Raw genomic sequence first — 557,235 nt, forward strand, 5'->3', positions numbered from 1 at the left:
ACAATGGAGGTTGTTCCTGAAATTTCTGCGCTAGGAGTTCCTGGCGAAGGTCGTGCAAGGGGTTCATATCCAAAGGAGGGTGGGCGTACCGGATGGTGACCTTCTTACACAATGAACGAGAGACCGACATCGGATATGATTTGAAGGGATCAAGCGGGGGCGCGGTCGGAGATCCTAGGAGACGTATATAAAGTCCGCCGAAGTCGGCCGTAGGCACATTCAAGCAATCGCCGGTCGGCACGATGAAGACCCTCGTAAGTATCCGTCTCGTCTCGGTCGGAAGTGCGCCTTTCTTTCTTTTGTTACCCGAACAATCAGCGTGGCAAACGGCGTCGCTGTTCTTTCAGCGAGCTGACAGAGTGAGATAAAGTGACAAACGCGTTGCGAGTAGACTTTACATAATCAGTACGTATTTTATCAGAGCATCAGGCAAGGTAATACGCCTGAATTTCAATTCGCGTGAAAGTTCAGCAATTGTTTACTGCTCGATGTCGCAATTAAAAAACACGGTTCCAACGTAAAATTTCGCATATTTCCTTTTTATTTAAAATCGAATTTCTCTCTGCTGTTCAAATTGTGTGCAGGTAAAAAACGATCGATGCAATGTTATACCGAAACAAGAGCTGCCTAAGTTATTGCTGGACTTACCTGAAATTGAGATCTTTTATCTTCAGTTCATCTCGTTCGCCCTGTGCGCCATTGTTGCCGCGGCACCTCGTGAACGACGAGAAGCTATCTGGCCCGGTCAGGGATTCTATGGGGGTCATGGAGCTTACGGTGGTCACGGAGCTTACGGTGGTCACGGAGGTTACGGTGGTCACGGAGGTTACGGTGCCCACGGAGCTTACGGTGGTATAGGCTACGGAGGTGGACACGGGGTGACCCTTGCTGGACCATTGCTAGGAGCGACGAGCGTCGTGGGTCCACACGTAGGTGCCACCGCCGTTTCCGCTCCAGCGATAGGTCCGGCTCGATTATCCGGATCAATGGCTGGTCCTGTTCATGTGTCAGGCGCCGTTGCTGGCCCAGCTGTCGTGACGCCATCGGTCGCTGGTCCAGCGCACGTGGAAGGATACGGTGGTGCATATGACGGAGGATATGGTGGAGGCTATGGTGGTGGCTATGGTGGAGGTGATTATGGTAAGTAAAATAAATTGCCAAATCGTGCCTTGAATAAAAATGTTTTTTTTTAAATAAATTAAATTGCAAAGGAGATTCTGATTTAACAACGCGAGTAATATTCTGAGAAAAATAATAATATTCTAAGATAAAAATAAACTGTAGAAACCCTACCATACAAACGTATATCGAGTAATTGTAAATCAATTTTATAAAGAGGACATACTGCACAATAATACATCATTATATTGATCTTTGCAAGGAAACGTATATTTTCCATAAATGTGAGATATCCTCGAACACGCACAATAAATTAAAAGATTTATTAGACACTAAACTAGACTCACCGCTTGATTACGTTTTTAAGGCTCGTTTCCTTTTATTTTATAGGAGGTTACGGTTACGCAGCTGGTCCTGCTTATGGTTATGCAGGATACGCCGGCGGTCACGGAGGGCACGGAGTGGTTGTAACCGGACCAGCTACCCACGGCGCGGTTCTGGCCGGACCTCATTCCGGAACCGCGGCTGTTTCTGGACCGCACGCTGGCTCGGTGGTGATTGCCGGTCCCTCCGGAAAGATCACGGCTCACGGAAGCGGTTACGGCGCCGGCATCCACGCCGGACTTGGCCACGGCCATGGTCACTGGTAACGCACGCAAAATCGTCTGCGAAAAGAAAATTGTCCTTCTAAGTTACTGCCGAGCTAAATGTAATTTTCATCTCTTCAACGTTTTTTTTCCTTTTTTTTCTTAAAAGAGATTGAAAGAATATTGTAGATATATGTAAAGTTGTGCTGTACTTACACGACGACGCTCGTCGCGCTTGATACTCTCGGTACACGGCGCGCGTATTGATACTTACGACTTTTTGTATGAGTGGAATAAATTCGTCCTTTGCAAGGGGACACTCTTACCGTAAAATAGGTGCACTTATTTATTAAGTTTTGCTTGGTGTATCATATCAATCTTGATATGCATCTTACGTCTATCAAGTTTGCACGCGTCTTATTTTATTACGTATCATATCGCCTTTTTATATTCTTAACTCTCGCGCAGAATTTGAATGCGAGTGTTCATAAAACTTAAATCGAAGTATATAATTTTAAGCGATGTTGCTTCGATTAACTCTTTCGAGCTTCTCCGCTGCAAAATTGTGGGGGAGTGCTAGTGTGCTAAATCAAACCAATTATTTCGCGCGAATGATCGCAAGAGCTAATTAAGGGTTGGCTAATATCATCCGACCTTTACCGGCATGGTTCAGATTATTCATGATGAACTCACTGATGATTCATAATGGAGAACAGTTCAATATTACCTTATTTGAAGGAATAAAGTCTTGAATAATTGTTTGTGACTTGAGCAAGCCCTTATAGCTCATACTTTACGGGTGAAAGTATATGATAGTACATAACAAATCAATTATATGCACGAGATACTTCATTATTCAATAAAACTAGAATATAGCTTATAAATTATGGAAAAAGTAAGATCACGTATAAGTTGTACCATTAATTTTTAGTTCTTCCATTTGGTATTCATTACACTAATCCTAGTTTTAACAACTCCAATATTAACAATAAACACTGTAATTTACATAAATAACTGAAATCTGTAGAAGCTTTTTGTTTCGTAAATTTCACAAAACTCACAATTTCTGCTATTTTTATTTTAATTTAAAAACTTTTGCTTGAACTTTCGTCAATTTATCTCACTATCCTCTCTACATTTGCGCTTTATAATCTCCATATTTTATTTATAATTTCTCTATGAGAAATATAAAGAAATAATAGTGTAAAAGGTCGAGTATTCGTATTTCATTACACTGGCTAGAACGCTTGCTTCACACTGCCAATTGTTCAAAGAGATTGATCGTCGATCCTTATCAGCGGCACGGTTTGCGGCGTTCGATAACAGATTACTCGCGGTACCCGATCGAGTACGCTCATTAAACACGAGGAGCTCCGCAATCGGGCGGACTGACATAGATCCGGTGGGAGCGCGTGCCTTGATGCAACGCGCGTAATAGTCGTGCTAAAGGGTAAGGTCGTCATGAGCGTGACTCGCCTCGGACATGGTCCACGCCACTCGTAAGCTGAGCGTGACAAGTCTAAGGTCACAGAGAAAACTAGACGGAGAAAAATCGTCTGTGAAGTCACGAAGTAAATTCGGAATTGTGCGATGCAAATGTAATTCCGCCCTCGGAGATCGGTAAATTTAGGTGTCCGTTTGATGATGGAAAAAGATGGACATATATTGTACGTATTCAAGTAATGCGTATTTCAACATATCGGTACCAGAGCGTAGCGTAATGTTGTATCCTTAACGTAGCGATATTGTAATTTTTTCGATATATGTGCCGATTCCGATATATATTGCCTATATAATATTTTTGCCGATTTAAATTATGCACTTAACGTTATGTAGTAAAATAAAGTATACAATTCCGATGCGATTCACCCACAACACTTTGCACGAGCGAAGCCTGATAATGAATTATGGACGAAAATCGAATATCAAGGAGATATCCGACATATAAATTTGAGCATCGGCGCGTCTAGCAAGCAATTTATACAGGATTTGCGCAAAGCCGAGTATAAAACGCGATTTACGATACCTATTACGCGAGTGTGTAATTTATCGCGCGATTTACTATCACCGGACCGTCACACGAACGTTTAATCCCGGATTCGCGCGTGTCCGTCTTTGTCCCCGTTTCTTTCCCTCTTTCTCTTCTCTTGTTTTTCTAACGAACGAATCACTATCGGAAAATAATATGATCATTCATGTTTCGTTTCTCCCTTCCCGCGGAAGGGAGCACTCCCGCGATCCGAATATCGAACGGCGCTTAAACCTGGCCTTAGCCTTATGGGAAAATCGTGGCCCGAGCCGTGCATCTCGGCTGAGATAGCGGTGATGCGACTACGTAATCCCGGCGCGTTTCATCACCGCGCCGCGATGGCTGCATTATGAGAATGCACTGAACCCCCACAAATTCCAAAAGGTCACCCACTTGTAATCGGTTGCCCACGCGAGGTCGCGAAGCGGGTAGAATAAGAAATGGCTAGAGCAGCAACAAGCCGCGCGAACGTCAGGAAGATCGCGTATCATGCCGTTCGACGGAACCACGGACGTACGCATTGTACATTGGAATCGCAAATGTTAATTGCTACGCATCGACAATGAGTGGGCGATAATCGATCGCTTATTACTGGCCGTCCATAATAATTACATCGTTCGCGGTAAGTTGACGCGCAATCCCAAACCGTGGGAAGATATCGTTCCAATTGCAGCTGAGCTTCTAAGGTTCGCTTAGCGGCATTATGCGGTAAATCTTATCGGAGGATGACAGAAATTATGTTTAAAAGTCACTATAAATTTATTATACGGTAATATGATAACAATATATATCTCTGCAATTTTTGATACGAGTGAATTTCCAGATGTACGTACACGATGTAAAAAGGAGCATGAAAAAAGGAAATATTCAGATAGATGTAATATTTTTAAATATTACTTTGTTGCGCTATTAAAACATTATTATTTAATTGATTTAGATGTTTACATTTTGTCTAATCATGTTTTACAAGTTGTATACCTCTATGTAATTCAAATACATTGTGACGTAATATTAATTGTATTAATTAAATCATATATTATTTTAATATATGATTTAATTAATAGATAATATAACTTATTATAAAATGCATAATTACGCTTATAAGTTTAAAATAAGACATCATATTATACACTATATCTAAGTGGTAATTAACGAGGTAGATGTGTTTTAATTTAAGATGGCTGAAAAATTATTGGCTCTTTCTCGTCTTTTAACGTACGTTAGTTAGCTTTTCAAAAAGATTGAAGACTGTAATACGCTTTGCATTCGATAAACGAGTCGATCTACATTTTCATGATAAGAAGTTAAATAGTACCCAAGAATAATATAGTTCTTGTGACATTTGCTTCCAAGAAAGACTTTTAAATTTTACAGAATTGGTTTCTTTAAAAATTGCTTGATTTATAAAATCAATTTTCTGAGAGAAACCGTAAGTAGATTAGTATCTCATTAAGTATTCCATCAATACCGATTTGCGAAAATCTATCGATTATTTTAAAGATTGAATTACTTTAAAACGACTTCGTTATTCATCACAATATCTACACGCATGTACTAAAATGTATCAACATTTTAAGTACCAAATATGACACTACAAAATATGATCTTTCATATTTTATTAAATAATTTCAAGTCCGATGATGGTGCACGATTGGTTTTGGAATTTTAAAACTTTGTTCACAAGAGTTTACGTGCGATATTCATTATTAAATATCAAATTCAATGCCGTTATGTACCGTCAAGTTGGAAACTATCGAGTGAAATAAGCAACCTGGAGTTCACGTAATTTGCACGTAGTTAGATAGGTCGTCATACGTATCGACTATGTGTCGAGCAACCTTGATAGAACATCACTGCATCCGCGCTTTCTTCTAGACGCATTTATAAAGGTCTAAAAGCGACGTGTCCCGCGTGTGTGAATTCGTCTTTGTTACCGCCATAAATTACGAGTCTTGTCGCGGGTCGACCGAGACCGATCGTCGTCGGCTACCGGATAGCCAGTGGCATTCCTGAAGAGATCGATCTGGGGAGAGGACGTGAAGCAAGAAAGCCAGATTGTTTTCTCTTGGCAAACTCATTTTCTTACTCTGTCTCTTTCTATTTCCCTCTCCCCTCCCCTCCTCTCTCTCTCTCTCTCTCTCTGTCTCTCTTTGTCTCTCTCTCTCTCTCTCTCTATTCATCTTTCTTTCTCTTTCCTCTTCCGCGTTATACGAAGACTACGCGAAAATGGCGCGAGGTGTGGTCGATAATAATAATCAGGCGAATAGGGTGTGTAAAACATTATTAACGTCGGGCCGGCCCGTAGATCGTGCAAGGTCGACCGATAGATCCTGCGGCGGCCATGAGAGTTTCAGTACGAGATCCGCGAGCGGCGTACTTCTTTTGAATGCCTACGGGGAACGAAAAAAAATATATTAACTTCTGGAGAGAAAAGAGAAAACGGGATAGATTGAATAAGATTACATATTTATCGGATTTGTTAAATAGTGCATATCGAGAGAGATTTTTAAAAAAGTTCACACACAATTACACAATTAAATGTTTGCTCAATTAACAGCGAGATTAATTTGCGGGTAAAGTTTTAAAATCTGGCTGCCAACACGTGAAATACACCGATAATTACCTGTTAAATTAACTATTTCCAAAAAAAACAAATTTTCGGATAAAATAGTCGCGCATTTTTCTATAATAGATATTATAATTAAATAATCTGCTAAAAGTTTGCAGCGCACAACAAGTACAATTGCCAATAAAAGTTGCATAATCAAAACATAAAAGTATTTAAAAAACGTTACATTTATATATCATGTCATATAATAATCCTATAATATTCGATAATCCATATCATAATTATAAAGGCGAGTTTTATTAAGCCTTTTTTTACTAAATTAAAACAAAACAGCGAGTTACATATTTGAACACTATTTTTTCAATGAGATCTTGCGAAAATACAAGAGTCTTAATCTTGCAGATATACGCAGGTCGAATATTTACCATGTCTATTATATTATATTATCCTCGTACAGCAATTTGTACTCTTCAATAAATCCAACTCACCCAAATCGCAAGCATGCCTCGCGTAGATGGAAATTCCGTCGCTGGAAGATTCCGGATCGAACTGCCGCCCAAAGATCGCGATCGATCCTCAGCGTCGGATTGTCTTCCTTCTCCGTTGATCTCATCGAAGACAAACGGCCAAAGATCGACCGTAGCCGTCAATGGGGACGAAGGATGTCGTGATTCGGAACAGCGCCTCGCCGTCAGCCATCACGGTGGTAAGTACATTGTCGTGCAAGCTGATGCTAAGTGAGCTTTTATAGACGGAATAGAACGGGCACGTGGGACGGTGAACTTGCGGCGACATCGGGGCGGGGCTCCTCCCTGCATCGCTCCCGGACCCGGCGTGACGGGGTTCGAGAAAAAAAAGCTCGATCACTCGGATCGAAAACGCACGAAGTGGCGAATGGGCAACAACCTCGAACCAAATTGGAAACGACAACCGCACCCAGCCGAGTAGGGGGTAGTGAACGATTCAAGGAGCCGATTTTATCACCTTCGTGACGCGTTGTTTATCGACGTTCTGATTGCACGGCGATTGTGCACTCCGGTTGGAGATCGCAGAGAGGGATCTTTGAATGGCAGTGTAAATCAGCGGTGCAATATACCACGGGGTGGTATTTGCTGTCAAGAAAAGGCACTCGAAGGCTGCGCAGGTAAATTGAAGAAAGGCACCCGGTGCGCGTAACGGTATTAAGATAACTGTTATTAATATTGCTGGGATGATGGCACAGAAAGTCGATGTTATCGCAATCGAATCATTTAATATCAGCTCTGCGCGCGAGGAAGAGCTGATGATCAACAGAGCGATCTATCGCGCTTGGCGGACGAATAATTTAATCGCGCGATCGATCAATCTGAGCCGCGTGTACGTTGAAAATCTTTTCAGCGAACGATAGCCATCACATTCTGCGATACTCGGGAAGGAGAACTCATTTGACAGTGCTCGGGTGATTGATAATGTACGAAGCTAAATTTACAGCGATACCAGCGATCACCTTGATGATGAAAACATATAACATTGCAACCGACACGGCTCGGCAGAACCATTAGCCAAATGGTAATCGATTAATGCATGCGTTGTGTACGCCCGTAAGGGACTTTGATAATCCCTTTACGTCACATTTCAGGCTTTGTAATCGTAAACCGGTTAGAGATGACACCGGTATACCCAAAGCACGCGTAGCCAAAAATCTAACCGACCGATCGCGTTTCGCGGGTATGCTTTGATAACTACGTAGATGATCGCACGATATTGCTGACAACATCGCTGCGTGATGATAATTAGTTTTCGAATTGTTTCGCGCGAGAAAAATAACGCAATGCATACGTGAAGGCAGCGGAATTGCGAAATTCGATATGATGAAGATATCGCATGGATAGGACGATTACAGATACATTCGTGCAACTCAATGGGGATTATAGGTGCCTCGTATGTTTGATGAAAACTGAGGTTGTCTCGCTTTGGACTATTCACAACTGGAACTGCATCAGAATCCTGATTGCATAAAAATTCGATCATAATCGCGAAAAATTTTGAAAATCGCTGATCTGTGTTACAAAATACAATAATATACGATATATGATTATACAGCTTGATTTTAAAAAAGAAAGAAATTACAGTGAGAGAAAGGAAAGAACGTAGCACGTCCAGACCGATAACAGTATTTATTCTTTTTCGTACGTTGAGAGAAATTTTGAACATCGCTGATCTGTATTACAAAATACAATAATATACGACATACGACTGTACAGCTTGATTTTGAAAAAGAAAGAAATTGCGGTGAAAGGAAAGAACGTAGCACGTCCAGACTGATAACAGAATTTGTTGTTTTTCGTACGTTGCGACATATCAGAGACAGTTCCTTTGAATCCATTCAATGGGCTCATACCGGGTTCACTCGCGGTATAGAAAAATCGACGAAAAGTTTCCGTAGCGCTCGATCAATAGACACCTTTGCGTTCATGGCTGTACGTGACGTCTGATAATGACAATTCCTAGCACCCAGTGTTCGCGATCTGTTGCGAACTTGTTAGTGATACCGTAGCGCGCCCGCACGCGTACGCACGCACACCCGTATATCTGACAACAATAGGACCTTCATTCCTGACGACAATCTGCCAAGTCCGGATGACGTGGGCAATGCAATCCGTGCCTCGCCTAAACGGATGCACAATGCGGTGCAATCGTTCTAATGTCGACAGAAATGTGCCAACGAGCCGCAAGAAAGCAGGAAGAGGACAGATTAATACGCAGGAGCATCTTTATTCCCAAGGTCGACGATGACTCGATGATTGCGATGAGTTAACGTGATTTTATCCTTTACGCTTCACGACGACTATTGCGAAACGCACGATGATGATGCACCAACCACGAACAGATAAACTGTAATTTCTCTTTCGCACTTTTCTATCATTTATTAAAATCTAAAAGATATAAAATATTAATCAATAACATTTTTACAGATGAATTTCTGAAACGCGATACGTATAAAGAATTCTGCAAATTACAGTCATTTCCTTTTGAACAAGCTGATCTGATGTAATCATGCCTCCACTTGCGCACCGTCAGCGAACTGTACTAAAAGCAAATATTATGCCAAGATATCAATCCAATCTATTGTTGTTGGCTGCTATCAATTGCGAGAGTAGATCGAGACAACAGTCGTAGTGCGCGACTCCCCAGACGGATGCGTTGAAATGGGGCAGCCGACCCTCAGGGCCACCACAGCAAGACGCGGACGGCGAGGTGAAGTGTTAGGTGTGCTGACACGCTGACTGACTTAAACGCTGATAAAGTCAACGAAACGTCACCGCAGAGCGTGCCCAGCCGGCAAAGAATGTTCGGCGTGTCCTGTGCCCCGCCCTTGGGGTTGGCGGGAGCAACCGAGCTCGTTCGGGGAGACAATGTCCCTATAAAAGCGCGTTGGACACCGGTCGGTAGCAGCCACATCCACCTTAGCCATCGGCGCAAATCCTCCCAGACGTCTTTGCAGTAATCATCGACCGCGTTTGTCTCTTCCTCGTCATGTACATTCCGATTCTTCTCGTAGCGGCTCTGTCGGTGGCAACCGCGGCACCATCGGGTTACCTGGGCCACGGCTTGGGTGCCGCGCTAGCTGGTCCCATCCTGGGACCTGCGGCCCTCGCTGGACCCGCTAACGGGCCATCCGTACTCGCCGGGCCGGTGGTCGGACCCGCGCGCATATCCGGTGCCGTCGACGGCGGTGCTGTTGTCACTGGCTCTGTTGCTGGACCGTCGCTCGTTTCCGGCAGTGTTGCTGGACACACGGGAGTGGTCGGCCCAGCTTTCGGTTATGCCGCACCAGGCTTGGGATGGCCAGCTTACGGTGAGTCGTGAGGAAATTGTAATAATTGCGATAACTTTGATGTGAAAGTAATAAATGTTATAAATCATTTAGTGTAAAAAGAATTTTACTCCAAAATGTGGAAAATTGTAAAATATTGGCAGTGTGTGGTTCTAATACCGATGAATTAATGTAAAAAACAAATACGGGTTTTGTTATACAAATTTTTATATTCAATAAAGTTTTTATATTATTAAAAATCTGTTACTATTTACTTGTATGCAATTAAAATATATGCATCAATATTTCACGATTGTTGTAGGCGGATTAGGAGCAGTGCTTGCTGGCCCTGCTGTAGGTCCAGCAGCTCTCTCCGGACCCATCGCAGCCCCGGCTCTGATCGCCGGGCCATCCGGTAGCATCGCTGCTGGCCATGGTGGACTAGGAGGTATCATTCGTGGATATGCACCTGGACACTGGTAATCCTCTTTATTCGGCAATGTATAACAAGGACCTCCGTGCGACTGATCTCTTGTACATCCGTATTTCGACCACACCGCATCACAGCTTTCGGCATTCGGCGCCACCGTATCTTTGATATGTTATACGTGTACATAACAAAAAGTTTCGTATATACGGTGTTATATATAATAATAATAAACGCAAGCATTCTTCTGAAATAAAAGCTTCCTAGTTTGTTTGTACACTCCTTTCGGTTTGCTTATTGCAAACTAGCTAAATTGCATAATTATTATAAATACGTGTTATAACAAAACTTAATGTATCTTTATAAAAGAAAATATCTTCAAAATTATTATAGCAAAACGTATAATTATTAGCAAAAACTAATACTTGTGAATTTCTAATGCATATTCTTATTGTATATAAATACTGTAATTCCTATTATAAAATTATATTCTTACCGTAAACAATATGTCTTACTGTTGAAAACATTATTTCTCAAGAGCGAGCTAAAGAATGATGTCACTTCTCTAAAACCAACCGTCTTGTGCGAGGTATTCCTCATTAAACAGATAATATTCGAGAGTAATCGGGGTCCATTGTTCCAGAGTACATAGTACCTCCTTAGAAGCTAATCACTAATTGGCATGACCGGTCAGCGGCCTCTATTTTGCGGTCCATTGTGACGCCATTAACAATGAGGTCTCCATTGCGCGGCTATATCCGTCCACCTTCTCCGGTAATTGTAGGAAATTGCCCCGACCAATCAGTCGCGTATTCTCCGCGTAAAAGCAACGGGCGTCCACGCGCTGATTCCACTTTCCCTTTTCGCAACGCATCCCGACGCGTATTCACCGCTGCGTACGTAGCCGGTCCTTTAATCTTCATTTTCAATCACGATCGCGAATGCAAGACACCACGTTATAATGGAGCCGACGCATCATGGTCCGCCTGCGCGTGATTCCCATACGGCTCTCACTGGAAACTGAGAAAATTATGATCGCATCATCCACGAGCATTATCATCTCAAAGAGGCCTTCTCTGCACTCAGCGACATATACATGTACGTAATGTCGCGCAACAAGTACTTTTATACAAGCACATGATACAGATCGAAACGTTTATAAACACTGTAGCACAGCAGAATGGTAAGAATCTGATGGAAAATATAATAAGAAAATTTATGACGCGCGAGACGTTGCTGATATGTAATAGATAATAAACAATACTGAATTTTCTAATTGCTTGTTTACTTGAATCCGATGTAACTACAAACTTTACGGATAATATAAAATTGAAACTTTTCAATTAATAAACGTTTAGTTTTGATGACGGTGTTTATTATATTAGATTTTATATATCTCTGAACTAGCAGTGGATTCGTTGCGGGCGCAGCAGCTGCAGCAAGTGCTGCGTCTGACGCGTTGCTTGTCACTAGAACGGACAGTCGTATCGTAATTTTCTCGCATGTAACTGGATATGCGTTATCTCATTAGTAATGTTCCAAGGAAAAGCACGTTATGTTCAGAATAGAATAGATGAGAATATATGCTGGATAAATTGCAAAGTTGAACTTAGCGACAATTCCACATGACACATTAAATAAATTTCGCTATCTCCTAACTGACTTGCTCGTAGCTCTACGCCGCCCGCTTTAATGTAAAACGCAAACAATGATGCAAGTAAATTTATGCATCTACACTTCTATAATCCTCGATAAAACATTCGAAGTTTATGCGATTATTGTAATAATTTATAAAATAAACAAACGAAATAAAATATTAAATTGATTGGACATACTCATTTTCTTCATTCTTTTATCGAGAAATTTGATATATACAGGGTGTCCTGGGTTTTAACCGACAAATTGCGGGAGCATATTCTACTAGTGGAAATAAGAAAAAATTCTTATATCGAGTTTCCTTAGAAATGCTTTATTACAAAGTTATAAACCAATATTGAAAAGAAATATGAGATAAGTAACAACGGATTTTTTCACAAAAATAAAAATTATCTACGCAATGATTTAGTGACGCATTTCAAAATGTTGTCCTTGCACATCGATACAAGCTAGACATCGACGTAGTACAGAATTTGTTACAGTACGACATTCCTGAAAATTTTGTTGCATCTTAGTAACTAAATTAGTAATTCGTTGCTTTAAATCTTCAAGCGAGATTACTTCTGTACTGTAAACTTTATTTTTTAAAGTTCCCCATAAATAAAAATCAAGAGGCGTTAAACGGGCGATCTTGGAGGCCAGAAAACCGGTCCTCCTCGACCAATCCACCTATGAGCATAATGTTCATCTAACCAGTTTCTAACTTGTCTAGCATAGTGCGATGGACAACCGTCTAACTGTATCCAGCTGTTTTGGCGAAACTGCAGTGGCACATTTTCCATCAAAATTGGTAAATCGTTTGATAGGAATCTTCAAAAAGATTCTCCGTTCAATCGGTCAGGTAAAAAGAACGGACCAATAAGCCGGTCACTTGGTTTTGGTAAGATCGAATTTTAGAAATACAATTATATAATCTAGTTTATTCATTAATTTTTCTTATGTGAAGTATCCTTGAACAATTTCTGAGCGGTAACGGAGACTAACGGCATATCCGGATTTTCACGATACATCATGGTCTCACCTTTACACAACCGGTTACTGTCGTACATTCCCAACGATCCTCCGCAGGGTTGAAAGCTACACCGTTAGCTTTTCATTACCACAGATCAACTATATAAAGTCAAGCTTCGCGGAAATTAAACGTCAGTTCAGTATCAATAAACTGACTCTTTCATTGACAATCATGAAGTGCCTGGTGAATTTATTACATATCGATCAGTGTGATTGGGCTGTCTCAAGATTATATTAATTTCTAACAAAACTTTTAATTTTAAATTAGCAAACAACAGCATCGATTAAACATTTCAGTACACCTTATGTCTTTTACACCATGTAGATTTTTGTCGCCACCATAGTGGTAGTTGTTTCGGCCAGTCCAGAACGTCAACGTCGCTCCGTCGGCTGGAGTTGGGGACACAATGGTGCAGTGGTCCTGGGTACTTTAAGAAACAGCATTGCTGTTGCAGGACCTGTTGCACCTGCGGCTACGGTGGTTGCACCAATCTCACCTTCCGTGGCTGTTGTCGGACCCGCTGCGGGTTCTGCAGCTGTGATTGAGCCCATTGGTGGCCACACAGCTGTAGTCGGACCGTCGGCTGGTTTAGCAGCGATTGTTGGACCTATCGCGAGTTCTGCCACAGTAGTTCAGTGGTCCAGCTGCCGGATCAGCGGCAATTGTAGGCGCTGCTGCAGGTAAACATTTTTTAGTATTTTTCAAAAATCTTAATTTGGATGCAGATAATAATTTTAAAAAATATACATACTGTAATTTGTTTTTTTATACATTTATATATAAAAAGAGAATTTACATAAAATACATTTATATACAATTGCATAAAAAGAGAATTTTGCAGATTTAAATAACCAAATCTATATCAAAACACTGTTGTGTTACAGCTCTAGCGTTGCGGCTGGACATGCGGGATCGGTGGTCGCACCAGTAGTTACTAATGGACTTGTGGTCAAATCCATCTGGTAAAATGGAACAAAAACATGCAAAAGCATTAAAAAACATAGATGATCCAACGATCTCTCGTCAAAAAGAATGTTTCATTTACCTATCAATTTGTTATCTCCAGCTACTGCTTAATTGACATATAGAAGTATCCAATACATATTTTTAAACTCTTAATAACACTTTTGTAAAATTATTATTTAAAATTATATGTATGAAATTATTTATATCCACAAAACGATAACAATTTGTAAAAATTGTATACTAAAAAACCTTTTATGCATGTTTTCTTGTAAATTACTTATTTATATAAATGATATAATAAAAGATAAATGATATTTTTTATAGTAAGAAGTTTATAATAACAAAAATTGTTGTATGAAAAAAATCGACGAGATTGCAGTTGGCAATTCGCGAAGGGTCATGGAAAATTTGCAAAAGAGGATTGAAAAAGTCACCGTGGAAACATCAATGAAGTTGCCGGTAAGCGTGAACAAACTTTATCGTACTTCATCAACCGACTGGTCGAAGGGAGGTTTGTTATGTCGGAAGTATCCGCCGTCGCGTGTCTGATGAGAAAAGTTTAATCTACTAGTCCATAATGCACTTTTGTGTCACTCGCGAAATATGAATTGAGCGACAGCGAGCTGTTCCTGAATAATATTGCTGGATGTTGGTCACTTCAGCACGCGTAAAATGATGTGATGAATCATTGAAAAAATATCATCGATTTTCTATAAATGCCAATTCCGGCCTGTTTGATCGTACTTAATCCGTCGAGCGTGATGACGAAGACCCACCACTAGATATGCAAGATGCAATGCAACAGGGCGCATTATTTTGCACGTGCAAATTATATCAGCCTCACATTGTGTCGATGCTTCTGATGGCGTATGCACAAGCACACGGTACAAATCGCTTTTTGTTACAAATGGCTTCCACAAAAAGAGAACTGCGTGATGAAGTTACGTGGAGGCACACAACAACGCCAACCCATTCGAGCTGCCCGGCATGCACGGCACGTCCGCGACGAACCGAGTTATGCAAATTCGTACGCGCAACTCTGTATCAGTCCTCATCGGCTAGGAGACGGATGCATCGTTGATATTGTTCTCAAATCACTCGATGTGCTGATGCGGAACACGAGGACGAATGCGCTACGGTAGTAGCCCGACGATGATACGTCCGACTCGATGCAGTTATAGCTAAATGATACGATCCGATTGGGAATACATTGATTTACTACGTATACAGCAATACGTCTGAATTACTCGCATGATTTTGCGCGGACAATGCGTCCCACTGTGATACCTGCCTTTGTAGGTTTAACCCTTTGAATCCGTGCAATGTCGCAATGGAATTGTCTATTGAATTCGTTACTGATTCAATAGTTCTCCTGAATATAGACACCTGGATGTATCATGTGTGATTAATATCCGTCGACAATCAGCATAATTTATTATCACGGATTTGCAACGTTTCGATGTATCTTATTATATAAAATTAAATGACAAATAACTAATGTAATCTACGAATAATTATTTTGCTCAAAACGATTCCAAGTGTTAATCTGTCTTATAAACATAATTCATTAGAGGCATATTAGAATGTTGTTACGAATGTAACTTATTTTGTAAAATATTCATTAAAGAAAATTATTATTTTATATGATAATATGATTAAATCGGTTTAAAACTATAAAAATAATATACACTAATCTCTTCTAATAAAGTAGCTACAAGCAGTAGTCTATATATTAAGCAACCCACGTTGCATTTCTATGATATGTGCTCCAATTGTGACTGTGACTTGAGTACCCGTGGGTAGAACAATCGTCGGACCAGTACATATCGCAAATAACAGTGCAATGATGCAACTATTATGTTTCAATCAAGCTATTGCAGATACAGTGTGCTCGTGATCGCCAACGCGGGACACAGATTTTCTCTATGTCGTTTTTCCAGCAATGATAACTCTAACCGCATGGAGGAACGCATTACTGTACAATTATAAAAATGCAGAAATGCTGAGTTGTAGTCTGAATAATAAAAGATACCATTAGACATATGTACGAAGATTCGGAAAACGCTTGATACGAAAGTAACAGGAGGCGCTTCGGAATTAAAGATTCTGTTCGGTTCGACGTTACTGAATAGAGATTTCGGTCATTCCGTATTCCTCAACTATTAATTTGATCACAGAGAGTGTACTAACAATAGAAGTTACTGAGGGACTGAAATTGTGCCTGGCGTATTAGCAGTCGCAGGTAGCGGCGTCGCTGCTTCAAGTCGCTAGTCGATAGTCGCTTCTGCCAGCCACAATAATTTTCTATCGCGAATTATCTTGTCCCTCGAAATTCCACGTTGGCCATCAAGAAACCGTCGTATCTAATCCAGAGTAAGCGGTAAGATACGAGCAAATAAACGGCGAAAGTGCGGGGCTTGCTTAGCTAGCTCACGGCAAGTAGTTCCAACGCAGTATGTATAGCAACTGAAATACGCGTTAAGAGCGGAACGAGCCAAGGACGGTAAGTCAAGCGACACGACTCGTTGGCATTGGTGACCGTTAATTGCTTTCTTTAGCTATTATTGTCAATGAGATTTATGTTGTTATTCTTAAGTATACGTAATCGTCGTGACACTTTTGTTAGAATTTCTAGCACCTCGATATCAGTTTTATAGACGTATTTTCCTGTGCATGAAAAGACAGTAGAGATTTATTGTAATACAGGTAGTCTATCGTATTCTATATGTATCCGCTATTTAATGTTAAGTCAGATTATTCACACAGTGGGATATCAGTGCGATTATGAAATTATAGAATCTAATAAAATGATCCCTCGAAACTGACTGCTTTCTACGTAAATAGAGTAATTAGAGTGTCGGTATAGGAGGCAAAACATAGTACGAGTCTAGCGTGCAAACAACATAAATCTTTCGTCGGAAACCGTATTCTCGACATTCTGCCTTTACTAGGTAAATGTACTTAGGCTAGTTGGCTCATTTTGAGCTTTACCCGAGCGATACGGTAACGTTTGTTTGTCCCTTTCGCGTTTGAACTTCTTCCAACCGCTGTAAGCGAAAACAGCATGCCAGCCGAGGTATATTCGCGCTTTTTCTCCGCTGTAGTTTATAGAAACTTATTTCCAGCACACTAGCGTGTACAATAGAGGTATAATGAATTAAAAACAATTTAAGCGGGCGGATTAAAAATACATTTACAATTACATTTATTGCATGCATAACGTAAATCTTACATTGCATAACATCTACGTGGGAAAGATAATCGGAAACTTTGCCATTAGATGTTGAAATACGAATAAGAGTACAGAGTGTACAATTACTTTATCATCTCGTTGCAGCCTCTTTCTCTTAATTCAACTTACTTGATCAGTAAGTATATTAAGCGCATTACACACATGCATATCATCGCGTCGTGCATCATATACACGTTAAATTAAATAAAATCGATCTTTTTCTCTCTGATATTTATGTCTCGCAAACTTTGCGTCTAGTTTCCGAGAGCTATAACAGAACCGTGAGCTCCAGTGGCTAAAGCACCATCGCTGCCAACAGCTCCCGTTTCTGAAACACGTCTAAAACGTGGTACTGGTACCAGATGCGGTACAACGGCGCCACCGGGAGCATCTCCAGTTGCAGACGCTGCCGCTGCGCTCGACGCAGCGGATCCCTCATTCACACCAATAGTAGGATGCGCAAAACGTGAGAGTAAATCCTCATTAACGAAGCAACGCAGGAGATTAAATCTGGGTGGGATATCCATATCTCTGAGACCGTTACACAAGCCACCGACGTAGGTCTTGAAACCGCCGAAAGCGCGTGATGCTGCAGTGGCCGCTGATGAGGCAACATTATGGGAAAACTGACCGAATTCAGGGAAGGAGCTCGCTATAGAATTTATAAAACGAGGAAGAGCTTCCTCTTCTAACAATTTCGTTATCACTGCTGCTTTTATCACCTGAAATAATCACGTAAAATATTATTACAATAGACATAATATTGTACCACCAATTATTACAATAGGTGTAATATTATACCATAAATTATTTTAACATGAAATATATACCATGTATTAATTATAACATAATTGGGTAATTATGTACTTTAACGGACCCAGCCCCGATGACCTTGACCTTGACACATGTTGTCAAGGTCACCCTCCTGAGTGACCTTGAAGAGGTTTTAGCCGTCGCTCGTTGTTTATTAAAAAGTTATTAACAAAAGAAGTTTAATAATTTTGCACGAATTTTCAGCTGTCCACGCGAAGCAAGGACTTGAGTTTGACATATATTACAAAGGTCACCTTCCTGAATAACCCGCACTAGGTTTCACCCTTCGCTCGTTGTTTGTTAAAAAGTTATTAACAAAAATGTTTAATGAATAAAGCATAATTTTACGATACCATATACGTTTACGAAAAAGTATATTTGATGGAATTTTAGCTTAGGTTAGGTTAGGTTAAGTTAAAGCAGAGAATACTTTGTATTTAACTGTTTGTGCTTTTGGTTAAAGTAAAGAATACTTTGTACTTATATTAAAAGAAACTATTCTATATATTAACAATTCACTGCTTTAAATGACTTTCCTTTCTTCGTTCATATACATATTCGTCGTTTATATCTTTCAATATTCAATATTCTTTCAAAATAACTACTATATTTTCGAAATTTCTTTTGTTAATAACTTTTTCATAAACAACGATCGACGACTAAAACCTAGTGCGGGTTATTCGGGAAGGTAACCTTTGTAACATATGTTAGTATCATGTTCTTGCTTCACGTGGACAGCTAAAAATTCGTGCGAAATCATTAAACTTTCTTTGTTTATAACTTTTTAACAAACAACGAGCGACGGCTAAAACTTCTTCAAGGTCACTCAGGAGGGTGACCTTGCCAACATGTGTCAAGGTCAAGGTCATCGGGGCTGGGTCCGTTAAAGTACATAATTATCCATAATTGTAGTATGTGGTAACATAAAATACGATGTTAACAACTTAACGACACTTTATTAATTAAATATTACTTAATATTCTTTTAATTATATTTAATTAATATTCATTAAATAATTTGATAATAAATGTCATGAAAGTAATTATAATTTTACGTAGCAAATTAAATCGAAAACTCTGATTAAAATATACATTTTTGTACTCTGAAATATCAGAATTAGAAATGTATTCACATACGTTTGTAGAAACTATCGTCAAGAAGATCGCAAACAGAATGTTTCTTGCACCCATAATGATTCTGGAATAATGTCCTACGTGACTCTGAAATGTAGCAGGTTTGCATCGTTAATTGCGCTTGACTGATTTTTCTCGTTCGAGAATCTCTTTTTATATACCGTAAAGAGATCATACATCTCTTTGTAACATTTATCATCCGCAAACTATCGGAACAATTTATATAAATAAATTCGTTCGTTCGTGTCTTTAATATTCTTAAATATTGACATATCTCGTCTCTGTAACTGTTTTTGAGTTCTTGACACGACTTCGATTGCCGTGTAGATGCGGCAACGTAAGCAGAAATGCTTATAATGGTTCCAATCGAATTCTCGCGCGACAATCTCACGTTTCGACATGTCCTTGGACTCAAATGACCGCGCCAACGAAATTTGCTTCGGTGTCTGAATTCACAAATCCGAATAAGTTATCAGGTAAGAATTCAAAGAATTATATATTCCATATAAATTGAAAAGTTTAGTTTTATGAGAATAATTATTACAATATTTCAATATTTATGAAGCTGTTTAAGAAAATATTTGGAATAGAGTGATTACAGCAAGTTCTTTTTAGAAAGAAGTATTGCACGTAACGATACGTGTTAAAATGTGAGAATAATAATTTTGAAATAATTTTCCTAACTTTTTGAAAATAAGAGAACGATAGTGTACCGAAAGTTTCGATAATGCGGTTGTCAGCCTGCATGTAGTATTCAGCAGCGCTCGGCTGTTGTAAATTTTAATTGGGACAAAATTGATTATCTGCAGTGCTGCGAACATGCAGTGCGGCGTACAGTTCACTGCACGCAAAGGGACACTCTCCTCTCTCCGTTGAAGTTCTAAATAGAAAATAACGAGAAATATCGTAACAGCACCCATACGTAGTCTTCCATCATATAATTGTGGAGTTAATTATTGCTGCATGATGAAACCTTTGTGTTATTTTAATAATAAATGCTAATTATGAAAGAATAGAAAAGAATGTTGAATATTTTTCGTAAAAAATCATGAACGCTTGATTATTGCGACAGGTAATATCATACAAAAGCTAAGATGAGATAAAAAAAGATGATATTTGAAAATATTTTAGAAAAAAATTGATTAGTCTAATTAAGCGTTCATGATTTTTTACGAAAAATATTCAACATTCTTTTCTATTCTTTCATAATTAGCAATTATTATTAAAATAACACAAAGGTTTCATCATGCAGCAATAATTAGCTCCACAATTATATGATGGAAGACTACGTATGGGTGCTGTTACGATATTTCTCGTTATTTTTTATTTAGAACTTCAATTCATAAATCAAATCTGTATATGTGTAATTTACCAACACGTCCTGTCCATCTTATTACGTTTTAAGTTTTGCTATTAACGCTACCTTGGCCACTGCTACATATTATAACATGCCAATTATTTCCTCGACATACGTGAGAATTATGTCATCGGGAAGCCGTCATACTGCAGTCGGAAATTATCGAAAATTATGGCACGATGCGACAACGCGTGCACGCTCGAGCGTAATCTTCACATCGCGAAATCGTCACGCAGTAACGCATGGGAATTCACACAAACGAGCTCTGCGTTACGCGACATTGCATTATGAGATGTCAACCAATATATCAGAATTACCGTGAAGCCACGATTCATTCTTGAACTATATTTTGCGTCATCGTTACAGGATGATTTAGCGATTGCACGCAACGAAACGCACGAAAAACGCACGAGTTCGCAAAATACACAAATGGCAACGCGAACGAAAGCGTATTCGACGTGAATGGTCTGCGCTGACTGCGGAATCACTAATCCATGATGGGAAGATTGATCTATTTGTCGTTTTTATTGTTTCCGCCGTAAAAAAATGTACGCGAAACGTACTGGCTTGTTTTTCTCTCCAATTACGAATGTAGCGATTGAATTATCCGGAAAAACAAGTCAACTTCGATTAGATTGCTCTATCTTTCCCCCTCGTTTCTAGTTTAAGACCAAAAATATTAATGAAAGTTATTAATGATAATTGTTTACAATATTTATGGATATAAATGACTAATATAGATATTACTAGGTATAATACACTGTTGCAAATATAATATAAAATTCATAGACATACAACATGTAACAAAACACGCATTTGATCTCATTTGCATTTCGATTAGAAAACTAATTACACAACATTTGACAATCACCTTCGCGCATTCCATGATTTTATTCTATAAATTAAAACTTATTAATTACTTTACTAATTCAATTAGATTTATCAACTGCACGTAAATAGCGCACAAACAGAAAAACCGTTATGATAATTTCAAGCTAATAATTCTTAAGTTAATAATAAATAATCAAAAATTTATCGTTAATAGTATTTGAAAAGCACTACAAGATAATGAAATAAACATCTAGATGTCATTTAATTATTAATTAATTATTTAATTAAAATTTTATTTAATTATTTAATTAAAATTATTTACTTTCCAACGATTTTAGAGCAGTTTGCAAGTCGGTAGGTATTGATAACAAATCCACATCGATGTTGCGCATTCGTGATGTTTCGTTAACGACAGGATACGCAAAGCTAACGAGCAATTTTATAGTACACATTAACATATCTTAATACGTGTGAGCCTATAGAGAACACGAGCCACACAGAGTTAACAATGAAATACAATTAATCAGACAATTTTACGCGAGCGTGGAGAAAAACAGGATGGGCATTTCCCACTGGTAATCCTCGTAATGGCATAACGCAACGGACCCTGTGTGCACTTTGCTCTAATGCACTCAGCATTGTGACCGCCCACAATGCACAGAACGAAACGCTTGAAAATAATATCCTGTTATAGGATATCGCCAGAAATTCTGGTGAGCAATAACGGGAATACATATTAATTTCTATATATAATCCTTTTATTTTCCAGATCACGTGATCTATTTCATTTGAATAATCCGAATAATTGGAGAACAACAAAATAGCGTGCATTGTATTATTAAAAACTGTGTTAATCCCGAAAAATAATTACAGCGTCATGAAATACATACGCACCGTATTTTATTCGTAATGGAGAACACGAAGGTTCAAGATATTCAGGAAGATTTTGCAGAAATCTCAATGTTAAATATGGATGGCTGCACACACGTGTCTCGACGGAAATTGCAATGTTTCCGATCGAGAAACAAAACCTTTCGCCGGATAACGACGTATCGCAGTCACGAGGGAAGATCGCAGCCACGAAGGAAGATCGCAGCGAGGCGTACGAGGCGTTCGTGAATTTCTGCAGCGACCTCCATCCCCGATAACAACGTCAACTTCGCGTGGCTGCCGACCGATAAGTCCGACAGTTTAGACGAACGCCCAAATTTAGATTTATCCGCGTTTACACTTGGCTAAAAGGATCGTTCCGCAACACGTAAACAATGGCGTAAAGGATTGCGTCAATACTCCGCTTCGACATCGAACATTTCCGGCAAATGGGAGAAAAGCAAAGACGATGGATGCAATAAATGTTTTTAAATATATTCTACATTGCGGAATAGTTAAATCCTGACAAGTTTACAATTTCATTTTGATTTGGATTTTAATAACTGAATTAATGTAAGTGTACTTGATATCCACGTAAGAATATTTATTCATGAAAATTATTCATTTAAGAATTTGTAAATTCAGATGCGGAAAATTATGAAGATACAAGTCAGTGTCTGTATTATTAGATGTATACTCAGATCTTTCCACAGAACGCGATTAATTATCTGTCCGATTTATTATCAGGGTGCCCGGGTACGTAAGATTTCATGTTCCAATTAGCGCTGAAGATGTATCTCGGGACTTAATCTCGACGGTAATATTAACTCTGACTGTAGTACCAAATCAAGAGCCCTTCGAAGAGTTTATATTCGTCAAGAGACTCTTTTAACATTCGCCCTTTCGCTACGCCATTGCGAGAGATGTAGGAGAAACCTAAGGAGGATCTTAATCTGACGGCAAAGGGGCGCCAGACGAAGATTAATGGTCCCGTGATACTGGATCTCGCCAGGCTGTAGCTTTTTCATACAATTTGTACGAAAGTCGCGCCTCTTTAGACTATAGAAAATAAGTTGCGCGTTAGAACATCGTTAGATGTTTACAACATTGACAATTTCTAAATTTCGTAGACGTTAGTTCTTCAAAGGGCTTTGAAACAGTTACACAAAGCTTTAACATCGTTCATTAAAGGCTATCATTTTTTTTCTTCGTAGGTGCAGAAATTGTCCGCGATTTTTTGTATTTCTACCTGAAACGAATTCTTTTGACTTTCCATATAGCGACACAAAACGCACACCGAGTATCTAAATGGTCGTCCTTTGTCTCTCGAAAGCTCAGGCCAAATTGAAAAGAATGGCAGCTATTTGGGCATCAAAGTGTCGATAGTTGCAGTTATTTCACATGGGAAATTTATTTCTGGAAAGGAATTGCAGATAAATTTCAAAAGCAAAAGTAGATAATGAAAGTCTGATTTTAATTAACTTTCAAATTATTCGCAATTGCATTTAATATTACTTAATAATAATATAAACTTACGTTTTACTTATATGTCTTTTCTTACGTTATTCTAAAACAATATCTTTACTTATAGCTCCTTCTTATTCTTTAGAAGATTGTAAGAGAAAAGAGATTTTTCTTTGACGGTGGAAAAGATTACTCGGCAAACGTGATATTCTTATATGTAAACCTAAACGTATTCTGTATATGTTAATATAAATCATCTTGCAATAGATTATATTTTATATAATAAAACATTTTACGCAACATAGCCATTTTTCATAATTTTACGTGTACCATCAAGGCGATTAGTCTATGCTCATCTTATCAATTTCAAGAGGACCATTGATTTCCCATCTATTCTCGTTACGATCACGCCAGTTTTCCTGGCTACTTTCCGGATAATTTGCTTTTTACATACAGCTCGCGTTACCCGATGCCATTATCAGTAGATTATTAGTTTTAAATTCGATCAGTGTAATATTCGTAGCGTCGCTTTTCAGACGGTTCATAGTTGTTAAATAAATAAGAATAAAATTCGCGTGTCGTCAGTCGTGTACATAAATTGACTTCATAATGGAATGTTTTCATTATGAGAAAAGAATGCAGATTTCTAAATGCGATTAATCGCTGATTAAATAAGAGATTAAATGTCAAGTACACAACATAAGAGATTAAATGTCAAATACATATACTGTTTGTTACCGCGGTAATTGTATAATATTAAACCAACATTTCTCATACGTTCAATGACGAATGATAAAGCGTGACATCCTGCTCTGCTCAATGATGCATTGTTATTCAGGCCGAAACGATAAAACGCAATGCCGATCATTATCGCCAGCGTAAAATTACGTCGAAGATGACACACTCGCTCGCATGATTCAGCAAACAAAACATGCGTCGCTGTATCATGCATATCTTCGTCAGCGGTCCAGTTAATTGCCTGCGTTTAACTGCTATTTAACCGGTCGCTTATCGTTAGGCGACGACCGTTCTGTACGCGATCACCATCATTATTACCACGGGCGATCGTGGGCGATCTCCTTTGGCCAGATACCAGGCTGGAAACGCGGCAGTAATCTAAACCAATTTAAAGATAACAACAAAACAATACAACGAAGGGCCTCCGTTGCGAAAGCGCCGATAAATTTCACCGACTACTCCTGGAATACCAGTTGCGAGTAAGCCTTGCATCCGAGTCGCGATAAGGGACGTGTTTCACAGAGAAACAATGTTAATAGCATCTGCAATAATTAATGCAACAACGCTTTTATTGTGATCGTTGTATCGATTAAAAACACAGCAATAATCGATTCTGCGTGAACAGGATAATAAATAAATAATAATAATATGGCTTACATAACGAGAAAAGATAAAAGAATTAAAGGAATTTATACACAAATCAAAAGAATTCATGCATATAATAATAATTATTAGAAATTTTTCTATTAGAAATCTTAATTTATTTCTTTTAGATTCTTTCTGTTCTGCTTTCTGTTTTCTGTATACGTGACAAATTAGGTGTGTGCATAATATAATAGATGTAAATAGCTTACGATTTATGATTTATGTCAATGTTACATAAACTTGCGTTATGTATAGATTCAAACGCAGTTATTGTAACTGTAGCTGCATTCAAAACGGAATTCAATTCTCATTGAATCTCCAATTTCACATTAATTAACCATATTCACATTGATCCTAATTATCAATTTCAAAATTATATGCCGACAATGACCATTGTAATCGTTTGTGTACGCGACCATGTACAATGATACCATTATATTTTACGACGATAAATCTATAGCCGCTGGATATCATCCAAAAGTCTTCTTGCGCTAAAGCTCTCGGTGGGATTCGCACGGCATTCCAAAGGACATCTCTGTTCAACAATCTCTCGCGGTTTTTCCCTCATAGTACCAAGTCACACCCATTCTTTTGGCTCCCCTTTCTCATAGAAAGGGCTCCAAAAATTAAATCGCAGAATTCATTCTTTATCCGGCGTATTCATCCCATACAGAAAACTCAAAACTGGCTTTAATATAAAAATATATCTTTTGTATAGAAGATGCAGTAAACTGAAGTTGAAGACTTTATCGAATAACTATATTGAATAATTTACATAAAGTTGTGTGTTTTTCGATCAAATACAGCTGTGCTTTACATTGGTATCGGTAGCAAAGTTATTTGGATAGGAAAGTTCAACAATATAAACTTCGTAAATCCATAAATGCAAAAGTTCTTTAGAATTTTGAAACTCGCGGTGAGCATTCTAATAGTAGAATTCCAAAATCTAGAGAACACTTACGTATTTTATAGTCAATTATTCTCCTTTTACAAACTTTAAATTTATTTAAAGCGCGCATTGAAATGTTCCTATTCATATTTTTTTTCACTCTCCAAATGAATACTATGTAAGATAATATAAGATTCATCTGACGTATATGCGCATGCACACGTGCAAGGGATTCGAAAGACACAGTTGTCATTTCTGACAATAATAAATTCCTCTCACTATTCTCCACGCGTCTGGCGACTCGGGCGTTTTTCACTGTCGATGCGTTTGACCGCACTCAAAGTTCTCCGTGGCGTCCAGAGAGGAGTGCAATTCCCCGCCGCTGTCAATGCGAGTGCTCCGGCGAATTATTTCTCCGGGATAAGGGCTGGTTTCCTGTCGGGGCTCCGTGCCATTAGTAATGGTTTTAATTTGTGCGGCTGAAAGTTCACCCTTGGCCGGCCGCGATCGGTGCGAAATCGATGACGAACGAGTTGGGAACGTCGCATCGGTCTGAAATGGATTCACCAGAGAAAATGGTACCAGACGGATCATTCGCAGAAGTTGTATGGAAATCGAGGCGACTTTTACGTTATCACCGAGTAATATAATCTGCGAATTTGTTTGAGCGCGATTAATTACTTGCGGTCCATATATGCGTCTTTTATTCTAGACACTGATTAGCGACATAAACGGAATCATTTAAAAAGCGCCAAAAAGATTATTCACGTTCGTACTTAATGAGAAAAGTTTTTATTAAAATGAGAAGAACAAAGAGTACATTAAAAGTAACAAAGACATATATCTCTATGCTTAATATGAATTGCTTATACAAAAAAAGCATTAGTTTCTGTTAAATTATTAAAATCTTCGATGTCTGAGGAGATCTCAAGACGAAATTTAGAATTACCCATGCACGGTAAAGATTCTATCTATATTAAAATATATATTATAATGCGAAATTAATATACTCGTAATATACACATTACATATACCTATAATTAATATTATATATTAATATAATATACAATATATGTAAAATAATATATAAATTTTATATAAAATAGTAATATGTATATATAATTTTTCAGTGCTCGGAAAATACTGTAGGCTATCATGTCGAACCTCAGAATTTCTTGGAAGTCGGAAATGATACAAATATATTTATCTATAATAAGTGTATATACAGGGTGAGTCACCTAACTTGACGACCTTAAATAAATTGTAACATATGTGCTATATGAAAAATTTGTTCTAACAAAAGTTGCATAGTACGAAGAGGAACACATAGTGCAATGATCATTTGTTTGCTATCTTTCTTTTTTATCGAAATATGAAGGTCACCTTCAGTTTTTTAAATGGGATGCTCAACATTTTTTCTCGGATTCCGATAGAATGTCCAACGCTGAGTAAAAAAGTATTATACTGGTTAGGGTGTAAAGTTAATAGTTACTGAGATAATTGTAAAATACCTTTTATTATTTCAAATATTGCTCGAACTGACGTCCGTCATTCTCAATACAACTGCGTAACCTCTTAATGAACGAACGATTAGCATTCTGAAGCATGTCCGGAGTTATAGCAGCACATGCATTAATAATGCGTTCTCACATATCCTCTACTGTTGTTGGTAGTTCGCGATATACGTCGTTTTTTACTGTCCCCCATAGAAAGTAATCAAGCGGTGTTAAGTCCGGTGAACGAGCTGGCCATACAACATCACTGCCCCGTCCAATCCACCGGTTAGGAAACTGTCTTTGTAATACTCGCTGTGCCTGCTGCGCGTAATGTGCGGGACAACCATCATGTTGGTACCACATTGTTAAACGAATTTGATACGGTACATTTTCTAATAAATTTGGCAGTATTTCAGACAAAAATATCGAATACTTCTGACCTGTTAATGATCCATCAATAAAATACGGTCCAATAATATGATTGCCGAGTATACCGCACCAGACGTTCAAACTCCAACGTCGTTGATGATCAATTTCACGAAGTCAAAAGGGGTTTTCTACTGACCAATAATGCATGTTCCTTAAATTCACTTGTTCACTGTTTGTGAAGGTAGCTTCATCAGTAAATAACACGTTCTGTAAAAATGCATTATTCGCGTCTATCTCGTGCAGACACCATTGACAAAACTGTACACGATTTTCAAAGTCTCTTCCATGCAGCTCCTGATGCATTGACAAGTGATATGGATGAAATTTTTGAGAATGAAGGATCCGCACAATACTTGTCTGACTAATTGGAAGGCCTTGTGATATTTGCCGTGTACTGATGTGTGGATTGAGGGTAACAGCTGCTAAAACACAAGTAGTATTGTCTTCGTTTGTTGCATGTTTATTGCGTTTGCGTTTCTGTACATTAAAGCTGCCAGTTTCTCTCAGCATTTAACTGAGTCTTAGAAAGGTAGAATGCGACGGTTGATTTCGATCAGGATATTTCTCTGCGTACAAATGTTTAGCCCTCACAGCATTTTCTTCGCACATCCCATAAACAATTATCATATCGTACTTTTCTTTATTACTGAATTTCATATTGCTCCAATAGCACCGTTCTCATGTACAATTCTGACTGTACTACGTTTAACGCATCAATCACATGTCTAATATCTAAGAAGAACTGTGTTTATAAACACGATTTGCGATTACATAGTTGTCCCCTCGCCATCTAACAGTTCCGTTGATTGAACGTGATCGCAAATTAGGATAAGTCGTTTACAATTATCTCAGTAACTATTAACTTTACACCCTAACCAGTATAATACTTTTTTACTCAGCGTTGGACATTCTATCGGAATCCGAGAAAAAATGTTGAGCATCCCATTTAAAAAACTGAAGGTGACCTTCATATTTCGATAAAAAAGAAAGATAGCAAACAAATGATTATTGCACTATGTGTCCCCCTTCGTACTATGCAACTTTTGTTAGAACAAGTTTTTCATATAGCACATATGTTACGATTTATTTAAGGTCGTCAAGTTAGGTGACTCACCCTGTATATTTGGAAATATTTGTAGTCAGAATAATATTTATTCAAACTTCTAATTTTATTTTTATTAATATATATGCAGGAGATGTTATATTTATCGAGCCATCAGAGTGCTGTAAAAATTATGTTGGTCATCAATCGCATTGCGCAATATTGTTTTCTATTATTTCCGTATATCATATAAAGAGTGTGCACATTTGTATTTTATAATAACAAGAAAAGAGAACCGCATTAGTTGCATCGAGCATGTCGCCATCCTCCGGGTGTGTGAGCAACTCCTGCGCTGTGTTCGACTGCACTTCGGCCAAAGTACTTGGAAACTTGATTCCAATCCATCACGAGGTTCGTGTCCCGGCTAACTTATGTTTTAATGTACTCATCGTGAAACCTGTTGCTACTCTATGTTTCTAATAGTTACATATTTAAATGTTTCTGCATCTAACATAAGCTAAATGGAATAAGTTCACGATAGGTAATACTTGTCTAACGTTTCCTCTTGAGAGAAGAAATATGCAAATATTATTGATATTTCTTGTAAGTCATGATTATAAATAAAATATACATATAAATAAGAAATGAAAGATATTAAAGATGTGAAAGAACATTTGAAAGTTACATAAGTACATTCGAGCGATAAGACAGCAAGTTTCTTAAAGAATAATTCAATTAGTATTCTGTAACGTTTTGTATCTCATCCAGTACTTTTCTTAGTTTCTTGGTTGTAAGGATCAGTTTTTATTCTCTTTATTTTAATAAAATGGTAAAACTCTTTTAAATAAAACATTAAAGCAGAATATAATTTTAAAAAAGCAAAGATTATGAATTAAATTCACTTCATTCTCTTCAGTCTTGCGTGTCCATTAAAACTATTTTATTAAAACAATTTTGTGTACGTAATTCTTCTTTAATATTTTATAATAAACTTTTGCAATTTAAGGTATTTTCTCTCTTTCTTTCCTTATTTATTTATCTCATTTTATTTATCTATTAATTCTCACACGTTTATAAATAATTATCTTAAATATTTTATTTTCTCATTATCATACCATTTATATATGTAAAATAGTAACAAAACTCATTTCAGAACATGAAATTTATAATGAACAGAAGTTTTACGAAGCGATGCGGGCAACGACTCTTGTTCATCGAGCCAGTGCAAAATTGCTATAAAGTCCTTTAAGTTTACGGAGCGTATAGGCGTGCATGAGAAGCATGAAAAGCTAAAACAGGTAGTAGCTAGTTGAACTTATTACAGTGGCCTCCAAGCTCTTTTATTCTTTCGTACGGTGCAACTTTGTATTTTCTAACTTTTTCGACATGAGAACAGTAAGGTTTAAAAATAAAATATTTTTTCTACTTCTTACTACTATTGAAAAATTTTCTATTCTTATTTAAGTTATTAGTTCTATCAAGTGCAATCGATGCACAAGCACTAATATTTATATTATATGTTTATTGTATAGACTCAAAATTAAAAATGAATATTTCTCAATCTCTTAATTTGCATATCGGGCTTAAAAAGGAAACTAAAAGGACCTAAAATAAGTTAAAAAAGGAAAAAGGAACTAGAATAAAATAAATAAGAGGTAGAAAGAATTAGTTGAACGTAAGGGAAATACATAAACCAGAATTTGTCGCTAAACTTTGCATTGAATCTTTCATTTTGAAACGAAGCAAAGTGCTGATAGTTCTCACATGGTTCTTCCGAGCGAGCACGTGGGTAGCGCAAGCGTGTTTAGCTGTCAAACACGTGGTTAACCCGAACGCGATTGGCTGGCAAGCACGTGGCCAACTCGAGGCGAGCATCGGAGTTCGGATTTCTTCGGTCACTATCGTGAGTCGACAACCGACGGACCGGCGGCAGTCGCGCGCCGGCCGCTGTCAGGGTAGGGTGTGTATTTATGTTTCCGCGATGATCACGGTTAAGCCACCGTAGGTTATGTTTACCCGCGTCGCGAAAACGATGCACATCTTCACCCGCCGATTTCTCTAAGAATCATCATTTTCCGATGTCCATTTGTCCCTGGAATCATCATCTCAACGATTTTCATTGGATTGTTTGAGATTTCTTCAACGGCGGATCGCTTGACATGCATAACTGCTCCGAGAAGTGCGCTGCAGAACGGTGAGTAAATAATTTTGAATAATTTGGATAAATTGAAGAAAATTTAGATATTTTCAAGTCTTTGCAAAGTATAAAAAGACAATTAAATTTAATCGAACAGCATTTGTTATTTACGCATTTTCGAACGAATGCCATTCAATCAGTTCTATACTTCGTCTTAAAGGTTAAATGTCACATGGAATTGGGAAAGATTCGATATTAAATGGATCGAGGAATACATTTATATTTTCAGATTTGTAATCTTCTATCGCATAAAATTAGAAAAAGCTATTAACGCTGTGCCATTAATCCATTCGGTGATGGACTAATCTGATAAAGTTTTAACCATTTTAAAAGCCAATCATGATCGGCGATTTTTAAATTCGGAATTGGTCATTAGCGCCTTAACTCTATAGGTATAAGATAGAAAACATGACTTGCTTTTTAATTCGTTTTTTGATATCTTCTTCACTAAAGGCGGACTGATTACTTTGTCTATATGACTTTTATAATAAATAATGCTATATATTTGTTTTATAATACGCTACTTCTAATATATTCTGAATACCTCCATATAATATCCTATATTTCGAGATATTAATATTTTATTATTTAATATTAATATCTTACGTCTATCAATATCATGGAAATATTAGTAATCTTTTTGTTTACAATTTATAAAACCGAATTTATCTAGTTATGTTGTGCATCATTACAAGAGTAGTATAGCTTTTCACATAATCCTTGTTTTGCTTCTTCTTAGATATTTTATATGGTTTTATATGATTTATGGTCGGTGAAAACGTTATACGTCATTGTTTATTTGTTCCAATTTAGCGAGCAAGCTTCGTTTCGCGATGCGGTCGTGTTCGGTTCGTTGGCAAAATCGATAAGCGCTTCGTGAACCGAGACAACTTGTTCCCCTAGTTTCAATCTCACTGTCTCCCACGTGACTTGTCAATCGACCAAGTTTTTCGAAGTTTCCGTTTGTTCCTGTAATACAACTCAAAGCCACAGTAGAGATATACGTTAAACAGTTACTCCAATGTTATATTTGTCAAATTAATTATAATTCATCGAATCAAGTAAAGTCAACAATTAAGTAAATTATTGTATAGACAATTAATTAAACTACACATTATCGTCGTTACTACGAGCATAATGAAGATATTAATAAATTGTACATTAGATATGTTAAATATATTGACGTACCAGGAGAACGTGGCGGAAATTCATTCGAGTGCTATTTGCTTATGTTGCTTATGCTGCTAGTGCGATAAATTATTACGATTACGTTAAGGGCGGTCGATTGATTTGGATGATATAATTATAGTATTTCTGGGGTACACGAATTCTCTAGTATTTGATTGCAGAAGGAAGCTCACGTAATGCGTTATTCCCTCTGTGAGGACTCTAAAAGGCTCTATTAGCCTTTCTGCGTAATTGCACGCGCGAAGGGAAATTCAGATTACTGGTGTAGGTTATTATTGACGTAGGTATTATTCAGAATGCTTTCTACCGGATTAACAGGTTTTTGATTGCTTTTTAATTGGCATTCACAATCGTGTATTAAGTTACACAGATTTAAATCGTTTTTTAGTGAATTATGCGCTTTATAATATTAAAAAGCGCTTTAGTGTTATTATAAAAGTAATATTACGTACATATGAGATACACGGTTTTAATGAAATTTTGCAGGCAAACGATGTCGCGCGTGTTATTTCATGCGCATGCATAATCCATATTGATATTATCGGCCCAGTATTGAACGCTTAAGTTTAATCACTGTTTTGATCGAGAAAGTAAATAATATTTACGATTACATCCGCAATACCGGCAATAATTCTAGAGCTAACTGCGCGGCTGTTTTGCTGTACGCGATTCGTTAAATAGAATTGCAGCGCAAATTATAAAAATATAATAATTACTCACATGTACGATTTGCAATTTACACAAACTATCAACATTGTGTTGTAATGGACATTGCACATGAATTGCTATAAATATATCGCTGAATTGTGCACGTAAATAAATATTTACACATTTTTTTGTTTACTTTCAAAATTGCATTATTTGCTTCTTCGAATATATCGCGTTTGTAGATAAATCACATCGATAAACACGAAATCATTTTATATTATTTATCATATATACTGCACCTTACATCCGCGCGCATGTATGGTTACACATTATGATATAAATAACATGTTTATTAATTGGAAATAATCATGATAAGATAATTATGCATAATTAACAATTGAAATAATTTAGACAAATATATGTATGTTAATATAATATATTAAATGTTTTAATCAACATTGATAACTTAGATAATACTTCCAAGTTTTTAAGGACTGAGGGAACTTTTTCCTAATGACTTATGTTATTTTCAACTTTCACAGTACTTCTGATGGTTTGAGCAATCGTGCAGACTATAATGCCTGACTCATTCTGCACCCATAACACTTTTACTTGTACAAGTACAATAACTTTAAACTAAGTTTTTATTATTGGAATGACAAAATTTTTTATTTTTATGAGCAATTTCATCAGTGGCATAACTGAACAATACAAAAGCTAAACAAGTAGCATTAATTTTTTTCAATTAGAAGATACATTTTGTTCAAGATGTTTGCTTCTAACATGAACAAATGATACATATCGTCAAATGCGGAACAATTAGGCCAATTTTTTACATCTGAACAGACGCAAGCACCATTTGATGAGAATTAAAATATAAATTGCAAGAATCGACGAATACTAGAGAATGTTAAGCGGATTATTAATATCTATACACGCGATAAATATTGATTGTTCTTAACCCCATTCCTCAAAGTAAGTGGTGATCTATTTTTCACGGCGCTCGAACGAGCGAGTGGATTAAAGTGAAGTGTACTTCCGTACTAGCTTCGTCCGCTCGGCGATGGCGGTGTGGGCGATTAAATTTCATTGCACCGCGCCACGAAATGATCGACCGGAGTTACGGCTTCGATATCCGCAGCATCAAGAGCCGGAAAATCGGAGAAACTCCCTACTGGTAGACAATCGAGACACAGAAAACACGGAGGAACAATAGGTGCTCTTTATTGAGTTTTCATCGTATCGCGATCAAAATTGTGTACTGTTCAAAATCCGGAGAATTGCACACGGATTTCACGGATACACTGGCAATTCTCACATTCTGCAAAATTAGATATTACTTTTGCATACAGTTTTTTTGGTTAACTAAAAGCGATCTTGTTTTTCGTCATAAATTTATCAAGGAAAAATAGACATTTACTGTAAAATGTTCCGATTTTTGCGGATAATAAAATTATTCGTGCACAGCTGACATAACTATCCAATCGCGACGAGTCTTTCGTAAATTCGCCCGTATGAGTGGGAAATCGCATTCTGCTGACGGATCGTACTTCGAATAAAGATAGGCCAGATGAATGTTCATGATGCATCGGCTATTATTCGGTGAGATCGAAGATCGATCGATTTGAATTCGTTTTAAAATGGTACGAGCAAAGGAAAAAAAATACATCGTCCGCTTAGTAAGCGTTTCTCCGTTCTCTCTTGCAATCCACATATCGGAGGCGAGGAAAATGACCGCGTTAACGAGAATTCCGGAAGATTCACTAGTGCGAACCGTTCCCTTCCTATTTTTCTCCCGGAGGGTCGGCACGACGCGATATCATGAAGATGTTTTAGGACGATCATAAATCATAAAAGGCGGCAGACGGCCAAACACAGAGAGGGAAGATGAAAACAAAAAATATATTTAAAGCACTACCGCTCTGCCATCTGCGTGTTATTTCACTTCCGTTAGAGCCCTCATTTTCTTCGTCATCTTCATTCCTCTTTTACATACATACTTTTCCTTTGGTTCCATTAAGGCGTTTCTACGATCGCAACGAGTTATCGTCGAATAAAGCAGCGCAATTAAAGCAACCTGGACGCGACGTAAAACGAATCGGAAGAATTTGGTCTAACAGCCTCCTCGTTTTTCCCGCTCAAAGAAGTTTCCCGCGAAAGAGCAGAACCGACAGAGAAAGCCAGATATATTTTCCCTTCAAATGTTCGCAGCCTTTCAACCCCGACGTGCTAATTGCGAGATTACAAATTGCCACTATGTCGCGATTCCTACGGCGAGAAAGACCAATTAATTTCCACGGTTCTTTAATTACGATAACGTTAATTTCTTATTGTTAGTTGGAATTCCTTATATTATATTTCTCACGCATGATCGTGTATCTCGGTGGAAAAAAATTTTATAATATTTTAGAGCTTTAACAAAATATTTATTCGATCGGATTTTATATTAATATATATTTACTTTTTGTAATAATTTAATATAATTAATAATTTAATAATAGAAGGATATTTCCCGTTAAATTTGATTAAAAATAAAATTAAAAATAAATATCCTATTTGAAGAATAAAACAGAAGTAATTTGAAATGGAGGGAACATTAAAATATAAGTATATAATTCTATAAGTATATAGTATATAGTTAATTTTAAATGAATTATATCTAAAAAAACTGCACGGGCTTCTCATATCCGCTGACTTTATCTTTACTAAGTTGAAAGGATTATCCATCGCACAACGTATAGCCATATTTCTCAAAGGATTATCACTCGCCGTAGGACGTCTCGTTCTCTCTCTCTCACGACATTGTAAGGCGCGATGTACCCTGAATAAAAGAGTCGCAATTACTCAGGTCGAAACTCCGCACCGGAAAATGGAACTACGAACCTTTACTCCTTTACTCCCCTCGTAATAAAACCAGGCGAAAGAATCGTGATATGGGAATATGAAGAATTCGTAGAGATCCGGAGCGACGAAGTCGCCAACCAGTCTGCGCAATTTGCCGTGCTACTAACGCGCGACACCACGAATCGCCGCAAAACCAAAAATTGTGCCATTGTTTTTCGCAGGATTTCGCCGTGGAACGACAATGACGGAGGAAAGGACGTCGCGCGCAGAAAGTTTCGCAAACTGCTTTCCACGATTTCGCGAAGAAATCATGACATTGAATTAAAATCAAATAATGCTGGCAGTTTCTGCCAACGAACCAGCGCATCACCGCGCCACCGTCGTCATCACCGACAAAACACTGCCAGTTATTTCGCAATTTAATCGATTTACGAGACAGCCGCAACGAGCAAGAAGCGCGACGCGCGAGAAGGGGATGCAAAGTTTGCTGAGCAATGCGCGTGGCGTGGTTTCATTGGTCGAACGAAACATGGAGGATCTCTGTACAATAGGCGAACGAGAGATGATTCGTGAAATGAAAGCTTGCTCTGAACAAACTTGAAAATCGTGGAAACGATTAAATGTTGCGACAATTTCTGCACAAGACGCAATTCGTATAAATTACGGAATCTTATACGATATGAGTCATACACCTAAAAATAGTTCAAACGTTGGCGAGCACATTTCGTGGGAACATTTCCGGAATAGCCTTTTCTGCGCGAAAAATTTTAGCTTGTACGTGCAATGTATATGAGAAAGTAGACATGCAAGTAGATACTTACCCTTCAGTTCCTTGGTGGGCATTGAAATTTGAAAGGTGAAATAACGCACACGACAAATTTTCTACATTCACGAGCGATTCACGCTGCATAACCGCAGTATGTAAATTGTTCAACAGACGTATCGCGTATCAGCAGAAGCGCCTTTTCGTTTGATCAGATTTCAAGCCACAAAAATTGACACAGAATTTTTACACAGCAATTTTTAATCTGTTCGCGCACACGAAATCCACAGAAGTTCTCTCTCTCTTTGCTTCCATAAAAAAATAAATTTTTAAATACATTTTGTATGCAGTATAACTAATCCTCATAAACTTTTCTTACGGAAATTGCAAATGTAATTGATATATTTTACTTTTAACCAGTATGTCAATGTAAAGTTTTAATTACCGCACCGGTTGCGCATGAAAAGCTAATTTTTCCTCGAAATAAATCTTCAGGTTAATCCACGGATCACGGTGTTGCACGTTTAAAGATATTTTGTGTTTTGCATATATCGCAATTCAATTCTTATTTTCAGAAACAGTAAACATAAAATTATGTATCAAAAGAAGATATTCGTTGTAATTAACATTTATTTTAAATGTTATTTAACTATTACATAATATTATATTGAATATTGTCAATGAAAGTTGTCATTAAAATCAGAATTTTCGGGTCTAATCAGATATGTGTTTTATGTTTAGATAAATGCGTAGGGACGTATCTACTTATCCGCTACAAACATAGTAGGTGCGGTAGCGTTCGTGTGAAGGACCACCGAAGGGCCGCGACGGTGGGTTTTCGAGATGAGCTATGAATCTGGGTTGTCTAGAAGCCTCTGTCTTCATTCTTCAGCTGCTCCAGCTGCCCTCGGTGCTCGATGCGCTACCCTCCGTCGTCAAAATCGGTAAGTCCACATCACGCTAATTCATTTTACAAACTCTTTCTCTCTCTCTCTCTCTCTCTCTCGCTCTCTCTCTCTCTTGTCAATCACTTTGTACATCTTTAACTTGATGATAAAACGATGAAACGAGCTACGTTTAAAAAGGAATGTATTTATTGAAACCTTTGACAGCTACTATCGCAGATATAATTGTTCAAATTTAAAATTATCGAATAAATAATTAATTTAAATCGCGTGCACATTAAAAACACGAAAAAGATTTCAGTAAAATTATTTGAATTTATTCTAACGGGATGTTTCTCCATAGCTACGCTTAAAATCAGAGAAACATTTTTCTTAGATATTTTTCTACGTATTTTTCTACGAAGCTGTCTCGATGTGATATTATCAAAGCTAAAATATCATTTCCTATTTCTCTTGAAACTGAATCAGTTTATATCGTGGGAGAAGTTTGTCAAGCGTGGGGATCGGGTTGGACATGCGAGTTGATATCTTTTCCTGACACTTTTCGAAGGTCGTACTTTTCCTCCTACAAGTTGCTTTCCCGAAAACTTTAGCGTACCTAAGAGCCGCTTCTCAAATCAAACTTTTCTACAAGTTACCTCTAGGCTACTCCCCGGCGATTTCGTCGGCAATAATTATTGCACTCCAGGCACGTGTGAGTCTTGAAACTCTTCCGAGTACAGCGATTTCATCTACTCTGTTTGTGTATCTTCGTCCTTTTTTCTATCTAGATTTTCTTTTTAGTCAACAAAGTCAGTAGTTCTATAAATATTATCCCCGTGAAAGGAAAAGTCGTGCACATTCAGAACTGCCGCAACTTGTAATGATAATATCAACTTCGATACAAAATATTTAAGTTATTTAATAATTTTACTGTGTATATATATATATATATATCTTTTTTATAAATAGAATGTTAAAGAACCGAGATATAATTTCTTGGCAACGCCATCTTATCTAGTTTATAGATAATTTACGAAATTCAATCACACGTAACGCAATACCGGCCGGAAATCATAAGTATAGCGCAAGGGACATCCTTCTTGTAACCATAGCATCATAATAGAGGCGTCAACTACTTAGCACATCAGATTACGGTCTCATAATACTCGAACACCCGTTATCATGTTGCTAATGAGACTCTGACAAGTCGCTCGATAAGATTGAATTAGTGATAGTTGACTAACATCTATTGGGTTGGTAAATAAGTTCGTTCCGTTTTTTGTTCGGCGCAGGTTTACTTCATCACGATCTCGTATATCTCAGCGCTATCACGCTACTCGTCCACATTCGAAAGGCTAGGTTTCTAACCTAACCTTTCAGCGAGTGTACGTTTGGCTAACACCAGTGTTTTGTGTTTTCCGTTGCTCTAAAAATGGACAAAAATAACGTGCATTATCGCCATATTTTGCTATATTATTTCAAAAAGGGCAAAAGAGCTAGTGAGGCTCATAAAAAGATATGCAGTGTGTATGGGGAAGGTGCTTTAACAGAACGTGTATGCCGAAAGTGGTTTGCCAAATTCCGTTCTGGTGATTTCGAGGTTAATGATGCGCCCCGCTCCGGTCGTCCGACTGAGATTGATTCGAGTGTTGTTAGGGATATCATGGACAAAAATCCGTCGCAATTAGTGCGGGAAATTGCTACAGCACTGAATGTATCTCATACAAGCGTTGAAAATCATTTGCGCGCGCTGGGATACGTTTCTCGGCTTAATGTCTGGGTGCCGCATAAATTGACTGAGGCCAATTTGATTACTCGCATATCCATCTGCGATTCGCTGCGAAAACGCCAAGAAAACGATCCATTTTTTAAGCGGATGGTTAAGGGTGATGAGAAATGGATCGTCTACAATAACGTGCGTAAAAGATCATGGGGGCACAGTAAGGAGCGGCCGCAAACAAGCTCAAAGGCGGAATTGCATCCAAAGAAGATTATGCTCTCCGTGTGGTGGAATTATAAAGGAATTATATACTACGAACTCTTACCAGTAGGCAGAACGATTGATTCAAGCGTATACTGCTCCCAATTAATGAAATTGGACCTAGCAATACGCGAGAAACGACCAGAATTGGCAAATCGGAAAGGAGTCGTCTTCCACCACGACAACGCCCGACCCCATACATCATTAACCACTCGGAATAAATTATTACACCTTGGCTGGGATGTTTTGCCCCATCCTCCATATTCACCGGACCTGGCACCTTCTGACTATCACTTGTTCCGGTCGTTGCAAAACTCTTTACACAGAAAAACTTTCACTGACGAGGACAGTGTAAAAAGACACCTGGATAGTTTTTTCGCCGAGAAGTCTCAGACGTTTTACGAACGCGGCATAATGAAGTTGGTTCAAAGATGGCAAGAGGTCATAGATAACAATGGAGAATATATAGTTGATTAAAATTTAGTAAGTATACTAAATAAACTGTATTTTAAAATATTGTAAAAAACGGAACGAACTTATTTTCCAACCTAATATATTACATAATTTTCCTTTGATATAAAATACGCGGCTTTTATGTTTTTGATGCGTTTGTTACAACCATAAAATCTCGGAATTTAATTATCTTGTTAATATATTATTTGAGAAAAAAATTATATTTAATTAAATTTTCAATTATTATTCCGTGGCGTTTCTTTTGGCCGCACTGAATAAATTAATTAGATTGTCCGTAATTCCTGTTTGTATATTATCATATATATTATTGCGTGAATTATTACACTATGATGAATTTCCATGCAAAATTTTAGAAAATTAGGAAAATTTAACATTTACATTATGAAATTACCAACAATTTGCGGGGCATTTCACTAATAATATTAACTTATCTAATTGAATTTTACGAATAATTACATTTCATGACTCAGTTACATATGAATAAAATGTTATCTAATTGAATTTTACAAATAATTATATCTTGATATCATGATTCAATTACATATGAATAAAATGTTTTATCTAATAGTTAATTACTTAATGATTAAAAACTGTCTCAAAGAGAAGAAAATTGAACAACTTTATATTTAACACGTGTCAATCAAATATATAAACAATGCGACAATAGAACTTTATAGCTGCATATTGAAATAGCTGAAATAGATTCCTCGCATAATCCCCATGTGAATGCAGCAATGAATTTCATATATTGACTATGCTGTTAATTAATCTTGGCTCAGGTGCTGAATTCATTGTTAAATATGGATGACCGACGCAAATTACTAGTCCCTCGGTTACATTAACAATATGAAAATGTAAGATTAAATATTGTAATCGCAAACTTACAATTATTCTAACGCTCCTCAGAGATAAATGATATTATTCTTAAAGATTAAGTCAAATATTTAATATATTGATTTGCATTTTCGCCGGGCAGACTTAATTCCATCGTCGTAGATGAGTTCTTAAAATTCCTTGAAATTCCTCTTAAAATCGTGATACGACGACCCCATTGAAAGAATATTAATGTCGAGTGCAAGTGGACTAGTGGAATTCCACTAATGGCTTTGCTCCCTCATTTCTACAATAAATCGGTTAAGGTTCTCGCCGAGTAAGCCGACAGGCCCGAGGAATTCACGCAGATGGCATGTGCATAACCATACGACGGTATAGTGCCCTGAAACACGATATTTGTCTCGCCTCGTAACCTCTTGTTCCGCCTTTTCATTGAAATTGGATTTCTTGCCTTGAATGCCCCCGAGACGCGCGCACGCCGTCTAACGCATAGGACGTTTAGACAGCGGAAACGCGAAAGCGGATACGAAGATAAAGACATCACATGGATATAACTCGCAAAGTAGCGAGGGAGAAGTGCGAAGAGATAATTTACATCAGCCCTTTGAATCCTAATACAAATGATTTCGCTGAGCTTACTCTGTGCTTACAACGTTATAATTACGCGCAGTTAATTGAATTCATCCATCTCTTACGACAATATTAGTCCAGCAAATGAGCTTCCCGATTACAAAAATAATTACTATATGGGGTGACACGCGTGATGCTCACAGGCGAGCGTTTCCTCGAGTGATGCGACATTTATTCCCGCGTTTGCGATAAAAATGCAAACCTCGATGGCAAATATCAGTATCTCGCTATTTATTCAATCTTCTAATTTTATTCATTTATTTATTTAATCTGAACTTTGTCGTAGCAAATCTGTAATTTAGAAAATTAATTGCAATGTTATTTAATGCTGATACCTGCAGCGAATATGGCTCTCCCTTTCTCTCTATCTCTCTGTTTTCAAGCGACACATGTGTTAAAGAGAAATTTACTAGAAACGAATGTCAAACATATCGATACAACATTCGATAATCGATAAAATATCGTGGTAAGAACAATCCCGAGTGGAAAGAAATTTACTAATTAATGTCTGTTAATTTGATGGATAAATAAGGGTGGAGTATCTTGTTGAAAAGCTTATCACGATAAATTACCCCGCGGCAGACGTTCCAGCCCATCTAGTTGATAAGGAACACTGCTGACAAGCATCTAACTGATGCTTGAATAAATCGATTCGCTTTCGATTAATTAAACCAGGTAAATTAACCAGCCGATAATCTATCCACGATAATTCAAATAATGCACGTACAAATTCAATATTCTTTATGATTAGATATAAATAAGTTACGCTAAGTATACATATCTACATGTTTATATGTTGTTTATTGATTTAATTCAATGAAATAGTAATTTTCGCCTATCAATTTGACTTTTTCGGCCTTTTGCAAATAAAATAAGTGGTTAATATTTATTTCACGAGATTATTGACTGATAAAAAGTGCAATATAGTATTGTGCGCCATGTAGTAATACAAATTTTATTTAAAATTCTGTAAACTTTGCCTTTACTCCGAATAGCGGGTAATGCCGATCACGGACGAACTTTGCAAATTCGAGGGAGGAAAAGAGCGAGGGAAAGCGAAAAATTGTTGTTCGTGTTCGATAAATCACCTGTCTATCGATAGAGTTCGACGAAAAAGATGTCAATGTGCCGATGTTGAAAGATTCGCGCGTACTTGCGGAACAGAAATTATTTATTCTTTGCTACTACGAGGAAGTTGCGAATCTCGAAGAAGTGTTGCGCACTCCGTTCGAAATCGATCGAACCACCGGCGCGAAATACGAACAAAAAGGGCCGTACAGAAATGCAGGAAATTCACTGGTTAATCGTCCGTATTCATCCTTTCAGAAAATCTTCCGGGCAGGTCTGACTTCCCCTTTTAAAAGGTAACGGATCGAACCGGAAAGAGGGGACTCGGAAGAAGAGAATCGTTCGTGCATGCTCACCATTCATCTGCGGTGCGAATTTCATCCGTGAGAGATTGTAACATGAACTACTTTTGCTCTTGTATCGCGACTTATCCGGGTGGTATATAACCGCCAATGTTGCTTAATAAGTTCAAAATTGACGATTCATAGATCGATATTCTAAAAACACACTTTTTTACGTTCTTAAACTACTTTTCGTGACTTAAATAATAATTAAATAATAATCGGTATATCACGGTGTTCCATTATTGTCGTTGCTTCCCCGAGTTATTGACGGTTAAATAAAATATCGCAGGGATATGGCAGAACGTGGAACAAAAATATTTCATTTCCTGCTGAATCGAGCAGGAAACGGAAATGCAAACGTGTTGAATTCATCTCTTGCATTTCCTGTTATTTGTACGACGCGGTGCGTGCGCAATCCAAGTCCATGCGTTACGTATCTCGAAACATTCGCGAAATCTTTGAAGCATTTCCGCAACGAGAGATCGCACCGAGGACGTTTTGGGGTATCGCGTTTGTCACGCAAGCAGGATATCCCGGAAGATATCCGGCTTTTCCCGCGAGCTTCCTTCTTCCTTCCCCTGTCAACGGCGAGTGACGAAAGAAGAGAGTGAATAAATGGAGTAACTTCCACAACAAAGAGAACTCTCAGTAGTTCTTTCTTTCTTTCCTTGCCACCCCCCCTTCCTCCTTTTGCTATCGTAAATCTTGAAACTCTCGACGTTCTTTGTTCTTCGTACTCGCGAAACATCTTGCCAGTTTATAATTTCGTCGCTTGCCCGATCGTTCCGGGCCGCATAAAGATTTCGTTTCTCGGCGATATCTCATTTCGTCGTTGGTCGTATAACGAGAAAATCTGTGAAGGAAAACTCTCGTTAAAGTGCTACGTAAATTGCATTGGCCAACTTCATTTGCGGCTTGGATGAACATTACCCTTTGAGTAATTGCGGGATTAAAGCTTTAAACTTTTCTGAGGCATCGATTCCCTATTTAACACTTAGCGCAAAGCATTGAAATAAGCGGAATAAATGACATTATCGCGGAATCCTTGCATCGCTAGAAGCGTTGTGCCGCCAGGAAGATAAATTGGATGTTACAAATCCCATTATATCATTTAAGCTTTGTACCTGGATTTTAATGACTTCTTCCACGTGAATATCATCAGTAACATAATTATGTCAAATCGTTAACTGCGTTACTCCTATTGTATTTCCAATTGAAATATAACGTTGTAGAATGAACGTAGAGTCTTTCTGTCGACGAATAAGGCATGATATTATGCGCATTCCCTAAAATCTTAGTGAACAATCGAACGATGCTGCGCGCAATTTACAAGTACTTTTCCGCGACGCAATTTAGACGTCTACCTATCTATTTTCGATCATTTGTTTCTCTGTTTGATTGCATCGTTGCGCGAACATTCGCAATCCCCGGTGAAAAGTGAGGTCGGCCACCCCAACTAATTTTACATGCTATAGGAAATCAGACTACTACGTGGTAACGCAATAAAAGATTCGAGAGAGTAAAGGTATATATATATATATATATATGTCCAGGGAAAGGGAAGAGACAGATAGTAATAGATAAAAAAGAACGAGAAAGAGAGATGGAGAAAGAGAAAGACAAATAAACGGGAAAAAGACAGCGCGAGGCAAGCAAGGGGCGAGCGTAGGGGTAGCTACGACTTGGTGGCGCCACACAGATATCAGTATCTTAAGAGTTTACTTCCCAGACCTCGCAGACTTTATCCTGCGTTATTCTCACTATGTGATACAGCCAATGTGATATCCTCGATGCAACTTAGCAACGTGCTACGTTACATATTAGTTTGCATATTTCATTTACAATTAGGAAAGTTAGGCGATTAATGACGGTTGCTTGAATTTGAGTACACGAAGAACTTTTTAATACCCTTTCTTTAATTTAGTTAGCGACTTACTGCTATTAGAACAATTCATTAATATTGAAAGATCGATCGCGCGCTTGTGCGGAACTACGCTACACTGACTTATACTGTATTAACGCGAATATCATCTTTTTTTAAGGAATTCTCCTCTCTTCTTTTAAGAATTTTCTCTCTAGAGATGAAAACGTTTTTATCAAATTTATTACAATTTAAAATTGAAATGAACATTATAAATATCAACTTTAGTTCAGTAAAATGGGATTAAAAATATGTAATAATGTAATAATATATAAATATATAGTAACAGAATAAGTATAAAAACTGTTTTAATTAATTATATCTGAAAAATAATCTAGAGGTTACTGGTTAACATTTAAGATTATGAAGAGAATTATGAAGAGAACAGTTAAGATTATGATAAAATTATCAAAAAATTACAACATATTGCAATAATTTTTCATTTTTATTTTCTATTTCATGTATCAAATTTCGCTATAACCTAAATTACATTCAACGTGTTTTTCTTTTGTTAAAACTTTACTGACAAGTTATATTTATACTATTATCTTTACATTTATTGAAGAAAACAATCTTTCATATTAGAAATTCTTATATATTTTTTATCGCACGAAACATTAAAATATAAGAAAATTACGATTTATACTATTATTTTGTTTACAATTTGAGTAATCCGTGATTCAATTAAACTACGCTAAGTTTGGATGTAAGTTACTGGACCATGTAGAAGTCTGAGAAAGTATCTTTTCCACTGGAGTGCGCAGCGGAAAATCGGAAAAATCATGAAAATCGCTTAGCAGGTCGTGAGAGTCGTTGCAATGTGTCGTCCAGACCGGGGTGCCGAAAATAACTGTCGGACGGCGAAAGGGTGCCGTAAACAGAGGAATGCTCTTAATAATTCCGCGACAGTTCGCCGAACGGAGATTCCCCCAGTTCTCGTCGTGTATTTTCCCTGGGAGGATTTTCCCCACGTCTCGATCACCTCTAAATTCCTTCCTCCAGCCCGCCTGGACCCCATCGGACGTCGCCAACCCCTCGTCTATCCCCGAGTTTCTTAAACTCTAAGATTGAAACGCTCGATTCGAATCCGCGACTACCGGCTACAAACTTCCGAGACACTCATAACTCGTATTTGCTCTCAGCCTGACTCATTCATTTTCCTTGCACCTCTTCGGTCATCTTCCTGTTCGGCGTCGTTCGTTTACCGCGTGTCCAGACACGCGACTGAGCACGTTACTTTAGCGACTACAGTTACGTCGTATTTTGCCAGTGTTGAGTTTAAGAGTGAATGATGAATGCCGCGTTTTGATGTAAAAGGAACGCCAATTAAACAAACTCCTTCAGCGGGATTTAATTAGTACCGTGAACTTTCGCTATTGAACGCGATCTCTCAGAGTTTGTTGGTCTCATTCACATTCAACTTGCGAAACGAGGCACACAGATATAATAATTTTTTCTCTTATTTATAAAATTTTTATAACTTCTAAAATAATTTTTTTTAACACGTTTAATCATGTTGAAGCTAGTTCGAGCATTTCCGTGAATATCGATAATCCACCGATGCGCTCTGCAGCCACGATAATGACGGTTCATTTTAGCGCTGATTCGCGAGTCGGTACTGCGGAAAAATTAATATCTGGAAAAGTCAGTAATGTCGTAATGTCAGTAAGTTCGTACTCGAAGATGCCGTAATCAAGTAAGTTCTCGTTCGTATTTTTTTGGAATGAGCTTCGCGCGCCTCCAAGACGCCTAAATTCAATCGCAAGGTGATTGCGTGCTTTTCGGATGTTCGTTGGTAGTCATCGAAGTTCCTCTTTGACACTAAAAAATTCGAAGGGATGCCGCTTTCGCACGTTTGTTATTCGATAAGTAACGAATAGTTCATATCTATGAGTCTGATCCCCATTGTCGATGTCCCCCCGAGCGTCTCGAGCGATTTATTTTCAAAGTATCCATAATATGTACAACTATCAGAAATCTTTATATTTCCATCGTATATTTTATGTAATGCTCTACTTATATACTTCTCACTGTTCCGAGATAAGAAAAATGGACTGTCGAACACGAACGAAATACTGCCGACGATGTCAGGCATTTCCGTAAACAGGTGCAGGAATCGATAAGATATGCTAAATTTGTTGCCTAGTTCGATTTTCTCTAAACTGGTATAATATTTGTGAACAATAAACAGCTCGACAGCACTCGGCGTTATATTTTAACGGTAATTTCTCAGAGTATGATTTTATCTATTATAGTTTACATTAAACAATCCGTTTACTTTAAACCAAAAAAAATACGTTCAAACGTATAATAAAATAAGTTAAGTAAATTAATGTTCTATTGAATACATTCGTTCAAATAAATACATTTATTCATTGATCGCGAATGACAATGACATCAATTGAAATTCACCAAGCATAGTCCGAGAAGAAATACAATGCTGATGGAAAGAAATAATGCAATATTGATGATATAAATTACAAGAAGAAATACAGTAAGAAAAGTATTCCGCGTATATAAGCGGATTGCACGATCGCTTGCGAGTGCATCCTCAAAGAATTCGGAAATTGCATGCATTCTCAGTCTTCTTAAAGGCACCCGCCGAACCACGAAATATTTGCCGATGCGCCAGGGAATAGCGCAGAGGAAACCTGCCGAAAGCCGTTTTTCAAGACATAATCGGGTCAGGAATAAATCGAGTCAATAGTGTATGCATATCTAGAACGTTTCTGGAATAGGAAAATAGTAGCAAAACTGGCACGAAAACCGGTAAATGTTTTCTATATGATTCAACTTTCGTATATTTTTGTTCCATATTTTCTAATCATTTCCGCTAATTCCTTTTGCAATTATGTGAAAGATCGAGAAGAGTATAAAGTCGCACTTTCTTTCGTGTAACAAAAGAAGAAACTTTGCGCACTATAAGAATACTAACCATTTAGTTCGGAAAATATTTTTCTTTTTAATCCTTCGAGGAAAGAGTGTGTAGGAGCCATAAATTTTTATACTTGCATATAACCACAAACTTCAGCTGTGGTTCTTCCAGGTCGCGATTCGTAAACACATGGATTTTTCTTGACACAGTGAATTCGGCGAACTCTGAAGTAATATCCGCACTGCAACGAGAACGTCACGACCGAAAAGTCAATGATAAAATATTTGAACATTTACTATTGCAAACGGTCTAACAGTGATGAGAGTGATATCAAATGTAACTTTACGTCGGTTAAATATGCATGTCGGTTAAATACAAATAAAATGTGTACTTTAATGTGTATCTCGGGAGATTCATTATCTTTTTGATTTAGCGAGCAGAAATGGATCGGATCCGATTTCTCTGTGTGTTCTTAAATCCCGATTATCCTGACATGAATGGGATGGTTAAGATGCTTCATCAGATACCGCTGACCTCCCGTCAATCATAACGGTGTGGTGATGGTTTGACTGATGGATTAGGGCCATTAGTATGGTGGATCATAGGTGAGCTTCCATAAAAGACGTCTAAATTGCCAAAAACTTACATCGGACCATCACTCATCTTACTATCATCGCAAATTATTATGTGAAAATACACATTTTAATTACAATATTCACTTAACGTCAACGCAAGTATTAAGACAATGATATTAATATAGATTATTCTCTTCAATCTTTCTTTTGTATTTTGCAATTGCTATTATTGCATTAAAACCCTTCTTTTTAGAAAGTGTTCTATTTTATATATTTCACATGTAATCTCTATCGTTATCAAGATATTTATAGTGTATAACGAAGTCGCGATTCTATCGTGACTAGAGCCTTTGAAAACGACTTTGAATCCCGTCTGAAATACAACTTATCGGCTTATCCCGATCGACCGTATTTTCTAGGTTGTCTGAACGTCGTCCTTGTAAGTAAAAACGCTGCTCCATGCGCTCCAAGCAGAGAAAAAAAAGATTTAATTTTTTAGAAAAAATTCAAGATTTATTTTTTGAGATTGCTTTTAGAAAAGACAAAGGCTAATATGATGGAAATAAAAATGGAAACACAAATTACGAAAGATCGTTTTAATGCTTCATGAATTGTGCATTATTATAGGTATACATAACATAGCATTAACGTTATTGCGCATCTGTATATGACATCGTGTAATGGCGGTGTAATAGCACGGGGGACAAGAGCTAAACATCACGCATGAAGTGGATCTTATTAAAATGTTTATAGCACGCTGTATATGCTAGGACGCATTTAGGGGAGTTGGTTGGACGATGAAGCTTCGTTTCACCCATTCGTCTGCTGTAGCAAACTGGAGGGGGCAGTGATGGAGTACCATCGGGGGTGTAATGAGAGCTATACATGAGGGTCATAATGCGATTACACTCGGGGGCTTCAGGCAACTACCCCTGAGCCCGTTAGATTTCCAGTTAGCGCTCCGCACTAAGTATCTCGTATGAGTAGCCACTGAAGGAATCACCAGTGTCAAGAAAACGATATTTATCAGTTTCTTAATATCGCTCTGCTTAAGCGAGCGACATACTTTTGTTGCTGCACAAAGTTGCCGCACATTTGTCGAGAGACAAATAGACTTGAATGAGTTAAGATTTTCTTCGAGACTTATAGCAAAGTCTGCTCACTCATAGATCGAGAATAATCGAGAGTTGAAAATAAAGCAAGTTGCTGAAAACAGACAATTTTCTTAATGGCGTTTTTTAAGTTTTTAAGTTTTTAAGTTCTTCCCCTCTCTTTGCGTCTTGCACGTTGTATAAAAGCCATTTCTACTTGCAGGATAGTATTTTGTCTTCCAATCAAGAGGAAATTGTTGATCTGCGTTACTTGCATTTCCTTTAGATAGTAATACTATCGAATTTAAAACAATTAAATAAGAAAAACAATGAAGTAAATCGTGTATTAAGTATCAAATTAAATATTAAATTAAATTAAAAAGTACAAATTAAATATTAAATGCGTTTTTAGAATTTTTGTGTTAAAATAAAATAGATGCTATAAAATATTAAGAATCTACATATCCATGCATCATGAAGTTTTTCCATCTCTTTGCCTGGAGAGAAATAGTTTTGACAGTTCGGTGAAGACGAGGTCAGGACTGTCACGTCTGTTACGTCAGCGAGTTTCTGCCCTCTGAGATGCATTCCGATAATGTTGAACACCGGAATAAAAGTGACACAAGTTTTATGTCTCTCCGAAGGACGCATGATGTACAGTTCAAGAGGACGCGACATAAACGCGACGACGTATGGCAACCTCGTACTGTACCGCAAGTCGCACGTAGATTCCAACCGATTCGTCCAAGAGAGTAGTGGGACACACTAAATATTTTCCGGGATATATCGTTCTTTTGGTAAACGCTCTTGGAACTGTTCCAATCGTGAAATTCGAATGTCGACTGATGAATGGTAATTCTCTCGAGTTGCGTTATCATTATGAATGATAGTGCATCATTGGTATTTTTTTCTTTTTCCCTTTTCTTTTCTTCTTTTTATTGCTTAAATCTAACGGCTTTTTATTAAATTTTCTGGTGCCTGCGTTTAAAATATATTTTACAATTGTAATAATAATTTTTTAAATATACATATATACATATAAAAAATTGTTATTACAACCGTAAAATATTAATCACGTATTAATCGCAAAATGTGTTTTATCTTATATGCAATTGTAGCTAGTAAGACGACTGCACTTTGAGCAGCGTTTAATGACAATATCAGCTGTTTGGCTTTCGTAGAGGCTGAAACCACCGGGATATACTGATAATCTCAGATAAACATTCACCGTTTCCACTAAGATGAGTCCATTAGCATGAAATTATTTCCACTGTTATTTGAGATAACTGCCAACGCAAATCGAGAACATCGTCGAAAACATTTATGCATCATTGAAATCACATCAGTTTATGAAAGAAAAAATCAATGTAACATGAATAACCTGTATTCATCACTTTCGACGAAACAATATCCTTTCTATCTACAATATAGCAATGGTACTTTGTATAGATAAATTCTAGACACATAGTGGCAGGTTCGACATCTTGTTCGAACTTCGAAGTGACTTCTGCTGCCACATATAACTTTGTGCAATTCACCTGAATGGAGAATATACGCCAAACATGCACATTTCAGACTTACGCGACACATGAAGATGAGTCATGATATCTATCTTCTATCCATGTGTTATATTGTTGTCAAAAATATTCATATATAAAATTTTCGTAAATTTTTTATCTTTTGGAAACTTAATAAAGTACTATAATCGCGTAATCGCTTATGAATCCAAGTTAATCCAAAGGACATTTGCAAGATATGACAAAGTATGTATTTTAAATACATTACATGATTTCGTCTGTGTGAAATATATGAATGATGTAAATTTGTATGAAAAATTATACAAGATTTTAAAAAATAATTTTTCCTTCTTGAAACACTTAAATGTAAATTTAGTTACAAGTAATTCAATTATTTTCTCAATTCTCATTGTTTGTTTTCCCTCAATACGCTGGTATCGGTTCGAGAACTTTATTATCGAACCGGATTACTTCGTACACATTGCGCACCGATGAAGTTTGTGCGCGAGACTAGCCACATTAATCCGATATCCAAGCGCATATTGCATTATTCAAGACTACATTCGTCCCGCTAGTTCAAAGACGCGTCTGCCGTTAGTTTGCTAGTGCAATGCCTCCAACAATAATTTTCACCGATTGAGTTGCGGATCTAGAACTGCAGAATTATTCATCGAGTGATCGTTTCACGAATTGTCTACCGGAGAAAGGACATATCCGTAACACTTAATCAATATTATCTCTGATTATATTTTTAAATAACTGCATAATGATTATATTTAAAGAAGATATTTAAAGAAACTTATTTACATGCAGATGTCTTTGTCTTTCTATATGAAATAAGTTGATTAAAAAATATTAAGAGAAGATATCAAGAAGTATGCTCATAATGTTATTAAATCAGTAATCGATCAAAGCGTCACGAGACTTGCAACATAGAAGAAAGATAAGATACAAGTGCGCCAGAGAAGAAATTTATTAACTTTCATGAAAGTTTGATCTTTGCACTAGGCAGCAGCTCGATATTCTTCTCATATGTATGATCAATATTCTTTCTTCACCTTTGCCTGGAAAAAGATATTGGAAATGCTAATTTACGGAGAAAATTAACATATTAATAACAATATCAATAATGAAATCAATCAATTTATAATAATGTCAAAATAATGAATGTGTAGTGTATGTATGTGTATATACATATATACGTATTATTCGCTAACTAAGAGAAACGCACAGAGTGATAATAAATGTATATATGTTCAATAATTGATACGTATATATTATTTCGATATCCAATAAGCAAAAAGTGTTCGTTATAAGCTAAAATGATAGATATAGCTTGAAGGATTTTGTTGAAAGAATTTGTTATGCTTCGAGCCGTTCTTTAAAAAAGACCCTCTAATGGTGCCTGGTACACATAATTATTTTTCACGACGCCGAAGAACACGAAATCAATTACATCGCTCCTCGGGGTGGACTGGCGCTTTATGCGGCGTGAAAGGAGGAAGGTGGTCTCTCCATAAATGAATTACGGCAACCGCGATTGTCACCACGAGAACCTCATGGGAACGCCGATTGTCAGCCATTAATTCAAATACCTCGCTCTCTGCCCCTGCATTAAATCGTCAGCCGACTTTCTCTTCAATTCACGACTGAATTAACTCGTTGGCAGTACCTTCCGCTTCTTTTCCTTTCCGCTAAATTCTTTCTCTACTAAGCCGATAAAGGTCTCGAAAGTCCCATTTCGTTCGAAATTGACAGAAGTCTGCGATTTTATTTATTAACTCGCGGAGATTGCACGCGTTTTTTAAATCAGCAGAAAGATTTGACGCGGATTGATAGACATTATGGGAGATTATTACCGGTCTTTCATTACATATTCAGAATTTTGTTATATCCTTCTGAGAAAAATCAAAGTCATATCTTGATATTTCCGTGTCCTTCCCTTCGTATGAATTTATAAGAAAGAGTTTCGTATAATATTTTCGATGTAGGGACCAACCGATGTAGATGGTATCGTCTGAATCTCAATGTTCCAATGTTCAGATTCAATTTATTTGGGTCCAGCACAAAGTATTTTCGCAGGCAGTTTCTTTTAGGTGCGACCTCGCCTATACTAGAGAAACAACAGATTGGAACTTACAAAACCCTGATTCCGTATTCATGGGAAGCATGAGGATTCCCTCAATCTCGACGCGGGATGTGGCTTCGGAGCAACACTCGCTGGAAGACCTTGAGCTCGTTCAACGAGCAGAGGAGAGACCGCCGATAGAATTCAGTAGACACACCGGTCGCGGTTATTGGAATGCTATCAGGATTGTCTTGCAAATGCTTCGACGTTATTATTCCAGTATTATTCCCGAAACATCTCTCGACATTTAGATTGTGTTACGAGCTTTCTCCAATCACTATAAAAAGATACGCAATATAACTCACGGGAGATAAGGAATTGCAAATGTGCCGTTGAATGTGCCAGCCTCCTGAGTAGATAGTAGTCGTTTAAGTCCTCTTTGTTATCTAACAGCTCTGATCATGAACCAAGTTTCTTGTTAGATTCATATAACTGTAATCTTCGCATACTGGTCTAATGATCAGAACTGAGCGCAAATTATAAAGGTATTAGTAACACTCAAACTAAAACTATATTACATACAAATTAGATTTCTTCGAAATACGACATACATTTATGAAACACTACTCAGTATATATATTTTTAGCGCTGAGTATAAAATCAGAAGTTTGAAAGTTATATCTTAAAAAAAGATAACGGCTTTTAATAATTTTAACTTTTTCGTAAATTATTTCGAGCGTATCTAACGCTGTTCTTATTTTTATTAACATCTTAACGTCGATCTGTGACACGCACAATGGCGTTATCGTTATTCTTCATCCACAATGGAAATCTTGCAAATTATTGTTTATAGCTGAGTCAGAATGTAATAACGTAATGAATACAAACGTTACCGCAAGTGAAGAAATTTTGCGCGAAACTTGTTACGATTAACATCTATCTCAATTTACATAAATGTTTGATAAGCTGATCGGTATGTTCTCAGTCTTTGCGTATACCCCGATCGATCGCAACAGAAATTGCATTAACGGAACAACGCCTCTCAAAATGTGGTTCTGCGGACTACCGCAAGCGCATGTGGAAACTTCACCGCGAGTGAATCGCCGACACGACCACCAACACCATAATTCGGACGGATAACTATGTACATCTGGGCTATGGCTCTTTTGCATGCCGTGTACATGAAGCACGTGTTACGTTCTACATATTTCTAAACTCCATTGCGTTGTATCCATTGCGCTGGCAGTGCAAGCCGCAAGCTACATTAAATTGCATTATCGCAAATGTCCATTAACTTGTTTGTTTCATTACCTGGGCATGGGTAATTAGCATTTAAACCTTTAGCTTTCTCTTATTTGCCCACTTATTTACTACCGTGTAAAAAGAGATAAAAAATTTAAAGAACCATATTATTTATCGGATTATTTCATTCGGAACGAATATTATTATCATAAATACAGTCCAATGAGAATATATTAACTATATTATATTTTATATTAATACATTAAAATATTTTATTGACATCTTTTGTATCTATCACTTTGCGGTAGAAATATCTATAAACTATTATGAATAGATATTTCTTCTTCGTTTTTTTTTATGAGATAGCTGGATTCAACTTACATTTTATCTAGTTAGAATTTAGGTATGAGATTAAATGTGAAACGAGATGAAAAAGGCTGTCCGAATTTCTCAGAAGAGGAATTTCAAATTCGCCTGTCAACGATATTATCGATCGGTCAGCACAAAAACAAATCGTACGTAAGGTTAATGGCGCAACATTGTTAAACTCACTCGCACCCGATTTTCTCGTGTGCGTGACGGAGTGGCTGCTGCCGCAAACGCACTTTGACTCGAAACTATGTACGTGGCATACTAACGAGGCCAATTTCGTGTGGCACGTAATACTGGCAACTGTATGGTCCTCGCGAGCGCATCAGTATGTAAGAGCCCTGCCACGTTCTTCCGCAATCGAGGGAGGGTTTCCGCTAATGAGAGACATTAGTTTAATAACTCGTTAGTGGGAATTAGAGAAGCTGCCTCGAGTGTGTCCCACGGTAAATTCCTATCTATCAACGCCAACGGAGTTTTAATCGGCTTTTACACCGGCATAAGTAATTAATGAACACGTGATGACGTTATTATTAGACGCCGTTCCATAGACTCGAGTGTTCCGTCGTTTTTTCCTATGTCGAAAACGATTTTCGGTATAAAATTGTCCACAAAATTATACAAAATTAACTTAACAATTCTCGCCCGAAAAATACCGGAAAATGAATCTAGCTTGTGACGATAACTGATCTGTAAAATAAATAACATTTTACAGAAATGGAAGGAGGTATAAGCAATTCTTTGCCAAATTAAGGTAATGCAATTCTGATATCTTTTAATCATGTGAGCGTTACGTGTTTTGTTATCTTTTATATCTTTGGACAGAAATGAAATAGATAAATAACGTTCGAAATTTTTGCTTTATTCAAACAGATGTTAGATTTATATGTAGATGATAATGTTAACACACTAATAGCAGCGAAACATTCGTTACATCCGCCGTCGTGCTGTTCACAGCTTGTTGATGGCTTTATTCGAAATCGCATAATTATTGCGAAGTTCCACAATGTTTCTTGCTTTACTCATCAACCTCCGGTTGCAGTAACCTCCCGATTTGCCGAACTTTCCGGAAGAGTTCTCGCAGCTCGTATAATCCGTCGGTCAAATGGAAAAGTTTCGTGAAAAAAGTTTTACTCCGCCTTTCGTGGACTACGTCCTGATCTGCGCTCATCTTCTTATCTCTTCACCCTCCTTTCACTGTCCCCCCGGCTTGCTTTATCTCCCCGTTATCTATAGCGAATCGTTTCTCGATCTGACTTTTTCCTCGAAGTTTTTGCATTCCTGTTTCAAAAGAGAGTGACGGCCAGGAAGAGTGATTTTTAAAATGCCTGAAAAGACCGTGGCATCGCGCGTTTTTCGTGCCCTTTTTGTCAACCTTCTCTTCATCAGCTACTGCATTATTCCGTTTCTCCTATCGCCCGTCGTCCGTGCCTTAGTCTTATCTGGATGGCGAGGTCGTTTCGCTCGATGAAATTCGAGTCTCGTTCAAGGAGGAAACCTGGTGAGAGAACTGTCTCTCTTTCCTCCCGGAAATGGAAGTACAAAGAACGCAGAGCAATCGAAATTTAAGCTCGCAATGCTGATGAAGCCCAAATTAAGGCTGAAAACGCTTCATCTGCGGTCAAACAATCTTTGTACGGAATATAAAAATGCTACTCTCTATACTATGTTAAATCCTGATTTGTTCTTAGTCATATATTTAGACTATTATTAGAGATATTTTGCACTACCAACGTTTTTACGCTATCTCAATAATGCGTATCGAAAAATGTTTTATATTTAAAGTATCAGAGCAATATCGTTATTCGCACTCTATTATTCCTTTATGTTATCATTAAAACTTATGTTATTATATTATTAGTTTTAACACCTTTATATAAAACGTGAAATTCATCTCCTTATATTACGATATTCCAAGGGAAAATCTAGCGTATCATGGGAGTAATACTATCCAAAGGAGAGTAGTCGCGTGAGGGAACAGACAAGAAGAGAGATTGAATTTATCGTGTTATGGGACAAAATAGCAAAGTTTTATCCATGACCAACTGATAAAAGTAGTCGAGTGAACCCCAAGCGAACGTCGCAGCGGAGCAGTTTATCGACCAACGTAGAACAAAAAGAACTGCAAGTTGAATATCATACCCAAACAAGCTCATATAAAGTCTATGACTAATATCTTCTTTTTATTGCTTTTATCGAATCAGATAAAAAGAACAACCAATCTAATTACCAATAAAAATAATAGACATTTTATTTAATATTCATATAAAAATACAGCACTAAGAATATATTTTTGTAACGAAATTATTTAATAATTTATCTACATATATTTTTAATGCAGTATCTATATGAAAGAAATATCAGAGAATATTTTTGATACATTCTTGATTTTTTAATCAAATTTCACCGATGTTAAATCTTCTTGTTTACGACCCTACATTATCTTCTATACAAAAACAAATTCTCCATGGTAATACAAAATTGAGGAAGCTTCCAATGCTTTCTAAGGATATCACGACGTTTTTCATGCACGCTTTTATGGCCCAAGATACGAGTGTGAACGAACGAGCATAAACACATAATTTAACCGCGTTTTTTTATTCCACGTTAAAAGCAATAGCTCATATAATACCGAACAAATCGTGTTATACAGGTATTATACAGAAAACATTATTCTTTCTCTGTCTTTTTCTTTGCATGACATCACATCGCATCACGTTTAAAAACGCTCATTCGCTCTTTCACATACGCGGCAAGATTTTAAAGTGAATTTAAACCAGCGACCCGACCGCTTTTTATTAGCCGCAATTCACCGGAAATAAAGACGATGAATTTCTGAATATCCCGGTTTTTCCGCCCATGTTATGCATTTATAGCGTTAATGCTTTATAGTGTTCCAGTTGTCTTTCTACGGAGGCATAATCGCATCAACTTTGGACCAACACTCGTTAACCAACCGACGATAGAAGCAGATTCGCTGCTTACGTTAGTTTTTTCTTGGAGAAAAACTAAAATATAATCCAGCTAAAATTCTACTTGTGTTTTGCAATCTCATAAATTTAGTGTTATATAATTAACTGTAATAATTTAAAATTTAATTTATTTTAATATAGATAGCGCGAATAAATGTTTTTATTCGCGCTTTAAATATTCAAATAACTTTAACATGATTGTTGTTACGCTTTATCCAATGATTAACCGCCGGAATTTATAGTTAAGTAATTAAACGACAAAGTGCTTTTCCTTGATACGCAGTAAAGACGAGAGTTATATGACTAAACTTTAGTACGGAAGCCTAATATTCGTGCGCGTTACGTGAAATTGTGTCTTTAGAAACGTGCGTCGCAGCTACGGCATGGGCAAGTGTCTTGCACCGAAGTTTCTCCAGTTGCTCATCTTTATGCGGTTCTTCCTTTAATCTCACGCACGCAATTGCTCGCGTGTAATCACAAGGCATTATAACGAACAGCCTTCATGCAACGTTCCTCGTTAGTATCACTGTCCTGCCGTTGTTGAAATATCATATTGAAACCCTATGAGAATCAGAGTACGAAAGGATCGCAAAAAAAGTCAATATCAAGCAGCGGTTAATATCATGAAGTGATATTAATTTTTACAAAAATCATACACGTATTTTATTATTATAAATCACACACGGCAGACAGACACATAAGAAGATATTTTTTATAAATTTCTTTCTAATATGGGGAAGAATAATAATGTGCATTATTCATTTTACACATCGTAAAGCGATCGCAATCAATTATATAAAATAATGAACAGTGAAAATTATTATTAATTAAGTATAAATAAAAAATGAATGTTGTGCAATGGTAGAATGTATTACATTGTAGTTTTCTACTCGCCACTAAACGCACGATTTGTATGTTTGTCTCTCGTGATGAAAACCATGCTAGAAAATTGCAGCTCTCGAAGTCTCTAGAGGCCTTCAGCTTGTGTGAATGGTCGCACTGTATCACTCGTATTGAACACGGAACGGTTGAGTTACGTTGCACTTAGGAAAATGTATTCCGTTTCCCAACGTAGTACCATTTACAAGGAATTAGGATATATTAACCTAAATCTCCCATAATATCATCAAAGATCTCACAAGATAGACTAAGATTAATGCGCGGTTTGCCCGGGGATACATTCAAATATCGGATAGAACTTGCCACAAATCGTATTAGCGAACGATACATCGAATATGCATATAGTTTGTTTTTATTTAATAATAAACATAGTCTCATTTATTAGTTTAATAAACGTTATATTATTATTATTTTTTCTCGAAGTACTGAAATAATTAAAATTAATATCCAAGCAGCTTATGATATGCTTGCAAGTACATGATATGTACTTAATGTATACGTAATGTAATAATGCATTTGTATGTTTATGCATTCAGTTAATATTGTTTGCTGTTTTATTGTAACAGTAAAAAAGCTTCAATCACGGTAACGCGGTACGTTTCGCTGAGCATTAAGTTCTGTCAGCAATCCCCGGCTGTTTTTCAAAAATGTTTTCCGAGAATTTAAGAGAACAATAAACCACAGAATGTTTTGGAAACTAATACAATACTTTGAAAAATTGAATAATTTAGGGAAATTCGTGCAAAATTACAAACACAGCTCAGAGATAACAGAAAGTTTTAATTCAATACCGCGCAATCAAAATAAGTATCGTTCGTCCTTTTTAATCTTCCTATAATAATTTTTTAATTTTCCATTACTGAGTTATTATTATTATAGTTATTATTTCAAAAGTAAACAACTTTGTTTATGAAGATACGAGTTCAATTACAAATATTACTGACCCATGTCATAATTTGTATCGATTAACTTGTTTATTCTTCGTTTTTAAGAGTTATTATAAACTCTTGGTTTATTTGTATCATGTTTTATATCGTGCTTTACATCGAAATCGTAATTAAACTTCCGTTCAGAAACAATTATACTAATTATATCTGTGAAACATCTGTTAATATTTACATAATAATTATATATTAATTAAATTATGTGTTGAATTCGTGCTTTAATTAAAACAAGTGATCAAAAACAAGTATAATGAGATCGGACACTGAAAGCTGCAACATATCCGTAGATTATCTGTTTTTTATTTAAATTCTATTAATGAGCGGTCACAACTCACAATGGTGAGGTCGCAAGAAATAAGAGGTCGAAAGAAGCTGTCGTGAGTATTTCGAAAAGGATCAGAGTACTTAGCGCGTTACAGCGAAAATAGAGACGGAAAAGAATGGCGGAGAGCTACTGCGAGCAAGGCACTGCGGGATGAGAGATGGAAGACGGCTAATGCGCATCCACTCCGTTACAGATAAATGGATTAGTTAGTTACGACGCAGAAACGAAAGGTAAAAGAGCGCGTTGGACAGAACGAATACCGTCAGGAAGGGTTGCGGGCATACGAAAAACGGGGAACGGAAGGACTAGTAATTCGGCGGGAGGTAAATACTAAGAGAACTCGTTACCGCTTACGATGTATCCATTCATCCTGTCATTCAGATCAGACAAATTGTTTCCCTTTATTTCCGAATAAAGCGGTTAATATTAGTAAATTTTAATAAAATGGAAATAAAAATACGAGGAAAAATAAAAATACGATTATAAAAGTCATAATACAGTTGCAACCCTGCTTGTCTCGTGAACGTCATAGATTTTATCCTTTTTTAACTACCATTCGTCGCAAAATCGCCGCTGGTGTTAGGTCATGAACGCATCCTCCTTTTTAGCACGCTGAAGGACGCCTGTTAGTTTCCGTAAACGACCCCGGGCACTTTGCGATGAGAATCTGAATACCGAAAGAGGAGGAGATTAATCCTTTTCAATGCACCATATCTTCAAATATTTCTTCTTCTTAAAGAACGGACTATTTGACAATAATGGAGACGACGTCTATACATGTCCTCCTCTTCATAGTGATTCTCTACAGTTGTTCGATGAATTGGGAGGGTATTCACGAGATTTTCAAACGTGACCTCTTTGAGGAATTCAGCGAGACCACCTTTGACACGCTATTGATACCTGGCGGCTGTGTAATCGGTGTCGGTTGATTTGAATGGATGCTACTGAAATGCACGTTCCCTATTCAAGCATGTCGCTAGCGTATCTGCATAACGTAGCTGAAACGATAGCGATTCTCAATGTAAGCGCACATATTTAGTCGCAATTCCGCAGTCTGTGTCAAAATGATAGTCCAATCACCGCAAGCTTTACTTAACTTGATGAGTTTACCCTCATTTGTAACGTGCAGTTGAAATCGAAATTTAGGATCATAGAGAAATCCAATGAATCTCGTACAAAAGATATATGCAATATCTATTGATAGGTATTGATATATAGGCTGTTACGGACATACGTTAGATACATAGCGTGTTATACCATATTCCTATGCCTGATGTATGATGATGTTATTCCATAATGTCCATTAGCAGTCAATAGATTGATTTGCCATATATCGAACTTGGTGAGTTAAACTCTGCAGTCTGAATTAACGAGGTTTCATCAAGCGAGAGAATTCGAGAATCAAAAATCAATATTCGGGAATCAGAAGTCCACAATAATTATCACAAAATCTTTTTTAATACATTCTGTTTCATAATAGTAATAGCGTAAATCGATTTGATTGAACCTGAAAAATAACCAGATATTTCCGCTAAACTTTATCAAGATCGATAATTTTATGATAGATTTAGCAAGAGCGAGGCGAGAGAATTTCCATTGTTTAATATTAATAATGTAACCGCGAATGAACGCGCACGAATGGTATTAAAACTGGGCGAAGTTCCGTTACACGAGGATTGGCCTTATTCGGAGCTTATAGTTTATTAGCATAGATGAACGAACTTTGATCGTTCGAGAGTATCATCATCGCTACAGAACGGAATGGTGTGTGCATTGTTCCGCTTTAAGGATTAACGTGATCATGATCATGCTTACTTTTGCAGGTGCTATATTCACTCATGACCAAAAGGATAGCAGCACAGAGCTGGCCTTCAAGTACGCCGTTTACAAGATCAACAAGGACAAAATTATCCTGCCGAAGACCACGCTGGAGTACGACATCCAGTACGTGCCAAAAGATGATTCGTTCCACGCGTCAAAGAAGGGTGAGTGCATCGATTATCCATGTTATTACATTTCATGCGATTAATGTGTTCCATTATTTTCTGCGCGTCTTATTTTCGACGAACAGTTTTGTCTTCATTGCCGTAATCCGCGTTGGGTTCCATATAAGAAAGAGCAATTTGAACCGAAACGCGCGACGCGGAAAATGCCCCGATGTAATGAAACGATGTCGTATTACACACGTTCGTAAGAAATTTCGCTTGAGTGAACAAAAAAAACAATCTCTCGCTCATTAATCTCGCGGCTCCCGCGGCATGTCAAAAATGATTTATTCTCGAAAGCTTGCTCCATTTCCACGCAGTTACGGGAAGTTGCGAAATGTTTAGGTGCTACTTACTTCCGAGCACAAGTCTGGCCTATTACTTTCCGTTAATTTTGAAGACACGCAGGGAAACGAGCGCATGCGTGGAGTATTTATGTGCTCTCTGAACAATTTTCAGTATTAATTTCGAATTCGTACCCGCCGTCGAAATGGAAAGCAAGGTTGATCAATTACGCTAAATGTCCTCCGGGCTAAATGCGGAAACAATAGATGGATTAAATAATTGATTGTAAATGTGATAACATTTATATAGAAACGCATATGGCGTTACGTCGAGACAAAGAGCTGGCTTATCGAGTAAAATTGTGGTACTCGCGAGAACCATGGTACTTCGGGGTATCCTGGATATCCCTGAGATCTTTCTAGTCGATGCTAGTCGCTGTAAGGCGTTACCGTAAGCAAAATTTATCGTCTTGACGGCGTACATAAACCAGCTGAGAATAACAAGTTTGCTCGCTGCTCGTCGTTATTAAAGTAGCATATACATTATTATCTTTCCCGGCTGCCGTTATCGAGTACACACTATGGGCTACCATTGTCTGGTTCACCTCATGGAACCGTTAGAATCTCGTATTACTTCGTGTTCGATGTACCGAGAAAATTTAAGAGACAAGATTAATTTTTGTCTTTACAGTATGAACTCGTGCGGACTTCTTTTTTCAATCTCTCTACATAGTTCTAACAATATGTATTATATATAAAATTCTCTTTTGCCTAGAGATTGTGTGACGTTCTTCTAAATTATTTTTTTTTTTTATTAAAATTGCGCCATCTTATATTTAGAACTGTATCTGATGACTGCATATAATGTACATCACTCTACTTCCATTAAGTTTCTTAAAATTAGAAAAGAAACGAATAAAAAATCACGACGATGATTATAGACGAGACAATACATATATAACAAAGCTTATTTTTATTATATTGTGATATTACTAACATGTTATAGAATATAATATTATTCTATGTTAGAGTATAAAATATTAAGAGATTTTCAACTTTTCGAATACGTAATGTGAAAAGCGCATTTATGAAATCCGATTCCGGCGAATTCGCTCAACGTGTCCCGTCATTTATATACCGTACATTTCCAGTTTTACGTTTTTACATATTTTATTTTTGCGTTAAATTTGTTCTGCCTATGTATAAATTTTATATATAACTTTAACTTAGGATATTATATTTGAGATTCATAATATTCATAATATTTGAGATTATATTCTATACTAGCATCCCTCGTCACGGCTTCGCCCGCGATATTTATGTATAGAATTATAAAAATACATTTTATCCCTTCTCACCCGTTAGGAGTGGAATTTCGGAAAACCCTCCCTTAGTGAGCACCTACGTGATAGTAGGAATATACCCTTAAAATTTCAAGTCGATAGGTGCAGTGGTTTGGGCTGCACGTTGATGAGTCAGTGAGTGAGTGAGTGAGTGGTATTTGGCTTATATATATATAGATTATAAGCTTAGCATTACTCGAACGTAATATATGCAAAGATGAGTGAAAACTTTTTATAAATTTTGAAACAGAGAATATATTACTTATACGCTGTATATAATTATATTAAAAAGACACATGAAGAATTACTGATATAAATTTTTGAATTACACATTAGACATATTTTATCAGACGAAATAAAGAGATATCTCTACTTTCATTTTTGCAGATATATCCTGAAAATTAAAAAGATGATTATGCGTCAATAACTTAACACGATGAATTTAATCTTGAATTTTCTTATGCTGAAATAGGCTATTAACAGGAACTTATTTGCGATACAGAACTTTAATTAAGACAACGTTGCATTGTTCGACAGTTTCTCGTAAGTTTCGACAGGCGATTATTTAGACGCGTACACGCACGATGACGGGCATGACCACGATAAATTGGATGTGGCAACACCAATTCCGAACAACATTGTAATACATTATACATGTGCACTTACAATTGAACGCGACTAGAGAAACTTTCGTCGGTGGCATTTGCAAGTTCATGCTTCGGGATTGCCATTGTGGATCGATAAAATGTGCATGTATAGTGAACAACTAGGATAGGAAGCCACTTCGAAACCAGTTCGTATCATAGCTTGCCGCAGTCTGCTTCTACAGTCGAGAATTCTTTTCTGCGATTTTTCATAAACTCGCTGCTCATCCTACGGCAACACGAAACAGTTGAACTTACTATCCGAATAGTAATATACATACATTACAACAAATTTTCTGTTTTTTTGTAATTCTAATCATAGTTTCTTAATTTAATTCAGTAGGCCAAAATCGACTTTATTATCCAGATATTTAAAACATAACAATACACACGTAGAATCAAAATAATTTTAGGTATACTAGCAGAAAAATTTACAGAGGACTTGAAATTTTGAAGAAATTAATTTGTTTAACGAAAAATGTGTTTTCGGGGAAATAGAGACGTGCCATGAATGCCTCAGTCTCGAGTAACGTCACGTGTAAAGTTAGCTCATTTTTTAAATTTTATATTATATTTTCCTCAATTGTTCTCGGTTTTGCTACGCTTGTGCTGATTTGTGCCGCAAAGAGAAAATCGATAACTCAAACAACCGAAAAAAATAATAAAAAACATATTTTTACTAGCTCCATACTTGTTCGTGAGTGAGCTCAATTTTGTTCTCCTAAATTGACACTAACGGGGCTAATTTCACACACGTAGTAGCATCTCCGTGCAAAGGGCGTCGGCGTATCTTGCAGGAAATCCGATAACCAGCTCCGCAGCACGTACGTGTATTATCGTAAAAATCTAAAGAACCATATTCTAGCGCTGCGGATATCGTTATTCCGCGGCAGCAACGATCACCCTCCAGTTTCAGTCTCGCTCGCTGCATCATCATCGCGTCTTTACATCGGTTTACATGGCCACGTGCCTCAACCCTTTATATGCATGCACTTTAGCAAACGATATCGCGTGAGGCAACGCGACAAGTTAGCATCAATAGGCTTGTCATAATTCAACAGCATGCGCAAACGTTATTGAGAGTGAACGAAAATGTATATATAATAATAAATTTAAAATGATGTGAAAATATTTGCAAAGCGATTAATTTCTGAAGACTTTTTGTCGCGTCATCGATTCTAAAATTACTTTAATTTAATAATTTCATTTATTATTTGGTCCGTTAACTAATCTTCAATCCAAAATTTCAAGAAGTACATTTGCTCAAAATTTGCACTTTCGTGTTCAGGTTGATTTACGGCGTCCCTTAATTTCGCTTAATTTACAGGATTATTTCTTAATCGGAATTTTCGTAAAGGAGAAATTAATATGTCGCTAACAAAGATGCTACCAAAGCTCAGAGTGAGTTTCGCGAGACATAAACACATAATTTTCGAAATTGTCGTCTAACAGGGGAGACGCCCAGCGTTAGCTGTGCCATGTCGCGTGTTCGAGAGCTCCTCTCGAGAAGGTTGCTCCCGATTCTGCTTACAAGCACCGCATTTTCATACCGGTAGTGCTCTCGATCTTCGATCTCGTTAGAAGAGTTTCTCGGTCACGACTCAACGTGCAGGCTCGAGCTGTGTTCGACCATGAGCTACTTTAGAATTTTCATGGTTGGATGTATCTCAAACTACCGGGAAAATTACAGTCTCTGGATTGAGTCACGTAAGTCGGGAAAATCTTTGATAAATTCGATGCCATTAGAGAGAATACCGAAGCTCTCGAGTCGAAGAATAAAACTGATCGAGAACGACACGAATCACTGGAAAATTAAATTATTTTAGGGAAAGCAACGAATGTAGAAATAATAATAATGAAGAAACAGTAAGCAACAGTCCAGAGGTATCAGCTAATCCAGTTTCTTCGCAGTATAAAAATATCGCTGTACAGACGTACATTACCTTGTGCGTAACAAAAGCATAATATACAGTGCTGGCAAAAAGTTCCGGAACGGTTAAAAATCTTGGAAAATAATGATTTAGTGGAAAAATGTTTCAAACAAAAAGTATAGGGCTTAAAAAAATCTATTAGATGATGATATATATTTGACCTTGGTATGACCTTGGAAAGCCCGGTCATGGTCAACATAAAAATCTTAAATGGAAACCCCTATTTTTTATTACATATTCTTGTAGCTTAGCTCGAGAGCTTTTCGAAACGCTATAATAAATTTTTTTTCTCTTACGTACTTTCTGACTTATAAGGCTTGAAGGTTACACAGTACCGCCGGCATTAGAATTACCCAAGGTGTACCGCGTGGAGGTTGCACGGTCGGATTTACATCTCTTTTGTATGTGCGTGCGTGCGTGCGTGCGTGCGTGCGTGCGTGCGTGCGTGCGTGCGTGCGTGCGTGCGTGTGCGTGCGTGTGCGTGCGTGCGTATGTGTGCGTGTATGAGTGTGTGTGTGCGCGCGCGCGCGTGTGTGTTCTTCATAAACTAACTTCACAAAAATAGTTTATACTCGTATGTACGAATAACGGCATTAATGCCGTCCGAAAATACGTGTGACGCACACTAAGAAAGCGCATCCTTGTAAACTTTCTCGCGTATAGGTGAGGTGTTCCGATAACTATTTTGCTCGCTCGTGTTTACCTCACCTACAGCCGGCATTGTGTAAGCGACCCGATCGTTGTGTGCGATCACACGGGCATTCGGACGGCATTAATGCCGTTGTTCGTACATACGAGTATAAACTATTTTTGTGAAGTTAGTTTATGAAGACACACACGCGCGCGCGCGCACACACACACTCATACACGCACACATACGCACGCACGCACACGCACGCACGCACATACAAAAGAGATGTAAATCCGACCGTGCAACCTCCACGCGGTACACCTTGGGTAATTCTAATGCCGGCGGTACTGTGTAACCTTCAAGCCTTATAAGTCAAAAAGTACGTAAGAGAAAAAAAATTTATTATAGCGTTTCGAAAAGCTCTCGAGCTAAGCTACAAGAATATGTAATAAAAAATAGGGGTTTCCATTTAAGATTTTTATGTTGACCATGACCGGACTTTCCAAGGTCATACCAAGGTCAAATATATATCATCATCTAATAGATTTTTTTAAGCCCTATACTTTTTGTTTGAAACATTTTTCCACTAAATCATTATTTTCCAAAATTTTTAACCGTTCCGGAACTTTTTGCCAGCACTGTATATTGTGAACCAGATAAAAGATTCACGGACGCGAAAAAAGCTGCATGAGATCTACTTCGCCGCGAAGAATGAGAAAAATATGGAATGCGAAGGAGAACTTAAAGAAGAACGCCCGGCTCGGCATCGTCGCTGAACGGAAAATCTCATTTGTCATGCCTAGATTCTTACCGTCAGATGCTATTGTCCTCCCTCATCTTTTGTGTGTCATAAACGCTGAGTATGCCACTGTGCAATCAGTAAATAATGGATGCCACGGCGAATCCCGCAGATTCGACTTTCAGTTTAATCCTCCGAGCGTAGTTTAGTTCATCGCCGCAGCAACGCCGCCGCTGACTGCTGCTTGCTCAACGATTTAAACTTTGCACGTAGCTTCGAACAAGAACGGTTTGCGATTGTGCATCGGCGGAATGATCAACCAGAGCGCGCGAGAAAGCGCATCCGGATGCTCGCGCGAACGAATCAATTCGTACCACGATTTTTCCGCGTTTCCGATTACCCAGCTGTCGAAGAATCATGAAAGGATTCATTTCCGGTCAATATTGTCCGAACCAATTATTGCCCGCGCGGTATCTTCTCCCCTTTTATAACGTCACAAATCCTTTCCGATACAAAACCGGAAGACATGTTTATCGATTCAGCCACGAATTTTTCTTGCTGTCGCGGCGGCGGATTCGACGCTGTAAATAAATCCCAGGATATAATATCGACAGCAGAATAAAAGGCTTACGGCCATATTTCAGTCTTAATCTACGTTTTCCACCGCGTCTCTATCGGCGATGTACGCTCGCATCCGGTGCCGCTTCTCAAATCCGAAATCGCGCGATTCTCTTCCCCCCGAATTTCCGCTTCGCTTCTCCATTCTGTCGCCCGATTGCTGTCACATAAAAAAATCTCTGATGCAAACGCAACACGCATTATATCTGTCGTACACACGTATACACTTACCTGAAAACATTTTACGTGCGAACACGTACCCTGCATAAATTTCACGTACACTTTTATTTTATTCATCAGTTACGTTTACTCAAGCCGCTCAAGTTGTTTGCGGCATGAATCATGCTCGCGCGTGATATCGTTCTTCTTTCTCAGCACAAAGTACAAGTTCGGCCGGCATTCGCCCGTTAACCCGTCCCAGACGTTATCAAACGGCGCTTCCGGCGACGAGAGAGAATCGTGAGTCACTTTATCGGCGCTGCTTCAAATTTCATTTCCCTCCATCTTCTCCGTCGCGCATCCTCCTTGCTGGTCGGTTTTCATTCCGGCGCGGAAGCTGCGCGAATCGAGAAGACTGGGGTGGCAGGGAAAAGGCCGGGGTGGTTGGCGCGAGTTGGCAAAGTGGAATGGAGGAACCAGGCGGGAGGAAACGTAAACTGGTGCGATACACAGCGCGAAACCAATATCGAAACGAAGAAACGAAGCAGACGCTTCGAGTCGGGTGCGTGGTGGTTCGTCGGGATGCGACCGCACGCGGAAGACATGCGAAATACGTAGACGCGCATACGTCCCTCGCCGTACCTCCAATCTCCCCTTCACGTCGCACACCTAACAAATTCAGTTGGGAATTTGCTGAGGAAATTTTTTCCCTCTGGCCAGGCAGGGGTAGCAGGAGCCTTGAAAGCGCTGCCGCACTTTGCGGGGAGATTTAAAAGCGCGCGCGAGCGTCGATACGTATTCACCTAATATCATTACGCTCTCGCAGCACAGGCTTTCTCAATTTCACAGTGTACATAGCGTGCAGTATGCACGCAATCATTGGAAATAAAAGATTTATTCGAATTCTGTCGTATCTACGTTGTAAATCTTTCGAAATAACGATCGCTGCTGAAGCATTCTATTAATCAGGAAAGACAGCGTCGTATGAAAAATTATGATATTCGTATCATATCCTTCTAATGTGGCTTTGGTATGATGAATGGTGACATTCTAAATCGCTAAAAAAACGAGCGAATGACGGTTAAATCTCCCATTCTTCTCAGCTGACTAATCGAACAGCATCGAAGTCGCGTGAGAGAAGCGAGTTACGGAGAAACACCATAGCCACGGAGATATTTAATACAAAGGTGCTCGAGACAGTGCAAAATTGATTCAACGACGAGCAAAGAGATTTAACGCGCAATTACTCTGATTGAACGGACCTGATGGCCCGGGATCCGTCCGGGAGAATTACGACATCAAAGGACAAACCGGTTGATCCTCGTTAACGGAGCTGAAAAGAGGACCAACAAGCGCCGGACATCCTTAGGTGCCAGAACACATATTGTTCCGTCGAAACAATGTGCTTGCGTCTTTGTCGCTGTTGCACCACTGATTCATTTGTTTCTGTGAATTCACAAAGTATCTAGTGGATCTAGTCTACACTCACGTTTAGAACGTGAAGTGGACGATTATGTAGTAATATATTTACGTATTTTCCTATATACGTATGAATATAATATTTACGTTATTACAATACATACAGGCATTGCAGAAATATCACGTTGAGTTTTCTCATGATATTAATAATAATTAATGATATTAAAAGCATATAATAGTTGTAAAAGATATCATATACATTAAATACATTATATACATTAAAATTTAATTTTAATTTATATTATTCTTGTTTTATCTTTAAATGAATTTTCTTTTATTTTTATTACTTATTATTTCTAACACGCACAATTTTTTACTATTCTCACGAAACTAGAATTTTATCTATTATCCCAGAATTGCACTTAAAACTTTCTCCTCTTTTGTACTTTATGTGGATTTTTCGTAAAAAATATTTCCTTCCATTAAAAGCTCTAGATACTTTTATTTTTACATGAAATAATTTTATTACTCTATTTCTATTAGAAATAAATCCTCTGTAATAGATTTACGTAGCTACCTATTGCATTACTTGAATTACTTGAATTCGAATAATATTATCGAATAAATATGATTTTTGTTACATTTCTTCGTACACACTCGGTTAGTCGTTTAGTTGATGGACAAACATCGAGAGATTTTATGATGAAAATTACTTAGAAAATTTATTGATCGTGTCGGATTTCGACAGATAGTAAACTTCACAGATGAGAAATCACCCGCTTAGAGCAAGAAAAGCAATGCTGTCGTGAAAGTTCGACAATTCCAAACTTCGATCATGGCGATACTCTGCGCGACGCAAGCAAGGAGAGACTGATTGTACTTGCAAATGAAAGGTGTCCTTACTGCAAAGTTGTTAGACATAATGAATATTTCCATGATAAAGACGCATTGATACAGACGACGTAAGTGTAAGAAATATGATTAACAGCTCACAATTTCCTACAAGCGTTTAAAGAGAGAGATCCACATTTTTTAAATATTTTCGAGAATATACACTTTTATTAGTAAAAGTAGCTAATACAGTTTGCCTAATACAGTTGCTTACAATACCAAATATCATGAATAGTGATATTCGCACAGCAGATTGGCCTTGAATATTTTAAGATAACCACATGTTGCGCATGTAAAGTGTTTATTGGAATAGCTGGAATACCATTGCTAATAATAAATAGACATCACATCACACAGCACAACAGCATTAAATATTTCAAGATAATTGCACGCTGCACTGTTAAAATACGATTTTGAGGCACAATATGATATAAAATAACATTGCTATTTGTAATAATAAATAACAAAAGTTGAAAACTGTATACGTGTACACACATACAATAACTGGTTTTATTAACAGATTTATTAGAGACATTTAGATGCTACTATCACTGTCAATTAATTTCTAGCCAGCAAATTAACAAACTAGCGAATTAAAGAACAATAAAACGAGATACGATGCGCATGTGTGTGTGAAGCTGGCGTATCATTTCGCGAAAAATCATTACTTATTGAGAGTTCTGGCTCCCTTTTTAATAGTTTTAAAGTTCCTGATAGGTTAAACACATAGTTCTGGCCATTAAAGCGAAAAAATTGCATAGTGCAAAGTGAGACGCCAACTTCACGCAGCGTCTCACTTTGTCCTGCGACAGTTTCCGCCATAATTCCGGCTAGATTTTAAAAGATCTACAATTCTACATGAGTTCTAGAAAGAGTTCTAGCGAAAAACATTTTTTTTCATCTTTTTATAATTAAAGATGATATAACTAAAAAATGTTTAAGGGAATGACGACTGGTTAATTTCAGAGAGTTCTGTGCTTTATGAAATATTTCTCGTGTAGTTCTGAACATATTTAACCATTTTCCAAAAAGCTCTGACCGCAAACATTAACAATTATTTAATAAAAAATTTTTATCGTCCGAGAAAGACGTATCTACGGAGATATATGTGAGACGCTGGTCGATTTTCGAGAGTTCTGCTTATTCTAAAACAGTTCTCGTATAGTTCCGGACATGTGCAATACCTTTCCAAAGAGTTCTGACAGGAACAACGATTAGAAAATTTTTGAAAAAATTATTTCACCCGAAGAGTGGACGTTTTCGACTTTACCAGTGAGACGCTGGTTGATTTTCGAGAGTTCTGCTTATTCTAAAACAGTTCTCGTATAGTTCCGGACATGTACAATGCCTTTCCAAAGAGTTCTGATAGGAACAAAGATTAGAAAATTTTTGAAAAAATTATTTCGTCCAAAGAGTGGACGTTTTCGACTTTACCAGTGAGACGCTGGTTGATTTTCGAGAGTTCTGCTTATTCTAAAACAGTTCTCGTATAGTTCCGGACATGTGCAATACCTTTCCAAAGAGTTCTGACAGGAACAACGATTAGAAAATTTTTGAAAAAATTATTTCACCCGAAGAGTGGACGTTTTCGACTTTACCAGTGAGACGCTGGTTGATTTTCGAGAGTTCTGCTTATTCTAAAACAGTTCTCGTATAGTTCCGGACATGTACAATGCCTTTCCAAAGAGTTCTGATAGGAACAAAGATTAGAAAATTTTTGAAAAAATTATTTCGTCCAAAGAGTGGACGTTTTCGACTTTACCAGTGAGACGCTGGTTGATTTTCGAGAGTTCTGCTTATTCTAAAACAGTTCTCGTATAGTTCCGGACATGTGCAATACCTTTCCAAAGAGTTCTGACAGGAACAACGATTAGAAAATTTTGAAAAAATTATTTCACCCGAAGAGTGGACGTTTTCGACTTTACCAGTGAGACGCTGGTTGATTTTCGAGAGTTCTGCTTATTCTAAAACAGTTCTCGTATAGTTCCGGACATGTGCAATGCCTTTCCAAAGAGTTCTGACAGGAACAACGATTAGAAAATTTTTGAAAAAATTATTTCACCCGAAGAGTGGACGTTTTCGACTTTACCAGTGAGACGCTGGTTGATTTTCGAGAGTTCTGCTTATTCTAAAACAGTTCTCGTATAGTTCCGGACATGTGCAATGCCTTTCCAAAGAGTTCTGACAGGAACAACGATTAGAAAATTTTTGAAAAAATTATTTCACCCGAAGAGTGGACGTTTTCGACTTTACCAGTGAGACGCTGGCCGAAATGTCGAAGTTCTGGCTTTCCTAAAATACTTTTATAGTTCCGCACGTACTTATGATTTTTCTACAGAGTGCTATGTATGAGAGGTGCATAGAACTCTTTAGGAAATTCATAAGTACCTTCGGAACTATACGAAAAATATTTAAGGAAGCTAGAACTCCGACAGTGCGGCCAGCGTCTCACACTTTTCTGTCTTAAAATGCAGTTTTCGAGCAGTTTTAACTTTTTTTAAAAATTGTGCAATGTCGCTGGTGCATAGCACTCTTTAGGAAATTCATAAGTACGTGCGGAACTATACGAAAAGTATTTTAGGAAAGCCAGAACTCCGACATTTCGGCCAGCGTCTCACTGGTAAAGTCGAAAACGTCCACTCTTCGGGTGAAATAATTTTTTCAAAAATTTTCTAATCGTTGTTCCTGTCAGAACTCTTTGGAAAGGTATTGCACATGTCCGGAACTATACGAGAACTGTTTTAGAATAAGCAGAACTCTCGAAAATCAACCAGCGTCTCACTGGTAAAGTCGAAAATGTCCACTCTTCGGGTGAAATAATTTTTTCAAAATTTTCTAATCGTTGTTCCTGTCAGAACTCTTTGGAAAGGCATTGCACATGTCCGGAACTATACGAGAACTGTTTTAGAATAAGCAGAACTCTCGAAAATCAACCAGCGTCTCACTGGTAAAGTCGAAAACGTCCACTCTTCGGGTGAAATAATTTTTTCAAAAATTTTCTAATCGTTGTTCCTGTCAGAACTCTTTGGAAAGGCATTGCACATGTCCGGAACTATACGAGAACTGTTTTAGAATAAGCAGAACTCTCGAAAATCAACCAGCGTCTCACTGGTAAAGTCGAAAACGTCCACTCTTCGGGTGAAATAATTTTTTCAAAAATTTTCTAATCGTTGTTCCTGTCAGAACTCTTTGGAAAGGTATTGCACATGTCCGGAACTATACGAGAACTGTTTTAGAATAAGCAGAACTCTCGAAAATCGACCAGCGTCTCACATATATCTCCGTAGATACGTCTTTCTCGGACGATAAAAATTTTTTATTAAATAATTGTTAATGTTTGCGGTCAGAGCTTTTTGGAAAATGGTTAAATATGTTCAGAACGACACGAGAAATATTTCATAAAGCACAGAACTCTCTGAAATTAACCAGTCGTCATTCCCTTAAACATTTTTTAGTTATATCATCTTTAATTATAAAAAGATGAAAAAAAATGTTTTTCGCTAGAACTCTTTCTAGAACTCATGTAGAACTGTAGATCTTTTAAAATCTAGCCGGAATTATGGCGGAAACTGTCGCAGGACAAAGTGAGACGCTGCGTGAAGTTGGCGTCTCACTTTGCACTATGCGATTTTTTCGCTTTAATGGCCAGAACTATGTGTTTAACCTACCAGGAACTCTAGAACTATTAAAAAGGGAGTCAGAACTCTCAATAAGTAATGATTTTCCGCGAAATGATACGCCAGCTTCACACACACGATGCGCATCTATGCTAAACGATCGAATGAGATGGAACTTTGAAACTTTAATGAACCGCTGTAATCTCGTTGTCGACCTGTGCATCAGTGTGAGAAAGGAATGTGTGCATCTCTCTTTTTTCCATCTTTTGCTCTTCCTTTTTCTGGATGTCGACAAAAATAAATTGTTACCGCAGAAACCACTCTCGCAAAAAATTGCAAAGTCAATTAGCATACGATGTTTCTTTAAAGTATGCTCGACGCCGCGCGATTGTTAAGGTTTCAGTTGGTATACATATTTAAAGGAATATGAAAGAGGGAGACTGCCGTCAATAAGGCTGCTCGTTATGCGATGCACCAGGCACGATAAAATGATACGCCTCCGCATTACCTCTCGAGAAACTAAAGTTTGCTAACTGCTACGATATAAAGTCACTGCGAAAACTCCTACCGTTTTGCTCAGTCATAAAACGCTCGGGTACTTGCGTTCTTCGAGTCGCAAATGCTTGAACAAATATATCCGTAGGCCCTGCAGGTAGATGCATCCTCGTAGAGGATAGTAATCCTCGTAGAGGGATAGTTGCAAATTCAAAAATACTTGGGGTGGAATATAGAACGGAGTATGAAACACGAAAGTAGCTTTATTTTTGCATACTGTTGTAACTATAAGTAAATACTCTGCGCGGCACAAAGCAGCACTCTTGATCCAGTTTATTGAAAAGTTAATCTTCAATGGGTTTGCAAACTTTGCAAAATAAAAATGTGTGCAGTGGAGAAAAATAACATGACGATGTATCAGCATAAGTGCGTCAGCAATATTAAATTTGGTATGGTAGAAAAGTATATGATAGAAAAATAGATGTAAAAGATGTGCAGTATGACGAAATAATGTAACGATGTTTTCGATAGAGGTAAGAGGTGTCTCTTTCTCAAAAGAAAAAAATTCCAACGTTACGATTATCGTTGCTAAGCGACTACATCGATATCGATATATCAAGCAGCGGTCTCTCGGTTCTCTCTTTCTGGCAAGGAACCGGAGACACTTTCCTTTAGAGCACCTTAAATCTATTACGTCTCGAGAGAATGCCTTGGCAATGACCCGGCAAGACCTTTTTACGAGCACGGAATAATTATGAGTCTAAGTCCGGCTATTCACATTTTCACGTCGCACTCCCCCGTAATAACTCAGTGCTAACCTTCTCGCAATTTCTCGTTGAGATTGCAGCAGTTGCTTTAATATTTCTAAAATACAATGTCGTAATTTCAGAAGCAAAAAAATGGGTTAGCGGAAGACTGTTAGCTCTCGGAGCGATTCCTCGTTTCTTTAACGCGCTATCCCTTAAGCGTGAAGGCCGTAAAGCTAAATGAAGCGGCTCGTATATCGCACATCCTCAATTGATGATTTCAGTACCTCCGAAAGTGATTTTATTAATGATTTACGTTATCGCTACTCCGCCTCACGACCCGCTTATTAACGCCGATTCTACGTGAGTATTCACGCTACCGGATTATGTAAGACGCCGCTCTAATTACCCGACGACGTATAATACTTCAACGGCAGTCGGCCAGATTCGTAAAGCACCGCGCGATGTAAGAAAGGAGCATAATCGCACGTAACGACGACTCCCTTTTTTACACTTACAGCTTTATCTCGAGCATTCGCGCGTCATTGATTTAAACGCAGCCGTCTTATCTCGCTCGCGAAATTAAGATCGCCGAGTTCTCCCTTCTCTGTTCGCGCGCAATTCCAGATAACCGAGTCGTCGGTTAAATTCATCACTGCGAGCGCATTGGCACGGTGAACGAGAAGGAAGGTCTTACGTGGCTGGCGGCCAAGCTCATAACGTATCGGGGCACCTCGTGACAATCTCGACGATCGAGTTTTTCGTCGAGGCTGGCGAATAGTCCGCGGTCATCGCGTAGAATGAGGGCTCTCCCGAGCGCTACAGTCAGAAAGAAGCACCTGGCACTCGCGGATAGGCATCGATAGTCTTGTCGGGGTTCATTGTGCACCACGACGGGACTATCAGTGTCCATTCGCGATGCTCCTCTGCCGATTTATTGTTCGATACCCCGTGGGAAGACGTACCTACGCGAATCCTGGCGGCCTTTTGTGCGGCCGGACAACCGTTAACTCGATCGTATGGATCACCGCGGATCTCATCTGCCGAATCTCCGAGAACCCCTCTTCCCGTGATACTTATACGGATTTATTCGAAACGAAATCGACCTTCCGGATGATCCCGGTGGAGTCTTCGATCCTCTCGAATCATAATTGATTTTCGTTGAATTCGTGGCGGGAATGGCGAGCGCGAGACAGCATTTCATTTCGAGTCTTCGGCGCCATAACGCTGACTCCGGCAGGGAGCCTCGTTAAAAAGGGGGTTAACTTTCGTATTTCTCGTGAACGTCGTCGACGTCAGCCACAGAAACTTTTTCGACAGTGCGCTGTCGTCGTAAACAAATTCAGATACGATTGGCTCCCTGGCTAGCCGGCTAGCTGGCTCGTTTCCACTGCTCGCTTTCGCCTTCTCTTATTTTCACCGCAGTTCCGGACATCCCCTGGTCTGCGAGCGACCCTCCCTCGTTTCGTCCCTGGTCCATGCTGGCGAAAATACGCGCCATCCGCCCTCTCCGCACCGCTATCGATCTCGCTTTCCAATTTACTACCATCCGGAGATGCCAGAGACTGCGCCCTTGAAATAGGGATCGCCAACATTGCCCTTCGTGCAATGAATCCGTCTAGCGAACGTAACTTGGAATCTCATTTGAAACGTTCCGTGCGCACTATGGATTCTCGAGCGTTTATCGTGTTTCGATCTCTCGACAAATTCACGTGACGACAATAAAACGAACGTCGCACAGTGGGGTATTTGTATCAAAAAGTTGATAAAAATTATTTTTTGATGAATATGGGTTTAAAATATGCTAATAATGATATATATGCTGATTATAAGGATTTATAATGTTATATTATATTATAATAGTTATAAGTTATAGTGTTAACCCTTTGAGGCACGCATTTTTCAGAAAATCCGAATCACATAAAAATTTATATACGGGGGTTTATTTATATGAAATATTTCATGAAAATGTGAGAATAAATAGATGGTACGTATACATACCACTATGCCTCAAAGGGTTAACACAATCTGCGGTTTTCTGCGGCTAATTTTTTTTGATATTATATCCGGTTAGATTACTCTTTCATTTCATTCAAAAAACATTACAGGGACGGACCCTGAAGTACAACTAAATCCTTTGAGTTTGACATTGAGAGCGCAAAGAATTACATTACTGAATATTACTTTCAAAATTATAAACCTACATAAGAATATCGGCTTTCAGTTTCGTAGGTATTTAACTGTCTCCGACAGTCATTCATATAGAACAAGAATAATTTTGAAGAAATTGACTTTTGATCAACTTTTTCATACAAATACTCCACTGTGCGTCGTTCCGAGTACCTTTAAGCGTTAACAGATTGACAGATAAGAATTAATGAACTAAGCGCAGAGATAAAACCGTCAGATGGAAACGAATAAAGCTGAATTATATATAGCAATAATAGATAAAGTATATTATATATTTATTGGCCCGATCGCGCTATCGACTAATTGGATTTTTCACACTGGAGGTCATCGAAACGGCGATCCGAGTTAGGATCGATAAAACGTCACTTACTTGATTTTTCACACTGGAGGTCACCGAAACGGCGATCCGAGTTAGGATCGATAAAACGCCACTTACTTGGTGCTTTAAAACTCTCCCAATTGATACCTAATATAATTACTAACATGAGCGAATTCAGGCTGCTCAACTATGTCTCTGGATCAATCGGCGTAAACCGTGCGATTGCATTGACTAGTGTCGACGGCAGTATCAAGTTAGATTCGACGAAATGAAGTGGTGCTGCGGCGAAGTTACAGTTCGAAACTCTGGAACGTAACCGACATCCATGAGGAACCGCAGGGAAATAAGTCGATTCGATTAGTTGGAATGGGAGAACAACAACTACTTTGATGGGATAAGTCAGAGAAGGAAGAAAGAGACCATCAACATTTCGCGAATAACTACACGTCACTAGTGCTGTACAAATTTCTGATGCGAAACGTGCGAAACGAATACATTTGCATAGCAGCATAACCGATTTATTCGCTTATCTCTAATAATAAATTTAACATATTATTTTGTAGCATGCAATATTTATGTCATTATACAGATATATAAATTAATGTATTTATTACTTTATGTATATTCAATTTCTGTGTATAATAAATTCTCTTTTCTATCACGTATAGCTTGCGCATTACTCGCATTACGAATATCATAAACCTGATAAGATTAGCGGAGCTTCATGAATTTTACAATTTTCTCGTAATGTTTGAAAATACGTCTTTGTTTTAGAGACGTACATTTGCACTATATCTATCTTGCATTTATCCGTATTGTTTGTACGTCTCGCATTTCATGACTAGTGAACGACTAGTCCTTGGAGTTATTATCAACTGCTTCGAAAGTAGTAAAAAGATCCATATTTTACAGCATGGCACAGAGCTAAGTGTGTTTTATTTCATTCGGAATTTATAGCATAGCGGTAAACTCCATTCATAATTCAATTCCTGCAAAATATGTCGGTTTTAGTGGAAACTCTTATGTGGGGAAATGTAAATATATCTCACTTGTGCACCGCTATTGTATGTATTCACCGCATTTTGTATCAGAAATAATTAGAGAACTAATAAATATCCGGCGGGACCATAAAGTGCCGAAATTTCGATTATTGCATCGTCTGATACAATTGCTGGCAAATAAGTTTCGAGACTTTTTCGCTTTCTCTCGTCTCGCTTTATATCCTTCGAGTTTCTCTTAGCAGGATACCGGACACGAGAGCAATAAAATGTCAGACTTATATATGGTTTTGCCGATCGCGGATGTATCGCACACGAGAAATATTGGTGTATACGTGTGTGCCGTACGGGCTGCAGAACCGTGTGCACGCGAGGAAACAAATTTTTTTCTACTGGTAGAATATCGAGTCACACATGAAGTACGTATACTCGTTCGTAACAAGTTTGATATTTCCGTTCGAGCGACTACATATCGAAACGATATTTACTTCATTACGTATACGATCACCCGCATTGTGCCATTTTTCAGGCCACTGTTTCTTACGTAAATTTACAGATCATTTTCTCTTATTCGAAAATTCAAGAGAAGTCTGTTCGCGTAATTAACGTCGCGTCGGACGCGAAGAAGTTTTCGCGAAGTAAACTTCAGAAGTACGCGGATAACGAAACCTTACCTTTGTTGAAATTTCTGCTGTTCATACTTTGAGTTTCGACGTATTGATTTTCCATAAAAGATAGTACTGTATAAAGATATCGACAATGCTTTTAAAACGATTGTTCCTCGATATAAAAAGACCACTAATGTCATAAAGCGCTCCGCTATTTTCACGTTTATAACAATCGTATACGTAGAAAAAGAGTGCTATTGAGTGAAGAAGAATGCTGCAGTATGAGCAATAACTGGAAAGCTATTACATTTTTATTCATGATTTAATAGCTTTCTGTATTCTAACACATGCATACACATATCGATTTTATAGTTATTTCTCACGAAATATAATATACTTGACGTGAAGAGACGGTGCAACAAAACGAAGTGGAAAGAGCGTTGATGGATCGAGCATCATCGCATTATTTCTTACCCGTCTCTTTGGCGATCCTGTATTCCAGCATTATATTCACCATTACGTACCTCCTGCCTTGCAGTACTTGTCCGCTTCCATTTTTCGACGCGCATTTTATTTCCTTGCTATTCAGCTGCCCACTAACGTCCCTTTACTTTCCGCTTTCTGTCCCATCTGCTCTCATCTCCATTTCCATCGCGCAACGCTGCTCGACATTCTTTCTGTCTTCTCTTGACAATGGATTGAGAGAGGATCGAATGTACGGATATTAAAAAATAAACGAAATGCCAGTTAAACTGAAAACGGTAAATGGTCGAGAGAGAACAGACGAAATTTCATTACGAGATAAGTCGAACAGCATTTTTTCTAGATGAAATGTTGAAACAGAAACAAAATTTTTATTAAATAATTCTAAGTGTTTATTAAATAAGTCTAAGTTAAAAAATTTGTAACTGAAATGTAATGGTTTGAAGCACCCACATTTGAACCGCACACACGTTCTTTCATAGTCTGCATAGAGACCAAACGCATTTGTTCTGCACTAACGATCAAAAAATCTCTTTGGTTCTTCTTCTCCGCTTCTATGAATATAATTTTTCCGCGTGCTCTAGTTGCTCGCTTCCGCTTTGTAACATTTTATTTCTATATTATTTAGCTATCCGTTAACCGCTCCTATCGTGCGAGACGAGAATCGATTGAATTGATAAGAAACCGGTTGCACGAATATTTAAAAAAATGAAACTTAATTTATCGCGGACGCATAAACTAGGAAAGCGAGCTAAAGGCGGACGGAATTTTATTTGCTAAACGTACTTCGTTGAAAGTTGTTCCCTTGCAGAGGCAAGGTACTTCAATAAAAAAAAAGAGAATATATATACAGAAAGAGAGAGAGAGAGGAAAAGAGCAAAAGTGCGTTTGTCGGGCTAACGATCACCCCATTAAGCAACGGATTAAATCTCGTTTGCTTTCGAGAGTGGAACTCGTTTACAGCCAACTTGATTTTTCTACGGTTCATGCTTTGAACTTCAGCATGAGTCAACCGAAAGTTTATTTTGAGCTCTGCCATTTAATCTCTCACATGCCTGGCCATGGTTTAACAATCTGTGCAAATTTATCGAGTAAATTGAGACGGCACAAGAAGCCAGCCGTATTCAAAAACCATAGACATAAGTACCGCAGCCATATCCAGATGCAAATTAGATTTGTGTGGAACGTAAATGAAATAAATATAAATTAAATGAATAAATTAAACAAATACATTCACATACGGATGGAATATATATATACGGATAACATGAATTTCCGCAATATATCTAAGCTCATGATTTTACAAATTGGTTTTGAAATTCATGATTTCATTATTCCTAGATATTTTCAAATAAGTAGCTTGAAATGTATCCATTACGATGTTTCTATTAAAGTACCCGTGCAGAAAATTGTTAGGGCCTAATATGAAAGTAAAGGCCCCTATAAGGAATAAATAGGGATGTCCTAAAAAGGGATGCCCTATCATTGCCACATCGTGACCCGATTAGATATTATATTTTTTATTATTTCCTTATAAGGTCTCGAAAAAATATTTGTTACATACCATTCTAGGGCCATATTAATATTGAGGAAAATTAATCGGGTCCTACTTAGGATCCTATAAATTTTTTTACACGGGTAAACATTGAAGTGAATTTCACAGATTTCACATTTCATAAAACTCTAGTTCGGGGATCAAGTGACACTCGGTATATTCTGATTAATATTGAAACCACCCTTGTAATAGATCTTGCAATCCGTATGAACGTTTCATTAAACTAATGAAATACAGCAACTTTCCGGCAGCTTTATATCAGCATGTCCACTCGCGCCATTAGGAGATGCACTGTAAAGAACAGAACCGTCCAGATTGTTGTAATCCTTGTATAATGACGGTGGTATCGTCGCCGCAGCGTGGAATGATAATGGAACCTCGAAAACCCATTATCTCGCAGGGCGAGAAGCCATTACTCGCCGGCTTACAGCTTCTCGTTGATCTTTTCCACTGTTCCCTGTGATAATCGGAGGTAACTGGTCCGGCCGGGCTTAATCTGCCGACGCGAAATGACCCAACGTTTTCGGATCTCGCGTAGATCGCTGTAACTACCGGCAACCGACATCCTCAGGCGTCGTTATCCGTTTATCCGTCGTGTGCATCGTGTCCATTTACACGAGAAAAATTCCCCGTAACCCAAAGGTTCGTGATTTCGCCGCCCTCGTTAAGTCGAGGATAATATCTCCGATCGTTCTCCGATTTTTCTAGTTTGCTGCACCTCTATTTTACCTCACGTGCACGTTCGTCGGTTTAGTCCATCCGCGTCGCAACTCGCTCGCGACTTTCAACATCCTTGCGGCAACCGTCATACTGTAACACCGTCGCACCACGATCCCGCGGGGAGGTTGTCAGCAATTCGAAAGTGCGAAGTACCGCTCGCGTTTACCGAAACTCCCCGTTCGTGGCACTTGATCTAACTAACGTTGCCTTGTTGCTTAGACGTGTAACTTTGGGTCGCGACGCGAGCGTGGAAATCGATTTCCGTCTGCCCGACAACGTAAATTAACTCGGCGACGTAAGGAACAACCAGCGGGAGGGTTGTTCCTGCGGACGGGCGGAGAAGGTTGCTCTTGCTCAGATAACTTGGATCGGTTGGTCGGTCGGTCGGTTGGTCGGTTGGTCGGTCGATCGGTGGGACGGTTGGTCGTCTAGCCCCGGCCGGACGTGTGGCAACTTCCGGAACTTGAGGGAGATAACCCAGCGGGTGCGCCGGCACGCTCCGGCTTCGGTCATTCTGCACGTACAACAAACCGGCACTTATGCCCGTGCGCAGTAACCCTTGAAGAGAGAGAGAAGCATAAGGGTGAGTGTGTAGCGCGATCGTGTCCTACGTTTAGCATGGCGTTAATGCGGTGTTAGCGTTAGCTTACGGCGGACTTCTTGGTCGCACTGGGTTTATCGACCGTGATACAGCATCATTATACCGATACCGCCCCGCCCGCGCCGCAAGCAGAACTCGTGATTTTGGTTTAATCGGTTTTTCTTCTATCTCGAGAGTTACGATACCGGAGCGAATGAACGAACGTTAATTACATGACGGAGAATGCCATTTTAAGCGTCGTTAACTGATACATAATGAGAAAAAGAGCAATATTGCTCGTATGATTACTGTAATTATCTGAATAATCACAATTCATCAGCAATTAAATACTTTAAAATTAATTAAACTCATTGTATAAACTTATTATGTGAAATGTTGTTAAATGTATTATGAGAAAATCGAGCTATTATCTTTTAATGTAAGCGTGATGAAACTGATGCGAATTTAAATTAGTGATTAAATGCAATCGCTGCAGAGATTGTTAGCATAGCTATTTGTCATTTCGCTCACTTTAATATTTAATTTGCGAAAATTAATAGTGTTAAAACACGCGTGTCGCTTTTTGTCTGCAGCATGTCAGCAGGTCAAATACGGCGTCCAGGCGGTCTTCGGGCCTTCGGATCCGATTCTTGGGCAGCACATACACAGCATCTGTGATGCCCTCGACATCCCACATCTCGAGGCCAGGCTGGACCTGGACGCGGGGGCGAAAGAGTTCAGCATTAATCTTTATCCCGCACAAAGTCTACTCAACGCCGCTTATCAGGACGTCATGGAGTTCCTCAATTGGACCAAGGTGGCGATCATCTACGAAGACGACCATGGTGAGTGATGATGAACTTAATGCTCAAGTGTCGATAGCGCTTTCGCGTATCCACGATGATGGATATCCTCGAGCGGAAACGTTCGCCGTGTGAAAATTGAACGCGTTTCGGTTTCTCTACGCTAACTCAAATTTCTCTGTGTTTACCGGCATGTGGAAGACCGTTTGTCAAAATTTGTTTTACGCTCGGTAAAGCTCCTCGGGACATGTAATGTGCGCTATTGTTGCATAAAGCCGCACTAATGGCGCGCTGTGCGGTTCTGGTCATAAATAAATAGGAACGCTATAGAATTCTCATTTCGCCGGACGGATATCCTTGATGCGAGGATGGGAAAGAAGCGGCGCGTGCTTTTATTGTACAAAAATACACCGTGGGCGCATTTGCGCTTTTTATTGCGAACGATACACGAAGAAAATGCATATTTATAACGTCATCGTCTGACCTCAACGACACCGTGTCTATCTAATCTAATCGATTCAATAAACGAGAACGCACAAGAACCAATAATAATACCACCATCTCTCTGTCGGATTCCTTTGAATCTTTTTAACGCAAATTGCTGCGTTTGTTTTGTGGGAATCAAAGCTAAATTAAAGTGAAGGTATTCATTATACAAAAAACAAAAGCGTTTTTATGTGGGCTTTGTTATTGTTCGTGTGCAAAAAATGCAGTATGCTACAATGAATGAAATTTGAACGAGTGAAGTTTAAATCTCGTTTGAAGTTCTCGTTGGCACATAGACGGTTTTAAAGTTCTTTTGCAACTATGAGTACGTTCCATCGTATTTCACATGAATCCATGTACATGCAGTAGACAATGTGTCGGAACGATATTTATCTTATTTTCGCTAAAATTATACTTTATCTAGATGGAAAAGCGACGGGAAGGAATAAAAAGTTAGTGACTAAACGACTTGTAAAATCTAGCACGAAGGTAGAATCAATCCAAATTCAACAACGTCGTGCTCATTCTCAGGAAAAGAATTCTCGATAATCCAGTTCAATAACTTTAATAAATTTATATATAATGGACTTATTTAAATAGTTCGAAGATATTGCAAGATGTTACATTCAGTTTGAACAAAACACTTATCCTCTTTCGAAAACAAACGCAATGACAGATTAAAGATTTTAATGCAAAATCATTTTAAAGCTTCAACTTTGAAGAAGATTTCAATGAATATTAAATATCATTATATAGTGTGTGATATAAATCACATATTTAATACTCCACTTAACAGAATTTTTAAGATAAAGAAACAAATTTCCGATTTTCCTATTTTCTTCATTTTCCGATTCTGCTGCTATTTTTGAATTTTCAAGCATAATTGTAGCATCAACGCTTTCGATGCTCCTCTGACTTTTCCTGTTCACTAACGCGAACGAGGGTAAGTCCATATAGCGCTTCTCATAATTTGGCGGAAGTAACGAGGGGATGATGAGTGGTCGGTGGGGTGCAATCCTTCGGACGGGACGGAATGGCGACGGTCTAGCGACATGAAAAGAATCGCACGCCATAAACATGCGTTTCGCGACGCCAGAATATTCCTTGTGACTGATTATCGCGGCACGTGAGTCGTCACCACGGGTTTCGCTGCTGCGATACGTGATCCTTTGCGAGACGGTCGCAGAATCCGCCGTCTAGAAGCATTTGTCGTATTGCCAGAGATATTTTATGGGATGTTCCGTCTCCTCAGGTAGTTTTTCGCAAATCGCGGTTGCTCGTAATTGGCCGCGAAACAAATCGCTGCAATTGCTGAGACGTTCAACTTTATCGTTGACGAAAGAATTACTCGCGCATTTGCGCGATAAAATGATTAAAAATCAATATTGTAATCGATATGTGATTGGAAAATATTAGCAGTAAAGTAATTAGCAGTAAGATAATTAGTAGAAAGCAATTTATTAAGTATAGGAATCTTGCGATTTAAATTGGTATAATGTTCATGTATGCAAATTTGCAATGTTCACGTATGCAAATTTGTAACACCAATGGCAATCGTAATGAATGATAGGACGATATTAGTACGAAATGCGAGACAGATGTATCAATTTGTTAATTTAGCTACGCGCAATATAATCACGAGCCCTTTTATGTTAGATTTGATGCGCGATGATGCACTCGATATTGAATAAACCCAGAGCGTAATCCCGATAGATATGGAGCTGGTAACCAAATTAACCGAACACGTTATGTACACGTGGCCTGCGTATTCCCGTATAACAGTATTCGATTGCAGCACGATTAAAAGCGACGTCGACATATCACGATGGCGTGCGGCAAAGTAAAACAAAACGATATCGCTGATAGTAGAAAACCGTACGCAAACGGACGGATGCAGTCGGGGACGGTAACGTCTTAAGTTCTCTCATCCAACTTTGTTCCCGTACCGATAATTTCATTTCCGCGTCTCTACGGGATTTTCCCGGAATTTAACCATCTTCGATAAAAACATCTCCCGGCCTTCCACAACGAGCTTTAGCTGTTTGTGAGAGTACACAGAAGTACACGTACAAGCCGATTAGAACGCGCCTGACCCTCTATCTGGTCTCCGCCGCGTCCGCGTCCACTTCACCCTCCTCGCTCGCGCGTTCCATCCCTTTCCCCAGTCGACACTGAATTCCTCGAGAGATTTACCGGGACTCCGGGATCTCCGTGTTTCCACCACTCTCAATTCCGGCGTGCTATGTACCCGCGAGGTGCACAGGGACCCAAGCTGGCGAAATCGTACACGTCTCGAGCATGTTTGCCGTTACGAACCCACGACTCGTCCCGAGGAATTTCACCTTTCCTGTGGGATCGAACATCGTTACGGCATGGTGCGACAGCAGTATGTCGTTCGTATGGTTCAATGTCGACTTTACGGCTTCTCCCGGGAAGCTGTCGAATCAACGTTCGACCGCACCCCCGATTATGGCAACCGCTGTGACGACCGCTGCGGAATGCCGCGTGAATTATGGGCCAATCCGTGTGTTGAATTTTGTTATCGCGGTTGCACATCTGAGGAGATTAACAGGAATCCATTATTTTATTTTACAGCTTCGTGACATAAGCGGATAATTCGACTCAGTCGAATTTAAATCACCTATTTGCAACGGCGGGAAATGAACATCGGACGGTACGCGAAATTGAATCGTTCAACTGTCGAGCTAATGGCGCCGCGAGTTTCACGGTGATCTCGGAAGCCAGACAGCGTGGCACTAGATCCCTTTCAACTTTCAAGTAGTTTAGAGGACCGCTGATATCGATTCGCGATTACTTTACTCGTTTTCCGTCTCGTGAAGTTCTCGCGACGACGCGGAAACTTGCACGACCAATAACAACCGCTATCCACTTTGCGCGTTTCTCGAATCGCTGCATCCCATCTAATCAGCCAGCGGATTCTCGCTTTGCGTTCACTAATTTAGCTCCCGCAAGAATTTCAAGCACATTCTTATGCGCATAACTTAATGCCGAAAACATTTAATATCACTTTATTTTTCATCTTTATATGTATCTATTTGAAAGGGAAAGGACCACTATACAGAATGTATAATCTATTGATACGACCCCCCTTTATTGTAAGTTATATTGGAAACTTTTATTGTGAGGAAAGTCCTTCTATAATATTCCAGTATTTGTGTAAGTGTATATAAAAATATTTTATCTCAAATACAAATAATACTGCCTCGAATATATCTTGAAATAAAACGTAATGATTGATGCACTTAGCGAATGTTGATTAGTTTTCTGTTCCAAAATACATAAGCATATGCGTAAGATGTACATATCAAGCGACGCGGTAGCGTTGCGACGCCAAGTACATAATCAAAAATAAGGTTCCGAACAATGAGAGTCACTGTATAATATTGAGTGTTACCAATTTCATTGCGTAAACGTCGCGCGCTACCAAGTAGCTTATCTGGAATTTATGCCATTTGACAAGTCATATCAACTTATGATTAAAATATCTCAGGAATTAAAGCCGTAATCAAAAATCTAACGGCACTTGTATAATAAAATGTGAATGCGAGCTTTCGATCGCGACCAGTTCGAATAAGATTGGTGCAGTCAATCCTGAGATATTATAATCGTACGTTAGAATCGTGACGTTCCGTTTTCCGTTTCCATATTCTGGTTCAGACTCACGTACGCATGTTCGCACATAAACATGCAAAGCGATTTTGTCCCTCAAGCTGCTGTTCACACATGCATGATTTAATTTATTATAAAGTAAAAATTATTTTAATAATACATGGGAAATGTTTTATTTTACGATAAAGATATAAATCGCAAATACTATAAAAAAATTACTTAAAAATTATTTAAAAAATTATTAAAAATTATTAAAAAATGTGATACATAGGAAATGTTTTATTTCACGATAAAGACATAAATTGCAAGTAATTGCAAGCAACATCATCGACGACGACGACGATGACGTTGCACCACGTCGATGACGACGACAACAACGACGACGACGTTGCACCACATCGACGACGACGACGACGACGATGACGTTGATGTGGTGCAACGTCGTCATCGTCATCGACGTGGTACAACGTCGTCGTCGTCGTCGTCGTCGTCGTCGTCGTTGTCGCCGTCATCGACGTGGTGCAACGTCATATTAGTTAGTGAGAAAGGGATTGACAGCACCAATACCACGAATTTCATTACATAACGTCGAGCGCTACCACATTCATTGCATAAAATTATAAAACTCGTAAAAATTATTTATGTGAAAGTAAAGTTATATTGTTAAAGTTATAATAAAAATATTGTAAATTACATAGAGAAATTTTGTTAGCAAAACAGAAAAAAGTATAAAATATATATAAATTATTTACATTATATAAAAATCAAAAGATTATTCTTAATAAAACTTATTACAAATTGCATCGGAACGATGTACGTGTTAGCATGCAAAATAATTGATAATAAAACATATAAAAAGAAATTATGTAATACTAATTATATGTTCAAAAAAATGTAAAACTAAAATATAGTCAAATTTTAAAAATTTACAAAAAAGAGTGAGATCCCTAAAAAACCTTTTTAAAAAAAGAAAAAATATATACGCCAAGTACATAAAAACTCCCAACTTGTCAAAACTCAAAACTAAATATGAAATCAATAATTAATTAGCCAAGTATCTAGAAGCAATTTGAGTATTTTACCCAAACGTTTTCCATGCATACTCTCTTATCGCATGACGACATTGAAGTACTTGGCGTGCCCGAATCACATTAAAACGTCCTGTCCTACCTATAAGAGACACAACATCATTTGCGAGTCATTATTGAAAATCATGAAGATACAAGATACAATACAAATCAAGATATTGTACAAATTTACAAGAATACATGACCACTGCGATTCGGGCACGCCAAGTACTTCAATGTCGTCATACGATAAGAGAGTATGCATGGAAAACGTTTGGGTAAAATACTCAAATTGCTTCTAGATACTTGGCTAATTAATTATTGATTTCATATTTAGTTTTGAGTTTTGACAAGTTGGGAGTTTTTATGTACTTGGCGTATATATTTTTTCTTTTTTTAAAAAGGTTTTTAGGGATAAATGTATTTCATATTATTAGACGTCTCAAATGTCTTGCTGCGCTGACGGAGATCACTGAAGAATTCCATAATCGTTATTCCTTGTATGCCTCTAGCACGGTGCGGAATGTCAATTCCGTTCTTTCACGAAAAGTTCAAACATCTTTGCCTTTTCTGCAATTTCGAACGAAAATGGAATTTCGTATAGAACACGCACAGAGAATATCGAGGAGAATTTCGAGTGATCGCACGCGCGTAAAAATTCTCAGCGCTTTTATTTCGAGACTTAGTTCAAAGTTTAAATAAAGAATTAAAAATTGCACTAACTGATTCCATTATCAATCGATATATTTACATTACATATAACATTTTCTGAACATAATCCGAATAGAGAAAAACAAATTTTGACTAAAACATCGCTGAATGGAATAAATATGAATATTCCTCCTAACATGCATCTAGCACACTTAAAATATGAAAATATTTATTGTTCGTAAACATGCACTTATTTTTTTGAGTTTAATTGAGATTGTTTTTTTCGCGCATAAGGAATACTGCAGGAATAAGCAGAACCAAGTCGACGCATTAGAAACCTCCCTTCGCATTATAAGCGCGCGCAGCATAATTCGCCTCACCACATAGAGAACGAATAGACTTCACAATGAAGCCTTGTGTCCGTGGCATAGCGTAATATCAACGGCAAGTTTGCTGCATGTACGGAGCTGCTGCGATGTTAAGGGCGAGCTTGAGAGAAATCGTGAGTGTGCGATCTAGCCCGTCTGACTTTACGCCGACAAGACACATGACTTAGCTCGCTCGTACCAGTGCCATTTGAAGCCATCATCTTCGCATTGTATGTTTAAAGACGCTTGAAACAGACTAGATACCATTTAAACAATGGCAAATTATCGTTTCCTTTAACGACTCGAATCTATTTTTAGTAAGTTAGTCGTAAATTGTAACGAGATGCTGTATCGCTTCTTGATAATGTTATGTTTTGCCATTATATCGAACATTATTTATTTGATCAGAAGCATCAGCATTAAATTGCGCAGCGAGGATATTATATTAAATTGCGAGATGTCAAATTTGCACCGGGCTGAAAAAGAAGAAGAAGAAGAATCGTTGGCAGAGTGTACCGATTGAAATAACGAGATAATATCACGCGGAGTAATATGCCACGATATTAAACGAACATTCTTCCACGCGCCGCTCTTTATACGCACTGAATTACGTGCTCGAGCTTCTCCAGACATTATTCAGCGGAAAGTCGACAGCGGGATTCCAACGTCGTAATTACAGCCGAGGTCTATCGAAACGCCACGAGGCAAAGCCACCACGTGAATTAATGTTTCACGTTAATTCGATGTCGGTTCCTAATCTGCGATATAATTAATTCAATCTGCATTCACTCCGAAAAAAAGTACGATGAAAAGGAGAAGCAGAGAGAAAAGCGAAATTAATAGGAGGATGAAACATGATGTACTTTGCGTTACTTTCCTTCGCGCGGAAAATGGGCAAAGATAGCAAAGTTGAGTGACCAAAACGGTTTTCGAGACTGCCTCGTAGTCCCGTTGACCTGATTCTGTGTCCTTACGTCTCAAGAATCGCCAATGAACCTTCAACCTGGCCCATCACAGTCTATTGTGGAACTTCCAAGACTCTCTCACCCCATCGAACAGCCATCTCCGTGTCCTTCCTCCCGCGTCATTCCCTCCATCCTCCATCGTCGCCGTTCCTCTCCATCCGCATTCCTCGTGAAACCTCCAGAATAATGGAGTCGCTGGCGGAAGGACGAATCGTCATGCTGAACGCACGACCCTGCATTTTTATATTTCGATGCAGAGGGGTGGAAAAAAAGCAGAGAAATCTTTGCCTCGGCGTGTATCTTCCATCTTGTTTTGCAGAAAGATTTTTATATCTCGCAAATATCGTCGAATGTATACATTATACATCGCGAATATACAATATATCTCGTGAGGAAATCTAAAATAATGGAAATACGAAATATTGGTTTGACAATGAATATTGAAACATGATAGTATTGACTTGTTACAGTGAATATAAATAGAGAAGCCTTTGTCGTTTTAGACATGTATCAAATTGTGGATGTATTTTTCTCTTTAATATTTTCTTTTAACTATCGACAATTCGCTAGAAGATATTGTTAGAAAAATGGAGATATCTTTTTAAGAAATCATTCTGTTTTTAGTTTTGACAATAAACCAATCAAATGATATCAATAATTAGAAGCCACTACACTTTAAAGGAAGTAAAGAAATCTTCTATACTGCACATATGGCATTCTTTATTTTCGGTGTTCGATCCGAGAAATATATTTCGCTCAGACTTTCTTCTTCTTCTGTAGTACGTTCACCTCGTAAAGTTTCCCAGCTTAAACATAAAATGTCAAATCCTTTTTACGTGAGATCCGTCAAAATCAGGAGTGCAGCCGTGTTGTATTTTTATAACCACTGAAGGTGACAAGCTCAGCAGTATTCCCGAGATCCGCAAGACATATATGACGGAAAACTTCAAGGGTCTTCAGGCTTATCTTGCTATCAATATACGATATACGAATATCTTTGATAAAGTTCAAAAATCGCGAGTATAAAATAAAAGAGATTTGAAATTTCTATAAAATATATTTTTCTACGTAATACATTTATTTATGTATGAAACAGTCAACGCGCGACTCGCGTTATTGATTCTTTCAAAATTTAGTATTTATTAATATATTATTTGAATTATTTTTTTGATAATATTTGTATATTATCAAGTATTACTAAGTACTATTTATGCTTCTGATTAACGTTGCTTATCATTATTATCACGCGTTGCAAATTTTAAGGAAGCCATCTGCGACGGCCCCTGCATTAATCGGCCGTCAGCCAGTTCTCTCACGTGTTCTAAATAATCTCCACCAAGTGACTACCACCGCGAGTCATTTTCCTCACGTATCTCGAGTATTGTCATGAGAAAGATCGATAATTTTCCTCACGTATTTTCAAATTTCGCCGGGTAGGTCCATCCCCTCTCCCCCCTAATTTCAGCCACGTGTTCTAAATGATTTTACCCCTCTCATCGCGCACTTCGGCGATATTCTTCGCACGATTCGAGCGTTATAACACGATAATTACAAGAATGTTCGAAGACTCCGCAAGGAGAACAGCGCTTCGTGAAAATTACGCTTGGTCGCGGTCATATTTCGCGGAAACTCCTTCGTAGATATCCGCGCCACGTGGTGTACCCTTACGCGCGTAGAAAATCGTTTCTCCCTGTCATAATGAGAATTTTATGAACGACTCTCTCGCGAAACGTTTCTAGTCGTGCACGCGGCGACTAAATCACACACGGCGAAGAAAGGGAAGAGGACTCGGAGGGTGAACCGGGACTGGTCTTGTACGTTCCACCCAACGTGGCGAAAGTCTTCGGAAACTTTTCGAATAACTCGGCGATCGTCGAAGTTTCACGATATTTCCTTCTTCCGCATGAGCGACCATCCAGTCCCAATGGGACGAGTGAACCCTTCGAAAAGAGAGGCCTTTGGCATCCTTGGCGCGGGTAATGAAAACTCATCTTACACGTGTAACGTTGTTCCACAAATTTATTTTTGCCGGTAGCGGAGTTCGAAGTAAGCGACAACAGTATTGCTGTCATAAAATGTAACGACACGCTTCCTGAAACAAATGTGCCGAATTGCAGCACGTTTTATTATGTTACCGACAACGAGAATAGTTGTGTGATAAAAAAAATTGACAAGTATCTCATACGTACGAAAACAAAACAAGAAGATCGCTGCGAATGTAATGGACCATTCGCAATTCAAGCCACGATTTGTACACTTTCGTGAGATAACGGTGTTGCACAACTAACGTTCTTTTATTCTTTTATTCGGTTACTTTTCTTTTTCTTTTATATCTTCAAAGTTTGAATGTATATTGGTGCCTTCGTGCGAATTGGACTTCTTTTTCAAAAAATGTTTTTGACACGCTCACGTATGTTTTAACAATTTCGTAGTCCATTTAGTGCGGTCGCATCCCAAAGGATTAACGAACGCAAATTTGCTTTTCTCTTTCCACGAATTTTTGATTTTCGCCCTTTGTTCTCCGTACAAAAAAAAAGAAACAAAGAAGAAAAATTGGAAAAATTAAAAAAAAACCTTTAATCTCGATTATGATTAATTTTAGCCATTAATAGAATTAATTTAAAAGAACCTTAGCAATTTCTAGAGATATATTTCCTCTTTAGAATATCATGCATAAGATTGCAGTAAGTTTCGGGAAATTAACTGTGCAACTTTTTACTGGAAACTTCACAAAAGCAATTGCTACATTTTCTTCGTTCTTTGCCGTAATGTAATTACGAATTCGCCAGAAAAGTTGCCTCTCTTGACTTCATAGAATATTATTATTAAGAGCCTTGCCAAGTATCTTTTACATAGTCAAAAACGCATCTATATTTGCAGGCGCTATTGCAAAGTACTTCGAAATTCAACGATCGCACGCCTCCAATATTCATCGGGAACTGTCCTCTTGAAATGCACATGTTTAAGACAGCCGACGATCCAATTATTTCGATCGTCTGTCATTGCGCGATCCACTCGAGGCGAGGAGCGAAAAAGGAGGAAGCAAGTAGTCGTTGACAGCTTCCTTCCGCACGCCGACTCAGCGCAATATTTCGCGCTGTCGGGGTCATATCGACATTTCGAGCACGGATCGTAAGTGGCCGTCATTAGAGTGTATAGAAGCCGATATAATAACCCGTTCCCCCGCTGGGAATATACGCCTCAGATTCCCCCGAGAAATTATCCTCACCATCAGATAATAATCGCCGCGATCAATTTGATATGCGATTTTCTTTTCATCTTTCTTGCGCCTTTCGGTATCGAGCAAATAATGCAACCAATTATCTCGGTTTCGGATTAAATCTTCCTCAAGAATTTGCAACACTGCGATGATATTTGCTTATTATTTTTAACATTTTGTAGTAATTATATTGGCTTCATATTCGTCCGTTTTTATTAAAAATCTTGATTTCGTAATTGTTATTACCCGTCTAGACATAATAGAATTTTTATATATTATAAAATATGTCTGTTACATATCTTTTTGATTTTGCTACATAATTGACATTAAAAATCATACTATATAATAATATCGCAAATATCTGAAATCGCAATATTATTCGTAGCAAGAAATTATGTCGCATTGCGTACATCTCCACATGTAGCTCTCGATACGAAATGTAATTTTCCTTGGAATCTCTGAAACGACGTAGTGTCAATTCCCTAGTTAGCAATCCGTGGACGGTGTGCAATCCACGTTGTAGAATCGTAAACGATGTCCAGCTCTTCTACTTTGATGGATGTTCCTCAGACTTTTCCACTTGAGATGCTGTTCTCGGTAATGCATCACACTTTATAGCTTCTCTTCCCTTGTCAATTTTCATAAAAGGTGCCACTCTTTCTTTCTCCTGAGCGCTATGATGTCATCCCGCAAAATTGCAGAGACCAACAGAATGCACGAAATGCTCTTTTAATTAAAACTGCCGTTTCAAATGATCACGAAAGACGGGTCCTGATATCGATAGAGCGTTAATAATTTAAACCGCAACAAATTGCGCTATGCGGGAAATATTTAATTTAATAATATTTCATTTAATAATATTTCATTTAATATTGCTCAATATCGTTTAATATCGTTTAATATCATTAAATATCGAAATAGCGAGAAGTATCATTTCCGACTCAAGCAGCAGCGCTGACATTTTGTTCTTTAACTACTTCAATCAACCTTCGCTATCTCATAGCATGTAAAATGTCCTTGCATATTTCGTCTCGAAATTATACGCAGATTTTTTCCGGAAATTGCGTGCTTTTACCGATTTTGCTGATATTAATTAATAACTTGCTATTCTGTCAGGGGCAAAAATCAATATCCGCTTTAATATCCGTAAAGTGGGACGTATACATTTTAGATTCCAGTTCGGGGAGCACCACATGTCAAATTTGTGTCACGCTGCCAAATAATCCTGTTGTCACAGCATTGTTTTCTTCATATACAACGTAATATTAACCACGAAGACGCTACGTCCTATATATGTCACAGTGACGGTGTACTGATGGAACATACACGTTTAATTTCGAGCTATTGCAGCGGTACATTCACAGTATGTTCCCCAGAACGATCGCCCGGTGTTGTCCCTGAGGATGCAAAATCTGCTTAGACATGAGAACATTGGTCTTACGCGAGTTACCGCCGACATGGTTTCCATTAAACTCAGTTTCTTACTCGCTCCTGTATTCATTAACATTTGCGCGGATGAAGCACGTTTTTTTGTCGGAAATTAATTTAAATGTTTCGTTGTTAAACAGCAATTACGATAAGAATATCTTTTTATACTTTTTTATAGTAAAATATATATACGAGAAAAATATTGTCTAGCTGAAATGAAGTCGATAATTGACGCTAATTAATCGAATTAAAAATTTGTAGCAATCTATCACATATAAAATATAATTTTTAATATCAAACATTTTTCAGGTGAATACACGAAATAAACGAATTGTGTTTGGTCACTTATTACATAATGCGTCATTATAATTCACGCTAGAATCGAATACACGGTCTCTTCTCATATGAATACATAGATCGATATACAAGTATGTATGTATGCAAGTATGTACACAGATTTCAAAGCTCTCAGTACGAATCCGAGCGGGAATCAATCAACAGATCGTTTGCACTAGCGGAGTTTACCTTGAAAGATCATCCTGACTTCGGCACTTCTTGTCCGAAGGGAACTGACAAACCGAAACGTCGCCGTCCGTCTCCAGCACGCGTCGGAATCTCAGAAGTCAAAGTTCCCAGCCGACAGCTTGCGCGGAAACGGAACCTACGATCTCCCCACCGGAAGACCCGCAAGTCAGATACCTTGATTACTTAGGCGCTGAGGGAGTATTGATTTCATCGGATAGCGCGATTCACGGGTTTCCGTTTCATTAAGCGACCTAATAATTCCCGCAGAGATTGCGAAATAATCATCATCTATTCCGCGACATTATCCACGATGATCTTATGGTGATCTCGATTATACTACAGTAAATATTAATCTCTTTTGTTTCCCTTTTTGTCGACGCAATCTTAATAATCATCCCGCGTATTGTTTTTCAGGGTTAGTGAAGCTTCGGGAGCTGGTGAGATCGCCGAAGATCCGTGACATCGAGGTCAATCTCAGACAAGCAGATCCCGACTCGTACAGGCAGGTCCTCTCCGAAATGAAGAGCAAAGAAATTCGAAATCTCATCGTGGACACAAGACCCGAGCACATGCATCATTTTCTACGAATGGTAAATTATTGTATACACTTACATTTTATTACAGAATATTATACATTATTAGATTTAACAAAAAATGTATAAAAATAAAAGTTGCACGTTAAAAAATTACCGAAAGATATAAAAGCTGTCCAAAAAATTTTCGAGGAAAAATTAATGTTATGTTATTCAAAGGATTCATATGAAATAAAAAGGTGCTACATCAAATTATCTAAAAAGCTTTTGCATATTACTATGCACTGAATATCTTTTTTAATTAAAATTGAAATTTATTGAATTCTTTGAGCAAATGAGGGAAAGAAATCAGAGAAGTTACATTGATGATTAATATTTTTTTATATCTCTATTGTCACAATAAAATTTATAGAAAAATCCGCAATGATTATTAAGCTAACCCGATAACTTGAGAGATAAAAATAATCGATTATGCATTGTGAGCTATAAATTGCATAATATATAACTGAAAACTTTCCGTGATTCAAAGTAATTGAAAAAATATCACTTTTTCCTTCTCGTATTTTATATTCTATTCCATCGAAGCGATCTCGATTGACCATATCGCTATACGTTGCAGATCCTGGAGCTGCAGATGAATGATTATAAGTACCACTACCTCTTCACGACTTTCGTAAGTACCCTAGGGATATAGAAGCGCATAGCGAAGATCTACTCGATCCGCAACTCGATTCGCTCACTCGCTTTTCCGCAGGATATCGAAACCTTCGACCTCGAGGACTTCAAGTACAATTTTGTCAATATCACTGCCTTTCGTTTGGTCGACGCGGATGACGTCGGCGTACGTAGTATCCTGAGGGACATGGAACGCTATCAGCCGGCGGGGAACACAATTCTCAATAAATCGAGGATAATCCAGGTAAGCGCACATAAGATCTCTGTTTGTAGAAATGCGCGTAGCGCGAGATGTATATATATATATATATTTGGGAAAACTGGACAGTGATTTTTGAATTAAAGATTTGAATGCATCAAAGTGCATGGAATATCTATTTCGCGAGTTGACGTTTCTCCAACATTTTCACGAAAATTTCGTTGTGTCAGAAAAAATGTGTATACCTTGTACCTCTGGCAAAAAAGATTTTACACCTCGTCGGGAAATAGATGTTCGGGCGATATGGAAAAATTGTATTTCGTGATTACTTTTCCATGTCATATCCATAAAGAATAACAAGCATACGCTGGGGCGCCGCATTTTCATTTTGCCATAACGTTTTATCGATCATAATTTCTCACTAGGCGATGACATTGCGCCTTCGAAAGATTGGCAAGATCTCAATGAAACATGTAAAACAATTTCTTGTCTGCATATCCAATACCATATCCACTACTTTGAAAATCAATACATCAAACCGAATGTTTTATAGATCTATAAAATCGTTTAAAAGCCGCACGAATCAACGTGTGCATTTCAACCACGATGCGAGTAACGGAAGTCACATTGTTGCGAAACCAGCTTCCGAAGCAATCATAAAGCTGCAGGAAAAATGTCAAACACGGAAAATGGCCATTTCATTCCATTATCGTGACGAGCTAATCTTGTAATGGCCGTGAATGCTGAAATAATCCATCAGTTGCGTACGAAAAAACCACTACCATAAACTTACTTAACAGAAATATTCAATCGTATTATTAGCTCTATCAATGTGTCCCATCAATAAAATACATAAGCCATATCGTAAAATCGACATAAAATACTTGAATATAAAATATTGCGATATATCGGAAAATGGAAATGTAGTTTATACCTTGTATTATGCTATATTTCCACAGCCATTTTGAGAGAGATGGTTATATAGAATTATGATATATGATTTTCTCGTAATGCATATAGAAAAAGAAATTACATTTGCATTTAAATTGTATAACGTTTCGGGCGAAACGCGTAAATATATAAATCCCTAATAGCATGTACTCCAAGATAACACATTAAATACGTCCAAACAATTTTCCTCATCAAGCCACGTTGCATTCATTTGAAATGTGCAAAACATTCCATTTATACCAATTTATTATTGTATTACCAATTTTACCAGTTTGGTCTTATGTGCAGTGTCTTTTTAATAAAAAAATAATTATCATAAAAAATGATTATATAACAAACCAGTGCAAAACGAAATTACGAGTGATATAGGTTTGACTTGCAGCGATTGCTTGGAAAAGTACAATTCGACGTGTCTTCTCCATTTTTATCGTATGCCACCCACAATAATAAATCTACGTGTCAGAAGGGAGAGGCACATCTGTTTCGCACGCCTGATAACGTGTAACAGAATTACGCGGTAACATCCGCTATATATGTAAAAATCCGCGGCCGGCCGCGAGCAACGTTCGTCCGCGAAAAAAGCAGCGCGCTCACGACGCGTGAAGCTTAACGCTTTTTTCCAATTTAGATGCAGATCAGAATGTCGTCGCGGCGACAACGACGACGACGACGACGATGACGACGACGACTAAACCATGAAACTCCAATGGTGTTGCATCGCGACGACGGCATACCCCATAATCGCATTTCGTACATGCACGCACATGCATGCAGGTGTAAATGCGTGAATGCGCTGAATGGCGTGCCGCGAAGCACCATGCCGAATTGCGTGCACACACGTGAAGAAAATCCACGTAGCGCGCGTATTTAATCGCGATTCATCGAGCTCTCGGGTGCGTTTGTTAGGTCGCGGCAATCTACTCGAGTTTCCAACTCCTTGGATCTCCCAAATCATTTCGAACAGAATCTCCGATCTACTTGAAGTAAATGCATCTTTGCTCACTTGAGAGTCTCTTGGGCTCTTTGGTTTCTTGTCTCTTTCGTGAATTTTCGACTCATTGATTTCTTGAATGTTCAAGATTCTGGTTGGAGAGCTCTTGCTCTTCTTCTGTTCTTGACACTTTTGAATCTTTCTCCTTCAAACACCACGCAAAAACAGAATCTTTATCTAAGCGTATTATACAATCCATATACTAATAATTATAATAGTATATAATTTCATGATCTTATGAAATTTTGTCTAAAATATCAGAATCACGGAATTATCGCATAATATAGCGTTTCACGAAATATGAGATCGTGCCATTAATATGGAAGTTTCTGCTCATGCCGTCCGTACCTTTTCGTGGTTGGTTCAATACAAATAATCCTTTCCTGCATTGAGACTCGAATAAATAAATCGATTTTCCAGACGCGTGATCTTGCACCGGATCTTCACAAACACGTAAACGATTCGCATCATGGAAGTGAACGAACGTATTCTCCTGTCCTCCTCTTCCTCCTCTCTCTCTCTCTCTCTCTCTCTCTCTCTCTCTCTTTGCAAACGGCAAATCCTCTTCGATTTTCGAGCAAAACGCGCGATATTTACGATAAGTGAAAGAGACATTTCGTGCACAATACGCGGAGGCCGTTTGCGCGAAACGTCTCTTCGAAATCGTCGCTAATAATTCAAATAAGACGGTATTATTCCGCGCAGTGCGCCTCAGGCACCCTTTATGGTTATTATTATTTTTCACACCCTCCAATCTCGTTTGCCCGGGGGCCGGTATCCCAACTCTGAAGGGTTATTTGCATGTATAACAAAACTGCGGAGACTCCGTCGGGTTGGAGAGAAAAGTGCGATCTTTTGTCCGAACGACCGTCCGGAAGGATGAAGTAACATTTCCGTGGAAATGCATATTTACCGTTTTTGGGAAACATGCATTCCCAAGGAAATGCCGCTGTTTCACTATCTCAATCCGCGGGTTCAAAAGGAGAACAGAAAGAGATCTTTTATTCATCGCTTGATATTACTTTTAAGCATCAGCGCGTCATACAATTTAAAATAAATTTTTAAAGCATATTATTTTTATTCTTATAAATGTATATTAATTTGATACACACGAATATGAAGATGCGTTCCGCGTGTTTGATAACTCACTATGAAGTTTATTCACGTATGCACATGATAAAATTATAAAAAGATAAAAAATCATACAAATATCCGAATAAATTCCCACAATGTTTCATTTCTAAATAATCGGAATATTCTCGTTTGTTCATCGAGCCCGCGCAGCGTAGAGCGAATTGTAAATAGACAATCTGAAATTCCAGATGCGATACTAAGATTAAAAAACTTGGCCGCATTTACAATTCATAAGAAAATGCCGGGGTTCAGGACCACAGGAAAAAAAGAGTTTCCTAATTACTTCCGCTACAGCCGTTAAACTTCCCGAAGTGGCACGCAGCATACAGGAATAATATTCGAATGTAACATACATACATCTAAAATAGTACTTTAAAATAACTCATAACTCACGTATTTCGAAGTATTCGAGGAAAACATCATGTTCCTGATAAATTACATTTGCATCCAAGCGTACGCAAATACTCTGTTGTATGAAACTTAATTTTCCAGCGAAAAACGCTGCGTATTGTAGCGTGCTTGATATTCAAGATTGTCAATCAAGTCCCCTTTCTAGGCGAAAGCTGAAAATAATAAACTTGACTGATTGATATTCAAGATTGTCGTCCAATAACGGAATTTTTCTCGAGTTTATAGTTTGTCGTAATTTCGGATATCAACAGTGAGATTACGAGCAATATCAGGACGGTCTAATTGCTCGCAAAAATACTATCAGACACGGTCGTATCGGTAGATATCAATGAAACAACTCGACTTAACGTCTATTGCCCGGAATAAACGTCCATGCAATTGTGCGGGAATATTGCCAGAGATAAGAGAGAGTAAGATTTAAGATGTGTTCGTGGAAACGAGCCCCAAAAACGTTGCGCCAGAAACTCGGAATATCTAAAATGCTTTTTAACGAAGCAATCAGTCCTTTGGCTGAACATGATTGTCTTTATTATTATTAAATAGCAATTGCGAATTAGAGTGTTTGCCTCTTTTGACTCTGTAATCTCACCGAAAGGTTACAAAGGTGTCAGAAGAAGCGTAGGCAAGTTAGGCGGCTAACCGATAATTATCATTTTATCTTGTTAGGGAAATGGGCGCGCACACTCGTGCCTTTCTAAGACTTCCTTTCGCTTTTAAAAGTGATTATCTTTATGCAATGTCACCACGTGGACACGAAATTTAAGCTCCTCAAGGCTTTAAGTCCAACTCAATTCTTGTCTGCAAAATTTCAAGCATTACACGTCACATGTCGCAATGAGCTATTTTATACGCGCAACGAACCCTTCGCTTCATTCTATAGGTATTCCAGTCGATCCGGCGGAATAGAAGCGGCTTCTTAGACTCACGAACCCCCGTCAGCAGCAGGGAAGTTTTGCAGCACGCATAAAGTTAAGCTCAAGCACACACGATTGACCGAGTTCGAGCATCGCAAGTTTAAAAGCTTGCCGGCAATCTTTTTAAGCATCCCTGGAGATAAAACCGTTTCCATTCGCTTTCGAGCGTGTCGTCAAACCTTGTATTGTCGAGACAACCTGTTTGCGCATCAGCTCGCTCTTCGTTGCCGTCCCCCTTTCTCCCCTACGCAAATCAGGCGAAATTACTTATTTTGTTTTGACACCGTCCCAAGCGTGCACCCCCATTACATCCCCCGTTGTCCACTCGTTGCCAAGTTTCGCTGCTGCCGTCGCCGTCTTCAACCCCTTCCTTCTCCGTGCCGCTAAACGACCGAGTTAGCTGGCGGCAGAGCCGCACAAAAAGCTCGGTCATAATCAACGCTTTGTGGAAGCGGAAGACGAAAGAGGAAAAAGGAAGACGGACGCGGTTTAGGCGTCGGAGATCAAGAGAAAGAAGTAGGCGGTTCTAGTCAGAGAGCAGCCGCCGAGATAAGTGCAGAGCATACCTGGAGAGCAGCTCTCCCTTCAACCCTCTCGTCTGAACTCACCGCTCTGGAAGCTTCGATGAGAAAAATATAGACTTGGGTGGTTACACAAGAAGCGCGATGTAAATAGGGTAGATAGACCGAGAGGAAGCGAGAACGCGAGGGAGCAAAGGAGAGCAGAGATGAGGGAAAGAGAGGGCTCTCGCGTAACAGGAAGGGGTGAGATGAAAACCGGCCGGATAAGAAGAAGCTTGTTACACCAACGTGGAAACCGCAGATGCATACTGATTACGTTTACCGACAGCGTGCCTTTCCTTCCCCTTTCTCGCCCGTCCTTACGTCGTTTCCTCTCTCTCTTTTTCTCTCTCAACAGAGAGAAGCCAACAACCGCGTCGGGGCAAGATAGACTTTTTCGGTCCCGCCAACGAAGGAAGATGCGAGGCGTGTGAGCTGCTGATGGCTTAATGAGAAGGATCCACGCCAAACCGCGATGAGGGAACTGCTGGATTTCCGCCTAATTGCGCGATTCTGTAAGCGCCAGCGATTTCCCGGGATGAAAAAAGAATGTACATTTTGGGGATCTTAATAACGCGTGACTCCGCAGATTTAAACTTGGCGGAAGGTTCAGCTCGAATCTTTGTATATGTGTAATATATGTGCAAAAACACTCTTTTCAATAGTTTTCAAATATCCGTAATTTATTAGCAGCATTTTTAATTTCAATCTTTAATTTAAAGTTTAATTATTCATTGCGAAATGATTTTCAAAGTAAATGTAATTAAAAGTTAAAAGGACTGTGGAAAATTCTGAATTTATATTATTAACATTTTTTATACATTAGTTTATATATAATATTCATAATTCACACTTTAATATTTAATCGAATTGGATTTGTAATGTGTACTTTTATTATCTTTAATTATAAAGTTAATTATTTTTTAGTTTGCATAAGCACTCGTTGCTACATTTGCGGCACAAATTATTTATGCCACGCAAATAATTACAATGAGTAGTAACATTCTTCCATGTTATACTGTCAAATAAAGAAAAGTCATATATGTATTTGTAAGCTGTTCCAGAAAGTTTCATACAACCGACGATGCCATTAATTAGAAATTTTCACTTAATGTGCGGATTAACGAGAAAGGGAAGGAAGAATCCGCGCATCAAGATTTCTGTCTCTGTCTCATATTTCTCTGAACTCTTCTCCGATCCGCTCGGCCAATGAATCACTGAATTCCCCGCATCGTGCTGGATAACCTTTGCTGTTGGCGCCATAAATCAGCCTATCTTGCACTCAAAAGGTTTTATTATTTTATTTGCCAGCCGTGGTGTAGTCACAGTCAGGAAGGTTCCGCGGCAACTGCGGTTTGCAGTGGTTGACCAAAAATATGACTGGAACACTGTTGGCCCGCTCGCAACCCTTTGGCCAAAAATCCGGACATTGACAAGCCAGAAGATCAACATACGTTTTATTTATTAACCGCAAATATCTTGCATTCTAAAATGTCTCTCTTTTATTCAAAATTTCTGCAGTACTTATAAAAGCCAAAACAATTTTTTATAATAATAGTTGTACATGTTAAGTTTATTAGATTTACAGAAATATTGGAGAAATAACTGTTCATAAGAGTGCTGAAAAAATCATTTCGTGTCGCAATAGCGTGCACCACCATATGGACAAATTGAGTTGCATTCCGCAACCGTAAATCATATCCATTGCTTGTTAAACCGTCAATACCAGGTCGATTGCAAACAAGCAATTTACAGCGAGAGGCCGAGCGCGTATTATTACGGATCATTACGGGACGCACCGCGGTCAACGAGAATTTTCTCCACATAAAATACAAATGTTTATTACCGTGTGTTACCTGTCCAGCTAATTCTTTGCGCTTCCGATTGTTCGCACAATTTAGAGGTTCATAATGCTCAGTGAATTAATGATAATCGGATCCTAATTTACCAGCAAAATTCTATCGCGTCGCACACAATACGTTCCACATTCATATCTTCGTCAGTGGCATAAAACAAGGATTGCACTAAAACGAAAAAAAACGAATACGCTTAATAGCGATGGATTAAAAATAAAAATATTATTTGACATAAAATTCCATGTCGAAGGAACGTGAAATATTGAGCGCAAAACAAATGGATGGAAATGGGATAAAGCTCTATTTTTTCAAATTTTTATCATGCAGAAAGGAAACGATGGATCGAATTGTGCAATAGAGATCCGTTACACTTGCCGACAGTATGATAAATGTTGCCAGCGTCGACTGTCGTTGCAAATATAATATTATACATATCATATGTCTCTCTTCCCATCAAAAAAGCGATATATCATATGCAACTTTTGATTTACGTTGTTTCGCACTTTTATTGGATTACCATATGGCATTGAAACATTTTCATTCGAAATCGAAAACATCATCCGCCCTTCAGCAGCAAATAAATAAAACATTACACATACAATGGAGAGCTCAAATAAAAGTTGGGATTAATCTGGATATTATTATCAAATATCAAACATTTATTTTTTAATGTGTCTTCTTTTCATGAATTTTTCATATTTTCATGTTTTTCATGAATCTCATGATTTATTATATAATGATAAAAAGGAAATAAAAAAAGTATTTAAAATTGCTAAAAGCGAACCGTTTAAAAATTTAAGGACCCTTGCGGTGAAAGATTCGCGGATGCTACCAGGATATAAAATTGTACGAGAGTGCTGTAACTCCTTAGAAATACAAACAAACGTCGGTAAATTCGTAACTTTACGACAGAATGATAACTTGTGCGTAATTCTGCACGCACCCAACCAAATTTTGCAACCAACGCGATACGGGACAAGGTTGTGATAAATTACGTGCGTTGGTAGAAATAGGTGCTCGAGTGTCACCTACGAAAACTGTGGACACTTTAAGATTTAAACAAATCGCAGCTTGGTGGTCGGCGGCACAAGCTGGATAAGAACCATAACCGTTCCTCATCCTGTTATCCGACTGCGAGGAACGGCTCTTGCACATGGAAGATTGGTTAAGCCAGCGACTTCATAAAGAAATTTCTGTTTGCCGAACGGGTGGCCGTGGAATCCCGCGACATAAAACGAGATTTGTTTCGGAATCCGCGCGGTCCAAGTGGTATTTATTTCAATTACGTCAGACTAAAAGGGCAGCATATCGATCTTCATGATGGAAATTTTTACGGGGGTGGAACGGACCCGCGTAAATGGACGTTTACTTAAAAGGGTCTGCTCGAAGACGAAATTTACGATGAGTGAAAATACGTGTAACGCGGCAGAGAAAGAGAGAGAGGGAGAGAAAAATGCCCGTGTGCTTATAAGCCGACTCGGATGAGCTAATCAATTCAGATGACCCACCTTACACGCGTTACGCGTTCAATGAAGATACACATTTTCACGCGAGGGTGGGAACGTTTCCCTGATCTCCCATCGAGTCAATCGTCATCCGCGCACTATTCGGATGTCACTCCCGGCTGCAACTGTCTCCGAGCCAACCGACGGGAAAGGTGAAGACCTCGCGCCAGACGGCAAGTAGTTCGGCGAAGGCATTTCCATTTCGCTTTAAATGCTAATGAAACAGGCAGGATGGTCCCGGCCGGCGCTGGACTGGCGCGCGGGCGGAAATGCTCGTCGCGAAGTTAAATCTGCGTTTCAAGAAAGGGACGAGACGGGACGACCAGTCGGACAAATGACAGACCTCTCAAATTAATATCGCCGGGCGATTATCCGGACAGAGGGCAAATCGCGTATCAAGGGGTGCCCGAATTTTCGACCCTGCTGCCAACACGTGATTCGTAACGTTAGCGCGAGAATTTGCGAAGGTCGCGAGTGACCGGCAACTAACCGCCGATCCATCCTGGTAGGACAGAGCTTAAAGCTGGCGTAACCAGACACACGGTCGATGCATAGAGAAACCTGGTTCGCTACTTTCTTCATTATTCACCCGAGATTGCCAATTTCCAGAACGTCAAGGTGCTCGACCGATGAAGCAATCGTGAAGCGGTCTCGTGTGGTCGTTTGTATCGACCGAACATGACATTACTGCACCGGACGCGGCATCCTCGTATGCACGTTTGCACATGTATGAGAAAATCTCTTATGAGAAAATCGCGCGTCCGCTGCGCGAGGAAATACGGTCTTGCTTAAACGATTTATTGCACCGCCGATACTTACGTGGCGATTAAAACTTTATTTGCAAACCGATTTTCCGCAAGTGGATTACTCGATCGACCATTTTTATTAAAGGCACAGTCGTTGAAGTAACCGAGGTAATACTCGAAACAAAACGCAATCGGGGGATGGTATAAGCGGATGAGAGGGCGTAATTATTCAGAAATATAATGCAACATCAGAGTACTTATCTCCCGTGCAAAAGTTGGTCATTCAAGCGGCGCGTTGCGAGGGGTAAAGTTTCTAATACAGCTTAATCGAAACTTTAAGTAGCATTAGAAGCGAGAAATGTCCGTGCAAAATAAACCGCGATCAGATTATTTGAGCGTGAAATAAAAGAAGGAAAATCTTGTTGTCGACTACCATTTGAGCGATATTCTTCCAAGTGGCATCGACGAATTTCGCCACTTGGACGTAAGGCGTGCGAATAATGTGCAGCTCCAAATTACGCAATTTGGCCAATGCCAATGCGCATTCGAGCTGAATGTAATTAAGCGAGGCCACGCTACCATTTCCGTCCGTTGCTTTAGCTTGAACTTCAGCTAATTAAAAGCACGCTCCAATTAGCCCCGGATAACTATAGTGTGTTCACGATGCAACAACTTCCATCCGACTAAGAGATTTCTGATAATACGCGTGAACTCGCGCGTCCACTTCCTCTCGTCTCAGCTAGGCGTGTAATAAGGTCGTAAGCGTTTTGATAGGAAGCGCAATGAGCCATGTCTTACTTTAATTAAATTGAACGAATTTTCGACAAGTCAGTAACGCCAGATTAACCTTCTGTCGCAAATGTATGCGATTACACGTCGTGATTTTGATTGTATTCGGCATTATTCGGCGCGATTTTATCTGACTGAATTATTAAAGAAATTAATTCCCTTATTTAACTTGCCTGAAACTACGGAAGCGGATAATCCACTCTTAAAATTTAATACAGCACGAGCTGGTAAATTTTTTATCAAGTTTATATATACTTTCTATGCGCCGAAAATGGAAAATTTCATCCCGCTCGGATAGGTATTTTATCCGTCCGCGACTTATAAAGCGCGTCAGCGTATCGCGTGACTCGCAAATAAAATTTGATTACGGAGTAATCGTAGTGATCCACTCAATTTCGCTCGCACGCTGGGCGAGAGAGAAATTAAATACGTACCTTTCGCGCCGTGTAAACAATGATCGAATGCGCAATTGCGATGCGTTCAATATCGTTGGACAATGTTTCAGACAAGTCTCCCTCTTCAGAAACGTTTTATTGGATTGTTAGATCTCATGAGACCCCGCCGCGATAAAATGTCGACGATACAACTCGCAATCGATACAATCGATGCATGTTGCGTTTACCTCGCCCCCCGATTACCTTGGTCAACGAAATAGAAAAAAGTGACAACCGCCGTCGTCTATCGCCGGCCATTAATTTCTCCCTGCTATCGAATTCATTCGACGCGGCCGCATCGTTCCTCGATCGTGCAATTTTTTCGCGACGCGGTCACGCACGCACCTGCAGCACAATTGCATTGCAGAGCGGTGCATTCTGCGACCGTGCAAGTTCGCATCTCGATACGCGATAATACACGAGGTACGAGCACCATCGCAATCGTTTTGCAAAACCCTAGTTTCTGCAATAATATGGAGAGCAGATAGCAATATCGCAAAATACATGGACGATGATTAAATAACATGTTTAAATAAAAATATGCGTCTGAAATCAATCAGCAATTAAAACAGATTATTCTACAAACACGCGCGGTATCAATATTTTATCAAGTATATTATTATTAGTATATTAGTATTATTTCTGTATTATTATATAATCGCAAAATATTCCATATTTCTGTTCCGTATTAAATATTACCGGTCATACCTTCTCCATCGTTTCAAATAATTTTATACCACCAATATTATTATCGTCAATAATAACATATCGCATCATGCCTCGTTAAATTATATCAAATTAAACATAATAAAATATTAAAATTAGCCATTGCAAATTGGATATATACGGAATTGGATATATACTTGATCTTTCGATTTTGCAAAGGTTTATGACTATTCCGTGCTTATTGCAATGACTTGTGTGCCCGATTTACGAGTTTCCGCCCTGTCAATACGTTCGGTCTCGTCGATGAACAGAACCGGTCACGCGCCATCGATTAAAATTCGTCGTTTTTGGTCCTACGTGCGATTTCATTATTTTCACCGATCGCGCTTTCAAACATACCTCGTAGCATGCCATGCTGTACGGCATGCACGCGCGTTGTTATTCTGTTTGTACGCCATTGCACTCCGCGCCGTGTTGTCCGACCAATGACGAGCATTACTACTGGAAAAATGTGCGTGCACAAATTGGCATGGACGTACGGCAACGTCCACGCGATCTCGTTATGCCACCGTCACGACGCCGAGGTAATAAATTCAATAACTGAGTATTTCACGCAACTCAATTAAGAACATGACATAAAAACGTCTGTCAAGCATGAAATGTCGAAAAAAAGCTTACTGGCTCTAGTGCTAGTTTTGATTTTGCTTGTGTGGAGAACGACAAAATTGGAGTATGGAGAAGATGGAAGTTATTCGTTCTACGTGTCGTATCGTCCCATGAATATTCCCATAAATGATTTACCGCTATTTACGTCGCTGCGGATTTATTGTACCGCGATCGACCTTATTTTAGTCTCGCTAACCCGCGGGTTTCATCGATTTCATCGCGCATTGTCGCCTCGGACCGTCGAGCAACTCGAACGAGTGCGGCGATCGGAAAAATTCGAAAATTTATTCGCTCGTAACGATTGCATAACGATCATTTGATGGTAATGCGTCATTCCGCTTCCACGCTTGCTACTTTGTCTTCGCGTCCTGTTTGCACGCAACGACACCGCAGCTCGTGCATCGCTATCGTTTGAACGCGCAACGAACATTGAATTTTTTAGCAAATTAATGGCGTGAGTGCACGGTTTTATCGTTGCGCGTGTACATTTTATTTATAATGTCGCGATGCACGCATAATTGCAGATTGGAATTTCCGCGTGCAATCGCACGAGGCGCGCGGTAATAAATCGAGCCACATGCAGCAACGGACATTAATTGATTGATACGCGTGTAACGATCCCGGTAGCCCGCAAAGCCATCAGTTTGCGCCCACATTAACCTACCGAAACTGATAACATCCAACGTTGACGTTGTAGCGCATACGCTATCGTCCTATTAACGACAGATATCTTCGCCTCGACACTTCGACACGCATGTGCATTGATGTAGCTTCCGTCACGGTGGCATTAACTGCCGAAAGTCATGTACGGCGATAATTGAATGAAATCCGTTTATCAAATGTCAAGATTGATGTAATCTGCTTTTAGGAATGATATTTTTTTCCAGTTTACCTGTGTACGCTTTTTTGTAAAAGCTGCATGGCAAAAATATAACAAAAAGATATTATATTTTCTTTTATTACATGGATTATTTATATTAATTTACCAAATATATTTACGCCGATAACAGAAATGCCGTTGAAATTTTATGAAATATGATTCTCTTGTAATATCGTGGAATTTGAATAATACCTGTTCAATATATTATACGTTAATCCTGCAGATATGCATTACAGGAAAGAAATGCATTACGTAAAATACCTTTCCTATATTTATCAACATTTAATGATTTTCTCTCTTGAGAAATTTTATTAATTTTATTAATTAAATTTTACACATATAAATGCATGATACTAAAATTGATTAATATAAGCATATAAGGTATTAAATATAATTCAATAAATATTCTGAAAACGAATAAAATTTTCATCGCGAGGTACAGGAACCACATGACTGCTTGCCGACTAAAAAATGATAACGAGAACCTACAAAAGAGGCGATCACAAATCAATACGCTCGCTTGGAGCTCTAAAAGAATTGCAGGGATTTTCTTTATAGTTCATCACCACCACAATGTAACGAATGGTCCTTGATACCAGCTATTCCTCACGCAAATCTACTCTCTGCTCTAGCAGTACGCTCCTAGCTTCGGTGGTGTCGCAAAAAAGGAGCGAGAGCGTAACCGCCCGCAGTTGGCCCGTAAGCTTTTCCGGACAGATTTCAAGTTCGCCGGGACGAGAGATTCTCGTCTACAAATAGCTCGCCAGGGCTTTATTGTTTGCCCGGGGCCGAGGTAAGACAAGCAGGATGTGCTCGCACGCCCCTGGGCCACACTCGCTTCATCCTGCTGTCGCGTTTGCGTGTCCTGCCTGCATAAATTACATTAGCGCCAGTTCATCAACTTTCGCGCGAGCCGGGCAAACTTTCCAGCAAATTCTCGTTTCGGATTATTACTGCCCCGCGCCAGCGGGGATTTTAGCGTAATTGCGAGACCGCAGCGTGCGCGCACGCGCGCTCCACGTCTATAATTTATAAACTAATATCGAATAATGAAATTGTACTCACAACTTTTTGCAATTCGTTCTGCGTGAAAGGTAAGTTCCAACAGGATCGCCATAAATTATTCAATCGAATTACCGCGCTTTGGTATGGGTACGTTATGAGTAACTACCGCGTGCAAACAGTTGCTGCGTGTAATAATTTACGAGCGTTACAAACAAATGTTGAATAAATCAGTTATACTAATTACAAACTGTAACGCTGGCCAAAATTACGAGCTGTTTATCTCGAGAAGCATTAAGACGATGAAGCAAAGAATATCTCGAAATATCTCGAAACTGTGCACGGGTGCTGAGGCTGTTTAAAATTGTGTCGGAAAAGCTGATTAGTCGCGCTAACGAAATTCGCGCGTCGCCAACGGAAACGCAATATTGGATCAACGCCAGTGGACGGAAGGAAGGGCGCTAAAGGGGACAAGTCGCACTTCAACCCAGGCAAACATTAAAGCTCCACAAACTACTCGCAAGCGGAAGGGGGTGAGTTTCGCGCAGCGCGCAATGGAGAGACGCGCGAGACTAAGCGGAGAGAGGCACTGGTCGTTTCCTGGATGCTTCCGCGTGTTTGTCCGCCTCAAATACGTGCCTTCCAGGACACGCCGGCAGGGAAGAAGCTGCAGGGAAAGGGAAGGAAATGAAGACGAGAAGCGGTCGCAGGCGGAATGGCCGCGTCGTGCTTAGCATCGTCCCACGACGCTGAAATACGAGCGAAATCAATTCGCAACGTGACCGCTCCGCCAACGTTGATCGTACCGCCGGAAGCCTCCACTGGAAATACACCGGAGATAATGACCCGCTCTAAAATTGTCCTCCCTCTGTTTTACGATCGGCGTCTTTAGTAATTCTTTGGAAACTCTCTATCGAACCGGTATATCGATAAATATGTCGATACTGTTCGGTTACGCGAACAAACAGTCCCGCTCGTGAAATTGAACGCTTCTTGGTCCTGGAAGGCGATTGTACTCGGTTATTCGTTGATTTCTACTTCATTGGCTTTCAACTTACTCGTAAATTTTATTCGTGCGGAAATTTTTAAGAACACCATTTCTCTACTTTAGTTAACATTATAATGCATAACACAACGTATAAAACGCACGCAATTGAGCACGTCAATTTGCGCAGAGAATGTTAGTGCTCAAATCTGTTTTTCATGAGTTTTTGGTTCCGTGAATACGTCCCCTCGATATTTCGATTTTGTCCAATTTCAATAACAGCCTTAACGAGAAAAGGCAGCAACTAACGAGAAATCAAAAAATGCCAAATCTGTCCTCTTTACTTTTGTGCTGCGTACCTATTCCGTTTATTTACATTTAGTGAATACGCGAAACAGAATTAGCAAATGGTGTGCTTAGTTAGTTTGGCACACATTTACGTTACCTATTATTACATTAGTTTCTGGCAAAATTTTCACTAAATTCTTTGTCGATGCAAAACGGTAGACTACAATTATGGAAACACGTATAACAAAAAATCACAAAATGAGCATCACCTCGGACTTTTTGATGGATAAATAGAGTGTAAATAAATGGATAAATAAATGGATGGATAAATAAAGTTAATTCACGCAACGTCTCTCGTACTCTCTCAATATTACATTTTCCGCCGACGTTTCGTGCGGGAACGCCATCATCATCATCATCGTCGTCGTCATCGTCACTGTCGTCGTCGTCGTGACGAGTACATTAGGACCGGAAGGTAACTTCGACACAGCAACGTACCGTGAATTTTATAACTCGCTGAAATAAACGCGCGCGCACATACGTACACGCGCGTGCCTCTAACAGCGTTACAATTAATAACTGGAGCATTTCGTTGCATTCCACGCGGTTTGCACCCTCGTTTGCCTCCTCTCGAAAAGTTCTTCCACATGCCTTGCATTTTCCGCATATTCTGTGGTACACGCTCGTTTCCCGTCCAGTTTGTTAAAATCGCTATTGATTCACGTCGAACAATTCCTGCTTTAATGAAACTAATTACTCAGCTTCATGAAATTAAAGTGCGAACAGCCATAATGTACTCTTCTACTTGGCGATTCTAATTAAGATCAAAACCTGAAGCAATCTCAGTAAACTCCCGGTAATACTAACAGAAATATACTCATACTTTTGTAGCGGTTTCTTGAATTACTTCTGAACATTAGTAAGGCTGACTCATATTTTTGCAGGCCGAGCCGGCACTAATGTACGACAGCGTACAGGTATTCGCGGTGGGATTACGCACTCTGGAGCAATCCCATGCTTTAAGGCCCGCCAATATTTCCTGCGAACTCGAGCACCCCTGGGACGGCGGCTTGTCTCTCACCAACTACATCAACTCGGTAAGTTTCTCCATTTCTTCCAAGTTTCTTTATTTTTTCACATTCGTGTAAACATGATGTGTAATTTATATTTAGACACTTGAATATTTAACATGATCTTTAAATATAATAGTGGAACAGTATCGCAATTAATAATTAAAGCGAGTAGCATGGAATAAATTATGTCACAAGCAAAAGAATCAAAGTAGAAATGTATCTCGTGAACGACCATCTCGTTGAGTGCATTCTCCAGTCCAAGAAAATATAGAGATATTTCAAGAGAAGCCTATACTCTTATCGAGAAGCGAGTCTACGCCATTTGCGTCGTAAATATACCCACGGGATCTTAATTTTTCATAGACGTCCGCGCAGATTCTCGACAACGTCGCAACATCGTCATCTATCTCTCGATTTTTCTCGAGAACAGGAATTATCGTAAGAAGAGAAATTCACGCTCGGTATCCAATCCCCCAACGTCTTTTAACACCGCTACTTGCCAGATCCGCCCAAGAGAGACACCCCGAGAAGAAAGAACCATGCTGCGGTGGCTTACCGTAAATTACCGTTTCTAAGATCTGGCTAGTGTCCAAAACAAGCGATATCCGATATAGTGGCGAACACTTGTCTCTCCGTTCCACTCGTGCAAATATGTAACGCAACGCGATAAGGAACGTTGCCGTAAACTGCATGTTGGCATGGAAAAGTCTCTAGCGTTAATACCGTAAAATAAGAAGTCCTGGAATCGGACAATTTTTGCGCAATACATTAATATTATATTACAAAAGATATGTGTAAATATATATAATAAATATCATATATCAATATATTTAAATTGATATATTACATGTATAAATAAATTAAAATATTTTATAATATTATACATTGGAAGATGTATTACATCAAGAAGAATGCGCTTATCGTTTCCAATGCTCAGGCTGTGCCAAATTTGCATAATCAAACCGTGCTTCATGCTCGAATAAATAATTAATCACTCACACAAATTTTTAATATTTGAACACATCGGAACAAGCTGTTTCTAGTAGTGTCGCTTTAAATGGAACATCTGGGAACGCGGGAAAATGCGTTTCTATAAATTTCAATCAACGTTATGCACGCGAGCTCATGTCGCTCGTACGAGACACGCGACGTAGCATATAGCGCAGCGCGACGGATAAATTGTTTAATACCATGATGGACGATTCCAAAGCTGTCACAGACAGCGACCACAAATCCTTCCGTGATGTTGTACTTCCCCTTTTCACCCTGTATGACATTCTTCCCGTTCCCGTGTCCGACAAACTACGATATCGAGCCCTGTAGTGTTTCGGGATTAATATCGACTAAAAGATCGCGATATATTGTTCTACTACAAATACACATTACTATATATATATACAGGGTGGTCCACTTAAATCGATCATCTTAGATATTTCACTTGTTTTTGATGATATGAAAAAATGTCTAAGGAAAAAGTTGCACCGTTCGAAGGGGCTATCATGATGACAGAACAAAAATTTTTTCAAGGCTATTTTTTTCGGAGATTCGAAGGTCAAGATAATGTTTTTAAATGGAACTACATATTTTTGTTTGCGCAAGTTTATAGCCAACATCGAGAGGAGTTCAGCGACCTATGACAACATGACCTTTAAATGATCTTGAACGTGGGAAACAGAAAAATCAAACTTTATGCTCTTCAACACAAAAATTTATTTAAGGAGGTGTTCGAAATGATGTCCTCCGACTTCAATACATTTTCTAATACGATGCACAAATGATACTCTTACCCTTTCTATCATTTCTGAATTTATACTAGCACATGCATTCAAAATGCGCTCTCTCATGTTCTCTTGTGTAGTTGGTACATCATTGTAAACAGTGTTCTTTAACATTCCCCACAAAAAAGTCTAAAGGATTCAAATCAGGAGAACGTGCTGGCCAACTGATATGTCCTCCTCTTCCTATCCAGTGTTCCGGAAACATTTCGTGTAAAACTGTACGTGCAACACGTGCGTTATGAGCCGGACAACCACTATGCTGATACCACATTTGTAAACGAGTTTCTAACGGCACCTCTTCCAATAAGTTTGGTAATTGTTGGGACAAAAAATCAGCATATTTTTGACCATTTAATGTACCATTAATAAAGAAAGGGCCAATGATTCGATTGTGTAAAACACCACACCATACATTAAGACTCCATGGACGTTGACGTTCTACTTGTCGAAGCCACCTTGGATTTTCAACGGACCAATAGTGCATATTTCTTCTATTTACTTGTCCATGGTTAGTGAAAGTTGATTCATCGGTAAACAATATTCTGTTGAAGAAGAATTTATTGACCTCCAACTGTTGTAGCGCCCATTGACAAAATTCTATTCGATTAATAAAATCATTTCCATGAAGTTCTTGATATATATATATATATATATATATATATATATATATATATATACACACGCATACATATAATGGAAAATTTTTCTGTATTCCACTATTAACTTTTCTATATCCCGATAAACGTAACATATATTTTAATTTTCAGTTTTCTTCGACATTTTATCGTTGATTGAAAGATTGATAAATAATATTAAAGATTGCTTATGCGCGCGGTATTAAATAACATAAAAATTTCGAATTTTTATTGGAATTTTTGCAATAAGTCTTGTATGGAAAATAAAATGGATTTTAACTTTTATACTTATAACTTTTTATAACTTTTACAGTACATGATGATATAATACATGTATATATTATAAGGTATAATATTTCTAGTTTCATTTAGTATATTAACTGTTTCGCTATATTTCGTATCAGTTTGTTCCAGTGAAAGTGGTAAAATTAATCGCGCAACTGACCTCAAAACGTGCGCTACATTAAATGGAATCTCTTTTACACACATTCAGTCCAATTTCCACCATTCCGATTCGGCCACCCTTCGTTAAACGGGAAGTCCGTCGTACTATCCGAAGCGGCGCATAGAGTTCAATTTTCCCGAATTGTACAGACTTTCGTAACCTAGCACGTACGTGACTTTTGCGCTGCTTGTTAGGAAACAAAAAGTTGGTACGGTAAATGCACCGGCACCGAAGAGACCATCGGAGAATTTGAACGTGGCGAAAGCAAGAAGAGGAATGGGAAAGTGGAGGAAACAAGGATAGATCCTTCTGATGAGATTGAAGGAGAAAAGAGCGAGAAAGAGAGGAATACGAAGGGAAGCACGAAGGAAGCGCGTTGCGTACTTTCGCGGAAACAAGTACAGGAGTAATAAAGGAGGAAACAAAGTACAAATAATAAAGATCGCGCGAGAGTATACCGGAGGAGAAGAAAATAATAGCCCTTAGTGTCCCTGCACGTCTTTGTTAAAGAAACATCTGCTCCGCGGATTAGTCAAAGCGCTCGCGTAGATGAAAGGAAGCGCGTGCGGCGAACCTGGAACATCGTTGCAGTACTAAACCAACCATTGCGTCGTCTTAAGAGCATAGCAAACATCGCGTTGCATTATCTCTGTCTCTCTCCCCCTCCCTCTCTCTATCTCTTTTCAAGCCCTTCTCCCATGAGCGAAATAACGCCGCGTATCTCTCGGACGTGGCGCGACGCGACCGCGCGTCTGTGTTCGCCGTACAGCGACCCTTCTATCTTACCTGCATCCGTAATTAGCCAAGTTTACCCTTTACGAGTGCCCTCTCTTCCTCTCTCCCTCTTGTTGTCTCAAGTTTGACCATCTTCCAGGCGAAATTCTAGCTGAGGACCCGCTATGCGTCTGCGATATCTCGCCGGCTTTAAGCGAGCATCCGCCCGGCGCGGCGTTGGAAAGGATTGCGTCCTTCCGCAATCATTAATTTAATAGCGCCACCCTAAGAATCCGATATTGAAAAGGGCGGTGGCGGAGGGCCGCAAGAAGGGCCTCTAATCGAGTCGGGAATATTTGCGGCGTTGTCGGCCGCGACGCTGGAATCCGGTATAACGTGAGACGTGCCGACGTAGAGGTGGATTATGACGCGGAATATGCCGAAATTGATTTAGCGGCGCCGCGTCGAGTGCACCGGATGCACAGTTCTGACGTTGGGATACGTGTCCACCTTATACGACGGCGGAGACCGATAAATGCCACGCGGTGCGTGTCGACACGCACGATTCGCGCAAAGCGACGATGCGACCGACCATGAATACACATCCGCTCGTAAATGCAGCAGCCATCGCGATATATTCTCACTACGTATGCAACTTTGCGAGAGGATACGGCGTCAGGTGACATGCTCGCTGCTGAATTTCCGACTGTCTCCGAGTATTCCCCGAGGATAACGGGACATGCTTGAGATTTTGTGTGAACCTGTTAACTTATTGGATCTCCGAGGCATGATGCATATTGAAATTTTTATCGAAATTATAAGGAATACTTGGCGAACTGTGAGGAACGCTTTTATCGCACACGCGAAGGGAGATTTCCTGGCGCCAATCGAGTTCTCCCTTGACAGAATTCTCGTTTGAGGAGAATCTGCGTTTAGGGGATGTTCAAAGCGCAGTGTTGCAGCATCGTCAGAGAAGATTGCCCTCAAGTGAATTTCGAGCAATTAAAGCAAATAAAGCCGAGAGTCGAGTTCTCGTAACTGATATAATTTTTGTCTATTACGCGACGAAACGACTGCAAATCGCTGTAAACCGACAACGATGCTTAATTCCCGATGCGCCCGTAATGCCACCCGCTGTTTCTCCCTCCGATTGCAAAAGCATTATCGTGTTAAAGTCACAAAACTACTTGGTGCCCTTCCAAGCGTTTTTATCGCCGTATTAGCTATTTCGCATTGTTCGCCCCCGCACCTCTCGAGCATACTTTCGTCCAGTTGTGTGGATTTTGGCACGCGCATTGGACTCTTGTTTGTCTCGTGGCATTATCCTACTTTCTTACCCCGATTTAGCCCCGAAGTATCCTCGCAGCAAGGGTAAATGTAAAGTGGGTCGGTGGATTAAAATCTGCTCGCCAAATTTGCCATAAATAAATTAAATGAATATTTCGCGCGACGGCGACGCCGGATTTCTGAGGCGCCAAATAGCGTGCATAGTCCGAGTTTTCATACAACTGACAGGCGCTTTTCGTGCATCTCATTCAGCGAGAAATTTATGACTAAATATATATATATATATATATATATATATATATATATATGTACACACATACATACTTGCACTCCCGACTCCGTTTAATTAAATCTCTTAACCGGGCGCATTTCGTTTAACTTAACGCTAGTGCCTCGCGCGTCTCGCTTTTACAGACTCGCTTCCGAAAAAGTGTTCATCCCTCCGTGGTCCATAAAATTAGACAACCGCGGTCGTAAACCCCGCAAAATTATAACAGTAAACAATTACGTGTAAGAATATTAAAAATGTGACATCTTTTATAAGATGTAGCCGAAAGACGGTATCCTCAACATGCGACGGCACCCTCTTTACATGCGTAACGAGTAAACTGAATGTGTGCGCACAAAGGACGAGTTACCTCAGTGAAGCTTCCGCATTAGACACAAGTGCGAAACTTAGGGAGCAAAAGCTCAAAACAATTTTCCTGTGGAATGAATGAGATCAAAGCTGCCACGAAGTGTGCATTTTTCATATGAAATTAAAATAACTTGTGCAAAGGAAAATAAATACGGCATTAATAAATAACATTAATTTATAGAGATAATTTATTTATTAATTTATATAGATAATTAATATAATATAACGAACGCAGGTAACACTAAAGCATTCAGACCATCAGAATAGTTTTGTACTGAAAATTAATAACATTTTATTATGCTTAATTATAATATGATTTTATAATTACAGATTCAATTAAAAGTTTATATTTAGTATCGTAAATTAAATTTGCAATCGGAGATACCGTATGGAAGATGTATAAATTACGCAAACATTGAACGTCGAATTACGAGAACAAATTCTGCGGTGGAAGTAATTCGTGCCGCTTTATCTTCGTTTTGCTAATAGGATCCAATCAATACTGGAAACGGACAGGAACATATTCGTGCGATATGTTTGCGGTAAAAGTATTACGCAGGCCTCCATTTGTATGATTTTCCTAGTATAACTGTATAAATAAATATTCGCTTAATTTGCGGCGAGAAAATGGAACAGTAACCATTATTTAACATATCAAAGCAAAACCATTCCGCACCCGCCACATTGTTTATCTACAAACATATATGCTGCATTTAATTCTGATAATTAATGATAGAAGTAATGCGGAACAAGTATCACATGATAAAATTTGTCATTTTTAATTAATAAAAAGAAGGAAAAATCTGAGGATGCCTATTAATCGCTTAATTCTATTGATTGTCTATATTAATCGCTCATACCATTTTAGATGTATCATTTCATCGTGATAATCGTTTTACATCACGATATGAGATTTTTCACATGAAGTACATTTCGAAGAATTTATCTTTATATCACGCCGAAAAAATATATGATTATAATTTTGATAATTTTGATTGTCATGCAAATTCTTCGTAGCGATGTAGGTCGCTCGCAAAATAGGCCTATTTACTTATCATGCTACCACCCTTCGCAATTAATTAACACACCGTGCGATCTATGGAAACGAATTTCTCCACGCTCGTAACGTTTGCAGCTTTACAATTCAGTGAACAGAAAATTCGTTCATGGAGACAGAGCCGTTGTGACGCGCGTTACAATTTCATGCCGGTGGGCCTTTTATTATCTTCCCTCGTGTATGTTGCTCCGCTCGCAACTCCAGCATTCGCGATTTTACCTCGTAACTGCCTCCATCGTCCAGCGTTCCAATGCCATTTTTGCAAAAATTCGTGAAAAGAATACGTACATACATATTCGTCGTGCCATCTGCTTTTTTGCCTGTTAAATTATCTGCCTCGCACATTAAAATCGCATGAAGATAGTCACCATCTTCCAAAAGGCTTTTGTTTTATCGTCATTTTTATACATTAATCTCTCGTGCGCATTATGTATATTGAAGATTTACGTATATGTATATTGTCGTTACAATTATGTTACAGCATTGTGTGACACATATACTTGTTTCGTCAATAATAATGGAAACAATTCGATACTCTTTTTTCAGTTATTCTTTTGCTTCGACAATACAAAATATCACATATTGGGTTTGATATATTTGATTTGATGTACGCGTATATGGCAGTGCGCACAGCTGTTAACAAGCTTCAAAGTACATTTGTGCCAGTAACAAATCCAGTGTACACGATCGGCCAATCCTTCGTCCTAGTTTTGTCAGTATGGTCCAGCTATATCTTTGTCGATTCCCTGGCAATCCGCGCTATCGTTTTTGGCCAAGTAACTAATGCGACGAGAGTAACTAATGCCTCGAGAGATCTGAATCGTTTAAAGTTTGTTGTCCAATTTCTGCCGTCGTGTTTAAAAATGTAATTCTTATTTATTCAATTATTTTATTGGAATTAGTGTGTACGGACAATCAGTTATTTTATTGTGAATGTTGATAAAAATAGAACTGCTTCTCTAAATAAAAAACAAAATTATTATTTTATTGGAAAATAGAAAAGTTGCCTACATTAGTTACCAAAGGAATTGGTAACAAATGATTATGCAAAGTGATATCAACTTATTCAAGAACATTTTGTTGAAAGCTATTATCGATTGAAAGTATACATACATGCAGACACAAAAGCAATGTTTGGCTTTGACCAGAAAATAGAAACCAATTTATGGCTGATACCTAAATAAACTGAATAAACTGATAACAAATCCGATAGTTAAATCAACAACACGAAAAAAGCTTTATTTTTTAAAAGAATAATACAAATATGTATTTATATTTGTTTCGGATACATGAAATAAATGTAAATACATAGGGGAGACCGGTGTCAATTGTAACAGGTGTCAAATGTAACAGAGCTTATTTTAGAGCCACCTTATATAAAAACACGAAGTAGCCTTCATTAAATAATAAGAGACAACTTTTCGCATTACCGTCCCGAATGTGGTCATCGTAACGTTCTTGTTGTCCACGTTATTCCCAAATTTACGGAAATTGCGACCAAAAGTAAATATTCTCTCACAAATCTTTTTTGGTGCACAACTTAGGTTACTGTATTTATTCAAAATTCGATAACAGCCCATTATTATATGTTGCCTGAACTATCTTATTGTGTAGGTTAGATATTTTAGGTAAAGAAACATATAAGAAAATAACAGGATAATTTCGGAAATGGCATAGAGGTATCGATTGTAACACGAAAAACGGTGTCGTTTGTAACGCTCGTCGCACTATGATAAAAATGAAATATATTCCGAGACGATTCCCGATAGCTATATTATAAAAATCTGATAAGTAGCACCAAACTTGAAGGTTTGTTCCAAAAAAAATGTGAAACAAAAATTGCGAACGGTTTACTGAAAAAAAAATGTTATTGAATTTTTGTTACAATCGACACCGGTCTCCCCTACTAATTGTAATATTTAATTTTATATTTTAAATATTTAATTGTGATAAGCTTTTATTTGCTACACAAAGGATCAAACAAAGTTTTGGTTACAAAAACCATGTTTATACATATTTCTGAGTTAAATATTTAATTTCTAAAAACCAGCTTTTAGCGTATCTTCGAGTATATTATAATTTAATTTAATTCCCTTAAAAACCGATGAAATTATCGAGTAAAATAAAATTATGGCGCGAACAATTGTTCTCAATCATAAATCACATTACTTTCACAAATCCGAACAATTTGATAAAGAATTTTCGACAGCATTGACCGTGTTTATTCAGCAGCTATCCGCGGTTTCCTGGCATCATTTGGTATACCGACACAAACAAATCTCACACGCTTGTTCAACCACGCAGAACCCGCAGTTTTAATAAAAATAAAGTTCAGCGTGCAAGAACGCTGAGTGCGTACAGAAAGCGCATTCTGCGGCGGCTATCGGTCTGCCGTACGTTAAAATTGCGGGCATTTCTTTTATCTCGCTCTTCCATGTTCCTCGTCATATCGACCTCGTGCATTCCTCTTCGCCGCAACATCCCCAAGCTTGCGTAATGTTCTGGATGACCGCTTACGAAAATTGCCTCTTCGCTTTTCCGTCATGCTCTTCCGTATTGCGACCCTGGCTCTCGGCTATTTTCTTCTTCTTTTCTTCATGACAGTTGCCTTTTCCGGCATCATTTCTGCATTTCATTCCTTTTGCTCAACAGACCAAAGTAAGGAGCCGAGATGACCTGCACACATTACTCTTGAATAATTCGACACATTAATCTCAGTAACAAGTTCTTACTTCTCAACAAATATATCTAAGCTTGCTAAACATTCTTGAAAAGAATCTGAAGTTTTCGAGGTCAGAAATAAAGTTTCATCTTAACAAATAAATATCAGATATTTCCAACGTCTGATATGCACGTGGCCTTATTATTAGCATCGTCTCAAAGTTTCGGAAAACTTAGGACTTTGCGATTCAAACAAATATTTTTATCGCATAGCAGAACCAGAGAGAAGTAGAGGTAGAGATAGAAAGGAAGAGAGAGAGAGAGAGAGAGAGAGAGAGAAAGTGTGTCGTAGATTAATGGTTTCCTCGCGTTCATCAAAATGTCACCGTCCCGCGAGACATGGTCCCGCGTTGACGGCTCAATTACTTGCGCACGGAAGAGAGAGGAGATTTTCCTTAAGTGATTAGAATATCCATTCTTCGCGTCATTGCCCTAAGCCTTCCCGTGACGGCTTTTAGATCCTCCGGGGATTTAGATAGAGTTCGCTCGGACGTGTCGTAACGCGCCGGATTTGCAGGGACGCGGACACCGCCAGGCCAAATTGCTCTCGTTCTACTTGCTTGCACGTCCATAACAGCCGGTAGAACGCGATTAATATCGTTCGTAAAAGCGTCTTGTCGCGAACAGATTACACGCAACATAAACGTAACGCAGCATAAGGCCGGCTGCTTGGCCTTTGTGTCGGAAGTGCGACAAAGCCAATGGCTGCGGGCATTATTTAATCATTATACTGTGTTGCATACCCGCCATTCACGAGTATTAACTCTCGAAAAGGTGAAACGACGCGGTGACCAGCGAAATAATATGCCATATACTTCATATACACGGATTTCCCGCTGCTGCGACTGACGATGAAACCAGTTTATTCTCTCGTTCTCGCGAAATTCCCTCGTTACGAGTGCCATAGACGCGACTGACATTCTCGCGAACGCTCGTGCGATATTGAATCGAGCCTGAAAAATGCTAAAAACCAAAAGATTAGTCGGAGATAAATCGTAAATTTGTTTTCCTCGCGCACGATGTGTAACACAGACACAATGTCTTCCACAAGATTCAGGTTCGCATCAAGCGTATTGCTCATTCGCCCATACCTATGATCTCGCATCCGCTTTGCAATGCTGATGACAGTCGGCTGATATTTAGTTAGATGGCAATTGGAGACGCGTCGAGGAAACCGAGTTTCCCTTGGCGCGTGCGATCACTTGTTCCTATTAACAATACCCAACGCGTACAATAGTCGATATTCAATTCTGTGACATTCGCGCGTGCACAAACGCCATCGTCGTCAGTGTCAAATTTCGCTACGATCAGATCTTGCCGGATGCGCGGCGCACGAAGCTATCCTAGATAAACTAGCGTTTTGCAAAACTTCTTGACAGACTTTTCTCCGTGATTCCGCGGTTTGCTCAGCCATTGCTTTGCTTTATAAAATTCCCGCAGCTCATACGCTCTCATCGCGTACGAAAAGAAAACACACGCTGCAAAATGTATTATCCTGAAAAACACTGATGGTACTTTCTGTCGCTTATTCGAGGTGTGATACTGTATCAAAATCGTGATTTAAGAAACCTATAGGACAGATAAATCCACTTTTATTTTTGATTTGATACAATCCGATTTAGGACTAATAAAATTGAATTTTACTGATCAACGCTGATAACGGCGATTCTATTTTTTTCCTTCAAATTTATTTTCACGAGACAATATGTGCATCAGATACATAGTTATATTTTATTATGAAAAATAAAAATTAATTTAATTTTTCTCTTTTTTATTTAATTAATATTTTCCTCGTCATGTGTTGTGCCTATCTAATGACTGGTCGGTTTGATTACGATTGCAGTTAATAATAACACAGACTCTCGTACTTTGTATAAACAGTATTGCGAGCTGTATGAGGGAGCTGTATGAGCGCGTATAAGGGAGGTCCGGAGCCAGTTTCTGTGACGAAAACATTCTTGACTTATACAAACGTTCCCTCGGGTAGTGTTATCGAGGATCCGTTCCTCCGAATGGACGCTCGTACCTTGGCACAAGGAATGTCCCAGGGCGAAGCTCGAAATTGCCACACGGTATAACCAAGTTAGTTCCTGCTCCCTAATAGGGCATTTCAGCATTCTGCTAAATCCTAGTCGGTGCGATATTATGCTTCCAGCCGAGTAGCTTAATTGAACCGAACGAGAAATAATTGCCGTAGGAAAGCCCGCGCGCAGAATATGCTGTCGCGAATGGCGCTCCTTCGGCCGAGTCGTTCTCAATGACAGTAATCCCTAATTCGCGCGAAGGTGCAGGCGTAAAATTGCAAATTGCAGTCGGGAACTGTCCGAAATCGCGCTGCTCCGCTTGGGGAATTAAACTTGAAAAGTTTTACCATAGATAAGAGATCAAGCGTACAAGGGTATAATATTCGTCTCGCCCGATAATCCGGTGCAATTGTAACGATTTCATAATGTCTAGTTGGAGATGCATCGACTTTAATCGTTTCAGTATCGACATCTCGGCTGTCAGTGTCCTGAACTTGATTGTACTGTCAATGCAAATGACGTCGCGGTAATCTCTCATCTGGAGATCACAGTCGCGACACTGACGTTCGCCAATAACACAGTCTCCCGGTATCGCGTCGTTCAAACACTGTCGTTCACGTAATTAGCAACGTAATTAGCGTACTTGCGTTAGGCGAGCGAGCGGTCGCGCGAGCGAAAATGTCCGCGCGCTGAAGCGCGTGCAAACGAGCTTCCCGGTTTTTATCGCGACGATACATCGTCGCACCGAGGAGGACTAGTCGGAGGAGAAAGCGCTTGATTAATCGTGGGGACACGGAAGCACGAAGACAAGATTACACCGTGGAAAGGACCCGCCGACTTTCCCCTAATTAAGCGCTCGCAGATAAGCCGCTCTTGCAGTTTATATGTCCAGCGCCAGCGAGACCGCCGTCCATCTGCGCGGCAACGAGGAACGCATACCGAAAGACGCTTTTGGGCATAATGGGAAGAGCATTCCTGTCGAATAACCGATTATCGAGCTGTGTGCTTCTGCTTAAATACTGGCATTAACTGTTCCACTGTTTCGCTGCTTGTGCGACGACGTGTCGTGATTCCGGCAAACACATACACACTGTCTGAATCGGCGCCTAATATCGCGTGACGTGCCTAAACTATAATGATATATTGCATACGCACAAGTATTACATATAGATGCCTTACTACCTGTTGAACACCGGGATTGCTCGCATCAAAATCTATGAGGGTAGAAATTATTCTGCGTGATAAATTATCTAGCCCGCTCCGCGGAGTAATCAAAACTTAATTCGTCTCCCGCGTGATTAATTGGTGTTGACTTTAATTAAATATCGCGGAAAGTGCATTCGCAAAGCTTCGCAGTATCGACGAACCAAAGTTTCCGCGACACTTTCGCCATGCATTTCGTCACGTCGATTACAGTCTCACCGTGTTCACCAAGAATAGTCGCGGTATATATGCAGCACATTCCGCAGTTGCTTCCTCCTTTAGGGAAGCAACGATAAAGGCTGCTACGGTAATTAGGTGTCCACGTTCGGGGCGGTTTACCATTTAATCCAGCCGCGGGCTTTCGTGTGAGCGTAGTACTTTTTAACGGTCGTTTACGGCCTTACACACAGCGGACCGACGGCTATTCCCGTCAGGAACATTGGAAGTTGTCCTCCGTTGTTTCACGACTTGGTCCAAGTTCGAGGCTTTAACTGGGGCAGGAACGGGTCCATTAATTTACGGCCGTAGTTCGTTATCCCCGACTTCATTTCCAGTTCCGTGAGAACCATTCTGCTCACGCTGGAATAAACCGCTATCGAGGAATATTTCAATTAATTGCAATCTCGTCGAATGTTCACAGACTCGGTTCAGTGTTAACTATTTGCTGATTGTAAACGCATCAGTACGTAACGCGAAAATTATAATTATCTCTCTCTTTGTGTGACATATTTGAGATTTATGAAAATCTCCAAAGATTCATGAATAACGGTCTATGGATTGATAAATGTAGAGAGTATATAAATTTATGAAACATTAATGTAAGAGAAATATATTGCGCATTGTGGATTTATTGATGAATATAGCGTAGACTATCTTTTTCTCATATTAATAAGAAATTTATGGTACTACAATCTTGTCAGAGAAAAGATGTATGTTCAGAATAGTTATTGGACGGGGAGCTGTAAATAAAACTTCACAGCCTAGTGTAACTAAAGCTTGTATAGCATTGCACGTCTGCCAAAACCTTCATATAGAACCAGAATTTACAGATATTGAAGTTGGATCCACTAGATCAATATTTATATACACCATTAATCGTCATTTGCTATTTTATTACGCAAAAAGACTTGAAAATTACTCAATCTCGATTTCTTATATTTTTTTACTAACGTTTTCGTATAATATAGAAATATTTGTTCACGATAATCTGCCTCATTAGTCTCAAAATTTTAATCATTAATATCAAAGGAATCGTTAAAATATATAAATATTTATATAAATTTATAAATAATTGTTTATATGCTGCATGAAAAGTTGCAGCTTTTCGATCACAGGACAGAGAATTCACTTCCGGTAAAGCGATCAACAATCCATTTTTGTTCGTTTCTCAAACAAGCGCTCAATTTTATACAGTCAAACTCTATTGATTTTGACCTTGCCTGCAGGAGCGAGGTGATTCCATCGCGTTCGCTATCCCATCGATCTTATTTAATTTTCAAATGGGTCTGCTGGGAATCTTAAATCGCTCAAGGGGATTGAAAATAATCCTTACAAGATCGACGCGCGTTCGCAGCTCTCGAAGAGCTGCCTCTCTCTTACCCTCTCTTCTCTTCGGGTCATTTGATTTGAATCCGGAAAAACGGGGGAATTCTCCAAAGTGTCAAGGGAAATTCTCGTTATAGTAATTATTTTCGGGTATGATATACCACTGAAGATTATAAACGGTAACTTTCCGAAGCAACGTAAATTTGCATTATATTATTCACATTTGCTTTGCGAATCGAGAATGCTGTTTGCTCGCATCGGATGTAATGAGGCAACGAAAATCGCGAATTTTCTACACAGTGGAAAATATAATCGTATACGCACAATGTTGAGAGCGATTTGTTGAAGTATGAACGTCGTGCATATGTGAAATGCACGTCGCATACACGTCCAATAATTCGCTGACGCTGTCATATGAAAAAGTAAAGAGCATTACGGAAAATTTGTCAAACATGTCGAATATGAAACGAAAAACGGAGAGCTGTAATCGGTTCAGCTTGCGTGATACGTGAATTTATACGTATAATACTCGGGTTGGAGCAAAAGAGAATTATGTATCTTTTAATTGAGTATTATTCGTGTATCACTAGATTTATAACATTTTAATAGTTACAATGACACGCTAAAGATGAAAACTATGGTTATGAAAATGGAAAACCTGCGTAATTTGCGCACTTTGCACAATTAGCGTCATAGCAGTTAACAGCACACGAATTTCGTGATATCATTCATCATAATCAACGAAATCACCAGAGAGAAATAAAATTAATAACGACATTCCCCCGTTAAACACATAAACAGTTCGTTTAATATCCGAGCTTCAAATACCGCCTTAAACATCCATTTTAGAATAATTACGAGATATATTCCATTTGGAAGTAACTCGTGCAAAGAGCCTGGTATTTTCGCGTGGTGCATACGAGGCAGATGCGTCTCACGAGATTTGCGCCATCGTCGCGTTTCCTACGGTGTTTTGAAATATTATTTTCTAAATTTTTTACGACGCTGCACGATGTTGCGCACGTACATCTCTCAACGAAGCTTTCATTGCCGTAAGGTCTCGTGACTACAAATGTACACTTCATCTGCGAAACGAAGTTTTCGCGAGGGACTCGCTATCTCGACACGTACAGGATTGAAGTATAAGTGTCTAAATTTAGCGATACGGTGACTTGACTTCCCTCGCATCACACGCACGCGAAAGAGGCTACAACTTCCGCTACATGAATACCTATTTACCAGCTACTTTCTGTTTATACCCCCGTGCAACCATCAGCCTCATTTCTTTTTTAGAGGTAAATATTCTTTTTCATACGATGCATAAGCGAGATAGGCAAGCGCAGCGTTGTAACAAAATATCAGTACTCCGACTTTTATATTATTGAAAAATACTGTCTATCTCTTGAAACTAGAACAGAAATCGACCCTAGAGTGATGACTGCTCCTAGAGTAATGAAATCTGCACGAAAAACAACCACGGTTTCGATTCTGGTTTCAATTAACTTAATCATATTTTTTATTACTTTACTTCAGTCGTTCCTTTTTTTATCATCATCAACTCGCGCGTAAGGTATCACGCAGTCTTCCCCACGATCGGCGTAAATCATATCCAGCCACCGGACCGTTCCGCTGGCGCGCACCTTGTATTACACGATGCTTCATCTTCGACCTCTGGCCAGGAAGAAAAAAAATCTCGCCACGCGTGCTAACACACACACACACACACACACACACACACACACACACACACACACACGTGCAGTGCGACGAAAGAAAAATAAGCGACTTTCTGCAGGATCGTGACTTTTTTACGGCACCGGCGAGGGAGCTCAACCTGTCTCTGCACGAGCACGACATCGCCGACGAAAAGTGTCGAGTCACATGTACGGGGTGTTTGCTAACTGCTGGTCCAGTCGGCAGTTCGGGACGGGAAAGCGCTGATTTCTTATTGAACCGATCTACGCGAGCCGATTTCCTCCCGTTGCTCGTCGTTGCTTCATTCTCGTATCGGTCTCGGTGAGAATTTGTTGCGCTCTCATTACGAAAAAGCGAACATATAAATCAGGCAAAGTTAAGTACGATATATTACCCCATTCCTCCCTCACCCCTTCCCGTAATCTCACGAGGCACACAGTTTGCTTCGGAAATGCACACACACATAGGATAACCACACGGTTATTGATTGCTTCGAAAATGTAGCGCGCGGCGTTTCCGGTCGTTCGACAGTAACTATACCGTGGAGTAACATGGACTACAACTGCGAATAATTTACTAATGGAATTGTTTCGCGAAGCCGGCCATTCGCGCATGGCTGCACTGAAATCAGCGATGAAAAAAAAATTGGCGCATGTAATATGTAACGATATGCAATAATTGATTATACCTTCGAGCTCTTTCGTTGACTAGAAAATAATATTATACATAGTTGCACGCGTTGCGAAAGGAACGTATTTGCATGTTTGAACACAATTTATCGATATTATGGTGGAGCCAAAGTAATGAAACGATCTATTTATTTTAATATTGCATCCTCTATTCTAAATACTAAAGTCTGAGATGAAAAAATGAGAAAACCGAGTTAGTTTCCTCATGGCCCTCTGATATCGCTGAATAGCGTTGCGCTTCTGCCGCATAGCATGATCATCATCTGTTCGCCGGTTGTGCCATCATACATCCCGTATATATATGAAGCAAGGAGGTTTCACGAGATTCGTGCCGGTGCTACATTTCGCTTTTAAGACGGTTTCTCACATTCCACTCGCGTGGTCAGAATACACGCGGCACAACGCGAGACTCGCGAAAAGGACGCACGATGACAGAAGTCGTCGTCATCGTCGTCTTGGTAGTCGTGGTCGCGTCACCTCCGTCCGGAAAAGGGGATTTTTCCGGACAAAAGGAGTGTCTCCCGTAATAAAAATTTACAATTATCCCGATGCTACGCGATGGTCAACCCTCGTCGCCCTTACTTCGCGACGTTCTTCTTGGTCGATCGTCGCAGAAGGCGAACGTTCACGGATTTAAGTCACACCCGACAAACCGTGGTAACTTCCGCTTTGGCTCTAATTAGACCCGCCAGACGGAACTGGAGACGTAACTGCGAGGTAGCGACTAAGATGCCGCTAAATTTTCCTATCGTTCGTTCTCCGATCGCTCTTGCACTTGAACGGTGACCATTTCTATTTCTCTTTCGTAAATGAGGGAAATTCAGCCTTTTCTATTGGCTGAAATTGTATACATTTTATTTATCAAGCGACGCGGTAGCGTCGCGACGCCAAGTGCATAAAACAATTTCATATTTAGTTTTGAGTTTTGACAAATTGGGAGTTTTTATGTACTTGGCGTATATATTTTTTCTTTTTTTAAAAAGGTTTTTTTAGGGATTAGATTAACGAGAGTTTGTATGAATTGCAATCCAATTCCAAAGAAAAATCGTCAACTATTTGCTGTTTCATGCTTACATTAATTTAACGTGCAAATAGTACAGTATGCGTATACAGTATTGTTTTTATATGATATTTGTCTTCCCTCTTATTTTTCAAACGTATGCAAATCTATCTGTATTTAATTTTAATTTAATGCTTTCCATTTACTGATTCTAAATCAATCATGGAAATGCTTAATATCAGTTGCACGATACAAGTGCCATTCCGATGAGGATTTTAGTCTGGAATAAAACATGTTTTTTCACGTGAAAAAGGAAACAGGCGTCACTGTCGTAATCCCAAATTTTTAGATGCGACGCGAGCTCTTCTTTTCCCTTCCTGATCTTCTGCCAACAGACTGCAATCTTCCATTGGCATGAAATCAAATTCTCGAGTATCGAACGTCACGGAGAGAAAAGCATTGTACCGCTAAAAGCGCTCGCGTAAATAAATGATATCATATTCGGTAGCGGGCAGCTGTCTGACATTTTTTGGATAGCGAATGAATTTAATTTTCGCACAATGATGTACGAAACCCCGCGTCGAATGTGTCGAAACATGCACATAATATGTTATTATTTATTTTATTACTCTATTGTGAGGAGTGCATTGAAACGCGCCCGAAACGATATTTAATATACGCGGTTTGCGAACTGTCGTGACAATGTACACTTGCATTCGTTCATGTAATACAATTTACATTTCATGAATATTTTATGAAAACGCCGGTGTAATATATTTAAAACAACACGATGCTGTTAATTTAGTACAATGTCGCTTTTCATACGTTAATTTCACACTTTGTGGTTGCGCGCAAATGAAAAATCTCCCAGAAAGTCAGCTTGGTACTATAGTCGCGAAAAATATAAAATTAACGCAGATGGTTAAGATAAAAGTGATGCGGTTATTCCATGCTGTATTGTTGAAAATATTATATAAACTTTTCAGAGAGGAATCCGACAGGGGCACAATAATTTACAATAGACTCATTGATAATTTTGTATGGGGAGATGAAAGATTGTACATTATGTGTGTATATGTAGCTATTTATTTTACCAGCAAATAGTTTTTACTTATTCATTCGTGAACTGTGGGAGCTTTTCTAACAATTCGAATGAGAAATCATGAATTCTCTTCGTTACAAAGCTGCTGTAAAATGAAGTAATCAAACTTTAGGTCGCGTTTACTTCATTCCAGCACTTTATTTCCCATTTCTATGCATTCTATGCGCCTCTTGCATTATCCCGCAAATACGAAACGCTATTGAGAAACTCTCGCAGCTGTCCCGAACTCTCGCACTTTCATCTCAGAGCTGCGAGGCGTATTTATTCCAGTCTCTCGCCTTTATCATATTCAGCTCTTTATGGCAGGAAGAAAAACTTAATGCATTTTCGTATTGTTTCGCCACTGTTTTACTCGTGAATCGGAAACCATGAAGAACGCGGATCGTCGCATCCGGCGATCAGGCAGAATGACTTTTACGAGTAGCAGCAGGAATAAGCTCGTAAACTTCTTTTTTATGTCTAGCATTATTTGCTCGCCAGCTTTTATCACGAGACGCATTCTGCCTCGTATACAGTGCGTGCGTGTTCGACGTGGCGCGTGTTTCGTTACACGTCGTAACTTCCGCACGTACGGAACTCTGATCCTTAAATACTTAACTGCGGTTTCCTTCTGATTTGCTTGCTCCGTCCATTGTTACGAGAATAATATACAGGTAACGAAAAGAATGTAATGCCTCACCTGGCTACCACAGACTCCGTAAAGCACTTTCGTGAATTTTAAATAAGGCTTCATTTACAAAGTCGTTCGTTGTTTTAAGATGTTCTTATGCATCTAACAGATGCGTAAATCAATTTTTTAAATTACATTTACAGAAATTGCTTACTCCATTTTCTCATTTTGTATATTTAATTTTTTATTTGCTAGTTACATATTGTTTCAGTAAAAGTTGAAAATTTCTGTTTTGAACCATACATAAAAATAGCAGTTGGAATATGAATATCAAATATTTCAGTACTTATATATCTAATATTTTCATACGTTCTCTTCTTGCTTTAACACGAGCTTTGTATCAAAACCAAATATTTTAATCTTTTTGCATTGTAATTGTATTAAAGTAACTATATTAAAAGTACAATAGAAATGGAAAAATGGAGGTAGATTCAAAATTACAATGCACCAATGTAACGTTTTAATTGTACGAATCAGTACTTTTTATGCTAGAGCTTATTAATAATATCACATAATTTTTTAAATGCAAAAGAAATCGCTCTCGATAAACTATTACCAGCACGCAGAAATTTCTGTTTGGCTATCATATTTAATATTAATTTCCAATTCTATTATTAGTAGAAGTTTGATTATTTTTCTTTCACGACCGTAAAATCGCTATTACGTATTCACGCTTTTGACCTCTTGGAAGAACGAACAAACCATAGCTTAAAAATCCTCTCGAACGAAACCACCGTTGCGGAAGATGTTCGACTTTGAAGATCCTTTTCAAATTTATGCATTCCATGACTTCTCGTGAAAAGGACTACGTGTATCTATCCGCCACATCGTTCCTCTTTCTCCTCCTCCTCTCTCTCTCTCTCTCTCTCTCTCTCTCTCTCTCTCTCTCTCTCTCTCTCTCTCTCTCTCTCATCACCTACAGTGCATTTTAACGAAAACGACGGAAAGCCAACGAGTACCGGCTTCTCTCGCGCAAAATCCGCGAAGAGGAGAGCTTTAACGACTTTGCGAGATTCGTCCGCACGAGCGGCAACGACTTTCCAAGTGTGAAAATTTTTAAAGCGATCGAGAAATTTTCTGAGCCGGTAATACACCCCTCGCTGAGACTAGTGCACCGCGCGAGTTTTCATCCCTCTGGCAGACACGCCGATGCGCGGGCGAGAGATTGAGAGATTTACACAGGGATGAGCATACGTCGCATTCTAATGTGCTTGACAGTTTACATGCAACGCGGAAGAAAATCCTCTTCCCAACTGAGCTAACTTGCAGTAGCTGCGACACAGTTCTGATCATGGATGATCTCACGATCGCGCTGTCGGAACAAATTCGTAACGTTTGCACCATAATAAACAAATTAAAATACTAATTTCCGATTTCTAAGAAATGTTACGTCCAGAGCTCCGTGAGCTCGAGGAAGGGCGCAACCAGACGCCTCTCGAGGTTCGTTGGGACTTAGCCGCAGAACTTCGAGTCGAGCTGACCGATACGCTCCGATGTTGTAGGGTCAACGACCAAGGTCGATTCTACCCGAACAATCGAAACGGTCAGCTCGTCAGTCCCTTTTAGGTAAGGGAAATGAATCCCTATTACCAGGGATAGGACCTGTACGATTCGTTGCGAGAGGAAGAGATGGATAGAGGTAAATTAAAATGAAATTACTTCTCTTTTTGTTTCTTTAAGAAAAATAAAACATTATATTTTTTATTTTTCTTTTGTGTTATAATTACAGAGTAACATTTGTTTTCATTAGAATACAGATAATAAACTAAAACTTATTCATATTAAATTAATCGCGAGAATGTTTGTGCATAATATATATATATATATGTAAAATAAGATTCTACGCGCTGTGGGGGATATGTGATGGGTTGTCGATTAAAAAACGTTTGGATGTATGAGGCGGGGATCAAGACTGGATGTTGTCTGTTTTGTGTCATTAATGGGACAACTGTATTTGGTGGTACGTTTCTGATAGTACTCCTCAAGGTGGCTAAATCTACAGGATCGGGTCCAAGGACGAAAGCGAAAGGAGGAAGGGGGAGGGTGAACGAGGGGAAACAATCAAGGATGTGCTCTCGCAAGGCTTCGAGCCCAGCCGCATAGAGACTCAGTTCACTAAAGGAAGGGAAGGTTAGATTGTGGATTTCCACGAGTATCTGGATGGGAGATACAGGGGGAGGATCCGGATGTTCTTCGAAATCCGAAAGGAGCAGCTACTGGTCAAGCTCAGGAGAGGGGATGGGAGAGTACCACCTAGGGAACAATTCTGGAAGTGTATCAGAGGTGTTCCTGGGAGGAGAGGGTGGTTCTGCATATGTCGAAGAGGATGGTGAGATGAAGGATTCGTAGGATGTTGGAGGAAATGGAAGAGAAGCTGTTTGAATATTTGAGCAGTCAGTACAAATGCAGGGGGTCCGCGGTGGGATTATTGGTAAATCGTTCTGCGTGTGATTAAGCGCCGATGTTTCAGGGGAAGCTGCCCCTTGGTTGATCGTAAGAGGTTCCTGCGGGGAAGTGATGGTTCCGTCTCCGCGGTTTAAATGAGCCACTTGAAAAGGGGAGAATGGAAATAAAAATTTTGTTCGCTACTATATTAAAACGAAGGTAAAAGTCGGTGAAGATGGATTCAAGGAGAGAGAGAGAGAAAAGTAAACCCGTGTGCCGGTTTCACTTACTTTCTTCGCTGCTGGAAAAATCTTCAGATGTGGTTTAAGTGGTCGCCTCTGCCCAGGGAGCCAACCCGTCCGGAAGATCTTCAGATCGGAGTCACTGACTTTAAGTTTAGGTTTAGGTTATCACGACGTTCCGTGGACGGAAGCGAAACTTTCGTACGTAATGTCGTGATTGCTGGATCCAGAAGAGAGGCCTCCGGAGCGGATCATTCCCCTTATATAGGGCTAAAAAGGCTTAGGGAGGGATTATTCTGATTCTGGGAATTGTTTTTTCATGAACCAGCGTCGCTGTCGCTTTTAATAATTACCACGTATCGCCGGACAGTTTTATGATAATCGTTTTCGGGAAATTAGTGCGGCACTTCTGATAGACCACCCTTCGACTCCCTGAATATGACAATCCAGGCGTTAGTTTCGTTAGTCTGGATTTATTTATAACGAGTAACTGGTTCATGAGTGGCCATGAGTGCTCTAATTCTTAGTATTAGAGACCTGTGAATTAATTTATTGCCTTCCAACGGGTGACATTTTTCAAGTGCAATTTTTCCCAGATCTGGAGCAATCACTGTCACTTGATTTTGTCCGTGTATCCAGATATGTGTCGTCTGTTGAATGCTTAGGCTGGGTACCGGCGCCAAGTCTCTTGCCCCCCCCTTGCTTGAAGAGGTTTCGTCCGTCATTTTTCTGAGACCACATGGCCCCTGTACTCGCGCGGTCGCACTTATCGTAGCGTGTGAAGAGATTCATTCAACTTTTATATTTTTCCTCTAAATGTGTTATTTCTTCTGGGAGCAAGGAACCGTGGAATCTCTTGGACGTAACAGAAACTTGAACTTCATTTATCGATAGCGAAGTTGGATATTATATATCGGAGAAAGTGTAATAAGTTTGCATATGAATAAAATATTATGCATATTTATTGGAATTTGATAAATTGATTGTTACTTGGAGTTCAGTCAGCTGGATATCTCACGAAACGTTGATGAATTCATGCATGGTAGATAAAGAGGGAAAAAGAAAGAGTACTCTTACAAAAAGAATCTGATTTTTGTTGCAGGTCGAGATGAAAGGAATCTCCGGGCCTATTGAATTTAAAGAAGGCCGTAGAATACAGTTCAAATTGGATCTGCTGAAAATGAAACAACACTCGCTCGTCAAGGTATGTCGTGACTTGCCGAGCAAAACAGGAAGCGTGTCAGGAGAAATGGACGCGAACAAATGGATACATATGTGTATAAAATTATATGTGAAACTAGGTCGGCGAGTGGCGTCCCGGCGTCGGCGTCAACGTCACGGACACTGCGGCATTTTTCGAGCCCGGCATCGGAAACGTAACGCTGATCGTGATCACTATATTGGTGAGTCGTTACATTTCTGCGTGTCGAATTTATACATCGTACTTGCGTGATAAACGTAGCGTCTGAAAATGACACGATGCAAATTTACTGTTTCAAGGAAGAACTCAACATTTTCATAAAGAGCTATGCATACTTTTTATCGAGAGATTAAGGATATACCTATTCGTCGATACGGTTGAAAAGAAACACGTTCAAGTATATTCACGATCAAAGTGCTGTTCTAAAAAGAAATGCACGTTGATGCACGCAGCGAGGTAGACCCTCGCATACGTAATGCCGAGTGTTTTATATTGCATTCTCGAAACTCCGGCACCGCCGTACCTCCCATTTTGGAAGAGCGAACTGTGCGGGGAATCGCGCGACGTCGGTCCCAGTTGAAAGTTCCTCGATATGGTCGGCGCCAACGTGTCTCGACATAAATCCGCGTCACGTCGCAGCGGTCTCAAAGCGTTTTCCGTTATTCTTGCATGAATCTCGGCGTACGTTCGGCACGGCCGCAGGAGATGCCATACGTGATGATGCACCACGAAAAGAACTACACCGGGAATTCGCGATTTTACGGTTTTTGCGTGGACCTCCTGGCGGCGGTGGCAAGGCAAGTGGGCTTCTTGTATCGGCTGGATCTGGTGCCGGACAGGAAGTACGGCGCGCGGGACCCGGAAACCGGCGAGTGGAACGGCATCGTGCGAGAGCTCATGCGACATGTATGATTTGGTTTGTTCGTTTCATTTCTCATATCTCTCTTTGTTTGGTTCACCTAACATTCACTTCGTTCCGTCACGTCCTGCATCCTGCATCCTGCTCACGCATCAGCTCGCTCACGTATTGTTAGAGAATCGTTGGTTCTAAGCTACGTTCTTGTTTCTTTACTTCGAGCTTTCTGCGATCACGCTCGGTCCGCTGCTGACGATGATGATCAAAAGGACGCGTTCACGATGGTCGATGATACTTTGTACCAATGTACCACGCTGTCACCAGATGTATTTCTTTATCAAATAATACCCTAAGCATTTGATGATTTGTTGTTCGCACCTTTTCTCAATGTATAAGACATAAATAATCAGTTAATCACGATTGATGATCCCTTAGTAGCTTATAGCCTGTGTCTCGTTTTAAGCCAATATTCCGGACCCGCCGCAATCTTCGTGTATCTAGTCACGTTTCTGTTGCGCTGACCAGTCGAATCTATCCTCCTAGTAACTCATTGTGATCAATTACTCTGGTATCTGCCATACCGTAGGATGAGGAGCTGCTACGTGTAAAGGCAAATCATAATGCGTCGCGTACGCCGTAACGTGCTCAACACTGTAATTCCCTAACACTAATCGGCATATAATCAGATCATAAATCGATCAATGATCGTAGCAAGTCAATCACGAATCATATGCACTGTCTATTAATAATATTACTGCGTCACGAAATTCATTAGCGATGTGCTGATCAAATCTTGGGTAATATAATTAAGCTAATTATTACAGAACGTAAAATATGACGGAAATAAAATGCACTTTATTCAATGTCTTTTTTCGAGAAACGAGGTAACATCTTCATTTATAACTGTATCTGTTTCTGTTTCTATTTCTCTCATTTTCGTTTGTATATTTTATTTCTACTTTATTCCTATTTCTATTTCGTATTTCGTTTTTTATTATGTACCTGGCAAGGCATAAATAATTTACGTGATGGGGATCTCCTTCTGTGCAAGGCACACTGACTGGCTGATACGCTGTAATTGGCTGTCGACACCAAACGGATCATTATAACGCGTTATGATTTAATTATTTAATTGAATATTATATACTACAATACTCGAGACAGACGCATAACAGTCAACATTTATATTTTATATATTGACATAATAATTTTCTAAATTTTTTTATTTTCTCGTATTAAAACGGAACAATTTTCTTGATTAAAATTAATAGGCAATTTTGAAATGTGAGGCACAATTTATTGATGATGGTTAATATTCTGAAAGTAGACAGTAATTAAATATTTCTCTAACAGAATAAAAATTCTGCAAATTTAAAAAATTTTATGATAAAATCAAATATTCAAAGCAGTGTTTAATTAAATTCTTACACAAATGGATTCTCGTTTCTTTTTTAAAACCTTTTTTTGCATCTATCTAAACACTTTATCTATTTTTTATAAACAATAGGTATACATGATGACAAAAATTATTATTAAATTATTTATGAATGAATGACTATTTTTGTGTGCAATTATTCATTCGCTACTGTCCAAAACTTTAACCGTACATGCAAATCTTTAACAATTAAACATCGCATCGATGCATACATGAATATCGTTTCGTATTCGCAGGTGAATTCGACGTTAAAATTTGCGCTGAGGCCTCTTCTGTCGTTAAATCTTGCACGTCCTTAATGCTTCACGTACTTCTCCGTTTTATTCAAGATTCATACATTATTCAAAGAAAAGTTAAAAGTCGTCTTGCAGCCGCTATTAAGTTGACTTTAAATTAATTTTATATCTCATCTCTTCTCTGTTTTCTCAGAATATACATATGGATATATAGACCTTAGATCTTATACAGTTCATTCTACACTGTTCATTTATAAAAAAAACACTGGCTACTTAATCCGATACTTTTTTTAAATTTTTGTTTAGAGAAAGTCGACTCGCCTCTGTATTTTACCGCGATATTTTTATTTTAGAATTAAAACCTACGATAAATATTTGTCCGATTCCTTTTTGCAAAAGATAAACCTCTCTTATCAGGAATTTTATTCCTAATTATGCATATGCTAATTTTCCATCTTTGTTTATATGGCGCGCATTCGCGCGGCTTATGCGTATTAAATCTTCTGGCTCTAGGTTCACTCCATGCATATGTATACGTACCTGGGCAAAGAAATTTTTTTTACAGACGAATATAGAACCTCAAACAGCATGCATGAATAAAATATGCATCATGTGTTTCATTTTAGTTCAGTTCTGTGTTAATAATATTAAATAATATTATTAACAATCCTAACGATAAACATTACACGACGCATTTTAATCCCGATGAGAATCCGCAGTGTTCATCGGTCCCTTCAGAATACGTTCATACAGTACGTTCCTTGATGCGTACGTGCCGGATGCATTCTCAGTATAGGAGCCATTGCCGTTAATTCAGTCGAAATTCTCATATGCGCCTCGTAAATACCAAATCTGGTCGACATCCCCTTTAATTAAATCCTTCGCGTTTTCGTCGCGCGCCGCGACCATTAGTCCCATTTTCATCTAAAACGCCAGAAAGCTTCATGAAGTGAAGTTACTTTATTGCATTTCAAGAAGCCGATTTGAATTTAAATTTAAATCTGGACCGCGTGCAAGGGGAGCAGGGGCAGGGGCAGAAGGGAAGGAGAATGGGCTAGATTTTCAACCCTCCCGGGGCTGAATATACAGGCGACCGCGCGATAACGCCTTCGCGCCTAGGAACATCTTTTTGTCAACTGTATTTCCACTCGTTCGTCGTAGGGATAATATTTGTCTGATAGAACGAACGCTCACGCGTTTTCTCGTTCTACCGTTTGTTCGTTTCTTTCTGCCGTACGCGTACAATTATCGGAATTATTCGAACAATTCTTTCTCTCTCCCGTTTTCTCCGTGTCGCGCGCTCGGCGTGACGCATGCTTCGATGCGATTGATCGCTGCCTGCACTCGCTGTTTAATCCGCTCCTCTTTTTTCCCTCGCGAGATACACGCGCTGAATTTAACGAAGAGTTTCCTCCGGCACTATGTACGAGAGACGAGACTCCGCTTGCTTCTGAATTGGAACACGATGGGCCATCGACTGTCAGATTATTCAGAGAGGAATCAGCTATAACAGATTGAAAAATTCTAAATCATGTAGTCTATGTTTTTATATTATCTTGATAAGAAGATCTTGAAAAAAGACTTGGCTTGCTTTGCTTATCGATCGAATATTAATCACGTCATCTGACGTAGAAATCAAGGAAGCGAAGCAACGATCAGTTGCGAATCCGCTTGTCGGATCTCCGGATTTTTCTACTCGCGAATTAGATATGAAATAACGGGCAGCAGCGCACACAGAACGACGTGTTACTCGCACAGAATTGATTCTGGCAAACTGCCAAGGTCCAGCTAATATTACTTCATATACATGCAGAATCGGTATTCTCTCGCACCTGAGTCGTCTCCGAGGCCTAGTCGAGCCGCGGCGACACGTAGTTACGAGCGCAGAGCGCATCACGCGCGTCCCGCGAGAGTGTTTGGCGTAATAGTCTATCGAAGAGTAATCCATTTAGCTGGTAATCAGCATCCGGAGAGCTCCATCGAACGTGCGCGTTCTCTCTCCTCCTCCTCTCTCTCTTTCTCTGTCTATCTCTCTCTCTGTCTCTTCCTCTACTCTATGTCCACGCGAGTGCATCCGGGGTTGGAACATACCCGAAATGCCGTCATAAATACCAATTAAGGTATGTCCACGCCGCTACGGAGATGCGTGATCCACTATCGCCCAGTGAAACTTCCGCTCCCGAACTCCTCCTCGGGTACCACGGGTCGCAATGTCATTTTCATACATAGGAAATTAAAACCCGTTACTGCAAGGGCGGGGCAACGCGTCGAGAAAACGCGGGCGTTTTTAACGCCGTCTGGTCTTGCCCGCGCGGAACGTTGCAATTTACAAAATTTGTGCGCGTTCCTCGTAAAAGCGTTCTCGGTTTGTTTATTCATTAGCCCCACATTACGGGACTGCACAGCGCAATTAACAAATTAAAGAATGGCAAACAAATTAACAAATTAAATCCGATCAGTCCGGCAAAATATCCGGGAAATGTCTCGCTGAATCATTAATTCCCGTCGTGATTCTCTTAAAATAAACAAAAATCGTTTTTTAAACTGCATACGCAAAGACTATGATAACAAGGATACCGTAGAGATCTTAAGATGACTTTATCGGGCATTCCAGTATTAATTCGCTATAAGCACGGCGATCATAAAAACACGCGTGCCTGTTATTTTTTAATCAAGCCTGTAGCGGGTATACCTCGGCAGGCGGACGCAAAAAGCGCGCCGAAAAATTTCCCTAATCCCGTCGCGAGCCCAGACTGAAGCCGTAAAACTTGATCTCCACGTGCGACCCTTCACCCGGGTGGAGGAAAGGAGAAAAAAAATTTACATCCAGCCCGTAAAATTTCCACGGCAAGCGCACGGACGCCTTATCGTTTCGCGCGACGTCAGTCGACCTTGTCGCCGACCATAGCCGATACATCCGGCGACAGGAGCAGCGTGCTTTTTCTGCAAGAGGGACGAACTAACAAAATGGGCAGGAAAACTGGCGGCCGGAGAGATGGACGGAGATACACGCAAATGAAAAAAAAAAAGAACGAGAGAGAGAGGGAGGAAGGAAACGCGCGGGAAAAAACCTGCTGAGGGAGGCGAGCGAGAGAGGGTAGCTCCTTTTTATGATCCCCGTAGGAGCAGCCGTATGTAATGCTGAAGAGCGGGGGGAATTTCAGCGGGGACGCGCGCTACGAGGGCTTCTGCATCGACCTGCTGAAGGAGATAGCGCGCATAGTGGGCTTCACTTACAGGATCGAGCTCGTGCCGGACGGCAAGTATGGCGTTTACGATTACGAGACCGGCGAGTGGAACGGGATGGTGCGCCAACTGATGGACAAGGTGAGTGGGTGGATACGCGTGTGTGCATGCGTGTATACGTGTGTGTGTGTACAGATAGGGGATCAGGATTAGCAGCGACACGTGAGGATCTATCAAGAAATCTCGATCGGTCGTCTTTACGAGTCTCCTCACTCTTATCGCGAATCGCGTTACTTAAATCACTCTGAAACCCGTCGATAATTTTGATTGTTCCAACATCAATATAATTCGTCATTAATGAGTGCACTCGCAGGAGTGGAGGGTCGCGTGGACCTCGAATAATCACACAAGCTTGTGGCCACCGATTCGTGGAATTTTCGGTGACCGAGGATTCATCGCGCCCTAAACGGCGACTAAATTTACATATAACATGTAACACTGTGTACACAGTTCCACTATGTTACTCGGGGATTGTTTACTGTGAAGTCCCACCGCGGTGGGATAGCCTCATGGTTAGTGATAGATGCAACAAGACTTAAGGTAGTTAAGCGAGGCTCGATACGGGAAGCGGATTGTAGGTATCGACGTCTCTCATCGTTGCGAGGAGACGCGATCCCTCTAGAGAAATGATCACGTAGATCACTGACCGCATGGGGAATGGTCCTGAGATCCTCAGGAGCATATCTCTCAAAGGTTTAGTCGCGGAGCTATTTGCTTTAAGAATTATTCTGCCACCCTGATGCCTGATCTTGACTTGGGATCGAGGGGAATTGATGACCGAAGGGAGAGCACATGATTAAAGTATCAATTCGTAAACGCTGGGAATTCCAGGTCAACCGCTAGCAGAACTCTGCGGAAACGGCGTTAACTACGCAAATTGATGACGCCTGCGTAGCGCCTTCGGGTTGGACACGACGACCATGTACCGCGATATCGGAAGCCGCGCTCATTTCGCGTTCCACGTTCCACCGATTGCCGCGAACCGCTGCATTTCGCGCTAAACACGTAGGCTTAGAGATGCGCTGGATGCGATTCGCTTTTGCAATTCAAATCACGAACGGAACGGATGCGACGAGAGACTCGAGATACCCGCGCACGACGCACACCGCGTTTCTAGCAGGAAAGCATGAAACTAGCCCGCATCGCCCATCGCTACGTCTACATTTCAAGCGGGGGGGGGGGGGGGCGGAGGATACCGTGTGCACAGGATGTCGATTGATTAAGTGTGGCATACACGCGCAATTCCGTTCTACCGAATTTCAATATCCTGCTGACGTTTGTAGCAGATGCAACTTCGACGCTACTGGCACAGCAGCCGGTGATAACAATGTCAATACGCTCACGCGGCAAACATCATCGTAAGGGAGATGTTATAAAAGAGAACTTGCGGTTGCAGATTGCAGGTTGTATTGATTCTAGAATTAAACACGCGGTAGCAAATATATCGTGCTGCGAGTACACACATGGATACCTGCACGTAGCGATCACAGTAGTTAGCTGTACTAGTTGCACAGTAAAAATTGTAGAATTCGAGAGGATTGCTTTCACATGTTTACCCTTGCGTAATCCGTTAAACAAATTTTCGTCTCAGACTGGAACGGTGATGGGGCCTGGTTGGAGAGCTTGGAATTCGCGCGACGCGCAAACGGAATTCCTTCTCGACGACGAGAATTTCGCAGGAAGAAGCGTAAACGCTCGTTTTCCTCACTCTCGCGAGGAGAACGCGCACTTTTCTTCCTCTGGCGCGTTTAAAAGCGCGCTCGTTTTTGAGAGAACTAAGCATCAGGATGTAACTAGCCGGGCTACACACAGAGCGATATCCACATTCCAGAACTACTTTCGCCCATAAATCCCGAACTTCGGGATTGGGCTTAGTATCCGGCTGCCGCGGAAGTCCAAGGGCGCACTTTTATCGCGATGAATAATGTATGGCCCGGTGCGTAACAGAAACCGCGGGCTCTTGTATAGAAATAATTAATTCCGGGCCTCTCGGTGCGACGCGAAGAGGATGGGATGGGACAGGCGCGTAATCCCAACCGCTTTACACTAAATGGATAACGTTAAAAATATGTAGTGTTTAATACGAGACACCTGAAATAATAATACTCGCGAGCAGCAGTAAAGCCGCTGTCAAAGCGTTGATAATGCATGCGGAATGATGACGATGTTAAAATTTCAGAAACGGGTGAAATCACGATTATAAATGATCTGATATTTTTCGATCTGAATCGCATTAAGCTCCTGGCGGATCGCGATCGGCGATACGGTGACGAGCGTGTATAAATGTGCGCTGTATGTGCCGGCATGGAATTATGAGAAATCGCGATTACGAGTCCGCGAGATTTCTCATTTTCGCTGGGACCCGCGCAGACTGGCGAACGTTACAAAGCGACCGGCACTACGTTATCCGGACGGCAGTATTAATTTTGTCATGATCATTAATAATACTCGCCTCGCCGCAATCGCTACCCCCGAGAGCCCGTCGGCGAAATCCGAGGGCGGAAAAATGATGATAAAAAAGCGACCGCATGTAATATGCCCGGAAGCAGCATCGTATTTTAACGGCTTAAGCCGTAATTAAATGAATCTCCTTGTGAAACATTCGCAGGCTGCAGGTACGTCAAAGCGAAAATTAGTCCTGTCTGCGTCTAATTAGTTTTAATTAACATATATAAGTTTTTTTCCAGCGTAAGCTGTTTCAAAGGAAATTCACATTTCTGCAGTTTATCTTTCCTTCAAAAGATTTCACGGAGATGACATCCTTTCAGGCAGAAATATGATCTCGTGTCGGAATCCTGATTATCTAACGCAATTTAGTGTAACTGAAAGCTATGGAATATTCGCTAGAGCGCGAAATATGCAAGACGTAACACGAGATATTAATTTTGCTCACGCGACTTCGTCCGACAGGTGATATATCGATATTTCACTTTTATCCGAGCGCGTTGATAAATGGGATATCGTTTGTCGACCGGCCGAGAAAAGGTAACGAGGCTCGACAACGAGTGAATGAAATGAAAAACGGTACGTGCTCACGCGATCTATCGGCGTCATTATGGAAATTATTAAATGAGGCGGGGAGACGACTTTCAGTATAGAAATATCCGATATAAATAGCACCGATACGATATCGCGCGTATAATAAATACACACGTCGCATATTCTTGCACTCCATAATACAACATGTGCGTGATTGACATCGCACTTTTCCCGGTGTATTATCTCCGCTTACAGCTTTAATTGGCTTTCGCGCGTCGCTGACACGCCTGCGCGTGAAAACAGCATCGCTCGTACATTCATAACGATTGACGGCACGATGCATCGCGGCTCCGCAATGGCGCCATGCTGTCATCATGCCGCAACAAATTATTACGACCGTCATCCACGATCCGCGCAACGAGGGCCGTAACGTAAATCACGCGCGAATTAGCGATGCCGCGAACCCGAAATATCTTTCGCGCGGGATGAATCGGCACCGCTTTACGCTTTACGTCGATATCGATCGTTTCAGCTGTCCATCGCTGATGGAAGATTTATTCTCGCCATCCCACTCGGTCTATTTACAGTTTATCGACACCGGTAACATATAGCCTTCATAAAATATGAAAGCATTGAGTAAAAAAACGAAAGTGAAATCCGGCAATTTCGTTAATTGTTATTGTCGTTGCGTCACGAATTGTTATGCACGATTGCTCGTAGATATCTCATTCGGATGGGATTGACAACTATGAGCATTTGTTTCCGCGAAAGATGTACGTTGATCGAAATGCGATAAATCGATTTGAGATAAATATTCGAGCAGCGAGAGAAACCCACCGATTGATATGAAAAACGAGCAGCAGATCGTCAGATTCAACACGTCGAGTCGTAATTTTGTGGAATAACCGTACGTGTAAGGCGCAAACAAACGTTGCATGTCGCACGCCGCAATAAAAATCCGGGATATGAAGAGCGTACCGGGCAAATGCATAAATCATGTTTCGCCGACGTTGCGCAATAAAATTGTCGCGTAACGTGTGCATTTACATGCAGCGCACTCGCAAGAAATATGTAGCACACCGTGCTACGTAAAAACGGGTGCGAGCGAACGAAGGAAAGATAAGGGATTTCTCTATCGAGCGCGTTTCCGGCCAGATATCCGCACGTTCCCAGCGTGTGCAGTGCAAGCCAGAAATAAATCTACCCGGACTGCCACCTCGCAACGTGCCGTCGCGTGCCAATTTTTCGCAGATCTGAAGAAGCAGTTAGACGTCGCGGCGTAGAGATGCGTATGCACATTGAGAGATCTTCCTCCAAGCTGATTCGAATCGGCAGCATTCTGCTCTCGACTACGTCAGCTATGCCCGCGTAGCACCCCATGCGTGTCTAAATAATTTCGGGCACCTGCGAACGCGACGAGGCGAGAATGAATCGAGAGCAGTTCACCCCCAAAGGAGTTCGCGTTGTCCGCTCGACTGCCTTCAATTAGCACGAATGCATTAGAAAAGCCAGAAATGCTTTCTCCCCGTTTCTAATCGGCATATTGTTCGTTCTTAATTCGAGGGGGGAGGGGGGAGGGGGCGAAAAAAAATTTTTCTCGTATTTCTAGTAAGTCTACTTAATTCGAACACGGAGAAGATTCTATATTTTTCGAATAAATATTTTCAGTAGTAATATAATAATAAATGTTAATATTAAAATTCCTGTTATGCAATCTTCTCTCTCGCATTGCAGAAGGCTGATCTCGCAGTCGGCTCGATGACGATCAATTACGCGCGTGAGAGCGTCATCGACTTCACGAAGCCGTTCATGAACTTAGGCATCTCGATCCTCTTCAAGGTAAGTGAGAACCGACGACTCGCCTCCGTCGTCGTCGGACGATGTTGCTCTCGCTCGCATGGCGAAACCGCGAGTTAAACGCCAGGATTTATCTCGTTACAAGCGAGCAATTATCTCTGCATCCCCGACTCTCAGAGCGAAGCGCGCTTAAACGAGCTATCTCGCTCTAAGCCACCCTCTTAATCCCTCCGGTCCACGCCCGAAATGGCGCTGCTCTGATAGCTCATATTTTTATTTCGTCCACATCCTGCCGCATTGCTGCTGGCGGATCTCGATTCTTTCATCCGTCCAGCCTTGTTGATTTTTCTCCCCTTTCTGTATATTTTTCCATGCCGCGCATCTGTTATTCTTATTTGTTTTTTTGTTTCCTTCTCCACTTTTTTCCATGCCGCTGTACACCCCTCTGTTATTGTTAGGCTATTTTTATTTGGTAGCCGGTGGATGCGCTCAAAAGTCCACCTGACGTCGATAAAGGTTTCAAAAGTAACGATGAATAATAATAACATCCTTGTCGATATATTTTGCCTTGATATGCCCTTTTTCGCATTAAATACGCGAGAAAATTACGAAATTACGTAGAATACGTAAAAGTAATAAATATGAACGACTTCTCGCGCGTGTATCGCGTACATGCATCTTTTTTTTCTTTTTTCCACTTGTTTGATAGGAGGTTTAACAGCGGCGTAATCTCATTTAAGAGTAATGCCGGCAGTAATGGAGGACCGCTATCCGTAATTCCGTCTGACTAGTGCTGCCTGACCATAACTAGCCCTTATCTACTTGCCCGTGAAACTACCATTGGTTTGATAACATCCGGATAATACTACCATATTTTACCGAACCGGCCAGTTAGTAGTTGAGTGGTAAATACCAACTGCACATGTAAGAGGTTTTGTACTGGTTTCTAACTATACATCTGTGCCAGTAACTGCGGACTGTACGTGGTCAGATCCGCTTAGCCTTACACATCTAACGAACAAAATTCAATATTTTCTATAGTAAAACTCAATATCTCGCATTAATGAATACTGTCGCGATGAAAATTAGATGTCAGTTATTTACAGCTATCTATACAGCCACACAATATATATTTTCATTATTTAAACAATTTAAACAAGAACTTCATTTTTTAATTTTTTAACTTTCAATTTAATATTAACTGATAATACGTATAATAATACCTTAATTAAAACATTAATTAAAATATAATTGTAATGGACTTTCCTAAAATACGATTAGATATTTGTACAAATTTTTACTGCAGCTCACTCTCGAGCAAACGAACCAATTTAGAGAAACGTCACGTATGACGAAAAAAATCGCTCGATTCTTTCCGCAAGGTTGGACCTCGTTAATTCGTTTCGGTTATGGGGTAGCACTTATATGACAGTAATATCCTGGCGTCTGATGATACATTCGTGCAAATCAACGTACACACGTGTATCCTCGCTTATAATGGTACAGCATGTGTCGCAGGGTGGAAGGAGAGGCGAATTAATTAGAGCTGCTCGCAAGTGATGGCACGTGGATGATTTAATAATCGGAATTGATCATCGATCGGCTTACGCGTCGAATTAGTGAATCGTTTAATTTGATATTTATTCAAGTTATCTTTTCATCAGTTGCTTTTTGTCTCCCTCTCCTCTCTCTCGCTCTCTGCATCTTTATCTCCTCTCTATTCTGTGTGTGCTCTCTCTACATCTCTATGCAATCCCTTTCCATGATTTTGCCTCATCCTGCTTTAATTATTCTCGTAGTATCTCGCTAAGAGTTTCTCCCGACTTCTCGCGGATTCCTCCTCGCGATCGATCTCAGACGACAGTACGGGAATTTTCGAAGTTTCGACTCGCGTTAAATAATTCGGGATGCTGCAGCTACGCGGAGTTAACTTCTCTCGGGCAGCTGCACTTTATGCTGTAACGAGTGGCAATGGAAGATTCGCTTACTACAAAGTTAATAATGATATTGCTCGGATGTCGCACGTACAAGCGGTTAGCAGAACGATATAGGTATAGAGAAGTTAATTTCTCGAGCTTTTCTAATAAAATTTTCGCGACGACGCGACGATGAGATCGCTCCGCTCCATCGTGTCGGAACCGCGCTTCCATTCATCCTTAATTTCTCGGCTTTTCGCGACCGAAAACCCCGGCCGAACGTTTGGACCGGCAGAATTTACGGGGACGGCTGTTCGCGATATTCACCTTTGTTAAGTTTTTTCTTTTCTGTCACGTTTCATCCACTCTCCCAATCTGCTAGAAACGAAATTTTTTCTTCGTTTTTGCTATCTCATCAAGCAGCTATATTAACAATGAGATTATAAAATCAGCATTTAAACGTCATTGAAGAATTGCTGAATATTGGGACAATCGCAATCCCTCTATAAAAAATAGATCAAATTAATCATTTTTTCTTTGCGAGAATTAGTATAGGGAAAACCCGATCCGATTAATATTGCTTTCACTCGCTTAATGTCCTTTAGCTTGACAATTGTTGGAAGACTTTTGGAAATATAAAACGTTACTGTTATCGGGGAAAACCGATGTATCGGGATATATTCTCTGAAATGTAAGCTCCATAATATGTTCACTATCTACGGATAATTATATAAATGTGACTAAATAAAATTTGTAAAATATTTGTAATAATTCGATCGTTTTGTCACGCATCAACAATTTTTAGTTTAAATTGCGCGTATCCTTATCGCATAATCTTCTTTTATCGCTTGTGAATACTTTTGCTGTTACATGATTGTCATACAGGTAATTACGATAGTAATTACGGCAACAGAGAAACGTACAATCAATTCTATAGATTGTCTACTCAAAGATCTTCCGCGACGCTAATGCTCGAACTGCGAGTGAAATTGTTCATCGCGATTCCCGATGGCGCAAGTCAAGCGCTTAATGAAGATAATTAAGCGAATCACTGTTATACAGTCAAGCGGCTGTGACGCGGTAATCTTCTATCGAGAATCGCTGCGAGATTAATTGTAGACTACGCGTCACACTTGACAGAACCCTTAAAAGGTTCTTGTGCACGTTATTATCAAAATTGGTATTAACTGAATTGGATTATTCTATTGTGATATTCAAGACCACAGTGACCACACAGCAGTCAATAAAATAAATATTTATTCTGTAACATCAATCAGTAAATTTATCATAATAAATAATATAATCGGAAATTAATTATTTAATATATGTATTAATATAGAAATAATATTTTTAATACCGAGGCATGAAAAACCCGATAAATGAACCTCTTATAAGTAAATTTAAACGATAAAGACTTTTTCACCGCACTGATGATAGCTTGCTCTTCAATACTCGTTGCTACCCAAGACTCGTTTCCGCTGGAGAAGGATTTTCCTTTAGCAAGCACGAGAAGGAGAAAACGCAAGTCTCTTTTCGCTGATTGCACCAATCGACATCGGCCAGCGCGAGTGCTCTCTCTAATTAATGTAAGGCGATCATTTAATTGCAATTAATGTCACAGTCAGCAGAGCTGTTCCTACTCTCAAAGCATCCTTTAATCATCCCGCCAGTGTATCATGATTTCACACAATTACCATACTTACGCTGATACATACCTGAATTGGGGGTGGGTAAGCCAATCCATTAATTGCATCGATACTATCGTACGTAAAATTAATTTATTATTATATATTACACATCATATAATATTCATCATCATATTTCTTTTTGTCGTTGTTAAGGTTGGCGCTATGTGCTTTCACAGCTTCATTTTTCTTTTTCTTTTACATTTACAAATATTAATTGATACAAAAATATATCGATCAGAAAGCTAGTTTTTTATATATTTATGTATTTTCTATTAATTGCATAAATTTTGTCCTGCAATATACTATAGTTTTTTAATATCGATAAAACATCGAGAACGATTATTATGAATTTGACACGAAAATTTCTAACGGCAGATCTCATTATACGATTATTTAATTGTCATTTCTAACATAAGAAATAACAAACAGTATACAATACATTAAAGTTTTATCTCTTGAGATATATGAATATGAATAAATATTATCGAATAAACTTTGTGTGTGAAGAAAAACAGATATCTGTACACATATGTGCAATGAATCGAAAATGAATTTTCCTGATATTCTAGTTTGAATTGAATCTTTCTGACGAGACGTTCGTGTGACAAATTCATGTGCGATGACCCCTCTTGACGAGGTCGCCATAAACCGGATTCCTCCCTTTCACAGGTACCGACCAGTCATCAAGCACGACTCTTCTCCTTTATGAATCCACTGGCGATCGAAATCTGGTTATACGTTCTTGCGGCTTACGTCCTGGTGTCGGTGACAATGTTCGTAGTTGCACGGTTCAGCCCGTATGAGTGGAACAATCCTCATCCGTGTCACGCCGGGTCAGAAGTCGTCGAGAACCAGTTCTCCTTGTCGAACAGCTTCTGGTTCACCATTGGAACCCTCATGCAGCAGGGCAGCGATTTAAACCCAAAGGTTTGAGCTTGCCTGCTCGTACGACTCTCAAATATCGCAAATATTAAGCCCTTTTCGCAATATTGATTAGATATCCTGATTCAGCCTGTGAAATCCTCATTATGTCATGTTAATCATCATCGTGTGATTAGTTTCGCGAGCGAACTCATCAATATCGCTGTTGTGCAACTGACATAATGACTCGTGTAATAACGCGTAATAGCATACTCTTGTTCTATGTGCAAATAGCGCATATTATCATGAACATGCATAAATACATTTTCGCGCAGGGCCATTTCGTGATAACAGGCGAAGCAACGCACGCAACCTTAAAATGTTAATGATGCCTCATTAGAGCGATAAATTGTGTAGCGTTATAAACATCATGTACAATTAGATACAATAACTAATAGCGTACTGAATTATTATATTGCAACTAATTGTACATCAACAGCAATTAGGTTTAATTATGCACATTATTTCCATTTAATATAATTATCTATTCGATTCCACCTTTGAATTTTCTGACGCGACCTTACTTTGCGATTCCCTTGGCTCTGAACACGAGTATTTCGATTGGAGGGATCTCCAATTTTCGTTGGCAGACTATAGCTTTTGGATTAATTTTCAAACACCCGGGAATCCTATTCAACTAAATGAGATACGCGTTAATGCCTCGAACGACTAAAAAATATAGAAAGAGCATGGGAAAATATTGGATTTCCAGCGTAATGAGAAATTAACGTTACTGCAATTTTAAACCGGTATTACGAGATACTCTTATATAGCCGGAACTGTCTTCACAAGATACTCGCAAAGTTACTACATCGATAATTGAAATCGTTATGTTGAAAGCTAATATATGTAGTAAAAACTTAATAGAAAGTTAACAGCGATGAAGATGAAGCTAATTGAAGGAGCATTCTCTTTCATTTCGATGTAATGATGTCTTTATCAGGCTATGAGCACGCGTATCGTAGGTGGTATATGGTGGTTCTTCACCCTAATCATCATTTCGTCATACACTGCGAATCTGGCGGCTTTCCTTACGGTCGAAAGAATGATCACGCCGATAGAAAACGCCGAAGACCTCGCCAGCCAGGCGGACATTGCTTACGGCACTCTAGACAGCGGAAGCACGATGACTTTCTTCAGGGTAATTAAATATGTTTTATCATTTTTAAATCTATCTGTCCAGTATATTTTGTGTACTATTTCTTATCTAATAAAAATGTTTTATTATCTATTCAGAGTAGAATTAAGAGTGGAATGATTTCAGTCAGTATTGAGTTTAAATTTATGGTTTTTTCTTTAATAATAAAATATAATAAAAGCGTTTTTCTTATTGATTAAAGTTAAAGCTATAACTTGTTAATGTAAATTTAATTTCATTGTATTATACAATAGAATATTATTAATTGTTATGATTTTTCTATCAGATTTATTATATGTTCTGGTTGTGATCACACAATGATTGCGCAATATGGTTGATTAATCGATATGCGAGAACAATTACTTCGCGATTATTATGGTAATCGCTTCCATTTTCACGCGGAAATGGAGGTTTTCATTACGCCCCGTTGTTCGCGCTCTTTCGCAAAACCATTTTTAGCAGTTAATCATAAATTACTATTTAGCGGTATAAAATAACACACGATATCACAAAAATGATAACAGTTATTGCTAACGATAATAAAATTTTCTAATTTCCTGTTTCCATATCTTCCAACTTTTGAAATTTAAGGACTCGATGATCGAGACATACAAGAAGATGTGGCGATTCATGGAGAACAAAAAGCCGTCCGTGTTTGTTCCAACTTATGAAGAGGGTATCCAGCGAGTTCTTCAGAGTGACTACGCCTTCCTGATGGAGTCGACCATGCTGGATTACATCGTTCAGAGAGATTGCAATCTCACACAAATCGGCGGTTTTTTGGATACTAAGGGATATGGAATAGCTACGCCGATGGGTAAGTGTATGATGCTAATCAATGTTTCCCAGATACCGGTTTAAAAAAATATATATTTCCCGCATTGTAATTCAATAAAATAAAATATTATAACATTAATGTTTTTTAATTGTGAATTCGAATATTTTAAATTAAACGGTTTGTAAAGTTTTGTTCAAACGTTATTGTCAACTACATTTTTACAGCAATTTAATTTTTAATTTAATTTTCTAATTTCGATTTCGCGTTGATTATTTTGTGCATTTATGATGTGCCCAAGCACAGAAGCTTCATTATACTGAGTATTGTATAACTGCTATGTAAAGCCCAATTTCCGTTTTAATTAAAAAAAATTGATCGTATATATCCATATCTACTCCACAATGGCATTCACGGTTTCCGAAAAATGTCATAGGCTCACCGTGGCGAGACAAAATATCTCTGGCGATTCTAGAATTGCAAGAAAAAGGCGAAATTCAGATGCTCTATAACAAATGGTGGAAAAGTCCTAAGGATACCTGCATGAAGACGGAAAAGGGAAAAGAGAGTAAAGCCAACTCTCTAGGCGTCGACAACATAGGTGGGTGCTTTCCTATTATAGCATGATCTAAATTACACGCCCCATAAGCTCCGTTGTAATATCATAACTCGGAGGCGCCTCGTTGCAATCACAGATATTTTTTATTGTCCTCATTACTCTCTCATTCTTGTTGAAATATAGATAACAATTCCTTTTTTAAGAGAGCTGAGCTTTTAAAATAAATTTCAAATCCTCCAATTTCTTTAATTATGCATTCTTCAACATTCTCTGTTATAAACTATTTGAAGTTTCGAGAATAAAGAAAATATATTGTAATATCCTAAAAGTGTCATCAGTTTATTGAATTTATTTAATTATTCCTATAATAATATGCGTTCTAAATTTTTTATAATTTTCATTAATTCTTTCACACATTAATGATCTCATAATGCTCAAGAATCGGTGTGTGTTTTTTTACACTGTAGGAGGTGTCTTCGTGGTTTTACTGTGCGGTTTGGCATTCGCCGTGCTTATAGCGATTTTCGAGTTTTGCTACAATTCCAGGAGGAATGCGCCAGCGGAACGGGTGAGTGCATCGATCTGAAAACCCAATGCTAAAATAAATTGTCAGCACGTTTACGTTGCATGAATGTATTCACCTATGTCAGAATCTAAATTTTCGATAAAGGCGAGCAGCTGATGTACCTCTCAAGTTCTCCTCTCTGCCTTTCTTATCTCCATTTTTCTGTTTAAATTTATTTAATTTCAGAATTTTTGCAATTACTGGTCCCGAAATGCTATATAATTTAATATCGATTACAAATCATACCAATAAAAATAGCATATGATTGGTTTCGAAACACAGCGTATTTTTTCAAGCTGGCAATTGATTTGGTGGCTGGAGAGTTGATTTATATATGTGGCATGATTGTAGATGTAAGCATTGCATGATGTTATCTGAACTTTGTTTCATCGCTACGACATGGATTTTGCCGTATCAGCATGAGCTCATCGTCCATTGAAGCATGTCGCTCGACTGCAAGTGTCCCAAATCCAGTTGGGAAGAAAGGTCCGTCTCGCCCCTTTGAGCGAACTTCTCACGAATTCGCTTGCCTCGGCATAAAAAAACACCTGTTTAAAATCTTATTTTCATATAATACGCGTTACAAATGCATCACAAATATATTCCTCGTATTTTCGTATTCCTCGTATATATTTTCTATGTGTCCTAATACGGGATGTCTCCGTATCAGCGGAGGATGGAACTTTGGAATTAATTTTTTACTAGTAATAATATAAAAAACATCACTTTCAATTTCTAGATCTTAAAGTTTCATAATAACCTTAATTAAAATTCAATATAAAAAAATTTTAAAAACTTTAGATCTCGGATTGTAATTCGATTAAATCAAGATACAATGATTAATGTTTTTCTGCTTACTTTCGCCTTTGTCTTCAATGATTAATCCGAGAACTACTTGAAGTTCTACAAGGAATATCATTATTCATTCTCGCTAATTTTAAGGTACCTTTTACGTCACATGTATCTTTTAATGTGCTTCAGTTCAATTATATCTTTAACAATCGTGTCACCGTCATTTATCGCGTTGTTGATGCAGCAAAGGCAGCCGATTCCTCCGACGTCTAGCTCCGGTTCTCTGCAGGGAATTTCTCAGATCGTGCAGCAACAGCAGCAGCAGCAACAACAGCAACAGCAGCAGTGCCAACCACAACATCAACAGCCGCAACAATCGAGTCAGCAGCAAGAATCACTCTGCTCGGAGATGGCGCGCGAATTCTGTCATGCCTTACGCTGCCACGCGTCGTCTCGACGACGACGTACCTGCGACAAATGCTCCACGCACGTAATCGGCTATTCATCGGACAATCCCACTGCCACCCCTATAAACGGGATAAGATCCCAAGTAACACCCTCTTTTCTTTTTGCAGATTCTAATGTCTATTCCATCATTAACTAGCTTTCGAGCTAGTAAAGCTAATACTTATTCTCGCCAAATTCCGATGTAAAATGATTTGTACTTTGACGCAGAACGCTTAATTTATTGAAGCAGTGATATATACACGAAACCATTGGTAGATTCAATATTCTTCCTCGATTTCAAGTCAATTATTTAATTCGGGATACATGTATCGTTAAAAACTAAACGTAAAACGATCGGTGAAATTTTCATTGAACAAAACTTGTTACAGAAAATTTAACTGTACGAACAAATATTCAAACTATCGCTTCAAAATATGTTCCATTTTTCATTCGAAAAATACTCTGTGCATGCATACCTGCCGTTGAAATCCATTATGCAACAGGAAAGTTAAAATAAAGATAAATCTACCATTTATCTCCGTAACCGACTTCATATCGTATCGTAACTTCATCCAAGAGAGAAGTCATTTCACGTTAGATAATTACTCAATTACGTTTTATATTCACCAGGCTTTCATACTTCCACGTTCATTAAACTTATAATTGCATTCAAATGTTCTTTAATTAACGTGTATTCGGTGAGCGGATTTATTTCCCGTCAAAGTCAGCATGAAATTTATTATCTCTCCATTTTTTCTCGCGAATGACTCGATATTGCAAGAGATTTTACTGGCATGCAATTAAGGAATCAACGAAATTTCAACAGGTGTTTTTAACGGCAACCACAATTTACCGTGCAATCGGGTTATTTATGACAGCTTGCCGTGTGCTTTGTCGAAAGTGAATATTAATCTCCAATTTCAATTTGAAAAAGAAATTCAAACTCTGCAGAATCGTATGAATTTCAAAACTACTAACAAATATTTAACAGGAATTAAACTGCGCACTATAAAGCCGATTGAATTTCATGTCATATTCAATATTCAATACTTTCAATAACGTAATGATGGAACAAAGAAACGATAAATTAAATAAAGATATAACAAAATGTCAATTGGCTTTCGCACTGTTTATTTGATTTCAAAGTAATAGAAAATGCTCCTCAAATCCAGTTATGACACAAATAACATAATATGCAAATAACATAATATGTATTAATAAAATAGTGATTTTTCGGAAACTGTCAAACGCTCATAATATAATTATTATTTCATCTATAATGTTGCAGAGAAGCAGCCTGGCTGTACCCGTAGTCGAGTTGCCTCCGCACGTCCACATGCATCATCACGCACCACTGCACGATTACGACGGCAATTAAAGGGGTTCGTCTTCGACGAGAGACAAACCGATCATGACATTAGCCATAAAACCCCGAGACATAAGTACAAAGCGCATAACGCGTCGCGGAAAGCAGTCGATAGACTGTTAATAATTTCCGCCGATTCGAAAGTATCATCATTCATCTAAATCCCCAAACAGTTTGCACAATATTACGGGAACTTCATGTTCTCCATTACGAAAAGAGCTTATGCGCATTAGTAGAATTGACGTGCGCTCCTTTTTCGCACATTTGATAAGTAAATTCGAGATCAATGCGGTACGTTGATCTAATCGGTAAAGCAATTCTAAATAAAAATTCTCTCGACCACTCGCGGTTTTTTGTACGACTAATCGATTCACGGGACGCTATAATTGTTCCGAGAGAAGTATTCGCTACTTTATCCGTGAAGTATTTGAGTTAAGGTAGCCGATGACTACTGAGAAAATTAAAAAGTTGCGAAACGCGCTATATTTATTAATCCCCGACTTTGCCAAGGAAGTTTTCCTTCAACACGATGTGATCTAGATCGATGTTACAATGAATCGAGTAATTAAGAGATTAACGATATTACCTAGGCGAGTTTTAACAAATGATTGAACACTTTACGTAATTGGATTGTAAGTGCAATATTCCTAAAATTAAGTTCTCGTTAAGCAAATTATTTAATTATAAATTAATTATTTAATATAATTAATTATTTAATTATAAATTAACAAAAAATTATAAATGTGATTTATGAGAAAATTATAATGTGAAAAATAAAGTATTTCTCTCCAAGAGACATCAAAATTAGTGAAGTGACTTTCTCCGAGATTTTTTATTCTTTTAATCTGTACGATCTTCCTTACGTCAAGTCTTCAATTGTTAGAAAGCGATCACTGCGAGATAGCAGTTACTAAATCTAATTCTATTGTACTTCAACTGATATGATTAAGAGAGTAGCTCAAGCTAAGAATAGACGATCGGTTTTTCCTACGCCCAGGAAGCTAGACCATCAGGTATAATTTATGACGGCAATCACCGAAATCTCTGCCATTGAGCACGATCATGCTATTCTCGCACGGGATCTGAACGATCCACATGCACAGAATGACATTTACACACTGTTTGCGCCCTGTAAATGCGTTCTCTTTTCACGAAGGACTACCTGTGAAGTGAACAAGATGAACAAAGTACTTGCGAAGTGTGTTTTGTAAATATCGCCGCGAGAACAAAGCAGCAATCAAATTGTAATGGAGAGTATTTTATGCAAAAGTGAGTCGAATGAGTAATCGTTAGTGCTAATCGAGTACAACTTAGGCATTTGATGTCATGTAACGTGTGCTGTAATATGATGATAGACGGCGAATAAATGTAAGATAAGAGAACGGACATTGTCGTACGTTTCTTTTGAGATTCTTTTTAATCTATTATCTACAATTAATGGAATAAGAATACCTAAGAACTTCGACTTTGATCTTGTAAACTAAAGAGTGATGGCAAATTTTGCCCATTTTTGAGACCTCGAATTGCAAACATTTTTTCATGGCAAATAGTACTATTAGATGAAATATTAATCCCAGTAAAATTTCAAGATGAGCATAGGCACGGTTCCGGAGATACAATGAGGTGAATGTGATGATTTCCCGTCAGAGTGTCTTGCATAAGGAAGAATGCGTGGCTGAAGTTCACGTAATATTGAAGGTATTTTGTGTCGAATGGATCATCTACGATTCATTGTTCAGAGAATTAACGATCAACTATTCACCGCCATTTCATTTATGGGGGGAGGGGTGCTTTGTAAAGCACCCTGAAAATACGTTCCCTATCACTGACCAAGTCTTTGAAGCAATTCAATTACCGAGGTGTTACCGCAAATCGATCTTATACCGTGGCCGTGATTAAGACAAGAGATACATCTCAAATCATCACCGCTGATCGGCTCGCATCAGCGCGTTTACATCTCGCCGAGAACATCGAACGTTCGAGATCTTTCGGTACCGCGTGAGCCGTGTTGTTTGGTCCGCGCTGCCGATCGCGGCTATCCTTGTCTGGTGTTATCGACTCGATTCCTTCTATTTACGACTTCCGAATACCGTCGAATTATAACGATCGATGCTTGTTGATCCACTCGCGAAACCGCTCCTCAGCAGTCGTGCGTCGCATTATGACGTTACTTGTTTCTTTGTTCTCCATATTTTTGTTTGTTGATTGCTGAAGTCAGTTTCTCGCTACTTTTCTTTTGTTTCATCCTAATCTTTCTTACATTCTCGTATCTCTTCAGGTATATTTTTTTCATACTTGACGATCGTTGATTCTTCAATAAAGCAATGCCTTTCACTAAATGTTTAGGCTGTAATGATCAAAAAAGATCGAAAAATGATAAGTTTTTTCCTATCGAAGACATATCGAATTCGTTGATGATGGTTAACAATTTATCCAGATCATCATTCGCCTGGGATCTTGAGATGATTTTTGATCGATTACTAAGTTGGTAACAGTTTATGCATATTTTGCTCTGTGATGGAATGTGGTTCAATTCTTCTAATTTCCGTTTCTTCGGATTATTTTTCCGTAAATTGTTGATTGATAATTGTAAATTGATACACCTGATCTCTCGATTTATCGTCAAGGTATTAATTCTCATTCACGATGCACTTTTGGTTGCAAAAACCCCCGGAAGTTGATCTCAATTCCCCGAATTATCCGTTGTAAGCTGCTCATGGATTATAAATTCTTGACCAAAAATGATGCTCGTATGTGTAGCAATCATGTCGATAATTCTACATTTTGGCCACTTGTAAAGCAAGTTAGAGAAGAAGTAAGTGCTGAAGAACAAAAAACAGTCAGTGATCTTATGTTTATTTACTATCAAGAGCTGAAAGGGAAAAATGAAAAGATATTCGATGTGGATAATATCGATTCTATTGATGACACGACATTCAAAATTTGGTTTGCTCTTGATAAAGAACAATTTCAAACTGTATGCAGTTTTTCCGTAACATGTCAGCCTAAGCACGTTGCAGTTTTACTTTGTAAAATGCGAACTTCTCTTTCTGATGAACAACTTTCATTCTTATTTGGTGTTTGTCGGAGGACTATTGCAAATCATATGAATTCAGCAAGAAAAGATTTGCACAAGAACCTCGTTCCACAATTCATCAATCGGAATGATCGCTCAGTATTTCTTGCTCATACGACACCAATGTCAAAATTACTATTCGATATTCCAGACGATAAAGCCTGCATAGTATTCGATGTCACCTATCGCCTGACCCAAAAATCTGCGAATTATGTAGGACAAAAACATCTGTGGAGTGAGCAGAAAAAAATGCCGCTGGTCAAACCTATGGTAGGTTGCTTCTCAGATGGTTTCTTTCTATACGTTTTTGGACCCTTTGACGCAACGCATAATGATGCGACCATATTGCAGGATTGTTCTCAGAGATACGCAAACGACATGAGTACTATTCATGAGGGTGATACAATCAATATTAGTTGATAGAGGTTTTTGTGATGTACTGAATTTCCTAACTGAAGAGAAGAATTTGAAAGCTTATTGTCCAGGACTCGGTCAACTTAATACCGCAGAAGCAAATGCTTCAAGATGTGTAACCAAATATCGCTGGGTGATAGAGCAAGTCTTCGGTCGCCTCAAGAAGAAATTCAAGATTTTTTCTTTGCCAGCACATAATACAACTCTCAAACACGATCTCGACTCTCTCTATATCGCTTTTGCTCTCTTGAATTTATTCCACAAACCAATTCTGAGTGATGTCATGCATGAAGGCATAGCACAGACTTTGAAATCTCGACTTAACGTCCCTAACCGTTTGCAAATCATCGTCCAAGAATTCAATCTTCCTCAACTGAGAGTACCATTCCTTGCAGTCGAGTACACATCACTCGATAATGAAGAAAATAATCGACTCATTGGATTTCCTGAACTTTCGATGGATGATCTATACTACTTGAGTCTGGGACCTTATCAAATACGCAATGCGATTTCGTACTATGCAGAACATCAGAAAGAAGGAATATTCTTGGTGCAGAAGTTCTATCCAAGGCCGAAGCACCCATCAGCAGCTTTGAACTATGAGAAGTATGGCATCTCAGTTGAAGAACCTACATTGATTAAGGCGCATATGAAATCTCGTTATCGTGGTGGTAAGTATCACAACATTTTTGTTTTGATAGATAAAGCAAAAGTTGGACGGGATTCTATTCGTGAGTACTATTGTACTTGTGAAAGTGGTGCTCGGACTGCAGGTTGTTGCAGTCATGTAATGACAATTGTGTGGTTCCTTGGATGTGCTCAATACCATGGGATACAAATACCTAATCCTGAAATATGCAACGTATCTATCACGATTCACAAAACAACCCTGCATAGTGAGAGGCAAGAGGACTCAAATTGAAAAAGCACCCATCTGTGAGAGGCAAGGGGACTCACATTAAAAAAGCACCCCAATCTGTGAGAGGCAAAGGGACTCATATTAAAAAAGCACCCCAATCTGTGAGAGGCAAGGGGACTCACATTAAAAAAGCACACCAATCTGTGAGAGGCAAGGGGACTCACAGTAGAAAAGCATCTCGATCCGTGAGAGGGGGTGTCAAGTGTCACATCAACTTGATCTGTCTCGGGGAACTTTCATGCTAGGCGAAAACTGAGGTCATATTTGAACCCGCCGTAAAAAATCCATAAGAAACTATATGTTTCACTTTGTTATATATATTTTATTCCTTGGTATGGACACTTGAAGAGTTTCGTGTACTTTCATGGATTATAAGAAAGCATCACATTCACACCTTTATATCTCCGGAACCGTGCCTATGCTCATCTTGAAATTTTACTGGGATTAATGTCCCATCATATAGTACTATTTGGCATAAAAAAAGTTTGAAATTCGAGGTCCAAAAAATGGGCGAAAAAACAGGTCTTTTTGCCGTCACTCTTTAATATATTTATTTCAAGATCAATTAAATTAAGATTAAAATTAATTGAACTAACCGGGATTAAGCGGAACTCATTGACTAATCTGACATCATTGCAGAATAAAAAATTATCATTTTGATCGAATTGAAGGAATTAAGGATTTCTCGATCGAATCGTTCTTACAAATTAGATAAAAGAAATAAGAAAGGTACATCATCAATTGGCTTTTTTATATAACATCATTTATTAAGGGATAAAATAAATGACAAATAACATATCACTTATATGAAACTATAATATTTCTTAGTGTTCATTATTCGTTATGATATAAAAGAAATCACATCACATACGACCCCCCGCGGTCCGCGCGTACGGCGACGATCGCACGTGAATCTTTGCGCGCGCAACGATATAACGACGACGAGATATCCGACGATAATGGCTCTCATACGTCGGATAACACACGCAAACGGCGGCAACCGAAGTTCCGCGTAATTCCTACAGCGAACCTCGATGAGAGGTCGCGAGCTCGTGTCGGCCCATGATAAGATTAGGCTACGACCGCGTCGCTTAATCGAATCAACGTGACCGAGATGTTACTGCGAGCTTCGCGCGCGAGGAATTTCCTGATTCAAGATCTCTTTCCCACGATCTACCCTTTTTCTTTCTTTCTTTCTCTTTCGTCAGTGAAATCAGCGGATCGCTAGTACGAGAGGTGCCTCCTAATTGAATATCGATGCTTCCCGAGGGCGGAATCGACAGCGCGAAAAACGAGAAAAAAAATCTCTTTCTCCCCTTGGTGCTCTAGATCTCTGAAACTCTGCGGCATCAGGATACGCAATCAGGAAGCACTCTCGGTGACAGTAATCCGTCTAGTCGTCGGGGGGCCTGGTCAAATCACTTGTAATTATCACACAATCATTCCCGACACGGTGGCATGTACTATTTTTAATATGCTTTTTGTGACTTTCGGAGGTGGACTCTCGGCTGTGCACGAGACCGTGCACTATCCTCTCGCTCTTCCTCGCTCTCGCTTCGTTTCTCCTTCACTCTATCGCGGGAGCTCAAACTCAGCCGAGACAGCCGGACGACGAGTTTAGAGCCGATTCAACGTCTATGTACACATATATATTTTTTCTTTTCTTTAGTTTTTTAAAACTCTGCATTCTCCACCGCGCGCGCTCGCGCACGTACACACGTTTTTTCTTCCGTCATCTATTCTCCATCTCTGCGCGCTCGTCCACCTCCAGGATACTCACTATATACTTTTACCGAAGCGCCAACTCGATTCAAGATCCTAACACGCGTATCCAAAAGAGAAATAGAGGAGCAGGTAAAAACGGTGCGTGATCAGACATTGACGATGTCTCCAATAAAAGCGTCTACCCAGACAAAAATAAGTGTCCGGAACGCGCCTTTCTGATCTTTCAGATTTCTAACAAGTACTATGTAAAGACATGTAGTCTTTCGTGTGTCTTTGGATCTCGCAGTGACTCTACGTACTTCATTGCGTGACAGTCGGAGACTTCAGTGTCCGCTCCTGCATTGTTTTTACTTACAGAAAACGTTCGTCTAAATGAGTCGCATAACTTAATCGCTATTACATGAAAATCGCAATTCCTTCTGCGCCTCTCTTTCTCTTCATTTACTCTCCTTCTCTCTCTCTCTCTCTCTCATTTTCTTTCCCATCCTTCATCCTTCCCTCGTCTAATCTTTCCTCCATCTCATCCTCCTGCCGTGCCCCTCTTAGAATTATCGCGAAATGATGATTCACCCCAATGTGACTCGCCGCAGCGGCATTCGCGCGCAGCTCCGACGAGGATTTCTCGCACTTCGAATAAAAAAAGAAAGAACAATGAAGAAAAATACGGAGCGGGAAGTCATCCGTAGTAGTCGTTACGATGTCCCCTACCCCGTTTTATACAACGACGATTCTCTTTCTCTCTATAAGCCTCGCGTGTATTCCTCTCCTTCCTCTTTTTTTAATCTCCTCTACTAACTCTCTCTTTCTCTCTTTCGCAATTACTATATTATGAGATCAATCCGCGCACGATTATCGCGAACACCGCTCCTACCTGCATCGATCAATTTGGCCCAAAATCTCTTTCGATGATAAAAACAAACAGCACGAAATGAAAATCGGCGAGAATAAGACAGCCGGGAATATGGAATAAAATAGAATAAAAGCCCAATGGAGAGAGTTACTTGGAAAAAACAAGAAACAGACAACAGCTACCGTATATGTGGAATAAATTAATGGATAAATAAGCAAAGCAAAGAGACAGACCTTAGGAAAAAAAAATAGGGAGAAAGGAAAGAAAAAGAGTGGAGAATGATTGAACTATGATCTTCTAGAATTAACGTCGTATGTTTCGGAGTACGTTAAATGAATAAAATGTGTAAACTGTAATTTATCTTTATAAAACAGAATGTATTAACGGCACATGTGTATCGTTGCGTATAAAATTTAAGAAGTTGACGCAAAGTTTCAATCTTTGGCAAAAATATATTCGTTCTTGCATACAGTTAATACGCACGCATGTAATTATAACGAGTTAATTAACGAGCCTTACGCGAATTTACCATCGCCAGACAACACGTCAGAAATATACAGGTATCGAAACCTGCAGGTGTAATCAATGTTAACGCTTAACGCGTAAAAGTATCAAATAAAAAAATATCAAAGTTATGTAAAATCAACGTGAATGCCAGAGATTGTGATAAATTGACCGATTAAACACGCGAAAAAAATTTCGTCCCGCAAATGTATTCGATGATATATCACATAAATATAAAATGATCGAGTGAAGTATCTGTGCGTAAAACGTTCGGATGTTCGCGATTAAATACAGAATCGAGTATCAAATACGTCTGCTCTAATTCTGTTTCCTATAATCTCGATACGATCCGTATACGTTCTCGCGTCGCGAATCCAATTAAAAAATAATCTACGTAAAAATTCAATATCGCTTTCCCAGATCGACATTTCCGTTTTCCAATTTTATACAGTACAGCATTTTTGCTCTCCATTGACACGACTCGATGTACATCCGAGAGGAAGCGGAAAAAGAGGGACGTGTAAATGAATAAACGGTGAGACAGAGAGAAAGAGAGAAATAGGGATGCGAGGGGGGAGGAAAAAAGAGAAAAGAGAGAAAGAGAGCTTCGAAGTGTGGAGCCCGAGAAAAATAATTTAAAAAAAAGATAAGTAGAAAGAGAGAAAAAAAAATAATTGAAAATACTGTCGTTAGCGCGACGAACTGCGAGCGTTCGCCGCGTCGGGTCGCAAAATCGCCCCCTCCCCCCCCCCCCCATCCCTAGTGCCGTTCGCGAAAGACAGCAAGACACGATACACAAAGCGCAACGAGAGAAAAAGTTCGGTCGCCAAAAAATTACGTGGTTCCGCCGACTCGGCTGCTCCGCTCTGGCGAGACGTGCACCCTTTGAGCGACGATGAACGAGAAGCGCGAAACGCGTCCTTCCTTCTATGTTGAACTCTCGGAGTGATATGTAGAGACGTCGTCTAAGGAGAAAAGAAAACGCGTCGCTCTGTTGGTCGAAAGGTCTCGCTGTTACTATCCATTGGTTCCGCATCGTTCGGACGATTCGTGCGTGCGTGCGTGCGTGCGATGCGTGTGTGCACGTGTTCTGCATGCGTGCTCTGGCATACGATTTCGCATCGCCGGAACAGATCCGTCGTCCCTGGCTGTCGCTCGTCAATACTGGGGCAATGCTTCCGGTTTATTATCGAGAATCGAGAGCGGTGTAATTCCGGTGAACGCAGACCGCGTCACTGCGGATACGGTGAAACGATCTCCACGTACGCTTAGAGATTTCATTTTTCGCTGCTCGTCGAGTGCGAATTATCACCGATTTCCACCGGAATTACACCGCGTTTTCAATCCTAACGTATCAATCGAGATCGGAGATCGTTCGCGGTGAGCGCGAATTCGCGTTCCAGAGTACCGAGCTCTCGCTGCTGGATGTATAGATCGGTGACTTCGGTCACACATGCACGCAACATACACATCCACCTACACACACACACACACATACACGCACGCACTCATGTACAGTTACATAATAAAGAGACATCATAATATTATAAACGCTACACGCGTAGAATCGTCAAGCTTCCGGTTATGCACGCGCGTGCCTTACGTACGTGCAACAAACGCCACGCGCACACTCTCTCCCTCCCTCTCGCTCTCCCATCCTCTCTCTCTCTCGCCGAGTTAATCGTAAATATGCGTATATATGTATCTATATATATATACATATATATATATTCGCTTTTTATGTGTATGTGTTATACATATTTATAGATATATGCGATCACAGAACACGTATAATTCGTGTGTAATAGTTTGTGCCACGTTTCTCTCTCTCGTGTGTACATTTGTCGTGCGTATATATATATGTGTGTGTTGCGTGTGTGTGTGTGTGTGTTGTCTGTGTACACGTGTTATTTGTCGCGTGTATGTGTGTATCTTAACGTCTAATCATAAGGATTTGATTTGTTTAAACAGCCTCTCCTCCGTCCTCGACACCACACACACACTTCGAGCGAGCGGCGGCTTTCCCCGCTGTCGCAATCCACCATGACCGCAATCAATCGAGAAAGGGACAGGGCTCATCGTCAATCGTGCATCGTTCCCCCTGTCGCTCTAGCTCCCTCCCTCCCTCCTTCTGTCGCTTGCGGTCCCTCTCCTCCACACTACAATGTTTTTTATTAGAACGCTACGCCGAAGGCATGGAAATTCGTTGATAAGCGCCCGCGCGCCGCGTTCGTGACGTCGCGCGTCGACAGTTTGGTGTTCTCGTGGTCGGTCGGTCGGTTCTTGCAGTAGCGCTTCGTCGCATACATACGACTGGGGTGCAGTAATTCCGATCTCCCCGAAGCCACTTCCCTTTTCCCTTTTCCCTTTTCGTTCGAGCGTGAGCTCAGACAGTCCCCCCCCCCCCCCCTCTCTCTCTCTCTCTCTCTCTCTCTCTCAGTCCAAGACAACAGCCGAATTTCCCCCGTGTAAAACTCGACGCAAACGCGGAGGCGAGATGCCTCTATCGCCTCATTCAGTATTCCACGTTGTCTCATGCGTCGTCACCCCGCGTCGATTCTTAATCCTCCCGTTCCGCCGAGGAAGGGTAATCGACTACTCGAACGGCTCGAATTCTGTTCTCGCTGTATCTCGATCTCGATCGAGTGGCGAAGAAACAGCTCGCGGTTGGAAGAATTAAAGCGATTTGCGACGCTCCCTCGCGTTCTTCGGCTAACGACAGCAGCGCGTCCCCGGTAAATAAACACAGCCGATAGGCATTGCTTCTCTCCGCGGTCGCACGCGGCCGTGCGGACTTTGCGCGCGCCTACGCGCGGCCGCGGATCGTCCTACAATCTAAGGTTTGCTCGACACACGCGTACGACGAATGGTAAGTAGGTACGATTTTTGTTTTACGTTAGCTCTCTTACGTTTCGCGACAGACGGACAGAGTCGTCGGGACGAAACGAAGATAAAAACGCGTTACACATATGTACAGCGCGATCGCAGCGCGAAAGACAATTTCTCGACGCCTCGTCCTCGCGCGGTCCGCGCGCCACGATTCCTCGCGAGGAATCAATTCACGTCTCGGAGCGCGGCTCGTGCACGCGCGTGAACGACGAGAACGAGGCCCCGAATGTTGGACCCGAGGCAAGTCCGGATAAGATGATGATCGTAATGACGGATTCGGCGTACATAGACCTCTACATTTAATCTTACAATTATTAATTTCCGACGAGTCATTCGATAGAAAAAAAAAAGAAGAGAAACGAATTATCTCGCGGAGCTACCGAATTCTAAGTCTTGCTTGACACCGCGCGCGCGCGCGGAAGAAGAATTGTAACGCAAACGCAATGAGAAGGTTGTCCGCTTGTGCATGTATGCGAGGTGTGTACGTGTGTGCCATGTACGTGTGTATATATATGTACGTGTGTGAAGTTACAAGCGCGACGCGAAAGCTTCTAACAGGCGAGAGCAAACTCTTTTTTTTTTAACAGATCTGAAACGTAAACGAAACGCACAAATAACAGTCTGCCTACGATGTCGAACGTAGAAAAATACAAGTGTCTATATGTACAAAACAAATTATAAATCTCTTTACTCCTCGTCACGCCCGTCTTCCTGCCTGTTGGGCTCCATCCTCCTCCCCTCCTTTCATCCCCCGAACGGGAAAGAGCGATCCCTCGATTCTACTCGCCCATCGAATCGCGCTCTATCGCGCGAACAAACAAAGCCTGGGAGAGCTGGAGCGCGCGATCCACGCGTACTCGTGAGTCGCTCGAGGAAACGTGCTTTGATTCGCCAGTCAGAGCATTGCTGGACGAAAAATTGATCCGATCAAGTGACGCGACTCACGAGATCCGATGACGATGACGCATGGGTGTGTGCCACAAGGCTCGATGACGACGCGCTCGCTCGCTCACTTCCTTCCGTGCTGTGCAGCAGAGCCCGCGAGAATCCGTGGCACGGAGAAAACAAATCGACAAACCGCAGACTGACAGACAGCAGACAGACGTAGGGGGCAGACGCGGAGCTCCGCTTTAGGTCATATATCGCATCACAGCGCGGAGGGCGTACAGCAGTTCTGCCTGCATACGAGCCTCCAGGATCATCAGACTCACGTGGACCTGAAAAGTAGAACGGCGAAATTTAGCAAACGTCTTATTCCTACCGCCCACGTAGAAATGTATTTTTTCATGTTCGCGCGTTTGCCGCTTCATGAACGCCTGGAAATCAACAATGCTAAAGCGACTAAACTTTTAAAAAAATGCAGCCGCGCGAGCTATCTCGATCTCCCCCCCCCCCTCCTCCCCCCGTCATGAGAAATACATAACACAAAAGTATATATAACGATAACGCTATTTTCAGCCCGAAAAAATGTGTAAAGTACTTCGTATTTAGCGCGTTTAATTCTAAAGTTTATTTACATATCGACGGTGTTCATGTAAATTTTTACTGCATATAACATTTAAAAGGTGCAAGCTTATCGTATTCCACCGAAGAAATTGCAGGCTACCACGAAAAGCGTGAAGCGAAACCGTCCGAACGGAAGAAAATTTACAAATGTCCTTTTACATTTCATTATTCATTTAAATTACAGATGGAATTAAAGATCTGATATTGAGAGATATCTTCCACGTACCTTCTCGCTGTGCTTAAACTCCCTCATTACGCGCTCGTAATCCCTCTTGGTAACGCGCTCCGGATAACAGACGGCGCTTTTGATGAAGGTCTTGAGGCTACGCTCGAGCAATTGATTCACCTCGTTGTAATCATAATCGTCGTGCCTGATGCCGAACATGCACTGTATATAGTTCCAAATTGCCCGCCGGAAGCGCGACGTGTCGACCTTGCTGTGCGTGCCCATCGTGTAATACGTCAGATTGTATGCAGTCTTAAACTTGTCGTCCAGGAGATTGCCAACATCGCCGTACAGACGATTCACCAGGGAGTAACCGTGATCGTCCCAAGAGTAATCCTGGACGCGGAAGGTCGGTATGTCGTTCAGCTGACCGCGCTAAAGGGAAACAAAGAAAGTGGCATTAGAAGAGAAGTGTTGTCTTCCTCGTCGAGGAAGAGAAGGAGATTCCGCGCCGAGAACAATAACAAAATTGACGAAATGACGATTTGACTTCTCTCGGGCGGAGCAATATTTTTGTTCCCCCGCACATTTGTTAACGCGTGGCGTAATCGCCAACCGCCCCGCCCTCGCAGCTGCGAGCTCAGGTCGCGTGTCGTAAATATTTATAGTAGTTGTTACGCGAGCGACGCGGTAAGCGCGGACGAGACGCAAGTAAGCAGCCGGCTTAAATATTCATGGATCAACCGTGCGCGCGCTACCTTGGAATACCCTTTCGGCATCTAATCCATTACGCCTACTAATGTGAGAACAAGAGTGCACGCGAACTCGCGACGACGCGAGTCCTCGCTGATACCGGGATCGTTGACGTTATGGGATACATTATTCCAACAAGTACACCAGTGATGTATCCCATCTGATACAAGCTTACCTGCATTTTCTTTTTACTGCTCACCTTTGCAAAATCTTCATAGATGAATGTAGGATCTTCGATGAACAAGCCGATATCCGAGTTGAGGAACGAGCTGCTCCTCTGCGGCGCCGCTGCCAGCTCGGCCGATTGCGTCTCGACAGTCTCGAATCTCTTGGACAGCTCCTCCTGTGTGATCTGATAGGACTCGGATTTTTCCGAGAGGCGCTTCATACGCTCCATCAGAGTCTCCACTCCGACCTCCTGATCACCGACTATGCTGGGCGAGGACGGTGGCGACGGTGGAACATCTGCGTGAACAGAGACAGACTGATATTAACAGAATTGTTCGAAACATTCAAACAATAATAGGTAATGTAACGTGCATTTGTAAAGCAAAATAAAAGTAGAATGAATGTGTGCCTGATTTACAAATGTAATCAATTTATTCCTCGTTGCTGGTTGCCATTATTTTTATTTTATTTCTGGCGACACGTACCAAATCTGTTTTCGCCATTGGGAATCTTCTTGGGACTGCTGGAAATCATATTGGCGGGCGGTACGGCCTTACTATTCTCTTGGATGTTCTGCACGTAGCGGTGGCCACTTAGGTAATCCAGTTCCTCGTGAATTCCGCAAGAAAATATGAAAGACGACAATGAGTGGAAGTGAGCTAGCAAGACTATCGCGTGGACGACCTCGGCTAAGGACCAATTATCGTCTCCCTTGGTCAATTTCTGAAAGTCAAGACAAGGCACGTCATATCGATTACCATCTCTGAAAATATCACAAGCTAGCAACTCGATTCACGAATAGCCGAGCTCGAAATCAACCAACCGCTTACCTCTATGTGCATCTTATTCAGGAGCCACGGTCTATGGGCTAGGATCTTGTTGATCTCATAGAGATCTTGCAGCTTCCCTGGGATCGATCTGAGGCCTTGAAGCCACGAGGGGTCACCGCCCTGAACAAGGAACTCTCCCTTCTGCAGGTTTATAAGGTAGCTACATTGGTGCCTACCCGCGGCCTGAAATCACACCAAGATGGATCAGCAAACCTGTTCTCGCCAATTTATCCCTCGCTTCGTGCGCGACGCTCGCTCGGCGCCACTTTCTCAGAAAATATTTTTTCTCATTCCCGATATAACGATAATGCAACCAAGCCATCTCTCTCTCTCTCTCTCTCTCTCTCTCTCTCTTTTTCTCTCTCGTGTGTTTCAAGATCATAATTCATTACACGCGGGAATCACGCATCGTAAAAAAAAGGGGGTTGAAAAATCTCAGAGCGCCCATCGAGCGAAGACCGGCGGTCCTCGACAGATTCCGCTAATTGATCAAATAAACCACGATTTAAGGTGAAGGGACGGGAACTCGCGCGCTGATCACCCCGCTCTGACCGCGTAATAAATCAACTAATTTATGGTCGCCGTTAAGCTTCGACGGTGAAGCCTCGCAATCTCGATTATCGTCGCGCGCTCACCTCGGGCCGTACATCACAATAAGCAGATATATACAGACCTGCGAAATTAGCTTGCAAATAATGCCCGCCAATAAGATACTGCCCGCAGGGAAATAAGTGCGGGAACGAAACGATCAGATCGAACCGAGAGCAATTTTGCCCCGCGAGGAATTTCTATTCGCGTACTGAATGCTGCCGGGCTGCCGCAACGTGCATTATTGCCATTGACGCGTATGTAGCGCCGTTCGTCTACATGCATGCGATAAACGGTAGATTTGCCGTCCCGCAAATTTCCGAGGACGAGCGTCAACTCGACGAGTTATATTGCCTCGGTCCCGAAGGGAGCGAGGACGCCCGGCGCGCGCACGTTTTTCAATAACAAATTTCGACGGAGCGACAGGCGAATTGACAGCGAGGTGATGATGCATCGGAGCGCAAAATTGCGCGAGGTCGCGGATGGGCAATATCGCACGTTATCAAGCGCGTTATCGCGCGCGCAATGGTGATTTCCAGCACGTGTTGAACCGACACACACACATCGTTTCATGCATGCGGATATGCACTCTGCCTAAACACCTGCCACCCCTATAGCGAGGTGTTTAACGAATCGCTCGAGTTTCCACGGGTTTCGCGTCGTTGCTTTAATAATAGAAAATAACAAAAAGCCGATCACGCACGTGTAAAATTCACAGAGAAAATTAGATTTTAAATTAATTATAGATGAAGTAGGTTTAACGCGTGAATTCGACATTTGATATTAAAAAAATGTTTTAAACTGGATTCTTTTGTATCAAATGCCATTCGTGTCGATCAAGTTCGTCCTTCAATGGTCGGTCTCAATGGTCAATTGAGACAGACAAGCGAAACAAACGCTGAATAATAAATGTAAAAAGTAATGCTGGATACTGAGCGGTTTAAATACGCGCTGATAACCCCGTGATTTCAATGCCATGCAAATATATCTATATTACACGGCTGATATAAAAAAAGAAAATGCCCGAATAATGAAAAATTTAACCGGTGGTGCGGTTAGTCTCCTCGCAAAGAAGTTTTTCTCCAAAAAACCCACTTTCGAAAATTGAATCTGGTCTTTTTATAGGCGCGACTATTTGAGTGTTAAATTACCTGGCGCGAACTCGGGGGGTGATCTATCTATTTCCGCGTGAGTAACGTCGCAAAGCCCGCGGGCATGAAACGCGCCAGTTTAACACCCCTGACTCGTCATTTTGCGCGGGCGGGTGCAGCGCGCGATCCTGAGCAAGACCGATCGATCATCATGACGGGACATGGTAATATCATGGTAAAGAGACCGAAGAGCGAACGAGAATGGAAAAAGCGAGATGAGGTGGAAAATGGATAAAGAAAAAGAGAGAGAGAGAGAGAGAGTACGACGATACAACAAACGCAAACAAGACACATGTTTACAATGAAAACTGCAAATCGATCGATCAAGAGTCACGATAAGCGATAAGAAGCGTTCGCGAATATACATATCTTAGTCTCTGAAGGAATCCTCTGAGACTTCCATAGAAAACGAGTATTAAAATCGATTCTCTCAATTATTTGACGAATTAATTAGTTAGTCTGAACGCAGGTAGCGATTTAGTAGTAAATCGACGAGCTGCACACCGAAATTCAGTGAAAATTAAAATACTCATCTATCTTATCTTGCGTTTGATCAATCAGCATCCAGATGAGATCTATCCCGAATTCGTCCATTATGAGAGTTCTATACGTTATCGATTCGCATGACGGTTATATCAGAGATTAACGTACAATTACTGGCAAAGTGTACCTCGTATGTTTTCTCGCGGAATTTACCGGTTGACGATACCAATTTTTGTTTTTCATCGTCGGCAAGAATTATCGCGCGCAAATTTGGGAAGACGATAACGCACCGAAAATAGTATATTATCGCGCCACCGAGAAAACAATATGTATATGCACAACAATCGTGCGATGGACGGATCGCTCGTACGCGAGATAATATACGTGCAGGCGTCTCAGATGGACAGTGATACCGATATTCGACATGGTGAACCATGCCCGTAAACGTAATCGGGACATCGCGGCGAAAAACACGTTCTAATTTTTCTTCCTCGAGGCTGGAAGAGCCTAGGAAAACACCTTCGGTAATCGCGCCCGATAACCGATGGCAAACATGCTCCGAAATTACGGACGTACCGATAACGATAAATCCGCTGGGGCATTTCGTCATGCGAGGATGTATCGCTTCACATCCCGCTTCACCAAATTCACCCGCAATCTGCAGCCGCAATCTGTTTTCCTACGGCACGCGTGTTCTTCCCGGAGAAAGCCGATATCACAGTGGATGCAAGCGGGGGCATTCGCGATACCTATTATAATCGCGTTGATAACGAAAATCAGCAGCCACCCAAGTTTACAGCCACGTAAGCTAGCAATACGTTCGAGACAGGCCGGTTCGCGATAGCGAATGATGCTTATCTTCGAAGGCAGTCCAGTATATTACCTTTCATTTATGTGGAGTGCCATTGCCGCGCGATACCTGATATCTCATTCGGGCGATAATTAGCAAAGTGTAATTCCGAGCGGTATCGGAGCAAGAATAGATACGAGAGACGAGAGACTGCAAAACATTTCGCTGCTGCACGCTCCAACTTTCATGTATAAGTGTCTCCTGGACGAGCGCGACTTCGTGCTCGTCTTGTTTCACCGCGATTTTATGGAGTCTGCGAATTTTTGTGCGATGACACGACGCGATCGATTCTCCCAGTGACACATACATCCCAGGAACTATCTGAATCAATCGCGAGTCTGGCTCCGAAGAGGCGAAACCTCCCGTGCACCCAGCGCGAGATGTTTACCGGCAAGAAAGCTGTTTTTCAGATACCTTATCGTTTTATCGCGTTCATCCGCCTGTACCGACTAACAATTCAACCTCGCCTGTCCTCTCCCTCTACCGAGTTTCTCGAGATAAAGTGTTTTTCGATCGATCGTACGCGCCACGGCGCGATATTTCGTCTATCACGCCAGTCTGCAGGTGCGTCTCCCGAATTATATCATGATAACCGATAACAATTATCGTGGTAACCGGACGATTGTATCCCGAGATTGACGGAAGGTGTGCCAATCTTATTTCAATGAAACTTTGATTGAACATGACTCTCTTACTCGGATGTTTGGATAGAATTTTCGAGTATTGATGTGATTAGAGAAATGAATAAAGATGCAAGAATCGCAGGAACAGTTAGCCGAGTTACGGGACCGAGCTGGCAAAATGATTCGTGATTTCCGATCGCATATCGCATTCAAATGCGGAAGCTGTAACCTCGATATTCCGTAGGGTTTTGCGGTGCGCAGTCTGCGATTTTGCAATAAACAAAGTCAGCTGCAGCCGTGAATGCTCGTCAAGCAGCCGCTAACTCGACAATTCAGAGTAAACCAGTTTGCAGAATCTGCATACCTGTTTTCTCGCGCTTTACATCGAGCGTCTAACAACACCGGAGTTCTGACTGGCTTTATACTTTACATACATCCACGGAAATATATTCAATCGCCAATTACCGCATTGGCTAATCCGAGCTTGCCTCCAGAGAAGAAGTAAGACTTTTATATCGACAGAAACCGGTCCTTTGACAAGCCGTCTTAATTTTGCAAAGAGAGAAAATAAACCAAAAAAAAAGATTTAATAAACTCGCCTCAAATTCAATTGCAGGCTGATTGCGAGAAACAAGCAAGTTTATTTTTTATCGCGGAAAAGCCAAGAGAGATACTGAATTAATCGTCCGCGATGTTGTGGAATTCCACGAAACGTTCGATGCTCTAATGAATGATTAAAGATATCACGCATCGGTGTGCTATATTTCCAAGATGCAAGTGAATTCATTTTCATAATGAAGCACGCCACGAATTTTAAACAGTTTTTACAGAATATAATCGAGTCTATTTTATCTTTTCTGAAAGTGTTGTTTGCACCAGCCTGTTTTTTTGCACGAATCTATGTGCACTCAACATTAAATGATTTATTTATTAAAAAATGTGGGCTTGTCCCTCGCACGCAGGCCTTCGATTGATCGATCGCACATTCACCCAAGTATTACTTGTGTTTCATAAAATGCTTACGCAATAAAATTAAACTCGTTCCATCATTTGAGAATCGAATTGTCGGTGAGAAATAAAAACAATTGCCTAATGGAATTAGGATCTTTGTTGTTTTGCCAGCGAGCTATCACTGAAATTTTTATGTATCTCGTGTATCGATTATAATTATGAAGAACACGTGCGTCATCTTCAATACGGCTCTTGTACATGCAAGGTTTTTCATGTACGTGCGAGCGATAAGATTATGTAATTTTATATAACAAACGGCATGCACGTCGATACAAAAATAGTTGAAAGTAATGTAAACGAGTACGCGGATCATCGAGTGCTGAAGATCGTAAAAGAACAGTATTATTTTTCACAAGTGCCAACTCCTTTCTACTAGAACGCGCGTGGCGTTACGAAACGCGCACGCGTTGCATTTACTCGATTTGCGATAACCTTTGACCTAGTGACCTGTTGGCGTTCATCGAGGGGTGATCGGGGAATCTCAAAGGAAAGACGCAGACGCATCATCATCGCAGCGAAGAAAGCTCAGCTTTGAGAAAATAACGAGTCTCCACACATACGATAAATTACGTTTCAATTAAATCGAATATTTTCCAAGAAAGCATCTTGAAAAACAAAAATGTTCGGGAATATGTAAAAATACGTTTTACCTGAGACTTTATAAGCCAACAAAATAGAATTTCTGACAAATGAGATGTAATTTTAAATTAACACTGATGCATGATTTCCAATAATCGCACAAAACAGTCAAAGAAATTATTACTTTGAAAGTTGTTAATTCAATTAAGCATGACTGAAACGTATAAGATTCGCGCAGAATTGTGTTTAAAAATCAATTAATGGAATGCCGAAAATTATTTAAAGGTACACCGAGAATGCAGCGACAGCAGCAGCTTGCAAAACGTTTTGTAAATGACAAAAATGAGAGCGAGTACTCACCATAATGGCAATAAAATGTCTGTAGTCATAAGGAAGTGGTCCATCACCACGCAGAATGAAATGCTGGGTCCGGAGAAAATGTTCCAGATACGATGGATGCGAGGCCATTATCCTCGAGACATGATCCAGCCTGTTGTTCTGTAAGAAAGCATCCATCAACAGCATATGCGTCTGCAACAATCAAAACGCACGTTGCCATAAATAACAGCACAGAAGACATAACGTTGAATGATGCAATAGATTATAACTTATATGTGCATAAAACTCAGATTGCACATTAAAATATGTTATTCCGTACAGCGCAATTCAAAATTTAAAAAGATAGATGATAAAACGTTCAAAAACGCGAAAGAGAAAAAAAAAGAGTCGAATTGATTACAAGCATTATTTTTTTAGGACAACGAATGTCGATATTTTTAGAGAAACGTTATATGTAAATTTTCGATACTATTCACATGCTTGCTCCACGGAATCGTGGAGATAAATTCTCGAATCTCGCTTGAGTCGTATTTTTTTAGATAGAAAGATTTGTTAGTATCCGTTTAGTAATTGGTCAGCTCAGACACCTCTATTTGGCTGGATCCGTTATTCGTACTCCGACCACGCGCGATAGATTTTCAGCGTTAGAAAGTGCGGGAGATCGCATTTTTACCCAAACACCTCGTAGAAACGTGATGCTTCACCGCACTTATTTCGCAGTTTGTACCATTTGGATCGCAAGAGTCGCTACGACGAGTGCGGTATCACTTGCGTAATCATTTATGCATCACGTGCCAAAATAGAGAAAGAAGGAAAACTAGATTTCCGAATCATCCAGAATAACGACTCTCGCAATCAGGTGTTTACGTTACCTATATCAGTCGCCGACGATGACGTCGACAACGACTGTTCATCTCGAACTTGCTACTGATAGACGCATCATCTCGCGCCTCTGTACGCGTGACACAGGAGACACGGAACGTTAGATGGATATCGGCATAAATTATAGTTCTGTGCACGCCGCATTAAAGTATCGCGCTTAATGATCGTGCGTTACATTCTGCAACGTGTGATTGCTCTCTTAATCGACCACTAAAGTAAACAGTAATACCGATACAGAATTATTACGTGAGGCGCATGCGAAGGTGCGGTAAAAGGGTACCGCAGAAACCTGCTACCTGAGAACACATAACTGACGTGCGTCGTAAGAAAAAAAGAAAAAAATAATTACCAACAGAAGTTCTTTCTCATTATGCAGCCAGTTACGCGACATTTCGAATGAAGCGCCATTAACCAAACACCGCTGATTTTTATGAGGAATTTCGCGCACGCTTCCGGGTTTTTTTTCGGATCGATTAGAATTTATTGGCGCGAACGTAAATAAACGCGAGCGTTTATGCATTCCCGGTCGACGCGGAATAATTCATCGTTAGAAAACAAGCGAGCGTAACGTGACTTTTTCGAGTCACGTTTTAGCGCACGATGCAATTTACTCGACACGTTTGTTAATATTTATAGTTCCTGTTTACCGGTTTTCTCGCTTGATATTGTAATCGGTTCGTCCATTATATATAAATATTCCGCCTGTCCGACGTGATCGGTGATCAGTTTTTCGCCGCAAGAGTTCTACGATCATTGATCGCCATTACAACAGGATCGCATTCACGATCGTAGCAAATGCATTCGAATCAAATGTATGACTAAACAATCGTTCGTCACGTGGCGCGTATCATGAACTACCATACGTGCTCGCACTTCGAAATGGCAATGCATTCCACGTGGTAATCCGTTTGTTTCCGAAGTTCGGATTCGAAATTCTTTGTCTCGCATGCCGTGAGATCATTTCACGCGGATACGGATTGCACTCACCACTGATTGTTCCTGCGAGATGCTACCTCTTCCGCATTATTCCACGCGCGTGCAAAAATACCTACACGCGATGAATTTTCGATGAAGATTTCCGAAACCGAGAACCTCGGCGATTTAACGAAAAGATTATTCTCTTGATCCTAGACATCGAATCTTGATTTGAAATATGCACGTAACAGAATTCGGAAGGAAGAAAATAATTCCGTCTCTTAACAGTCTCGCAATTTCTTAACGATCGATAAGGAGCTTATTCCAGAAGCCACATTGTATTCAGCCTTTTAATCATCTTCAGTATAATTGCCGCATCAATACATCGCCCGCGCGCGTTATCGATGTTTGTTGGTAACATGAAAAATATTTCCAAGAAGCCGGCTCGTCAATTTTCATACTGACAACCCCTCAGTGTCAATCATGTCCGCATCGATGAACATCAAAATAGAACGATAATGAATATCGTTGTGGAGCCGTCAGCTGACACTATCGCGGTGCACAAAACGCAGCTTATGCTACTGTCACGCGAGCGAATTGAAAGTAAGTAGTTATGACACGAGTATACACAAATGCAGGCACGATTTGTTCCGTTCATGATGTGGTCAACCTTGTAATAGGTCGCTAACCTGTGGTCACGCACACGGCCGCTCACACACGCACGAACCGCGAAAGACTTTTCACTTTGGCGCCAGCGCTTTCGCCTTGGAATGAATATTAAACAATACTTCACCGGATGCGTACGAGAAGACGCTAGCGGAACACGTGACGTTACGCGTCACCCGTTACACTTGATGTGGAAAAACTTGTCGTGGGTAATAGCGGAACATTAGTGTACGTGACGACGAATCGCACCCCTAACGTTTTAGCTGTACAGCACTTAAATCATTCACGAATCGTTATCCTTCTTAAGTGGATTACAATGATAAAATGTCAGACATATTAACATACGCTTTCTGTCATCGTCAACAAGGAATAAATGGATTATATACAAGAATAGCTAATAGTACGTATATAATAAAATAAATCATCGATAAAATAAATCACTCTCGCAAGGATTATCAATTAATCGACGACTCGAATCGCGCGTCTTTGGCTGATCGTTATCGGGCTCCGTTTTATTATAAAGAGCTTACTTCATAATAATTATACTGATTGAAAAACGATTTAATACGTATGTCATGATAAGAAACTATATAATTATTATTATAAAAAGAGTTTACTTGATCAGTAATAATAAAATTGTTCTATATCTATGTCAAACGTCAAAGTTTGAGCGATTCCGCAAGATTTCTACGTCAGAATGACTTGTTAAACGATGTAAAATACATAGAGTTATAAATAAATGAAGAAATCGACCACCTCTCTCCAGTTCATGTAAATAAACATAAAACTTGAAATAAGAAATCCTCTCGATAGATTGCTCACCTCATCGCCCCATAGAACTTTTATTATTACTCGTGTTGATATGCGATCGGATCTCCGCGCGTATGATACGAATTACGATATACCTACGCACGTATGTATATGTATGTAAATCATTGCAAATTTATGTGCAACGACAATTCATAATTCTAATTCCTTTGCGTGGTGCGCAGGAGACTAGCAGCTTTTGCATATTAGCAAATTTTGTCGTATCTTTTTCTTGTATTTTTCATTGCGATGCTGCCTCAATAATCGCGCTCCAATATTTGTCCAAATTTGTTGAATTAAAACTTGAATTTATTTTCAACGCGAAAGCGATTTCCCTGCGAATTTATCGCGGCATCACGGTGGCAACGACTCGCCGTTTTAGGCAGATAAAAAGGCATTCAATAACCGAAAGACTTGTTAAGCGAGCCGGTTCTCGAGGCGGCCGATCTATTATTAAACGACGTTGAGCATTCGTTGCCGAGAGAGGCCCGGTCCAACGCGTCGGCGGAAATAACAAATTACTCGGTGTCAGTTAGCCGGCGTGGCAGTCTGGGATCGAGAGAGCAGTGCGAGCACTCGAGAAAATTCACTCGATACTTTCCGAACTCGGAGTCGCTCCTCGTGGATGCCCTACCCGAAGACGAGGAAGGAAGAGAGAGAGAGAGAGAGAGAGAGAGAGATCTTCAAGAGAAATCCTCGTGTCCGAGGAATTAATCGGCGATCATGAATCATCCGCTCGGATAATGTTTATCAAGAAGTATGTTCTTGCCGACACGTTTTATTGGCTGCCTATGCCTCGCAAGAGATGCATACAAATGCTTGAAATTAATATTAATACCGGCGATTATCTAACATTCATCATTTTATACCGCGTAAACATCCGCCTATTCGAGATGATAATTCTCCGAGTTACGCTGATAAGAGCGTAAAAAAACGCGAACAACAATTCGCGATACGTCCCATCAGCGATCGATGATAGTCGTTAACCGTTAAACGCTGGACGTGACACGAAACAAGTAGTTAAGTTGTTTTCGACATCGTCCTAGTGTCCCGCAGCATACTTTTTATTCGCCAAGCCGAGTATCCGTGCAGTAGTATCCATCATGCGAACCTGCTGCAGCGATTCCGCGAAAATATCGTTTTATCTCGATCTAACGGTTCCATTAATGAAGCAACTCGCGCGAACGTAAGCCGCAACGATTGTTTCCGTGTATTTCCTCGCAATTTCCCGACACGGTAATCCGACGATGGCACGGCGATTGAGACCGGTATAATTCCGCTGGGTTCAATCTTCGGGGCTACGGATCTTCTGCAGAAATGATCTTCACGCAGCTTCCTAACGGATGATCAACACGAGTATATCAAGAAACGAGTAATATAAATATAATAAAATATAATAAAAGAAACGTTAGATGACGACGGCGACGGTGTTCGAGGGAAAGGGAGCCGCTCTCGCGAAAATAGCCAGCTACATCCTACACGTAGCCGAGTGTTACTCAATTAACTCATACATGCGATTTGGCAAGCAGTTCTTTCGCCCCGGTAAAGCCCTCGAGAAGCGCAGCCAGCGCGGCAGGCAGCCTTCTTCTCCACTTCTTCCGAGAAGAACCCTTTTTCTTTTGGCGAGGACTCCTGGCGAGCAGCCCGAGACTGGCTGAGACTTGGTGGCGAGCATCGCCCAGACACCCTCAACCCTCGTCCCCTCGCAACCTTCTAGGAAGGAGAAATCGCACGTCGCGTTCTACAAGCGATCGTTCTGACCGTATGATTTCCACGTGAAATGGGACGATCGTGTTTTTCCCGTACGTGACTGGGACAATCGGATGTGCCGGACATTCGCAATATCGAGGATGAAAACGTCAACGAGTCACAATGCAACGTCGAATCGTGCCACGATTGTGGTCCAGGTTGTTATGTGAATAGAGACCGAGAAATTTTCAAATCTCCTTTCACGCAGAGAGAAAGAGAGAGAGAGAGAATATATTGAAGGAACTTGCCACGTAGGAGATATCATATGGTTCTCTGTTCAGGCACGTGCAATTGTTCGTGCAAGACAACAATCCTGTGATGCAATCGAAAATCCCCGCGTGCTTTTTACCGCTAGTACAATCGGTTTTACGCCCGATTCGTTGCATCTCGACGCAACGCAAGGTAGTCAACAGATAATAAACTGGCGACGAATATGTGATATGTAAGACAGCACCGGTCTCCCTTCATCGTACATCGTTATTATGATATCCATATTTCATAACGAACGTACTGGAAAGCGACGCCCCGCGTCTCTCCCCCGGCCACAATGCACGATGGACGAATATTTCTTTCCATAATGATACATTAAACGCTATTGTTCATTGTCAGTCACGACAACAATTACTAGAACAAAGCCGCGTAAATTATGTATGCGACATAGTAAGGACATGCGGTACGAAAAAATATCGCGATAGCATCGTGCCTAAAAATTTTCGTCGCGACAAAGGAAACGGCGATACCATTCTCGTAACCGCCGGTGCAAAAGGACGGAAATCCGTCGAGCGAGGACTTCGAAACGCTCATATTTGAGAACTACCAAAGTTATCGCTCGTATCGCACATGTATAGAGAAAGTGAAGTTCCAAAGTTGAAGTTATAAAAAGATTGCAAGGACACGAGAGGAACCTTGTGCAAGAAGAGACGAAAACTACGTTCGGTTTGTAAATCAATTTTTACGAAAGGAACCGTTACACAAAATTGACGAAATTATGGAGCATTGATGACTAATATTTTATACGTACAGATAAGACGACCTTTCAGATGATTCCATCTTTCAAGATGAAAGGATAACATATATAATACACTGTTTTGTCGGAGATAAAATTTCTTTATAACTCCACGCCATTTTTCCGACAAAAGTTCATATGGCGATGATAATTCAAGTGCCAAGCGTGCAATTTGTATGAAAAAGTACGTGAAATGTCGCAGTGACTGGGGATGAAAATCGCACACATGGGATAATAACGCCACAAATTGGAAACTCTACGCTACGAGCTGGAATTCTCATCTCGTCGAAAATGGAATCATGCTAAAAAGTTCGTATGCATACGTGGACATTCGATAATGTTAACGGTAGCCGACGCGAGCTTCGACGCGAGTCTCACTCTCGACGAATCTTGAATTATAGATGCTGTGCACGCGACATTCTATAATTGAGGCGGTCCAATTGGCGACGCTCGAGAGGGAGACGACGACGACAACACATTACGAGCCACGCTGCCGGCGCGGCGAATGCATTTTGGACGGAATCTCGCGGCCGCGCCGCGCAAACAGGAGGCTCAAGCGACGTTAATAGACGCCGTTTCGCGATTTCGTGTGGGCGCGATTTGCGGAGCGTACGTGTGGCCACGGAAAAATGCGGCGCGCGTGCAATCTCACGTCACACATCCCCGACATTTATCGCGAGATCGCGCGAATAAACACCGTCCTCCGCGCGATCGTACGTTTGTCACACTTTGGACATCTAAGAGCGTGAGTGACGCGCCGCTACCTATTTGCACAAAAACACGGGACCGTGCCAATCGCCTCGCTAAATTTACGTATGCCTTTTTATTCGCGCGCTAATTTACCGTGAGTTTAGCATTTCGGCTTGATCGCCGCAAGATGCAGAACACGCGATGCAGCGTGTCAGACACGCACGTCTACAATCGCAAGCAGAAACGACGTCTGGTAATTCATATTTTAAATATTTCGAGCGAAAGCTACTTCAATATTTCGTACTTCTTTCACACTGTCTCTGCTCGCGCCTTTCAATTAACGCGCCGAAATGTGTGCGACACGATCCAGACGACTACACGGCAACTTGATGTAAATCTTGCGAAACGCTCTGCATACAAATTTGACGACAATACAACATTAGTTCATAACAGTGTCACGAGTGAACCATTAACTGAATTTTGGAGCGTTTCATATCGCTATACGTCCTTCCTCAACATTCTCACTCACACACGTGCAATATTGCCATAATTTTATTTATTATCCTGCATGATCCAGGAATCATGCATGAGGCTGCTCATTACACAGCCAAACGCGATTTTATTATCGACATGTCATGCAAATATGCAACGATCGTCGTAACGGCTTGTACGCTTATATAGCGACGAAATAGCCACGTTGAAGAATTACTTAACGACATCAGTGACAGGTAGTAATTATCTATCGGGAGATGTGACGTTGCAACGTAGATGAACAAAACAAAGCAAAATAACAATCTAGCCAGATACGTTGTCGTCGAATGGGCGTATTGTCGCACGTGTGTGACTCACGATACTACAATACGCTTTTCTAATCAACTTGGTCACGCCACATGTCGATTATCTTTCGCGGCATGCTCGTGGATAACCCGCAAAACGTCGCCAAGTAATTAACATTTATTTATTTATGTGCTACTGATTTATTTATTTAATTGCGTGTTTAGTTACGTGTTCATTCATTTGGCAGTCCCTTAACGAGTCATTAGCATTAACGATCACTCGTTAATCACTTTTCACGATTGTAGGATTACAGGAAAAGCTTCGGGGAGCGAAAAGGATTGTTAATAAAGCTTAAAGAAAGCGTTATACTCGCTATCTGCGGTCTTATCTACGGACTAGACTTTCAAGTGAGCCGCTAAAGTCTAAGTATAGACGTCGGTATTTTATCACGTCGCGGTTTCAACGAGAGACCAGCATTTTCATTCACGGTGCTCGCGTCATTTGCCGTGTTCTACGAGCGTTAGGAGCAGCAATGACTATTGTATTATTCGAGATCGCGGGTCAACGAGTCGTCTTTCGAGACGTTTCTCCAGACTATGTCGCGCGGTCGATCGCAATTCAATAGGCGGCGAGTGACTTCGTTAAGCGTGATAAAACGTGCCGAGCCCGTGTGCCGGTTTATTTTATCATCGAGATTCGCGTGACGGTGCGCTTCAGATCCCGGTGAACAAAGGGGCTATTAGCTTCGCGATTTATCCACGGTACGCTTTGTTGCCTGGTAATTGACACTCTGAACGCGACGCCCGTTATATGGGAAGCCATCGGTTAGCCGGCAAGAGTTGCAAGCCCTTCGCCCACTGTTTCGACAGCTAACGAAGTTGTTCCCCAGACGATACGTCCGGAGTTATTTGCGAAATTTCACACGAGTTACCGGTCGTAACACCAAACTCGGGTCCATGCGGAGCCTGGCCTTATCCCCCCCCTTGTTCCTCGTTCCTTGAGAACTCCCCATGCAGGTTTCTCTCTCATATTGATGATCTCCCCCCTTGCTATGGCACCACCGACGAATTGAGTAATGTTTGTTTAACAAGGAGTTTAGTTGCCTCGTTTAGAGTTGCCTCGTTAAACGTTGCTCAGAGCGTGGCTGGCTGATGACACGCGCTCAGGCTTGATCAGAAGAATATTGTGTTTTCGAGTTGAGATATTATTTCTCCCGGGACGACAATGTGCGGCAATCTCGCAAAATTCAGGAGTGAAGTATCAGGAGAGCGGGAGAGAGAGAGAGGCAGAGAAAGGAAAGCGTGTAATCATTATATATTGCTCTCTAAATGCCGCATATAATACACGGAAACCTTAATTGCACCACGCTCGAGGGTACGTCAGCTCCAATTATTAGATGCCGCGGTAACTAACGAACCTGTCGTAAAGCACCAAAGCGCGTTTCGAGCGCGCCTTCGCGGCTCATTACTACGAACGACTCGTGGCGGCGTTTCGGAAGAACGACGAGTTTTCCAGCTCGAGACAAAGGAGGAGACAACGTCGTTGCTCGCCAGATGTCGACGAAAATGAAAGCGGTCGTCTAAAAATCGCGCGTCTACCCCGACGACCCGGATTCCGTGTCTTCACGCGCTTTCAGGGAGGACGATCAAAAAACGTGACCCAATTTCGTAGCCGACTCGGTCAATTGCCGTCACACGTGGCACGGCGTGCGATCTTCGGCATTCTCGTCACGTCGATCGAATTAAATGCGAATTCCCGCCACGTTTGAGCGCTAAATGCGAGCGTTGAGCCGCTATTTACATCCGATTGAACGCGGGATTGAACAATGAGCAATGTTGTTTGTTTCGGCGGGGACGCGCAAGAGGGAGGAATAAAGAAACGGTTCCAGTGCCACGAGACACATAATCGAGATCGAAAGTGACAATTAAAGGCTCGATTAAGTTCTCGAGAAAGTAACGACGGCTGTTACGTCCCGAGAATCAACCGCTCGATCTCCGTATCAACTACTTGGATCTATACATGACACCAGATGTGTCGTTGAACGTATTTTTCCAGCGATTTGCGAGAGGCGAGTGACAGCAGCAGGGAAACACGAGGAACAGCGCGGCGCGTGTGACAGGTGGGGCGACGGCGTCTGTTTAAAAGTCGATTCGATTGTCCGATCATGCGTGGCCGGTTTCGCAAGCAGCGATGGCAGCGAGCGAGGGAGATCCTGACGTACCCGCTTAGGACGCATGAAATGAAAATTTTATCGATCGCCCTGGGTATCTCCCCGAGCCCGAACGTAAATTGCGACGGTGCTTTATATACTGAGAGAGCTTTGCACGCGAGAGGCTGCCTCTCGCGCGCACGAACGTTCGCCAAGTAAATCGGGAACTTCACGTGTCGGTGCTAAGGATGATAAAAATATGAAGTTGCGAGCGCTTCATAAAATTCTCCAGCTGAACACGAGCGGCGTATCCTCCTCGACGGTGGCTCAAACGTTATTTAATAAAGCGCGAGAAAGAGGAAGGGCAACGTAAAATGAGAATTTTATATTGTCTTTTGTATTATCTGTCCCGGCAGAGTCGCGTGAATAATACAAACGTAATCAAGCTACGCGTTCTTTCGATGCCACCGAAACTCACCATCGAGACCAGGCAGACCGCCTGGCTATTCCGAGTGACGTAAAAGTCTTTAGCATATTCTCTCCTTAATATCGATCTACGAATACCTATGAACATTCTCAACACACTTGATCACACTTTGCGCCAATTACACGCGACGTTTCACCGCTGTTGACTCCGTTTCCTTCGGCATCGAAGGCGTTCAATGCCTCCGATAAAAAGTTGAATCAACTAATCGATATTCTTACTCGATGTTCTCCTGAGAACGTCGAGACAACTTGAACCTGCGTTAATTGTCTCGTTTCGTCATTGCACGATATTTTTTTTACTATCGCGGATACCTAAAGAAGAGAACAAGTCACAAGTGGCATCACGAAATAATTGTGAAAATAAAACCACGGCGTTACGACAGAAAGAAACTCGAGAGGCGAGAGAGACGTCAGTTGCGAGGATTTACGCGAGGTCCACGATCGAGAAGCCAATTATTGGGAGGATGGCCTTGTGCCACATCGCATATCGAGTATATCACTCCCACACGACAGGTGTTGCCGTGTAGCAGCACCAAGTTTTTCACCTAACCACGCTGTTAAGCGCCAGGATCGAAGGTTCATCTTCTCTTACGCAACCATCGCGTGAAGAATATCGTCGAAACTTTTGCATTGTGCCACATAGATGAAAAAGAAAAGTCGAACGACGTGAAAAATGAAAAGCCGCGCTATTGTTAGCGTTGATGAAATTTTGCGCGAAGCCACCGCGTTCTCCACAACCAACATCGCTCGGAGGATCACGCGTGGCTCACACAACTAGATCAGGAATCGAATCGAACGGTTAATAGAGAAAGTTTGATTAAATCGCGACGTCCGGTGGCTCTTCGGCTTCTCGACGAGACACGCCCGATTTCATCGACCGACACGTACGCGTAGCGAAATGAGGGTGCTCGGCGCGACGCGTTAAATTTATTCGCGCCGTTTGCGAACTCGAGCGCGAGGCGACCGACCGCCAATGCGAACGGCGGCATTATCGTAATATCCGAAGCGGGTAAAATATGCGTGGATAGTGCCGTCGAATCCGATAGGAAGCGAAGCGAAGCCCGCGTTACGGCAGACTGAGAGAGAGAAAGAGAGAGAGAAGCTTGGTATAACGCGTTTGACGCGATGGTCGAATTGTAATCGCATAAAACGCGGAACGGTTGCCCGGGTTGGCGTTATTTTACAGCGGACGCGAATTTACGCCGCGTCTCTCGGCGAACGTGCCTCCACTTCAGACGATTATAAAATATCCCCGAAATAAACGAAATGCCGATAATTTATTTTCCCTTTATCGAGAATCCCTGTACGGGAAGGAATTATTAAAAACGTCGCGCATTATTTATCGGCCGTGTTTCACGTCGGAGGTAAAAGATCTCGTGGAGATAAAATTTTGGGGAATGTCATTTTACGTTCCTCCAGCCGTTTAATCGTCCACGTCGCCCGGTAATATCCACTTTTCCGAAAGGTACGTGAGACCCTGCGGAGAGACTCGCGGGGAATCGTTCGCGAAAATTACGGCCGTTCCGCCTTCCGAAGGGCATCGCGCACGAAATCCGTTGTAAGTGCAAGTGGACACGAGAGGAAGGTAATGAACGGTCGATGCGCAAACGGTTTCGCGAGATCGGACGATCGCTAACGACAGTAACGACCGGTCATCAGCGGAGAGGAATAATTCCATCGTGGTAGACGGAGCAACGTGCCAATTACGCGCGGGAGCATAAGCGCGAATTAAAGTGGCATAAAGAAGCGATGCGGTTTTTATTGCCACTACGTGACTAAGTACGAGGAGGACGGCGAGGCAAGAGGAAGGGCAAGAGTGTGCCGAGCGAGGAGCGGAAGGGAACGATAGAACGTAATGTCGCGCACCACCACCCACACGCATTAATTGCAATCTAGCGCGATACGGCTTAATTAAGATCAACAATTAAGCGAGCGATGTCGCGCGCTCGCGCCGGATGTATCCAACAATCGTGCCTGTTTTCTCTTTAGTCCTCCTCCTCCGGCCCTCCCTTTTCCCACAAACGACCGATTAGCCTGCCGCGCGGTCCAAACGATACGAGTGTGCGACGACGACATGCATAACAATGCAACCGCGATACGCCTGCAGATTCACGTGAGGATCGTACAGGATGTCCCGAGACACTCGTGACGTCGCGGTCGGTTTTCGATGCGCGAGATGAATTTGTCACGTGTTTCACGATTTATGGCTTCCCCTGAGGCAAGACTCTCGTGTCTCACTTATGATAGACATTAATGCCCGTTCTCCACTCTCTCTCTAGAATTTTTTTCCGCGGATCGAGAGGGAATAGCTCGAGACACCACATGTGATTCTTATGGCGATGCGTGCACACGCCAAGCCGCGCGCGTCTGACTAGCCATTATTACGGAGCCGGGTGTGTCAGTCGTTACACTGGTCGGTAAATCGAAATGTCAAGCGCAACATTAGTATCTGAGTGTTGCGTCGAGCGTGGTATCACGTCACGCCGCAGCACGAAAGTGACAAACGAGACTGAGCGTGACTGAGCGATCCCGAGTATCGTCCATCTACGTAATAATTACAATCATCACGGGACAACTAATCCTCTTAATAACATAGCGAGAGTACCAGTTGCGCAAAGTGAAAGCGCGAAACAAAAGTGCATTTCGCGTGAATGACTTTTACCTTTTATTACACGAAGCGTCAGCTTCGTATTTTCAAGAGCTCTCGCTTGGGAACTCCTTAGTGTCACAGGTATCAAATGTTCCAGAAGCGTAACGCGCAGAATAATAATAAATACCGTGCAATACGTGTGCTCTTTACTGCTCGTATCTACTCGCAATATTTTCCAGAGTCGCTCACCCGTGGAAACAAATGCTTCTGTTTCGAGCATAACTGAATACTTCGCCGTTTTCGCTCATGTTTCTCGAAGCGTTCGCTTCAACAGATAAAAGCGACAGTCGTTCGCTCTATTTTATGCGACCTACATCATTTCCCAGACCTCGTCATGTGGAACGTTATCGAGTCGAGTCACACAGAGCGACCGTAATAAACGAATCTATCAGAAATGAGTCAACTTTGCCCGGACGTATAAAATCATTCAGTACAATTTGTCGCGGAGACTATCAGAGACCTATTTAATGATTCTCGAAAGAATAATCTTTAAAACGCTAGAACATTTGTCTGAAACTCAAAAATAAAGACTACGCGCTCGATTTCGATCGTATCATTCATCAACACATGAGCAACGTGTGTGTATATACATGCGACCGAATTATGTCCACTTCGTCACCCACTTGCGAGGTCGCCGATCCCGATCTTATGTAACGACACGAAAAAAGAAAATGAAAAGACGAAGCTGCACCTTGGACAAGCCAGAACTCTCCGGTCATCGACATTCCCCTCCGCGCACGTATTCGACGCGATTGCGCTCAGTTTTCGGCTGCTTATCAGCGGGCCTATTATTACAATCGATAATTGATAAAGAGTCACACGTAATACGTGTGCCGTTCCCAATCCGCGCCCTAGCATGTGCATGCAACGTGAGAAAACGATCGAGGAGCATCGGTGTACCCTGTGACGTAATCGTTTGTCGCTTTATTATATCTCGGCGTCGCGTTACACGCAAGAGAATCGTGCTGTTATCGCGTAATGCGCCAAGATACATCTTTGTGGCCGGCGCGTTTAATACTTAGACTGCCACATCATTAAAATCACTCATAGATGAATTTAATAATTTAAATAAGAATAATTTTATCAATTATTTTTATAGAAATATTAAATAAAAATAAAATATCATTCGTACAATACATATTAATATAAAAAACAAGATTAATATTATCACGCTCGAAATTAGCTGGATAGTCGAAGTGTTAACACGTTGTTATCACTCCACATATGTGTAACGGAGCGATTTCTTTTTATCTCATTTTCATTAAGACGAATAAAGTCTTCTCGAAAATGAAAAATTAAAAAAGTCTAACTTGGACTGCGGTGAACGGTTTCTCAAGCACACGACGGTAGCGAGCGTGCTAGGGACACGCGAGTAAGAATATCCGCGACAATGGCCTCGGAGAAGATTTCGCGCATCGTTTTGAGCGAAACGACAAAACACCGGCGCGCCGGCCGGCCATGAGAAGACGGTGTGTGCAGGGGGTTACGAGGCACTTGTTTGCCTGGCCTAAAACAACATGTCTTCTCCGACTGCGTAGACGTAGAGTATGCCTCTGGAGTGTCGACTGGGTCTTATCGTGCGCGCGTATGCGTAAGCGCGTGCGTGCACGCATGTATGCGTTCGCGCGGATAAAGCGCGCGACGACGAAGCGCACACGCATGCACGCACTCTCGAGCTGCCAGGGTCCGGCCAGCGCGATTTCAGCCGAGTGCGATTAACGCGAGACACTCCGCTGAATCGCAAGGGGCTAAGTAGCACGAAATGACGCGTTAACACGTGCCTGTGTAACGTGCAAACAAAATGATTTATCGGATACACAAGAGTGTAAAATTAGATGAGCGAGCACTTTGGCGAGACAAGGAAGAACGGAACAAGTGTACGATGCGTGGCCAAAATTAGGACGGGTTTAATGCGTGCGTATGTGTGTGCGTGTGTGTCTGCGAACATTTTCAGGCGCGTTTCGCCACCCATGATGGTCCGAGAAAAAGCACGGCCGTACGAACGCGAGTCCGCTACCGACCGTCATCAAAGAGTGCTTGGAGAACGAGTGAAAAATATTCTTGCACGGATGAAAAAACGCATGCGGGAGCAATGAAGAAATTAATCTCGAGATTTACCGCTACCGTTGTAGCGCGAAGCGCTCCGTTAAATGTGAGGTGACCGATAAAAAATTGACAGAGAAAGCGGCGTCTGCCCGCACGATCGCGATAGCAAACATGAAAGAAATGCTCGGACAGCTTGATGATTATTTGAATACGTTGCAAATGATTAGTATAAAACTATTCAGTTGATTATTATTTCCTGTCGTCAATGATATTGATATTTAATTAGAGTATAATTCCCGAGACAGATGTGAAAATATAATTTCATCATTATAATTTTCAACTTTTTACGTGAGCGACGTCTTACGGAGGGCAACGACGCGAAAGCCGGTCAAAGAGCCGATACGGGAAACGCCCCTCTTCACGCACGTTTTCATATGCGAGAGTGATTTTCCTGTCGCAACTTGTTCTAGCTTGTTCAAGGCAAACGAGGAATCCCGTTTGTCCACGGACTGAGGACGAAGGGCACTATACATCCCACGCAGTAGCGTAGATAGGTCGTTATCCCTTACAAGGAAGTCGCCATCCCTTCTGACGGAGCAAAGTTTGCTAATGGACTCATTCTTTTATCTTTATGGACATCGAGTGTCAACCTCGTATTTTCGTACCCCCAAAATGTCCCGTCATTACACAACTCATACAGTTCATTTTAGATAGCATCAGAGGAATGGCAGTCGGCTATAAATCCGTTAAGATGTGTATGTGTGTAGACTGGTAGTAGTAGAATAAACGCTTGGCCGCGATTTCCGACTAAAATAATCCGACAATTAATGAGGCATCTCAGTCAGGCCTCATAGGCCTTCTTTTCGATCCACCACCCGCATTTCTTCACGGCGGAAGGGAACACGAGACCCTTCTCGATGCTCGGACCTCTCACTCGAGGCAGCTACGGCTGTCTCGAAATCGTATGGATCAACTCGACCGTGTAAACGCCATCCACCACGACTGCTGAATAATCTAAGGTGCGTCCCGGCTACACGTGTCTGCGTTACGGCTCTCAAGGACGCTGAAATTCTGCCTCCGTGTGCCGCATTACGGCCGACGAATACCGATTGTTCGGCTATTATCGACACGGTTCCTCTCTTTCGGCCACTTAAGCCTTCAACTCTGGGTCGCGTTCAAGTTTCAACCGCAATTTCGAATGCTGAAACGACCCGGAATCCATTACCTGATGTTATCCCGGAAGAGCCATTCGGACATGCGTTAGAAAAGACGAAAGGCTAGACGCCTTATCTCCAGCCTAGACGGATAGACGAGTAAGAGAGATGCGTGAAATAGAGCTCACTATCTCCTTCTTGCGAAACGTAACATGTTCACGCAGAGGAAATTACTTATGTCTTGCATTATCTTTCGATTTTTGAAAAATAAAAAGCAAAAAGAAAAAAATTTTGAAAAATAAAAAATAAAAGTAAAATCTATTGATTATGAATCTTCTTTCCCTCCCACCCTCTCGTATTAGTTTAATTAGATATAATAGTTTAGAGAGCAGTTGCATCGACGTAGCCTTGATCGATAAAAATATACAGACAGATAATTGCTCTGTTACACAAATAAATATGGGAACAATGCCTAATGTTCTGTAGAAGTTCTTAACTGTAAGAGTTATTTAACGCGCCAGCAAACAAATTAATCAAAAGGAAGCGGATACTTTTCTCCCTCCTCGTCGAATCAACTGACACGAGTGATCTGTGCCGCGGGACGTGTCTACCGATATCGGGCGCGGGCCCTCCAAGGTCGCTCGGATAAAATCCGATAATTTAATTTGAGCGATTCGACCGACCGATTCCCACAGCGAGCGGGTCTCCCCTATTTCTCTCGCTCGGAACGGGAGCTACAGTCATCTCTCGCGAAACGTCTCCGAATGCGAAAAAGGGTACAAAGACAAGTACACGCAGGGCAATCCAAAACGATCGCTCTTAATTCTCGAGATTCGCCCACTCGAAATCTTTAATTTAAAGCAGACCTGCCCTTCGCGGCATTGCAATTTTAACTTTTCAACATTTTTTCACAGAGAGAAGAATCGGTACCAATTTGCTCAAGAATCCACCGTTAAAAATTAAGGGTGGACATCCAGTAGAAAGTCAGAAGGGTGAAGACAACGGAAGATGAGGGATCCGCTGGAGAGAAAATAAAGCTCGCTGGAAAATACGAGACCGGAGAAAGGGGGTAGGAAAAAGAGAGGGGACACAAGCAGAGGGAGGAGAAGGAGAAAGAGGAGGAGCGAGGTCGCGAACAAAGGAAACTTTGCGAGTTCGATGCTCCTTTCTTATCAGTAGATGGCACTGTTATAGAACCAAGGCGGCGGCAGCGGGGCCGGTCGCCTCATTGGTCGCCGGCGAGGCCGACGTCATCGTATCGATTGCCGGTCTGCCACGTGATGATCGGTCTCTCTCTCTTCCTCCTTCGCCGCTCCCTCGGCTCATCCTCGTCGCGCTTGGGCTACCTTGTGGCACACTGGCCGATTCGAGACCCGTCAAACACAAAGACCATGCCTTCTTCGACCCCGAACCAGGAAGCGCGCGAGGAATACCGGTTCAGGTGGAAGCCTCTCATCCTCGTAAGGATTGGAGGCTCGGAATTTTCCAAGAATTTATTCGGATTCGGCTCTGGCGTACCAATTACAAAGCAATTTGTCCACGCGATATCAGGACCAGGCGATCTTGGAGAGAATTCTTGTGAGAGATACCGCCAAAGTCTATGCGGAATCGCGCGAGGCGTCGCTATGCTCTCGCGCTTATTCAGGATTCATCCGGTTCGACTTGACCTCGCTCGGCGAGACTTGATTTCGTGCCGCGCTATAAATTGATCCGAGTAACGGGTGCGACACAACACGGCAGAGTTTCTCCAGGCCGCGAGGAGAAACGATGACACAAAGTCGGACGAACGTTCGGTCCATGGATCTCATTGTCAGCCCGGGATTCCGCTACTTTGACCGAACGAAGCCTCTCGCGAATCTCCGCCGCTTACGTAACAGTCATTCGAAGGACGTTAATAACATCGCGTTACCGTGCAGGTAAAATTTATCACGACGAGTTCGCCCACGGGTGGCAAAAAAAGCGACGACGCGCACCCAGTTTTCAGCCGCTCGTACCGAGGAAAGAACCCTCGTCTTTCATTGAGCAAAAGGCTCCAACGTCGTTGTGGTGATGCAAGAAAGAAAGAAAAAGAAAAAGATCGAAAAGAACCTGTCGGAGAATACGAACGCGGGTCCGGCCCTCGAAGAGGAGAGCGAAGGCGGCCTATGACCGGGCGTAAACAACGTTGGAAACCAGAACCCAGATCTCCGAAACCAGTTCCAACGCCTGGAAAATAATTTTACGACAACGCGGCGGGGGGACGTGCCGCAGCGACGGGGGAAGACGAAAGAGAAAAGAAAGGAGCGAAGGGTGAACGGCGTTTATTTCCTCCCAGGGGAGAGACACTCCTCCCGAACGAATGAAGGGAAATTAGTAGATTAAAAAACATATGTCTGAAAAACGTGAGAAATTCAATACGCGCATTTTATGCGGGTAACATCTGAGAGGGAGAAAGAGAAAAGCTTCCAATGTTACGTAACAGACTGGAGACACTCAAACGTGACAAGTTTGAAAAACGACAAAGAGATACGAGCGAGGTTCTATTAGCGGAAAAATCATTTCGGTTTCCAACAGGCCCTTCTTGGCCTGTTCGCCACTCACTCAACGCCCTACACGACGAACTAGATCTTGCCGGATCCTCGTGCACGGTGGATGGAAGTCGAATCTCAAAAAGAGGCTGCCGTATATACGAATCGTGACAGGTATACGTCTCTCTTCGATAGAGACAGACGGGAGGGTACGCTCGCGAGAGAGGAGGACGCGAGAGCGAGAGAAAAAAAAAGGGGAAAATTCGATAACACCATGTCCCGGCGGGGATACGAACCGCCAATGCGATGGGATCGTGTACTCGTCAGGCGTGTTGAAGGAGACGAGGAGAAAAAGAACGGTCCAGAAGGAGGGAAGGGAAATCGAAGGCGCGGGGCGACGATAAAAATAGACGCGCCGCGTCTGATATTGCGCAAAGGCGGTCGCTTAATTCCGCCTGTTATTTGCCTCTCTCGGCAGAAACAGCGGGGCACGCGAAAATAAACCGGCTTGTGCCAGGCGCGATATGAGTTTCCGATTTTCCGCGAAAATTAAGTGAGGCAATGGCTCGGTTGCGTAAAGAGCAAACAAGCGATGGCTGTAAAAAAAAACACTGGAGGTGCAAGAGTAAACGACACATTCGTGATGGAGAAATGACACGGAGCTAGTAAAGAGATAATTTATTTTCAGAGGGAATAATGGGCTACCTTTTTTCAAAGGCGAGTCATTATTTTTTTATGATTCTCGTTGAAAGAAGCAGCAGGTAAGAACCTGCTGCACCGTTACTTGTTTTGGTAACTTTGATTGATCAACGCTTACGCCTTCAGTCACGGTTGCTGAAAATTAGCCTAAGTCAACAACGATATTGTAATAGGCGCTAACGTTTTCCAGCGAGTTGATCACCTTGGCTTAAGAGTTTTTTTTTTCGCATTTGTAAGTGAATATGACATGAAAAGTGCAAGCGATTTCATATCGCGCTGAGCGAATTGACACCGTCAATCGAAAATCGGCCTTAGTCTGGTGCTGCCCGCGAGCTCTACCGTCTTCAATCGAGAGATGATGCAATCAGTCGATAAAATTGGGGAAGGTGGATCTGGAGAACATCAACTTTCCATAAGAGGAGTTGCAAGTATATATCGAAAGGATACAGCGTATCAAAAATTCGAAAAAATATTCATGAAGGCAATTTACAAATTGCAGAATCGTGAAATATAAATAGAACTCAATTCAATCAATTATCATGACATAAAGGAGATTAGATAATGCAATATGAAATCTTAAAAGTAGTTTTTATCTAGAGATATTTGGACTACAACACACACAATTTAATTTATTTTTCGATTAATTAAATATATATTTTAATTCTCTGAGTTAATAATTAATTTTAGATCACTTTCTTACAATATCACGTTGATCACAGATTAGATTCTTGATCTACAGATAGCCAAAAATAATTGGACAAACACGTAATCGAGCTATGAATGCACAAGGTGTTCTATGTATGCCCAGGGACGAACGCTTCTCAGCTCGATACTAAGGCTCAAGCTGACGAAAGAGGGATGAAGCTGACGCAAGATCAAGAATGCCCGTATACCGTTGTCTCGTGCACGCGTTTGTTACACGGAGGACAAGTTGTGCGAAAACACAGCTGCTTCCTAAATACACGCAATAGACAAACTCGCAATATCGTGGCACGCTCGGCACGATCGTAAAAATAGATAACGACGAATATTCACGTCGACTTTGTTTACGAGAAGTCTTACGTTATTCGCAGAAAACACAGTTTAAAGTAGCAGCGCTGAATGCGCGGATTGTATCTATAATAGTCGCGCAAACTGGCTGACTATTTTTATGCGTGTCCGTAATTTAATTGTCGTACGTATTGCGGCGGACAATGACAATGAAGCTATTGAGTCCGCGTGAAAAATAACCGATGGAAGATTTCGCGTTACTATCTTAAAATAAAGTCTTCATCTAAACCGAAGGCGTTGTAGTTAATCCTGTTTTCGATCGTGCAAATTATGTAATTACGGTAAATCGTTCATGTGTTAGTCGTCGATCTGCATTATCCACATCATCACGTGACCTTTCTCAGAATTACTATAATAGCGACATTTTTCAAACTGTTACAATAATCAACGTCAAAGTTTAAGAGATCACCGAAGATTACGATCGCTACACGAGCGCGAGAATAAAATGAGTGATCACCTAATTTACCGTCTGATTATCAGATTACCTTATCGAGAGACACGTGACAAGCGACAAAATCGTCGTCGACAATTCAACCATGACGATGCAATCAATGGTATTTCCCCATTCGAGTCGAATTAATCATCCAGTTTCACTTGATTAATAGACTGGGAATTATCGATCAAGAGACATCAGACTTTATTCATAGAGAAAATAGCTCGTGAGCGTACTCGTTGCTGACGATAATACTCGACACAAAAATATTCTACAAGAGCACAACACGAGACGACTGTCATGAAAATCTCGTAAAGCTCGAAAACGATTCCTGCGCGATCGCGACCGGTCGCTCAGCGTGAGTATTAGAATTTGCATTTTAGCATTTGAATCCCGTAGCTTCTTAAAATGAAATCTATTCTAAAAAGGCAGGAAGCAGCGACATTCTGAAAGTAGATTGTGAAACCGAGTTACTTTGCATTTCCTTTGAGGAGATAATAATATAAATGTTATTCTGAATAATAAAGCGGAAACGTGAAAAATATCTAATGTTAAATTTAAAATATAACATTAGATGATATCTGGCGTGATCGGTTCTCCTAAGAAAGTCATTTATCTTTCACGTTTATATTCTCGCATTGACCCAGCTTTTCCTCTCTCTTTCTTTCTCTCTCTCGTTAATGCGTGCCAAATTCCGATGATCGCGCTTGGCACGTACCGTCCAGAGCATCCTAATTACATTACGTAAGCAGGGAAATATCCGTAGCTATAAAAATCCTCACGTATCGTCAAAGTCAATTGCAAGCTCGGATTCATCACAGCCTTCTCAGCGTGATCGCACGTATTGTAACATATAAACGTTTCCTGCGTCGAAAGTTGGTCTCGTTCACGAAGAAGGGAAACGCGGGGCTCTCTTCTAGAAAGCCGAGAAGAAGGACCGCGTGACGTTATCTCGAGATCAGGGCGTACTTAATCAGCCGGACGAAAAGAGCGAGGCAAGCGAGGCGCGTAAACAGGGAAGAGGTATTATACTCGTCGTTATTAAATCGGAGGCTTCCCGACCAACCGGCGGTGTTGGATACGATCACGCGACTCGGTGTTCCGTCCTCTTCCTGCCAATCGGGACCCTACCTCGTCTCTCTCGCACTGTTGCTATCTCTCTCTCTCTCGTTTTCTTTAGCCAACTGCTCTCGCTCCGCCACCAGCACGTTATTGTACTCTATTTCTGCCGATGAGCCGACGAAGGTCTCGGTGACTTTCCGAACGCACCGCGTGCACGTGTATTGCACGAGAAAGAAAGCCGGGGACAATTACGAGCGCGAGAAGCCAGTAATGATTATATACCGAGCGCAAATATACCGCTGACTATCTCGAGCACCGAGAGATATAACGCTCGACGAATTTTTAATTAAGAGATGGGAAGGAGATTCGCGTCGAAATTCGTGTCACTTAATGAGATTCTTTTATCGCTCTTTTCAAAGAAAAATTCGCAGATATGCAAATCCAATTTCTCCGATGAAGCGACCTTTCGTTTCCGTTTCGATACTACAGTCATTCATATTCATTCTATCTCGACGTAAAGTGAAAAGATTGCACTAGCAGAGGATATCTCGCGATTAGTCGCCGATGGAAAATGAAATGAGCTACGGCACATTGCCAATTACGACGATTAATGCTGATTAACCGGTTTTATAAACGCTAGAAAGTGTTTGTGGAAAAATTACCTTATGATAATGATTGCATGACGAAACAACGTGACATCTTTCGTAAAGTAGACTTATCGCGGCGTTTTATCACATGTGCGAAGAGCGTTGTTTCGCTTATCGAGTTTTAGAGGCACTTTGCGCCGCGACAACAACAGATATCGACGCGCGTAAACCGTTTTGTGCAAATAGTCAAAAAGTTACACAATACAGTACAAACTGCGAAGCAAGATTAGTCGCGACAACGTTTTCCGTCGACGCTTATCGGGGATACGCAGTGGAAAGTTGTTCCGCGGAAAGTTCCAGCAAATGGAAAAGTCATCCGAGTAAACTCGAGTAACACGCGTTTTTCGATTCTCAAGACGAATTCGGGGGAGCAGCTTCTCCACTTGTTGCGAGCGGCACGCATCGCCGACGTAGCACTCGATCCTCCACCGGCAGTCACGAACATTCGAGAGACTGCCGGATCTCCGTTCGTGCTCTTGAAATTTCGAGCGTCGCGTTTCAACGTACGCGAGATGACACGTCGCCCGGCGACGAGCCAAACCGAGCCGAGCGGGTCGATACGCCGACATGCGACCGACTCTCGCCACGGAGAGCCACCCCGTAGAAGGCAGAAAAAGAAACGACGAGAGGTAAAGAAAAACTTACGTCGTTGGACGCTATTTGACCCATACTGCCCATGTTGGCGGCACCACCACTGTTCGTGATTGTATCCGCCGCGAGATATGGGTCGTGTTCGTTGGCGATCGGAATTTTGACGGCTTTCGGTCACTCCTACGGAGGAAACAACAGCCGATCTCCCGGCTGGTGGTGTCTGCTCAGTCGCTCACTCTTCTCTCTCCCGTCCTCTTCCTTCAAAGCCGCACGACGACTGCGGATCCACCGACGACGCGGCGTCTTCCCGAACAACGAACAATTATCACCGGGTTTTCGGGCCGGCTGCGGCGCGACACGTCCGTTGATTCTCACTACAAGTGACGAGCGTAAGGTCTACTGTCGCGCGACTATTACCAGTCATAATATATCACAGGGTCACCGGAGTCTCGGAGGTCACCCGGGGAATCGGAGACGGCAACTGAACAACGCTACTGAGTACGTTACACGACGTGCCGGTTGGTCTACGGCTACAAGTTCACCGGAAACTCACGGATGGAAGCGGGCTACGCAGAGCGTCACGGTACTACGAGGAACGTCTACCAAAAAACAGTCCACATCGCTCCACAGCCGGTTGCTAACTGTCGAGCGATGCGACGCGAGCGGAGAGGCTACGATCATATGCTGGCCGGCTGCAGGCGGCCCGGTAGTGGGGGGGATGACAGATGTAGCGGGGAGTGGTGGGGGAATGCACGCCGGTCTTACGCGTCCGTCATTGGTCGCGTCAGGGCTGTATGCGGGTGGACCGATGCGCGGACGACCTATCCAGGCTCGGGCAAGATTTTCGGACTTGACTCTTGAACCGTAGACGATCGATCGAATTCCGGAAATCATCTTCCTCCTTCGCTGCTCGCTCGCCTGCATTTTTACTTTGATTTGATGGAACGGAGATACCGCGGTGTAATCAGAATTTGTGTGCGTTCGATCTTTGGATTCAAAGTGCGAAACTCGAAGGTGAACGCTGGCGAGGATCGCGCGTGTGGAATCGCCGATACGGCCCTGTCGTACACAGACGACCGGCCAGATCAGCTGATGCCCTAGCAACAGTGGTACTAACCGCGCTAAATATATCAGTTGCATCTGGTTATCGGCAGAACACGACTCGTAAACGACGAAAACGACAAGAGGTCGCAGGGAGAGGGAAAGAGAGAGAGAGAGAGGAGAGCGTAGTCGAGTGATAATTATAGTTTCATCACGCGATAAAATGCATAATCGCGCCGATGACGTACCGCTATGTACCGATTTAAGGGTCGACGTGCGAGGGACAATGTTTACTCACCGCGGAAATTACACCCGAGCAAGTTCCCGTTCGCGATTACATAGGAAAAATGTCTTAGCGAATATATTACTGTTAAGAGTAGGTAAAAACAAACTCAAACACTAAAAATAATTTAGTGCGCAAAGTCAGAAAACTAAGTGCTCATCATATATTATATTTAATTGACACGGAAACATAATTTCCATTTCGTTCCGCTTGAAAAACAGAGAGAGTATGAAGGAAACTTGTTACAATTATTTTAGAACTAGGAATAAATATTTACGTATATCCACACAGGCAAAATTGCATATAAATTCTCTCTCATCGATTTACATTACTTTATTAGATGATTTTATTGTGTCAAAGTATAATAATTGATTATATTGCTGAAAATGTCTCGGCTCTAAGAAGTCATTAGCGTAATCTGACCCAAATAACATATTTATACAAATAATTTAATGATAAGCTATCTGGTACTATCGGTCTCGCGACTATCACGAGCGATCCCACAGAAATGCGTATTTCGATAATGATGGACTTCCATCACGCTTCTGATACTTTGCCTTGATGATTAATACTCGTTGCTATCGAAGCAGTCCCCAGATGATACGTTCATCTTTCCGCCGAGAGACTCGTCAACAGACGACGTACTCCTTGTCAAAATAAAGAGAACCCGAAATGCGACTTTACTCTTTATTCCAAGACAAAAGTCAGGAATGAAGAGCGCGCCTGAAGTCCTTCTGGAAGCGGATTCAGGAATTCAATTAAGTAAAGGAAACGTATCATGTGACATAACAGTCCCGCGGGTCGTAAATGCGGGGATCAATGAAACCACATCCCTTTTCGCGTGGGGACGGGAGGAGGGACATGGAGGAGAAACACGACGGTACCGTCATCCGGAGATCTCCGATTCCTCTCGTTCCTTTGTCTCGCAAAGATACTGCGAAATGAAGGCGCCAGGGGACCGACCCTTCATTTCCGTCGGCCCTTTAACGAGCCTTTGTTACGAGCACCGAAATGTCGCTGCGAGAGAAAGAGGACGCGAGTACGGTCCATAATCCGGGAGGGTGATAAACTCTGCCGCGCGGAGAACGCACTTTGTTCGCGCTCGTTGCAGAACGTCAACGGAACGAGTGTGCGTCGTCAGCTGACATCCGACTGAAATCGCGTGATCAGCGAATTTCGTCTCGAGTCGCGATGAATAGTCAATACTGTTACGCACAGTGGCCGTTTCTCCGTTTCGCGGATTCCTCACCGAGAAGTCGGATGCTGAGGAGCTGCTAAGCGCGTCACGTAGATTCGATAAGAGGCCACGAGGGGTGAGAATTAGAGGAAATGCGACGGTCTCGCGTTAATTACGCATTAATATGCGTCGATGGTGACGCGGATTTTCGCGGAACGAGAGGCCAGCTGCTCGATGCGATAACCGGTGCATTCGATCCGAGTAATTCCCCGGATCGGAATCGGATTGCGCGACGTCAATCGACGGGGCGGACAATCGAGGGAAGTTCGGCGGATCGCTGCAGTGTTTCGCGGCTATGGCAAATGCAACCGCGACCGTACCGACTTTTCCCGGTGTGCCCACTTGTTGGGAACGATGTGACGAAACGATGTGGCGGCGATAACAGTTTCTTCAACCCGCCCGCCGCCGAGAACAGGTACCGGACTCCAGGAAACGTGTTCCGCGTGTTTGTATGCGAATTGACAGGCTAGATTATTGGATAGATAAATAGATATAGACAGAGATAAAAAAAAACGGGCACGAGGGTGTTCCGCGTGTTCGGTTCTTTACGGCCAGAGTTATGCACTCTCGAGCCGCGATTGTCAGATTCTTCGCCGCGAAATAGAACGAAACAGAAGTAGCATTGTATAATCGAAAGTATATAGACTGAGACTAAGTATTAAATTAGATTTAGATAGATTTAGATAGACTCGCGGGCCGCTGTGAAGAATAGAGACGTCGATTTAATAGCGAATTGATAAGCCAGCCCCATAGCGGTTAAATTAATATCGCTCTTTATTCCTCTCCGCTTTTTCTTTCGCTTTCTATTTTCTCTTCCTGCTTTTCTGAATCCAAAAAAATCTCACCCTCAAATAATTCATCGACTACTCAATGCACGCAGTGACCTTTCGAGCTCGTTCAGTACCCACATCCGTCTGCTCGAATTTGTCGTAGGAATTCCGCTTCGCGACAACCGTCGCGGCGCCGACGCTCGCGCGAAGCGATATTTTAGTCGAGTTCCGCGTGAACTCCCGGTCAATCACGATTTCCGCGAAGACGAGATATCTCTCTCTCTCTTTCTCTACGCACTGAGAGGAATAGGGACAGAGAGAAAGAGTTCTGCGGAGTTTCTATTATTTCGTATTCCCGAGAGGAGGCGGACACGCTCTTGGGCGAGGTTAGTATTGGAAGCGCGAGAGGTCAACGCTCGGGAAAGCGCCTCTCGTTACGGCACTGCCATACGATATTACCAGGCCCGTCGCTCGGATATCCCTGCCCTCCCCTTTCCGTGATCCCCGCGCGATCACTCCACGTGTGCGTGCGTTCATCTCGCTCGCTCATGCACACACGACACACATACACAACACTCTCCCTCTTTTTCTCTCCTGTCCGCTCTGCCTTCTCCTCCTCTTTGCCTCCCTCTCCTCTGTCTTTCTCGAACCCCTTATTGAGCCCGATTGCTCGATTATCCATCTTTTACCTCCCCGAATGCTCGATCATTTTACTTCTCTGTGCACTTAGGGCGTCACGTTTCCTCTCTCTCTCTCTCTTCCTCTGTTCCTCTTTCTCGACTGCCCTCCCGCTGTTTCCTCCGCTCGATTTCATCCCTTACGAACGAGGGAAGCTGACTTGATCCGAAGGATCCATTGTTTCTGTTTTTCTTGACTCCCGTTGTTTACTCCGGCTTATGGTATTTAGTAGAACGACGTTGGATACCCATATGGGTAAGCGAATTGTCTCTCCGTCTCTCTATTCGTTTCTTTATGATATAGCCGTAACTATAACGATAATTTAGAAAACAGCGGGATCAACTAATTATAAGGCCAGTTGAGCAGAGTTATCGATATAACGGCGGCACCATCATCATCTTTCATTTCCACTCGATGCTTGCGCCATATAATTCCCCAGCAATTTGTATGGCAACTGCTGGTGTATCGCGTATACTTCTGTGTCCGACGATCTATTAAAGCGCGAGGCAAACATCTATCGCTTTGCAAACTTTCGAGACTACCACGAGTCTATGCGACCCTATCCAATAATACGCGGCGAGGAGAGTTCAAAAATATCACCTGTCCACGCCAGGCAACCACCACCGGCGTATTCCATACCAACGTACCAAACAACCTCCGAAAAGAAAGACGCCTCTACGTCCCTTCATGTTAACTGTCAGTCTGTCGTCGTAGTGCTCACGCTGTCATAACATGGTTCTAGATCGATTTGTCCTATCAAGCTTCTCTTTCTTCCTCTCTTTTCTTCTCTTTCTCACACACACAAAATTTTAATTTTATTTGACTCTTTCCTTCTCTGAATTCGTTCTTTCCGTCTTTCTCTCTTGCATCAGTTTTGCTCTCATCGTCTTTCTACTTTCATGTAAATGCATTCTTAGTATCTTATCTGATACCAAGTTTTCGATATCGTCTCATCTCGTTTCCTCTTTCGTTCCTTTTTATCTCATTCTTTCAAGATATACATATGTTTCGTTATAACGGGAAAAAGGTAGCAAACCAGTTACTACAAAACCATCGGAAAGTTTCGTCGATCCATGATGAGTAACGACCGGTTTCACGCTCGAACAACGAAAATTGCCTTTACCTTGTGCGATGCTTGCCGGAAGAAGCTAAAATTTACTCGATCGGTCTTTCGGTCAGTAGGTTCGTCCATAAGCCTCCCTACATCTTGTCAAGGATATCGAATATCCTTTCGCTTATCCAAGCGAACTGGAATTCACTTAGAGAGATTAGACTATAATGTTCATCGTCATCATACATAATATCATCGTCATCAATAATATATAAGTAAAAATAATTACTGATATAATTAAACAATCTCACTTATCACTCATAAGCGAGGAAAATTTATTTTGATTTGAAAAAATTTTAATTCAATATTTATATTTCTCGAAAAAATATGTTTACACGATTTTACGAGACTGTAAAAGTGTCCGTAATATTTTTGAAACTCATTGAAATGTGTTGCATTGTTTTTTACAGAATGCATCACGATTGGAATCGTAAAATTGCCAATTTTGGACACGCTAGACATTTCCAATGAAATTAAATACAAAACAGATAACTCAGAGACGGAAAAATCATTTTACACAAATATGTTTTTATATCAGGAGATATGCAAATCGCTTATTATGTCGCGCAACGAATTGTGCATTGTAGCGTTCGGCTATTTTTCGAGTACATTTGCATAGATGTGCCATCAGGCATGCCGAAAAAGCTAACGTCAGTTAACGAGTAACCGTGAGTCACGATATCAAAATGTAAACTAATTTCACGCTGCCAAACAGTCTCCGCAAATTTCAGAATATAGAGGAAAGTTGAAGAGACAGCTTCTAAAGCATTGACTTAAATAATGCATTAATTCTACGGCAAAAAATTGTGCATTAAACACAATAAAAGAGACTTTATTCGCTACACAAGGTCTTATTTCGTTAAGAGTAGGTATGATCAATTACGAAATCATGTCACATTAAAAGCTGAACGTCAGGGGAACAAAGCAAGATTTCCTAAAAATGGTCAGTAGTTGCTGCGATATTACATACTTATGCAAGAAACTCATTGCCAATGTCTTTTGCAAGTCTCGTAAATACGCCGGTATCAAAAGTATGACTCATACACGGGCATAGTTGTCCGTCTATATCTCTACTCCTCGGTGTCCCGTCCTTGCGCACAATCTTCCGCTAAAAGCTGCCGTCAAAGCCACCGATATAAAATTGTTTAAGAACGTTTAACGACAATGAGTCACGCCGCGGCACGGTAAAACTTTGCGTAATATCGGCGCGTCTGCGCTCAATCGCTAAGCGAGGATCAGACTGCTTTACATAAGGTAATTGTCGCAGGTGTTTTTAAATGGGTTCTCAAAAACATGATTTATTTTTATATGCGGAACATCACACGCTCGTCGGGAAAAGATCTACGAATTACTCGAATTATTCCATCACTGAAAGTAACTGACCATAAGAGGTGCAAGACAGATATATTATCCATGTGATCAAATGTAGATAATGTTTAGTTATTCATTGTTTATATTCATCATTTGTTTATATTTGTGACAATCTCTTAAATCACAATTAGCTTTAAGCGCTGAAATATTTAATTAAAATATTTTAATTAAACTTGTATCTTTTTTTTCTAAGATGATGCAAGACGTTTTGAATATTGCAATGCAATATAAGCAGCTTTTTTCCGACTTGAATGTAAATTCAGTTTTATAAACAACATGCTTCTTATCTCGCTAATACAGAATGAGTTCAATAAAATTTCATCGATAAATAAGAGAGGAAATAGCAAGAGAGATAATATTTTTTCAGAAATACAAATATCTCATTGTTCTAGCTAAGGGTCTCTTGACCAATCCAACTATAATATTTTTACGCTACCGACATATCTTTACGCTTCTTCACGATAGACTCGCTCGAATAAAACCGTACACATTGGGCCAATATTTTTTATTGAGTAAGAAAGTATAACGAAATGGATCGATCCCCGACATCAAATGGGTCCATAAAAGGCGTCGCCATAAAAGCTCCCTAAAATCGTTCATCCCAGCGCGGGGGTTGCGTAATTTTTACAACGCCTACTTGGCCAAACAGCTTACATTGTTCGGGGAGCATCGAGTAAATCGATACACAAACTATTCATTCCTTTGTTTGTCGAGTCGAGAACCGAGGGATGCTATCATTATGATTAAGACCGGGGGTAAAATATCCCGTATATACGCTCCGAAGGAAACATGAATAAATACACCTCCTCAATTGTACAAAAATAAATTCTCATCAATTATCAGAAAACATGCAATGAAAACGTCTAAAAACACTTTCGCAGACATAACTCAAACAAACATTTTAATATTAATGAAATGAAAAAGGTTGTTCAAATGTGAATACACGTTTATACTCGGAATTTGTAGTTTGAATCATCAAAAATCTGGATAACTCGCGTCTTATCGACAGGCGTCATGCCAGCCAAACATGTGGCATGACTTGTCATATCTTTAGCACGTAATCAACATGTTTCGGAAAGCCTACGCCACATCACGTCACGTTCTTCCAATGGACAGACCCAAAGATCTACATAGATCTGTGTAGAGAGCGATCTATAACATACAACGACAAAAATACCGGCTAGCAGAACAACTGTGGTATCAAAACTTCAATAGAACATATCAATAAGTTAAGTATCAAAGTGAAAAGCGTTGAATCACTGGGGACGTAAAGATCGATGGTAACTTTATTAATGTTGCTGTTTATGTGTACAATTGTGATAAAAAGAAGTACCGCGATAACGGCGTGTCCTTGTCTCAGATTAAGAAGTCTCGTGATTTGCGAACCGTTGCTGCGAGTGAAGCGTGCACATGACAGCTCGTGCGTGCACGTGGCGGAGACACGCGATTCCTGCAGACGCGCGCGCGAAAGAGGGAAAGTCAATGTTGCAGAAGAGCATGACCATGGCTTTTCCGGAAGAGGCCACAGGGGGGAGCTGTGAGGGGAGACGTGCAATTTTCGAGGACGCGCCGGAAAACGCGGTTCGATTCGTCTCTTTGTTACGGTCGCAATAGCGTCACGCTGCGAGAGCTCATACAGACTCGCGCGGGAACCGGCCATTTACCGGAATCGTAAAATCGCGAACAAAGGTTCGTTAGCGCTACTCTCCTCTCTCTCTCTCTCTTCCCCTCTTCCACTCGTGCCGTCTCTTCTGTATAACGTGGCAGAAAGGATACGGCACGAAGATGAGGATGACGTATATCATCGGCGGGGGTGAGCGACGGGATCATCATGTTTTTCATGCCACGCGAGATTCATTTTATCGGCACGAGGAAAATCGACGTGAATTGCCTATCTGTCGCCTCTTTTTTGTTTACCGGAGAAGGAAACCGATAAATCGTCATGTATTTAACGCGCTGCATTTTTTCCCCGTTCACGACGAGAGACGGGAAGAACAAGCGGCGTTAATGAGCTCGGATCACGAGTTAATTTGAGTTCTTTAAAAAAAGTCCCTTTTTGAATGCAATTATTTACTCTTATTATTATCTACTATTATTATTTACTATTTATGTATTGCATATTCTGCACACCATCAATTTTCTTACTTTTCCACGAGAGATTTTATAAACGAGAAACGTGCACGAGAAATGAATAAAATCAAATGATAATTTATGGAGGAAATAAAGTATATCCAAGAAAAGAGTTAATACGGCTGAGCAATTTAGAATGAATCATCCTGTATACATCATCCTTCTGGTGTTTCGCTTTTACGTGTTATAATTGCTTTCCGTGGCAATAATAGCTTTTATAGCCTGAGAGCCGTTGAGCCGTGCACGTGTCGATCGATGATCTTTATGTCTCTTTAATGACGAAACACGCTGTTCTCATTTGAGACAATGGATGTTTATTTCGTGCCTCGTTTGCGAAAATAAAAGAAACAACCAAGAAAATGAAAGAACCGCGATGAAGAGTCGAGGAGGACGCTCAACGATCACAACAGATCGATACAGACCGAACAGGCAATGAAATGTCTGCGAGAGCGTGAAATTGCCAAATTCACCGCTCCTGTTCATTGTTTCATTAACTCCATGAATCAAGATGCAAAAAAAAGGAAATTCGACTGGGCTTATCAATCACGATGCAACAAGGTACAACGGCAAATTGCAGTTGCATCAATTGCGTCAATTTTTTTACGCCGCGAAGCATGGCTAATTATAAGTGCAACGATCTGACACATTAACGATGATTCACTGATGAGTAATATAACTCAAACTACCATAAATTCTATTGATGGGAGAAAGACAATATAGAGCCACACTTAAGACCAACATTAACACGGAAACGGTATGCCTCATCGATCCGTCTTTGTTTCACACAAGTTTCGCGCTCTTACAGGATTCGCGATCCTGGCTTGGTTACTTTTGAGCGTGCAGTATGTGCAGAAAGTTGTATGTCAGTTGCAAAATAAAATACAGTAGACCACCGTATAACTTGGGGATTACGTTCAGCGTTATATGGGAATCTACTATATCACAACGCAACCAGCGTGAATCAAAACGCGGGTGTCACGTTGGCGGAACCAAGTTCGTCATGTCACTATTTTATGCCTGTCGCTGTCCATCAACGTGTTAAACGGTAGACGTTAAACGGTATATGAATTCTGTACGGTTCGCGAGACGTAAAACGTTCGTCTCGGAGAAAGCACAAGACCGGCGCGTTATCCCGCGCTGGATACCTTGCAGCCTTTCGTTACCTTACACGAAGGGGGCGTAGCTCAGATGGTAGAGCGCTCGCTTAGCATGCGAGAGGTACCGGGATCGATACCCGGCGCCTCCAAAATTTTCTTTTCCTGACATGGAATACCCGCGAGAGAAAATCGCTGTTCGTGCGTATCCACGAAAAGGCTTCCTTCTACATCCGGTTTCGTTATCGAATATTCGAGTATCGCGTTTGCGATATGAACGATAAAAATCCTCGCTTTGCGGATCACCTCGATATCGGAAATCACGTGGTACAGTGTTAATCATCTATTTGCTTTAAGCGCACGACTTGAATTGCCTGCTGCAAAGTTGAAAAAAGAAACGTAGCATGCGCAAAGGTAATATACTATAGTGCCGTGTAGAACCAGCACGCTCTCGTAACGGTACAACGTGATTCCCTACGGGATTGCGAGTATTGCTGAGCAAAGGCGCAATCCGCGACTCCTCCGGCGGACTTTTGCAATAACAATGTATGCACGCCGGTTGGATAGAACAGAAGATATCTGTGTCAATTAGATGCAAGAATCGCTGATTATTCATTCGCATACGAATATGAAAACATCCGATATTATTCACAAAGCATACGAATTATTATCTCCATATCCTCATTGATAACGAAAGTTAGTAATAGGCGATGAAAATAAACGTGCTTTTTGTTGGTCCGTTAAACATTATTGTTTGATGTTTGTTCATTGACATTTATCAGATCATGCTCATGCAATACCATGCGAAAAAGCGTGTTTAATATTAATGAAATTAAATTATAGTAATTAGCAATTCATAAAAAGAAAAGTTATATAATATAAATCGAGATATAGAGGAAAGAGTAAAATAATTAAAATGATAAAATCAGCAAAAAGCGAACGTTTCCGAATTTACGAAATTTTGTAATTCAAATGACTCGATAGTATAAATTTCCAAAAAATTGAGTTTACCGTGACATTTATATTTATAATCTTTTTTCGGAGAAGTATATAGTACGATGACGACATCATTGCATAATATTGCAAGATGTGCAAGCGTTTTGTCGCTAAGCGGTATTTTTACAAATCACGACGAGAAACTCTGACAAAGGCTCTCATCGGAAAGAAAGAAACGCACGAGAGATTCGCGAGATTGCACCAATGTTTCAACACGCGGAGCATTCGATCAAAGATAATTTTTTTTACTGCAGCCGCGGCTCGATGCTTAAATAACTTCTTGCATAACGTTGCAAATACACTGTTCGTGAGCTCGCGGGTATCTATAATCTGTTTACGAACATATCGCGCTCCGTTTAATTGCTGCACTTTGCCAGCGATAATGAGCATCACATTGTTGTAACAGCTGATAATATAATTTACAGACGAGCGCGAAGACGAGGAGGAGTCATGCAGTTGTGTCTGTGCAACTTTATTGCGGAATGCATCTGTGCAAATTCGCCGCCGATCTACAGTTGATCTTTAAACTTCTTCAAAGTTGGCAACCAACGTATCTTCCACTTTCAACTATGTCTAACGCGTCCTCGATGTTTCAAGAAATGTCACCTTTATCGTCCAAGAAATGAAGCATCATGCTCAAAGTGAGGATCGATGTACAAGACGATATTATATGTAAAAATATGATTCATATGATTTTTCTATTATCCAAATTTAATTAAACAGTATAATTTTTCGAAAGATTTTTTTCAATTAAATATTCTGAGTAAATTCTTCGTGACTATTTGTCGATCAAAGTGCTCGATTCTTTTGAAAGATCTACATTTAAGATTTCCATTATCTCCGAAATGCGATAAAATTTCTTTTTATTTAATCAATCATATCTCTGAGAAACTATTTATATCTTGATATGTTTGTCGAAGAAATATTATTCTTGGTTTTCGACAAGGTATAGATGTTACTACCTTTGTAAAGGACACACGTATAGTCGTGCCAAATTTCGTCAAGGATGGCCAAATTTAAGAACGCTCGATCACTGCGGCATGTTGCAATAATTCGCGAATAATTCACGAACGCATGAAAAAACAGAATAATAATCATCCCAAAAATATATGAAAAACACGATAAGAGACCACTTTGGTCGTAGGCCAGACTCAGGTTTGCGTCACTGTGGCAGGGTGACGCAAATCGGACGAACAGCATGGTGCTCAAAAAACAGAGTATGCTGCGATATGACAATGACATAACTTTAAGATTCAACGTTTATAGATATCGAGCTGAAATCATAAATATGCATCTCACTCTGCAGCGTCATAGTAGCTGAAGCTCATGAATTTTAGTAGAAAACAAGACAATTACGAGCGATATGCGGCAAATCTAATAACGACCCCTCACAAAACACGTAAGCGCAAAGTGATAAAGAGCCGCGTTCTCATCGCGCAGCCAACGATAAATGCGGCTGCTCGATTCTCATGTCTCACGTTGTTATTGAACGCGATATCTTTGACAAATAAAAATCGACGTGATTAGCGTTAAATACCGGATGAGAATACAGATTCCTATCTCAGTTATGCTTACCGATCAATAGTATCAAATGTATAACAGAAAAATATCTTTTCTTTTTTTATTTCGGGGAACCCACGAGCGTTATGTAACTCCATAAATTACTCGGGGCTACGCTTTCGCGTAACCCGTTTATCACGGTACCCCGACGCGGGAATAGGATCGCCAAAGTCCTGAGACGGAGTCTCGCGTACAACACGAGGACACCTCGTATAAGAAAAAGAGAGAGAGACAGACCGAAGGAAAGAAGGAATGATAGAGAAAGAGAAACCACCAGCGCATCTTGCAACTCGATTAACAAACGCCCCGGAGTTATCTGCACGTCGCTTCGAGGTTTCCACTCGCGCAATTCGGCGCAAACAAGCATCTCGCGAGTCCGTAAACAGACTCGAGAGGAGAACGAGAGATACCGTGGAGCAGAAGCGGAAGGAAGAGAGGAACAAGAGGGTGGAGGTGGAGGAGGAGGAAGAGGAGCAGAAGGAAGAGTTGGCGGTGGAGTTCGCGTTGTCAAGTTTTCCGGGCTTTATTTTCCGCGCTCCGCCGGCGAAACTCCCCCGGAATTTCATTCGTACCATTTTCTTCCGACAATGCCGCCGTTGCCGTTCGCGCAAAAGGCTGGTTAACGAGAAAACTTACGCCCTCCTTTACCCCGAGGGGGTTCGTCCAAAACGAAATCCACGGCGAGTTTTCTGTTGTTCGTGCGCCGTAGTGATGCCAGTCCGCTCGAATTAGCACGTTGCCGATTGTACACGCGTATCTGTGCACGATTGCACACACGATTCTACGGACGCGACGGTGCGCATTCGATTCGCGTGCAATTTCCTAGGCGTTTATTCGCCACGTCGTCGGAAGGCTATTTGATAGCCGACAAACGACCCGGCGAACAATCGCGTTAATTTCCTCGTGGTGCCATTCGCAAAAAGACAATTAGCCGCCTCGCCACAGGATATTCCGCACCACCGAACATTCCCCTCGCCCGCTTAACTACCGAGAGACGAAAAATCCGGCGCGCTATTTTGTGCCGTGCGATTAGTTATTTAAGACTAACGGTTGTAGTTTGGCGGAACGTAAAATAACTTGGAGTTTACCGCAGCGGAAACTCGAGGTCAAACGTAGTTCGCGACACAGTCAGATGCCGCAATTTCGGAGCAAGATTTACGTTAAGAAAAGATCAACCCCAAACTCCATTGCCAACATTCAAAGATGAAAGAGAACGAGATAATCCTCGACGGCGCCCTAAATAAACGTCGCCCAATCGGCGGACGATGAAATCGGCAGTCGCGAACGATTTCCATGCGACATTGCGACGACCAGGCGCTGCGTATCGCATCCTAAATGTCGCATTTCTCTCCCCTCGTGCTTTTGCTAGCAAAGCGCGCGGGGCATCATCGCGCGGATCAATGGCGGGCGGCTCGTAACTGCGCTCGCTGACTTTTATGCGTCGATAAATTAAGGGAAACTCTCTCGCCGAGAGAAGAACGCGTCAGAGTGTACGAGACGAGGGGGAGAAAAGTCGGATACGCATCTCGTGGGCCTTTTCCGTGGAAGCGTGAAGAACAGTGGGACGACGAGGACGTCAGTGGTTGGACGTTGGATCGTAAAACCGGAGCTGTATCAACAATGTATTTTTCTTTCCCCTCGCATACGGTCGCGCGTTCCCCTCGGCCTCGGCGGATCAATGATCTATCGCGATCATGCAGGCCGCGCGCGGACGAATTTTTTATATCGCGATAAATTAGTCGGATTGCGCGCGCGAGGTGCCGAGGGTATCCTCACGAAATTAAATCAGGTCTCGTACTATAATTCGGTCCAGCTATAAAACTCGCGGCCAAATGTGTCTCTGGGATTTATGTGTGTGTAGCCGAGGCCTAGCGTGTGCTTTATAGGCTGCCTCTCTGTCCGCTGTATAACAGAATTACCAAATTACAAGTGCGATCAAAGGCGGCGGCGACGTCGACGAGGAATTATGTCGCTTCGACTTTCGTGTCTGAAATTGATTTCCGCTTCTGATTGCGCGTGATGCATTGTATATACTTTGCACAGACTACCCTGAGAAGCTTCAAGTCAATTCCAAATGCTTACGCGTGAAGAAACTGTACTCAAAAAGAACATTCTGTAGCTCTGGAACCACATAAGGATGATACATGATTCGCATTGGCTTACACGAGTGATCCTCCACGATCGCTTAGACCATAAAATCGGTCTTGCTGGAAAAGTCCACACGTGGAGAGAACCACAACGTTCTGTTCGGTGTCTGACGATATACCACGCGCGGTATTATTCACTCGGGAGGAATCGTCGTGGGACTCAAGCGACACGACAAATTTATTTTCTGACAGATTGGTACCTGCGACACGAGAGAAAGAGAAAGGGAAACGAGAAAGAAAGGAATCGGTCGAGGGACCGGTTAGGCAAAATCTCGAGCGTCCCTTCGTCACGACGAAGGACGAAGTCAAGCACCTCGAAGCACAGCGAGGACAGGAGGTTGTGATAGTCGCTCATGTGTCAACGGTGTAATAAAAGGACCCTGGGTGGAGGGACGCGCCCGAAATTGCGTGCCTCACGCTGGTAATAATGCCCCGCTAGCCAACCTCGAAAAGGAATTTAATCGGCCTGCCTTCGTTTACGTGCGCGTAAAAACCGGAGAAAACCGGTCTTACGAGCGGCGTTACGCTTCCGAATGTAAACAGGATCTCGTAACATTTCCCGGGTCGGATGAAGAAAAGGCGGGTGATAAATAAGCTTCATTGTTCCGACAGGCCCCTCGATTATTCTCGTTACGAGTCGCGCGAGAATGTGATACATTGTCGCGATATTTGATACCGGCACGAGATTTGCGTCTCACGCAAAGTTACTCACAGAGGTGCGAAGATGCCGGGCGCGGATCTATTAAAGAATAAAATTTGTGAAATTATCTAGTTTTGGATTTATATAGGACCAGCAATTTTAATTTGAACCATTTAAGAAACTATTTTATAACAGTAATTTTGAGATAATAACGCGTGTTTTATGTTTTCCATTAATTTTAAAGCAAACAATTATTTTTGTCACTTACGTACTCTTGAAGATATTTGATAGAAAGTATTTTCTTTGTTTTCTCTACTGAAGATAAGAAGCCATTTTATGGTATCGATCTCTCACGCTTTGATCCGATCTGTGATCCGATTTGACCGTTCTTATCTGAGATAGGATTAATAAATCAGCCGTGTGCGACCGATGACAAATAGCGCAATCAACCTGGTATCGTAATTCATCGTTCCTCCCCCGGCGAAATAACGCGCGTTCGCAATACCGTTAAAAGTTCGCGTTAAATAATGCCGCGAGTATCGAAATAAACGACAAGCCGTCTACATCGAGAAGAAGAGAGACAGAGAGAGAGAGAAAGGGGAAACCTCCCTCGTATCAATGCGAACCCCGACAATATGTTCGAGAAAAGCTTTCCAACGTCTCGACATTGGAATTGAACGAACGAACGAACGAACGTCAAGTTGAATGCGCGGCGTAGAAGCTGCGTGATTTCCAGCGCGCTACTAGCATGAGCCCTGCCGAGGAGAGAGGAAAAAATAAATTCAATGTCCGATACGACTACCAAGCAGCCACCCTTCGTTTCCGCTCCTTTGTGCCGAGGCCGAGATCGCGTTAGGCACGGCAGTACGCGACGTTCCTCCTCGTATGAGGAATATAAAGGGCGCTTACCGAGCGCCCGCAGGGCGCGGCTCGAGTCGTGACTGGAACGTGTTATGCCAGGAGGGTGGCAGCACGCAAGGAAAATCGGCGAAAGGGGTGGAGGAGCGAGATTGTTTACAAGCGGATTAAACATCCTGCAGAGGAGCCGGCGCGCTGCCGCGGCGCCGTAGTAATGGCGCCGGATAGAAATGCAGCGACGCCATATCACGCTGCGAACCCGCCGACGACGACGGGTAGTTCCAAGTATCTGGACAATGATCAGTAACGAAGCGTACGGTTTTACGGTGAGCGCGAATGCGAGCAATCTCGTTATCTCTCGGGCGCCCGCCCGAGGAACCGCGAGTAGCCGGCGGCGTGCATTTCCGGTATCCTCGAATCGAGCTCGGCGCGCTCGGCCGAGTCCATCGTCTCCCCTACAAGCCCACTAATTATCCAAACGACTACGATTAAGGACAGTTAACCACAGACGCGCCTCGCCCTCGATTCCCTTCGAGTGTACCGCTGCACGAAACGGCGAGCGAGCATTACTTATGAAACAACGACGTACGACGTACCTAGCTTTTCCATCAAAAGTGCCATCCTGCAGTTCGCGTCATTTGAAGGAAAATCTGATTAACTAAAATTTCATCGAAATCTTTTTGAAATTTAGTGTTGGAGTATATTCGTGATCTTAAAGTCCGCTGGTAAAATAGATAAAAGATTGTTACAACATCCATTCGTATTTTTAGAGTTTGCGTTTTAGGCTGTTATTGTGTTTGCAATCCAGATATAATCGTCACATCAAAGAGAAACATGTTAGACCGGTGCTTCGAGAGTGTGAGCGTGTATGCGTGTCTATGGATAAGAGAAGAAGCGCGCCAGACCCACAAACTACTGCGTATAACACTCTAACGACCGGGAGTTGATCAGCGTGATGTATCATGTTTACGCGTTTATGGAATTTCGGACGGGCTAATTATGGGACATCAAGGTTTCATCGAGCGATATCCAAGAGCGCGCGCGGATAAGAGGATAGCCGCGAAACGGGGCGGAGAGCGCGGAATCATTGTCGACGATCGGTAAACAACAAGCTCGGTTTATCGTTAGTCTGATGCAACGCGGAAGTGAGTTTCATCAGTCGCCTCAAATAGAGCGTACAAAAGTGCAAGACAGATCACTCGGTAATTGTCACGTTTTTTTTTCCGACTGAAAGCGGGATAACGATCCGACGTGCCCGGCGGATTGCGGTGCACCCTCCGAGCTCCCTTTGTTCTCAGGAACTGCCGATGACTCAGTCGAGTATCGGCGATAAGGACGGGCGAATTAAATCTGCCTACGCGATAAGCTTGCGTGGATACGTGCACTCAAAGTCCTGCAGGCATGTAGACGCGTTTGCGCAGGAACTCTTGTGACTTTAGTGGACAAGAATTATCGCGCCGATGAAATCAATTTTCCTTTTATATTATTTCTTTTTGCCTCACGCGATTATCGAGGGAATGATACATCAAAGCGTCAGTCGCAGGGAGACATTTTCTTTGAACACTGAGGTGCACAGAATAAATGTGTTGATAGCTCGTATAAAATATACGTTACTGTAGGGAGAAAAAGATAGAGACAGAGAGAAGCTTTGAAAACACCAGTGTGCCCTATAAAAAGTTAACCCTTTGATTTCTGATGGAACATTGTCACGGAAACTTGATACTTCTGGGACGGTAACGATCTATTCAGAACGTCGGTTGACACATACTGTATGAATCAGAATCTAACTTTGTATTCGAAATAAATAAAAAATTTTAATAAATACAAAGCAGGCCCAACAAACTCGTTTCTAACGTTCTGTCATAAAAACAAAAAAAGAAGGAAAGAGAGAAAAGAAATTTTTCTTAACGTTATGTTGAAATTAAAATGTATTAAAATGTCACACTCAATGAGAGCCTTAAGCATGATGATAAATAATTTCAGAATAGACTTGATTAGTCACTCTATCGATTTGTCAATTAACACAATATTTCTTTTCAAATCTCTGTTCTATTTTCTCTGAAAGTTTTTTCCTTATTAACTTCTCATTAAAGACAAAGCAGATTCAATATACACGAGAGCCGAGCGAAGGCACGTTATAGCAAATGTATTTCTTGGACTACCACCTAATAATGTGAAATGGGATACGTTGCGAATGTCAGATCGCCGTCTGCATCACGAGCAAATTATTTCTAACCGCGGAGAGACTTCGCGAGACGTCGGAAACGCAAAATTCAGCCTTGGGCTGAGAACGTAATACGCAAGGCCCTGAGGAAAATCGTAATCATTAGACGACGTTCATCCTCTTTCCCTGCACCTGCTCCCTTGTTGTCCCGTCCCGTCTTTGTCCGTTTCCCCAGTCTCCCTTCGCTTTTCGAGGAACCTTCAAAATCCCTTCCAGTGAAGTCCTTCGTAACTGCTCAGCGGGAGAGCCACGTTTTGGCATTGTTTCTTTCAGCTCGAAAAAAGGAACTTGGTTCGCCGACAATTAAGAAACACGAGTTGTAAAACGATCGTAAATACAGAAAGTCACGTTATGAGTCACGCGATGAGCCAGCGAGATACACGAGGAGTCCCAAAAGTTTTCTTCAAAATGCGGACATTCGAGGCGCGGCTGGGAGAAACAGCAGCGATTTCAATGTCGGGGCAACCTCGCGAGCTGACACCTCGGGACGTTTATAGCGATATACTCATGCAAATTTATGTGCAACAGGCTTGGAACGTTCTTGCTTAGACGAGTGAATCTACTTAGTGCGCGTTACCACGATAATGTAATCGCTCGCGCGGGGAGACAAGCGAGGAAACCAGGGGGGAATTCACAGCCGGCATTGGTGTACAAAAATTCGGCAGTGGACTAAAATATTGGACGGCATTGTCGTCAGTGGTTGGGCAGTAGTAATAATGACTAGTGGTAGTGGCAATGTAGGAGGCATTGCATAGCATTGCTAAGGCATTATCAGAATTTTAGCCGGCATTGACTCGGCAATACGGCAGTGGACGTCCCACTACTCCTATTCCTGGATATGCGCATGTGCAGTCTAAACAATAACAGACTTCCAGAGATGCCAGATTCCGGTCGCTGCGCACTGGTAGCATTTGGTAGCATGGGAAGGGATGACGCACACAACTATCTATCGTGTCCATGTGCGCTCGGGACGGTTCCGAGTAGTCCCGAGTGCATACGAAACGTACACTGAGAAAAAAATGTAATTGATCCAACGAAATGTCTTGTCACGGGGTGCCAACAAAATATATACTTATTTCAACAAGTTATATATTGAATCAAATATATAATTGTTGGATTATAATTCTCATGTGTGTAATCCAAGAACTACATATTTGTATCAATATATAACTTGTCGAAATAAGTATATATTTTGTTGGCACCCCGTGACAAGACATTTCGTTGGATCAATTACATTTTTTTCTCAGTGTATGTTGCGTCAGTCTCTTCGCATGCTAACAGATGCTAGCAATGCGCAGAGAGAGAGAGAGAGAGAGAGAGGGGGGGGGAGAGAGAGAGAGAGAGAGAGCGGGAGAGAGAGAGAGAGCGGGAGAGAGAGAGTTATATTATAATGTACAATTACATGACAAGCAACGGCAGATATGCCTTCCGTATATCCGTGTGACGCACACAATGACCGACTCCGCCTGTCGGTAAGGGTCGGTAATGAGTAACGGGTCGGTAACGGCAGATAGCACGATCGCTTTAAAGAATATTAAAATTTTTTTAGTTCTTTGTACTTTTGAGTTGTTTGTAATTGTGTAGAATATTTCGGGAAAGCTTTAGGATTCTTCTTTAGCTTTAGGATAGCCATTGGCGTACGATAATGGGCGGCAGTGTTCATAATAATTCGCGGCAGTGTTCATAATAGCATGGCATTACCTTAACTTTAATGCGGGATTGACGGCATTGTAAGCATTGACTAGGCATTGTCGGCAGTGAACGAAAATGTCGGCAGTGTTTTCTCGCATTTTACAGCATTATCTAAAATCGGCAGTGGTGTACAAAATTTTGTGTTGTGAATTCCCCCCTGGAGAAAACATAAAAAAGAGGCAAGAAGACGAACGAGAGGACGCGGACTCGATCGAAATCGAGTTAATACATAGTTGTTTCTTGCAAGCCATTCGCCAGGATGCTACGATTAATAACGAACGAGACAATCCCTCTCTCTCTCTCCTTCTTGCAGGAAAAAAAGTGGGAATTCGCATACTTATTCGCACGCGAGGAGGAGCTACTGAATTAATATCGGGATAATGATTTATGTTAAACGCGGACGCGCGTGCAACTCATTAAACCCGCCTGCACGGACGGGAACTATAACGCTAATTAAATGGAGAATCGCGGCGCGGTGCGCTGACGTTGCGGCTGCTGCTGCTACTGCTGCTGTATGCTGACTCGTAATAGGTACATATGTGCGTATGCACCGGCTGCATTCTCTTACATGGAACAAAGAGCCTCTATGCAAAGTGCGGGCCGGTAGCAGAGCCGTAAGTCCAAATCATGAGCGGGAGAAATGATGAAGTCACTCTCGGCGAAACCGGTCCCCGACACCCGGCAGCTAAATCATCGGTGATTCTTAACGGAAACTGTGATAAAATTAGCGAATCACTCTATTCGCGAATCGTGAAGGACGTTTAAAAATCACTTTGATCGTCAAATACGATGAATAACCGATGGACGTACAGGAAATTACTGGCCCCCGAGTACGAGAAAACTTGTAAAACCCATGTGGCGTGACATACGATAACGATAATAGCACCCGTGCGGCAAGTTACAAATAATTATCCTTCTGCTATTTCCTCGTTATAAACTAACAAGATTACATAAGAGCAGACAATCGAGATACGAGGATCGCGATTGTAATTCGACGAGTCGGATTGTGGAAAACGTTGTGTAACAAGGAGAACAAAGTACTTTTTAATAATACTATTTTAACGTTACTATTTTTCCGACGTTACATTTAAAGTTAAAGAATTCAACAAATCAGCACGGAGTTTTGCATTTTATACGAGAACTTCACTTAAATATGTACAATTTACAATACAACTTTTATTCTCATACTTTTTTCTCTCTCGTATAAAGTGCTTATGTATATTTTTTTAATATTTGTATCTAAATCATTTTATCCTGCAATATTTTTACCAAAATTTCTCAGAATTCAAAAGGATTTCACGCAGAATATTCTGCCTTTCACCATCAATTGAGAGTGAAAAAATTAAAGATTTTGTATTATACCACAAGACGAAATAAATCAAAGAACAAAAAATGATAGATTCTAATCTTCTCAGTCCCTCATCTTCTATTGAAATTCGTGCATAAACATAACAAAATGAAACCTTTCAGCCTTTACTAAGATTAATGTTTTTCCCAGCGTTCCACTTTCTTGGAAAATCTCATCCTTTTGTGTGGAAAAGATGAGAAACAGCTGTAGCCTTCAAGATCATAATCTTCCAACGTTTGTACAACACAATGTCGTATAAAATCAGATTTAATCTAAGCGTATCTTTTCCAACAAGAATTTTGCACGTGCCGAATATCGCAGATAATATAAAAAAGATCCTAAGAGAGAGAAAAACCTTGCGCACGATATAATCTTCTTTACAATATCTTTTTAATATAAAGTAGATTAAAACAAATCATTATAGTATACATAAACCGTGACTTCAATTATGCAGAAAAAGATGATGCTTTTTCGCATGACAACGGAAAAGTATCACTATCCGGTAATTTCCCGAGATGTCAGATCGCATTAAGTGAACCTGCCGCATTTCCCGTCTTCGTTACGCGATAGCGAAATAAAAATAATCAATCTTAGTGATGAATCATCGCTATCGCGCGAGCTACTGAAGGATAAAAAGCGACGCAACGTCCGGCTGGAAGTTCGCTGGCTTTCCCTGCCAACTTGAAAATGATAGTTCGTGCGTTCCAGAAAAATAATTGATATCTCCGAAGCGAATTTTCATTTCATTCGCACGGCTGTTACACACCGGCGACCGCATGCGAAGGTCCCCTCGTTAATAGCGGAAGTGTCAAGTCGATTAATCTTGTCGTCGTAACGCAACCGCGACACTTCCTGCTCTCCGTGCGTGTCGATTTACAGCTTTCATTGTCGAACAAAATTGATTCTAACGTCGGAGGATGGCCATTCAGATGATTTGCGCGGATGAAACGCGTCGGATATCCACCGTCCGCGTTGGGTAGAATAATTCACGATGGAAAGTTATACCGATCACGAGAAAGTCATTCTTGGAAGAATCTGTTAGAGGTTCTTCAAAGATAAAACAATAAACAATTGTTCGGGAAATTAATGATTTGTAAGAAGAAATCAAGACAGGAACGTCCACATAATTTAGATTATTTTTGTAGGTTAATAGAACGGTCTTTAATACTTTATCTCATGAATTTAATATGATTTTAATATGATTTCAATTTTAATCTAAAGTACAATTAAATGTGTGCTTCGTGAAAAAAATTTATGGCCGAGATACATCTGCGCTGTACCAGGCACAGAGCGAATATTTAAGAGCACACAATCGCGCAGCGGAATAATGAGGGAGCGCGGAACCTGTGAAATTCCGTGCGATGTCGGAAACAGGATACAAAGTTAATCCACGACTTTTTCCACGGTAGATTCCAATTCTACCGGAGTGGAACGCTGCAACGCGAGACGAGTACGTGGCTCGCTGTCATTTAATTAGTCATGGTTCACACCCGGCCGCGGGCGAGGAATAGATAAAAGCGACAAGGTTACTTGAAATCCAGCCCGACCGGGCGGACGTGCGCGAGGGTGATTAACAATAGCTAATTAGAATTCCTTTGCTCTTCCCACCCCCCGGGCCGCCACGCATCAACGATTACGCGTTGCGTAAAAAAAGGAGAAAGAAAAAAGAAAGGAAAAGATACGAGGAGATAAGGGTGACGTGATTCACGAGGATCTCCCTTTGTTTTACAGCATACGGCCGGCCGGAATACCATACAGCCGTAAACAGCCGGTGGTCACAGAATTCGTGGCCGCGGAACTCGTTAATTCCGTCAAATCTACGGTGCCAGTTTACATAATGTGCATTTGCATACCACCGAGGCGGAACGCGCCGGTTTCGTGCCGAGCGAATCGCCGCGAATCGAGATTTCACGTAGATTCGACTGGCTCTCGAAAAGCGCTTGGATCGTCGATCGATATCGCGGGCGTATCAGCTACGGACGAGGATATTTGCTCCTTTTACGTTATTCACACGATATGCACGTGTACACTTAGCACGTTATCTCATTTCTCTCGTTTGAGCGGTCAATTCGACAAACATATTCGTTACTCTCCACAGAAGCGTGTAACGACCATACAGAGAGAGAGAGAGAGAGAGAGAGAGAAAGAGAGGGAGAGAGGGAAAGAAAAGAGAAGCCGGAGATATTACTGGGGCTTATCTAATTTTTAGAGACAATCAAAGTTCAGTGACCTGTTTATTGCTCACTGTGGAATCTCTCAAGCAACGGAAGAAAATAAAAGTATTGCCGGTGGCCTTATCCAATCGGACGCGAAAATTCGGAAAACGTTTACTAGCTTTCGTAACGGCGCGCTATTAAATAATTGCAGTTGCACAGCCAGGAGAAGTTACGCATGTTCCGTAACGCTGCAAATAAACAGCAGAAACATAAAACGAACGTAAAAAACGTCAGATCCAATATATATTTATGTGCAGGGTGTTGTAGCAAGTTTCTCGCCAGAGAAACGGGAGCCGGGGTGCGCGGCGTTATTGAATGGAAGCAAGTCCAGGATCAGGTGAAGCGCAGAATGCTCGGAAAGCTCCGCGGAAAAAAAGGCTACTGCGAACTTATGGTTCGAGTTACCGACGTCTAGACGTCTAGACCATTAGTAGATTGAATCGATGTAAACTATCTCAACACGATGTTAGCCGATTATTTGGTGCCGATAAATAAAGCTTTCTGATAAAGGCGCGAGGCTCTTTGGGCCACATTCCTGCATGATGTCTGATGATCTCCAGCCTAACGAATTAATATCTCACTTTAATGCTCTTATCAACTTTATATGTGACACATATTAATATTTTAAACATTTAACATCATCTTTTGTATTATTAATTATATTATTATCATAATAATTATAATTATTTTATTATGCTTTTTTTCAACAGCGTTTCGACCCAATTAACGCTTACATTGTCATTGTGGTCCTTTCCTTTCGTGCATAATTTCGTTATTTAAACTTGCGCGAGAATATACAAGCGTCACCGCGTCGTGAGAGAATATTAATAAACCCCTGGGTAAACTTTCTGCAGAGGAAAAAAGAAACATCGAGAGCCATTATGCGCCGCGTTTTGCGTAAACATACATAAGATATTCACGCCTAGAGCAACGCGAGAAGATGGGGAAATCAGTGCCTCACTGGCGATATAATTATACCGTACTGAACGAAGGCCGAGCGCAAATAATCGCGCCAGCATTGTACACCGGTAATCAGCGTGTAATAATATTATACGAGCGGATAATCGCAGAAAAGGGAGCACCCACGGTTGGAATAGCTCGCCATTAGCAGGTACTTTATACGTACGCTCATCATTAACCGCGTTTCATTTCAACGAGCGCTTCGTACAACAAAAGAAACTGTCCTATCCACGCAATTACGTCCGTACCGAACGAATTTTCGCGATGCGCGTGCAACGACGACCGTGTATCGAAAATATTCAAAAAATTGAAAAATAATTTAGTTGCAGCATTTTTATCATATAAATCTCTCTACATGGGATTGCTCCAAGGTTTATCGTGTTCCGTGAATTGGAGTTGGATTTTGCGCAAGTTTTTAATTTGTATTTTAAACTGTAGACGTTAGCTAAGGTGATTAATAATAAAACCATTAGTTTTGAAACTATTTGATTTAAGTTTAAATCCCTGGATACGCGTAGCTCATTTCCCGCGCCGACGTGCTTCGCGTGGTGTAACAATTACGTTAGAAAATAACAAAGCTACATTTTTTAGTTTTTAATACAGAGAGGATACATCACTAAGAAGTAAGAGCTGCTCGTTATTAGCACTTCCGCCGAAAGCGAGACTCGACAAACGGAGTTAGATACACAAACATTCGCGTCGATATTTGCCATATGATATAATCAGCTAACAATTCGTAACATTCCACAACAATTATTGTAAAAATCTTTAAAAAATATCAACGGGAATTGGAACAAAGATTAATTTACTTACGAAAAAGAATTAACGCATTTGATATTTTATATCAAAAAATAATGTTATACTTAAAATACATAATCTTGTATTTTTATTAAATTTAATGAAAATATTAGTATATTTAATAATATTAAAATCACGGAGAAAAAGAAATTATCGAGTAAAATATCAGGATTACCTGCATCGAATGAAATGCATTGACACCGAAAATTCACGAATAGAGGACTTCCGAAAAAGAAATTGCGAGACGCGTCTCCGCTGTAGCAGTAACAAGAATATTTATACACCTGCCAGGAATCTCTCCACGCAGGAATTCTCTGTAAACACCTCGCTGACAGCCATCTGTTGCTTATTTTTCACCGCGAATTTGTGATGCTTCGCTTCTCGCGTCATTGTCCATCGACAATGCTCTCGACTTGACATGCACATACATACATACGTTTTGCACAGACCTCTCGCCACGTGTATACACCGTGTATGCCGCGGCGAGTTCTTTTGTGGCGAAAAGTTTCTCGTTTATTTTCTCTAATGTGAAATATTGAACACCGCGTTAGCTCTATTCATGTTAGAAACAGAATGCCTTATAAAACGTGCGTTCGACGCAAATGACGGAAAACAAACGTTTTCTTGTCGGAAGCTAAACTTAAGTTCAGTATACGCAAGTCCATCTCAATATTGTTCATTCATTCTCATAATGCTTCCATTAGCGTCCGAGATTAACGTTGCGCGCGATCATCTTTCTCAAGATCGCACACACACGATAAGCAACAAGGCAATTCGCCATCGCACAGGATCGTGCAAGGAATCATTGATCGGTGCGAATCGAAAGATTGCTCCCGCATTCCCTCGCGTATGCATCTCGGCCCGCATTTGCGTGCGTGCATGTACAATTCGAATCAAGCATATCTCACGATGCGACTCGTACATAGGTGCATCCAGTCGGCTGCAAAATTAGCTCCGTGTTCTGTCTGCCGTTCTGTGTTACCAGGCGCGCCGTAACTCTGCTCCGCGCGTGTCGTCACGATGATTTGCAACCGAACGAATCTCTGGAGAACGAGCCGTCATATCGAGTGCTCGAAGGTGCTCAAGATGCGATATGGAGGTCGATCCGTGAATGTCCGGGTATCGTCGCCAAATTGGCGATATTTTCGGAGAACAGAAGATAGATACATGCCAACTAATTGAGCTAGTTTCAGACTTTTCACATTTGAATTATCGGTTGATGTTGCGAAAAGAAAACAGAAACTCGAGACTCGAGACTGAGTTACTTACTTCTTGTTAGTTCTTAACAAGCGCAAAATCGTGTTAAAGTAGCTGAATCTTAGCTTTCGTAAACTTTCCGTTTTCCAAAATGAGAGAAATATGATTCACGAGAATCCGTTTCATATCCGTGCGTACTCGATATTACTCCGAGAAAGATGAAACTTTTCTGAGATAGTCAACTCTTCAACTATATGATTTTGGAGCGAGGCTTTCGATATTGTACATTTTCAATGTTGAAGCTTCGCATTGACGTTCGCGACGAACGACTGAAGCGCAAGATTTCGAGATTGGACAAAAGTAAAAGGTAGTCAAGAAGAGACTTTCAAAAAGACGCGCGATCAGCGTTTATCGATGAGCAGAAAATATTTGTCACCGTTTCATATGTCCCATGTCATATGGTTCATTGATTCCTTCTCTTTATTCTCCTTGCCGACTGTCTGGTATTTCAAATTCACGCATGACCTAGTGACACAATGAAACGTAATATCTGGAAAACTATAAAGATCAAGAAGGCTCACTAAAATTAGCAAATTTTTGCAAATTTTTGCATTCAATATTTTTATAATTAAAAATGACAATAAAATTTCGAAGGAAACTGTAAAACTATAAGAATATTGTCTTTCCTTTTCCGAATATGTATTTTCATATTACGTCTCTGTAAATGTGAGTAACGCCCTCTTCAAATTTGACTACTTGAAAATCTGCTAGTTCTAATTATATCCCATTTAGCTGCTCAGCTGGAACGATTTTGATTTTAAACAATTCTACGTAACCGCAATAAACTGCAAAAGACGCTAAATGTGCAAATGTCGCTTGCGGTCTCCAGATGTATGTATGCACCGTTTCAGTTACCGTGAAAATAAGCGCGGAATCGAGTGCGATCTCGCTCTTCCCTGGAAAAATTTCCAGGACGAAATTTCTCCGTTGTACGCGATGCAGACACTGCCGTAAGTTTGCAATGCGAAAGCAGGTGCCCTGTATGGGTATCGGAAAAATACTTCGCGCAAATATACACCGAGTAGCTCGGAAAAGCCGGAACGCGAATGTCGCTGACGTGATGTCGATTTAAGTCCACTCGAGAATTTTATTCTCGCGAGCAGTCTCTCGTGGATCTTCGATGGAGGAAAGTGAGAATCATTTTCGTGTCATCGGATAATTTCACCGCGCGCCGAGACAATCGGGTCTTTGCTTAAAAACAATCTAATTCTCTTACTTTCTTCAGAGTTCCAGAAAATTAATCTAAAATTAATCTTTCCAGCTCGAAGATGAAATTTAAGAAGCTTGACTTAGAGCACCGTGTATAGGTATGCATCAATTCATGATGAGCCGGAACTCGCGTTCTCAACGATGAATATCACACAGTTATCGGTCGTATGGCACAAGCATCAAGATTCGATATTCGATCGAAGCGCGCGCTCGATCGTAATATGACGACGGAAGCGCCTTTGCTCGCTTCAATATTCATCGCGCGATGAAGCCGACGTTTCGAGAGAGTTTGCCAGCGCCTAGGAGAAACGATCGCAATTTCGGCGGAATTGATGGAATTGATCAAAGGAAATTGTGAGACGTCACGACACGTGAGAATAAAGTACGATGGCGACAAAAGCGACGCGTAAAGAAGTAGACGTACCAAATTGAACAGGAACATATGTCATTGCACGTTGATAAAAATACGAATACGTATGATACGTATGAATACGTGAGCTCGTGTTTTAAATATCATATCATATCACACGTGCAACAAACATAACGTAACGATACCGTTTCTTAGTCAATTAACATAAAAAGTAAGGAAAAGCTGGGCAAACGTGTAATTTGCAACTTGTATTAATCGACGGTAATCTAATCGTCACGTTTTTCAAACAACAAGAAACGAACGGACGGCATCAATGATACAGCGAACGCAGTTAGACTTCATCAGTTGATTTAGTACTCGGCATCTCGACGTGAAGTACGTGTTTGAACAGATCCAGAGTTGCTACGCTGGTCGATGGATAAAATCAAGGGATGGGTGATCTGTATTAGATCATCTCCAAGAACTCCCGGGCAAACAAATGGCACTTGAAGACTCACAGCAATATTTTAAAGCGATCGTAATGTACAGCATGCTCGGCGACAAGCGTACTTGGTGGATGTGCCATACATGTGGTAGGTAAAAAGAGATATTAAAGTTTAAAAATTTTAATAATGGAGAAACACAGCGTCCACTCCAAGGTCGATGAAAAAAATATTTGTTCAATTTTTCACAAGAAATTTCACGTGTCTATTAATAACCATTTCGTGGGAATACAACATTGTCGCTTCACGAGCGCTTCAACGCTGAATGACGCAATCTCTTTTGAAATGTACATTCGCTATTGAGCGTAATTCACCTATAAATGCGATATCGACCTAGATTGCATAATACGATAAAAAAAGTGCAGTGTGCCAACGGTACATGTACAAGTTGCGTGAATATCTGTGGGATATCCTCACAGTTGGTTTGAACATGACATCCTTGAGGACTGCAGGACAAAGAACGGCGGTCCGTGCAATTAAATCGCAAGAGGAGATTATGTAAAATAAGAATTTGGTCGCCCTTAGTCCGGCCTTGACACGGCAGAGAGAAAAAGACGATGAAATAGCAACGTGCGCGCGCACACGAAGAAAACGGATACCTAGAAGCAAAAGGGCAGAATCTTATAAGAAAGGACTTGCTTCTTTATAGCACAAAAGAATACTGAAAATCTGGTGTTAAAGAAAAAAGAAAGAACCAGAGGAAAATCATGAGATTTGTGAGGAAAACGCAACGTTAACGTACAACCAATACAAAATCACGAAATATAATAGAAAGAAAAAAAGAAAAAAGAATGGAAATTTATTGTATTTCAAAAAAACTGTTATTTCTAACAAATCGTCACGCGATCTTCTCCAAGACCGTACAACGAGATATATTAAACATGTATAACAGGTTAAAAATAATAACGAAAAAATAGGACCACGAGAGAATGCGCTACACACAAAAACGGATGATAAGAACTCGAGAGCTTCAACAGCTCAAGAGATGAGATCAGAAAAAAGAAACAAGCAGAGGGGGAAAAAGAAAGAGAGTGAATGAGTGAGTGAGTGAGTGAGTGAGTGAGTGAGTGAGTGAGTGAGTGAGTGAGTGAGTGAGTGACAGAAAGAGAGACAGAGAACTCTCAAGAGACATTAGAAAGAGACGACGTAACGGCGAAGAGGAGAACAAAGATAGACCGCAAGGAAGGGAAAGAGAAATAGAACGAGAAAGCAAGAAAGAGAGAGAGAGGAGAGGAAAAGGGGAAAGAGAGAGAGAGAGAGAGAGACAGAAACAAAGATGGACGAGCGGGGTCCAAGGCGAGGAGAGGGATTCGTATGGTTGCTGGCACCAAGCAGTCTACTCCGCTCACCTCGGTATTCCCTCGAGCAATGCCAGACCTCTGCCAGAGAGCTCGAGATTGCTGCTCGGTACTTGACTCACGCGAGAGCGAACGGGCGAGTGCGTACGTGCGTGCGTTTCCGAGTGTCCTCTCGCGTGCAAAGCGACGAGCGCGAAAGCGAACAGCGAATACCAAAAGGATACTTCACGCGATCCTCGACTTATCGGTAGACAGGCAGATTGGGCGAACGTTTAAAGCTCCGACAGCTAAAGTGCCAGTCATTCCCTCGGTGTGTGCACGATTTATTATTTGTTTCTCTCTCATTATAAATATATAATTTATGTTATCCCTTTCTACGAGAATAAGTAATCGTAAATTGTTTCTACTATCATAATTGTTTCACATCTATCACATCTATACTATCACATTGTCCCGAACGTTACTTTCTGATTCTGATTCGTGAAGTAATCTAGTGAAGCGAGAGACATTCAAATCCTGTTACGTTTCAGAACGTTCTGAACGTTAAAACCGTTCAGTCTCGTGCGCGTGGATATTTAAAGAGCCTAGAGTCTCTTCCTTCTTCGGGTAAGAATGGATTAGCCCCGAGAACTTAGGGATTTAATTCGCGGGATTTAACATTGTAGCAAGTGGTAGCACGCACGCATTCTTTCTAGGAAGCGATTAAGGTATTAAACGGAGTGAGCCGATTTACGAAAGCTTGTCCTAATGTCGAAATAGAGATACTCCGACATCTGTTACAAAGTCCTCTTCTTTATTTAGTTTTAGGTTAATCTTATTTAATCCTGAGTTCTTTTTTATTTAATACGAAAATTGAAAACTCACCGTACAATGTAATATAAAACTTTTTAGTAATAACGTGATTCCAGATTTATTAAAGAACAAACGCTACAGAATACGGACGATATCGTAAAATAAATTTCTCAATATTATAAAAAAAGACAGATTTATATCTTAATTATTTTAAATTTAATATGACGTAATAAAAACTTTAAAGATTAATGTCTTGAGAACAAAAAGGAGAGAAATAAAAAAGAAAAAAGAGAATGAAGCTTCCTTATTCTCCGAACGGTCATTAGCGTGAACGGAGGAAGCTGCGCGGCGAGAATCGTGGAATTAAACCGAAATAGTTCATCTCGTTCGATCGGAACGGGAGTAGTTAAGGTTCTACGCGCAATGACTCTGGATCCCTCGACATGGCTCATAAAGTTTCCTTCGGACCCGGGGGAGAGTGAGAGGACACAGGTGTCGCCAGAAGCCGTTTTACGAGCCGGCAGGAAAACGTAAATCAGGATACGATCTTAGTGATCCGAGAAAACGGAATGCTGGAAGACCATTTTGGGATCGAACGACCGCCACTTTCTTCGTTCAACTCCTATTCTCGACGCGAGGCAATTGCGTAGGTACAACAAACAGAAGCAAGTATACTTTTTCGTTGCCGATCGTTTCTACTTGCACCCGTGATGGATCGTCGAGCCCGAACCGTTAATTCTGTCCTGCTGCTGCTGCTTGATCCGACGCCACTCGAACTGGCTTCTTAACCGTTACCGTTGCTTATCCCATCGCTTGCATTTCCCATCACGTAATAAAAAACCAAACACACGGGAGACAAAATTGATGTTGACTGCTTAATAAAACCGAAGGTGATCCCGTTCAACGGCGATTCCGGCGAAATTCGTAGACCTCCGCTCTCTTCCATGACGGAGAGACCGATATCGTTTCCCGGTTTACGAGCGCAACATTGATTCGAACGCATCCGTGCAAGAGTTGCATCGAGGGATCAAGAGCGTACATCGTGTGAGCTCCCGAACGCGTCCAATCGCCGAGAGTGTCTTCTGGGAATCACTCTCGGATGCATTTAAATGCACGCTCGCAAATAAAAACAGGCTCGCCTGGTGAATACTGATAGCCGACCGATATGATATACCCACGCTCGAACACCCGTGATCTCCATGATGTTGTTATACAATGCGTGGGCATCTTTGGTTTACTTTTAATTAAGCGACTTGTTTGCGCGCGATCACGAAGCAGGCACTCCGTGGGAATCGCTTTTTTAATTGCGAAAACTGTGTTGTTCTTCTTGTCAGTCACGAAAAACGACGAAGCAATTAAATAGCTTAACGCGAGAGTTCGATAAAACTGACCTATTGATAAATAACTTTTATTACATTTCATTTTACATTCGAATCGACTTATGTAAATTCGAAATCAATGAATATTGATTATTTCTTCCGAAGTATGATAATTTATTTGTGTCATATACAACATCTTTTAAAATATTAAACTTGTTATCTCGAAGAGATCAGATCTTGATGCGAAAACAACACGAAAATAATCTCTACGCTCATCAGCGATCGAACAGCAAGTAAGATTGATACTCCTGCATGCAGAATTTTATGACTATTTTGTTTACAAGTCAGCAGTAATTATTCGCCATCAGAATATTTTAAATTCGATTTATCACGATACATCGATCTTAACGTCAGCTTCAATGTAGCTTATTCAAGACTTTAATCCACCATCGTAAATTGGACCTTTCCACGGCAATCCTGGCTTCTTTTTCTCGTGTTTCATCGTGATTACATAAATCTCGACACATACGCTAGTGTCCACTATCGTCTGTGCATTTCAAACAAATTTTTCTTGCCGGCAGCGTGAGTTTACGTGAATCACGCTCGATATTTCCTCGGCCGGCTAGTGTTTTTACTGAATACCATAATTAACGAGTATTCGAGCGGATCGTTCGGTAACGGTAAATGATGCTGATTTACAGTTGCGAACGATCGTTAGCGACGGTCATCCCTTGCACGTAATGGAAATCCGGAAGAGCGAGGTTGGAGGAATCGCGACGCGAGTGAAGAAATGCACCGTCAACTCGCGATCGATGACGATCACTTGCAGAATGGCATACGTGCTGATCGACAGGGAGTGATCGATCGTGGGATCACGCGATTCCAAGGATAACATCTCGAGACATTTAACAGGTCTTTGCCAAGGACGATCACCTCTCTCTCTCTCTCTCTCTCTCTCTCTCTCTCTCTCTTCTCTCTCTCTTTGTTCTGCGGCGTTAACGCAATTTTAATTGGCGTGGCTGATCTCACCAGCACACAGCACTCGGGAGAAGCAGGTTTTGCATAAAAATCGCGTGATTTTTTAGCGTGCTTTTTCTTTCCGAATGGCATGATATGGTGGAGCATAATGTTTGCATAAACGGAGATATATATTTAGAAATGTATGATGAATAACCAAAGCGTTCAGAAGTGTCAGAAGCGATTTGATTACGTGCGTTCAGCAACTTAACTATAAATATCATGACAAAAAAGTGCGTAAGCTAGAACGGTGAACGGTTACTCTTAACTATATCGCGAGTGCAATGCAACATTGGACGGATAATTAAGTGAAGATCCGACCGCTCATGAAAGACGCTGTTAGAAAGATTATTGCTTCCTGATGTAACGCGATCGTAATCGTTCACGTCGCGGCACGCTGAGAACCGAACGAGATGGTAACGACATAGTGTCGTGTCGTAATAAAACCGACTTCGAAACGACGTTAATTCTCGCCGGTAGCCGGGCCGAGAAAAATAGCGGAGTGCACACAAAACTGGAAAACAAGCGGCGAAGGGAAAATAAACCAATACTGGCTTAATTCGAGCATCGTTGCGACGCCACGTGGTAGCACACGGTGCATCGTCGGTATGGACGAGAGGAACAAATGGGAATCTCGGTGTACCAGTTACAGAACGGACGCGGAGATACGGCTAGAGAGACATGTGCTCGGCATTCTCTAGGAGGAAAAAAGCCGGCGTGGAATGAGGGTGAGGGTGAACGGAAAAAACGTGGGACCGTGACGATCGCGCGGGTAACCGGTGCATCCAACAAAGGAATTAGAACGCGCGACGCTCCGCGGGCGTATCGGACGTCGACGGTGATGTTCTCTCGACTGGGATAATTAATTAACGTTTAACGTTTTCCATGGTGATAACAGGATGACGTAAATCGAATGCTGTCGTAAACTCAATTAGCTACGTCGCGATAACGACTACGCAAACGCCACTAACATCTCCTAATATGTGATCTCTCATTAAACACCTGCCGGAAGGATCCGGAAACGCTTAAATGAGACTTACACGAGCTCTTAATCGTGTATCCAATCGTGCATATCTGACAGACTCTTTCTCTTAACATAGAATCGCCGGTGTTTGTGCGCATGTACCCGCAATGTACAAATACGGTGTACGTGCCTTCCATCGGACTGGCGACTCGGATTCTCGCGATCTAGAAGCGGAACCCATACACTACGCGAGCGAGCGGTGTGTTAGAAATATGGGGCGCACGTGTGCGTTTAATTTACATATATGTAGATCCCATTCACGTGCAGCGCATTTATATATATGAGCATGCCACACAAAGAGCGACCGTTGCATTATGTATCACGAGATAACCCTCGTAAAAAAGTCGCGCGATTTCTCCTCCAACCGTTAACCCCATCCAAGAACTGCCAGCTGAACTTTGTAGGAATGCACTGACTACGAAAAACTTCTTTAGGACGATTTTCCGGCGAAACCGGAAAAACCTGCAAAGCGACATTGATACGACCAACCATTCCTGTTCGCCCTTTATCAAAAATTAGTTCACGGTCATCGGGCTTTCGCGCGTATCCTTTGATAGAATTCCAGGATGATTTTAAAGGCGTATTAAGCTCGTCTTAATATTTTTCAATTAATAATATCCATTCTTCTTTTCAATATTATTCTTTTCAATCTCATTTAGATCTAATAAAGTTTTTTGGTATGAATGGAGTCTTGTGAGAAAGAAGATGTGTCAATTAGACGTCGCTCTTAAAGAAAGAAAAAATGAGACGCACGTCTAACGACATGACATCAGTCGACTTATAACCGGCCATAACTCGATAGTAAGAACAAAAAAGAAGCGTTAACAAAGATGGCTATTAATACGCGTCAGGAAGCGTGATTCCCGGCATCGAGTGCCAATCTCTGAGAGATAATTACGTCACATAAATCATCGATACAATGACCTCCTCCCTATTACGTGGTCGTCCGCCACTTTACAGAAGATGGAAATTCATAGCGGAAAGAGCAGCTGTCCAGTAAATCGCATGCTTTTACAATATTTCTTTTTTTACGTTTTATTAACCTGAAAGCAAATTACTAGAAGAACTACATATTGGAAAAATTGATTTAATTTTTAATACAGCCACATTGATTCGTCCATTATTTAAAGCGTTTTCCTACTCCCCAAATAAAATATCCGAGATATATATCAGAGCTACGTACACGTATCAATATGTACCATCAAGTCCGTAAGAAATGGAATACGTATCGTATGAACCATAAAAACGGCATAAAATCGACCGATGCTTTAAATTCGACGATAGCAAGTTATTTATGGGAATCAGGCGGTTATTTTCCCATATCCTTGAAAGACCCTACTGCTGTTTACGTTGAAACGCGAAATTTCATCTCACGTTCTCCTCCTCTCGCAGGAAAACTTCGCTCCTATTTTACGGGATGACGTCGATAATCGCTCTATCCTGGATAACGGACTGGAAGGCGGTGTGCAAGCATATCCCATTTTACGGCGGCAAATACGAGAGAGAGGTCTCGCGGAGATAATGGATCCAGAGGATCCAGAAGGATGAAACGTCATTCGCGAACGACGCGAACGACCGAATCACAGTGACAGGCACTCGGGGATCTCTCTACGGGATCGTTACTGGAAACTCGCTATCGAGTTTTTTTTATCGAGGAACAAATCTGTGCGTCGTATAGTCAAAAATTGTCGGGCATGCTGGTTCACAAATCTGTATTCGAGAAAATAAAGACCTTTCCCCGATGACATCGAAGCGTTTTATTGGTCTTCGAAGGGTGCGAGAAAAAAAATCGCCCGAACAGGGACTCGAACCCTGGACCCTCAGATTAAAAGTCTGATGCTCTACCGACTGAGCTATCCGGGCGCCTGGAATAAGGTGCTCGATAGAGTCTTATATGCTGCACTTGCCGCAATTAGCACCTATTCAGGTAGTTTTGAAGAGCACAAATAGGCGAGCAGACTAAAGCTGTATTCCTCAGATAGTTTAATGTTCTTAAATCCATTATTTATGTATGTAAAATAATAATTATGTATTTATATGTTTGAAATGTTTAATTATTTTATGTATTTGGTGATTTTAATATAAATTACATTGTCTTTATTATAACATAACTTCGAGTTCGCTTGGGATTTTGTCTTGTGTCTTGGGATCAACACGTGTTAGGTATTCCTCCAAAAGGAATTACCTTACTAAGTACTAATTAATAATCTCATCCGTTATGCGGCTTGGCTTATGCGTTATCGCTGTAATCCTTTGATTTATATTAATATCTCGAAGTTAAAGCAATTAGTACCATCCTGTGGCTGCGAGTAGAAGATAACGTTACACGTTCAGGTACGGAACATTTGCAGGAAGATGATATTCACAACTCGCGCACACAGACACGTTGCAAATTAGGAATAATGTCGTAGCGCAGGTTAATCGATCTCCTGGATTACCTTGCACTTGACTCCAATTTTTCAAGCCCAACGCTCACATTAATCGCGCGATAATAAATTACGACGATTTTCGAAGACGTGTCAAACAGATGCGCGCTGTACGCACGAACGTTATACGGGATTTCAATAAAGTATGATTATTTTCATTGTATCATAAATCATTGTATCAATAAAAGGAAAATCAAGAAAAGAAAGTTTTATCATAAATTTTGAAGATTAAGCAACTCTGAAGATTAAATCGTTAAATTGTTAAACTTTCTAATGTGCAATTAATTGATAATAAGAAATTTCCGATATCAATTTCAGTATTTTTATTTCTGATTTCCAGTCTGAGTTAAGTACAGCGGAGCAATAATTGTGGAACATTTTGCAATTAGAAATCAAGGCTGTCTTCGATAAAAGACTTCCATAACGTCGCTTCGTAATGATTCACTCACAAACATGCCGTAACGTGTCGGAGTCCGACATGCAGATCCGAATCGCACTACAGAATCGTTAATCTACGCGTCATCGAGTTTCATTCTCGGCGAGATAAGGAGCAAACGTGAAATCATGGTAGCTGCGTATGCACAGATCTACAACGTTTCCCCAGCAAGCATGTGCATCACGCTGAAATGTCTTCCAACGGATTTTCGCGGTCTATAGGCTATATCGATAAGTATCGAAGGACCTTGTGTATCGAACGTTCTTTCTCTCTCTCTTTTTCTCTTCTTGAATAACACAGATAATTGGATGCACACATACTCTTAAACGTACGAATCACGCATCATCGAATGATCACGTCGGAGTCTTGAATGACTCCGGAAAACGAGCGGAAAGAATCGCACAATTACCATGGACGACGCTGACGTTTTGCAAGATAACTTCGTAAACGGAAAAGAAACGACTTTTCGACGAATGAGCCGCGTCGCGGCTATTGTTGACGCTCGACATCGCTCGTTGCAATCCCGCTGAAATCGTCAAGACGCAGTAATGGTCCACGGCCTTGACACGAAACGACACGCGTTTGCGGCGACCGCGGGTCAAGCCGCGGATTATCGCCGACTAATTAAATGTGTGTGGCTTCATCTTGCCGGCTATTCGCACGGAGACATTCTTCATTTCAGTGTGGTCGTTTGGCGAACGCTTCAAAATGCAGAAGCTTAACATATGAGGAATCCACTTTTTACTAATGTGCTCTTACGCATTTGTCACTGCTAATAATTAACACGTGACTGAATTGTGATTTATAATGGATCCATGAAATTTATGCGAGACGATCGGATCAAGGTCTAAATCCTCTATTAATAAGGCGATTAAAATGTCTGTATTTTCTTTGTGATAACCCGAGGATGCCATAAACAATGGAAAAATGCGTACGCGAGAAATAGACGAGTAAAAAGATTTTCCTTGTTTTCGATAATAATAATCATCGCTTTCATCCATCTTTTTTCCGGAAGATAGAGATACTTCTCTGCATTGGCAATGCTCTCGAATAAATCAACGGATAGACGTGATAAATCGTTGAGCGTAATAAATATCACATTTTCTCATGAAATCGAAGATTCCATTTGTCTAGAAGAATGTCGATCACGGCATGTTGTGAGCGAACCATAAGGGTTACTTGGATTCAGGGTCGTCGTCCAGAACCAACAACGGAGTTTCCCAACGTAAAGGTATCTGGCATTGCGCCAGTGACTTCCCGATATATCAACTCCTCGATATTAGGAGTTACGTGATGCTACAATGGGCACTTTGTTCAAAATAATTTTCTGCCTCTTCCGAATAGTTGCAACAATCATTAACGATGGACAAAATATCGATTCAAGATCTCGTTATCGCAGTTAATTATTACATGCACGTATACATGCTACTCGCGAGATATAAAATAAAATTTTCTTTTGTTGATTTGGCAGTTTAATTATTCTGAGAATATTCCTGATTGCATTTGCTCCGACATTATAATGTAATAATGACGTAGGTATGTCAAATATTTTATTTTAATTCGAATTGTGCTGAAATCAGAAATCTTTTTGCAAACATTTATTCACGGCCGAACGAAATGAGCGAGGTATAATGATGAAACTATGTATACGTATACGTTGCATCACTCTGAAACCGCACATTACGTCAGTATTACATCTCGCGAGGAAACAAACTCGTTTAGAGACACGTGTACTCCTTATATGACTTATTTTCCTTGTGACGCGCTGATTGCACCTTGTCTTTATTTGCAGTATTTTTATGATTTGTAGTCTCGTCCTGCAACCGGGTTTCGATAATAAGAGACCAAACCAAAGCGGAAAATAGTGGAAATAGTCCGGAAACAATCACACACATGCATCAGGTCTGCTCAGCATTTATCATATGGCATTCCGATAGCCTTTATGAAAATAAAATAGTGACGATAACATCCACAATTATAGTTCTTATTCAATAAGCACGTTTATAATACGAAATGTATTACACGGTATACCATTACGAACGATTGCAATTACGTAAGAAAAACTTTGAACGGGGAGTGTCGAGAAACATTTGTGTAACAAATGTAAAAGAACGTGTTCGAATACAGATAGGATTATTTGCGAGATCCAATTTTTCCACTGGCGGTATATTACGCAATAATATCATAGTAATACGTCAGAATACTTGGACGATATCAATTATCACTGAGACACAAACGAAATAGCTGGTAACGAGCTATTGCTGGGGCACCGCCCAATGCAATTATCAACACATGCAATACCACATCAAATTCACGTCACTTTGACGATTGAGACGATTCACGGAATTGTACACGGGCGATAAGACTGAACAAAATCGAATAAAAACACTTAACGATTAACCCGGATTAATCCGGATGCTTAAGAAAACGGCAAATTCCTTGGGCTCTACGTCACGCATAAAATTGTAACTTGAATCAGTGGCTTATTTTCTTCACGGAATATTTTCTCAACATCTTTTGATCGACGTCCAACAAGTATGATACACATAGTTAAAGATACTCGTAACGTGACCTGGAAAAGTTAGATTAAACGAAAACATGAAAACTCTGGCTTGATCACGAGATTCAAGAATCGCTTCGCATTTCTTGCATCCTTTATCTTATAATATGTTACAACAGACGCACTAATTAAATAAGTTGATTAGAACATATCTTCCCAAAGGAGTCTATTTTTTTATAGTTCTTCTATTACACACTTAAGAATTAGATATATCGGTCAGAATTGCACACTACACGCAATCGTCGACATTCTCGTACCAGCACACGTGCAAAATCTGGCCGGGTTGAGAGAAGCTTTTGTGCGTGAGACCAAAAGCCCGGTGATTAACCCAGAAAACCCAATGGTCTTTCTCGTACATCGACCTGTGCACATAGAACACCGAGAGGCTAGGAAGGGACGAAGGAACGACGAGGAAGAGAAGAGGACCGATGCACCAGACTCTTTCTAAGAAACTCCCCTGTTAGTGGGAATCCCTTGGAAGGGTGCCAGCCGCATCGGATCGCGAATATAAGTGGCTAATGCTATCCTCACACCGATGCTCGGTGACGCAACTTGATTAACTTGCAAAAATTTATCGTAAGTCTTAATCATATCGATATCATTTTGATGAAACATCTTCTTTCCAAGTCTGTTGGAACGTCGATAAGTCTCACAATGGTGAAAGAACTGACGATATCGATCAAAATTTGTATTGTATGTTCACTTGTCATTTGCAACAATGTGCAAAAGAAATTATTAGATTGCAAGATGACGTTTCGTGAAAATATTGAAAATACTGTAGAAAAAGTTAATTTAGATCTAGTATTAATTAATAGCTCTGTTTATTGCGTGAATATTATAAAACACAAAGATACAGTATACATGAAACATCTCAATATTTCAAGAATGTCTTTTTTTAAACTTTCTATTGGTTCAATGAGAAATTTAGCCAAAATAGAAAATCCTACACCTGCCCGGCTAGCTCAGTCGGTAGAGCATGAGACTCTTAATCTCAGGGTCGTTGGGTTCGAGCCCCACGTTGGGCGGCGATTTCTTTTTTTCTTAGTGTGGAGCGTGGTTAGGAAAATCGGCGATAATCACCCGTTCAGAACTACGTGATGGAATCACCCAGACATGTGGCCGATTCGCCGAGGAATAATCGACTAAGTGATCACCGACGCGAGTGGCCGCAAAAAATAATTGCACTTTTATTATACATGCCTGACAAATATTGGTTTTCGCTTATCTGCGAGTATATTTTCTCCGAGTAAGCAAACACGTGAAATCTTCGCGCCGCAATCTTATCGTGGACGGACCTTGCGGATGAGGAGCGTTGCGCGATACTGCAATACCCGTATATTTCCTCACGATAGCGACTCGTCGATCTGACTGTCAACCCTTACGGTATTATCACGCGTTACTACAACGAACTCTTTATATCACGTTATGAATACTTTTCGCAGCGGGAATTTTCCGTACGATCAGTCGCATGAGATGTTTCTAATATTATTAGCGACCAACGTGTAAGTCGACGAAATCTACCTGCCATCCAGGCTGGTCAGAGATAAGAACATTCCGATCATCGCTACGATCGCTACGTGCATAGATATGTCTGACGTATCTTGATCTGATCTGCCAAGATCGCTTTCGTGAGTTCGACGGCACCTTCTTCCCTAAGTAGACGCTGACGGCAGTCTCGATACCATGGACAGAGGAGAATGCGTGGGACAGATGCGTGCGTCGTTACGTGCGTGAATTCCAAGGAGGATGCGGAGGGCCGAGTGGAATGAGGATTCGCGACGGTTGTAGAATAGAACAACGAGATGCCAGGTGTCCCGAGAGGTTTATTTTCGATTGCAGTTTCACCGAGTGCCGGTGCACCGGGGGCGAGTCCGCGTAGTCGTGGTATTTTTAGTGAGCGCACGGCATGCGACACACCACCGCGACGTTTCGACACGACCCGAAATAAGATGTTTATCAAACTGCTCGGTCTTTCGGATCAGGGGTCGGTCGAGGGAGGTCTCGAGGAAAAGCAGACCGATTGATCGAAGAGGGTTGCGCGAAATCGGGAGAGACTCTGCCCGTTTCCGCGTAGGATCGTATAATAGAATGGAAAGCACGTACTAAAATAATTACGCCCCCTTCTTTCTATATTTGTTCGCAACAGAATAATTTGAAATTTTTGGCTACTGCGCTGCTGGTTATTATAATACCAGGTCGCTTGTCTTCACAATGAAGCGGAGGCAAATGTTCACGAAATGTCAGGACTAAAGTGTCGAGAAACACAGTTCCAATCCGGGAAGCAAGTCCAATCGCAATAGAATCATTATTTTAAGATTGTCATCTCTGGTTGACATGACAAACCTGAAACTTAAAATGAACGTTTTTCTCACTACAAGAGCAATGCGAAATGCGAGTGATTCGCAAGATTCGAAGATGATTATTTTCGCTACTTTCTCGAAGGCCTTTGCGATTATTTCGGGAAGCAACAACATTCCGCGCGCGTTTCCGGAGACCACCTCGCGTACATATTAGAAACGCGGTCATTGACGTTACCGTAACGTAAAATCACGCGCATTGCCTTATCGATGAGGAAGATTGTGTCGATGCGGATCGCGCGGTGTCTCGGCGTCTAATCCGTTCTCGATCGATCTGCGTTACGCGCATCGCACGACCTTTTTTAGCGCTCATTTCGCGTCTACGAGGGTACAAAGTGACAAGACTGGATTAGTCTTATCTCGCCGACGATTAGATGCTTTCTGGGCATATGCATCGCCACGCGTTTATTGAAATGAGGTGATCGAATCGTGATTCTTTGGTAAACATCAAGCAAGCGTGACGCGCCTTTATTTATTCGCCAATCGATCGTTCTGCTAAACGTAGCCTTGAGAAGCGGCACGATACCTGAGAAAACTCGCGAATAGTAATAGTGTATCCATCGAATGCAGGCAACAATATCGTTGAAGAGATCTGTCGTACTCTAATTTTTTTATTTTTTATCGTAACAGTTTTACTTTCACTAAAAGATAGATTGCGTAAGAATTATATTTAATATTGGCAATACGTTATTTCCGAAATTAATATTTCTCTGAGTAAATGAAATGATTTTTAGATTAAGAGTTATATTGAATATTGGTAATACATTATTTCCAACATTAATATTTCTTTGAATGAACAAAATGATTTTTAGATAATGTGATAGCGCAAATGAATTTTGCGAAATTTGATATCTTTATATGATATAAAATTAATATTCCATGATTTCATAAGCCTCGTCTAAAGCTGAACGTCTCATTTTGTCAGACCCTCGGTATTTTTGTTTCGAGATACGGAATTGGGTCAATGATGCTGAAACTCAGTCACAGCGAAACATCCGGCAGCTACAAAGCATGCTGCGAAACTTCAAGCTGCTTATTGACTTGTTCTTTTGCTTCATCGTGAGTTCACGAGTACACGAGTGGCAACAGATGGCGAGGATTCAAGAAAAGTCCATCTTGAGAAACTTAAAGTCTTAAGAGAGGAAGTCATGCGTCACAAAACGATTCAGTGTTTACAGAACAAAGCGCAATTCTCCGTAGGAAAGCAATGCAACAATATTCCATTGCAGATAACGGCACGTTATTTATGAAAAAAAAAATAAATGAATACTGAGAAGCAAATCCAGATTGTAGCGTGAATTTGGAAATTGGACACGCGCCACAACTTCGAAAATAAACGACTTATACGTTTCTTGTTTTTGACGTTTGCATATTAACGAAAACGTTTTAAAGCTTGACGAAACATTCCAAGACGAGGATCGTTCATATGCAGCCCCTCTGAACAAACCGATCACGCATGCCACGCATGACGGCTCTGTGCCGAAAGTGTGAAGAAAAACGGCACGTGCAACGACTTTATCACGATCGCTCGCGAGTAAGCAGATAGCGCACTGCTGAGCATTCACGTTTAAGTAAAAGATCCACTCATTTTTACGACTATGCAAATAGTTGTCTCGTAAGTTTAATTGTCACGTTTCTCAGCTGTGTCAAGCGCATAAATATTTTCGCTTTTCGAGATTTCAAAGAAATTTCAAAGATATTTATCAGTCTATTCAATTGTATTCGTCTGCTCAAGAATATCCAATGACACGTTCATTTCCGTTTCGTATCTCAAATTTGTCGATTTAATTCCTCGAAATCTTTTAATGCTAAATAATCTCATGACTAATACCGTTGAAACAAGCGGCGCTTGCACGAGTTTATAGCTCAGCGCTTTCAAAGATACAGTCATTATTCTGGGCATGGTGTACATTAATTTGTCGTCTAATCACATTTCGACCCTACGTTTCTACGGAGTGCTTCGCGAAGCGGAATCCGAGCCGTGTGTAAAACGCCGTGAAGCACGGAACCGTCACGTTGTAATTCGAATCGAGTCGAGTGCCTACGCACGTGCGGCATGCACGCAACAACACTCACCATAGATGATGAGCAGCGGGTATGTACCTATTTCAAGGTATATACCTGGCCACCCATTCTGACGGAATACACCTTGTCTGAGTGGTCGAGCGCCACTTTCAGGCATTCTCTATCAAGATCGAGTCGCAAAACATCGTAGAGCGAATCGTATGAGAAAGGGAGAAAGCGAATGCGCGTCGATATCTCTCCAGGAGAGAACGAGAGTACAGAGTCGAGTCGAAGATGTACAGATTTCTGATTTCATCAGCCCGTTCATTTCTTGGCGGAAATACTCAACGAAGTAAAGAAATTGAGACGCAGATAATTATTATATTAAAGCCGTTGTAAAGCGGACGTGGCGGTCGTGAAAATTCAATAAACGTAATATTTCTGCCTTACATCGGCAACGGCCGAGTATTCATAGCGGGCAGGCCGGGTGTGCTGTGCTTATTTCCTCTGTTTGCCTTGGCACGAGCGTCTAGCGTCAAGTGGTTGCTCTACATTGTGAGACGGCTGCTAAACCACGGCGGATTTATACACAGCAGAAATAATAAATGTCTGCATTTCGAGACATAATACGAGCTGTAAAAACCGTTGGAACGTTACGTAACTCGTCGGCGTGACAAAACCGAGTGCATTTTACTGCAATGAGCGCAACTATCCAATTTCATTTCAACGGAGACGAGCATGAAATATCAAAATAACAGGCATGACTCCGCGCTTTTATTTCTACGAGATGTACGAAATGTTTTTCTCGCGATTCACTCAAAAACGAGGAACGCCCATCGGGAGAAAGGCGTTCGCTTTGTTCGGATGTAAGAATCGGCAAGCTCTCCATTATCAGATTCTTAACGACGTTTTGTGCTTCCCACTTGCCCCCTTGCAGCAGCAGCCCCCTCGCGCTCATATTCTCCAATTTTCCACGGCCGAGATACGTTTCGAATAGCGTCGGTTAATTTCCTGCCTATCCCGCGGCCGACTCGCACCGGGTAGCAATCGCACCGCTGCAAAACGACGATACATCTGGAAAGCTGCCGCTTAATTAATGACACGCCTAATGTGCGCCTGGTACCGCGCACGGTCATTATTGTCGAACCTACCTACCTTACCATATCTGCCTACCGCGGATCGAATCGCGCGATCGTTCAGCCGATTTTCTTCTCGCGGGTGAAAGCAGCACCGCCAGTGGTAAGTACGCGCCGAAGTCATCGTGATACTTTGCAAGTAGGCGCGCGGCCACGTATGTCCGCTTTCTTAGGATCGTATTAATTGCAAACTCGCGGCGCACTAATCACTGGGAGTTTCCTCTTGCGTTCTCCTGCTCGGCGATCCCAGAAACTGCATCTCTAATTGCGATGACCGAGACGCGCGAGAGCGTCCGAGAAGAGCGGAGCGAGTGCATCGCGCCGTTTTTCTCCACGTGCGAAGAACGTGTTTCCATTGTGAGCCCGGCGATACTGTACGCACGGTGAAAGCCAACGCGCAACGGTAAACGTCGCCACTAACGTGATGCTTATCGCTTTTCGTAATTGCTAATTAATCGTAGATTACAGATCCGGTTCAAGCCTGAGCTGCCTGTGTGGATTCGTCAGTTGTTTGAGCATCCAGCTAATTTATGTATCAAGATTAAAAAGTAATCGAGAAAGTGTTACGTTTAGGCACTCGTTTACTCGATTACTCCGACATCTAATGTATCAATCTTACGGAACGTCGCGAAACTCTGGGAAGAGCGAGTGCACCTTTTTGGTGCTTCGACAAACGGATTCGGCAAACGGATGCTTGAAAATCGCGAATTACTGCATCGCTGGTGAATCACGACAAATTGCGTACACGCCAGAGCGGACGATGGAGCGAGAGACACTCTCGAACGAGAAAGTACTCGTTTCGGTGAACGTGGCGAGGAGTAATTATCATTTACAACCCGACCCGATGAATCTAACGATTCTAGAAAAGCGTTTCGCAATACGCCCGGCATAAACAAGCCAAAGATATCGCGCGATGTTTAACTCGTACACAAAAGTAAAGATAGAACTTCCACGTAGCGGATTCGCAAGTATCGACGTAACGGACGGTCGGCTTTATTTTTGGACCACCGGGTACATCCTGGCTAATGATGGCCCGGTAGCGCGGATGTGGATTCGATCTTTCTTCCTGCTGTCAATCAAGAAATTGAAGCCACGCTGATTGGGCAAGATATCAGGGTCGGCTTCCGTTTTCCTGTTTACCCGACGCGGAAGATTAGGTAGATATTTGTGCGCTACGATTTTGCATTATCATGCGTGCATTATCATCAATTAGCGATATCTTCGGATAGTCCCCGAAATAGCTGTATTCTTCAAGAACTGGTTTTAATCCTCCACGGATATAATACTTTACATTACGTTCTTAAAAAAAAATTGAACATGTTTTTCTATTCTCGAGAAAGATTTCTCCTTAAATAATCCTGCGGATTTTGGTGAGTTTTACGATCGACACTTGATTCGCGTTTCCAGTTTCCTCCTTCGTTTATCCCGGATGATATTTTTGGCAGTTGATTTTTATTAGCAATTTATTCGATTCCGAAGGATATTCTCCTCTTGTTATCGTGCAACAGTATTGATCCGCTTCTTGCACGGTTCTTCGAGCAGCGCGCAGTATATCACGAATGATAATCGCGGGAACAAACGCGTAGCCGTTAAATTATTGTCTCCTTAATCAAGCCGGCAAACTTGGGACGCGAGTGTATTTGACTGCGCTTTACTCCGCCGTGCTAATCACGCTAATTACCGAACTCGAATGTCTTCGCTCGCTCGCCCTCGGTTAAATTGCCGACAGCGAAGCCGCGAGATAAGGAACTTGGCGAACCGACACAAACCATACGGACAGACAGGCAGACAAACGGTTTACGGAATCCCTATTGCATCGAAAGCTAAAGTTCTACTTCCGACACATGCGAAACGTGAGATAACCGTGGAGAAACTATTGAAACTTTCTCAATAAAAATGTTTTCCTGAAAATTATCGAAAGTATAAGAATCCAGTTTTGGTACACGTTTAAACTAGCTTGTTACACGCTGCAGTGTAGATTCTTGTAAATAAATTACAAATGCATCAGACACAAATCAGTTTTTTTACATGATCAGTGTTATGAGCAACAATTTTTGCCACTGGTATCTTTTGTTTCGATGGACAATGGAACAGTCAGCGCGATGACAAAGTCAAATGCATTTACATAATTATGCAGATAAAAAATCGCATCCGTCTGCTCGTCTTAACCGCATAAGGTGAACAATTCCTTATTGTATCGACGCACTGGTGTATAATAAGAGGCTCAGTCAACGCGATGGGAATGCATTATCGCGATACTTAGCCTCTGCAAGAGAAATTTTCCAACATATTGTACATATTTAGAATATTTTTGTACATTTCGAACAACATACGCAGAATAACAATATCAAGACCTACAGAAGAAACCATCTGCTTGATGATAAAAATATTGCCGATAAAAACAAGATAAATTGAATCAAAGGAAATTTATTTAAAAACAATAAAAAGATTTCAAGCCTGTACGAAACCGTTTAAAAATTGACTTAATATTATTGAAGCATCGCTAGCATTGATTTAGCTTGCGCGTATAAATTAAAGGATAACTTGATAATTAATAGTATATCCGATAATGAACTATTTTTGTATTAAAAAGCAATGACTATATTGACAATCAGTCCGTTGACGTAATTCACTAATCGACGCTCTATCATTAAAAAACATAATGCGCAAACAGATAACGGTAATCGATAGTAATTCTCTCTGATATATCTCCTAATTGCCAAATACCAAACAACTACAAAATCGCCGGCCACGATAATCGAGCGAAATGTCATCTTACTTTTTATCTGTCTCTGGGAGAGACATTGTTTCTCTTAAAAGCATGTTTGTGCAACGTAAATTTCTCTTCTGAGAACAAAGTTTATACCGTAAATGTTATTCGAAATATATAATATTTCCTCCGCTTAATGGATATTTGCTGGAGACAAATAAAATTGTACGTTTCAGGAATGCAAATTTCTGACTTTATCAGCTATATAAGGGATTTTCCACCTTGATCAGTTTTGAAACACGATAATCTCCTGTCTCAAACGCTAATTAGAAGCTAAAGATTGATCAGAACCTCGTATTAAATAAACGTGTTACGTTTGTATTTTAACTAGTAGGTAGAGAGCTATAATCTGACACCTATCGTTCAGCAAAGTATCGTTTAGAATCTAATAGTCGCGTGGCAACCTGAATTAAACCTTCAAACTTGAATCGCTCTATTACAAGATAGAATTACCAGAATTCACTGTGAAAGCTTACACTTTGTCGTATGCACTAGACACATTATTATTTTAATCAATTTCCACCGCCATTTATGAATACAAAAACATTGTTGTAGCATTATTTAGCATTTGCTTAACGAAAGAAAAATCCGAAAGAATTTCATGCAAGAAAATGATGCAAACCGATACCTAAATGAAGTGTCGAGTTGTAATGACGGAATCCAGAAGGGGTTCGGGGTTGCTCAGGCTGCGTGATAAGGGAAACTAAAAAGGCACGATACGCTACTGCACCCAGTGAAGATATTATGCAACCGGCGAAAGCCCCTCGCACGTTCCTCCTTCTACCTTCTCGGCGAAGCAACAAGTTGTCTCGCACGACGATCAACGTTCTTTCCGCGAAAAACTTGGACATTTCCGACAACTACCTCGCGCCATCGCGGATTTATCTTATCGCGGACGATTGCAAGCGGCTGCCGCTGCAAAACCGGCCACACGTGTCTTCACTTTAAGTTCACCGGGCGCGCACACAGATAATGTGATACACAGCCTTGTGATAGTGATGCACACGCGGCGTGCACGCGCGCACAAATCGCAGTCTGCAATGCCATAAATCATTCCGCGCGAATTCGCATAAGAATTCGCTCCTCGCGAACGCGTTTCGCTAAATTCTACTCCGCCTGGCTCCATCGAGTCTCCTCGGTGAGACAAGTTCGCTGGATTCGAGCCTCCAAAGCACACGTGAAATCGGAAATATTAGAATAGAATCCATAGCGACGCTCCAGTAAAAAGTGTACCTAAATGATGAATTTTTATTCCAGGATCTTCCTCGCGGAGTTTCAGGTAATCGTTTTGTTAAAATTTCAAAGTAAGTAAGGAAGGAGATGTGGAAGAAGAACGTGACACGCGACTTAAGTAGCTAAGTCGCTTCACGTTATTCCACGTTGACGTAAATGTCGACGTCAAATTCGAGAAGGACAATACGTCGAGTGGAAGATCAAGTCCAACATTTACTTCTAGAGCATTCGTTACACTTGTTATGATTTACGCTTTCGACTAACGTCATGCAAAGTAGTGTCTCGTCCTCGTATTATCATTTTACATAACGGAGCGTGCGGCGGAGATCGACACTTTGCACTGTTACCACAGTCAGAGGCTTACATTATCTCGGCATTTATAAAAGTCCTCTCCACAATTTTTCGATCGACGCCCCACGATAGCTCGAAGAAGTGACGAGAGAGCGCGTGTTATTTGTAAACGCCGATGGATATTATACGCGAGAACGATTGGCCGTAGATAAAGAGCCCGCGAAAAGCGCGGCAATTGTCGCTCGTCGAGATAACGAATCATTTGTGATGTAATCGAGAAAAGAGGAATACAAACAGCGTGGCGAGACACAACTCCGAACGTATAAAAATAACCGTATCTCCCTGGAGATAAAAAGCTTGCATCCAGATGCTTATCATTGTTATCCTATCTCGCATGCCTTCGCTTTCTCTAGCGCGAGATATTTCATTATTTTCTCACGGCGACTCCTCGTGCGTGAGTGCGAGAAAAAGGAATGTCAAATTTCGGCTGACTTTAATGCAAACGGGGACGAAAGCTTCAGTCTCAGGCTCATTGTCAGCGTGAATTTCTGCCACGATTCCGCCCAGCGGCTCGTTTTACAGAATTATGCGAGTGAACCGCGCGCACTAGACGGGAGCAAACAAACAGATAAACGAATCGTCGACTCGTTGACCCAGTTAGCGCTCCTCGATAGATACTCATAGTTAGCCATAGTGGGAGTGACAACGGAGTGACTCTCGCGCGACACCATTCACCGCAGGCGATCAAAATAATATATCGCTGGATACTCGTAATTTATATGCGCGTGCACGCCCGCGGGTGGCCGTATTTGTGGGAGGATATCAAATAAATATATGCCGCGCGGTGCACCATGTGAATCGCTTATGTCAGAAGCGACGAAAGTCGCTTGGAATTACGACGAGCTAATGAAACGCAGATACATTCATTTTGCAACGCTTGCAACGATTTAATAATAATGGCGCACACGTCAATCACGTACAACTCAACATTTTGTTTTCGCTCGTCCGTAATACATCTATTTTCCGATAACACGAAATGCATACGGTAATTATTATCGGCTGCGTGGCAAGACCTGGGACCTGTACGTGCAGCGCAAAATCAAGCACGATCGCGGGCTGCGGGCTGGAGGAATGCGTTTCTCCAAGAGCGTTATATTTACCGAATTTTACGTACAGGAAGAGGAATCATGCGTGATAAAACTAGCGGCGCGTGCGGCGGTACGAGTATTTTATCTCGCGGAGCGTAACGCTGCAATTAAATAATGCCGTATTGAGTTTACGTAACCGGATCCGACTGGAACGGAACACACCAATTAAATCTATTTGTAATACGCGAATGATACCGTGCGGTCGGTTTATCATGCCGGGGTCCATCGCGCGAAAGAGCCGTGTCGAAACCTCGCAACGCTGCCGCGCGAAATAAAGCGAGAAAATACGGCGGGTATTTGTGATGATGCCGGTAAACGCCGGTGGCCAAGGTAAAACTCTTATCTGAGACGCGCCCGCGAGTATAGAGCGGCAGAGTTTCGCTCGTTCTCGTTAAAGTGGACGATAAATTATGCGCGTTACGGGGTCACGAAATCGAGGAAACGTCACTTTACGTAATCCGCCCGGGAAAAGATCGACTTCGATTTCATCGGGCGATTTGCTCGCTCGAAGACCGAAGGCTGGGAAAAGCGCGTCTGTCATCCTGAAAAATGATCCCCGAAGGCGTAGCGTGCGACGAGGTTTACGGCGCGCTAAGGGATTATAAATAAATAATCAGCGGCGTCGTGCGGGCGCTGCAACGTCTGCACAATCGTAAACCTACCTACTATAATAAACCGGCGGCAGCTTAGCGAGCATTAAAACTCGCCGGCGTGTTATGAATCTCCCGCGCGTATGTGTATGTGCGCATTCGATGCACGTAGCAAGAGGCACCACGGGAACGCCAAGTATTTAATATAACATTGGCGCAACACGCACACACACGTACGGCATCTCTCAGCCGACCTCAAACGCTCGCAGCCGCCCATAGTGGGCTTTTCTCGACTTTCTCATGACACCGTCCGACCCATGGAAACGCCAGGCATCGCGTGTACATGTAAATTCCGCGACTTCAATCGCGAGTTGCGTAACAGTATGCCTGCATATTGTATTACGCGTGCGATTAAATGCAGAATTTACTCGGCCCGATCGATCGGGTGATCCGTTCGACAGATCTTTCTCGCTCGGAAATGTGTTGTTGGAATCTTCTCAACGAGCGTAAACGCGCGTTTCATCTCGATGATAGAGACATTTTTATGCTCCGCGCGGCTCGATGGACTTGTGCGCGTCTCCTTCGGAGCACACGGCGACGTGCACATATCATCTTCTCGAAAACAACGAATCTATTAATAAGAATCAATCGCGGCCGCGTCTCCTTGAGACCCCGCGCGCGTATGCAACGCTTCCTACGTGCGCTCGCTTCTATAAGCCGCGATCTTCGTCGTCCTCGTCGTCGTCGGTGTTTTGCACGTGTCCGCAGCAGCCACGCACCCGCACGCACTTAATATTTATATGCGCGGGTACTTCTGATGCGTGACATCATCTCGCACGGCGAACCGATACGATGGAGCAGCAACAGCAGTAGCAGCAACAGCGACGATTCTGCGCTTGCAATTATCACACAACGCGTTGTCCAAGGTCCGCCGCGTAGAAAAAAAAAAGAAAAATAGCCGAGCACGTAGATGAAATTCATAATTCTCGCACCTGCATGTGTGGATCCCCGTGACATAAATTCATAAAAGATGCGCGCTGAAAATATCTTATCTCGTCTTGCCGTAGGCCTATGCATATGCATATAAATTACACAAAAAGAAGTGACCAATAAATTGATAAAGAAGGTTCGAGCGGTATACTTTATAGATAGACACATATTTACATAATTACATAATAAAGGCATAATTGCATAAGAATGTTTTGGCATTAATTCTGTTTTTTTGTTGTTGCGAACGCCAGATCGCTTCTCGTCTCCCATCGCGTGAATTATTCGAAACCTGTCGATACTCCCGAGACATGTTCCTGAGGGCAACGTCGATTCCGAATACGATCAAAAGACGCGAACTGAAGGAGGAACTCGTCCAGTGGCAAAACTGATTTCGCCGTATTAGAAGTACTTCAATCGTCATGAATATTCCAGCTGGCTGATTATTCTCGCAGTTGCACAGGATGCATCAAATTACATTTTGCAACTTTCTTCACACGGGAAGGGAGAGGCGCACACGCATACATAGAGCCGTGAGCGATCGGGAGTGCCACGCGCTCGTTCCGGCCGCGAGATCTTTGACCCATCATTGCAAAGACGACTAATGAGCGTCGTGAAATCGCGGAGGGAAGTGAAACGGGGCCGATAAGTGTAACCCGTTATAGCCAGTTTCGCACGATAATGTTGCACAGTTCTGCGAAGAACGGGAATCGATAAACACAATGAGCGAGGCGGTACGCGCGAGTGCGTGAGCGAGCGCGCTTACCGATTTCATCCTCCGTCCGTCCAAGACGGAGTGGCGATAAACCGGACGTATCCAGCTGCAGTTTTCGAGCTAGATAGATAAGGCGCGTCCGTCGGGGCTGCTACAAAAATAACGTAACCGTCATAAAGAGGCTTTTTAGATGCGCAATAATGTAGGATCGGCACGTAGAATTCTTTCGCCCGATTCCGCATGTTCGTCCACCTCCTATCGACGTCTTCACGTTCATCATTGGGATCATTGGGATTCATCCGGTCTCGAATCGCGTGCCGGTATCCTTCGGAAAACAAATTTTCTTGATGCTGTTGCAAAAACAACAGTTGAGAGAATTTTAGATATTAATATTTAATGTAGATATAATATTTAACGGATAAATAATATTTTTTCCGCGACGCGCGAAAATGAAAGAGCCTAGATGAAATCTTGAGTAGGGTCGATCAATTGTTCCGATTGCATTGGTTTTCCCATATAAATGCTTTATGCCTCACGAGGAGATTAGAAGATACGCGCAGCTGTTCCTTAAATCATGTCTGCGGCTTTCTCAATGTCGTAGATTGCGCGTTCATTGCACAGATTTTATGTGCGGCCGAACATGCGGATGATACCTGCGTCGGCCCTAAATCACTCGACGAGTCAACGGCTCGCATCCGACTAAATCTTCCTGTGTCCGAACTAGAAATAATTCCTCCCAGAGAGCTCTAGGGCGCTAGATAACTCTGTAATTATTTTCTAATGTTGAAATCGACCCGACAGCTGCAAAGTATCCCCGTAAGAGCAATACGATGCCTAAATCAAGATCGAAAATGCGAAAAACGCGCTCCGCGAATACTTCGCATCCAGGAAATCTCTTGCCGAGAAGTGCGCACGTTATCACGTGCAGCTTCTATTATTGCACGATAAACAAACACGCGTATTTTCGGTGGTATAATCGTACGTGCGCGCTGAAGTACCGCGGCGCTAAAGCCAGACGCAACGAACAAAGGGGAATTATTATGTCGGAGGCGCACAAGCACGCGGCTTTTGATTCGCATTTGGACACGGGCCCAGGTATTTCCGCCGGTGCGTTTGTTACGTTTCCGTTTCGAGCACCCGGCCAAATTCTCTCTCGTCGAGACGTGCTACGCAACTCTTCCTTCCGAAGCATCTGCGTCATTAATCATGAGAAAGTACCATCATTTGTCGAGTCAATACGGTGCTGATTAAATCAGCAGTCCAATGACCCTCACGGTTTTCCGCGGCGATCGAGTGATAGAAATACCGATTAACGAAATTTTAGTATCTCCTCCACAAAATAAGAGAAAGAAAAATGAAACTTAATCTCTTTCCATCAATACTTAATAAACGTTCAATTTCCGGGAAAACAACGGCGGTAGCTTCATCAGACAGTCTGATCGCGCCATCGACGCTATTTATACAACTCCGCGAGTGCTTACATCACGAATAGATTAGCTAACAGCTTGAAAAACGCTGCCCCACGCTCTCTGGCCCGTGTTTCGTCGATTATTTATCCGATTAAAAGCGATTCAATCTTCATGAATCATAATGAACACATTAATCTGCATTAAACCACGCTCGATCGGATGCGCGATTCACAACGATCCTCTTTGGCAATGAAAGCGGCCGATTCGGATTTCGATAATTCTCGCCGTCCAATTTGGCATCATTACTGCATTCATTACTGTAACTCGCGCAACTACATCTTCGCTGTTCGTATTCACGGAACCAGCGAAAGGTCAACACATGTGACACAAGAGGAGCACGATAATGCGAGGCGCGCGAGCGTACTGTATCGGTGCTTACAGCCAGTGACGTCCCGCAATATCAGCAATTAATTAACTTTGCATCTTTTTCTTCCGCCGGTAAGTGTGTACGTTATCACGTGCAACTTGATTAATGTACGATAAACAAACACGCGTATTTTCGGTGGAGCAATCGCACGCGTGACGCGCTTAAATACCGCGACGTTAAACGCAACGAACAAAGGGGATGTTCCTGTCACATCAAAAACAAATCTGCAATTATCGCACTTGCGGTGACCGATACGCAATAAATGCGTTGAGATTAATATAATAATATTACGCGATTATAACTTACATTTGCAAAATAATGACTATTTAATAATAATATAAAAGCGTAACGGAGAGGGGACGCTGTGCTTTGTAAATAACTGAATATATTTTTTTATTTTTTAAAGTTTATTTTTTATTTTTTATTTATTTTTTATTTATTTATTTTTTAAAGTTATAAAAACAATTGTACCATCATGTAACGGCGAAGCTCATAATTATGCAGTCAACGTGAATGAAAAGCCATTTAAATTCGCTTGGCGGAGAATGCGACGGCATTAATCGAGGATCGCCGTGAAATTGATTGCGTGATTCTGGATCTTCCTTTTAACCAAAGTAAATCATGAAAATGCATATCATTCTCACGTCTTTCATCATTACGAGATTTATTGTTAGCTAAACATCTCGCGTCCTCCGCCGTTTCGAGCTCGAACGTCGCGCTCCGCGATTAAGTGCCGCCCGCGATTACGCGCTTGCGATTCCTGATTACGTGACGATTTGCATGCATGCGTGCATATAATGCACAATGTGCCTATAGCGTTCGTCTCTAAAAGGCGCCAGTATCTGGTGCGCGGCGCGAATCACCAGACGCGCGAATGCCGCGTCGTCGGCGACGAACAAACGGCGCAATAGATCGACACGTGGCGTGGACGGTCGAGGACACAGTGGCGCGCTTGGATCGACCTCCGGTGTCCATATGTCCGTTCCGAGAGCCCTAAAAATAGGGACCACACAAAGAAATGGTCTTGGAAGGGTCGTGAAATTTGCCGCACTTCCGGGCTCTGGAATATTATGTTATGTTACGTCGAATTTACGTGACGCGGTTCCCCTCCTCAAGATTGTATCTAGCTTCATTTACACACTTGTATATCTGTATCGCTGTACGAATCTTGATAGCTTTTGTTCTTGTTGACATCGTTGAATAAAACGTGTCGTTAACACTAAACTGCATTAAACTCTGAATTAAATTCGATATCGAAAGCGAAGGAAGATGTATCAATCCAAGAATCTACTATTACAGTTTAGAATGCAGTTTAGATTGAGTTGAATTGTTGATTTCTGAAAGGTTCCATAAAACTTACGCCTCTGCGCGTGCATACGACGGCAATGTGAACATCGTGCACGTTTCTCTCTTTCTCTCTCTGCAGGCGTGCCTCTTGTTCTGCAACATGTCCATTCGCGGAGGCGGATCGCTATCACGTGCTTGGTAGCACGAAAATAGTCGCGGAAACGGGCGGAGAAAACACGAATCGTAATCCGGGAGCCAACGGGCGCAGCATCCTTTGTCACTGTACCAAGGACATGTACCGAGTGTTTCGAATTCCCGAGCTTTTCGATAGAGAAGATATTAAATCTGAAAGAGAGCGTCCAGAACATGATGATACTACGAGAGAAATCAGTATTTCTTGAAAGATCGAAGATTAAAGAGCTTTAGCAGATTTATGTTTTCATACGTAGCATAAATGGATAACAAAATATTAAAGAAATTTTTCACGGTTGTGTGAGAGAGATTTTCTTATCTCTGTCAAACATTTATGTGATACAGTCTCGGTTTATGATGCAATTGCGGGTAAGAATCAATTTAAATGTAATATCGTCTCTTGAAGCATTCCGCGATTATTCGGCCGAAAAGGTTTCATAACGCAAATAATAACGAATCAATCAGAAACAGTGATTGAATCGTCGCGTCGTCCAATTCAGTCGGCGCGAATCGCGCGAAACTGTTCAAAGAGCAAATGCACACACGACGCTATCATTTCGGGCGACCTACTTCGGTCCCTTTCCTACGATAGGAGCAGTTAGAGGAGCCTGGGAATGCGCAGATAGAGCACAGCGGCGATAAATTAACACTCTGCAGACGCGCATATTGCGCCGCACATCAGTCAACGAGATACATGCTTTTTTGCTTGCGTCCTGCTGATCGAATTCACTGTTGCTTCCGTTGATAATTTTCGATTGCACATCATTGACATAACGAGGCGTATAACGAAACCTGTATAACTGGAAAACACGCTCAATGAGACATCCGGGAAAAGATGAGCTGTCTTTTAACACAAACTTAATAAACATTTAAGACAATTTTTTCTTTCCTATAATTAATTAATAAGACAGTCTTTGACATATAATAATCTATAATAATAATAATTTATATATAATATAATAATTAATGCTATATCATATATGCCAATCCTCAAATTCCTTCTGCACGGCGCTGATTATCAAATTCTGAAGAATAAAATGGGAAAATGGAAATAAAAGAAGAAAAATTAAATAATACACATACATATATACATATATATATGAAAATGGAAAACGATATTTCGTCGTAATTGTCGCGAACGAGGGGAAACATTTTTTACCCCGAGTGCACACGCGACTCCTAAAGTCACCGTAAAACGACGGGATAGCGTGTAGTACCGACACCGCGTGCGTGCACGCGTACACGCGTGTGCACGATCGCGCGGTCCCTTAGGCGCGGCTGACGCGTGATAACGGGGCGTTTGACCCCGGTGTATCGCAGACTGGACTATAATCCACCGCCACGAGATGACGTAGCCGCGTTATAATATAATATTGCATTTTAGTCCGCATCGCGTTATTTAACGCTATTGTGTATACACGCGTGTGCCAAGTTGCACGCGAACACGGCGCGTGCAGCTCGACTCATCGTGGATGAAGGGAGAACGAGGAAGGATACATGATGCTGTGCGGGTGCGGGACAGATAACGGATCGGGGACAAGCCACGAGAGCACGTGATGTCGATGACGATGACCACTCTGCGAATGGACATCGGTCCCGTTTTTCTCCGTTTCGGCGGAAGTTTAAAACGCGACCGTCGATGACATTGCATCGCGATCATTTTCTGAGGTCTCGTTGCGAAAGCCTGCTGCTTTCGTAATGATTCTTCGTGAGATTATTTTGTTACTTAAAATTTGGAAGCTGGCATTCCTAGTATTTTCAAGAATTCTTTGTATAAACTCGTTTATGATATATTTAATTGAAATAATTAATAACGTGGGTATAATGAGCATGTACATTGCAAGCAACATGACTTTTACGTTTGTTTCTCTCAAATTCGTGCACAAACAGGTGCACAAGTGCATCTTGCGCAGATGGTAGCTTTCACTTGCAATTGGGTGGGAGAAAATGTCAATGTATCTTATCATCATGTATTTTAATAACGATAAACCTCAATAACAAAGTACTTCAATAACAAAAGTATATCAAGCAGCAAAAAATAAAAACTCTGCTTTAGTCAAAAGTAAAATGAAGCTTTATTCGATCTCGCAGAGTATTTGCAGATTACTATTTCTCAAAGTTTCTAATTTAGACAACATATATTTAAGATTTACAGTTCGTGTAATGTAATAAAATCTACACATGTGAAACCAACTACAACTGTATTAATTATTTTAACAAAAATTTGCAACAAATTATTTTCAAAGTTATAGTTTTAACTACGTGTGCCTTTTTCAACCGGTTTTAATAAATCACCATCTCTCTCAGTTATGATTACCAGAAGAAAGTCCAAACAAACTGCGTCAGCCGCTTGACACAGATCGATTAGGATGATCCTGCGTTACGGCGATACTACGCTCATTCGGAGATAATCGCATAATTTTTTTTTAGTTTCCTCGCGCGCAAGGGTGACCCGCTCGTCCCCACAATCAACGCTTTCACTCGCGCGATCCTCGTAGCTCATTCGCCTTTTACTTATCACGCGCAGTCGTCAATAAATCGTCGAATCCCCTCGCGATAAGAGCGCAATGAACGAGCCGCCGGCATGCGAGTGTACTCTTTTTTTCTCTTTCTTTCGCTGTTGCTTCTCTCCTCGTTGATTCGTCTCCCACCGTCTATTTGCGAATGATAACACGAAACTGCCAAGATTTAGGACTCGAGATACACTCGAGCGAGAACGATTCTGGTATTTCAATCATTTTCCAAAAATCAATCTACCTCAAAATCTTTATACAATAGAGACAAAGAAAACAAGAGGCAGAAAGAAGTAGAAACAGGCTTTAAATCTACTTCGAGCACATTCGATGTACTCCAAAATGAAATAAAGGAACACTCGCAGAGTTAAGCTCCATCAAAGAGAGAAAGAGAGAGCAGTTGCCACATAATCAGGCTGCAAATGATAAAAAATCGCACTAATAAGATCCAGAAAGACTACATTAACATACATTCAGATTGGGGATTGAATCAAGTACGAAGCCAGCAAACACATGGATGCTGTGACTCCAAGACGGATGTCACATGGTGACCCAACAGAGATCGCTTGTATCGCGCACGGACTTGTACGAGTAGTAACATGCATGTGTGCACGCGAGTGAAAGAGGGAGAATGTGGCGCGCCGCTTCTTATCATCCACCGTGAAAACAAGCAAAGCGGTGATAACGGATTGTGCACGCGCCGACCGCCAGAGGAAGGTCGACGGCGGCGCTCAACAAGAGGCGCGGCATGCCTCCTTTAACGATGATTTGTGAAAAACAAAGGGAAAAGCGCCGGCTGATAACCGCCTGGAGATAAGCGACGGTAATGAATATTAAAAAAGTCCGTCTGAATACAGAATATCGCGTGTTCGCGCTGGAATGAGACGAACGGGGATGGTTTATGACGGTGGTTTACGATAATGAAGAGCTCGCGACGATAACAATGTTTATAATTTATTCCTTCAAGATGACAAATCTACGATATCTACAGATATATTAAAAATTATATACAACTCTCGTTATATGTATATAATAAGTTCTGCATGTGCACATTTTATAATTGTTGCAATATTAAAAAGCTGCCCAGTAGTCTAATAATCTAGCAAGAAAAGAATTACGAAGAAATATAAAATAACAAACGATATATAGGGTAAGAGATACAATCATTGACACGGATATAGTTATTGACACATTAATTTTTTTAATTGAAATTTCTCGACACATGCATGGCTCTTGTGTGAAACGTTCATATGCTCGTACAAAGTACTCCTTCACCAATAAATTTACTGAGTTGTCTTAGATTTCTGTCATTGTGTTTCGAAGCGGTAGCAAAAACAATCACTGACCCACTCCTGGCGATGCTCCGAATAGATCAGTGCATGTTTTTGCTGCCCGCTTCGAAACGCAATGACAGAAATCTAAGATAATTCAGTAAATCTGTTGGCGAAAAGGTACTTTGTACGAGCATATAAACTTTGCGTACGAGCATCGTGCATGTGACGAGAAATTTAAGTTAAAAGAGTTAATGTGTCAATAACTGTATCCCTATCAATAACTGTACCTCTTACCCTAATAATAATTTTTCAGTTTTCTTGCAACGGTATAATGACAAGAACATTAATTCTCGTATGAACAGATCTCGATTCACTGTAGTCTCTGGAGCAACCAGCGCTTTGTTCGAGTTTATCCGTGACTGTTTTTTAACAGAGCTATTTCCGTGGCGATGTTAAAGGGGCATATGCCACGTGGCGCCGTGTTCCAACGAAAATTATTTGGAGAATCACCGGCCAGGCACCATCTGCGAAACGGTTCCCGATTTCTGGCATTGGCGGAAATCAGAATGGATTCCACGTATCGTCGCCGCGCGTGTGCGTAAATGTGACTTTGCTTCTTTTCCATAATTCTTCTCTTAACGTAATTTCATCTCCCGCTATGTAAACATCGTGAAACAACGTAAATCAGTGACGGTATATAAATCAATCTTATTTCGAAATTGCCTGCGTAAAAATAACCCTGCGAAAAAAAATAGATTCAAGCAAGATTGAAGAGCACTAAATTACTAAAATGACTTGTCAAGCATCAAACTTAAAAATCAGTCAATCATAAAATCTATAAGAGACCTCTGATAATATTTCAAGCAGTAGCAGTAGCTATTATATTTTTCTTTACACCATTTTACAATTTCACGATGTAAGAAGACGGATTTGTAAGTTTATGCCAGATTTATGGCAGATATAATAGCAAAACGCTTTTTGCGCTGGAAATAATTGAAAAATTTTGTGGTTCCAATTTTTCTCGAGATATTTCCCGGCTCTTTATATTACGCAACATTTTGATAATCGTTCGAAATGTCATAATTTCGTAATTCGTCAGAGAGGAACGCCTTTTAATCTGCTGCACTGTTGACACAATAATCTGTCTTATAACCGAGACCCACTATCGAGATAACAGACGTTCTTGAAACGCGCGATGGAGTGGAATATTGAACACGGATGTCGAACAATTGCTCCGGAAACGATAGGACGAAAGCGGAACAGTGGCGTTTCATTATGCCCCAGGACAATGACCCACGGCAGTAACAACAGATTATCAACTGTAATAAGCGATAAGTAATAAGCGTGGAGATAACAGGTGGTGACTACAAAAATATCGGCCAGCCAGAAACTGGTATCCGGAAGAGGAACGAAGGCGGGACCAACTTGCTCCCAGACGGGGAGACGCGCGTATTAATCCTGGAATAATAACCAGGAGTCGGGAATAATGTTTTACGGCCGTTATAAAGTATGACAATATAATTTAACGATAATTACGTCCGCCACGCTACGGGCGAGCCCCCATTTGTTCCATCCACCCGGCGAATTCGTCTTTCAGCCGCTGCGCATTGTTTTTCCTCCTGGCTATTTGCGCAACGCAAAAATAGATAAATACGATGGCATGACTGTGAAGCACGAAAATAAATGTTATGTCGACATGCAGCACGTGATCGGCATTTTTATAGACGCGCGATGAATGCGCGTGGAGGTAAACGCCAAGATTTCTGTCATTTCTATATGAGGAACTCGCAAGGATCGATTAACATGTTCGCCGCCAAGAGTAATTTAGCTAACTTTCCGTTTACGCCAACTGGAGTATTAAGCTCCACCGTCGATAACCGTCGACAATATGTCGATATATAAGCTATGGGAGGAAAAAAGAGGGGTTTTAAAGAGGCTGTGGAGAGAAAAGGAGATTAGAATCAGGATAAAAAAGAGGAAATTGGAAGAAGGAAGGGTGTCTCGTTGAGTTTAGTTTAGAGTAGTATATTTATTTTAGTATATTGGTAAATTATATAGGAAAAGGTTTCATTGTAAATAGGTAGGTGTGAATATATTTAGGTATTTTAGATATGTAAGGCGTATTTTTTGTACCTGATTAATGCGACATTATGATATTTGATGTAAGGATTAATGTTTTTTGTTATTCGTTATACCGTTATTTATTTGACAGAATAGGGTAAATTAATGTACAAATAAGGAAACATAGTATTTAATATTTGACCGTATATTATTTATATTTATAGTAGTGTATAGCGAAAGATATCAGCGGATAAGTTAAGAGTAACGGTGTGTGTGTAAACAGAAAAGGTATGGACGGATGAGTGGTTAAGTGGAATTGTAAACCAAGTCCCTTTCTTGGCGAAAGCTGAAATAAACTTTATATAATGTGTCGATATATAGCAATCTCCATAACTTTTAATAAATAAAAATGTCAAGCTTCTTACAAATGCAATGATGTGTTTTTGTAATTAAACCATCGTTTATCTCTTGTGGAAATGTAAATATTGCGTGACACTATCCATATGTCTAAATCGCACATCATCAGTCACTGATGACCGTCGTGGTACAAATAGAGAGCTGACCGTCATAGCGGTGAATGTGTTAAAGTTTCAAGAACGTGGAGTTTAGCGCATTTTCGTTTGTTTGCCGTTTGTGAGTAGCCATCTGATCATATGATCGTCAAGTCTGCATTTCTTACAAGGCGAACTCGACGTGCGTCGCGTTACATGGGATTCATATTAAATTAACATCAATACGTTTCAGAATGTTGCATTTTTGGCTATTACCCGTGCAGAAAATTGTTAGGGCCTAATATGAAAGTAAAGGCCCCTATAAGGGATAAATAGGGATGTCCTAAAAAGGGATGCCCTATCATTGCCACATCGTGGCCCGATTAGATATTATATTTTTTATTATTTCCTTATAAGGTCCCGAAAAAATATTTGTTACATACCATTCTAGGGCCATATTAATATTGAGGAAAATTGTATAATTAAACGAACTTACCTGTAAGTGAAGTTCGATTATAATTATGCCTGGTGTCTCGTCTGGATGGATAAAGAACCATGTAGTCATGCTGTGCTGACTGCATATCCAACAGAGTTTTAAAAACCATAAATAAAATGGAAAAACGGGGCCCTTCAGCCCGTCGCGCTGCGCACGGCCCGCGGCGCTGCGCGCGCACGTAACCTCATTATTTCAAAGTTGCGAGGCAAATCGCCTAATATAGAGGGAGGGAAGAAGCCAAAGGCTTTGGGCGGGGAAAGTCCATCCGGACGAGACACCAGGCATAATTATAATCGAACTTCACTTACAGGTAAGTTCGTTTAATTATACAATTATGCCGTGGTGTCTCGTCCGGATGGATAAAGAACTATGTAGTTGTTCAAAGCGCGATTTGCCGAGAAGTACCAAATTAACATAACACTTGGTACAAAATCCAAGGAAGCAGGTACATTATAAAGTCTGTACATCCTCCAAAGAAAGGAACTGGGCGCACCTGTGGGCGCAAAAAACCAACCAAAGGAATTAGAACAGCAACAGACAAATAAGGGTCATAACCAATCTACGATAGGAGACTCCTGAGACTGGTATAAAAATAGTATAATAATATTATAAGAAGAACGATCAATCCGCAAGCAAAGTAGCTGCGGTAACGAAAAAGGAAACAAACCGAAAACATTGCTCACGCTCGTTTTCGTGCTGCCGGAGCGACATCGTCGGGTCAGGACGACAAGGAAGTACCGCGAATTGAGTGATATTCCGCTTACGAGCGAACGGGTTATACAGGAGGGCCGATAAGTGCCACACGTCGGAACCAACCGTATGTCTTACGAAAAAACGGGAGACGGAAATAACGACAAGAACCAAAACAATTAGCCCTCATAACGAGGCATAAATTTCGGAGTAAGAAACATAAAGATTTCTTGATAAAACAAAATCCAAAAGGTTCGCGATGATAGTCTTATAATAATAAGTTGTTATCACGCAGGATAGAGTAAAGAAATATAATCGACCGCATGCAGATTCCTGGCGGGGTCGAGATAGAGCGCAAGCAAAAGGAACAATACACAGATCCAGACGACGGAAAAAACCGGGAAAAATAGATAGCAGTTGCGCGCAACTGGCGGCTGATGTTATCCGAATGTCCGGCATCCAAATGATGGCTTGACCCATAGCGAACGATAAACAGAGATATAATGACTGTGAGAGAGTAGCATATTGATCGGATCCTGGCGCTAGAAGGACTAGTGTCATAGTAACAGCGGTACAGACAGAAGAGAAGATAGACGTCAACTTGGCCAAGGGGCGCAGATACAGATAGAATGAGATTATTGGGCATGTGGCAACCGAGAAGGACTGTATCGAAGTAGAGATATAGTATAAGGAGTATACAATAGCAGAGTACAGTGCAAGAATCGGCAAATATATCGGGTAAACGAATCTGCTTTCACACTGTGAAGGTGAACGTCCTATGGAGTTCCCAGTAACTGAGGCAGATCATACTATCGAGATATGATAAACACAGCAATCGCTCCTAAATCAGGGGCGAAGAACCAGGAAGCCTCAACGTTTCACGGTTGCTATTAATGCAACCAACTCTGCGACGAAAAGACTAAATGCTGTTTCAGCCCGATTGGACGCCCGAGTCGGCAGTAGTGACTCAGCATCGATGACTGGAACTCCTGATGCGGCGACTGTAATGACAGTGCCGAGGAAGACAATATAAAAAAACGAGAAAAGTAAGTATTGCGCTGTGCGCGCCATCTCCGTCTATCTCCGGTGATATTGCAGACTTGAAAATCTGCGGCAAAATACGCTAAAGCATAGCACACTATTAGCACAAGAGCGTGAACGTAAAAAGTGCTAGGAACAGCCGATCCGAAGCACCAAACCCATTCACATGGGGGGTTACCTTCTATGGAGCTCGCCAGCTCGTTAAAGGTACATCAAAGAACAGAGGACCCTCGGAGCCAGAGCGAGCTGCAGCGCACTAAATAACGTTAGAGAAAACGCCAATCCGATTGTAATCTGAACTCAGATATCCGGAGGGTGACATCCACACGCCATAGGTTTGAGAATGAGTCTCCAGGACCAAAAGCTTCTGCCTCTCGGCTGTCTTGAAATGAAGCAGGTCATATAGAGCTGCATAAACGGGATAGGGTAAACCGCTAAAAGCAAGCAATTATGTGTGTGAAATCTCGGATAGAGCACCGAGGATCTCATGACACATTCAGTATCATTGGCAGATTGGTAGATAGAATCGTAGCTGCAACCCAAGCTACATTTGGCGCCCAAAAAGAAGAATAGATCCAAGAAGGCTGACATCTTTCGTCGATAGACCTCTTCCAGAGCGTCTAAAGGCCGAAAATCGTGTAAAAATACGATAGATTGAGAATTCCTCCGTCGCAATGCCCTAACCAGGGGGCAGACGGTCGCAGGAAAAGTGGAAGGTGTCGTGGACAGGCCACGAGACAAAACCATAAAGCTCGTTACTAATAACAGAGAAAGAGAAGAGTGCAACGATACCAGCTGAGATGCGTTTAAGATGCACAATGTCGTACAATTTAGCATCCTGAGGCTATAGTACGTCAATCTTCCATATATAAGATGGAGACCGGAATGCGTTCAGTTCACGTAACTTTAAAAAGAAATGCATTCCTCCGCAAAAAGGCAATAGCTCACAGGCCAAATGTGATAAGTATCAGCGAAGGCTCATAACCGCTAAATATCCGCAATGCAGTGAGCGGCTCTCCGCGCGGACAGAGACCACTCCGACAGATAAGAACGGAACAGCGGTGATACGGAAAAAGGACCTCGCATAGTCAGTAAGCCGAGTATCTGAGAGCAAATGTTATCTTTCGCTCTCGATTCGTGCAGACAGTCAAACAACCCGTTGATTCTGCCGGGTGTAGCGTCAGGTGCGAACTCAGGAGCAGGAAGACGACGTCCTGGTGCGGCACACTGCGAAAAAATCCTTCCTCGATTGGTGATGCGAGGATACATTACGCGGAGGGACTGTTTGTTTTGTCCCTGCCGTCGTGACACTGCACGGAGAGAAAGGTCGAGCCGTGTCGGGCGATACAAGCCCGACGGATGGTTGATGAACCTGAAGGTAAGGTATATTACACGCCATCTTCGGAGACACTGCACAATAGATGGTGCCGCTCGAACCGTTTCTGCAAGCCATTAGCGATAGCCGCTTGCGGATGAAAAAATGGATCCACTGGGGTCACCTGAAGATCATTTCACTCGTGAAGTCGAGGAAGCTAAAGTGAATGCCTGTCGGGACAAAAAACATCGGATGCAGCTCGGCCAGCCGATTGCCCGTCACTCGCTTTACTGCTGAACGCGCTTGGCGGCGGTCCGACACGAATAGCAAGACCGTTGTCAAAAAAGAGGAGCCGGTGGTAGAGGCTGGCAGACAAGCTGAAACAATCCTCGTCGTCTGAAAGAGACGAAACAAGGTATTCCGTCAACAAGCGGATACTTCAATTTTGCTGATCCGTCTGCTTCATCAGTGCCTTCTCCGTCTGTTGACATCCGGAGACGGAGATCCGACCTTTGAGAACCCCGTAAGGTCATTGCCCCAATAGTTCAAAACTACACGGACAGAATGGACCTCGGTTGTCATTTGACTAGACCAAGCAGTCGCCATAAGAGAGCTGATGAAATTACCTGATCTGTTCCGGTCTGGTTGCGTTGCACTGCTGAAAGAAGCCACTCTCACCGAAGAGGGTAGTCCTCAATCCTTCCCGAAGACGGGAAAATACCGCGATGGCGATAGCATCCAAGAAGATAGATAATCCCGGTGCTGTAGCGGTGATGGAGGCTGTTCTCTTGAAGAGAAGCCGACCTGGACCTGAACTCCGCAGGTCAGCCATGCCCGATCGTCGCGCTGGCCACCGGATCGAGGACGGTAACAGTGTGAGGTCCTCAAACGCTAACGGGGAGACATTCACTGAAAAGGGAGGGAAAAGGGGAGAGAGAAGCGAAACACAGTAGAAGTGAGCAGTCGGTTATGTCCTCCTTCATCGTGCATCTTGTTACAAAGAGCAAGATGGGAAGGAGACATACCTAGGTCGCTGCCCCGGCCAGCAAGGGCCGTCTGCTCGTCTACGTTCCGTTCGGAGAGTCAACTGTACGGATACCTCGCCGGGTCCGTCGTAATATCCGCATGTGGGGCAAGACTCGCCGGTCTAACAATATCCTCCGACACTTCGCTGGATGTCGGGGAGCCAACGGTACGGATACCTCGCCGGGTCCGTTCGAGAGTGTCGTAAAGTCCGCATGCGGGACAAGACTCGCCGGTCTTTGAGTATCCTCCGACACCTCGCTGGATATCGGGGAGATACGACACTGCATAAGCGAAAAATTTCGCTTACGGCTTGCACCAACCAACCACAAGGCGTACAACCGGAAGATCCCGCAAAGATCCCGCGAAGGTTCCACGTGGCGACTCCCTCGAAGTTCTGCGAGGTTAGAAGTCGCTCTCGTAGCAACGACGCGGAGACTAGAAGTCCGCTTGGCGACCCTCGTGCGCACCTTACGCGCCATAAGCTGCACTAATCCTTGCTGCACTAATCATACATGTGTATATATACCGGTAACAGGAAACAGTAGTAGCTGTTGTCAGTAAAAATGACGTAAATACTCACTCGAAACCAGCAGATGAAAATCGACATTCGATATAACAGTGCGACAATGGGCACAGTATTAGTGAACAAGCACTAATTAATAATAGATAATATGATAAATACCGGGCGAACCTCGAGAGAGGTTAGGATCGCGGACGTAATCCGCTGACGCTCACGGGGTCGCTCCCGATACGTATGCGTGCAATTCCCTGATGAAAAACAGCGGGCGTCGCCTCTGATGACTGACATGGTCAATGCGAAGGCGATGAACGAAGAAAAAGGAAAGAAAAAACACACAATACAACGAACTCTGTGGACTCTGCAAGAACAGAAAACACAATGAGGTTACGTGCGCGCGCAGCGCGACGGGACTGAAGGGCCCCGTTTTTCCATTTTATTTATGGTTTTTAAAACTCTGTTGGATATGCAGTCAGCACAGCATGACTACATGGTTCTTTATCCATCCGGACGAGACACCACGGCATAATTAATCGGGTCCTACTTAGGACCCTATAAATGTTTTTACACGGGTACCCAGCACAATCGTCAGTTTATCATAAACGTTAATCGGCAATCGCCTAGCATTCGCGCGTACAGCTTGAGCAATGTTAACGCCGACGTGTAAGCAAATGATTCTCCTCGCACGCTCGCGTTTGCCATGCCGAAATTGGCTTCGCTGGTTTCGCGACCTCGCGCCAATCCGTTATTGCTACTTTCTTTATGTCGCCGTTTAACGGCCTCGACGAAGAGTAGAACGTGGCGACTTGGCCTTGACTCATCTCACAAAACCGGATATTAAAAGTTCCGTGTCTGTTTTCGCCTAGCGACGCTTCTTTCTCTCATATCTCCGCTCCGCACCGCACCGCTCTGCTCGCTCGTACCGCACATGCGACGTGCCTGCTAGATTGCGCGATCTCACGCGTACGCGATCTCCGGCGCCAAGAGACACGTTCTGCTTCTAGCACTTTGGCGCCGCTCGAGGGGCTCCGAAAACAGAAGGAATGTCGGCGTCGTACAACGTTGATTCAGCGGTCAGACTTTCGAAACGACTGTTATATAGGATTTGTACACGAGATTATACGCACGGAGCTCTGCATGAGATTGATGCGTGGTATTTTCAAATAAATTTTAACAAAACTGAAAACTTAGTCTTTATTTTTAATCAGAGACACGGATATTCGATGTAAATTGACGAGACATTTGATTTTTATTCTCTCACGAAATACAATTCTGAAATAATATACAGAGAAACGACAATCTTAATTTAAAAACGAGTATGTGTGCTGGTTTGATTAAAATAATAACAAACGAGAATATTTGCGAAAATTGCGATATCAACAGCCATATGTCTCATCCTACGGGAAGAAGCGCGAAAACGGGAAAGAGGCAAAGATGGAGACCGAAAGTTTATCTTCTCGGCGCGGTGAACTCGTCGTCGCTTTACATTATCGCCGGTGATGACTGTGATCGTGTTTATCTTGCTTTACAGAATCGCTCGGCCGCTTTATGTGTGATTCATTGCGGACGCCGCGCGTATTACGAATCGCACTTATGGTCGTGAAGAGAGAAGCAACCTCATAAAGTTTACGGTATTATAAATAAACGCGCCAAGGTACACACAGCACGAGGCGAGGGTGCGATTCCCGAAATCTCGCTGAAGCGAGACATAATGCCGGAAATGAAATATCTCTGATTTTCGTGGAATTCCGTAATGTCTGTTTTTCAACGTGAAGAAACAAAGTAGGAAGGAAATAATAGCGTGCGATGTACAAAAATAGCACGTTTGCATATTCATGAGAATATAAAAGTCGCTAAAAATAGCATTATTTGCGAAATATTTAAAAAACAAAAGTTATTTCTCTTTTTATGTAGACTCGAGTTGAGAAGCAACAGCATATCTTCAATATGAATATGAACACGCGTCATGTGAATGAACGAGATTCGGCGGCAAGCACTGCCTCCTCTCTCTGCTCGACTCATTTGTGCGAAATTCAAGGACGCAGAATTGCTTGTTGGAGGAATACTAATCAGCAACACGCGGCAATATTTGATCGATTTATGGTATGCGTGATAAGACGATCGCGCAAGCGTGAACGTCTCACTTAGCGGATCCATCGCAGAAGTAGACCGGATACTATATCGTGGAATCTTGAAATCCACAGTAACTGCACGTTTGTCGCGATATTATCCATGATCTCATTTTAATATTACAAATGATCGTCGGTGACAAGCGGTACGACTGATAGCTGCTGATTAAGATCCGCGCACGCGAGGCAGTCTGGATTTTAAAGTCGAAATTTGCGGACGATAACAGCGTCCGAAGGTCGTATCACTTTCCTCAAGAATTATTGTTGGCCGGGATGACTAATGTGTCTCGTTACATGAGCAATCGAGATAATGATCGGCTACTAACCGCCAAACACTCCGCGAGATGTTTGTCGGCGTGGTACCAGTGGTTCAATCTGACGTCATGTAGTTATTTTCAATACGGTTGATTTTTAATATCTTTATAGATCAAGGACAATGTGATCAACATCGATTTCATTGGGAGAGCTCACCGAAGCCTTTCATACAGAAAGGCATTAACGCATTCATTAGTAAGTTCCTGTATTTGGATTTTAAGTTCACGATTGCATCGATCCAATTAATCTCGATTAAGCTTGATTAAGCATTGATGAGCAAATTTCGTAATGAGACGAACAAACACGACTCGAATTAATCACTTATACAACTTTTGTTGTCAATAATTTGTTGTTCTTAGCAGGAGAATCATGCGGTTCATCTGCGTCAGAAATTGATCAGGAGAGAAAATACTTGGTAAATACGACATGAACTCGTGAACTGCTCCAATAAAAACACCCGAGAGACATGATCATTGATATCGATATATCCGCTAAAATTGAAACAAATGCGGCTGCGAGAATGCTCTGCAGCCACGTCACCGCAGTTCTGATTCCGAATTCTGATCGAATTCAACATCTCGCGGCAAATCTCGCGTCATCCAGGAAACTGCGTAAAAAGGCGCGACGAAAATTCGACATACGGTCGGACACTCGAAATCGTGTCGCGGATAATCGATTGATTCCCTTTCGACCGCGACGCGAGGCGGTCGCTCTTTGATTCGCAGGTCCCTTGTAATGCGCCCCTACGGCTCATAAATTCCGGTCGTCGCGCCTGCTACGAGAGCGCAAAGGGTTAATTGCTATATGTAAATCACACATAAATCACACCGAGTCCACGCGGTGCGTATGCGATGCACCTGACGCACGTACAGACGTGCGTGCGTGTGCGTATTCGTGCATACGCACACACCGGGCTTCGATCTCGTAACCCGCATCGGTTACATTATTTATCTGTCGAAGGACTGCACACGAGCCGATCCGCGAGCGTATTTATTAATGGACAAACTACGCTCGCGGATTATGGAGAAACGTTAATTGAACGCGATCCCGTACGCAGGCCCGCACGCATTTATCGCCGCTGGCTTAATGACGTTATCCGAGCGAGTCAAGCTACGGGTCAATCCGCGGCTTCATTTAATCCGCTGCTTTCGGCCTGCAGTACGGACTTGTCCCTAATCGTCCAATTTTGCGCCATCCGTGTCATTTGTACACCTAGTGGGCGTAAAAAGGGGAATCCCGCGCGACTGCGCGGGATAATTAACGTAATCAGCATGTCCATTATGCCTCTCGGCTGGAAAGAAATTTACAATTTACGCGCGCGGACGAATAGCAAGACGTGATAAACAATGACGTTTTATGACGTTTGACGTTTCACTGATTCTCAAAATAAAGATATCAATGTCGGAAGTTTGTAAAAATCAGTATCTCCTTCTCGTTCAAACGTAACGTAACTATATAAGTATCGCAACAACGTGTCTATGTCGTGAATGAATCATAACTGCAATACGCGCGGATTTTTTTCATCCACGTTGCGTGCGTCACTGTAAATTATCTTTCCAGGTATGCACCATGACGTGCGATCCACGTCATTCTTGCCAAGAGAGTCTGCTTTAACTCGGACTCTTTCTCTTTACACTGGAAGGGTTAACGACCGCTCTATAGGAGGTTTTATTTAAATTATCATGTTAACCTATTTGCATCCGTAGACATAGCACAGCTTGTGATATCGGAAATCATTGACTTATCGAAAGATTCCCCTCAGTTCTTCAAATCTTTATATTAAGATTTTTATTGATATTTATATATACAAATTAAAACGTATGAATTAATAACTTTAATTTTATATTACAATTGCCGAGTTTGTCACACGATATATATATTTTTTAATCTATATTCATTTTAAATCACCATTATTTTAAATTCAAATAATATACAAGTGACACAAAACTCTACGCTAATTGAATTGAAAATCTACACTAATTAAATTTTGCGTCAAATTGAATCTGTAAAACTATAACACCATTAACAATTAAAATCATATTTCAAGCAGAATACGTTTTTACCGAGATTAACTTTTATTCATAGCGAATTAAAATGAATATTCGAAAAACCGGAGATAACATTGAAGAAAAATTCATCGAGAACTGTAACATATAAAGCTCTTGAAGCAGTGATTATCCAGAATCGTATCCGTTATATGATTGTCGTTCTAGATAAACGCTTATTTAAATTAAAGCTCGGACTTTAGCGCGATTTTCGTTGACGAATTTTCACAGGAGGAGAAACAAGGGGATTCCGCAAGCGTAGTACAATTCGAAGAGTCAAACGCGAAACTTGAAAGACTCGCAAGAGACATAACGCATACATCCCTGCAGAACCAATTAGCAAATCAAGGCGTAAACGTATCTGTTATGGCTGTCGTTGTAGATAAATGTTTTTCTGGGTTACTCGCGCGCTTATAGCATGTACCATGAGAAATTAAGTTCCAATTAGCCATTCCGTGTGCTTAACGCTTCGTTTCATCGTTGAGCTTCCGCGCGAGGCAAGACGCGCGGTGTCGCCGAAATGCACGCGATGTCGAACGTAGCATTTGCAAGATTTCGTAGGTCCAGTCGGTCCAACGTGCATGTTTCATTACGCAAATGATTTTCCATTTTATTAATAGCTGCGATTTGGCAACCACTGTTGTTTACCAAGCTCGGTCATGTAGCTGATTGTGCGCGCGTATGCGTGCGACACACGTCCGCCAGTCATTACGGAATTAACGTACTGTACGTACGTACAGCGTCGTTCAGGGACGCTGATCACCAACGGTAACGCGAGGATCCCTGACGTGATATTATCTGCAACGTGGAATATCGCGTTTCCGTAATATTAAATTTCGCATAAACATTCTCGCGAGGATTCTAACGTAACATTCCAAATTTCTACAAACGGACAATTCTCAAGTTACGCAAGAGAAAAGATTACGTTCCCTCATAAGGCGATTACTCGTAACGTATCTTGTAAGAGTCATAAAAAGAAACACGCGCAAAAACAGAGAAGTTGAGTAAAATATAATTAGAGATATAATTAAAATTAATTAAAGCAAACCATCTCCGATTCAGAAAATTGCTACGTACGATCAGAAAGAAAAGATTGAGAGATTTAAAATCACCGTCTATATTGTGCTTAAAATCCTTTTTCAAAGACAAAGTCAGAAGGGCTCATACTGGATTGTGAGGGGTTTTTTGAGCGGCACTGTACGCGAACCTCGTTTGGTTCGTTACACGACGAGCACGACCGTGCAAATTGTAAATGATGGCATTGTGAACGACCGAAGACGAGCGTGTCTCGCGCGTGGGCCGGTGCGTGCAAATTTGCACATAATGTGCGAAAGCGAGAACTTTGACGATGGACGACAGATCCACCACGACGGCCGAGTTTCGATACCGCGACCGGAAACCGTAGTCTCCGCACATTAGCAACTGTCTACCATGCTAAACGAACGGCTATCTGATGACACATATTTTATGCAAATCATTTCAAATGTCAACTACACATATGTATGTATATCTGAACGGAATAATTGCAGAATTATATTCCCTCGCACAAGTATCAAGTAGCCTTTCTGCTTTTGAATTACTCTTAATTACTATTAATTTAATCGTGATACGAATTTCTGAAAAAATTATTATTCTGGATAATGAAAAAAATGACTCCAAGCCTCTTAACATATGAAAATAGAAACTTAAGTATGGAATATTATTAAAAGTACAAACGCGCATAAATTGTCAGAAGGTAATTATTCATTTAACTGAATATTTATCCGCCATCATGAAGCTATTAAAAGCGACGTTTGCGTATAAATCGTACTATCTTCGCAGCTGATAGCGATATTATCAGAAAATGATGCTATCCATTTAATTACGACTATTCGCACATCATCACAAGATCGTTAAAAAGTAATGAGCATCAATTTCATCGTGCCGAACATTACCCTGGTGCGATGTTTCCTCCGTTTTCACTATCAGTCTGATTGATCGCGCCGCTTTGGAGCCAAGAATGACGATCACGCTCTCGTTAACCCAATTGATCGCGATCCTCCGCGAGGATCCTCCTCCGTCCGCACTTTCACCGAAAATCGTGAGGGCGCTTTTACTCTCTTGCGACCTGAAATCGTTGGACGAAGATCAAGTCCGACCTCAATCTTCCCGTCATGCGTGGCATCAACTTGAATATGCATGCGAATTCCATCCTGTTTACAACGGATATCTGGCAAGCGGCTTGGCGTGACGACCGATTGCCGCGGGTGTGACACAGATATTTTCTTAATCTCTCTAGAAAAAAAAACAGCGCGCCTGCATGGTACCGAACTAATGCTACGTGCATGAAGACACGAGTCAGTCTATTTGTCTTCCTGTCGTGTGGCAAACAATTCCGCCCTGCATGCAAAAACAAATCGTTGCGTAATCGTGAATGGAATTATCCCCCGACTATTTCGATCGACCATTAATTGTCGACTAAAGATCAGCGAAACGGACACGTAGAAGCGCGTAATGAGCGAAGTTGACGGTTCTCGAACCAGTCGAGGACAGAGCTGCGAATTCGGCAACGCAAAGCTGAATTCTCCCTCTCCGTCGTCATGCTCGGCAATTCGCAGCCCGAACCGACAGGCGAAAACAAATCGTTGCGCAACCACGAGCAAAGTTATTCCCGCATTGACATTAGATCGGCATAATGGCTTCCGAGCACGCAGGCACGCAGCCAGTTCGAACCGATTCCGAGTTCGAAAGTTCAGAACCGGTCTCTCTTTCTCAGTCCCTCGTGCGTGCCGTCTCCTTCTCTCACGTAGCAATCCCGAACTTCGAGCTCGCGATTGAAAACAGACGCCGTTGCGAAATGACGAGCAAAGTTATTCCCGTCAAACATTGTTTACTTTAAATCACGAAAAGTCGCATCTGACTTTTAAAACTTGACACACTTATATCATTAATATTAATGGTAAAATAAAATATCATGCACGCGATGGTAACGGTGCAGGCACTCCGTAATCTCCGAAGGACACGGTAATAACGTCATCGCGATCGAGCTAAAAGTATTGACTTGTCGTTCGTGCAGTTAGGAGGAACCATTCGCTCGAGAACATTAGAAGTACATTAAGAAACTGTAATTTATGCAAAACGTATGAAGTATGTGCGTCTCGTTCCCTACACTCCCATAATGACTCTACCGCGCACATAAAAGTGCATATAAAAGCGGATAACCGGGTCTCATGGTGTTCACTCGAGTACCGCATCGTGTTAAGGCACGCACACTTCAGACTGTTTATACGAAGGACGAGGAACGACAATAGAAGAGTGTTTTATTATAAATATAAGAAAGAAAGGAAAATTGATACGGAAATATATTAATATATTAATCTGATTAAAGCACATTAAGAAATTTGTCATAAGAATATTATGTTAGAAAAACGAAACTACCGTTTCATCAGCGAAGCTTGATGAAACATCATATTTATTCGTGATTTTTCCAAGATATCAGTTTTAAGTGCCGACTAATTAAGGAGACTATGACCCTAAGTAAAACTTTTCTTAAAAAGATCCGTTTAAACAATAATTTGGGAAACGAAACTTTATAATTCATCCAGTTCGCACAAATTTTTATTAAACCCCAATCCGATCACATGCACTTTGATTTTGATTCCCCATTAAGCAGAAATTAATGTTCAACATGTATTATTGGACGCGCACGCTACTAGCGAATGCATGTCAATAGCAGTCTCTAGCACTTCATAAGCATGATTTTTTTCAACTTCTTGCCAAGATACATTAGCCCCGATCTCGCGGAGTCGGGCGTGCGTGAAAACGCTCGCTCGGACAGTGAACGATCGACGACCTCATTGGCCGGTGACACCTCGCACCTGCAAATGCAACAGTCACGCGTGCACGCGATGCCACGAACGCCGATGGAATGTTCACCCCGGACACCGACTAAGCGCTAATGATATTCGATTTGATCGTGTGCATGCGTGTGCGAGCGTATATTAATTACGCCCGATGTCCCCGCGCGCCGTGGCAGAGCAGTCTTGTAGTAGAGCATCGAAAATTGTCATTCCGCACGCCGTTTCGAGCGAGTAAGCGATGGCGATTTCTTTCGCGTGTCCACTTATGTTACGTAGAGCATGATGAACTCGCGTGTTCCAAACGCGATCATCGCCACTCGCGCGTGTACGTTCCACGTGTTAATCATACACTTCGATAGGGAGGACCATTAATTTCGACAACCGTTTTGCTCACATTTATTTCGAGAGTCGAGTTGCGATCGCGAATTACGCCGATCACGCCGGCAGGGAAAATTCCCTCGTCTCGTTCGGAGATTGGTCCGCTCCCATTAGTCGGTTTTCACATTAATATCGGAGAAATGTGCGGGATTATTATTTCCTACAGCACGCAACTGCGCAGTGGGATCTAATAAAGCTGCGTTATCGCGCCTGCCGTGAGGCACAAAAGTCGGCGCATAGTCGTGTACCGGAATATGGCTACAATTTGAATTGCCATGCAGCTTTATTTGCATATCAAAGGAAAACGCAGTCGATTACGCTACCCGCGCACGGTAGCAATACTCGCACGAAGGTCGTAACTACACACGCGGAATTACGCACACACGATTCTCGTATTCGAGTCGAACGCAATCGAAACGCCCCTTTGCACCCCTTTCCCGCCTCCGCGGATCACCGCGTCCAGGTGTGGAATCCGCGTGTCAAAATACGAAAATCGGCCCTCGTCGGGTGAACAAACGCGCCTGATTTTCAACGGCGCGAGAGGTTCGACGACCGCTGAAATTGGATAATGACTAGTGTCGCGGTAAAATTGACGAGAATCGTTCCCCGAGTTGAGAATTACGTAACGCCAACGATCATGATCACGACGACGTGCAGTCGTGACGATTCCAACAGAACTGAAGAAACGGACAGAAGAAACAGAAAGAAAGAAAATCTTAATTAGCGCGATTAATTCGATCTGCCGGAAGCTTCTCGCTTTCTTCCGCTTCCTAGAGATTCTCCTGAGTTTTTATGAACTAAAAGCGATAATTGCTACGTGGACAGATAGGCAGAATATCGAATTGTATTGCATAATTGTCGCGTGGTCTCATTTTCGCATTGTTACACGAACCGTACCGTGAGAGAAAAGATCGATTTGAACTGCGAAATAATGGTTTACTCATACCGTCACTTTGCCCGATAACTTATTATACATGCATTATACGTTAAGCTGAGTAAATTAGTGTATTTATGATTAAGACAGCTGGTTACGTGCCGTTTCTCACACACGCGGTGTAAATATCCTCAGAACAGATAGAATGTGTCATCGATACGAGATGACTGACATTTCTCGAATTCGCAATTCGCAATTGCGAAAATATGGATTTGGCGCTACATTCTTCTGCAAATCTCAGTTTACGTAAAAACCGATAAAACTTAATTTGACAAAATTCTGGAAGAGATTCATAAGAAATAAATTCCAAGAAGAAACAGCAATAACACGTGGCCCGAGATTTTTCGATCATTTCTGACACAGATTGATTATTTTCACGTTGATATGCAAAGTATGCTTTTCATTTGTATCTCAATAAGGCAAGTATTGCTTTTAAATGAGTGAAGCTTTCGTGCGGAATTTTAAAAACATACATTTTTAACAAACATACGATAGCAAGAGTAAATCTTTAATTCCCGATTTTTCAAGTATCGCAATGTCCATCTAAAGGCACAAAACGCACGAATTTCATACAATATACGAAAGCCTTTGATAAATGTGAAATGATGAAACTTTGTTGAAAAACTGATCGATAATAAGTCCTCATGTATGTGCAAGAATTTCTCAATAAATTGAGATACCAATACAAAGTCGAAATTATAAAGATTACAAAGCGAATTAAGTCTACGGCTGCATTATGATTAATTGATGGCACCGTTAGCAACACTGGACGAAAATAGATAAGATAGACAGTACATAAGCCGGAATCGTTAAAAACGTTGTATTCTCATTGTGTGTATCACGTTGGCTCACCACATCGTGATAATCGTCACATAGCCGCATAATGTTTCACGCGAAATTAATGCTACTGGTAATCTATTTTTATCCACTCGTAAGACGCGTTTCTAATTTATTATATATATATATATATATATAAAATAGTTGTTTAAACAATACTGTAATAAAAGAGCCAGGAGAGGTTCACTGCATTTACTCTTTCTAACTAATTAAATTAAAATCTTAAAACGTGCTAAATTCTTTTCTTATTTTTTGAGCTCACATTTAACACAAGACTGTTGTCATTCATTTATCCCCTGACCACCTCACCTGTAAAATTATGATATAATTTTGGTTGCAAACTCACTTTTTCATCGAGGTTGTCCAGATCCGGCAGCTGAAAAAAAGAATGGAAATTACGTTAATATAATATTAATCAGAATATTATAAAAATATCAAAATATTAGAAAAATATCAAAAAAATTAATAATTCCTCTAATTAATGTATTATATAAATTTCTGAGAAAACTTATTAAATTTCACATTTGATTATATTAACATATCTAGTCAGTTTAATTTGTAATGTAAATGTCATATTATTTATTACTGAACTTCTTTGGGCATCGAAAAATAAATCATTTAATTTCTATCTAAAGCGGAGAAAAATAATTAGCTAATTATAAAATCAGAAAGAACATAAATGTTTTATTCAAATTAATGTAAACTGAGAAGTGCATTTTAATCAGTCTCAGAAACAAATGCAATTTTATCGATTAATGCAGCACGTTAAGATGCAGTGAGATAAATCGACAATTTCCATGTAATCGATAATTGAGAAGAGAATATGCTCGAGTCCGCGGCTCTCGCCACAGAGAGAGAGAGAGAGAGAGATGGCATCTACGCCACCTATCCACATTATTCCGAAATGGTATCTCCGGCTTTACCGACAACTGCGAGCTATTGATCCCGCGAGATGAGGCCCCGTGTCGACGTCGACAGATGCCGCCCAGCGTCGTAAAACCACGTGTGATCCCTGGCAAATTGAAGGAAATTTATGCCAATTTATATCAATCAGCCGCGTCGTGGCTGATTACATTCTCGCGGACTCTGCACATGGCGTGCCGGGATTAATTTAACGCCCGATGTGTGTCGGACTGCTTGATTAACTTTCATGGCCGTCGTACGTGCTCCGAAAGAAAGAATGCACGTATCCCGGCGAACGATGAAGAGATATCTCACGCGAAAAGCAGAATTAAATCAACCTGTCGATTATCGGGAACATACGCGAACGTCTAGCGGGAGAGGAGAAAATTAATATTGTACGATTTTATCATACATCGTCGAATGCGAAGATCTTGAAAGAGCTTTTTATAGAGACAAATACGAGAGTTGTTTGATAAGGTCTTCTTAAAAAATATATGAGATGGCGGCTAATATTAACTAACATGATGAGTTGACGTATTTTTTTTTTTTTTTGAACGTTGTTTATTTAGACCTTTATACCATTACATTTGATTACAAATAATAAACAAAATTTCTTCCGTTACAAATGAATTATGCTTCTGCGGGCATCTAAGGCACTCTCGGAAGATGTACACTGTATGTGATTTAATAACTTATAGCGTAAATGTATTAATGTGAGTACAATAACTAGGGCTGCGTTATGATATAATCGTTCTGATGTTTTGCCAATAAAAAAAGGTTGTATCCAAAACATTTGGCAGAGTGGTTTTTGTAAAATTTAAATAAATATTATGAATATATATATCGTCATTTGACGGGTCTTGTTCGCTAGATGGGTGTTAGCTACCAATATTTCTTTGTATTTAAATGGTGGGTATCCTTTCTATCACGTGTCGCACATGCGAAGCTGTATTTGAGGTCGTTTCCGTCCACCGAGCAGTCTGTTCGGGGTTCGAAATTAAGTTTTTTGTTTCTTTTGTGCCTTTTTGCATGATAGATTATCGGGATATTATTTTTATCTTGGATATAGTTGTTAACGTCTAAATAAAGAAACGCTTCAGGGGGCACGAATCCCGTTTTAATCGTCTTTTCAAAATATTCGGGGTTCGGATATAGTGCGCTATTGATTAAATTATTGTTAGTAATGTTTCTTATATTCGCAAAATAGTCTCTGGTTAATTTTAAGATAAAATTATCTATTCTACTGATGTTAGCTGTGTCGTAAAGCCTTGCGTTATTTACTTTTCGTTTGTATTCGTGCTCAGGAAGATTATTTAAGCCAGTACAAATTCTCAAACATTTCCTTTCGAATTTACGGATCTCCTCCATTACTGAAAGGCCGATATTGTACCATATCGGACAGCTGTATGTAATGACGGGCCTGATTAATAGCTGATAGCATAATAATTTAATTTTTGTATGTAGATAACTGGAATAAAAGAGTCTCTTATGTAGGAAGAATGCTTTCTTTGCTTTCTCTAGTTGTATTTTTATATGATCATTAAATTGCATGCGCTCGTCTAAGTTTATGCCTAGATATTTTACGCTTGTTTTGTGAGGGATTGTCTCTCCTTCTTCCTCTCGATCAATAAGTTTAAAAGACTTATAATACTTTCTGACATTTCTATTCGCATTTGCAGTCGTGTCCTAAATAAGATCGATTCGCACTTGCCGACATTGATACCCAATTTCCATTGATTATAATAATTTTTTAATACAGTTAGGGTTTTTTGTAACGTTGCTTGGATTCTCGAGGGCCATTCGTCCCCATGGTAAAAAACTAAATCGTCGGCGTATGCAATCGTTTTGACGTTTCCGTTTGACCGTATCTTGATCTTGTCATGCACGTTCGACGTGTATATGTTAAAGAGTGTAGGAGCGTTCACAGTGCCCTGTTGGAGTCCGTTGCGGATGTTAAAATCTTTGGTCGATAGATTTTCACCGAGACTCGTATGGAACGAGCGCCCGCTGATCATGTTCCAGATCATATGCACTAGGTCAAGTGGAAAGTTTTTCTCGGTTAGTTTGACTATGAGCCCCTCGTGCCACACTGAGTCAAACGCTTTTTCGATATCAATCAGGCATGCTCCTACACATTTTTTTCCATTCATATCCCAACAAATATCAGATGTGAATTTGTTAATCGCGTGTATTGTGGAGTGTTTCGCGCGAAATCCAAATTGGTTATCTGGGATGATATTTAAGTCATAGCATACTTTTACCATGGCATCATTTATTATCATTTCGAATACTTTACTGATATTCGGTAAAAGGCTAATATAATGGGTCTGTAATTTAAGGGGTACGAAGGGTCCTTTTTTTTTAAGATGGCGACTACTTTTGCCTTTTTCCAGTACTCGAGAAAATGCTTATAATTTAACAGGTTGTTAAACAAAATAGTATAATATCTAACTATTTTGTCTGGCAAATGTTTCAACACGATATTTGGGATTCCGTCGAGTCCGGATGATTTTTTGTTATTTAGTTTACTAAATTTTCGCTTAACCGCCGCGAAGTGTGTAAAATATTTGTACGGATGCACTTCTGCCACTGGGGCGTCCGCTTTATTAGTTGCATTAAAGCAGCAAAGGGTCGCGTCTATAGAATCAAGCATCGTTAGGTCGGTGATAATGTTTCGGGCTTCTCTTATTACTTTGACGTCGTGTTCGTTATTCGGATTGACGTTGATCTTATCATTTACATTCGCAAAGAAGGCTCCGATCACGTTCATTTTATCATCGATGTTGTTCACCACGAGCTCGTCATTGTCATTTATCGGGAACGCTTCCGTTTGTATGCCCTGGCGATCTAAGTCGCCTTGATCGGTGCGGGGGATCTTCAGTTCCGCGATTCCGGCAGCGTTTTTTTTTCGAAAAATCTTGTTTACGAGTGGAAACATGCGCGTTGTGTCGTTCTTGGGTATCCGTTTAATTTTATTCATCCAAAATTCGCTGATGGATCTGGCTAGTTCTTTTTTCAACGCATCGTTTATTCTTGTTAGCGAACATTTTAATGCTAATACTATATACGGATCACTGTTGTGCCAGCACCGCTGTTCCCTGTGTAGTCGCGACAGTGCTTGGCTTTTCAATTTGTGTAAGTTACGGATATCTCTATTAATGTATGCATCCGTGCTGTTACTGCTATTGGCTCGGGGGATTTTTTTTCCATAGTATCGCGGGTTTTTTCGTCTAGGATTTTGAGGTATGCCAAGATCTCTGGTTTGATCAAGTTCCGATCCGCGGGGATGTCAAATTTGCATGTTTCGCACATTAATTCCATAAAAGACTCCCAATCTGTTTTTGCAAAATTATAAGCGATCCCTTTGTTTTCGTCCACGAGTGACATCTCATTTTCGTCTAATGAAATTCGCGCTACGATTGCGTTGTGGTCACTGTCATATGGCCGGCTCGGTAACCTGTTCGTATCTAACGCGTTGACGAAGTTAAGCCTCCAATCCGCGAGAAATAAGTCAAGAAACGATTGACCCCCTGGGTATGATGGGATATCACTGCAATAAAGTTTAGCTCGGTATTCTAGTTCGTATTCACAGATCCAGTTACGGAGGGACTCCCTCTGGAGTTTGGTATTCTGTTATGCCAATCTCCATGTTTGGCGTTTAGATCTCCCGCGATTATGTAATAATGTTCGGCTTTGTGCAATTGGAGAGCCTTAAATAAATTATGTAAGTCCGGTAAGAATTCTTTTTGATTACCGCAAGCAGCGTATGAAAATATAACAAACAGTTTGTTGTTACTATTTAAAGGGATGCAGATTATCGTATTTTCTAAGACCGGAGTAAGTACGCGATATTTGTCGTAAGTTGATTTTCTTGTACGCGATACCCTTTCTTAGGAGAATTGCCGTACCGCCACCCATTCGGTTGATGCGGTCGTCACGTAATACATGGTAATCCTTGAATTGTATCGTATGCTGCGCATTAAGTTTTGTTTCCGAGAGGAGAACTATTTCTGGGGCTTGTGAAGTGAGTAATGCAGTCAGAGAAAGTCTTCGGCTATTTGCGACGATCGAGTTAACGTTTATCGCTATGATTTTGAGATTGGATAGGCTTCGGTGTTTAGTGTTAGTTGGGAGTTCTTTGAATCGCGCCATTGTTTATTTTTCCAATAGTTCATCTAGCGTGCTTAAGCTGTAGTTAAGTTTAACCTCGTGATCTTCTACTTTTTTCATTAGATTATCTATCGCGCCTCGGATTTCTTTCATAAATTCCTCTAACAATTGTGTTGTTTTTTTTTTCGAGTCTTTCGAATATATTTTCGGGTAAAATATTTTCCTTGCTACTGGACATGCTATTTGTGCGCTTAGAACTAGCGTGTGCCTGCGTATTTTTTTTTTAGCAGTATCAGCGAAGCTTACGTTCTCTTTTACAAAATTGTTAAATACGTTTGCGCGGTTCGCTCTGGCTTCTTGTAGCGCTATTCTTTTTTCGCGGGTTTTTTTCAAGACCTCTTGCAGGACCGGGCAGCCTCTGAAGGAGGCCGGGTGGCCGTATTTTTTACAATTTACACAATATAATTTATCTTTACCGATCATTTTATCTTTTGTGAATTTACAGTTACCTGGTTCGTGCTCGCCGTCGCACTTTACGCATCTGTATCTCATGTTACAATTCGAAGCCGCATGTCCGAGTCTTTGACATCTTTTACATTGTATTATTTCATTACGTTTTAGCTTTTCCCAAGAGATTACATGGTGACATAGTCTGTTCACCTCCTTTAATTTGTGTATTTGATTATCCGCGGATAGTTGTACTAGAAAAAAAGGCAAGATCTTATTGTTGGCGATCGATCTTCAAGTTGTAAAACGAGATACTTTTGTGAAATGCAGTCCGCTCATCTTTATTTGCCTTAATTCGTTTAGAATTATATCGGGGTCGTACGATGTGTGTAAGCCCTTGAGCAAGAACGATGCTGATTTCTCACTTTTTAGTGTATAAGTATAAAAACTAACCTTTGCGGCTTCTAACAACTTTTTTACGTTAACAAAGTCTTGTATAGTCGACATTATAATAGAATGTTTTACGCTATTCACGCGTTTTATTAGGAAGTTAATTTTTATAGGATCACTAGAGAGAAGTTGTTCCACGTCCTTTGGGTCCTGGTATAACACATTAATTGGTGGCGGCTTCACCAACTTTTGTCCAGCTTGTGCGTTGCTGCGGGGCGGCTGATTTTTGTTTCTGCTCGCTGTGTCTTGTGCGGGTTGTATCGTCTTCTTCTCTCTCGTTCCCGAGCTAGTTTCTTGTTCCCTCTGCTCGTTATTTTGCCGCATCTTCGCGATGAGGTTTGTCTGTTGAAGCTGTTTATCCTTTTCTTCGTTCGTGGTTAAGCATTCGTATTTATTATTTGTAGTTACGCCATATAGAGTAATCGTATCGTCTTGTGTGGACTCGGTTTGGTCCGTGTCCATTGAGTCTATGATTTGCGATGTCGATGCCCATTTTGTCGGCGGTACATCATGTGGTTTCTTAGCCTCTTTGTTTGGCTGCCCTTGTTCCGTTTGCGTTCTTCCTTTCTTCACACGACACATTTTTATGCCGTGGGACACCTTGTTTCTTTTATTATTTGACAGACGTTGCCACTTTTTTAACACTTCTGCCGAGAAATGGTGGTCTCTCTTGGGTCTGCTTTCCTGTGTAGGATCGACTTGCTCGGATCCGACCGAGCCTGTGTATCCTTTTGAGGTTAGCTGATAACATATGCTATCGGTTGTTCTTGAAGGTTGGGCTACAATTCCATCGCCCCACTTTGACTCAGTATGATTTTGGTTTTCCACTCTTACAGGCACTCGATGATCGTCACAAAGTGTGCTCAATTTACTAGGTGCACTTTAATTACAGTGAAAAGGAATATTCTTAACCTTCTCGTACGCTTAGCTCTCGAAAACACGTCTACTCGCGACGCTTGCTCCGTGAGCTCCCCCCAATGAGTTGACGTATGTATATATATTATGTACGTATAAATTTTCTAAGGACTTATCAAACGTCCCTCGTATTTCTAAGTAATCAAATTACTGATATACATAGAGTAATGAAATTATTAAACTGCGATATAAGATATACTAGAATTCCACTATAATAATAGGATATTCCTATAGTAATAGGATGTAGGATCTTTGCAAGGGGTCTACCGCACTCGGCAATAGGTGTACAAATTTTGAGCAATACATAACAATAACAAGGAAATAACTACACAATATTGGGAAATAAGCGGCAATATTGGGCAAAAAAGCAATAGTAGGCAATAGACGGAAATAAAAAATAATAGTGTATAATAAAGCAGCAGCAATAGAGGAAATAAACAGGAAATAAATAAGCAATACAATAGAAATAGCTAAACAAGCACGAGCCGGCGCGCAAATATCCTCACTATCATTTCTGTGCTTACTACAGTTCGCAACTGTGCTTAATAATTTCTTGATAAATTGAGTTCAAATAAGTGAGTTGAGTTCAGTTCTAGTAAGAGTTTGGTGTTCTCTCTTGTCAAAATGGGTAAATAATCAGATATTATTTTAATATTTAATATTTAACCATATTTTACTTATATAGTATAACTGTCACAGTAAAAAAGGTGATCTCCATCAATGTATACATAAAACTTGATTCCTACAAAAGATTCAGGATTCTACGACACATTCTGTCGCGACTGGCACATTTCTGCAGTTATTACCTTTGTTTCCTATATTGCCCAAATATTGCTTTTATTACCGTTTTAATTAAGTATTACCGTTACATTGCCGTTATTGCCGAATATTGTGCATATATTTCCTTATTTCTGAAGCTATTGCTTTCTATTTTCAAGAAAAAGAGAGTTAGAAAAGTATGAAAATTTGCATTTTAAATATGAAAGAATCAAAATTTAAAAATTTATTAGTCCTTAGAATGGAGTAAACACAAAATAACATAAAATAAAATATTATAATAACATGTATAATAACATAACATATTTTATGTTATTATATATGTTATTATAATATTTTATTTTATGTTATTTTGTGTTTACTCCATTCTAAGGACTAATAAATTTTTAAATTTTGATTCTTTCATATTTAAAATGCAAATTTTCATACTTTTCTAACTCTCTTTTTCTTGAAAATAGAAAGCAATAGCTTCAGAAATAAGGAAATATATGTACAATATTCGGCAATAACGGCAATGTAACGGTAATACTTAATTAATAATGGTAATAAAAGCAATATTTGGGCAATATAGGAAACAAAGGTAATAATTGCAGAAATGCGGAACTTATTACCGTTTTCGGCAATAGGTGTACACTTTTTTGAAGTGTGGTAGACTCCCTGGATCTTTGTAAGATAAGAGTTTCCTTTTTTTGATTTTCCACATTTTTCCCCGACTTCTTCTATATGAGAAAGGAGGGACGAGCCATGGTTCTGGATTTACTGGAGCGCGGAAGCGACGGGTTCGTCGACAAATCGATCTCTTCGGTGGATTGGATTATCGGAAGGGCTCGGCTATCGATTAAAATCCTCCCTTTACGTCCTTTCTCCTGGGCAATTTGAAAATCGCTGACCGAGGATGGTCAGCGGAATCCGTCGGCGCCGTTCTGGTAAATGCGTAATCGCGCATAAATCAGCGTAGAAGAAGCGAGCGCCGCGCGATGCATATTTATGCGGCCGCGGCTCCGACAAATTAAATTCACACATTTCATCGGTTCCATAAAGCATGCGCATATTTTGCGCAGCGGTATGCGCCGAGAATGCAAGTCACGGGATAATGCTGTTCCGGAAGAGATTTCGTCGTCTGTCGGAACTTACGATCTACGTTTCCGTTGTCGCACGTGCTAATTAAATCGTTGAAACAAGTGTGGGTGTCGTAAGGACGGTAAGGCAACATGATTCGACTTTGCGGTGGTGGTTTTCAATTTTTATGCATTGCGATACATCCCCCTCCCTCCCCCCCCTCTCTCTCTCTCTTCATCTCTTTCTTCTGCGATGTCGTCGAAATCGCACGTCGAATCATGCAAGGCGAAACGTGCGCGCGAGCAAGAGAGAGTCCCATCCCGTATTTATTCATGAGTCCAATTCTGGATCGTAATGTACCAATTAATTTCGCTGGGCGACGTAATAACTTCTGAGATAATGTCAAAAGTGAAAAATCGCGCGTGACTTCTGCTCAGTCTCGTTAATGCCTGACAATCTTTCTCCGCCCATTAAGTATGAGAAACGCAATGTATTACTGCATCAAGATCCTTGCACATTTCATCCCGATTGACCAACCGAGCGTTCGCATTAATGTCCTGCTTTGATACATTCGACGTCCGGATACTCGTATGTCTCCGTGCGCTATCGTGTGCACAAGATCCGAGATTGAGAAATAGTTTAATCAACCGTAAGCAGGTAATTGCGTGCATCTCGCACGGTGTACCTGCGAGTAGTAAATAGGGTGACGGTAACGAAGATCTATTAATACGGTCAGCTTTATTCTGGTAAGTAACCGAGAGATATATCTTTAAATAAAACAGGTCAGTTTGCTTTTTCATCATGTTCCCAATAGTTTTATGCCTATATATACATATACATATCTGGCGCGATAAAATAAAAAAATTATCAGTTCTTCTCAAAAAACTCTTTTGTGATAAAATTACCTGTTCCAATAAATCTTTCTGTATCAATAAATCCAGTGAGCATAAAACTACTATATGTTGGTCAATGTAAGTTTACTGTATTTACCGTCAAAAGCAACAATATTCTTTGCAAAACAAAAATAGTCTTTCCGAATAATATACGAGCGGAGAAACACGAGAAGACGACGTGAAAATGTAATAAAACCGTATCTTGCTCATGGTTTTATTAGAAGCGTAAACAAATGTGCACGATGCTGGTTGATTACGCATTCCCAAGCATAATCGCGCGTATATGTACATGGTTTATCCTCGAATCCCATGTGCGCATGCAGTTTGTCGTGCAGCATTGTCGTCGCTTCATGACGGCACTTCGCCGCGAGTATTCGCGATTTACGTGACGAATAAACTTTGATTTACCGCCGCTATTCGCCAAACGCAATTTCTACCCGCGCATCCACAACGAGCAGAAAAAGAGAAGGAAGTTATGTTCGCCATATCACACCGTAACGGCGAACAATGTATTGATTACAGCCGCCTTTTCACGACCACTTGACAAAATCAGTACCGGGCAAATAACTATTTTATTTATCTCTTCGATCATTTTGTAGCCTGGAATATTTTACTCATCTCTTTTCGTTGTCTCTTCTAGAGAGCTTTTATTCGCTTGGAAAATTTAATAGCTTCAGTCTCGTTTCTTTGCAGCGAATTATCCGCACTTTCATATTCCCACCGCCGCAAACAATGAATAATACCCGAGAAATACGATATACCGGATACGCCATTAACTAATACTGCAGTAATCTTCTTTTCTTGGAAAATAGTAAGTGTCTTGACGCTACTTGCCAGAGTAAATGCGCTTGCAGACAAGTTGGACGGTAAATTATGCCGTACACCTTCTACCGGCGATATTCTCGCACATTTCTCGCATCTAGAAAGACATGAATTAACAAATGTGCTATTATATTTGCTTGCATATTATATTTATTATTTTATAAGTACACACATTATCACGTCGCTGCAAAGCTCTTATTAATTCAGATTGCGTTTTACGCGATGTTACATGATGAAAATACAGTAATTATGCAATAATTATCTGTAAACGTATAGTCACGCTACACTCGTCACAAGTATCTCCTTTATACCGATATTTTCAAGGTATGTCGATTAAATATACAAAACCTCAGCGAGAACGGTTGCAGTCTCCCGTGAAATTGCACGAAGTGCAGTATCGCGCAACTTAAAGAGGCTGGGTCAGAGGGGAATTTACAGTATTACTAGTCTCGTTCAGCAGAAATTCGCCAATATCTTCGTGCAAACAGACGAAAAAAAGACAGAGGGAGAAACAGAAACAAAAAGAGAGAGAGAAAGATAAGTCTTCCTTACGCCGCGCCGGTAGAATCCAGGTAGAAATAGCTCTTCCTTTGAGGTTTTCCCAGTTTAGTGAAACGAAAAAATTTTACCGTGGGGCTCTCGTCTCGTCGAAATTTATTTCAACTCACCTTCTACGAAGCCCTCATTCATCTTTCCGACCCGTAAAACGAAACTAGAGATGCAAGGAACGTTTCGAGGGCACAGGACCGCTCTGACGGACGTAAACTTGCACGAGCACGCAACACCATGCGTAACGAATTTACGGCCACCAACAGACGAAAGATGCTCGTATACTGATAGTGATGACCGTCACACCGATAAGTGCAGTAAAATGAAAGAAAGCAAAGAAATATATACTGAAAGATCCAGAACGTCCAGAAATGTCCCAGAAAATATTAGAAAAATACAGCATAGAGAAGGCATCAGAAGAAACGTGTTAAAAATATTACAAAATTAATTTAAATTTATGACACATTGTTTTATTTCAGTGAATGTCGAAACATCTTTCAACGTCCAGATTTCTGAAAAATATTAATTCGTTACTGATATTACGTTAAAGGATAAAAGAGATATCGCGTGGGCAGAATGGAATAAATTCGATTCGAATAGCTCGAATTAAATATAGATACTTTATTCACTCTTAAAAAATATGTCAGATTTTATTATTATTACATCTTTCCACGATGCCAATTAATTCTGCTGTTTTTCCTTGCTTTATTTCTTTTATTGTTCCTCTTTTTTATAATTAATTTCTCTTCTTTCTTTATCATCTTTTTAAATTCACAAAAGTAATTTTAATAAAAATAATGCACAATAATAATTTTTTTAGATGTGCTATAGTTAATTAATATAAAACAGTTTTCACAAGCGAAAAACTTTTGTAAAAGCTCCGAAAATTGTCTTGCAAATAGGAAATAATTGTGAATCATTAAATTCGAGAAGTTAATACAATACATTTTAATTATAAGAAATTTTCTTTAGAGTAGAGCAATTTTGAAAAACTACAACAAATAACAGGCGTATAGCGCGCGCGTATTTTATTGTAATGGAATAAAATGGAAAAATAAATTCATGTATTTTGTGAAAGTGAACGCTGAAACAGCGAATATCGTTTTGCAGTATGTCATTCAAAAAAAAAAGAAAAACGAGATATCACACGTGTGGAATTGCGTAAACTCGAGTAACAGCTTGACGCTTCGTAGAACAAAATCGAAATAATACGTTTTGTGCAAATATCAAAACAAATTTTAATAACTTTATCGGTAGTATTCTTTTCTTTTTGTTAAAAAGAAAAAAAGGCAAAGATAAAAAAACATATATACGGAATTGCATGAGCAACGTATAACGGTATGACTTTATTAATACTCATGTTGACATCATGTCTAAAAGAATCTCTTACCAGACTGTTACATCACGAGTGTCCAGTATTTATGCGGAATAAGAGTGTCATTATTATATACGAATGCCAGCTTACGATGATTATTCGTGATCGTCGATGCATAACCGATCAGATGTTCGACGAGTAACTCGGTTACGGTCTGCGATTATTGCTCGAGCTCTTTTACGACAGCTCATCCATTTCTTTTTTTTAGTCAGTTAGTTAGAGAAGTTAGTCAATAGCCTGAGAGTGCGTTTAAAGAAGCAAAAAAGAGAGGAAGCTTGAAAAAACAGCTCTCTCTTCGGCTAATTTACATAAAGTATCTTGCCGACAGTATCGTCGCTGTTATTGACAAATTTCTCGACAAATTCCGAGACAAGTTCTTCTCGAGGAAAATTCAGTGAAGCACGCTGCGATGAAGTATCTCGTACGGTGAATCAAACTGCAGACTGCCCTAGATCCTGCTTATGGCTTAATCGATAGTCATGGGAACATAAGAGAGAGAGAATAACTCTTCAATAGATAATTTAGAGATTGGACGCTTTTATGTGTAAGAGTAAATCTAGTTTAATTGATGAAACTTGGGAATTTGTAAAACTTGCGATTCAGGAAATTTCTCTTTGAAATTTATGAAGCTTGGAATCCCTATCGCGCTCTCTCTTCTTTTATTTTCCGAATACTTTTTCTGGCATCACTGATACCTTGATACCGAGTACTAAAACCTTGCAATATCGACGGCATGTAAATGATAACGTATATATCTACCATCCATATACTCGGAGCTATCTCGAGATTGTCGACAGCTCTGCGCTGGACAGGATATTATATCGTTTCCCCGACTTTATAGTCCCGCTACATGTCCTCGCGGTCTCGCGGATTCGTAGCCGGCTCTGTGTATTACCCGGCTCTTAATCTAAAACCTAACGATACAGCAGGGTCCATAAAACGGCTGGGATAAATCTGCAGTAGCACAGCTGCTGTACGGGACCGTTAAATCTTAACAGCTGCTGCTGTAACCGACGGTTTCTGGAATAGGAGGAAGTGAATCGCGCACCTCGGTGCCACCTGTAGAAAGTGCAGGTTGAATAGATATCGATCGTTTGCCAACGATAAGCGGTATCGGATTTCAATAATTTCTATTTTTCATCTTGTAACAGGTCTTTCTTATTGCAATTGTATATGTGTAAATATCTATAAAATTTTCGTTTACATTATACTTAGCACAAAATACAATCATATTTTGGATCTTGGAAGTTTTTCTTGAATCTCGCCATTGTAAAATCAATGTATTACAATTCTTCTGTTTCCATCTTAACGCAATTACAAAGAATTAGTCGAATATTCTTGCTGTTTGTAACATCGAGAGTTTTGGATAACGACCAAGCCTCAAGACGTCGCCGTCCCGCAATCTGTTCTGGAAAATATGCGCGAGTTTGATATTTTTCAAGCGAAAGTTACGAACTTTCAACCAGTCGCTATATTACAGATACATCCACATTTACTAGATATTAAATCACACACGCTAGCGCCAAATCACAATTTCACAAATTTCTCTGCCCCACCGTAGATTCCAAAGAATGTCCGGAACGTCACAGAATCGATGAGAATGCAACAAACTTCTGGATCGCCATATCGATCGGATACCGCAAGCACAATGGAGAATCCCATACAACCGTAGCGTGTCAAGCCCGATCTAGATCTCCATCGCGGGTCCAGGAAACAACAAGGCAAACATCCATGATGTATCAGAATAGTCATTGCGGCTGTGTGTCTGGTTACCCAAAAGGGGAAAAGAGGGAAAGGATGTCACAATCGTCGCCAACCATTGTCAATGCTCGAGGACGCGTTCCCATAGTTAAAAATCAGTCGAGAAACTGACATGTTGCCACGTGAATTCTTCAAAGAGGGACGACGTCCCGCCACGATCAATGACGGTGATCGCCTAGCCGCCAATCAGCAGCCATGGCAGCAGGATGGTGACGCAGAGTGCCGCCACGCAGCTGGACAGCATCGCTAGCGGACTCGCGGCTGATTCCGATTCCGCGTTCTCCATCGTGCCGTAATCCTCGTCACGCTCGAACTCGCGCACCTCGACGTCGCAACGGAAGCAGACACGCGCGGTGCTGCTCTTGAAGTGATTGCCGTCCTTCCGCAACACTTGTGCACCAGAGCCCTTGCGCTCCAGCTTCCAGCCGGGTTCCTGCATCAGCATCATTTTGCAGCGCGTCTGGATGTTGCTGGTCGAAGAGCGAGTAAGCTTGTGGGAAACTTTCCGCGAGGTTCCGATCGGAAAGGCGATGTTCGCGTGATCCCGGTGCGTGGAATAGTTCGCAAGGCGAAAATACGTTCTCTGGCGAGAAAGGCAGTTGGTCCTTAGTTGGTTTCTGAAGTTACGCCGTTCCTGCGCGAAGACAATATCTCCTCTAGCCTGGTCGTTGTTCCACACCGCCGGAAGATGCTGCGGAAGATACCTGCAAAGGGAAGTTCTGGCATAAATCGATGGATCGCTGTAAGGATAGTTTAATAACAACTTGGATCGTACACGATGGCTCAAAGAGAGACAGTTCTACGTGACGAGAAATTCGTATTGAGCAGTATCGAAAAAATTTCTCGATATTTTTAGTTTGATTGACGCGATGGATCTCGAGATTACTGGCTGCTAGATGCCATTATTGCAAATTCAGGTTTTTACGTAATACTAAATTGCGTTATAAATTACATTTTCTATTTTTTAATCTGTGCTACCACGATGAACACATATTCTGGTTGTCTTCCAAACTGTCACGCGCAGATGCATGTTGCGCTATGAATTACGCGCGATTTTTACTCAGATGTTCAGATCCGCGCGGTTTTGCGGTGGAGTTTCTAAATCTCCGCAGCCGCGGCTTATCGAGCGTGTCGCGTTTTACAAACGTGTTACAGCCTTAGGCGGAAAGCTGGAAACCGGTTCTGTGTTTCGTCGGGACGACGCAGTGGCGATCCATCATCGGCTTTCTGCCAGCAGAAACGAGAATTAATCGAAGCGACTTCGACAACTTCGCCGCGGCTTCCGGCAGTGAGATCGTGAACAGCTGTTAATACATCCGCGCTCGATCGCCACGCCGGTCGCTGTAAACCCACAACCACGACCACGAGCAATCTCATAGATGCACCGAAAAACGGACAAGCGGACAAAAAGCTGACAGAACCAATGTAACGACCAATAAAACATGACAATCGCAAAATTGCACGGGAACAATCTGCTTTTATCTCGTAAATTGGGAATGCATGTTTCTTCCATTCGCGCAGCTCTAAATAAATATTGTATAATAATTATCTCGAAATCATTTCTCTCTTTACAGCAAGCTAAAATGATGCAGAAATTTCCGAAATAATGAAAGCAACGTTGCAGTAAATTTTTCCGCGTTTATGAAACACAATAGAGGTGCAAAATTCGCGCGATACCAGTTCGTGATGCTTTCGTTGCACTTTTGTTACGTCGAGAAAAATCGTTATTGTGAGTTTTTCAATACCGGTGCGATAAAGTCAGCTAGTTTTGCAATTTTCGACGGCAATACGGTACAAACAATGCCGATTAAATATTTACAGAGATGGCGAACGTTAATACACCGCAGAACAGTGCTTAAACACCTTCATTTTCCGGATGAATTGTTTATTTTCTATGCTTTGTCTGCATGTACAGTTCTATGCTCAATTTTCTACAAAGTCCTGAAACACTCGGTGTCGCACTGCAGATAATTAAACTGCAGTTTGCCGTGTCGATGATTACGGCTCGTCGGATTAAATCCGTTTGCATGCAAGGCTAAACAGGCCGGGTGACAATGCACCCTAATTACAGACCAACGACGATTCACGTCGACACGGATGAGCATGAAAAGCGGATTCGCGATTACGGTTATTAAGGAAAATACACGTTTGTACACGTTCATTATCGTCCCGGCTTGTTCCACTTCTTCATTAATTCAAAGATTTTATCGTATGCGGCGAGCTAACAAAAACGTACAAATTATTCTTCAACTCTCAGTAAGATAAACAACAAGAGTTATAAATATATAAAGAGAGCAGACGTTGATATAATAATTTATTGCAACGTTATTTCTGAACAAGCCTCACCCGCTGCGCGTATATATCGTTTATCTTATGAAACAGTTTTTGTGCTTAATGAAAGTTCTTGACAGAGTTCCATTCTAAATGAAATTCACCTGCTATAATCTGTAATCTCCTTCTGACAGAGATAACACGCTCGCGAGCAGACTTTACAATGAAAGCTATATTATTGTCGCGAGTTTCTTAATGTTCTCGGAGCAAGAGAAACGCAAATGAAGATTAAGTGGCACAAAGTGTAACTTACGGCTTTCAGCTTTCTTGAGGCTAACAAGACGAGAGTAATGGAATTTCCTTAGGTTTCCCGATCTTCTTCTGCCGTACTACTTTATAGCAAGAACAATGATCATCAACTACTGAAAGCTCTTTTCGCGTCGGTGTCGAAGGAAAGATTACGATGCAGGAATTAATGCATCAGCTTAAACAATGGGCGGTTTTGTGGACGTTAAACGTCCGTTATATTCATCGGGCAGAGTTCGATCACTCTATTAGTGACGTATATCAGTGACATCATTTCTGGTCTTACAATACAGTATGATCAAGTATTGTTATATATATAAGCTTTTCTTCTCTATCACTTTGACTAATAGAGAAATTCATACGATAAGTTGAAATTAAAAATAACAAATAAATATAATCTTTCTCTTTTCACATGTCTTGTATAAATATTATTGCACAGATGAGATTCTTTTACTAAATTTTTATTTTAATAAATCCATTACAAATTCGGCATTAGTTTACGCCGGCAGATATATATTGGTGCAATAAATTTCGCTTCATATCGCATTCACCCCCCCCCCCCAAGCTATATAAAAACGAGGTGAAAAATAATTTTCAGTAAGGAAGGTCGCCGAAAAAGGCACCCAGGGGAAATTAGAATTCGGAACAGGCTGATCAATTTTCATGAATATCGCTCTATCCTGTTTGCCTTATTGGAAGTTGAGAAGAATAGAGAAAAGATTCGACGCGAGCACATAGAACGTGTACAAAAGACAATTATTTATTAAGAGCTTCCTTTTATCCCATAAAAGTGAAATACCGGCGTAAAAGAGTGACATAAAAATGAAACTTTTAGACGCGTGTTCTTCTGGAAACTAGAAGTCGTGAACTCTCTTTCCGGCTGCCGGCTGGAAACTATTTCACGTCGAAGTTCAGAGATATTTGCTGGAGTTTGAATGCGAGCTTCATCTCGAGATTATTTTAATCTCGATGAAAGTAGGCAGCACACGCTCACTCATTCAATTTTAAGACAAATTATAATGTAGGCTTCTCGAACCAACCAAGAATTCCGTGAACACGTTTGAAGTTCATGCTGAGAAAACGACGTTTTAAACTTTACTTGGTTATTGTGACCTGGAACGCTACGCCAGTAATATTATAACTATAACTTTTCTCTATGAGATAAGCTGTCACTGGTCTCAATAAAAGATAAAAATGGAACGATTACATAGCGATAAATAAATTGTTTTGAAAATTTGATTCGTTCACTCGTTATTCATTTGAATCAAACAGCGTTAAAATGCATTTGTTTCAAGATAAAAATATTAGTGTCACACGGTATACTGTAACTGTTTTTAATCGAAACTTGAAGCAACCTATATTTTTTTGTTGAATTAATCATACGTTATAATACCTAGTCTGTCATCGCGTATCCAAGACAAAAGAGCGAACGGTTTGTGTTCTCGTACAAAGTGCAAGAACAAAGTCCGCGATGCATTAATCATCAGGAAAACTTATCGAATCACAAAACACGTTATGACAGTTCTCGTCGCATTCCAGAACGATACTTTCGAGCCGCATTTGTACTACTTTCTTTGGATAGTTATCTGGATTTTGCAAAAAGTGCGGTCCGTTACAGGCGGATCGGCGAGCATCGCGACACGTTCGTTCGTTCATCGATTACGCTGCTGCATCGTCGCAGATGAGACAGCCCGCGATTTCTCTGACATCCATGCCGAGGAAGAGAGTCGTCGTTTCTATCACCGTAGAAATGACACGTACTGTGCTACAGCTATGCTAATGTAGATATGGCGAGGTAAGAGGAAGAACCCGGTTAGCGACCTCATTCGCGATTAACCTTCCCGCCCTGTTCACGAAACACACTCACATGGACGTATCAGAGGAATTTTATGACGAGGAATAATGAATATGGAAAGCGCGAGAATTGTACGTATAAAAATTCGTGGCACCTTTTACGACGGACGACGATAATGAGGCACTCCACAGCTCCACGATTGCTCGAGATTCGTTATCTAAGAAATATGCGCGCACTCTTATTATCTCTATGGATTATTATGTACGTATATCACTGGATCGCCTGGCAATCACGAGAAACGGAAAACTTCAACGATCGTACACGTTCGAAGTTCCTGATCGCGGCAAGAAACCGGACCGGTATGAAGTATCCCGGAAAGAGGAGAACGATGATGATTATTCAGCCGCGCTCAACTTACAGCGGCAAATGTCGCAGTCACCGTTGTACTCGCCTCGGAAGGGAAAACGAGAACGGGCACGTTCCAATTTAGCAAATGGCGGGAAGAAAGACCTCTTTTTGCCATCTTTGCGCGTTTTCTCACTCACGCAAGATTCCCTGCGGGATTATCTGGATCATCGCGTTCTTATCCGCGGAAGGAACACGTTTCCCTCCCCACGACATTAAAATCGCGTCGTATGAATTAATCAGTTACATGGCGATTATCCCAGAATGTAATTGAAACAGCTGCACGTTATGCGAGACCATGTAATTTGTCGAAACACTCGTTCAGAAAAATCAAAACGCTGTATTCACGAAAAAACTGGAAAAAGCAGGCGTACAAAAGCCAAATTTTTATTGGGATAGTGAATTTTCATCTCTGCGCTGTAGTCGCCGCTCGTGTGCGTTCGGCAACGGGTTGAATGCAACGGCAGAACGCGAAAAGACTCGCGGATCATGTCATTTGCAAAGGCTTTGTAGCTTCCGAGCCTTTTGTTCCGCGAGCTGGCAATTCTCGGCGCGGCGTAATCGGCGTGCGGGCTTTGACGCTGCAATTCGGTCGAAAAGCGCGTGGCGCGTTTCCGTGGCACTATGCGGTATGCACGATAACGCGAAAACACGGGAAACTGCCAGTTGCGCCTCATGTCGAGAAAATGCGAGTGAAGAAAGGTTGGTAACTGCAGTTGCGAGAATTTCGTTTAACTTCGAGGATGGTTCTTTTTTATTTCAGAGCGGAATTTTCACTCAAGAATCTCTCATCAGCAGAAATATTTAGAGTACCTCGCAGACGTAAATCTTTCTTGAATTTTCTGGTATATTGCGAGAAAAGCATTCAGTGTTATTTTTATTTTAAAAAATAAAACTTTGTTGAGAAATTTAATTTAATGATACTTTTTTAATGAGACTTTTACACATTAGTAAAACTTATCGCAACGCACTGCAATTGCGTTATTCCTGTACGATAAGCGATGGCTGAAAGAGTAGCGCAACCACAGGAGAAAGTCGGAACAAACATGCCCATTATTCTCAGTTTTGTAATCTTTGATCACGTTGACCACATGGTGGGATCTGATCGGATTTGGCGACGCAAACAACCTTTCTACGATTCTTTTTGCGCGCTCATTGTTCTCCAGCTAGCGACAAAAATCTACGTTCCCGTTGAAAAAGGGAGCCCGTTGTCGGGCGCGTCTGGAATTCTCCGTTTTTATGGACGGACGGGAAATATCCTTCGGGAGACGCGGACATGACGTACCGTTTCGTGCGAGCAAAAGTGCGCGACGATAAAAGCGAGCTTTTTCATACAAACAGAATTATGGTATCTTTGAGGAGGGAAAAAGCTGAGTCTGAAGCTTCACGGAAACTGTTGATGTCGGAAAAATGATTAAAATCCTTTCCAATACTTCTCGACGTTCGACACAGACTAAATGTCATGGAATTATTGACGCAAACTCCAGAAAGTGCATTGAAACGAAGCTGATACTCGGATACTTGAATGGAGCAAACTCCACAGCTGATTCCAAGTGGATTAATATCCTCACATTAATTTTCCGGCAGCAACTAAGTAGCGTTAGTATAATAAATAATAGACAATAAAAGCTGTGCCGTAACGAAATCCACATCGACTTAATGTTCCGAGTAAACGTGATTAAATACGCGGCGGCGCAGGAAAATTACGTGCACAATCGTTAAACGCGAAAAGCAAACTCTCGATGGGCAACCCAATTCGCGAAGCACCTGTTAACGTCGTTCTTTCACCGACACTTTTAGCGCTTTTAAAAGGAAATTGGACTCGAACAAAAGGCGCGTATCGTATTCGCATTCGCCCCGGTTTTGTATAAAGCGCGAACACAAACGATACGGACAAATTACGTAATATCCAGTACCTTGGCTACATAAAAAAGGAATGGGAAGCGGAGATTGCATTGTAGAAATACATGATAAAAACGTATATACATTCCGTGGCTTAAATTCTCGCTCGACTCGAAAAATATACCAGCGCACACACAGCGGAAACATAAATTATCGCATAAGAATCGGTGATTTTCCAACATGAAGTGCAATATTTCATTTTAAATATTTATATATGTCACGTTGTGAAAAGAATAATTTCAGTTTAATATTAATCGCAGAATATTAAATTGTTTTGTCCCTGTTTAAACCGGAATAATAAACGCAAGCTTTTTTTTGAATCTCAGAGACTTGCCTTTCATCTCTTTTTCCTCGAAACTCTAACCGATCATTGTACATCCGACTCAAAAAGAACAACAGTCGTAAAGCAGCGATGGCACAGTTAAGTTATTCAAAGGATAAGTCAGGTTTACATAGTAATGCAAGCATCGAGATATCCGAGGTACAAAACCTCGTCAGTGAATTGCTAAAAAACATCTCATTTGTCTTCGACATTCATTAGGCAAATGGAACGAAGCAAAGCTACGCTTTGAAATACAGTAAATAGTTATTAAAGAAATTACGTCATAAAGATAATTATATTCCTGGTGGTTCGTCGTATTGTGCAGCTTCCAGCTACCGTCTCTGGTGGCTTTTTAATTAAAGAAATAAACTCCTCGAAAATCAATTGCCTAATTGGACTACATTTATATTCCGAACGGTCTCAAGAGCAATTAACGAAATTATTGGATAATCATAGAACATGTATTTTTCCTAGATATTAAAATTAAAATTACGCAATCTTTATTCATACGATAATTAATTTGATATGACGTTAATGTGATTTAATAACGATTTTATCATTATAATTATGCCAGGAATGAGTAATTATTATATAAGTATTAATCCCGTTTAAAAACGCAAAGTTGACGCATTTTTCAGAGTTTAAGTTTTGAGTTATGATTGTATACTTTAATTTTTATTCAACATCAGTTGAATAATGCAAACATTTGCCATTAAACCTCGATCGCATAACTATAAAACTATAAAAATTCTGTATAGTTCGCGATTGCTAATTTTTGGTCTGATGAATCTTTTAGCCATTTTAAGTCGAAATTTTGTGATCTTCCTGAATTTCTCGTGTTACGTATGTTTCACAGTTTACTGGCACTAATAATTTATTAAAACTTTTTTATACAAATGATTTCATTACCATAGATATATTTTTCTTATATATGACTATCATACATATATGTATGATTGAAATGAAAGTCTGGCGCAAATTGCTCAAGTCAATACGTTTTTCGATCTATCTTTTTACTCCAACATTTCATGCATCTGCGTTTGTCAATTGTAGAAAATTGCGTGAATAAAATGAAATAACCATCAAGTGAAATCATTCGTAGCTTCTTGATCACGTAAAAACATAGACGCGTTTGCTGTTTTCCCTTCGTGCATGATTCCATCCGCAAAAACGTTGGTCGTGACGAATTTCGCGGTATTTTATTCGGCATGCGTTCGTATTTAATCGTCAATTTGCACGAGAACGTTACATAAATATCGCTGGATATGCGTTTACTTAGGGCGACTGGGTCGTCACTTACCATTGCTTACAACGACGAACGGTCGATATTAGCATTTCAGATGTGGCTAAGTACGCGCGACACAACCTACGAACTACGCCGAAAGCGATACTCCCGTGACAAACGTTTAATTCAAGTAGATAGTATGCGAAATCGGAAGGTTATTAACAATTATATTAGCAACATTAGCATCTTACTGAATAAACATACAAAGTGCATAAGGTGGAAAGCATCGAAATCACACTAATGATTCTTAACTGCGCTCAACGCAGATTTTTATTGCCTGTTTTGCGTTCGATATTAATTTAGTTTATCAAGAATAATTAGAGAATTTCTGTCACTAGTCTATACACTTCCAATATTGTATAATTTGCGTTTTATATAATTCGATGATTAAAATCTCGTTAAGAGAAAGTCGGATACGCGAGCAAAACAGAATGATGTAATAAATGTTAATATCGCAAAAGAGGATAGTTTAATTGATTCGAATTTAACTTTTCTACGTAAAAGATGAAATTGCTGGTCTAATTAAAAAGAGTTATTTAACGTCCAAAATTAAATCGTATTACTCATATCGCATAATGAACAAATTAAATTTCCGAATAGCTGATGAAAACCCTTCAACTCTCTCAATTTCATACGAACTTTACTTGATAAATAGAATTTTTTTTCCAATTATCGAGCACATTGAAATTGCGAATAATGCAATTGGATAAAATGTTAATTCAATAATGTTTCTCACATTGTTGACGATATTTTATGACATATCTGATATACATCCTCTGTACAATTATATATAACTATCGTTTTTCATACAACGTAATATCAAGTATGATTAAAGTGCTTTCCCAGAATTTATATTTTAACTGCGCTTCATTCGGTTAAACACTGGTTAAAATATCAATCACGTACTTTGATACATAATCCATTATTTGTCTTGATTGTTTTTGGACATAAAATCCATATCGACACGTTAATTAAGATAACATTGTTACGTTATTTATATAACATCTGAAATTTTTCACGAGATAAAAATTCTTTCTTATAGATATACGTCACCAAAACACACCGAGAGTCCGTTTATAGTTGCTGGTTGACCCAGAAAAACAAATCTCACGGTGTAACGCAAAATCAGAGCACGCGTTTTCGTTTTCACGCTTTTATTTTAGCATACGATCACATCTAGTAACCAGTATAATTTCTCATCGTAGATAATGTCGCGCGTATACAACTATTCAACATATCATGTATAAACATCCAGACATGATGCCCTTGCGCAACTAAAAAAAGTAAAAGGTTGCATAAAGCCAATAACCGCTATAATTTGATACGATAATGAGCTATTTATCATGATAATCCATATATAATGCAATTAATGACAAATTAATATGGATATTGACATCTTTAGCTAATCAAATTATATTTCTTCATACAATCAACGATCGATTTATTCTATAATTTTGCAATTAAGTAATAAACAACAAAAATTATCAGCAATTTAACACAATGCGTGAGCAAAATCAATTGTAACATTTAAGACGCATGAGATTCGAGCAAAGAATAAAAAGAATAAAGAGTAAACAGAAAAAAAGTCGTATCTCAAGAGCTAGAAACAACTATCAGAAAATAACGTAAAGCAAACGTCGCGTGTAGTTTCGTGTCTGAAACTCCGACCTTGTGATTTCTACAAGCAACGCAGTCAGCACAGCATGTGCGTGTCCCCCCCGTTTCCTCTCCGCCCGCACATACATACGTACCTTTGAGACGCAAGGTAATCCGGGACGAGAGGCACGCGACCACGGCCACGTGAGAAGTGAGAGAAAGGGAGACAGAGAGTTCTTAGCGCGGCTAAGAATCCTCTAACGCGGAACTCGCGAAGCCAGAGTCACGGACGCGCACGGAAACTTGGCCGGAAATGTGTCGCACGTTCCGGAGTACACGTGGTAGTCTCTGTGTGGCGTGACGCTGTTAAATGTCTGGACGCAGAAGCGCGGAGCACGTCCTACCGCAACGGCGTGCGATACGAGAATGGAGAGCCGTGAACGGCGACGCGGCACTACTACCCAGAACCGGGCGCGGGCGGCGCGTCCGCATACGTCCGCTCCGATTGACTGCGGCCGATGGAGCCGAGCGCTGATTCGTCCACAAGTCCGAGGCGCAGCTTGCCCGCGAGACGGCCGTGCGTTGGAGCGAATCGATCGATCGATCGATCAACAAGCAACAATCGTCAACAAGCAACAATTGTCAACAAGATCTTTGCTCCTTAACACCCATTCTTCACAGATAAGACTTATTTTCGATTTATTTGAGATTGATTGATTATTTATTTGAATCTGTTATCTCGAATTTGTCTTCCATCTGATCGAGATACGTTGTTTTCAAGCTGCTCTTCTATGTTCTATCGCGGTATTTCCAGATTCTCACGGGTTGTTGTCCTGGGTATAGCGTGAAATTAGGCACGAGCGATATTATATGTCTCGTGTATGTACTTGCGTATTTTTTTTAACTCGGTTTGGAAAATTTGATTGGGAGTGGTACATGGGAAATTCAACCGAGGGTTGAATATCAATTACGGTTCGCACTTATCTACATTTGTGGAATCGGCTATTTGTTGAGCACGCGAGCTAGCATGAGGAGGGTCAGATGTACTCGAGAATGTACGCCCGACTATATCGTTATCTCGTATGCGACCTTGTTTCAGAATTTATCGCTTTCACTTCATACACATGCACGTTCTATCATGTACACGCACTTCCTCTTGTACTGAGCAGCCGAACTTTACAGAACCACATGTGTAACGATTTTTTCCGAAAATAATATCAAATGTCATCCATCAAGTTTTTATTGAAACTGATTGTGATTTGTCAACAAACTCGCTAAAAGATGGAATACTTAGCGTATATTCATTAGAGCTAGATATAATTAGCTTAAAAAAGTGACACATAAAAAGCATATTAATTTGTGACTTTTAATTAAAGATACAAAGCTGCTTTTAAAATATAAAATGTATTTGTTTTGATGGCATCGGCACGAAAGCCACGAATGAGGAACAAACAAACGGAATAAACTATATTGCTTGACGCAACGATGTTTATGGCATGTGCCAGGTTCCTCTGTGTTTGCCTTCTTGTACTACTATCGTCAAATGGATTCCATTTAACTGCATAAGATCGCAATGTTTATTCCCTCAACAACAGTTTACATAACGGCAGGACTCTTGAGGTACGGAAAATGTGGCGTTTCGTGGAAAGAAGAGAATCGTAATTCAGAAACTAAATTCTGGCAACGACTGACTTTTGTGATATATTTTTATATACTCTTTCATTCACTCTCTCCAAAAAAATTTGACAGTATAAAATAAATCGTAAAAGCCACATCTTCTCTTTCTACATATTCTTTTTATGCTATTTTGAAATCAAATTTCAATAATAATGTAAATGTAAGATATTTATGAAAGAAGCAAGCATTGAAAGAAACCTCGGGAAAACGTTAATAAAAAATTTCCCATTAATAAAAAAGAAGACCGCGATTATTGAAAGAATCATATAAATTGAATTGAAATAAAATATGAATAATTTAAAAAATAATTTTAAAAAGACTTCAATATTATTAAAAATAATATGGTACAAATATGTAATATGATACAAATTAAGATAATGCTATTTCAATAAATAATTGCATGGATACGTCATAGTTTATATTGTATACAGGAAATAATAATACAGAACCTCTCCTCGATCCGAACATGACATGAGATATAATAATGTCATGTTTAGATCTCTTTGCAGAAACAATTTGCGTCGCATCGAATATCGTTACATAAATATGCAACATCGATCAAGCTTGGTCAAAGGTAAGAAAATATTTTGACAAACGAGAAATGAAACGCATAAAATTGAATAGCAAAAATTAATTATCAACGAGAATGACGAAAAGAGAGAGACTGTATGTGCACGTGTGTGCATGATAAAAGCAATATCCGTAATTCGTTTTAAAGAAGCTATTTAAATTCGATTTCGTTCAGGAACTGCATAACAATGGCAATTTTTGATAGCGTATCGTTCGAGCGCTGATATGGATTTTCTTTTTATTATTTGCGTAAAAGTCTTATCGTTCCTTCCTTCCTTCCTTTCATTTCTCTTTATCTTCCCGTTCTTTGTTAACTTGCGCTAAAGATAAGGTCATTTTACTGCTGGAATAATGTAAGAGAGAAAGAAAGAGGATTGCTCGCGCGCTCCGGTATATAATACTCTACTATATACCGGCTACAGTGGCGGATTTCCTAATGAGGCACAAAACGCGTACTTTAAGCACCGTGGTTGACGCAAAAAGATAGGAAAAGGATTTTTCAAGAAAACTCTCCACAGATAAAGATGACTTCATCCGACAACTATTCATACTTCAGGAAACTAATGCTCTTGTAGCAAAATCTCAGCAGATAAACCATTAATTTAAGATAAACCGTTAGTAAAGATAATTAATCAACGCTAGGAAATAACAAGCGACGTCAAAGTGATAAAAGGCGACACTTAAGGTTATGTAAGCGATAACATGGACGAGAAATAGTAATATAAACGGGAGGCGTGTCGAACTTCGTTGACCAATCGAGCTTACTGTGAATCGAGTCCTTCGGTAAATCGATGCCCGTGTTTGTCATCGGGACAGAAATCAAAACTCGAACAATACCGTTCCATAAAGAGAACTCGTGTTTTAGCTCAGGTCTCGACCACCCGCAGAAAGTATAACAGCAAACGTCAATAGGAATGAAACTCTACTCGCGACGAAGGAGGCCAACGATATTCTCTTGGCAACTTTTCTTTGCGAAGAAAGAAATATCATCGGTCACGATCGTGTCAATAAAAGTCGCACGATTGTGATTGTGTAACACGCGCGCGATTAGCGTCTCGTCCAATTAATGATGCTATTAATATTTCGCGAGCAATATTTCAATGCTTCAACCAATATCCGCAATATTAATCTTCCGACCGAAAAGCTTAATCAGACTTTAAATGAGAAGGATTTAACTTCCGGCTTCATATTATCCAGCTTAATATTTCATCGAAAATTGAAATTTTAGGTAAACAGGTCACAAATCATATTGCCCTAGGGAAAGAGCTATAACTGTAATGTTGCTCGCAGTATTAGTCTGCTATCAAATTTATACGTGTCAATAATTTTTGTCATTAAGCGATTTAATTCCTGCCGTATTTTACTTGTCACACGTTGGGAGAACATTTCCCTGAAAGTTGTAATTGCTTCGAAGGAATTATAGAGGAAGCAATCGGGCAAGAAAGACGATAAAAGATTCGCCATTCTCGCCGATACCGACGTCGTACATTACTGTCAGCGGTATCGACATCTCCGTCGACTTGAGGACGTAACAATTACACCGTGGTAAGGAGAGATTACGAAAGATATTCTCTTACGGTGGTAATCTAAGTAACTCAAGAGCGACCTCACATGAAGAGATAATCAACACGAAAAACGATAAGATAGTATCATTTCGAAAGATTACGCACACGAATTCTTTTTCGATATGGGTGATATTTGCTTACATTCCTTAATAAAGTCGATTATTTACATAAAATTTCAGGAAGCACATGTGCAATAAAAATCTCATTTAAAAGTCAAAATCGAACATTTTGTCAGACAAAACGCGTCGATTATTTAATATCATTTGTTTTCAGTTATTTTTACTTGGCACACTTGTCAGAATATATAAAAACATTTTGCAAGGCAACTCTTCTGAATAAAATGAGCAACGCGTTATTTCTTCCTAAGTAAGAATCTCATTTGCGATACACACATATAGGAAAGATTTAATTATGATATTAACATCAATTTTGAATACGGTTAATGCAGAAATTGGCATCGTGAAATATCGAATGTCGACCTGGACAGGTTTCCAAGAGCGAAGGATGTGCAAAGCATCCAACGTGCAGACTGCAGAGGGCTTGTATCAAATGTCCTGCTCATTTTCAATTCCCCCCGAACATATTTCCAAGGTAATATTTCCATGGGTATTCCAGTAGCGGCGGGTATTTATTTGCTGGGAAGGGCCTGCGAGCCGCGCGAGAGCGTGGACTGAGTAAAATGGGGTGAGATTTACATGAAAAATCTCACTGTTCCGTCGACTGCCGGTCCTTTTTTCGCGTTATCTTCCTGCCGCCGCGTGCATCTATTTCACGTCAATGGTATCGTCGGCAGCGAAAAATGGCAAGAGGACTGAGAAAGTCATTACGTGTTCCGATAAACGCGCGTGTATAATTGCATTATATACGGCGCACCAACACCGTCCCGCCTTTGATAAATCATGCTACACGGAGTCAAGAGAGCCTCGACATTTTTTAAATAAAATTACCAGCCAGAGAAAGCTTGCAAAGCGTATATTCTACGAGAGTGCACGTAACAAATCGCATAAGTGTCGTTAAACATTCAAAATTTTATCAGTAGCAGTACTCAATTCTAGAAACTCTCTTTTACGACGTATTATCTTGTTTACATCGTATACATTAAAATAATTTGTACATTTATTCATATTTTTTCCTTCTGGAGATTTGGCATATTAATATCTGTTTTATATTTCCTCGATTATATCTTATACTTCAGGTATTTAAAACAATAAATAAATAAAGCTATGCTTAATGTCTAAAAATACATAAACGAATATGTAAATTGCAGTATATCTCACAAGACGTTATCTCACTTTACACGTATCAATTTATCATCAGTAAATTGATATATCGCATACGCTACTAATTTATGCGTAGCTTTCATACATCACGTGTAATGATTAAATGCAACTCCGGCATTCTGATAGAAATTTGACGTATAGGCCGATAAATCTTCATGAATAACTTGTGTAAAATACTTTCATGTTTTTTAATACGCTTTTGTTAAGCAAACATTCAGTGAGCTATTTCTGACTACATAACTAGTTCCAATCGTGCCTCGGGGAAGCATCGCAAGACGGCAAATCCCGTTGAAGTAACAGAAGAACTGGATTGTAACTTCTGATTATGCGTTGCGTCGCGAAAATTATAATACCGTAATTCTGCGGCTTGATTTGTCATCTGCAGTTGTAAGCGAGTTACGGTTTCGAATTTCGCAGCGACATTTCATCGTTACCATGGAAATTGCTTTGACGACGGTTTATTGGTTTCGTAACTACATGTAACATAATTAAGCGGTGGCGTACGTGACATGCCGATTCGGTGTTGCAGCACACCAGCAAGCAAGTAATTTCGAACAATACGTATGACACAAACGGTTGCTTTTAGAGGAAGGAATAAACAGCGTCGTTGCATTTTTTCAATTTTACATTTTGTATCTTATAATATTCGTTAACGCGAATGAGTGTATAGGTAGCACGTAAACTCGCGCGAACGCGACAAAATAGTCGCACAATCAGCCTTTTCTGCCTGGGATCTTTCAAAACGCTCCCCGACCGACAAAATTAAAGCAATTGCTACCTTCTATTCATAGGAGCCATTACGTCGAATTGATAAACGCACGCAAGCACCGACGACAATTGGCACATTAAAGAAGACGGGGCGTGATGTCAACGACCTGTAGATAATCATATATAGATGATAACGACGTCATAGGGGGGCAGAGATAAAGTGACCACTTTTTATACCGCACTAATCAGTATATTTTTTTCGCGCGCAAAAGATTATATTTATTTCAATTAATAGAACTATTTATATGACCGAGCATTAACGAAAGGAGATATTCAACGTATTTAATATATTTTTAATATATCATAAAGAAATTAATAATTAATAATGTTTAAAATTAACATTGTATACTGATTAAAATCAACTAGTCTTTGAACATATATTAGACTATAGATATTTCCGACTTTCCATACACATGATGAAATATTGAAATGGCACTAGTTTCGACACTAATTAACACCATTAGTGCGGTAAATTGTATGCCATGCCCTTTAGGACAAAGGGCTGATGCTATGAGCTTTAAGCTGAAGCTAAGCGAGTTGAACACTACGCTCCAGTACGCGATTAACAGTTTGTTACGAAGGGAGGAAATAATATTTGTGAAAATAAAAGCTGTACGTGATAAAGTGTATTGACCTCGCAATCGCAAGCAAACGTAAACGTGATGATATGCTAGGATGTTGTATAATACCAATAACCGATTTCCAACAGAATTCTGTTGTTAAAGCAATTTCATCGTTTTATTATCTTTAACCGTAAATGAAAGCAATGATATCTCATTGATTGAGGAAGTAGAAAACGAGAAATATTGCATACACAGATCCAGGGCATATTTCGCGTCTATTTTAGCAAGTACGTTATCAGCGAAATTGCGTAATACAGATATCACCGAACGACGGGGAATAAATGAGATTGAAAGGATTCAATTCGGCCTCTAATGGAGCCCGTATATGAGACACTTATGGACTATTCACAGTCGCTTGACCCAGGAACAATATCCATTAACCCGGACGAGATTCCCGCGAGTTTTGCAGCGCACCCGGCCGCTCCGCCGTGCGTTCTATTTTTCGCAAAACTTTGAGTGTCTCTGCAACATGCCGCGCAAATTGGCCGCTGCGTCAGAAATTCGGGTCAATTCGAACTCGGTTTCGGGAAATAGCGGCCGAATTGCGCTATGCGGCAGCTACTATTACGGTTCACCGGATAAAGTAAAACTTCGTTTATTCGAACCGCTCCCAATACGTGCGATACCGATTCCTCGATACCTAAGGGAAACTATCGCAAAGTAGAACGTTCGATAATATCCCTTGAAAATTGACCGACGCGAGATAGTTACGGGGAAGAAGACGTATTTTCGAGTAACTCGATAAAAACCATGGAGGACGAAATCGATCAATAAAATTCCTTATAGAAAAGCGAAAGAAAAGGAAATACTGTGAAACGTGAGGTACAAGAATGTCTTTTTCAAGCATACAAAAAAATAAAATTATTATGTCATGTGCTTGTATGATAAAATATTTTATAATTAATGTTTGTTGTTTTCACAAAGCTACGTTGACTCGTGTTTTATAAGACCATGTATGTATGATACTTTCGCGCATAATCTGATGTTCAGTTTCTTTCCGCAATAACTATTCTGATCTGCATTCAAGGATGCCGGACATGATATCATGAGCATGATATTACGCGCATGACAAATGGATCGCGTGTCGGTTACACAAGTAAGATCTTGCGCGGATCTGAGAAAATGATAAAAATCACCGACTGACGATATATCATCGGTTGATATCGGAATTCTTGATGATCGATAGTCACCTGGTGTTTGGTGAATGCGGGGAGCATAGAGGATAATATAAAGATGACAGAAGAATCAATAAACAATATATCATGTCAAGAGAGGGCTCATGCACTAAAAATACTTACGATATTGAAATACCCGAGACAGACTCTTTTTATTTTTTAAAAAATTTAAAGATAAGCTCAAGTAGCACCTCATAATTAAAATCGGAATTACTTCATGAAAATTTTATTTCATATAAATATTCAATCTTGTTCCTCTTATTTATTCATGTTTATGTTTTTTTCCATCATTTATTCAATTTGTTGCATTTCTCCGTTTTGCATGCATTAATTTTATATATCAAGAATACTGTCAAGAAAAAAATACATATGTCGCTATGGCAAAAAATATACTTGAATTTTGCTCCAACTAAATTACTTTAAAATATCGCGAAGTAACAGAGTGCACCTCAATAAAGCCATCGTGTACGATTTATCTGAAAAAGATAGTGTAAATACTTTATTATATACACTTACCTCTTTGTAGTTAGTATGTTGTCTACCTGCAGTCCAAATAATATTTCACTCACAATACATTTGACAACACGTCGTAAAATTATTAAATAACTTTCGGAAAAAATAGGATCGACACATTTTCTTCAGTCAAAAAGAAATAAAATTTTAATATAACTTATGTCCTGTTTGTCGACGTTTGGATTCTGTTAGTTTTAAATGCAAAACTGTATATTCGTATATTCTAAGAAATACATATCAAGTTATTATAAATGACAATTTATTTTTTCGGTAAACGCGAAAGAGGACGAGAAAATACAAATACGAAATAATCATATTAATTTCAATATAAAGCATCAATGTAGAGCTCTTATGTAACTTTGCATGTTGCACGTTTTTTAAAATACTGTCTCTGACAGCAACACGCGATGTTATCCGAATTTATTTATGAATGGTAGCGTATTTCTATCTTCTCTTTACATAATGAGCAAAAAAGTCGCACGCCGATTACTGCAGTATATGGCACGTGCAGATGATTATTACGAGTGCGACGCACGTTTGTTACGATAATTCAAGCAGATAGATCCCTTTTGCTCCTCGTCTTACGCAAACGTACGCATTAGTCGCAGAGAGTCGCAATCTTATCTGCACCGAAGACGAGGGGAACGTGCGTTTAATAAATCCAACGAAATCGCACGAAAGAATTCAGAGTTACGATTTTCGAATTATCGCGTTGTGTAATGTTATACTGGATAATGATGTAGATCGCAGGTCCACGATCTGTTTTAATATAGAGACCGTGGTAAACTCATTTATTAACAACTACGCAGCGTAAATTGTGCGCGACGCAAAACGAGATCCCCATTAATGCACGCAACACACTGCACATTACATCAGCGATTCTCGCGCGAAATTCGTTTTTTAAAACACGCACTTTGAGTAGTATCGTTAAAATATATTAAAATTCATGGCAATATAAGAATTTTAATAATTCATAGCTCACACACTCGATATTAATCATGAAGCAAATAATTAAAATTCTCTGAATTTTAATTATTGATTTGAATTATTAAAATGTATAGTTTTGCGCCTTCCAACAATGCAAAACTCGCAAAACAGCATTATTTATTCATTCATCATTTGTGCGACGATACGTCGACTTTGTTGTTGAGCTGCATTAATTATAACGCTCAGTAATCGCGCTTGACAACTTGATCATTGGCGCCACCTAGCAAGCAACATCGCAACCAAAGTCTACCTTACAATTAGTTGATAAACCGTGAGAATTTGAGATCATTAGTATCACGAAGTAAAAGAAAAAGAATAAAAATATTATAATTTCTTATCTATGATTTTCTAAAACACACATCAAGCAATTAAAAGTATTAGAACGATAATAAAAAAAAAAATAAAAATTTTGACAATTGCTGGTGACTACAGTGCTTAAGCAGCTTTTTCCAACAAGCCCGTGGAAGCTTTTCGAAAATAAAGATACTTTAGCAAAAACCTACTTGGAATTCTATATATTTATCCGATCGGCAATACAGTTTTCTTTATACACATGTAGGAAATGTATCCGTGTCAGCAGATCCAGCGCGTTTAATTAGAGTAAATTAAGGGTCACAAGGGGACAAGTAAGCACGGAGTAGCTTGATGCTGGTGTACAACGTAAACCAATCGCCAGGGCCGACTCGTTACCGACCATTGCCAATCGGTGGTCAGAAACGCTGCTGGCGCTGTTGGCGCCAATGCGATGGCCCAGATTTCGCGGCAACGTCAACCGATTCGTTTTTCACGTTCCACTTTTTGTGACAGCGATCACGAACAAAATAATTTAACTATCCGTGCCGATCTCTAAAAAAAGGGGGGGGAGAAAATTAAGTCGCGCATGTTCATTTTAACGCATCAGTGATCGCGGATTTATCGCCGCATCAATTATTCGAAGTATATTTACATGCATTCCTCGCTGAGAAAAAGTTGCGTTTAATATTATTATGGAATAAATATTGCGAGAAAAAGTGATGTATCCCGAATTGCATTGCATTGCAATAATAAGCGTGGCAGAAATAATTTCGCAAACATTTACACGAAATGAAACAATTAGTTGTATAGAATATGTGTATCTCTTCAATGTTGCATTTAACACGCGTATTTACTTTCATTTATGTCAAAGTACGTGCTATTTTAGGCGTACGAGTGAATCGCAAATTTTGAATGAGGTAACTCTCTGTATTCTCTGTTGTATCGATAACAAAATTGTTTAAAATACGTGAGTTAGCACACTAAAGTCACAAGGTCTTGCGGAGTTGCTTGCATAAGTTATTAACTAATACTAACTATAACTAGACTCCACTTTTTTTTCGAAAAACATAATCAGGAACGGACGGACGATTAGTTTAAACTTCAACGCTCACTGAAACGCTTGCTGAAATTACGTAAATTGGCGTACTAGAGTCTACAAAAGCAATTAACACATGTAGAGTCACTTACCTCTGAGAGAGGGACGAAGGCACTAGGTCCATCGAAAGCCGGCACTGGTACTGGAAGTCCTCTATCCTGTAAGCAAATCAAATTTCTACTGTACTATTTGCACCTAACTTCACACTGAAAACTCACGAAACGCAACGATCTCTCAGAAGCCCGGCTAGCTCAGTCGGTAGAGCATGAGACTCTTAATCTCAGGGTCGTGGGTTCGAGCCCCACGTTGGGCGATCTTTTTTTTTCTCAATTTAAAATATAGTATTAACAATGATCTAAAATTACTTTCTTATAAAATAAATGTTTTGAATAGTCTAACTCAATATAAAATAAAGCCAACAAAAATAACATCACAATTAGAATAAAAATGCAATGTTAGAAAAAAAAAGATGAATAAATAATCCAACTTTTTTGCGAAATAAATAAGATTGATGTGCTTTAATTTATAATTATATATTAATTAAAGATTTACAGTATATACAGTACGTAAGAGATATAAATATAGATATAATTTAATATTTGTTCATTCATGATCAAATACATTAATTGAAATTTTGCATCTGTAAATATCGCGTTTCATTTTTCACATTTACAGTAGAATATTTCGCCACAGATGTTCGACCATATGGAAAAGTAGAAAAATTAAAGATAATTTGCAAATTATATGCGCGATTATCGGTCGCGATACGATACACTGTGTTTTAGGTGTGTAAAGCTTCCTTTTCCTAGCTTTCCGTCGGCTTCGTGCCTGAAAACCGTTCTACACTATGTATAAAGCTTTACACACAAGTCGTATCGATCGGCCTCGAGTGTGACAATATCAGTGAGCATAACTGTCGACCGAAACGGCAGATTCTTTCACATCTATGCGCGTACGATCTGCATTTTTTTCGCCTTTCCATTAACAGATAAAATCGCGTTTTAGAATGTATGTATTCTATTTTTCTACATCCACGTTCGTTTCTTTTTTTAAACATAAAGCAGTGAATATAAAGCGATTCTTGAAAATCTAATGCAAATATCTATTGCACGCTATGCAAAGCGTTTATTGGAAAATAAATAAAATTTAAATTGAACTAGCAGCAAGATTGATTATTATCATATGCGTAAGTATTGAAACTAAATTAATAAATAAGGAGAATACATCTTTTGTTTCTGATTTCTACTACTTTTAGAACTGGCAATACGTTTTCCAGTTTTGTAAATCGCAGTTAAAGTCTTGAAATTGGTATAAAAGGCGACAAACATACGACACGTTGCTTTGATCTCGAGAGAACGCCGATTATTTTTGCGCTCTACTTTTATGCTACGAGAGACGGACGAGGTCCAAGTGTATTACTTTGCGCGCGATGTCCTTGCAAGCGTGAAGTTCGAGAACAAGAGCTAAAATAATACGGGTGTTGTCGGGGTCAGAATGTTTCTTTTTTTTTTAAATCTTTCGATTTTACATCATTCCCGATCGCCTCTGTTTTCGCATCGCCCACTTGAACGTTTACGATGCATTCAGAGTGCGCATTCGTTCATTCTGACACCAGCCAACACACAGGATTACATTGTTTGCCGGTGTGTCAAACATTTCTCTGAATGTACACGGATTAGTCCAATTCGTCGCGGTCCCGCGAGAAGATTAACTGCCGCCGTAATAAGATTGATGAATGTAGAATTCGGAAAGAGAGAAAGAGAAACTCCGTGATCGACCAAAGTTGCTTTAACCGCAAACTGCTTAGGTGTACGGGATATTTTTAGGCTGCAGTTCAAACGCCTCCCCAAATAGCCAGTCAAAACAAGTCCATTAATATAGCCAGCGGTTACTCCTATCCGGTTTATCTTTTATGCATAAGCGTATCTTTCGCGTCAAATTATTCCCACGCACTTATTTCCAAGCTCATAAATTGAGATGTTCATTTCGTCCGTCGTCAACAACTTATCTGTAACTCCAATCAACCCGTTAAAATAACGTTTCAAGATATTTCGGAACTGTTTGCACAGCAATTTAGGAATTACGAAAAATTTGAATATTTCCCTGAAGCAGTAAAGTGATACTTGATACTAAGGAAGTTAATCAGACTCCCAATTGTATGAAACGCGAGAATGGCGCTGCTACGCGAGACCCGCACTGTAAATAGTAGTTTATTTATTAACAAGACTACACGGAGAGAAAGATGGTACATTACAAGCGAGGATACAAAGTCACAGCAGCGTAAGAACCGCGCCCTGCAGTTACCCTTCGCGAAGAACTCGGATAAATTGCCGCAAAGCTGGAGAGATAAAGCTTGAAATATTCTGGACAATCTTAATTCCGCCGCGGAATGTATACAGTATATCTCAGAATTATTGCACTTCCTCTCTGAGGTCGGATACCGGTGTTACAACCAGAGGAAAATGGCGACTGTTCCAGATTTGCCGCATGAGTGATTTTTGAGTTATTTCCAAGTTCTCTCACGATGCAAGTTGAGAAGTTAAAATTTTTAAAAAATTTTAAATCAGAAGTCCTAACATTTTGTTAAATTTAAATCAGCAGATTTAACAGTACGATCTTTCTCAAATCTAAATTAACGTTTGCGAAAGATTTGCAACAAATAACAATCGGAGTCTTGCGAACGACTTGTTTTCGTTTGCAGCTGTAGAAATGATAAAAATGACTTCACGGCGTAAAGTTAGATAGCCCTGCGGAGCCAAAAACAAACGCGATATTTCTGGGATATCATGTTTGCATCGGCGTGGTCTTTTTCTCTGCAGACTATGATGTTTTCAACTTCGCCTGAATATTGCCTAATAAACTTCAAGCATGCGGATACGCGCCGAGGAATGCTTGAACGGGTGCAAACTTCAGCAGGAGCATTGCGAAAGAATTTCGGCCGAATGCATGCGAGAGCATAAACTTCGCGGACGCGTTAACGTTTGCTCCCTCGAGATCTCTTGCGAGCAAGCGAAACTTCACGCGATCACCGCCGCAACTAGGCTATCCGTTATCTCTCGCATCGGTCGTTTCGCGAGAATTTTTTTCTTCTGCCACTTTAGAACGTCCCGTGTACTCTGAGTCAAGACACACAGCGCGATATTTGATTCTCGTCAAAGAGCCGATAACCACGGACAATAACGTGACGATAAGCATTTTTTTTTGTAATTTTCTTTACCACACCTACCAAAAATTAACGATATTAACGTAAAACAAGAATGAGATCTCTGCGTTTCGTGAAAGCGAGTCAATTAATTGGCTGACCAGTTTTATAACAAACCGGCATAAATTTAAGGAATAAATGCGATATAAATTGGTAAAATGCTTATTAAAAACTAATTTGCACATGTTACATTTATAGCCAGCTAAAGAAAGTTGCCTAAAGCGTCTAGCTCAAGATATAATAATTTTAATTCTAAACTCCATGATTTAAATGAACTGCCAATTAATATTAACGTACATTTAAATCTAATTAAGGTAAAGAACCTGTATCATTTATCGCCGACGAGGAATTGATCAAAGATCAGGTTCTGTAATCAATCTAATAATCATCACTTACCTTGACCATCTGAAGAATCTCCGCGCACTTAATTCTGACGTTCTGGAAGGGACAGTTGACGCTGAGCCTAAGGATCACTGGCAGATGCAACGTCACCAGGCTGAGATACTTGTTGGCTTGCGCCTGCCTGGGACCATCCAAAGCATTACCGAGATTCAGCATCCTGCCGACGTCGCCGGGTGTTACTTCCGGGCTCTCGAGCACCCTGCCGCTCTTGGTGGACACGTCCTCGTCCTGCGAGAGTGGCCTTTTGATCTGGCCGGCGCTGAACTTCCGTTCATCATTCTTGCGCAGATAGTCCTGCGACCGGCGCGGATCCTCCGCGGCGTCCTCGTAGATCGCCTCGCGGTTATCCAGATTCATATCCTGGCGGTAAGCAGGCTCGTTCTCGTTCTCGAAGCCGTCCAGAGTGTTGAAGACGACCCCGTCGCTGCGCGCCGCCGTCTCGCTCTCGTTGAAGGACACGTCGTCATCGGCGCCGCCGTCGTAATATCGGCGCTGCTCGTGCGTCAGCAGGTCGCCGCCAGCGATCTTCGCCCGACGATTCAGGTTCCGGCAGTCATACGCGAAGCTGCTCAGATTGTCGTCGAACTTGGGGCTCTTGCCGTACACTCTGGTGTCCGCGTCGAGTTCGTCGTCCTCGAATTGCTTCTGCTTCGCGCCCTTCACCTTCACGTAATTATTCTTCGTCCTGCCAGGACAGCAGTCGTCGCTAGTTGATCTGTCGCTCGATGACGAGCCGGCATGATACTTCCGCTCGCTCTCGCAGCTGGAGCCGAAGCGTGGGCACCTCGTGCCCTCGATCTTAAAGCCCTTGTTACCCTCGTCCGAGGACGTCGAATGGCCGGACCTGCAGCCCTCGACGCCGTCGCTGCCAGTGTGTCGATCGCGTAATCGCCTCTCGTTCAAGAGACGACCGTCCACGCAATCGAACGAGCACTCCGGATTGTTCTCGTCGAGGAACGGCGCCAGGCTGTCGTTCACGCTCTGCGGGAAGAAGCTCTCCGTCCGGAACGTGTCCTGCAGCAGCTGATGCGGGTGCACGCTCCTCGGCGACGACCTCGTCGGCGACCGCTCGACGCTCATGTCGTATCTTCAAGCACGAATTATCGATCAGAAGTTATCGATAGCGGACGCGCGTGTGTCCGATATAAGTGGCTTATAAATCTTTTGGGAAGATGCCATTTCTCTCGCCATTGAACACGCCATTGAAGCAGCGATTATTTTTAACGTAATTTGGAACGTAGCTTTGTGAGCAATTTTGTAAACATAGAGGATACATATGAGAGAAACGAATTGCTATTTATTCTCACGATATCGCTATTGGCTATTTAAATTTATAGTAATCGGCAATTCTACTCTTTTTGTCCACGACTTTCTCCGTGCGATTAGTTTTAATTACATCAATTTTCGATATCTTTCTGGAATTACGTAATTTATTATCCGCTTTCCATTGGTATATCGCTTAAGAGAGCTAAAATAATCCCGCGCGTAATGCTCTGCAACTTTATCCAGTTAAAACGCAAGCAAGATACGTGAGGTTTTTAGAAGATGCAAAATGTGACTGATCCACGATATTCGGTTCTAAGTTACGCTTAAACGAGTTTAATATTCTCTTCGTGTTTATTATTAATCCCCATAACGTGCACATTTTAATGAACCGCTCGTGATTATTTAAGTACCGCGTTCGCGTCGGGTTTTGCGTGACTGAATGCTGATATTAAATCCAGAACCAATAATTTGCCGAGAGAGCACGGAACGAAATGCGCCGATCAAATATCTCTGCCCGATCGAAATTGTGATACGCGAAGCGATATTATTTTAGGAAGTATTTACTATACGATATACCGCATATATTATCTGCTATTTGGTAATCGTTAATTAATCAATCGTTAATTAATGGTCCGAGTAATTGATATCGGTAAACAAGGTTGTTCAACAAATTGTATAATTTTAACGCTTCCTAATGGCACGCCCGTATGTATCCAATAAAACAAAAAACATATTTATCAAAATATATCAAATGTGTGGGAACCAAAGTACTCAATAAATGGATGAAGATATACAGCGCGTGCAGAATATTTATGCAGCTTTAAAATTATGGAGATGAAATAATGATCGCGATTAAAACACCGTTCTCCAATACTGCTTCATACATAAATAACAGGAATATAAAGTATTTTTGCTAGAAATAACACGGTAGATTGAGCCAGAAATGAAGAGGAATCAATCGAATCTGTTTTGTGCATCAACTTCTTTTTTTTTTTCCTCCAAAATCACCGATCCATTCTCACGCAAATACAATATAATACGCATAACGTAATTTTCGAAAAAGTGGTGAAGTGGTACTTTGATCGTGAGCATCTCTGTTCTACAGATCCTCGATTCTACAGCACTCACCTTCCGTCCTGACTGGAGAACTTCCCGGCCGCGTTCTTGGAGTCCTCGACGTCGCCAGTGTCCTCCCAGCGATTCGGGCTGCCGACACCACCCAGCCATCCTTCGACGGTGGTCCTGGCCGCGGCCAGGGCGATGTTCCTAGCCGCCTCGTCTCTGGCGCAGAGCGGCGCCAGGAATCTACTGACAAGCTCGACCTCGTCGCCCTTGGTGGAGGCGCCGCTGCCCGACGAACTGTTCGGCTCTCGGTACATATCTCTCTTCCCGTGTCCCCGTGCACGTTGTTTTCCTTCCGCCCGATCCTTCCAGGATCCTTCCTCCGTCCGTGTCTCGGAGCAATCGCACGGAGTATCGAGGTGCCCGCGCGCTCGGCTCGATTCCGTGGATAAACAACGCGCGATGGACCGGCGGGATGTCCGTATTTTTCTTCCACCCGATTCGCCTTTCTCCCTCCTTTGCGGGCGATGCCTTCACCTATTTTGTGAGCTCGTCGAACGATCGCTGGCGCTGCAAGAGGAAATAGCGTTCGCTGTCATTGAATCTCCCGTCTGTTTTAGTCTGGATCGAGATCGCGTAGATCGCCTTGCTTCTTCCGCTTCTCTGAGAAACAAAACGAAACGCGACGCGAAGGAACCGCGGTCCAGCGCTTACAAATCGCTTGTTTTAATTTAACGTCTGTTTCTGTGTTTCGGATTTCATCGATTTCGCGATTGTGGTTTTACGTGAAAGTAATGGCATTGTGGCCATTCGCTCCGCAACGTCTTCATCTGATTTCCTTACGTATGCGATAATAAAACCGCCACAATCTCTCTCTCTCTCCCTCTTTCTCTCGGATCAGACGGATGATCATTCCAAGATCATCGCGGAATCGATTGTTCGCCTCGACCAATTGTTCGCCACCGCGATTAAACGGCACTCCTGGCGTTCCCGTTTTCTCTTCCCTCTTCCTTCCCTCAACTGGCGAGGAAAGAGGACGAGGGGGAAAAAAAAGGAAGACGACGCGCGAGAGTAGATCGCGCGCGCGGTACTATCCTCGCGTAATTACGCTCGTTTCGTCGCGTTTTGCCGTGAGAGAATCGGCCGTAAAACTCGTTTCTCGGGGGATTTTACCGAGGCGCGGTGCACCTCGGGATAAGTTTCAGGGCGATAGAAAGTAGGCAGGAGACGTCGGCCACTGTGCCGAGGCGATCTATCGAGGTTCGAGTTCGAGAGGGAGTAGGAGATAATCCGAACGATTCTCCGGTGAACCTTCCACGGAGGAAACGATCAACCGGAGAACGTTTTCGAGCCGATCGGATCCAATCGATCACAACGCGTCTCTTTCTTCTTCTTTCTTTTGCAACTTTCTATCTTCCTGCAAAGCTCGTCTCTCCTTCGCTCTTTCCTGTTTCTCTTTATCTCCGTCGCAGTTTCTATTACGCGGTTTATCTCTCCCTTTCGGTTTCATGTCAACGCCGCTACGCAATCGATACCGACTAGAATCGCGTTTTCCTTTACATCGTTACCGCCTTCCTTTCGCACGCGCCTTCCACCGAATCTCTCCGAAATTTCCGATCGAATCGTGCAATCTGCTCGCGCAACGTCCTGGCTTAGCATCCGTAGGATGCTTGAAACCAGAAGAGGAAACCGTGGAATAAATTATGAGGAAATTCTGGGACAGCCGATAGACGCGGTAAAGAAAGTTTTCTCTAAAGACGAAATCATTTTTCCTTGACAGATTCTTTTCTCCATAAGGTGGACGTGCGTAAAACTCAGAAACTACTGGCGCGCGTTAAGGGGAAACGATCAACATCGATCAGGAAAGAAGGAAATGAAACTACGCGCGGCAAAAAGATGCGGATTGTGACGCGGCAAAAGCGCGCCCGTTTCGCCAAGTGATTTCATCATGACCGTATTGAACTTCGATTTACCGCCGCCTAACGTGCCTCGATCGATCTTACGCTCTTATGCCAGATAAATGCGATACGTTAGCGACGGTGAGAGGCCACCTCCAACAGGGAAACACTTTTCAGCGATACGATAATAATCGACGGATTATCGTTCAGTCGAGCATTACGCAATGGAGAACCTGTAATTTTTCAACTTTTGAGGAAATCGGAACTCAATGTGAAATTGCTTTCTTCGCGAACGGAGTTCTCGGTTCGGCGATCTAGGAAATGAATTAATTAATCGACTTAAACTATGCGTTTACAGGATTTGCAGGAATAAAACTCATCAACTATACATATTTAATTACACGTGACATACGTATCGCGAATTAAATCTGTAAAAAATATAAGCAAATTTCGTTGGCTCAAAGGTTGTAATTCCGCTTTAGTAGCGTCTGCTGAGTATGTCGAATGATTCAGAATAATCAGCTGATTTGACAGTTTACGAGTAACGATATACCGGGTGTCTTATAATAGAGATTTTGACGTATTGGAAAACCGTGGGTAATTGCAGTAAAGTTAAAAATACCAACTGATTAATCACCGCAATTTTAGATCCCGCGGTCAATCATGTCGTTGCACGGGTGGTCTACAATTTGATTGATCGATTGTCGTGGGAGAAAGCCTAGGTCAAGGTTCCGCGAGATCAGGAAATCAGAAAGGTCGCGTCAGGGCAGCAATTTATCGAGAAGTCACGAGAGAATGAATTATTAAAGGGAATAAAAGAGAGATATAATCTCATATAAAAAAAAAAGAGGAATCGATATGACAAATATGCATCGGTAAAATTGGCAATGTATCTCTTAAAAGATATTACTAGCATATAATGAATGTATATATAAAATTCTAAATATAATGTACATGTCAATATGCACATAAAGCGTCAAGAAAGAGAAATTTGTAGTTCGAGAGAGCAGTCTCGCAGCGTGCACTCGCGCGATTACGTAAGCGCATTCACGCGTTTATTTCATACGCGCATTTTCTTATTGCGTAAAAGGCCCCGGACGAGTTGTAAGTTGTAACGCTCGACAAAGTGCCTCGCCGGAGTTTCTGCGAAGGGAAAACATTTTCAGCGCTATTTCTGTTCGTCTCTGCGAGACCGCTGCGCGGAAATTCACTCTCGCTCACTCCCGATATTAAGCCGGTAATTGACTCGAGTTCATTATCGAGTCAATATAAACAGATCGGCGATGCGTTATCGGTTATTGCCGTGATAACACGTCGATCGGTTTTAACCGAGGTTTTTTTCAAACTCCATCCAGTCACGAGTGCGTTTTCTGCGAACCTGTTTTCGTGTAATTAAGGCGTTTCGCCGTAACACTCAAATCAAAGTATAACTTACATGTAACACTTTGCATTTGAGCTTTGATATTAACGCTGCACTTTTACCGCAATCAGTGATCGTTGATTATACTTCGCACCGATTACACTCCCACCGAACGAATCACAAGACTTTCACGAAAATATGTACTATAAAATCACGTTTAAAACCGGTAATAAGCGTAAGACGACATAATCCCCGTACAAATGAAGAGAATGTAATTTTCTAAACTCGGTCACCGAGTTGCACGTTTTCTATTTCCAACACAAATGTTACGCGGCACTTGAAAAGATGCAGAAAAAGTAGAAAGAATCGTTATAAATGTAGAGATAGATATTTTCTTGTGTACGTTTCGCCAGAAGGGGGAAAACTGAGACGACTTGTGAAGTTACTATCGATTCTTGAAGACGACGTAGTTCCATTTAGTCTATTTATCGAACTAAATATGTCATGCAAATATTACACACAAGCATGTCTAAGAAGCACGTTTTTAAGCGATTATTATACAAAATTATACAAAAGTGTTATTATACAAAAAGCATATCCATAAGCAAACGATTTAATTGACACTTGACACACTCGCTTCGCTTCTGTGTAATCAAGAAAATGATTGAACATATTCAGAATCAGTTCAAAGCATCGGATCTTAATCACGACACTCGCGCAAATTGCAATTCTCTCGCGAATGCAAAAAGCAAATCCGAGGAACACGGGATAATGTTTCTGCGAGATAATAATAATGTTTCGAAAGCGCTCTTTACAAAAATGTAACGATAAATAATGGATGGCCGTGTAAACATCGCTAGTTGTTGAAAAGAACGTATCGAACCAGTTCACGACTGCCAATAATCGCTGCAATAACCGTATTCTATTCCGCTTAACTGCGCGAGGTAAGAAAATAATTGCGACGATTATTGCGCTTATCCGAGCGATCTCGGAAATCGCGATCGAGATTAACAGGAAACCGCGGAACGGACAGATGGATGAGTGTCCGATGTGACGTCAACCCTAAACGCAGACGTGATCTCACTGAAAAACTTACGCGATCGTTAAGGAGACACTTAATGCGGAAACTTGACAACGCCTGCGACGAACGGGGCGAGCTCCCTCGTTCGCATTTCCATCGCGGCAAATCGACTCTAAATTGCCCGAGGTACGAGAACTGCCCCGTCTCGGGCAGCCGGTGTATTCGTGTTATTACGCGTCGCGTGACTTCATTCAGTTTCATCGGAAATAATCCTAAATAATTCTCTCTCTTGACTCTCTCTCTTTCTCTCTATTTTCCCTCTCCGCGTATCTCTTCGCCATCTCTCGTGCCCTCCCATCTCAGTCTTTCGCCTCTTTTTGGCTCCGTTCCCCGAGTGCGCGATCTCCGTGACGATCTAAATATTTATAACACCCAGAAGCCTAACCCTTCCACCGCGCTCCTCTCTATCTCTCTCTCTCGTATGCAGACAGGTATGAATTATTAATGCCGCGACCGTTGTGCTACCGCATGCTCGAGCTCGCGCACCGCCGTGCATTCCCGATACGTACACCGTACACTTTGTCTTTCGAGATATAAGGATGGTCGGGGAACGCGCGAAGCGATAAAGCGGTCACACGCCCCGACTCGCTTAAGCGAATTAAACTGAACGAAATGGAAGCGGATTAACGCCGCCCGCGCGTCCGCGCAATAATATATCTTGTCGTTGAATAATTTCACGCGCGGGATTTACTTCGCGTCGTCGACGAGAGAGTACGGACGGCACGATCGATCGCGGTGATCCGCGTCTCGCACCACCGGCGAAACGCCGTTCTCTCTTCGGTGATGACTTCTTATTTACGTGCCCGACAGCATCACACGCAGCACCGTACGTCGGATTAACTTGCGAGATGTGTCAGCCGGTGAATCACGCTTGCCTTTTTCGCAAAAAATCCCACGAGATCGCTACAAAGCTACAAAAAAATCTACCATGTCCTCTCTCTCTGCAATTTATTAATTTCTTGATCAATAGTGAGATATGCTTTGAGTACAAAAATATCTGGTCTATCTCATATTTTTTGCAACATATACAAAACTCGTTCTCGCGCTATTCTTGCTTTCCCATATTTTTTGTTGCACTTTTTTGTATTGTCATATTAAAAGCCTTCCTTTCCAAAATATCGCACGTGCACAAAATCCGAAATCTATTGCTGCACACGAGCCGCGTTACCTTTGCGTGTCGTCCACTGAAGGAAATGCAAATTCAGCATCGGCGACCTAATAAAAAATGACTCACGTTATGCGAAAACGGCATCATCAGAATTATATCAGCGAGTGAGGAACTAGCATACTGTCGCCTGGCACCAGCGTGCACAGCACTAAGAACGCAAAGGAGGTAGTGCCTGATACGATAGCGTGCCATCTGCAATCCATGCAAGACCATCTTTTTTCAGACACTTGCGCCACGCCAGTCGAGATAACAACACATTTTCGTTTTCTCGCATAAATATGTATGTATAATAAATGCTTTTGCGCAAAGAACATCTGTAACAGTGTTACTAGCGTACACTTGTTCAATACCTATAGATACGTAGCACATAGATACCGAAAATAAATACCGTTTTCCCATCGTATGCAGGCGCGCGCGCGCATCTCCGAAATTCACCTGTAGGTAATCCAAAGCCGACGAGTCGTCAGACTCGACCTCGCCGGATCGATCGCGTACGATGATAACGCGCAGCACGACAAAAAGCTTGCTAAGTGCGCGCGTCTGTTACGGGCCCCGATGCCGCGCTCGATGGTTAGCGCGCGAATTGCAAAAGCGCCGCCGCCGCTGAGTCGGCTTTTACAGTCCCGTGACACGCGAGAATGCCGATAACATTCGACGACTCGGAAGAATAGCGAAAAAGCCCCCGCTCGCTTCGCAAAAGCTCGAACTTTTTCCCGTGGCGTAGGGCCCGGGTGATTTTATGGTCGCACGGCTTTGCACACAAGAGCGATGCTGCGCTACCTGAGAGATCCTGTGAAGATTCTCCTAGCTGGAAAATTGCGCTATTATTGTAATGAATTGAATCTGGAAACTGGTGCTCTGTGAAAAAAAATTTGGGACTGACATTAGGTTTTTCACGAATTCTAAATTTGACTCGTAAAACGGGTATTCATATGACCCCGAATAAAGATTTCGACGAGAGTCCATTTAGATTTAAAGGCTGAGTAATTTTCTGCTTATTTTTGACATTGTTAAATCGTGAAGAGTACTCGATCAACTCAACTGCTTTAAATTTCAAGGCTCTTTGCGTGCCTCGTCAATTTAATTGTAGGAAAATCGACAATTAAACTCGAGAGATCCGTCATTAAAATTAAGATCAGGAGTTACATCCAGAATATCCAGAGGATTATAATCCGCGCTTACGGGCATGTCACTGATTTTGATTCGGCGCGAGCATGAGATCCGAACATCATCCGCAGAGCGTTTGCGGATGCACGTCCGAAAGGCGATGACCCATCTTCATGAATGCAACATTGATTCTCCGATCCGAACCATGAGCGGCATAATAAGGTGGCGATGAATATATGAAGGATCAAAGGCAGCGCATCGTTAAAGAATGCATCAGTTATGATATCGCCTTCTATTTCCGCTACTCGTAAAACCATTATTCGCGACCATTATCTTCGTCTGACTAGTAACTCGCTCGGAAAATTTCCAGAAGCAATTTGCAAGATTTTGCACTTTCGAGGCACTACATCTTTTACATTCTTACAGTTTCTAATAACGAACAAATATTTTCCAACAATGAGGATACGCGTTTGCTCAGAACATCTACTTTTGTAACATTACATACCGCAAACTCTTTGCACTTTCAGCTTAATAAAGCCTGTTTAAAAAAAAAATAAAGCCAGTTTACTATAAATGTGATGTCTCTTGAGAACGAGTACGTGTTTTTTTTTTCAATCTCCTACACGACCATCGTTCTAAGCGTCATTAATCATTCCAGGTGTGTCCTCGAGCGCGCGTTTGAAGGCGTTGACCGATCTGAACGTACGTACCCTAAATGCAACGTTGATTCTGTTATACTGGTCGAACGTTGGCGGCATAACAAGTGAGAGATAGATAATAGCATTACGCGTGGCGAGGAGAGACGAGGCGGAAACGAGGCTACCACGGCTAGGAGACCGAGATGGACGCGCGTAGCGGGAGGCGGAATACGATCCTGATTGCCAAGGAGAAATCTCATGGCGTGATCTCGCGCGCAGGAGAGGCATAATGTGTCTTCGTCGAGCGAAAAGAGTACACGGTGTTGAATTGTGGGTATGACCCAGGGCCGTGACCAACGGCGAACCAAGTTTTCAGGAAAGTCTCGAACGTCTCGAGACCAATGAAAAGCATTGCACAGCTGTAATATGCTTCTTTCTTGCGGACTTTTGCGAAAGATGAATCTGCACAATGAATGAACAGTGTGCTTTATTTATAGTTAGAAACTCTACAGTGTAACAGTTTTGAAGACTAATTGTGAAACAATAGCTTCAACGGAGTCGTGAACGTTTCGTTCGCAATGAAGAGCGCGTGCTTGCATCACCGCACCGGTTCGAAAGAACGGAGCTGCTTGTTATTGCCGGTGGCACTGCATAGAGTAGGCTTACATATGAATACAGTAACGCGAAACCGTAGGCGAGGTATAGATTAAAGATTAAAAAACAAACAAGGTCCCTTCTACAACCGGTGCCTTCATAGCTACTGAACACGGAGAGCCCGACTCGCGATTATCGTGAGAGTGGGGCGGTCTTTCAAACGGCGAATCGAGGTCGATATTAATGGTGCGTCTTGGAAAAAGATGGGAAAAAGAGAAACATCTCTGATCGGAGAAAACGTACAAGGTGTTCGTTTAGCAAAGCGGAGAAACAGCCTGCATCTGTGATTAAATCACCAAAACATCTGATAAGCGCCTCATTAGAAATACGCGGTCTACGAGACTTCGAGATGCCAAGATTTCTGTTACTCTTTAATCTTTTAATATAAATTATTGTTTGTCATATAGCCGAAATATGTATATCGTTGCATTTACGAAGCAAATATCATTGTATAAATTTCTTGTTCGAAATGATCAAAAATCTTTTTTCGCTTCACGTGCACTTTACATGTTCCAGTCCAATTTCGTGTTTGATTCAGTACATTAATTTCAAATTTAGCTTAGCATTAATGCTCAGCATTTTGAATTTCTCACGTCTTGCGTTTGATCGTCGTAAATTTAAATTCGAAACGCGATGCTGATTCAGATGCGTATAGAATGACACATGAGCTCATCAACATTGGCCTTAACATCGTATATATTAATTTAATAGCACGCCGCGTTATTATATAATAATGATAAATCTTGCTGGACCGTGACGACTACGATATGCAATCCATTTCGTCATCCACGTAATGGAGAACAGAGATGCGATGCGATGCGATGCGATGTGATACGTGCGTGCGTGCGTATGATCAGCACAGTCGCGATGCAAGTTGAAGCATGCTCACGCATTCAGGCGATATAACACCGCGTTTAGGCAGGCAAGGTAATCCTTGCATCCTAAAGGAGTGCTCCGCGCACGCTATATAATTAATCGGCTAATTGACTTTTCATGAATTGTAATGAACACAGCCGGATGAGTCTCGAGATGGTAGTTTGTATTTATCCCGTTAAATGTAGTTGTGTAGAGTAAATACTTTGTTCGCATTAAATGCACGCTATACAGAGGGTGTATCGGCTTCCTCTCGCATTTCTTCTCGCATCAAAGATCCCTTTGAGAAATTTGTAAAATATGCACTCTGAAAAAGTTCAACGAAACATTTTTGACGATTTGGCAATGTTTTAATAATATATTTTGATAGCTGAACTTTAAAAAAATTAAAATAATAAAATTTTCTGAAAATCAAAATTACTAATAAGAACTAAGACAGGAACGATTTTTTTCTATATTAATTCTGTAAAGAATTGAAAGAATCGAATATGAAGTGCCGCGAGATGTTTATACAGCACGGAGTATTTAGGAATGTGGATCGATAGCGATTCGCGTAACTGATAGCGATTCGTAATTATTTTTTTAGCGGCAAGTCTTTGACAACGACAAGGACATTAAGAGTCAATCGACTCTTGATCGGTACAGTTCTTTTTAAGCAACGTGTAGCCACCGAACACCAATGTAATCCGCATAAAATTATATATCCTGATTTTTTAATAAACTTTATATAGTTAGTAACGTTGAGTCGTCCTGACTCCCTACAATTCGCACTTTTGAAGATTTAAAGCTAAAGATTTACAGCTTTTATTTATAGATAATTGTCACACAGAGGAAGTTTTTAATATCAGTTTAAAAGTGAAAGATGCGTTCTTATTCAAACTTTCTGATATATTCAGAATCGGGAGAAAATACGCATCGCCTGGGACACTCTGTATATGAAATGAGTGCGCGATAAACAGCCGTGCGAATGTGAGTCAGCGTTTTAATCAGGAATAAATGATTTGCTCGTTTTTGGAATACACGCTTCCTCATGAGATATTGCTTGCCTGGCGAACGTCGGATATCGTTCTGAAACGTAATTGTGATACTTATGCACGCGTCACAGCCTTCCGAGGATAGTATTTCTGCCCACGTCATCCTTAAACCTTCGCGACGTGATTATTAATAACAATGATACAATTTTAATGGCGCATTTTTAACCAAGTGCGGTTAACTAAAGGCTAACGACTGCGTTTTTTGTCGCCTTGTTTGATTGTTCAAATAATTTGGATCGTTCAAACAACTCAAGAATTGAACGTGTCTACAAAGCTAAACCGAGATTCACGACAGAGTCGAAGTCGATATGTATCTATGTCACGACTTTACGTTCATGACGTTTTCACGTGTCAATAGAAGATCACGCATGGACGAGCCGATCCGCTAAAAATACTGCGGCTGCTAAACACGTGATGTAACACGCACGCACGCGGGCGTGCACGTGCGTGTTGCAGCTAATCTCTCTCTCTCTCCCCCTCCTGGACAGAAGAATCATCAAAGATCTCCCATGTAAATCATCTAGGCAAGGTAGCCCCTCCCCGTTTAGTCCATCGATGCCCGAAGCGCGATTGCAACGCGTCGCGTTCAGATGTAGGTGTATGAAAGGTGCGCCGTGCACTGCTTACGCGTGAATAGAACGCGTTCCATTGTGTAATCCGCGGTGCGCGCATATCAATGCATCAATGCATCTTAAGACGCGTTCTCTTAAGAGAGTTCTAAAGTGCACTTTGGCAAATTGCGAAATTAAAGGTGGAAGATCGAGGGAATCGATACTTGGAACTTCGCGCGGACATTTTGAAGCTAATCCCGGTCTCGCGCCAGACCGCAAGACTGCCAGACTTTAGAAGAAGCAACAGATCGGCACAAACGAAGCACAGTCCGGTGTCTTTAATAAGCTCGATTTAAATGAGACGCACCGTGGCTGAGGAATTAAATTAATTGTGATCTAATCTCGTCCCATCTAATCGCTCTTATCGCATTATCGGATTTAACGACCCGATGAGAGACTAGCTAGGTAAAGGGACAGACTGTGTGGTAGCTTATCCTGCACAAACGCGTCCGCAAACTGCTCGAGACAGCCCTTTTTCCCTCGGTCGAGTCAAATCGACCGAACGTGTTCACCGGCCCCTGTAATCGGGGCAACGAATTTTCATACCACCGGAGACAGAACGTGTCTACCAGACGCTAATTTTACTGCACGTCACTACGATAGGTATCATATTCTCTTTAACTCGCAACCGCTATTATTCATGAGAGAATGACGGAGAACTAAAGAAGCAAAATTGGACATTACGAAAATTAAGAATTGAATTGTCCGCTAGACTGATGTCAATTAAGATATCGATCTATCCATGGTGAAAGCGTAATACAATTGAGTCATCGATTGTTTTAAAAGGGATATCATTTCAAGGGAGACTGATCGGATATTACTCCTCTTATTACAGCGATAAAACTCGATAGCGATATGATTCAATTCGGATTCGGAACTGGTATTATGTAACTCGATTGCGAAATCTCCGAGATGCGGGTTTCGTTAAAATAAATTCTAGCCGATGTAGCAAGCACAGGAATGTTTAGGTACCACCAAAAATAAATGATACGAGAATTGCCAGAATAGGCGTGGATGCATCGTCGAGAAAGGAGCGCACGCGAAAAGTGCAAATAAACTATTCGCTGACTATCGCCAGTTGTGCTTTCCGCGGGTTGGCGAGATATTTGCGGACTCCGCCTAAGACCGCGTGACTGTACGTATATTTTCTAATTATGTGGTCGCGTCTTCCATCTACTTTTCTCGTCAACTATGCAAGGAACGCGAGCACGCGAAAACGAGGAAGAGAAATAGGTGAAAATCAGGCGAGCGCGCGAGCAGAATTGTTAACACAGATTTCTTTTTGCCAGAGATTTATAGAAGATACCGTCAACGCGCGCCATCGATAAAAACCTGGTCGATCCTGCAACGTGATGCGAGAATCGTTCGACGGCTTCAATCTGGATCTAACAGGGATTTTTAAACCGCGGAACGCGACGTATAATGATCGTTAGTCGATGCGGTACGGTTTTGCGCACAATGTTGGAAAATTCTATTGGACATTCCACAAAACTGAGTAGCGCAATATCAACTATCAGCGATCAGTGAAGCTTACGATAGCAGAGATATTCAAACGAAACGAAAAAAATGGTCTTGGTTTTAAATATATTTATGAATGTGTAATGCGTGATGTATGAAGAATTGCCCTTTCTACACTTTAGTTAAAGTTTCAGGAATCAAATGGAAATTTTAAAACGGATGGATTCTTAAAGGAGAACCACGCGAATTTCCTTCATAAATCTTTTACTTTCGACGTATCTATGTGACGATAAATTAAGAAAATTTCAACGTTCTCCACTGCATAGAAACTGATTTAAGTCCGAGGATGATATCGGAAAAGCTAGTATATACACTTGCAGGGAGATGGCGAGCGATGTTTGCAAAAAGGACGGTACTACGCGTTAGCTATAGCACGTGCAACTGCATAGAATGCAACAGAGCCGTCGGATTGGCACACTGCTGGTGCAACAGCCTCGCAGCTTCTGTGTGCTATGCGGCTCATCCGATGCATTTCCTTTGCGAACCAAACTGTCGTCTCGATGCAACATCGATAACGATGCTCCGTGCAAGAGAGAAAAAGGGGGAGAGAGAGAAAGAAAAAATCTTGTACGAATATTTCCTACTTGCAAAACTACTTGTTCAATACAGTCTTGTTCACATTATTCGGAAAATTATTCAAAGTGGGTAAAAATGATAGTTGTATTAATTTTCTAATTACAATATATTATCACTAATTGTAAGTTATGTTATCGCAAATTCTCTGATCAGTCTTAGATCACAAAGCGCGATTGCAACTCGCCATAATTAGATGTAAAAATAGATAGATCTGAAACTTTAATATTGCTTGAATAAACGATACGCGATAACATCTCGCCAAAAAGATAAACAAGGTAAGGCGAGCATTCAGAACGAACGGTTGGAGAACTCAGTTTTCCTCGCGACAGTGCTACCATTTAGCGCGCGCGATTTGCATGGAGAATAGGGATGCATCCACATTCCCAAGAACCCTCCGTGAGAAATGGACACGGAGGATCAACGATCGCTTGTAAAACATCGAATAGCATCGCGGAAATTTTCGCACGACCCTGGTGTTTTATTATCCGCCGGCGTTTTGCATTCATGCTCGGTGGAGTGGCGTTCATTTATTTTTCCTCGTGCAGCTTTGTTCCCCAGGTCACTTTTTCATCACGCGACGAAGATAATTAATTATAAGCAGCACACAGTTAAAGGTCTTTGCGAATCATACGCCGCGGCGCGCCGTTACATTCACGTTCGAAGATTTTCTCTGTCTTTCTCTAAAATCCACTCGAGTGCGAGGTGTTCAGGTATGCTCGTGTGAAAAATAATGCAACGCATGCAACGAGAAGTCCACGACAACGTCCGCGCACAGGGGGATAATTAAGAAATCGGCCGATTGTTATCAGACATGACGTCTGATAAATATGCAACGGGAACGCACGTTAGCCGCGCCATTGTCGCGCGAACGAAATATCGCGAGTTACCTCGGAAATTGCTTAATGCCGCACACAGGCTGCCGGAACATACGGCGTCGTCGTTCGTCGGAACTTCGCAGAAATTCACAATTTCCGGACTCGCCTCGTTTTAACCCTGTTTCCACGTGCGATGTTAACGCGCACGCGGCGTTAACATCCCGCCGAACGAATTTAAAAAAAAAAAGAAAAATGGAAAATAAAGAAAACGTGAAAAAGAGAGCATTGCCAAGATGTTCGCGTTCCACTCTAGTTATGCGTTTTCCGACCGTTTCATCTATGATAACTAAATTCTGTGCTCATGGAAAACACTTTCAGCGAACTCACAGAAATAAATAAGATTTGTGAAAATTATATATACATATATATATATATATATATATATATATATAAATATTTCGAAAGTACGTACGTATACAAAAGGTAGCAGCGATAAAATTGAAATAATGCAAGTGCTAACAAGCGTGATAACAATGAGTTAACACTAGAATTAGCGCTATTAATGTGACGCTCCAATTGTAATGCACAAAGAAACGTATCAGTTATTACGTTATAAAGTCACATTAAACCTACCTCGAAATAGTCGGCAGCAAAAGTTTTTAACTTTGTTAACTAAATTTTTTCACGTATTAGCACATCAATCACACATACTGCGGACTGTAAATGAAATAACAGCATCAAGAACACCAACACGTAATAATGAAACTTGTATATCTATAATCATACAAACTTTAACAAGATATTAAATTTTAATGAAATTTTCACGTAATTATCATAGAAATTTTACACACACACACGCACATATCCACGCAAACACCTCGAATAATTTCTATAATATACCTCGATTAAATCCTCCTCAAAGATCGAGATAATGTTATACCTCTTTTCGAGTAAAATGGGTGCACGAGCGAGTGTAGCCAGTAGCTTCATCTCTAACGATCAGGAAACCCAAGTGGGAGAGAAATTTCGGCAAATAGTAAACTCGGTAAGTGTGCGTGTAAGTATCGCACTAATCTTATTGCGATCCGGCAGCGACGAACAGCCGGAGGCAGAGAAGATAGAGACGCGGGACCATTGCCGAATCGCGCAACGTAATTCAGGCCTAAGCCGCGGCCAAGGAACGATTTGGCCGAGACGACGGACTTTAATCGCGTTTCAAGCGAGAATAAACGAGCTAACCTCGGCGATCTCTCGCGTGCGCCGAGGAGGGCAACACACTGCCTCGGTCGGCGGAGTTCAACGGCCGTAAATTTTGTTTACGAAAATCCTTTCGTGGCGAGAAGAGGCCTTGAGGATCGGTGCTGGCGGACTCCGGAGAGTGGGTGGCCCCATTCGCCTCTTCGACAATATATTAACGTGTGAATCGACAAATCTCGCCGTCGAAAGGTCGCCGATCATTGTCGTTCGATCGGCGAAGATCCGCCGAATTGCGGTCGCGTTTATATGTATTCAATCGTGATATTGGGTCAGTCAAAAAGGTCGGTTCGATTTTTGCGTCAAATTGTAATTGATTGCATTCGGTAGAAAGAAATTATTCATCAATCAAGTAATCATGCAAATTTTCTTTATTTCAATTACAAATGAGTGATATAAAATTTAACATTTATTGTATCAATTGTTCGATTAAAATAAGGAAAATTGCTAAAAGAAGACCGGGAAACTTGTGTTGCAGCTCATATATGTGTGATCCGCGGAGCATATGTCACAATCTAATACGTATAATCGCGAGACGCCTGTCAAAGTCGCACAGATTATGTGAGCTCTCGGAATGCAACACCGTCCGTTTCGCGATATCGCAGCATCCGAGGCTCGAGGGATGTCAGACGAGAGGAAAAACTATCCCCGAGCGCTTTAATTGCACAACGCGATGCAGCACATATTCCCATTTCCATGGAGATGTGGTTAGGTATGAATATTATAGTTAATAATGTCTGTACTACCGTGCGCGTATCTGCATAGAAATGCGAACGTGTGCCCTTCGCCTCTCCCTTTCATCTCTCGGCGGTCTATCCGACTTCTTTTACTTCATATTCCCGCACACATTTCTCTTCGGCGTAACCGCGGAGCGTAACACGGCGATAAACCGCCAAGTTTTCTAGCGCAAGCCGGTCTCTTTATAATACCCACGCGGGAAGTTTCCTGTCTGATAGTATATGCAGCCGAGAAAAGTACTGCGGTCGTACCCCAGGATTAATTAATATTTTACATCTCGCGCTACGGTCACCTCGCATCCTTGCAATAAAAAAAGAAAAATACCATGTATGTTATGCTGCTAATATTAGGAAAAACTATAGACTGGCGAGTAAATCATGAGCTTTGCGTGTAAATCCCTAATGCTAATTTCACCTCGGGATATAGTGTAATAACCCGTTTGCATCAACAACTATCTAACAATTGGTCTGTTCTTTATAGCTGTACTGCTGAACTGGTGCAATATGTTAAAGTGAGACAAGTATATTTTTTCTCACTCCGACTTATTGCACCAGTTCAGCAGTGCAGCTGTAAAGAACAGACCAAATATCGCACAGAGCAAAATAATTCGGAAAGGTTGCGGTCAAAGCATGCAATATGAATCGTCTACGTAAAGTTAACACCTCATTTTCAGAATCTTGATAATTCATGTTGTGCCTGTTCTCCCAAGACCTTTGACTTTCCGAGAAGAGGTCTAACTATTATGTAACACTCGAAACGATAAAAATAAAAATGAAACAGCTCCAATTTGTCACTTCTCTTGGATAATCTTTCTGAACACGAGCTGTTCATTTCACAAGGATCGTCGGGAATATAACAGTTTAATTGAGAACAATGTTAAAACAGTTTACATATGTTATAGGGACACATCACGCTCAAAATGCATCGTTAACATTACTTGTTAAGCCGAAATTTGTCAATTTGAAATCGTCGTCGAGCAGTCCTCTTATTATGTAACCAGAAATTAATCCAAGCCGTTGAACGTCTCGTCAGCAAATTGACGTTCAATTTTGGGAGAAGTAAACCTCGAGATCGCGGCACTTCTATTGTCCTGCGAAAATGGAAGAAAGGCGTGCGCGCGCGACACTTTTCAGGCGTGACGGGCTTTTCCGCGCGTGCGACACGGGCTTTAAGGGAACTTTCTATTTGCCTTCTTGGACGAGAGCTAATAACGACGGCCTCGCGACGACGACGTGTGTTCATACGTTGCTCCGGATGACGTTATCCGTTATCGGTTATCGGCCGCGACCGCGGCCGCGCGAATGCTCGGCGAACGTACACCGATATCGATTGCACTTTTCGAATCGCGCGGAACGCGGCGATTATTCAATCTCTCGAGTGACACACGCCGTTACGCGAGCAGCGCCTCGCTGTCTGCGATGCCTACCGGGGAGGCCCGTGAGTGCTAACCTCAGTGGTTCTCAACGCTGCGTTCCTCCGAGTGCAGCCTCGCAACGCGCGCATGGAAATCCAGCCGCTTAGCAACAACGAAACGCCTCGCGATGCGAGCGAGCGAAGCGCCCGGTTGCCAACCGGCAACCAGAGATGCAACGATGAGAACGATCGACCGTTGAGAAATACTGTCGGACAATCGGTCTTTTTGTTAAACCAACCCGAATCGGCCTCATTGGCCATTCGTTACAGGAAATGGACTATTATGCGTGGCTTTTTTGCGCCGGGATTTCGCTTAATTCGCTATCGCGCTGAAACATTTTCAGCAGTGATGAATAGTGCATGAATTCATTTTTTTCATTTCCGGGACATTTCACGAGGAGACCGCTATTCCAAGAGCTTTAGTTTTCAAGAAGAAAAAATTCTCGGTAACATTAAAACAATTATGCAATGTCATTCAGACAATTCTTATGAAAATAACCGTTCGTGATATTCTTAAAATAAACTCGTTTTAATAGGAATAATTTAATAAAAATTATTAAATTTAATAAAAAAAGGAGTGATGAATCTCTGTTTCTCTCAATAATTATTTCTGTTAGATGCAACTTTAATGACTTCAATAAAATCTTCAATAAGTTCTGCGTAAAAAAGTATATTATTAAAAATTAATTGTAAAAAGCGAATTAAGCTTACAGGATACAGCTATGAATAGTTCATATGAATTCATAAATACTTTCAGTAAATTATTACTTTAATTTATAATAATTTTTCTATTTTCTATTTACTAAAAACGAGAAGATCATTTTTTAAAATATCAAAAAAAGTGCTACAAAAATTTAAGTACTTAACTTATTATGTAATATACATGCATCGGCATTTATTGCTTCTATATGTCAACTATATGCTACTCTCTGTGCTTTCCTGTTTAATTTATTTAAAAGCAATGCAATATACGTACATATGACGCACGAGCATCGGATGTAACACGTTTTTTCATTATTTTATTAAATCGTTGCATGATTCCTTATCATTTTATTATCGATCATCAATTACCGCGATTGCCTTGTTAAGCTAGATTAAACATGTGCATCCTATAATGATCTATTTTGTGAACTTTCTTAAATATCTATATGCACATACGTGACTTTGTAGCAATCTCTTAATGTAAAAATAATACGGCGACAAGAAAAAAAAACAACGACACGTGTGTTTCATATCGCAGAAATTAGAGTTTCGCTATAAATTATTATAATGTTCCGTAATTTTTACGTGCGATACGAATCGAGTATCGCGATAATGAACTCTAGCCAAATTGTCACACGAACGGGTATTAACCCTCAACTGAAGTACTGCAATTTGCGTTACATAACCGGAGTTACCGAGTGCCCAGAGATGCGAGAGAGGGTATATTTCCATCATGTTGAAGGCCGACAAAGTGTTTTACCGAAGTAATATCTTATAATCCTCAAAGTGCATGACTTGCACGAAGGTAGCTCTCACGCCCGGATGAAATTACGTCGAGTCCAAAGAGAAATTAGATAGCTGCGTTTCGGTTGCACTTCCTACATTTTGCTCCTTTCCTCTTCCTCTCTGGAAAACCTGAATGACCGTCCATTCTATTTTAAATGCAACAACGTACAAGCAAAACGAACAGAATCCGTCGCGTTAAATTTCAAGTTTCTTTCAACGATCGAGTTTCTTTCAGTTTCAGACAACATCTTTTCTTCTGCGATGCTTTATTACATTGTAGCAAAATGCGGAAAAATCAAATACGCTTCTATTCGCAACTTGTTTATCCGTTAAAATGAATTGCAAAAACTGATAATGACACCCGACGTCGTTGACTTTGCGATTCTCGCGTGTCGTAGCGTAACACGGTTGCAGACCGGGATGACAGGTTTACCGGCGATGTAACGGCAATCAGCGCTTATCGCGGCAACGACCAGATTACTGGAACAGGGATACCTCCGGGGTGACGTCTGAATTATTTAATAGCGACCAAGTAGCATTTGCACGTGTCATTTCGCACGAGAAACGCTCATTTCTGTCACGATGAATAATGCACCGTACAGCGCAAAAAGAAAAGTAATATAAATTAACTCGCAAAAAAAAAGAGAAAAGAAATGACCGGAACTGCAATCATATGCAGCGACGTCGATTAATTCTCAATTTTATCGCTGGACTTTATACGTTTTTTCTCTCTGTTTTTCTTTGTCTCTCATATTTAAATAGCTGTTATTTACTGTTGAAAAAAATTTCGACTTTCGTATTATACGAAAAAGAACTTCCAGAGCAAACGGCAACATTTGGCGCTAAATGTGCGTTGAGAATACCAGTCTGCCGGATCTTTCCTTCTGCCGATGGCCCCCTTGAGGCAGAAAGAGATCGGGCCCCCTCGCAATCGACGGTTTTTACGAGCCAGGCAATCCACAATGTAACCGGTTGTTGCGACGATAAAACGCAATCGAACGACGAATCGCAACATTTTACTACCGCCAACGGCGGTCCAATTACGATCAATTTAACTCTGCGCGCGCGGAGAATTTCTTTCTAGCCGATCCGCACGAATCGCGACGCTTCAGAAACGCTAGCGAAACGAATCAATAAATCCGATCGATTCATTTTGCCCGATCTCGACGGATCTCACTCCGTCGGATATCTTATACGGGACCTTCCATCTTTGAATTTAATAGGCGCGCGTGCCCGCAGACCAGAGATGCTCCTTTCAGTCCAGATTCCCTTCAGCTAGACGCGCACGGTAAATTTCTGCAACTTTCAAAGCTAACAAATGAAATGAGATTGTTTCAATTTGCGCGTGCAGTCTTGTTTTCGAAATGTTTAACAGCGAGCGTATAACGCATTGCCGCGCGGCGATTAAATCCAAACATCCCTGGACGAGAGATGTCACGACCCGCGACCAGTCTGCGAGCGAGCCGTGAAACGGCGCAACGCCGAATCGCGTGTCCGCGAATGCGGCGAGCTCGCAATTTCGAGCAGTTTAGATTTCCAGAAGTACCGCAATTCCACTGCCGGCCGCCGCCGTCTTTTTTACCGCTCTCCGCCACTCACGGAACGAGCTTTTGTGAACATAATCGGTCGTTTGCCGCGCTTGTGACGAGAGGTGAAATTTCTGCCCGAGGAGTTGTTCGTGTCGCGACACAAGAGACGATTAACAAGAAAAACGTCCCTCTTCTTTCCTCGCCAACCCTTAAAGACGCACGAATATACGTGACGTGAGCCGCGTGCGTCTCTCAGCTCTCCAAACTTTTTGATTGAATATAAATGTTGCATTAGTAAATGCGATTACTCGATTAAAAAGCCTGCTTCCTCATAATAAATCCTCATAAATCACCAAGGATAAGTAACTGAAATGAAATAAGAAATGAATGAAGCGTATCTCACACTCTGCTAGTCTGCAGAGTTTTTACTGAAGTTTCCTTAACGCTGCGGAAAATGTCAGTTAAGGATTCACCCATCTGTCGATTCGACAAATGCAAGTGCCGAGTCTCTCGCCGAGTTGCGCGCCTTGACGCGTTACGCGTGTCTCTCGCGGCAATCTTGCGATTCGGATTAAAAACGCGCGCTTCTCTCGCACTCTCCTCTCGCGTCACTCGAGCGCGCGTTCGCCGTCACACGGAACGTGCCGAAGAGACGCGCGAACGAAACGGTTCGAAACTGGTTCATCGAAGTCGGCCGTTCCCGGCTGCGCGCGCGACGAACAATACGAACTCCTGAAGGGGGGGGGGGCGAGCAAGCGAGGGAGGAGAACGTGAAGGAGAAGAAGGAGCAGGAGAGGAGGAGCAGGAGCAGAAAGAAGAGGAGAAGGAGAGGAAGAAGAAGGAGAAGAGAGCCGCGCGGAGCACGTGAAAGGCGATTTAAAGGGAAAAAGGAGGAGGCGGCGGTGATGAAGAAGGAACGCGCGGCAGGAGCGCGGAGGATAGAAAGAAAGAGAGAGAAGCGGGAAGAGGAGGAAGGAGCATGGCGAACCGGTCGCAGCCTCCGCTCGTCAGCTGGAAGCTCAGCTGCAGCCGGGCGCGGTGACCTCGACGGTGCAGCGCGCGGCGGCGGCGGCGGCGGCGGCGGCGCTTCACGGAAAAGCGAGTCGATTCGCGAGCGATAACGGTGCCGCGACAGCGTCGTCCTCGTTGCCGTTTCCCTCCTGCGAGTTACTCCGCGACGAGGGTTTCCGGCGACGTGATGCGCCTTCAGATCAGACGTGATAATAGCGTGTTTACACCGCGCGATTGCGCGGACGATAAATTCGTAGAAAAATCACCTGATCCTAATCCGGGATTTGTTTAACAACGGACGGAGCGACGCTCCGGCTGGTATATAAGTGTAATACCACATTGTAATACGAGTAACAAGGGAGCTGGTGATTCTATAGTAATCTATGTAATTGACGTTAACGATCAATGCAACTTTCCAATCGTAAACGTGTATCTTTACAGCTATCGCTCTCTGTGCGCGCGTGCTAGACGTTCTATTAAGTAAAATATCTGAAATTAAGTAAAGAACATGCTTTTGCAATCCGTCTGTATCCATGCGAAACTGTTTGGTTTGAGCGGTTAATTAGGCATCGTGGTACATTTTTGTCGGGGACAAATCGGTTCCAGGCAAGAATACGCCATTAAGCGTTTGCGTGGTAGTGACGCGTGCGCGCACGCGGCACATTCTGTATAATTAAATCTCACAATAAAGGTCCGTGGAATGAAATTCGCGTGACGTACGACGGTACTCGCGACGATGCCTCTCGAGAGTGGCATAAAGACGAGCTACTTCAGGATGAATGACATTACACGAGATTACTTTGGTCCTCGCGGCTCGAATTACTTTGGCTTATCCTCAGCAAGAGATTCATAATGAGATCTCACGACTGGAATTCGACTAAACGACTGGCAGGTAACGAACAGGCATCGGGACACGTCACGACGAACAAGCGTTCTTGGTTTCGTGCACGGTGTTCTTGGCGAGGGTGTTGTTCGGCCCCGGGTCCTTTGTCTGTTGGCCAAAATTACGCGAACGGTGAATGAGTGCTCCCACCTGTACAATCATGCGCGCCACGTAACGCCGATTCACGTAATTTAAACGCGGCATTTAACGGCATGCCTCTTTACCGCGAATGAGCGAAAGTCAACCCTCAAAGCGAAATCGGGAGTCAACCTATCTCCCCGTATTTCCTATAAGTTATATATTATACATAGTTATAAATCTGTACAGTTTATATATGAGTCTTTAAAACGCTAACACCTCAGTGGAGTTATGATGGGTATCAGCTGTGAATTGCCTGCAAACTGCAAACAGCAAATGTCACTTTGTATTAACATCACCTCGCAATAAAATGCCAGTGTTTCGATAATTCTCCGATTACTTTCATTATATTTCCTCGTTATTATTAAAATAAAATACATGCCCGAGGAAGAAGTTTGCGCTACGACGCGAAGAACAAATTTTTCCTGCAGAGTTATCGAGCAGATATTAACTTCTCCGTAATTAGTCTCTTCGGGTGATATTGGCTGCTAGGCTGTACGGTATCGTCGACAAAGCGCGTCGTCGAGGTCAGCACCGGGAGGCCCGACACTGCGCGTCGCGGCGCCGCGGAACTGGCGAGGTGAAATCGCCAGTGCGCAAAGTGTCACGTACTCGTACGAGAGACTGAAACGTCATTCCTACTCTCGACAGCGGCAAAATGCGCGCGATCACGATGATGAGAACAAAAGATAGAGCTCATTTTTGTCCTTTCTTTCAAACGCTACTAAATCACGGTATACGTTCGTAAAGCTGGCTCGACAGAACGAGACAGTCGACAGGTGAACTCGTCGAGAGTCAATCGGTTTCAAGAGCATCGAAGCTTCAATCTTTACCCCAAAGTTCCAATTGTCGCTGAACGTACCCTGAATTCGGATGTCAAGGAAAGGGAACACGCTAAACTAGAATAACGGCAATTCTCGGAACAGAGGAAGAACGGTGACGTTTCCACAAGCAACGCGAAGCGGATGACTTTTTTTTCGCGAGCACGTCAATCGCATGATTCTACTTCGGCGAATTATCGCCGCGAGTATTAGCTCGCATCGTATATCGTACAAGCCGATTCGCCAGAACGTACGAGAGCGTTCGATCCTGCCGACCTCGGTTTGCGCTAACCCTGGTTAAACCGAGCAGCTCTTCCCTTCTCCGGCTTTGTCGTGCGTTCGCGCGACGACCAAGCCGTCGCGATCGCGTCGAAAACCAAATCGCTAATCGTCGGACGCGAATTGTCCGCCGCCCGCAAATTACGCGCGGTCACGTAATTCGGAGAGCGGCAGCGAATCCCGGAATCACGGCGCTCTCGCGACAACCGAGAGCTGTCATCGTCGTCAACCAAGCACGACGATCGCGAACGGGCGCTACATCACGTTCGGAGAATCGACGGAGAAGACAACGAACCGGTCGGTCGGTGCATCAGCTGAGAGCCCAGCTGAACCCAGAGAGAGAGAAAGAGAGAGAGAGAGCGGCCGCTGTAATAACCTCAACGCATCTCCCTCTCTCTCTTTCTCTCTAACACATATCCACACTTACACACACACATACACACACACACAAGTCCTGGCGAATTTCGCGAAGGCGCCATCGACCGGCTGATAACGGTTGAACACGGTACCTGGTGCGTGAGCCGGTACGTGCTGGTGGCTCGACGACGACGGTAATCCGCGAGAACTCCACCGGCGTTTCTTTCCGCGGTAACTTTTCGAAAGCCCACTCTCACAATGGAATCTTCCAGTAGACTGGCCGAGCCGGCAGCGGCGGCGGCGGCGGTGGCGGTGGTGGCGGCGGCGGCGAGCGGAGCCGAGCCGTTCTCCCTTGCGTGCGCACCCACCGTGCGCGGCGGTCGTGCACGGGTTTTTCGCGAGAGATGGGCGAGGGACCGAGCGCGACGTTGGCACGCGGTGTCGCGTGATGACAGACGAACGTACGCGTCCAGGAGCTTCCCTGTGCGTTCGCGACACCGACCGGCGGCGTTTTCCACGAGGAAACGACACTAGCAACAGCACGGGATCGCAACACGGTACGAACGGCGCGCGCGCGGCACACACCGCCGATGACAGTTCGGGGCTCGCGAGCTGTCACTTGGGCCGCTTCGGCGGCTGGCTGGAGCTGTCTCGCGCTGCGCCGCTCGCGCCATCTGCAGTGCCTGGCGGGAAACCGAGCTGAGTTTGAAAGCGGTGTCGGCCGCCTCCGCCGCCACCGCCACCGCCGCCGCGCGACGACGAACCGCCTAGCAACAAGATCAATAGGCTAACTTATCGCGCGTTACTCGAGCGGCGGTAATACCTTGCTGGATACCCTCATAACGAAGCGCGCGTGCATTCGGTGCCTTTTCATTAGCGCGGAATACCCGAGACATGCCGTCGCGTCGTGCCGGATCAAGCGCGAATCCCGATGCCGCGAGTACGGCAGGCGTTCGTCGGCGCGAAGCGGCCGTTCGCGAAATCCAAATTTAACATCGTACAGATCGTGCTAATTATAGTAATTATGAAATCGGTGCTCGATGGAAGCGATACCAGAAACGGATGTGCACGTACCTGGCGGTATTTGCACCCGACTGCGTTATTGCGCTTGGACGAGGGCTACAAACTGCGCGAGGCACGAGAGGAGAGAATTGATCGGGCGGGAGCGGTTGTCGGTGCCGAGATCGCGGCACTACGCCGCGCGTGTAATGGCGATTGAACACGGCACTCGCGTTACTTCCCCGAGACCACTTCCGAAACTTTCACGCGCGGGATTCACTTTCGGACGGCGGTAATTGCGAAAAACGCGGAGCGGCAGGACGCATCCTCGCGAATCCGTTGCGACGCGTTCCCGTGACTGATCGCGATTCGAATCCGGTCGAAGCGCGGTATTCGAAATTTGAAACGGCCGAATTACCGCGGCGGACCAATCGCGCCGCGGTAATTGGATCCATTCGTTTCAATTGTACCTGCGCTGCACTCGATACGGACGATACGGAATGAAAAAGCGAAGAAAGGTGCAACTGAACAGAATGAAGTTATCTGCTTTAAAGTGGAATTAAAATCGAGATGTTGTACAATAATAATATTTCGGCAAAAATGGCCGAAACGGCGAATCATCACGGAAAATATAAAATTGATGCTGTACACTTTGATTGGAATATATAATAATAATATGCACATACCTGCCGATATCGCGATGCGGTTATGCAGCGTGATTAGATTTTCGAGAAAGCATTTTTCCAAGAAAGAATAATATGAAGCATGCGATGGGTCATTCCACTTCGTATGGGCACAAGTGTATCATCGACATCACGGCAATTGCGATATTGATGTATAATGATATAATACATACATACATTATATATCACGTTGACACTTCACGAAATACTTTTAATGATACTTTGCGCGAAATATTCGCTTTCAAATAATAACAATCATAAGAAATACGAAGCGGTTTAAGTGCAGGCTCCGCGATTCGCCGCGACGTGTATATAACTGACCATAATTCAAAATCTAACAAAACTCGCAAACTTCACGTCGAACTGCATCGACGATCGATCGATCGATCGATCGATTGTCTAACCGATTTAACGAAAAGAAATTCAAAATAAGATTCTAGATACTTTAAATATCATAATTTATAAAAATAATGAAATAGATTACGATTAATCTTCTCAAAATAATTCTTTTAACATTGAAGGTAATATTAAAAGAACAAAATGCATGATATAGAGGTGAAATTTTTAACTCGATTATTTGTTGTTATTCATATAATTTAAAATACTCTCCGCGTAAATGTGAACGCGTAATATTCGAGAAAACAATGTACAATAAAAATATAAAATAAAAGCAAGATGTAAAAATATTTTTGCGCAGTTTTGTATTATTGTTACTTGATGTATTCGAGTTTCCGGAGAAATTATTTTAAAGGATCTAGGCTTTCGCTTAGAATAGAAAATAATTCAGGTATGGTTATTAAATAAATATAAATAAAAATTTACTTTCAACATTCGGGGGAAGTTTTAAGATTATGCGATTCTCACTCATATTAAGTAGCCAATATAAACACAACGCTTTATTAAAATAAATCAATGTTTTTCTAATCTTTTATTGTAACAACTGCGAGTTTTTCTCTCTCGTACAAAAAGGAACGTTCCCAAACATTTACAAGACGCAATGATTTTTAACTTTGCAAACGTATTGCACTCTCACATTGCAGTTTTATTTAATAAATAGTATCTTCGTCCATTTTTAATTTGCTCCCTCGATAATCGATAGTCTCTCACGATTCCCCTTTGCACTTGACCAGCGTACGTTTATTTCCCTAAACTGATACACGCACGCGCGCTTTCGTTCGGTCAATCACAATTTTATAATATTAATATGTAACTCTTCTATTTTTTTGTCACTTCGTTTCATCGAGAGCGATACAAGTCTAATGTCATTCCGAGGATACCTAAATTTCGATTGAAAGACGAGTAATTCAGAGGGATGGGGAGAATTCAAGGCATTACAGGTAATATTCACAGATACTAGCGGAAAGCTACGACGATGTCGACGTAGGATCTGCTGGCAAGATGTTTCTATGGCTATCGACGATTCGCATGGTGTTGTACCAACGACTGCGGCGACAAGAGGACGCTCTAGCTAAATCGTGCATTTACACTTATTGCAATCGCTTCTGAAGTCTCTGAGCGATTGCGGAGACCAGCGCGGCACCCTTGCCGCTTCCATCTTCCGCGTGGATCAACTTGAACTACAATCAGAATAAATTTATTATTATAATACAAAGAGAGAAAAGGTACTCGTCAGCAATGAAAAACATTAAGTATGCAGAAAGAAAAAATAAAACAGAATTATTTCTCATAAAAATCTGTTTAGAAAAAATAAAAGAGGAAATTATTTCAAATCATTACTGTTAAAAAGTAATGATTACAATTCTCGCTTTTAGGCGTTACTTCATCAGCATTTATTCAGCTCTTATCTAAGCGATACTCTTTCTCCAAGCAGAAGCGACTGTCCGATTTAATTGCCATTCGTTTTAATCGCGTACCTTCCGTCCCGGAGCGAGAAGCGAGATATATTTTGTCATCCAGCCCTCTAATCGAGGATGATGCTTGTACAGGGAACCGTCCACGGCAATCGTTACTTGTTCCCTGTCGATGCGGTCTAGCAGACTCGCGAGACCTGTGACACAAGAGTCGCATAAGAGATCGAGATTACAGCAGTTTTCTCAGAAAAAACAAATTAGAGCGCGCGTACAACTTCTAGTTATGCTTCGCTTAAAACGATTTTGCTCAACGTACATATCGAGACGAGAAGAGCGGCGCGATTGGAAGCTACCGCGCACACGTATTGGACGATCCTGATGTCATCCTGGTCCGGAACGATACCAAACTTTCCAAGAACCTCCTTCGTGTTGCCGTCACCGCCGTCCACTGAGTCCCTGAAGCGACGAGAACGAGAAATGCACGTTAGGTGCGCGAATTCTTCCGAATCAAGCGGTCAATTTAAGCTGACTTACTGTTCAATGTGCGACACCAGGTCGGTGGTAAGACTGCCGGGTGTTAGAAGGCTCTGTGGTGCGTTTTCTCCTACAAACAAAAGCCCCTCTTTGGTCAACCTCGCAAGTATCACGCGCACCACCTCACCGAGATATTTGCCGGCAATGTACTTTTCAAATCTAAGGAAAGAAGTCACAATGAGAAGGATCTTTTCTCATTCACGAGCCATCGCGTCCTAGGAACTAGTCGCACTGCAAGGATTTCTCGTGTAGAACTGTATGAGCGGACCTCTTTCTAGAACTCTTGGTTTCCGATCGTGTGTAACTCAATGAACAAAAAATAAAATTTCATCCCAGGTAAACATATTCTACTTTTTTATGTGTAAACGTAATAAAATTAATTATTAAATTGCTCTTTTCAGTTAAATAAAAGTAATTAAATAAAGGTAATTAATCAAGTTCGAAGCTCCACAATCTATAATTTCTTACGTAAATGGACCGACAAACGCATTAACTGATTAAAGATTACCACTACGGAATAATAATACTCATCCACAGAAAACATAATAATTACAATGTAATTATAGATAAGGCAACACGAGTTTGCTCACTTACGTAAACGAATTCACGATAAGGGAATTGGCGTCGTTCTCGCGGTCAAAATCCGTCTTGATAAAGTCTAAAACGCCGTTGTCGCCAAAAGCGCCCCACTCGATATCGATGATGACCTTGAATTACGAAAATCAGACTGATAACTGAGCATTTGCGCGTCTAAAATCAAGATGATATCGATGTAGACTTAGTTGTACAGACTCTACTATTGTACCAAATTTTTTAATAAAAAAAGAGAAAGGGAAGGAAAGAAGAAATGAGTCAAATTTAATGATTATAATGTTGGAGATATTTTCTACTATCTATTATTTATCATATGTACGTAAAAGAATGAGATTGAATATCTAAAGAAAATAAAATGTTTATTTGCTCATGCCATTCGAGTGATTCCTTATCGCAGCGACTTTGATAACTCACTTGTCTCTCGCCGTGTCTTTCAGTCTCCCAATGTTCAACCCTATCCGCACGTTCGAGGTAGCAAGCATTGCTGCCGGTTCCTAGGATAAGTCCAATCGCCGTATTGTGATCCAACGTCGAACCCTGCACCAGAGTACCCGTGGTATCGTTCAACACCGCCACGACCTTTACCTTCGTATCGTCTCGCCGATCCAGGGCCTCCCGTAGGAGTCTCACGGCGTCCTTGTTCACGGCATCGGGACAATTGAAACTTTTAGTCCACGTTACCAGGATACCGACGTCCAGCGAGTGTTGCACCATTGGAAACGAAAACGTGAAGCCTGGCAACAAAAGGGAGCACGGATTGCATCAAGAGGGAATTTTGCTGGAAGCGGAAAAGTACGCGAGACGCGAAAATTAATTGGACAAGCCGACTAATGAACGATTAAATGGAGCTGATCATATGGAATTATTAATAAATATATCCTTGATTCTCTGCAAGCAAGAGTGTTTTCTACCTTGCCTCGTCGCAGAGTCGCTATTTATAGATGAACGCGTGACGGTCCGCGTTAATTAAAGGTTTTACGTTCAATATCCCGACAGATACGTCGTAGGTATACGCAGAGTTCAATTTACCGAGAGGAAGCTCTATGTCCTGAAGGCCCTGAGCTATGACGAAATCACTGACACACTCAGCCAGATAGTCAAACAGAGGGATCGCTGAGCCAACCCTTAACTCGGATCCGATGTAATATCGCTTCACCTCTTGTCGAACAGGAGCACCATGGGCCAATTCCAGCAGGAGCACGCGGAAGTTGGTGCCACCGAGGTCGAGCGCCAAGTACAGACCTTCCTCTGTAGATATTCGGATTCACACATTAGTATTAAATTAAAATAAGATAATCCTATTAAAAACATAAAAAATCGAAGATAATATAATCCTTATAAAATTATTAAAGCACTTTTGATCGAAATTAAGTGTCCTTTTACTATAACTTGACGTAATAAGTTTCGAAAAGACTAAAGACAATTTCATTTCTTTACAAACTAACTTTGCATAAATGTTAGACATATTTCAAGCATCTCTTTCCGTCTTATTGAGAGTAAAAAAGTTACGAAGATTCTCATTACGCATGAATTTGAATAAACTCCAAATAAGAGAAAGATTAATATCACAATTTTTTATTGATATTATGATATTAATAGATTGTGATATCGTTGTCGCAATAAGACATTAACGGATCCACCTCCCGTTCCGTTTCTACCGATAATGATGTCTTTGCCAAGTAGCGGTAAGGCTTATATCGGGATATAAAGCGTGTGCCAGAGCGATATACGATATCGTTGTGAGATTAAGCGCAGAAACTTCGCTAATGACCTGTTCCATCGAGCAGTTCCGGTATATAGGTGTTCTCCATCTGCAGCGAAGATGGTTGCTGGTGGATTCCCTTGTTCATTTCCGAAATGAAGACGTCCTGGATCTTCCTGGCAGTCGCCGCGGAAAATCGCATCTTCGCCACATGGTTCTCGATCTGCCAGTAAAAGTATTTTTCTCTTTGAAAAACTCGTTGCACATTTAATAGCATGCTACGTGCACGTTTCATTTTGTTGATTCTTGCTAAATATTAAAAGAAAAGTTGCATTATAATTTTTGTTTAAAGCTCAGCAATAACGTCTCGACTATGACGTCATTCTAGAGAAAGAACATTTTATTTTTTACTTCAAGATCTTTATTGCATGTCGACTTAATCTTTATGGCGATCCCGTCATCGCTATTCTGTAAAAAAAAAGAAAACTTTCCACGATCCATAAATCTTGCCGGCACCTCGGCAAACATATCCCGCGGTGCTTGAAACAGGCGGTATTGTTTACACTGTCGTGTTATTACGCAGTTTCTAACAGGATTCTAAATAGACAGAGAGCTGAGAGAAACTCATGCCTTCTCCCGCAGTGTACGAAGATATGCTGAATTAATTACATCTGGCGTAACAAACAGGATTTACATTACATTTACACATACACGCACATTCGAATGGACGTATCGCTGTTTGAATATTCTTCCGTAACGAGATTAATATACGTCGTTGTCTTTTAACGTGTCACGTGACGTATATGTATGACGTTCATCAAAAACAGCTGCTTATATTATTATGTACAAGTAACGGAAGTTGATACAATAAATTTGCATATATTATTTTCCTTATGAATCAATTGTTTTGAAAGAAGAAACTATTCGCGTTAGCACTACGTATGCCTACGAGGCTACGCTGAGTACTTCGTATATCAAAGCAAATAATTGTAACGCAATTGCGTGAAGAAATGTCAAGCGCGATTTTACATAGGTATATTGCTTTGTCATTTCTTTTTTAGTTTATATCGACGTTTACAATGTTACTTAAATTGCGCCAAAAATAATGTTGCAAATTTATACAATCCTGTTTTGTAATGATAATAGCTTTTAGATATAACACTAAGAGTGAAAAATGTTTTAGCGTAAACTAGTTTCATTTGTTAACATTACATGATTAGTCGCAAGACTCGCAAGTAATGATGCCTTTAAAATTTGATTTTAGCATGTAAATTTATGACAAGTTTAATTACATTTGCATCGTACATTTCTCGCTTTGTAAAGTATGATAATATAAGGTAAACAATTTTCCGCGCGAATAAAATTATTTCGTGGTTATAAATGTTGAAAAAAATACTGGATCACATTAATGCGACAGACGTCAAAACATCATTCCTTTCTCCCCGAGTTGATGGTTGCTAGAAAGATCATGCTATCTGCACCGATAAACCGTTCACATGACTTGAACTTTTAACAACGCAGGATTTACTTCTTGATAACCCTGTGACTTAAAGAATAAGATAAAAACCAACGATTTGTGACGGAAGCCACGATAACCCCGAAATTCGATTTAATCCAATCTTATCCGAGTTGTGTTTTAAACAATATACCAGACACATAAGCATAATTGTTCATATGTATACTAAAAACATCTCGTAGGTCCAATTCTTCATTGATTTTTCATTGATTGAAAATTAATAAGCTTCCTGTTATTCTTACAAAATTCTAGATATACGTAATTATAATAAATTTCACTAAAAAAAGATGCTTTCAAAAAAGAGAAAGAGAGATGCTCCCAAATCTTATATTTTACTCGTTATTCAGAAATTATTACATTTATTATTAAGTTTCACTCGACTTAATGTCCATCGAAAATATTTATCTGTAATCTCCTCATACTGCGTAAGTGTTATGTAACGTTATGTAATATCGTACGATCCACAGATATTAGCAGTTAGAACGTATCAGATTGTTCTCTGGCGCTTCAGCCAAAAAGAAGTTCTCACGAAGAAAAATTTATCACGTTCCATGATCCACGTCTGCTATAAATTACATGATACGATATCTAATCATGTACGTGGTATGATTAGCATAGCTGAAGCGGAAAGGTACCTACGACGTCCTTTGTCATTAAATTTTTAAGTTAACAGTTTTAATTTATAGAGAATTAAAGATATCATTCATTGTAATTTATGCATAATTCAAAATCGGATGCAACAATTGAACAGTTTCTTTTCTCGATTGGCTTTGTACATGAGAAGATAATGATATAATGATGACATAATGTTGTGTATATGAAAACAAAAAACAGGTATATAATCCAAATAAACAATAAAGCATATAGGCTTTCTTTTTGTATCAATTTTTTAAAATGTAGATTATTTTTAATTAAACTATATTTTGAATCTATTGTTATTTCTTGAACATCGTTATGGCTAAATCAAATATTCATTGAAGAGAGATTAATAACTTAAGGAATTAATGTTAATCATATAATAAAAAAGATTAATTAACTGCACGTAAGAATTTCTTGCTTCTCCTATGTAATATCGTCCTTCAACTTTATCGTACGTGTATTAGTGTTATGAAAGAACAAAGGATGAACAATATGCGGAATTAAGTACCGAAGATAAAACGGATGTTATTTATGATATAAATGTAATGCGACCAACACACGCGCGCGCACGTATAAAATAGTTCTGGGATTTATACTCACCTTTTGTCGTCTAATATCATCTGAAAGTATCAGCCCCGATACTTGAATTACCTCGTGGAGCTTATGATCCGGAGGGACGACCATATCGAAGACTTATCGAATTCCTGAAAAAATTAAATAAAAGAAATAATCAGAAAAGCTTTCGCAGAATGTCAGAATTCAGACTTGAGGCAAAGCAAGACGTATCTTTGTGCATTCAGCAATCTTTATTTTTTTTAAATCTTAAAAAAAAGATTTAACTTAAATACGGGATATTATGATATATGTACGATAGATTTACGGCATTACAACAAAATACGTTACAAAGTTAACGTATGTCAAGTCAACACCTCGTTAATAAAAGCTAGTTATAATTATTATTATCTATTATTAATTAATATACCATTCTGTTGTAATGCATAAATAATTATAATATAATTTCGTTCTAAATAAAATATTATCTCGAATAGACATAATATTTACTATCTTAATTACCTTTCCCTATTATCAACACAATAAACGTCCAGTCAATCGCAAGTGCCGTTTTATGCGTCAACAGGGTCATAACTTTATCAATATATGTCACGTATAACGAGAGAACAAATGTAATCTATCAAGCACAGTTTCTTCTCTTAAAGAATATAACGTTCCGATTTTCTCTTTTAAATCATCATTTAATAAAATTATCCTACGATAATTGATTACGTTCATTGTTCTCAGTTGGAAAGTTAGGACTGAAGAAAAATTTAGGTACATTATTTTATGATAACATAATTCTCTATGCTTCTCTATTCTCTCTATCTTCCAAATGGTTTAAGCCTTTGGTCATAACGTACAATACTATACGCATCATAATAAATCAATTAACGTTGCCGATTAATGGAAACTCGAAAAAGTAGAGCATGCATTGTGTCAGCGATTGCATGTAGAAAAGTGTCATTAATTATTATAATACTTTACTAAACATCATATCGCTAAATTTTAAGTACATATATTATAACATGAAAATTGAAAAGATGTTGATGAGATAACAGCGGAGCAATTAAATACAATTTTCAATATCTTCAATTTTCAATAATCAAAGTCTTAAAAAAGAACACTACTTTCATCAAAATTAATTTTTTAAATTAAAATTGGAACTACTTAATTAAAAATAATGATAATCAATTTTTACACGGTCTTAAACTAAATCACAGTGAAAAGGCTTTTAAAAAGAGAATTATCACAAAGAGAAAAAAGAGAATTATCACTGTTAAGACCATTCTGGTTGCGACCGGTTCACCGATAACGATTCTATACAAGCTCGGTTGCTCATTCAAATGGATGTAAGAGGTCTATTCTGTAAAAATGCTCTGTAATGCTGTATCTCTATAAGCTATGTAGCACTGTAGAGCAAGAGAGAAAGAGCGACGAGCGAAAAGAAGAAAGAGCTGAAGAACTAAAGAGCTACAGAGCTTATAGAGCAAAAATTTTCTTACAGAATACAGGGCTTAATTTATTCGTGGATATTTGAGCAGCTATTTATCGAATACATATTGCCAATGCTAACGCCACGAAATTGCATTATATATATGTATATAACAACATTATATCGATGATTATTTTTATGCCTATATAAGCGATGTCATGAAAGTTAAACCAGTTTGTCGAGCTCGATTGGTTGGTTCGAATAACTTGCCTGTCTCATGTGGTCATTATGCGTAATTCTTTTCATTTTCAGTTTCTCTGATTTTACAAGCCAGAGAAATTGTGCAATCATCATTACTTAGCTCGGATGTATTTATTTTGAACATGCTGTATCATTACAACGCATTTTGAATGTAATTGCAGATTGCAAATTTGCATGTTTAAATAATTAGTCGCAACAAATTAAACAAACCAATCGAACAATGAAATCTCTTAAAATAGGTCCATTTTCTTAAGTGTAACTTAAAAATTCGATACAAAGTGTTCTATTAGTATCAAGCATTCAATAAGTGATGCATATGTAAAAGTTCAATAATTCTTTTTTTGACATCGACTGTGAATGTGCGCTTGTCTGTCAGCTGCATCAAGATCTGAGTGAATCTGGAATCTGAGTGCGAATCTGAGGATCAGGTGGAGGAAACTGCGAAAAGCGACTAGAATATTCTGTCTGAACTACAAGCCGGTAGCGAATGAGGCTCCATTGGAATCAATTGGAAGGTGCAAAACGTCAACCGAGATAATTCAGCCAGTTGACCCGCCGTGATGATTCTAATCCAGAGTGCAACACGCACACTCGTCGTCGCTCCCTTGTGCTCTCTCTTTCTTCCTTGATGACGAGTGAAGCATTTCACAACTACCTCGCTTCCTCGCTTCTTTGTGACAGACAGGAACTGGTGTGCGAAGTGTACTCGCAACAAGATAACGTTTCTAGAGAGTTTACCATTGACTATCCATCCTTCATTTATCATACTCTGCATCCATCAACGCACCAATGCGTTAACAAAACTGACGCAAGCGCTGTCCACGCCGCGAGATTAATGAGACTGCAAGGATCACATATAATTTCAGCCAGCCACTTTATTGGTATTAAATGTCACGTAAGATACTTTGCGGCTTTACGGATTTCGTACAAAACTGACTCTTTAATTGATGAGATAAATTCTTTTTCCATTAAAATTTAATTAAATTCCATTCTTTTACATTTCTGATGGTTTCTTAACATTAAACATCTTGACTTCTTATTTACCTCAGTTCAAATTTCTATTAATATTCATTTATAATTAGCAAAAATAATAAACTATTGCTGAAGTGTAACTTGTAAAAGTCTTATTTAATTATATAAATTCAAGATTGCTGTGAAATTTGTTTGAAAGGAAAATTGTATCAGAGAGTTTCGAACGAAGAATATTGCCATGTATATCAAATATATCTATTACGGAACATCCTGTATTTGAACAGATAAATGTGTAAAGGAGCTAAGATGTTTCGTAGTATTTTAACTTCTCTGACTTTACGACGCCGTAAAATCAGAAGCTCAATATGGGGAAGTAAATCAAACTACTACTACATTATTTACACGGGAATCTTTTCATGCATAAATCAATTTGCGAGACACTTTAGTGATATCGTTGTACATTCGAGATCAAAAGATAAAACAAAAGCAGGAAATATGATTTATCTTCATTGTGAGAGCAATGCGTGTAATCGATGTTGTTACAACTCTTGAAGATTAGGTCCGGCGTCAAGTGCACTTCAGTTATCTAATCGAGTGTGCTTCTCCAAAGAGCGCAACTCTCATAAAGAATCCGTATGCCGTTTGAATAATAGGACTTTCGTAATTCATGACTATTATCGACAAGGGCATCGGATAAATCCCAGCGAGTTCGGGAGTTCAGCGCAGAAACATTTCGATCCTGCCTCGGCGACTAACTTTTGATTACTAACATTATTTTTTAATTTAAGAGTCTAATTGCGTGTACTTATTTACTCTGGTTTCTTGCCAAGACAAAGCTTCGTTTATAATATTCCTTAGTTATATGCATTCATCCATTTCGTTCTATTGCACATTTCTGCTTAGACTAATACGTATAAAATTCTCTTACTAACTTACTAACTTATCTTATATTTTATTCTATTTAAAAATCTAATTAAATTTTTAATTCTTGGCCTTTCGCAATTAAGAGTAGAACGCATGTACTTAAGAACAATTTAGCAAAGGGTTTAGCAAAGCGAAAGCTGAAACGACAGATTCCTGATTCTCCGAACAAGATAGAGAAGCCGAAGTTGCATGAATGACATCATGATGATGTTGTGATAACGACTCTGTCAAACGAACGAAATGCAGCAGACGTCACGCGAGCTGGCGTAAAGTGATTTTTACAACAGTTTTAATTTGCTCGTAATTGACGCCTTAATAACATATGTCGTCTTGTAATGACTGTGACGAACTCGCAGTACGGTTCGATATCATCTATCAGCACTCGGCTTGGTTACGGCCGAAATATCGCTGCCGACGATCTTACATCAATTATGTGATGTATTTCGAAAGCCATGCGTTGGATAAACACGCCGATAAAGCAATGGATTGTACTTTCATTGGGAACCTTGTGATGATCGGCTAGAATGATAATTCTTATGCATACGTTCACTGTTCTGCGCGAAAACGCGCGACTTCAATTCGAGTCTCTCAAATGCAAATGCACGCGCGTTACATTAGAATTACATGTATCAGCTGACGCATGATTTCTTTTATAAAACATACGACAATTTTATTAATCCAGATTTTAATATGATTGTTGAGCATTTGAACTGCCAGAGACTTTGTTGAAACTTTCACGATTTTAATTAGAAAATATAATAGCGGAGTAGATCTTTTTCACAAGAAAAAACTTCGCGAAAGAAATTCAAACTCTTAACTGATTTCAACTACTCGCTTATCAAAAGCACATGCCGCGAAATAGATAATGAGACTTTTCGTTCCGTCCGGAACGTCAAACAAAAAGAAAAAACGAGACTTTTCGCGATCTAAAAATCTAAAAATGTGCAATCTTAGAGTTTGGATCGTTAGTATTATAGCACGTTAAAATGCGCAGTTTCAATTCGAAGTTCAATGTGACAAACGCAACAAGCGGTAATTGAATATGTATTGGAAAATTTTATTCCGCGATTGAATTCCAATCGACGACAAAACATTTCTAACAAGCATTACGTATTACAAAGTGTAATATCCGGCGATAATGCATGCAACATTTCAAGGACCCACGTGGTTCTCACCGGCAAAGTAAACATCAAAGAAGTGAACCTTGCGTGTTCATGATCTGATATTGCGATGACATGATTTTAAATAATTCATTGGCGACTGTTATTTGCCCAAATTAACGTCAAATCGCAGCATTCAGTGGATCACGATAAGCTGCGCGATTCGCAAATCCATTGGAAAATTACATTGACGAGTCCTTAACAATTTATTTTTAAAAAGATGCTATTTCCGTAAATTTCTAATACAGTGACCCCGATTTCGTAACTACTTTGCTCGTTTTTTTTGAGTCTGTTAATAAGGAAATAGCTGTTCCTCGTAATTTATTAAAAACAAGTCAGAATGTGAAATGTAAAGCTCACTTGTATTAAAATTTATAGCGTCAGTTGCAATGTCAAGAGCACCACGGAAGTGACCTAAATCGGAAGATTGGAGTTCCAACCTCCGATCGATAGACTGCGCGTGGCATCCCCCCCGGAGCGAAATATTAGATCTCAAAAATAAAATGTTACTCGAAGCATAAATGAAAGGGAAAATTCGAGAATGATTTTAATAAATTTTTACATTGAAATTTTAAAGATCCAATTATAAATTTATTAAAAATCTGCTTTTAGTTTCAATATACTTGACACATATTATAAATGGGTGCAAAATATTAGATTACTGCACACGTAAATATCGACATCAACGAGTTTCGTATAATTCTTCAAAGAGCGAACCGTCATTTGGTCATTTACAAAAATATGTTCCGAAAAAGCACAATATTTTACGATATTTTAAAGAAGAAAAATAGATGCTTTACCAGCAAGCAAGTTACGAAAAATATTCACTTTATGTGTACATATCTTGGAAAGATGTGACATTTTATAGACAGAACATTCTACCAAAACAAGTTTCCTCAAAACCGGACCATCTCGCAATGAATCGAGCAACAAAGCCGCGGGAGAAATTCAGCTGCGCTCGCCGGTCTCATAATCCGGCCGTGAGTATCGACAAGCTGGATTGGTCCAATCGCTCCGGCTCGCGTGACCCGGCGAGCGCATCTAAGGGCGACGCTGCGACTTACCTGACCTAGGTACTTGATCTGGCACGCGGAGTTACTTCCGTTCCCCGTGGTTCTTAGCAGTTAATCTTCGCAGATCGACGACTCGCCGGCTGCTGGTCTTCCGCGTACTTCCTGTTTCTGACGCGAAGCTCTCCGGCGTGTGATGCACCACGTGGGTGAAACAGTGAGAAATGTACTCGCGACGGTCGAGCGGCGACTGGTCGTGTCTCCGGCGAGCTCTCCGCGTGCTTCCACGACCAGCTGACCCGCGGCATCCACCACTACTAGCCACCCGCGTCACGCATACGCCCATACACTCTAACTAATGCGTAAACATGTGAGCATACGCACGTGAATCCACGTGAATCTGCTCCGGGCTCCGCGTCACATCCACGTAAACACAAGACTACTATTGGCGCCTTGCGATTGGCTGATATTATTTTTGTATTGCCATCAAACTTACGGCCATGTGCGGATTTGTTGATGAAACACAGTTTCTTGTCCCGAGTGTTTTGTGCAAATGCCGTTAAACTTCATCCTTCTCATCTTGGATCCTTGACGTTGAGTGCTTTCTATTTGCGATCAAGCCAATTGAATTAAAATTCCAATATTCTAAAATTCTAAAGTGTTAAAATAGCCTTGTATACCTTGCAGCAGTTAAAGTTGTTACGGTTGGCGATTTTCTCTCTCGAAAGTTTCTTGGAATCGCTTCCTGAAGTTTCTCAACAAGTTTTTTTTACATATCTTCGAATCTTCATAATCCAGATTTGGATCAGATTCTAAAAAGGCAATTATATTTCTGGAGAGATTACTATTCTCCGATCTCATCAAGTAAACCGGGCAGCACTGAACTGTCTGTTCAGCGGATACAGAAAAGAGGCAGTCGAGACCCTTTTTGGAAAGAAATGTGTGAGGCAAGAAACGTAGCTTTAAGTACACAGACATCGCATAAATTTTGCGCTTTGCAGTACGTTCACATTCGTTTTGAATATCATCAGATACGTTTATAATCGCACGTGGCTATTCGTAACAAGGTTGACTCATTCATTCTCAACCTGAGACTCAGGTATCATACGTACACATATGCTGCGCAGGCGTAGGTAAATGCGTCAATATATAATCAGACAAGTGATCAATCATCGCTCAAGAGAATCCGTCGTATCACCTCCTCAGCTTTCTTATCCATTCGCCCGCACTATCTTCGAAACCGGCCTTTTGCCATATACGCGTTATCTTCAACGGTGGAAATAACAGTAAACATTGTTTTATAATCGATGCTTGCTTTCAAATAAATCTCACTAGAGACAGATATTTGCTCATTAGTATTTACGCGTGGACGCATAAGTAAATAAACAATTAAAACGATATAAAAGAATGTAATCGACTAGCTACATATTCAAATTTGAGAAAAAATATTTTTCAATTATAAGCATGAAAAAAGTTATGTCAAATATGAATAGAAATTTATTATTTAACAATAGCTGTTAAATAATAAATGCGCACATTAGATTATTCTAATCAAAGGCTAACAAGATTATTCTAATTAAACGTAGTCGATACGTGTATTTAAATAGAATCTACTGGTTCTCTCGTATCCAAACTCTCAAAAGACGAAGCTATAAATTTTGTGTAAATGCTTAATGATCGTTGTGATAAAAAGTTGTACGACGCGCAACGGAGATACACACGAAAATGCATACGAAATATAGTCGTACATATGTATAAGCGCATAAATGTACACATAGAGAAGCAATGAAGTAACATCTGTCTCTGCAGACTACATAAGCTGAATGGAGTTTGATTAAAACGGTCGATATGTTTAAATTTAGACCGTTACAATTGCCCGACCCTAACAGGTCCGTAAATCATTCCCCTTTAGTAAAGACCAATCTTACATCTCTAAATACGTTTGATTGGATTGGGTTACGCTTCGTAAGACCGAATGAAATTTTAAGTATAGTTACAAGACCACGCAATTACATGCACGGCTAATTCATTATGCATTTTTCACGATTTCACGTGAGATAGGTGGTAAACATACGATAAATGTTAATAAAATATGTAACATTTCTATTAAAAGTATAACTTATCAAGTTTTATCAAATTAATACTATTTGAGAAATCGCGAAGAGAGATAAATAACATTTATGTTATAGTATTTAAATTAGTGGATAAATTCTTGCCAATGATTCGAGGCGAGAGTCTCGCCTCAAAAGACGTCTCTCGATGTGGTGTTCGCATGTTGTCGAAAAGATGGGAAAAAGTCGTAGAAAATGATGCAAAATACTTTGATTAATTTATGCTGCACCGCTGGTTTCATTTCAATAAAGGAAACTTGCAAATCGGCAAGAACTTAAGCACCGACTTAATAATACACAGAAGGTAGTTAACCACCGTTTCCTGTAAATCTGTAGTATGTTCGATGAGGTTCGATGTTCGATGAAAAATTCCGCGAATGAATCGCGGGGCATTGGTACAGGGTTAATATAAGATGTCAAACATGATCAATTCGTGCAGCTCGAAAAGACAGTTTCGAAACATTTGATCCCTATACTAATTCGTCTTATTAATCTTTAAAGTATTAATAAAGCTGTATACGGATAATAGAAATCACGAATTTCAATGGATAACTCTTTTATCTGACGTAAAGCAGACTTTATTGCAACCTATAACTGTTAACAGTAACGTGATAAAAATATTGTGCGGTGTTATAAAAAGGAATACATATCATAGCAATCGCGCAAATTGATGAAAATTGCGCTATGAAAGAAAAACATTTTGAACTCACTTTAACAAAATTTCAATTTGTTTATAGTTGTTACTTCAACAGTGTATGTGTGTGTTTTTGTTATTTTGAAATAAGTATAAAGTAAAAAAGCTAAGAAATTAACATAAAAATTACTTGCTCCTTGCACATGATTCGCATACATTTTACTACTTACTTCCGCACAGTTCTGTCATCATAAAACGTATAAATCTACATAAAATATTTGTGTAATGAACACAAAATTATTACTCCGGCAAGAGATCATCTCCGAGTTCCTCGTCGCCAAAATCGTCGTCCCGTTTTCCAGCCGCAGTCATGGGACGAGTAGGAAGAGGTCCTATAGGATCAGCGTAATTCGTTCCTAGAAGCAAATTAATCGAAATTGTCCTCGCGTTTCCATTAGTTTCAATCAATGAGCGAATAATTAACATATTTGGATAAACTTAAATACATAATTAATAAAAACAAGAATATTTCATTTATACGGCTAATATATAATAGCATAAGTATCTAAGTCACGTTCATCCCTAAATTCACAACTGGAATCAGTAATGTAACGGTTTGCCAAGCGTTAAGTGATAAAGAGCGAACAAGAATAGACTAGTCAAAGCGGCCGCGGTCATCCATCACTTATTCAATCCATTAGAGCAGCTCGCGCGTAGCGTCACCTGTAGATCACTCTTGCTAATGTTCGCTTTCAATGAATGTGTGTGGCGCTAAACCATTACTAACGAAACGACGGCTATATTTTCCATGGTAATCCATGGTAATGACTTCATGGTAATATAATGTTGCATGGTGAAGTATTAAAAATCACGAGAAACTTTTTTATTATGTAGAAATAAAAAGTGAAATCCTAATATAAAATGGATGTATTACATTACTAAAACCTAACATATAAAATACTCGATATTATTATTAAAAAATTTGTATTGATTATACCTTGTTGATAATCGTTTCGGCCTGAGATCGGTCGTCGATCTGGACTTGGCCTGTGATCTGATAACACACTCAACCCTGAGCCGGCTCGCGATGAAGTGCCGCTGTTGCTCTTCCTAGATCCTACATAAGATATATACGACGCAAAATGTGATTACACTGATTCGGAGAGATTATTAATTATTAATTAATTAACTTCTGAAAACTACCTGTGGTACCTGGTCTCCCTGAACCCTGTCTGTCTTTTAGCTCTTTGGCTTTCTCAGCCTTTTTCAATTCGGCTGCGTACATCTGCGCTTCCTTCAGACCCAAATCACTGCATAATCTGACCAGGAACTTCAGGCATTCTATATTGTCCGGAAATTTATTATAGATATCTTGATACTCCACGAGAGCTTTTTGAAATTGTCCAGTGCGCCTTAGACACGCGGCCACCAGCAATCTCCACCTTGGTTCATCCGGCACAAGCTCTACTGCTTTTTTAAAATAGCTCAATGCCTTTTCTGCAACCTTGAACACGAATTGTAAAAATATACATAATATTCTTAATTAATTTATTGTCGGAGATAAGATGTTATTAGTGACACGGAAGAGTTAACGTTATACCTGCATTGATATGAAATAGGAACCGAGCCAGTCTATCACATCAAAATTAGCAGGATAGAATCTGTAGGACTGCAATATATAATCGATGAATGCACGAGAAGAAATACAAATATATAAATAATACAAAACATTTAATAGATAAATTACTTAATACAAATAAAAATAAAGTGCTCACATCACTATAAAACTGGAACGCCTGCTGCTTGTCCCCAATTTGGTCATACATCTCTCCTAATTTTTGTAAAACTCCAGGATCGGATGGTATGATACCTAACAGTTGGTTGTACCTACAAAATGTTCAAAATAAAATATTCAAATCAATTATAGTCATGAATCGACATATCAATAAACTTTTTATTCTTTACTCTATTTTTCTCAATTTAATTGTATATAAGGAATTTAAAAGAAAATGAGAGCAACGCGAAATTAATTTCGCTTCATAAGATACCATTCAGATGCCTGATCGATGTCACTCATCAGCTGATATAAATGACCAATTTGATACAAAGTTTGGGGATCGTGTCTCACGATATTGCGGACTTTCCAGAAACACTCTAAAGCCTCTTCGTACATATTTTGCTTTTTATAAACCAAACCTATAAAAAACAAAGCTAAGCATTTATAAAGTCACGTTAATCATTGAACGCAAAGAGCTCGTTTCGAACTGTAAGGAATTAATATCGAGAATTATTCAAGAAAAAAAAATTATTTTATGAGATCTTATTTTACCTAGATTGTACAATGCTTGCACGTGACTAGCGTCCGTTTCTAACGCGCACAGTAATAATTCCCTAGCAATATTCAGCTCGTCTTTCCTAATTGCACAAGCAGACAAATTAACGTAAGCCGACGCATTGTACGTGTCAGCGTTGCGAGCTGCCTCACCATACTTCTCCGCTTGATCGTAATCCCTTTGCTAAAAAATTTCGTGAGTTCAGACGCGCGAATACGAATACGAGATACAAGAACGTTCGTAAATTCTGCTCACGAGATAGTAGATGAACGAGAGCATGGTTGCCGCCGCACTGTTAGCTTTAGTATCGCGATTCTCGAACATCTTTAACGTGTCTATGGCCAACTGCGTTTCTCGATTATGTAAAAGAACCATGGCTTTGTTTATTTCCAAATCGGCAGCTAAAAAGCTGTAAGCCGAGGATTTGATGGCATCGACGCACCTGCGATTATACAAATTTATACATAGGGAGAGACATTATATATTAACTCCCTTAAGTTCTGAAATATTTTAATATTTTAATTGAAATATTTTAAGCCTTCAATTTGTACCAGGCAAATCCAGCTGTAAGTGTCTCTTCAATGACGGGTGCTATCAGCTTTGCCGCACAAAGTATAGTTTTCTCGGCTTCCAACTTCATTTCCTTTTCCAACTTGGACAACTCATCGTTTTTTATGATTTCATTTAATATATTAGATGTAGCATCGTCCTACATACAAGTAAACAGTCATGAATCATTAAATAATATTATTGATTAATTATTGATGTAATCTAATGTTCAATTTATAATGTGAATCGGAGAAATAACACGTGAATAAATATCAATATATTAAATCATTTTATATTTATATGCAAATAAATAACGTCTGTGAAAGGAGAAGTGAGCGAGACAAAAAGGAAAAATGTGACTGTGGACATTGAATAGTCAGTGAAAAAAAAAACGGTGAAGAACAAATTACTACATATTCCTATGTGAAATATATATATATACATATGTATATACATATATATGTGCGTCTACGCATTACGAATTACTACTCATAGTGTATCATAGCAGTGCGAGTGTTGGCGTTTTGATAAGACAAAGATATACAATCGTACCAAACTCACGGGATTTATACTATATTTTTCCTCCTGATCTACATTAAGTTGAACCTCTAACAATTCGAAGAACGATCTTTTCATCTTATCACGGTTCGACAACGCGAAATGACACAAAACGGCGTGCAAACCCGCTCTAAACTCAGATCTCTCTCGCATCACCCATTCAAAGCTGTTAGCAGCCTCTTCTAACCGACCCATTTGTACAAATAATATTCCCATATTATGCATAATCTTTATTCTGCGAAATGTTAATGCTCAGTTAATTTAATGACACTGCGTAATTGTTCCATCGGCCATTTCCTATTGCACGATCGAAAAGTAAACCTATGCTCACCTTAGATCCTTATGAGCCGTCGTGGTCTGATCGAACGCCATTCTGTACATCTTGATGGCCTGAGACAGTTGACCCATCTTCACGTAAATATTAGCCATGTTAACTTTCAGCCTATTGGCGCTATTGGCGTTATTGGGAGTATTGAACATCTTGTTCCTCGTTATGGCCTGATAAGTCGCTATCGCCTCCGTGTACATTTCGTTGTTCGTGTACTGAACCGCCAGGTTAAACAGCACCTGTAAAAATGGAGTGAAAAATTTGTAAGCCTGATGATGAATAAAAAACAAAAAGCTGAAGATTATTGTGATCTACTCGGCTTACAGCGAACGTCAAGTCGATATTATGATTGTCACTGAGGCCAGCCTGTTCCTGCAGTCTTATAAGAGCTCTCTCCCTCGAGGAGGCCTCGCGTGCACGTTCCAATGCGATTCTCACGTTCTTCTCTGAAGCAGCCTCTGCGGAACTCTCTATCAGACCCATTATCTTCCTTTCTGTCGCTCTTATTTTCTCCTCCGGCCTTAAAAGAAAATATTGTAGGATATAACATTGAATGCCGTGCATAATATAAATAAAAATATAGTAAAAAATACAATAAAATACATTAAATATCTGGCACAGCTAAATGCAACAAAGTATAGATAAATATCCATGCGGATACAGCCTTACGTGTCTTCCTTGTTAATTTCCAATGCAGGCGTAGCGACTTTGGTGCTGCTTCCCATATTCAGTGGATCAAATGTCTGTCGGTTACTGCTGGTATATCCGGCGCTCCTCACTGCCGTCATAGGTCTTAAACCAGCAGTCATAGGCTGCATAGATGTAGTAGTGCCGCTTCTTTGAAACTGAGGAAATAAAAACAAGAGGCGCCTTCGTTATGCATGGTATCGTCCAAAGTTTGGTAAGATAAAATCACTCCGATGTGTATCAAGAACTTTGTACCTATAAAATTTTGTCGCATAATCCCTCAATTTGTTTAATCGTTTAAAAATTATTATATAAGTATCTTCTTTGGAGAAAAATATAGTAAAGATATGCGCTACATGAATTGTCCGCTTACCCTGCTCGACGTCCCCAGGCGCATCGCAGTACCTGGTGTCTTTGGAGTGAACTGTCAACGAGTATTCAAAAATGAAATGTACGCATAAAGCAGGAGTACGTAATAGCGTACAACTGCATTGTAATATCACATATATAATGACTACACATCACACTCACCACTGATCTCTTCCCATAACTCGTTCTAATAACCTCTTGAAATAATTCGTCCTGCTCGAGATCTTTAATGTCATATACCGATGAATAATCATTGTATCCTGCATAAATGTCATCCTCAACAGCTACCGCAGCCATGATAAACACTTCTGCTTATTAATCACCTCGCGATTTGTTGTGATTACAGAGAGAAGCCTGAGAACGATCACGCGTCACGCTCGCGTTTTAGCTATCAGCTGGTCACGCCTAGTCAGCGCCTCTATGTCCACAAAACATGGACCTTGAACTACGTAGCCAATGTCCACGAAATATCCGCGTGGTAACATGCTATGTCCACGATTCTTGGTTATGTTCCTCGCTATGTGCACATAACGTCGAAAGTTAGGACAAGGAAGGCGAGAATCATACCGTATCCGTACGGTACGATACGTCTCCACGATAAAAGAAAGACAAGGACAGTGACTAGCGTGACAGCTAAACGTAAAACATACAATAGGTATAAATTGATAAAAGAATCAACTTTTAATAGATCTATAATATATCACATATACAGGGTGAGTTTTATTTCGTGAACCAGTTTTTTACCCTCTAAGACGAGTTATCGACTGCACTTGCAATTGACTTACCGGCGTATAGATGGCTGTAGCGTAGAACGGCCGCGCGAACCCCGCGCGAAGTCCCGAGTTCGAAATATTGCAGTCAAGGTAGAAACTATAAATCGAATTACATGATAAAACGAAATATATAAAATGCTCAAAGTAGATAATAGAAACTATATTTGTTAAAGCGGAAAAATACAAACAATTTTGTGAAATAATTGTAACTCTAGCTATTTCTCTGTAAGAGGGAATATTTTTGCCGTATACTTTTTGCATATGAAAGTAATGGCATACAAAATTTACCTGTTTTAGCGCCTTCATCCAAACGTTTTTTGTCATGTAAGGCTCATACAGAGATTAGTTTGGAGTCATATTACGTAAGAGCATACGCGGATATAAAAAAAGTATGTCACCGTGTAACCATACGTAATATGTCCACAACCTATCAATGTTTTATTTGAGCAAGTGCTCAAAATGACCTCCTTTCATCCTTTCACAGAGTACTGGATGGAAAGAGGAAGAATTGTGTCCCGCTTGGGGAAAATCATATTTCCCAAGCATGTAAGAAAAATAAGAAGGCAATTCAGCATCCTTTCACAGAGTACTGGATGGAAGGAGGTCATTTTGAGCACTTGCTCAAATAAAATATTGATAGGTTGTGGACATATTACGTATGGTTACACGGTGACATACTTTTTTTATATCCGCGTATGCTCTTACGTAATATGACTCCAAACTAATCTCTGTATGAGCCTTACATGACAAAAAACGTTTGGATGAAGGCGCTAAAACAGGTAAATTTTGTATGCCATTACTTTCATATGCAAAAAGTATACGGCAAAAATATTCCCTCTTACAGAGAAATAGCTAGAGTTACAATTATTTCACAAAATTGTTTGTATTTTTCCGCTTTAACAAATATAGTTTCTATTATCTACTTTGAGCATTTTATATATTTCGTTTTATCATGTAATTCGATTTATAGTTTCTACCTTGACTGCAATATTTCGAACTCGGGACTTCGCGCGGGGTTCGCGCGGCCGTTCTACGCTACAGCCATCTATACGCCGGTAAGTCAATTGCAAGTGCAGTCGATAACTCGTCTTAGAGGGTAAAAAACTGGTTCACGAAATAAAACTCACCCTGTATATTTGGTATTCGATGCGACAATTTAAATATCGACCATAATACATTAAATTATATACCATTAAGTTTAATCTTAATATACATTTTAAAAATAAAATTGATAGAAACAGATACAGTATAACAGGCTTATAATATCAAATTAATCACAATTATATTACGTACATCCATTACTAATAACGTACCGAATATAATTATAATTTATAATACACGCGGAAGTTATTTTCAATTCACGACGTAATGTGTATCTATATATGTATATGACTTTTACATGACACCTTTTTCAACTTATATTTATCTATTGCATGAATATATTGCGGAATATATTGCATGCTGCGTCATAAAATATATTATACGTACAAATAGAAAGAGACTAACTAATGTAATATAACGAATTATTTGTAAAATAATGAAAGAAAATGTTTTAAAAATATAAAATATGATCAAAATAAAAGAGAAATAATTTTATAGATTTGTACAAATACATAAACATATATATATACATACTTGCATTTAGATAAATAAATCCTATAAAACTACAATCTCTTACGAATTCCTGTTTTCCGCAAAACAGTTTGTGAATATTTTCATTCGTTATAGTTAAGTAATATTGCAGATATTATATACAATTGCACTATAAATCTATATGTCATAAAATATAATATTCTAAATATTACATTATAAAATGTTTTATTACCAAATACTATTACTGCACATGCTTCTATATCAAAGAAATGAGAAATAGAATTTTCGATTTTTAAGAAATTTTTCTATAACTATTATAAGCATTGATTCAATCGCGTTACTGAAAAATAGATCATGGTCTCACGCTAATTGTTCTGTTTGTCTCATTTAATTTGATAAAATGCGCATTTAAATATAGTTTATAATAATCTAGACTACTTTTTTTCGCATATTTCTGCACGTTTCCTCAAATGGTTTTACAGTATTTCCAACATCGCCGCATTATATATTATGTCTGAAAGAATGTGATAAGTAGCTATAAAATCAAAATAATAGTATGCACCGTCAGAACGACAATAATCCTATCCATGTTCGTATATATCAATAATTCTGCTAATTCATTTAAAAAGTTTTTAAATGAATTTTGTACTTTACAAACATTTGGCGGGGCTCAGTAAACTCTACGTTTCTCCTATTTGTTGGCAGTGTTCATAATAATAATCCAACTTGTTTATAATATCTAGAAGTTTCTCCTGTGTAGTGAAATATAAGTCACGATATGCTGCCTCTCCCTCTATCACAGAAAGGAGCAATTCAGCCGCTTCTTTCCACATCTCTAAAATGGTTAGAAGATGATGAGGTACAACTTCTAGTACGTGTCCTGCCTTTTGTATGTATTTACTGCAATTGTCATTAAACAACATCTCTCGGCACTTATATATTTGTACTTGGAAGTTTATATCAGTCATAAAATATCCGAAATATTTAAGTGTCCAAGCATATTTAAAAACTGAATCGAAATGGTCGATATTATTGTCCAGTTCAATGAAAGTGTTACTAGCCAACTGATATTGGTTGAATGCAAAGGTTGCAATGACATCTGCATCAGGTACACGTGATACATGGGAATCAGTAATTCTGTTATTAATATCTGCTAAGTGTTCATCCAGTGACGTAAGTAATAGTAATTCTTGTGATTCCTCTTGATTTGGTACTTGATTTGATACTTGTTGTAGGTACAAATATGATTCCCGCAAAATGTTGGTTGTATATGCAAGCCATGCATTAGCAACTTTTGCTGTTAGATTCATGACAATATAACGACAATTGTTATATGACGAATCTATCCTTTCTAGCATATATTCTACTGCAGCGAGACAATTTCTGGCTTCAGTAAAGCGCAGCTTGTTTATAAAATACGTACTTATCATAATCGCTGCTTTAGACCAGTCACATGCTCCATACGGAAAGTTTATAATTCCTGCCCGGTCGTCTAAACAATCATGTACGGTTTCTATCCATTCATCCATCTTGTCTGAAGCAGAATACAACTTTTCCATACGCCCTATCATATTCCTATATAACAATCTTAATGATATTCTCAGATCTTCTTCCTTGGAAACATCAGCCAAATATGTGTAAATTGGTTTCGATTGGAAATTGTTCTGTTCAATATACTGTAAACATAACCTGATAGCTTCATTTAACCATCGTTGTGTTTCTTGTAATTCGCTCATTGCAATTAATGTTTTTACAGCTATTAAAATGGCGTTACAGTCTAGCTCGATATCTTCTAATATTACATGAGACATTGACAATTTATATAAAGAAACTTGGAAATCCTGTAGTCCTAGGCAGTCCTTATATATTATACCTAAGTTATAGTAAATTGTTGCAGCAGCTATAATATCGAACTCTCTCGTCAATTCACTAAGCTTATCCAATTCTATCCTCTCATTCAATTCAAGCAACTGGAACTTTATTTCTGTGCAAGTACTACTTATTTCTTCACATATATCGGATTGGTTCGTTTTCCGTAAACTTGCCTGTCGGCAAGAATTCTTCAACGTTTCCAGAAAGCGTGGTTCAATGTACGTATCTATCGAGGATCGTTCACTTGAATCGTCTTCTGCAAAATGACGAGATGACATTCCGTTAGTAATACCATACAGTTTGTTTTAAATCGATAATTCTTATGTATTACCAAGTGCAGTATTATTTGTCCATTGCCTAAAGTGTTCATCGAATATGTAACGCATATAAGAAAACATTATTACAGCAAATTTCAAAATATAAATTCGAAATGTAAAATAGATGTAAAAAATTAATTAGATCACTACGGGACAAATTCTGATGTTCATGAAACGCTCTGTATCCAACATGTGACTGAAGATGTAAACTTGTTTTCGATAAAGTACGTGATATTGCCCAATGTCAGATTCCAAAACTGCTTTGCGACGGAAACGTTATATTCGAAACTTTAACTTCTGATTCAGTTTTAGATCTTCCTTTAGAAAAAATAATAATATTGAACAATAACTTATACATATTTGCATGATATAATGTATTATTAATACATAATATACATATAATCTTAGGGTATTTATTTATCAATACAATTGTATATCTATAATTGTATATATTTAAAACCATATTAAGTACAATTATAAGATATTTGAAACCAATCACACAGCCGTATTAGCATCTTAAGACATTACTTCAAATCGCGTCTGGAAATAAGAACGGACTATGAATACTGGCCTTTGATATTAAAGTGCTATATCCAGTTAATAATATATGATTCTGTAATGACAGTTTTGAGCACATATTGTTTTACATTACATTCAACATACAAATAAATATTGTAATATTATTATCTCCTAGTCCGCATTTATCTCCTAGTCCGTTCTTATTTCCAGATGATCTGAAGTAATAATGTCTTAAGATGCTAATGCGGCTCTGTGATTGGTTTCAAACATCTTATGATTGTACTTAACACGGCCTTAAAGATTTTATTGGAAAAATAAAGGGTATAATAATAATAAGCAGATATTTTTATACGATAAATATTTTAATACATATACATATATAAATATGTCAATACAAATGTGTTTTTTGAAAATACTTGGCGCTGCTAAACCGAATAAAAAATTCTCAACAAATCGAACCAATATGTTAATTGCCTTATTCTCTTTCTTCCTCTCTTGTGAATGTGTGTGTGTGTATGTATTTCGGCGCTTGTGTTATGTAAGTTAGATGTGTGTGTGCCCCTCTCTCGTGCGCGCGCGCGCGCGTGTGTGTGAGACATTAGAGTTAAGTATAGAATAAGTGTAATTAACTACATTTGTACATATATTTTATGTATTTCGGCAAGTGTTGTGTAAATTAGAGTCTAAGCAAATTATTGTAATGTTTAGATTATTTAAATACTAAGAGAATTTTTTATTCGGTTTAGCAGCGCCAAGTATTTTCAAAAAACACATTTGTATTGACATATTTATATATGTATATGTATTAAAATATTTATCGTATAAAAATATCTGCTTATTATTATTATACCCTTTATTTTTCCAATAAAATCTTTAAGGCCGTGTTAAGTACAATCATAAGATGTTTGAAATCAATCACAGAGCCGCATTAGCATCTTAAGACATTATTACTTCAGATCATCTGGAAATAAGAACGGACTAGGAGATAAATGCGGACTAGGAGATAATAATATTACAATATTTATTTGTATGTTGAATGTAATGTAAAACAATATGTGCTCAAAACTGTCATTACAGAATTATATATTATTAACTGGATATAGCACTTTAATATCAAAGGCCAGTATTCATAGTCCGTTCTTATTTCCAGACGCGATCTGAAGTAATGTCTTAAGATGCTAATACGGCTGTGTGATTGGTTTCAAATATCTTATAATTGTACTTAATATGGTTTTAAATAAGAATCAACAATGAATATCGGCCAAAGAGTAATAATAAAAAGTAATAGATTTTCTGGTTTGCATAAATACCTATTGTAGTTGGCGCAATTTGTTAATATCATTAGTTTTGTAGAGTTCTTTTTTGAAAGAACTTCGGGTTTGAAAAATATCATTAGTTTTGTAGAGTTCTTTTTTGAAAGAATTTCGGGTTGAAAGAACTGCGGGCGCTTATACTTGGCGCTTTTTTTTATATCTTTTTTTAAAAAGGTAATTTTGTTGTGATTTCACACATTTTGTAGTGTGAAGTATGTTATTCTTTTCTTTTTATTAACGGCATTACTAACATTTATTATCAGCAAAATGATTTGTTAATATCATTAGTTTTGTAGAGTTCTTTTTTGAAAGAACTTCGAATTTGAAAGATATCAGTTTTGTAGAATTCTTTTTTGAAAGAACTTCGGGCGCGTATACTTGGCGCTTTTTTGTACCTTTTTTTAAAAAGGTAATTGTGTTGTGATTTCACACATTTTGTAGTGTGAAGTATTCTTTTTTATACTATATGAGGATTTGCATAACACGAAACATTATTTGTATTTTGTAAACCATGTAAACCCCAAGCAATATTTTGCCGTGATATTTGATTTTGACAATTCTCTTGAAGCAATTACTTTTGACAATGCTCATGGAACATCTTTCACTTTGCGATAGCGTTCTTTTGTAACAATAATTTACAATGAGATTTTAAGGCATAAAACTTAAAATTTAGGCTCGATTGCACCTTTGTGTTTTTATAAAGGGCACATAAAAAAGAGACGAAGAGTGAATATTCTCAATTATAAGCTTTATAATAAATATTCTAAATATTTTACTATTTTAATTTTTTAATTATATCGATATCTTAACAAATGGCAAAGTTAGCTATTTTTTATTTAAACAAATGGTAATAACTTTTAAAAGTTCAACTACAAACGAAACAACTAGAAACGATTCTGAAAATGATAGCGCAAGCGGATTCGCGATATCTTAACAAATGGCAAAGTTAGCTATTTTTTTATTTAAACAAATGGTAATAACTTTTAAAAGTTCAACTACAAACGAAACAACTAGAAACGATTTTGAAAAAGACAGCGCAAGCGGATTCGCGATATCTTAACAAATGGCAAAGGTAGCTATTTTTCATTTAAACAAATGTTAATTAAACAATAGAGCGTGTACTAATATTTCTGTTTTAAACATGTTTACGAAGAATATCATTACTATATCAATTAGCAAATTTTACTGTATTTGTCACTACTAACACTTATTGTTGTACTCGATTAATAACATTTTCAATGTATAAGTAAACCATAAAGACAAAAAACGAATGTACGAAGGCAAATGTTATATGTATGAGAATTAATAAAATCAATTAATACATTCGTTGAAAATAGGTACAAACTACCTTGTTGAAATAAGCGAACAATGATTGCAATTGATATAAATTATGATTTCAATATTGTGACATCAGTATATCGTTACAAAATATCTTACTAATATATATTAACAATAAGTCAAGAATCAATCACACAATATGTAATCTGTAGAATCAATCCGCATTTTTTGTGTAAATCGGAAAGTTCGACAAGATTATCGAAGCGTCAATATGAATCTGCGTCATTTAATGTCAAAGTGCAATATCGTGTTCATGCAACATCTTATTTATCGTGCGGTTTACAAAATAATCTAATAAAAATGCGAGGAAAGACGTTCCAATGAATCGCAATAGTACAAAACTCCATTTATCGCCTTATCGATTTATCCCGTGTGATTTATATTTTTATATCATATATACAGTTGCTTTAATAAACAGTTGTGAATATTATTTTAACAAACATTTTATTTCTGTTTTCCGCATTAACCAAGAGGCTATTATAAAACCAACGGTACGAGAAATTTAAATATTACTTTTTAAAATCATTTTAATAATTAAACTGCTAAAACGCGCGGTATTGATTAAGGTTTTTATTTTATTTTATTTTTTTAAATATAACAGACATAAATTGATTATGACGTATGAAAAGAGGTCAGGGAGAAGTACTTTGACGTAAATTTACGAAGTAAAAAAATTCAATTTTAAGGGGTGGTGGAGGGGTAAGTAGAAATGCATTCATTTTTCGATACTTATTCGTACACAGCTTTGTAGACATAAAAAAGAGATGCAACTTTTGTATAAACTGTTTTTGTATATCTCTCACCGTTTGGCAGTTATGTCGCAAAATGGAAATACCTACATTTTTCTTCAAGGGATGATTTCACCCTCTTGAACTGTAATTCAGCATGAAAAAAAAATAGTTTTATGTTACGGATAAACTACTCTATATGCACACAAAGTTTCAGAATTTTCTGAATATCCGGGTTGGCTAACCTTCCTTGTTAGCTAATTTCATTTTCACATTTTAATCATCGGAATAAATAACGTTTAATTTAACGTGTCAAATTTTTCTCGAAAGAGATAAAAGTTTTTCGGATTGGTCAATTAAAATCGGACATCCTATATATTATAGTCAAAAGTCGACACTCTGTATAATATAATAAGTTAGTGTGACATACCCTACCCAGGCAGCACATGTTAGCCTAATATATGTTTCTTAGACGTATCTAATGTCTAAGAAACATGAAGTGCCATTTGAGAAACGGTTTAAATAGAAACCGTTTCTAGACCTAAATTTCAAAAACTTATTTTTCACATTTTCACAGAAACGAAAAATTTATTTTATTAAATTGATTCGAAATTATATAATTAATATAGAAAGAATAATAATTTATTAAGTTCTTCTTAATTTGTGAGTATTAATTAGTTTACATCGTTTCAATGTACTCGATTATGGAACAAAAGACAAAAATCAACACAAGTGTGTGTGTGTGTGTGTGTGTGTGTGTGTGTGTGTGCTTAAGTATATCCAGTAAGCAAAATGTGTGCAATCTGCCAGCAGATTGGCAACAGATTACTGCAGAAGTTGATAGTAAATTGGCATCCGTTATGTCCGCATTAGGATAGTGATCTGACAGCAGATTGGCGGCAGAAACCGAGCAGGATCTGTTAACATTTGACGGCAGATTGACAGCAGAAACCGAACAGAATCTGCAGCTTTTGGCCATTCATATTTACGATATATTAAAGCATGTGTTTACTTTTAACACACTATAAATTGGCATTTTATATTACCATGTGTTAAAAGAACGCATTTGTTTGTTTGTTAAATTAAAGTACATTTGGCTTGGTGTGTCTTTCTGACAGTTCGTTGCATAATCTCTCTCTTATTGTTAATTATATTCTAATCTGAAGTCCGAATTTTGCTTTTGAACTTGAGATTGCTTGTGGCGTACGTGAAACTACATGGACGTTGTCCATGGGAGCCTCTGTGCCGCAAGTGCAAAAATTTTCAGAAAAATTAATATTGTCATGCCAAGGCGCGTATATTAACTTATATAACTGTTAGGCTAAATCTTAACATCGAGTAAGAACTCGACGTGTGCACCGCATAGCGGTGCGGAGCGAAAACACATATTCATAGCCGTGTAAATTTGAATACCCATACAGCACCGATTAATACAGAAAGCTTTCAGGAAGGTTTTAAAATCATTTCAAGATTTCACATTTCATATGCAACATTTCTGAAAGGATTCCGCAATATGTCATATGAAATGTTGCAACAGAAATGTTTCTAAAACCTACCACATGCAATAAATTTGAAAAAATGTGAATATTGTAAAAAGTAAAATTATATATATATATATATATATATATATATATATACCTAGACCAAGTATTCGATCTTTAGTGAAGCTAACCAGTTGACAAAAAAATGCATTATCTTCACGTATCCTTTTTTTCTTTCAAATATAAGTGTTGGTTGAACAGAGAATTATATATCTATATAATTCTTTCCTTTTAATCAACTATTTGGAGGAAGAAAAAGGAAAATATATAACATAAGAATGGCTCTTTGTCAATGTGCCAACAATTCACGCTTTTTAAAGGGAAACTTGGTGAATACTTGGTTTAGCTATGTATGCGTATATCTATATACATCTTATATATATTATGTATTTTTTTCATTAAGCATATTTCAGAAATCATATTTATTATATTAATTAGATTGCAAATATTAAATAAAAACGTACAATAAAAATAATAAATACATTTTATATATAATTTTTATTATAACTTTTTAGTATTTGCAATCTTCTGAATACTCATATAATAAATTTAAATATAATTTCTGAAGTATTTTCAATTTATTTTAATAAGAGCTTTGTAATTTGTGTGCAACATCATAGGAAAGTTTCAAAATTATTTCAATTAACCTTTAGTAATATATCAAAAAGATTTCAGCTATTTTAATAATCTTTCGGCAATATTTCAGAAAGGTTGCGGATTGATCTATACCTTTCAGCAACCTTTCTATAAGGTTTTGAATGCAAGTGTCGCGGACATTTTGCTATTCTGAAGTTGTCTCATAACTGTTGCAGAAACATTTTTCAATGTTTATGAGATGCTTTCATCTGTCAGATAAAATACTTCTGAAATATTTCTGAAATGTTTTCGTGCTGTATGGGTACTGTCAAAAGCTGCAGATCCTGTTCGGTTTCTGCTGCCAATCTGCTGTTAGATTCCGCGCGCGCAGATCTTGCTCGGTTTCTGCTGCCAATCTGCCGTTAGATTCCGCGTGCGCAAATCTTGCTCGGTTTCTGCCGCCAATCTGTTCTTAGATTTTGTGAGCAAGCTTTGTTACATTTCTGGTACCAATTTGTCGAATTAATCGTTAATAACAACTTCTGTATCAAATTTGTTGTCTTTTGGCTGGCAATAGTTGATAGCAGATAGTTAGCATCATCTGCTTTCGGCAGACTTGGCTATCTGGGTACATAATTTTACACTTTTGAAATGCAGAGATTAATTTCAATAATTATATGAATTTTATCTTGGCAAATTTCAAAAAGTGTTGGATATATGGAGATTTTGTTTGTTATAATTACGTAAAAGCTATTTAAAAAATTTTTTCATTGAAAATGATTTATGTATCATACGTCCTTTTATGTGATGTGATGATTCTTTTGTAAGTGAAACAAAAAAAGTTGTACCTATATTTTATTTTTAAATTTATGTTTTTATTTATACATTTACATTTCGCGGAAAAATAACATAATTATTGCGCGCGCCAGCATCGAGCGCGCGTTCGCATGATCGGTAGACAAGAGATAGAAAAGGCTATATATTGTTTTCTTCTACGCTAAACATTCGAACGTCGAAGCATCGGCCTGTTGATTGTCGAGCGCAGTGGAACGCGCATGTTTGTACACGTTCGTGTATTATGCAGTCGGGTTTTCTTTTGTGTGTACCTAGGCTATCTTGCGAGTATCGGCGCTTTGGTTAATTGAATTATTAACCTTATTTCCCATTATTGCCTTGAACAGAAAGCTGTTCTGTTCCGCAAAAAGAAGAAGAGTTAGGCTCGGGCTCGATTTCATCATCATCTCTCTCTCTCTCTACAGAAGGTGGGAAAAGCCAGTTTATTAGGGTAAGCATTGTGTACTGATTTATTAATATATTCTAATTACATGATTGAGAATTTATTACCTAATTAAGAAATTTATTTATTGAAACAAGTTATCTCGACATGAATATTCTTAACCTATAAATATTGTTGCGTGTTCGGGCAGACTTCGGACATAACAATATCATATGATATTGTAAAGAAAGCAAGACAAATTAAATAAAGCAGATAAATTGTTTCAATAAATAAAATTCTTAATAGATAATAAATATGCACTATATCAAAATATAAGACGTGTACACTTTCGTCAAAAACAATTTCTTCTCCATCATGTTTATTTCCAAGACGTTCATCTCCAAGACGTTCACCTTGTAATATTGTACTAAGTTCGAAAAGTTCCTCATCAAGAGGAACTGAGTCTTCACGGCGCTTACATGACATTTCATTAAATACTTCACTTAGGCACTCATCAGGTACGGTTTTGACAGGATTTTTTTATATTTACAAAATCATAATAGCACCGATTAGCATCGATTGCGAACAAACTAAGTTAGATTTTGTTATTTTTTCAATACTTTTATTTGTCTAAACGTTACATGTTCTTTTCAGATTTGTTTCGTGTTATTATTACAAAATTAGGAGCATTAGAAAACTCAATGAATATACTTCTTCCAATGGTGAAGCAACTTATAGTACACTTCCGACTATCGAAAGTATCTCATATGGAAGGTGTTCCCAAACTTCCAGTTGACAGTGATGAAAATTTGGAAGAATTCGAAAGGTTTTTGGATACTAATACAAGTTTTGAGTACATGGTAATTGTTATTACTGTTGTCCTCTTTATTTGATCTATTCATCAGTGTCAAATAGTGTTAAAGTTAAACTTTATGTTTCGAACACTGAAATTCTAACACTACAATTTGAAATTCTTTCTTTTGTATTCTGATTATTATTTTTTATTGCTTTATGTTTTTCATATAAAACTAACACATTAATTATCATCGTTGTTTGATAGGTTAATACTTTAAGCATATCAGGTGGCACAACTGTTTTTCAGATCAGTAGAAGGACTCTGGAAAGAATAATTACAAATTAATTATGCTAGACAAAATAATTATGCTAGAAATTTTAACGGCAGGAAGAACACCGAAGAAATCTTTCAAGATTCTTAAAATAAAGGACTTAGTTATAGGTTTGTCTTGTTTTTTCTTCTTTTATAACAAATTTTATATAAATACTAATCATAATAGACAATACATACGATATTACACATGTTAATTTCTTATTGATGTTTACATATAAGTTTTGCGCTGAAAAATTATTTTCTGATTAAAGGTTCTTCCAAAAACTTCATTATTGTTGAATCATAATTTCACATGTTTATTGTTGTATCGTCTTAATTTTTAGTATTAATCAACATTTATCACATTTAATATATGGCATTTGATCATATGTAAATTTATCTCTTTTTTTTAGCTATTGTCAAGGCTATTGAACCAAATGCTGCGATATATGATGTAGAAAAGTTCATAAAAGATTGGCTCAAATTGGCACCTCTTCGTGTAACCTTAGCCGATTCCAGGGCATTGAAGACAAATTCAAGAAAAGTATAATTTCTCATCGTTTCAGTTTCGATATTAATGTTTATTTTGTATTTACATATTTCTATCCATTCCATTTCAAGAATTTGAGATTTATTATTTAGTAATTTGCAGGACAATTAGGAATATGTATTATCATAGTATTCTGCAATGTACTCGCACTCGCCACTGAAACGTGTTCTCATTGAAGCATTAAAATAAGTATATATCTCTTTACCACCTAATAATGTATCGCAAAGATGACCGATAATATAAAAGCACTGTTAGTTGTTTTGTTATAATGTTATGCGTAATACAATTATGTAATTAAAAATTAAAACCAAAATCGATAAAAACTTTTAGTTTAAAAACATACATTTAAAACTTAACTTTAAAACTTAGTACATATATGTATACGCAATGTGCAATATTATATACTTTTACACATTTTTAGTTGGCGATGTTTCTGATACTTTGACGGTGGTAAAAAGATATAACAAAAATTATATACTTTAATACCATAAAAATATCAGTAACAGTTTAGCATTTTATTTTATAATGTTTCAGTTTTATATTATGTATTAGTTTAATATTACATTAACATTTAGTTTATTTTGTAGCTTGTGTGTGTAATGCTTTTACAACTTTTATATGCGTTAATTAATTTTATTTTAACGTTGTTATTTACTCTTTAAACATTAAGTATCACATTTATTCTCATTTATAATACTAAAACCATCGTACTTTTAAGTTGTACCGACATTTTCCTTATAAAACATATACAAAAAAACCTGAAGTTTTAGTACAAATGTACAATTCTAAATTGGGTAAATCTACTGATTAACGAACCCATCTCCTATCACCTTGTCCTTGACATATATTTAGAGGTCACCCTCCTGAGTGACCTTCAAAAGGTTTTAGCCGTCGGTCGGTGTTTACTAAACAGTTATTAACAAAAGAAGTTTAATAATTTTGCACAAATTTTCAGCTGTCCACGCGAAGCAAGGACTTGAGTTTGACATATATTACAAAGGTCACCTTCCTGAATAACCCGCACTAGGTTTCACCCTTCGCTCGTTGTTTGTTAAAAAGTTATTAACAAAAATGTTTAATGAATAAAGCATAATTTTACGATACCATATACGTTTACGAAAGAGTATATTTGATGGAATTTTAGCTTTAAATCAGAAATAGATTTGGGTTAGGTTAGGTTAGGTTAAGTTAAAGCAGAGAATACTTTGTATTTAACTATTTGTGCTTTTGGTTACAGTGAAGAATACTTTGTACTTATGTATATTAAAAGAAACTATTCTATATATTAACAATTCACTGCTTTAAATGACTTTCCTTTCTTCGTTCATATACATATTCGTCGTTTATATCTTTCAATATTCAATATTCTTTCAAAATAACTACTATATTTTCGAAATTTCTTTTGTTAATAACTTTTTCATAAACAACGATCGACGACTAAAACCTAGTGCGGGTTATTCGGGAAGATAACCTTTGTAATATATGTCAGTATCATGTTCTTGCTTCACGTGGACAGCTGAAAATTTGTGCAAAATTATTAAACTTCTTTTGTTAATAACTTCTAATAAACAACGAGCGACGGATAAAACCTCTTCAAGGTCACTCAGGAGGGTGACCTTGACAACATATATCAAGGTCAAGGTCATCGGGGCTGGGTCCGTTAAAGTACATAATTACCAAAATTTTTTACATTTCATTAATTTTAAATGTTTTTATGTATTTTTGTATTGCCACAATAATATGTCATTTTATTTCTGTTGTGAGATCTCATCAAACATAAAAATGTTGGATAATAAAGATTTATCTAATCGTGCAAATCTTCTTAATACTTCTAATTGTCAAATATAAATTGTAACAATTTAAAATGTTCTCTCTCTTCCTCTCTCTTTATTTCTCGGTTTCATTCTATGAGTATAAAATGTTCCAACTTATATCTTAAATTGTCATAATTTATATTTCAAAATTAGAAGAATTATTTCCTTATCATTGCGACGCTATCACGATGATTTCATTTAAAACAAGTAATTTTTAATTTTTTATATAATAGTTTTTGCGATTTATATTTTAATCGTAAAATAAACTATTTTTCATGTATTAAAATCAGTTTTAATTCATAATAAATTAAATCGTGCATCTGTGAACGCACCTTGAGTGACAAAATCGCTATGCATGTGTATGTGCGAGCATACGTACGTGAGTCTGAAACTGATTTCGGAAAAGGAGGAAAACGAAACGTCACAATTCTAACATTCAGTTACAATATCTCAGGATAGACTGCACCAATCTTATTCGAATTGGTCGCAATCGAAAGCTTGCATCCATATTATATTTTTAAAGTGCCGTTAGATTTTTAAATAAGGCTTTAGTTCCTGAGATATTTTAATCAAAAGTTTGTTTGAAATGAATTTGGCATCAAATTCCGAATAAGCTAACGGTAGCGCTTGACGTTTATGCAATTCTTTCCGAGCAGTTCTGAGTTGTTGATATCATTATTTTTTATATTGCCTAGAGTTCTCTGCTATTGAAAATACCGTAAACTCAGAAATGAAAAAGTTCTTTAACTGGGAAAGATTTTTTAACTGGGTCTATGAATAAACATTTGCAAAGGACTGTTCTAACTAACATGGATTTTGGATTGCGATATGGACTATCAATACATTTTTGCAAATGACCGTTGTAACTATTAATATGTATTTTTGATTTCGCTTATGGTTTACTGATATACATTGAAGATGGTCTAACGAATAGACCGAAACGTTTGTTGATTGATTTGTACTCAAATTAAATTGTTATAATATATCGTTCAAAATTAGAAGAATTATTTACTTATCATTGCAACGCTATCACGATGATTTCATTTAAACAAGTAAATTTAAATTTTTTATAGTTTTTGCGATTTATATATTTATCTTAAAATAACACATTACCCAAAAGTATTAAAATCAGTTTTAATTTATAATAAATTACATCATGCATGTGTGACGGCAGCTTGACGGACAAAATCGCTTTGCATGTGTATGTCGAACATATGTACGTGAGTCTGAATCTGAATTGCATGGAAAAGGAAAATGAAACGTCACAATTATAATATACGATTACAATATCTCAAGACTGACTGCATCAATCTTGATCAAATTGGTCGCAATCAAAAGCTTGCACTCATATTATATAATAAAAGTGCCGGTAGATTTTTGATTACGGCTTTAGTTCCTGAAATATTTTAATCATAAGTCTATGTGACCTGTCAAATGATATAAATTCCAGATAAGCTATACGGTAGCGCTCGACGTCTATGCACTGAACTTGGTAACGCTTGATGTTTATGCAGTGATTCTCATTGTTCGGAGCTTTATTTTTTATTTTTATGTACTTGGCGTCGCGACGCTACCGCGTCGCTTGATAAAGTACGCGATATTGTCCAATGTCAAATTCGAAACTTTAACTTCTGATTCAGTTTTAAATCTTCTTGTAGAAAAAAATTAGCTGCAGTAACATATAACGGATAATGGTACAATGACACTACAATATTCTTTGCATTGTCATCATCACGACACGAGAAATTGCGAAAGTAAAATAATGAATTTAGTAGTTCAACCAATAACTTACCTATCGGACATTTCTACTACGTACTTTTAATCGAAAGATTTGTATACACAAATATGTAGCATATATTGATATTTGATATATTACAAATGTTCACGTGTTTGTGTTAAACTGAATGCATTTCTTCAGATTTCGAATTTTAAAATATCATCTATTATGTGTTTTAGTAGTACCTATCATCTACTAATAAAAATATGAATAATTTATTGTTAAATATTATTATTTGGAAATATAGTTTCTTTCTGATAAGGAGATGTATAAGTTAGAAATAAACATTAATAATAAAATAAAAGTATTATATATAAAAATAAAGGTACTTTCGACTCTTTTTTAGTTTGTAGCATTTTTTAGAATTACTTTTAGCTTTAGCATTATTACGTTGCACTGGTTGGAGATACAGAAGTTGGATCCGCCGTTGAATCATACTCTCAGCTCAATTCTCACTTGAGTCATGATCGGTTGACAACGGAAGTGTAAGCAGGTAACGGTAACACTCAAATATGGGAAAGGAAAGTGTGTGTGTGTGTGTGTGTGTGTGCGCGCGCGCGCGCGTGTGTGTGTGCGCGTAGAGTTCATGCTGATAAAATAAGATTGCATGATGTTATGTATTATTAATATACATATAATCTTAGGGTATTTATTTATCACTAAAAAGACTATAATTGTTTATCTAAGGCATATGTGTATATGTAAGATAAGCTTATTATAGGAATGGATTTCAATTAACACAATTTAACGAACTTCAATGATGTTGAGAAAAGAAAAAAGAGGAAGTGAGAAAGAAATTTAATTTACTTGACAATTTTAAAGCATTTGAAGCATTACCTGGATCGCAACTCGCAGTGTCATATAAGAGTCCGAAATGCAATCCTTAAATAAATTTTTAAATTAGTTATTAATAAATTTAATAATTAAAATTATTAAAAGATTAATGAGACATGTAAAATTAAATTAATAAATCATAACGTAACACTGCGAAAATTTAACATTTCGTACACATATTCTTTTATTTATTACTTTTGAATGAAAGGATATTTGTGTACGAAATGTTAAGTTTTCGCGGTGCTACGTTGTAATTTATTAATTTAATCTTATATCTCTTATCAATCTTTTAATAATTTTAATTATTAAATTTTCGACGTTTAATAAATTTTTAATAATTCTTGTAATAATAATATAATTCTTGTTTCAGAAATAAGTAGCAGTATGCAGTCAGTCACGGCAGTTAGGGTGAGTAAAAAAAAAGAAAATATTTTCTATATGATGATAAATATTTTATCACACTAATCACATAGCACGATTCACTCTACTCTCCTGTCTTTAATAGTTAGAAGTAGAAGTTTTAAATAAATAAATTTATGCATATGCATAGCATTATTGATTGATGAATGATATAAAACTTTACGCATCTTTAACTTTTAATCTAAAAGTCATATACATATTCTCAAATGAAGAATATTTTTCTTTCAATTAATTAAGAACTTTGTTTTTTAAATTATATATATTTGTTATTGATTTATACCATTTCACTCAAAAATTTAATTCTTTATCTTTGTCATGCGCGTCATATTGTCTATAGACCGAGATTATAATGGTACTTCAAATTTGCGGAGCAAAGTCATCATATGGAAATGCCATTTTTTCGCGAGTATCCTAAAGAACTACTGAGAAGGGAGATTAAAAATGCATCACATTTTTTAATAAATATAAACTTGTTTATTAAAATGTCTGTTGCAGACATATAAAAGTTATATATTATAATAAATAAATAGACATTAATAACACATATAAATACTATAACATAATAGTAATAATATAACAAAATAAAATATTGTACATAATAAATAACTTAAGAATATAACAAAATAAAATAATGTACATAATAAATGCTATTAAAATTATGATATTTTATTTAAATTATAATGCGAATAATTATAATTATATTAAAATTATATTCTTGCGATTTGTAACTTAATTTGTAATGTATATTTCATTATTTTTGATTGTAGCATACTGAAGATGGTCCAACGTTTGGACCGAAACGTTTATAACTTATATTTTTAATAATAAAGGAAGAATTTTAAGCACGTACATCCAGCTTTGCTCACAGCAGTTTTTTCTTTTAGTAAAATTATAATCTTATATGGCAAAAAGAATAAGAAATAATAAAAAAAAGATTAATGAATAAATAATTCAATATTATAATCAAAAACTAAATGTATTATATTAATGATAAATAAACAATAAATAATATTAATAATGTTTATAATAATAGATTGTACTATCTTAAACTTTAATTCATTAATACTCTTTTATTTCTTATATTCTCTAATTTTTTAATTATCTTTTGAAGTATCTTTTAAATTACATTGAGACTGTTAATGATATTTGTAATTACACGCAGATATACTAAATATATTTTTTGCCAATACTTAGAAAATACTTGATAGGATAGTCATCTCACTCACCCTTTTGATTTTTATTAAAACTCCAATAAGCAAAATCTAGTCTAAAAATTTAAAAAGTGAAATCTCTGTCGTTTTGTTACGTTATACCGTTTACTTTATACTATTGCAAATTAATAATGTATGTGTTCCAATGTTGTTAATTATAATAAATATATTAATAATAATCTAACAAATGCCAAACATTTTGGTTTACATTAAGTTTCCCCTAATAATGAAGAAACCAATATAAATGAAAATAAATGATAGCTCTTGAGAAGAGTGCAATTTACCTTCTGTTTAATTAAACTTTCAAATTAAAAAATTAAACGCTCGTGTGAACAATGGACTCTGGGACTATTTTGGATGATTTCTGCATAAGTTTAATGTGAACCTTGTGTTCAAAATGTGCAGCCTGATCCAGCCTCATATGAGTCAGTACGTTCAAGAGGGGAAGAAAACCTGGCAATCTCGTCAAGTAACGAAGTGCAAACTTCAGTAGGTTGTACATCACTTTTTCGACTAAGCAAAAAGAATCGTAGAAGCGACGCATGTCGAGTTCAAGCACATCGCACATCCACATAAAAAATATCTTGTAGTTCAATTTTATTGACATGATGTAACTTGTACCTTCGAAGAGGCACATCGACATGTGCTCCCATTCTGGCGTTACCATACGCAAGTTCGTCTTTACCCAATACTCAATCATGTCTCGGCAGCGTTGTCGCACCTCTTGTAGACTGTCGTTGCAGAAATTGTACTGGTCTTCGATGCCCAAAAGATAACCGATCCCGCGCCATAGATGACAAAATGCCTCGAGGTCCTCTTCGTTAGGGTTATGTGCCCCTAGCTGCTCCGGGTAAACCACCATCATGCTTATGAAGGCGAATTGCGTGCCAGACATATCGCCCTGATTGATGCCCTTCATCCGATTCATCGTATAGGGGTTCTGCAAGCTACGCGCCATCGGACACGTACCTGCAAAGTCCTTCATGAGCGTTTCCACTGCTGGGCAAAACGGTTGCGACATTTTGGTAGCGCGGTCAATCTCTTCGTTATCCATTTCGCATAGCCTCCGCCTCATGCCATGATGCAGTTTGCGCACCATTTGGATGTCATGATGGGCTTTGGTGTTCTCGCACCATGGATCACTCGTGTACCAATTCCTGACACGTCTGATCGTTGATAAGTATCGCTTGAAGGCGCGATACGGCGTGTTGGACTTCTGGCTGAGAATCAGCGGTTTCAGGCCGTCGGAGAAGCTAAATATTTGCAGCAATGATATCAAATTGCTTATGCAAATCGTACTGAAGTAGCGCAAAGCGAATTTCTGCCCACGACGGAACTTCTCCATGTCCAACCAATCTGGCTTATTGTCCGCTGGTCGATCACAGTCTCCATCTTTGAAGCTCGCGGGTAGGATAAATCTCAGAGATTCGGGTATGTTTGGAAAGTATTTGCTGGTGTTGTGTATCAAATGGTCGTATTGCTTCTGCGCTGTCCATTGATTGAAGTGCTCTGGCAATTCGCTACTGTCAATCTTCTGTTTGCACATAGTTATAAAATTCTTGTGCTGATCAGTGATGCTATCAAACTCATCATATTCATCAGAAAGAGAATCACTTGGGAAGCCACTATCTTCTTCCTTATTTATTATATTGTCATTCCATATGTTTCTTTTAATATCCGTTTGCAATCTCTTCAACTGTGCCATTGTGATTTTATTAATCGAAGTGACTTGCGAAGGCTTGCACAATGTTCGAACGTTGCAGCCCAGATATTACTATCGAAAAACTACTGAAAAGAGAAATAAAAACCACTTCAAAGGCAGTAAGAGTGAGCGCAGGTGTTAGTGCGAAGGTCAATAAGACTAAACATTAAAGTTCAAACCAACTTTAATTATATGTTGAACGTTTCGGCCGCACTATTCAGCCATTTTCAGCAACATAGGTCTAGGATCCTCCAAGTAATCCACTTCAACTCGCGATAAAAATTTGTAAGCTTCCAAGAACTCAAATTTCTAATAAAGGTTTAAGTTCAATAAAATGTGATTGTAAACGTAAGTAATTATCAATTTAAATCTAAAGCAAAACTTACACGTCATCGAAGGGAAAAACTATGAGGGTCCAATATACAAAATGTCAGATTAGATAATTAACACAGTACAGTACATATTAAAATTGAGCAATTTGATCGCAGTCAAGATCAGATGTAGTTGACCAGACAAAGTTAAGACCTGTACTAGCTTCGACGATACAGAGACAAAGTCAAGAAGAAACACCACTTCACACTCAGTTATTACAGAACATCGTCTTAACTATGATCACGACTTTGATTGGAATAATGTCATAATTTTAGATAATGAAAGGTTCCTGTCCAAGAGATTGATTTCGGAAATGATACATATCAAACTACAAAAAAATAGTTTAAATCTGCAGACAGATACGGAATTTCTGCATAACGGTTATATTTCAGTTTTATCTAAATTGTAATGTACTATGTAATTTGGTAATTAGACTTTATTGTAATATATTATTCATTATATGTCTATTAGATTTTATCTTATATTGGAGATTCGGATGGGACGCCTTTTTTCTGTACTTCTGTATTTTGTTTTGGACTAAGTTGTTTTGAACTCTCTGTATCGTCGAAGCTAGTACAGGTCAAGACCTGTACTTCTGTATTTTGTTTTGGACTAAGTTGTTTTGAACTCTCTGTATCGTCGAAGCTAGTACAGGTCAAGACCTGCACTTCTGTATTTTGTTTTGGACTAAGTTGTTTTGAACTCTCTGTATCGTCGAAGCTAGTACAGGTAAAGATTGTAAAGATGTACATATGCAAAATGAAGACATCATTCTTGCTCTACTTACTTTTGTTTTATTCGCAGAAAGTTTTGAAGTCACACACTTAAAGTAAATGCTGGAAGAATATTCTTGTTTGCTTGAAAATTCGATGCTGCCTACACTTCACGATAAAACACAGTGCACTGTCTTCACGTATCTTAATGTGAATTAAAACAATTTAGTTTCTGTAATTATAGAAACACTAAAGAGTGTAATTCTATACACTCTTGCAATTGGCAAATCTTACTCATTGTAGAGATTTGCAGAGGGTAAAGTATTTATAAGAGGCAGTCTTAAATTCTTAGACCGTATGGAGGGGATGACATATTGACATATAATGACCAATCAACGGCATAAACCAGTTTTTTTCCTTTAAAAATCAGTGAAGATACATGATGAGAAAACAATTTGAGTCGCATTCGCTATGGAGAGGGAATTATCTGCTTAAATTATTACGTCTGCCATTATCGCATTTACGCATGAATGCAACACGTATTTATGAGATGCAATCGCACTTGTGAGAAAATAATAATGATAAACTACTCATGTAAGAAGCAATTTCTTTTGAATGTAAGACTTCTATGTGATTGCTGGGATAGTTTTATATGACTCATTGTAATGCTTTTCCACGAATTGAAAGAACGTTAACAGTGTTCATTTCTACATTGCTTCATCGTATTAGACACAATGTTTTATTCCCCATTTGGTATCATATGATTTTATAATTAATGTCTTCTTGTTTTTTGACATTTTATTGCTTTGATTATCGATATCATAATGCACTAGTAAACTATTGCATTCAAAACGGCACCAAAAAACGTTCATGTAAAAAGGCTGGAAGTCCTCTTGCTTTTCTGCCATTTTCTCTATGATCTATTTAATAGATTATGGAATAATGAACTCAAATAAAATGTGCTACTATGACATTATTATATAAATGTACTATATGAATAAAACGAAATGTAATTACATTATTCTGATAAATCTTTTGTTAACAACTGTTTTGTGAAATTGATAGATACACTAATGCAAAACATTATCGTAGAACAATATAACATATATATATTGAAAACAATCTTCCGGATTATTCTGTATTTTTTTTAATGGCTAAAAGTGATAAAAATTCTGTTTTAAGCATAAAATAACATTTTATTATACAGTCAGTGACATAAGAACGAGTACGCTGTTTTTCCTAGGATATAAAACGACATTAAATGAATATTAAACTAATTGTTTAATTGTTCTCAGGTTAATCGCAATACTTTTCTTTTGAACAATTATGTACATCTAGAGTTTTCTTCAAAAAATACAATAACTGTCTTGTCTTCTGATTTCGACGTTATAAATCGCATCCGTTTCAGACTGTCTCAGACAGTCGTCAATAATTTTAATCTCTTTATATATCGTTGTACCCACTTATTTATAAACTGCTTTCATTTTACCATATAACGATCAGGGATTCTCAACCGTGTGCCCGCAGAGGTATTTGCATGCGCCTGCGACAATTTATTAAATATCAAAAAAATAAAAAATATTATAATTTAGATAGTTATAAATATATTTATTTTATTTAAATAAGGTAAATTTCTCAAATAATTAAAAACATATATGACTTTCTGTCCTTTATTCTCGCTCGCACTTTTTTTTGAACATGGCCCGCTAACTTCTTTCGAATGCGCCCGCGACATCACTTAAGTTGATAACTCCTGATATAACGGATAGCGCTTGTAAGCGATAATTTGGGACTTCTCGATTTGCGAATACACTATCCCAAACTGGTTAAGGGGGCATATACATATCTCGGCCTCGCGAATGAGCATTCTTTGTGATTTTTTTCTACTAAAATAAAAAAGATAGGATGTTCGGTCTTTTTGGAGGTTAAAGTATGAACCTTTTACTATGTTAAAATATTTTTGTTTATTTATTGTTTACAGTATACAGCCGCGCCTGCGCAATCGCGTCTAGCCCTGTTTGTTAGATGATTCCAGGAAAATCTTCTGCGTGCTTCATCTGAAAACAAAAAACCAAAGATTTTCTTAAAAGTTATAATATTTTACACATCCTATCGGATGGGATTGTAAAACTTCTGATTTTTAACAAAATGGCGGGCTATTGAAATTATTTAAAATCGATACTAAAATTTCAATAAAAGTTTCAAGTAAAAGTTTTATGGCTTCTAATGTACTTTTTAACAGTGCAATTAGATTTTTCGAAAATGTCATATTTTACGAAATCCCTCCCCCCTCAATTTTTGAACATTTTAAATTTATCTTTCAACAAAACTTAAAGCATATTTAATGTCAAATTCAACCATATATGATAAAGTCATATTCTGAAAACGCATTTTTCAAAAACAAAGCTAAAAGTACCTCTATATCGCTATATACGCGCACCATCCGTATTTGCGTTTTCTTGCCAGTTCCACGTTAACCATTTCTGGGTCCGGCAGAGAGTGAGAACCTAACTTATTTTGTTTATTAAAAGTAATCTCGCGACTTCATTGTTATCTCTGTGAGATTGCGAAAAAACTGTCGCCAAAAGTAATTAGCGTATTAAAAACGCAAATACGGATGGGGCGCGTATATAGCGATATAGAGGTACTTTTAGCTTTTTTTTTGAAAAATGCGTTTTCAGAATATGACTTTATCATATATGGTTGAATTTGACATTAAATATGCTTTAAGTTTTGTTGAAAGATAAATTTAAAAATTTTCAAAAATTTAGGGGGGGAAGGGATTTCGTAAAATATGACATTTTCGAAAAATCTAATTGCACTGTTATAAAGTACATTAGAAGTCATAAAACTTTTACTTGAAACTTTTTTATATTTTTTATTATTTCCACGGTATTCGCTAAGAAATATAAAAACCGATTTTTTTCAAGAGGATGTTTCACCCCCTAATAGCGATACGGGCCCGTATAAAGGTGGGTCCAGACATGTGTCGTATCATCGTATCGGATCATAATCGCGTATCATGCATGATATGGATACGTTAGTTATAATGATACGCCGAGGCCTTGCTTTCAATCCGTATCCGTATCATTTATCTGTATCTCTTTATTAGTTTTCCATCTAACGTATCGTTCCACGTTAACCTGCTGTGGAGACAATGTCTGTACAGTTAGCTGCTGTTAATTACATTTTTCTTCATTATTTATTGAAGAAACCGAGGAAATCACGACGGTGGTGGATAAAAAGAATTTTTGCGAATCGCGAAGTATATAGTGGCCCAAAAATATTGCGCGACTTAAGGGGATGCTGGAGCTGCTAGTGAACTTTTTCGTGAAAGTGCTGCCACTTCGATGGAACTAAAATATCAGTGGCTGACAGAATTGACATTACCGACATGTCGGGAAGACGTGAATGCTTCAAAACTCTGAAGCATTTGGAACGTTAACTGGACTGTAAGAAGTCTTTCAACATTTAGAGTGCGTTCCGAGTCGCGTATATGCGTGCATTTATCTATAATGATGTATTATATATCACAACAAACTTACTTTTTTACAATATATATCAAATGTGCATATGAACATTCCAATAAAATTTTTTTCATACAATCATATTTTGTAGCTTCTCGTATATGAAACTTTTATAGGATATCTTTATAAAACAAAAAACCAAATTCACCGAAACATCGCTACTATTTGTATCAAAATCTAGAGCCAGATTACTTATAAGTTAATAAAATGATGTGAAATGATTGTGAATGTGTCAGAATACTTTGAATTATTTTTAATAACGCAGAATCTCCGTCGATTTTGAATAAATGTGATGGGAGTATTGGGTCATTAAGTATGAAACTTTACAAATAGAACATAAACTTTTGCATTTTTTGGCACATGGACATGATTTATTTTCAATCGAAGTATGCGCCCATGTTATCTACACACTTCTGCCATTTTAGTGGTAGTTGGTCTATGCCTCTACTATAGAAGCCAGGAGTACGGGAATCGATGAAGTCGCGGAAGGCTGTTTCGACTGCCTGTTGAGAATTGAAGAATTTTCCCACCAAGAAGTTGTCCAAATTCCGGAAAAAGTGATAGTCGGTAGGTGATAGATCTGGTGAATATGGTGGATGACGGAGAGTTTCCAATTCCAACTCCTGTAGCTTTGCCACGGTCAGTCGTGCAGTGTGCGGTCGAGCATTATCATGCAACAGGATTGGCATTGACCGATTGACCAATTTCGGTTGTTTAATAGCAAGTTGTTGCATCATTTCGTCCAGTTGCTTGCAATATACTTCAGCCGTTATCGATGTACCAGGTTTCATAAAGTTGTAGTAGATAACACCTGACCTGGACCACCAAACAGTCACCATAAGCTTCTTCTGTGTAATGTTGGGTTTTGCGTGATGTCTCGGTGGTTCATCAGCGTTCAACCACTGATGTGAGCGTTTACGATTGTCGTAGAGTATCCACTTTTCATCGCAGGTCACAATTCGATTAAAAAAAGATTCATTTTTGTGACGGGAAAGCAAAGAAAGTGAAGCCTCTAGACGTTGCGCCTACTGCGCATCGGTCAATTCGTGCAGGACCCATTTGTCCAACTTCTTTATCTTACCAATTGCAGCTAAATGAACCAATATGGTGGGTATGGAAACATTGAATATCGATGCCAATTCACGTGTACTTTGAGATGGATCGGACTCTACTACGGCTCTCAAGTGATCATTATCCACCTTCGTCTTTGGTCTTCCACGTGGCTCATTAGCGAGGCTGAAATCTCCATCTCTGAAGTTTTTGAATCAATTGCCCACCGTTGCTTTAGTAGTTGAACCTTCACCAAATACAGCGTTGATATTACGAGCTGTCTCCGACACTGTGGTTCCACGGCGGAACTCATATTCATAAATCACACGAATTTTGGACTTTTCCATAGTTCTATAAAAAAGAATCCACCAATAAAACTAATGAAGATATTTGAACAAACAAATATGACATTTGAAGAGCGAACATACATCTATCACACTAACCTAACCTGATACTGACGTCTGGCGCCAAATTTGAGATAACAAATGTTAAAGATGGCGCTTTTACATTTGTAAAGTTTCATACTTAATGACCCAATATATAAAAATATAAACTAAATAAATCTGAAAATGACACTAATTAGTATTTATTAAAATTAAATATAGTCTGGAAAATAATACATGTTGCAATAAAGCATAACATTCAACAAGCATAATGATGTATTTTTAAATAATTATGTATTATTTAATCAACACTGATGCAACTGGTCTTGTAACTGAGCATACCGCATTTGTAACGAGCGTTCTCCTTCTGTTTGTCTGTCACGTCTTCCATGAGTGCATTTATTCGTCTTCGAATCGCCACCTCTTCCTGTATTTGCAACAATTTAAATGTTGACAAATCCAAATACTTGCTCTATTTGTTCTCCAAGTTCATGCAGCTGTTTTGTGAGAACTTGTGTTATGTATAATATATAAAATATCTAAAATATTTTTAAATAAGAGTAAGAAAGAAGGCAATGTTTTTATTACATATTAGAAGAAAAAAGAAACATTCTGAACTAGTACAGCAATGGAACACCGTCCTCTTGAGTCGGTTTAGCAGCGCCAAGTATTTCGAATAAGTTACTTACTAATAACATCCTTCAGTGACATTAAATATTTAGAAAATTTAAAATATTTATAAAAGTTTAGAAATAGAATGGGCCCCTCCAACGCCCACTCCCATGAGAACGCAACCAATTTATTTTTTCGTCTCACCGATTGATCATAGGAGGCATGTGAGCAATAACGCATTTGTTGCAAGAAGCGTTCGCGCGAATAACGCACGCATCGAGCAACAATGTTTTACTCAACATTTATGACATCATTGATTATGAGGTCATTGCCACGTATGTGATGCCTTTGAAAATGTGATGTGTAAACATTTTTAGGTCAGGAAAAGCGTCAGTTCCTTACTTTGTAAAATAGTAAGAAAATGACGTCTCATGCGCTTCACGTCATTGCAATATTTTTCCTCGCATGGATCTTTTCCCAACGCTATAGCAGTAGCAAAGGCGGCAGCATAAATACCACAACTCGTATAATCCGGTTGTGTTTGCACCTTTTCAAAAATTATATCGCTCACGTTTATTTGTGGGAAACGTTTGCGAATATAATACCACCGCCACCACCATCGCAACCACCACCGCTACGGAGCAACAAACAACGACGACGGCGATGGTACCATCGCACACCACCGTCGCAACCACCACCGCCGACGGGGCAACAAACAACGGATCATCCACCGTCACGGGATGCAGGAAAAGGAAGAGGAAGAGGAAGAGGGGCGCCCGTATCGCATAAAGTAAGTACTTTTTCTATAATTATATTTGGTTAGGTTCGGTTTTGTTCGTTCGCGCGCGCATGTTTCTTCATTCATTCGCTCGCTTTCTCTCTCTCTCTTGCTTCTTTGCTCGTTGACACATTCGCTCGCTTGCTCATTCCTTCGTTCACTCATTCCTTACTTTTTTCTGTTACACGCAAATACGCTTACGTTACGCATCACACGCATGCACACGCGCGTGCACACATACGCATGCACGCATGCACGCACGCAATTTCAATTATAATTGACTACTTTTTATGTTTTTATACATTTTAAATTTAATTTGAGTACTTCATGGTTTGTACAATCTGACATACAACAATTTCATATTTCTGACTGAACTAGCGCTTGAAAAGTTTCGGAATCACGATCGAAACGTTGTGTTTATTAATAAATTCACATTTGAATAAAAATTACATACAGCGAGTTGGTCGATTAATATAATTTGTTTACAGTTAAAAAATGTATTTTTTCAGCAAGTGAAAAATAGCATTCGTCGGGCGCTACAAGTGGAGAGGAGGAGAATGGGGTATACACTACCCCCACTACCGCCGCCTCCCACACCGTATGTACCGTACGCGCCGCCGCCGCCCACACCGTATGCACCGTACGCACCGCCGCCGCCCACACCGTATGCACCGTACGCACCGCCGCCGCCCACACCGTATGCACCGTACCCATATCCATACAGATATTAAAAATTGTCTTTAAAAATATGCCTTCTCCATTCCATTCTATATAATAAATATCATATAAAAAATATATTGATGTATTTAATTTTTTATTACATGTGCACAATTTCCCAATAAATTCCCAGACATCCTTTTACCTGCATTAGATTGCTTAGAAAAAAATGATCAAAAACGTACAATATTGAAAAGTTACCTTATATTCGATTGCTCGTTCTGGTTCCTTCGCTCGTCTCTCTCTCTCTCTCTCTCTTCTCCCCCCCCTCCCTCTCTCCCTCACGCAGTCATTCAGTTTCTTTCTAATCAGTCGTTTACTATATCGTTGTTTCATGCCTTTGACATGTTTGGTTTCATCATGTTCGCGCTTCTCTGTTTTCACACTGATTATCCGAATATTCTTTCATGTCCCTTTTACTTTTTACGTCGTTTACATTTTCGCAAACGTAAGAAGAACTGTATATTATATATATATATATATATATATATAATTTTTATGCATTTATTATTCACAGATATAATGCCCAATCACTTCTATTTATTTTATTTCTTTGCCGTATAAGTTACGTATGAATCCATAAAATAAATGTAATGAATATTATAAAATCTATATCATACACACACACACACGCACGCACGCACGCACGCACACACATACATATATATATGTATATGTATACATTTTATTTTATAATATACATGAAGTATTATTGTTGTGTCCGGGGTGGCTCTGTGTTTTGGAACCACCCGGTGTTACGAGCTGGTCGCAATCAGCTGCGCGCTCCGAAGACGCCCCGGACGCAACATTCTATACGTATAAGTTATTTTATATTAATAAATATGCCTATGATAATGTAACATAAAATAATAATATAATATAACATGTATTCTTTACGTGTATACAATAAACATAATTTTTTAACAATTAGTTGTAAAAAAACATACATATATTCATATAATACATATACATATATTTAAATTATGTTTATGTAGTACATGTTAAAAACATTTAGTACATGTAAAGAATACATATTATATTATGTTATTATATTATTATATTATTATATTATAGTTATATTTATTAATATAAAAGAAAACTATAACTTATATTTTTAATACTTCATATCTACTATAAAATAAAAATGTGTATATGTATATATACATATAATATATTCATATTATATACATTTATTTAATACATTCATACGTAAGTTATACGGCAAAGAAATAAAATAAATAGGCGTGAATGGGCATTATCTGCGAGCAATCAATGCATAAAAATTTTATATATACAATATACATTTATTTCTATGTTTGCAAAAATGCAAAGAATGTAAAGAATACAAGCAGTATGAAAGAAAGAATATCATAACGGGTAATCATAAATATAGTGAAGGAGAGAAGCGAGAACGTGAAATGAAATATTCCAAAAGCATGAAACAACGATCGACTGATTAGAAAGAGACTGAATGACTGCGTGAGTGAATGAGAGACAGAAAGAGCGAGCGATGAAATGCAAGTAAGCACCAAAACTCTTGTAGAGGTTTACTCTCAAGATTTGGAAGAACAATCCCGGTAAAAAATTTTTTATAGATCATCATATAAAACTATACGTAATTATGTATCAAATATGTCCATATATGTCCATACATACTTCCTTTCTCTTGTATAATTTCTGATCACATATATGTAGAACAAGTAATAAGAAAAATAATTGAAAAATAAGTAGAAAAGTAATTTGCGCATTGTCTTTTTGTAAAATTGTGATTTTGCATAATTATGAGATAATATTTTATACATCATCATATATAATCGTATATAACATGTTTCTATATATATAGATAATATCAATAATAATAATTCCGCCAGATAACTTTTGTATTACACTTGCCAGAATTGTCGAACAATAAATACCTTTTGTAATTAAAGTTATCTGGCGGAATTATTATTATTGATATTGATACAACACCATGGACTTAAATAGGGTGTCTAACATTGCAAGGAATGGATTTTACAGATTTATTTATATTTGCACTTGAGAAGGGCCCGAATTAGGGTCGAAACGTCGTGCTTTTGTATTACACTTGCCAGAATTGTCGAACAATAAATACCTTTTGTATATATAGATAATATTTTATACATCATCATATATAATCGTATATAACATTGTTTCTATATATAGAAATATGTTATATACGATTATATATGATGATGATAAAATATTATCTCACAATTATACAAAATAACAATTTTACAAAAAGACAATGCGCAAATTACTTTTCTACTTATTTTTCAATTATTTTTCTTATTATTTGTTCTACATATATGAGAAATTATACAAGAGAAAGGAAGTATGTATGGATATATTTGATACATAATTTTATATGTTTCTATATAATTACGTACAGTTTTATATGATGATATATAAAAAATCTTTTACCGGGTATTAATTTATGAATTGCAACAATTCATAATTCGGGTCCCTAAAAATCATAATCCGACCCTGGCGAGGCGCAAAGAAGCCAAAACGAGCAATCGAGCGAGCATGCGATCAAGTGAAAGTAGACACAATGTGTGGCGACATGTATGTATAATACTTTCACACACATGAACAGACGAAGATAATGCTGCCGTGCTAACAAATTGTGGCGCCATCTCTCGTAAGATCCGGCACCTACTTTTGTACGAATTACTGCTCATTTTTATCATCTCCATCTGTATTTGAGGTTATAAAATTTACATTACTAATATCTTTTTTTCTAGGCTTTTAATCTTAGTTCTAATTACATAATATTTGTCTTAAATGTTGTCCCTAGAGGGCGACAGTCTTATTTGGCATATATATTTGTAGATTTTCTTGTATTCAGTCAATATTGTTGTTAGGTGACAGCTCTACATGCCAAGCAAAATGCTATTTTTACTTTTTTTTGTTTTTCCTATAAAGTTGAGTGTCGCCCTCGTCATTTTTCTGCGTACTTTAATCGTGTGGAAGAATTTTGCAATTTTGTAAAGCAAATTCAAAGATATTCGTAATATAAAATATCGGTTAATATAAAATGTCCCTAGCTACTCCAGCATCCCCTTAAAGTTTCAATCTATTAGTAGACAGTACAAAAACTTCACAAGAATGTCACCCATTGAGTTTGAGTACCTGATAAATTTGGTGGGGAAACAGATTTCCAAAATAGACACCACATATAGGAAAGTAATACCTGTTCAAAAAAGATTAGCCATAACTTTGCGATCGCTAGACGAAGCAACACGACTGAATCGAGTCAGGATCTCAGGATCGGTAAGCGTCCACACTGACTGTATCCGTATCTCGTATCATTTCTTTAATGTTTCGGCGAAATACCGACTTCAAATGGATCATGGTCGTATCGTATCTGCGTATTATTTTGATACACAGATACGATACGCAGATGTGATACGGCGCACCGTCCACACTAAGCTAATCGTGATACGCGATCATGATACGATACGGTGATACGACACATGTCTGGACCCATCTTTAAATAATACGTGTCTCATATTTTGACTTAGCAACAACATATTTCAAAGCGTATCAAAATCGGCGTGTGGCACTTGGGTAGTGTTGCTTGTGAGACTCGTAACGAAAATTGATGCGGAATACGAACAGACCCCATACAGCACAGAAGCTTGCACCAACATTGCAGCAACGTTGCAACGTTGCAAATTGCAATGCAACAGTACAAAGACATTGCAGAAATATATATCCGCAAAATACCAGCACACTTGTAACAACATGACATTAATATTTCGGAAACATTGCACAATCAAAATTTGTAATTAATTACTATTAATTATAATTCATTTTATTAAGACATTGGAGTCTTCCTATCCTAACGAGATTCGTCCAAATCTATTCGACCAATGATGTGTGATGACCAGAATCTGAGCTCGGTAATATGCGCATGCGGTGTTTGTCTCTTTCGACTATCTAAAGAACATGGTGGTTGTACAACGCGAGCATCATTCTAAAAGAAAGTAGTTACGTAAAAGAAAAAGGTAAGTACTTTTTTATAATATTATGTCTAATTATAGCACTTGTGTGCTGTTAAAATCTTGTATCTATTAATTAATTATAATAGAGAATCACTCTATTTGCCTATCTCACGGTTTATATCACTATAACCTCAAAATTATGGAAATTCATTAGAAAACTGCATATTAATAGTTGTAATATTTTTAATAACTTTTTCTGTTATAGAAGCTGTTCGTGAAATACACAATCATGCCACTGATGCAGAAATTGCTGAATGCATTTCCAAGTGGCTTGCTCAAGCTCCGGTTAGGATTGAGAGATCAAAATATGTCATTTTACATATAATTCTATACATACTTGCAGTATGTATATTTTTATGTAATTTTATGCTAATATATGAATTTTAATTCCTATTTTATTTTTACAGGCAACATACAAACAAAAACGAAGAAGATTCAATTATTTAATTAAAGGAAAAATATTTGAACATATAATTAAAGGAAAAATAATATCACAAGAAGAGGATTTTTAAGTTTTTTTTATAAAGAACAGTTACTTTTTTATAACAAAAATAGAGAAAATGTTTATTTCATTTTTTATTACTATTGTTATATTACATATAAGTGTCTATTTATGTTAATAAATAAAAATATTGAAGTTATATAAATAAAAATATTTAAAGTATATAATAATGAATAATTATAATTATTGCAATTTCATTACATTGCAATATTATTATGACGTTTCGTTGCAATGTTCTGAAAAGCGGAAATTTTCACATTCCTGCAATCCTATAGCAATGCTGCAGAAACATTTCGCAGTGAATTTGTAATGTTGCTACGTTGCGGTGGAAGATTCCTGCAATATATATGCAATCTTTGCGTGCTGTATGGGGACAGAATACACAGATGTGAATACAAAGGAAACTGAGGAAGCTAATTAAACTCAAGACATTTTCAAAAAATAAAGTTATATATTAATTAATATTTTGTAGTTGTAATCATTTATAAGTAATTTATTCATTTTGAGAAGCCAACCCATACAGCACAAAAATTCAAAAGACATCTAAAGGACATCTTTAGACATTTTTACAATGTCTTTTTGTTCTGTTATTAATTTGTTATGGGAATTAATTAATTCTGATAAGAATAATCTTGGCAGGCGTGACTTTCTATTGAGAATATCACTTTACAATTTCATGCACTTGCATGCAATTCTCCTCTTATCGCAAGAGTTATTGTCCTCAATGCAATTGCAGACGAATGCAATCGCGAATACAAATTGAAATTATCATCGATCAGAATACATGTTTCACAAGATACGAAATACGTTTATGAAATAATATTGATAAAAAATAGAAAAAGACAAAATAAGTTAAATTTATATTTATATATTTTACATAATGTATTTTTTATATATATAATAAGCAGATGCAACCGTCTTGAATTAGGATCGTACACTTTCTTGTGAAAAAGACTGCGTATATATACGTAGTATATTTTGATTAATTCCTCAGAAGACGGAGAAGTCGAAGAATTAAACCATATCGTTCACATTGAAGATATATATGTAATAACTCACTAGACAGTGCACTAACGTCATTGCTGTTACAAAGAAATATATAATCATAATATTAACAATTCCGCCTGCACAGACGTCACAAGCATGTCGTATAGATGTGCACAAGACGTAGTAACATCGTAGTGACGTGCTTGTTACATATGTGCTGTCAGGGAAATTACACAGAAAGGATAATTATCACATTACTTCTTGCAAGTGAAATTATCATATTTATTATCACAATATACGTCGGCTTGGTAAAAGATAAAGTGCGAAATAAATCAAATACATTAATAGATATAGAATCGAAAAATAACAATTGAACCATATCTTTGTTTTTGCAATATCAACTGGACCATACGACATTCACATGTGCATGCGTGCACGCACACACGTATACATATATACAGAAAGAGAGAGAGGAAACATACTCGGAAAGATTAGATAAATTCCCTGCCTACACAGACGTCGCAAGCACGTTGCGTAGACGTGCACAACAGAGAGAAGCCTAAGAGCGGTCACGCTCACGTTTTAACTGTAACGCCTCAAACGTGGACATTGAAGTGATTGAAGTGATTCTGTCTTTATTGCTCACTGAATATTGAATAAAGATAGAATGACGCCGCGAGCGTTGGGAGCGTCAAGTGGAATGCATATGTCCACGTTTGAGGCGTTACAGTTAAAACGCGAGCGTGACCGCTCTCAGGCTTCTCTCTGGCACAAGACGTATAGTGACGTCATAGTGACATACTTGTCACATATGGTGTAGGCAGGGTTTGTATCAACAGCATTAATCAATTACTTACGATCAAAATATAATTTTCTGTGAAGATATATTTTTTATTAGTATATAAATTATATTTAATATCATATTTAATATATAAAATATTGTATATAATATAAATATTATATACAGGGTGTCTGGTAATTTCCGTGCAACCGATTAATGGCATATAGTTCAGGTCTAACTGAGTCGAAAAGTCCTCTACCATTTTGCAATTTGCGCAATAGTTAACGAGTTATTAATTGTTAAAAATCGCTGTATTAGTCCGGCCTACCGCCGAATGCAAGCGCGCGGCGAGATGCGACCGCCTAGCGATCGAGTGCCTAACGATCGCAGTGGCAATGGCTAGGCATGCCATTTGTAATAAACAATTCTCGCGCCTAGCAACTTCGATCGCTAGGCGGTCGCATCTCGCCGCGCGCTTGCATTCGACGGTAGGCCGGAATAATACAGCGATTTTTAACAATTAATAACTCGTTAACTATTGCGCAAATTGCAAAATGGTAGAGGACTTTTCGACTCAGTTAGGCCTGAACTATATGCCATTAATCGGTTGCACGGAGATTACCAGACACCCTGTATACATAACATTTACAACACATCTGTTGTTCATATGTTTCACACAAATATAATATATTCATATATTAATTACTTAGCACTTATAATTAATTGAATTCGTTTCGCAATGCATGCTACAAATATGTAATATTATTGCAAGCGAACATGAGTTAAGAAATTTTGACGTAACATAGGTCATGGATACAGATAATAGCTAATATCATAAAACCCGTCTCTTATTAGATAATTCTTATTTACGTAAATTTGGGGAAAAGATTTATTAATTTGTTTTTATACACAACATACTATCAATTATCAACTTGCCCTGTTATAACTAAAGTCGCATATAAAATCATTCATAAAATTCGTGGTAAAATTATTTAAAAAACGTGATTTAATTTTTGTTTCATAAAGGCTCTACGGGACAAAATTTTCATAATTATTTATGTAATCCTTAAATATGCTATAATTTAAATTTTAATGCTATTTGTTTAAATGTTATTTGAAAGACATTCAAAAACAAGATTATATGTATACAATATTTACTTCAACGGTATTAACGTTAACGTTATATGAATAAAACTTTTATAAAATAAAGTAAATAAACTTTTATTCACTTTATTAGATTTTAAGCGGTTTTTAAGAAATTCTGTTGCATATATATGCCATTAGATGTATATGCAAATCTAAAATTTTTAAAAAATCTAAAAAAACAAATTTTTTATTAATAGCTGTTTTCAATAAAAATAGCATTTCTTATTACATATAAATTTAAAATTTTGTAATCTTGTATTATTTATTATTTTATAATGAACATGTGCGAAGTTTCCCTTAACTAAGTTTTAAGAAATAACAGCTGGCAGATGTTAAAAATCTTTTTTTATTGATTACGTTTGTATACAAGTATAAACAATTTAGATTTAATAATTATGGCGATGAAAAGATTAATGATACAAACCATAACGATAATATCTCTCATAATAATTAATAAGTAAAATTAATAAGTAAAAAGAGCAATATAATGCTGTAGCTCGCTTAACATTCCGTGAAAAATATGGATCTGCAAAATATTTGTGTGTGTGGTGATGTGGTGTGGTGTAGTGTGGTTTGGTATGTGTGTGTATATATGTATAAGAGATAACTATAGAGAGAATAACTATTAAAAAACTATCTTCTATATAATATTATAAACCATTAAAACAATACAAAACGTTATTACATTCGTAAAAATTACTATGTTATCTTATATATGTTATCTTGCAAACATCTTGTATATAATATATATAATCCATGTATATCTTTATATATATAATTCGTCAACCTCATACCTCTCGAAACATTTGTTTTGTTGTATATCATGGCACACTGTTTTAAACGTGAAAGTTCGCGCAAACCGATCAAGTTCTATTAATCATTCACGCTTGATTTTTTTTCATATTTAGCCAATTTTCATATAAATGTGAAAATTTATCAACTATAATAAATGAACATTTTTTTATATCTTTATGACTCAAAACACGATTAAAACGCAGACGCAGTTACCATAACGTAACACATACAATAAATCAAAACAGAAATAATTGGCTGAATTAAGTCCAATCATGTCAGCAATTGAAACATCAAGTTTGCGCGAACTTGAAGATAAACTCGCGATGTTCAATCGCTCTTAAAAGTATACAGTACGTGCACGTGCACGCACATGTTGCTTTGGAAGAACCCGATGTCAGCGTTTCTCCGGCCGCATGTCGATACGCGACGCGTGTCGTTCACGCGCGCCATTAAACACATTAGTAAAGCATTCGATTTTTGGTATTATTAGGCAATACTTAGAACAACTACAAGAGCACGTTAAGTAGGGAAAGCGGCAGCTCACTGGGCTTAGGCACTTTTTTTTCGTTAAAATTCGCGGCTTTCGATAGCACCGCGCTGACTTTCGAAATTCTATATACGTACTAGACAGATACTTACGCACAATAGTATAGCTATTCGCGAAGGACTAATAATAATTGCACTAATCGATCACTGACAAGAGCCAATATAGGCTGCGATGGAGTATGAGCACGATAAAAAGTGAGAACGAGCCACCGCCATAAAGATAAAAAATTGTGCGTAAAAAGAAACATATAAATCTCGATAGATCAAGAGGAAGAAGAACAGATACAGAAGTAGATGTGGAAAAAGAGTCAGTATTTTTGCGACAGTGGATCTTCAGAATAAATAATGAGTAAATTGCCAGGCGAGAGTTAATCGAAAAAGCGGAAAGTGTTAATAACAGTGGTACATCGCCGGGCCTGTATTGGCTCCGCGCGACATCGGAAAAATTAATAAAATTAAATGATATGTTGTTTCTCTTGTTAATTCGTGGTTCTTAACCGTAAAGAGTAAACGTAAAATTAATTCTAAACCAAGCGTAATTACACACCTCTTATTATCCACGAAATGTGCGGTAAGCGATAAAATATATTTACTGTGCAAACAAAGGTAAACAGCGTTCTCCGTATTAATATAATGTGCTATCAATTCGTCTCACAAGGTCGATTGTCGATGGCTAGCGAACAACCATTATGCGAAACTTTTACGCGAAACATTTGTGAGTATATTTCGTAAGGCTACTAGTCGAAAGCACAAGTGTTACATCTATCTAAGGTCACTTTCTATCATTTATATACTATAAATAATTCGTTTCACTTCGCCGCTTTTAGATATCGCGATACGCTACCTTAAAATGGATACAAATTTCAGGCTGATGATTTTTGCTGTCGGAAGCAGGAAGTTAATTGTTAATCATTATTGGATTATTTTGGTTTCAATCTGAGAAGCTCGATCTATCATTGATCATAATTAATAATGTCCTAACTATCGTGCTAAAATTATTTTGCGCTCCCATTTTTCGTCGTTTTAATTTTGATTACAACTTATCTTTGTAATTATGCAGAAGTGAATTTCCTCGTCATATTTTTCAACTTTACGGCTTATCCTCATAACGGAAGGTCTTTGTATTAGACTCCTGCCGGCTCGACATGGTCATGGTGACTGTCTTCTTCTCTGTAACCTTGTGCATCGACTGCTTCGTCGTGCGTTCCTCGACGGCATCGTCATCGAAGCCCTTGAACGTCGACAACTCGTTGCCGGACGTCGAGTATTCTTTCTTCTCTTCGGTGGTCTCGTAGTTGGAGGCGCTGCTGCTTTTGCCGGGCGTCGATGTGTACACCTTCGTCGTAATGGTTTCGATTCTACCACCGGGGATGATTTTGCTCTCGATGTTCTTGAACGTTTGGTGCTGCGGCATGTCGCCGTTGCCACCAAATCGTTGCGTGTCTATTTGTTTCTCGGAACGGAAGGTGCTCATTGGACTGACACCTGTAAACCGATCGGTCGGATACTTCTGCTGATCTGATTGCGGGGTCTTTGGAGGCTCAGGGATATGCTCCTGAGCGATCTTGAGCTGGGTCGGGGATTTCGGTGAATACGAGATGTGCTGAGGGGGCGGATACGAAGCGATATCCGTGTGCTTCCTGTCCGTACTGTAGCTCTCCTGATTGATCCTTCGCTCGATCGAGCTGTACTGGCCGGGTGAATTGTCGGTTATGATCTTTCTCTCGGTAATCAAATACGGGCTTCGTTCCGGTACATGGCTGTCCATGTACTTCCTATCCAAGGAGCCGTACTGGTTCTCCGTGGTGGACCGGTACTGGCTGTCCTTCATCCTCCTCTCAAGTGTGCTCTGCGTCGAGTGCACCTTTTCCGGACTGACCAAATTCTGCCGATCACCAGTGACATACTGGTGGCTGATGTGCAACTGATCCATCGCGTGATTCATCGTCTGGATCGGCGAAGGTGTACTCGCCTGTGGCTCAAACGCTCTCGTCTCGTATCGCGTGGTGTAGCTCTCGTAGCCGCTTTGCTCACCGGTCACGTCGCCGTCTCCGTCAGCCAGGTCCGGTCGGTTCTTGTACTTGGCCTGGCGGATGGCGGTCAGCCTGCCCCGTGCCTCCTCCAGCTCGCGTTCAATTCGCAACACTTCCGAGCGCGCGTTGATCTCCTGCGCGATCCCACCCACCATGCGGCGGTTGAGAATTAAGGATCTGTCCTCCTCCTGTTGAATAGCCTGTTGCGCAGCACGTACGAGATTATCGGTAGCACGTTTGACAGCGTTACCGGCCGCTTGCAGACGTTTCGTGCTCTCGCTGTCAGGGTCGGCTTTGACCTTGCAAGCGACCAACAGTTGCGCCGTGCTGCTGGCAACTTGCTTGGCGCTGGAGATCAACTTTTCCTCGGAGCTCACTCCTTGAACGAGAGCGTTCGCGGATTCCACGAGGCTGTGGGTGGCGGCTGCCACCATTCGCGCAGCGGAAATTAGACCCTCGGACCATTGACCATCGTCGGAACTAGTCAGTGGTGTACGTGACACTTTGCCGGTTGCGATAAGCTCCCTTTGAGCGGCACTGGCCGCTTTTATCAGAGCCGAGGTAGCAGCGGCGATCGATTTGGCAGCTTCCAGAATCATTTCGTCAAAGTTCATGTCTTCATTGGCCTCCTATTGAATGAACAAAAATATGTATTATACGTATACAGGGTGTCCCAGACCTACCGTATCACCGGTTAATGGTAGATTCCTAAGGTGATTCTGAGACGAATGGTCCTCTTGCAAAATGTCGAGGGTGGCGTAGTTTCGGCGCTACGAAGGGTTGTAGTTATCCTATCCTTGTGTAGAATTTTCCCGCGTTCAGTGACGGTTGGTCGAAGGGGTCCCGCGCATCGCGCACACTTCAATTTGAATAGCCGCGAAAAATTAAGATCAAATTGAAGTGTGCGCGATGCGCGGGACCCCTTCGACCAACCGTCACTGAACGCGGGAAAATTCTACACAAGGATAGGATAACTACAACCCTTCGTAGCGCCGAAACTACGCCACCCTCGACATTTTGCAAGAGGACCATTCGTCTCAGAATCACCTTAGGAATCTACCATTAACCGGTGATACGGTAGGTCTGGGACACCCTGTATACTGCATGACATGCGAGAAATAATTTTACGTACGTATAATAATGTCAAATAAGAAGGAATTAACATTAAATTTCATTAAATGTATTCTTACCCTATGCAAACGTTGATTTCTCTAATCACCGTAATAATATGTTCGATTCTCGGTCGATTATTCACAAACGACCAAGAAAATCAAACATATCTAACGGAGATCAGAACGATGTCTGTTCACGTATCCTTTACTATTCATATTTATTAGAAATAGTTCATATAATCGTATGACGTTACGCTACAAACTCACCTGAATGCTTCTTCTCGGTCTCAGACTGGCCAATTTCTTGGCAGCTGCGTCAATGCTGGCCGCAGCTCCGAGTAGCTCGTTTTCCGCGATTACGGTCGGATCGTCAGGATCGACCCAGTCAGTGCCCTTGAGCAGTTCCGCCACGGCCACCAGTTCGGTTACGCTCTGCGCAATCTTGCGCGAGATCGCCGGCAAGGTGTGCTTGGCGTCACTCGATCGCGTTGAGATCTGCAGGATGGCTTGTAACAACTCGCGGTAATTGATAGCGACATCGTGACCGGCCTGGAGGGTACGATCGCGCAGCTCGGCAGTTTCGGCGCAACTGTAGGCCGCAGATCTACAGATGGTCAACATATCGCTAATTGATTTTCTGCCCATGTTGGCGGCGGCAATTATATCGTCCTGCTTGCAGCTGTTTCCAGCGGCTACCGCCTTCGCCGTCGATATGGTGATGCTCTTCGTGCAGCGCACCAGATCTTCCGGCGTGACGTTGCTCTTCTGGATCTCCGAAGTGCTGAGTGCTCGAATCTCCTGAGCTATCGCTTCGATCGTGGACTCCAACGCCCTGGTGCCGCGCGTGTGCTCATCCTCCACGGCTTTTACCGTCTTCAACAGCGACGTCACATTTGTCACCATTACCTGGATGAAGAACAAAATAATAATGTGAATTAAATCAATTCAAGAATCGGCTTCTCTCTGCAACACTTGACGCTCGCAATCAATATCTGTGAGTTGATGAATTAGTAGTGTTTATATTTATAAATGGACATTAGGCTCTTAATAATAATTTTAAGGTAAAATGCTAATAATATTGCTATCGTAATGTTACGTGAGATTAATTAGTGCTTGGAGCGCGCGTCATGATTACATGGAACCTGTCTTGACAATCTTTTGACGGTGAAACAATAAGCGGAATTATGCGGAAGCATTAATTGAGAGATCTGTTAATAGTTCAAGTTCATCCTTGTGAATAGAACGTACGTACCTAGCGACGATTCGCCTGATAAAGCGTTCATCGCGATTATGTACTCTTATGTCATGTCAATCATAAAATCAACTTATTTATATATTCTCTCATATTATGAGTGAATATACAATGTATTACGAAAGAAACGGAGAGATTAACGAAAAAATACAGAGAGCAGATAATTTTAATTCGATAAAATAATTTTAATATATCATTTTCAGAATATATAAAAACATTCTAATTAACATAATATTGTGCAAAATGTTATTCTTAATGTGATCTTGCAACTATGTAGTCTTACACATTTCATGATTCCTTTACAAACCGTTATAATCTTTTTATACAACAAATATTAGAAGTAGAAAATTGTTCTAACCAGCGAATCTTAATAATTATTAATGCAGGTGTTGATACACCTCGAATACTCTACACAATTTAGCAGCTACATTATTTTTTGCATAAAAATTTCAAGCTCGTACTCTCTCGACGCTACTGGTTACGTTTTGTGTGTCTCACACAGGACTAACAGAAAATGCAATGACAGAAGGAAACGGAAAATCCGGCTACATGAACAACAGTAAGTCGGATGTTCGTTGAACCGGCTGAGAGCTCTCGGAAGTAGAGAGCAGACGGATTAGCTCCTCCTCTTGATCGGACACGAACCATTCCGATTCCGAGCCGCCGACGTCACTCAGATGCACGAATTGCTGCTGCAGCTGTTGCTCTAAGACCTATCCGGGACCGGCCAGACCAAAATCGTGAATGAGACCTCATATTAAAGCCCACCGTTCATATATCGTCGAAACATTCAAGGTATACAAATAAGTACACTACTGCTATTATACAACGCGCGAGTCTCAACACAATGAGAGAAGTAAGAAGAAGCATATACAACAGGCGGAATCGGTTAAACAAACAACGTGTCCTCTAACAGAACGCCTTCCGTCAGGATAGAACACATCCGTCGTTCAAGTGCGTCACACATATAGAAGATAGAGATACAAAGCCGAACATGAAGGGAACTTCAAGGTGGACTTTAATAGTGCCGATCATACTTTGGTCTGGATACTCTCCCTTGCCCTACAATTTCGAGTACGAGGATGATGAACGCTATCATTCTGGATCGAACGAAATTTTAGTAGAGTGAGAAATTGGTTAGAGGCAAATAACGAAGACGCTCATCAAAATGTGTCAATTAAAGTCCACCCTAAAAAACAATGTCTCTGTAAAGGGGATGTTCACTCTCTACGGTTACGTTTGAGACAAAATTATTAAAATCCGATTAAGTTAATCGATTAGAGGAACACCAAACTTTTCATTAGTCTCCACAGTTGTTTTACGAGGTCCGAGCTCACTAGAGACAAATATCTCTACGAAGAACGTGAATCAAATTTTAATTCTAAGACTATATTTGAAAAGATATTAGAACTCCATCAATTAATCGATCTTACTGTATATACATATAGGAATTCATTAGACTTTCATCAGAATATTCATCGAACTTCACTAGAATATTCGTCGAATTCATTAGTTTTTTAGATATAATTTCTTGTCAAGCTAAATTATCATGATACGAGTTAATCGCGCGTCTAAATGAATTATTCCATATCCACTCGCAATAAGAATTTGCAGAGCACTATAAGAGACATGCTTTATTCAATCAAGCGCGCGTCCAGGCAAGTTAATCACAAGCAACAATGAAGATGTCAATGATCAGCTTCATGTTCGTTATTAGAATAACAAACGACGATATCACAGAACGAAAAATATCTGTTGGAACGACTGAGTTACCTTGGCAGAATCCTTCAGGTGTGCCATGCTGGGATCGTTGACTGGTTTACCGCTAGCGGCTTTAGTGGCATGTATGAGATCGCCGAGTGCGGAAGCGACATCCTTCACAGCGTTGATCAGCATTACTTGCGCTTCCGGATTCTGACTTCCCAGACTGGCCGCTCCGTACTTCACGACCTCGGCGAGCTGAACGATGGTTGATACCGCATTCTGCGCAGCTACCGCCAGTTGCTCTTGCGAGGAAGCTGCGCCAGCCACCAAAGTCTTCGTGTCTTCCACTAAAGCCTTAGCAGTTTGCAGTATATTTTCACGGTGATCAGCGAATGTGTCACCCTCGTTTTCGGCGTGCAGCGTGCCGGCAGTAGCGAACATGATGGTGGTGTCGAGATCACCGATGATGCCGGATACGGTACTGGCGGCGTTGATGCACGCCTGGGTACCGCGCGAGCCCGCCTGCAGCGCGGCCAACACCTGCGACACCTTCTCGGTTACGATCTTACTATGTTCTGCGACTTCTCGCTGGGCGTACACATCACCGGATGACATTTGGCAGGTACCAGCAGCACGCACGATGTCTGCGCAAGCCCGACCGAGTTCCTGGACACCGGTACGAAGTCTGGCAGATACATCAGCGTTAGAGGCAGCCGCGGATGCCCCGGAAGTATCACGAGCAAGTTGGGTGTACTTGTGTGAAATATCGACCGCTAGGGGACCTAATCTGGCCACATCGGTGCTTGATTTGGTCGACTATAATCAACAAAACAGAAAGTAAAAGTGTGATCTAATTGTACATTGTATTTATCAAGTTAAATATTTTTAAAAAATAAATCTTTTGCCTCCAACTGATATGAAATAAACGTAAGAATATTATTTGAGATATACATCATCAAATTAATGTATTTACCATTTCCTGTGCCAGCCGAGCGATTTCCTTGGCGGCCTCGACCATTCTAGTCTGATAATCCACATAAGAGTCGACAGTGTCGATGGTGGACATCCGATGATCCTCCAGGCGGACCATCGCACGAGAAATAGTATCTATCAAACCGGTTACAATTCCCGCCGATGTTGATATAGTCTCCAGGGTGTTCTGCAGCTCCTGAAGTGCATCCTTGGTCGACTCGACAGTTTCGTCCACTTCGGAATGCAGTGCGACGGCCTTTGGATTACCGCCAGACTCCTTCGTGACGTAAATCAATTGTAACGTGGACTCGGCAACGGTCTTTGTCTGGTCGAGTAGTACCATTTGCTGCTTCGAGTGCACCATGTTGGATGCAGCTCCGATCGCGCCGGAGACGAGCGGTTCCGAGTAGAGGGCGATTTGATTGACGGCGTGGCCAACATTCTCTGCCTCGTACTTAGCGGCGGTGCGCAACGGTTCCAGTTTCTCGCGTAGCTCACTCGCACTACTCTCCATTTGGTCGGTGAAGCCCTGCACGGTGTTCTCGCGACGTGGCATGAGAGCCTGCGAGACTGCGCTCAGCGACGCGGCGTCGAGCTCACGTATCCGCGCCGATAATTTCTCGATTGCGGCGTCGCACTCCTTCTGACCAGGCGCTTTATCGCGGATGGATGCCACCAGCGATTTGATGGAATCGCTAACGCTCTTACTGTGATTAGCCAGTAGCTGCCAGGTAGGCGGATCTTTCGGGCTGACCGCGAGACTCTTGGCTGCCTGCACCATGGCGCACGAGCCGTCGATGATAGACTTGCCAGCACTGGTAATTGGTTCTTGAGCGGCTCTCGCCGCGATGGATATTTTGGCAGGTTGGCTCGCGAATTCGGGTGAGCTCGCGAACGTGCAAAGATTGTCGACCGCTTCCAGTAGTGGCTTCGTAGCTTCCGCGCACTTCTCACGATTTACATCGGAATAATTCTGATCGAGCGCCTTGATTTCCTTGACGAGACACGCCGTCGAGTTGGCGACGTCTTTTGCGGATTGGACAAAATGCCGCTTGGCTACGGGATTACTGGTTTTGCTCGAGGCGAGCCTACAAGCGTTGCATAAAGCGCTGGTGTGTTTGGCGATCATAGTAGCGGCCGCGAGGACTTGTTGCTGCGTACTGGTAGGATTGCCGAGACTCTGACAGCCGCTGTGTATGGCTTGTGCCGCTCGCAGGAACTGCGCTTGATCCACTAGACCTGGTTTACCCGCTACCGATGTAGGATCGCTCACTCCCGCTAGGTATGCTGCTTGAGCCGCGGCTTCAATCAGCCCGCAGATTGAAGATGAGACACCACGAACAGCGACGGAGAATTGCTCGTGTTCCGATTTTTTCGCGTGGTTCGCGATGCCGGTCATGCCATCGCCAAGACTCTTGCTCTTTTCCATAACGGTTTCCAAGCATTCGAAGTACGAGGCGTCGGAGATGGGTTCGCTCGGATTATCCAGTAACGATCGCATGGACTGGATGTTTCTAATAGCGTTGTCACACTCGTTCTGTCCGGGTGCTGCCGAGGTGCACACGTCCACTAAATAATTGATGGAATCAGTAACCGCGCGAGCCGCCGCTGAAAGCTGATTCTTCGCGTTCGGCGCGGTGGGATCGGCCGCGACTGATTTAGCAGTCGCGAGGAGCTTGCTGGACGTCATACTGACATTCTTCAAGGATACGACCACTTGGCTGCGCGTCTCGATCGTCGTCTGACCGGCCATTTCCATACCCACGCCCAACAGATCCCCGAAGGCATTGGTAAAGTGCTTCGACGAGTTTGCGAGCTGCACGGGTGAACGCACGGATGATACGACGTTCGACGATGCGTCGTTCAAATTAGCAGCCGCGTTGTTAAGATCGCTCTGCAGTTGCCTGCGAAAGAATAAGTCGAGTTGTTACAACAAAACTAAAATAGTGTGCATGTATTTGCATGGCAATTATTCTTACCGCGACGTCCAGTCGCGGTGAGCGATAAGAGTGCGTAAGATAATGAAAGAAACCAGAACAAGGCTAATGAAAGGAATAATACAAAGCCACTTACCCGTAACTCTTACTCGTTTGGGGGAATTCATTCATGTTGAGCACTTGAGCCATGTCGTCGATATTACGTATGGCCTCGTCCACGTCCCTTTGTCCGGGCAGGCAGGACACGCATTTGTTCAGAGAATTGGAGACGTCTTTCGCGACGGCAGCTAAGTTGGCCTCATTCTCAGGGTCGTCAGGATTCTTCAACACGCGTCGCGCTTCCTTGACCAGGTGCAGCGATCGCAGAATCACGTCTTCGGTTGTCATCAGCACCTTCCTTTGTGTGTCCAGCTGATTGGACGTAGCAGCCACACCGCGCACGGCGTACGTGAGATCTTTCAGGGCTGACGCCGTTTCCCGGGCTGCGCTTCCAGTGTAATTCTCATTACCTTGCTTGGCGGCGGACAGTAATTGCGCCATGGCGAAGCCAACGTTCTTCGACGCGGCGCCGAGTCGCAGAGCGGTGGATTCCGTCGTTTCTTCCGGCAACGGTCTCAACGAGGCTGCCTCAACAGCACGATAAAATTCACCCAGTTCGTCCTTCAAACTGTTAATCAATTCCTCTGCTGCATCAAGCTCTAATCCGCCGCATGCTTCCCTCGCGCGCGTTACCGCTGACCGAAGATCCGCTAACGAGGACCCCAGCTGTTGCGAGGTGTTGTTCAGCTGCATAGCGGACGCCTGGTCAGTGACCGTTGGCAAAACGGCCCTGGTTGCTTTTACGACGGCGGTGCCCGGGTGTAAAAATTGCTCGGAAGCATTTATCAGGTTGAGTTGCGCTGTAGGATTGTCCGGTTGCGCCTGTGTGCCTTTGACGCCCGATACCAGGTGCGGGATGTGCTGTGCCATAGTTCGGCACTCTATGTTGAGTTCCTCCTGGCTTGCCGGATTGGTGTTGTGGTGGCCGGCGCCCGAGGACGCTGCGATGCACTGCGTGGCTGTGGCAGCCGCCTGCTTGGCGCATGCTTCCAGACGCGTGATGAGTTTCCTGCGTAATGCCGGCGTGGCCGCCAGAGTAGTCGCGGCGCGCAGCTCCTCCGCCGCCTGACGCAGTTGATCCTGCATTCTGGCATCGTGTGGACTGCTGGCGCATTGTCGCGCTGCCTCCACCATTTTAGCAGTGGCGTCGGCGAGTAGTTTCGCCGCAGCCAAGAGACGCTGCTGCTGCTCCGAATCCGTCTGTCTCTCCGCCTCGCCTTTGATGCTCTGAATCAGCTGCGCTGTCGCTTGACCGACTACTCTCGCCTGTCGCACCATCTCGCCAGCGTCACCGGTACTGGCGAACAATTTGTCCGTGGCAACCAAAATGGTTTCTACCGCACCCTCCTGGATGGACTCCTTGGCGCGTTCTCCTCTCGTAGCGGTCTTGATGTGATTTAGGAGGTCGTTCAAGGTACGGCTGACCTCGCTAGCAGCGACGCTCAATTCCTTCAGCAAGTTCTCGTCGCTGCATGTCTCGTTGCATACTTGAACGAGACGCTCCACAGCCTTGGTAACCTCGCGAACAGCGTTCATCAGCTGCGTCTGGCACGCGGGCGAATGTAGTGTCGGGGCTACTACCTTGGCGCATGCTACGAGCTGCGACGTGGCCAGTGCACACTGAGTCGCGGCCGATATGACTCTATTCTGTGTGACGGAATCTTCGCACGTAGCAGCTATGTTCTTTGCTTTCAGTACAAGGGCAGCAGTGGTGTTGGCCACGGCTTTGGCGAGCGCAAGTAACATATCCTGCAACTCGCGATTCGAAGCATCCTCCTCGCCAATAGTTGTTAATACTTGATGCGACGCTTCACCCACTCGAGACGCCGCATTCAGTAGATTCTGCCGTGGCTAGAAAATAGACACGATGTTCATATGGCTATTCAGAAATATGTGAAGAAAAAAACAAAAATATAAACAGGTAAAAAAATAAAACATTTAAAACTGTAATTTAATACGAGCTTTTTAAAGTCTTTTCTAAAGCGACTACAAGTGCATCTTTAAGAGTCAAGTGTTTTAGGAAAGATTAATGTGCTCGTAGTAGTAGGACATCTAACTTGCGTCTGCACTACACGAAGCTCAAATGTTAGTGCTTACATATTGTCCATACAGTGTAGATGTTATGTAGAAAGGCTGTAGAGAAAGAGGAGACATAAAGTGACGCTCAACTTTGTAACTATTGAATAATCGCATTATCACCGACTACGTTTTACCGTTTTATGCAGTTTCCTTATCGCTAGAACAAACTTACCTCTTTGGTCTCTGGCTCCGTGGCCTTTAGCAGGTCAGAGAACGCGGAACAGAGTTTTCTGGCGGCGTCCAAGAGTCGTTCACCGGACGATTCATCGTCCATGAGGGCGGCTATCATTCGCACGCCCTTCGTCATCTCCGGTAGATTCGTGGCGATCGTAGTAATCGCGGCTCCCACCGCGGTATGGTCGACGTCATCCGCTGGTCCGGAGGTCAACGTAACCACCTGAGCGGTTGCGGCATTCATCGCTGCGATCTGCGAGCCGACATTCTGCTTGTGCGTGTCAATCGTCTGCTCAATCCATCTCAGGGACGCTGGATCAGTACCGAGTTCAGGCAGCTGGGTCTTCGTGGAGAGTTCCATCTCGGCGATGTGAATTACCTCGTGACCAGCGGTGATGGTCGATAATAAGGCACGTTGCGGTTCAGATAGGACGGATGTCACCTTAGTTTGTTGGACCTGATTTCGAATATTCGTACGTAATTTTAGAGATACCCATGACTGTCGTAAACGTGATCGAATGGCGAATGGAAAAGAAAACGATATTCCTCGCGTAAATGAATGCAGATGGGAGATGCGACATTCTGCCTTTAACAATCAACAAATGAACATAAACGGAATGCACATAATATACATAACGAAGCGGTAAATTGTGACGAATAGTTGCGGCGATACAGAGTTTACTGATTAATGATCCGAGCGACGAACGAATACTCTATCGTACGTGAGCACAAACAGCAATTGCAGAAACATCGGGTTTACCAGTAAGCGCTGTACCGGGAGACAGTCGATCGACACGAAACACGAAACGCAAACGCGGAAACTCAAAACCGAGCACGTAAAACGAATCGAAATATATAAACTGAGAAGTAATAGATAACTGAAAATGTTATCGTAGTATACCTACTCTGTGTCCGCAATAGAAGGCGCCTAGCATGAAAATAAATTTAACCGTCTATTAGTCCCTCTTTAGAATTTTGCTCTCTAACGTGCAACACAATGACTTGATCAGTGCAGATGGCTTTACACATTCATAAAAGGTGTACCGTGTTCAAATATACAATACGCTATACATTAACAGTCGTTAACAGTCTCTTTCATCGGTTCACACATGTATTGTAGTGCCACACGATACGTTTGTCGTTGCTACAACGACCAAAGTCTCGAAGGATTCTCGAAGGCAATTTTTACACTTCCAGGCGCATATATATTTATAACAAGCAACTAAAAAACACCGACATCCAAGGTGAGCTTTGGCACAGCTTCAGCGCACTTTAACGGAGCTTACCATAGGCGGTGCATGAGCGATGTTCACTTGACCACTGACAGTCGTGTATTGGGCACCACCTATGTGGCCGGTTCCATATGGTCGGGCCCCTATAAATCACACCATGCGTTCTAGACCTATCGTTCTATTTACAATGACCGATTGTTTTAATCAAGTCCACGATATGAACCAAGATTCTCTTTTGCTTAGACAATGACTTGCCGCTCGACGCTGAAGCTAAATCTAATACGATTACTTACGTCACCTGCATCGTAAGCGACACATTTACAAACGCTTAAAGCTAAATAAACGTGTATTTACAAAGTGAAGTGTATATATATGTACAAAACGTGTATTAACAAATAAGTTTCCCGAGTCCAATCCAATCGTGCAAAGAATAGCTAATTAACTTCAGATGTATTAACAAAGGAAGTATTTCAAGACTTACGACGTTTAAAAATTTCAAGTAAAACGGAGTTTTTCATTTTTCGAATAAGTTCTCAAAAGCTGTCACATCTAATTTTGCGTATATAAAATCGTGATAAGCAAAAGATAGTTAAACATTTTTGAAAAAATACAGTAAAGTAGTTTATACATTTATGTCTAATTATATATTTAATTTATACGTTAAACTAATTAAAATTATATATATATATAATTAAAAAAATTTTAATAATTGTACACTTTAATAAGCACTGTTTTTCGAGATAATGACTAGACTTGACTAAATCATCAGAATATAAAATAAGACAAGAAATGTTTAAGCATAACTTACCATCTCCTCCGGCCCTCATAACAGCTGGTATTGCGACCGAGACAGCTTCTACATTTCCTTTACCAACATTGCTAGTTTCGTGCTGCATGATGGTAGCCCTATCAAAAGATACAAAGTACATGTAAGATCTAATCATCATGGCATCGTGGTTCAAATATAATAAAAATAAAATAATTATCGCTTTCGATATAAATAATATAAATAATACCCGTGAGAATCGGAAACGTCTCGAACACGTTTGTTCGCGTGGCGTCTTAAAAATTCCTCCATAATCGTGTCGCGCTAATGCGAAATACTCCCGAGGCATGACGCACGCTGAATGTAGAGTTGGCCGGCCCGCGGCAAGCCTGACCCATCGACAACTGATAATTGTGCTAACGCTCTTCTAATTGACGATTATTACTTCAATCCACGTGCAAAGATGCTGACACGCATCGGGCAACTACTCACTTGAGAGGCGACACGCTGTCTTCCACCATGGTCGATCCCTCGTCTCCCTCGATACCAAAGTGATCCTTCGCCTTTTGTTTTTTCAGGATGATATCGATGTAGCCGGCGATCAGCTGGAGTATCTGCTCCGCCTCGGTGGTCTGTACGCTGTAATATTGGTCGGAGTAGTCACCGAAGTCGAGGGTAAAGGTGTTCGGCGAGGCGCCCCAGCGGCGCACAGTTGTCAACGGCCACGTTTTCAGAATCTCTTTCGTCTTCTCGTCGAGTCGCAGGACCGAGTCCTTCGTCACGCCGAGCAGACGCGGCACTAGTTTATTCTTGCCCTTCATCTTCTCCTTCACGAGGAAGAACGTGACGCCATAGGTGTTCAGTGACCTAGCAGTCTTCGTGTACAGAACCTTGGCGTCCAGCTCCGAGAGCCCGATGTGCTTCTTGTGCTCCGCGTAAACCTTCTTCTCGATTCCCTTCACCTTCGCGTACGACTGCGGCAAAAATTCCTTGAGACTGCAAAGAGAAAACGCGGTTGTTAATGACAAATTAACCGATAAGATTCGGCGATTATATTCGATCTGTAACTCACTCTAAGAACCCCGACTTGTGCTTTTCCTCCTTATGATCGCCGAATTGAATTTGACACTGGATCCCGGCGAAAACGCAAGCCTTCTCCTGCGTGATCGGATGCGTGCCGTCTAGAATCGCGTCCCTCGCTTGCACGTACAATAGTGACAATTGTACGGGATCACGGCTGTCGATATTTTGATCCGAGAAGAAGAACTTCCTTCTCAGCAGAACGGTTTCGGACTCGTCGATGCCTTGCTCGCGCAGGGTCTTGCTCGGATCTATCCAATTGACTGTAAAACGAACAACAGAAGCCATACATATACAAGTCAAAACAACAAGCGAAGGTTTTGCTTTCAGATAGCCCGAAAAGATTAAATATTCATAATATGATAATTCAAGATTACCTTCATCGTCAGTCTTTAGCTTTTTCCTCAACTGTTCCATCTTGGCGTCCCTCTCGCCCTTCTCTTCTTTTCTTCGTTTCAACGTGAGAGTGCCGAAATTTCCTGGCTTTTGATTCTCAGTTTCCTCATCCATCAACTCACGTACCAGAGAATACTCATCGTGATTCGTGATGCCTATTTTCGTGCATATGACCACCATGAGATTCGCCACGGGCTGGCTGTCGTCCACCAGCATGGTCTTCAGTGTCCCGTCCAGCATGCGGACGCGAAGTGTACGGAGCTTACGACGATACTCAAGTAGATCTCCATTCCTCAAGATGTAATAGTCAAGATTACGCCCGGGTTCGAGCCAAACCCCCTTTTTCACGTCCTCATCGGAGAGAAACAGGCCGTAATCTTTGGCTGTGGGAATAAACAACGAGATAACAGATCTCCGATTTTTCGATTTTAACATGATTATCGTGCGATTTGATATTTCCACGTAAACGAGAACGTGCATACTTTTTCTCCTCGTTCACAAATGAAAATTTTTAATTAAACTTTTATGCATCGGGATAAATTAAATCTCGGCGTACAACACTTTTGACATTCTTTTATAGCGCGAATTCGCAAATGAGATATTTCGATATAATTCCGGGATATTTAATATGCACTGTTCCGCGATATAATATTACCAATGACATTAAAGAGATTCAACAGAATGAAATTTGCATGTCCCTCTTCAAGGGATATTAATGTACGTATTTTTGGAAGATGTACATTGCAAAAAATGTTGTTAACGAAATATCTCATTTCGACGGCGCAAATGCGGTCGGGTGCGTCTACTGTGCGACAAATAAAATATCAAATGCTTACGTTGACCCATGTTGGTGGCTTCGGCGAGTTTCTCTCTGATAATACGGCAAGCGTCGTAGACTGATGTGCTGGGATCAAACTGCATCATTTTGGTAGCATTCTTCTCCGGTATAGAAATGCGCAAGGACAGCGTGGCCATCGCGATAGCTTGGGGCGATCTCCTGCGTGCACGAAAACCTCCAGAATCACTTGACTGAAACAATCAGTCACATAAAACAAGATTACGACGTTATCCACGATCGAGTGACGACGATTGAGTCAGTTAATGTAATTGCAGATGTTAATTAACGCGTTTCATAATATTTTACTAATAGGCAATTTATAAATATATTTATTCTTGAGATAAAAGTTTCACATAATTTCCTTGTAGACGTAACAACTAGCCGATTGCATATATAATAGTCTCCTTAGAATTATCTGATAATCCATTGTTACGTAGACGGCAATCTGCATGAGCACGCAATTTCTGTTTTACGACGAGACTGAACGCAACAAGTTGCAAGGATCGACTATTACGTCTATTATCGCGTCTATTACCGCCTAACGGCAGACTTGTTAAAATGATCATACAATGCCGTTAAGTTTAATTATTACTTATACGATTAATATTTGCTGAAGGAAGTGCTCTTGTTTGCGCTAATTTTTGGAGAATAATCGTCGAAACGCAGCCATGTTACTCGACAAGAAGTTCCGCTTTGTGAAGCCTTACGTGACATTCTAGCATGATATATATATATGGAGAAAAGGCCGGGGGCGAAAATGCATTGCGCGGGTTTGTGGAAACGAGGTAGAGCGACGGATTAAAAATGCCCGCATTGGGCTAAGAGAGGAAGCCACCGTGGGACTTCTGTCTATATATCGATCTTCTATAGTATACTACATTTGCCATAGAATTTGCCACGGGGTGCAATACCGGATCGTCCACGGGCGTAGAAACGATCGTGAGAATGAGCAAAATGAAATTGTATCCTTTTAAAATTAAGCGAAATAATTAAGTCGGATTCAAAAAGATCGAAAAGATATTTGATTGATAATTAAACTTTTTCACTTAATATGCAGTTCTGGTAATTTATCAGACGATAAATACGTGAATTTTCTTAATCTTATTTCAATATCGACACATAACTTTAAACGAATAGTTCTCTTCTTAATTTTAATTGAGAATCGAAAGAGGAAAGATGAAGGAAAATAATCTCTTCACCGTAACTGCATTTGATTGCCTTAATTAAGATTATCTAGAGAAGATTTCCTGCCGGGAGTAATAGCAGAAAGGGAGCGAAGACGCAAGATATGAGTAGATTAAATCCATCGTGTAGCATTAAGTACGAATATAGTCATTACTTCAATATTTCACGTATGTAAAACCGACAAAGGTGAAGCGCCCGAATGAATAAGCTCGAGTGCAATATTCAACTACTTCGTCGGAGGATAGATTGCCGTCTTCTCGCTAATTTGTAGCGCAAACACGAGACGTATTCTTGACGCGACAATACGAGCATCATTAGACATCATGAGAATAAATAGCCAATTTCGTTGTATTCATCGCGAGTCGATTATACCGCCGGGTTCATTCACGCGTTTTTCCACGTGTTCTCACATAGGGGGGTAGGATGAGGAATGGTAATGGCGCATAAATTCGTCGCAAGTATACCCTACGCCAATGTGGATTTCCACCCTTAGAGGTTGCCAGGCAACGCCGGTCTCTGACTGTGTCAAACTCCGAGCGTAACCCCCTGCCATACCCCTGGCTATCCTTTCTTACGAGCTTCACCCTCTCGTTTTCTCTCCCGTCAATCCCTCCCTCCTCTTCGCCGTTTTCCTCTACCCCGCTTCGTTTTCGCCCGCCGAACGATTTTCACCCAATTAACGTATGGTTTTGATTTCATCGCGCGTATCGAATTTCTGACCCCAGGGAATAGACGATCGCTGATGCGATTGTATCAGCCGCAATGAAGCGTATCAAGAGAAACGCGAGAAACACTGGTGATCTTCGATTACTAGATAGGATATGAAATATCCAATAATTCAATAATTTGATGACAAAGGATTCGCGAAGCTGGCAAAATATTTTGTATCGACAAACCGTGATGCTTCTGTATGAAAGAAGCAATTATAGATCAGCGATAATTAGTTTCAGTATCAAAAGACACGGTTGCGTGCAGTGCATACATTATGTACTTTGCACAATTTAAATAACTAATGAAATATTTATAAAATTACTTTTTCGCAGAAGACTTTACTTTATCGAAGTGCAAATGTAGGTATAATAAAATTGTATTTATATTATAATAATACATGATCGCGCGATTATATTCAAATGTCCGGCTAGGCGAACATTTTCCTTCCTCGAAGATATCAGCCGACGTTTTGCTGTGAGTACCGTGTGCGAAATCGTCGGTGGTTTTTTTTGAAAAAGGTCGGACAAAGTGAATATTGAAATGGCAGAATGTAGAAAAAAAATCGCGCGACAACTCCAGGCAATCGTTCTCGCGGAGCTAACGGCATTTAACTGCGAAATTGAAACCACCATTGGCTACAAAGTTACTTCGTTCGATTCGCAATACGTCACCTTCCTACGCGCACGAACTCGATTCAGAGGGAATGACCTCATTACATACAACTGGATCATCAACTCCATACGTACTGCCAGTAGGATGAAGCCACTTCTCGACAATACTGGCATTGATATTGCTGAAAATTGAATATTCTTACGGGAGGAGGGCGCAATCCGTCGTGAAAGGCTGACAATAAAGTAGCGCGAAAACATATTAAATTGAATTTTTATTAATTGAGTCTGATTATTTTCGTAATAAGCTCAATCAAACAATCAAATTATTTAGAAATGTGAATAAAAAAGATTAGAAACGCAAAGTATCAACGAGATACTTCATGTAAAATAGTGATTGAAACAAATCAGATAACAATTAAGAGACACAATTCTGTTGCAGATAAAAAATAAATAACATTTTTATGATAATGATTTCGATAAAAAAGCTTGAACCAGAAAGGTGGAAGATGAAACACATCCGTTAGCAGCGGAAAAAGGAAAATTTGTTTACGTGACATAATAAAACCGCTTCTTTGTCCGGCGATCTTCCTCTCGGTGCGCTCTAGCTGTTCTTTCAACGTACTAAAACACAAATAGGTCTTTCATCTCGATCGGACTTCGATATAGTCCTTTGATGCATTAAAATAAAAATATTCTCGGTCATTATCTTCCTTTACACCGAGTACCGTCTAGTATCAAATTTTCTACAGATCTTTCCCATCGCTACAGTTTAATTCTTTCGACTATAGTTGTCCATGAAATGGTCTGAAAACTAAGTTTAAATAAATATTGTTTTATGTAAATTCCATTCTTTCTCGTTCTTGGAAAATTGTATCTTTAAATAAAACGAATTAAAACAGTAGAGTATGTATATATTGTATATGTGTAAGTCAAAAACGTGCTTCTATTGCTCATAAATATGTAACGTTAGCATAATCACTGCATTACCATAATCACTGCCGTAGCGAAAGGGTTGATTGCCGAATGTGAAACGCGCCCGCTATTATTCGCGCAATGAATGTTCGATGTCCACGTTCGATAGGGGGTGGCGTGATACGAGAGACAAGAGCAAAGAGAAGAGGAGACGGGGCGGAGGGAGGAGAGGAGCAAGTGCGATTCGCGTTAATCAAAAGCGCCGTTTCTAAAATTAGACGTCGCGGTGTAGCGTCCGGTCGCGACGACACTTGACGCGTACTAATTGAGGGCAAGCCGAGGGGGGTGGATTAACGAAGACGCGATTATGTGACCGCACTCTGCAAAATCGGCTAATCCTGCCGGACTCGGGGCCTCTCGCTAATGGATCGTATCGTGCATACGTGCCAATCAGCCGAGAGACCTCCGTCGATTATCATGGAAACGGCGAATCTGCAGTGGAAACGTATTAATCTGTCGCCATCCGAGCGCATGTCATTTATCATCACAGTGCAGCGCGCGCGCGCGCGCGATTCACTAGTCGGACGTTATTTAGCGTATGTTAAATTCCGCTGATTATTCACAAAGATTTCTCTGCGCGTCATCTCCACATATAAATATTAGATATGCTAATGCCTATGTTTCGCAGTACTGCACCACTGCACCATGTTGTAATTGTAATAATAATAATAGTTGATCCGTAAGAGTAATAGTCTAGCACTAATGTGATTCATCAATCGTTTATGTGCTAGCAAATTAATTTTTATGTAGCTTTCGTGGAATCTTCCTGTAGGTTGCTCTCATAAATATCGGTTTAAGTTAATTCGGTTAATTCAGCTTTAATTGATTCTGCGTCGCTTTCTAGACGAAACCAGAGAAAGAGGCAGGGAGCTTCACCTAAACTTTCGTTAAGTTCAAGTAACGTTTACGGGAATGATGCTATGCGTTAATCTGAACCGTGCCGTTACAACATATCTGTAATCAGTGTTTTTGCTCGGAAGATGATAGGAACGCGCTCGCGTACGTGAATGTTAACAAGGCCACACGCATTGCCGTTCCCGACACGCGCTTTATGCATATATTCAACGAAAATTACATTTCCTATGCATTAAAATATACTTCACAGTCTCACTTCGTAAGATTAATGCTGATAACATTATTTCCTATTGCCACATCGATAGTATCATCAATACTGCTTCGATTACTACTCGAGAGTATTTCCGTTATTCTTCTTTCGGAATATTTCGCAATCTATAGTCAAGTCCGTTAATTACTAAGTTACGTAGAAATTAGACAAAGTCGATTCAGTAATTAATAATCAAATTAATGAAAACCTTAAATATAACTACTGAATTATTAATGAACTCTGTAATTGTGATTAATAAGTAAAAAGAACAGTCAAGTATCGAAAATTTGTGATTGAATCATCAGTTGATAATTGAAAATCAATTATATCTGGCTATGATTAATTCAATAAACCAATGGATATGATAATTACTGATTAATAATTACAGAATTCCTGTAAAATTTCTGACTTAATAATTAATTGATATGTGATATAATTATACGATTAATTAATCGACAATTACTCTTTAACCAATGACTTGATTAACTCGTCATTGAGATATTTAATAATTAATTGTTGCCTAACGCTGAAATATTCTACGAGTAAGTACCGATATTACGAAGCCGACCCGCACAATCTGCGTAATAAAATTTACACGGGTCGATGCTATGTCGGTGTAGATGTACGAAACACTTACTGCCATTTACTTTCGCCGCAGTATGCAGTTACCATGCTCCATTCTCGGAGCAAGTTATAGCACCGCCGTCAGCTTTTTTAACTTCATCGCCGCCTCACGGAAAAGGTAGTAGTAGTCGGTCGGTTCTCACACCCTTTACCCCACAAACGCCTTACCCCAACCTCCACCTCTCTCTCGTTCTCACTCCCTCTCATTATCTCCGTGTCGTTGCCACTCTTTGCGGATGTTATCACATTTTTCCGCGCGTCACTACACCCCACCGTCAAACCGTAAAAATATAGAAAATGCGACCGTAATCACTTACGGATCATTTAAATAAGTTATGAACTATTATACATTGATCCGGTCATTGGTATATTTGAGCTGCCAATTTATTCACTCGACTTTCGCGTGAAATTAGTTTTTTTATTGCTATCTTAAGGGGAAACTCGATTTTACATTAAGTTTAAACTATAATTGATAAAAGCGCGAGTAAGTCTCATAATAAAAGTTTTAATTCTTTCCGAACGACATACGTCACGCGAATGGATTTAGTAACTTAACTTTGTAACATTGCGATCTTATTATTACTCGCTAACGTCTTGTCATGTAGCATTCTAACGACAAAAGTGAAGATGAAAAAATATTACTTTCATCTTTATAGCTTTAAATGCTTTTAGTTCCCTTCAGTATCTTTCTTATGTTAATTCATTAATACTATTAACGTATCTATGCAACATTCACAACTATGGTATAAGATTAAAATATATAAATATAAAACGCAGCACACTTGCGCGGAGCATCACGCAATAAAGCACAGATACATTCACCGACGTTCACCGATACACGTTGACTGAATAAACATTTATAAATAAACTTCCACCGATGCAACGAAACTTTTGATAAATTCACTTGTAAAAGTGAGGAATAGTAAATGTTATTAACTATCTAAATTAAATGAATATTTCATCACACTGAACAAATAAAGCCATACAACTTCGCACAGTAACGTCAGGTATCAAAGAACTTTATGAGACGAAAGTTTCTTAATACACATAAGCTTACGCTTGTTCTAAGGCTAAACACTCTACTAATCTAAAACATCGTCATTAACATTAACAACATTTATCTCGCGAGAAACGATCAAAGCCCCATTTCATAGGTAGTGCAATTAAATAATGCATTAACGCGAATTCTACGAAAATTTCATTTCATATAATTTCCGATTATAAACCAAGGACTTGTTCGACTAAAATTCTTCATTAATCAAGCTGACTGTGAAATGTTAATTTTATTTTTACATAATTCGCGACATCGTGCAAAATTACAGATTCAGCAGTATCATGAAACGAGGCGACGTTTCTCGGATCGCTCGAGGCAGGCGATTAATTGCCACGTGGCGATTGACTAACGAGCAATGACGATGAACGTTGATGATACAACAAGATGACCATAAGGAAAGAAGTGAATGATATTTACCTCGGCCACACATTGGCTTGCTATAGCAGAGCCTAGCAGCAGCAACTACATCTATATCTAAAATTTTCGCTACTGTCGACTCCTATAATACCCAGGATCGTGGAATGTTGAGCGCCGTCGATTGCCGTCGTTTCCGATGCAAACTCCTCGTGTAAAGATAATTTACTATCCCTACGAAACTGCAGCACGGATTCAGCTCCATTCCTACTATATTTACTCGCGATTGCGACCGATCCGCAGGCCCGATTTACGACGATGGCGAGAGCTTTGGTGATCTCATAAAATCCGCTATTTACATCGATGTTTCAACGAGCTATCCTCGATGAACGAGATCATTCATTGCATCGAGTTCGCTTGATAAAACCAGATCCACGATAATAAGAAATTAAAATTACTTGTTAGGATTAATTAATTGATAGCGGAATAAATATTTAGTTTACTTGACGTTTAACAAAATCAGGCTCCATGGTTCGTAAACGCAATTCTTTCAATTTAATAAAAGAGAGAAGCTGATACAATATGGAGACTAAATGTGAAACAGTAGGTTCACTTATCATCGATTTTATAACAGAAAATCTAGGATAACATTTCCACGTAAAAGTAAATCGCTACGATACCAAAACCGAATACTCAAAATCGGCAGGGAGATAATCGGGAAATTTATTCGATCGCTTTTCCGCACTTGTCCCGATCGTCTGTGACTCCCACGAGTCTCCCCTCCCCCTTCCTCCCTCTCTCTCCCCCCGCAGCAGGCGTCACTGAATCCCTTCGATTGCGAAGATCGATGACTTCGAGTGGACACGAGTCTCGCGCAACATCCCTGACCGTAACGCCCGCGATCTCGCACGCCACCCCCGCGTAATCGCGAGAACGTGACGTAACCGGGACCGATGGGATCCGAGGTGTTCCTCTGTGGGCGACTGATGGAATCCGTAGAGATCCCTCGGGAAACCGATGCGCGACGACGGCAAGCTCAACCAGGAACGACGAACGCGTCGATTCGATCGCCGGTCAGAAACTGAATGTGGCGCGGCGCGAGCTAAGGCTCGAAATATAACCGAGAGGGTCGGGTCGGGGTGCTACCCCTTGCTTCCTCTCTCCTACGAAGGGGATGCAGAATCCTGGAGCGGGGGTTGGGAGGGGCGGGAAGGGACATCGCCACGGACGGCTCTTTGGGATCCACATCGGGCATGTTCGGGGCTTCTGCGCACTAGTGCCCCAGTAACACACCCCCGTGCACCGTGAACGGGGAAAGCTCGAGCGTCGCGCGAACGCGAGCAAATCGCCCCCTCTCTCGCCCCTCAATGATTTGTCAAATCGATCTCATCAACTTTACTGTCGAATTTTTCTCCGAACCTTACAAACTGAAAAGCTCCAGCTGCGGCAATCACAAAAGTAAAGTAAAATTAGAATAAGAAGAAAATGTACTTACTTTGTATTATTACTATTAATTTGTTACACGACATTAATGTTATAAATAATGTTAAAATATTAGCAAATTCGACAATTTAATCCATTTCCATCGAGACAAAGAATAATTACAAATTTTTACTTTCTTGTATCTTTCAGTTTTTATGCAATCTCTTACTGATTATTTTCCATAGTTACATTCCAAATTGTTCTCTCGTATGTTCTTTCTGATAAAAAGTTGTGACATTTAGGCAAATTTTTATTCAAATCAGTTCTGATTGATGCGGCCAACTCTAAACCGGCTCGCGCAAGGATCATAGCCAGCGCTAACAAGGAACTAACGTTATTGTCGAGCCACAAGGAATAGTCTGCTGGGATTTCAAATAAACGTACGCTCGTGTGTCGGGTTGAGTCGTTTTAACGTCTGAATGCTTGTGATCGAGCGGCGACAGATGCGGAAATCATCGATTCTTCCACATCGAAGAGAAATTAAAATAAGAAGATATGCTCCGCGCCTTTGCCACGCCGGTTTTCGATGAAACCAAAGTAGATAAAAGACGTACGAGTATTTGCAACCGCAAACTAATTTCCGCCGGATTTGGTCCGCGATATTGAAAGCGAAGATAGAAATGATCGCTGATATAATTAGATACCGTTTGAACGCTTTGGTCGGCAAAGTGTAAATTAATGTTCCTAATTTCACACGTGACACAAATGTCAAATGTATATGTAGCCATATAAAATTGTGCTTACTAAAATTGGTGTACTTTCGGTCCCACGTCACGTATATGTCACCAATAAACCCAGACAGTTACCATGTAACTCTATCGGAAAATGATTAATAATACTTGAATGTGTAAACGAGATTGTACAGTTAAAAACTGTACTGTCAATAACGTATTTCTATCGGCAAAATGTCAAGCTCAGAATCTATAGCGTTTGCTCGCTTTACATTATGAACCTTTTATTTTTCGTCAAATCGTTTGGGTTACTCTTATTCTATCTACTTAACGCACCGCGAAGTTTTATTTCTAAATATTGTAAAAAGATAGGACTCACTATATATACGAATGGTTAAGAATATGTTACTTTTTTATCACTTAGTTATTACTAGTTTCGTAATTACGCTAAAAATATTTTTTTTTAATCATTAATTTGCATAACAGAGTACATATTGCACAATCAATTTTCTTATACTTTCGTTTCTTAATACATTCATTATTTGATATACGTATTTTGTTTAATACATGAGATGCGGGTATTTACTTAGCTCTAGTTATATACAATTCTATACTCGTATAATTCTATAATCGTATTGCGACTTTTGCTAAACTGAACGCCACAGTTTGAGACGTTCTAAACAAGAGGAACTTAATTCGTATTATCATTTACAAAAATTGAACAAAATAAAAAAATTTTGCGTAATGGAGTCAATGTCCTGATTGTTATTGTTACCGAAGATTGTCACCCTTGATATTGGACAATTTCGAGACCCCAAACCCGGAAAGTAGACCCTCACATTATACTATCTGATTTCGAGATCTGATTTCGAGATCGTAGGGGGCTGTTGCTACGACTTGCTCTTAATAATTGAGTATATTATCTTGATTGTTCTACGGCAATCAATTTTGCGTCCCAATCTTGTTTGCTCATTTGTCCGTTAAATTTGAGTCCAGTCACGAAATCATGACACGTGATTATCAATTTCAGTTTTTTTACGTTAGGATTCGGTAATGTTGAATATAGAGAGAAAATATAACACTCAAGGAGAATAAAAAATTATTTTTATCCATAATATTCATGTTACATGCTACATTTAAGTAAAAATAATATTGTCATTGACTTATAATGTTACTTAATGCTCAATGTAGCAATATTATATATTAATTTATACAGATAATGACAATTAATAAATACAATCTCTGGATTCCAAAAAAGATTAAAAAAATTCTTGGAACTAATCATTCGACGTTGAATTATTCAGTTATATCGTATTCTGCATAATTGACAATATTGACAGAAAATGTTTTCTGAAGCTAACAATGAAAATACATTGCACCAACAATCTGTTTCATTATTCAATATAATATAATTACTGGCACTTGGAATATTATTATATTCAACTAAAAATATAACTAGTATCTATAAAAACCTAGATTTCTAACTCTAGTAAACTTCTAGTAATCCGACAATCTTCGAGATGCAGCGCAGGATCCACGCTAAAAGCTCGCGCAGCGCAATAGCGCGACGTTATAAGAACGTTATTCTACTTCGCTGACAATCGCTAAAAGCTGCAGACACAAAGTAGGCGAACTCTCGCGCACAGCTCAACGATAGTTCTTACTCACCGCACCGGTGTCATCCTGGCGTTATTCAATCGCGTTCGAAGAATCCTCTCGCTCGAATGGACCCGTGGAGCTCGTGAGATGTGCAGCGCGAGTTTCAAGCGAAACGGCACGGGAGACTTCTATGGGAAGGCGATATCTTCTTGGCTATGGGTTGTTGGATCTTCGTGTTTGCGGGGTATCGCGAGCGTTCGCCCCAATCGCAACAACAGGAGTAGTAAATCGGGAAAGGTGGTAAAAGGCACAAGGAAGGGACGGAAATTTTCGTTCAACCTCTATCGAGATAGGTAAAACTCCCAAAAAACCCAAACGAATCTGGGTCTCGGTAAGGCAATCTCGTGGTTAGCTCGATGATCGACTCGGAAAAGATAAGCTCGTTAGATACAGTTCGTCGCTGGTGCCGACGAAGTCAGGTGAATTTAGAGCGAAAAAATGGTGATAACAATAAGGAAGTCTCTAAAAATCTCGAAAAAAGATCACAAAGGCAGGACGTTTATTGTCACGATCTGGACGGCGATTTTAAGGCACGAGAAGGTTCCGGAGCGCGACAGCCGCGTACTACATCACAGCGTGATGCATCAGCCGCAATATTTTCACGATGATGAAATTAAGCGAAAACGTAAAATCGCGTTTTTCGAGAAGGATTATATCTTTGTTATATACAATCACGAATGGAGCAAGAAAACGATTCGGCAAATATAAAGAACCGACCGATTTAAAATTGCAAATAAAATCGCACGTATATTATTCGAAAAAATCTTAAAAGTTTTGTAGAATCAAAACATAGCGAAAATGTTAAGAGAAATTTTCACGAAAATTGTAATGTCACGTATATTTGAAAAACTAAAAATTGGATAATAACGAAAGCATAATTTACCTGAACGCTCAGCGAGAAACATTAAGACCGACTAGTACTCGCACGCTCGGAAACCGAAACGTCAAATCGTCAGATCTCTTTCACTGCGACGCGAAGTAGAAACAGTCAGTCCCGATCAAGACGATCTTTACGAAATCGAACCGAACAAACAACAGCGAAAAAATAAACAAAACTGGACAAGTATGTAAATGAATAAACGACGGTAATATATGAGAAATGAGAAACTAATTAAGAGTAAGGGTTTGAAGGAGGACAGATCAAAGGAGGAAGCTCGTGAGAGCTCTGGCTGAGAACGGGAAGCGAATTTGAGTGGGAAGTTCGGAAACGTTGGTTTCTGACGGCAATGTGAAGAGTCGAAGGGATGGGAGAAGAGAGCAAGGACTGAGAGCAAGAGCGAGGATGTTACCCCGACGGCTGTCGCCAAAGAAGTGATAGGTCTGCGGCCTTGCGCGCGGTACCCGAACCAAGGGCGACGAAGGGAACCGACGAGATAACCAGCCGAGGGCGCAGACGCGATAGTTTATCGGTGGACGGGGACAGCAGCGATTGGCGGCGACCGTCCGACGCTGCCCCGCTTCCTCGTACTCTGCCAATTCGCGAGGGGGTGAATCCGCCGTCCGCCGAAGCCCCCCTACCACCCCTTTCGCGGAAAGATCGCGCGCGCGGGGGTGCAGCAGCATGATGCGCGACCCCTTCGAAATTTGAGTGCCGTATTGCGCTATAGAACCCCGCTGGCCCTTTCTCGCCCTTTCGGTCGCGCCGAAAGGGCGAGCGTTTGCGCTGCGACTTTAAATTGCGGCGCTAAGATTCGACGCATACAGCGGCAAATACGCAGAATACGCTATAAGTTAGATAGAAGCAAATTTATAAGATGATTACGAGGATCTAGTTATAATTAGTTTAATGATTCGCTACGAAAACCCTGATTTGTGTTTACTTTATAATGCTTACGTAAACGTTTATATTAATATGTTAGTTATTTTAGCGAAGGGATGGCTAGTTAATAATTATTTAAATATTTAATTCATAGAATAATTGTGCTTAGTATGCTTTTTACATATCTACAGATTTAATTTTTAGAAAACATTAAAGAAAGATTTGTGATATAAAAATTTAATATTTAATTCCTCAAAGATTTAATATCACCTGTATTAATAATGATTATTAAGACTGTTATTCCAAAACATAAAAAATAAAAAATTTTATTTTCAAGTTTCACAATTCCATTTTCTCATAAATGAACACGTTATGCTTTTTTTTCCTAGTACCACCTGCTTTTCTATTTTCTTCTCTGAGCGCGAGAAAGTTCAATTCCCAAATCTCCACTGAAAAATGGATAAAGCAAAGAAGTAGTACACTTTCACCCTCTTCTCTCTTCAAGTAGGCAACGCCTTCGTTTCAATGTTTCTTTCATTCAACAAGAAAATTCAGTAAGAAAATTTACACACTTCGGTATGCAAATGAAATTTATCTACATTATTCCACCTGATATGCATCGCTTAAATTATGAAAATGAAATGCGCTAAGGTACATCGAAGAATATGAACGCGTGACGCCTGGTAAACGCAATATCATCTCATGTGTCTTGTGTGTAGTAAATGACGAAAAAGAATAATGTAAATTTAAGAAGATTATTATCGATTTACAGTTTTTTCGAATGTGGCACTTTAGCATTTACCCTATAATAAATACCATGTAAGTACCATAAAAAAGCTCTTCTATGACAAACTGACAAGATATAACTGACAAACATAAACAGTTCTCAGGTAATCGAAAAGATATGCATAATCGTTATAACATTAAATTCCGCTATTAGTTTAGTTGCATATGTTCATACACATAGAAAGTGAGTTTTAATTTTGCATTTCGAAAATTGTCTACATGAATGTATAAATTCTCCCGAAATCCTTCAAATCAATCTATTCAAAGTAATTAAACGATTAAAACAGGAGAAACGTGCAAAATCTCTTGGATCAAAATCAGATGGAACAGTTTTGTCCTCTCTTAGGTAGAGTAATTATTAACATAATGTGATCATTTCATTCCAGTCTCACGTCACATAAAGTCCCATTAGCGGATCCGATGCATACTCATTATCTAATAAACACATCTAACTTCTCTGCCAAGCGTTTCTAATATAAGAATCAAGTAAAACGAAGTTTCGATTACATTGATAAAAGGAACACGGGCTCCTTTTCTCGATCAAATTCGATAATTTTCTTAGACGCAGATTTAGATTACTAGTCGTACAAAAGATTCGAATCAGGCTCACCCCTGTGCCGGCCGTTGCGGGACGAGATGAGTGGGACGGGGAGACGCGAAGGGATGATAATGCGAGTCTGCAAGCAGGAGGTCTCCTGCGGGAGAGGATGGGGAGTGTCACTCAGGAGCACGACGTGTAAGGGAATGCTCACCGTACCGGGGGGTGAATTGAGATGTACAGGCAATTTATGCAGCGAGCCGCACTCTCGTCCGGAAGTCGGCGAGCGGCTGCTGACCATAAACCGCTTGCAAAACATCGCCAAGCTTTTTCTCGAGAAAAAAAATCAAACATGAGTAGCCGAATTTTCCGCAAACAGCTGATGCGATACTCTCGTTACTGTTGCTGTTGTCGTCGTCATCATCGTCATCGTTGGCGCCGCTTGCATCGTCAATTTACGACTCTGACCGAAGTGCTGCGCCATTACGCAGCTCACGCGATAATGTGAAAAATGTGATTATATTAAATGATACAAAGGTATTACTCCAATTTTTTACAACCGAATGATCCGAACTCGATATTGCAATCTCATCATTTCACATAACAATTTGTAGTTCCAAATACTAAACATTTAAATATTTCATAAGTTTAAAATTATACATACAATAGTACGCGCAAATATAGTTTTTAGTTATGCTTTTATAAATATAATACTATTGAAAAAATATGTACGTCATTGTATTAATCATATAGAGTTGTTAAAGTGAAATTATATATACTGAGAGAGATAATCAAATATATAAATGCAATCCAACCGTAATGCAACAATGAAAATAATTAATATCATAAAGAATTTTAAAAAATAGTGATATACCGCTGATTTTCTACCAAAATTTTTCACAATTTCCGCTGAGATACGGGAGTAAACGCTACATGAATTATAACAAAATGCATTAATATTAATCAAAATTTATTAACTCCAGGAACATATTTACTCGTCTCCGGAAGAGCATCCACGTGTATCACATGTCTTCTTGTTTTGCTATTGTGATGGAGGAAACGACGGAAAGCGTCACTCCGATAGGGGGATGGAAAACAGAGGATGGCTTTCGTCCAGGATAAATTAAGGATCTGCCCCTGAGTATGCCTCTGCTTTTCTTTTTGTTCGTCATCTCGCGTTCTAGCGATTCGTCCCCGTCCCTTCTTTCCGTGACCATCAACTCTTATCGTGGTAGCGTCAATCACTCTCTCCATACACGGTGAAACTTATCGTTCGATTAATCGGCCTGACAATGCGCCTGTCGATTCGAGTTACCCTCGGGTTCGCGCGCGTGCGGTCAGTCCCCGAAAACGCAGCGCTCGTCCGACGACGATTTACGGCCGGAAAAGTTTTATGGCTCTCAATTATACGGAGGATCCTCTCGTGAAATTGTTGGCGAACGAAAACGTAAACTATTAGGGTAAGTAGTGTCTTCTATGTATTTTAACACTGTCAAGAGAAGCGCTCGTGTGAAACGCGTTTGACGGTGAATCCAATTAGCGAAAAAGATGGGTACATAAATAATAATCTTAAGGCTATAAAATTATTATGTGCAAGTACTTAATTAATAAATAATACAATTAGTAATCTGACGTTACATATGCTGCGTAAAATGATAACTCGTTGCCTTTATCACACGAATGTTACATGTATGATATCGCATTGTTTAGTGAAATTGATCAATATCTATTATTTAGTGTTGCATAATAAAGTGGAGAACGAAACCTAAAAATATTCGTACAAGATCTGTACGTTGTTCCGCAGTACGCATCCGCAGTACCACTGCGGAAATGGTCATTCGTACATGGAGAAAAGTATAAAATGGCTGTGCAATGGCAAAAGTTACGGTCAAAAAGTGGCAACGAATATCATATATTTAACTTGTCATATAAATCTACACGCAAGTAGAACGAGTGTTGTCGGATCGTGCTTGTTTGGAGCTAGCAGTTTCGATGTGTAGGCAGCTGTAAGTTTGGCGCCGAAATGTCTGGACCATAACGTTTCGCTATCCATTCTACGGGCCATCGATGCTTGTATTACTCCGAACATACGCGTTGCACAATATTCGAATATCCCAAATCCCGCGGATGAAGGATCTATTGTGCCGCATAACGCTTAATCGTGTAATGGAATTCTCAGTTACCGTCGATCTGAATGGATTATCATAAGTAACTTCGGGATTTAAATTACGTCTTTTCGTTGCGGATGAAATAAACATTTTACTCAACACATACGCACACACACACGAGAACTAAAAATTATTTTCCCAAAAATTTTCCCCCAAAAATGTGATAACGAGAAAAATAACGAGGAGAAGAATTAGTTGCGTGAAATTAGGAGCTCAGCTCGTGTGGCTCATAGCGTCAGAAAAATGGCATACCTGCTAATATTTAAAACGTCGCTGCTCTTGTTTAGGTGTTGCGTTGCAGAATTATCGAAGATAAACCGAGAGGGACGGGTTCAGACAGCAATGAGCGACGCTTGATCCCTCGACCGTAGTTACAAACACGGCAACTGTAACCGCCGAGTTTGGACCGGTGGACAGATGCGCAGATTGCATGGACCGCAGAATGGAGATTAAAGATAATACGGGGAGATATATACGAGCGAATTGGTCAATGGAGACCGTCGACGTTTAACGCCATTTGCGATGGGCCATTCGCCCATATTCTTATTGGACGGTATCTTCTATCTGCCGAGTGACGCGACGGCACATGGAACAGCATCCAGTAAAAGTTCGGGGAAACTTTCTCGTTATTCCGAATGTGTGCGTTGCGAAAGCGCATTAAATCTATCGCTGAGTCATTGAAGAAGAGAACCTTGCGAAAGATGTTGGAAAATGAGTTTAATATCAAGTCAACCGCGACATGAGCACTCGGGCGAAATTTCAGGCTGAAATGCGGCTGGTTTCGGTTAAATACGTGGCGCATTTGCACGTCTTCAAATTGCTCGCGCCCACGGAGCGAAGTGCAGCTTCATCCTTTTTCCCCTCCGATCTCGAAATGCCTATTCAAATTTTACGGGCCATATTTGTCGCAATTAAGCATTATGTTTTCGGGCTTATGGCCCAGAAATATTCCATATCGGGCGCCGAGCGAGCCTCCTCGCCGCAGTATAATGCGGAATAGAGATAAATTCGGGGGTGCCTGCGGGGGGTTGCGCGAATAAGGCACGGGGGCAGGACGAGTTTATGGCAATTGCGGGGGTATAGCAGGCACTTTCACGATTCGTCTGACTCACGCCAAAGGAGCGGCGAAGAGGGAACCGACGTGAGAGAACCCTCTTTTACGAGGTTCCCCGAACGAGAAAGCGAGCCGTGAATACGATTTGCGAACCGGAAGCGGCTACTTCGCTACTTACCGTTGCGTTGAATGTTGCTTTTTATGCTGCTGCTGTTTCTCTCCTGGCTGTACGTGCAATCCGCAAATTCGCGTTCGTTCGTTTTCACGTCTCGTCAGTCAATCACGCGCGTCTGCAATTAAATAAAGATAATGAAATTACATTTTTCGAATAATCTATCAAATGTAGAATATCTTTAATTTTTAATATATTTTATATGTTCTTAATTGTGTGATGTCAAATAAAAAAATCACATATAAAGTGAACCAAATTTTGTTTTAAAAGATATTTATGCATATCAACTAAAACCTTAAAAAATAATAGTTATTATTATATTTAAATATTAAATTATTATATTTAATATTATTAATATACTTCTTAGCATTAAACATTTAATAAAATTGAATATATTGATAACTTTCTCTACTTTCAAAGATTTAACACAATTAGAATGATTACGGCAGCTACCTGCAACTATATTATCCAAATTTAAAGTTATGCTATTATTTATTAAATCCTCCCCTAATATTAATTATTTTACCACAGATTTTGACATTCCAAGTTGTCATAAAGATTTCGAACTCATAAAGTTCACGTGAAACAACGACCGGTTAACCCTATGTCCCTTCTCGCAAACCACGCGACATCAACAATATGGAACACGCTCGGCACGTGTCGTTGCGAAGGCGAGAGAAAAAGAAAAATAAAAGTTCCGTGAAAACGGTGTCGTGTTGGCAGAAAAATTCTCGACGATTTCTTCCCTCTAAAAGACGAGAGCTGACGGGGAGGAGAGGGGGAGGATGGCGTCTCGAAGATTTTCGCAAATTTCGGGCGTGCCGGGTGGAGAGAAAGAAAGAGAAAGAGGATCGTTGGTTGCAAAGACGGAGGAAGCGGGATCCCGATAGACAGGCGAATGGAAAAGCGGAGACACGGAGGGACACAGAGAGAAAGAGAGGAAGAAAGAGAAAGAGAGAGAGGAGAGAGAGAGAGAGAGAGAGAGAGAGAAAGAGCCAAAGGGGGTGAGTACTGGCGGCGTTATGGCGGGCGCCGAGGGTGGCGCCGCGACGCTTTGGCGCCTCCGACGCCGAGACGCTCCACTGATGCTGGCTGCATGTACCCACGCACACATCTATGTATACCCTCTCGTTCCTACTTCGACCATCCACCCCTTCTACCCTCCACCACCCCAGCGGTGTTACCTCTACGGTGTCCGTGCACGTAATACACGTATGCGCGCAATGAGAGTTCGAGATTCTATTTCACACACACACGCGTACACAGCCACCCCCAATCTCTCGTTACCGCTGCCCCTAACCGCCGTGCGTATACGGGCATTCTATGCAGAAAGGGAGCGGACGGATAGGTGGGTGCGCGGGAGGATGTTAGACGCGCACCAGAAGCGGAACTGGAATCCGTTCTGGGCTTTGGGGGTGCGGGAAGATGAGGTCAACTCTGTCGTCTCCGACGATTCGAGGGTGTGGCGTGTGTCAAGTGGGCCCAGGCCGGCTGTTTGGGCCGTACTCCCTAATGGAATTTATCACGTTTCGTATTAGGTGGACAAGATGGATCGTTGTTGACATCTTGAGCGTCTTGCACGGCGCTTTCAATCGTTGCTTCTTTAATTAAAAGATCCAAAGTGTAAGAGCTCGTATGAGGATAGATCGATGCGGATATCTTTACTCTTAATTGCAACTATAAATGAGCTTTTAAAGAGATGTTTGTTGCATTAAAAAAAGAAATAATATAATTTTCATTCCAAATTAGTCGTGCATTTTCGATTGAAAAGTAGAAATGGAAAATTTAAGCAAGCGATTCATCATTTGATGCAATTTTTATTAAGGTACTCGTTTTCTCACGGATTTCACGTGTCATTTGCGACGTCAGAGATTAACTGAAATAATTGATAATCTTTCGTTAATTGCTGTAAATAATCAGTGCGATGCCAACGATGCTTCGAGCCCATAACTTCGCACGGTGGAATCGTCGCGGCGAGAACTCCGCTCGAATTGTGGTTGCATGCCGAGATTACATGATGTTGATTATATCATACGACCGACTCGAGATCGATGCCGCGCGATGACTCTTAATTAACGTAGCGACGTAGCCGTTGAAATTTCTTCATGCGGTTATTAACGCGCGGCTTGCATTTGCGCGGCGCGACTTTGAAATTCTTCCAGGAGAACGCGCGATCGAGCACCAGTCGAGCAAAATTAACAATTGCGTCAATTACCACACATAAGGAGCACGATGTGCAAACAAGTGGGCTCGTATGCAGTCGTCGTCTTAAATTATGACACACGTTACGAACACACGACAACGACGACGACGACGATGACAGCGACAACGACGGAATGGAGATCGCATTACGACAACGAGATATAACAAGAAAAAAGCTGCGAGCAGAAATTGAGTTGCGGCTTGTTACGAATTTATTGTACCGCACTTAATCTCATCCGCCGGTAACTTCTCGCCTCAGATGTATTTTCTTAGTTATACATATCTCGCTGTTAAGTCCGTTAATTCGTTTCCACCGCGGCGTAACGTAAACTGTTTCGCAACGATGGTGCTCAATGTCGCTCGAATTTTTAAGCGAAACTCGATATCGATGGAATATAAAACTATAATGTACGTAAGAAATGTTTGAAAGACATTACGAGAGTCAGCGCTACTCCGTTGATATCATATATTTTTTTATCTTGCTATACATCAATGAACACAGTTATTTCAGCTTAAATAAATATTCACTTACATAAAGATATTTTTATCAAGATATCAAGTGTCGTAGCGGTATGAGAGATCAAATTACTGTATTACAATTCAATATGAAGTCCACTAATTATAAATTAAAATTAATTTAGAAATATCAAGTAAATAATTCCAAAATAAATACTATGAAAGAAAAGTTACGCGAAACAATTAGCTTAAAAATATAGAAACAAACAAGAGAGCGTCCTTTGGGAAATTTGTTTATTACCTAACAAGCAATTTCACGGACTATATTATCGCGAATAGTAAGCGATAAAATATCTCGATAGTCGTAAAAATGGTACAAGAGACAACTAATAAAGCGCGCACTATTCCACTCATAACGTATAATCCTGTAATGGGGTTGTTGCACACGTTATGTGAGGATCATAACGGTCGTAAATCCGACGAATCGTTCTGTCCCGCCTCGCGCATCGATTTGTGAAAGATCCTCATTTGCTGTAATGACTTGGCACGCACGCGATGAGGGTTGTCGCGAGAAATGTAACGCAACCTGAATTACTAATGCAATGCGGATTCCCGCTAAACAGCTTATAAAATAACGAAATAAAATAACGAAATCTACTCCGAACTTATCCACTTTTAATTATTTATCATAACACGACTAAAAGATCTTTACTCCTCGCATCATTGAAAAATTTTGTTTGATTCTCGATCGATGAATTGCGATTTCGAAAGATTCGCAAATCGAATAACGAGGACAATTCTATCACGCAATTCAAACGACAAATTTTCAGCCAGATTTTCAAGTCGACGACTCTCGTACGAATGCATGACGGATATCGTGCTGGAGTACCCGAAGTATCGAGTTATTCCCTCGACAACAGACCGCGTAATATCATCTGCGAGCGCGTTGACACGCGTAAAAGGGCGAAATGGCTGCGTCGTCACACACACTGCAGGATCGGCCACGCTATCCCTCGATGATCCACGTTCTCGCAGAGTGGCCGCGGTAAAATCTTCTAATAAGTTCGGTAAATATCGGAATCATTGTTATTTTTATGTTTCGCGCGTGCGCGTCCATTCGTGCCGGCGACACAGGATGGAAGGTGTCTCAGGGCAGAATGTAAGGATAATCCATTAGACGCGTTGTAACCGAAAACCGCGCAAACAAGGGTGGTCTTGGATTAAATGTGACGGATGGACGTGGGGACGGAACGACTCCGCTTGGCTCGCTGAACAATCCGCCGGGAAAAACGGGAATAAGACGTATCGAAAGACAGGTGCGCAATATACTAATATGTAACATTGCTGTGAAGCTGGCATCCGATTTAAAGAAGATCCAAATTTTCGATATATCTCGATTGTGCCTGCATTTTTGTCTGTTTACTCCGGAAAGGTCCGGCAAAGTCCAGCAAAATCCAGCAGAACAGAACTCTAAAAATTACCACTTTGGCAGATTTCTATGAAAATTCCAAGTTCTTCAAAGTACGAATAAAACAAAAAGTGGTACAATCAGTTGTGAACAACTCTCTTTAGAGTTACATTGACAAAATTAAAATATTTTGTAGTTGAACCATTCCGAGATCTTGCATTTTTAAATTATACAAAGGAAAAAGATTAGTATGAAAAAGATATATAAATAAGGTAGACAAATTTCCAAAAAAATCTAAAATTCTTGTTTTCTTCAAAGTCAAGTGTATCAAATTTATATCGATGTATGTAATGTTATATCTATATAATATTGTATGTAACAATGAATGCAGCGAATTTACAATGGCACGCGGAATAGCGAGAAATACTATTCCTATTGTGGCGTAAAAGCTAAACTGGTAGTGGCAGATTTACCGATAAACGGGTCAGTCTCAAATGCATTTCATGAATATATATATATATGTTTCTTAAAAATTACATTGTTACTGATAAATTATATCCTCAATTGTATTTGTCTAAATAAGAATTAATTCCACAATAACATTGTTTTTCAGATACGAAGGAGCGGAACGGATAATGCATCTGGCGCCACATACTATCCCAGAAATTCAATAACATCATTGAGTAGCTGCGAGCAGTGTACGTGCTGAAGAAGTAAGTAACCCTAACGTGGGACAAATAGCAGATACTTTTCTACAGAGAATTCACTCCGAGACAGTTGATGTTCTCCCCATAACTTTGTGTCTCGTCAATCCGTGCTACATCTGGATTCCAACGAGAAGAGATGATGGACAGATGAAGATTAGCGCAAACAAGAGAAAAATTGCGAAATCGTACAGAACGAGATAACGACCAATGACTTTCATTTATATCCCATAAAGTTAATAATAATAACCTTAATAAAAAATGCAAAAAAATGTCTAAAACTTTGTACGTGTATGCATGTAATATATGTACGTGTGCGCATTGTTTGCAGCCTTAAGCCGTATTATCAATACATTATCATATATTTCAAAGCGCAGCATCCGCGGAGTGCATATGCATAATCTCTCGTTGTGATGACGCCACGGGTTCTCTATTATGCGTCATCGTCTCGAGCATATGTAAGTCGGCCGTCTTCACGTCTCATTACGATCTTCGAGGAAAACGCACGCGTGTGCACGTGTGTATTCATACGTGGAGGCCGTGCTACTAATTTTGAGTCGTCCAAGCACGGCTGTACGCCGTACACACGCACCGGACGTACGCGCTTCGGCTATTTATACGTGGCTCATATACCGGAACTATACTTTTCCGTTTTTACTGGGCTTTGTCCTAAATGGCAAGACGTAATCCGAGTATCGCCGAGAATTCATGGGCGACGGGCACACTCCTACGTCATGCTTTTTCTTGTCTTAGATCATTCGACAGCTTCAAAGAAGCATTGGGAGCTGCTCCATCAGTATCTTAGCAACATTAGAGGGACATCTACCATAAACGATTATATGTAACGTGGATTATTCACACTGATATATAGAAATACACATAAAACGCGCATAAAAATTTCAAGCTCCTATATTTTCCTTGCGATCATAAATAACCGAAGAAAAAATTCTTCGCAGACAAACTGAGATTTCAAGATACATATAACGAAAATAGAGTGGAGACAAACTCTTCTCTGCTCGTATACAGAACATTTAGAAACGTTGAATCCTTTTGTCAATCATTGTTAGCAATTATTCGCAAATAATGAAGCGAATATCAAAGGAAAGCTAATTTTGATGCAATGTCAATATAACATCAACTTGATGAAAAAAATCGACGATTCATAAGGTATAATACTTCACTCTCAATTCATGTAACGTAAAGTTTGATACAGTTTTGCATGAGTTGATGAGAAAACTTGCCACTGCCGTTCGTGTGTATTAGCATATTTCGATGGATCATGTAGTTTCGTATCTACTATTTCTAGGCGATTACACGACACGTGTACATTTGCACGCGTCCAGTTAACAAACGCAAACTATCTGGCGTATCTATACATCCGTTTAACAACTGCGCATTCCAATTTGCATACAAGATACTATTTATATTATAATTAGAAGTCTCGAACACGCTGCTTTTAAAAGATAAAAGCAAACAACTGAAAAAGATCGATTCTTGCAGTCTCAATCAAGAATCAAGAATCCTACGAAACATCTGTTAATTTTTAAGTTTACAATTCTTGTTTAAATCATATTTAATTGAAGTTTTTGCTCGATTTTAATGTATTTTTAAATATATTTTACATTCTTCAACAATTCAGTGTCCTTCTTCGTACTTGGATAATCCTCATACAATCGCCAAAATAATTCTATCACTGCAATCACAGATTAATTAGTGCTCTGATATAATTCTGATTAACCTTACTCTCAGTGCCATTAAGACGCGAAAACGTATTCCATATTGGGAGCAGTATATGGATAATTGGGTGTTCGAATGTTATGCGTGATGAATCCGTAAATTGGGGTTTGTGATTGCTATCATTCTGATTAGCTTTGCTTCCAATTATATCGCGTCAACGCGGAACAAACACTACAATGCAAATAATTATTAGCTTACTATTCATTAATAAAAATCTCCATTCCGTCAAAAAGGCTGTCATTATTCATTACAATAACGGTAATGATAACAAATATTGTGAAATTATTAGGGTTGAGGTGCACGTATTACTCAACAGATAAATTAATGAATATGATAGAAAATTGCTCGAAATTATTATGTAAAAATGATAATTGAAACTGGTTTCTTAGCAAAATCATAAGAAGCATGCAATAAGAAAAAAAACGCTATAATTAAGACGTTTACGTGTATAAAGAATCGTGAATCATAAAAAAGTTTTCGTTGCAATTCAGAGGAAGTAATATTTAAAGTGACTCAACGATCATTTTCTAAATAATCAGTGACTCCTCTCGTTCCTTGAAATCAATTAACATTGATATTTATTTTTAATTCTAATTATTCAAATTCAAATTGTATTAAATATTATATGTATTATTCATAAGTTATTATATATATTTCATTTTCAAGAAAATAAACTAATAAGACAATTATAATTTTATAACACAGAATTTAAATTTAAATTGAATTAATTTATAGAGACTTAAAGAATCCCAATGCTAAGATAAATAATTAAAAAGTTAATAATTGAATGTTTAGAAATTACAGAAAATTTGAAGAGAGAAAACTGTCACTCGTTAAAATCGCTTCATTTATAATATTCTCGAAAGTAAGACATTGACAGGCTAACTAAATTTATCTATCTCACTGAGAAATTGGCGAAACCGAGCATCAAGCAAGAATTACCGTTAAGGAATCCGAAAAGTAAACAGATTTAAGATTAGGTCTGCTGTTGCTGCTTCAATGTCTCAGGACGCGTAGGTAGAACAAGAAAACAATTTCAATGAAAGATGACCTGGCATCGCGACGACGCGGACGTCCCGCTTCCAACGGTAGCAGCAGCAGCAGCAGCAGTACGACATCGGGTTTCCCAATTTAACCTCTCGAACAGCCTACCTATTGATTTTCCAGGGTCCTATTGTTTTGACACGTCGCGCATTTAACCAAACGAAAACCGCCGGAGCGCGGATGTCAATAAGAAGGCGGCCCCGTGTCCCCGCACGCACGTATATGCCTATAAACGCACACGCGCACGCACACGCCCGTGGACACGGATATATCCGCCGTCATCGCCGCGAATTGTTAAACCGCGGCGATCTGTCAATCGTCAGCGCCTTCTGAATCATCTCTATTTCGGGAGACACCCGTTGGACGACGGCTATTCCACCGCCTGTCTCTGCGCGGCGCCGACGTCCAGTTTTGAGGTTAGGCTCCGCGACATTCCGCGACAGAAACGCACGAAACGTCGCGGGATCGTCACGCGAAATGTAAAGAGGGATCGCGTGACAGGTAGAATGGAAAGGTTGCGGACAGAACGTCCAGGTGACAGCGTCAAGTGCTGACACAAGGGAACAATCTCGCGGCGAGGCCCGCGGCGGCGAGCAAGCACGCCCATTCCGTCGTCGTGGAAATCGTGACGGAAAAATCAATATTAGGCGGCCGCGTGGCCACGCGTTTTAATCGGCTGCCGGCCCGAATGCGGCACGGCGCGGCGTCCCGCGCGTCTACTTACCGCAAGGAATATCCATTAGATGCGCGCCGGGGCCGTCTCTCCCGTCGCACGGAATCAATTTATCACTTCGGGGCACACAGGCACTACGTCCGACAACACTCTTGCGACTCGACCGTTCCCGGTTCCGCCGTTCCCGTCGTCCAGCAGCAGCGGCGGCGGCGGCAGCGGCGACGGCCGCGACGACAGCGGCGACGGCGGCGGCGACAGGGCCGGCTGACGATGTGGGAACACGGTGGCGCCCTACTTGCTGCTACTTGAAAAAAAAGATGTTCGGTAAAGCTTAATTTAAAAATTCCAGCATGCAGTATTTAGAATGGGGGTGAAAAAAATATTCTGTTTGGATAACAGAATATTAGAATTATAAGAGGATATTTGAGTAGAATACATCTCAAGTTTTGATAACGAAGATTAATTCTGCCGTACTTGAAATTAAATAAAATTCTACGTTTTTTGCAGTATTTTATCTCGGATGCATTTAAGAAACAGTTTGAGTTCTTTCTGTATAACAATCTTGCTTTCTTAGAACTTGCGTTCAAATATCTTGTTTAAATTTCATTCTTGAATCTTTAAGTATTTTTTTACGACTGTTTTAAAGGAGTGACAATGTCAGTTTTCATGTTAAAACATGTTAAAAGTAATCGTAGAATATGTAATATTAAATGTTTTCTATAAAATAATTACATTTTGATGTGCAAAATACGCAATATATATTCTATTTTTAATAAAAAAAATTAATCCACACAAAAAAAGCTCCAAGACGTTAATTCCAGCCAGCTGGAACGACGAGTGGTGCCGAGTGCAGTGTGCACATCCCTGCACGCCGATGCAAATAACCGATCTAAACAAACTCTCACGTCTCTCCGAAAATACCGTCTCCCAAATTCATAACCATGGAAAGCGAGACTGTTCTAAGTATAGAGCACTCGCCCACAATTCCATATGGCGTGAAACAATTGACCGCTATCGTACCGTTCTTTCAAAAATAACGACACGCCAGCAAGCTTTTAATATTCAAGATTTCCCACCTTGAAACAAATGTTTCTTCCGATGCATCGTTTTACACGTGATTAAAAAAAACATATGCTCTCCCTTTCCTTTGTAATAAATAAAATATCAGTCGCAAAGTACGTTCCACGTTTTATTCGTTTTAATAAAAAGGTCGGATCGCATACAGGGTCAATTCTGCAGATGCACTTTATCGGTTGGCGCGTCCTGCACGTGCACGGGGAGTTAAAAACGCCGAACTTCCTCCAGCAGGTCTGGAACTCTGGAGCAAGAGAGCGAGACCGCACCAAATTTGGTCATGCCAGTCTCCTTCTCGAGAGCTCGTGGGCTTTCGTAGTACGTGCTACGTAATCGTGTAATACGTGTTGCTGCACGGCGCTCACATCTTATCACGCGTGTATACTTAAGCCTCACTCGTTCATTCCCCAACCGCCGCGGCCGGTGAGTTGTACGTGCAAACGGTTTAGTTTTTTCTAGTTTGCGGTATTGATCGCGAACTCGACGGAAAGGAATTCTTTTCGGATGATTTATCGGCGCGGCCGAAGTGTGTTCTCGCGGTGACGAGTTCTCTCGCGATAAGCGATACTCGGTAGGTGTGAATTCCGCAGCTGAAATGTTAAAACGCCCAGCGTATTTGCAAATACGCTGGGTGTTTTAACATTTATCGCATGCGAGCTCGTCTTAATTCGCTTTTAAGGAATTAATATTCCTCGGCCGATTTAAAACCGGCGCTTCACATTATTGTTATTCGGATAATCATTATGTATTTCCATCGTTTCGAACGGTGCACAATTGAAAAATGCTGCGAGCTACTGATTACGAATGTTACGTTTCCAGTTTAAAGCGTTATTACGCAAAGAGATGACAAACAAACTGGCGTTTTATCGTTTTGGATTTATCTCCAGGAAGTGGCCGTGTACTTCCTGCTTGTTTCGCGGATACAAAACTCGCAACCGCAATTGTCTTATCATTGTTACACCGCCTTGCCGAGGCTGGAGTACGTCTGATCAATATAGTACAACTCCCGTAAATTTTTTTTAGATAAATTAACACGTGGAACCATTTTGCGCGTGCACTTAAAATACTCTAACACGAACTAATCATATAAAACGGCATGTTGAAACAGCAAAAGAAAAAAAATGAGAGTTCACTTTAGAAAATTAAAATCGTTTCGAGTCTCTGTTAAGAAATTAAATCTTCTAATTAATATAGCTACTCCCCGTGATGAGGATTAAAAATAATAAATAAATGCAGACATGCAAACGATACGACCAACCGCGCGACTAAATCGACCTCTCGTCGATCAATTTCTCCGAAGAGAAATTTTTGCGTTCTATTTCCGTAACAGTTTTTCCTTTCTGATAAGAGGGCAGCTGCACGGGCGTGTTTTTGAAAAATGTGGGCCCACCGCATTGTGTTGTACGAGCGTAGGTCCACGCACAGATGGACATACAGGCGTAACGATGCGGCAACGGTACGTCACGTGTACGTCGCCGTCGGAAGAACTGGAAGCTAAAAAAGGAGAAAAGAATGCAACGGTGGCTCGTTACGCTACTCGGCCGCCCACGTTAACGTAATTCGCTCGCTCGCGCATTCCGCGCGTGCCTGCCGCGTCGGCGTCAAAACAAGGCCTGGCTCTCTCCAAATGTCGTTTCCCTCTCGCGTGGGTGACCTTCGATTCCCGACGGTGCACCTGACCGCGGTGCACGGTAGGTGTCACCGATGCGTTAACACTCGCTGCACTTTAAGAGAAGAACACAGTTTTCGAGAGAATGCCTTTAAAAACCGAGCGTTTTACATTATTTACATTATATTATATTACTAGCATCCCCCGTCCCGCCTTCGCCCGCGATATTTATGTGTAGAATTAAATAAAAACACATTTCACACCTTCTCACCCGTTAGGGGTGGAATTTCGGAAAACCCTCCCTTATTGTTAGTGAGCACCTACGTGATAGTAGGAATATACTCTTAAAATTTCAAGTCGATAGGTGCAGTGGTTCGGGCTGCACGTTGATGAGTGAGTGAGTGAGTGAGTGGTATTTGGCTTATATATATAGATAAGATTGGCTTATATATATATAGATTATATATTTATATATTATTATTTTCAGAAATGGCAGCGAAGATATGATAAAACGGTCCAGCACACAGCAAAGCGACACAGCAAATACGGCAAAATGGCGGTAAGCGGGTCAGCCATATTAAGGTCGAAAGTCGCTTTTAATCTGGAAAAAGTTTGCGGTTTTTCTATTGTTTTACGTTTTATTCGGGAGCTTTTTTGTCTGTTCATTTTGAGAATCAATCGATCGGAATGGGCGATAACGCGTTATTGCGCCGAAAATTCTGAAGCGCGCCTCCGCTTCTCGTGGGAATCGCAGATGTGCCGAAGCGAGAACTTCCTTGCTAAAATAGGACAAGGCAGCGCGTCCGCGTAAAACGCGCGCGCGATGCGTGACACACATATCTATATAAGGGATGCGCCATAAATTTCCCTTTACCGTCTTTGTGGTCCCTCGATGCCGGGGAGCGAGAGATGAAGCTGGACGATTGCCAGGGAACCGCGTTTTGTAATCTAGTTTCCGTCCGTTTACGGATTTTACCGTACGAGGAGGTAAAGACTTTCGACGCCGCGGCCGCACCGCGTATCGCGCTCTGCCACTTTGCCGACCGAGTTTTATTGGTGGTGCTACCTAGAAGATCATCCCGGAAATAGCTGCTTGAAAAACCCGACGTTCAAGGTACCTGTTTGATAAAATAAAAATTTTATGTAATTTTTCAAGCTGCAAATCAATTTGTACTTTGTTTCATCTTCACTGTCTCCAAACTGTGTTTGCAAAAAAAATTTGTATTGATTGTTCTATCAGAAGACTGTTCGAATTTTCTTTTCATTTTCCTTCTCCGCAATGGTAGTATGTCATCATATGTTGCAATGGCAGTACATCATTATTATTATATTATTATTATTATTATATTTATTCTATTATCATTACTTTTTTCTGAGATTTAAACAATTAGTTTTTGCAATATTGTCCCTAATATTATTTTTAAGATTCTGAAATTATTCGATATTTTGCGTAGGATATCCTACGTGTCGCGCGTTCAATAAAACGCTAGAATCAAGCAGTTTAGGTGGGGACCCGTTTGTTTTCCTCTATTAAGTAAGGGAGCCTGCTATAACTCATCTTCGCGAGATGGAAATAACTTCTCAAGAAGAGACAGCATCAAATCTATTCGGTGGGCGATAAAATTTCTCGGGGAGACAATGGCGAAAGTTTCCTAGGGCTCTTCGTACATGTTACAGCACGACGATAGCACGCAATAGCGAAGAGGATAAGGAGGGGCGATAGAGTCATCTAGAAAGAAAGATCGAGATCGCCGGGAGTATCTGCTTTCATATTTATTGCTGTTCCCTTACGTAAAGCACCAGTGCCTCTCAGTTTGTTCAGCGACGAAGCAAGCAGCTTTCTAAAAATTGTCAAGAAAACCTGAAACGCCAGATATGTTAAAGTTAATAATCAAAAAATAATTAAAATTCTCTTTCATTTAATTTTACAGTCTTTGAGAACGTTCTCTTCGTTCATTGCTCGAAAGAGATTTATTTCAACGCGAAAATTTATCCGTTCTTACGGAAATATCCTTCGGACATAATAATCGATAGTACACTCGAGTAATGAGGATTGTATTGCGAAGAAATAAAATTCGACGACTTTCCCGCATCGGAAGAAGTTACGTCTCCACTATTAAGACGATAGTATTGCCTCCATGGAGGAATAGCGAAGGGGGACATCGAGAGTAGGAGCAGGAGGGAACGGGAGATCCTGGGACATCGGGCAAGGAGAAGACGAGATTTTATGGGGGATCCTCGGCTGCTGAAACCAGCAACGGTAGCTATAAAAAAACTAGGCGCCCGCGGGACCGAGATGCGACGGGATAGGATGTGTTTTGCCAAAAGCTGGGAAGCGTCGCGACGGCGCCAGGGGGTCTGGAGCCAATGTCCCGGGTTCTCTCGCCTCTCTCTCTCTCCTTCTACGCTTCCCAGTTCCTGTCAATTCCGGGCGACTTCCCATTCCCGGGAAATTCGCCCCGAAAACTGGTCCGCCATGAGCGTTCCTGGCGACCGCGCCAAACGCCAACATTTCGCCGTCCTCATGCGCTGATTACGTCGTTCACGGTTAAGTGAAACGAACATGGTGGCTTCGTCGAAAGACACGATGGCGTCCGCAGTTTGCCGACAGGAGATATAAATTAACTCTTAATCCGCGCTATAAAAAATCATACTAATTGTAGTTCCTGAGCGTGATGTAAATATGGATCGTTGAAGATATATATATAGAGAATAACATAACTCATGACATTAGTAAAATTCGAATATGTATATCGGCACATTCATACATATTTCTAAACCTGTCTAGACAGAAACTTCCCTTCCAGTGGCCTAAGGAAGCCATTTATAAAATTTAGCTTCCTCCCAAAAATATGTGTCCATTATTTTTCTCTTCTGGAATAAATATTACATATTTTGCTCTGATAAATTTGCAACAACAAATTATTATTTATTGATAACAGTAATGCAATAATATAAGAATACAGATTGCGACTTCTCGCAAAGAAAATCAAGACCAAAAGGAAAATTACTTTGCACGGAGAGAGGGCGGAGAAGCCACAATCATTCTTAAGATGATTTATGGTCGAACTAACGTCAAGTTGCGGAAATAAATCCTGGAATAAATTCATTTCTATGAGAGGTTTCGATCGTTCGTAGCTATGGCTGTTCTGATCCCTCGAATCATTTGAAGAAAGGAACAAGTTCTGTAAAACTGGCAAGTAAATATTATCGTTTTAAAAATACTAAAAAATGTTTTACTCAACTTCTTTGTTATTCTTATCGTGAAGATTCTTATCAAAAGAAATTATAGGAACTGTTGCAAATTTCGAGAGCCATGTAGACAAAAGAGGCGTCGCCTTATTAAGCAAAACACGAAGAAACGAATCGTTTAAAAATCGTGTAATATTGTTTAAACAAGAGATGATAAGGTTGATTTTCCATATAAGTAGTTGCGTTTGTCAAGGATACTTATGCAGCACTGACTTTGCTCATATTTAGATGTTTCTACCTCATATAGTTTATAGCGCTTCCACTCCGCGGAGAAGAAAGGGCACGAGCGCGGATACATCGTAAAGCCCTAAAAAGAGGACAATAGAACGAGCCCTTACGGGTGCAACCGAGGATGATTTGACAAACTCTCGATCGTGTACGCGAGGGTTGTCCGACGAAAAGTACGAGATAGCGTCGGGCACGAGCATCGAAATCACCATAAAAAATCACCCGTGTCTAATGCATATGAATCGTAGGATCGTATATTCGAAGGGAATTAAACCGTGATCTGATCTTTCGCTGTTTCTCATCTTGCGAAAATAACTATCTTTATTTACGAAATTTGTTAAAACAGATGCAAATTGTAATAAAAGAACAAATTTAAAACTTTAAGAAACGAGAACATCATAATTCCACTAAACGGTGGAAAATAAAATGTATTACAATACTTCAGAAAAGGAATAAGGGATTAGAAGTATATTATCTTGTTTTCTTTCAGACATTGGAATACAATTCCAATGCCAGAGATTTAAAGAAAAATTGTAAAATACACTAAAAAATGTACGGAATATACTGATATATATATTACTCTTTCTTTGCTAATGTTTTTATACAAAAATGGCTAAACTTTCTGCAGGAAATCATTCACGATATGTGTACTGATAAAATTAATTACGTTTCGATCCGATTTCACCCCATCTATAAGGTGAACAACACGAGCGACGGATGTTCAAGGGTGCAGGCAGGCCCATTTCTCGGCCCCGATGGTATCCCTGTCGGCGTTTCCGGCATCCGGTTCCGGCAGCGATTTTTCTACGAGCGCTCGCGAAGGGGAAAGACGGGCGAGCAGAATGATTCCACGGAATCTGAAAAGTCAGTCGAGCGAAAACGGCGGGCACGCACAAAGAGGGTGGCTCGATGGCACGAGAAAGGGAAGAAAAACAGTTATTGTGCGTGGAAGAAGGGCCAGAGAAGAGGAGCCACGCCGAAACGATACGTCGTCACATCCGTCCGGGCAAACCGAGAATCACGGGGTGTCATTTGTCAGCGAAGGCGCACGTGACGCTCGCATGAATTTTCCACGGAAATTCGTCGTTTGCTAGGCAGAGCAGTGATGCGAATCCAAGGCACGTAGCGCCATTTTGAAGATGCGTTTTTTCGGCCGAAGATCCGAGAAAAATTCGTGACAGATATTCTTTTTTCAAAACACGTAAAAGCAAAAGAGAATATTTGAGGTATAAGATTTTTATCTATTTATTATCTTATTTTTCATTTTAATTTTTTGCGGGAAAGCAAATTTTATACATAAATAAATTCCTGACTAGCGTTAATTAATCCTAGAAAGATGTTTTAAGAATATATTTAACTATTTCGTTGCAAACAGAAGAGATAGGTCGTAAAGCGAATGAACCTGCTGATAATTTATGTTGGTGACGAAATACATGGACTTCTCTATTTGTTTCATGCGAAATAGACCCTTGGGGTTAATTAAATCAATGATAATCGGGCCGCCGGCACTCGTAGTGCCATTAAAATTACAATCTCAATTTAGCACACGTGTCTCCCATAATTCGCCTCGTTGAATCAACACGCATATAAAGAACTCGGATCAAGTGTTATCCAATTCGAGATACGAATAGTATAAATCTTTCACAAAACAATGAATTTGAAAAAGTACTAAATAGAACAACTTTAATTCTTTATAGACAATTTCATTTACAATATAATAATCAAAGTTTTTTGTCTTGTATGACTACATTATCATATTATTATATTATATTATTTAACATATATACGTGTGCGTAAATTTTTACAGTATCTAGAAATTTTTATTTATTAAACTGCGCAAACGTGTAAATTTCTACGCATTTTGCAAAACGTTTGCATAGAGATCGACGTCATTCAATCGTGAAGACAGTGATGATAAAGCGTTAGTTAACAAGCCACCGGGGGCCTAAAAGAGGAGTTAACGGTTGACGCAAAAGTTACGATGGCGATGCGTTAACTACCGGGGTACTTAACTGCCTCTCCCTAACATTTAAATCGCACTGAACATTTGGCCGCATGGTACATTAGTCCTGGTAGAATGATCATGGATATGCGACTGAAGGGATGCGTGCGTATACCGGGTGCGGACTTAAGTAATGAATACGTCGCACAGGGGGACGCAAATATTAAATTACAAACGCCTGCGTGCACTTGTGCGCGCATTGTCATTGCATTTGCAGCGGAAAGCTTCGCTCTCTCTCTCGTTGACTCACAATTTTGAGTACGAAAAATGTACAATAAACATCACTTTATTATTATTATACTACTTATATGATCCTATGTATTAGTATGAATTAAATGTACACATACAAACATAATTTAAAGATATCAAAACAGAATAAAGAAAGGTAAAGTGCAAGAAACATGTAAATAATTTAAATATGCGTTAAACATGAGCTAATAATTGTCTTACAAAAATAAAATGTGGAAGAATCACTTTTGCGATGTGTGACTAATAAATAAATCCGATTACATCTTAAAATTCTATAACTCTTCATGTTTCAGGTATTAGTCAAGAATATGTTGTAAGAGTTGGTCAAAAGGTCATATTAGCGAATACTAGAGACTTCTCGATGGACATACAAATAACGGAAATTCAATCACACCATTGCCTCGCGTTTTCACGAGGCTCGTGTCCAATTTGTACAATATATAGCTGGGGGTTTCCCTCTATAGGCACGCTGACCGCGCACCCCATAAATATCCGAAAACCACATAAACTGACCATCGGTGAGTACTCACGATGCATTCGCATCCTTTTGCAGAACCCTCCCGCTGAGAAGCTCTAGACAAAAGTTATACTTACCCCAAAGTCAAGCGAGCAACGGCGGATACGCCCAGATGAGGGGGTTCACCATGATGGAGGCTAGAGTACACAGAGAGGGTACTCTCCGTCCCTCGAATACCATCGGACCAAGGAGTATCGTCCACGTCAGATTACCACTTAAGTGGCTCGATACTCTTCTCTTAAGTGGTGGCTTAATTTTGTCGACGTCTGTTTTCCTGCACCACACCGCGTCAGCTTCCAGCTTCCATCGCTTATCTAATCCTTTTGCATTTATGTCGTGCGTTAAAGAATAATTTCTACGTAATAATATTAATCAGATTAATTAATCTCTGTTAAAATATATTTTCTTTGTTTAAACATTATTATTTCTTTAAATATCTTGAAATTACAAGTATACAAGCAAAGTCTATTCATACATATAGTCTTGTCAAACTTAAAACTCTATATCTTGCAACTTTTAATCACATCATCATATCTTTGTCGTGTCAAAAAGACATATAAATCAATATATGTATCAACCATAATTCTAAAAATTTTATATTTTAATACATAAATTAATTCAACAGAGAATCTTTAATAAGTGGTGCTGTTACATAATTTTGCTCGGCTACAGGAATCGTAAGAAAGGACGAATATACCGCCCCTGCAGTCATCGACGAGAGACAATTAATAATAATTAAATTCGAATTCAACCTCTCCGAGGGAGATCCCCTCTCAGTCGAGCAAAAACATCGTTGATCTATGCCCTCGCCCGCGTAAGATTATAAATGTCATCATCCGCGTCTTTTTTCTCGTAATTTATATTCTCTTTGTTCTTAACGCGGCGGACCTTGACGTAAGAGAGTATTGCGGAGCTTCCTCTTCGCAAGGGTCGTAAAGCTTTTTGTTCTTGCACTTTAGAACAAAGTTGTTTGATTATCCCTGGAAATGTTTGCCGCGTCATCAACGTCGTCGATTCACCGCGCAAGCATTATATGAAAGAATGCACAAAGTATCAGCATTGCAAGTTAAAAAAGTTGAGGAAAAAGAGCAGCATTCGGAATATTAATTATTCAGGAATGCTATTATCGAGTACGTAGTATTTGCATACGTGCATGAACATGTACTTGCTGATATAACAATTTCACAAAAACTTAATCAGAATAAAAGTTTGCATGCTCCATGGTTTCGCAGTCAACTAAATGCCAAGGCTTGTGACATCAAAAAGCAAAGAAAATTTAAAGTAATTGAAAATTAATTTAACACGACACACACACATACATGCACAATTTTTAACTATGAATATTTAATTCTACACTATTATACACAATTCTATGCTAATATAAACCTGCCTTTGAAACTTATAGATGAAATCAATTGAATAATCATGTATAAAGATGCATCATATATTCGTCGCTGCTTATATCATTACATTTAATGATCTTTCGCTCCCGTTTATAAAAATCATTTGAGTTGTATATGAATAAAATTACTTGTCTCTCGACGGGGGAGGGGGTTGATAGTACGTACGTAGGGTGACAGAATAATAAGTTCGACGAAGGGTGACAAATCCCATCGAGCATGTATGACTTTCAATCGAATCGAGGGCTTTTAATCAATCGAATCGATACGTATATGATACATGTATGCGTCGCAGCAATTCGATCAACCAAATCGCTCGTGGAATTACTTGCCCGAACTACGCTGCGCCCTAAATCATTCTGCACCCTCTGTATAAATCAGGCATAACCAGAATGCACGCGTGCACGCGCTTTCGTGTTACACGAAAGAATCTATTAGAAGATAATCGCGGAGATCCCATCTTCGTGGATACGCGAGATGAAATATATTTTGATTTGTCACAGTAAGCGACACTCGTGTGCGTTTACACGAGCACGCACTACCGGTGATTGAATGCGTTACGCATTCTGTGATATGTAAGGGTGAATTTGAATGAATAAATGTGAAAGTCTGAATAAGAATTCTTATGTATCTCTTCGACGCTGGATTTGTCGAGGATGTCAGTTTTTTTCGAGAACCTTCAAGAAATTTGATATTTCTGATGACACGAATACCATTTCTCATGACGCTGCACATAAATCTATACTTGAGTTGCGTTTTGGCAGTTGAAAGATCAAAACATTGCAAACGTAAGAGTTGTTAAATGTAATGCTTCAATCCGATAAATGTATATAGATAGTATGTAATAATTATAATAATTACTTATGTTACATTTATTCTATATTAAAACGTTTGCTACGTTTTATTTTCCCTCTTGTTAAAAGATTAAGATTTTTATTGGTTTCTATAATATTTCCTTAGAACACATTTCTCTCAAAGATCCACAATAATTCAATTCGAAAATGGCACTCCAAACTGCCAGTAAAGTGTTTATCTAAGCGTGGAAATGTACATATGCGTTTCACAGCTGTTAAAAGGAAATAGTACTTTTTATTATAATGGGAGTGTTTGTACAGATTTTTTTGTTCCGACAGCAACAAAGCAAGAACGTCCTGCTGTTAGTTTTACATCAGAGACACAACGCTTATTTGCATAGTAAAGTGCCACTAAGTTTTTTTATTATCTCTTCCTCTCCAAAAGAAATCGCTTTCTATTCCTGCCTGGAAAATCCATTTTGTTAAATCGGCCATCTATCGTAAGTAAACATATATTCTCTTCTCTCATAAAGAAGCTATATAACTGAAATACATTAACCATTTATTTTTAGTAAACTATATTGCATAATTCCACTTTGCAAACAATTTTCTTAATTTCTTATTAATATATTAATATATTTTTATAGATCATAATACTTTTTTTATAATCAGATATTTTTACAGGTGCAATGTTTGCGCATGCAATTTCAGAGATTCAATAATTTATCCAGTACGTGTTGTGCGACTTGAATTGTGTTAAAAATACATCAAATATAATATTTTGCGATTGGATACTTTTTGGAGATGCAATTTTCACACGAGCAACTCTAAAAAAAAAACAAATACGAGGACAGAATAATTCGGCCGATCTTGAGTTGATCATCTCGAAAAGTCACATCCATTTATTCGCGAACCTATCGAGGCGTCCCTGGCAATTTTAATAACTCACTATGGCCATCGTATAATGCGGCCGGCAGTTTCACGCTGGCCATAAAACACTTTACAACTCTAGCCAATAAAAAACTTTCAACAATTCCTCCGCAGGGATCAATAACAGATGAAAGCCGATTGGATCGGTCTCCACCAATAGACTTCGGCCGTAGCAGTCGGGGGATGAATTCTATGGATTCTGCGCCACCGAGCTGGCAATCTTATTGGTTCTGTCGTGGCCAAGGGGGTTGTAACATTTCAGCGGAGTAAAATCTTACAGATATGGATGCTCTGAATAGTGAGGGCGACTTCGCACCAAAAAACGGCAACTTTTGTTGCGTCTTTTGATTCTGCTGAAATGCGCATGTAATGGAGCTTTCTTGAACATCGGGAAATCCAGTCACGTACTTTTATAATCGATACATACATGTAAAAAGACGTAATCTTCTATTCACAATGGCAAAAGCGATAGGACGTCCTAGCGATGTCCTATATGGAATACTTATTAAATAATACATTTTTATATATATCTTACCTATATACGCGAAAAGTTATCGAAAAATGTGAGATATACAAAATGATTTGTACAAGTGTTGAGCAAAGAAGAGAAATAATATAAAGAAGTGACATAAATGAGAGAGATGAATTTAAATCTAATTTTCGTATTTCTTACAACGAGAATGTGTTCTACTTTGCACGTAAACTATTTAAACAACTTGCTAATCTGAAAATTTTAAACATTACATTTTCAATTTTGAACATTGAGTTTAATAAAGATTTTATTTTGACGATAAAATATATATGATATATATATATTATAGGGGGTAAGCTTTGGCGATAACAAGATGGCGACGCATCAAAGGGAAGGACTAAAGACTATAAGATCCATATTCTCAGCTCACTTTTATCAATAAATGCGCGCATTTATTTCTGATATTCTATAATATATGTAACGTGAACTATACACTAAATGCACGCATTTATCATAAAAGTGAGCTGAGAATATGGACCTAAAGGATCAAACTAGAAGGACTGAAGATACATAACTTACATTCAAAATATAAATTATAAATTTCCTATTCTTTTCGTTTCACAAATAGATGTAGATAAGGAGAATAAAAATAAATAAAATCTCAAGTAAATAATGTTTATCCAAAAATTCTTAAGCCATTTTAAGCATTAAATTGCACCAACATAAAATAATTATGCGCTTATGCTAATTTGAAGTCAATTAATTAGTTGGCTCTCTTTATATACCGTATATACGTAATTATATACAAAATTATAATTAACATTATCGATACCTCGATTTCTAGAATATCATATACCGGCTGAAAAGAAAATTCGGAAATTTACGAAGCTCCATCTAGACTCAATTTTACGACCTAAGAATGTATGTAAATATCTACCATCGATAAATTGTACTCCTGCGCTTTTCTACACTTCCATTCGTGAATTTCAATGAATTTTCTAAAGCATAAATGTATAAATGTTTTCAACATTAATTTATGAAGTAACATAACATAATCCAACACATACACACGCCCACACCTAATAAAAGAGATGGATTAATAAATTGCACCGAGTCTTAGTTTTATTTTTATTTATTTAGAATGTTTTACGGACATGTCAAAGCTTCAGAATTTCATCCTGTGTGGATATTGACTGCTTCGCAGGCCAAACATTGCTGATAGATACGTAAATAATAACTTTTTATCTTCATGTTTCTTAATAGCATCGATCACCATTTTGTCGACCACTTTTTGGTCAGACTTCCTCTGATCACTTGGTTTGTACTCCTCCTTCTTCTTGCTAAAAATGTCGCCCTCCTCCTTCTTGGCGCGTTTGTCGCGCTTCCTCTTGAAGTAATCGTCATTTAACTGCGCTGGCAACTTGACATCTGAGACGTCTAATCTTGTTGAAGTAGCGATCACGTAATTCTGGTTTATTCTTCGCAGAGGGCAGGCGTTGATCAAAAATGGTCCTGTAAAAAAATTATTTATAATTATAAATAGCAAACTCATAATGAATCATTAATACATTATCTAAAAACTTTTCTAAAATTCTCAATTAAACCTACCGGTAACCAGCAGCAGTCCACTCTTCAGTTGTTTCAGGAATACTACTCTCTTGCCCTTGTGAGGCCCGGCCAACAGAACGCATATCGTTCCGGGCACCAGGGAAGGCCTCAGGTAACGCCGATGTTCATGGAAGCATTTTTTGGCATGATGCACAGTTACCGGATCCGCAGTTGGATAGTTGGCGCGCCTCTTCTTCAGAAGTACGATTCTCTTTTCTCCGTTTTTATCACCGCCAATTTGTTTCTCAATGGTCAGCGGCTTCTTCGGCTTGACCTACGGCGATACACCGGCACATAAATTAAACTTGCAATTAATTATTTGAGAGTATAAATATTTCACGAATTTTCATAAATACTTTATCCGTAAATGTTTGTTTATATCACAAAATTGAGCGAAAAAAGTCTTGCCAGCAGTAGAATGGTAGAACGCTTTCGCTTGTAGGTTAATTTTTAATTACATGAAACCAACCTTCTTTGGAGTCTTTTTGCCAATAAACTTGTAAATCGCTTTCTTGTGGTACATGCGCGTCCTGCTGAATCTATGAACGCCATTTCCCAAGTCGTAGTTCCTTGGCTTTCCTTTCGTCGCTTTCTTGCTCTTCGCGCCTTCCTTGGCTGCAACGGGTGCAGCCGCAGCCTTCTTCTCCGGAGTTTTCGGTTTCGTATCCGCCATCTGTAAAAATCCACATTTAATTTAATTACAAAAAGATTTGAAATTTCGTTAGAATATTAAACAGGTCCAAGCACCGGATGTATTTACTTTGTGCTTACGTATAATAGTATACAAGCCGTAGTTAGGTTAAGTTAAAGAGGTTATGTTACACTGTTCTTGTCACGTTGTTATGCGTATAACATAGCGTACGGAAGCAAGCAGATATAATTTATTAAATACGAAAATTGTGTATTTAGTTGTTTCCAAAAATTGTGTACTTAGTCTCCAAAAAAAACTACTATTTTCTTATAATACAATGTACCAAACACGAATCGAACATATGTACGCTGATCAGAAAAGCGGTATTAATGCTCGTTATCACAAAAATATAGTGTCGTCCTTGTAGATTCGACACAAATAATGCGATATTCGTCCACAAAAATTAATATATTTTTATCCTAACAATCAGATTTTGTCGATTATATTAGAGCATTCGTAATATGAATTTCTTACCGTAAAGCAGGCTGAGAAAAGAGTCCTCGTCGGTTTGGCAACGGAACTACACACTTATACACGCTACATCTAACGGAAGAAACGAGTATCACAATCGATACAATGATGTATCGATATATGTATATCGACTTTGCAGGATTGACAGAAATCGTACGAAATTTAAATTTTTCTGCAAAATATCTAATTCCTAATTGTTTAATCGTTACACTAAAATAGTACTATATAAATTGGAGGAAAAATGGGAAAAATACATATAAATATTAATTATACAAATTACAAATTATATTATATTATAACAATAATAATGCGATATGTAGGCAACAAATTAAATACAAAGTAATAGAAATCAGCTTAACCATATAGCACTTTTCCATTTTTCTCTTTATATTTTTATTATCAGAGAGATATATCTTCTGGTACATTTACAATGTTCAATAAACTTTTACAAATGCAATGCAGGAAATAACGAACTCAGAAATCCTTCCATTCCACTCCCGTATTATATTATTATCACTACCGCTCATGCACCTTACACTCACGTACATACGTTTGCTCAGAGTCCTTACTGTAGTTTCAAAGACGCAGTCATCGCGCGCGACTTTTATACACTTTGACGACACAGATTGTAGTATACGCGAGTACACACTTGGATACACGACATTCTGCACTACAATTAGCCTCCGATGGAATAGTCGAGAGCGATCAATCCCGTTTAGAACCATGTTTTTTTTTATATTAAACCTGTTACGCTAACGATCGCGAAGGGTCGCCCACCGTCATCTATAATAATTCTCCGTTCCGAAGGAATGGCGCAGTTCGCAGATGAATGACAATCGCAAAATAAAAATAAACGACGAGAAAGGTGAGAATTCTTATGAACAAGATATAACTGTATATATTCAAGTACTAAATGCATAATACAAAATATTGTACAGAGATTTACATGGAAACGTTGAGAAAGCTGCGCTACACCCTCACTAACCAGTGAAATCAACGATCGACACAACTGTTACGAATAAAACTGACGAAAACAATGTGCGCGTAACGACAAGCACGCATGCGATATGAATATAAAAATCATCGTGCGTATCAACGACGCGGGGAGAGAATCATGAAATATCATTAGTAACTTCGAAAACCTGATCGAGCGATCTTGCGGCCAGTCGATTCCCGTCAACTGACTCATCAAGTAGCCCTCCCCTTTAATCCATTCCTTTGAATAAATGAGTTCTGCCGCGATGCGATAGACCATGACGCAATCCGTCACCGCACGGAGACAGCCTCCCGCTTAATTAACGGGAATACTTGAGACAGCGCGTTACGTCGCCACGGGAGAATCTTCCTACGAGACAATATCTGATGATACCTCGGTGACACTGAATCTTATCGGCAGAGATGAACGATGCGTTTTATTATACAAATGTATATCGGGAGACACGCATACCTCGCGAGTACGAACAACGAGTAATAAAAATATCGTGTTGATAAAATTCACGAACGAGAATGCATTGTTATGTTCACCACGTGGACGTACGTTCTCAGTAGAGCTTCTTCATCTGTGCCTCCTTATTGTCTCTGCAAAAACAAAGAAAGCAAAATATCGCGATGCGTTTTTATCTCGATTAATATATTTATATTATATTAATACTAGGGAAACGCCTGTCTACGCCAGGCGTTATCATTGTTGAAATTAAAGATTTCAAGAATTTTCCCATTACCTGGGGGTGAACCCCTATCACCATATGAAATTTGGTGTTTCTAGCATGTCGGGAAGTACCAGATCAATTCAACGACAGACAGAATAGGAATTTTATATGTATAGATAATTACCGATAAAGACTGTACACCAATAATATTATCATCTGTATCCCGATGAACAGCAAGAACATGGTTGTCGTTAAACAGTTGGGACAATCGGCGCTCCCTACGGACTTGACGTCCTTCTTCAAGGCGTTAAGCCCGTCCCGCACCTCCGACACGAGCGACTGATAGTCGTAGCCCATCGGTTGCACCTGCAAACAAAATTTTATTTGGTACACCAAGATCAAGAGATTCTGCGAATTTCCGTCACGCTTGAACGGTTACGGACCTGCGCCGTCGGGGCACGCGCTTGATTACTGAGAATCGACTCGGCCTTGGTGTGAACCTCCCCGACGAAGGCCTTGATTTCCCTAGCGGTGTTCAATATAATATTCTGATTATTCAACACAGCGTCCACTTCCTGCCGACGTATAGTGTCAATGAGCACAGGCTGTGATCCCGGCTGTGATCCCGTCTGGCCGCCCGTAACTTGCACACCTAATCGTGCGCGTTATGCAAATTAAATCACTTGGACAGAAATTCTGACGCAGGTTCACGCGCGATGAGCGACCTACCTCCCACTTGAACTTGAGATATCAAGCTCAGCGTTCTCTCTTGCCTTCCGACGACCTCGTCCAATTTCCTGCTCAGCTCGCGCAGAGCGTCGAACATCTGGCTCTGCCCGTTGAAGATCTGCCGCAATTCTCTCTGATTTTCCGTCTCGTAATATTCTTCAAACTCGTTCTTGCGGAACTGATCAGGGTGTTCTCTATGGGAATAATATATTGAAATTATGATTTTTTTTTGTGATGAAGATTTTGTGCTATAAAAGTGAGCGCATCCTTACTTGCGGTATTCTTCCTTCTGTTCGTCTAGCTTCTTTTGGTAATCCAGGTATTCTTGCTGAAGCTTAGCCTGTTCCTCCAGGGAGACCTTCTGTCCGTCCGTCGGTAGTTGTCCGGGAGGATACAAAGAAGTGGTCAGGAAATGTAGCACGTCGTGATCATCGGCCAGGCCGCCTGCATAAACATCAAGATAAAGTATGAAATAATATAGAGATAATGATACATTAAAAGAATGCATCGAATAGTTATCTTGAATTGTAAGACAATTACGTACAAATATATATACTACAGATATTTTTTAGCATTTACCAGTAGCAGCGGAAACTCCAAAGTATCCATGCTTTGGCAGCATGACGTTCTCGACTCGGAAACAGATGTCGTAATCTTGCTCGTTATTTGTCATGCCATTATGGAACAGCAGCTTGAGTAAAAAATTCATGTCAGTCGAAATGTTGAAGATAAAAGTTGAAAGAAGAATTTCCGAAATATTAACATACAAAAGGAAAAGCCTGTCTACGCCAGGTAGTCCCTGGACCGAAATTAAAGATTTCAAGAATTTTCCCATCACCATGCGAAATTTGGTGTTTCTAGCATGTCGGGAAGTACCCGATCAATCCAACGACTGACAGAATAGGGATTTTATATGTATAGATTTCGGAAATTCTTTTTTAAAAATTTATAATTAAATTATAACGAAATTTATAATTAACAAATTCCGAAATAACACTCACCGTTAACGTATTCTTGTAATATTCGATCCGCGCTCGAGTGGCAAAAGGTTTATTGCGGAAATCTCGTAAACAACCAGCCAACTGTTGCGTAGAGCCGTCACTATTTCGGAGCGAAGTAAGAGAGAATAATTTATAAACTAGTTTATGAATAGGTCAAATGAGGTATGCGAACCACTGAATCATGTAACTCACTTTGCATGATCAAAAACCTTTGTGCCATCGTTAACGATCGCCATAATGTACGGATTATTATGCTTATTGTCGTTGTCGAACGAGTCGAAGAAAATCCCCAGGCCTGTCCAAAGATCAGAGCTACCAAAGACAGTGCCATTGTAAGAACCTTTGGCAGTCGTGTACCAGAATGCCAAACCGTCTGCTCCTATCCTTCCTCGTCCACTTATACGAAATACTAGGTCAACTTCCCACCAATCAAAATTTGTCGGCTGCTTCGCCCATATTGCACCTAAATACATTACATTTTTAAAAAAATTATTTAAAATCATTAAACGTAAATTTAGTAATGCACTCAAATTTACACGCCGACAAACATTAATCAAATAAAATTAAATAAAACCATTTTTCCTATATAGAAATTATTTTTAATTTATTTCTAAAAGATTTAAATGGATAAATTTATAGTCTTATCTTTACTAACCTTTTTGACTTCTGAGTGATGGTGCTACTCTAACGTTTTCTGAACTAGCAATGGCATCTATAAATAGAAATATAAAAATATATATTTTCAAAGGAAAATAAATATCTTATCTATATTTTTATTACAATTTTCTTGAATTACAAATATCCTACTTAAATTAGATTAAATTAAATTACATATTATATCTAGAATCATATAAAGTGATAACAAAGTGTTGTCGCAACAAGACAAACATATGTCCATGTTTTGACAAGTAAAACATATGTTTATTCAGATTTAATATACAGGGCAGACTATCTACCAAATATAAAAAATTCTCTCAGATATCCCAGAGATAAATCTTCTCCAACATTAACCAATATTTTAGTATAATATACTTTTCTATTTTGTTGAAAATAATCTCATGTAACTTAGCTTTCCTTATCAATTTATCATCCAATAATAAAATAAACTATAATATTGAGCAGCGATAATTGGTCACTGAAAACTGAATAGGTTTGCCTCCTCCAATAAACATCTGAGCATAATATATACATATATATGCATATACATAAATCACACAGTGACGCGTATCAATAATCGAATTATTTGTAGATTCTTTATGCGGATACGTGCGTGTGAAACATGTGTACACGTCGTCGGTGTTTTGATTGCTCTTTCAGAGTGCCAACGGGCGCGTTGTACGCCTGATAATGCGTCAGCAAAGGTCGCGGTCGGATTGAAGCTCGCTTCGGGGCTTCGAAAGGCGGTTTTTTCGCTGGCCGCGTCGCGTAAATCGACAGCGCGAGATCAACATACGGCAGAGGAGGTCGAGGCACCGTGCGACAGGTGTCGGACCGGGGTAGGTTATGATCGCGATATTATACTCACTTCCACCGTATTCCCAGAACGGTACGCTGCCATCCTTTTGCGCTAAGTACGGCGGCTTGAACGAGTACTTGTACTCAAATTTTCTGTGCGCCGTCTCGCCGTGACACGACGAGACCACGCACGATATAAGAAAAACTAGAAGCCACCTCACCTCGGCAGCCATCTTCATCGCGACTGTCGACGGTGACGGTCGGTCGGCGGCCGACTCCGACTCGTCGTAGGTGCAAGTGCGCGAGTGAGCGACGACGCCATTGCGAGCCGGCTATTGGCCGAGTGCTCCAAATTTCGATCGCGATTGGAGCATAATCAGTGACGTGTCGCCTTCGTGGCCAGATTTCTGGAATTCCGAGTGACATTTAACCTCATCAACCTGACAGGCATGTTCCTTTTAACTCCACTTTCGTGCACTTTCTACGTTCAACAGGACTGATCATTTTTCGGAGCGGCAGGTGTTGTCTATAAAAACACGATTCTTCGTTTGAAAAAAATGAGATATACATACAAAAGGGATAAATTTGGAGAAATTTAAATTTAAACGAAATAAAATAATTTAATTTTATGGGAATTTGAGGTTTAACAATTTTCGAACAAAAATGTCTTCAACATTATTTGCACAGTACGTTGATAATGAGATACTTGATACATTAATCTTAACTGAGCAATTAACTGAGTAATTTATGCCGATCTTTGAACTTTTTCTTCACTTTTTATCTCAGCCAGAATCACTTATATACATTCTGTTCACGTCAACATCTAGAAAAACTAGATTGTAACAGCATTTTTTGTACATTAATGATTTAATGACGATTTCTGCACGCAAAAAAGGAACAATCATCGGCTATTCTTTTCTGCATTCCTTTGCGATGTAGCCTTGTCCCTCAGTTGGAATCGCTATCTGATTCGCGTCAGTAGTCAATGGCACACCTGTGTGTCTAAGATGGCGTCGCTCATTGACAACTACGAACAGCAGTATGCCGTTCTGACAGCTGACATTACAGCAAAAATCGGCCGGATAAGGATCCAGAGTGGCGGTAAGTAACTGTCCAAATGCACCGTGCGATCTCGCTTTACCCTTGATGATCCGCGAAGCGATTATCGCGCAAAAGTCGCATTAAAGAACAATAATCGATATACGCGTGACGTAATTTACAGGTGAAAAAAGGGCATTTATCCAAGATGTGGACCGGCAAATTGAAGAAGCTCAAGAACTGGTAATTATGATTTTGCGTCCTCTTAGTTAGAATGCGGATGCGACGTCGCTAGATGTCAATTTGTCAATTGTCGAAACATGTTCGTGATGTAGGGTTAGAAAATCATTGTGCAAACAAAAGTGTACAATATATTTTCAGCAAAAATTGGCATGACGTATCGTACAAAGTATATACACTGCTAAACACGTTGCGACAACAAGTAGTATTTTTCTACATCGATTATTGAGTAGTTAATCTATGTTAATATATTCGCAATAAATAAATCTGACGATGTTTGACACTTATATAATTATGCGACGAAACACTAAACATTTTTCAATACAAACTTCATAGCTTTGTAATTTGTTTTCATACGTGAATTTCTGAATCAATTTAGAGGTAATTTTTTAACAAAACTGATAAAATTGTAATCGTTTTTCTCGCTTAATTAAAAATCTGAAATTGTTTAGATATAAATTTCAAATAAGCTAAAACTTCTCATTTAATTTTAAGTAAATTTTTCTGCAATTTCTAAAAATTTATGAATTATTTATAACAAGAGAATATTTGAGTTTAAACATAAAAATAACATAATATACTACTTGATCAGATTTATATTGAGAAAAAATTAGTTTCAATAATTCAAGCATTAATTGAAGGAATGGAAAATTAGTAAAAATTAGACTAGTGAATTTATTAGATCGATCAGGAACAAATATCTATCTAAATATTGTTGTGTTTGTTGATCATTGTCTCATTGGAGTGTTTCCCTGCAAAGTACGTGAAATCAAAAAGCTTACTCGTAACTCGCAGCTGGAGCAAATGGAGTTGGAGGTTCGTGGGATGAATGGGACGGCTCGCGATCGCTTGCGCGGTCGCGTGGAGAGTCACAGAGCGGAACTGAAACGCCTGACGCAGGAGTTCCAAACGGCGAAACAACCAAGGGAGGATACCATGGAGATCACAGTGGAGGAGTCCTGGGACAACAATGTAACGGAGGATCAGAGGAAAAGGCTGCTGGACTCGTCCGAGAGGATAGAACGGACGGGTCGAACGTTGCAGAACGGTTATCGCATGGCACTGGAGACTGAGGAGATCGGTTCTCATGTACTGAAGGAGCTTCACGAGCAGCGGGAGACAATACAGCGAAGCAGAGGAAGGGTAAGCTGCGAATTGTGCAAGTATTTCGAGGATGCGAATTACGCAGGCGAGAAAAATGCGAGAAAATGTGAATTCATAATGTATTCTACGTTGTTCCTGTTGTTTAGTTACGAGAAACCGATGCAGAATTGGGACGGGGATCTCGACTGTTGTCGGGAATGCTTTTTCGGAGCCTTCAACAGAGAATTGTTTTAGCAGCGGTAGCGTTAGTGCTCATACTTGTCGCGTGCATTGTGATATACTATAGCTTTAAGTCTAAGAGTTAAAGAATAGACGTTCTTTCTTTCCTCGGCCAGGTCCACCGAGTAGGAAGCCATATTTATTATCGGAGACTTGAAAATGTTATTTCTATCAAATTGTGAGGTTCGCGGTAGATAATTATCTATCATATCGTCTATCAAACTTTCGCACTTGTTTGTCACGTTCTGCCTCAACGTAAATACGAATTCTCTTTATATATATTCTTCCGCCATTCAATCGGATGTTGGACGATTGAACGCCTCGATCTCTTAGATGAAATCGCAAAAAAGCAGAATCGTAAAGCAGGCAGAACGTCACGAAGCAAGAATAAAAGACCTCGTCTAATATATTTCCATAAAGTCTCGTATAAAAAAATATTGACCCATCCTCCTCGTAAGATTAATTTTCAAACAGTTTTACGGCTCTCCTTTATTTTCCCGTGCTGTCAGGGGGTGCTACTTAATTGATCAAGTGCATTAAATGCGCGCATCGACTAACGTCGCTCGAGAAAAACTGACCGTTCCAAACGCGGCGCGGCGGAGAGAATCGTAAAACTGTTTCAACATCGTTACGCGAGTGTCGTACGGAAAGCTTGACCAGCGATTAACATTGCCTCGCAGTTCATGCTTCCAAGAATACTCCGAATCACAAAATATATTCAACAAGAAACTGTATTTATTAAGTATCATTCTCGACGTTGCGCGCGCCACGTATCGGGCGCGTTATTATTATTATTATTATTACCTCTTCATGTTCGAGTTAACAACTGCGTGTAATTGTTGTAACCTTCACCTGAGCCGTGTGATCGAGCGTGTCTGCGCCCACGGACTCTATCAAAAACTAAAAATGCATTCTATAACTCGTCTCTTTACACGAGAATAACAATGGTCACCATGATTACATTATCGATATATATATATATATATATATATATATATATATATATATGTGGGTGGGGATTGAATTGTTGTTGTAAATACATCCATCGTCGGAGGGATGCTTGTAATTGAAAGAGAAAAACTGGACGCGCCTAATAATAATAATAACTCCTTTTATTACTTATAATGTTATCATTTACCTTAATTAGCCTAAACCGTGCTTTAATCTGCGTCCCTAATGTACCTGTGAAAATGATATAATAATAAAAGTATCGAGACGGTTAACGAACATTCGATGAACAATAGTGATTTCGGTGAGAGAGAGAGAGAGAGAGAGAGAGAGAGAGAGAGAGAACGGCGGCGGCGGCGGCGGTGAGGAAAGGCGCTTGTTGCTTCTTTCTCTACCATCTTTTTTTTTTCTTTTTCCTTTTCGGTCAGTGCTGGTGCGAGCGATGGCGCGATCGCTCAGTCTGGTCAGTCCAAGTATTGATAGAGATCCTCTATCTGCGGCTTGAAATACGCTTTCAGTTGAGGCCGTTTGGTTTTCAGCGTTGGCGTTAGAAGCCCATTTTGCACGGAGAACGGGTCCGGATGGAGATAAATATCTTTTACCTACACAGGAAAATAATAAAAACAATTTTCCAAATAATAAAATTTTCCTCGATTCTCTCATATCTTAATTATTAACTATTAATTGTTTCAATTGTTTCTAGTCTCCCAGAAACAGGGATTCATAACTGAGAATTTCCCAGGTGCGGGAAAACAGGAAATAGAGAACGATAATTCACCTGCTCGAAAGATTTGAGACCGGCTTCTTTGCCCCACGCTAGCATGTCATCCAATATTAGTTTCTTGACTTCTGGGTTGACGCACAGGACGCTCAGTGTACCGGGTATGCCGTTTTCCACCGCCCAGCATTTAACTACGTCTACATCTGGTATTACTATTGCTATGATACAAGATTTCAGTGACTCTCCATGGACGAATACTTGTTGTACATATTGGCTACGTATATAAATGTTCTCTATCTTCTCCGGCACGATGTATTCTCCTTGCGACAGTTTGAAAATATGTTTCTTACGGTCGATTATCTTCAACGTCCCATTCTGAAAGCAAAAATATTAACTAAGAAATAAATTCTTATTTATATTATTAGCTACTTGCGAAAGTTCGTAAGGTCACAACGAATTATTAATAATTACTAATACAATTACTTACGGTCTGCCACATGCCAATGTCTCCCGTGTGATGCCATCCTTGTTCATCGATCACCTCGGCAGTCTTCTCGGGATCTTTGTAATACCCCACGAAAACGTTAGTGCCCTTAACGCACACCTCACCTTGGTTGTTCGTCGCGTAATACTCCATTTCTGGAACATCGACAAGCTTGATGCAACAGCAGGCCACTGGTGGTCCCACATGTTCCGGCACGTGATCACCCTGCATCAAGAGATTGAAACCGCAGATTAAGTCCCTCTCCTATAGAATTTTTACTTAAGGCATAGCGAAGCATCCACTTTCACAATTTCGAAAATTGTGAAGCATATGATATTTAATTAAATTCTGATTTTTTAAAAATATCACTTTTATTTTTAATAAGAAATATCGCATTATTTGCCAAAACGCGAATTCATCGTTAAAAATTATGTACACGTGTTACGTGTAATATTCAAATATATTTGTAAATGAACACGTATAGCAACTAGCAAGGACGAGTGAATCTTTCCGAATACAAGGGGCATTCAGTAGCAACGTGTAACTAATGATCTCGTGACGGAGGTGGCACGCCACGTGCCCTGGCACATGGCTCTCAAGCTTTGATTCGAGAAGATGAGCTGACAGAAATATCTGTGGCCGCGCACGACCGGTGACTCTTACCACCTATATACCTATGTCGATACTCAGACGCGCCAAGAATAGACGCACGCGCATCACTTGATTATTAGTCAGCATTCAATAAAAACAACATTTTCGAACCTTGCTCTATCAGCGATAAATAACGTCGCGAATGATAAATCATGTTTTCCAGAGATATGTTTTCCTTAGCGTGAATTATCGATATCGATTTTAACGTAAACATCTAAATGTTACACAGTGCTGGCGAATATCTACTCCGGCTAATAACTCCTTGCACAGTCTGTCAATAATCTATATGTATATTTCCATAAGTGTATTAATTGCAAAAATTATATCTTTTGGATTACACAATATCTCCAACCTTTACAAATTTGTAATAAGAAAACGCATTTATATCACAAAAAGAAGAAAATTTGCGTATTAATGTTAATTAGCGACAGCGTGTAAAATAATGAATGATATCTTATTCGTGGAAGATGCAGTTCAGGAATGAACATTCTACATATATCATGTCAAAATGATTTGTTTGCATAACTACGCTAGAATTATTTTACTTTATAGTTATGTTCCTATAATTGAATTGTGCATTAGACACTTGCGATGATAAACGGCTGCTACCTCGAGAGTTACTAATGGTTTGTTTACCAAAAATACGGTAATTGCGTGAAGCTATTATCGAATAAACATTCATGATGTAGAATCTCGAGAGCGAGAGAATTTCAACGGAGATGTGTATGAAATTTTCGCGATACGCATAACACTGGCTCTGCCACGGTGCCAAACAACGTTCGATAAGCGATCGATACGGTATATCCTTTTCGCATTACTCGACATTCTCGGTTTTGAAGTAAGAAGCCGGTGGAACACCCACAATTCCCTGTACATTTCATTGATAAAACAATAAACGTGTCATGCAACGAGGCATAATCTGCTTTGTTGAACTTCTTTTAAAACAGGTTTTTTATATTTATGGGACAATAAAAATCCTTCGCGCGATAAATGAAATATGCAAGCAATACTTTTACAATATCGAAAGAAACTAACTCGAGTTATTTATACCGAAGTTTATTTATCTAGGCTCTAGTATGATCCACTGAGCGCGCCTAACGCTTACTTGACGCTTGTATAAAGAATATATTTGCGAAGTATCTATTGACCGCTTGTGAAACTTGTAACTCTTCAGGAACCAGTAGCTATAGCTAATCGAAAGGTCTTTACAATGGATATGTATACACACACATGCGCATACGTCTATATATCTATATTATGCAGCTTTTTAAATATTAATTCGTGGACGTTAACAGTCCCATGAACGTGTATCAATCACTGAGCGCTATTGCTTTTATTATCTGGATTACGTTTAAGGACTACGTGTAACAGAAAACTCATGATTGTGTATGTATCTCTCATTTACATTATTTCCTTATTTTTATTTAGAAAAAAAAAGAGATAAATGAAACAAGGTAATTACGCATAAAGGAAAATAAAGTAGACTAAATAAAATGGATAAAGCTGGAAAGCGAAAAATATATGTAAAGTGCACATAATATATTATAAATATATAATAAATATATATAAATGTAATAAATATTATGAATAAAATAAATAAAAAGAAGCGCGCGAGAAATTGTAGATTTGCGATACGTGTGAGGTGGCACGAAGCATAAATCATCGCACCACGCTATTTAATTTATCTTTCAAGATTAACGTAGCGAATTTGCGACTTGGCCATGAAATCATGTCTCGACGATCGACCGTTTCCACGTCTCGATATACGAACCTGTATAGTGAGCGTTATTGGCGCGCAGCACTCCGTCTGGCCGTAACCCTCGATGACAAGACAACCGAGGGCGCACCGGGTGAACGTGAGCACGTTCCCTGCTAGCGGCGCGGAACCCACCAGCATCAATCTCAGCTTGCCGCCCATCGTGTCTTGGATCTTCTTGAACACGATCTTGTCCCATATGCTGTTTTTCCTCACGATGCTCTTCTTGATCTCCGTCTCCTTCGCTCGCATACCCATATTGAAGATCATCCTCTTTAGGAATGATCTTTGAAGCTCGGCTTGCACCTGCAAACATCAAGCAAAAGTTTTAATAAAACAGAGAACGAGACCTTTAGCGAGATAATATAATATGATTTTTCGAATGTTACGGTACTAAAATAATATAATACAGACATATTAATTTCAAATATTTATAAAATAAAATTTTAGAAAATCATATTTCCTGGCTGCTGTACTAATAGCTTTTTTAGTTAATGCGCAAATATCTGAAATATACGTGGAATATATATGTCAGTCAATATTATTACATGTATATCGATATCTCTTGTATACTCTACTCTCCATTCATGAGCATAATGTTTTCCTTCGTATTTCAAAATACGCATTATTCCTTCCTGCAATTTGTAGCTATACACGGTATAAGATATTTTTGTTGTCATAAGCGGTTTATATTAAACAGGGGAGGGTCTGTTTGGACAGTTGCGACCGAGTTCGATCTCATATCCTGTTGACAGTCGACCGCAATTGCAAGTGATGACGGACAAATATACGTCACGAACTCACGAAATTAAAAAATAGTAAAAAGGAGTTGAAGCCGAGCAGCATTCATCATCTGTTGTTTTATTTTTTACTGAAGACTGCCAAGCATGTGTAATATGCGGCGTGACTTATCTACTCGAGTCCGTGCAGACTCAACGTCAGCGATATTTACAATCGGTGGCACATTTCGCCACACCTGTTATGCCTTGCATTACGCACTTCATCGTGCACATGTGCGCCGAGAACGCGTGATTGTTCTCGTTATTAGCTTCGCTATCGCGAGTTCCAGATGCTTTTAGAAGATCAATTTTAACTGACTGGTGTTGTTGCATTACACGGGATCAATTTGCGAAAAATAATTCAACTCTAATACGACTTGCGCGTGATCAGGCCAGCACGTGCTCCATTCAGACGGACCTCAGAATTACGCCAAGATTCAGTATTCCTTGTGCTCGCGGTACAAGATTAGCACGTTGCGAGATATTGCGCAGTCACGAGAAAATTTGTACGCCATAGGATTTGCAATAATAATGCCTGATAGTGCCAGATTCTAGAAATTAATACGATAATGTCTATGATTTCTAGAAAAGTGAATTCTAAAGTGAATTCGAAAAGTTACTATAAAAAGATTAAGATTCTAAATAAATTAAAAATAAATGTCCTAAATAATACATTCAGTACATGGAAAAGCACATTATTCATACAAATTACAGAATACAAGATTACAAGATGTTTGATGTTGATTCTACAATTAAGCGGATATGAAAGAGGTATTTAATGTTGAAACACGCGGAACGCTGTATATAGTGGCGTCATAAAACTATTGAACGGTGTCCAAGTATAACTTCTATTATACTTAAACAATGGACCGCGTGCGAGTAACTCCAGTTATGTAAGCGGAAGTATGCAAGGACCATATAAACTATTTCAACCCTAATGTTCTAAGAGAGAAATACTAGAAATGGCAAGTAATCATAATGTTGTAAGAACAAGATAATTATTCTTTCTAAGAATTCATAATTCTACTGACGCTTTGTTAATTACATAGTAAAATAAAACGGCGAACGATTGCAAATCATTTTTACAAATTATAGATTAGGAAAAGGTAGCACTGCGTTCGTATCTTCCATTTTTTTAAAATAAGCAAACGCGTTGTACTGCATCAGTTGCGGAAATTGTGAAAAGGGATTATTTAATCAAAATAATTTTTCAATGTTAAACATATCGGATCACATGTTAGAATTGTATAAATTAAAGTGAATAACATTTATTACTCGCGTAGAATTTGCGTTGATGGAGACTATTACCACGATCGAAACATTCTAAACACTGATGATTCAACAACGACGATATTCTTTGGACATTACAGTCGAGACAGCCGAAAGTCAGGATGTATAACATGTCGCATTTATCACTCGGATCCTGCGCTCGACTAAGTATGAACCAAAAATAAATAGCGGATAAAGCACACGCAGCAACGACAACAAACGACCAGAAATAAACTACAGCGACAAACAGTAACGCGATCCAAAAGTGCAATGATTTAGAGATCAATTGTCAAAGAGAAGATACTTCGATATTACGACAGCAAATCTTCTTCAAATTTCTCCTGGATGAAAAGCCGTAAAGCATTATCATCTGATATTTTATAAAATAACTTGACATACTTAATATCTTATTTTCCATTTTCTCAGCAATAAAAGATGCGACTGAAGTACTCGACATGTTATTTAGTTAGATCTCAAAAATCACTTTAATTTATAGTCCGCCACTTGTATTCTCTCTATTTTTACATTATTTTTCTTGGGAAATTTTATTAAAATAGCATATTTGAGATGACTCTCGCTGATCTGAAGATTAGACTTTTACGGACAGAAATGGACACGTAGGCATCGCTCACCTTGTCGTACATTCGATTCAGCAGTCTAGGCACAGCTGGCATGACGGTAGGCCTGAGGGCCTTCGTATCTTCAGCCAGTCTCTTGATGTCGCCGCCGTAGAAGCCGACGGAGCCGCCCATCATGTACATGGCGTTCTCGCAGCAGCGTTCCAGCATATGCGCCAACGGCAGGAAGCTGATCAGTGTGTCACTGGACGTGATCCGATGGTCACCCATCTGCATCAGCACCGCGCATATCGACGCCATGACGTTCTGGTGCGTCAGCATGACGCCCTTGGGGTTGCCGGTGGTACCGGACGTGTAACATATCGTGCAGAGGTCGGACGCCTTCGGCGGCAGCTCCGGGTGGTTCTTCTGGGCGCCGAGACGTTCGATGTCATCGTACTTGTACAGCTCGACGCCGCGGTTCTTCGCCCGCTGGTTCGTCGCTGGCCTCGTCTCCTTCACCACCACCAACTTCCGTAAACACCTGTCGAGATTAGGGAACGTTGAAGGAGCGTGGATCGAACACAAAGTTCTTTAGCGATCGCTATTTCGCTGAGCTCTTGGCACTGGTACAAATTAACACTTGCAACGTCGCGCTTTTAAAGGCACACAAGACCGATGTGAGTGTTTCTTTTTTGGGAAGATCAATGCATGACCGCATTTGATTTCCGGTGAGACGGTGTGTTGCGTCATCGACGAAAAGTTATTGTAGAGTATTATAAGATTTATAAAAAAATGTGTCATTATAAAGGTAGTGATTGCGGAGACGCTCCGCATACATATTTAAAATATAGCCGAGGTCTTGCGAGTAATATTTCTAATCTATTGATTAAAAGAGCAATTTTCTTCAATATAATCTAAGAATATACTTGTATAAAAAGTCTATCAAATAATCATTGTTTCGGCAAATGAGGCTAAATTATGATCTCTTCTATCACTACGCTAAATTAAGTATCGTTTAATATTTAAATACGCAATTCCATCAATAATCGATAGCGCGGATATAACAGATTGTAGTAATGTAGTAACGCTAAATGAATTTCACGAGAACACGTGCCATTTATTGCTGTATATTGCTTTCACATTTCGTATTAAATTGTTTAACAATTTTTAGTTTTTGAGCATCGGCTAAATGTAAAGCATAAAAAATCACATAAGACTGAAGAAGTTGAGCACGTAAAGTGTGTTTTAGAATTATCAAATAAATAATTGTGTGTATGTGTATAAAATTAGCTAAGAAAAAATATTTTAACTACAAAATTTATATATAACTAAAAAGGAAGAATTAGAAAAGACAATCTAGTGTCGTTTTAAAAAGAATGCGATATTGCAACGTACCTCGGTGCTTTGTCAAGGAGTAAATTGCACTTTTGGTCATCTTCGCACACCACAAGATTTATGTCAGCTTGATTGATGATGTATGCACAGGCGTCCGGGCCCAAGGTGTCGTACAATGGCACTACTACGAGCGAATATGTGTAGCATGCTTGCTCGGTGAGAATCCACTCCGGACAGTTCTGACTGTACAGGCCTACTAAGGTTTGTTGACCAGGGGTCAGCCCCAGAGATACTAGGCCGGAACCAAAATTCTTCGCCCTAAGCAGCGTCTCGTTGTAATGAAGCCATTGGTAGGGTTTGTTGGGCCCATCTCTCCACCCGAGACAGGGACCATTATCTGCGATTTAAAGAGGGTATATTAGATATCAGTCAAGAAGATTAATTATTTAAAAAAACCTAGTACAAGAAAGAAACAGAAACATAATTTTGTTGATGCAATTTGTACAGTACAAATTAATTTCTAAAGTATCTTAAATATTATAAATATTTTATAGGACATTTTAAGATAAGTTGGAAATTTTAGCTTTTATACTATTACAGAAAAAGGCTATATAAAACTAATAGATCTCAGTGAGGATCCTATTTTATATTGTAACAAACGGGTAGATATAATTTAACATACTTAAATGAATAAATTACGATGTATTAAGTCATTAACTAAGTAATCCAGATCGCATTTAGATCACGATCAAACTAAGCACATACTTAGGACAGCGCAGCATAGCTTGTCGTATATTAATTTTATTTTAGCAGGATAGATAATCTTTGAAAAACATAGCTCATCGTATATTAATTTTATTTTAGTAGGATAATCTTTGAAAAACAAACAATAACATATCTTTCAAAAGATCGCTACACTGAGTTGTATTATCATCTAGACGTGACCTGGATTACTTAGTGTTAGTTATATTAGTGACCTAAAATATCTTATCGCTTATTGAAATTATGCCACGCTTTTTCCAGAAAGTAGAGCTGGATAATACATAAAAGAAGAGCTGAATAATATATTGGATTTTATGGACTATTTCGATACCGGATGAGAGAGGATTAACGACAATGTGGCACGTGTGGATGACGATCTTTCTATACGATTGCCAAGCGTGCGTGGCCAGCAAGATTATCGATTTTCGGACGCATCTGTCGTCATCATCATTGTCGTCATCGTCATCTTCATCGTCGTAGGTCGCGGGTGTAGAACGTGAAAGGGGGGGAGAGCCGCGACAGGTGTCGACTGAGCGGGCGTGGATTTTGCGGCGGTGGCAAAAATACGAGAAGATGTACCCGAAATAGCCGTCAACCTTCATCGAAAAGGTCGTCGAATCGGCTGACGACGGGCGGAAAGGCGAATAAATCGCGTCGTAAAGCTCGGCGTTTGCCGCTCGTTAGAAAGCCAGTCGCGCGCGCCTGCTCGCTCGTTTTATAGCGCGACCGTGCCACGGCTTACTTGCCAAACGAACCGCTAAATCGATGTAACGCACAATCGCGGATGTTAAGACGTTCAACGTGAGGTCGCGAGCCTATCGCGCGAATCTGCCTTCACAATGTAAATTATCGATCCATGATTTTGCAGGACGTTTTCTTGAGCTTTCTTCCTCACAAGCGTTGCAACCGACTGACACCGATCGAACCCCACTAAATTTTGATTAACATCGGGAACAACCCTGCATGGCTTATCAACGATTAGGAAATTGGCCCCGTCAAAGTCACGTTAATTCTTTCAGAAGAATGAACTCACTGGACTCCTTGGCGCCGCGACGGAAACCCTCGTAGAGGGTGCGCGTATCCTCGTGCAGGAAGGTGACGAACTTGCCCTCCTTGCCTTCTTTGTAGAACCTGGACACCCGGATGTGCTCATTGCCCTGCGAAACAGAGAGTGGACGCGATTGAGTGAAACATACGTGAGATTCAGCAGGTCGGTCACCATTACGTAACCGACGCGTTGCAAGTGCAATACTAAATTTAGCCGTGCGGCACACGCATATCGATGCGTGCGGAGCAGCTGATTACGCGTCTGCTCGAGGAGGGCAGGGTGCAAAGGGCGCGGATGAAGGGATGGCTGCGTATGCATATCGCACAGTGCGTATATCCGTTTGCTTTCTATATATCGATCTCAGCTACCGACCGACGCACGCTTCTTTCGGTTTCATCGACGTGCTTGTGCAACATGCGACCACCCATATACAAGGTGTCACGGAAATAGTGTACACACCCCCTTGATCATTTAGCGAAGGCTCCTTAGCAAAAATATTCGTATATCTGTGCTCTTACGAGCGACGCAGAGAATGAAACAGTTCATTTTATGTTAACGTGCAGTAATCGCGAGATGCTTCGCTGAATCTTACTTGTAATTGGGAGACAGTCAGAAGTCACAATCGAATGTCACTCAGCATCACGTACGATATTAAATATAATGTTAGATATAATTTATTAAATTAAAATCAATTAAAATCTAATATATATTAATTTATATTATTTATATCTGTGTAATAATAAAATTAAACTTAATTTTATATGTGATATAATACACATATTAATTTTTACAAATAATTTGTACTTCCTATCCAAGCCATTGTGCGAAATCTACTTTCCAAGTGCCGCGAGACTGTTCCTTACAAATTTGCGTCGAAGTTTCGAACCATAAGATATGGTGCAATCGATAGAGAGTAAGGTAACAGCGTTCATTCATCTTCTTTGAAAGCCAATAGAACGCGCCCGATCGAAATCACCCGACATTCTACCCTTTGTCTACGTCTACGATTCTGGTCACGAAGTGCATATCGACGACCTATTTGCAAAGAGAACACGGAAACAATTGCTGTTACCACATTGGATGCTGCAAGTATCGAAATTACTATAATTGTATCTGTTTCTTATGAACTCTGCGGGAGAACTATGAATTAAAAGGAATTCATAGAAATTTTTGCGGCGTTACGCGAGATCCTCGAAACACGGGGTTCGATCTGCGGCTCGCACTAGATGAGTCGAGAAACGGATGGACCATCGCGCGACCGCCAAATGAGCACTCTCTTCAGCATCACCGCGAAAGTTTTGCATCATCACTGCACCTTGACCGTGTCGGATTGATCGCCGAGGTCTATCGGCGGATGAATCGGCTCGTGGAAGAAGCAGCTCGACGACATGCTGCATGTAGACGCCGTCGGCCTCTCACGAGCTCTTCTCGAGTTCTTCGGTTCACTGCCGGACTCTTCAGCACGAAAAATACGTAGGTCGGACCAGCCGGACCAACACGCTCGCGGCCACTGAATTCGCGTCGAGCTTGTGGCCAAGCTTTTGGCCCGAGCTTTTGGCTCACGGCGCGGGTGTCACGCGGACGGTACCGTCATCGGGGGGTGCTCTACCCGGGAACACGAGTGCCATGGCATGTTGTCAGTACTATCGGTCATCCTGCGTATGGTTATCGCAATTTAAGTACATTTCCTATCACGTAGAGCTAATATACAAAATTATAAGAACCTGTGGGCGTGAATGTAATTAATATCTGTAATTGGGAGAAAACTTTGAGTATATAGTCAGCAGAATATGTTTACAAAAGTCCAGCAGTTATGAAAGTTCAGTAAAAGTTTAGTAGCTACATTCAAGTTCGAATGTTTGCTGTTGATATTAGCGTGAGATTATCCTTCATTGCTTGCTTGAAATTATTAAATTGAACGTAAAACTATTCCTGCTATTTACAAAAGCGAAATTGAGTTTAAATGTTTAAATATACACATTTAAACTCAAGCATTCTAAATTTACTACAGAATTTTTATATTTTATTTGAGAGAAAAATTCTACATAAAATATCAAGAGTCTACGGCAAATTGAGATTACTTGAATTTAAATGGACATATACATACATTTTTTAATAAAACGTTAAATATTATTATGTGAAGTATTAAAAATAAATACTTAAAAAATTTTAATCAAAGTCTACTTAAAATTGAGAGAACCTAGAAGACATTTAAAATTTGGATACGTCAAAAGTATTATAATAATTATCGCACGCAAGTATCAGTTATCGTATGCTAAATATAAAAATGGGTCACACAAGCCACCGATTAGTGGAGTTAAAAAGTGCGATATATAATAACGCTTTATTTTAAACATTCACTCGAGAGAAACTTTTGATCATATTAAAGTAGAATCGCGTATATCATAGAGCATGGGTGTATCCGATATGCTGACAGCATCAGCACGGCATCGGCAGCCAAGCGATCAGTCTCATGAGAGCAAGGCCCATCCTCCGCACGAAGCATCCTCGACTGCGTTTAAATATAAAGCGTCACGGGGAACGTCGTCGTCCTCGACGCCGAGAAATTTGGACGGGCGCCAGTTTGGCCGATCGACGCCACGCATTGACAGTGCCGGAGTTCTTCGCGATGCTTTCTCTCCTTCCGCATGTAGTTCTTGTCGTGAGTGAAGCACGGATATCCTCTAAAAACCTCAGGATGGTCTATCATTACGCCGCATTTTACGGCACGTCAACTGGCAGACGTGGAACTCGTCGAGGAAACCAAATGCTCGTCAGCCGCTTTGTGAGTCATTGGCCGGCAACGGCGGAACGTGAAACGAAAACCTACTGAGGGATAACGTGATGGACAGGTAACGCAAAATGTTACGTTGCCTCGAACCTAAACTATTTTACGTCACTTAAGAGACGCTCCGTCAGGAATACAAGACGTTTCAGGAATTTCCAAGCAAGTTGGACTTGTGAAATGTTAAAGTTTATCAAGAGACAGAGAGCGCGTTTAGCATATTGAATCAAAACAACAAGTAGATTAGGTTGACATTCGCCAACCGATGTAGATAAGGGAGACGATCGATATCGGGATACTTAGGCATATATGTAGAAGTTAGTGAAAAAACGCAGGCTTTCTTCAGTAATGGTGACCAGCTCAGAAATAATACAGTATTACGGCATACGGAATGCCTTGAGACCCAACGGGCTACTTTCTACTTATTGTTTTCCTTTCCCGTATCATTCTTGGGTTCTTTACTCAATTTGATACGTTTTTTTTATCTAGTTTTGCTTTTCTGTTTTATTAATTCGTAGAGATAAAAATTGTTCCGGTAAATTTAGAATAGATCGAAAGATCTATTTTAAAGATAAAGTCGTAAAGAATAAAGTTAGCTATCGAATGTTTATCTAATTGAATCTAAAAACACAGTTTGTATGTACGTAACACTCTAAAGAAATGAGATATAAAATTCAATTCTTATATTATAAATAAAATATAACGAGGACGATAACAGAGAAATTCAGAACTACGTACAAATCTTACGAATGCAGAACGGATGATAATAAAACATACTTAACTTAAACGTCTTGGCATACTTATTTTAGATAATCACAGTGATCTGAAAAAGCACGTATTTCAAGTTCAAGATCGATATCTTGTCCCTCGCATTGTGAGGATCCAGAGGAAAGCTTATGTAAACCGATAGCTGAGGCGAGACGAGAGGGTCGCTACGACCCAATTGGTAAAGTTAATCCGGAAAGCTCATTCCCAGCAAACACAGTCATATAACAGTGATATTGCCATAATATAACAGAATGTACACGCAATATAACATGTTCGTTACATGTAATGTATATGTTAGTTGTAATTTCCCACTCAATCGAAATTGCAGTAATATAACAGTAATATAACGTGTTACTAAAATGTTACTTAAATGTTATATAAATGGAATATAATTATTCTTTCTTCCTCTTTTTACAACTACAGGTTTGTGTTTAATTTATTTTCCTAAACGTTATGCAGAAGTCAGTACTTTGCTCTTATTTATTATTCGTTCAAAAATGTACCACTTCATTGTAGAAATAAACTTATAATACAAGTTGTATCGTGCCGTGATCACCGTTCTTATATATATTTTGTATCATATTTTGCATACGAGAAACGGAAGCCATCTAGTGGACGACTCGACATCTGTATGTTAAAAATGGTATATAACATAGACATAATATGCAAATATTACAGTTATATAACATCGCATATTTAAGTTATATTACTGTTATATTATTATAACCAATATATAACAGAGCAATATAATAGTTTTATAACACAGTTATATTGCAGTTACAAAGAAAATTATGTAACTTTAACATTAATAACATATAACAGTTGTTATATTGCGTGTTACTTCTGTGTTATATAACAGTTATATTTTGTGTTTGCTGGGTTATATTTGCAGTCAGGCTTCGAAAATAACTTTAGTAAAGACGAAAATCCGGTTGCAAAGGATTCTGTCATGCTGTGATTACCGTTGAATATGTTGAATATTCGTCTGCCGATATTTCAATGAATCACCGACAATATAAAAAATTGTTGATCATCGAGCACAAGAGGAAAAATGTCAGAAGAAATGTCAGACAACTCTCGCTTCATCTACTGGCAAATTATACTTTTTTTGGAATATATGATGCACGCTTTCATAATGAGTCACTCGTGTATTTTAATCGCATCGTTTTGCGCAGTTTCGCCGTTTTAATAAAGTTAAGAATCTCGTATTAGGAGTCTTATCTGTCTAGAGCGGAGACTGAAGAGTTCTTTAATTGACAAGAGTGTTTTGGAATAAATGATAAATATATCAATTTAAATTGCTGCGAATATTTAATCGATTCGTATAAGTAAACAAATATCAAGCTAAATCATTTCTTGACCAATATGTATGATGTGTGACATAAAATACCGAACTGCTCCACTTTCCTGCGATAACGATAATACATCGTGGGTCGTTGCATACATTGATGTACATCTAACACGTTAACGGCTTAAACGATTGGCCAACAACGACTGACGCAGGAGAAAATAAATACAATAAAAACTGGACGATAATAGAATTGCGCATGTAAAAGGAGAAATACATATCGATTTTGTGTTGCGTATAAGAGAACATGGACAATTTAATACACACAGCTAATACGCTATATTTAACTAATCTGTCCACAGAGTTAAATTGTCTGTATTATTGTTGAATTTAAATGACATTATCAGCAAAACGTCGTAATTTTCCGTCAGGCGCGATGGTATGAAATCAAAGTCAAGCAAAGTGTGTGTATTCTTAATAACACTTCTTACTTGTTTTCATTACTTATATAATCGTACTGATAGCGTTGGAGAACGAAACTAACAAAAAGATAACTAATTTCCGCATAATTTTTAATTTTTTCCATATTTCTGCTGTCACTGATACACATTCCATGTTTAATACTTCAAAGCGTGAATATGAATATATTCTTCTTCACTGCACTACGTAACTCTTGCACTCGAAATAATAAATCTGCGGATACTAGGTGCAAAGAGAAAAACAAGTCTGTTGCAATAGACCGGGTAGTTAACGGGCAAGACGCGTACCTACTTTTGACTTCACTTCAAGGTCTCTCTCGAGTCACATGAAGCGCGCGCTTTCGATCAGGGGCACCTAAAGCCTCCTCCGCGAATTTTTAGCACGGTGAGACATTCAGTGTGAAATTACGGCTAGCGCGTGACGCACGTGTTTGCATGTGTCGCTTACCGGTAAGAGAAGTGCCTGAGCGTCGAGCGGGAAAAGTGGTCTCTCGGCTGTCGGTCTGGAAGCCCAGTAAGCCACCCCGGTGACGACGAGGGCACCGGCCGCGCCGCCCAGATAAGGCAGGTAGTCCTCGAATTGAGACTGTAACACTTCGTTTAAGATCGTTTGAACCGTTCGAGAGAGAGAGAAAGAGGAAGGGGGAGAGAACAACTGGCAAGCTTACGTAATCCGCTATGACAATACCTGCATGACGACGACGTAGTCTGCAGGTAGGTAGGTAGTACAAAGTGCGTAACTCTCTCCGCGTCGGGGACGAACGGCGATGCTGGCCGTGCGTCACGCTTGCGAGTCGGCCAACGATTCCGCTCGGCCGGGGCGATCGGCGAGACGCCACGAGCGCGCGTCCCGCTCCGGGGGCAAAGTTAACGATCAGTGCTCGGCGAATGAGGAACGTGCGAATTCGCTCATGTGCAACGATCGGCAACGATCTACGAATCCCGTTATCGCGCGTGCATCGCACAGCCGGTGGAATCGTACGATATTTGTGCACTTTGCGCTTTCTGCGTGACTCGTCACGATGACGGCGTTGTATCCGCCTCGCGATAACGACGAAAATATGATAAATTGATAATCTGCCGAACGATAACGCGAGGAAACGCGAGAGCGGGTAACGAGGGCGAAAGCTAGAAAGAGGGAACGCACGAATGGGACGTACGCACGAGCGTGCGATACGCCGGCACGCGGCCGCACGCCGCACACACACGCCTCCTCGACACGCACACCCCTCGCACAAGTCGATAGCGATATCGTGTACTCACTGGCGTAAGGGAGCGAGTTCCGCTGCGATCCTCCGCACGAGGGATGCCGAGAGCCTCCAGAGTCTCGTAGGCGCGACTCGAGGAACCGACAATTCGGAGGATGGCACTAGGGGTGGTCGGCTTTCACGGCCGGGACAGTGGCTCAGGTCAGGGCCACGGCATGGCCGCCCTGCCGCTCCGTTTTCTTCGTCGTAGAAATCGCCCGTTCGCTGGCTCGAACTGGCACCCTCGAGCTTCGCGTACAGCGGATGCGGATCCCCTTACTGAAGTGTGGAACGCGCCGCCATGACGTCACCCCGCGCACCGCGGCGGCGAGGACGGCGAATCGATGCCGGAAGGGCGCTGCGACGACCACCCTTCTTCGTCACCACTCACCGGGCGGCAGCAGTCACCCGGACGGAATGGTAACCTACCCCCCACGCGGGGCGCACGCGTACCCGCCACTGCACTGACTCGACGTTGGCGTCGTCGTCGTTGCACGCGCGCCACGACGCCGACGCCGACCGGTCGAACACACGGTACACCCCTGCATTACCATGTTGACGGGATTTGATATTTATATCCAATCCCTGGCAGAAGGAAGCGGTAGAGAGATTTATAATGTGCTGTTGTGTAATTCTTTGATATACAGAGCACGATTCATAAAACGTTCTCTGCTTGTTGAGCGTAAAAATACAGAAAATAAATCGAACGTGTGGTGAATCTAATGCTTTAATCCTCCAATCGATTTATGAAATATAATTTACTAACATATGAATAAAATGATTTTTTATAATAAATAATGTCCCTTTAAAGTTTTCAGCACGTAACTGCCCGGCCTAATAGAAAATATTTCGAAAATATTTGTTTAACGATTTCAATATAATAAATTCTTGACACATTTAAAAAATGAAAGCAGCTTGTATTACGTAACTAGAATCTGTGTCACGATTATAGTTTTCGAAGACCTCCACTTATACGACCTAAATTTAGAAAGATTGTTAACGATGACACAGCAAAATTGATATCTATCATCGTATAATTCGCTGCTGGCATTATCAGGAGCGACTTCCCTCCATTAAAGATACCGACGAGTATGCAGAGTTGCTCAGTCGAGTGGTAGTCTGCGGTTGATAAGGGGATTCCAGGCGGTAACTTCGAACGCCTTCATTGGCGGCTATTTGGAGAGAACGGTCCTTCAACCGGAGCACCCACCTCCGAAGGGTCCAGCGTTTGCAGTCCGGAGTAGAACGGCATCAGTATCGTTCAATCGTTCCTTCAAGAACCGGTTTCAAAACGAGTGACGGCTAAAAAATAGTTGTGTAAAAAATCTAAATAGTTATAAACGATTTTTACTTTATCACGAAAAGGGAACAGAAGTCGTGGAGCGAACGTTTCTTCAGCAATCGTATTTTCATCGTCATAAGTGATTTATATTATTTAAACTAGACTAAAATATATATTTATATTGCGCGCGTCAACGTAGGTCTAACGTGTGCAAAGTGCGATATTCTAACGTTTGAAGAGAAAATGTAGACGTATAAACTTTTATTTTGATCCATTAGAAAAAGAGGGATTGTGAAGGAAACATTGCGTAAATTATTTTTTAAAACGCGAGAACGTCTCAGTTTTCGTACATTTTCGTTTCAATTGGACCGGTATACATTGAAAATTATATACATAATCCACAAAGTGCAATTAATATTCCATCTTTTTCTTCACCGTTTCTTTGGAATTTCTTTTCTAAGTCCTATGGCTAATCCACCCCCATTCGAAACACGTCGGGGGTTTACTATGCGAGCCCCATGGTACTGGTTGCTGCTGATCCTGGGCACATTTTGCATGTGTTGTTTATGGAAGACCGGATCGATTAGTCGCTGGAGGTCCAGCATGCGCGCCGAAGCGTTGATCCACTTTGATCTATCGATCCCGTCGTCGTCCTCGTCGATGATATCGCATCATCCTCCTTTTGATAGAATCGACACGAGGTCATCGCGCGATGTCGCCCGAAGAAAGCATCGGGGAACCTTGTCGAGGTACATGCTGCAGCTGTACCATCGGCGTCCGGACGCCGACGTCGTCCGCGCGATCCAACCGGTGCACACTTCTGGTCCACTCTGCGACGGTGGCAGAATTCTGGAATTCGCGATTCCGTCCGTGGACGTCGACGAGACGCTAGAAGCCGCGGAGTTACTCGGAGTCGCTGGCGCGATAATGAGGGTGCGATCATTAACCGATCAGTCAACGAGAAACGCAAGCGAGGAGATCCTGAGATCGAGGAGAGACGATGCTTGGCGAGCCTTCGACGTCACCTCCGCGGTCGCCGGCAGGAGCAATGGCATCGTGAAGCTTTACGTTCACGGTAGACTAACGTATCGTCCTTACGGCGACAGTCCGATCCTCCTGTTGAACTACAGTAAAACCAGAAGGGCCGAGCGTCGTCGTCGGTCCGCGGACGACCAAGAGGATACCGAACGTTGGGAAGAGAGTATGCCTCGTAGACGACGCCGGAACAGTTGCCGTCGACGTCCCATGTACGTCGACTTCGCCCTGATCGCCTATGATGAGTGGGTGGTCGCACCACCGGGATACGAGGCCTATCAGTGCTCCGGCAAGTGCTTCTTCCCTTTCGGCGATCATCTCAGTCCGACCAAGCACGCGATAGTGCAGACGCTGGTGCACGGCGCCCTTCAAGCCAGCGAGGAGCTCGGCGGCAGCAAGTTCGTCGGTAGGGCTTGCTGCGTGCCCACCAGACTGGCGCCTACGAGTCTGCTCTACCTGGACGCCAGTGGCACTTTGACCTACGAGTACGGTTACGACGACATGGTCGTTTCCGAATGTGGTTGCCGCTGATCGAGTTGTGTTGCGTTGAATGTGAGCTTTTTGTATTTTATTGTAACAACCTGGGCGCTTATATCTGTATCTTGATCACGCGCAAATCAGTACAGTCTCAAAAAATTACAAAACATGCAAAATATAGACGCAGTTGAACCTCGACGTAATGAGCGTTAGAGAGGAAAAGCCAAATTTATTATTTTCCTCATAAATTATATCTTGAATTCTTCTCTCAAATAGGTTCTATGTATAAAATATGATCTTTTTTTTTTAATATAAAGAATTGTAACGATTATCATATAACTTTTATCTAATATCATTATTGAAATGGGTCAAACTGAAGAATTTTCAGAAATTCCATATCCTTGTTCTAAAATTCTGATATTGTCTTTGATACGAGCGACTTTGATTAATTTTCGATATTATATCGAGGTCCAAATGCAAATTGCACATATATGTATAACATAGACACGAACATTGCCGCATTGTCATATTTCAATTCTCGGGTACTTCTATTCTTACGCACTATCGAGGTTCGCAACGGTAAGAAAACAGTTTTAAGTTCTTTATCGATCACTTATATCGATCATTAAAAATTAAAAAGTGTCACAGAGAGCAGTTCTTGATGGCGCTAATTTAACTAACCGCGAACTTCGCGCACATCTCGTTGTTCTTCTGGTTAAGCCTGTAGGATCTGCCGGGCGCGAGTGTTCTTGAACGGCGCGTCTTCCTCAGCCTGTGCCGGCTGCCGGGTATTCGCTCGATCTTGTACACTCGTTGCCTTACCGTGGTGTCTGGCTGGCTTAATTTCATGCATAGCGCCACCGATCCAGAAAAGTCCAAATCGGTGGACAGCTCGAGTTTCGGTTCCATTGCTACGGAGAACTCTGCTTTGCTCTGCACAAAGCTCGAGTGCACCTTGCTACTGCCGTGAATCATCACCCCTCCATCCATCTCTACCAAGGATTGCGCGTTTCTCGACCAGAGACTCAGCTGGATCTGGCCGGCCAAGTCGAAGCTTACCGCACCTTGAACGTCCATCTCAGCGACAAAACCGGATCCCAATGGCACGTACTCGCTGTGGCTGTAGAGGGAAAGGAGAGCTTGGAAGGCGGGAGTCCTCTCGGATGCTTTACCGGACCACACGTGGCCCATCAGTTCACTCTGGCCGGAGAAGAATACGAAAGGTCGCACGCCGACACTCAGCAAGTCGATCTCCATCCCAGCAGTGGCCACCTCATTGTCGGCTTCCTCTTCGTCGTCATCCTGACTGGAGACGAAGCTGCCGAGACCGCCGGCGAACAGTCCTAGAGAGAACATCGCTTGCCGATGCTCGTTGGCTTCCAACACCACATCCACGATGCCGCGTTTTAAAAGTCCGGAATTTACCTCCTGCACTGTCACTAGGGAACCGTTGCTGTTAGGCGAACGCAGGAAATTCCTCGTGAAGGCAGTGCTGAGGCCCCTCTGCGCTCGCGTGTGATAATTGTTCACGTTCACGCCACCAGTCGCGTACAAGTTTCTCAAATAATCAGCAAATCGCTCGTTCTTTTCGGCAATCTGCTCCAGACGTTGACTCAGGTATTTACGGACCTCGTACGCCGGATCGTTGCTGCTCAAGTATTCAACGAAGTCGTGCAGCTGCTCCTGGGACGGTTCGCTCTCGAGAATGATGTCCAGCGCGAGCGTTCGCGCACTGCTGTCCTTTCGCGGCCCGCCTATTTGATAGAACACACTGTGAGCCGCGTTCTTCAACTCATCGGTCACCGCTTCGCGCGGAAGAGCCGCCAAGGCTCTCCAAGCAGCAACGCTGATGGGTTTATTGCTGCTCAGCGCGTACCTCAGCAACGTGGGAATCGCTTCTGAGCTCCTCAGGTTCCTGAGAGCTCGCAGAAACTTGAGCTTGCACTCGTCGCCGGTGCAAGTGTCCAGGCCTAGTTCTAGGCTGACTCTCGCCTTCTCGATCATCGCGGACGACCCGTAATGCCGCGCCAAAGCACCCGCAGCGAGTGCGTAGGTCTCAGACACCTTATCGTTCTGCATCGTCTCCTCGGAACGTTTGAGAATGTCTCGAGCGACGTCGATGTGCGGCGTCGGTGACAAAGATAACGCCCACAGGTATCTCTCGGTCTCGTCGCCAATCGCGTCCTGACGGAGAATCTTCATGGCTGCTTGATGAGCGGGCAACGTGGACGCAGAGCCGAATACATCCAACAATTGCATCTTCATGTCGTGGTAGCGCGGCGCCTTCAGAACCTTGTGCAACTCGTCGGGCGAAGCGTTCCTGACTAGAGGTAGAAGCTTGAGGAAGGCCGACGCGGACCTTGCCGTGCCCAGTGCAGATTCGGTGAGCGCCTCACGGTATTCTTCGATCGTTTTATCGATCTGCAACAAGATGCATGTTTAAATAAATATTCGTGATAAAATAAAACCATATTCAAAATGCATTGTTAAAATGCACGAAACAATGCATTTACATCTATATTAAATTTCTCTTGAAATTACTGGCAGTTTACAGTCGGTTTAGCAAATATAGATTTAATCAAAATTTAAATTTCACTTTTACAAGAAGAATTAAAAACTCTCTTGTATCTTATAAAAATCAGTGTAAAATAAATTGAACGAATACTAATTTCTCTCTCTCTCTCTCTCTCTCTCTCATCAGTTATTTTCAAAACTAGAAGCAATGTTTAGAAAGAAGCGTTCGTAATATCGTTACAGTAATATTTAAAACACGTAGATAACGTGTGCGCGACGCATTTTTCTGCCTACTCTTTCAGTTTTATGCGTTCAATGCGCTACAGTCATAAATCACCTCGGCCAATAACGTTAGAGATAGACGCTCGAGCTGGCATTCTTACCGTGGGACATCCTGCGTCGGGACATATGGTGGGTTCCAGTTGGAGTTCGATGTTCGTCTCCCTGTAACCCGGTTGGAGAAGCGCTATCGCATGCTTCAAGGAATCCGCTTGAACTGTCTGGGTCGCACTCACTACCTGCGGGTTCCACTCCAGCGTTCTCTCGGATATAACAACCGTGCCGATGTCCGACTTGGCCACCAACGTCATTCTATGCTCTTCACGGTCGAACACATGCTCCGGTAACAACGATTGCGTCAGCATGTATGTGGAATTACGCCAACTTTCCAGCTCAACAGCGAATATCGGATTTGGATGCCGCCTCGGAGGCGGTAAAGTGCTCTGCGTGCAGTTGCTTTTCTGTTTCTTGATGGTTCTTTCGTCCGAGGACACGTACAACACGTCGCAGAGACCGGATGCATCCTGTTGGCGCACCTCGTCGTCGAGCGTCCGATACTGGAAGAGACTAGCTAGACCACGCTTCAGGTTTGCAGACGAGACACTCTCGTCCGGGTCCATGTACACAGCTTGGACGTCGCCATATCGCCAGACCACGAGGAATGGTTTCTCGACCACTTGATCCACCTTGGACGAGTGCTTCACGAAGTCTTCCGGCTCCGGAGCACGGCGAGATTTGATCCACAACTGCTGCGATAACAGCTGAAAGAATGTTTGCTCGTTACACGTGCCTTATCGTGCCAGAGTTTACGACAGCGAAAACTCGAGGATTTGCGAATTATCAAATCTAGAATAGTTGTTCGAAATATTTTGCAAATTGTCGATACTGTGACAAAAGAGATCTGCCCGATTTAAAAGAATTCGAATTGCTCTGCGTGAGTGTTCTGCGAATCATCAATTTTCATGTATAAAATATTTTATCACATTAAATTTATTAAGAAGATTAATGATTTTAATCTAACATTGGCTGCGAATCGTTATATTTTATTTTATTAATTTTTATAGCCGCTTAGTGTTAATCTAGTCAATAATCCATTCGGATTTCCTTCTCTAAAAGTTTGATAGAAAATCAATAAAATTATTATTAATAACTGATTTATTGATGAATAAATTCAAGGTTTTTCTTGAAAACTGTTGCTTTCGAAGTATTATTTTATCGGATGTGGGGTTATCATCGCCAAGTCTGGACGACCTTCCTCCGTATCAACGAGCGTGCTTCTTGAATTACGATTTTCTCAGAACAGAAGTTTAATTCTTTGTTCTTGATACAAAGACTTTCAAGGATGTGAATCAAATTTGGGAATGACAAATATAAATATAGATGCTATGCATGCTGGGACGTCAATACGAAATGCTTATATGGAGTCATATAGTTACAACACGTATAAAAGAATGAAACAGCGTGACCATATGGAATGTAATATAATATGCTATCGCATGCACTGTAGATAACTCTTTTTTCATATAGCTAATCATGAATTATATATCTAAATAACTTCCCAGAGAAAATAAATATATAATAATTTATTAAATAAAATAAATTATTAATTAATTAAACGAAGTGCTAAAATAACTGTTATATAACAATTTAATTATTTATTTCTCACAAAAGATTTGAATAATAAGCAGATTTGGAAAATTTTATAAGGATAAATTTATATATGATCATAAAATATTTATGAGATATGTATCATCGTATAATAATGAATCTCTTATGCTATTTCTACATTTATAATTTACATAAAAACGTTGTCTGAAATATGCATATGAAACACTATACATATTTCTCAAACAGCGATACTCGCAAATTAAATTTAAAGCATTAATTCTCCCTTAATAAAAAAACCTTTGCCATAAATCATTAAATTGGTTTTACTGAATAATTTCAATTTTCACTTAAAATGCTTTCTTATCGTTTACCAAAACCCCATTTTCGAATCAAATAAATAGTAACTTAAATCACAAAATTGAAATATAAATTAACACCAATAAAGTCGACGACAAATCCATCATCGAGCAACGAGGGCGATAGCTCGTCCAAGATATTCGCAATCAAACGTGACAGTAAAGTAAGGAAACAAAGCAAACAAACGTCCTACCTCAAATTTGAGCAGAAAGACATTTGGATCATTCGGATCGCGCCATACAGCCGTGACGTCCAGTTCGCCGGTGAGCCTGAAGCCGACGTCGCCCCCACGTTTCGGCGAGCCGGCCTCCCTAAAGATCAACGTGGTCTTCAGCAGGTACTTGTGGCCGCTGCCCGTTTCCCAGCCCCTGATGGCACCGGCCACTGCTGCAAATATCACGCATAATTTCCAGGTGCCCGTCATCGCATCGTGGATTATCGCGTGACACTGGGTAAGATGTGAGGTAGTTTGAGGTAGTAGAACCGGCTGCTCGGCAATGCGACCGATCGCGAGTCAGCGCGTCGACTGACAAGCACATCGGACGACGAGAGGATCGCTCCTCTCTCGTCGGTCTCCTCGCACGAGACGAACTCGAAAGAGAAACACGCGCTAGCAGGATACGCGCCGGCACGGCGCCTCTGTGTGTGTGTGTGTGTGTGTGTGTACATGTGCGTGTGTCTGTAAGTGCGTGTACGCGCGTCGCGATGGGGTACCGTTAATTCACGAGGAGTCCCTGTTACACGAGAACAGGCGAGAACAAGCGTTGCGTGTGATCTTGTTTTTCAATGGATCGACGCGATCGATCGAGATCGGGATTTTAAATGGCTTAATGAATTTCCGTTGGCTCGGAGATTCGCTCTCCAGTCACGGGCTCTCCGTGAGGATATAATTACCTGGTGCCATCTGACAATAGGAACCTGGAAAAGAAATTTCTGCCTCATACACACGTACAACAGTAGAAATGAGGATTGTTATGTGATTTTATAAAATAGAAAAATTAGGCGGAATATGTTTATATCGAATATATAATAAATGTTTCTTCCACTGCTCGCGTGATTTTCGAGAGGACTGAATTGAGTGCGCAATGACAGGGAGGTCTAATAGACTGCTGGAACACGCATGCACTATGCGTGTTCTAATAGTCAAGTAGACCTGAAACTTTCTTTGCATAACGTTATTCATCATAATCGCAGAGAACTCACATCGTTGTCCATTGAAATTTTTCCAAGTACTTGTCAGTGAGATACGACAATCGTGATGCAGCAATCACGTGCTTCCGGCATTAGCAACTTGATGATTTATTATAAACAACTTTATCTCGATCGACACGCAATATCAATTACACGTGCAGTCCAGCAAACGTACATCTGCACATCTTCCTTCTCAATTATTTCTCCCGAAAACGACGTAGTCGAAAAAGATTTCTTTTTTTTATATATCTACTTCCCCTTGTTTGCAAGGAATCACTCTGCCGGCGGTGATATTGGAGTGCGCTGGACGGCGCGGCGGCGGCGCGCACTTCAATGGGTCCCCATGTCCCGCCGGCTCATATGGTGCATTTTTCAATGAATGACTTTCGGAGTAACGAGAGGGGAACCGTACAGGGGCCACAGGAACGTCCGGATGCCGATGCGAGAGGGGGAAGTTCACACGGACAGGGTGGGAGCGACGGAGGACGAGCAGGGGAACCAACAACCGGCGGATAACTCACCGAGCAGCGTTAGAAGATAGACGAGGCAGACGACCAGCATCCTGACCGGCGTCCTGGCCGGGTCCCGTCCCCGATGATCGGTCATCCTTTCCTCGCTCCTGCTATCGTCCTGCACTGCGCGGCCGTCGTGCCGCGACGTCGTCGTCGTTCCGTTCCGTGGACTCCTCTTCTCTCCCTCTGCGAGTAAATACGAATAATTATACGGGGCAGGCCTGCTTTATCGTAGCTCTCGGACCCCCCCGCCTCCGCCATTCCCCTGCTTCCGCGGATCCACTCTCCTACCGGGTCTACTAGGTCCCTTACTACTCGTGTCCTCCCCTCTCTGCTCTACGTAACGGACAGAGGGAAAGAGGAGTCCGGTATTAGAGTACCGATACCGGACTTGAACTCTGCGTCACCGCGTACTGTGAAATGGGTATTCGCGCTCTCGCGCGGAATGCAATACAGTGATCGTTTGATAATACGTCGTAGCGAACAAGATGTCAAACGACAAGATGATACCGTGAAGATAAAAGAGCCAGCACGAGTACGGAAGCCGGCCAATTTGTCCGATCCGGACTGACGAGTGCGCGCTATACCGAGTGTCCCAGGTTCTTCGGTCGTTTCGGAATCGATTTTCCTTCCACGCTTCGAAAAATTGAATCCTTCGTGTAAATTCCTTGAAATGTATGTTCAATTAGTCTTACATCAATCCTAACGGGAGTCTTACCTCGAGGATAGTTAGCTGACGACTGACAAAAATCGTTAGCCAAAACCAACAAGCAATACTAGATAAAAAAAAACATAGAGATAAAACCTTGTGATCGAGTTGGGCAAACAAAACAATTAGAACGTACTTACACAGTGAAATCCGAGAAATCGTACTTGATAAGCGAAATTAAACAAAGTCAAAATGTGAAGTTAAACAGATCGCTCCAAAGTACACAACGCGGTTCCAAGTGTCTTGATAAAGATTGTGAAGACGTTTTTGTTGAATTTAATTTGAATAAAATAAAAAGAAAAAATTTACCTAGTGTGGCACCTCTTTCTAGAAGTATTATAGTAATATTTCATAAGACTTATGGCTCGAGAAAACTCACTCAGACTAAGTCAAGGTTCACGATAGGAAACGCCGATAACGCGGGACACTCGGCGAAGATACTTACATGCGATAGCAGGCGGCGCACATCCAGTTTGTCTCGGTGAATCAGCTGTTCGATGATGTTGCTCGGCCACGTCGAAAAATTGCGTTTCACCCGAGGAACGAGCAACTGCTCCGGAAATCGGGTGTTTCCTCGGATAGAGCGGATCGAAAGACGCGCAATTCCAGCAAACTCGAGGCTCGTCAGTGCGGGACCGTTGAACGAAATTGCACGCACGGGAACGAGATAATACGCTTGATGGATCTACGAGACCACTGTCGTGCGACCGAAAGCGACTACGTCAATCGGGATCGCGCTTTGTCCGAGGCGGAGAGTAGCGGACACGCCTGCTAGTATTCTTATCGAACGACCGTGACCTCTGAACTTCATCAGCATCATTATTCGATGCTGATCTCTCAATTGCGATCCTCATTCTTTTTGCGGCCTGCTCGTGGTGTGCGGATAGAAGCGCGGAACGTTGCGAAATGAATGCGATATCAGTTTGAATATGCTGATCAATTTCCATTTATGCAAAATCGATTGACCTGTCGACAGGCAAGGACGATTTGTGCGCAATAAGTTAGGCGGACAAGCACAAATTTTGTATGTTATAGTTAAATCGTGGCTTAAAGTGTTATGTTGATAATTTCTTCTTAATTTTTGTTATAATTAATTAAGCTAAGAATACTACGACAATGTAAAACAACTTAAAAAGACATGGCCGAACCTTAATTTCTTATTTTGAATTAATTACTTTATACTGCATCGTTTTAGTATTTTTATTATTGTATTTTGATTTATTTAGACATTTTGTGCATTGTTAGTCACATATTAATAAATGTTTTCTGCAAGCATTTGATTGAATTGATGTTTGAAGGAATATCCTATATCTTTGATTCATAAATTTGAAATTTGAGAAACTCGATATGCGCGTCGATTCATAGGGTGCTCAGTTTCAACCGAGCTCCTTAAGATGGCACAGCGATCCAGTTCCTAGAATGCAGTATCTTACTTTGATAAAAAAGCGCTTTACAATAAATTTTACGCAATTCTTTACCTACACAATTGTAAACTTAAATTTTTATTAATGCAAAGTTTTGTAAAGACAACTTTTCGCTTCAAAATAAAGATAATAAATGCACGTGGAAAATGACGCTAACTAGCGTTAGAATTGTGGAATTGTAAGCTACTTCTTTAGATCGATAAAATTAACTTTTATCGGCAATAGAAGTCATTTGTATGACAGATATATGTGCGTCAATTTTATGTAATTTTATGCAAAATACATAATGATAAGCTTTAAGTATCAATTTGCAGAACCATTAAAATTTCATAAATGTAAATAATACCTCATGAATTACCTTTATTTCTAATAATCGGTTCATCGACTGGTTATATAATCGGAAATGCAAAAGTCTATATTTCAGTTATTTATTGCAATGTTGTCATAAGTAATTTTCTAAATTTAATGTGTGCTATTACTCTATCCATTATATTACATGTTATAACATACACATGAATAAGTAAATTCGCTAATTAACTGCTCAAATATATATGAGTAAGCGTAATGGACCATAATATCGATAGCAATGGATAAGCTTCGACTTCTTTTCGTGCATCACTTTTGGATTGTTGCAAGAATATCCGTAAACGATAAAAGGAGAGAAAAAAGGTGTTGTGATAAAATCTCGCGTAACATTCTTTCTGCAGCTGTATATAAGATTTTTCACAAGAAATAGGTAATATTTTCAACGTTTCATAATAATGATAATATCACAGCAATTACAAATTATTACAAAAATATTCTTGATGCTTAAATAGCAGGCATAATAAGCAGGGTTTAAAAATAAATAAAAGTTTTATTAACTATTTAGCGTAAAATTTATGATGAATATAAAATATTATTTAATTATATAGAGTCTGTTAATATATTCCTATTATTATAATTTTTGACATATATGTCGCATAAGGTTTTTTATTTCGTAAATTACATTACATTTAAAGATAGTATTTAAAGAAATATTTTATAAGTATAAAAAGGTCATTTCCATATTAAATATTATAATATTAAACATTAAGAATAAAAAAACATTTACATTAATATTAATGCGATCTTTCTGTTTTCCTTTATTTCATCATAATCATCTGTAATAGTAATATATAATAATTAATCAAGTTTAGAATATTTAAAAATTTTGCTTTAAATAAGCAAAATTTTTAAATAAACATTCCAATAAGAATGGTAGAAACTCTCTGCAGTAATATATCAAAGTTCTCAAGTCTACTTATAAATGTAAACTAAAGACATTTCAATGATTTCAATGACAATTTAATTTTGACGTTAATTGTGCAATATACATATACGAAATTAGTCTCTTTTAATTAAAAGTATTCAATTAATCGGCGATACAATTATTTGTCAAACAGGTATCGATCTCTACTCTTCTGCAACTTCCTGTACAAACCTGCGGAAGTAGCCGCTCGGAAACCGCAATGAACGAACGTACCAACAAACGAACCAACGAACGAGCGAATGAGCGAGCGCGAGCGCGCTAAATAATCATAACTCAGAGAGACATTTGTAACGCCAGCCTCTCGCTCGTATTTATCGCTGTTGTTGGACGGTTTGTTGCAGCAATAACGGTAATGGGCCTCCCCCGCCTCCGGTCTCTCGCACTCCCTCCTTGCATCTCCTCCCCGACTTGTTCTCTCTCTCTTTCTCTCTCTCTCTCTTTCGCCTCGCCGGCCACCCCTTGCCGAGCGATTTATCCTCGGGTAATTAGCACGGGTAATAATTAATGCGGCCGCGCATTGTGCTAATTATCAGCGAGAGAACCTTTTAAGAAATGAAAGAACATTCGAAATAAAACGTCGCGAGAACAGCGGGAGAAGATGGGGTGGACACGTCGGTAACGGTGAAGTAGACCAAGAAAGGGTGAGAGGGCGAAAGAAAGAAAGCGGATGGACGGAAAAGAGAGTAGAAGAATGAAAAGAAAACAAGAGGCAGAACAAGGAGGAGGGAGTTTTTCGCGCAAAACCGCACGCGTTTGTACAGGGTGACTCGATGTCGCGTGTCCTTCTATAGTCATGGATGTCATTAAGAATTTCGAATAGAGTTAGAAGACTATTACGTCAAAATTCTGTTAGCACGTAGAATCTTGCACGAAAAAAATTTATAAGATTTTATCATTCATTTATACACTGCCAAATAATTTTGCAATGCTCCTTACTCCTATATATTTAACTGTGTATTATTTGAAGCTATATAAAATAATTTGTGTCTTTTGCCAGAGTCTTTTACGTCCTTCCTTTATAAGTAAAAATCTATAAAACCTGGATTTCTTTAACTCTCTTTCGCCAAAACTTTAATAATCAGTTAAAAAGTGTTTATTGCTAAATACAATTTATTATTACTTTAAAAAAATTATAAAAGAAGAGATGTAAACTACTGCAGCTAATTTACTTCAGAATACTAACTAACGTTTAATATTAACCATCGACGTCCCCAATGCTTAAAAAGTAATCTCTATTTTTCAATTTAATTCTCACGATGTCTACCGAGTATGTCTATCCTGTATCCTGAAAAGATGATTACAGGGCATAATTCTGAGACACCCCGTGTACGGGTTTCGGCCGGACTTGCGCACGTGCGAGTAAAGAAGATCGCGGCTCGTGCGCGCGTTACGTGTGAGAGAGTTCATACGAAACTCACGACAGCCAGCGGAGTCGAGCAGCTATCCATCAGGGTGCTTTTGTCGCCCTAATGAGAGCTTGAATTATTCAACTTGGAGACCTTCTTCCCCTTCATCCGCACCCCGTCGGTTCCCTTCTTCCGTGCGGAGGCGCCCGCCCATCCACGACGCACATACGGGCCCCGCTCGCGACACTTAAGAGTTGTTCATTCCTATACGTATATACACGCGGCCATTAATGCGCCTCTCTTTCCGGTTAATGACAAACCCGAAAGCAGCCCGCTGTATTTAGGAAAAATTAATTTGTATTAGGTTGGCAAATAAGTTCGTTCGGTTTTTGCTTCGGTGCAACTTCTTTCCAATTCACTCTTGTTTTTCTCGACACTATCGCGCAACTTCAGAGTGCATTTGAAAGTACATGTTTCACATAACCTTTCTGTAAATTTAGGTTTGACTAACATCAATATTGTGTGTGCTGCGTAGCTGTAAAAATGGAAGGAAATAACGTGCATTATCGTCATATTTTGCTCTATTATTTCAAGAAGAGCAAACGAGCTGCAAAGGCTCATAAAAAGATATGCCGTGTTTATGGAGATGATGCCTTAACAGAACGCGTATGTCAAAAGTGGTTCGCCAAATTCCGTTCTGGAGATTTTGACGTCAATGATGCGCCTCGCTCCGGTCGCCCGATCAAGATTGATTCAAGTAATGTCAAAGCTATCATCGATAAAAATCCATCCCAATCGGTGCGAGAGATTGCTACAGTACTTAATATGTCTCATACAAGCGTAGAAAACAATTTGCGCCAACTGGGATACGTTTCTCGGCTCAATGTGTGGGTGCCGCATGAATTAACCGAGGCCAACTTGGCCACTCGCATATCCATCTACGATTTGCTGCGGAAACGTCAAGAAAACGATCCATTTTTGAAGCGGTTAGTGACAGGAGATGAAAAATGGGTCGTCTATGAGAATGTAACGCGGAAAAGATCATGGGGACACAGCAGCGAGCCACCACAAACAACCTGGAAGGCAGGATTGCATCCGAAGAAGATCATGCTCTCCGTATGGTGGGATTTCAAAGGTGTCATTTACTACGAGCTGTTACCGTCAAGCAAAACGATTGATTCAACCACATACTGCTCGCAGTTAACAAAATTGGACCAAGCACTCCGCAAAAAACGTCCAGAATTGATAATCGAAAAGGTGTTGTCTTCCACCACGATAACGCCAGACCTCACACATCATTGACAACTCGGAACAAATTACTCAGTCTTGGCTGGGATGTTTTGCCTCATCCTGCGTATTCACCGGACCTGGCCCCTTCCGATTATCATTTATTCCGGTCGTTGCAGAACTCTTTGAACGGAAAATTCTTCAAGGATGAAGAGAACGTCAAAAGACACCTGGATTGGTTTTTCGCCGATAAGCCTCAGATGTTTTACGAACGCGGCATAATGAAGTTGGTGGAAAGATGGCAAGAAGTCATCAATAACAATGGTCAATATATAATTGATTAAAATTTATTTTGTGTATAAAAAAAATTGTATTTTATTCCACCTTAAAAAACCGAACCAACTTATTTGCCAACCCAATACTTAAACAACATTTAAAAAGTATTAAAATATAAGTATAGTGATTATTATGCAGGAACTATCGTAATTCTGATATGCAGATGTCTATGTAATGATGATTAATAATTTTTTTATATAGCAAATTGTTTTAAAACCAATGTAGTCGATATGATAGTAAACAGTTATAGACAAGATATAATCTATATAGTATTCTGTAAAATAATAATAATTTTGTTAGTCAAGATAAAATTTTAAGAAGATACTATTGCTGAGTATTTTATGTTTAATACACTAGAAGAAAAGATTGCAGGTATTATAAAATGAAATCGGATTATTGTTTTAAGATTGAACATGACATTTATAATTATCGTAAATCTGTTCCTTTAAAAATTATCATAATTACCTCGTTGTTATAATATTAAATTTTTCGTATATGCATACGGCAGCGCTTTAATTATAATTAACATATGCATGAATCCGCGCGCAAAATCTATCGGAATATTTTTAACTCTCAAACATAGTGTTACGATCTGGTGGCATAAAATTCATATGCATAACTTTTACGCGGCTCTCACTCCTTCATTCCATTTAAATTTAACAGTTATACGCTGAAATGTATACATCGTTTTTAATGGCGAATATTTCGTACGTTTGTACCGACGGTTCGGTGGCAAAACATTAAACGCAATCAAATGAAAATGTGATATCAAAATAACGTGATGGAATTTCCCTGTGATGTACATTAATAAGTGTTAATAATCACATAAATGCCGTCAAGATATCATATTTCAGTCTAAACGGTTAAGAACCTTAATGAATAATTGGTGGATCCACTAATCCTTAGTGGAAATTGTGTATGTGTCTTCCTGCAGTCAAATTTATTTTTAAATCTCTCGTAATTTTTTATGGATTTTATAAATATATTATTTTTTAACATAAAAATATTATTTTTCATACAAGCAAATCATAAATTTATGTGTTTACGTATCCGCGATATTTTATACGAAATTTCTTCAGTATATAGCAGTACACAGCAATTCTTGGGACTGTTGAATTTTTGTTTCTACAATACGAATAATTTTTCTTTCTGCATCAATACAAATAACAGTAATAATATTGATACGCAATCATGCGAATCAAGACGTAACAGAAGCTAAAATCCCAGAACCATCCCCTAAGCTACTTCCGAATAACGACTACCGGCGAGAGTGCTGTCGACCAATTTCTTAAGAATTTTACAGCCCCGGCTAAACTTTCGTGATTAACTACTTCCGAGTTGTTTTCAAAAGTGGAGCGTATATTACACCCGCTTGAACACTCCCGAGACGTCGTTTTAGCCTCGGCGGAACGTCTAAATACGAGCTTTTACCGGTTGTGTAGTGGCCGACCTCTTTTAAGCACGCGCCCCCGCGCGCATTCATCGCGTCTCTATATGCAAAGCTCATTTCCCACGAGATAATTGCACTGTGATATCGCGTGGCTCATCCTTTTTTACGTCCTGCACGACGAGCAGCTTCACGATGACGTGGGCAGGTGACGACTTTTATTGGGCTTCTTTACGCGCTGCGATGGCTTACGTTATCTTTACGTTACCGCCGCGGCATCGTCCGGAAACTTTCTAAGTCGATAAAGCTTCCGCCAACTACTCACCTTCGAGATTTTTGCATACTTGTACCGTAACCGGATGAAAAGATACGGCTTGCAGTATCGGCATCCCCGATCGGACGGCAAGAGCAAGAGAGACAACAGGGGTGAAAATTATTTTCACGTTTCTCGTTTCATCGCTTGCGAGTTTCATCGCGTTTCTTCTTTAAGCAGGCTAAATTAAGGTAACACGTGTATATGGAATTCTCATCTGTGAGATTTAAATTTGATACACTAAATGTAATCATGCGTGAGTGATTAATTGTCGTGCAATACAAGTTTAATAATTCAATAATCTCGCGCAGAATTCAGAATATTTCTTCGGTAGAATTTTATGTTAATTTTATGATAGGAATTTATATTTTAATATCATAGTGTTTCTTGTACTTCTTTTTGTTTCATTATTACTTCAGCACTAATGCATCATAAAAGGTAGCTGCAAAAAGTTTGTCATGAAAAATACATGTCCGTCCGCGCGTGCATAAAGGGAACATTAGGTAATCTCAAAGGATAAATAAAATCATGAAGTGCAAACTACAATTTTACACCTGCAAAGAGAAATACGTTACATCCTTCCAGTTAATTTTTAATATCTATTTACAAATATATTACCTTTTCTCTCTGTATCTCATAAACATATAGATGAAAGCAACCTCAAGTTTGTTACGGAAAATCTCTTGGTAAAATACCCTATACAAGCTGTCTCTTCTAATTATAAGGGTCATGCAATATCATAAATAGTTCCGAAGTGTCTTCCAGATAATTCGGGATTCTATTCCGTTTCAGGAACCGACAAGACGTCCCGAGATCGTTTCTTGTCGCGAAACGCAAAGTGCGTAATCAGAAAGAGAGAGAGCGAGAACTGACATAACCGATGGAACACCCCAGCTAAGGAATCACGATCGCGAGACGCCGGCGCTAAGGAAAAGGGCCAGGACGTGGAGCGCGAGTGCAGGGTCCGAAGGGGGGCAGCTTGTAGGAACAGGGTGCGTAGGGTGAAGAGAAGGGAGAACGAAAGAGGCGGCTGGGCCGCTACATCCACGAAGCTATTATAACCGCTCGAGCGAATCTCTATTAAAACGTGTTTACACTGGCTTAGGGGTTGACTCAGGCCGCGCGCGCCCCTCCGCGCCCATCCACCCTCGATCCTTGGTTCCAGCCAACTCGGGGTTTCGTGGTGCCACCCCATACACACTCGCGCGCGCGCCTGTACGTACACGCGCGCGCTGGGGAGCTGTGTGTACGGAGTAATGCCTATCTAATTGTCGCGTGTATGAATAGTGAATCCCGGAGCACTCGAGGCTATGAGCCAGATCCGAGCTAACACAAGGGAGGAGCCATATGAGCTAATCTATATTATGATAGCCCGACCTCCGGGGTTGTGCTAGTTCGCCCTCGTCTCTCGTTACCCTCGCTGCTGCTGCTGCTGCTGCTACTACTCTGCACGACACGCGGCTGTACACTACTGATCATTGATGATGTCGTTGCTGGTGGTATAGATACTCTTACAGTACATTCGATTGAATTTTTGATTAAAGTTTGATTAAAGCTGTTTCTTCAAGGATCATTATAAATTTATCTACAATTTTGCAGGACATGATTTTTGTAGCATTAATACTTGTCCCATGAGCAATAGTCCTTATTATGTAGAATTAATATCTGTTATACAAGAAATGTCCTATCAGAAATAAAAGATGAAACAATTGTTTTTCTTAGTAAGATTTCGAAGTAAGGGCAACTGTGGCATTAAACTGTTCAATGCATATCAAACTGCTTCATTATTATTAAGAATTAAAAATTAAAACTTGAATTCTTTGATCACTCTAAGACTGCAGTATTATAAGAAATCTGGATATTGCTGATAATAAGTGAAATTAGAATTCCATTAAGGAAGGGTACTGTGCACATATGTTTAAGCATACATTCGTGTTAGGTCCCTCGTTTTCCTCTAATCCCCGATGTACGTTTATTATTATCCAGTCGCGCGGCTGGTGCGCCCCGTTACATTTTCTGATGAAGTTATATATTATACTGCGAATTCTCACGTGTGGTCTATTGAAATTTCGTATCGCGGTGCGCTGCGCCTTACCCCTCGTTAAATAAGTAATCGCTTGTTACATGCTGAAACTACACGCCGCTTACTTACGCTATACTCGACGGTTACGGGATTGGCGCACCATTTTTTGAATCCCTCGGGTGAAATCTCGTTACTTTACGTTGTTTCCGCGTCAGATTGTTCAGACAGTAATTCTGTAAAATGTAATAACATTACGGTGTTTTACAAAACTTATTATAATATTATATATTCTTCTGAAATTACGTTTCTAATGAGATGACGTAAAAATAAGAATCATTTCCTCATTCTTAATCCCGAAATATATTCTTTTTAGTTTTTCAGCACGATCTTTACGCTCAGATTATTGCATCCTTTATAACACAAAATGTGACGATTAGATTTCAATAAAATTGAATAAATGTATTAAAATCAAACTAAATAACAATTGCAAAATATTACCAAACGTTTAGTACATTTGACTTCTGCAAGTTCATCGCGAAGAAAACCCATGACATAAATCAGCCAGAAGAAGAACAATCGCTGATTATCATCAGTGCCGATTGAGCATCTTCGCGACGCCTCGCTCTTCGACAAAGAGGCACGAAGCGTCGTAAGCTCCTGTTAATTTATCACGACGGAAGTCTGGGGTTGGAGCTACTCGTCGTAATATCTACTGAGCCATCCCTCTCTCATCCCCCGAACGTGAGTTCCGTCCTCCCCTTCTCTCTCGCCGCTCCATCTTCCCGTTCTTCCGCCACGGATGGAAGAGAATGTCTTATTTTATATACAAAGGCCCCCGCGATAGCGTCGGCATTGGAGGGTTTTCGACATAATGTCCCGACAGCTATTAAATGTATATACGCACGCGAAGCAGATGGCACGTGACCACGCGGATGGAAGATGCTGCCGACCGCCCGCTAACTTTTACCGAGTATGTCTAACGCGCTAAATTTACCGTGTTAACCCATCGAGATCGTAAGATCGTGAAAAACATCGAGAGGAATCGCGATTAATTGATTGCCGTTTATAAAAATGTACTGAAGCTACATCTCGTCGAAAATGGAGTACGTGAAAGTTGAGCATTATCAAATTTTCTAGTCAAATATAAAAATTTAAATATAAATATATAAATTATTCAAGTATTCAGTTATTTAATTCAATTAATAAATTCAAATATAAATATAGTATATACATATATAAATATAAAAAAAAGATTTAGATTCACTTACTTCAAAGAAAATTTCTACATCTTTCAGATCAAAGATGCGTATTTTCTATTAATCATTTCATCTTTTTTATTGTATTTTATATTTCTTTCTTTTTTTGAACGGAATTCTGTGGATCGTATGGCACGACAAACAAGCGAAATCCATTTCGCCAACAGATACGGTTAAGTCAAATGTATTTGGGATACGCGTAATCGACTGGGCGTCTCGGAGAAGAGAAGTGGAAAAGAGTGGTGGCATTCCCGGGCGTCGGGACGCCGGACATCGCAATCTCGTCGTCCCGCCCACCCTTCTTTTCGTGCCACTCGACGTGCACCATTGTGATGGTAATATGTCTGGTTGGAATCAGGGTAGGAATTATCGCAGTGTCATTCAAGAATTAATCACTTTTTTCATGTTCTAGCGAATTGTGATTGCAAGCTCCCGTGTATTTTCCAACAAAACTTCCGTTAAGAATATTTTTCTGGCAGTAAATGCGGACCAAAATTTATAGCTTAAGCACCTAAAACTTAATATTGCAGACCGGTTGTAAGTCAATTATTGTAGATAACGTCAAACATAGAGCCAAGCCGGGTTACACGCACTTAACATTAGCATTATTAAACGACAAATTTTTAATTCCGAGCAAATTTTTCCTGCCTACCGAGAAAATTTCGTTACCGACAAAAGTCGCGGCCGAGATATCGGAAATTCGATAACGGCCAGACACTCGCCAACGATAGATAGTCGAACAGAGAGAAAGAGAGACACGCGGCAGCTTCACGGATCAAGAGATAAAAAAGGGATGATGATGATGGGGAGGGTGGGGAATCGGGAGAACAGGATGAAGAGGCACGATAGACACGCTACGGATACCGGAAGGCAAGAGTCGAGGTTGGGTTGAGGGCGCCATTACGTCCGGCCACCCTTCGGTCCTCCACTTACCCCTAACGACGTTCCGGGCAAATAAAAGTTGATTTCTCTCTTCCCTCCCGCTTCACCCGTCTCAGCACCCCGCATTTCTTACCGCCCTCCTCGCTCCTGCTACTTCACTCCTCCCATCCTAGGTATCCCTCTGTGTCTCGTCCGTCCGTTTCGCCGCTTTATCTCTTTAGATGCCTTTCGCCTCATCAGCTGGCACAGGCTATTCGTCAGTACATACATCGTGGACTTACGCCAGTCAATGAAGGAACGTTGGACTCACCGTGCCATTTTTCGCCAGGTTTAGTTTATCTAAATAATTAAAACTTCATCCGATTGGACGAAAACATTTACTGTAGTTATAGCAAATATAATAAAATAATTATTAAATGTTATTCCTCAAAATTAGAATACTAGATGATATTAAGCGTTTTAATAATACATATATGAATACTTTCGAAAAATCAGCGTCTCTGATATATTAACGCATTGTATTATAAATAATTACTTCGAGGCAGTTGTTGAAATGTAATGCGGAAATGCATTACAATATAAACATTAATGTGTGTTGGCTCTTAATGATCGGGGCGTAATACTCACGTGGCACGTGTCGGATCGCTTTCGATAAATCCGGCAAAGCGACCGATAATGATGGGGCGTCACCGGTGCACGTAGGGTGTCCTGTAAATATTTCCGATTACCATCAACGACCCATACTATTCATGATGTAACGCTAAGCGGTCGTAAGCTCCGACGTAAATTCATTTATATTAAAAAGCTACTAACGTTGCAAGACAGATAATTTATTCTCCATAAAAATTACATGAATTGTGTATAATAATGTATAGATATTAAATAATAAATATATTACGATATCATATAATAATATTTATGAATTAATTTTGTTAATAATTACAAAGCTTTAATTTTATTTTAATACACGATTTTAATGCAGAACGTTTGACGATAGGCGTATTTGTTTAACAGTAAAACTTTTTATTACTTTCCTCTGCCAAAATTTAATTCAGCGCTATTTTGCATCACGTTTTCCTAGATTTTAGAAATTTCTATGATCAATTAAAATAATATTTAAATATTAAATATTTTAGTAAGTTTCAAGTTAAATTAAAACATGGTTAAAAAGCAATATTTAAATATATGTATGCAAAAAATGCTCATGAAAATTATCGTTCGCTTCTGAGACATTTTTCATATTTATTATAAATACGTTAAATATCGCGAATAATGAATAATGAATAGTGTATCTCCGAGATCTCAGATCAGACGAAACCGAAAAAAAAGAGCCGTGAGGATTTCGCACGGAAGCGATCAAATTTTGCATCGCGTCAAAACCGCTCGGCTGTCGTACGGCGAGGTCACGCGGTCCGCGTTTTTTCCATTAAGGGCGAAACGAAATGCACGATCGGAGTGTCGCCGACACCGCACGGTTCCGCTACTTTCGGCGGCGTGAGGGCGAGAGTCCGCCGAAAACCGCGTTACTGCGCGTGTTTTCGCGCGCTCCAATCCGCGGCGGATTAACCAACCGGGGGAAACCTCGTTACCCTCTTCGAGCCAACGATGCCGGTGCTCCCTTCATCCGATTCCGTTCCCGCTTTCTCGAGGTAACCGCGATTCCGCGTTTGCAAAGAGCTATACCATTCGCCATATCGAAGCATGGAAATTTTCTATTAACAAAAACATGAGTAACAAACACATGAATAATTCAATTGATGCCATGCATGTGTGGGAGTCCAAGCTACAGTCATTGATATTTTATTTAAACGATGAAAATAATTCGATGACTCAAACACGTTTGTAACAATTAAGTCTTGAGATCTTAAAGTTGAATTAACCGCGGATTTCGTGAGGCGCGCGAGCCAATAGGAACGCGCGTCGCGCATAAGGATTCATAATTCAAAAATGAGGTGCCAGCGGTAGTCAGTTCGATGACGCTCGCCGAGACTTCGCAGCGTGACGTTATCAGCTGTTCGATTATTAATACCGCGTGTGATTATTCAGCACGTTGGCGCCGCTCTTCCACTTTCCGCACCCTGCGATTTCATCGAGCGTTCTGCGGATTCCGTTACAATCGTTCAAACGTTGCAGATTGGTGAGCAAACAATGAATCTTCTCTTCGACAGTTTCGCAGTAGTGATTCCGACGCCATGTCTCTCTCCCTTTCTCCCTCTAATAACGTAAAGCTTAATTAAGACCAAAAGTTCTCCTCGTCACTTTTGAGTCTCCGCTTAAACCAATTCATCGTTAATAATCGGCGTGCAACTATACCTAGAAATGGTGCGCGCTACAAAAGCAATAAAAATAGCATCTATTGCATTCGCGAATGTTTTTCATCGCGCGGTCGAGCGCGACAAATGGAGCGGACGATCGGTCCGCTGTCGATTAATACTCCGCGCCGAAAAAAGGTTCGGTGGGGACAGGTTATACGCGGGAGCGCGTTAATGCGTGTGCCCCGGTACGGCTGAACGGCTGCGAAAACGCGCGCGGCGCGCTACACCGTAACAGTAATAAACGTGCACGCGAAAAATTTTTTATAAGTTTTGATTTATAAACCGTTTGATGTATCGCGTTGCGTATCGCGAACAGCCGAGCGCGCATTTTACATGTACCGGGATATGCATTACCGACGTTTTATGTGTACCCGCGAACGCGCGAGCGAGCGGGCGCCCGCGCGCCCGCGCGCTTTGATCGACGGGAGAGAAGCAGAGCTGATGGAAAAATGCGGCGTGCATAACTCGATTATAGACTGCACATATATCGTCGTCGTGTACGAGCGACGTTTTTACGCATCCGCAACGACAGCGTCCGTGTGCGCGCGGCCGCGGCGGCCGGCTACATTATACCGCGCGCCGTAGCTGCACGCTCGGAAATACCGGTGTTTCATTTGCTCGCCGTAATAACGGTTGGATTATCCAATTAGCATCAATTTCGCATGAGGATTCTCAATCGCTTTGTGATGACGCTTTGAGGTGGGATTCGTCGTAGACCGGGCCACGCTCCTCCCCCACTTTTTTTCTGCGGATACGCATTTCAAACGCACCGTTGATGCAAAATCCGCGGAAAAGCGTGGAGTGACCGAGGAGAGGAAGCGAGAGGAAAAGGAAAAAAAAGCGCGCGCGCAGAAGTTTGAGTCTCGAGCAGTGTAAATGTTTGAAGAGTTAATTGATGTAATTGAAAAATTACGTTACTAGTGGAGCGTGTATGTTTTAAAACACGCGTAATATTTTCAGTGCCAACGGGGAAATTGAACGATGCGTGCGCGTTCTATAAAAGTATTTATTATGGAACCGGCGTGTACATAAAAAATATATTTTTAATTTAATATCGCAGAAAAATACGGCAAAAATACCGTAGTTTTAACATAGATTTTTAATATAGTACCAAGGGAATTTTTTTTAATAAAACGTTATATTGGCCATAACTTTTCGTTTATCTTTGCCTTTTTCATGCTTCATCGCGTATATTTTACGAATACTTTATAAAATGAGTTCTCCAGTTTTTGAAAATGCTCATTCATCGCGTTAGCAATTTTTATTATTTTATAGCATCTTTTAATCCTTTTCTTTTTCTCCATTTTCCATATTATTTCCATTTATCTTTACAAAACGTCATTAGTCACAGTTTGCCGCTGTTATATATTGTTATTAATTATCATAATCGTATTGCTCTTGCGATTTTGATCTCATTTCTAGTAATTTTCTTACTCCAGATTGAACTTTTTCATTCTTATATCTCTCCTTCACATTTTTATTCATCTTCTTCCGAAGTACAGCAACATTCTTTCAAAAAATGCTCGATCAATGCTTAGCTGCATGTTCCATCCCAAATGAATTGAAAAATTCAAGCAACTGAAGCATAATTGTATTTTCTCTCAGAACAAATAGACACGAGTAAAAGCACGAAACAAAAAAAAATAGCCTTCATCGACGACGCTCGTGGACGTCACTGTGAAATAACCGACTAGCCTTTTAGAGTTCACCACCACCACCGTCGCCGCCGCCGCTACCACCATCACCACCACCACCACCACTTCCGCAAAATTTATTAAATGATTTATTTGATGTTTGCCGTGCCGCGCGCGCGTGCACACGTACGTGTGCGTATCGAGCGGACACCACACAACCATCGCTCACCGGCCATCCCCTCCTACCCTCCGCTATCCCTTTCAGCCACCTCTGCGTGTATATACCCTGTGTGCTGGCCTGCACCATCGGCAGGCGCAGCCGAGCGTCCGCCAATTATTCAGCAAATGTTATAATTGGCGCATTCCATTACGCGTAATGGATCGCACTTAGCGGCTGCCGGTGTGATTGGGGCTACAGAACCGTAGAGAGGGAGGGAGGGAGGGAGATGCAGAGAGAGAGAGAGAGAGAGAGAGAGAGAGAGGATGATGACCGGTTGGCAAGGAGGGCGCGCGGGGGTGTAGAAGGAGGAGGTGAGGCCAATCTCGATAATATGACCGTAGTGAGGGATACGACCTGACGCGCACGAGCTACTTGAAGATAGGGAGATGGTCCCTATACAGGGGATTGATTTTCCGCGAGCAACGAGATAACGACTATCAATTTTCGGATAAGGAGGTGCTCGCACGTGCCTGATATCATACTCGGCCTGATATCGCATTGCATTCGAACGCATCGAATGCGGACCTGCGGTTGAAACACGCCAAGATGTGCAATCGGAGCAAGATCTGATGTAGTTATGTTAGAAATGATACTATCTATGATCACACCTAATTTGCATTGTTAGCGTGAACCACGAAAAATAAGTTCGACTTGAACAGATAGATTTTGAGACAAAGAAATCCTTTCTGTTCGCTCTTTTGTCAGATTTGTTGTTTTAAATTACTTAAACTCGTTCGCATGTTTAATTGGCTCGTTGTCCGTTAATTCAATTCTTCAATTATTTTCGGGGTTTACCGATGTTTATTTGCTCTACTAACTCTAATAATATTCGCGTTCCCCTACCCGTTACATCCAACGAGTTTATCAAGTATCTAATAATTCACATGATTTTATGTAATAATATATAATAGTAATGAATATGCAGCATAGTAGTAAATTAACAAGTTTGCTAATTTTCTTCTTCATTCACATTGCCGCATAATCGTGTAATGAACATCCAATTATCTGGCATACTGTTGCCGATATGAATCCTTGATGAAACGAAAATAACAGCCGACCAATTTCAATTCCCGTCACCTATTTTTAATATGACCAACTCATTGTACGACATGAACATTATATATGTCATAAATTTAGGTCCAACAGATAAAAAATGCGTTTTCAAACAATCTGCAAATTAGGCAACTTGAGCATCGAGCGATCCTCATTTCCCTTGCTTCCACAGACGATCGAATCGCATCCGGAGTGTTCGATAGAGCGGAGATCTCCCACGCGGTAATAATATCCGCAATTAGAAACGCGTCGCGAGTGATTCATGCGAGCGTGCACATACGCACGCGTACACTCTCACGTACACAACTAATCTTCGGCCGGTTACGCGGTTTCGTTCGATGAACGTAGATTGGATAGCGGGCCATCATTTACCCGGAAACACACGGCGCAGGACACAGCCGAGCACAGGAGAGCGGCTGCGGGGTATGCGCGCGTACACCGTGACAATTATTAGGATGGCAATTACGATGGTGGCGGCGGCAGTGGCGGTGGTTGCGATACATGCGCGATGCTACGGTACGCTTGTACGGATATACATGGCACGCCAGCACACACACGAGCACCCAGAGCGAGAAAATCTACCCGGATACCAGGAAACAGACTCAGGTGCGCTGCGCCGTCCGGTATTGAATTTATAATTCCATTAGGGACCGCGCTGCTCCCCGATCATTTTCGCGTCTTCGCCTTTCACGGCACCGACCGCCACGTGCCGCCGATCGAACCGTCCTGCAGCACTTCGTACCATTTTTGCGCTCGTCGCGCGACTCGGAATTCGAAAATCCCTCAAGTCTTCCCAAAGTTTTTCCCAGCTGAGACGAGTTTTTCCCTTTCACTGAAGCTCCGTGAGAAACGCAATCACAATGTCTCATCAAAAGCAGAGAAGATTTAATTGAGAAATGAAAATGATGCAGAACTGATATGCGAAGAAAATCACTTTCTGTCTTTTATTTTCACATGTTTCTCCAACCTAGTGTTGCCAGTTAAATGATTCTTTACTTCATCTGTATTTATCCCTTCATTTACTTGCATTTAACATATTGCATGAAATGTCACAAAGTCTTTCGTCTTCTGTTTTTTAAGCTATATATATGATTTAATATTATTAACTATGCGAGAGCTCGCGCGCGCGCAAGTGTTGTATTTTGAACATCATTTCTGAAAATTATTTATATTTAAAGATATAAATATATAATAAGATATTTGGTTTATGGAAAGTGTTTAGACTCTTTGAAAACATTCCTTAAAACCCTGCAATCGGATTACAAAGATTACTATACGAGGAAATAAATTAGGTGAATAAATAAATAAAATGCAATGGATGATTGAGTCGATACGGATGTCGCCGCGCACTTCTAACAATCACGAATCCGTGTCACGGAGTAAAACGGGGTACCGCGAGAGAATGAGTTTTTCCCGCGGGCGGGATTACGTCTATCCTGTATACGTTACACGTGAACCAGATATGTCGATCTGATCTCCCCGCCGAGTCGAAGGAGAACGAAGGAACGGCCGCGAAGTGGATTCGAAAATTGAAAATCATTGCGGCTTCTGATCCCCTTAGTTTCGCCAGACAACCTCAATAAATTCTCCGCTCGCCCTCGCCTGTGGCTTTATTCTTTATAAGGCGTTATATCGGGGGTGGATCCAGGATCCCTCCCGTTCTTCCTTCAGCTCCTATCTCCCGTATCCTCCTCTTTGTCCGGTGAAACCTTCGCATCCCTCGTTTTAACGGCGTGTACGCTATTAGCGACGCAAATTGCGTAAACGTCAATATAGTTTGTATCCTTTAAATTACTTTGAGGCCGCTCTGTTCTTTTCTTATTTTTCTTCATTTAGATTATAATTATTAATTTAATTAAAAGGAATTAAAGCAATTGATCGATAAATAAAAACAATGGGTGGGAAATATATTTAACCATCGAAAACTCACCAAATAAAACATTCCTTCTTTTTCTCATTATGGAGAATTTAATCGGATTATACCGTCTTCTTCCGATGAAGAATAAGAAAGTCTGCCAAGAAGTTAAGAAAGATGCTAGGCAGCTTTTAAGATGAAAATTGGAACATTAGTTTTAATATTCCCCTTTCCGTTTAAAAAATAATAGATGGAAGTATACGATTAAATATTTCCGGTACATTAGAAATACATCCAGATTTTGTGGTATCAATATATGATTGTGTCATCTATACATAAATTATCGTTATTGCTGCATCATTACTAGAATATGAATATTAATATTTAGAGTTATCGTGCATATTATCGTGTAAAATATATTCTCCTATAATTAAATAGAATATCGTCCACAGTGAAGTTAATGTCACGTGACACGAGTCATAGGTCGAGCCGTCTTAATAAACAATTGCCTTTGCTCATGGGAAGACTCGCGCGCGCAAAGTGGCCTTATTTTTCCCTTAATTCCATCAGGCAGAAAGTGGCGACGCGGCAGCGCGGCAAAGCTCAAGACGGCGAGAAACGACAGACACTCCATAGGATAGCGTAGCTGCCGTTGCCGGTGCTGGTGCTGCTACTGCTCCTGCTGCTCCTGCCGAGTCCTGGTGCGCCGCGTTTCTCGGCGGCTTTGACATGCAAATTGCCTGACAATGAATTTCGTAAAACCTTTTACCGCGGAGTGCGCTTCGGGGGTGGCGCAGGGACGGCTCAGCGAGGAACTGCGGGGTTGTGGAGAGGTGAACGGAGCACGCCCTCTCTCGCGCACGACCCCACGCATACATCGCCGAGGTGGTACGAGAGACGCCAGACGACGTCGCGATATTAATCACTGTCTGCTGGCGTCAGGCAGCCTCAACCATTTTCTCTACGTTAAGCGTGAATCTCGTGATACTTGAAAATCAGTTATTCGGGCCCCGATTAAAACGACCGCTCGCGGACGGATAGAGATTGATTCCAGTCTCGTGCAGCAAAATGGTCCTTCATCGAAAATGCTGATGCTAGGAAGACAAAGTGATGCTTGTTGCGGTTAGTTTCTTTTGGCTAAAATTGCCCAGTGGAAACTAAAATGTATAATTGCTTGTGTTTAATATTGATAATTGGGGAATTTACATGAAGACTTGGCTTTAAAATTTTTAAGAGGTCTTATTTTTGACTGGAGCCAACGTTAGCAATGCATATACGTTTACTATAATATATTTGATGAACAAATTAAGTTTGGTTTGCAAAATTAAATACTTCTTTAAAAATAACTTTTATATTAGATAAATGTACATGTTTTACTACTCTATTTACTTTGATACTTACGTAAAACGCAAACGGAATTAAATTACAACCAAATATATATTTTTGAAATACGTAACTTAACCGAGCCACTTTTCGCAAATAATCGATTTAATTTCATCTGCATCTGTTATGCAGCGGAATGCCACTTTGTTTTCGAATAAATCTTGCCAACAGCTTTTATTGCCGCATAGGAAGGATCCGCCGCGTCCGTTGTCTGAATTGTAAAAGTCCGTTAACCGGAAAAGGGGGAGAGTAAAGAGAGAGTATCCGCAAAATCCGTTCCGGCAAGTTACGAAGAAGAAACGTATCGGGATAGAGTGCGGGGGATCAATCGGATTTTTCTGCGAGCGCCAGTCTGCCTTCTGCACACAATAACGACGAGAGAGCGACGGTACCGGCTCGTTGAATCCCGGCTAGCCACGTAATGGGTATCGAGAGACATCGTTAAGCGTCGATCGCCTTTCCCAAAGTGGCCCGGCGCCTTGATTCATTCCCCTCCTCCCTCCCCTCCTTTCGCCGTGCTCGCGTGATACCGTTTCGCTCCGTCTCGTCTTCCATCTCGCACCACCACGTTGGGCAAGGGTGCTATAAGGCTATGCCGCTGCGCGTTAGCTATAGATCGCGATGGAGTCCACCGAGCTGGTGGCATAGGAGAAGGAAGAAGGGAGGACGAAGTGAGGAAGCAGCAACAGCAAGAGAAGGACGAGGAGGAGGAGGAGGAGGAGGAGAAAGTGGGAGAGGAGGTTAAGGAAGGTAGATGCGCGGGGGCAGAGAGGAATGGGGGATAAACCATGATGTCGTTGATTAATACGGTTTACCAGTAAGTGTAACGGAGTGTGCAGAACGCGCGCGTCGTCCCCTCTGCCGTCTCTCCAACCCCCTCTGTCTTTCACCGGGACGGCTGCTGCCTTTCCTCTCTCTATCCACCACCTACGCCACCGCCGCCGCCGCCGCCACCGCCGCCGTTGCCGTTGCCGTTGCCGCCGCCGAGGCAGAAGAGCCTCCCTTCCTCCACCCCCGGCGGAATTCGTTGCACCAACCGGGAGCCACGTGCCGATCAATGGCGTCTTGCCGCTGGTTGGTCGAGCCGGGAACAACCCCTCGCTCGCTTCTCGTCCTCTCCGTCTCGCCCTCCCGCCCGCGCCGTTTCCACTGCATCCCTTCTCGTCCTCCCTCTCGCTTCTTCTTTCTTCTCCTACGCAGCTACCCCTCCGCGGGCTTTCGCTCCTTCCTTTTTACCCCCATGAGAAGACCCGCCGCGTACCCTCAAGGAGGGTTGATCCCATAAGAGAGGGCGAGCTTTTCTTATGAGGAGCATTGATTGCCAACACCCTCCACCCCCCCTCGACCCGCCAACTTCACCCCCTCACTCTTCTCTCGTCCTCCTGCCGCGATCCAGTTCCACTTCCGCGAGACGGACTCCTTTCTCTCTTTTCTCCTCGCATTGTTGCATTATTTCTTCTATTCGTGTGTTTTACCAGGTTCTGCTCGGCAGGTCGGTCTCGGTCCTTCTCAGTTATGGGACAATTACTTGTCTATATGGGAACGAATGCTTTCCTTGGTGCGAGGGCTGGGATGCCATTGGCGGACGCGCTGATGGAGAACTTATTGCGCGAAGATCGAATCGCGAAACAGTATCTGCGATATACGCAATCTCGCTGTAGCGTGTTACGTGGTAGAGCAAGTTACGGAATCGGAATTTTCAGGATGTAGATGGAGAGTCGAATGTTGCGAATGAAGTGACGTCGGATAGAGTGTAGATAGCTAAAATAATTAGGCGAAGAAATAATTCGTATGCCAGGCTCATCCATGAGAGAACAAGTTTATTCGATATATCGCTACCACAGTTCTGACTACACAATAATCGCTACCTTACAATATATACCTTTCATTAGATTATCTTTGATTAGCACTGACTGTTTATCAGGAGGTAATATACAGGTCTCTACAAACAACTACGTCCGCTCCGCTTCTCTACGCCTTTCGCTTTCAGCGAAATCCGGAGGAATTACGACATAAACGGAATTATCGTTATCTCGTCGAATTTACTCGTAAGCATCAAACCAAATCCTCTCTGTAGTCTCGCTCTTTCTTATGCTACCATGCGATTATTCCTTCTCTTCCTCGAGCTTCCTGATTTAATTTGATGATTACGTAATTGCACATACGTGGCAAAGATCTGAAATTGATTAGTATCGCCAACCGACGATTTCTTTTAAGGCATATAAGAGCAGTTGCCGAATTCAAAACGCGTTTCTTCTGTTGTCTGAGAGCCGGAAAAGCCGATATAAAACCCATATAATTTCGCTGAGATAATTTCATTGACGAAATCAATATCAATATGTACTCTCAATGAAACATTACTCTCAATTCAATTCAATTCAAGTATCGAAATCTAAATTGAGATTAATATCGGTTTCATCCCGGCTCGTGTAGAAATGTTATAATGAATGCGTACTTGAGCCCGTCCGCGTGGCTGAACGGATCGACTGGTCGAACGTATCGTGCAATTGAATATACAGCGCATCAGGCACGTGTTGGTCCGTCGCGTCTTCTTACTCGCGTGGAGGGAAACGAAACCATTCGTGAACACTTTGCTACACATCCCTGCAGACTTCGACACATCTGCATGCCGCCCTCGTTCCCATTTTCATCATCATTATTTGCATTATGTACAAACGTATCGCGACGTTTTAATATATCCGATTCAAGACGTCTAATCGAAATCTAGTCTCCTCTTTCTGTCGAATTTTCTTCGAAATTTTTCTTTATTCGAAATAATGGATTTCAACTGTTTTATGTTACATCGGGAACTTAATAATTTTCGTAGGTTGGAAATAGTGTAGTGGTAATACAAATCTGTTTAGATTGCGAGCTGAAATAATAAATAAATTAGCATTCTGCATAGAATGAAGATTTGGACATTATTGTTGATCACATGTATGAGAAAAAGATTCATGTATGTCTGTGGATACTATTGAAGATTATTGTAATGCACGCCACCTATTTACAATGCCCACGATTATAACAAAGTAATCTGCAAATTGATGGTTAGGCATTATTTAACAGTTTATTGCATATTTAACGAGCATTAATGGTATCTTGTTTCCGATTATGGAATTAAACAGACAGAAATTTAAGAAATATTATAAACAAAATGAAAAACAATACATATTTATTTAAAATTTTAATAAGAAAATTTCCTCGATTCAGATAAAAGATAGTTTATTAGATTGTATAAAAGCGATCCGTTTCATATGCAACTGTTTTTCAGAACACATCACAAAAAACTAAAATAAGTTTTCTATCAGTGTTATATAATAAATTCTTGAGAAAATTCGTGTTGTATTAACAAATTGTGATTTAAGATTGAATAAGATTGAGTAAGTTTGCAGTAATATTTGCACGAATCACCTTATGAAAAAAAGTTATTATTTCATAACTTGCGAATTATGATTAGTTAATTCTTCATTATCTTTCAGAATTGAGATCCTTACATTCGTGCACTCGTTTGAAGTATCACAACGCCAAAACTCAATTTTTCTTTTGCCCAAAAAATACGATAAGACCAAAATGCAATTGTGATAAGGAAAGCACTTGTAACGAAAGGTTGAGAGTAGTATGATCTCGATGAGTTTAATTTTCGATGTTATAAACACGGAAAAATGAATTTTAGGACAATCTATTATTTGAATCACATCCGAATTCAAAAGTTATTTAATTCATTAAATTCACATAATTTAACATAAGCTCTAAAATTCCAAACTATCAAAAAATAACAGAAAATATTATATTTATATTTTTTTAATAATAATCGATGATGTATAATAAATTGTTGTTGAGTCTTCTTCCAAGCAATATGTTGCCGAGAAAAATAATCTTTTCTGTTATTTTTAAGTTTAGTTTTAGGTCATAAATATTACGTCATTGTAAAATATAAAATTGTCTTGCTTCTATAACATTAAAAAATTCGAGCTCACTGCGAGATCATTACACGGCTCTCAAGCCTCGACTTGCAATCACCCGATACACGCGGAATATCCCTTTACGAGAGTTACGCCGCGTCTACAAGATTTTGGCATTCGCCGAAGCAATCCTAGGGATCCTCTTTGGTAGCAGGTTGTATCTGATGCACCACGCCGGGCAGGTGATGATGATGATGTTCCGGTCGCCTAGAGAGGCCCAGCAAAGGTGGCAGCAACGGCAAGGGCAAATGTAGGGGTAAACCACCGGGAAAGCCGGCAAGACCGCCAAGAAGAGCCGAAGCCGTCGAGTGTTCCTGAGCTTTCCTTCGGAGCTCAGCCAGGCTGTGGCTCCGATGAAGATCAGCACTTCCGGTACCGGCGGTACCAGGTTTGCAACAGCCGCAGATAGAACTGGGCCAGCCGGTTGGCGACCAGGACAGCATCTCCTGTAGGCTACTCGGTCGGTGCTGATCGCTAGTGGTCCACAGCGATGGCGTCGTAGAGGTCAGCGACGATGACGCACTGCTGACGATCTTATTGCCGAAGAGCGGCGGTGAGAACTGGGCGGCCAAATGGGGTGAAAAGAAGAGAGAAGTAGGTGGTTCCACCGGCCTGAAACCAGCGCCTATTCCCGTGCTGAAAATTTAACAAAGAGGGAATAAATAAAAATAATGAAAGCAAAAATAGAATTAAGAATATAATAACAAAATAGACATACGTGTGTGAAAAAGTTTACAATTCATAGTGAAGAATAAAGGAGTATCTGGTTATTTTGATGCTTAATCAACTAATGGTAGAACAGTATGTTGAATGTCTCGAAATAAAATAATATTTTTCTGCATTGAAAATGCTGATGTTATTAATGCTGACATCATACTGCTCTCGTAAAAATTAAAAAATTAAACATGCAAGTCAATAATCTGATGAATTTTCGAATAGAATATGTCCTACAAATAATTCTCGCAAATTTAAATTTTTAAACTAGATAACTGTTCGAATACAATATTAATTATATATGAATAAGTTGAGGGATTATATTAGTCATTATTTTTTACTTTATATCATTCTTTTATCACACCTTATCTCATTATTCTTTAAATAATGGTGTACCGGCGTACGTACTACTCTACATAGTCACAAACATTTCAATCGTCACGCCGGAAATGATCCTTAACTCGCCCGCGAATTAACGCTATTCGGGCACTGGTGCGATTATCGTCAAAAGGACGTCGCAATTTCGCACGATTCCAACTACCGACATATCAGCGTAGAGAAAGCAAGAGATAGATAGACGAGCAAACGAGAAATGAGAGAAGGAGAGAAACTGAAGAGAGAGAGAGAGAGAGAGAGAGAGAGAGAGCGAGAGGGAAAGAGCCGCATCCTCGCAAGCGCTAATCCGATTAGCACGCGCGATGTTCCGCATCCTCCGAGAGGAACGGAGGCTGCTTTGAGGCGCTGATGATTATCTCAAATATTAATCGCAAATATTGTTTAATTAATGTAACGAGCTCGAGTCGGTGCTCGAGTCGGAGTCGGAGATCGGTGGGGAAAGGAATGGAGGACGCGTGAGAGGGTGGGCAGGAGTTAGGGTAGGCAGCCTACGGCATTTAGGTCGTTAGTGAGGAGCAGTGGGGGTGGAAAAGACGCTGCAGCTCAGGCAGTCGGTAGGCTAGAGTAGCGAATTTCAGGTGGTTGCCTCAAGTGGAAGCAGAGGAGGTTTAAGGGGGGATAGAAAACCACGATACGCGGGGGTGGCGGAGACGACGGCGGCGGCGGCGGCGGCGGCGGCGGCAGCGGCGAGAGGAAGAGCCGAACCGCGGTAAGCGCGATAATTAGCGGCAATTAGCCGCGTAGTCTACCGTGTAGCTTGCTTACGTGCGCTCGTTTGCCTTCCGCATGCACACAGATGTATGCACGCACATGCACATGTATGTATATATCATGCACATGTACGTAACACATATCAACCACCGCTCGCGTGGTGGACGACACGAGGCTTATCAGTGCACGCACTACCTAATCGACGTGATGCTCGACACTGAATTACGGTGTCGAGTTACGGTGTACAAGAGGTGAAACGCAGATTACCTCGTACAGACGATGTCAGATTAATATCTCGCGCGAGCGCGCGTCTCGTCGGATATGATAAACCGGTCTAAAATGGCACTCTGTCCCCGAAAAAGATATAACGCTCAAATAACGATGCATTGGAATTATTTAACGTTAATCTTTACGCTGTGCTTTCTTTAAAACTTGTTATAACGTCTTATATTTAATTATATCAATCATGTTTATATAATATGAAGGTCTTAAATGTTACGCATGTATTTAATGCAAGTTTTGTGAGTAATTAAGCAGTAAAACTTTTACATTTTCATCAAGAACGAACAAATCAATTCATAATTTTTTCACTTTTGCGTGTGATACATATTTCAGGTAGTACCTACTTATTTAATATCCATTTCCTCCATTTTACTTTTATTCAGTTTTTTATCCTATAATCGCTTCTAGATAAGAGTAACGATGTCGATAACTACGATATTACCTAGACGAGGTCGCGTTTCCCGCGTAATAAGAATCCATTAAAATCTTTATTTAAAATTCAATAACATTAAACGTTTTCAGCATCGCCGGTAGGGGATACAGCATGGAGTTAAAACGAGTAATAAAAGTGACGGAAAACGATTTTCCGATGAACGTGTATCATCACGTGAAATTCTTTGCATCTTTGGGAATATTAATAATTCTTTGAAATACAAATTTTGATCGATATCTCAATTCATCAATGGGAAACCATATCGCACTTTTATTTACGACGTTTTCATCGTGAACGTTTACGTTTACTCTCAGTTGCACAGTTTTACCAGTTAAAGAACGTTAAGTCGTAAGAAGTTAAATTGCACGGTGGACTAACGAGCGACTAACGCGTGACCAATTGTTACGCCGTTTTTCGAGAGAATCGCGAGACAAAGGAGCGATTTATCTAGCGACGAGATAACGCATCTTTGCGACGCGTATCCGCCCCTGTACAGCAGCCACTCTCTTAAGGTACCTAGGTAGAGCTAAGGTAAGAAGGAACGCAGAGCTTACACCCCTCCCCCCTCGAACCTCCCGGCAGGAGCTTCGCCGTGCCTCTGAATAAATGATGGGGATATATTTACGGCGAGCGGTTTTAAATAAATTACAACTGCGGGGACGGCGAAGGAGTATCTTCCTGCCGTTTCTTCTTTACCTTTTCCCTCGACCCTGGTCTGGCACCCCGTGCCGCCCTCGCTGCCTCGTCTTCATCCCCGCCGTCTTGCCAGCATCTAACGCACCTTGTATTACGCATCTACGTTTTTCGGCATTGTTCTTGGCTTCCATGTCGATCCGCGAAGAGAGAAAGAGAGAAAGAGAGAGGGAGAGATAGATAGAGAAAGAGAGAATGAGAACCCACCGTCGTCGTCCCGGGGATTATAAACGAATGTTCTGTCTCCACGGAAAGAGAGAATCGCAAGCGGGATAAATCGCCCTTTCCGATTTCTCAGACGTGCTCGGCCCCCTCTGTGCGCAGCCATTCCCGTACAAATATTTTATGTGGTACGGACATTTTTTTGACACGCATCTAACCATTCTTTAAAATATTCGAAATGTTGGTAATGTTATAAGTAGACTCTGCGAATGTTTATGCTGTGACATCAAGAGTGAGTAAAAAAATCAAGATATGTTTTACAATAGATAAAAAATTACACTCGCGTGAAATCTATATTAAATAATGCAAATTCACAAAGAGTGGTTCAACATAAGGCGATCGATGACAAATCGGCAGTCCTAATGATGATGTGAATATCAGTTTGCCTATAATATCTGATAAAGATGCTTAATCCATTTATTCCCGGGAGCTACGAGGTCGATCACATTTGTCATGGAAAATCGTCGCCAGTTGCTCTTTAACCTTTTTACCAGTCGCAAACTCTCTTTGGTGCCCTTCATCTTCCCTTGACACTTCCTCTCAGCCTGTCGTAAAACGTGAGACGCCGTCGCGAGACAATGCCTCGATATCGTTCGCAGTGAGAAACAGAGAAAGATACAGTGGCGCTTCACCTCGCCCCGGTCGCTCTCGCCTGCCGTGGAAGCTGCAGTTTAACGAGGCGACGATTATCGCGATTATACGAGTGGCAATGACGACAACGACGCGCGGAAAGGGCGAGGGGGCAACCGGGAGGGAAGAAGCGGCTTAACCGGTGGGCGTCGGGGGCAGCGCCGTCACGAGGAGTAGTTTAATGGCGCGTATCGAACATCCGGCCGGCGTGTTCAGCGGCGCTTGCACCCGCTTGCTCGCTGAAATCACCGGGAGTTTATAAGGAGCGGGGGAGGTGGGACAGGAGAGAGAGAAAGAGAGAGAAAGAAGAGGAGACGGAAGATATTTCCTAAAGACGTAAATACAAACGAAGCTAAAAGCTCACCTCTCAGCGGGCGGTCCGAGGCCCCCCACGGTGCTCGGTGGCGGCAGTGGCGCCCTTATGGGGGTCGGTGGTGGCGTCGAGACGCCACCCAGGGACGGCTGACTCGGCTGAGGCCGGGGACTGACCGAGGCGGAAGTCGTGCTGGGGCTCCTGGAGCCGCCGCCGCCGCCACCGCCGCCAGCACCCTCCGCCACGGCATCCTCCGTATCAGCGGCGCTGCTACTCGTCGTGGTGCCCTCCGGGTCGTTCCCCGTGGGACTTGGGCCCGCCGAAGAGGACGTCGGCGCGGTCAGAGCGGAGGATTCCACGTTTCCGCCACTGCCACCGCCGCCGCTACCGCTGCCACCACCACCTTCGCGTTTCCGTTGCTCCTCCTTCAGCCGCTCGCTCTTACGCCATTTCGCTCGCCGGTTTTGGAACCATACCTAAAAATTACAGTAACCACGGTTAAAATGGATCGTCACGCTTCAGCTCGTGAGGATCGATAAGAGTGGAAGTATTTAGGTTGAGGTGCAAGTTTCGTCGTTCTTCCATAAGTTTTATGTTTTACGTAAAGTTAAAATTTTTAATTCTTTGAAAGGGGGAATGGAAAATTTATTAGGTAAGTAGATGAAAGAATGTCGATAACGCAATGTTTAATCCGCCGATTTTCTGCTTACTAATTTATGTATATAAATGTTGAGAACACATTTTAATACTTTCTACTTATTCGCTAAATCCTTCGGACTTAATCTTTTCACCTCTTGTTTTTAATATCCGTCGTATCTTTTTCAAAATATAGTTTGTGGATTAACTAAATGTGTGACTAGAGACATCGCGATATGTGCGTCCGGAGAAGTTAAACTTCTCAAAAGCCAACTTCGCAGAGGTTTGCATAATTCTCTGATTCAATATTCTCGACATCTCAGTCATTTGACTGCACTACGCAACGCGCAACGAGAGGGCGAGAGGGTTAAGTCTCACGAAAGTCACAGAAACGACGGAAAGGCGGAGAGTGAGAGGAGAAAAATGAAACTACACCCGGCGCTCGTACGTACGCCACTCCGCAACGTCCGCAAATGTGTAAGGATAATTGCATGCGCGCGGGGGTGGCATTCTGAGGCAGAGGAAAGCACGAGGGTGCGGACGGTGGGACGCGGTGAGTTGGCGGGAACCAGGGGCACTTTCCACCGTGCATGTTCAACGAGCCGACAGCAACCACGGCGGCCAAGTGTTTTTTAAAAAGCTCGAGTTCCGCTAACGAGGCTAACTTGACATAATACCGGCTGAAATAGACTTTATTACACCCAGAGGTTCTCCGCCGCCGACCAACGCCGCGGTACGCGACTCTTATTACGACAGACGTATAATACGACGAATTCTCACGCGACGCACTCTCTAAACGCGCCGACCGATTGTATAATAAGACATCATCTGCGATTGGAATTGTTAATTTATTGTATGTAAATTAGTTGTTTGAAACATTATAGTTTATATACTATACTTATTCAGTATATCGTGCTGCAGCGTGGTGAGACGATTCCTGCGATTAAAAAAATGAAATAACTAGCACAAGTTTTTTTCTGATTTATGTAGTTCTCAAGAATTATGTGATTTATGTAGTTCTCAAGAATTATGTAATTTATGTAGTCCTCAAGATTTACTTTGAGGAAATATAAGAATTTGAAAAGAGGACAGACTGTAAGTCTCATAAAGATTATAAACTGAAAAATGGGATTGGCACGCCATGTATAATGGGTCCGGAAAATGATTATCTTATATTCGAGCGCGGAACTTTCGCGGGAGAAAGCACGGAAAATGGTTTAATAAAATAAATACGATGGGTACGACTCCACCGCCGCCTCCAACATCGCGAGAGAATGGAGGATGGCGGCAGACAGGGAGATATAATAATATCCTAAGGGTTGCGGGGAGGAGGAGGAAGGGGCAGGCGAGTAATAGCTGGGAACAAAGCCATGGTACCGTAGGGACCGCCGTCGTTCTCCTTCCCACCCTCGCGCGATATCTCTCCTCTCCATTTTTTTCAATATGAATTTAATCCGAAATTCGTTGATAATGGCGCGACTCGTCATCGGTAAAACGTTTTTAATCGGGGCCGTGCCTTTGTTGGACACCAATGTACCACTGTTTGTTGCGGGATTACTAATTGCACGTGTCACTGCGCTTTTTTAAAACAGTGGAGACGATCACTAACGACTATCCGCGAAAAGTTGTTTGTTTTTTCAATCAGCATTTATCCCTTCAACATTTATCCTTTAAATGTTTTTCATGCGTACATGAATTTTCTTTCTATCTCTGATTTCTTAATGCAATGCAAAAATTCAAATGTCTTTATGGACCATTCTGATAGAGACGTTAGTATTATATTTCGGAGATACATTTTTATTCGAGATACATCAACGGCCCATCAACAAACGGTACTAACTAAAATTCTCTTGCGCTTTACACAAAGAAGCGTGGGCAACCGCGTAAAGAGACGCTCTCTCCGCAAAATCCAATCACATTGACGATCCCACGTTACCGTGATCCGCGCTTGCAGCATCCGAAGCGGCGCCGCGCGAGCGCAGGTGCGAGCGCCGTTTGACGCGGCGCGTCTAATTCACGCACGCCGGTAATTGCTGCCTCGCACATGTGCACGGCTGAGCGCGGTTACATACAAACGACGAGCACCGAACTACACACAAACGATGTGATACGTAGCTAGTATTACGCACACCGTGTGTGTGACGAGACGTCGTACGGTACGTGCCTCGACGATATAGCGGACCCTTCTTCAACCCCCGCCGCCCGCTCGCATCACCTCTAGGAGGTTCTAATTGGAGTCCGGAGAAGAGGACGGGCGCTACATAAACGCGCCTATTTGTCCATTATTCCAGATTCCCTTTGTCTTCGCTAATGAAACAATGAGTCTGCGCCGTAATTGCGTCACAGCAGACCAACCTCCCTTCCTCCCTCCCTCTCTCTCTCTCTCTCTCTCTCTCTCTCTCTCAATCTCTTCTTCGCCGTTTCCCTTCTGTCTCTTTCATTTTGCTCTGTGTACACATCGTCACTCACTCTCTCCCTCTCTCTCTCTCTCTTCTTTTATAGAGATCGCGTATTATGTGTCTATGTATGCAGCAGCCACCTCTCCTTCGTAATCCGCACAATGCACGCCAGGCTGCCTCTTAGTCTTCGTCTGTGATGGAGGATCCTTCGCGAGTCAGGATATTAATAACGAGAGGGCGACGTGCCGCGATAATTGCGACTCCTTCGCGATACGTGTCTGATATTTCGCACGTGTGTGAATTTGCCCAAATCCTGGTTATGAAAAATCGTCTAATGAACGATGGCAACAAATCGATGTGATGTTGCACAGTGAAAACTATGATGTTTTAATTACCGAGATATTCAAAATCGGAAGGTTTAAATCGATAAAATCGGTAAAGGTTAAAATCGTTGAAAAGTAAAATCGCTCGACGGAGGTGCGCGATAAATCAAAAGGCCGCCATTGGTAACCAGATATCCTCTGCAGATGTTCCGACCGGATTTTAGACGGGAATCGCTGTTACTGCAGGGATTCTCAGCGCGAATTACAGCGGCGTGAGTAAATATGGCCGTGAGGACGTAGCCAGGAGTACAAAGTAATCCCGGAGATTACCGGCTTACTCTGTCAGAAGATTACGTCAGGTCGAGGGTGTCAGCGCGCCCCTTGGGGGTCCGGGGGCACCCCGCTTTCCCGCCCTGTCCGATCCATCCCTCTCTGTACACACGCTCTTGCGGCATTACCACCATGCAACCAGACAATCGATCATCGTCGCGATCTTTAACGGATTTTTTTTACTTTTTAATAGAGAAATCTGAAATTTTTATTCCGTTCAAATCCCATGACTCTCGAGCTGCATCGCACAACGTTATGTACTGGGTTGCATAAAATACAGTATTTCGCGTATTATAAATTATAAATACGGCGAATTTTGGGAATAGAAAGCTGTAGGAGGAAAAAATTGAAAAAAGGGAATCTTCGTTGAAATTTCGCTTTGAATCGCGGAATCCGGTTTACGTATATTTTCGCGAAATAATCATTTGGTTACTAATGGATACTAATTACGTGTGGGCGGCTAATACATTCTGTTGTGTTCCGTGAAATATTACGCGAACGTACGCGTACAAAGCGAAATGTGTTCTCGGAATTTCTCTACTTAACGCTACGAAGGCGAGTAAAAAATTACCGGGTTGTGCCGCACCGTAATTTTCTCATCGCATTAAAACGCGGAATCCAATCTCAATGCGCTGAGACGCATTAAAAGATTAAGCTGGCTGCTGCCAATGCACAGACGCGAGCATGCGAATATTCTGTGAGAAGTTTTAATGCACGTGCTTTCACGTTATCGAATAAACGTGATTATACAACGTGATTAGCATACTTTCAAGTAACCTGTTTTAATATATCCTTAAATATAATACGGTGCTTCCACCGCAAATTTATTCATCTCTTATATTTTGTAATGAATCTTTTTATAATTTAACTGCATTATGCAGCATTGTGAAATTATACCGAGTTACTTAACAGAGAGAAATAAACACAATTTGACAAAAGAAATAAGGTGATCAATAATACCATTTCTTTCCTTATGATTGCAAATGATGTTGCTTCGCAAAAATTAAAGCATATTGCAGAATCACAAGGATTAAAACTGTAATGATGATTAATTACACGGACAAACGAGTTTGCTAGTGAGATCTCCGCGTGTTATCACACTCACCTGTACTCTCGCCTCCGTGAGATTAATCTTCATAGCCAGATCTTCCCTCGTAAAGACGTCCGGATAGTGAGTCTGCGCGAAGGCAGACTCGAGTTCCTCCAGTTGTTGGAGGGTGAAAGTCGTCCTGTTCCGCCGTTGCTTCCTCCTCACGAAGGAATCCTCGCCGACTCCGTGTAATGCTGGGTGATATGCGGAGTAACTGGTATCTAGAACGAAATCGAAAGAATATGATTGTTCCAATTTATTATTCATATATTTGTAAAACTAATGTTTCTTCACTGATAATTTTTCCAGTCAGCGCGGATTGTGATTTCTTTGCAACTAATTGACACAATATGACAAAGAAATCACTTCGGATCGATTCGTCGGTAGGATAAAGTTTCGCCTCTTAATTCTTGATTGATTCGAATGCGCAAAGTTCTAGGAGAACTTACTTTGGTACTTCGCATATTTGACTGTGCTTTGGCTGAGGGTTTGAGAAACTTGATAACTTCGAGAAACTTGTAAGTTACTGACAATCTCGCGGAATTTTCAAATTTATATGGCAAGCGTTATTGCGGAATGAAATTATTAATATTATTCTTCGCTTTCCTCGCGACTTATATATCAGTTTATTACTGTAAAAAGCACTTTGTGTGTCAAACATATATAAGATGAATCACGCGAGAAAAGAAAATATTTTCCCACATTCATCCGCCTGATCCGATTTAACTCGATTCAGTTTATCAATTTGCGAGAGTGTAACAATTAAATTATTTGCATAAAACATATTTGTTTCCTGCATTTTTCTGTCTCTCGAAATCATCAATCTACTGACACAATATTTTATTGAAAAACATGTAGCATTTTCGTTCAATGATAATTTAAAAAGGCTTTTTCAATTTAGGGTTGTGTCAATTTCCTTGTTCTTGTCATACTTTATTACCGTTTGAGCGTATTATTTCGCATTTTATTTCCGCGACTGCAGCTACGCCGGCAGCGGACGCATTTTAATGAAAATTGTTCAGAAAAGCATTGGGTTAGCCGTAGCCGTGCGTGTACGCGTACGCACAAAGCATCGGAAAGTGAAGCGCCGATACAAAGGCATATCGGTCAGATACGCGCGCATACAACGAGACCGCGAGGTGGGAGCAGACGTTACGAAGCGCCCGGAACCGCTCATCAATGATGCAGAGCAATCAGCGCAATTAATTACCGCGGCGCTAAGCCGGGGCTTAGCGAAAAACACAAATTAATTTCCTAAGCTCATAAAAATTCATGCCACTCTCTCTCCGCCGTCCGGCCGTCTCTCTCGTTCGCACAATGTCTCCTCCTCCTCCTCCTCCACTCTCTCACCCTCCGTGTCTCCTCTCTTTCTCATTCACCCTTTCTCCCTCTTCCATCCTCTCGATGCAGGATGACAACGGCGACAGAGAGAAAGCGAGATAGGGATAAATGGCAAACGCGCGATGGTGTTGCATTCAACAACACCATCAGCAGCAACCGATTCGCCCATATAGCTGTTCCATCCACAGGGTCGCATCGGTATACTTCGCCTCGATGCCACTAAACTTTCATAACTGTCGCGGACGCGCAATTATACGCTACGGTCGTTACGATCTCCCGTATCGTTTGCAAAATTAATATCAACGAGGATTCGCGAGGATTTTCTCTCTAAGCCGCACGCGAAAATAAACGATTCGAGCGTTACGGATCGCCGATATTTTATCAGGTCGCTTAACGATGTTGCGGATTCGCGGATGTGCTTAAAACTTTGTGTCCGCTCCGCTCTGTACAATCATCGTGATATAAGTATCTCTTCAATCGTGGGTTCTTTCTGATATGATGAAAAGCGAGAAAAAAGTACTTTGCAATCTGATCGTTCATCGCATAGCCATTCGGCAATATAAATAGTAATAATATAATAAATAATAGCAACAAACAAAATTTTGACTTCACTGTTTAATGATGTTATTATTGGTAGCATTTTGCATTCGTCTCAAATCTTTTAAATATTATCTAATTTTGCAGAGAATGCAAGAAATAATTTCTTTACGACAGAAATACGCTTGCTTGCCTGACGTACTTTTCATAGTGTTAAATGTGTAATAAATCAAACTAGATAATAACGACATAATGTTACTCCGCGAAACGTACTACAGTGCAAAGTACTTTTTCTCATTTTACACCGTGTCGATAAGCTACGGGCGTCGTTGTTGCTGCGGCTGCAGAGAAAACGAAGATAGAGAAGCGAATCGGGCGACGACCGCGGCGGCTAAATAAATTTGCCGTTGCCCCAAACTGAAATCCACTCAAGATCTTAGATTAGAGTCGGGGCCGAAGTAAAGCCCGGATCCAGACAACTCGTACAACTCATCGGGAGTTGGTCTGATCCAATTTATTAGTAGTACCCCGAGTACGGAAGCGAGAGAGAAAGGAAGAGAGACCCGACGACTTTTGCGCCCGGAACATACGCGCGACTTCCTTTCATAGCTTCGTGTCATCGTTGACGCGATATACGACGAGGCTTTGTCTATTCATCGACAGCACAGAAAACACAGAAGGGGGTGGTCATCATGCGTATATATATTTCATTTGCACACAAAATCATCGTTCATTAACATATGTTCCGATATTTAACAAAATGTAAAATTGGTATGTAATATGTGTAATTATGTATACATATCTGTTTTCTATGAATTAATTTAGGATGGATTAAAATGCACATTAAAAGAGGAAGATTCAACATAAGAACTCGGAAATGTGTAAAAACAAAATTCTCTTACGCGAAGTTCCGTCCCGGCGTACATCGAATTAATTAAAAATTGAATGAGATCCAACCGTGCAGTTTTAGTTCCACGGCCCACACGGACTTTAGACTTTCACGTGCGCGTACACGCCGGGGAATAATTCGAAATTATCCTAAATGCACGTCACACGCGTATCCTCTCCATGATCGTCCGTATCCGTTGCACTTGCGAACTGCAGGTCGTTCTCGAAGGCTCGGGACACCGGGGACGTGGCGGACCCGTGGAAAAACTACACGTAGAGAACGAAATCTAATGACACCCCGACCGTTACTAATGACACTAACGAGGTAGTTAGATGTTAGAGCGAATGTCGGTGGGTCTGGACCGTGGGCCGAGTGAACCCACTTACCGACTTATCACGTAGTTACCTAATCTGTTTATCCCAACGGGGGGTAGAGGAGGCTAGAGAGGGAGAGAAAGAGAGAGAGAGAGTGAGAGAGAAAGAGAGCTATGAGTCGGGGGAGACAGGGGAGAGAGAGCAATCGGGAGCTGGAAGGGTGCCCGGACGTCCCTGAGGACACTCGTTCCCCGTCCCTCGCCCACCACCTCGAAGCCGTGTTCGATTATCTACCGGAGAGAGAGACCGCTGCCTCCCACATTTATGAGCCTCAATGGGCGTTGTGTTTTAAAGAGAATATAGAGAATAGCCCGCGTGTTACACTTCCCACGTTCTTGATAGATTCGTCGCGAATTCGCGTTCGCGAAATAAGGGAAATGAAGTGTCATCTTACGGTTTTAGATACTGACGTATACCTGTTCTGATAACGCAAACTAAATGAAACTGAGTGAAAATTTTGATAATTATTTCCAGTAATTTCTCTTAGATTTTAGATTTAAAAACTTAAAATTGCAACTGAAAAATAATTAGCAAAATAATGGTTTGACAGAATCTTCCTCTTATTATTCATGCATTAATTGCATTGAAATGCATGAATGCAAACTTTTGATAATGCAGCATTGTTGCTATATTTCCATAACTTTTACAAATCATTTCATGTACTTTCAAAATCGTAAGATGCTTCCTTTGATGTCATATTTATCATAATTGAAACCGATAAAAAATTTTTCAACAGCGCAAGTTATCTTAATAATTTTGTTATCTTAATCGCGCATGGTAGACAATGCAATAGCGACAACGCATCATCGTTAATGAAACGCGTTGCGAGAACAGGCTAACTATCCCCTCTTTGACAGATTGCGTCGACTCGAAATTTGTCAACGGGAATGTGTCGCGACTTGGAAAACGATCAGTGAATAGGCAAACTGCCGTCAAAGTTCTGGGTAGTGACTCGGCTCGACTGGCGACGGGACGCGGTTTAACTGGAAGTTGGCTCGAAGTGCAAATTAAGTTTAGCGGCCGTCCAGTTTGTAGCGTCCACTTTGCGTAACTCGGTCTAGTCGGTAATGTAACTTCATCGATGTGTTCCGCTAGAGCAAGTGCCGGCACAATCAGTCCGTCTTCCTCGCCTCCCTCCCGCCTCTTTTCTCGTTATATACCCGGTGTCCCGCTTCATGTCTTTCTTTGTGCTTCTTCGTGTCTCTGATTTCTTCACACCTCATCTTCTTTATTATTGATTGTCTCGAATTGTAAGATTCGTCTCACAAAATAATATTGATTCAGCAAGTGCATCAGTTCGAAATTGAAAAAGTTAAGCTCCCCGAATAGAGAAATCAAGATTCGATTTACATCTCCTTCCATACATTTCTCGTTTGCGCAGAGTTTTACGCTATTCATTTTTCTATCAAAGTTTGTCGTGCAAGTTTCACGCGATTTTCAAATGCGAGAAGTTACTCACCTCACGCTCGAAACTGCTCCTTTCTCACTCTAACGCACGAATAATCGCGCATAAATCTGAGAGTGTCGCGTAACAGTGACTTTACACGATATAGCTTTTCGAGGCGCGATCAAAAGTCGATCGGAGGGGGAAGGGGAAGGATGAGAGCCGCAAGATAAAAAAAGCATCGCGTTGCGCACGCCCGCAGAAGAAAGAATCGAATTTTTACTTACAGGGGTGCGTCGGGGCGAAAGGATACTCCAGGGACGGCGGTAATCGCGGCGCCGGGAGGCCCGGGGGGCAGTGGTAGCAGAACATGCCTCCGGCCCTGGCCACCGCCGCGCCGCCCCCCGGCCCGCCGGCCCCTCCCGCGCCAGCACCCGGCACCTGCGGTTGACTCGACGGCTGTTGCTGCTGTTGCTGCTGTTGTTGCTGGTGATGTTGGTGGTGGTTATTGTTCGGCTGATGGGCGTGGACCGCGCCAATCTGCAACCACATGCAGATATCCGTTAATTTCGTGATCTCTTTCGCGATAAAAAAGGGGAGTCTTTGCGTGCGTTTAAGCGAGCGGTATCTCTTGCAATTGAACTTTTATGTTGTCAAATTGATTATTTTACGATGCATGGGAATATATAATTTTAAGTAAATATTTTGTAAATGTTATACTATTGTTCATCCTGTTAATGGACAAACAAGTTTCTAGGATGGACGAGTAAAGTCCCTTTTATGGTGTACTATAGTTTGAATACGCGCCAATTCAAGATCAATGCAAAGGAGAAATAGAATTTTAGGATTTGTATCAGCAAAACTGAAGCTTCTGAAGCTTCAAGCCACGTTAGCGAAGAATCATTGGCGAACTCGATCTCGGTAAATTAAATGACAAATGACATGTGTTTCTGATCGCCTTGTGTCTTCCCTCCACTGTCTCGCATTCCCTTCATGCGGTCAGATTTTTCTGGAGCGGCCGATGTATGGACCGTGGATCGCGATAGCCCTCGGAAAGCAAAGCACTGGAGCCACTTCCGATTTCGTCGGGCGCGACGCGCGGATTTTCGAAAGCGGGGTGAAACATGATTAAGAGGGAGCGCGACAGCGGCGTGCTGCAGGGGGGGGGGGCGGTTATACGGGGAACAGAGGCGGCGCGGAGGGGAACGGATGGGTGGCCGATTACGCCAATCCCCATTAGAGGGATTGTAAACTCGCGTAAATAAATAATGTATGTATCGGCGAGAGAGGAGCTACGCGGGGTTGAAAGGGAGAGCGAGCGAGATGTAAAGAGAGAGATAGAGAGAGAGAGAGAAAGAGAAAGGGAGAGGGAGGGAGAGAGAGCACGAGGGTAAGCGCAGCACGGTACGTAGGGGGCTCTTTGCCTAAGCAGGCATCGGTCGTGGAACTTAATAAACGGCGGAGTTATCAATTTATAATGGGTCGGCATGTCGCGCATGCGCGTGCCTACGGGGCCCGCCGCTGTCGCCCGCCGTTTCTCCCTCGTTATATAACGGCGTGCACGCGAGTGGCTTTAGAGAACTGGTGTACACTAACTATACCCGGTCGCTTGCTCCCTCCTCCAGCCCAGCACCCGTCCGCCCCCTCGATCTCGTCGCCCCCCTTATCACTATGTGGCTGTTTATCTCGCTTGCTCTATCACGGCGTCTCCCCTTCGTCTCTTTCTCTCTCGCGTCTCTCCCTCTGTCCGCTAGTGTGTTACGCTGTCTCTCTTCTTCTCTCTTTGCGGCTCTCCGGTACGAAGGGACAAATTGAATTTTAGATCATGGCGTGTTCCTGTGGGGTCCGCGAATAGAGAGGGACAGAGAGGAAGATGGAGGGAGAGAGAGAGAGAAAGAGAGAGAAGCGCAGAGGCGGACGTCGAGATGATACTAATTGAAATTTGAAATTGATATTAGCGAATTATTACCCCTCTCCCGCCGTTCTGCTTGGCCCAACGCAATTACGTCCGCGTGTCGGGTATCAAAAGTAATTGCTGCCAAACTTAACAAAATTCGAGCAATTCTCGTTTCGGCCGTCTGACCTCCGGCAAAAACGACGCGTCGGCTATAATCAGTCTCTTTTCCGCGCACATGCTTAAATGTACTTTTATGGATAATACTTTTAATGTCATACTAAATTGTGTGTTGTGTTGCCTGCCTAATAGATTTCCAGTTGAAGCAGACACTTAGCATTTACATCAAGAGATTCATTGTATCAAATAACGCTCAAAGTAACGCTGCAAAATACGCTATTTACTTTATCTTGTTCTATTGATGTACATTTATGATTTTGAAATATCTAAAATATATTACACACATCTAAAAAGTAATCTACATCATTACTATCGTGTCCCTAATTATTAATTATTATATTTCTGATCGTATTTTTATATATTGCGTTTCACTAATAACTGATAAATTTATTTAGTTTGTTATTGCAAAAATGCTTGTATTTTTTAGTGCTCGTATTTTTTAGTGAGTTATAAATACATACAGGAAATTATGAAAATTAGATTTATCGCAATTGATAATGCGAGAAAACATGGTCGCAATCTGTCTTGCTCCTCGGTCCCCATAAATTCATCCACCATGGGTGGCGATGGTACTGGTTTTACGTTTACAGAGAGTTAGACGCATAATGACGGGACATACGTACCGACAGAAGGGACGAAATGTAGCGAGGCTAATCCGCGAGGGGGGATGTGGGACCCGCGGGGGCTGATCCCACCCTCACCTAACATACTTGTTCTCCAGCCCTACGAACCCTTCTCACCCCCCACAAAATAGGGCCGGCATGTGGTCCTAGAATGTATTTGCGGTGTTCAACCAGCCGGGCGAAATATTATGCCAGTGTTTTATTGTGCGATCATCCCGGCGGCGCGCGAGGCACCCCACTGCGTGCGAGGGCGAAGGGATTGTGGCTTCGAGTGTTGCGGAGTGTGTTTACACGTTGGCGCACGCCATCGGATTTGTTACACACTCGTTATACGTTGCACTCGCGTTTACCATAAGAGAGAGAAAGAGGAAGAGAAAAAGAGAGACTGCAACGGAATGAAGAGCAATCAGTAATCAGCAATCACTTTGCCTTATCAAATCATCCCACCAACTGGTCAAAATTTTATCCTGAAATCTGATTTTGTAAATAGAAATAAATAATTAAGGAATCATGAGAAGCGTGAGGTCCAATTCCACATAATTAAGCAGATTAATAGCAAATTATGCAGAATAAAAATACCAATACTGAGTCCGCTACAGCACAGGATGTAATAAGCTCTACTGTATATTATTGAAACATTCGCACGCAACTGCATGTTACTGCCGAGATAATCTTACAAGTTGATACCGTTCGAGATACTGCGTGTGCGCATATATAATTCGTTAATGAAAGTTAAACCGGATAGGGGCACGTATTACGCTTAGAGGCGAGCAGAGACGCGGTTAACAGCTTGTCGTGCGAACAATGCGTGGCGGTCCGGGGTGTCGGGTAGCCGGGTGTTTAGATTCCGCGCGTATAACACTGCGCGCTCATTAGAGCGCGGGGCTAATTGCATAATTGGTGCCGGCAATTACGAGTAAAGCGATGCCGCATCGGGGCTCGACGGAGGCGGCTGCGGCGACGGCCGGTGACGTCAACATCCAATAATTCGGCACGCGACGACAATCGCGCGCTTACACCGCCACGCCATTGCGCAAATAGCAGGAATCGCAATTAAAAGCGATAATTTTGTAATTAGCTTTCCGTCGCGCTCTCCCCCTCCCGCTCATTTCGCGTTTCCACTCCGAGCGCGAATGCAACGCGACAGATATGCTCGCAGTATGTGGTATATTTGGCATGCTTGGTTCTAATAAAATCACGGATTGTGATTGTGAGATCGAATATAATAAAATGCAATAATCTTTTTAGAAATACTTTAGATATAAATGTAATAAATATTTTATCTATTGGTTATAATTAAAAGAAAAATTCTGTGACAACATACTAGAACATACATAACATTATAGGATATATGTACATAATATTATAAACTGTTGTTGACTTTAGAAGACAGTTTCTACAATGATACAATGACAAGTGTTTCTACATTAGTGCATACATTTATTATATTATCGTAAAATATTTATATGTTATTGTTGGCAACAGTAAGAAAATATTTCCTTTAACAATTTAAGTAATCGGATTGTTAAACGACAGTTGCAATAAGATAGATAATACAAGTTTCGTGGAAGCAGTTAACTATGCTTTTCCGTGCAGTTGTCCAGTCCTCTTTTTCTCGAAGGGAGGAACGACGGATGACAGTATCAATGCAGCGTCGTGCATTATTGAGCATCGCGTGCAGCGCGAACCGAATGGCCGCACGAGAAATTCGTGGAGCTGCCGCAATTGACGTCGCATACGTTGGAAAACTCGCGTCGGAGAGACAGAGTCTCCCGCGATTAACGAAGATTTCATTAGGGACAATATTGCGGTGGCATCGGCGACGCTTGTTGACCGGCGAGCGGCGCAGGGTCCCGGTTTCTTTATTGGCCGGTCTCGGGGTATAAATTGGAGGGAATTAATTAAGCGGCACAAATTGGATGCAGCGCGTTAGCCATTATTCGTGGATGACACAATTTAATAAGCATCTTCTAATATGAACCGAGAGGAGAGAAAGAGAGAGAGAGCAAGGGCCCGCAAGCCCTTTGCTGTTCAAGAATGCGGGACGAAGATGTCACAAAAGATAGTGGCCCAGAAGTCATCAAAATTGTATCCACCGCCAGCTTTTCTATGCAACATACAATGCAGCTGTAATACATCCAATGAGATTTAATAGAGTAAAACTGAGGTACATATCCTTTATGATTTTAAATGTGACGTGTATGTGTATGAGTATACTGAGAAACATACTATTATTTTTTTACGTATCAAATATAATACTATAAATGTTTTAATTAAAGTATCACTTTATATGGAAATTTATTAGAAAACGCTATTTGTCAGATTAAATTCTTTTTTCTGCAAGATCACTGGAATTACATCGCATGTTTGCGGGTTAAAAGAAGCCGCAACGATCGATGTTGCGAGCATATTCTCTTGCATATTCGTTTCTCTCTCTTTCTCTCCATTTATCTCTCCCTCTTATTTTCGCTTACGCTTTAGTTTGCACATTGCTACCAGCGAATCATCTTGAAAGGAACGCCCATGCAGAAGAGCAATACGCCGATCGCCGCGGGTCAAGAGAGAAGAGCGTGGCCCAGAATGTAATATTGTGTCGTCCACAATGTGATTGTACATTGGCTCCTTCGATAATATTACGGCATGGACGGTCGCGGGGTTAACGGGCCGCATTGTCGTCTCGTCGTAAAGAAATCGAGGACGAAACGAACTGTGGGTAAATACATCGTGGCCGCCTTCTCTTCTCGTAGCGAGAGCAATTAGAGGCGCACGATATACGGGGTGTCCGTCGTTGACATTTCAGCCGGTTGATTTTTTAAATCACTTATAATAAACGAGCCAATTAATTAATCACTGAACAATAAATCCCCATTGAAACAGCCGCGGAATTCAGCCAGGGATAAGATTCCAGAAAATCTTTTCTGGTGTTTCACGTTTGAATTCCTTAAATTTTTCATCGCTTGAATATTTCGGAAATTGTCGGAACTCCAGAAGATATTTAAGAAGATATTTTAACGTGTCGGCTCGAAAAAAGGGTCGACTCGCCCGTGAACGATAAGGCAGACGTGACATTCTGGAACATCCTGTACGGAGAACGGCCCGGCTCGTTCGCTCGCTCTCTCTGCACGACGGGATCGCTCTCGCATCGAGCATCGGTGTAATGTACTTTGGTTAAGCGCATCGGAGCATGCTCGTCGCCGAGTTAACGCATTTAATGGAGGTTAACTTTGCATATGGTATTGCTCCCCCGTGCCGTAACCCCTTTACTGGCGCGGCGCACTCGACGGTATCGAACGTGCGACGCCGGCGTCCAAACTAACCGGGAATTATGCGATACAAAGCGGATAATTACGAGGCGGCTTGATCGATCTTACGTACCCTCCTCCTCCGAAAGCACCCCTGCCGTCGGCTCCTTAGCCAGCTCCACCACCCCCCACGCACGTAATAATGTAAAACTATTTGCGCCGCCGTACGTAAACTTTCGTAAGTGCGCCACAAGCTTGCTCCTCTTCTGCCTCGACCTTCTCCTCTGCCTTCAAGATAGCTTCTTCAGGGTGTATCACTTTACGAACATCGCGGCAGACACGCTCCTCATGAAGAGATGCACGCGCTCGACGTTGTGAACGTTTTCGAAGGGTTTTATATTCCGTCAATGCGTAGCGTTCAATAATAAGCGCGTTTAGCGAACAGACCGCACAGAAAACTTAAAAGACTGTTCTTTTATTGAGATTCAATTGGATGTCGTGCCTTTTCAGGGTTACTGGAGTTTAAAAAGTTAATCGCTCCGGAAAACCTGAGGAAAATGTCACAGCTGCTTTTAAATTAAACAGATTTGCTTGCACAAGATGCAGCGTATGTGATTCCAATTGAAACCACTGGGCCGGGGAAGGTTAAGCGGATTACCAAGCGACGTGATATTATTGTTTACTACTATTAAATTGTGCACGCCTTGATTTAATCTGTTCATTGCCGATGATGCAATGTTGAGAGGTATATTACATAATAATGAAATTATATTATTTTATTAGATTTATCTGTTTATACAGAAATATGAAGTTTTTCGAGTTACATGTGTAGTTGGAATAAGACTTGGTATGATTGGAATAATCCCAGTTACGTAACGCTAAAACGAGCAACAACTAGTGGACTAAATTCAAAGAAGTATCTTCTAATAAATTTCTAAATTACGACCGATAAAATCACGCTACGCGCATCGGCGATACAAAATCGTTTTCGGCAGGGTCGAAGCGTGAAAGCCGCAAATACAGAATCCGGGTATCGTTGTAACTCCCATATTAAATGTGTAAATAAATTAATTCGACCGAATTGAATAACTGATTATAAATTAATAGCATATAATGAGCGAACTGTAGCGACGCGATCCCTATGCCATTTGTAACGGCGAGCGGTTATGTGATACCAACAACACAACAGCATTAAATAATAAATACGGCCGCTAAACAGCAATCATTAGCTGGTACATTACGCAGAGATCCGTGAAATCTCCAAAAACGGCATGTACAACTTTCACTGTTTAAAAATAAGAAAATTAAATATAAGAGAAATATAAAAGAATCAAAATTACATTGTATAATTTGTACAACTGTCTCCAGTGTTAACGTTAACGCCAAAACGGTAAACTAATTTTCCTGCCGACGTCCCAAAAAATATCCTTATTAAGATTTACAGATTTGATTTTTGTCGAAAAATATAAATATGACAAAGATAAAAGTAAAATATGTAATACAGTTGCAACAAGTTTAATTAGGAATACAGAATTAAGATCCATAAAGTTTGCGAACTGTTTCAGTTCTAAATTGGAATGACGGAATACGGGCGACTTCATTATAAGTACGATGTAAGCATCAAGTCGGGAGATTCTCGTTATTGAGTAAGAAAATGGAACTTGCCGCGATTGAATTTGAACTGATTATTGATTTATATCGACTCTGCTTTATCCCTCTATTCCTCTCCAAGCACTGTCTAAAGATAAGTTTTAATTGAAAATTGATTACGACTATGCGCTACGAGTTACAGTCTTAATTTAGTCTGTAGATCGTAACTGAATCTCATTTCGACACAATTGGCACAATTGACGATTTCAGTTTGACATTATCGAAAATGATATATTTAAATTATAAAGAAGAAAGAAAAATTTATTCTCTCTTGGATGTATTAGTTTCATAATATTATGTCAGATCTCTCTCCCCTGATTTTATGTAATTTCAACTTGAAGTAAAAACTTTTTATAAAAAAGAAATACTTATTAAAAGATATTCCAAGTTTTATTTTTGATATAAGAAACTCGAAAGCAAAAGGAAAGATGAGATATGCATTAAAGCTCTTTAAGAAATTAACACTATTTTCATATTGTGTATAAAATAAATAGCAACCAGTGACAAAGAATAGCAACTTTCTGTGTAGATCTTTCCCATGACATTTAAAGATCATAAATGCCTACTACGGTATCCGGAAACGGAACCTTTCGACCCTTCCACCGGGACAAAATCACATCCGGACATCCTTTCTTCACGCAAGGGTGTAAAAGCGCCATTGAGAGCAGAATACGTGAATATATGAATACAGAAATAGCTGCAAAGAGAATATAACACTTCACGTAATCAACTATCCCAATTACTTCATTATAATTATCCTTATAATTCCACACATCAAAATTATATGTACATTATAATTATTCTTTTATAATTCCATTATGAATATTTGGAAAAATTCCGTTTCAATTATCCATGTTACGATTATACAATAAATTAACTCCAAACAACACTTTCTCAAGAATCGTCTGTATTCCTGATGACTTCGCGCCGCTAACGCGAGAAAATGATGTTTCCAGTCGTGGAAGGAAATCTCTGCAAGCAGCGAGAGAGACGTCGAAAAGGGTAGCTAATTCAAAATCGTGCTTGTGCGCACAGGAGCCACTTGATCCGATAGCACTCTTCTTCCACTCGTTCTCGTCTCTCCCGACGCACCGCGGCGCGGGTCGACTCCATTTGACTTTTCGCTCCACTCGATTCCACCGCATTGCACACGCCCTTTCCGACGTGCACACTCGAGAGAACGTTCTCCCTTTCCCCCCGCGCTCGAATCTCTTTCTGTCGTCCTTTTTACAGAAAGGGGAAAAGCAACCCGTGTTCGTAACCTCCGCTCGCACGTTCTCGCCGTTTCCGTCGCCCCTCGTTTTCTCTGTAGTTCTCTTTTTCTCTTTCGCTCTCTTCCTCTGTCGATTTACAGACTGGACGCGGCGGTTTTCGGTTTATTTCCTGCTTATCCGTTCGACATTTGATTTATTCCGTCTATCGCGCACCGCTCTGCGGGTGGTACGCCTCGATTATCGCACTATGGACCAGCGATCACGGAAAGAAATATATCGCCCTCCCAATGGTGTAATGTGATGAGATTAGATTTAAAATTAGGATAAATTAGATTTAAAATTAGGATAAATTAATTTAAAATTAGGAAAAAATAAATAGGCAAAATAAGATAATAATTTTATCTCCTCGCATTGGTAAAATTTTTCCGAATATTCTATTCTGATTTGAAATTCTGATTCAACATAATGCTCTCGTAACTTAAAAAAAAGAATGTTATGGTATCATGGAATTATTGATATCAAACATCTTGATAAACTTTTCATTTTATTTCTGAAATGAAATGAGGTTTCATTATATTTAGTCGTATTATATAACTAGCCTTGTATAATATAATTGATTTATATAATTCTCGTAAAACCATCACATCCGATCCTATGCTCGGGCAGAAATTCAAGCCTCTCCTCGTCGATGGAATATATTAACGTAAAATCAAATAACAGGCAGACACCAGAGCCTTTGCACGAAGAAGTATCGACGGTGTGATTGAATTAATCTGTCAATTTGCCAATTACACGGATGAGTTTGTTTGGTGGCTGCGCCACGCGGGCGCGTCTCTGTTCATCGATCGCAAGCGGATCGGTGGTTGGTTGCTTCGTGTTTTCAGCGCGTGTGCGTGAAATCGCAGCGTGCGACGCACGTGCGTGCGTGCGTGCGTGCGCCCGCGCGCCAACGTGTAACCGCGTGGCTCGGTGCACAGATTCAACGAGCTCAATTGGCACGCCGAACGTAGAGGAGGAGGATCGTATTGATTCTCCGGTTATACGGACCCACGACAGAGAGCTACGACGAGCTTGACTTTTGCCTGGAGCGAGAATCCCGTGTGCGAGGCGACGCGTGAAAAACGCAGCTTTCACAGGCGCGACACCGATAATGCGCCAAGCGAATGTGCAAGAGAAGCTTGCGTTCTCCAATCTTCGTCGAGGTCAAGTTAAGAGCACACTCAATATTTTCTATCTTACTGCGCATCCCCCTACGTAAAAAATAGCACCAACACTAGACTTTTTATTTTCCTGTCGACTTAGAGATTCAATATACAATTTGTGTATCCGAATATCATATATTAGAAATTTCTGCTTGATTAACGGACTGCGAAAGCGTATTGCAAGAATATCAGAGCCACCAAGATATCATGGATCATCACCAGCCACCTTCCTTGCAGGTCATTGCACGCGAGCTCGCGCGGCATTATCGTATCCGCCGCGGCGAAGTTGCATCAAGTCGAAGTTAGGTTTGTTCCGAGATCGCGGACTCGCTTTCGCGGGAAAGAGACGAGTGAATAGACAGACTCCTAGGCGGTGTAATATCACTCGATGCGAGGACGGCAGGAGGGGGACCCGCGGAGCCGCGGGCTGCAAGAGGGAATAGGGGGATGCACAGTCGAGGGTTTCGTTTCCGAGCCCGGCTCCGAGCCCCGAGGGCACCATTTCCAGCGGAACCGAGAGCGCGCGCGAGCCGGGACGCGGGGATCTCCGTATCCCGCCGCTATTCCAATTGCTTCCCTGTTTGATATGCGCCAATTTCGTCCAATATGTCGCGCCCCTTAGACGACTCGATATTCACCCGTACTCTCTGCCGGCGAGCTTGCGGTCTCCCCGTCCCCTTCCTCTCCCACCGTGTGCGAGTAATCTTAGAGTGAATAAAACGGAAGTAGATAGTAGATACCCATTTCATTTGCGGAGCATCGGCCTAAATGCAATTAACAAAATTAAGAGATATGTCGAAAATTCAAAATATATCTCTTGTCAGTAAAAATGTGTTGTATAATAATATGCGTGGAATATTGTACAAATTATTAGATATCTAACTTTTTCATATTTTTCTATAGGAATTCTTACTTATTCTTATCAGATATTTTCTTCTCTTTTCTTTCTGTCATTTTTTTCGATAAATTTGAGATAGGTTTATGTATCTTTGTCTGAAGAGACTTGCATTTTTCTTTGCTTCTCCATTTCACATTCGCTTGAGTGTGGTGGTGGCCCTTACTTTAGGGCGAGTATTTTCAGCCAGCCATACGCGAGGGAATCCCCGACGTGCGGGATGATCACGGCTGGTCACGTGTTGCCGAGTGACCACTCTTCTACTCAATGATACTCGTCGCGTCGTCACGTTTGAGGTCCATTTATATTATTTATCGCCCGGCTTTTCCGCGCAGGAAGGATCCGGAGGAAAGCATTGCGAGAGTTGTCCGGCGCGTGTTCACTTACATGCTCTCTAACGTAAACGAATGGCTGCGGGATAGCTGTTGATCCGATTGCGTACGCGAGGGCGTTTGAGATAAATTATTAAGTCCGCACTTGACGATGTATCTTACGAGAAATCTGTTTCTTTTTCTCCATCACATTCTCATTTTCCGGAAATTCTCACTTCTTATCGATCAAATGTGTCTCGAAATCTCTAAGATCCAATCTTTGCTAATACAAATATCTTCCATTTCATAAATGGTATATATCAAGAAAATATATCTGAGAAATAAAACTTCTTCATTTTTATCACATATGAGTTCTCGTCTTTATTCCTTTTTTTTCTATTTTCAGTCTGTGGTTCAAATTTGACGTTACCTTTTTCGACTTTCTTACTGGATTATTATTAATGTAACAAAAAGAGGCGAGGCCAGATGATTGTTAACAAGTAAGCATTTATCGATACATTTGCTAATAGCTTTCATGAATCATACATCAGGTATACCATTGTCGTGCATACATTATTCAACAGGATCGAGCGGCTTCTCGCCATTTCCGTGAGGTTCATTTTTACGAATGTGTGGCACACGGGCAAGCACGTGGAATTACGTTTGCTCAATGTATCCGCAATAACGTGCAATCATCCACTTGTTCCTCGTACTCGTGTTTTACTTATAAACCGTTGCGGATTTGGCACTCGTCCCGAACGTGTCTTACCCGAATCCCGAACGGCGTGCCGAATAGATGATAAAGTTGCACGCGAAGAAGAAGGCAGACAATGGCACGACTATCCCGGGATACTCCGCCGCAACGTGGTCGACTTTGCCAAATCCGCGACGCGCTTGCAACTTTACCGCATAGCGCATAAACCTCGTTCCAAGTAATCGCATTTTCCGCGAACTTTCTTGAACTTGAGCGGGTTCGCTCGAAAGATAAGATCATTATGTATAAGTATAAGGAATCAAATAGTAACACATTTTTCTACGCTCTTCAAAGAGCGATTTATATCGTTACCGAAATTTACGTCGTCACTTTTATTTTGAGATCTCTACAAATAATTATTTTCTGAAACATAGACGCACATTTCTGCACAATCACAATAATAATAATATATTGAATATTCAATATCGTCAATATCCAAAAGAGCATCATATTTATTCCAGTGCTTCTGTGCACATACATGTAATCGACTTCACAGCGATATCTGCAGCAAAACCAACTGAACTTTTTATAAAAATTTCATGAGAAGCGCCAAGTGTGTAGGAATTAATAACAACATTGTCAAACCGTTATAAATCACGAATATTGCATTTATTCTCTCGTAAAATCACGGACATTGCGGCGACGACGTCGAACAGCTACCCATAGAAGCACGGAATGGATCGGGCCAAAGAGTGGAGCACACGCGGGGGGGAGTCAGATAGGTAAAGAGGAAGCTCGTAAAGAAAGCGCGCACAGAGAGAGAAGCAAGTAAAGAGGGGTGGAAGCAGTCAGTCAGGTAGAGAAGAAGCCGGGAACGTGCCGGGAATGTATGTAGGCTCCCGGTTACTCGGCTGGACGGCTGGAGAGAGCCCGGGCACTTCGCTCTTTCCTGCCCGTTCTACCACCCCCGTCCCGACTGCCTCTCTCTCACGACCCTTATATCCCGAACTGTGTGTGCAACTTGCCCGGGTTGGCTCCTCCTGTATTATTGCCCGACCGTAAATTTCGCCCGGAAAGCGATTTAGCGAGGAAGCGGTAAGGATAAATCTTGAAAAAGTCGAAAAGCGTAAAACAGGAGCCGCCGCCACCACCACCTCCACCACCACCACCACCACCGCCGCCGCCACCGCCACCGCCGTCTTGAGGAGGAGAGAAGGGCGAGGGGAACGAAGGGAGAGGAGCCTTGCGCGTCTTATCCCCAATACGTACACCGACCAGGGGGTAACAACCCCCCCCCCGCGATCCTTGCCCTCTTCTCACCTACCCTCCGATCGCCACCGCAACCGCTCGCCCATTCTTCCCCGCGATCGCCCCTCCCTCCTCTGGCTCGTTCCGCGCCACCGTGTTCCGCTCTCTTCTTTCTCTCGGTCGTTTTCTACCCCCGTGCACCTCGGGGAAAGGAGGAAAAGGAGGCGTGTCCGCGCGCGCGAAAAGCGCGTGTGTGCATTTCTCCGTGTAAACGCTCCTCCGTACGATGCCGCACCGCGCACCCTCTTTTTCCCTCTGTCGCCCCCACGGGGAAAACTCGCTTTCATCATGAGAGTATCCACGGTATTCGTTTACATACGTTTACCCCGCGGATGCTATCGGGCCTGTCGGCACGAGAATTTCGTTCAAGCAGCTCGGGCCCGATTTTCTTTGCCCTTTATTCCTCGCGGTTTTATTCCTTGTTGTCGGTCCTCAAATATCGCATTCGCGATTTGGCGCTCATGGTGGTTCACCACCTACTTTAATTCTTTGATCAATTTGAGTTTAGTCCCATGCACATGCAGTCTCCATTCTTCATCTGACTTCCTCCACATCATATCTTTCTTACATAATATCATTGTAATCATAATGAAATTGATGAAATTAATCATAGTGAAAACTTATTTTCGTAGGTACCTCGTTTCGCAGATAGTCCAAGATTGCTCGCGGTACTCACCGATTAGAGAACGGCGGACTGAAACAGCACGGATTGCGGGAAGCACTGACGGCGGAGCGCCGTTGGCAATAAGTGAAAATTGCGGGCACTTTGATCCTCGCGACCGACGGGTCCTCTCTTTCGCGTTTTTTTCCCCCAGATCCGCGCGCGGCTTAATACGATTTGCAAATTCGCGGCTCGGCCATCGCGGCATCGCCCCGCCGACCGCTACCCAGCCGAATGAATAAATGATACGCGCCGATTCGGCCTATTGCGGCATTATCCGTCGTCAAATTCGCTCCTGACGCGGCCAATTATTCATGCTCGCGTGGCGCCACTGCGATTAAAGGTTAATTTCGATCCCGACGTCCGTCCGTGTACGCGCAGTACGAAAGACTTCTCTCGCAAACATTCCTCCCATTAAATCGTCGGATTCGAACGCGGCGACAGCCACCATGATTCACGGCCGTAATTAGATCTCTCTTCCTTCCACTTGCGCCTTGTGCACTGTGTCGACAATCGTTTGCTTCGTGCATGAGATTGTGGTTAATCGAATTCAATTGCGATCGAGTATCTTAGGAAATTTGCCTGTGGCAAATCTAATTCTGTACTGTAAATATCTGTGCTACGTATTACGCATAATTATCGCATGCTATTATCACAAAAATCTTGGAAAATTGTAAACATTATAAAAAAAGACGTGAAACCTTGATCAAATTAATTGAAAATCTTTTCCGAATAGTTGATTCAAGAAAGCATCGTAAAAAAAAGAAACGTACAAACAGAAAAATTCATAGATAAGGCATGACTCTCGCAGTTTCCGGTTTAGTGATACGCGAGCATCTTGACCGGATGTACGCGAAAGCTGATTGAATTTTCGCTTAGAGGAAATTACGTTCCCAAGACGCGATCGTAGTCTTGGCGGCACGCGGCGGACGAAACCCCGCGCTAAAATAGAGACGGCCGATTAAGTTAAATTGACATTGATATCGAAAGGTGAATCACGCTCGTGGAGAATGCACACGGTCCGGCCTCGCGAGCGTCCTCATCCTCCGGTTATGGTGGGCATACATACGCGCGTCTAGAGGAAGTCACCGCACCGTGCACGGCGTAGAATAAACGGTCAGTGACGCGCGGTAATGGCCGACATCCTAATCCTGGCCCCCTACAGCTTAATGCCGTACACTCCGCAATGATAATGCCGCGTGTGCTTTTTGTCATTACGAGCCATGCTACCCCGTAATGAGTCGCCGCGACCGCTGGCTCCTTGGACAGCACGCTTTAAATGCAAACTGCATTCCTTCTTCCTTTATTTTACGTCACTACATCGTTTACGATGATACCCAGAATGGAGCTTTATGTAGTATACTTTTACATCTGATATATTTTTTTTAGTCACTTTCGTGGCGACATCTGCAATGAAACTATCGAGATCATGATGAATGCACTTTTGCAATTTTTCACATTGCTGCGTCACAGTATCGAGCTTGAAATTCTGCTTTAATCTAGAGTTGAACTTCGGAAATCTGAAACTATAACTTTGATTTGATGAGATCGAAAATCACAGATCTGATCACAGAGGTGTCGTTCGTATCAATTGGAGAACAGATACTGTGATAGTCTCATTGATCAGCCTCTCGAGGATTTCCAGTTGAAAAAATGTGCGGGTAGCAAACGAACGGTTATAACACGCATTTTGTCGTCGTAAGAAATGACGTCACGGGTCCTGACCTTCTTCCTCCTGTAACGGAGCAAGCTGTCTGCGGGTTCGAACGAAACGGAAAAGAAACTGCGACAGAGAAAAAGAGAGAGACAAAGAGAAGGACGAGAAGAGCGTACCCGCAGCTGCCGCCCTGGCTGCCAACAATAATATCTAATTAATTTATTAATGAGGTTAACTTGGCAGGATTGGACGGCAGACAGCGCAAGCCGGCGTGCTCTTCGAGCAGTTTAGCGTTAACGTCTTCTGCTGCCTTGCTTCTCGTCGGCGGAATGAATTAAGCTTAATCAGAGCGAAAGTGTCGGGCGCGTGTGCAAGCGTCCTCGCAGGGCCGCACGGGGGCCCTTCACCCTTCCCGCGCTGTCCTAGGCTAACAATTTCATGCCGGCACTTAATTTCATATCGACACTGTCAGACTTTCACGATTATAGATATCAGGATCAATAGTTTCCGTTAATGTAACAACTCTCCGCAAATCTCTGAAAACCTGACACGACATTTTCAGACACAGTATCCCACAAACAAGTAATAAAGCTGTCAGATAATGAAACTTGTCAAGTAATAAAGCTGTTGTAGATACGACTACTAAATGTAGTCGTCGAAAATTAGACCAATTTTTTAACACCATGTTTAACTCGTGAACCTTACAAATTACGTAATCCTCTTTCGACATCGAGCACCTTCTCGTTTCTGCCAGTTATCCGTCAACTCGAAAACGACAGACGTTATAAACGCGCGATACTGAGAATCGTTCCGCGTTAGGTCGCGACCGGGTCTTCAGCAACGGCAAGTTCTGGCAGAACGTAGACAGCTGCCGCGCGGTCCCCGGAGAGATTCGCAGCGCGGCGGCTGACGAAAACGAGCTCGGACAACCACCCTTATACCCATCATCATCGTCGGCCTCTTTTTCTTCGTCTAACCAACGCGTCGCGTCCCGTCTCTCCCTCTTTTCCTCCCTCACAGTTCGCGAAACCACATTCCCCTGCAACCCCCGCTCAGTGACGGCCTCGCGCAGTTATTACGTGACCATAAAGAGCAGCCGCTTTTCCGGGACGATATCGTATTGCGCTTGTCGCGTCAAATTCTGAGATCGCGCTTGATTCCGGAAGTAACGAAGGGAGAGAAAGAAAGAGAGAGAGAAAGGAAATCCGGGACATGTGTAGGATGGCGCAGCTCAAGTCGCCGCAGAGGGGACGCTTGGCAAAATAGTGGCGAACGAGGGTTGATATTTCGTTTAGACGGATTTAGTGGGTTATACGATACAGTGATGTCCATTTTTTTGTTAGGTATTCAAACATGTATTTTTTGTTTTAAATATAGTACATACGTACGTAGTACGTACAAATATTTAATCCCATTTTCGCTAACGGAAACTAACTTACACCATTCTGCCATCCAACATGTAATTTAATGAAGAGGGAACTGCGTTGATTAATTCAAGAGAGAGAATCATAAAATGCATTACGTTTTCTTCATCAAGAAAAAATATTCTTATATGGCAAATTAAAAAATTTACTATTTACCGGTAAAAGATATTTCAATTTCAATATTTCAAGACGTCCAGTAAAAAACTAACTCCATGAGAGCCGCAGGCTTTAATGCAACTAAATCGAATATTTTAATTACGTATATAATATCGTCGGTCCGTGCTTTGTATCACGCTAGGGATAATTGCGTTCTACGTTACATTAAAGGTAGCCTAGCAGTTTCGAGGAAGCACATTTAGAATAGGCGGTCACGTGAACGTATTGCAAATTCTAATCCTGTTAGCGCCAAAGTCAAGTTTGAACCTAAAATGGAATTATCGGCTATACCGAATCCTAATGCCATAATTGCCACGTATTCTCGTATTATAATGTGATCGCTGATGGGTTTCCGTTGTCGTGATAATTTAATCGTGTAATTATCAGCATGAGATCTTGCAAATAACATTCATGCAAATAGAGATAAAACTTTATTGTTAGATATTATAGTTTTGGTTATTATTCAAAATCCTTTCAACAAACTCACATTGTCGATGCTTCTTAACGTAATCGAAAATGACGTATAATAGCATCACTCCCGCCAATCCTGCTATTCATAGCATTTTCTACGAAGAAATTAATAAATTAAATTTGTTGCCAAAATGATAGAATAATCTGTTTATTTTCAGTGTGTATTACTTGTTTTTCCTTCAGCTACCTATTTCCTAAATATGAACAGAATCATTATTGCGAAAGCTATTAAATGAAAAGTAAACTAAATCGCAAATGTGATTTTTGTTATGTACATAGTAACTGTTGCTACTATTATACATATTAAAGAAAAGAAATTATTTTTATTATCATTTTCATAATTGGAATGATTCACGCACTGGTTCAACGTATTGATACGTCCACGATTTGATTGCATCGCGAACTATTCATGGAAAATAGAACAGAGCACCCAAATCGCTCCAATTTTCTACTCAAAGCTTTATTACGTCATGCATTAGGGTTCGCCCACGACACTTAATGGATAATTCTAAAATAATTCGATGACAGATCAAAAGTAATTTCTAAAATAATTTTCTGACTCACGTGCAACAATTGTTGCAATTGAAATTTAGACTTCACACGAGTTTAATTACACAAGAAATAATATTATGAAATTCCAAAAAAACCGTAAGAAAACAATGGTAGCGTAATATCGATGTGATAAGAGTGATCAAAAGCAAGATTATGCAAAGCAAAAAGCACAGGAGAAATCTTTTGACGTCGTTCATTTCCATTATTTAATGTGACGAATGTATAAATGCATTTTATGGTACTCATTACGTTCATCCGCTCTACTCCAGTGGGCCACTCAAGTGTGACAGAATAATTCCGCGATCAACTTTGAAACAATGATGAAATTTAAACCTCTAGCGTATACCAAATTACTAATTTCTCGGCGAGATAATCGCTAGGCATAAGTCAGATGCAAAATGCAACAGCATATACGTACGTGCTATTGCACATTAAAATAAATATCACGTGTTTAATAATGGAGCTATTTGGCCAGGTTGAACTATTCATTCGAAATAATTATTTATTATATAGATAAATATTCTCGTCTCTCTTCTCGAAATATGAATTTCTCTTTAGAAAGTCTTGATACATTTTTCAACACTGTATATTTTCTACCTCGTAAATACGTTAAATAACGCTTGTTAAAAAATTGCTAATGTATATCCTGGACGAGATTTAAGTATGTATATTGCTTCAAAAGCCGGACGTCCGAAATGCATTAGTTACAGATAAAATAGTGCTCTTGCTCGCGATCATACTACTATTATTCAATTGTTTCAATCTCTTCGTTATCTGTCACGCTGACAAAATGAATAATTTAATAAATAGCACTCGTATTTCATTCATTTGTTCAGAATATTCGCGAACTAATCAAATGATTAAGTATGTCTGGTATGAAAATCAAATGTGCCGCAGTACAACAATATAAATGTACCAAAAGAGATGAGTTTCTTATTATGAAATTATCAGATTGAATCCGTAATACTTTCATTACAAAGTCCCGAGATATTACGATTAAACTTACTAATAGCGGCGAAAAATTATCTAACGAAAGTATCTGGCCAAACAAAAACGATCACTCTCGACTAAGCATCGAGAACAAACAATATTGACAAGAAAATTAATCCGATCAAACGATGTAATCACATTTAAACAAATTCGCATGTTGCAGGGCAGTTTTGCTCCACCGAATGGTGGCTCTTTTTAAATACCAATCAAAACAAGAGAATGGGGGGGTAACTTACCTTGACCAGGGGCGGACTGTGCGTAGGGGGATGATAGTGTCCCGGCGATGGGCTCGCGGGTGGCCCCGCGCCCCCGGGCGAGATGGCACCGCCTCTGGGGGTGAGAATCCTGGACTCGTGGCTGAACAACACCTTCCCGACCTCCACCGCACTGCCGCGGACCCCTCTGCTTCGCAAAAATCAGCTGGTCGACGGACGCCCCCGAGAATGCCCGTTCGATTACCGATCGATTGACGTTGATCGCGCCACTTTCCGCCGCACTTTGTTAATTCCGCGACGCTTTTCCGGTTCTGCCGCACGCGTTTCCAGAATTCCTTCTTGGTCTTTAAAGTCCGGGAACACTTGCCCACTTTTTGCAAAAAAAGACTCACTCTTTGAATTGATGTTTTTGAATCTCGATACCTTTAGGTACGTCGCTCATCACCGTGCGTTTGTCATTCAACAACCCGATCCGGTAAAACACTCGATGTTGTTTAGTAAGAGTGAGCTTGGCGCAGTTGGTTTCTTTTTACTGTGATACAGAATTCACGAAACAATTGAGAGTCTCGATGGATTCTTGTGAATCCCAGGTTGATGAGACGGAGATGAAGCGATCCGTCGCTCGAATACGCCGGTCTTCCCCGCGAGTGACAGCTGAGACATCTATTTGTGTCATGTGCGGATGTAACGATCACATGCGGCCTGACATTTTTTTATGCATTTTTACACGTGATATCACCAAAATGACAGAGAAACGACATGTTACGGCGAATCGACATGAAGCGTATCCTACGAGGCTCGAGTCTTGAGTATCATGGATATCAGGATGAGCTTGATAAAGATCTGAGACACTTGCGGAAACCAGAGATCCCTCCTTTCTTCGAGCAACACTTGCACATCAGAGGAGACCGCGAAACAAATTTCTCAGTGACATAAATCGCATGTCGCGTGGCGCGCAAAGACAATCCGTCCTACGTGTGATCGAGACGCAGCTAGGCTGAATCCCCAGGAAGTCCTTTCCGCGACGATGATTCAGCAAACGATCCACGCGATCGGAGCGGAATACAGATTCTGAAACATCAGTCGAGTCGAGCGATCAGCTTCATCCACTGTGGTGCTTGATCTTGTCGTTTCTCGCGGATGATTCACGTGGTGGACACGGCGGCAGGGAACAACGAGGAACTCTCTTCCTCTCTCTTTCTCTCGATGCCTGCTCCGGATACCGACACACGGAGTCACAAGGCGACGGGACCTCCAGACCGATAGTGCGTCACATATGACGACGTGTCGCGGCCGCGGCGAAGTCGCGGACGGTCGAGCGTTCCGTCGCGGGCCGCAACGGGAAGCGTGCTTCGGCGATAGGCGGAACCGCGCGTGCGCGGAGTGCACCGCGAGGCGTGGCCTGAGCGACATGCTCCTCTTCCCTTCTCTTTCGTGCTCGTTTCACCCCCATCCCCGCGTGTGTTCGCGGCTGGCTCGCTCTCCCCGACGATCGTCTATCCGCGAACGGCGACGCGGGGGTGCACCGTGCGCCGCCACGTGGTTTTATTGGCCAAATAACGCGTACGACAAACATCCCTACTTTCCACCGTCCCTGCCCCCCGCGCGCAAGCGGAATCTCCTGTCTCCCGGTGTGTCGTAACAACTCACCCTTTTCCCTTCTCCTCCACCGCCTCCACCTTCACCATCTCCTCGCGCCCTTTCGCGGCTGCACGTAGGCACTTTGCACGAGAAGAGAGGCGATAGTCGTCATGGTGTAAATCGCGTTTACCCCCCTCAAGTCCACGGAGATCCTCCGTAGAGCGCGTGTTAACCGCGAGTTCCTCGCAGCATCCGCGTAGCTCGTCGCGACTTCTTCGCGGCCATCTTCGAGGGTATGCTTTGAGATGTGACGAAATCGAAATGTAAGAAGCACGGATTTACATGTATGAGAAATTTTTGCGAGTTCTGTTTGATCCACAATTTTCGTGACACTCTATAGATTTATGAAATACAGAATATTTTATATACGCGATTATTTGAGTTTAGATTTAGGAATAACAGAAAATGGAATTTGAAAATTTTTGTTGATGTCTCCTTACAATTATTGTCGTAAGCCTTACATTTCATGTTATTATCAATTTATATGTCGCTCTATTTGTATGTCACAATTACTGTAATGTAATATTTGTTTTTGACCGATTAAATACACAAGCTTTGTATATTTAATCGGTAGTTTTACTTTATGCCATATACAGCGTAATTTAAGTATCAACTACTTTAAAACAAATGATTAATTATTTCAGTCTAAAGATTACAGAAAAATAGGTTCAACGCTAATGGAGAATTATGAAAAATTTTTCATTTAATCGCGATAAAATAGTTTTTTCTGCAGATAATATCTGAAAACATATTTGTTCATAATTCTTATATTAATCTTATATTAATAATAAAATATATAGATTAATTAAATTAATCTATATTAATTAGATTAATTATAAAAGAAGGAAAACGAAAGTTGAATAATTTAGAAATGACAAGACACACACATAAAATAAAGTAATATTTTTATTAAAATGATCTATAATTCATCTACAATTAATAGATTTAAATTCTTTTATTTCCAATTAAATCTAGTTACGGACACGGTGATAAAGGCATTTCCGTTATCTAAGGAAAATTGACGTGTGCTCATCCGTAGATTTCCTCTAACTCGTTATTAATGCTATAACTATTCGTAGAGCCGACTACAGCTTTTCGTCCCGCCAGTTCCATGCTGCTGCGTCTCCAGGGATGGTCGAGTTTTGATCGCGAGAGCGACAGCAGATGAGAGTATGAGCGATGAGAAAAAGAGAAAAGAAAGATAGATAGAGAGAAATTTTGAAAAAGTGAGAAGCAAAGTGAGAGAAAAAGAGAGAGAGAGAGAGAGAGATCAAAAGAGGGAGGGAAACAAAACGAGGGACCGAGTTAGGAGCGTAATCGCGTTACGTGGTGACTGGATTACACCGCGCCACGTTTGCGAACTGCACGCCGCGAACACACGTCCACCCTCGTGTAAGTAACCACCCCGGGATATCGTTCGGGGTGTCCAGCCCATTTGATACGTGAAAAGAGGGATATGGAGTGTACTAAAAATATTTCATGGTCCCATTCCGTCACGTCATTTATCACGAGACAGCTACTTCCTTCCACGCGACCATGAGTGGACCATGAAAGGTCATACGTTTCCGCACGAAACGCATTAAGCGAGTTTCCGTTTCGCGCGATTGGTGCTGCGCGAACGTGGCGAACTTTCGCGGGCGAGGAAATGACACGTGTTGTAAAAGAGAAAAAAAAGATATGAGAGAGACGTTATGTAATGCGTTATTCGTTTAGGAGAAAGACAAATCTCATTCGCGCGAATTTGCAGAACGTTCCGCTGCAACCGCGTTGAATTTTTTCACGGCGAACGATGTAACAAATTTGGGAATCGATTTCGTCTTGATTAATGAATTCAGTCCTGTACCTCATTCCATTTTCTCTGTAATCCCGTTTTAGTGTCCGCTTTAGTTGACATTTTCGCGCATAACGAGAACTAAAATTAATGATTTAGATCTACGAATCGATTTTTCATTCATCGTTCCATCGTTCCGTCCGCAATCCTATTTAGCACTCGCGTAGCTTAATACCCCGCAGGAAGCACTTCCTCCCACCCCTGTTTTGTTTGCAAGGACGACGAAGTGTCTCTTGTTCATGGTTAGACTCCGTTGCGCGTCTCGAATTCCAGCGACGTTGGCGAGCGGGCGATGCGGAGGTTCGTTTAATAAAATAACCTTGTTACCAGCCCGTGTTGAGGGGGTGGCGGTAGCCAGTCAGGGGTAGGGGGAGCAGGAGAGAGCGCGAGAGAATCCGAGACAGAAGAGCAACGCTACGGAGTAGCGGGGTGTAACGGGTTCTACTGACGTAGAGCGAGCGCAGCGAGCCGGGGGGATGCACGCTGCCGACGAGAAGCGTGGCGGGCGACGGGGTGCACGGCGGGGGTACTAATACATAAAGTAGCTTAAAGTAGAAAATTGTGGAAGCGTCGTGATGCCTGGTGATTGCGTTACCTCCGAGGCTTTGATTTAAAATGCAACGGGCGGCGGAAAGGGGACTGGAACCGGGAGGGAAGAAAGAAGCGAAGGGAGAAGGGAAGTGTCGGACGGGGGTCGGGCAGGGGAGGACGCCGGAGAAAACGGGCCGCGGGGGTTGTTCGAGAACGAGGGTGTGGACGGATCTCCTGCCTGGGAGCCATGTTCCTCCTGCGAGGAACGGAGGGGGTCGGAGTGGAGAAGAGCACGGGCGGGGGCGAGGATGGAAGAGAAGGAAGAAGAGTAGAAGGTGGTGGCATCGGCGGCGGCGGTGGCGGTGGCGGCGACGGTGATGATAGTGGTGGTGTACCACCGACGTTGCAGAAACTTGCACATCCACAAGAAAGATTCTGGGAGCAGCGGGGGGATGACCGTGAAGGGGGCGAAATTCTTTCGCGGACGATCCTGTAACATGCCGCATCGACTGGCAACTTCGGGCCTCCGACAACGTCTACTTTGTTGTTGCTCTTTCCATCCTTTCTCGTCGTTCGTTCGGTGTTTCATCCCTTCTGGAGGCGCAATAATCTCTTATTAGGTCAGCCCCCTCGCTCGCCTCTCTTGCTGATCTCCGTCGCCTCCGTCGCATTGCGAAGACTTTTTTACGCGTAAGCTCGATCGCCGGCACTTTTTTGTGCTCTCTATTAATTCCGAGATGTAGATTTAACAAATTAAATAAATCTTGTAAATTGATCAAAGAAGTTTTATACGTACAGGAAGACGCCAAAGAATGTTACCTTATTTTGCAACGATTCTATCTTGGAAGTGAAATGTTCACTAATAGTAATGTGCAAAATTTTGTGGATTTAAAAATTAATAATTCGATTGATAAAACCGAATTACCTGCATGTGGCAAATTAAACGATCAACTTTAAACATTCTGTACGCGATCGATGCATTTTGCGCTTGACCACCCGATAAGCTCATGCGATCGGACAGTATCCGGTAATTGGATAAGTTTTGGGACTCGTGAACTTATACGCGGTTCGGGTTACTCGGTAAGTCCAGATTACCTGCTAATCGTCTCGGACAAATTGGATAAATGTCGGACCATTTATTGAGAGCAAAGTAACGCAAACCGCGACAAATCTATTTCAGCGATGACGAGAGAAAGAAGATCGCGCTTATTGTTCCGCAAAGGATTGTCCCGGATTTCCATAAAGTACGATTCACACCTCGCGTTTGGACGTTGCATTTCATTCAAGAAAGAGTCAATGTTAGGATAGGCCGTCAAGTCGGCCGGTGTCTTTCTAATAAATTGGACCCTTGAAATACGATTAGGCGTAAACACCCTATTTTAAGGGAGAAAGGGCACGCGAGGGGTTGCTTCGTAACACGCAGCAGAGACTTTTGTGAGTGACGCTAGATAGACAGCCGGAGACTTCGAGTTTCCCGGTGATGCTACGGGGGTGAACTCGGGGGTGACAGATGATTTAGCGCGGTATTCCTCGTGTCAATATACCAAACATCGTGGAGGGAGTTGCCTGCTAGAGAGAAACATGCCACACGAGTGCCCTCGTTTTTCCTCTCTGCCTCTCTTCCTAATCTAGATATGAGAATGATGCAGATGTGTAATAATTGATAAAGTCTTTTAATCGAATTGGTATTTTCCTAAGAGAAAAAAATAATCTGTAAATTTATTAGAAATTGTAAAAAACATAATTCAGTGCAAATATTAAACAAATAATTTCTAACAGCAGCATTCTTTGTTTCTCTTATCAAAATAAAAATTTCTATATCATTTATTTCTTCATCACAATAATATGGAAACAATATTTTAAAAATATTATAATGTAAAGATTACTGCTGCATTATGATGAAGTTATGTCTCTATCGCGTCGTATGTGGAACCTTATGCATGTGAAATCCAAAAGAGGAAATCGACCGACGGATGGACGATCGGTGTCGAATTTGATGAATCTAGTTTGTTAAACCGCGAGCGGGATCCGCCGGCGAGGGTAACTGGCGAGAGTGTGACGAGGGTAAGAAAAATGGCCGGCCGGAAGAAAAGATCCTTTACCAGAGGAATTCGAGTGTCAATCCATATCTTCTTCTTCCCTCTGATCCCTTTATCCTCGGGGACTTGGTCATAGGTGGGAGAATGAGTGTAGGAAACGTAAAAGAAAAGTGGCGTCTGATCTCGGGGAGAATGTAACGGGCGAAGATCGTGAAAAATGAAGACTCGAAAGCGGAAGTACATCGGAAAACGTGGCGGGTGTCATCGATATTAACGTCAGATTCGGTTATCGAATTTGATCCGACACTTTGTCAAGTATCTGAAATTCACAGTAATGTAGACTTTCTGAGAAAAAGGTATTTTTTCACAAATCTCCATTGATAAGAAATTGATAAAAAATTCTAAAATGAGTGAATCATTATATTAAATAATCTTAATCAATATTTTATCGCGGAAAGTCGATATATCGCATTTTATTTCATATCTTATCTTATATTTCCAGTCAAATCGATCTTGAATCAAAATCAAATAGAGATTCTCACAGCCTGCCAGGCGCGTCTAATCCGCTTTGATATCAGAGCACAATGTCGAACGGAGTAATTGATATTGTTGGATTGGACGGGCGTGCGATGCGCCTTCGATCTTCAGCACGATGGAAGGCGCACACAGGTTCGGTGCATTCGCGTTAATCTCGATAACCCGATCTGTCGGATGTCTTTCTTTTCTGCTCGTTGTCTATTGGGGATTGTTCCAGACTCGATTTCCGTCGAAATAGCCGGGATGCGCGTACGCTTCGCCTCAATTCGTTCCGTCAGTATATTCTTGTCTCTTCTTTTTCGTCGGTAAATACGCTGCGTACAAATCTTCCAATTGTTTTCCACTTTTTAAGTACGGATAGTGAACAATTTTAATATTAATATTAATATAAGTATATATAAAAATATGTAAAATGTAGTACAATGGTTAATTCGTCTAAACCGATCTCTGCTTACTAATTTTAAGTGCAATTTTGTATTTTATTTAAAAAATATATATTCGAATTTTTAAAGAGAATTGATTAATTTATTAGTATATTAGAATTTTCTATTAGCATTCGCCGAATCTGAATGTAATTTGCAGTTGTTCTCTCTTGTTTATCTCATCTTATTTATAATAAATGGTTATTCTTATCACATATTCTTATATATCGGATATGATAATCCGGAGGAGCTGAGAGCCCTTTTTATCGCCGATTCAAGCACTTTCAGCCCTATACACGCCCTTGCTGTCTCATGGGCGATGCAGGCCGTCCGCGGAATTCTTTGAAAAACTACTTTGTAAAATTGGGGACGCGGCACGGGAAGGGCGAAACGAGGCGGCCGAATGAATAATAAATACGGTTATCGTTTAGTTGATATTTTGAAGAGGGGGCGCGGACGGAAATCGCCTCGCCCCGCCTCGCCGGGGGATCGTAGCGAGAAAGAGATCAAAGCGGATCGGAGAGACGGAGGCCAGGGGATAGTCTCTCGCTACATTTCTATTCTCCAATTGCGCGATGGGGTAGCAGCCCGAGCCCCGACCGCGAGTCACGCCGCATCGATAGCACAACAATGCGATCAATCAATCGCGACTGTTGCCGATGAACATCAGGCATTGGATTTACCTCGAGCCGAGCTCGGGCTTCGATCAAGCATGCAATCACATCAAGAATGTAGACGCAAAGTGAGACCGCATCAGCGAGAAACACCGTCGTTATCGTCGGTAATCGTGAACAAATGAAGCAATGATTCGCGAAAGAAATGCGAAAGTGAGAAGTGGAGATAAAGGATGCAATTACATCAAGAACACAGATGCGATGAGACCGCATCAGCGAGAAAAGAAACACCGTCGTTATTGCCAATAATCGTGAACAAATGAAGCAATGATTCGCGAAAGGAAAAAATTTCTCTTTGCAAAAGAGAAATGGAGATAAGTAAAGGAAAAGAAAATAATCGAAGAATTTTCACGACGTCTGAAATACCTTTCTTCAGCGCTATTGATTATCGGGGCCTCGGGGCCCGCAACGGGTCAGTAGCCGAGCGGGTAGTTGGAGCGGTTGGTTTCGCTCTCTGGCCGTTGTGCGAATGGCTGGGCGGTGAAGCGGCTAATAACGATAACGATGCCAGAAACGATAATAGAGTTGGGGGTTTCCGCGGTTTCCACGGCTCTCCCAGGGCGCTGATTGCTGGAACGGCTCGGTTTTGCCGCCGGGATGCTCGTGCAACGGCGACGCCGCTCGCCCAGCAAGCGTTCCTGCACGCTGAAATACAACCCCTCTTCGCATCAATTTGAATGCTGGGCGTTTCGCCTATATCAGATCCATTCGAATCCAACTTTGTATAATACGACTGCCATCCTCTCTTCCTCTCTCTTCTTAACTTATAATCCAGAGAAGGGTCGAATAATCTTTCCTGAGAAATTCAAAATGTGATTTTAAATTAGGAAATGTTTGTTATTCAATCAATTATAACAAAAACATAATAACATTGACAAAAAGATCAAGATAAACGGAAAAAATAATGAATAATAAGAGATATAAATTTAATTTGAGTTTTGAAAAGGGGGTGGAAGTTGAGGAACGATAGTGGAAGCGTGTCGAAGGTCCTCGTTTAGAGAACACCTACGCTCTCCGAGTCGATGTTGCGA

At 40.6% G+C, this 557,235-nt stretch overlaps 20 protein-coding genes, 2 long non-coding RNA genes and 4 other non-coding genes across 50 annotated transcripts; 11 read left to right on the plus strand and 15 right to left on the minus strand.

The window, feature by feature from the left end:
- Window positions 1–207: 207 nt before the first annotated feature.
- On the plus strand, window positions 208–2,034 carry LOC105275423 (acanthoscurrin-1). The gene is made up of 3 exons (XM_020030375.1): window positions 208–254; window positions 675–1,140; window positions 1,510–2,034. Exons 1-3 carry the CDS (start codon window positions 243–245, stop codon window positions 1,767–1,769), a joined length of 738 nt encoding a protein of 245 aa, XP_019885934.1. The 5' UTR covers window positions 208–242; the 3' UTR covers window positions 1,770–2,034.
- Window positions 2,035–4,638: 2,604 nt separating this feature from the next.
- LOC113561637 lies at window positions 4,639–7,003 on the minus strand. The gene is made up of 2 exons (XR_003406329.1): window positions 6,793–7,003; window positions 4,639–6,125 (listed from the first exon to the last, which is right to left on the minus strand). It is a non-coding gene; the product is annotated as an uncharacterized LOC113561637 (long non-coding RNA).
- Window positions 7,004–9,291: 2,288 nt separating this feature from the next.
- LOC105275424 (cuticlin-2) lies at window positions 9,292–12,355 on the plus strand. Its single transcript, XM_011332238.3, has 2 exons — window positions 9,292–10,142; window positions 10,423–12,355. Exons 1-2 carry the CDS (start codon window positions 9,821–9,823, stop codon window positions 10,581–10,583), a joined length of 483 nt encoding a protein of 160 aa, XP_011330540.1. The 5' UTR covers window positions 9,292–9,820; the 3' UTR covers window positions 10,584–12,355.
- Window positions 12,356–13,366: 1,011 nt separating this feature from the next.
- On the plus strand, window positions 13,367–14,161 carry LOC105275438. Its single transcript, XM_011332262.3, has 3 exons — window positions 13,367–13,378; window positions 13,520–13,875; window positions 14,080–14,161. Exons 1-3 carry the CDS (start codon window positions 13,367–13,369, stop codon window positions 14,159–14,161), a joined length of 450 nt encoding a protein of 149 aa, XP_011330564.2.
- Window positions 14,162–17,342: 3,181 nt separating this feature from the next.
- On the minus strand, window positions 17,343–19,466 carry LOC105275425. The gene is made up of 2 exons (XM_011332239.3): window positions 19,343–19,466; window positions 17,343–18,115 (listed from the first exon to the last, which is right to left on the minus strand). Exons 1-2 carry the CDS (start codon window positions 19,394–19,396, stop codon window positions 17,648–17,650), a joined length of 522 nt encoding a protein of 173 aa, XP_011330541.1. The 5' UTR covers window positions 19,397–19,466; the 3' UTR covers window positions 17,343–17,647.
- Window positions 19,467–31,030: 11,564 nt separating this feature from the next.
- Window positions 31,031–158,245, plus strand: LOC105275426 (glutamate receptor ionotropic, kainate 2). Of its 4 annotated transcripts, XM_011332243.2 has the most exons (20): window positions 31,031–31,294; window positions 37,482–37,684; window positions 61,581–61,742; window positions 83,306–83,557; window positions 96,270–96,445; window positions 97,008–97,061; window positions 97,143–97,307; window positions 112,985–113,137; window positions 136,045–136,146; window positions 136,244–136,345; window positions 136,846–137,049; window positions 141,794–141,997; window positions 146,630–146,734; window positions 150,966–151,223; window positions 152,161–152,358; window positions 152,947–153,172; window positions 153,567–153,731; window positions 154,157–154,257; window positions 155,291–155,596; window positions 156,782–158,245. In XM_011332243.2, the coding sequence occupies exons 2-20, from the start codon at window positions 37,591–37,593 to the stop codon at window positions 156,869–156,871; spliced, it is 3,117 nt and encodes a 1,038-aa protein (XP_011330545.1). In that variant the 5' UTR covers window positions 31,031–31,294; window positions 37,482–37,590; the 3' UTR covers window positions 156,872–158,245. The 4 variants fall into 4 exon arrangements, with proteins under 4 accessions (XP_011330545.1, XP_011330542.1, XP_026824095.1 ...); XM_011332240.2 differs by lacking the exon at window positions 136,846–137,049; XM_026968294.1 differs by lacking the exons at window positions 136,846–137,049; window positions 156,782–158,245 and adding an exon at window positions 154,673–154,740 and having other exon boundaries at window positions 155,291–155,354.
- Window positions 158,246–162,014: 3,769 nt separating this feature from the next.
- LOC105275432 (sestrin homolog) lies at window positions 162,015–340,991 on the minus strand. 2 transcript variants are annotated; one of them, XM_011332248.3, is made up of 11 exons: window positions 340,860–340,991; window positions 317,530–318,033; window positions 315,130–316,222; window positions 311,624–311,689; window positions 277,387–277,416; window positions 176,305–176,475; window positions 170,660–170,842; window positions 170,315–170,552; window positions 169,861–170,126; window positions 168,969–169,343; window positions 162,015–168,453 (listed from the first exon to the last, which is right to left on the minus strand). In XM_011332248.3, exons 2-11 carry the CDS (start codon window positions 317,778–317,780, stop codon window positions 168,367–168,369), a joined length of 2,760 nt encoding a protein of 919 aa, XP_011330550.1. In that variant the 5' UTR covers window positions 317,781–318,033; window positions 340,860–340,991; the 3' UTR covers window positions 162,015–168,366. The 2 variants fall into 2 exon arrangements, with proteins under 2 accessions (XP_011330550.1, XP_011330551.1); XM_011332249.3 differs by lacking the exons at window positions 277,387–277,416; window positions 311,624–311,689; window positions 315,130–316,222; window positions 317,530–318,033; window positions 340,860–340,991 and adding an exon at window positions 199,304–218,432.
- On the plus strand, window positions 209,044–209,116 carry Trnaa-agc. The gene has a single exon. It is a non-coding gene; the product is annotated as a tRNA-Ala (tRNA).
- Window positions 234,962–235,034, minus strand: Trnak-uuu. Its single transcript has one exon. It is a non-coding gene; the product is annotated as a tRNA-Lys (tRNA).
- Window positions 239,545–239,618, plus strand: Trnak-cuu. The gene has a single exon. It is a non-coding gene; the product is annotated as a tRNA-Lys (tRNA).
- Window positions 289,548–301,462, minus strand: LOC113561638. The gene is made up of 2 exons (XM_026968296.1): window positions 301,139–301,462; window positions 289,548–291,805 (listed from the first exon to the last, which is right to left on the minus strand). Exon 2 carries the CDS (start codon window positions 291,547–291,549, stop codon window positions 291,277–291,279), a length of 273 nt encoding a protein of 90 aa, XP_026824097.1. The 5' UTR covers window positions 291,550–291,805; window positions 301,139–301,462; the 3' UTR covers window positions 289,548–291,276.
- LOC105275429 lies at window positions 291,762–300,939 on the plus strand. The gene is made up of 2 exons (XR_893233.2): window positions 291,762–291,843; window positions 292,257–300,939. It is a non-coding gene; the product is annotated as an uncharacterized LOC105275429 (long non-coding RNA).
- Trnak-cuu lies at window positions 311,772–311,844 on the plus strand. Its single transcript has one exon. It is a non-coding gene; the product is annotated as a tRNA-Lys (tRNA).
- A 2,272-nt stretch (window positions 340,992–343,263) lies between the features above and the next one.
- Window positions 343,264–356,967, minus strand: LOC105275433 (hexokinase-2). 2 transcript variants are annotated; one of them, XM_011332251.3, is made up of 11 exons: window positions 356,180–356,967; window positions 355,996–356,104; window positions 349,786–349,889; window positions 347,100–347,253; window positions 346,358–346,576; window positions 345,743–346,062; window positions 345,329–345,441; window positions 344,735–344,893; window positions 344,517–344,656; window positions 344,264–344,397; window positions 343,264–343,966 (listed from the first exon to the last, which is right to left on the minus strand). In XM_011332251.3, the coding sequence occupies exons 3-11, from the start codon at window positions 349,867–349,869 to the stop codon at window positions 343,877–343,879; spliced, it is 1,413 nt and encodes a 470-aa protein (XP_011330553.2). In that variant the 5' UTR covers window positions 349,870–349,889; window positions 355,996–356,104; window positions 356,180–356,967; the 3' UTR covers window positions 343,264–343,876. The 2 variants fall into 2 exon arrangements, with proteins under 2 accessions (XP_011330553.2, XP_011330552.2); XM_011332250.3 differs by lacking the exons at window positions 355,996–356,104; window positions 356,180–356,967 and adding an exon at window positions 355,554–355,843.
- A 1,194-nt stretch (window positions 356,968–358,161) lies between these two features.
- Window positions 358,162–363,489, minus strand: LOC105275434 (intraflagellar transport protein 88 homolog). Of its 3 annotated transcripts, none has more exons than XM_011332253.3 (15): window positions 363,231–363,489; window positions 363,073–363,123; window positions 362,682–362,857; window positions 362,337–362,532; window positions 362,016–362,251; window positions 361,688–361,919; window positions 361,129–361,286; window positions 360,833–361,019; window positions 360,574–360,760; window positions 360,293–360,440; window positions 360,020–360,131; window positions 359,845–359,913; window positions 359,448–359,748; window positions 359,242–359,361; window positions 358,162–358,660 (listed from the first exon to the last, which is right to left on the minus strand). In XM_011332253.3, the coding sequence occupies exons 1-15, from the start codon at window positions 363,363–363,365 to the stop codon at window positions 358,545–358,547; spliced, it is 2,424 nt and encodes an 807-aa protein (XP_011330555.1). In that variant the 5' UTR covers window positions 363,366–363,489; the 3' UTR covers window positions 358,162–358,544. The 3 variants fall into 3 exon arrangements, with proteins under 3 accessions (XP_011330555.1, XP_011330554.1, XP_011330556.1); XM_011332252.3 differs by having other exon boundaries at window positions 361,679–361,919; XM_011332254.2 differs by lacking the exon at window positions 363,231–363,489 and having other exon boundaries at window positions 361,679–361,919; window positions 362,955–363,078.
- A 1,469-nt stretch (window positions 363,490–364,958) lies between these two features.
- On the minus strand, window positions 364,959–367,859 carry LOC105275436. Of its 5 annotated transcripts, none has more exons than XR_002193003.2 (4): window positions 367,638–367,859; window positions 367,308–367,562; window positions 366,858–367,123; window positions 364,959–366,269 (listed from the first exon to the last, which is right to left on the minus strand). XR_002193003.2 is itself a non-coding variant. In XM_020030373.2 (4 exons), exons 1-3 carry the CDS (start codon window positions 367,702–367,704, stop codon window positions 366,115–366,117), a joined length of 927 nt encoding a protein of 308 aa, XP_019885932.1. In that variant the 5' UTR covers window positions 367,705–367,859; the 3' UTR covers window positions 364,959–365,948; window positions 366,093–366,114. The 5 variants fall into 5 exon arrangements, 3 of the variants coding, with proteins under 3 accessions (XP_019885932.1, XP_019885933.1, XP_011330562.1); XR_002193004.2 differs by having other exon boundaries at window positions 366,858–367,110; window positions 367,638–367,858; XM_020030373.2 differs by having other exon boundaries at window positions 364,959–365,948; window positions 366,093–366,269; window positions 366,858–367,562.
- Window positions 367,860–382,407: 14,548 nt separating this feature from the next.
- LOC105285959 lies at window positions 382,408–386,942 on the minus strand. The gene is made up of 2 exons (XM_011350531.3): window positions 385,430–386,942; window positions 382,408–384,356 (listed from the first exon to the last, which is right to left on the minus strand). Exon 2 carries the CDS (start codon window positions 384,271–384,273, stop codon window positions 382,885–382,887), a length of 1,389 nt encoding a protein of 462 aa, XP_011348833.2. The 5' UTR covers window positions 384,274–384,356; window positions 385,430–386,942; the 3' UTR covers window positions 382,408–382,884.
- A 3,550-nt stretch (window positions 386,943–390,492) lies between these two features.
- On the plus strand, window positions 390,493–392,500 carry LOC105285960 (leucine-rich repeat extensin-like protein 3). Its single transcript, XM_011350533.2, has 2 exons — window positions 390,493–391,717; window positions 392,215–392,500. The coding sequence occupies exons 1-2, from the start codon at window positions 391,349–391,351 to the stop codon at window positions 392,434–392,436; spliced, it is 591 nt and encodes a 196-aa protein (XP_011348835.2). The 5' UTR covers window positions 390,493–391,348; the 3' UTR covers window positions 392,437–392,500.
- A 7,694-nt stretch (window positions 392,501–400,194) lies between these two features.
- Window positions 400,195–442,237, minus strand: LOC105278125 (talin-1). Of its 8 annotated transcripts, XM_011336972.2 has the most exons (15): window positions 442,062–442,229; window positions 433,793–433,904; window positions 416,880–417,072; window positions 416,025–416,426; window positions 415,640–415,910; window positions 415,060–415,563; window positions 414,610–414,707; window positions 413,856–413,944; window positions 412,568–413,026; window positions 412,414–412,449; window positions 410,354–412,167; window positions 408,282–410,184; window positions 407,378–408,124; window positions 404,620–405,258; window positions 400,195–403,869 (listed from the first exon to the last, which is right to left on the minus strand). In XM_011336972.2, the coding sequence occupies exons 3-15, from the start codon at window positions 417,016–417,018 to the stop codon at window positions 402,298–402,300; spliced, it is 8,673 nt and encodes a 2,890-aa protein (XP_011335274.1). In that variant the 5' UTR covers window positions 417,019–417,072; window positions 433,793–433,904; window positions 442,062–442,229; the 3' UTR covers window positions 400,195–402,297. The 8 variants fall into 8 exon arrangements, with proteins under 8 accessions (XP_011335274.1, XP_011335278.1, XP_011335276.1 ...); XM_011336976.2 differs by lacking the exon at window positions 412,414–412,449; XM_011336974.2 differs by lacking the exons at window positions 433,793–433,904; window positions 442,062–442,229 and adding an exon at window positions 427,319–429,330.
- Window positions 442,238–455,653: 13,416 nt separating this feature from the next.
- Window positions 455,654–457,439, minus strand: LOC105278120 (60S ribosomal protein L6). Its single transcript, XM_026968641.1, has 4 exons — window positions 457,311–457,439; window positions 456,615–456,818; window positions 456,146–456,419; window positions 455,654–456,049 (listed from the first exon to the last, which is right to left on the minus strand). Exons 2-4 carry the CDS (start codon window positions 456,816–456,818, stop codon window positions 455,703–455,705), a joined length of 825 nt encoding a protein of 274 aa, XP_026824442.1. The 5' UTR covers window positions 457,311–457,439; the 3' UTR covers window positions 455,654–455,702.
- Window positions 457,440–457,676: 237 nt separating this feature from the next.
- On the minus strand, window positions 457,677–462,407 carry LOC105278118 (protein ERGIC-53). The gene is made up of 10 exons (XM_011336960.3): window positions 462,212–462,407; window positions 461,342–461,398; window positions 460,879–461,149; window positions 460,687–460,786; window positions 460,265–460,376; window positions 459,958–460,129; window positions 459,686–459,879; window positions 459,400–459,608; window positions 459,141–459,322; window positions 457,677–458,885 (listed from the first exon to the last, which is right to left on the minus strand). The coding sequence occupies exons 1-10, from the start codon at window positions 462,378–462,380 to the stop codon at window positions 458,849–458,851; spliced, it is 1,503 nt and encodes a 500-aa protein (XP_011335262.2). The 5' UTR covers window positions 462,381–462,407; the 3' UTR covers window positions 457,677–458,848.
- A 121-nt stretch (window positions 462,408–462,528) lies between these two features.
- Window positions 462,529–465,679, plus strand: LOC105278119 (vesicle transport through interaction with t-SNAREs homolog 1A). Of its 2 annotated transcripts, XM_011336963.3 has the most exons (4): window positions 462,529–463,242; window positions 463,364–463,422; window positions 464,215–464,562; window positions 464,670–465,679. In XM_011336963.3, the coding sequence occupies exons 1-4, from the start codon at window positions 463,149–463,151 to the stop codon at window positions 464,826–464,828; spliced, it is 660 nt and encodes a 219-aa protein (XP_011335265.1). In that variant the 5' UTR covers window positions 462,529–463,148; the 3' UTR covers window positions 464,829–465,679. The 2 variants fall into 2 exon arrangements, with proteins under 2 accessions (XP_011335265.1, XP_011335264.1); XM_011336962.3 differs by having other exon boundaries at window positions 464,215–465,679.
- A 160-nt stretch (window positions 465,680–465,839) lies between these two features.
- LOC105278121 (long-chain-fatty-acid--CoA ligase 1) lies at window positions 465,840–481,886 on the minus strand. 3 transcript variants are annotated; one of them, XM_011336965.3, is made up of 9 exons: window positions 481,639–481,886; window positions 480,824–480,969; window positions 475,041–475,164; window positions 473,306–473,642; window positions 471,983–472,451; window positions 469,318–469,608; window positions 466,899–467,120; window positions 466,469–466,786; window positions 465,840–466,292 (listed from the first exon to the last, which is right to left on the minus strand). In XM_011336965.3, coding segments are annotated over exons 1-9 (2,046 nt in total). In that variant the 5' UTR covers window positions 481,640–481,886; the 3' UTR covers window positions 465,840–466,154. The 3 variants fall into 3 exon arrangements, with proteins under 3 accessions (XP_011335267.1, XP_011335268.1, XP_011335269.1); XM_011336966.3 differs by lacking the exon at window positions 481,639–481,886 and adding an exon at window positions 481,064–481,199 and having other exon boundaries at window positions 480,824–480,961; XM_011336967.3 differs by lacking the exons at window positions 480,824–480,969; window positions 481,639–481,886 and adding an exon at window positions 476,371–476,483.
- LOC105278122 (dorsalin-1) lies at window positions 481,825–484,892 on the plus strand. Of its 2 annotated transcripts, XM_026968640.1 has the most exons (2): window positions 481,825–481,908; window positions 483,419–484,892. In XM_026968640.1, exons 1-2 carry the CDS (start codon window positions 481,887–481,889, stop codon window positions 484,468–484,470), a joined length of 1,074 nt encoding a protein of 357 aa, XP_026824441.1. In that variant the 5' UTR covers window positions 481,825–481,886; the 3' UTR covers window positions 484,471–484,892. The 2 variants fall into 2 exon arrangements, with proteins under 2 accessions (XP_026824441.1, XP_011335270.1); XM_011336968.3 differs by lacking the exon at window positions 481,825–481,908 and having other exon boundaries at window positions 482,092–484,892.
- Window positions 484,486–492,796, minus strand: LOC105278124 (microsomal triglyceride transfer protein large subunit). Of its 2 annotated transcripts, XM_011336970.3 has the most exons (6): window positions 492,032–492,796; window positions 490,887–491,063; window positions 490,069–490,092; window positions 489,368–489,561; window positions 487,314–487,970; window positions 484,486–486,837 (listed from the first exon to the last, which is right to left on the minus strand). In XM_011336970.3, the coding sequence occupies exons 2-6, from the start codon at window positions 490,969–490,971 to the stop codon at window positions 485,089–485,091; spliced, it is 2,709 nt and encodes a 902-aa protein (XP_011335272.1). In that variant the 5' UTR covers window positions 490,972–491,063; window positions 492,032–492,796; the 3' UTR covers window positions 484,486–485,088. The 2 variants fall into 2 exon arrangements, with proteins under 2 accessions (XP_011335272.1, XP_011335273.1); XM_011336971.3 differs by lacking the exons at window positions 490,887–491,063; window positions 492,032–492,796 and adding an exon at window positions 490,378–490,840.
- A 20,535-nt stretch (window positions 492,797–513,331) lies between these two features.
- Window positions 513,332–548,832, minus strand: LOC105278117 (cone-rod homeobox protein). 2 transcript variants are annotated; one of them, XM_026968327.1, is made up of 5 exons: window positions 548,551–548,832; window positions 529,478–529,730; window positions 524,681–524,886; window positions 519,939–520,363; window positions 513,332–516,129 (listed from the first exon to the last, which is right to left on the minus strand). In XM_026968327.1, exons 2-5 carry the CDS (start codon window positions 529,560–529,562, stop codon window positions 515,625–515,627), a joined length of 1,221 nt encoding a protein of 406 aa, XP_026824128.1. In that variant the 5' UTR covers window positions 529,563–529,730; window positions 548,551–548,832; the 3' UTR covers window positions 513,332–515,624. The 2 variants fall into 2 exon arrangements, with proteins under 2 accessions (XP_026824128.1, XP_011335259.1); XM_011336957.3 differs by lacking the exon at window positions 548,551–548,832 and having other exon boundaries at window positions 529,478–530,684.
- Between the last annotated feature and the right edge of the window lie 8,403 nt (window positions 548,833–557,235).

Source organism: Ooceraea biroi, chromosome 3 (assembly GCF_003672135.1).
Source record: "Ooceraea biroi isolate clonal line C1 chromosome 3, Obir_v5.4, whole genome shotgun sequence".
Classification (NCBI taxonomy): Eukaryota; Metazoa; Arthropoda; class Insecta; order Hymenoptera; family Formicidae; genus Ooceraea; species Ooceraea biroi.

Excerpts from the sequence above, each read along its gene's own strand:
- LOC113561638 (XM_026968296.1), bottom strand. The coding sequence starts at position 291,549 with ATGATGCTGATGCAGGAACCCGGCTGGAAGCTGGAGCGCAAGGGCTCT.
- LOC105285959 (XM_011350531.3), bottom strand. The coding sequence starts at position 384,273 with ATGGCACAGTTGAAGAGATTGCAAACGGATATTAAAAGAAACATATGG.
- LOC105278117 (XM_011336957.3), bottom strand. The coding sequence starts at position 529,742 with ATGTGGTTGCAGATTGGCGCGGTCCACGCCCATCAGCCGAACAATAAC. Across the intron at positions 524,887-529,477 it reads TTTCGCCCCGACGCACCCCT|ATACCAGTTACTCCGCATAT; the intron begins GTAAGTAAAAAT and ends ATTTCGTTCTAG. Across the intron at positions 520,364-524,680 it reads TCACGGAGGCGAGAGTACAG|GTATGGTTCCAAAACCGGCG; the intron begins GTGAGTGTGATA and ends TGTAATTTTTAG.
- LOC105285960 (XM_011350533.2), top strand. The coding sequence starts at position 391,349 with ATGACGTCTCATGCGCTTCACGTCATTGCAATATTTTTCCTCGCATGG. Across the intron at positions 391,718-392,214 it reads GGGCGCCCGTATCGCATAAA|CAAGTGAAAAATAGCATTCG; the intron begins GTAAGTACTTTT and ends GTATTTTTTCAG.
- LOC105278122 (XM_011336968.3), top strand. The coding sequence starts at position 483,370 with ATGGCTAATCCACCCCCATTCGAAACACGTCGGGGGTTTACTATGCGA.
- LOC105275436 (XM_020030373.2), bottom strand. The coding sequence starts at position 367,704 with ATGTTTTCTTATATGCGTTACATATTCGATGAACACTTTAGGCAATGG. Across the intron at positions 367,563-367,637 it reads GACAAATAATACTGCACTTG|AAGACGATTCAAGTGAACGA; the intron begins GTAATACATAAG and ends GTCATTTTGCAG. Across the intron at positions 366,270-366,857 it reads TAAAGCAGCGATTATGATAA|AGATGTGGAAAGAAGCGGCT; the intron begins GTACGTATTTTA and ends TAACCATTTTAG.
- LOC105278121 (XM_011336965.3), bottom strand. Across the intron at positions 469,609-471,982 it reads TGAATCGAATGTACGACAAG|GTGCAAGCCGAGCTTCAAAG; the intron begins GTGAGCGATGCC and ends TGATGTTTGCAG. Across the intron at positions 466,787-466,898 it reads ACATTGGCATGTGGCAGACC|AATGGGACGTTGAAGATAAT; the intron begins GTAAGTAATTGT and ends TTTTGCTTTCAG.
- LOC105275438 (XM_011332262.3), top strand. Across the intron at positions 13,876-14,079 it reads AATTGTAGGCGCTGCTGCAG|CTCTAGCGTTGCGGCTGGAC; the intron begins GTAAACATTTTT and ends GTTGTGTTACAG.
- LOC105275423 (XM_020030375.1), top strand. Across the intron at positions 1,141-1,509 it reads CTATGGTGGAGGTGATTATG|GAGGTTACGGTTACGCAGCT; the intron begins GTAAGTAAAATA and ends TTTATTTTATAG.
- LOC105278119 (XM_011336962.3), top strand. The coding sequence starts at position 463,149 with ATGGCGTCGCTCATTGACAACTACGAACAGCAGTATGCCGTTCTGACA. Across the intron at positions 463,243-463,363 it reads GATAAGGATCCAGAGTGGCG|GTGAAAAAAGGGCATTTATC; the intron begins GTAAGTAACTGT and ends CGTAATTTACAG. Across the intron at positions 463,423-464,214 it reads TTGAAGAAGCTCAAGAACTG|CTGGAGCAAATGGAGTTGGA; the intron begins GTAATTATGATT and ends CGTAACTCGCAG.
- LOC105275434 (XM_011332252.3), bottom strand. The coding sequence starts at position 363,365 with ATGGCTGCGGTAGCTGTTGAGGATGACATTTATGCAGGATACAATGAT. Across the intron at positions 362,252-362,336 it reads ATATCGACTTGACGTTCGCT|GTGCTGTTTAACCTGGCGGT; the intron begins GTAAGCCGAGTA and ends CCATTTTTACAG. Across the intron at positions 360,132-360,292 it reads ATCGATCAGGCATCTGAATG|GTACAACCAACTGTTAGGTA; the intron begins GTATCTTATGAA and ends AACATTTTGTAG.
- LOC105278118 (XM_011336960.3), bottom strand. The coding sequence starts at position 462,380 with ATGAAGATGGCTGCCGAGGTGAGGTGGCTTCTAGTTTTTCTTATATCG. Across the intron at positions 459,609-459,685 it reads ATCTCAAGTTCAAGTGGGAG|GTGTGCAAGTTACGGGCGGC; the intron begins GTAGGTCGCTCA and ends GCGCACGATTAG. Across the intron at positions 458,886-459,140 it reads TTGGTGTACAGTCTTTATCG|AGACAATAAGGAGGCACAGA; the intron begins GTAATTATCTAT and ends TTGTTTTTGCAG.
- LOC105278120 (XM_026968641.1), bottom strand. The coding sequence starts at position 456,818 with ATGGCGGATACGAAACCGAAAACTCCGGAGAAGAAGGCTGCGGCTGCA. Across the intron at positions 456,420-456,614 it reads GCAAAAAGACTCCAAAGAAG|GTCAAGCCGAAGAAGCCGCT; the intron begins GTTGGTTTCATG and ends GTATCGCCGTAG. Across the intron at positions 456,050-456,145 it reads TGGACTGCTGCTGGTTACCG|GACCATTTTTGATCAACGCC; the intron begins GTAGGTTTAATT and ends ATTTTTTTACAG.
- LOC105275432 (XM_011332248.3), bottom strand. The coding sequence starts at position 317,780 with ATGTACCGAGAGCCGAACAGTTCGTCGGGCAGCGGCGCCTCCACCAAG. Across the intron at positions 176,476-277,386 it reads TGGACAACCTCGATGAAAAA|ACGCATATGCTGTTGATGGA; the intron begins GTGAGTTTGCAA and ends TGATTGTTGCAG. Across the intron at positions 169,344-169,860 it reads TCTATGAAGATTTTGCAAAG|CGCGGTCAGCTGAACGACAT; the intron begins GTGAGCAGTAAA and ends GTTTCCCTTTAG.
- LOC105278124 (XM_011336970.3), bottom strand. The coding sequence starts at position 490,971 with ATGACCGATCATCGGGGACGGGACCCGGCCAGGACGCCGGTCAGGATG. Across the intron at positions 490,093-490,886 it reads CTATCTTCTAACGCTGCTCG|GTTCCTATTGTCAGATGGCA; the intron begins GTGAGTTATCCG and ends TTTCTTTTCCAG. Across the intron at positions 489,562-490,068 it reads CTATTGTCAGATGGCACCAG|CAGTGGCCGGTGCCATCAGG; the intron begins GTAATTATATCC and ends TGATATTTGCAG.
- LOC105275424 (XM_011332238.3), top strand. The coding sequence starts at position 9,821 with ATGTACATTCCGATTCTTCTCGTAGCGGCTCTGTCGGTGGCAACCGCG. Across the intron at positions 10,143-10,422 it reads CTTGGGATGGCCAGCTTACG|GCGGATTAGGAGCAGTGCTT; the intron begins GTGAGTCGTGAG and ends CGATTGTTGTAG.
- LOC105275425 (XM_011332239.3), bottom strand. The coding sequence starts at position 19,396 with ATGGGTGCAAGAAACATTCTGTTTGCGATCTTCTTGACGATAGTTTCT. Across the intron at positions 18,116-19,342 it reads TGACGATAGTTTCTACAAAC|GTGATAAAAGCAGCAGTGAT; the intron begins GTATGTGAATAC and ends TGATTATTTCAG.
- LOC105278125 (XM_026968054.1), bottom strand. The coding sequence starts at position 417,018 with ATGGCCACGCTGTCCTTGCGCATTTCTATACCGGAGAAGAATGCTACC. Across the intron at positions 416,427-416,879 it reads AGCCACCAACATGGGTCAAC|CCAAAGATTACGGCCTGTTT; the intron begins GTAAGCATTTGA and ends TTATTCCCACAG. Across the intron at positions 414,708-415,059 it reads GACAGCGTGTCGCCTCTCAA|GGCTACCATCATGCAGCACG; the intron begins GTGAGTAGTTGC and ends ATCTTTTGATAG.
- LOC105275426 (XM_011332243.2), top strand. The coding sequence starts at position 37,591 with ATGAATCTGGGTTGTCTAGAAGCCTCTGTCTTCATTCTTCAGCTGCTC. Across the intron at positions 61,743-83,305 it reads GTTCCACGCGTCAAAGAAGG|CATGTCAGCAGGTCAAATAC; the intron begins GTGAGTGCATCG and ends TTTTGTCTGCAG. Across the intron at positions 151,224-152,160 it reads GCAGCGATTTAAACCCAAAG|GCTATGAGCACGCGTATCGT; the intron begins GTTTGAGCTTGC and ends TGTCTTTATCAG.
- LOC105275433 (XM_011332251.3), bottom strand. The coding sequence starts at position 349,869 with ATGGTCGTCCCTCCGGATCATAAGCTCCACGAGGTAATTCAAGTATCG. Across the intron at positions 346,063-346,357 it reads GGACATAGAGCTTCCTCTCG|GCTTCACGTTTTCGTTTCCA; the intron begins GTAAATTGAACT and ends TTTTGTTGCCAG. Across the intron at positions 343,967-344,263 it reads TTCTCGCTCCGGGACGGAAG|TTCAAGTTGATCCACGCGGA; the intron begins GTACGCGATTAA and ends TTCTGATTGTAG.